Source organism: Strongylocentrotus purpuratus, unplaced genomic scaffold (assembly GCF_000002235.5).
Source record: "Strongylocentrotus purpuratus isolate Spur 01 unplaced genomic scaffold, Spur_5.0 spur5_scaffold_5, whole genome shotgun sequence".
NCBI classification, from domain to species: domain Eukaryota; kingdom Metazoa; phylum Echinodermata; class Echinoidea; order Camarodonta; family Strongylocentrotidae; genus Strongylocentrotus; species Strongylocentrotus purpuratus.
In genome coordinates this window covers 36,142,691-36,719,406 of record NW_022145611.1, presented here as the reverse complement: position 1 = coordinate 36,719,406, position 576,716 = coordinate 36,142,691, and the positions used below count along the sequence as shown (strand labels likewise).

Genomic DNA, 576,716 nt, shown 5'->3' with positions numbered 1-576,716 from the left:
ATTTTCTGTCGGTTGAAATGGATACCCTTCAATGAGCGTGTTAAATATTTTAGAAGCGTTTTTATTTATAAATGTACTCACAGCCTATCTGCTGGTTATTTTGACAATTTCTTCAAAGAACTCAGTGACGTCCACACAATGAATACGAGGCAATCTATTAGACGTGATCTCGCAATCCCTAAATGTATCGTAAACATTCGTTATGCTACGACGGCCCTTTCCTATGGAATAATGTGCCGATTGAAGTAAGAACAAAAGATACCCTTAATTCCTTTAAATTTCACTTAAAGAAGCACTGCTTTAATAATTCATAGCTCTTGCCAGTAATTTTTAAGATTATTCTAAATTCATTCCCGACGTTACATTGATCATTGTTCATGTGTCCATAATTTGTGTCTAATATTTTTCTTGCATCCGCCATACGGCCACATGCAATATTTCCCAATGTTTTCATATTAGTCTAATTTTTTACATGTTTGTTATTTCTGTTATTTTAGAGAATTTCCATCTGTTGTTCGTTTGTTTACTTGCAATTTTCTTTTCATTTATGATTCTATATTATGTTTATGTTGATCGTTCAATTATGCTTTGATTTGTATGTTATCACAGGGCTCCATGGGAGACCAACTTATTGTTGAATGGGCTACCCTGTTTTTTAAATAAATAAATAAAAATAAAAAAAATAAATAATAACTTTAGGGGGAAATTGTATGCACAAATACAGCATGTTCATTGCAAACGAAAGTAAAACATTCCCCACGAGAGTGTGTGTCTCTCTATCCTACTGCTGACATCACATACTACTCATGATGTATCGACTTCCGACGACCTTGCCAACAGTCATTGTGACGTAACAAATAGTAACTGATCCAATCCGCATGGATGTTCTTCATGTACCGATTATACATACCGTGATCACATACACAATGCACAGATTGTCTGATTCTTTAACGAGACAACCGGAAACAACATGAACAATGGTTTCTGTAATTACATTTTGCCTTGGTTCTGGAATACATTTCCGATCATTTTTTTTCTTCAAAATTAGTTGCGCAGCATGAGCGAACCGGTTCCGCTTTTTGTCCAAGTGCTCACTGTTTTTGACTATTTTTGCAATGCGAACCACATGAAATTTCTCAGTCAGAGAAAATGTGAATATAATAATTGCAATGACGAAAGGCAGACATTTCCCCCTCATAAATGGAGTTGTAGGGAAAGAATCTAAGAATGACAGACAAGATTTACAGCGTTGATGAACGTGTGAACGTCTTACCAATTCTTAGCATTTTAATTAACATTTGCACTGTCTTGTTACATTTTTGTTAACAACATTAACAAGACCAAAATGTCACTTTGCCTCTTTGTGAGCACTTAACGAGGTTTTTTGAGATTACTTTTCGCCGCGGTACAGAGATTGGTATACATGAATAAGATTAATGACGCGCGTCAAAATTAATGAAGAATCAGAAATGTACTAGCAAAAAGAATGCCTTCAAACAAAATATTTTTACGTTCACCTCATTTTCGACGAGCTAATGATGTGGTCCAGTAGAAACCGCTATGACTTTGCCTAATTTTCACTTTTTTTGGCTCAATTTGAGTAAAACCCGGGGAGTGCTCTTATCATCCATTTGAGCTGTAACAGTGGTTATACTCAAAACTATCTCACATTTGCTTAGGTTATTTAAACGTTTTCTCCTTTAGTCTTACGATTAAAAGCTTTTTTCTTTCTTCTTAACATACTACGAAGCATCCGCGCAATCGAAAACTTGTAGGCCTTTTAATCATGCGAACATGAAAAACTGAAAGTTGTGAACAAATATTATGGTACGACACAGAAAATGTGTGAGGTTTACTAGATCTTTGGTCATCAATTATTTTGAAGAGATATTTTATGGCATAACATTGATGTGACAGTGAAAGGTCTACGCCAATTACTCAGTCAGTGTGACTCAACCAGTTGAAATTCCTCCTTCAGCTAAAGAAGAAGAGAAAAAGCGTTCGTGAAAAAGTGGCAAAAGTTGCCCCGGGCGATTTAACACTAGCATTAGAATATATCGAGTTTATAGCAAGGGAGTACAAATATACACTATATTTTATTTGTTTAAGAGGGCAACAAAAGTCATGTGACATTTCTGCCGCTGCCAAGTGTGATTTTGGTGCCGGTTTTCTGTTGTAAGTGCCAACGATTGAAGTGTTTTCTTTAAAATATGGCATTTAATACTTATAAAATGTGTTTACAGAGGCGGATTATTTCTTAATGAATTCCAAACTCTAATGATTATGTAATAAACGTAGTGACGTAATCAGACTGTTTGTCTATAAGACAGTTGGTAAGATGGAGCTACAAATAGGCCTAATAATGCAAAGCCGCACCTCCCCCACCCCCTGTAAACTTCCAACATCTTTAGAGAAGGAGCCTGACGGGTAGTTTGTGTATACGTTTCTACCTTTAACTCATCCCATTTATAACTATATTATAATATCTGAATACGATAAAATCGAGTTATAATCGTATTCTTATCATATACGCCACGTGTTAATCGCATGTGACGTTTTTCAATGCAAGTGACCAATGCGATGGTGGGAGGCGCCACTCTGATAGGGTTTACGTCATTGACCGCCGCCATCACTGAAGATGATCCCAAATTCTTGTTTTAGGAAGTTTTTGGCAACGGACTTTTTTGCGAGACTTCTCGCATGAAGCTGCAAAACAGTATGAATTAACATGATGACAGGTTGGGGTAGTTCAGTCAAAGAAGGCGGGAACTTTATTTTTTGCAGTTAAGCAACTTAAAAGAATAGTTCAAGCGCATCGCGTCCATTGCTCGACCCATGGAGTGTGCAAGGGATCTTGAATCTTTGTTAATTAAGCTCCTTTAAATACTTTCTTACTCAGCTACCCATGAGTAACGCTTCTCTATAGCATCATCATGCTACATTGAAAAAGACAAAATGGTCTATTGAGGAAGGCGTTGGCTTCTGAGCCACGCAGCTTCGAAACCTCTTTGTTTGACCCACTTCAGGATTAAACGAGGTACAAGGAATTAATAAGCTCGTTGATCGAAAGTTATTGAATAAGTAATTAATTACACTGGGATCCGCTTTCTTGAAAATAACCCATCGCGTTTCCAATCTTGTCTTTAACTAACAAGACCAAAGGTATTGAAGTTTTCAATAGACCAGGTCAGTGAATAAACAAATGGGTAGGTGATAAGTGTTACCCGCCATCTTTTCATCTCTTTCGAGGAAATAGGGGGCGGGGGCGAATTAAAAATCTTATTACTAAATAACCCGTTTTTGACAATGAAAAATTCGTTCCGTGAACTTAATAAAGAGATACGAAAGACGAGTAAAAAATGTCCGAGACTTAGGAAATCCATAAACTGTGAATAAGTAGCTGAGAGAGAGAGAGAGAGAGAGAGGGGGGGGGGGGGGAGATGATGATGGAACAACCAGCGTGAGAGGGAGATGGAGAGTATACAAATACTAGCCCTTCATGTCAGGTCATTTTGTTTGAGGCCAAATTAATACAAAAACATGTTTAGCGTCCTGTTTTTTTCGAAAAATAGGAAGGAGGGCCCTTCTTTTTTTTTCTTTCAAAAATGACCGCTCAAAATGGCCGCTCGTTACATTTTCCCTGCTGACAGTCGGCTATTTTTCAAGATGGCCGCAGACATTTTCTTGTTTTTTTTTAAAATCAGAAATAGATCGATTTTTAGCAGTGTTTTTTATGTTTTTTTTCTTTAAAAAAAAATATTCAAAAAAAAAAAAAAACAAACAAACAAAAAAATCAATAAAAAGTAGGAGGCGACCCCCAAAAGGAAGCGGGCGGGGACGCTAAACATGTATATTTTTTACATGGCCTAAATAATCAAATTCTTCGTTACCTGATGATTTTGTTATTTTATCCCACACAAAAGGTTATTGCCAGTATACATAAGAAAGGAATAGAGAATATCGCTTGAATCGCATGGACAGATGATATAATTGCTAATAAGGTATTGGAAATGGAATAGTGACTTTGCCTCCGCACCAATATAGGAAAGTAAAAACCTGAACAAATATTGAGGTTCGACGAAAGAAGAAAAAGAAGTATGGAGGAGCTTATATTTAGAATATGAATTAATATATAATTGAAGTTCAATCGATGTAGGACAGAAAATGAATAAAATGGTAAGTTATAATGGTTAAGAATAAATCAAGCGTCGCGCACAGCTGTCAGCATAGTTAGCCTTGGCCTGATAGTAATTGGCGTGACATATGTCATTATATCAGGTCGTTAATCATTTCCCGACCTAACATATGGATGAAAAGAAATGCAAGAAGCAAAGTTCAAGACGCTAGCTACCCACCTGTGTTTGAAACACTCCTGATGATGTTACTACTGAGTTTGGTCTCTGAGCACGGTCTTCCATCCTCCTCCTCCTCTTTCCCAATTTCAGTCTCCCCTCCTCGGCTGGCTGCTGCTCCTTCAGTCGCTGCCATTTGTTGCCTGTAGAGGTCCCACATGTATTGGGGTGCCGTAGCGTTAGGCTTGGGTCGCGGCCGTTCGCTTAGACCCATAACCCGTAGAATCTTGCTCTCCATTTTTCTGGTCAGCGTCACATAATCCGGCGGAGCCGAGTCTGCTGTCAACAGCCATATCAAAGTCAAGATCAAGACTTTCGAGACATCCATTTTTAGCTGGAGTTTGTCGTTAACCGATCTACCGCAACTTACTTAACAGTTTATTAGCTATTCAATACAAATACACGCACACGGTAACTGGGGTCTACTGCATATTTTCGCACTTTTACCCTATAAGTCGTCGTGCACAAATTAATTAAGGTCGGATAAAATCCTCTACATGCTTCTCCTGTTGGAAGGTGGCAAACGAAAGCTATGTGATCGTACTTGAACCCTTCTGTCGTTCAAAGTAATATTTTGGAGTCTTTCTTGATTTCCCACGGTGTTGGTTGCGTTGGTAGCTTGTCCGAGGCGCTGGTAGACCTTCTTGTTGGCAGAGAGCTGGTGAGAATGGGAGTTTGGATGTAGCTCTCAGCAGTCTAGCCAGCCTAATTGGCCTGCAAGCATTGACGGGAGGTCCGCAAGCATGAGGGAACCACACTGCGCTCATTAATTACACAATTAGCATTATACAAAGCTCCGTATTATTCCGATAACCGGATTTACGTGGCCATAATGAAGCGGCTTTATCCAAACATTCTCCCTTTTCTTAAATGACACAATACATTAAGCTGGATACATTCCAAACAGCGACCATAAATATTAACGGAAGTGAAATACCCTTGAACAAACTCTGCTCCTCTCGAGAGATGCTGCTATATTCCATTTGGTGAGGATATTTTAACAAGAAGATAGTTGAATCAAAATGACGAATAAATATTTTCCGGCTACGATAGATCCTCACACCGTCTCATGCCAAAACGTTAAAATGCTTTCGAAAGAAGAAAGTGTGCTACGAAATACTTTTCTGGATCATAATATGGATAAGCCCACGGGCTTTTCCGTGTCATGAAAGGTTCTCCCTGAAAGGGGGAGAAGGGGAGAGAGGCTGGGTGACGAAGAAAGGAAGGAAAGGAGAAAGAGTGAGAGGAGTGGAACAGGAGTGAAGAGAATGGGTGAGTGTGTTTGAGAGAGGGAGAGAGAGAGAGAGAGAGAGAGAGAGAGAGAGAGGGGGAGGGGGAGGGGGAGGGGGAGGGGGAGGGGGTATGACTACTCTTTGAGTACTTTTGAGAACAAAAGAATAACATATTAACATTCAAGAAATAATAATCCCAATAATTGTATGAAACCGGTATCATTCAGACTCGAAGAATCGTGTAGACCCAATCTTGAATCATGATATTAATAGCAGCGCTGAAATTTAAAAAAGAATATGAGTACTTGTTTCCGTCATGATGTCACTGAATGTAGGAAGGATTTCCGACATAGCCTTTCATACTCTATTACATAAATAAACTGGACGCAAATCATGAGGTGCAGGGGGGGGGGGGGGTCGAGCTTGCGAAATCTTGAAAATATCCATAAGAAAAGCGGGTACGCGGGATTGAGAAAGAAGAGAGGAGAGAGCAACGAATGGATAGGTGGATAAAAGGATAAAGAAAGACAGAACGAGAGATTGGTGTTGGAGAGTGAAGAGGGTTCGTAGGATGGATGGAGAGAGAGAGAGAGAGAAGGTGAGAGAGGGAGAGGGGGGGGCACGTTATGGAGGAGAGAGTTGTTTTGCCAACCCGGCTACCTGTTGAAAGACGTTTCACATGTGCATTCGGGGATCAGAATAGGAATGTTGGCACGCAATTATGTGGTGATCAGAGAGAAAACCAGGGATTATGGCCGCAATGAAAGAGGAGATTCCCTTTCCGAAACATCTCCAGAAACCCTCATCGTCGATAATCAATAGATCGGGATTGATGAGAAGGGCATGTTTTCTGAAGCGCTTAACTACCCATTATCGACAATAGAGTTACTCAATTAGCTAAACGCTACTTGTTGATTTAGCCCTTCTTGAGCACTCCTGGCCCGATGCTTACCCCTTATTCCAACAAAAGAACCCTTGACAAAAGAGTCGAACTTTCAGTCGATACAGCTTTGCAACCTAATAGGCTTACCACTGTTGCTCTTTTTCAATTTAACCATCCCCCCTCTCTCTCCCTTACTAGCTCTCTCTCTCTCTCTCTCTCATTTTCTCTCTCTTTCTTTCTCTTTCTCCCGCCCCCTCTCTCTCTCTCTCTTTCTCTCTTCCTCTCTCTTTCTCTCTCTCTTTCACTCCCCCTTTCTCTCTCTTTTCTCTCTTTCTCCCTCCCCCTCTCTCTCTAATTTTCTATCTCTTTCTCTCGTGCTCCTTTTCTCTCTCTTACCTTTTCTCTCGCTTTCTCTTTCTCCCTCACCTTCGTCTCTTTCTGTCTCTGTCATGTATGTGGGTGTCTCTCCTCTGTTCCTCCATCACTCTCTCTCTCTCCTACCCTCTCCCGTACCTTTCCATTCTACATTAAATTTGCTATTGATCATATGCCATGTCATGGGATAACAAGAACAAGTTCAGTTTAATGATTTTTGTTATTATTGAAATGAATACATAGTGATCTATAGAAAAATGCTACTGTAAGAATAATTTTTTTAATTACATTTATCATCGACTACATACATTCGTAATATTGCAGTATAATAATAATAATAATAATAATAATAATAATAATAATAATAATAGGCATTTCTATAGCGCCATCTATCTAGACAATTCTATTCCGAGGCACATTTATTATTACCCTGGCTTTAGCCTAGCAGCCGTTTATACAGCGCTCCAGCATGTTCAAGGAATTAATTCCTGCCAGGTACCCATTTACATCACCTGGGGGTGTTTCATAAAGAGTTTGTAAAGTTACGCATGACTTTACGAACGACTTGTATATGAGTGCCAGATAGGATGCCAAAAGTTTTTTCTGATATTTCCAATAACTTCAATTAAATTATGGCAAAAAAATATACTTTGCATTAAAAATGTTTGTTATAATAAGAATGTTAATCTACATCTGCACAGTTCAACTTAATAAATAATAATCGATAATGATTGAGCATCCCATTTGGCTTTTCATATACAAGTCGTTCCTAAAGTCATGCGTAACTTTAGAACAGCTTTATGAAACACCCCCTGGGTTAAGTGTGGCAAATGTATCAATGTATTGCCGAAGGACATTAGTGCCGCGGCGGGACTCGAACCGCGGACTTGCGATCGACAGTCCGGCGACGTATCCACTCGACCACGACACCTCAACTGTATACTGTTTTTACCAGCCCTTTTAGATGATTGAAGAATAGTCATGAATGACCATTACCATGAAATCTATTGTTTGATTATTCTTTGTTGTTTCATTTTAGAAGATATTTATAATTTTGTGCAGTTGGGATATGTAATAACAGAATGACTTTTGAAAACTTGCTTTGGCGTTGCTCGGTAATTCTGTGGATGTCACTACCCAAAAAGGTAAACTTTTTTGAGACTAGTCTCACATTGAATATGAGTTTTATCACCAAAATGTCAAGTCTAAATTCTAATTGGGAATATCATGTACCCATTTCTGTGCATAAAATTGATCGCCCTTTTAACGCCATCTTGATTTTCTTGGCAGGCGACCATCTTCTTCGCAAAAAAGGCGGCCGTCTACGATTTACATACCTTATACACTTTTTCCGTATATAAATGAGATTTCATGCTCTTGAAATAAAACTAAACTGAAGTCTGCCGCTAGTTATATGCAACCTTCAGGCGCGGATCCAGGATTTTCCAATAGGGGGGGGGGGGGGGGGCCGGAAATTTGAAAATTGAGCAGACCGTTTTTTCAACCCAACATACCAATACTGACAAGGTCATATTAGAAGCACCATACCGGTACAATTTTTTACATTTTCATCGGGGGGGGGGGGGGGGGGGGGGGGGGGGGGGGGGGGAGGGGGCCTCTTGCCCGAAAAGTCATTTTCTGGTTTCACGGGCAGCTCGCTGTCCCCTGCCTCCCCCCCTATTACGCGCGAAGCGCGGAAGCTTTGACCTTTCTTTAATTGTTAGAGAAAGAAGACGATTTGTTGTACCATTCTCGACTCTTAATCCTTGTCTGAATTCAGTTTCCTCCAGCCCGCGCGAAGCGCGGAAGCTTTGGCCTTTCATTTATTATTAGAGAAAGAAGAAGATTTGTTGTACCATTTCTCGACTCTTATTACTTGACTGAATTCAGCCCCCCCCCCCCCTCCCGCGCGAAGCACGGAAATCTTTGGCCTTTCATAGTTTAATGAAATTATTAGAGAAAGATGATTCGCTGTTCCATTTTCGACTCTTAATCCTTCTCTGAATGAGTTCCCCCCCCCCCCCCCGCGAATCGCGGAAGCTTTGATGTTTCATTAAATTATTAGAGGAAGAAACGAATTGTTTGTACCATTCCTCGTCTCTTAATCCTTGTTTGAATTCAGTTTTCCCCCCTCTCCCGCGCGAAGCTCAAAGCTTTGACGTTTCATTAATTATTAAGAAAGAAGAAGACATGTTTTGTACCATTCTCGACTCTTATTACTTGTCTGAATTCAGCCCCCCTCCTCCCCCCCCCTCCGCGAATCGCGGAAGCTTTGACGTTTCATTAAATTTTACGGGAAAGGACGATTCTTTATACATTCTCGACTCTTAATCCTTCTCTGATTGAGTTCCCCCCCCCCCCCCCACACCTCTCCTGCGCGAAGCGCGCGGAAGCTTTGACGTTTCATTAATTATAAGGGAAAGGAGACGATTCTTGTACTATTCTCGACTCTTAATCCTTGTCTGATTCAGTTTTTCCCCCGCCAGCGCGTAGCGCGTAAACTTTGACGGTTCATTAATTTATTAGAGGAAGAAGACGATCGTTGTACCATTCTCGTCTCTAAACCCTTGTATTGAATGCAGTTTTTCCCCCTCCCGCGCGAAACGCGGGAAGCTTTGACGTTTCATTCAATTATTAGAGAAAGAAGATGATTCGTTTTATCCATTCTCGTCTCTAAATCCTTGGCTGAATCAGTTTTCCCCCCTCCCGCGCGTAGCGCGTAACACTTCTGACGTATTCATTAAATTATTAGACAAGAAAGACGATTCGTTTTACCATTCCTTGTCTGATTTCAGTTGCCCCCCCCCGATCGAAGCGCGGAAGCTTTGACGTTTCATTAGAAATTATTAGAGAAGAAAACGATTCGTTGTACCTTTTTCGACTTGTCCAGAATTTTCAATTTTTTTCTTCGTCTGCTCCTTTTTCGTCCTATGTCCTCTTACTACCCTACCGCCCCTGTTACGCGCCTGCTTTAAAGTGAAAATGAAACAATCAGATTGTGATAGCACACAATAGATTCAGGGGCGTACGCAGGGGGGTGTTTTGGGGTTCAAACCCCCCCTTTGGTATTTTTATGTATGTAAACCCCCCCCCTAAAAAAACCTAAAACCCCCCCCTTTGGTTTTTTTTTTTTTTTTTTATTAAAAAAAAAAAAAAAAAAATTACCCACGGCTAACCTAAATAAGGTGACCTTAACCCCCCCCTCCCAACGAAAAAATGTCAAATTTTGAAATTTCGAGACCCCCCCCCCCAAAAAAAAAGTGTCCGCTTACCCCCCCCCCCCCCCCCCCCCCCAAGCCAGGGGACTTTCGGCTGGCTGAGTCGTTGCGAATTTTTTGGACCTCCCCCAAAAAACAAAAAAAAGTGTCCGCTTACCCCCCCCCCCCCCCCCCCCCCCCCCCCCCACTGAGCGACTTTTCGGCCGGCGCGATTTTCAAATTTTCGGGAGCAAAATATTTTAAAACCCCCCCCCCCCCCCTTGAAAAAATCCTGCGTACGCCCCTGATTAGATTAGTAGAAATGAAAGGGAAAAAAGATCTATTACACCAACCATGGATAAATCACGGCCGGGAGCGTCATATCATAGTTTTGTGTTATCGGGCGAGTGCCGGGCGTAGCGACCAAGCGAGATTTTGCCATGTTGAAATAATGCATTCTAGAAAATTCCGCTATATTTCTTTCTACCTATATTTCTAAATTTCCTGGGGGACGTGTCTCCCTTATCGGACCCAGGATTGCCGCCCCTGTCCATGATTACTACTAACATGATTTCAAATACATGTACAAGCACAGTTGGTATGAGCTGAATCTAAATGAAGGGCAAAATAAGAGTTATGAAGCGGCCCTACCGTTAATTTAAAATTTGACTGTTGAGCATATAGCTTCTATTTAAAAGACATCCAAAATATTGTGCCCTTGTCAAATTTCTCACTAAAGAGTGATGACCTTTGCAGCGCAGGGGCTGTTTTTTAAGTTTAACTTTGAATCCGCGGCTCGAGATTTTATGCGGCCGGCCCGGCCCCCTCTTTTCAATATCGTTTAACAAGCCTTCTGGAATGACCCCAAATCTCCCGATTATAGTTTTTTCCTTGTTCGTCGTTACTGTCACTTAGCGCCATTTTCTTGTCTTTCCCCCTTTCTCACCGACTTTTCTCTCCCCCCCCCCCCCCACTCTAGGGCAGGCTGGTATAGGGTACGCACACGTAATATGTCCCCTCCCTTTGAAAGCACCCCTCTTTCTTCGGTGTAAGTCAGTACGGGCCGGATTTTTGTGTATTACGGGCCGACTTTGTTGCGTTGAAAAGTAACTCTTTATCGGAAATTTTGGGAACACAAATTCGGTCCCTCCGACCCCGGAATGGGAGAGAGAGAGAGAGAGAGGGGGGGGGGGTTGGGCTTTCTTCTTTATCTTTTCTTTTCTTTTTCTCTTTTCTCTTCTCTTCCCTTTTCTTTTTTTCCCTTCCCCTTTCTTTTCTCTTCTCCTTTTTTTCTTCTCCTCTTCTCCTTTCTTTTTTTCTCTTCTTTTCTTTTCCTCTTTTTTCTTCTTTTTTTTGCGCCGCCAATAGGGGGGGGGGGGGGGGGGCCGCGCCGTTTCGCCCCCCTGGATCCGCCACTGACCTTGTATTTGGGTTTTTTCTGCGTGTCATCAGATATTGTAACTGGTCTAAATGGATGTTAAATGCATTGCATAGATCCTTAGGATGAAATCTATGAAATCTATTGCTATTTTATGTATCGATGGTTAAAGGTACTATGTCCCATTTGCAGGCCAAAAAATGAAAAAGTTAAATTCCAACTGCATTTGAAAGATAATACTAATTTAGAACTTCCCTAAAAAGGTGGGACATGAAAATGTCTTCAAGTGGGAAAATAACGACTATTAGTTGTCAAATCCACTTTAGGGCTATAGAGCCCAAAAGTAAATCAGTCTTGATTTTCAGACAATTGTACCGAATGGTCATACGTTTTATGCTACGCAAAGATTCAATCAGTTTAATCTTGGCCATCACAAGAAATGGGTTTTGATGTAGACAAATGCTCATGTACCCTTTACAAAACTCCTTTCATGTATTTATTACCAAACAGAAAAAAAGCCAGTCAGTCACTCAGTAGTGTCTGACAGTGAAGTCTAGCAAGTAAACGGGTTTCCTTGGATAATTTGAATATGAGGACACTGCTAACGTTTTACATTTCACAGAAAGGACATACATGACATATTCATAATTCCTGCAAAGTTCTACAGCATTTGAGGTTGGCTGCAAAAGGGACATAGTACCTTTAAGCAAGACACAATTTTGAAAAATTAATAAGAACTTCCATATCAAAGTCGGATTCTCTTAGATAATTTCAAATACTTTCAAACCGTTCCCATCATGATCATGGAATAAAGCTTTAAAGGATGATTCAGACCACCAAACTATAATTAAGTGATAAACTATCCTTTGACGAGAAAAAAGAAACGTCCATCGTTGTTTTATTCATTCCCCTGTCGATCGGTTCATAAAGTTTAACAAAAGGGTAATATCGAAGTAACGTTTCTCCATGTTAATGTTTCATGTTATACGAATGATTCAAGATATCTAATTGTTTAACATAGCACAGGTACATCGAGTCGCTGGGGATTTAACACCTGTTTAAAGGAGGCTCAACCAACCCATATCATCCCCATCTGACATTATTCAATACTTCACTTTTTGTTTGCCAGAAACATTTTCTTTTAATCATCGTCCATTTTACCTAAACCTGGATGCATCGTTTTGACAAAATGACGGAAAGTTTAGCTCAGCATTTTGATATTACATAAATTGAGTACAGTATTTCGTAATATATACAACTGTTACAGTAAAACAAGTAAAGCGACCATGTGGACATAGTTTTAAATTCATAAGTAACATTGGAATTGCTAGATGCCAATTCAAAATAAATTTGAAAGCATCCGAATTTTTAACCAGTGACAGCATTTTGGTATGTGAGTTGTCGACCACACAATCTCGAAGCAGTTGAGTTCCTAGCGGTGCACCAGCTAATTCACTAGGGGGTCTGAAATATCACTTCCCATTTTCTGATATCTGTGGTTTTGGCAAAGCAAGGAGAAAGAGAAGAAGAAGAAGAAGAAAGAAGAAGAGAGAACTTGGTGGTATGATGGTTAATACAGCCTGGCTGATCCAGGCTATTCAATAAACATGTATATCCAGAAATTGCTAACACAGGAATATGTACTAATATAATTCTGTTTTGGACATTTAAACAGAGTGGAGGCGGGGGGGGGGGGGGGGTTAAACCGACGACATCACTCTCTGCTGGATAAATTAATTGAGAGCGACGTTTACGTCTAAGAATCTTAATTTCATGCTCACTTCAAATGAATCATATAGACTTCTGAGTTCTGACTGGTCTGTCTGTAGTTATCAAACTCAAAGGCCTATATACTTTTAGTCCGCACCAATTCCTGTCCGTCATTACAAGATATACATGGCAGAAGGGATTTCCCCCTTTCAAGTCACACTTTCTCGGATTCGAGGCATTTGGTTGTTTTTAATTTTAACAGTAGCGTAACCAGCTTGTCCAGTAATAGGACAGGGGGGGGGGGCGACCGACCCAAATTTACAGACAGAACTCTAACTCGTGTCGCACACAACGCTTCTGATTATACATCCACAATATAATGGTGGTGGCAGTGATAATATTGATGACATTGGGCACTTCGCCTTCTTTCCTATATTCGCTTGTATATGCACGAATATAGGGGGCAATATAAATGACGTACGTTTACTTTACTTCGATAAAGCGATCATCGTCACTTTGCCTCGCATTCCCGGCCCTGCCTTCCCGAGAGAGTATACCGGGATTTCACGGTGACGATAGAGAGGGCAACCAAGTGATGAAGTTCGATCCGGACCGAAGAAACTCAATTTAAATTTATTTTCAACTTCTACGAATAAATGACAAACGTTTCTGCCATTTACTTTTTGGTATGTGATTTGTTAACCTAAACGCGGTGTGTAAAACAGCTGCTCCTTATACTTAACCAGTGGTGGATCCGGGATTCTCTTCCGGGGAGCATGGGGGGGGGGGGGGGGGCAATTCAGAAAGCACATTTCTTATAACTACAAAAACATGGGAGGGTGCTCCCTCATGTTTGTCATGTTTTTGTGTATAGATTTGAGTTTCGCCATGCCCCGTCTCCTCTAGATCCGCCACTGATGAGTTTGTTTGACAACTTTTCTTTTCTCAGCGATAGATATTAAAGTTGGAACTTATTATAATGATTATAATCAGTGATTGGGATTTATTTACCTAAGGTATCCACATCAGTAATATTACTGCTCTTCCTTCGGGCCCTGCAATTATTATTGCTCTATCATTGGCAGGTAACCATTGACTTCTGGGTGGAGAGGGGCAAATGTAGATTAACGTCTTGCCAAAAGACGTTAGTTCCGGGCTATAGCTGCATGGGATTCGAACCGTCAACCTTTGGGTTTAGTGTCAGCCAATGAACCAATATACATTTACGACTTAGTGTCTCTAAAATCATTTTTATGTGGATCGTAAGTGTTCCATTTATAGTTCAACTACAACAAAAAATAAAGTCATATACAATATGGCATACTATCATATCAGTCTAATTTAAAAGTGAAAACATAATATTTTGTTGACAGATTCGTATAATTGTCGGCGAAGAATTTGGATTTTTATTTATATTTCATTTTTTTTAATACGAGTATCCGTTTTGTTGCTATTATTATAATTCTTCTTGCTTGGAAATATTTGCAGAAAATTGTCCCTTTTGTGGCAAAAATAAAATCTTATATCCTATCGTCTATTTCATTTGGGCGCGATAGCTCAGTCGGTAGAGCAGTGGTCTCGTAATCCGGTGACCCGGTTCGAAATCAAGGCGAAGCGCTAGTGCCCTTTGGTATATAATCCTTATTACCAGGTCCCTCGGAGAGGACCTAAAACCGCCTGGTTGCTTACTTACAAGCATTTATGCTTTCTTAGCAGTCAGGTAGTAAAATAACCACCACAATTTGTTTTTTGTTTAGTAAAAAAAAGTCTTTAATGGAGTAACTTTGCCTTTGATTAACATTTCGGGGAAAATTCATGTTCAAATTTGGTTCGACAACCCCTTCAGTGACGCGCCGAAACAGTGATGAAATAAGAGAAATGGCACAAAACATGAAATACCATCATTCATGTAACCTCTAATTTCTTTTCAGATCCAGGAATTCGTGGGCTAATCATTTATCTTTATAGAACCCCATGATTTTCAACGATAATGCCATTTATTTTCTTCACACATCTTGTCATTCAACTGGAGCGAAGATTCAGAGGACAAAGCGTTTATCACTCCAATAAACTGGGGTGCATGAAATTATGTCTTCATTCGCGTTTCTCGTTACATCAAAATGTGTTTCAAACGGTTATTATTATTAGAGCTATCATCGCATGTTCATGTGTGAAATTTTTCGCGTTTTGTTATGATTTGGAGGGGTCATGAAATAGCAGATTGATCAAAGTTGGTATGTAGGTGTGCTCTTTGAATTGCCGCCCCCATTAAGAACACGATGGAGATGTAAGTGGTTTGAAGGTAATGATAGGCCCCTTCCAGAGAGGTGGGGGGAGGGGGCAGGGAAAACATTGATCTTTGAGCCATCCATGTATTTATGCCGGGAAAACTTGACTGATACTGATGTATATTAGTTTGTTTGTTGTTTCTGGGGTGGGGATTTTCAAATTTTGTTTGTAACTTATTAATACTCAAAATTTAACATCATCACTTTCTTCTATTTTATTCGTTGAGAAAGATAGATAATGCGCCCCCAATATTCATCTTTCCTAATATCCTAGAAATAAAATTCTCTTCCAATATACAAAAAAGGCAGCCAGACTGAATTTCCTTTTAAGATCTTACCTTTCCTCATAAATCTTGAATCCTGAGATGGGGGAAAGTTATACACCTGTATGATATCAGTATGAGATGATGGATGAGAGCACTACGGGTCGAAATACACGATCAGACCGCGACCATACCGAGCATGCCAATCATTTCCAGACGGTTCCAATTTTCCCCCCATATTTCCATGAATGCTAGTGCAAACTTTATTTTGGATAATGAATTTTTGGGTTTTTTTCTTCACCGAGATTCCAAATACAAATATATTTTCAAGTCTGCGTCTAAAGACTGAAAAGACTACCTTGGTGTTGGGTTATGAAACTTATAGCGATAACACATTTTGGTATATTTTGGTATCCACACGGCATGAATTGGTGAAATTTCGGCAGGCGTTTTATAGAGATGCACACTTTATAGAGGGATTTTTTCGATTCTGTTTTTTCGTCGTATTTGTCGGTAGTTGCGAGAAACACCGGAATGTGAGAAAAATCGCAAATTTTTGGTTGCAGTGTAAATGAACCTTGTCACTTCATATATGAAGGGAATTCCGATTTAGTCTGGTAATACAGACATCATTCCACCTTGCAAGTATCCATTCTCACAGGGAAAGCCTTATGTTCGGGCTTTTGAAAATCTGATTGAGTTTTGGGCGTGGGCATGAAGGGGGATGAAAGCCTTGCTTAAAGGTAATACAAAGTTTTGGGAAATTTTGAAAATTTGGTGAATAGTGATTCTTTACAATTTTGATATATTTGGATGCCCCTGTGGATGTTTTATAAGCACTAGAAAATTTAGCCCCTAAAACACTTCTGGTTTGAGAAAAATTGAATATAAAAATTTACCGGTGCTCCCGGTAAATTTCAATAAATTTCACATAGCACCTACGGCCGTACAATGGTAGCTGCGACCATGGAAATCTCAGAATATGTAGTTGTGATATATAATTTCCAAATGGGAATAGCTAATCGGTCGATTTTAGTCAAGAAACACTGTTTGATAGCTTAACTAATATCATGACCTTGAGAGGGAGCTATACAACATAAAGAGTGTATTATTTACAATTTCACAACTTTAGACTCGATTTCAACCACGACAACGATCACTGAATAATGAATATTGTAGGATCGCATATGCTTCCAATATGTTCATTTGAACCAAATTCATGACCCTATACCAAAACTTTGTATTACCTTTAATAGTCAGTCCGTTGAGTTTAGATTGACGCAGTTGCACCCAATAAATCTCAAAGTCACTTGATTTATTAATTAATTATATACATTTAGGGATCCTATCGAGGCGGTCACTTTACATCAATTACAAATGATTGACCCACCGCGGCACTAATGTCCATTGGCAAGATATTGATCTACATTTGCCACTCTCCACCCAGGTGTTAAATGGGTACCCGGTAGGATGCGAAAGCTAATGTGCTTAGATTAGCAAGTGTGCGCTTGTAAAAATGACGCCTGGCTGGAATGCTCCCCAGGGAGTGGAGAATGTGCATACATTGTGTGCCGGTAAGCCTGAATCCGATGACCGGGGTATTGGAATTTATATCTGGGGCGCTTTGAGAGGGCCTTCGGTCCTGAAAAGCGCTATATAAGAACTAGTTATTATTATATATTATTATTATAATAATGGGGGTGCGAGGAAAGTTCGAAAAAAATATCCTAAACGAAGAGGACGTTTCATATATATATTAGGAAGAATAAAAACCATGACATAAACAATTTTGTTTGAAAATGAAGAGAAGTGGTATTCATCACAACTATTAGCACGTCCGTCGGGACGTCCGTGCTAATAGTTGATTTTGATTTAGGAGATAACAATTTTTTAATCACTTGCTAAAACATAAAACACGACATATTGACAAGATGAGACGTCTACCTACCTGTTTGAGTACATTATAACAGTAACAAAACTAGATCTAAACGCCATTGGGACTTGTCTACCTTGGACTATAATGCATCATCAAGGTTTAGTTTCGAAAATAAATCTCCACGGCGATTAGCATGGGAAGGCCAAGGGGTAGCCTGTCACGTTAAAAACAGTTTTATTAGTCCCGTCTATCGTCGCGTTACCTTATGTTTTAAGAGAATGCGAGAGAAAGAGAAAAAAGATAGGTCTATGACCTTTTCCTTGTCAATTATCATGATATCATCATTTCGCTCCCGTTCTCTGGAAACTGAGATGGCAAGAGGTGTCATTGTGGAAAAGGAATTGAGATCGGGTATCATGAGCGTGACTGTTGAAAGTCGTTAGACACTCTTGAAAAGCTAGTATAACAGTGACCAACAGAGGTAAATTATGTGTTCGACCAATTTAATGCAACTTTAGGTTCAACTTGGGTAACAGTTTGCCCAAATTGGTCAGACACAGAATTACCCCGAGAAGCGGAATTCTTATACCACACATTTTAAACATTAGGCCTATATGGAAAGTTTACTCGGACATCAATGTTAAATACACCCAATAATGAGGATAAAGAGAAGAAAAGAATTGAAAAGACATGGTTTGAACACTTTTATATCGTCGTCTCTCAGAGACGCATATTTTCCAAGCGCTTTCATATATTATGCGAGAGTTATTATTGCTCGAGTTTTTGAATGATATATTTTTTAGTAAGCTGACGAATGTGCCTGTAAAAACAGATCGAAGATGGCGCTTGTTCGAATTGAAGACACAGGGCAATAAAGTGTTCGACTTGCAAATTCACCAATGGCTGCAGAATTTTGATGGTGTCGAAAATGTAAAACAAAGCAAGAAATGACTTTATTATATATATTACATGAGAAAAAAGACGAAAAGGGGTGTGAAAGAGATTTACAAACAAAGGGAGGTGAAAAGGATTAAGAAAGAGGGACAAGAGGGAGAAATAAACAAAAGAAATGTGAGAAAAGAGAAAAGAGGGGATATATATATATATATATATATATATATATATATATATATATATATATATATATATGACAGAAAGAGACTAAAAGGGACTGAAGAAGCAAAGCGGCAGAAGAAAGGAAGTTTGAAGAAGAACATAAAAAAGCGTAATGTGTGTATGTCTAAGGAAGAGAGAGAGAGAGAGAAGAGAGAGAGAGAGAGAGAGAGAGAGAGAGGGGGAGGGGGGGGGGGGGGAGAGAGAGAGAGAGAGAGAGAGAGAGAGAGAGAGAGAGAGAGACAGAGAGGGAGTGGGGCAGGGGGAAGGGTTGTTTGGTGAGAAAATAAATGAATTGTCTTGTTTAAGCCATACTTTTGTACAAATACACCGAGTGTCAAGCCAAATTTTAAGTTTGTAAAATGTGCATTTATTGTGTGACCATGAGTAGAGAGAGAGAGAGAGAGAGAGAGAAAATATGCTGTTCCATAACACATCAGTAATAGGAATCTATCTTGAGTTTAAAAAGTACAATCACAGAGTTCAGTAAAATTGTGCATTTTACTGCGAAGAAAGGCTTTTTCTTCTGAAAATTACAGATTCATTACAATTTCATTGTCACGTTGATAAAATAGTGGTGTCTGGACCGTATTGTAAATGTGCAGTTTGGAAGAAATTTTACATTTATCCCATTATTGATAATATAACAACCATGAAAGTTAGTAGATTAAAACAAATTAGAGTGTCTCAATATTCATGTTTATACTCTTGTATTCTTTTCCTTGTACTTATAAATAAGATTGTAAAAAGACAGTTTCTTGCTTGCACAAATGCTGTGGTACTTTGATAATAGTATTGTTTGAATTAACAAAAGTATGTTACCTACAGAAATGCATAAAATGTTAAACAGTAGTGAAAGTTTAGTTTGCCTTGGCAACGAGAACTGCCCCATGTCTCTCTACACACAAACCCCACATCATGACGACAGAACATGTTGATTCACACAATATAAAAACATTTTCATATTTTAACAAACCAATTGTTTGAAATCTCCATTATTCATCAAATATTTACACATTTATCATATACTCAATCTGTTCCTTATACTCCACCATGGCTAAGGAAGGCAGATAAAAATCACTGTATGAATACTCAATTGCTGGCTTTTATAATATATCACACTTAAACAACAATTAAACATTCATGTAACTAGAAGAAATGTTTGACTGTTTCTTTGAAATCTACATAAAAGATTGCAAGAGTGTTCCTCTTTTAGAATATTACTACTCAGCGGTGTAGCTACAGGGATAGGGGAAAGGGGCTACATGCCCCATCAAATGTGAAAAAAGGGGAAAAGGAGAAAATGAACAGGAGAAGGAAGAGAACAAGAGAATGTTAGGACCCTTTCATAATAGGCCTTAAAGGTAAAGACCAGTATTGGAAACGCCCAATTTCAAAGAAATGAAATGGAAGCTCTCATTACCAATCATGTGAAAGAATATGTTTTGACTAATACATGATGATAAAAAATTTGCCGGGAAACCGCCCACTAATTCATATATTTGGTAATTTGTTTCTCTCATGGTCTGTGAGAGATATAGGGTAGTCCCATATACATCTTTTTGTGTATAGTGCTTGTAACTTTACGAAGAATGGGCCAAATTTCTTATCATTTTGATGATTCCAGAACCTTGCAAATGCTAGATGCTAGATGATCAACCTTTCTGATCGATTCCACAACGTTTCTTTCACAATGCAATCGCATGACCATAACTGGTCTTTACTTTAATACTAATAAATTAACATCAGTGCTCCCCCATATGGGTGTCACTTCATGGCTTCATCTAGTACATTAATATTTAAATCCACTTTAGTTTCCTAATTTTACTTCCAGGACACATATATGCTATTGTGCTCATACATATAATATTACTCATGTACTCATATGCAAAATCAGAAATTTTACTGAATGATGTAAACTGAGTGCTTTTAGGTTTAAGCTTGAATCAGGAAGTCCATTGCAATTATAAATATTTAGAATGTTGCACTAGTAAGCAAATATACAAAATACCAATCCAAATATGGAAATACATAAAAACCTATTCTATCACAACAACTGTTTATCATGGTATTAAAATCACAATTAAACAGAGAGGAATGAAAAATATTTACCTAAAACTATACATGGATGAAACATTTAGTCATATTGTATACATCAATTCACAAATCGTGGAAGAAATTAACAAGGATACTACATACATCAATAACTATAAAAACTTAAGATAAATACTACAAAAATAAACTCTAGTTTTCATTGCAAATCAATCTGGATATATACACACAAACTCTTTAGATCTTTTGTATCAGATGTACATTTTCTAATTAAAAACAACAACATAATATGCCTCTCTACAACTAAAAATTTGACTAATTTCAGATTATCTTCTTTTGAGCCTACTTCTGCTTTTAGCATTGAGAAAGTCTTTGTAAAAAAACGCATGTATAGAAAAGAAAAACAAATTTACTTCTTCCTTTTCACATTTGTTTGTAGCTCTGTATTTCCCCCTATTTACAAATCTTATTATTTTTTTACCCTTTCCTTTAATTATTGTTTGAAAGGAATCAAATATATATAATTCTCATTATATCTCCTCCAGATATATATTCTAGAAATATACAAAGAATATATACAATCAGCTTCTTTCTTCCATGAAATTATTTATACAACATAAATAGACATAATAATCAAATCACAAATGGCAAGAAAGTGAATATTGCACAAAAATGAATTTTGCAAATGGCATTTTTTACAGATGGAAATATAATTTGCACATTGTAACATATTGAGATAGTTTGATTAATATTGTACAAATATTTGGATTTTGTCAAAACTTGTCAATATTAAACCATTAAGGAATGTAATTTATGAGGTTGAAAAAACACTTGGAACTTGATTGGAAGATATAGTACTGCTTAAAATATGCAATGTTTTCAGCTAACACATTTAATATTCCTCTTTAATAAATATTTAAAAAAAATCATTTTGAATAATCGACAGCAAAGCTTACTCCGTGTTCCTTCAATAATACGACATTATGAATATCATAACAGAGTAGATGGGCAAATGATAACTGACATTATTTCCTGCTCAATTCCTTTAAAAACGATCTTCTTTAATATAGTGTCATATTTGATTGGTGTGGGCCGTCTTCTTTCCAAAACTATTCTGCTGACATTTGTAATGGCTAACTTTCTACCTTAATTATTTTTTAAATCAAACACATATTCCATGTCCACATCTAGTAGTATAAAATAATGTTATGAAATTTAAATTGTAACAAAAGAGATCACAAAGTATGATTACAATGGTCAGCAAAGAAATATATGGCCTTTATTAAAATCATAACCTAATACCGGTAACCGTTTTCCAATCATTAAAGAAGACGTATAATACAATATACAAATTTTTTACACCTACATGTATGTTTCTAAAATATGCTTTCCTTTTACATACTGATGAGGCAAAACTCACAATTATTTTGCTTTCTAACATGACAGTTTAAGCCTGTAATTTTGTACACTTCTAGAATACTAAGATGTTTGGAATAGCCAATGTATGAATAACATTAATAAAAAAAAACATTATTCATGGTGGAATACAAGCTCATATTGCACATTCCGGTGAAAAAATATATTTATATATAGTTTTCACTCCAACCATCAGCTGCCTTTTGAATAAATATTGTCTTCTTTCATCAAATATCAGATTACCCAAATATATGCTTCAATTTATCAATAAATACAGTCAGACTTACAAAATGTAAATTACAAGTGTATCATATGAAACATAAGTTGAGATATGTACCAGTGCAAGTCAGAATGAATTTCAGTACTACTTAAATGCTCTTGATAAAACTATTAATACAGCATAAACTATTATATGACTGCATTGATAGATACTGGTGAAAATACATTGTCTATGGCTGCCATGTTTATACTGATAAATCTTCATCTGAACACAGGTCCGTCTCTCTGCAACCTTCCAGTAGCAGTCGACCCGTCGTCATGTCACATGACACCCCAGAATCCAAACTAGTTGGGCTAATGAGCACCTTGCCTTCGGCAGTAAACCGTTTGAGAGCAATAAGAGATGGGTACTTGCCCGTATCGGGGGAAAGGTCTGACGTATCAAATGTGTCACTGCGGGTGAATTCTTTAATCATGTGATGGCGCTCTTCATCAGAGATATCCTCACACAGGCATGAATCGATACTGCTTTCCACGCTCTCGCTGCTCTTGTCTTTTTCCGATTCATTGTTGTATAGTCGCAAGCTATCAGGATGTGGGCATTCCAGATTAAGCTCTGCCAGTACGGGATTCTCTTGATTATTGTGCATGTTTTCTAATGACCCAGCGATACCTGAATAAAGATTCATGTCTTGTTGCGCTTCCTGTATTTGTAATGCACTGTGGGTAATACCATCATCAGCCCTAGGTTGTCCGGCATAATAAGCCCTATTGTCGAAGTTGCGTCCAAACGGGACCAAGTCCCTAGGGATCCAAGATGGTGGTATTTGTTTCTGGTGATTCAAACTGTTGAGACTCAAACTCACAGGCGTCATACGTTTGCATGGACTAACCGCACTCAGATTCTGGGTGCTCCGGCTCTGCAGGACCGCCCCAGTCGGGATCTTGAGCATGGGCGTGGCCAAGAGGCTGTTCTGTGCAGTATCCTGATTGGTTGGCTCCAACATTGGACTCTCTTCCACGTTAAGATCCTCGCTGTCGTCATCGGAGCTGGAGTCTTCATAGCAGTAGCACTGCTGTTTCTCTGCATCAAACTCCATATAACAGACATTTTCTTCCATCATTTCCTCGAGCTTGTTGCGTATCTCAGTGAAACCTGGCCTAAGCTCAGGATCATCACACCAAGTGGACTCCATTAGACTGAATCTAGTTTGGTATTGAATATGGAAAGAAAAAAATAAGCAATAAATTCATATAGAACACAGACAGGCATATCAGTGGCTATAGACATCCAAAGCACTAAACATCCAAAATCTGACAAGCATGATCTTGCTTCAACATTTTGCATGCAATTGCCAACTGGATATATGAACCAGGTATTAAGCTGGCAATTTGAGATGTCAAGTCCTGAAACATACTACAAATTCTATTTACAATGGAATAATTGTTCCACATGAAGAACTTCCTTCAACTCTCACACCTCCTCATTGGTACTGAGAAGGTTTGCAACATGTACAGGACTGAGTGGAGTTAAACGAATTAGGCTTGACTTGTAAATGAAAGAAGCCAATTATTTTTTGCTTAGGATCACAAATGTATATCTGCTGATTACTAGAACAATGGGATAATGTTCTGTAATATTCAAAAAAGGTATAATATCTTACATTTGAGGAGAGCAGTTGTCAGGTTTCTCCATGCGGTAGCCTCCTTTTAGAAGTTTGGGCATGTCTTTATTTGAGATGCCTGGGTATGGTGCTGCACCGAGAGTCACAATTTCAAATAGCACAACTCCGTATGACCATCTGGAATGGAAAAGGAACAAAAGAAGTATGACATTTATGTTTTATTTTCAAATATTACATCTATATAATCTTATGCTCACATATACTTTTGATTTGAAAACTTTATCTTGGAAATGTTTCGATATGGACAATATAAATTTCCAAAAGTGCATTTAATTTTAAATGGGATTGTGATGGAATAAGAGATGCATGGACTAAAAGTACAACTTAATTCATAAATATTTGCAAAATTTGTTGTATTTTGACACATGTATATTCCTGCAATCATCATAAACAATTAACGTAAAAAAATTAGCACTAATTCATCTCACTCTTTCTTTCTAAACTCTTCAAATTGCTTGTTTTGGATATAATCCAAAAGATGACTTACACATCGCCCTTGGTTGTGAAGATCTGATCATAGATAGCTTCAAGGGACATCCATTTCACTGGCAGCTTCCCTCCTCGTCGATTCACATAAACCTTGTCATCGTAGACGTACCGTGTAAGACCAAAATCACCAATCTTTACATTCTTATCGTCTGCTACCATCACATTCCTAGCAGCCAGGTCGCGATGAACAAAACCTTTCTGAGATATATATTCCTGGATGGGTTAAAATATATATTACATATAAATTCATTTATATGATGATAATGAAAGAAGATATGTATTAAAAACAGATTGAATAAGTAGCTTTTGTTTAGCACGAAGCTTCATCTTCCACAGGGTCCACAAAATGAGATCAGTAACCATGAAAATGAGGAAATAAATTAAAACTTGTCATTTCAGCTTTCTATTCACTCACTCACGAAGGAACCTTAAAAAAAATAGACCATATGTACTTATGCTTTCTAAAGTTCATATCGATAGAGTTATCATAACTTTGGGTAAGTGTAATATATTCAAAACTTTTTATATAAAGTTACAGATATCGAAAATTCATTAATATTGATCAAAGGTTAAATTTTATATATATATATATATATATATATTTTTATTAGAACAAAGGCAATAGTAATTTTTTTATTTGAAGAGCGAATGCATTCACAATGGCAAATGCTTGATCTAGGATCAGACTGAAATAAAAATTCAATCTTACCATTCCCATAGCAATCTGTCTGGCAAATGAAAGTAAGTCCAGAGGCCTGAGTGCATCCTTGCTTGGTGTACGTGGAGCTCTACCTGTCTTGAATTGGTCAAACATCTATAAAGATAAAGATCAAAGTAAAGGTATAATTACGATAAAATAACGTAGATAAACATACTTGAAAGTTTATGTCAAAGCAAATCCAATAATGTGGACTTATGTTTGTTAGACTGCAAGATCAAAATCATTCTTTTTCATGATACAGTGCCCAACTGCCCCAAATACATGAGTTTAGCTTGTTGCAGACTATGCATGAGATAACTCACATTGAAATCCATTAAAATTGAATTTCAAATATATATCACATTCTATTTAAAGAGGTTTATTAGACAAATTTTTTATTCTGAGACTATTGATGACAACTACTCTCTATAAAACAGAAGATATTAGAACAAGCTAAAATAAGAACAATATTTATTCTTATCTCTCCTCGCTACATTTTTTGCAAAGTACCTGTTGAATATTAATCTTGTGGTTGAGCTAGAGTCTTGGGAAATGCATGTTATACCAATATTGATCACATCTAACAGGTTCAAGGGTCAAAGGGTCAGAGGATGAGGAATGTCACAGTACTTGTTCTCATCTCACCTGTGGACGTCTATTCCTGAGGAAGTGGAGCAAGTCTCCATAATAGCAGTGCTCCACCAGGAGACATATAGGATCCTGGATGGTACAGCATCCAAGGAGACTCACTACGTTAGGATGGTAACCAAGCTCCTTCATCAGCTCAATCTCACGTAAGAACTCCTGCTTTTGGGTGTCCTCCGCAAACTCTGTGAATAAGACACCAAGAACGTAGATTCTTATAATTCTCACAGGAAGATCATTCTCAAACTCTTTAAACTATCATTTGAATCTGTTCAGCCTCCATATTATAGTTATTTACAGGCATTTTTCTCACCATCTTCGTGAGGGTAAATATAAAAGACTTATATTTTAAACGTTTACCTAATCTGGATGAAGCTCTTACTAAATGTGGAACCCCTTCCAGATATTTTTCGGACAGGTTCCAGTTTATTTGAATATCATTCATAAAATACCTGGGACAATTGTATCAACCTCACTACAGTATGCTTTCCAATTTATAATATAATTCTTGCAGTCATTAAAGCTTTTTCAAAGTAGCTTTAATAGTCAAGTGTTAAATCTGTGTTGTTGTGGTTTTCACAGACCCTCTGTTGTCTAAATGGTAAGGTGTCAGTTAAACCCTGTTCAGATGTGAACTCCCATATGTCTATCACTGTTTCTCATCTCATACTATCAGTGTCACCTTGGAGATGTAATTCTACTCACTATGCAACATCTTCACAGCTACCACAGTGTGTTCTCCATGCGTTGCCTCTCTGGGTACGATAGCAGACAGGAGGACTGGTGACTCCAGATACGCCCTACCACCAGCCCCTTCAGGACCTGACCAAAGGCCCCCTCCCCTAGGACATCTCCCACTTTGATGCGTGCCGGGCTGATCTCCCATCGGTCCATCACATCCGGTTTTACTTGACAGCTGTAAGATGGTGAACATTGGAAGGTGGTTTAATTTGTAAAAAATTGAGCATTCAAGAATCTTGTCTGCTGGGAGTCTCAGACAGGCATTATCTAATAGTATTGTACTTAGAGTTAAAGCTCTTCTCGCTCTCAGCAGCTCATATATTTGCGTAAAAAGTAATTAAATGGCTTCTGAATCTACCTTACAATACTTGTAAACAAAAATTATAACTACTCAGTGAATTGAATAGAAAAAACTTGTTCACATTTTTACCCGTTATCGATTCATACATTAATTGATGTTATATACCTCACTTAAGAAATCCAGCCATCTGATTGGTCGAATTGCATTCATAAACTTCAACTGTTCCTGTAAAATTCTCGGTAACCATGCTTAAAACATTTCAATATTTTTAATAACCATGGTTATTAAAAATAGTTGGTCAGCCTCCATGGTTACCCCATAGGTTTACATGTTAAAAAATGGTTTGAGCGATGGAGGATGCCGTATGTGTGCGAAGGATTGGTCGGTAATTTCAATACAATTGAATCTCGATCGATCTTACCGACAATTTTATCTTGCATTGTTGACATGAAGACGAAATAAACTTCCAAAAACAAAAAAACAACATCTGCCGATAGATCTTGATCTAAGTTCGTGCCAATATGCATTGCAAAAGTAAAAGAAGAGTCCGTATATGGAGCTTTTGCGAAGCATTCATCACACGCGAAGCCGGTTTCAATCCATTTTAATGTATATATTGGAGAAAACTGCCAAGCATGTTAACGGCGGGCCATAGCCGAGTGGTCTAAGCGTTGGTTTTCGGTACACCTCTTGTTGTACGCAAGAGTTCGAATCCCGTCTTCGACAAAATGATAAATATTTTTCATTTTTCATATTTTAGTCTATTTTTTTTCGGCATATAAAAGTATTAATGACTGCTTTAATATTCGAGAAATAGTTGTTTTCATACGCTCTCGGGAAGGTTACAATTGGGCTATTCCCCTCGGCAAGCCTCGGGGAATAGCACAATTCTAACCTTCCCTTGAGCGTAATAAAACAACTATTTCTCTCAAAGCAGTCATTAATACTATAATATTTCCTTGAAACCATTAATCATGATCACCTTAAGATAAGTAAAACATATTTGCTCATTTCTTGGTTTTTCGATATACTGCCAAGACTTTTTTCTTCAAAAGAGTCAACAGTTTGTTCTTCTCTTAAAAAAGGGTATATTTAATCTCTAGTCAGTTCATAACACCACAAAACTTTAAAAAGGGAAAATGCATCAATTAACAACCGATTTTCTACAAAAAACACCAATTCACCTCAGATATCTCTTAAAGGATTGACAGAAAGGGAGTAGGTACATTTCATCACTCTTGCGAGAGAGACATGCATCCTTATAATTCAGTTACTTACGTGCTGAGTAGAGCAGGGTACGAAGGCGAGGAGTAGATATTTGGTATGCTCTCTTCGTCATGTGATAGATTAGCCTTGGATATGGTCCTTTGCCGTCGGTAGATACAGGTCCCGCAGCAGGCTAGGAAGGCCAGGAACAGGGCAAGGGCTAGTGGTCCAACGATGTACAGACTCAGCTTGTGGAATGGAAGCCTGGTGGGAGGGTAGGGTATGGTCACCACGTAGGACTTGACCGTGGTATGCACTCTTGTAGTGGGCATGGTAGGGAAAACACCTGAATGAAATGAACACATAAAGTTTAATCAGTTATGAACTTTTCTAAGAAACTAGTTAGATTATTATTATATAATACTTGTCCAAACTAAATTACTGATTAACATTCAGAGGTGAGAGAAAGGAAGTATTTTCTCTTAAAGCCTTAGATTTTTTTTTCTTTCTACAGTCATTTCATAACAAAATCTGGGAAGGGAAACAAAAAAGATATGAAATTAATGAATTTAATTAATTGGAACAATGTTAGGAGAATAATAAACAGAGCAGGAAAAAGAAAATGAATGAAATTTCATTATCAAAACACTTGATTTTCAAAAGTTAGGGTAATGACACGATGGGAAAATTAGCAACAGCTTTTTACCTGTAGTGAATTGCTTATTGGGATGTCGACCAATAGAATAAGAATCATCTTCATCCTCATAGGTATAGTAATGACCAATTATCTGTAAGATCAAAACAGAAATGAGTGGTTTGAAAGTTATCAAATGAAGTATCACTGTGTAAACAGAAATAATATAATACTAATAATTAGATCAATATCATATACAGTTACTGTATAAACATGCTCTATTGCGCTGTGATGAAAACAACACTCCTAACAGGGCTACTTTATCAGACACAATATAAAAAAGCTGTTTAAAAGCTCCTGAAAACAAGTGCATCTTCAACAAAGAAAACTTTGAGGACAGCAACAGATGAGGCTTTTCTTATGTCAAGTTGTGGGTTATTCCAAAGATTTGGAGCGGCGCAACGGAAAGTGCAATCTCCAAGAGTTACTTTTGTTTTTGTGTGAGGTAGCTGTTTAGAGGCAGCTTGCTAATGTAAACACCAGATACTTGAAACATGAATATTAACTTATCTCTTAATTATCAAATAAGAGATCAAATTGATTAACTCTAAACTATATATAATCTCCATCATCCCTTCCACTATCTATTAAACAATAACAAATAAACATTTATATAATTGTACGACAATGGATTGTACTGCACAAGCGAGGTTGATAGGAAAAATGGGTATAAACTAACCTACTGAATGTATTTAGCTGTGTTTGGATAATTAGCATGAAACAAGAGTAGCGTTGACATGGACTTTCATAAAGAAGTTAAATAAAGGTGCTTTCAGTATGCAATATATATATATATAATGTTCCCATTTAATCCACATCTCACAAAACATAGTTTCTTACCTCAACTCCATAAACTGTTTCTGGTTTCAGATCTGTTATTCTAAACTCAGTTGCATTCTGTAAGTGACAAAGGTGAAATAGCTGTCAAATCAAAACTATTCTCCCAGAGCTACCACATCCTGCATATTATACTGTCAATTAAATTAAAGCAAAAATTATAACAAAGAGAAACTATTTGTTTTATTTTCCGGAAATTCTTAGCATTTATATTGTAATAATTTGAGAGCAAGACTTTAAGGTGTTGTAGAAATATTATCCCACAAGTTTGAAGTCACTGCGTTGCTGTATTTCAAGAATGAAGTACAACTCCAGCCCCTCCCCCCCCCCCCCACAAAAAAAAAAAAAAAAATGATCATGAGTTTGCGATGTGTTCAGCTTAATGACCTGATTGGTCTACTAACATTTTGAATATATGATTGAGTCTTTGTTTGGCAAACTTAGCATATGTGCCCAATTTGTTTCAGACCTGAATAAAAATATGAAAAAAGGGGAAAAAAGGAGAAAATATTAACTTACCGCTGGTATTTGTACAGTTTTCCTGGTACTCATATTAAGGTACTGGTAGGAGAAAAAGTGTTTCACAACTTCACCGTAGTAAAGATCATAGTATTTAAGACCTTGATGCAAGCCTGGAAGAGAGACCCAATTCACATCAGCATAGAAAGACCCAGGAGAAGACAGGTCAGCAGCTTCTGAAATGTTGACAGCTGACAATCGCTTCTTCACTATACCTGTTTCAGAAAGAACATCAAGATGATTTAGAGCAAATGACCAGAGTTCAATGTTTGGGGGGGCACATACATGTAATTGATCGAGGTCAAAAAAAGTTCAATCGATCTTGGAAATTTAAGGGGGGGGGGGCATGTGCCCCCTGTGCCCCCTCGTGGCTACGTGCCTGCAAATGACTGAAAGGCAGATATAACGATTTGGTGGTCAACTTATACTCACTATGCCTCCTACTCTATCTTCTTTTGAGATCTTTTAGTAAGACATATATATTTGCAAAACTAAACCTAGGTGAGGACCATGAGTAATGGCTAAAGGGAAGATATTCCTTAAAGTATATAGTGATAAAAATGTGGTGATAAATGTACAACTAAAATTTCTCCACTGCGCTAACATAATGTGAAGCTAAGAGGATTTAAGAAAGATGGATATGAACAGTAGGTTTACACAAAACAATTTCTATCAAGAAACGTGTGAGGAAAAGATTGAGATATAATCATTTCTAAATGTGTATCAAATACTGAACAAATATGTACATAAACCTTTAGACCTATACCGAAACCTATACCAATGCTGCTCTATGCATTACATGATTTGAACAGCTTTATAATAACAAATTTAACAAGTTTGTTGACTTACTGAGGACTGTTCTTCTGATGACATTTGTAAAAAACTTTCTCATCTTCACTGTTTTTCGACAGCCATCGGTGCCATAGAGCTGTGGAAAAAAGAAAAAAAATATTAAACCCTGGTAATAAAAGAGAGAGAGAGAGAGAGGGGAAAAAAAGAGAAAGAGAGAGAGAAAAACTCACTAGAGAGAGTCACAGACAAACTTGAATTTGAGAATACTTTAATAATAAGCATACCGGTAAAGGAAACATCTACACATTTTATTTCTCAGAAATTGCAAGATCAGCATTTAGTGAGAGAAAAAAACAGTGGCTTTTAAAACTTAATTCAATGAAAACTAATTGTCATTTGGACGTTACAAGAACTCATTTTGTGTGCTCAAGATGAGAAATGGTGTGTGTTTTATTTCTCCACAAATTCAATTCCTCTTCTCCTAATGGCTTAACCACTTACTCAGTACAGACATTAATAACACTATCAACAAACCAAAATGGGGCTTTCGACTTCTTGGCTAAAACACCCGGGGCTGTTAATGCCTCTTCAAATGTCATAAAAACAGCAATTTATATCTTTGATCCAGGGAAAATGGAGCAAAAGTGGTCAAGTAGCTGTTCTGTAAAAATAAAAAGATTCTTCAGAAAAGGCTAGAAAATAAGGACAAGCAGTAGAAGCGGAGGGGGTGGGGGGGGGGGGGGTGTCCTTTGTCATGTTTTTAAATCAATCACAAAATGAGAATAATACAAAAGGTATTTCAGATGAAGTCTTCCCTGGAAAGCAAACCCCTTTTCTCTTAAGATGGTGATGACACTTATAGACAATTCCTCCACTTTTTCAATGACATTTCTGCTGAAATGCATCTACCTTATTACATATTTATTTGTGAGTGAATTAAACCCCTCCCCAGATTATAGGATGTGTGGAAAAATGGCAACTAGCTGGAATGCTCCCCAGGGAGGTTGTTGAATCAAGTCACCAGGGTAATAAGAATCCTGTAAGCCGCTGTGGTCAGTTATTGATAAGGCGCTATATAAGAAACCAGTATTCTTCTTCTTCTTGACTACCTACCTGAAACGTAAGGTCTTTCTCTGTATCATTGATGGGTACTGTCAGGGTTACCGTGGTTACATTCACCTTCACGAAAGAAAAACAAGAGAAACAACATACTGTATTATTATAAAGTCTTAAAGCTAAAGACCAATTATGGTCATGCGATTGCATTGTGAAAGAAACGTTGTGAAATCGATCAGAAAATGTTAATCATCTAGCATAGATGTACTGCAAGGTTCTGGAATCATCAAAATGATAAGAAATTTGGCCAAGTCTTCATAAAGTTAGAAGCACTGTACACAGAAAGATGTATATGGGACTACACACACGTGCGCGACACGTGCATATCATATCTCTCAACAGGCAAGAGATACACTAATTTACCAAATATATCAATTAGTAGGCGGTTTCCGGTCAAATTTTTTTTCATCATGTAATATTCAAAACATATTCTTTCACATGATTGGTAATAAGAGCTTCCATTTCATTTTTTGAAATTGGGGCGTTTCCAATACTGGTCTTTACCTTTAAAAAGAACAAATTTGGGGAATTTTGAGAGATGATATACACATTCAACTTGGAAAAAGAAAAAAACACATGAAGTCTGGGTAATTGGAGAAATGAAATGATAATTTAGTACACCAAATATGGAATAAAATTAGCTTGGGACACCCAGGTAATACGAAATAAAACTTTTCACTGGGCTTTTATTCCCTAAGATTGGCGTACTCTGTTATAAGTCAAACCCACCTTTTTGAATTGGAATTTTTAATTTTTAATAAGCATTAAGAAATTATAATAAGAAATTTACCTCAAATTCATAATCATGGTGATGAAATGAGGAGCCAGACAAACCATCGTTGAAACTAAATGATGCAATATAGGATGTGATAGCATCTTCCCAACCTGAAAAGAAATAGTTAGAAATCATGATGAAAGAGGGACAGAAATATGAGGATCTTTTACAATTCAGCACCAAAAGTTTAGAAAGGACGAAAAGGGGTTTAGTCCACAGATATTTCATTTCATTCGAACAAGCCATTCACCTACGATAAACCAAAATTATCATAACTCATTAGATATGACAGCTACGAGGATATAATCCTTCATGGAAACTTGTTCAATACTGACTATTTGACCACAATCTTACTTTGTCAATTTATTAATCTTATACTTCTGGTAAATAAATTCAGATGTCTAGGAAGGCGGCACTTTCGTGCCATTCAGTTGCTGTGGAATTGCCATGTCGTTATGGTTTCACAATAACTGTTATATCAGATAACAACAGAGCTTTAGGGGAGACCATCAGAATTGGTGAAAATTTGCTACTCTGAATCAACATCATAAATGAATAAAAAGAAGTATACGTGAATAAAGGAACTGAATAATGTCACTGAGTATTCCCAGATGGTAAAAGAAACATGGTTTACCTAGTGGATGTTGCCATGATACTATGATAGTAACATTGTCATCATTCTGATCAACGGTGTGTGTCACAGTAGATTTATCCAAAGCTGGTATATCTGATTGGACAAAACAAAACAACATTAACTTTTAATTCCCTTTAAATGCATACAAAATGAGACTACTAATGGTCAATTTATTCCTTGATATACTATGCTCTGATTAAAGTTGCTAGAGTTAGAGCCATTGTGATGATTTCCAAGGTGATAACTACTAGTTGAAATATTAATATTATTATTACCTTTCTTTTTTCATACTAGACTCTAATTAATCTTTAGAAAATCTCTGTTTGTATATCAATTTGATCATATCTATGACATGATAAATAGCATAAATGGTTTTAAAACAGTATTTTTTTTATTGTGACATCAAACAAGCAGCTCGCAGGCTGAAAATGTTCAATTTACAAACAAATTAAAATAGAGAGAGAGATATCGACATATACAAAACCAAAATATATATTGTAAGTCAACTTTTGCAGCAATTATTTATCATTGGTAAGATGAAATCGAAATTGCAAAACAAAATTATAAGTTTAATACTTTTATGTTGAAAGAACAAGGTGGTGGAAAGAAGTGAAAGAAGAAGACAAGAATGGAAGTTGTTTGAGCGAAAGAGTTGAGAAGTATTTAACAATTGCTATACAAACATTTCTATTACAAAAATTGAAATTAAGCATAAAAATACGTATTGGAAGAGATGAAAATAAAACATTTGACACAGGAGTAGAAATTGTTTCTCTTCACTTACTAAGACCAATCCACCCATATCTGCTCACTCCATGAAGATTGACTGCAGCCACACTAAATGCAGCCCCACATCCATCATTCTCTGTCAGAGTGTAGGAAGTCTCCCTGGTCTGATAGAAAAGAAGGAGGAGGAGAAGAAGGATGAACAAGGAAAAGAAGAACAAAATAAGAAACAGAATCAGAAGAATAAGAAGAAGTAGAAGAAGAAGAAGAAGGAGAAGGAGAAGAAGGAGGAGGAGGAGTTGAAGAATAAGGAGAAGAAGAAGGAGGAGTAGAAGAAGAAGAAGGAGGAGAAGGAGGAGGAGGAGGAGGAGGAGTAGAAGAATAAGGAAAAGAAGAAGGAGGAGTAGAAGAAGAAGAAGAAGAATAAGGAGAAGAAGAAGGAGGAGTAGAAGAATAAGGAGAAGAAGAAGAAAAGTAGTAGAAGAAGAAGAAGGAGAAGAAGGAGGAGGAGTAGAAGAATAAGGAGAAGAAGAAGGAGGAGAAGAAGAAGGAGGAGTAGAAGAATGAAATAGAGAAGAAGAAGAAGAAGATTTTAGATATCTCATAAAGTAGTCAAGTGAAGTTGACTAATGGTTACAATCCAGATTGATCATGGAGCATTTCATAATAGATGAGATAGTGTCATATTATTATCACCACCATTTAGGGCATAAAACATAAATAAAGATAGTGCACATTGGATATCAGTTAATTTTTGGCCGTAACAAAAAGTGGGTTATTGATGTAGACAAATGCTCATGTACCCTTTACAGCTCATTTTATGTATGTTATTATCAAAGAAAAAAAAAAGGAAGTCAGTCACTCAATATTGTCTGACAGTGAAGTCTAGCAAGTAAACAGGTTTCCTTGCATAATTAAATATTCGGACACTGCTAACATTTAAATTTCACAGAAAGGACATACATGACATATTCATAATTCCTGCAAAGTTCTACAGAATTTGAGGTTGGCTGCAAAAGGGACATAGTACCTTTAAAGAATATTGAATAAAAAGATAATCAAATCAAGCTAAAATAATGCAAAACAAAAACCTGGCTTTATACTAAGTATGCCTGTCTTATATCAATGTAGATATGATTTAAATAAATCTAATACATTATTAGAAATGAAGACATGCATTAATACCATGTTAAGAAGATGCCAGCCTTGATCTGTCGACTCTTGTTCAAGAATGTATACTGTACTGATGTTTTCACTTCCGGCTGACCATTGCAGGGTCATGTGATCTGGATGGGTCAAGTTTGAGGTCATTGTTGGCGTGTAGTCTGTATATGTAATATAATAAATGGTTATTAAAAAAAAGTTGCATGGACATTACATGTAAAAAAAAACGGTTTACTCCTTTTACATTTTAAAGGGATCCGGTAACTGTGTCTCAGATTCTGAAACAAAGTCCTGGATTTAGCTCATGCTGCGATGAAATTATAAACCTTTAGGTCAGTCAGGAACCCCATGACTTTTACAAGCCAATCGCCTGTCTGATTACCAAGATATTTATGATTGGAAATCAAAACCAAATTTTGCGTTTGCCCAACGGTTTTCATTACACTACAGTCATTGGGAAAAACAAGTATTGTAAAACTGGTCACTCAAAGATTTTTAAGCCAGAAGGCGTTTAATACTGCTCTTTTGGTTTTAGAAATATTACCCTCCCCCCCCCCCCCCCCCTCTGGTAAATAGAATAACTACATAATGAAAATTTATACAGAAAAAAAGAAAAGTAAAATGGTTCGTTTACACCGGGAATGAGGGTATTATTTTTCGGACACAATAAAATTTACCCCCCACCAAAAAAAAAAAAGAGAGAAGAGAAGTTCAATGGCAGAGTGAGAATGATTTTGATACTGTTGATGTGATGGCATAACTTACCTGTAGAGTTTGCACATGGTGAGTCACAGTCCATCTGTAAAACAAACAAAAAACAATAATATAAGAAAACTTACTACATGGTTGGAAAGTGTGTGTCTGTGAGAGAGAGAAAAAGAAAGAGAGAGAGAAATAGAAAAAGAAAGAAAAGGAAAAAGATAGAAACAGAGAAAGAGAGAGAGAGAGAGAGAGAGAGAGAGAGAGAGAGGGGAGGGGGGAATGTATGGTATGTGAGATGAATATCAATATATGAATAGAGGATAGACAGAAAATAGGAAAGGGAAACTGGTCTAAGTAGAAAACCAAAATAGATGGAGATAAAGAAGCACTAGAGATGAGATATTGGAAGCAGATGTGATGATATAAGGTTAGGGTTGTTGAAATAACTTAAAAGGAAAGCCGTACAAATAAAAAAAAAGGGAGAGAGTGAGGAATACAATAATAATAATATAATCAAAGAGGGAGAGAGAGAGAGAGAGATAGATAGAGAGAGAGAGATAGAGAGAGAGAGAGATAGAGAGAGATAGAGAGAGATAGAGAGAGAGATATAGAGAAAGATAGAGAGATAGAGAGAGAGATAGAGAAAGATATAGAGAGAAGAAATAAAAAGTTCAGATTATGTCATATGATAATCATATCACTACACCTATCTAAATGAGATGTGAAGATATTGGTAATCGATGAGAAATCTGTCAATATAGCCCTCTGCAAGACAAATTACAATATTTTTCACCATTGAAACAATTCTAACTGTATTCGATATAATGGTGGATGCTATCCTTTTCTTTCCCCTAAGGCATTGCTATCACTATAATATAACGCAATCAATAATTGATCTAGTTTATATCGCTTTTCTCTCAGCATCAACAGTATGTAGATGACGGACCAACCACTCAAAAATATTCATGACAACAACAACAGATGCAATAGGGGAGGGAAAAAGAGAGAAATAGAATGAAAGAAAGCAATATAGAGAGAGAGAGACAGGGATGGAAGGACAGAGAGAGAGAGAGAGAGAGAGAGAATGACGGATAAAGAGAGGAACTTCAAGGGAGAGAAAGAGCAAGAGAGAGAAAGAGCAAGAGAGAGAGAGAGAGAGGAACAATTGTGTATGTTTCCTATGAATTTGATTTAGAATATCAGCATATCAAAGTAACCAACTTTTTTTTTCCTACTAGGAAATTTATTGTTTTCATAAAAAAACAAGACAAGACCTAACAGCATAACCTCTCACTGGTCATTCAATCTCTGATAATCGCTAGTTCTTGCACATTTAAAAAGGCAAGACAAATCATGTTTAAAAAAATTGTGACTTTTTTATACCAAGATCATTGAGAATTATGTGCTGTCTGATGTACAAGTAAAGCCTTATCAGGGCTAGAATCAACTTTCTAAATACAGAATGAGTTAATCCCAAGGGAACATACTATATTTCCCCTAATTTCCCTTCCAAAAAATCTTTTCTCTGAGCAAAATATCAAAAGAATATGACTCTATCCCAATATAGAAATCATTTTGAAGTCCACAAATATTTTTAATCCTCACATGACCATGAGTTTGAAATGATTTATTGCTCTATGCCTCTATATGAAACAACAGGAAACGGACAAACATATTAATAGACACAATACTCCTAAAGCCATTATCTTCAGAGGAGGCACGAAAGAGATCATTCTTTGATTTGAATGTAGCCTCATTTTTATACTTAAGAAAAAAGTATAAATCCCAAGTAACACAAAAATTGTTTCTTTCTTATTTGGGCACAAAACTAGCCTTAAATTCTATATGACGTTGGAAAATTATTGTTTCAATGCCAGTAGCCATTTGTGAAAGATGGGTAAAATGGTAAACAGAACACAGAACAAGAATACCCACATCTTTCCATGCCCTAGGCCCCATACACCTACACAAAAATCACTTTGTATAGCTATAAGTAAAAGTCACAGAAACAGTCACAGTCATGCAAGGATAAATGCAATACTCAATACTCAACGTTCTTTACTCAATACTCAACGTTTTTCCCCCTCTTCCTCCACAGGTGGAAAAGGATGAATGGGTATCAAGTGGGAAGATGATGACGTATCACTCCTACGCCAGGCTTGAGTGATTGCCACAGTTTAGAAACGCATGACTGGGATTACCATTAAAGGACAATCTAAAACACAATCTCAAGCCATGCCTTAAGTCTGTTATTTCAATCTAATACATCCACCGTATTACTGAATGAATAAAAGATCAACTGCAATTTGTATGATGATCTGCATGAGGTGTTATTCTGGATTAACTGATCAGTCACTTTGGATGATTAGGCAAGATTATAATCATTGTATTATCGAGCTTCCCACAGAAAGAACCACAAATGCAGCATCTGTTACAGAAACTGTCTTGCATTAATAACTTTATTTTATTATAATATCATAAATAAACAATATAAATGTGGTTAGTTTAATTCATAGAGCACATAATTGATTTGGCCTGATGGTTATGGATTTTGGTAAATGGAGCAAATAATTGCTTAATGGATGTAATGAAATAAAATTGATAACTTACACAACCAGAGAAATCGCTGCATTCCAAAAGGCACGAGTCCCAAGAGTCCTGCACACACACCAAAAGAAGAAAATAAATAATTGCTTTGATTAAAAAACACTCCAAGAAAGTAAGGATTTAAAAAGCTATGTGTAGCATAATTCAGATTGATTACCAGCATAGTGTTCATTCAAGCAAAATATCAGTAATATTATTAGAGGACTTTTCCCTTTGAATACTTGATCACAACTATTTTTGGAAAAAAATCAACTCAAGGGCAATTAAGATATCTTATTGTATGTTTCACAAAAATCAGGTTCAGATTACTTAATACATCATTGTTATGTTCACACATTTCAGTATGTGAAATTGCGTTAGGTTAATTTTTTGTAAGTAGTTGCTATCGTGTTTATAGATGATTGGAAGTTACTGGAAGGTATCAAGATTTTACACCAAATTTTGCTTGAAGAATCTCTTTAAAAAAGCAGTTTACTTCCACTGCAATTCGCCCCACAAATGCTCCTCACTGTTAAACCAATACATCATTCAATGAGCGCAGGATAATGGCAAGGAGGGGGCGTAGTAGGGGACACAAGACTGACATGAAAATTAGGTTGCTTAACCTAACGATCTCTGATATTTAAGATAGATAAAATTGTTTACCAACATATCCATTGACTTCTTCTTGAATCACTTTCTTGATCCTAATGCATTAACACTGTGTCTTGATTGTTTTGCTTTTTCTCTCAAGCTTGCTAACTTCAGAGGACTGATCAAGGCAGAGAGGGAACCCAAATGGTTAATTATTGATACCATGCAATGACGACTCTTGCATCTCATCAAGCCTGTTGGGACCTCAGTTTCCATGGAAACGAGTCCTGGTGTGTTTAACGTGTGGGATTGATAGTATCCATGTAAAAGCATCTTCAATGATAGCTACGGGAGATAGACAGCTGTGGGCAAGCAGACGAAAGGAGGGCAATGATGAAAGGAGAGATGCCAAATTAATAAGCTGTTGTTTAATTAGGATATACTTCATCCAAAGCTTTAATTTAAATATGTCATGCTTAATTCTCAAGAAAATAAGTGATTACAAGACGTTAAAGACTGAATATATATACTGTTATATATGAGTTAGACAATTTCTTTAAAAATGTGCTCACAAATTTTGCTGGCTATTTAGATTTAAAATGAAATGATGTGACTTTCAATCTTAACTTCATACCTTTGCACCAATATCTTACTGACTAACTACATTAAAACAAGCTTGCAATGTATTACCAAATCTTTTTTCTTTCTAGAATGAATCAGTGCCACTGCTTAAGGGCATTTCTATTACATGTATAACAATTATTGGATAGAAGTCTTTTCAACTTTGATGGACACTGTAAGGTAACAAGCAGAAAGTAGTTTATAAGGACGTGGTGCAACGACAAGCCAACTGAAACCCATCCAGGGATTTGATATATGATACCACCTAAAGCCTTGAAGTCCTTAAAAGATCTAATTTCTATCAAAAATACAAACGCTCTTCCTTGGAGGAACATAATTACCTTTTAAATTGATGTCTTTATTACATTGTTGTTTTCTAACATACTTTGGAGTATTAGGTAATTGGGATCATGTGATACAATGTGATTACCGGTACACAATTTAGAACACTGATATTTTGTTTATGCTGTTTGGAAAGAAGTGACGTCAGCATCACAGTTTTTGAGGCCCAATTTTTTCAAACTATTTTTAGGGATGCAATTTTCATATTTTGATGTTCACGTTCAACTAGTTTTCCAAATCTAATTTGGAAGAGCTTGGACGATAGCACTATAGACGGCAAGCCTTTAAGGAACAGTAAGACTCAAGTTTTCTAAATAAATAATACTTTTTAGTAACCATCCTGGCTGGCATTTTGTTCAAACCCAACATGCCATTTCTTATTTCTTCCATCGTAGAAGTTCAACGCACTTTTGAATCCTAGATATAAATGACTTTCACCTCGTCATACACCCCATTTGTCATCACAACACTTTCTAAAACATTACCACCAACTAATTTCCTATTAAACTCCTGTCTACTGCATTCATTCATATTTCAATGAATAATTTGATGTATCATCGCTGAATCAGGGAGCAACTCTAATTCTGCATATTTCACAGTTTTTAAGCCTTTATTTCTCCTGCGGTGAGACTGAAAGGATGCATGGCCCATAATCATTTAGAAAACAACTCTATCACCCCATCATCATGATACCATGCGCATGCACACAAGCATCTTTATCTCTGTCGGTATGTGTAAATCATGAAAGATCTGATCCTGTCAAGCTCAGTTGTGGCGTCCCGCAGGGGTCAGTCGGGGGGCCGTTGCTGTTTTCCTTGTACATCACTAGGCTCAAGCAAGTTTTACAGCAGCATGATGTCAAGTATCACTGCTATGCAGATGACATCCAGATCTACGCATCGTTCCTTCCCAATCAAAATGACGCAAGTCGGACTGTCAAACTACTCGATGCTTGCGTCAAAGATGTGCAAACTTGGATGAACTCGAACTCACTCAAACTGAATGATAGTAAAACTGAATTAATTTTATTGGGTTCCAAATCAAATCTTGCTAAGATACAGTCGTTCAATATATCCATATCAGATTCTGTAATTCATCCTTCCTCGCAATGTCGTAACCTTGGTGTCATGTTAAACTCGTCTATGTCATTGTCAACTCATGTTTCTAGTATTTGTAAGTCAGTCAGATATCAACTGAGAAATCTAGGTTTTATTAGGAAATACTTAAGTCGTTCAACCACAGAGAAACTTGTACATGCTCTTATTTCATCACGCTTAGATTTCTGTAATTCTATTCTCTATCTGCTCCCTAACACACAACTTTCTCGACTCCAGAAACTGCAAAATACTGCTGCACGTATTGTCACACTTTCTTCTCGTAGAACCCACATCACCCCCATTCTCAAAACTCTTCACTGGCTCCCGGTATGTGACCGAATTATTTTTAAGTTGTTGTTGCTAGTTTTCCATTCCTTGTATGACTCTGCTCCTTCCTACAATATCAAGTTGATTGTTAAGTATAAGCCTACAAGACATCTTCGTTCATCTCAATCCTCCTTATTAGTTGTCCCTAAGACGCGCAGTTCCTGGGGGGATAGAGCATTTTCTCATTCTGGTCCGTCCCTTTGGAATAAGCTGCCAGTTAGTATTCGTAATTTAACTACCCTTCATGCCTTCAAAGTTGCTCTAAAAACCCATCTCTTTCTAAACAGTGCTATCTAATCATGTCAATGTAGCGTTATAATTTGTGTTTTAGTTTACTTTATTTTAGTTAAGAAGTTATATTTTTGTGATAGTAATACATGTATGTACAGCGCCATGAGCGTCAGAGCCTGGCGGATACCGGCGCTATATAAATATCCATATTATTATTATTATTATAAATTAACCCCAGGAAGGTGAGACAATGAATGATGAATACCACCATGGGTATCAAATGCCTGCTGTTTCTCCCAAGAGATGCATGATTAAAAGAAAGTTAGAATTGATGCCAGCTTGCAGAAACAGGACCCCGTCATCATCCGGTATCCACATGATGGTTTGTACATTACACCCTATGCTGTTTAACTTGCAAATGATGATCGGTGTCAATGGAAACAGTTTGATGGGATATTATGTTTCATCTTTTATAACATCTGGCTATGATTCTGAACTTCGTCCTATTTCAGATTGGCTTGCATTTTCTAGGGCCCATGAACTTGAGCTGTGATAGAAAAATGGGGTATTACAATCTTTATACAAAAGCATTATTTACCCACCCATCATTGAAATATGATCAGTGTTTCTAATCTTTTGTTTTACTTTTATATACATTATATTTTATGTGCTAAGAATTACTGATTTCAGTTTTTTGTCTTTCTATTTTTTTTTATAGTTCACATGGAGTAATTTGTCATGTTTACCCAAGGCAAAATTGACAATTTTTTATCAGGACAGCAATTTATAATTCAAATATTTGATAGTAAACTGACAGTAATAGTACACCATTTGATCCCATTATTTTATCTATATCCACACATTTTATCCGATTATGTCCCATTAACACATTTCCACAGGCAAGATAGACAGTACGGGTTTTTCAGCTTTGAAAGAAAACCCTGCAAAATAAGCTCTTTTCACCTCGCGAAAAGCTGAAAATATTTGTTTTTGAGTGTAAGAGGAGTATAGTAAAGATATATTCTGTGCTAGAATGATACATCTAGAAGTATCATTATAATAGCTGTCATACAGCTTATAGAAGAGAAATAGAGATCCTGTACTCTATATAGACCATCAATAAATCTAATATGATCTTGTTTTCAAATCAGTCAAGCACCTCAATAGTATTCCTTTATACACCTTTCACACCGAATCTACAATAGACATTAATATACTTATTTTCAGTGAGCACATGTGAATTATTTAATATTCTCCCAAAATATGAGATAAAATGACATTAGGATATGAATTGTGATTACTTGCTCTTATCATATGTAGGATGTTATCTTATGCTTAAGTTTAAGAATTTTTCAGTGTATGGTTTCATAAGCCATCAGAAAACTGGTTTCGACGGATTATAAATATGTGCCGATATATGAAAATAGAGAGAGTGCAAAAAGATTCTTAAGCATATCAACAATTTAGCATGAGAATGTCTACTCCCTAACCAAAGTATCATTAACACATCAAATGGTCTGCAATCAAGTAACTATTATACAATGTTGTAGAAAGAGATTGAGATTAGGAACGCTATAAGATAATATGTGAACGGACCCTAAGTATCAGCAAAGAGAGAGCTCACAGAGCCTCCAGGTATTATCAATCGATACAAACAGGAAGGAGGATATTTCACACTTGATACTCTCTGATGAGGTACGAGATGTACGCAGCCGCGAACAGTGTCTCAAACAGGTGTCTAGTTTGACTGCTACAATATCACATCAGCCCTGCCCCCTCTGAGAGACTGTAGTAGGCTGGCTTTGATCAAAGACTTTGACAAAGACTTTGGTTAATGTTATAAAGAATGAATAAGGTACCTGTATAAGATAGGGATTCAAAAACAACTAGCTGTTCCTCCCCCTCCCCCTTCCCTCCTCTCCCCCTCCCCCTCTCCTCACCCCGGACAACTACCCTCTGATTTCATTTCTTCTAGGTAATTGTACTTAGGATAAATAAGGTAATATCAAAGGGGAAAGTTGTCATCAGCTCTTACGTTTGACAGTACAAGAAAGTTTTTCTTAAAGTTATCTAACTTGTTGAATTCTGAATTTTCTCATTACCTAAAAGATAAATAAAAGGAACCATTTGGCTCCCATGCATAGCCGATGGGTTAAGTATAATCATGTTCATGTACACACTTATAAAACCTTGCCTCTCAAAATACAGGTTCCAAAAAGAACTTTTCTTGAAACATGAATAGTATTGGCAGAATTTTTTTTCTTTTCATGAAAAACTAGATTCTCAAAGACTTTACTGTCAACAGCGATTAGAGCCTTGCTTTTACCCTCCCCTTGGTGGCTTGGACTCTCCTGTAAGTGGTGCTCAGTTCACATGACAATGAGGCTGTTTAACTGAGTGAGTGCTAACACTTGAGATACAATTACAGTCTCTGGATGAAAGTCAAGGGGGTATATAGGGGCTGTGAAAAGTGATAGCAACCGGAGAGGAGAATGGGGCATATAAGGTGATGGTTCAAAAATCTTTGAAGGGATTTTTTTTAGCAGCAGCCCCCTATTGGAACAAACAGTTTAGTATATACATGTAGTGGTTGTTGTTGGAGTTTAACCCCCCCCCCCACACACTTTCTGACATTCCTGGATCTGCTGCACTAGTTTAATAAGTCTTTGAGGGTGGCCTCAGACATGAAGGGGTGCATTTTTCATAGACCGTCTTGTCAAGTATTCCACTAGTTCAGCTTTTCCTTTTTAGTTGCTAGCCTGCTACCTATTATATGTACACATTTGTATCCATGGTTCTATTGTCATAACTATTTGTAATGTGATCTTTTTAATATTTTCTTTTCAAAATGAAATGAAGTTGAATTTGAATGGAATTGAATTAAGTTGAAATGTACCCTTTTGAAACAAAAGACAAAGTGAGATACAAATTTCATTGCTATTTTATCTAGATCTTTAAAATTCTCTATACCGGGTATGTTGAAATGGTAACAAACTATTTGCCAAACAAAGAATACTACTTGTTTAAAATAACTCTTTAAATGCAACACATACTTAATTTTAATACAATGTCAGTTAAACATATGAGAAACAAGGATAAATATTATCTAAGACATGTATACAAGTCCTATAATCTAAATGTTTTGTGTTCTAAGCATTTCATATCTACTTAAGATGATACTGATAAAGATAATAAAGATGAATAAAGATGATATCATCTGCCATTTTCAAAGAAAAGCCACAGAAACCTTATTCAAATCAAGGTGAAACTGTCAACTTGATGACCCCCCCCCCCCCCCCCCCCAAAAACTCTATGGTATTTTTTAAACATTTGAAGTATGGAAATATCACATAACTTTGCAAGTTAAATTACTTTGAGTTGAATTACCCCAAAGAATAATTCATCAAATAACTGAGACTCTCATCTGCCAAAAACGTTTACAATGGCTGCTTTGAAAATGTTGAACAATATCCCACTTTGCATCAGAGAATTAACTGGTCTTGCCACCTTCAAAAGACCCCTTAAAACAGACTTCTTCCCTCAGTGGTGTTAAATTTTATTAACTATTTAGGAGTCTATGTATTTTATGTTTTCCTTCATTGCAAGCCCATTAGTATTTGTTGAGTTTGGTGCTCCTAGATAATTCATATTATTGTTGTATTTATCAGTATTATCATTTTTGTTTAAATTATTATTTTTATTATCATCATTTTTTTATCATTATCATCATTATTGTCATCATTACAAGACACATGCTAATACAACTTGTTTTACAGGACCAACTGAGAGATGATTTTACCACACTTTTGATTATTAAGATCACTCACATAACAGAAAAGGTAGTGCTCGGCTACTTGAGTTTGGTAATGTTTTTGGTGGGAGAGTGGTAGGAAGAATTAAACTTTCCAGGCATGTGTAATTATGTTAAAAAGTGTAAATAATGCTGCTTAATTGTTCTCAAAAGAGATTTAAAAAGCCTCTGCTAGCATGATGTAAATCATATGGGCATGTGCTGAAAAAAGGATGGAAAAGGCCTTTGGAATGCACACAATTCTAGGATGAGCTTTCTCCAAGTCTCAAATCTTTGAAATCATACCCTTTGCAAACAGTATCAGATGATGTAGATGTTTGGAAGTAGAGGAGGGATAGGATACACCAAATGCTCCTGGCAATGATAAATGATACCAAGAAATGGCCAAGAAATGGTGTCTATGAGGCTGTTCACACCGACAGAGATAGCGCGCGCTAGACCGCGCTATCCCTGCGGTTTGGAAGGTACAACGTCGTTTCGGTCCGCCCAACAGCGAGCCACGGCGAGCCAAAACGGCGTGCCACTGGAGCACCTCTTGGGGGTGGTCCACGAGAGATAGCGCGGTCTTGCGCGCGCTAGAAAAAAGGGGGTGCTACGATAGACCGCGCTATCTCATTGCGGTGTGAACAGCCTCTACGATGACAGAGAGAGAGAGAGAGAAGAAAAAAAAGAAAGAAAAGACTGAATGAAAATTGAAACAATGATAACGCAGAAGAAAGAAACAAAGGTTCAATGGAAGGTAGAAAAGAGGGGCTCTAAATAAATATCAAGTAAATCTAAAGTATAAATGGACATGTTGCTTTATATTCTTAATTTGTATTTATCTCACCTATAAAACATTTAACCTTAGGGTTTACAGTTGGATGAAAGGTGAGAATGTTGGCGGAACGATACACAAAAAGATCTTCCGACACACAGAAGTCTTGGGTAATTTGTGTCTTTATCTTGAAGAAAGTTCATCCGGGATAGAGGATCCTAGTGCCAAAGGAAAGCGGAAAATAGGCAGTTAATCAATGGTATCTATGATCAAAATAAAGCAAGTGTAAGAGAGAGAGAGAGAGAGAGAGAGAGAGAGGGGTGGAGTGGGAAGTGTGTACAGAAGAGAATAGGACTAGTAGGACAGAGATATGGGGAACATGAAGAGAACAGCAAGACAAAAAGGAAGTCAAGTGTTTAAAAATGTCACGCTTTGAGATTAGTTGACCTCTCCCTACTGTCTCTTCTTGTTATTATCTGTTGTCATTCTTGCCTCTTGTTCCCTTCCTTCTACCTCATCTCTCTCTCTCTCTCTCTCGTCCTTTTCACTTCCACCCCCCCCCTCCGTCTCTCCTTCTCCCTCTCCTACTATCCCATCACCATCTCTCACTCTTTCACGCTCTTTGCAAACTTCACTTCTAGAGGTCAGACAAAACCAAAGACTACCAAGAAAAGGCTTGCATCAAGATGGAGACACGTCAAAACAGGCACTTGCTCCAAGTCCTAATTGTTGAAGAGCGTGCATGACCAGTGCCCTCTTGAATCAAGGATGTACCACAGCTAGGCACCTACCCCGATGACAATGACACAATCATTATGTGCTTACAGAATCAAGTATGCTATGGGCGCAGACGCAGCTCAAACAAGGCCGGCTGTGAGAATTTATGGGGCTCCGCTCAGGTTTGGTCACGCAGCAATGTTTGTCCATTGTCAGTGTCCCTAATATGTGGTTTAGTGCGATGGCAAGACTAGGCAAACATCAGTTCGGCGCTCTTTTGATCAGAGTATCTCATCAGATTCCCCGCCATCCTTTTCTTCTCCTATAACTCTCGCCATTGAAAATGTGCAAATAGATATGTTGATGCCTTATAATCTAAACCCCCACAAAAAGATCTTGATACATTAAAATATTTTGATCAGCTAGTACAATCAACCAGTGTTCCAAACCAAACCCGCTTGAATCCACCTGCACAACATATATAATGCAGTACAAAGTACACTGATCTTATCCTCTAGCATGCTTGTCTAAAGAAAAAAAAGCACAGTATGTCCCCATACATAATTAACATACATGTATTAAGCAATCCTGCATCATGGTAGATCATCAAATAGCTGGAGGTGATAACTGCTAGATGATCACTCCAGATCTCACATAAATACAATGGTTAGCGGAGGATACGGACGGTTGGTCGGTACCGAGACTCCAAGGTACCGAGAGGCGAATTCAACTCAAGAAGATTACACCCTTGCTACTCTAGGAAGCTCTTCACAGCCTGCTAGTCATATAGTATTACATGAAAACCCTTTGAGATCCCCTCACACTTTCTAGAAAGCACTCATGTGATAATGATACACCTTCAACCCTTGTGGCCATTCAGGTTTCAGGTACCCTAAACACGTTATACCTTTTGTTACTTATATACTTCACAAGCAGGCTTCCTTCTTACTTTCCCCTTAAAAACAACAGAACAAAGCACCGTCATAAGTGAAGGATCATCATCAAGACAAATTAATACTGGCCCGAGGATTTTTCTCCCTCTCTACAGTAGTGGGATCATGTTTAGTCTGGATCTGGAAATGTCAGTTGCTGCTAAAGGGAGAAAAATCCAAGAACTCTAGAGCTCAAACTAGTCTACAAATTAATATAATAGAAGATCAACAAATACAACCCTCAGATGCGACTAAAGGTTACAGTTTAAAGACCAAAAGGACTTTAAAGATGTTTTTTGTTAATGCTTACAATTACAAATATCGATGTTTCTTTAGAAGTAGTAGGCTTATATAGAGAGAGAGAGAGAAAAGAAACAGACAGGAATGGAGAGAAAGGGATTGATAGATTAAAAAAATTATTTAATCATAAAAATTTAGTTTTTTCTTTAAAATAGCTCAATCCGTTCTTTTACAAGGAAACTTCTTTCAACTTTTTTGTAGCAGGAAAAGAGAAAGAGATAAAATGAGAGAAATAGAGGAATAAGAGAGAAAGAAGAGGAGGGGAAAAGAGAGACAGAGAGAGAGAGAGAGAGAGAGAAAGAGAAGAAAAAAAGTAACAGATAGGGAGGGAGAGAAAGAGAATAAGAGATAAAGAAAGAAAGTAGGCAACAGGCAGATTGGATGACAGAGACATAGGGAGAAAAGAGAAGCAGAAAAAGAGAGGAAGAGAGAGAGAGAGAGAGAAAGAGAGGGAGAGAGAAAGACAGAAAGAAAGAAAGGAATTAGTTGTTCACAAAAGTCATAGGTAAGGACTCCTTGCAAGTAAGTTTAACCTAATACTTCCAAGCTTTGAAGAAAGCAATGATGACATGTAATCGGAAGAAGTAGATATCAACAAGCTCTTGATCTTCTTCTCACTTGGAAAAAAAGGTAGAATGAGAGAAACAATTTGAGACTGTCAACAATATGGTCAGATTTACGTAATTATTAGACCATGCTGCCGGGAGAAAGATAAACCTGTACACCAGGGCAAAAAGGAGAAAAAGGACACCAACTGCCCAAAGGCACAGATTTATTTGATTAAAGTAAGAAACAGATTCTATTGTTTACAAGATGGCAATTGTGTGAGTGCGAGTTACCTTGACTGCAGTCTACAATCTATTGAAAGAGATTTTTTTTACAGACAGAGAGAATATAGTAGGATGAGAAAAAAGGGAGATTGAAAATGAGAGAGATAATACCATAATGGCATAAAACTTGGCATCAGAAGTTTGTGAATACCTGATATGAGAAAATGACACTGAGAAAAAACAATGAATGTGAGCTAAAACAAATAATAATTATAATTATTTAGTATGTAGGCCGAACTCTCTTATTTCTGAGTTAATTGGTAAATACATTTTAATCAAAATGTCCTGATTACATAATTTCACTTACTTTTACTTTTTGTTCTTCAATTTATGTCTGAATTTTCACAATAGCCCCCTAAATGTAGATAAGAATTTACTAAACATTGACAAGCTAAACATTATCAGCTACAGGAATTTTTCAATGTTATTCCCTTTTATCATTACTGCATATTATTAAGATTTTATCACCTCATCGGGGGAAACCAATCATCTTTCTCCCCCTTCGTCTCATCGGGAGATCAAAATAGATGTCTCTAGTGAACATTCTATTGATCTTCCTAACTGTGAAGTGTAACATGTATTCTCATGACATTCATTGTAAATGACTGCATGACACATTGATTGATTATGACACACACTCAAGGACGAGTGACCATACAAGATCCCGCAGATTTCTCCTCTCACTGGAAATCAGTCCAAAAGAGAAGTTACTGAAATGATGGCCAAAAAAAAGCAGCACCTCATTCCCACTGCCATTGACTTTGTTCTCTTTTGCTCAACGGTGCTGACAACCATGAATAAACTGAGCAAGATGTGTTCACACTGACGCAATCTATTCTACCTCTGTGTGGAGTGTATCACTTGATGCCACTATAAACAATACAACGTGCCTCACGGTCTAAACTTCTGTAATAGTTACAGCACAATGATTCCAATGCCGATTTAGTCATAGTCACGATACCAACGCAACATTTCTGATTCGATGAACTTTGCGAAGGTGCCCTACAAAACATTTGTATCACTATATACCGCTCATCATCTGGGATTGGGGATGGGCTGCTGAACTGAGCTGGTGAAGATTGGTTACCTGATACAAGTAAGGTCAAGCTCTAGAACCAGATCATCAAATGATGACGGCCATCAACACCTACAGGAAATCTCATGATCCTTGATCTTCTTGTTGTCCGCGGATAAATTGCTCTAGGGCCGTAGCCATCCCCAGCAGGATCAAGTAAGAATGGAGAAGATCATGTCCTAAATCTTGAAACTCAAGACAATCTCATCTAAACACCTTGTCCAAAGCAATCAGTGATGTTTTTCAAACATTTTTGCCACAGCCATGACGACGTTGAAGGTTTTTGTATAAAGATTGGGATAGCAATGACTTTCAAGGCATCAACCTAGGGCAATTGCAATAATCTTGTGCAACAGCTTTTCAAACGAGCAAACATCATACCATGATATAGGAAACATGATTTCTACAAGGACAGGCATTACAAGGGGGAATTGAAATTGCCTGGAGTTATTTTTCTGAAACCTCTTTGATAATCTTTTGATTAGAGGCACAATGCAGATAGACTTTGGAAAGTTGATTTATTTGTCAGATCCATAATCAAAACATGATCTTTTTTACAAGGACAAGCATAACGATAAGAACTGAAATTGCCTGGAGTTATTTCTTCCGAAATCTCTTTGATAAACTTGTAATTGCATGTTTGATAGGCACATTGCAAACAGAATTTTGAAAGTCTGATTCATTTTCCTATCAAAAAATTAAATAGCATAATGTATGCAACCTTAACACCCATAAATAATGGATAGGACTATTGCATATCATTTTTGGTAGTGAAGCCACCATACAAATTTGTAGGAATTATTTCATTCATTTTTAATCATGAAAGTTATTGCAAAAAACTACAGAAACAACAATTTAATTGAATAACATAAAGCAAACCATTAACTTTGAAATATTTGTAGAAATATTATTTGCACAAACTATCATAAACATCCTGTTTTGATGGTGATTAGCCATATAATGGGAATATACAACGCTAATCATTGCTACAAAAATATGAGCATCATTAATTCATTCAATAGTGAAGAAAAGACCAAAGCAAGTTTTGTGACCACACAGTTAGAATTCAGTGTAGATCTATGCATCTCCGTCTCTTAGGAGATAGTGGTTATTGGTCAAAACGATGAGGGGACCAATTAGAAATCATGATGATCAATGAGTCTACTCTGATCTGATGACATGGCCATAGTCTGTGACGCTAGCAAGATATGATTCAAACACAAACACACTTCATGCCAAACAGGTGCAGAAGGGAGAGGGGTATGTGGGAAGGAGAGGGGGTGGGGGGGGGGGGGGGGGTGAGGGGGGAGGGGGACATGAGTATTGAAGATATATTTTGTACGTTCTTCCATCATGATTATCTACTACTATGAATAATGAACTCAAAATAAATGAAATAGATAAATATTGGTAGACTTTCTGTGTACTTTGTGAAAAAGCAAAATGTGTAAGGAACTCCAGATGTTTGAGTGTCCTACAATAAGGCAATGGTGTGGCCACATTTACAAACTAAAGTGTGGATGGTCATTACAAGGTAATGAATGAAGAGAAAGGTTAAATAATATGCTAAGAAATACAGATATGAAGCTAGGTTTCAAAGAAAAGGGATGAAAGAAAAATAAAGGTAAATATAGAAAGTGCACAATAGAGATCCATGCAGAGTTAGAACACAGGCGAGAGAGTTTGAAAGGACAAGATATAGATAATTAAAGATAAAAAATGGAGAGAGAGATGGAGAATATTAACTTGGAAGGGGAGTTAGAAAGGGCAAGGTATAGACAATAAGAGATAGAACATGAGAGAGAGAGATAAATAGAGAGAGAGAGAGAGAGAGAGAGAGAGAGAGAGAGAGAAAGAGGCAAACATAGACTGAGAAAACAGAGACAATTAGCTTTAGGAAACAAGTCTTAGCTAATTTCACGTTTTCACGCCACAAAAATATACTAATCTTTCCAACCTTCTCAACAAAAACCACATACAGCATGTGAGAGAGCTAATAAGCAGTACAGGCGGAAGAGACATTTCTGACGTCATCTCGCCCGATGGATCTCCATCAAGAAAATGACCATGTCTGTCGCTAAGCGATGCCTGTTATAATACCATGGGAACGTATAGCATCAGCACCATCAAGTCGTATTGCTCCCAACTGCAAATCATTTCTATGAAACAGGAGCCAGGATTCTACTCTGATATTATCAATGACGTCGCATCGGGTACTAGCAAGAATGAGTTTTATTAGTCAATCTGGCCTGATCAATATAACATTTGTTGAGACTGAAGCTCATCTGTGGTTGAGAACAAACAGAAATTTCTGAGAAATGTACAAAAAGTAATAAGGATAATTTGTATTATGTCATATCTGGTATTTACCTGGCTATCAATGGGGGATGTTTTATACATCTACAGGCCATTTCTATCTATATATTTTTTTCTTCGGCGGACCACAACTTTTGGGTTACCCCCTACTCTTTTTCAGGAATAGTGCAATGGTTGGTGACTCTTCTTAAAGGGCCTCCATTTATCATCCTATTTGAGGGACAGAGTGGTTAACACACAACGCAGGCTTGAAGCATCCGCCTGGGTTGGATTCCACAGGTAGACGCTTTACCGACAGAGCCGACTTGCCAATTTATTGATAAGCGTATCATTAGTTTAACCAGATCAACTAAGTTTGTACCTAACTGATACCATCTTTCCACATACTCGACTATCAAAACAATACAGATTGCTTGTAGGGATATACTGTACCCTAAAATAGTAAGACTACGCATCTTCCGATACCCATTATTGCATCATTCATGTTCATCTGCTAAGTGAATTGGAGTACGTCATGTCTTTACCAATCCCCTAATGTCATTGTCCTAATGCCTTTCAACCTATATAATGCTCTTTATTTGGAAAGGCCTGTAATAACCTTGAAGCATATTTCTGGAAATTTGGCTTGTTGTTGACTGACCTATTTTACAGAATTGTACTTATTTCAAAATAAAAATTGGCATAAAGCAGAATATCCTAATACATCATTTTCCTAGCATCCAAATTATATTCTACATCATCATCTATATATATATATATATATATATCTCTCTCTACGTGCCATGTCCTGAGACCATGGAATGCCACAACTTTCTGTCCCATATTCTATGAAGTAATTCATTCTCCTACCTACCAAAAACAAATAAATCTTAAACAAAAATTATGCATAAAGAATAAAGTGTTGAGATGTATACTTGCAAAATATTATGCAGATATACCTTGAATTAATTTAAATTACACAAAATTGATTGAAACTTTTTTAGGGGAATGAGGAAGAGAAGTGTGATGTGCTTTCCTAGAATTGTGCCTTACACCTCAAGACAAAATGGGCAAACAAAACGGGTTCATCTGATAAGTAAATTATCCAGTTATTTATCTCTGAAGCACATCTCCGTTTGTTCAATTTATCTCATTAGATCAACAGCCTGTGAAAAGTGACCTATTTCTTGTAGCATGTTAAGTCTAGTAGGTCACCTAAATAGCAAGTATTCAATTAAAGTTAGGTAATGAGAGCTGCAAGTGGGGTAAAAGGGATTAAACCTGAAGCAACACAAGTAAGAAGATAATATATACACAATCTAGAGGCTGTACTGAATACAATATTTATCTACTATACTTGTAGTCATGTAATTACAAATAGTGTTAAAACAATAGTTTACTACTCTAATACTGCTTTCAAACTGGCTTCTATCGGAGTCACACCGATTAAAATACCAATTGAATTTTCCTTATGAAAACAAAGGTGAAACCGCAGCTTTCCCCCTGTCACTTTCATACTGCCGGTGAAATTCACTTGCTGTGGCGGGCCCTTGCCAGAAGTGAAGAATTATTGCGTAATTATTAAGCCCGCGCTCCATCTAGCTAGCATGCAGCATGTTCAACCATAAGTCAACGAACACAGCTGGTTATGATAAAGCGCGCGTATACTGCGACCTTTGACCATTTTAATCGCTGTTTTAATCGCCTTTTTCTCCCGAACGCTTTCACAGTGGCTGTTTCATCGGTGTCACACCGATAGAATGGGAATTTCTCCTGCTCGTGAGCAGTAGAATTTAATCGCCTATTTCTCTTCTTTTCATCGGCTATTTAATTGCCTTTTTCTTCTCTGTTGCTTTCATACTGGCCATTTCATCGGATGCGTCCGGATGCATCCGATGAAAATCAGGCCAGTTAGAAAAGGGTATAATTTTCACACGATTTATTGTCTTTCAGTTTATGATAATATCTTAATATTGACATTAACCAATAATGAATATGTTTTCACATATAGTCTTACAGGAAATGCATGTATGTATTTCTCCCTTCAAAGTACAACAGAAAGGTAAATGTATACACATCGTAGGATTTTGGGTAATGGCTCATACCGCACACAAAACTGTGAAGTTTGTAAATAAACCCCTATACAAATTTAAGTTCGTCGCGAACTCGTATTATGCTCGTGGTAAGCTTAATAAGATCGTTTTTTAGGCTTTAAGCTCGTAACACGCTCCCAGGACGCTTGTAACGATCTTACAAAATCTTGGCGAGCTCGTGCACGAGTTCGCCACGAGCTCGTGGCGAACTCGCGGGTAAACTGGGGAGCTCGTGGCGAGCTCGTGGATAAAAGAGGGAGCTCGTGGCGAGCTCGTTGGTAAAAGGGGGAGCTCGTGGCGAGCTCGTGGGTAAAAGGGGGAGCTCGTGGCGAGCTCGGGCGTAAACTGGGGAGCTCGTGGGCGAGCTCGGGGGTAAACTGGGGAGCTCGTGGCGAGCTCGTGGGTAAAAGGGGGAGTTCGTGGCGAGCTCGGGGTTAAACTGGGGAGCTCGTGGCGAGCTAGGGGGTAAACTCGGGAGCTCGTGGGGAGCTCGTGGGTAAAAGGGGGAGCTCGTGGCGAGCTCGTGGGTAAAAGGGGGAGTTCGTGGCGAGCTCAGGGTTAAACTGGGGAGCTCGTGGCGAGCTCGGGGGTAAACTCGGGAGCTCGTAGGGAGCTCGTGGGTAAAAGGGGGAGCTCGTGGCGAGCTCGTGGGTAAAAGGGGGAGTTCGTGGCGAGCTCGGGGTTAAACTGAGGAGCTCGTGGCGAGCTCCCCAGAGCTCCCCAGAGCTCGCCACGATCTCGCTGGTAAACAGGTGATCCAGCTCCCAGGAAAACAGTTAGGTATACAGTGTGAGTCCCAAAAAAATTTACACCTAGAAAATTGCTAATTATTTTAAAAATTATCTGTGAACAGTAAATTATTATACATTCTATGAAAGAGTGTTTTATCTTGAATCATTTAGTATCATTTTTGTGTGGTATGTTTGGATGAACAGGAGGCATTGTATGCGAGAGTGCAAAAATCGACTTGCGCCAAAGTTGCTAATGTGATGTTTGAATAAAACAATTGCGATATGGGTATTATTTCAGTCATTACAGATCAACATAACATCCCAAACAAAATTAATCATGCCACACATATCAAAAATTGAATATAAAATATCAACGAACATTGTTAGTGTGTTTGCTTGTGACTTTGCTTCTGCAAAAAACATATGCAATGCATTTCATTTGATACATTCAATTCATTCTCTCACTCCGCTGATCCCATCATAATACATACTGTAGGCATCACTTTGGCGCAAGTCAATTTTTGCACTTTCACAAACAATGCCTCCTGTTCATCCAAGCGTGAACACATACCACACAAAAGTGATACCAAACGATTTGGAATAAAACACTCTTTCATAAGATGTATAATAATTTACTGTTCATAGATGATTTTTAGAATAATTAGCATTTTTCTAGTTGTAAACTTTTTTTTGACTCACACTGTATACATGTATATGTATTTTAAAGTTCCCTTCAGGATGCCAATTTCTTTTATTTATTCTATTAATATATGTACATGTATTTTTAAAATGTCTTGGGCCAAGGAAAATGAGTTCCTACTTCCTAGTTTCTTGTCTCCACCAGCATCCTTTGTATGTAATTTTTTTTAAAATAAAAAATATTGATCTGAAGATATCTCTCACCTGAAATAATTAAGGTAAACAAATGCATACTTTATTATTTTGATACATTTTTGAGCCTCTTTGTCAGAACATAAATTGTATATGCAATTACATTGAAAGTTCAGAAAATTTGTGTTGAAATTGAAACAATAGCTTTTTCATGCTGAAGTAACCTGTCAAATTACTTGTAAATTTAATTAAATTCTTTTGAAACTTTGAAACATTTATTTGCAGCATACCAGATTGGGAAGGGGGGGGGGGGGTTGCCATTTATTCTGACTGTATCATATATTTAACACCTTGAAATGTCACTATCAGGTATTACATAAGAGCACACACCCAGACCTTGATTCGAGGTCAACTCCCTGTTTCTAACTTGCTCTCTCCTTATGTACATAGGATTCCCCACTGCTAAGACACAAATCTCTATTCCTCTCTTTTCCCCACTCTCACTTTCTTCTTTACTCTCTCTTGTGGAATTACCACTGGTAGCATTCCTGATAAGAATGAATTGATGTGTTAGTTATAGGCCACTTTGGGCAAGTCTTTCTCCATCTTGCTTTTGTAGAGAGCAGACATGGGTTTTGAATGGTATTGCAGCTCCTTTGTTTTAGGTAAGAGAAAAACTAATTCCTCACACCTTATAACTAAATGTTCTACTTGTGTATTTATAGGCCAACATTTAGGCCTACCTCTCTTATACATTTATGAAAGAGAAGTGTAGAGTAATGATTAATGAGATAAAGTATTTATTCTCTTTCTAGTGAGATATCTTTTCATATATTGGGAAGTTTGTTTCTCTATCTATATAGCACATAGTATATTCACTTCCTTAAAGTAACATTAGATATAATCTATGTGATAAGGTTATATTCATGTAAATATTCCTGTATCTTGACTGACAAACCCTATCATTTAGGCAACATGAGAGCACATTAATGCATTTTGTCTGAATACTGAAAACTAGTTTGCTAGCGGATATAAAGAAGGGATTGTTCTAGAGATCCTATAGTATATGTACATGTATCATTACTTGGTACCCTGGGTTGGTGAATACACTGACAAGAAGGGGGATGCTATATAGTTATTGTATGAATACCGCTTTATTAGTTTGGATCTTTGTAATATTATGAGTGATTAGAATGATGGAATAATTACCAAAATGGATAATAATATTTCTTCAAAGGCAGAGTATTATACAGTGTAATTACTCACATATTTAATTTCATTATACAGTGTAATTATATAATTTGGAAATCATTTATTCATTCATATCGTTGTGTGAAGTTGTGAACCCTGCATACAGGTAACATGTATTTTACAGGGTTTGTATTGACTCTAATAAAAAGATACTTGTTTTAAGTTATATTTTATGTTATATCTTTTCTTTCTGTACTTTGATATATTAGTGTTTTCATTGATTGATATCCCAGAAGTAATGAGCTTTTAACTTTCCCTTATTCTAAAGAGGATCACTGTATTCTTCACCAGCTTGCCAACTGAATTGTCCCTGCACAGCCAGCCTGCAGATGTTAACAGGAAATTGGAAGGTTGATAAGTTAGATAAATATATATGCATGCCAATAGCTCAACAGGATCATCAAGTTCACCTCTATAATTATGTAGACACAAATTAGTTCTCAATAGGGACTTTTAGATTTGCACGAAGACAATGTGGATTGCTACGGTCGACGTCCTTTTTATGCACTGCCTTCAATGGACGTCACAGGTTTCAGTCCACGCAAATCTAAAAGTCCCTAATGCCAACATGCTGTTGAGCACGCCATTTAAGCTCGCAGCCATTTTTTTTCCACAAGATTGTCGACGAACTCGTTGACGAGCTTGTGGACGAACTCGTACGAACTCGTTGACGAACTCGTTGACGAACTCGTACGAACTCGTTGACGAGCTTGTCGACGAACTCGTACGAACTCGTACGAACTCGCCAACGAGCACGCCAACGAGCTCGCCAACGAGCTTATCGGCCAGTGACGAGCTGCATATTTGGAGCACGCCAACTAGCTCGCGTGCATGCTCGTAGCTAATTTGCATATTTGGAACGAAACGAGTTCGTCCGCGAGTTCGTCGACGAACTCGTGGGCGAGCACGCTGACGAGCTCGCGTGTTAGCGTACTGAAATTTGTATAGGGGAATGCTGTAGCAGATATATGTCACTGAGAAAAAGCAAGACATGGACATTTCTTCTTTCACATATATTCAATTTATATCATATTGTAGTCTGTAAGGACTAATGGCCTGAAATGACAGAATTTAAGTCTAGTATGGTCTATAGTATATAATATATGGGCTATATTTCATATCTTGCCTTGCATTTTTTCTATTAATCATAATTGCTTTTAATAACATTAAGTCTTCATTCTTCAAATGAGATAAATGAAAGATTTTCCAAGAAATCCTTTTCTCTTTATTAAAAATTCACTAGAGAACAATAATCCATAGCACAGTGTTTAAAGAGAAAACACAAGTCCATGAACTAATGAACAGCATCTCCCCAAGAATATTCTCAGAATTTCTACCACTCCCCCAGGGTGGTATGAGAATAAGATTAAAGTATTACCGGTCGATGGCCAGCTGTTATGTTGTATTTTAACGCATCAAATTGATTCCTCTAATATGTTTATGCAATCATGTGGTATGAAGAGAAAACACAGCCGCAGCTTCATAGAATTTCACAGAATTCTCAAAATTGCCATAAGCAGCTTCTCAGTTATATGCTTCAATAATCAGATCATTCTCATTAATGGTGCATGTTGCATTTGAAAGCTATCACACAAAGTAGAATCATTAGGTATAAGAAGCAAATGCTGAACAGAGTATGAAATGAAATAAAGATAGGTAAAATCTTTGTTTGAAATGCTCCAAAAAATTAAGCAGTTTAAAAGATACAAAAGTCAAGATGTTTCACTTTACACCAAACCTTTTTAAATCTATCATTCTAAATTGAAGTTCTCTCTCAAATGTGTAGCAGTCACATCTTCTTGTGTACATGTATAGATGTCTTTGTTTTGTAGGACAAGCAAAGTGGTTAACATTTTACTTTGAAGAAGCAGTTTTGGAATACTTTAATACTACAATATACCTAGAATGAGAAGACTGTGCTGTCTTTTTGTTTCATTAATTGTCTATTTTGTTGTTGACTGTATTCAAAGCAGACGTTGATTAACAAAAAGTTGATTATTAGCTGCGATTCTGTCTCTAACCTTTCAATTGGGTATTGAGGTGAAATACAGGTCTTGTTGAAATAGAACAAAACTAATTAGCTGCCCCTGATAGAAGAACTAGACTAGCTCTCTTACAAAGACAATCACGAAGGACATACCTAGCTTGAATGCAAACTATTTGTCAGGTACACGCAATTACAGAGCAAAGTCTTAATATTAGTATTCAGTCAAAGGATGAGAACATCTATATGTAATTGAGATGAAAGATAACAGCTCATTAAAAAAAATTGCATAAAAGGTAGTAAGTATATTTTCTATATTGCTTATATTCAACTATATGTAAAATCAACAACCTCCCCCTCACTATCGAACTACTAGAATCAAGGTGGTTAAAAAAAAGGTCTCTAAATGCGTCAACAAAATATATATGTAAAAAAACTTTCATGGAACATAAAGAAGTGTGTTTTCCTTCAATCAGACACCAAGGTAACTGGTTACTATGACAAAACAATTGTCAAATACATGCAACACCTTTAATTTTGTTACTTGGCTACAGAACATATACTTCACTCATGAATTTTCTTCTCCACTGTCCCTTAATTGCTTTTAGTATGGAATTGTCTTGAAATCAGATTTATGCTATGGTTAGAATATTTTAAATCAGGGGCTTTAAAAGTGGCTGAAATTGGCAAATAATTGAGATATCGATACCCGTGTTGGTAAACCGCAACCATAATCTCATTCAAGTGAATGATATTAGTCAATGTTTGCTGACAATGTTCATTCTGAAGATAAAAAAAGAGAGGATAGGGAGGGAGGAGAAGAGAGGGAGACAGAGATAAATAGATAGTTAGAGAAAAAGATGGGAGAGAAAGAGCAAGACTTAAAAAAATATTTAAAAAAGAAGAAGAAGAGGAATAGTATTCAGAGGATATAGAAATGTGATTGGTATGATATATGTTCCAAACTCATCTCAACAAAAAGACAAGTAGTCAGTTAACGATGTGTGTATGGCTATGAGAATTTTTTTTTAAATTAGCAATTAAAAACCAATTATCCTTATCATCTGCCCAGGAGAAACACATGCCTCTAAATTTCATTCTATGTACATTGTAGAGAAAAGAAAGTAAGTCAAAATAAATGAGAAATTTCCATCAGTTTTACAAAATAACCTCTTGAATATGATCTAATATCGGTATAATGCTGGGTCTCAGCAGACTGCAGTATTCAACAGGTTAACCTAGACATAACAAGATTGTTCAATAGTTCAGCATTTGAATCATTTAAACTATTTCTTCAAGATGATGAGGTTTAATGTTACATAAAATGTCACACGGCACACCTACCTTGGAGTCTGCGCTTCTGGTATACCCTGGTTATCAAACAAGTCTATAGTGAATACACAGTACTAGGGTTCCGCTCAGGCAGTATCAGACTCCCTGCAGTGATATAGAATGACAGCATTCACTCAACCTTAAGAGCTAGTTTGTCTTTCAAATTTGACACCTTCTCGGCCAGGTCCCTCCTTTCCACCCAATTCTCCTTTTAAATGGATTGTTCTCTAGAGAGAACGATACAGCAGCCATCTTAGTTTGCTCATTGCCTTTGTATTCCACCCTCACTTGTTGCATCTGAGAAAGCTAGCTATTTCATGGTGTTTAAATGTAATTTTATTTAATCTGTGAACCTTGTGATGGCTAATAATAAGTTTGAAATGGGATGCTTGAAATCCAGTTCTTAAACTAAATCATTTGGCAAACTCCATTGAAAATGGATTCCTTTGACCGTTTACGAGTACGCATCAGTCATTAAATTGAAAATTGAGCTAACGTTACACACTTTTATTTATATGAATGTCAATTCTAGACAACCTGAAGAAGGAGTGTTTATACTTCATGTCCCTGTAAGTGTTTTTTAGTTTACAGTTAAAAACAATAATCCCAAATTTATTATTCTATGTATGATAAACGGAAAGAGTGGTATTTCTTTATCCTCCAAACACCCCAAATGATTATTAGGCATCATGTTTGATGCTAAATAAACATGTTGTATAGGAAACATTGGTCTTTCTGGTTTGTATTCGAAGATCTGCCACAGAATGAAAAATAAAGAAAAAGAAGCAACATTGCTAAAAGCTTTTTGTGATTAAAACCCAATAAAGCGAATGCATCAGCATTCTCATGGCATTCAGTTACAGGATGTAATCTTGCATTGTCTGCAGGCTTTTCAACATTAATTTAAATCCTCAGAAATATAAAAACAATCCAAAAAACAAAAGGTTACGGATCCATTATGCAAAAACTTGTTTTCAGTGCAAATCTACATTCAAATTCTTTTCATAGCCTGAAGCTACCGTATAGCTGATTTCCACAATGTCAAGGAAATGTTCCCTCCGAATGAAATCCCTTATAGAGAAAGATGCATTCATACATTTAAAATGAATGATTAAACATCTATATTTATCATTATTATCATTATTGTTATTACAATGATTATGATTATTATTATCATTATCATCATTATTAGTTTCATTTCTATTATTATAATCATTATTATCACTATTATAATTATAATTATTACTATTTTCATTATTATATATTTATATGGTACTTTCAATACATGTCAACTAAAACATTCTAATGAGTAAACAAAATAAAGCAATAATATGGGACAAAATAGGTCAACTAAATAACCATGGCCCACAGGCCTTCCTTCCAACACCTGGTCAAGTGCACAGGTATCTAAACAAAAAATTTGATTTACAACATAAAATATGTTACATAACTTTTGGAGATGGAAGGTTCAAATATGCTTTATAATTATGTGAACAGTGCTAGAGTTTCAGGACATTGTAATCTATCCTTTGTGGTTTTGTGTTTGGCATTCATGTGATGCTAAAAAAAAGATGTTTATTCCACGAGGGATGGATGCGTTAGATTATTTGGCTCAAAGCTTTACCACATCTTTTTGTTGAGAACATATCTCACAGTTGATTTACAACATTGCAATGTATGGTTAACACCTAAAAGTGGAAGTGAAAAAATAGTTTGAGGTTTCCTTCCCAGAATTTCCCAAATTATACAACTTTGTCTTCGAGTCCAATTCACTTGGGTGCATCAGAAACTTGTTTTTTCCCCAAAAATCTATGCCAATACCGATTTCATGATATTTCAGTTTGGTAGGTCACATTAAACAAAAATTTCTTTCCTGTAACTGCAAGTTGATAGAAGGTTAGCAGAATGTAATAAGTAAGTTGATCATGTTTGTGGACAAATATATTTGATAAATTCTCAGTGTGTGAGACAAACATAATTATTTTGATGTAAAATTCTTGTATAAACTTTGTACTTACGAATTGAGATATTAGACCTACTCAAAAAATATCATTAAAATGATGCTTGGATGTAATATCTTGATTTCATTATCTTCTGCTACTTTGCAAACTCCATTGCAAGAAAATTGAGAAACTAAACATGTTTAAAGATTCGTTTCCACTTTTTCTCTTCTTCTTCATACTAGTAATCAATGATGAAACACCTGCAAATGGCAACAACAGGCAATCATAGTTCCCTTAACATCCTTTGACTACTATTGGTTTCTGGTTTGATGTTTGGCACACGGCATTTACGTCAATGCAAACTCCAAATTAACCTGTGTGTTTGCACAGAGCTGAATGTACAAGTCAAAACCCTCTTAAGATATGTCTAGGGAGTTAGAAATCCACTAACCTGAATTTTCTTCTTAAAGAGCTAATTCTCTTTTCCACCATCAGAGGCAATTTTTTTCAAAAAAAAAAAAATCAATTTCTATTAATAGTAAAGTGCAGAAAAGAGATCAAAAGAAATCAATTGGAAAAAAAAAGAATGATAGGATGAAATTCAAGGTAAACTTCATATTAAACAAAAATGAAACTCATTCAATTTAATAGGTTCATCATTCAATTAAGTATTAAGATGTATAGTTACTTTTTTAAACTTTAGATTACTGTTTTCATACAATATATATGCTGCAAGAAAAAACAATAACAGTAAATGTTCCCTTGGAAAATAATATTTATAACAACTAAATGAAATATTTGAAATAAAGATACTAGTGCACATCCAAGAAAAATATGGATAAGATATTAAAGAATCTAGGAGCAAGAAGAAAAGATGGTGAGTGGAAAAAAAGACAAAGAAAAAAAAACCAGATGAGGGTATTCAACTCCATGAAACCTTACCGATAACCTATGGAGATATGATTGGAAACTGACCATGCAGATTTAATTAGTTTGGACACCCTCTACTGCGTGTGCTATATCGTTGGGGATTTTTTTTTTATGTATAGAGGTAATTAGAGTCTTACGAAAAGTAAACAATGTGTCAGGTTTGCATCTCGCTGTGACTCCTTGGTTGGGCTTGGCTTAAGACAACAGGATGACGATTTGCCAATCATACGTCTCAATGGACACAAAGCTAATCGAGCAAGCAAAGTATAATTTTACAGTTTTATACTGGATGGCCGCCATAAAATGGAAAGTTTGGACACTTTTTTAAAACGAAAATCTCATATTTATGTATAGGTGGATTTCTCCACAGCCACATATAGGCGATAACTTTTTTTATACATCTTATGTCATATTTTCTCACAAGAGACTTTTTTTTCTTCTGTACAATAATGAAAATAATGTTTTTTATGATTATCCAACATGCCATTATCTTTAAGAAGTAAAAACTTATTTTGTTATTTTTCTATTTGAAATTCATGCAGAAAGTGTCTTACAAATTAGGATGGTGGAAGAAAAGATACACCAGTACTAATACTTATATTGAATATTCATGTAATATTCCTTACAATCAATATCATAATCATTACCACTGATATAAATTATTTTGAATAGGTAGTCCATGATGCAACCCCCAATAAATGACAGACGGGAAGAGCAAGGGCAAGGGCATACGATATTCCGAGATGACATTGAAGAAAGGTATTCCCCTGAAATCAGGTGATGTGACACTAGTCACATGAGGCATTGCACTTTTTTCTCCACACCGAATGTGAAGTCGGGATTAGATTATCTTGTATGTGGAAACAATTAATGGAAAGCTCAAGAGCACTCTCTCAAACTCAAACAAAGACTGATCTCTATCATGGGATTTTCCCTGAATTGTGTTTCACTCTTAAAGCACTCTGACCTTTATACTAAGGTTTAATGCCACTCCACATCATTTTAATTCATTAGAGCGGGTGCGTTTTTTCTCCAGATACGATGTAACTGAAATATGAAAAGTAAAACTTGCTTATTCTCATCAAAAATTCCTCTATGTATTATTATTACGGTAAATATACATTAATCTTTTTAATTTCTTGATGATTCTGTCTATACACAAATCTAAATTATGTATTTTGGTTGAAGATTTTTTTTTAGAATGTGTTGTAAGACTAAAGCCTAATTTACACATTCAATTAAAAAACTAGATGGAACTTCGACTGCGGGCAGTCGAAAATGATGCCTCCGTCATAGAGCAAGTTTACAAACAAAAAAGCAATTTCTCATATACATATATGACCCTTTGATCTTTGACCTCATGACCCTAAAATGTACTCAGTTCATTGGCTCTGCAAGATGTCCTGAGTTAAATAGTAATCCATCTGTCAGTTCTAATGAGAATGCGTTCACAAGCTATTTTTGCAAACATAATGAGCCCATGACATTTGACCTTTGACCTCATGACCCAAGAATCTACTCAGTTCATTGGCTCTGCAAGATACATCCCATGATCTAAGTTTGGCAGGAATCCATCAATCTGTTCTAATGATAATGCGATCACAAGCTATTTTTTGCATACATAATGAGCCGCATGACCTTTGACCTTGACCAAGACCCCAAAATCTAATCAGTTCATCGGCTCTGCAAGATACATACATGACCAAAGTTTGGCAGGAATCCATCAATCGGTTCTTGAGATAACGCGATCACGAGCTGTTTTTGCATACATAATGAACCCTATGACCTTTGACCTCGTGACCCCAAAATCTAATCAGTTCATCGGCTCTGCAAGATACATACATGACCAAAGTTTGGCAGGAATCCATCAATCGGTTCTTCAGATAACGCGATCACGAGAACGGGACGTACGGACGTACGGACGGACAACCCGAAAACATAATGCCTCCGGCTAATTCGTAACGGAGGCATAAAAAAAAGATGCTGCTGCAAATAAAACATCTTATAACACATACATAAATGAGTGAAGTTAGGGGCCTTTGTTTCCATGCAAATATATGCATAAATAGAACCAGGCATATGAAAGAACCTAGGTACAGATATAAAATCCCAAATACCAAGTAAAAAAAAAGGTGAAATTAAAGTCTTGGCACACACTAGAGAATCATCACATTCAGAAAGTGCTAGAGTAATTTGTCTCTTTTTTAGTCTCCTTTAAAACTCTCTAAACAATCAGCCCATGTATCACACTAATGAATTCACATCTAACAAAGATGAACTGATATAAAAGAAGAACAGACAAAAAAATTGAGAAAAGATAAATTCCATTACTACTGTTATTCTAGTATGCTGTTTAATTCACAGAAAAACCCATTAGCAACATGAAATCCATAAAGTGATATTCAAATTTCACACATAAGACCCAAGGCACTAAAAATGTATACAAATATTACATTAGGAGGGTCTTACTTCTAGCAAACAAAGAAACAGGTAGAGGGTTTGAAGAGCTGCTATAAGAATTTATTTACCCCCGCAAATCAATTGAACAAATTAATCCCCTCTCCCTTATTCCCTAAATCCTGGATGTAGAAGAAAAGACAGGTATCTCTAATTAATCACACTTTATATCCCAGGAATCTTAATGTAATCCAAGTGAGATTAACCCCAGCGTACCTTTGGGCCGATGAGTAACTGTAAATGAAACCTAGCCATGGAGCATAGGGACCGGCGGACGGATGAGGGTGTCGGCTGCAGGATAAGAATCTATTGACGTCATTGATTACGATGTTAAGAGAATTAACTAAACTCACAAGAAAGCACTCCAGGGTTTTCAGCTCGATCGTCAATGACCTTCTCTTATCACATTGTTCTCATCTATACCCCATGCTATTTGTTTACTAATTGGTCTATTTTATCCTTTGTCAATCAGCGAGGGGTAGTGAAGTTTCTTTGAATTAATTCTCTTTTCTTTTTGTACACCTTCTCTTTCGCTCCGTTTCATCTTCAGATCTTTGTCACTTTTCGTTTGCTGTTTCATTTTAACAATAAAGACAAACAGCACCCATTCTATGTCACCCCTCTATCTCTACTTTTGATCAATCCCACCATTCCAAAGTTATCAAACTAAATGCTTATCACAAATAACTTGAGATGTTTGAATGATGACTTTAATAATCAGGACTACTTTGATAGGCCTCGTAAAGCTAATGAATCCAAACAGCTTTTGTTAAGTCCCACCTGTGCCAGTGTAGTTTAGCTGATGGTTTGTACAACCTGTGTCTATACTGTCTTAAGGTGGGGCCCAGAATCTATTTATGAATGGTTTCTTCCATAAGATGTTATGATCATGAGAAAGAAATAAGAATAACTAAACAATATAGTAGACTTGGTCGACAATTATGGCCAAGGGAGATGAAAAAAAAACAGAAAATAAGTTGAAGGCTTGAGGCATTCCCAGACCTTTCCATGCCTAGGTTCAGCTCCCTAGCAAAATATATAAATAGTGTATGGCATTTCCAATTCTGACTTATGTCCTTCATTGCTTTATTCCATCTATTCTGAACACATTCACAAAGACTTCATGAAATAAACTCAAGGGTTGTTTCAATATAGCCTATACATATTGCCTAAACAGTGCTGTTTGGATAATGTTATAGGTCATTGTTATATTTATATATATTACGACACACAAGGCCATTGAAATTGGTTGATTAAAAAAAAGTCTTCAAGATCATATTAAGAGTTTTCAGATTTGCTTTGTCTGATTATTAATCAAAGTGCCATCATTGAAATGCAGTATTGAGAATGAACATGAATGCAAGAATGAATGGCAATTAAAAAAATTCTATTCTTTCAGGTAATCTATGCAGTATTACACATGCCTCGAGTAGAATCAAATCAGGATGAATTACTCACAGAATGTTCTTCTGATGGTGACGGGAGAACTCCCTCAAGCAGAAGTCATAAGTATTCATTCTATGCCTAGGTTCCGTCCCTCGAGTACAGAAGATAAGTACTTCAAACCCATTATATTTTTCAATTGCACATTCAAGCCCTCCGTCACTACACTCAGCATCTGAATACGCTATCCCCAACTAGACTCTCTCAAATTGATGATTATGTTCAGGTCTACTATTCCCATTGATTGAGATTAAGCTCATCTACACCCCGTCTCACCTACACCCCTTTCTTCACCTTCACAATATAATTAGAAGACTAGCTTAAACCCTATGGCCTTGTGGCAGACACCGTCACTTAGATTACCATCCGATGAGCGATGACATGTTATCTGGGTCAGATTTGAAGATGGAGGATTTGGCGGGAATTGCACGCTCCAGAAGAAAAACAGTCTCACTCTATTAATTAGCAAAGACTTTTTGACCCAGCTAGGTGCAATCATGAGATCTCTCCCAAAAGTACTTGATTAAAAGTACCATTTTAGAGTTAAATTCAGATAAGCATTCACCCTATTAAGTAAATATAGGCTTAATATGAAGTCTTCTTATGGAAAAACAACTACATCAGTCTTTGATTCATTAAAGAGGTGTAAATCTAAATCACGGTTAAAATATCTGCTTTACTGTGAATGGCCGAAGTGACTCCCAAAATAAAGGTGAAAAAAAAGACTTAAATCATAGTTTTTACTTTTAAAAGCACACCTTGCACTTCATTCTTAATTAATAGTTGATTTTCAACAAATCAAATAAACATATCAAAGTCTTTAAAAAACTTGCAATAAACAGCATTTGTCAAGTAATATAGATGTATCTTGTCATTCTTGCTCCATTGAATACAAAATTAATTTTGGTATGATAGATATTATTAATGCTTAAAATCAGAGCACACGCTCCCCTTGTGTTTATATTGAAACCCTTCATGCTTAGCAGAGTGTTTTCCTAGTCTAGCCAGCCATGTTTACCTACGGTTCTAAGACAATGATCAACAAGGAGAAACAGCTAGAAAAGAACCCTGGGGCCTACATCCTCCCTCCTCAAATCTCTTCCAAATCTGAAATGCAATAGTTTCTTGATTATTAATCCACCGAATAATGTCAACATCTGAATGTGATGTAATGTAATATAATGATGGTACAGTGGAGGCCTGAAACATTTTTCTGATTTTTGTTTGGGATTGGAAACCTCAACAGCAGAATTTTCATTAAACAAGCTGCTACAATGTCACTATGTCATTATTTTAAAGAAAGAAGGAAGATATACAATTTTTTGCACATCTCATCTTCTTCTTTAGTTGTTGTTATTCTATTTTTGATAGCGCTTGAAATGCAGCATTCATGCAATTAACAAATGAAGACAGATTACACAATCCAAGTAAAATTATAAAGTTATATAGTATTTTTGCTCTTGGAGGTCAAATGTTTGTTCATCAGTATACGATTTTCTACCTTGAAAAAAAATTATAGTTCAGGTAATATGGTCAAAAAGATATATTTACTTTGTTTCAAATAAGTACAAGATTATATAAATGTTTAGATTGTATCAACTGTTCATATATTTCATAAGGTGATGCATCAAACAGACAAATCTTTCTACAGCCATGTTTGTGTTGCTCATCAAGTTGGAAGAAAGTGCCAAAATAAGAATGATTCCAATTAACCTTATCCAAAGTTATGTAATATGATTTGCTTGTTGTGACAAACATATCCCCAGCTGACAACCAGAAGCAATTTCTGGCTCACAGCGGATCATTACAAGTGTCATATGCTTATTGAATTGGTGCCTCACATAAAGCACTCCACCTATATCGTGTGCAGTGCAGATTTATGAGGTGCATTTAGTCCGTGCACCTTTTGAGACGCAAATTTGGACAACAAAATGGGGTAATTTTTCTTAATGGTTCCCCATCAACAATTTAGGGTCTGTTCCTAATAGTGTGTCAATTGTTTGGAAAATAAGTGTATGAAGTGTCAAAATATTAACATCACATGTCCTTGTTTCATACTTAAGTATTCATGCGTTCAGCAGAAAATGGTGAAAATTAAAGATATGAAGGACAGAAATAAAGAACTAACACACAACTAAGTGCAAATTTAAGAACGAAAGAATTGAGGGCTGATGAATTTTGTGAGCATGAAAAATCAAGGAAACAATATATGGGATGAAAATGATGTAACAACTCTACCATGAAATGCATATTTTAATGTAAACGATTTTATCCTACAGTGGTATGATACCAGTGGGAAAGGGGCTTTATCATGTCTCTCTAGCAGGGAAAAGTTGGCAAAATGCCACGATCTATCCATTGCACAGTTATTGATCACACAAAAGCTGCGTTTACACTGCAACCAGAAATCATGGTGTATCACTGGTAGTTGCATAGTTGCTACCGTCAACTGAACGAGGAAAAGAAGAAGAAAAATACACCTCTGGAGTGTGGTTTTTCGAAGGGCCTACCAAAGTTCTTCGATTTTTATCGGGTAAAAGCAAATTTTGGTAAGATAATGATTTTTGCTCACATGACTTTCCTCGGTTACAATGAGTGGGGCTTGCACTACTCACCAAAAAAATGGTATGAGCAAATTTCAACGTTTTTTTGATGTTCTTTTTTTCCAGTAATGTAAATAGTAGTCCAAAAAATGGATGATTTTTCAAAAAGGGTGTTTGGGATGTGCAAATGGGCCTATTGACTGCAAAGGATCAGGTTATCCCACCTACTTAGAATCGTGTCATCCTAGCTTGAGTTGAGAGTCATGTCATAAGACTAGCCAAAGAGCATCTTGGTTTTCAAAATTGAATTAAAGGCATAGATTTCCATATATTTGCTTACTTGTTTGCTCTGTTGTTGACTTTGGTGCTCCTAAGATCAAAAACAATCCTATACCATTTCAATCAATTGCAAAATATATATTTCAGACGTATCCTTGTAGTAATACTGACCTATTTTTTCAATCGAAGGAAAGGGATATTCACACCTTCTTCTCCTCCTATCCTTCTTTTCCCAGATGGCCTATCTAAAGACATACACCCCAGTAACAATAAGAGTGGGCTTGGACAGAATGATGCATGAGCTCATGAAAGAAAATGGAAAGTTAGATGGAAAGTAATTGAAGAAGGAAAGTTAGAAAAAAAAAATTTTCAAACAAACAAATTCTTGGGCATTTGTGGTATTGTATTTTTTCCCAGTCTATTGTTGTTGTGGTTTTGGCCAGTCTTTTTGCTGTGATTGGGGTACAAATATAATATTGAAAGTGAGAAAGAGAAGGAGAAAAATAAAGAGGATGATAAAGAGAAGAAGACAGAAAATAAAAATAAAAATAAAAAGACAAAAGAAGATAATGAATACCAGAAAGACTAAAAAAGGAGAAACTAAAAAAGAAAGAGGAAGAAAGATAAAGAGAAAGAAAAAGATAAACATACTTGAAAAAAAGATGAAGGATAATTAAGTTGAAATAAAGACAACATAAGGACAAACGGGTAATAAGTGATGACAAATTTTGAAGTGATAAATGACTGAAGAAAAACAAGAATGGTTGTGAACTCCTAGTAGACACGCATAAAATCAACGCAGAACACTTTAAATGACCATTGAGAATTGCTCACAACCAAAGAGAGATGATACATGAGATAGCCGTGGAAACAGATGTCATTTCCGCATCAGCAGGTTCTGGGAATCACCGACTGGAGCTCAACTGAGTGAGGATCAAGTTTAATGTGGATGAGCACGCCTCATTGAAGGAAACATCCTACTCTTATCAGAGGACCATTCATGATCGCAAGACAGGGGAGGATAAGGTGCTACCTGAAGAGAGAGAGAGAGAGAGAGAGAGAGAGATGGACAGTCCAACTTGAATTTAGTCATCCGCTGCCAAAAAGGAGGCGGAAGAGAGAAAGAGAGGTCCTCGAGAGTCAACTTACAACAAATAGAATATCAATGAACTCCACTGATATCTTTCTCTTCAATTTGTCTCTAAATTTGAGAGAGTTTGACATGTGAGGTGCTTGCAAGAGCAATCGGAATAGAATGAAAAAATCAATGAAAGTCTAATAGCATTTCCATCAGTATGTTTAAGATTGAATAAATCATACACTTGACTTGGACTGACTATCTTTCAGTAATGTTTTAAAAAGTGTAAATCTAAATACAGGAAGGAACTATCAATGTAGATAGCAGGTCATGTGGACAACATCCATCAGCATGCCTCAGATAGACCTGTGATTTTTTCCTTCAAAACTTTTCATAAAGAAAGAAAGGGCTCTTAAAAATCATGACTGGATTAGGTACTTGTTAAAACAGGATGCTGTAACCAAGTTCAAGAACCTGGCCGGCTATAAAGCAAAATAAAACCATTTTAGATATAAATAAATTGCAAGGAGGGAGGTGACAACAACAAAAAGTTCTTTGCAAAGAAGTGTAATAGAGGGTGAGACTGTAATATGCACCTGCTTTGGAATTACTAGCTAGTTGTGGGAAACAGTTACTGGGAGGAATAAATGTCAATTCAGATTTAAATATGAATGAAATCTATGCATGGTTCTAAAGTTATTTATAATGGAGTAAATTAAAATACTTAAAATTCTGATTTTAATTTTTGTTTTGTTGTTGTTGTTGTTGTTACTATTCATCCATAATTTTTCTGTCAAGTTTTTATTTTCTTACGTTCAAAACAAAATTGATGCACATATCAACTACATGCAAAATTTATATGAGAAATAATACCATTGCAATTTGATTCTGGTTACATTTACAGAGATGTTTACTGGTCAATGATAATTTTCTGTATAGCATTACGCCACAAGGCTTCTCATGGTTTCTAAGCACTTTAAGGATTTGAGTAGATCAGGTTATGATAGCCAGACCCTGGGGTCCTGTAGCTGTAACTGAATGCTCTATGGGATGAATACAAGAAGGTGTATCGCCCAGCGGACATCGATGTCATAGTTTGAGCTTGAACTGAGGTGTAAATGGGAAAAAATCGCATTAGAAATAGGAAATCTATTCTACTTTCCTCTCACTTAAAATCTTTATAAAAAACATAAACAAATGTAAAACTCAGACTATGTCAAAAAGCTTGTGCAAAGCTGTGGGGATGCAAGATAATATTTAACTTAGCATACTGAAGAGCTAATGATGAAAAGAACTAGATGGAATTTTGACTGCGCGCAGTCGAAAATGATGCCTCCGCCATAGAGCAATTTAAACAAGTTTGGAGTTTAAATCTCCAGTGGTTCTTGAGATATCATGATAACAATCTCAATGTATGGAATTTCATAAGTTGACCTCTGTGACCCTTGACCTTTGACCTACGAGCTCCAAAATGTAATCAGATTGTCTTCCTATGGTGATACACACTATCATTAAGTTTGAAGTTTAAAACTCCAGTGGTTCTTGAGATATTATGATATGGTGATACATACTATCATTAAGTTTGAAGTGAAAATTCTCCAGTGGTTCTTGAGATATCGCGATAACGATCTCAATGTATGGAATTTCATAAGTTGACCTCTGTGACCCTTGACCTTTGACCTACATGCTCCAAAATCTAATCAGATTGTCTTCCTATGGTGATACACACTATCATTAAGTTTGAAGTTTAAATCTCCAGTGGTTCTTGAGATATTATGATAACAATCTCAATGTATGGAATTTCATAAGTTGACCTCTGTGACCCTTAACCTTTGACCTACGTGCTCCAAAATCTAATCAGATCGTCTTCCTATGGTGATACATACTATCCTTAAGTTTGAAGTTTTTACATCTCCAGTGGTTCTTGAGATATCATGATAACAATCTCAATGTATGGAATTTCATAAGTTGACCTCTATGACCCTTGACCTTTGACCTACGTGCTCCAAAATGTAATCAGATTGTTTTCCTATAGTGATACACACTATCACTAAGTTTGAAGTTTAAATCTCCAGTGGTTCTTGAGATATCATGATAACAATCTCAATGTATGGAATTTCATAAGTTGACCTCTGTGACCCTTGACCTTTGACATACGTGCTCCAAAATCTAATCAGATCGTCTTCCTATGGTGATACATACTATCCTTAAGTTTGAAGTTTAAATCTCAAATGGTTCTTGAGATATCGCGCTAACAAACTCAATACAAGGAATTTCATAAGTTGACCTCTGTGACCTGTGACCTTTGACCTACGTACTCCAAAATCTAATCAGATCGTCTTCCTATGGTGATAAATACTATTCCCGAGTCTTAAGTTTAAATCTTAAATGGTTCTTGAGATATTGTGATAACGGTCAAACGGGACGGACGTACGGACGGACGTGCGGACGTACGGACGTACGGACGGACAACCCGAAAACATGATGCCTCCGGCACCACCTTCAGTGGCGGAGGCATAAAAATGTCCACACTATTTTTGTGGGGGGGGGGGGGGGAGGGGGTGGTGGTGGCGGTGGTTGGAATACATATTATCAGATCCCATGCAAACCAAACTGAAATTGTTCATACAGTTGTCAAAAGACAATGACACTTTCACTTGGTATCTAAGATCATCATATTAACTTGAATCTAGAATCACACAATGGCAGTGTTGGAATTCCATTATTCTTTAGATTAGGTTTATCATATAATGTTACCAAAGTGCATCAATACACTTCGTCACACAAATGCACTTTGCCAAAGTTTTCATACAAATTGACGAAATGGTCAATATGCTTTAGGTACCAATTCCAAATTTAAAAAGATTGTTAGTCAATGTGACAACTTATGAGTATAAACCTGCAAAAAGTTATGCTGAGGAGAACAAACATTTTGACAATTTAGAGCTATATACTGTTCTTCTTCGAGAGTAAAACAAGGGGCTCAGTACCTTCAATATTGAGATTAATTTCAAACAATGAAAATAATGTAATAATACCCAAAACTGTTTAATCTAGGAAAGACAATTTCAAAACTTGACTTGTCATTCCATGAAAGCCTATGTACGCCATAATAAGCACTGGCCACACAGAAAGAAAAAATACAACAATAAAAATAAAACAAGTAGAGATGGAGAAAGGTGTAGAGAGATAAAAAGAGAGAGAGAGAGAGAGAGAGAGAGAGAGAGAGGAGAGAGAGAGAGAGAGAGGGGGAGGGAGGGAGGGAGGTAGGGAGAGAGAGAGATTTTTCCCCCAAGGTGTTTATTCAAATGAAACCATATCACCATATTATGTCGTTTGAGACTTACAAAGTATAACCAGATAATTTACACAAAACTTAGACATAAAATTATTAACCAACACAATCTCAGCTAAGAAAACTACCATTTTTAATTTCCACTATGCACACAAACATATAATCAGTGTAAATACCAAATATTTTAATCATCTGCATCTCAGAAGTTAGAATTTGTGTGTAATACAACACTGATTTCATCTGCCCTCGGGACATAAAAAGCAATTCATTTCATTTTCATAATTACTTTTTTTTCACTTTATGTTTCGCTTTGACTTTATAAAAATGGGTGAAGAATAATGCCTTAAGAGTGTGATAGACATATGTTTCCTCCAAAATTATAACAGAGTCATTTATTTTTCAGTTTCCTTAAGGCAAAATACCTAATCCACCCATATGGTGTATTAATATCATATTATTCTATCCCCTTTTAATTTTGGTGCTAGATTGCCATATAGGAGGAATATTCTGTTTTTTAAAATAAATTAACTGTTCTTTCAGTAAATTTTGTCACTTTGTATATGTGTAGGGGTAATTTGAGAATAAATTGATAAAAGCCACAAGATCTAAATGACATGATGTAGTGACTGTTTACATTTTGTTTTGCCACCAAAATAACTTCAAATGATCATTTTGGGGGTGGGCATAGTTAGATGTGATATAACAAGTAAATGTAAAGAAGAAGAAGGAGGGGGAAGAAGAAGAGGGGGAAGAAGAAGAAGGAGAAGATGAAGGAGAAGAAGAAGAAAAATAAGAAGAAGAAAAATAAGAAGAAGGGAAAGAAGGAGAATAGTAATAATAACAACAACAACAACAAAATCATTATTTTTCTATTCCCTTTGTACTATGCCTACACCATGGGGCAGTTCTGTTACATGTGATTCATCCAGGCTAAACCATAATGTCATGTTTCTCATGATCCACTGCCCTTTTGCCATTACCACATCTAAGCTTTACGGAGATTGTCACTCACAAAGCAAGAAGAGCTCATGATGAGAACAGGATGGCATCAAAATGCACATTTCTTCTGGCCGCCTTTCCCCCATCCTTTCCACCCCTTTCCTCAAGCTATGAAAAGTTAGACAGTGAAATTCAGTAGCACATATCAGCATGTATCTAGAACTGCACTTATTTTTGATAGGGGAAAAACATTGTTGTAATTTGAATACATGCATCTATAAAAAGTTGATAACACAATCTTTATAAGCGCGATAATTTCACATTAGACAGAAATAGAAATAGGAAGACATCCATGCATACAGGAAAAACTGACAAGCACAAGTTTGAAGACAGAGTAAGATAAGTTGATACCAACATGGCAGAGCAAAATAGCATAGCAGTGAGAAGAGACAGAATATCCAAAACAGCTATATGGATAGACATACAGACATACTGACATACAGACAGACAAAAGGAGAGAAATGTTGATAAGGGCAGACACACATATATAGAGACAATATTTTTTTTTTCTAACTTTGGTAGCAAACATAATAAAATCATTCCCAGTGAAATCCCTGTCTTTTTTAATGCTCCCTCAAACGTCACTGCCCACCAGACTATCTGCACAATAACAATTTCCAAGTGCTAATTTGCTTAATGGAACTGGATAGACCACAAAACTGCAAATAGATATTCTCAATACGCTTCCACTTGGCGAAAAAATTGTAATATATGGTAATATCATGCAGCTAAATTTGTGCAATGTTTGTTGGTTTTTCCCTTCAACAGAAAATGTGACTCACAAAGGAATTTCAAAGAAGAATAAAGAATCTATAGGGAGATAGAAACAAGAGTATTTATCAACAAAAGTTGCGACAAAGTCAGCATTGCACATTTTGTACAGTGTAAATCTGGAAAGAGCTGGTTCTTTATTTGTCAGTTGAGACTTGAGTAGTTCTGAAAAGGACATCTTAGTAATGCTTAATTAAATCCTTTTTTTATTTTAATGCTGGAGAACAAAATTGCTCAAACTTTATCACAATCGCCCCTAATGACGAATTTACGTAAATTCTCTTCAAGACTGCACACAGAAAACCTTCTGCGTATTGCTCACATTTGTCTTATATCATCACAAATTTAACCTTCCTCTACGGTAATTATTTTGTATAATTCATTTTTGTCAGGGTAGTGTAAGGGTAAACACATTTAACAAAACAAAATCAAGGGAAATTTTTTTTTTTCTTCAAATGTTTTGATGTTACTAAAAGTCTTGAGTTGTGATATTTTTTAGAAAAAAGATGTGATTAGCATATTTCAAAATCAACGACAAATCAATATTTATACCGAGTAGTTTTTAGAAATTCATACGGAAGTCAAATATGTATTAAAAGCGGTCATATAGGGTTAAAAACAAGAACTCTGTTTGTAAAGTGGAAAATCTGTAAACCCCATGTCTAACAACACCAACATCCAGACAAGTAAACGATGCAGAACATAGAAAAAAGACAGCAACTGAAGAGCTGGTAAGAAAAGGGTACGTACAGCAATATGACAATTCTAAAGCAATTTAACAATCCCAAAACAGTTTAAGTGTATCTTAACTGACAGCTTGAAGGAAAGTAACATGACTTTGGATGCTAGGGGCCATTGACAACACCATTAAGGAATGAAGTTCTTATTGAATTCCTGCTCTTATGTGAGTTTTACTCTTTCTATAATTGACTCCCAGCTGTGTTATGCTGCCATTTGTTTATTACATTAGCACGATGTGGGCTGAGGCATCGGAAGACAGGAGAGAAGAAGAAAACAGTGTATTGACACACCTGTGAGAACAAGTGACATTCTTACATCTCCCTGTGAATTCAAACGAAAGGTACGGCACTGAAAATATCCAATCACTTGATTCGATACGTGGATAGCTGTGACACTCTGGTTTTCTATTTACCCCCACCCCCTTTATCTCCCATGCTCATGTTCAGTCTGTCAAAGACGGTCTCGATCTGTCTCTCAATCTAAATCATTTTTATTTCTTCTTCCATTTTGTATGACTCTTTATCACTTTCCTCACTTTCTTTTGCACAAGCATTTATAATCACAATTTATAAAACAATGCTCCTCACAGTCCAGTCTCTCATGTCTGAAAAATCTCGGAAAAGCAAACCAAGCAACAACAAAACAAAAAAAGGGGGGGGGGAACCAAGTATCTAGGGTCTAGTTTAGTTTAAATAATTTTTGATACCCCCCCCCTTCAAGAAAACAAGAAAACAAACCCAAAACCCCAACCCCCCCCCCCCAAAAAAAAAAAAAAAAATAATAAAAAATAAGCAGAATCCTTTCTTTCTATATCACAGAATTCACATCCATTGCCGTGATGAAATAAGTTTGGTGATACCATTAAACCCTCCTCATCCTACTGACCGCTAAAACTTAAGTTTCCATTCCATCATCTCCCACTAAGTCCTGTTTCTCATCCCTCTCCTCCTATAAAATACAGACTCACATAAACAAGGTGGCGACAGGGGCAATTATATATGTCATAATAGGTACCTTAGTACCCCTCTGATAATAATAAGAATAATCATTACCACCACTCTCCTAATTATTCAAGCACATATTTTCCTGTTGGTATGCACATTCCATAATTGATTCTGCCAGATTCAAGTTTCACTTTTACCATTTGAAGTTGGATTGCAACAACGATATAACATCTTCATGTGGATGTTTATCATTACAACTTCAGATATTGTCTGCAGTTGTCTGAAGATGATGATACTTATTGTAGTAACCATGGCTACAATATCATGGTAACAGTATCAATTAACACAGAAGAGCGTTGTTCAAATGAGTTATGTAACTGAAATTGCATGGCTAGGGCATGGACTTAAAGAGATACCAGCATAACTCCTATATGGCTTCAGGAAGAAGGTAAGTATTTATATGAAAACTTACAACATATCCCTATCAGATTAAGAGGCATTTAAGATTTAATATTAAAAGTAGCAGGAAATGAAGCTGTACAAATGATTGTGACGCATTTTCTGGATTGTATCAAAGCTTATTTTGAGGTAGAAACAAAATCTCATTCTTTGGAAGTTTCTTCTAATTGTTCATAATTTTTAGTGCTTATACTGAGTCAAATGATTGATGTTGAATATTCTTTTCAGAGTCGGAAGGACATTAACTCTGTGTAAAAGTATATCAGTACCACAGATGACATGAAGTGGGATTTTCTCTACTTTGAATACATTCCTTTATTGATAATGTTGATGATTAGTGAAGTGATATTGAAACAATTCAACAATTAAGTAACAACGAACAATTTTTCATGGACAGCTTGTACTTAGGGTGAGGTAAACACAATGGTGAGGGTGGGGTGGTAAGACAGAGAAAATGCAAATAAACTGCCATAGATTTCTAGTGTTAAGATAAGAGCCAGCAAGATAAATATACCAACCAAAGCATTTGCTTAATAATTTAGATGGAGGTAACAGCAGTAGCACCTGCTACATTTCATCTACAGGCTCTTATTTGAAGGACAATGTCATCATTATTTTTTTTGTTCATGCAAGGTTCTTCTCAGTTTTCTACATTGAACAGGTATTTAAATAAGAAAGTTAAGATTATTCAAGATTCAAGATTATATAAATACCGAGGATGATTTCCAACGTCAATAAAAGCTCTCTAGGAAAAAGATGATTATCTGAAAGACTGCAGGTGCCCAGACAACAAAACAGGAGGACTTAATGAGATGCGTTTGTGATGCACTCCTGATCAGCAAAGTTTAGTGAATGACATACATTATCACAACAGCTACCTACAGTCCTCCCAACACTTCCCCCATTAATGAGTTACAGTGGAAGGAGAGACTTCCTCTATAAAGCTCATTAAATCAGTTGCATGCATGTTTACTGAAATTCATTGTAGTTCTTTAAAGGCAAGCATTTTGTTTCTCTTCCAGATGACCATTTTCTTCAATATTTCAAGACTGAATGGAACATTAAGAAATGGAAAAAGAAGAAAAGAGAGCAAGAAAGAAATTATTAAAAAACTAGATGGAATTTTGACTGCGTGCAGTCGAAAATGATGCCTCCGCCATAGAGCAATTTAAACAAGTTTGGAGTTTAAATCTCCAGTGGTTCTTGAGATATCATGATAACAATCTCAATGTATGGAATTTCATAAGTTGACCTCTGTGACACTTGACCTTTGACCTACGTGCTCCAAAATCTAATCAGATTGTCTTCCTATGGTGATACACACTATCATTAAGTTTGAAGTTTAAATCTCCAGTGGTTCTTGAGATATTATGATATGGTGATACATACTATCATTAAGTTTGAAGTGAAAATTCTCCAGTGGTTCTTGAGATATCGCGATAACGATCTCAATGTATGGAATTTCATAAGTTGACCTCTGTGACCCTTGACCTTTGACCTACATGCTCCAAAATCTAATCAGATTGTCTTCCTATGGTGATACACACTATCATTAAGTTTGAAGTTTAAATCTCCAGTGGTTCTTGAGATATTATGATAACAATCTCAATGTATGGAATTTCATAAGTTGACCTCTGTGACCCTTGACCTTTGACCTACGTGCTCCAAAATCTAATCAGATTGTCTTCCTATAGTGATACACACTATCACTAAGTTTGAAGTTTAAATCTCCAGTGGTTCTTGAGATATCATGATAACAATCTCAATGTATGGAATTTCATAAGTTGACCTCTGTGACCCTTGACCTTTGACATACGTGCTCCAAAATCTAATCAGATCGTCTTCCTATGGTGATACATACTATCCTTAAGTTTAAAGTTTAAATCTCAAATGGTTCTTGAGATATCTCGCTAACAAACTCAATACAAGGAATTTCATAAGTTGACCTCTGTGACCTGTGACCTTTGACCTACGTACTCCAAAATCTAATCAGATCGTCTTCCTATGGTGATAAATACTATTCCCGAGTCTTAAGTTTAAATCTTAAATGGTTCTTGAGATATTGTGATATTGTTATAACGGTCAAACGGGACGGACGTACGGACGGACAACCCGGACAACCCGAAAACATGATGCCTCCGGCACCACCTTCGGTGGCGGAGGCATAAAAAGGAGATAGAAAGGGAAGGAATACACCTACATGTATACTGGATTGAATGCTATCAGGTTTAGATATGAACTAATTCACATTTCATATCATCTATTAAACTCACTCTATCTTCCTCTTGTAAATATTTTTTCTAGACAAAATTAGACTTTAAAGATACAAAGATTGTGACTACATACAATATTTAAACTTGTCATGGATTTTAATATCAAGATTACAGTACTTACAGCATGATGTTTACAATCTTTCTTATATTCTCTTGCTGTATATAACAAAATTGCAACCTTCATGTGCAGCAGAATTTCTAATAAAAATACAAGATAACATCCAATATACAATTAAACCTGCTGTAATTACTACCTGTAAAGAAAGACCACTTTTCTTGTCTCCCTTGGATGGTCTTTATAGACAGGTTTTAGACAAGAATAAAAACAGATAGGCTTTCAATGAAAACACCACACTGCCTAATAACAGAATAGGCTACACGTCTTTTTCTAATGGCTGACATGGGGTTAACACCACTGGTAATCTCTAAGTGATTTACACTGATCACATGTCATCTACAGATATACAATGAATGAAACATGATAAACGGTCACTCTGAAACTCGGCCAGCGACAAGTCTTGCCTCATTTATCACGTAATTCCATCCAGGTAGTAATGGCCGACCTTGGAGCATCATCTTCATCGCAAAAGCTTTCACTTTACACTAGTTAAAAAGGCCGGAACTCAATTTCAACTTATGTCCTTCCACTTTGATTATCTGCTGTTTCCTATCTTGAGAATATCAGAGGCAACAAGAGAAATATGGCAAGCATTAAATACCTCACCACTGCTTAACTGTGAAGATATCAAGGACTTATCATCTGAATGTACAGATAAAATGTTTTTACATAAATTACATTCTAATCGTCAGCTCAGAATTTGAAATGTTACTTAAACATTTCTATTATTGAGAGTTGACTTCAAATTTCTTGTCTTATTTAATGTTACTTTCCCTCTTTATGTGATCCTTTCTTTCTTCTCTTCATCAGTTTTTCCTCCCTTTCTCTCTTTCTGTCTTACCACTCTTTTCTCAAAATATGTATATTCTAGGAAAAACATAGAACATGTTGAAAGTGCACTGTACATCCAAATTAAATTCAATATTTCAAACTATATTTCGTCCTTGTTTTCACGAAGTGACGGTAGTAAGGAAAATGTACACGCAAAGTGAATGCAATTTTTTTTCACTACCGTCACTTCGTGAAAACAGCGACGATTTTAGATATACGATTTTGGCATTATTCAAACTTTTTCAAAATACTGTGGATAAATTTGTTTCAGGTCTCATGATAACAATTTGAAATATATTACCTGATATTTCAAAATACTTTCTATAATGTACTCTAATTACCGGTATTAACCTGTTTGAGACAATTATGTAAAAGATTTGTGTTCAGGAATTACTTTTTACAGTCGACATGCAGGTGATATGGGAAACAAAATGCTGTTATCTTTAACCATGAATTTATTAATGTTTTCCTTTTTGGATTTTGAATTATTAACATTCTGTCTTATATTACATGGACAAATACTGAAAAACAAGGGCATATGATCAACAAATTAAGGGTACAGCTTGCTTATGTATCAATAGTCTCCTGTTTGTGCATTTTATTGCTCGCATCTTGTTGCATCCGAAGGGTACCACTGACACCTTGCAGAGGATGCTATCCGAGACCAATCACTGAATATATTCATTGACAAATGAAATGAATACTCAGAAAAAGTTACTCCTGTTCGCTGTTATCCTCACATTTACGTCATTGCCTCACATGGAGTAATCCAAGCAATGTAATAACCATAAAACATGAGTCTACAGCCTCGCCTTTTTACAATTACAGAGTTGAACTAAATAGAGCAGACTTAGTTTGAGAGTGATGAATGTGAGTTAAAGGACGACCACAAATCTTTAAAACCTAATTCACATATTAAACTCATTATGCTAGACATTAGCAGATTACAAGTACCATAGTTTGTTTAGCTGATATCAATATTATTGTTTTGTTATTGATGGCTACCCTTGTGTAAAATGCATAGCATAAAATGCCTTTTCATAAGAAATTTATTTTAATAAAGCTGATCAGATGGCAATGATCATCATCACTTCTTTTAAGATGGGTGTCACTTTCAAGACATCATCTTGGCTGAAACAAAAGCAATGTTCGTATATTCTAGCAACAATAATACTGCAGTTGTGACAAAGTATCCATTGATTCAACTTTAATCCAATTCCAGTGATGCCCCAAGAAACAAAGGTCTCTTCACCTACCTATCGCACGAAGGATGCTTGGCCTAAAAATGTGTCAGATAAGAGACAGGTCAGAGAGATTGAGGGCAACCCTAAAATAGTGTCTCCGTCCTTCTACAACAACATCAAACTAGAACAAGAGTGTCATGGTGCGTGTGAAAAATAATGATTTTCCTAAAAGCTCAATGAGCTGAAGATCACAAAATTTAAGAAAATGTAAGGGGTAGGCCTACTATTTTGAAATCTTGAAGGTCACTAAGAAGAAAAAATACTTGAGATAACATATGCCTCATCCAAAAATATACACATTGATTTTATGACAATCTACAGTTTCCTTCCTGCTTGCTCCGAGGTATAAACTGACCATAGCTTGTATGGATCACTCTACTTGCATGCCATTTTTTGACAAGCACAATATTCAACTTTTATCTCAAGGGTTTCCATTGAATCGAAATAGATATTTTTCTATACATTGAGTAATGTATACTTCAAAGTGATTTCTCCTCAAGCAAGTGTAAATCAATGAAGTATTTCACACAAACTTCTCCCTCCAGGTGCTGTTGTAGCTAGGCACTTTATTACCTGTTTGAGATATCTGATTACTTTATTGTGACATTCTCTTGAATATGAGGGGTGAGTAAACCTCTTTAGTGCAGCTACTTTTATCCATTTTTTTTCTTCAGATTCCAAAATGAATTGGACTTCTGATCGTTATCCCCCAAAAGATTCAAAACTATACAGGAAATATAAAAATTGAGGATATGAATTCTATTCAATCTTTTATATAGGGATAAAAGCAAATTGAGTTCCGTGACTTACCCCATGCGCTGTACAAGTGGTAATGCAGAAAGCTTGACATCTTACATCATACTCCTCCTCCTCAACAAACGTTCCCATAGGAACAGCATCATCTGCCCCACCCAATGGGAGGATTACATCCTCTGGTAGATTAGGGGTGGAGGATTGCACCCCTGGAGGGGCAGTCCAGTCTGTCATGGAAGTGATCATATCAACAGGTGCTTCAGTTGCTGCTGTAGAAGGCAACAAGTTCCTCACTTCTTGTGACACTGTTGGTAATGATGACGATGGAGACATTGATGAAAAGGATGATGATGACGATGGAGACGATGATGATAAGGATGATGATGTTGTATCCATGTTCATTGGTAACGATAAGTCTGTGGTTCCCCCTCCTGGTATGATTCATCTGGGGGTGATGTTGGTTTGCTAGTATTGCCTTTGTTGTTGTTGTTATTTTCATGAATAAAGGGAGTTGAGAAGGAGATGATGGTGGTAAGCTCTGGATTTGTCTGGCTATTCTCATTGTTAGAGGTATCCCCGTCCTGCGCTAATAGTACGAATGGTAGCTGGAAGAGGGTGAGGAGGAGGACGATGATCTGGATGATGACAATGGATGGGCTTGTCCTCATCCCCATCATGGCTTAGATGTAGTGTTAACGTCGTCCTAGGAATACAAACAAATAAACAAATATTGAATGTTTACTTAGATGCATTCACAACAGGTCCAATGAAGTACATGTTTATTCAATTATTCAAAAAGTCTTTTTAAGTGGAAAGTGTTTGTTAATAAGCTTCTTTCCATACTCATTCACAAAAAAGATAAACATAAACATATAAAAATGGATAATGGCACTATATAAATCTCATGTATTATTATTATTATTAAACATCTTAAGCCCTTTTAGCCACTAAAAATTAGAGTTAAATGTCATGGATCCAACTAATATAAAAATATGTTAGTCTGCTTCTGAAGTTAGAGATACAGAACTAGTATATGTGAGAGAAAGGGTGTTGGGAAGAGAGAGAGAGAAAGAGAAAGAGAGAGAGAGAGAGAGAGAGAGAGGGAGAAAGGGACAGATTAAAAAAAAAGATCAGGGAAGAGGTACTTGAAGAATATAAAGCTATGGTCACAAATCAGAGCAGCGACCGACCGATCAGTAGCCTGCTCGGTCGCTGCTGGAATTAGGCATCGCCCAGCGATTAGGTCGGTGCCCGGGCGGCGACCGCCCAGGCACCGAGCGTATTTTGAGCGGCGAGTGGAAAGTGAGCAGGCGCCGCCCAAATTTTAAATCCGCGCTAAAACTTCAGCGGCGACCGAGCGATGCCCTAAAAACGAGCGGTGCCTGGACGGCAGCCGCTCGGTAGCCGGGCAGCCGCCGGGCAGAATTGGTTAAAAACTCGCCGCTCGGCCGCCGAGCAGGCTACTTTTGGGTAATGTGACCATAGCATAAGTGTCGACATTTCCTGTTGCTTTCAGTCTTGATAATGGATTAAAGTTAATGCATTTTCAGGAGTGTTAAATTGCTCCACACTAAAAATAGTGTTTCAGTATATGTCCCCTTTCCAGGAATGTAGGGACATGAACACTTAACACACTCTGCTACACAAAACACCTAACATGGTTACAATTTCTTGTTTTAATCATATATCTACCGTACCATAATATGAAAAAACATGGGTATAATAAAATTGCTCAGTCCTCTGAGACAACGTCAAACTTCATTTTCAATCATTTTAATATTTTGCACTGTAATTTTCCTGTTGATTTGATAAATTAACACAATAAGTGTAAGATATCATCCCATAAACATGACAAATGTGTAAAAATAAGTAATCTTAAAAGAACTGAAGAAAATCAACCAAAATAAGAGTTAATAAGTGGAAATGATACTGTTGTTAAAGGGAGAAGCTGCCAAGATAAAATATAGACATAATTAAGAAACAATAATGGCAAAACCAAATATACTCAGATCAGCAACATCCATTTCAGAAATCCACTCATTTTTTTAACTGGATATAACTACAAAGTTGATTTTTCCATGTATGACTGAGATTAACTCAATGTTCAAAATAGATAGTTTATGAAGAAAATAATTACAATGAAAAAACAACTACTAAAAATTGAGAAAATAAAGCGTTAAATAATTTTGCATTATAGTCAATTTGCAAGTGAACAAACACTGAGTATAATACACATTGGTCTTAATACTAAAACAAATGTATATCATTTTTATTTTCAAACAAAGTTTTGATATGCTTTTGCATCATTTCAGTATGGATTTAGGGCTACTTCCAATTCAACCTCTGGAAATAAACTGTATTAAAGTGAAACAGAATATGTGATACAAATTGTTGACCCACTTGAAATCAAAACAATATCCTGATACCCATAAATCAGTCAAAAATGGCAAACCATGCAAACTGCTATTCTATACAAATCACATAGAACTTGTGACTAATGCTGCAAAACCACCTTATTCTGACAAAATAAACTACCAAAAATGCCTTCTTCAAATTATTGCTCAAAAGATATTCTTTTAACCAGAAATTATTTAATAAATTGAGATAAGGAAATAATGCATTAAACCTGTTTTTCTAGAAACGAAAACTCACCAAAAGTCAGTAAGTATATAGTAAGATCCTGAAAGGTTAAGTCTTGATGTGTCCTAATCCAACAAGCAAAGTGATCTGAAGCATGCGTTCATCGGACAACATCGATGGTCCACTCAACGAAGAAAGTGTGCTTGCACCAACGTAGGCATTGATAGAGACATACTGCACGTGACAAAATACTACTCCATCGGATCATCCGGACGGACAGCAGGCAGAGAGAGGAAGAGAGAGAATGGGAGAGACGTTCGTGTCCGCTTCTGTGCTTGTGCATGGAATCTAGTGAATGACTGATACAAGGTGGGGGCGGGAACTAATATCAATGCAAATGAGGCTGACGTAGAAAGGCTTTTGTGAGGGAAGATGCGCTGTGCATCAATACAAGACGGATATATAATGCATGAAATCTGATTGGTTGTAAGTTCTGAGTGGTGAAAGAGACGGCTGGGCATCAATGGATGAATATCCTGCCAATCTCTCTCGTTGATCAATATGATGATGATGTTCTATCATTACAGCCAGCGGATACCAGATTTTACAGAAAAGAATGCTCCATGCAAAATAATGACAAACTGAGGAAATGTTTAGGAGGCAAATTCTACAAAACATATTATTCATATTGAAAAACATTCAATCTGTAGACTGATAAATTCAACATTTCTTCTGTGGGAAAGTATTGATAGGTTTGTCTTCCAAACAGTACCAACATATGGAGAATGTTGTTTTACGTAAATGGCATTGTATATAATACCATTCAACAGCAGACAGGAATCAATACAAACACAGAAAGAGTAGGAGAGAGAGAGAGAGAGAGGGCCGGGAGGGGGATTTGTGTGATGGAAAATGTATCTTAAGTGTATAACAGGAAAAGATAAAGGGAGAGAGAACTGGCAAAAAGGAGAAGGCCTACAAAGTATGTGTGTGTGTGGGGGGGGGGGGGGGAGTGGGTTATAACAATACAAAAGAGAGATAAAGAGAGAGAGAGAGAGAGAGAGAGAGAGAGAAGTGAAAGAAGCTATAGAGAGGGGAGTATACTGCAAGATGACAAGAGTGTACGGAGAAAAGAGGAGTACATGATAGAAGGGAGAGGGAAAATTGTCACATGAGATGACAAGTGAGAAGGAAAAAGAAAGAAAAGACAGAACAGAGAATGAGAGAGAGATAGAATGTGATACAAAGAGTGATAGACAAGGGAGATGGATAAGGAAAATAAAAGAGAGAAAAAAAGAGAAAAACACAGGATAGTAATGAAGAAAGAAGGTATAAGCCCTAAGAGAGAGAGAGAGAGAGAGAGAGAGAGAGAGAGAGAGAAGATGGGGAGATAGCAACCGACCAGTGTGTGTGTGTCCCTTTCAAGACAAGCAAGCACACACTGCAGTGACTTCCGGAGCGGTTAGCCAGCGCTGCTGAATCAGACGCACAAAGGAACCACGTAGTGATTCATTCTTCAGAAAATAAGCATCTCATCAGGGTAACGAGGAAGACGGAGAAGCTCCACAGCACACTTCACCTCCCCCCCTCCCTACTCAGACTCAGCAGAAAACCACCAGGCAAACAAACCACTGTTCCGGTTGACAAGGAATTTATTCTACAAACGAGTGGCAAGGATAGAGCAAAATATAAAATGTGTTTAACAAACACATGCTGCGGGGAGATCGAGGGAGGGGGGAAGAGAGGTGGATGAAGATGGGAGGGGAAACTTTAAGGTTTTTTTTCTTCAATAATCTACTTATTTTCTTCATAATTCATGTTCATATGCAAATAAAAAATGAAATTAAAAAGAAAGAAAAATTCTTTGGAAAAGGGAGAAATCGTCATTTGCCACTTTTATAATTTTGTTTTGCCTCTTTTTATCTTATTTTATTCATATTTCTATTATTGCTTCAATATATAAAATATACATTGTTTTGTGGGTTTATTAATATAAATGTGTATAGAATAATATGTTAAACAGTAAGTGTGCCTTCTAGTTCTACATTAGTAGGTACTGAATCAGTTTAGGAAAGATAAATTATGAACGATACACACAAAATATGATCGCCCTTATTTCATGATGTGCAATTTAATTAATCGGAGACAAAGATCGTGATATATTTCACAATATGGCTTCAGATATATTCAAGGAAAAGTCCATGAGCATATACGTATGCAAACATTTATTAGGATTTTTGTATTCATATGTTTTCTGGATTAAAAAATGTATAAGATGTAACACAACAGATTAGTTTTTCTTCTTCATACGATCTTACATATATATAACGCAATCTTCAAGGGGTGAAAATCCCACCTGGAAACAATGGACATTGAACTTAAGAAATTCAATTCACATGGTGGTACTTTCCCAGCACAAAACTAATGTGATAACATAATCTAAAGACAAGTAAAGCTTCTCATTTATTCTGTTCAGATCTGAAGCTAAAAGTAACATTCACAAGAACTCTCTTGTCCTTTATTTGCCCTCTCATTCGTCCTATAGAATATCTCTTGTGTAATGTGAAACATATCCTTAATGGAGTCACCCAAAAATAAGAACCCAGTTACAGCCATCTTGCTTGCCTCCAGCTGCGTTTGGTTGCGACTAAGCACCGTACAAGTTGGACATCCGTCAGGACAATGGCAGGGCTTTTGGGATACTCATTGAGCCTTCAGGCTATAATAAAGGTTTCTGACCAAGATTGTAGTTGGTTATTGTTAGGTTGATTGATTGCAAGTGTGGGGAATTTGTTTAAATATCAGAAATGATACGTATATATATGGAGAGTGTTTTTTGAAGATATAGTCTTTATGTGAAAAATTCCCCAGTTTTTCATCAATGATAATACAATTTTTTAAAGACTGAATTGGGAAGCGTTAAATGTATTCTATTTATAGTGCCCTAAATACAACTTTTGTAGGATGTCCATCTCCCTTGACAATTTTTTCTCTAAAATGCGCATTTATTCCTCTGAATGCAGACAAAAATTACTTCCTGTTTCAAAAGATAGAATCTTTCCAGAGAAATATTCAGATGCTTGTACTCTTTCATGGTAAACATGATATTTGTGATTAACCACAAATTTCAGCCTTGTGATCGGGTTCCATGTACCAATAACAGTGATTTGAAAATTGAACCAAGCAGATACTAATAAGATCCGTGTCTGTTTGAAACTCTTTTCTAGTGATCCCTATCCACTTCTTTGAAAAAAAATGCTAGAAACTAATTTTCAGATCGGATGCAAATGAAGGGAAGGAAGACATCCTTGTATGATTAATTTGTCTATTTGTATTATGTGCAGAGAATGCAATGTTCATTGGTTGGATACTTGGAAACCAGGTTGTTGATGAACATAAAACATGTGCAATGCCTTCCACACACCTGAGACTATTGAACATTAGAACATAATGTACAGGTACTTGTTATATTTTCAGACTCTTCTTTCGATGGATCAAACAGAAAACATCTTATCTTTATTCACACTATAAAGAAAAGTGTTTCAACATGTTCAGGGGGAAAATTAGCATAGATACAAGGTGAAGCATATGTACTTCATATGAAGAGAGCAAGAGAGAGAGAGAGAGAGAGAGAAAGAAATAGAGGAAAGAGAGAAAGAGAGAGAGAGAAAGAGAGAGAGAGAACGATCATCAAAACATGCTTCTTTTGTGTATATAGTGTCGGGCATTCTACAAATATTCTACAAATATTCAACAATTAAAGAGAGAAGTGCAATTACCTCTGCTATTATCTCTTTTCCCCCATTGGACACTTCATCAACCTGATTTTGAGAGAGGAGCTTCCTTTCCAATCACTTAACCCTATCAATGCCAAGAGGATACCTGCATGGATTCATTCCTCCCTAGGAAGGTGACTGGAGTCTTCTTCCTTGCCCCTGGTCTCCAAGCTGAATACATGGGGCTCCATTTCCTGAGGATAACTTCATCAATCCACCTGCTTTTCTTCACCAAGGTCATCGCACCTTCCTCCAACCCTGGATGGGACCTGTTCACATATGAAATTTAATCCTTACCACAGACAGATCTTTTGCCACTATAAAGGTCAATGTATCTTCAATCCCTGCATGCTTGGGACCCATTCATTTGTAAGCATTAATATTGAGAATAAGGAAGGCCATGGTGATTTCCAAAGACAGACATAGATGAAGTTTGTTCACATTGCCATCTTAGTCAAGTTAAAGTTCAATTAAAAACTTTATTTAAGATATCTGGGAAGGTGAAATCAAGGTTTACTAATAGCAAAGATCATCTTCAGTGAAATAGATGATAATCAAAACATTTGCATTTTAAAGGCGCTATGTTCCATTTGCAGGCAAACAAAATGAAAAGCCTAAAATTCCAACAGCATTTGAAAGATAATACTAATTTAAAACTTCCCTCAAAACAAAAGGACTTGAAAATTTCTTTTTGTGGTAAAACAACGATCGATAGTAGTGGAATCAAATTTAAGGGATTGCAGTCGTTTAATTGAATAATCTGATTTTCAGACCCTTGTACTGGATGGTCATATGTTTTGTGCTGCGCAAAGTTTCAATCAGTTTGATTCTGGCCATTACAAGAAGTGGGTTGTTGATGTAGACAAATGCCCATGCATACATCTTTTACAGCTCATTTATGCATGTTATTACGAAAGAAAAAAGAAGTCCGTCAGTCACTCAATACTGTCTGACAGTGAAGTCTAAACAGTAAACAGGTTTCTTTACATAATTTGAATACCAGGACACTGCTAACGTTTAAATTGCACAGATAGGACAGATACGTGACATATTCATATATCGAGTCCCTTCTTGCATTCTGCTATTTGAAGTCTATGATGGTGATCAAGAGTGTGTATGCATAGTACAAAATTATAGCAATATAAATATAATAGGGTTTAAATGTAGATAGCAGGAAAAGAGGGTGACAGAGAAAAGGTAAGTGCATTCAAAGGGCAGAAACAGATATGAGATGAAAATTGTGTATGGAATTGTAGAGGCAGGCGAAGAAAAATAAAGAGACAGAGAGAGAGAGAGAGAGAGAAAGGAAAAAGAAAAAAAAGACATCTGATGAGAAAGAGACAGAGGTAGAGAGAAAACCTTTTACATAGTACCATTATTTGATTGTTTTAGAAAGTTGTTTTTCCTTCCTTTTTTATCAGACCTCAGCAGTTATCTCTAAAATGTCATTTAAAATGAAACATTTCCAGAGCTATTTCTGGAGAGAAAAAAATAGTTTAGCAAACGCTACAAGCAAAGTGAAGAAAAAAAACCACTACAAAATATGATCAATTTCTCTGTTACTTTTCAATTCATAAAAGATGGAAGGCGGTACTCTTCTTTCATGCCTAGCAGCCTTTCCAATCTTTTTTGATAAAAAAAAAGAAGAGAAAATTAACCACTAATCAAAAGGTAAACAAAAACTAGTACAAGTACTTCCCGAAGAAACATGTCACAATACACTTTTGCAACCCTCTTCTGGTCAGTTTCCTAGAAATTCAGAAGCCTTTTTGTTTTCCTTACATGCAGCCTTGTTACAACATAGCTGATCAGTGTCCGATTATAGCCTTGTCAACAAAAATGCTAGACATACACCGAAGAGGTTCATGTGATCTGGGACATTGGGACATTGATCTGGGACCTTGTAATATCAGGGACGATCAGTGAACGTGATTTGTTTTTAGTGTTGGCTTTTGATTGCTATACTTTTTACAAACTTCTTTAGACAATTCTAAAAAACATAAAAGAGACACAGCATGTAAAATCACTGAATAAGTACAAAGAACCTTTATGCAATACTAAGAGTGCTGCCACTGTTTTTTTTCTAAAGAGGTCTTAGTATGTTCACAAATATCTCAATGCTAGTCATTCTCTACATCTGTCACAATATACTTACCGTAACTGTAATAAAAAAATATAAAAAATACCTTAAAAAGAGTTTTTCCGGCCACCGAAAGAAAACCGAATAGAGATGATAGTAAACATAACATATTATAAAACTATAAAATACATGCAATGAAGATAATATATCCAAAGGTTTAAAGGCAAACATTTGCCTAAACATCTGTATTATTGATTTATCTAAATATCACATTTCCATTTTTTTGCCTTCAAAACGACTCCTTAAATTTTCTTTTTTCTTTTACCTCTATAACCCATGTTGTGAAACAGGCAGTGGTTTGAAAGTACATCATACATATACATACTTGAAGTTTAAAAGGGTTTCGTGGAATGCCAATACAGCTGAACAACTAGAAATAGGCTACATTTACATCTAAGGTCTGCAAAGGGGGCATTTACAGTGCCCTACAGTTCACTATACCTAGCTTTGACATAATGTATACTTAAAGGTATGACATATCAATGAATACTTTGTATTCTCTGCTAAATTCGGATTGTGAACAATTTCCACGAAGAAATTTAACAAAATGATAGATTTTAAGAGGGAAAATAATTGTACATTAGGAAAAAGGGGATAAGACATATAGTGTATTTATAATTCATCTCTTTAAAAGAAGAGTGAACAATACGTAGAGAGGCATGTTCTAATCTAGATAATGCTATCTCAACGATTCAATTTAGAAACCTTTAGTAGTGTCTTTACTCTCCTCCCACAACAACAAATTCTTATGGTATATTTTAACAGTGGCAAACATCAGACGCAAAGTTATCAGGAGTATGTGCGAGAGATGATTCCCCTTCCCCCTCCATATTATTTGCTAAATACAGTAGTCCCTTTGCCCAAACCCCAAAATATAAGAGCCTTTTTGTTTTTGCTTGTCAGAGCCTTTGAAGATATATAATGCGGAAACGTGATACCCCTTCATTTTTAGACCTGCAACCCTTCTGCAACATGATATTAAGCACTGATTTTCTGCCAGGAACTATGCAAATCTAAAATTTTACTTATATTTTAGTTGACTTCTTATTTCGAAGCTATTTAAGTAATGATGATATTTCTTGACAACCATTAACATTTTAGACACATTGATAGGATGAGGATTTCCCCAAAACCTATATCTTCCCAATCGTATAATGGCTGCCCGGCAGAAAACCACTCTATAATAATAACCTACAATTTAAAGCAATAAAGATTCCTGGAATACAAACATCCTATGAATCTTTACGCAGTGTTGCAAAATGAGCTAGCCCTGGGTGAAATATACATGACCCACTTCAATATTCAATTGAAATGTTGGGATAATCCATTTGACCCAATAAAAACCCTGTGTATGAGTGTTTATCTTGACTAAATAGGGAACTATTTGATATGATGGTGTTTTGACATCGATGGAAAGTTCCTAGGGTATGTGGAAGGTTATTGGTGCCATGCTAAATGAGACACGTAGGGGGAATCATCCATCTAAAAAGGAACTCTCCAGGGCACAGATAAATGTGGTGGAAATTTAGTGGATACTCTATAGAGCTACAGTGTGATTCAACCATCTAAAATAAGACTTATATCATGAAGGAACATACATCATTAAGGTATGAGAAAATCAATCTCAGTAAAAACAGTTGGTAACATCATGACATCAAAATATACAAAATAATTGATGACATCATGAACTCAAGACTTAGTACCTCACTTGTCAACATAAATATCATCACTAGAAATGCATTACTTCCTGAAAGTTGTCTGATTTTCATCAATTTTTCCCAATCTGTGTCTCACAATTTTCCCCTTTTAATCAAAAGCAAAGTAGGATTCTCCTTGTGCCTGCTTTGTGGTTGACAGATCAAACAAACACGGGTTTACCGCAGCTAACTTTTGTCACATGTACAGTGAACACGTAGGATATACCTCAAACAACATGACAGTCTTAGGTTTTGATCAATGGCAAATATAGAGTCAAGAGCTTTGTTTTGGAACGTAGAATACATATGATAAAACTGTTCTGCTAAGTATCATGTGGGGAAGATTTTTTTGTGGTTTAATATAACAAATTATTACGAAAAGTTTCCATACATGATTGAGAATATCTAGGGGCTTTTGACAGAGAGAAAGAGAGAGAGAGAGAGAGAGAGAGAGCAAGAGAGAGTAAGAGAGGGCAAAAAGAAGAGAGAGAGAGAGAGTAAGAGAGAGTAAGAGAGGGCAAAAAGAAGAGAGAGAGTAAGAGAGAGTAAGAGAGGGCAAAAAGAAGAGAGAGAGCAAGAGAGAGTAAGAGAGGGCAAAAGGAAGAGAGAGAGAGAGAGAGAGAGAGCAAGGGAGTAAGAGAGGGCAAAAGGGAGAAATGGAGAAAGAGAGAAAGAGAGAGCAAGAGAGAGTAAGAGAGAGTAAAAAAAGGAGAGAGAGAGAGAGAGAGAGAGAGTAAGAGAGAGTAAGAGAGGGCAAAAGAGAGAGAGAGAGAGAGAGAGAGAGAGAGAGAGAGTAAGAGAGAGTAAGAGAGGGCAAAAGGAAGAGAGAGAGAGAGAGAGAGAGCAAGAGAGAGTAAGAGAGAGTAAAAAAAGGAGAGAGAGAGAGAGAGAGTAAGAGAGAGTAAAAAATGAGAGAGAGAGAGAGAGAGAGAGTAAGAGAGAGTAAGAGAGGGCAAAAGGAAAAGAGAGAGAGAGAGAGAGAGAGAGAGAGAGAGCAAGAGAGAGAGATAAAGAGATAGAGGGGGGGGGGGGGTTGAAGTGATATTTGAAAGCAGATGATACTTTGCTTGTAGAAGCTTCTGGCAATCATTCCTCCAAAGGTCTGATCATATTTCACTCTCCCCCAAACAGGATATAACATCTCTATTTCCACTTCACTCCCCTCTCTGTACTCGATGCATCTATCTACTCAACATTCATGGGCTGGAATTCAGAAAAGTGGAACAACTTTAGTCTGGGTTTAGGAGGGCACGTTCAGTCCTTCACATCTTCATCCTGTTTATCATTATTAGCATAATTGTTCATTTTGGTTATGCATTCTGTATCAAATATAAAAGTAATTTGTAGAGACTAAAATTTCATCTTTGCAATCTATATATTAGCAGCCATTTCTAGTTCTGCTTTTGAAAACCATTTGAATGAAAAGTAACCTTCCAACATGTTTCAAATACTTTAATAAGACCAACAAAATTCTTAAGCTTGTAAAGCATTCTGCTTTTGAAAGAAGGTAATTTAAACTGTAGTAAAAAACTAAATAAGACGTTTGGTACATGCTGTTATCTTTTAAGGGTGGGATGTCAAAGAATTTTTAAAAAATCAACAAAAAAGTAAAAGTCATCAGTTATGCTAAAAATATTGAAAGTGAGATACAGTCCATTCAATACATCCTTGCTAATGATGCCACAGAAGTCTACATGCTTGAATAATTATGTATAGTTGAATAAAGTGATTGTGTACTTCTTGTCAATGTGATTGTACATGCTTCATAAATGTAGATTTTGAAAGAAACAAACGTCCTGAACTCTCGCTTAGCCATATACTGCAACATTGTGATATGAGATTTTGTAGAAGTCTTCTGGTGTGCAACTGAATGGTTTTATATATTCATTCTTCAATAGAGAGGTTTTGCTACATACAGCAAGGTTATCAAGATAACGAGACGAGAGAAAGACATGAATCTGCTTTCATCTTGACCCTGCAAAAGAAACCCTACAAACTGGAACTAGTTCCCAACTTAACATCATCATCTACACCTCTCATTATAATCACCCACACAAGAACAAAGGCATGGTAGATATCCTTCATTAATAGTCTGAAGAAAAAACCTGATAGGAATTTTAAATGGGATCTTTTGAATAATTACTTCACAAATTATAAAAATACATAATTTTTAAGATTGCATAAAATTGCAAACGAAAAAAGAAGAAGATAAACATGATAATCTAAAACTTATTGGTATATTGCAGCTGGAAAAATTCATTTTAATGATTAAAGCATATCAAAGCAATGAAAATCATATTGCTTGGCAAAGAAGTATGATGGGGAAAAGCTACTTATTTACACTTGCAATAAAAGTTAACAGTTTCAAGATGTGCTTTTCTATCACCAATCACCAGTTAAAAAAAACAGTATGAAGAATATCTACCTGTGATGGCTATCATAGGACATGATGAAACAACTACATAGGAAGTCATCATTTTCCATTGCAAGAGGAGGCCAATGTATTCAGATGAGAGAAATAAGAATATCAGATACATCTAAATTGGTTTGTAAAAGCTATCAAGTATGTCTCCCTTTCTTGCCTTTCATGTGGGAACAATTCAGCATGTCTCCAGACAAAACATAACCCCTTCTACTTTCAGTGAATGTATCCCTTGGACGTAAGGTAAGGTGAGCCTAGTGCACTTTTGGGATAATACTATTTGTAAAGTGAGCCCCCCTCCAGGCAGATGCTACCTCCGTTTCAGGTTTGAATGCATGCCCGGACTCTTGTTTCCTGGAAAACACTCGCTCTGCAACATGAAAACATGTCAGGTAGGGTAAGTACAATGGAATCGGTACAAGTATAAAAGATATGACTTTGGTTCAGCCCAATTGTGTTTTAACTTATGAGTGAAGAACAACTACACTTCTTAAAGAAAACAATTTTAAAGGCACATTTTCCTCTGGTAGCTACAAAAGGGGGTAGCAACCTAAAGACTGCTTGACATTCGAGTGTGGGTTTCTGAAGCCCTACTGGACATAGAAATCATTCCTCTCTTCCTTGTTTCATTTTTATCACAAAAAAACGCACTATTTACAAATCACTGACTTCTTAAACAAGTGATGTAGAAAGGAATAAGCAAACACATTTAGAGCTGATATGCATTCATTTGTAAGCTACATAGAAATAGAGCATATGATCATGGCTGGTTAATAAAGCCTCTGGAACAAATATGCTGTACCACTTATAGACCTCAAGCATTATTCCTACGTGTACAGATAAAAGATAAGAGGAAGGAATAAAAGAAAACAATCAAGAAGGGATGGCATTCATTATGAAAAGTACATGGATAGATCGCTAGTCTAAAAAATGCCTTAAACCACTAAGCTGATTTCTCTAATAAAGGACATCATTAGAATAATATTTTGACTTGTAATAACCCATCCTCAATCAAGCATCCCTCCAGGGCAGGCAAGAATATTAATATACAAGACGTCCCCAAGTCTGCCCGGGTCCCTAATTCCGCCCATCGAACAAACAAATGAATTGCGTTGTATACCCAGGCTTATCAAATTAGGCTCAATTTTGCCAGGTGAAGTGGCAGGGATAGAGGTTTCTAACTTGCTCATCTCTTTTCATCTTTCTTGGGTTAAGAGAGCGATGACGTTGATGATGACGGTGCTCCACGCTTGTTTTTTTTTCAGCGCCCTTTTCCCAGGTCTCAATCTTCATTCAGGGAAAAGATTAATATGATTATGCTTTGAGCACTACTTGATTGAAAGAAATGGAGAAAATCAAATGAAATGATTATGTATCATCTGACTTCTCATTACCCTTCCTCTGCATCCCCCTACTCTCTTCATTTGTATCCTCTTTCATCTGTTTGATGAAGGAAATGCTGATTAATTCCATAACAATATAAGAATCATACTTTGATTCTTAACCAGCCTTTGACATTGTAAGAAATTGAAAAGGACATGACGCTACTCCCCATACCAATCATAGAGCAGAGTAGCTTGATGTAAACAGCTTTTAGACATCATTAGGAGGCTTCCATTTGGAATGAGAGAATAGATGATAAAATCATTAAGAAATGTGAATGACTAAAAAGCTGTGATGACTCAGGACTTAAATTTTATCTGACTACTATGACATTGCACAAAAAGGATATTTTTCATTTAAATAAAAACAACTGATTAAACAATATGTTTTATGGCACTATAAAGTCAATCCTGAAAAATAGTATCAGAGATGAAAAAAATAATGCATTGTCAAACCATCAATAACAATAAATGGATACAATGAGATAAAATATCTCTACCTCATAAATGACATCAACAATATTTCTGTGAGGGCATCAGACAATATATCAAGGAAATGCCATGGCACTGTAAAGAATTCATTCACAAGAAACAATCTTCAATGGAGACTTTTTACCAATGAGAAGAATAAACAAGTTACTTTCAATGAAACACAGGTAGGAGTTTCTTTTTGATGTTGCAAGTAAGTAAGCACATGGGGAAAAGGTTTAAAGATAGATAAAGTGATGGAGAGAGGAGGTGAGAGTGTGAGAAAGAGAGAAAAGATAGAGACAAAGAGAAAGAAAGAGAGAAAGACAGACAGAAGAAAGAAAGAGAGAGAGAGAGAGAGAGAGAGAGAGAGCAAAAGAGGGAGAATGAGAGAAACAAATTGAGGTATAGAAAGGGAGATATGTAGAGAGAGAGAGAGAGAAAGGGGGGGGGGGGGGGGTAGATAGAACAGGTAAATATGAGTGAGAGAGAGAGAGAGGGGCAAATACTGTAAAATGCTATTGTTTAATTTAGTTGAGAGTCATCATTGTGCATAGTTTGTTATCACCTACTTTGTTAGTATGCATACAATTAAACATCTACTGTAGATGTGAAAACATAATTAATAAAGGAATTTAGATGTTTTTGGGGCGTTTAAAAATTGGAGAGGGAGGAGGTAACAATTACCTTATATTCCCTTGTAATGCCATTAGCTACCAACACACAGCATTAGAAATCAAGTCTGTGTTTATTAAAAATCTTTATTAGTTTCATATATGATGTTTTCCTTGTAAATGGATCACCCATTCAGCTTGTACCTCTGTCGTTATAGGTTGACTGAAAAGTTTACATGATATTTATGATCAGATAACACAAAAGAAACTAGTAATTTACAACTATCGTTTTAGTTGTTGAAATCATTAATGTAAATACAGTAAGTGAAGAACTTCAGATAAATGATCTTTACATTCACAAACGGCAGCTGAGGAATGAGCCATTTATGTGTCTATCACTTCCTATTTGCAGAGGGTAATGAAGTGATCGGAATAAGATCAAACTGAATTTATTACCGGTATGTGTTATCAATCAATGCAATGGAAAAAATTGAAAGGTATGTTTATACTAGCTTAACTAGCTTAACTATTGTAAATGTTATCATTCTTTCAAATGGCCAACATTCATGAAAGTAAACCATTAAAAACTGTAGCTGTATTGGTTTAATCCTATCTTCTTCTTTTTTTTAAAACCCCGGCATATCTATTGCTGATAAAGATACAAATCTTTGAAAATTTGTCTTCAAAGCACCAAAAAAATATCTTGTTGCTGGTATACCATAGGGAATTCATTCAGGCTATACAAAAGGAGGATTTCGAGAAATTGGATATGTAATCCGGCAGAAGCAAAAATGTCACTTTTAATTATAAAAAAACATGGAATTTTTTTTGTTGCTTTCATTTTATATCCATATGCACAAAACATTTGCAAGATATGAAATTAACAAAGATTCAAGTATCTTACTAAGATAAGCCATGTAGTGTACATTAAAACTGATATCTTCAGAGCTTTTTTCATCACATATCTGGGTCAATTAGCACTGGGTAAAGCAATTATTTTTGCATGAGTCTTGTACAATGATACAACCTTGAGCTATTATGAATGTCATTCATGAGTCTGACAGCCTCTTCCTCCCACTCGTTCTCTCATCCATCATCACCATGGTGATGGCTTAAACATCTGGCCATCACAAGAATCCTAAATACTTCAAATGAGAGGCTTTGATCTTCTCAACGATTTCATTTAATCTTTGTTTAACAGAAACTGTGTTTATACTAAAAAGGAATAACAAATTCTGGTGAAAACGGCTGATGAAGCAGGGGGCATGGGGAACAGGTATGGCCCCCTCCCCCTACGATGGCAAAACCCTAACGACATACCGTAAGTAAACATAAAATAACGTATACAATTTTGTACAAGTGCCCAGGGAGAAAGTTTTGGATAACATGGCACTTGGAAATGTGATCATCTGTTTCTTGCTTGTTAGAGATTTCTCTTCCCTTGTCCCCCCCCCCCCCCCCCATTAAAAAAAAACCCCAGACCCACTAATAGGGTAAGAGGTAACTGACACTCTCCCTTTCATCCATATTTAGAAGATTAAATCTGCTCATTTTTGTGTAGGTGACTGCGAAAGGAACTAATCAATATCATATCAACAATCATATCCATGTAGAAAGGTCCTTCTCTAAGCTTTGTCTTGGGGAGAATAAAAGCTCAATCATTCATGTGAAAGGTATATTCATATGAGATAGGATTCTATTCAAACTTAAAGGCATAACCATGAAATTCATTCAAGAGTCAAGACTCAGAGAACAATCTTTTCTAGGTAAGCTCTTTGATAGTCCATACAGAATGAATCTTTGAACATCCTAACATTTAATAATAAAATAAACAGTATCAATTTTAGTCAGCATTTATCAATGTTATTTTCTGAAATTTTATTTTTATTATTGAATTTTTCTTCTTATTAATATTTCATTAGCCTCGGATACAACGATGAACAAATACAAGTGAACAAACTCTACTGTGGCTTACAGCAATCATTAAATGTTTAGCTTGATTTCCTGTGAGGTTCAACATACACTGGTCAAGGATTTTCAACATGAAAAATGTAAATTCTCCTGGCTATATCAACAAGCTCACAAAGTCAACAATAGCTGTAATCAATCAAAAGCCCTACAACTGTGTCACTTCAAATTCCTTGATTTTTATGTTTACTAATTTCATGTTGAAGGTTTATAAATGGTTCATTTACATTTTCTTCAAGTGGTTTTAAACACAAGTAATTTCCTTATGAATATTCCCATGGCAATTCTTTGTGCTCTTGGCGACAAGGAGGCTGTTCACACCGCAATGAGATAGCGCGGTCTATCGTAGCACCCCCTTTTTTCTAGCGCGTTAGACCGCGCTATCTCTCGTGGACCACCCTCAAGAGGTGCTCCAGTGGCACACCGTTTTGGCTCGCCGTGGCTCGCTGTTGGGCGGACCGAAACGACGTTGTACCTTCCAAACCGCAGAGATAGCGCGGTCTAGCGCGCGCTATCTCTGCTGGTGTGAACAGCCTCAAGGATAAATCACCATCATGATGTTTCCCTGTGAAGTGGTGGTTGAATGTAAAGGAAATTGCCTTAGGACTTGTATCAATTTGAATAGAATGCAATGTGTTTTCATTGTTCAGCTGTAAGATACCTTTTGTATTCTCCCAAATCTCTTAAAATGTTGAGACTTCATTACTTTACATGTAATATAAACAGCTGCTAAATGTTTCAATGAGATGATAGATCAATGAAATTTAACCTTTTTTGTGTGGACATTCTGTAAATTAAAACATCCTGCAAATTTGATGGAAAAGAAAAATGAAACAGATGAAAGAATTAACATAGGAAAATTAGCCATACTAGAAACAAAAACTAAAAGTTTTCAAATGAAAAATATCATGTAATTATGCGTTGACAAAACTATAGCACATTGCAAACATGTCCCTTCATTTTCAAATACTTCAACATAATACAAGGCCAAGATGTGCATATGAGATGCCTTAAACCCTATAGCACTGGTAGACATGAGTCTAAATGATGAAGTATTTGTTTTGTTAATATTATCTCTAGGTCTGTGAGGTCCAAGGTTCTTGGATGATAACAGGACACATGCCATACACTTCCTCCTTCTCATTATGACGTTAAGATCCTCCACAGAGTGACCTTGCCTTAACAGTACTTTGACTTCTCCTGCTATCCTTAAGAAATTTTTTACTTATTCATTACTTTTAAGATAGAGGGGGACGGTTTAAAAACACTGTCAGAGTGAAGTTTTTACTAACACATGTAGTCACAGAATCACATGTCCAGAGTTTTATATTTGTAGCCATCCAGGGTGCAAGGGCAAAAAAAATGTACATCCCAGCAACTAGGATGAGTCATTAAGTATAATGTTTATAATTTTGGACATGACCACAAACAATTTACTACAAGGGGAGGTTGGGTGCCCTTTGGTAAAGCCTCAATCCTCATTATCAAGTCCCTTGGATAGGACTTGACAAAGCAGTATGTCTACCTTACATACAAGCATATTTGTGCTTTCTTAGAAGTCCGCTGGTATAAATCATCATCATTATCATGGAATTTTCTTTGTACATAAGCCAAGATAAAATATAATAACTACCATGTTAAGCACTTAGAAAGGTATACAAATGTGACTATTATTATTATTCCTGGTGCAGAAAAATACATCATATCAGACAAGAATATAAGAAACTATAGTGAGCGTTTTTATGTCATCCTCAGTTTGCAATTCCTCCAGATTCAATTGAACTCCTTACGTGTAAATTGGAGAGAAATTACTCGCTTGGGAATACCTGCAGAAATTAAAGATTTCCTCACCCGAGGCCAGTGCCTCTTCCTCAATAATTGTTCGCCGCATTGTCGCTGAAACCGGAAAACATACAAGCGTCGCTGCAAGGAAGCGTGCCAAGTAGGTACACTTTCTACTAACATCCGGCCGAATCTAATCACGATTCGCTATCAATATCACCTTTAACTTCTCAATGCCAAGAGCAGAAGGAGAAAGGGAAGTTCTTTTGTCAAAGATAGAAGGGGAAAAAAGTGTTTTATGATAGTCTCTCAGCTTTGATGAGAAAGATTATTTGAGGCGGTATGTTGATACAAAATTTTCTCCATAAAGATGTGAATTTTGTAGGATTATTTTTCAAAGAGGATGGAGGGTGTCACAAAAGAGGATAATAACCACGAAAGAAATATTGCAAATGTATACGGTAGAGTGTGTCTATTGTTTGACATAATAGTGCTAATGTTGATACTTCTAATTACGTTCCGAGTCTTTTTGTGCACTGCCTCCACACTTCAGGCTATACACAATAACAATGCTTACACTGGATTGAAGAAGGGTAAATATTCCCGAGAGGGTTGGTGGGGATAATTGTTCACCGATCGATATTACTTCCCTCTATCTTTTAAAAACTTCATACTTCTTGCTCATTCAAGGTATTCCAGTAGAGAATGATTCCCTCTGATTGCTTTTTGACTGAGATAAAGAGTATACCTTGCTTTCTCTAAATTTTCCCATCCAATATGCAAGATTTTAGCAGCAGGCTTTAATGTTTCAAGCAAAGATTGTGCTTTGAAACAAGATGAACATCATACATTTATTTGCAGGCGATGGTGGGAGTATGATTACTTTTAATTTTGAAATTTTATATCACATCTAGCCTATGTGCAGAATTAATAAACATGTCATAAGAAGAGAACAGCAACTTAAGGAGCTCTCTAGGATACTGTGGGGAATGGATTACACTCAAATTTAGAAATTAATATCTTTTTCATTTCCATATAGAATAATATGAGTAGAATTGTCTTATGAAGTGGATTACTTTTAAATATTCTAAAATCACATTCAATATGTAATCATGAATATTTACAAGTTCTTTTTTATGGGGAAGCGATTGGCCACGCATATAACTCGGGATTTATGAATGTAACATGAAGATGAAAACATTTAATGAAATGGAAATTCATTAAATTCATATAACATTATACATAAATGGTTTGTGGGGTTGAAGTTAGGAACTTTACAGAGCAACTGCCACTGGAGTATGTGTCGTCAAATCATATACCAGCTCTTCAAGGTACATTGATTTTCCTTATTCTGTTTTAAAAGAGAGATATGAAATAACATCAGACTGAAGCTCTAGAAGAACAGGAAATATACACGCAGAATGTGTCTAGCTAGTGGGCCTAAAAATAATAATGTATGACATTGGATAACCATGACATTTTACCAGACATCACATGATCATTAAAAAAAGAACAAAAGTAGAAACAAGGAATAAAAGAAAGAAATACTAATGCTTAAGAGTTATCAGATGGAATACTGAAGATTGACTTCTAGATATTCACCATGTAAATGTTTTGTGCTAGTGAGAATGGGGCAAGATGGATTGCTCTAACACTCCTTACATGATATTATTTATAGATCAGTTTAATTTTTATTGCATTCTAAGATACTGAAGTATCTGATATGATCAACAGCAAAATTCCAATAAATTGCATACATAAATGACACATTACTTGTTGAAGTATCACTTCTAGAATTACACATAGGAATAGAGCTAAAATCGAATGCTCTAGATACGAAAGATGATTTACATGGAGTTTCCTTTTTCATGAACTGCTACATTCAAATAACATGACAAGAAGCATTCAAGTAGAAGATATCGAAATACTGTTTCCCTGTGAATGAGCAGCGAGACAAAATGTGTGGAGACACAACAAAGATTAAAAAGAATATCAAGATTTATGGATCAACATGGAATATGAGTCCACTCAGAGCTAGAAGGATGTTAAGTCTTATCAATTATTAAACAGAGTTAACACCCTTCTGGCTCTCAACAGTTTTGTAATTGAGACACAAATATTTTCCTAAATGGAAGAGCTTAGTCATGTTTTTTTAATGCCAGATTAGATAATAAAATAAACAATCAAAAATCCATGGGTAGTTTCACTTGAAGAAAAAAAATTGCTCACAAAGCCTCTTCTAAAAAATTAATCTATTCATGGAGAAACCAACTACAAAGTTTTCACTTTGAGTAATCAACTTAGACTTCACAGAGGATAAGGGAAAATGAATAAAACTGAAAGAAAAAATTGAGAGGAAAATTTGTTTTTAACCTGTCATACTTGGGAAAGATATTTGGGTTAGTAAGGTCCATTATTCAATTTACCTATGATGATTTTGATCTATATTGGTCTCTCTTGATTATAACCATATATTATAACCCATATTCATGAAATGTAGTTTACTTGTCAGTATCAAACTGTTTATTGATAGTGTGGGAGTTCAAAGTGTTTAGAGGAAGACCATCTCTCGAGGAGGAGATCATCCTTTCCAGGCTAGCTAATAAAGTGGGGAGACCGTCGAGTTCGATGAAAAACGTTAGCCCAGTGTAAAATATAATCTGCTTTGGATTGCTTAGAAAGGCAGAGTGGCTTAGATAAATCATTTCTTGATGTCCCTGATGAGATATGAAAAAAATATCCTAAATTGGGCAAAGCAGGTTACTGAGAATTGCCCATTATGCATGAAGTCTAAGCAGTGTTTATTTAAACTAGAAGTCTTAGTAAAAGCAATCAGGTAGTGATTTGAAGCATGATAAAAGAGCAACAAGTCTCAGATTCACCTGACAAACATCCCAAACGGCCATCAGCAGCTTGTTTTGTCTGTAAATATATTATCCCAAGGCTTTTCAGGAGACAGCTTATCTAGTCTGTAAGCTCAAACCCTATACCAAGAAATAATTAGAGATATAACTGCCCATTATGATCTTGAATCTATGACAACATATAACCATCTGTGTGAAATTGCAGAAGTATTTTTCTGATGAACCAGCTCCTTGACTGAACGTCTGATAAAAAGACACCTACTAAAAAGGCTTAAATCTTAAACATTCATTTGGAGGGAAGGGGGTATGATATTACCAGATAGAGCTTATGATATTTGTTTTGGATTTTTGGGGGGTCATAAATTCAGTGTTTAATTTACCTGATTTTATTGGTGATTTAAGTGAATTGAACTGAATACAACTACCTATGTCAGAACGAGAAGCTTAGGTCCTGTTATTCAATACTGTAGTAAAGAAATGATTTAAAGAATGCCATGTGGCTGAAATTAAACATATTTTCCTCCAAAGAAATAGACAATGTATGTACATTAAATTGGAATATACAGTAACAATTGATACATTATCAATTATCTAATAAAAATGAACAAAGAACAATTACAAGTTTGGCAACATTTAACTGATACAATTGGGCAGCTATTCATTGAATCATTTGTAGTTTAATTGTGTTTATACCAGGTAATTAACATGACTTAGGGAAAAGTTGTGCAGTGACAAGAGGTGAAAATAAAAAGTGCAGGTGAATTAAGGTCATGGGGGCCACTAAATATGACTTAATTAAAAAATGAACAATAATCATGAAGCACATTTGATAAACGGTCAAGCATTTGGTACTTGAAGCTGAAAATGGGGTTGGGTGTACAGTGTCTGGGTGGATGTGAGGAGACGGAGATGATTGGCAATTTGATATGCTCTTGACATACTTCGGAAAGAAGTTTTCAAGAATGATTGGAAAAGAATATTGAACTCGCTGCACTACACCTGCACAGAAACCTAATTGATAGTGCACTAGCAATCTATATACAATGAGAACTCATATGATGATGGGTTGTATGAATTACAAAGAAAAGGAGGATGAGAAGGAGGACGAGGAAAAGAAGAAGATGAAGAAGAATATACTCTATCCTTCAGGCACATTTCACAAGGGATTTCTACTACAGGATCAATCTAACTAATCTTCCTACCTTTGCCTACATTCTGCTTTACCTAAAGTGGTTTGAATATATACTAAGTATTATTCATTGAACAGAAAAATTACTGAAGCATATTTTATCTACAAATTTGTACGCTTCTTGAATGTTTATGTAGAGTACAGCTGTATGAATGATCTTGATGTAATATTCTTAGATGGCATAATACATGTATATATGCCTACAAAGCAAGTAATCTTCAAGATTAAAAGAGTAAATTAATTTGGCCAGAAACATGGGCAAATTCTTAAGAGTCTCCCATGATTAAGTTTTTCATCTTTAAAGCCTCTAAATCTTTTTATTTCTCTTATTTCCATATAATGCACTGTTTGTGTGTAAGCAAAATTTTGTTTTTTAATTTTTTTTATTGCATGCTTGGTCATTTATATGAATGGTGACAGTTGTTCTACATGGTATACTATCAATTTTTCAAGGAATTATCTGTATCAATATTGAAGTAAAAAGAACTTGCCAATTCAAATCTCCAGCATTCTTTTGAGTTAACTCGGCTAGTCTTGTGTTTTATTAAATCTGGATAGGACATATCTATCCCAGGCCAACAAAGTCACGATACATTACTAAAAGTACATCGTCAAACATAACTGCTTCAGAGGATTCAATTATTCAATATAATCTATCAGATTCTCTTCCCTGTCTTTGTTTAAAAGGCATCTCGGTACATGGTAGAGATAGTAATTAGTGTACGAAGCCTTGGGCAAAAGTGAGATAGAAACCCACGTTTCGGCTTTTACGTTAAGTAATAACATCCAGCGCAAACTTCATTGAGAAAAAGTTGAGATGGAAGACATCCAGGGACTCCCAACGATACAGATTCCATCAACTGATTAATCAATCCTCCATCTTGCCAATGAAGTCACTGATTTCGTTTGACGTAGCGGCTTTAATCACATTACACGCTGTATGGTGTCTGTTAATTGGTCCATTCAGTATACCTCATGCCTGGCTCAGTTTCTACTAGATCAGGATGATTTAATTATGAAAAGATGATAAAACAATAATCTGTAAAGAACCCTTTAACAAGGAAAACTATGACTGCTCCCTTATCAAAGCTCTCAGAAACTATGAGAGAGAGAGAGAGAGAGGGGGGGGGAGGCGAAGATGAAGGAGGTAGACATTCGAAAAATCCTCATCACGTTCTTTAGCTGCAGTGAAACATAAAAGTACAACCAAATGATAGGTTATCATAACAAAAACAAGTTCTATTAGTATTCATTCATGCGGTTTTATTGAGCTCACAAAGAATTTCATCAACAGCAATTAAAGTGGAATCATTAATTTAGGATACATTCACCTTAAAGCAATAAAATTAATCTCCATTAGCAGAAAAGTACACTCACCAAGCATGTGTATGGTATGAGGAGGTGGGGGGGGGGGGAGTCAAAGTGCCATGCACCAATCCTTGTGGTAGTTGACGGCCTTAAAATATCATAACAGCCTAACAGTCAACTATATATTTGTTGTAAATCATGGCTTGAACAATCTTCTCATCCAAGCAGCTTTACAGCCCATGCCATTACATACTTGACATATTCTCCTGTTGTTTCTCCTATGTGACCCTTTGAATACCCTATACAATTGGTTTAATCAGTCCTACCATTAAAAGATAATCTAATTTAGACTAAAAAAGAGCTTATAATTCCTTTGATATTGCAAACAGATAATGAATTGTGGGCTTGATTCTATGGAACCGTGTTTGTATGAATATGAATAATAAAAAATTTACATCATTTACAAACATGCCTCATTAAGGGATATCTGTTGAAAATGGTTATAAGATTGGTGGCACAACACAGTATTCATATCAATAGTAGATGTAACATAGTTAACTTAAATAATAACAATGGGATGAAAATCAATATTTTAAAACTACAAGTTATAGGAGTTGGATTTTAATTAAATCCTATGCAGTAGAAAATGCAAACAATATTTCTCTTTATATTTTCCTTATCAAACGAAAGAAGGAATGCCTTAAATTGTACATACGGCTCTTCTTTTTTCTTTCGAGGCACAGCGTCATTGAAATTCACTTTACAAAGGCATGAATTCTACGAAACAGGCCTACAAAAACAGGATATTGAATGAAAAACAAGCAATCTCCACCTTTTACTTGTATCAAACAACCTTCAACCAGGGAAATGAACAGTCAGTAGGAGTGAATGGGCAGAGACAGGGCATCGGAATCTTCAACAAGAGCATAAAAGAATGGATATTAGAGATGCACTGGCAAAATAGTCCCAATATTAAATCACACCCTATATTGGTTTAAATTATTTGTTATCATTATTTATTATTAATATTTTTAGTGAGCAATGATAAGTTGATAAAAAGCATGTGTTGTCAAATGGCAGGTAGAGCCACTGAAGCTTGTCTAAATGGATTAACTGTTGCAAGACTTGTTTAAAAAATAAATTAAAAGATATATTGCTCTTCTTCTTTTGCATCCTTTTTCTCCTCCTCAATCTTCTTATCATCAGTCTCCTGCTTTACTTCTTCAAATTCAAGTTTATTTCTCTCATGAGAATTTTTACTGGAATAAATATAAATGCACAATTACACACTTTATACATACTGGTCCAAATAGTAAAAATGAGATATTTGTTTTAATGGAAGATTCAGCAAATACAGGCATGATAGATAATTGCCCTTAAATTGATTTAAAAGGGTTAAAGATCGATCAACAACAAAATCCTTGTCTTTTTTGTTCTTTGTTGCTTTTTTTTCCTTCATCTTTATCATTATCTTTTCTCTTCCCCAGGTTCCCCAAACTAGTTCTATACTATATACCCCAGCCCAGTATGAAATACCTGAGTAGTCGTGTCAAGGCTACATCCCACAAATATAACAGCCTTTTCACACACAGCTAAAATTCATCGTTTCCAGAGATGATTAGAATCACTCAACAGTTTTAAACATGTTTATAGAAAAATTTTCCCAGTGTGAACATCGTTTATACGATGTTGGGATAGATACAAAGTCGCGATGCATACGCCCCTTAAAGCAGGCTGCTGATACGAAGTTCGTATCTAAAGAGCTTGACATTTTGTGTGTGAAAGGTTTTTCGTGTTTAAATGTGTTTAAACTGGATGGAGCGACCGCTTTGTTTGATATGACCTGACCTTCAATGCGCAATGGCACTACTGCGCATTTTACGAGCAGTAGTTAATCACGAAACGATTAACGATCGCAACGAAATTTCTGTGTGTGAAAGGCTCGTGATTAGTTTAAACACGTTTCAAACACGTTTATACTAATCATGTTTATAGAATTTTAGCTGTGTGTGAAAAGGCTGTAAGACCCACAAGTCAGTCTAGTGGGCCTTCTGGGAAGTTATCTGTAGGTTGATGAGGCCAACAACAACAACACTCTTGTGGGCTTCAGCGTCGGTCTACTTGAATGTTTAGATTGCCGGTAACAGACCCTCCATGAAGGGTGCATGGGGACAATTTGAATTATTCAAATTTGACAAAACTCCCTCTTAAACAGCACATTTATATTAATGAGTGTTGAAATTATCGAAATTTAAATTTCAGTCTGATTGTTCTGCTTACATTCTCAAAAATGTGCTCCTTGATTTTTGATGGAAGCAGCAATTTAATACCTCAGTGACACTGCAAATCCAACTGCAGGGGGGCTTAAAATCGACAAAATCTTGGACATTGGGGGCAATGCAATATTCTGATAAGTCTATTGTTGGTCAGGTGCTGGTCTTGTCTGTACTACTGCGCTCTGAATGTATTTCTAGGAATGAGGAGGGAGGCATTGCTATAGCTTCCCTTTCCCTTCGATGTATGGATGATCTAATTGGGATGAGCCTAGGGGTATGCATTTCTAGCGGAATGGTCAATATCAATGTCAAGCACCACGATGGGTGAATCTGTGAGGGAAATCAGAAAGAATGAAGAGCTGTCTAAGAGGAAAGGGTACTCCGGCCACCCTACGGTTGATGCTCATCGTCGCCATGTAAACATGGTGACGGGGGCTGTGCATCACAAGAAGGGGTGAAAGAAGGGGCAAAAGAAGTTTTTCATAGTCAAGATTTGAATGATATCCTGATTTCTTTTAGAAGCCTGTATGATAATTTAAGCAATAAACAGAGAAAATTATATCTAGTCACTGTTTATAGTTCTTATTAAAATTAAATTAAAAATCTTGAAGACTAGACTATTTCAAGGAAGACATTCCTTGAGCCAGACAAATGCAGAAAAATTCTGTTCATATTAAAAAAGGCAAAACCCTGAGATTTCATGGAAATTGTCAGTATGACCTTTGACGTTTCACCTATTTACCATCAAAATCAGATCGTCTTCCAATGGTGATACATACTTGCACCAAGTTTGAAGTTCATACCTCAAGTGGTTCTTGAGATATCGTGTTAACGAGAAAGTGAAATGAACGTTCAGATGGACGGACAACCTGAAAACATGTGAACAGATGATTTGTTTGCACAAAAGTACACCAAGTCTCAATTTGTGGCCTTAGGTAAGAGCTCATTATTTACATGCATGATTCAATAATGGTACAGCGCAAAGACACAAGAAAAGGACAAACACCGTAAAGCGATGACATAAAACTGAATTATGTAATACAATCCCAAATACAATATGCCAAGAGAGGTAGAGCCTCTCAGTCTCCCCATGTCCCCTTCCTCTCGTCTCTCTTTTTCTCTGTCTATCTTCCTCTCTTTTTCTCATTCTCTCTCTTCCTCTGTCTCTCTCTCTCTCTTATAAATAAATCACCATCTTCAATGTTGTTTTGACAGGAAGCTTTCAACAAACAACTTCTTCAAGGATCCAATGATGAGAGTTTTCAAAACTTTGGACAAATAAGATTCTGAAGGATTCTACTGAGTGCCATTTAAAAGGTCTAATTACTCTCATTCTATTAATTACAACCTTTTAGATTATCCACCTTAATGATCCTTTGCAGCCTACTTGGTGAAGCCATTGGTACATCTTTCTTCTTAACAATGTTAAATCTGAGATGCACAACCCTACATGTTATCAGTGTCTGTGATATGGTGTAATATTGAAGCCCTAAAATATCGCGCTTCAAAATGATCAAGAAGTGCCTCAAAAAAGTAAAAATCTTTGAGTGACTGGTTTTACCATACTCGTTGAGGTCATGGGGTTCCTGATTGACCTACAGGTTTATAATTATAATTTCAGCATGAGCTAAATCCAGGATTTTGCTTCAGGATCTGAGACAAAGTTACCGGATCCCTTTAACCTTTGGATTTCACCCTTAAGCTTCCATTATACATCCAAATTTGTTGAGTTTCTTCTTATTTTACTTAAAGAAGAAAAACAGTGATCTATAGAGGACAAAATTGTTTTCTAAAAGGATATCATCAAAACATGTCACAATTGATTGAACAGAAACTGTAATAAAGAATCTCCTGAAAATAAACAGTGAGAGAAGAAAGTTAACTTCAATACAAATAATTTTTTATAAAGAACTCAAAGTTTTCATGTCTGAAATCACATTCTACATTCCAGTAAAGGGAACCTGAATTTTGTATTACCGGCACAACCCACATCAATTTTGCAGCTCATGAGTAAAAAGCTACAAAATTTTCAATCACAGACTCCTGACGGTTTCACCACTTGATTTGCGTTACATCACCAATTACTTTGATTACGAGACTAAACAAGCAGGAAAACATTCCCATTCAGAGAAAAACTACCCACGCTTTTTGCTTCTTTAACGATAGGTCATCTACCTCCAGACTCTTTCAATTACAATCCTATAGAGATCAAATGCATTTATATTCGCCGCCACCTCTGCACAGTATGGCACTATTTGCCTGATTGGAAACCCATAACCACAGGCTACGACCAACGAATGGCAGTCTCAACTGCAAAATAAAGCTTACAGAGCAGAAAACAAATAGAAATGGGTATTTTCCTTGGGTACATCTAGTACCACTCTCCCACTCTCTCTCCATCCCTTTCCGTGTAGATGTGGCAAACGTTGCGCAAACATCAGCATTTCCACGTCGATCTAGTTTACGCTCCCACGTGGTTTACGTGCAGCAACACGAAATGGAATATTGTCGCAGACGATCTGTTGCGCTCGTAAATTGCGTCATTAAGATGGAGAGTGTGAGACTGTAAGATGAGAGAAGCCATCTCTGTCCCCCTCTGACCATGTTTATCCCACTGGGGCAATCAAGTTACACCATCGCATGAAGTAGATACCCTATTATTTGGCTGGGTTTCTATCAAGTTGAACAAAATAAATAAAGTGTACCTAATCGATGATGAGAGTTCTCTATTACATACTTGTTTCTTCTGAATACATTAGGAGGCATGGTTCACTACCTTCACAGAGATACAGTCCAAGTGTCAAATACAGTAACAAGTATAAGAGATAAGAATGCAATCTACTGTTGACTAATTCTTCATAGAAGTTAAGATGCATTGAGTATCAGATTTTGTAATTGTACCTATGATGAAAGCCATTACCATCGGACCTTACAACATATGACAAAGCTTTAAAGGTAAACATGTGGATGAGGCAAACATGTTAAAACCATTATATAACAAAAGAATATAACTAGAGGTGGCTGGTTTTTTGTAATGTTTCAAGTAGAATTAGACAGCATGATCTATATTCTACTGTATCAATTAAACCTAACCTTTGGTTTAGAATCATGTTTAACAAGAGAGCTAGAAACCTAGAACCAAGAATAATTTGTTAAAAGCGAATTTTGAACAAATGCCTAAACCTAGCATTGGCTTCAGAAATTTAAAAGGATTAAGTGTTTAATGAGCGTACCTCATTATTTGAAGCATAATGGTCATTATGTCACAGACAAGCTATTATTACATTAATGTGCCCAGATTGTTTATCTAAGCAAGCTGAGTCTCTGTTAAAATGGCCAATATCTGCAAGATACTGTCTTAGATTGAAAAAGTTTGAGATTAATCGGAGTACCTTCACATCTACTGTGGATCTTGTACACTTAACTGATGAACGATCACTTTTTTTTTTCATTCCCTAAAAGCTAAAACATTTTCACAAATATGTTAGGCACCCACGATTCCTGTGTAGTAATCTTCTACTTTAATCATTAAGTACTTCTGTTTTTGTTTATTCAAAATATGGAATAAGCACCACATTATGAATTGGAGAGGAGAGATAAATAGAGAATAAAAGAGAGTTTGGGTGAAAGAAAACAAGACAAAGAGAGAAAGGGAGAGAAAAGGGTAAAGAGAGAGTGTGAGAAAGAGAAAAAGAAAGGGCAGGGGAGAGAGAGAGAGAGAGAGAAGGAGGAAGGTCCCATATGGGATCATCGTCAACTGGAATTGATTACACGGAAACATACATCACATTAATGAAGGATATTTTCAATTACGACACTCAAACATTGCCAGAGCTGAATTTCCTGAAGGGAATTGGAATGATTGCTCAACCTATACCACATTCCTCTCGGTAGTGGAAGGTATTACCGAGAAAAGTGGGCTTATTTGGAGGAATGTTTAATGTTCAATTTGTGCCCACACGAACGGATATCTCGTTCGGGTCAGAAGGGAAGGATTAGATTTATTTCTTGGGATTTGAGTGCTTTCATCAAATGATGATTACGATAGAATGGGTGAATCACATGATGGTAACAATGCTTGACACCTGAAGATGTAAGACTGTCAGCTACTCCATGCTTGAACATGGCATCTATCCTTAGATTGTGAGAGAAATCAACTGGTGTCTTTTAGAGCTGAAGTAAGAGTCTATTGGTTAAACAGAATTTCAATTTTAATATTCAAAGACTAGACTTGAATATATGGAAAAATTTTGAGGGAGGAAGAGCAAGAGAGAGAAAGAGAGAGAGAGAGAGAGAGAGAGAGAGAGAGAGAGAAAAGAAGAAATTCTCCACATTAATCACATATTTCTTAATTACAGTTCCTAATCATCCAGAGACTCATTAGAGATACACTTGATTTTTCAGAGAATCTGTCAGTAATCAGAGTCATCTGAGGTCAAGTAAAAATATCTTGGATTTTCTTTGCTTCTCTTTTCTGTGACTCAATGAATATCTCTGTGATTAGCCAACCTTGCGAGGAGGAAGCATCCCAAGATTTTAATTGGACGTCGGTGTGATGCTGATCCCATGCACCAGCTTTCACTGAAAGGTCATGGGCACATCCCTGTATACCTTATAAAGGTGAGTGACCATCCCCCCTTATATGTCAACATTGTAGAGTAACATCAATTGAATTACATTAACCATATAGGAAGCAAATACATAGTTATGTCAGATTTGTTGTTCCATATATAGATTTGGAACTTTCTCAGTTATCAAAATCATTCTTGACCACATAACATCATGCTGAAGCTTTATCTACAAATGTAGTACACGTACTGGGAAGAAAAAAAGAAGATGCAAACTTGAGACCATATTATCATGGGTGATGTCCTTAAATTGCCATGCAGGAGACTATTCCTTACATACGGTTTGTGACCCATCTTGATATTAATCTATTCCAGTGACCTAAATGATTTGAACCTGCCTCAGCTATTTGATAAAAACAGCTTGATTGAAATTTAGACATGATATTCCAGCTTTATCTACTTTGTCATCATTTATAGCAAACCTCTTCAAGATTTTCACCTTTTTTTCCACTTCCTCATAATGACAATAACCACATCGTCAATAGGCTGTGTCCTATTTTAAAAAAAATCACAGAGATCTCAGACTGTGACTTTAGTTCAAAAAACCTGTTCTTGGTTAATGCACTAAACAAAACATTCAGAGTTCTGTTCCCATCCAGTTATTCTCACAATTATGGAAACTTCAGTTCTAATTCAGAGTCATATTACCACAATGTTGAATTCCCCAAAGTCTTTTACAGATTTTCTGTCTTAATTACCAAAAAGTTAGAAACACTCAAGGTAATCCTAACAACGGCTTCAATTACAGATGTTATAATTTCCTTCCAGCTAGAGGAAAAACTGAAAAACAGGAACCTTTCTGAGAATGGAAAAAGCAATAATAGCTGCAACCTTTTTAGAAATCGAGAATACCGATTTGATTTACCATTAGGCAATTTCCTACACGGTAACCTGTCATGATATCTGCGTTTGTTTCAGAGCGCAGGTTAATTGATTGCAATGATAGTGACATTTTAATCTATCCAATATATCATTCTACATATTCAGGGCACACCTGTCAATCGGCTTCACTACATACATCATCAAGAGTCAAATCTGAATCGCAAACAATAAGTGGAAATAGAATGATGGGGGTCTAAATGTTGATAGCACAAAAGTATTGAATTCTAAAGGACAAGAATTACAAAGATTGGAATGGAAATACAGTATATAAGTAGAAAGATTGATAGTTATAATTTACTGATTTTTAGACTGATGGAAACAATTACAAAGAATAAATGGAAAGAGAATAAGATAATTAGAAAGGTGGACAGAACCACAAAGTATTAGTTTCTGAAAGACAAGCAATTCCTCAAGGTCAATGATGAATTAAAATAAAGAACAAGAGATACATACATCAGTTTCCATGCTGAAGATGTCAGAATATCATTACATAAAATATATGATGCAAACATGCTTTTCTCTGTAGAGGGCAGCATTACATTTCTCTAGGTTGGTGCATTCTATTCAACTTTTGGTTCCATGACATAATTTGGCTACATCGCAAGCCAATCTGTATCATGTGAATGAACGGTAAGAATGGAATAGGATAGGAGTGTGCAACAAAGACTCCTATCCCCCCCCCCCCCCCCCCCGCCTTACCTGCGAGTCAAATGATACAGAAATGTTAAGTGCCCTATACTTACATCGTATATTTTTTGACATGGTACATTTGAGGTTTCTCTGTGATTTACATGCGAGTATAAAGTATTACAAAAGGGGAAAAAAGGATCAAATATAATACCATGTGCTGTTAATGATCTTGCGCCTATATCTTAAAGCAGAGCTATTCATATCAAACTTTAAAAAAAAAATTATCACAAAGAGAGAGAGAGAGAGAGAGAGAGAGAGAGAGAGAGAGAGAAAGAGAGAGAAATGTTAATATACATCTGCCGACAGCTAAAAAGGCGTTAATTTTCATGTCTATAAATTTGCATTATACATCCTTCTTGCACTTAACAGGTAACATCTTCAATACCACTGGTCTTGAAGCTATGACGTAATTAAAAATAATGCTAATCTTGGACTTACCTCGGTTCCAGGTAATGCAAAGAGGATGCATCTTGTAAGGTTCCCATGCTTGTTGGAAGACGTAATCAGAGATCTTAACTAAGTCTTGACCAAGGATTGATGAGTGGGAGGTTTTCCTGAAGTAAACAAATTAAAACATATATAACATGGTTCAAAGTATGCACAAAAAACAACCGGAAGAAGACATGATATCCTTAAATCATTATCCTGAATGAGCTTTATACAGATTTGTTGCCCATAGATGAATGAGAAAATTGCTAAGTGTTAACTAAGTGCAAAGAGGGAATTGAGCAAGAAATAAAATCAGGAAGTGGAGATTGTGCACACAATGTGTGCGGGCAAGCACTGAATCCAATGACCGGGGTAATAGTATATTTGTAAAGGGCTTAGAGACATTGTATTAAGCGCTATATAAAAATTAAATATTATTATTATTATTATTATCTTCCTTTTGATAATATGAGAGTAATACTTAATTTTGTTATTGAAGGATGATTAGAAGAGAGGGAGACAAGGACAAGAGAGAGGGAGGGAGGGAGGGAAGGAGGGAAGGAGCAAGGGAGGGAGGGAGGGAGAGAGGGAGAAAGAGAGAGAGGGAGAGAGAGAGAGAAGGAGAGACATGATATGAACTAAACTATAAAGTAGGCCAGGGAATTACCATTTAGACCAGGACAGGGAGATCCACTTGCTTGAATACCTTTGATCTGTCATGCATGAAAATCTCCTTCAGCTCGACCCCTTCTGTATGATGACCATCCTGGTGACGTGCTACTATGGTAGATCTTTCGGGAGCTGATAAAGATGATTCAGTATTTGCTACAGTGACAGTTTCTGTCAAAGACATAGCATTAGGGCTAGAGTTGTGATTGAGTACAAGTTAGGTTTAGGTAAAGTATTGAAATCAGGACTTAAATTAGTTTTAGAAATTTAAAATCACAGAGCAACTGCCGTCACAATCCTTTGTGGATTGTTTCCTGTTTGTAAGAAAAGAGTAACATATGATTGTGTCATGATTTCAAAATAAGTATTTTGCAGAAAATACAGAGGTTTGTACAAAACACCTTTCATATCTATCATGAAAAATAATGGAACTGTGGATTATAAAGAATAACATCTGTTAGCATTTCAAGGAGATTCATTAAAGAGCACTTTTTAGTTACATACGACTACTCCTTTAAACTTTTTGAATGTTCTGGCGAAATACAAAGAATTCTCCTGTCACCATCATTCTATTCTGAGAGACAGCATCCCAAACATCTGTGAAGTGGGATGAATGCCTGTGATATAGGCTGACTGATGGTAGGGAGGGAGGGAGGATAGCTTGACTCATTGAATGATGGTAGGGAGGGAGGATAGCTCGACTCATGTCCTTTCCAATCGAGTCATGTTCTGACTTACATGATGAGCTAGCCAGACATCAGGAGAACATCAGTTAAAGGCAAAGGAGATGGTTTAGAAATTGACAGATATCAATGTCTAATTAAAAATCTGGTATAATGCATCTGAGCAATTGACTTTATGACTGGATGGAAAGTTTTTAATCAAATTCACAAACTTTATGATTGCCAAGAGTCATGAGGAACTATATTAAACAAATCAATAATATTTTTCAAACATTTTAACAAATTTTAATATTCTCTTTGATCACACTTTTACAATGAATATGAAATTAATATATATATCTTTGCATCATGTAAGGATAATCCAATAAAAAAAAAAAAATTATCACAGTACTTCCTTATTTTCTTTCTTCAAATCTCATCAATTTCAATGATTCTTATGAGTACCATACATTGTAGACAGTAAAAGACGTTACAAGTCAGTGTTAACCATTCTTTTCATATATATGTTCCTTTCAGCAGACTTTCCAGAGTCCAACTGTATCTGTATATAATAAGAGATCTCACTAAGATGTTAAAACACTGATTAGAGACAAGAGCATCGTGTAACATATCTACCACTTATTTAAAGTTCTACATGGGTGCAATTTAGTGACTGCAATTGAGTTTAACTGATATCTAAACTACATGTTGAATAATGTACCAGCAGTAGATAGCCATGCAGTTTAATTAGACACCAACAACCAATTACTAGTAACGAACGGCAGGCTACAGGTAACAAATCTGGTACACATGCCATTAAACTCTCCTATCAATCATCACATCTTCAGGCAAGTAGAATGTACCCCTCACAAGACATCAGCTCACTCAGCATATTAAAACATTTTTTCCCACTTCAATTAAACCCCCCCCCCAAAAAAAAAAAAAATTAAAAAAAATGCAACATTTTGTTTGTCTTTCCTCAATCTTTCTTAAACTAATGCCTTATCCCTCATGTAATCTCTGTCTATCTCTGTCTCTGTCACTCTCTGTCTCTCTGTTTCTCTCTGTCTCTGTCTCTCTCTCTCTCTCTGTCTCTCTTTTCTACCCTCTCTGTTAACAAATGAGTCTTTCTCAGGCCGAGTATTTTTAAGTTGACAGTGTTTTCTACTCCTGAAAAAAAAACTTGACCTAATGTCAATAGATAATCTAGATTTAAAAGTTATTATTGATCAAAATGAAAACAATATTTTTAATTTCCTTCGAGAATTGATCTTATAAGATTTGCTCCCTTGTACTGATTTTGGAATTCAAAGATTTGACTCATTTCACATCATTAACTTGTGAACTCATCAAATGAATTTAGAGTCAAATGTTTCCCCATGCTTGAATGCAGCGTTGGTGATCTGAAAGTAACAACCATGTGGTATCAATATTAGGAATTCCAGTTAGAAGCATAAATTGAAGCCAGGCCGTGGACAAATAAATATATCATCTCCAATGTCTAAAGACCAAGAGGAGGAAGGATTGGTCAGCTGTAAACAATAAAGCTCCTGAAAGAAACGGTAACATTAAATGGATATCATTTAACATGAAGAAGTCTTCACTGCTTGAAAGCATTAGGGATTGGCATTTAAGATTTGTATTGGCAGTCAAACCATGAGAAACAGAGATGGTATTTAGAGAGTATGGGTTACAGTGAACTCTTCAAGGTAATGGAAGATGCATGTGGATGCACAAGCAGGAAGACGAAGGGGGAAGAAGCAGTGCTGATGGGGAGGGGAGGGTTAGTGACAAAAACAGTTCTTGAAAATTAGGTCAGTATGGAGTCATAAAGCAGACTATTTTAATAAGTCAATTTTACTGAATTTCTGTTTCTGAAATACTGCACAAACATTGAGATACACTTTGTGCATTGCAGCATAAGTAGCTTGGGTTGTCACCTCTAACACCAACTTTGACTTTATTTATTGATTCATGCTTAACAACATAACAATAATCAGTAGTTCTTATAAGTTGCCTATATTTAAACAACTGGAATAGTATCGAAAATAATATCGCTAGTGATATTCGTTTGTCTCGCAATGTGGTCAATAAGGAATCTAAAAGATCACTACGTTTCGTGCGCTATCTGCAACATTGATTGGTTGAGCACCGTATGCATCGGCCAATAGGCCTGGTGCATTAGCCGAATCAGCGGCCGAACCAGCGGCCTGGTGATTGGTCGATCACCGTGTGCGTCGACCAATAGGCATTGTGCGTCGATGTTCCAATTATCGATCGAATTATAGACCGCTCCGCCGGTCCTCCTGTAACGTATAAAAGACCCTTGCTTACATTAGTTTTTATCACGTGATGAAGTGTTGCAGATAGCGCACGAAACGTCGTAATCTTTTAGATTCCTTATTGACCACATTGCGAGACAAACAAATATTACTAGCGATATTATTTTTGATACTACCTCCGCAATGAGCAATATATTTAGCATAACTGGAATAGTGTTAAGGAATGGCATTAACCGATTTTGCAAACAAAACTAATACGCAACAGATGTATTTCTAGTCGATGAAGTTTTATCTTTAATGATATTACAGCTGATTTTATGGTCTAATACTGTCAGGCACAATTCATCAGAAAGGAATCGGCATCAGAACTGCAGCCTTGCCCCAAGACATTTTGAAGCACCCGATAATTCAAGATAACTTATAAATATTTACTTCAACTCTTGAGGTGTAATGGATGAATGATGATATCTCTTCCTATGACATTACTTGGTTTTAAAAGAAACAGCATGACTAATTCTGTGGTAGAGGACCAGGGATCTGGGATCCGAGGTGGGGGGGGGGGGGGAACCTTGGGGAGTACATGAATCATCTGTAAAATCTAATCCGATATACCCTCAGTATACAAAAGAAAAAATCTTGCATGAAATTGTGTTCATGTCCCTCAATGTTACAACTTTTTTTTCTTACTGGATACTTCTGGACTAAAATAAGTGAATAGGCAGAAGTTGTGTGTCAGAATTTTTTTTTAGACAACTGAACAAAAAGATGACTTTTTTTGCTCATCACATATTTTCAAATGACAGAGATGCTTGAAAACATGTGAGAACAAAATTTTTGCTTTTTGAGATAAAAAATGAATTTCAAGGGAATCATGGCTCATCACTAGTTTGACCAAGTTATGCAGCCTTCATTTCGGATGACATTGTCTTTAAATTGTAGTAACATGGACTTGACTTAGCTAGGCTTACCATTGGTCTCGGCCTTCCATCGTTGCATAGCTCTCATACCTTACATTCCAGCGAGCCATGTCTCACCAAATCCAGACTTGGTTTGCTGTCACCTCCTCAGGACAACCAACCCAATTCTAGCATAGCTAGGTTAACCCCATCAATGCTGGAAGCAAGATGAAGTCATTCATGTCTTGAGCTTGTGATAAAGGGATGGTTAATGCTCTGAATGTCCTCCGAGATCCACAATTTGTTTTCCTATAGTACTGTCACTTCTGTCCACTCAGAAGTAAGATTTGCTTTGGTTTTTACCCTGGATACTTATGAACACCACTTTAGAAAATGGATTCTACCATTTCCTTTATAGAAAAAAGTTTTTATTATGATTTACCTTTTCATTACTTCATAAGGTAAAGATGGTATTTTTGATGTTGTAATTCTAGAATTTCAAAGTAAAGAAATCTTCTAATTTTGAAGCTATTTGGCAATACAAGGATAGAGGTAGGGTGTTACAGAATGTGGCAAACATTACTCTGTCATTAAAACACTCAAGTTGCCTGTATCAAATTGATTTCCCTTGATTTTAGAACTATTGTACAAAATCAAAGAAACTGTGAATTCATAATTGGAAAGTACAAGAAGTACAACATTTCAATTAACCATGTAGAATATACAGACATCTGCAGTAATAAACAATTTTTTAATAATATCGCATTCGTTTAAGGATAACTTTCCTCAAAATGTCTTTGCCTAGAAACCGAATCCCTTATCAGGATGGCCATTCCTTGTAAGATCCAAAGTCAAAAGTAAATGGGCTAACTCCTTCCATACTAGCACCAACATCCAACCCGTCCTCCCCACCCAAGACTATCGCTAGGCAACATTATCCCTCGGATTATACCCATGCTGGATGCTGCTACTACGACCGACCGACCGTGAGGAGGCAGTTCTTCTACCATCAACTCGGAAGCGAGGATTGTGTTTTGTTTGTGTACACATCACACAAACTGCAGGCAGCCAAAACAATTACTGTCTATCTCGATCAATGGACCAGCACCTATTAGACGGGACTTGATTAATTGACCCAGTCCTCTCACTACCATCTTGCTGTGAATCTACAGGGGAACTTAATTTGGATTTCTATTTCTTATGCCACCATACATTTTGTTTCCTGTGGGATTGAGATCTGCTCACAAATGAGATTTCTTTGTGGATGACATAATTTTGGGGATAAATCAAGCTAAATTGGCAGGTAAAAACTTTTTTTTCAAACTTTATTACTCTCTAGAAGTTAGAAAATATCTCAATCTTTAAACTTTGTCAATATCGTTGATTACTTTGAAGCATGAAAAATAACAATTATTTGTTATGTATCTTTTTTTATTAAAAAATGCATTGGTTCACTTGTTAAAGCCTTAGCAGCACTGTAACTTTTGAGAAGATTCTGTACGTTATTGCTTGGAAAAGCTTGCCGTAATACTTACTGAATATTAAGTTTTGTTAACCCTTTTTGTGCTACCCAGTTTTTGAGCAATAGCCATGAATAAACTTTCAATGGTAAAATGTTGACTAAATATATGGTCTACTTCATTGTTAACTTAGTTTTTTGAACTATTTATCATGTGAATCAATTTCACAAGAAAGTACCAGAGTCTGTTTAATTAAATGGATATATAAATGGACATTTTAAAGGTATCGTTTAACAATGAGGGGCACGGCCCTGCGTGTTGTTATCAGTGTCTGTGATATGGTGTAATATCGAAGCCCTAACAAAATTGCGCTTCAAAATGATCAAGAAGTGCCTCAAAAAAGTAAAAATCTTTGAGTGATCGGTTTTACCATACTTGTTTTCCCCAATAGACTGTAGTGTTATGAAAACCGTTTAGCAAACGGTTTTCAAAATTTGTAATTCCAACCATAAATATCTTGATAATCAGACAGGCAATCCGGCTTGTAAAAGTCATGGACTTCCTGACTGACCGGAAGGTTTATAATTATCATTGTAGCATGAGCTAAATCCAGGATTTTGTTTCAGAATCTGAGACAAATTTACCGGATCCCTTTAAGCTAAGAACACATCGGTGAACATTGAAACACACTCAATTTATTGGGTGAAATTTGACTCCTATGGCAGGAAAAGAGTGGAAGAAGTCTATTTGGTAAAAATATATTAAATTCGTGGATTAAAGGTATTACAAAGTTTTGGTATGGGGTCATGAATTTGGTTCAAATGAACATATTGGAAGCATATGCGATCCTACAATATTTAATGATCGTTGTCGCGGTTCAAATCGAGTCTAAAATGATGAAATTGTAAATAATCAACTTGTTATGTTGTATAGCTCCCTCTCAAGGTCAAAATATTAATTTAGCTATAAAACAATGTTTCTGGACTAAAATCGATCAATTGGGTATTTCCGATTGGAAATTATATATCACAACTACATATTCTGAGATTTTCATGGTTGCAGCTACCATTGTTTGGCCGTAGGCGCTATTTGAAACTTATCAAAATTTACAGGGAGCACCAGTAAATTTTTATATTCAATTTTTCTTGAACGCAAATGTGTTTTAGGAGCTAAATTTTCTAGTGCTTATATTAAATCCACAGGGGCATCCAAATATATCAAAATTGTAAAGAATCACTATCCAACCAATTTTCAAAATTTTCCAAAACTTTGTATTACCTTTAATTGTGCCGTCGACATATTCTTTGAACTGGAGGTATGCCACCATGTACGAACAATTACATTTCTTTTTCTGAAAGGAATCTATCATGGATCACTTTTTTCCACCCTTACTTTTGCCATATCCATGATGGCTAACTACTTATGGGTCTTTAATAGATGATATCAAGGATATAGATTTACAATTGAAATAGATAGTGTGTATAGAGAATGATAACATGTGACAGACAGCATGTAGATGTTATGTTAGCTGGATACTTCATTACATCATGACCTGTGAAGGGGGTCAGTGAAGGGGGTCATGTGATACCTATATATCCCCTTCACCTTGGCACCAGCATCATCTATGCTGGTATATAGCATTGGAGTAGTGTTGAAAGTTTTGCTCAACCTTTTGACACAGTAAAATAGTTCAATTGCTTATTAATCTTTTTTGTGGTATGTGATGAAATCATCTCTGAAAATTTCAAGAAAAGAATAACTGAAAAAAATATTGATTAAAGAAGGCAAAAGAAACATTTTGATTTTCTCTGAGATACCCAGTAATAAATCATTACTATCATAACTGCATGGATTAATTAAAAGATATTCCATCAGATTTTCAACAGCCTTTTAATCTTTCTTTCTAGAAAAAATGCTGTTAAGCCTTTTTGAAAATGTGCTGTTGCTTCTTGATTTGTTGAAAATATGTAAATTTAAAAAATTCATAAAAACGAAACTTACAACCACGCGCGACACATTTCCAATGTAGAAATGTTCATTCATCATGCTGTTTTTTTCCATACAAGCAGGTAATTTTTTTGTGGTTATTTTGGTATTATCGGCATTTCATATTTTTGCAGAATATTTTTCTCTTCAAGTATGTTTTAAAATTAGTTTTCTATTGAATTTGTGATCAAATCACCATTTTAGGGCAGTTGTTTGATGTGCGGTATGTAAAAAAAAAAAAAAAAAAAAAAAAAAAATTATTAAAAAAATTATTAAAAAACATATTTCATGAAGAAAAAACGTAATACCGTAATTTGGAGGAAAAAATGGAGTAATTCCGCCAAAAACGGAATGGTTGGCAGCTCTGCAATACTATTCCATGTATTTTATTTTATTTTGTTGGAAATGGAAGAAAAACAAAACAAAAGATTCTAGTGGACACAAATAAAGGGCATTAACACCAATAATACTGCAAGCATTTGCCAGTTTAAAACTCCCATCCCTGTGTTCATTTTAATGAGAAACACTGTTGTTTTCATTCCAGTTAACCATGTTTACTTCACACAACCACAGGACACTTCCTGATAGACAGGGATCACACCACATCCTTAATGAATCACAATCAAGTGTGTCCTCGTGTCACAAGTCTAACCAGTAAATATACACATGGGGATAGGGCAGATGATGAATAGCATTAAGTGTTAAGATAACCAAGAAAACAAGAATAACAATCAGAGTTAAATTCTTTTAAAGAAAAATAAACTGCAAAGGGAAAACTAAAGAAAGCAATATCATATAAAGAGTAAATCATGAATGGAATTAATTTAATTAAAAAAAGATGTTATCACCTTTTTTAAAAAGGTAAATGAACATAGAAAATGTAAACATGGGACTTCTAATGCAGATGTCATATTTCAAAAGAATTGACACTGACAATAATTAGCCACAAGTATTTGATAGATTCTCATCACACCTTACATTTATATATCTTGAAAGTTGTGAATTTGTATATCTGGAGGGGGGAGGGGAAGTAATGTTCAATATAATTCTGGCAAAATATGGACTATTGGTAAAAGGCTTAACTTTGAAATTAATCATGAAAAGAGTGTCTTGTCAATGGTAACTTAATTTGATTTCAGTGATAAATTTTTCAAGTTTGATCACACACAATAGATCAATTGAACTATAGACCTGCACACTATTTAATATATTAGTGGGACTGTCATGGCAAGCAATCAGTTAAGGTACCAATTGAGGTATTCCAATTTGTGCATCTAGAATAGAGCAACATGGAGTTCCAATTTCAAATGCTCTATTTATATACAGACACCCTACCTCTGGGTCACATGACTTCTCCTCCCCGTAGATCATGTTGCGTATCTCTCACTATCAGCGTGTCCACACACAAAACAATTTATCGCGAAACTCTATAACGATACGTCGTATAAAGAATCATCGTATAAATTCCAGGATGTCCACACACAAGAAACGTCGTCACTATAGAATCAGCGTATAAAATGCCCCCTGTCCACACACAACATTTTCCGTGATTCTTTATAGAGTTTCGCGATAGTGATAAGAGGTCTGGTCTCATTTCGCTCGAGGTCACGTTAAGCCCCGCCCAGTTAGTTACACTAGTTACACTCCCCCAGGGGGTCCCCCTGTCCACACACAACATTTCCGTGATTAGGCGTGATTCTTTATTGAGTTTCAGTTCGAAACGATGCCCAAACCTGCGTTTCGTTAGACTAGTTTCGTTATACGACGTATCGTTAGTGAGCGTCCACACCTACAATTTTGGTCGTAAAACTATCGCGAAACGGTATCACTATCGCGAAACGGTATAGCTAATCATGATTAGTCACGGAAAATGTTGTGTGTGGACAGGGGGTTAGTCTAGAAATGGACAGACCCTTTTGACCTTGCTATCAATATATGCATACATTTACCTTCTGATAGTACAACGTCCCTATCAAGTGTCATTGCTTGCAAAAAAAGAAAGGAAAAAAGTCATGTAAACAGAGATTTTAGTCTGTTATACCACATCTCCATTTTTCTTTCTTTAAAACTTTCACATTTCTTTTATTATGTATCATGATTTTAATTGTGACATAATGCCACTTTTTGATTTACTACATAATATTCCTTATTCTTTTTGTTTCTTAGATAACCTTCAAAAACATACTCTACCTTTATTCTATCTCTACTTAGACCTTCCTCCCCAACCCTCTCTCTTCCTCCCTCTTAATTTGCACAAAGTTCAAGTACAGAATTTATTCAGATAAAAATAGGTGATAAGAACATTTGACAATTCAGACTCATTTTCTGAAACCTTTGAATAAGATTAAAAATGATGGCTGGGTGTGGGCACTTCCTGTTTTGTTTTTCTTCTAGGAAGTGCACAGGAAGTGGTCAGAATATTAAGCCCAGCTTTAGAATTTGAATTAAATATTTCCCAATTGCTCTTAAATGTAAGTGGGAGCAACAAACCATTAAAAAAAAATGCCCTGAAACTATTCATAATAGTTTGGAATTCATTGACATTGATACTAGGGTTGAATGCATCTTCTTAAGATATGAACATGTTGAAATAATGATATAAGCTTTGAATTTTCTGTCTGAATTCCTTTCTCCTGTTATCACTCTTAAAATAAAGCCTTTAAAAGCGGGCATACATAAGGAACTTTGTATATTTAAAATAAAATAAAAAATATGAGATTAAACAATTCAAATATGAATGTTCAATTCACTCAGAAAAATTGTGCACATGATTTATCACCACTGGGTAATTAAGTGGGAATTTTTCATAAGTATTCCTCCTTGGTTATATCACGATCCTAAAGCAAAGTGTTATGAGGTATAATCTATCCTTTTTCTTTCATTCATTCATTCATCCATCATCTACCGAGAACTAGAAGAGCCATCATATTTCTTGTCGGCTCTCTCTCTCTTTCTCCATCTCTCTCCCTGTGCCTCTCCATCTTACAAGGCACAAGTAGAAATTCCTTCTCAATGGGGGTATAATTGACAGTCTGGAAATTGGTTATTACCTGCAGGCAAGACTCCAAATGAATCGGCTTCATGTTTAATGTCTCTCTCTCTGATCATACACATGTAGTATTCCCTGGTTCATCAATATGAGTTCTATACTGTCATAGTAATTTTCCCCAGTTTTCTTTGTTTACTTTCTTTGCTCCTATGCCATTCTTTAAGCAGGCAATTTCATTCATCTCTTCAATCAAGTAAACCTGTATGTTCTATACAGTGTGTGGCTTTAACAAAATTGGTAAAGTGCTGGATAAATTTGCCTTTATCAAATTTCATATCATATTACAGAAAAATTGTCTTTATATTCATGCTTTTTTAACATATTAAAGTTGATATAAAATGAATTCTTCTACCTCTTTTCTTACTTATCCAGGACATCTGAATTCCTGTATCGCAGGAATCTCATCTGACTGTGGGAGTATAATCTGACCGACTGCTTTATCAATAGCATCCACTGGACCTTGATTCTTATATCATTACTGACCAATCAACAAACAAGGATGTATATCAAAATAGCAGCCGTTGCCTGTATTGTAGTCTGCTCATTAATTGGTTTGGTGAGTATGTCAAGTGAAGCACAAATAAAAACAAATATAACAAAACAATCGTTTGCTCATAGTAATTAATTGTTAAGATTTTGGGAGAGGAAAATATAACACTATGAACCATGGGTACCCCCTTTAGCATTTACAGATTGGGATATGCAGATGTAATGTGAAACCAGTTTTCAGATCAGAAATATGAAAGCTGATAGGATATGGTTATGAAATATTTTGGAGGTTAATCTATGTTATGCAATTTCTGAAGCAATACAAGAGCTGAAGTCACACAAAAAGTGGTTAATATTCAATTTTTCTTTTCCTTTACAACATATTACTTGCTTTTTCTTTCATTTTACTCTACCCCTTCCACTTTATGACCTTGTCCGTTCTTGATATCACCATCACGACTGTATTTCTCTTGGTACATTTGCTTATTTTACAACTTCCTGCGACTCTCTGAGCCCACACAATTTCTCTCTATTCTAATTTTTAGAAATGTTTTTCTTTCTGGATTTAATTTTCTCCACCCCTCTCGTTCTCATCTCTTATACTCTCTCTCTCTTCTAAACTTCCTTTTTCCTTTATTATCTCTTTCTCTCGCTCTCTTGTTCTATCTCTCATTCTCTGTGTCATATTTTTTCTTACTCTTTCTCCTTTTCTCTCTTTTCCACACACGTGCTCTTGTACTCTCCCCCTCTCTCTCTCTCTTCAACTCTCTGATATTCTCTCTCTTTTATGCCTCCTGTTATCTCTTCAAAACTCTCTTATCATTCTCATTCTCTCTCTCCCTCTTTCTCTCTCTGCAGTATATGTCAGAAATTGGTTTCTTCACAATGTTCCTCATAGCATTCATCGTCTTCTCCGCCATGTTGGTTGCCATGGGTTTTGATCATGCTATGATCGCTTACAGCAAGACACATGTTTCACCAGACAGAAGAGCATCTAGACTTCCAGACCTTAACCTTAATAAGGACCAGTAACAACTCAGTGCTGCAAGTGCAGTTGTCCATGCTTTCTGCATATATATCTCGCATATCGCTAGAAAGAAGACTTTTCATGAAGAGACAATGTTTTTGAGATTTAATTCATGATAATGATCCTCCTCATCTCCATCGCGAACCAAATTTGGAATGAAAGTTTGATGCTTCCTCACTAGGGAAGCTAGATGAGACCGAGAAATCATTCACAGGGGCATATAAACGAAAAATAAAGAGATCAATATCACATGGGTATACAAATTTAAATACTGAGGAAGGTGGAAGAAAATAGCCTAATAGGCAATATCTTCTATGATTAAAGTGGACTACAACTTTAGTCGATGATTAAACATGTCTCAATAATTGAAAGTCTTCTTCCTAGCATTGTAATTCTAGTTGTAATCTTGTAATGGAAGATACATATTCTCAAAATTACAATGGCATTCGGCCTTTCCCAGAACTTGGCAATAGAGGTTACCCATATGGGACAACTAAAATAAAGTTTTTGGCAACAGAGATAAATTTAAATAAAACCAATTCATATCAGACAAGAAAAGTAGCAGAGGGGCTGGCTAGAAAGGTATCAATGAATTTATATGTCAGATAAAAAGAATCTTCTTCCCTTTCTCTAGCAATGAATCGTCTCTCTATTTTAGTCAATTGTCAAATACACATTTGCATAACATGGAGGTTATCACTTAAACATAATGAGGCTGACTAATTTTAAAGAGAAAACATACATGTATATATATATATATGCTCCAAGATGCCTTAAAATTATGTGAAAGAAATAGATTATAACTGTTGCTCACTAATCAAACAGTTTTATGAAGTTCTATAAAATTTGCCGATAGGGAACCAGACTTTTTTTTCCCTATTTTTTCCTAATTGTTGGTGATACCAGAATAATGTAGACAACTTAAAAGGGAAAAAGAAAGAGCATTCTTCATTAACAAAAGGGCATAAATTCTAATGACTTTGTTAGAGTTTAATAATTTTATTTAAGACTCATTATGCAAAAAGAAGGAGTACGGGAATTAAAGTATCTCCATTTTGCAATGTGCTGTAACAAAATAAAAGTGTATATACATGTAATGCTTCATGACTTAGGAATGTAAAATATATCAGTCAGTTGAAAAAAGAATGGTATCAATTATAAATCATATTACATTGTAAATGGTACACATTGTGTTTTGCAATCAACACAATAATGTGCATTCAAAGCATATTAATGGATGAAGGTTTCGTCATTACAAATAACTTCTTATTCTTCCAATACCTAGATGACTAGTGCCTTTCTAGTACTTCAATATCATGTAATCAACCAAATTATACCTGTTTTAATGTGATGTATTTGTTGTTCATATATTAACATCAGTTTATCAATTCAATGTTTACTAAATACTAATGACTATTCACTATCAAAACATGTACATCTTATGTTTGTTACCTTTTAAAACTTTACACTAAATCTTTACTTTGAATATATTCAAAAAGTCTGTTTAACAAAAGTATAGCTTTTGGTGTCCTGCATATTTTATAGTATATAGTGATGTAAGGAAATCTAGGTGCATGAGGTATGTAACATTTTCAAATCCTTATCCTATTCTTTCACCAACATATGGCATTTTGTAAACAGTTATCTCTTTGTATCTTGGTGAAGCTAATAGTGAGTCAGTGGAGTTATATATATATCTGTTTGTGTTATGCATAAATTGTTTACAAATATCATTAACATGCAGTCAGATACTGTTTAAACAAAACAAAAAAGAACAACATTATGTTTATCATGTTTCTTTTGAAATTTATAGTGTTGATTTTGCTTGTCATATTGTGAAAACATTGAACTGAGTACACAGACTAAAAGACTATTAAAGGGTCAAAGTAAATAATTTCATACTTGGAATGACACTTAATCATAATCAAGTGACTGTATTCTTATTGTTTATATATAAGAAATATGTACAGAAAGCATGCATTTACTAAACAAATTAAAGTTTATATAAGAAATCTAGATAAAAAGTACAATATCGACACAAAGTTTGAATCCCTACTAAACCCATCTGAAATGAACCAATTGCAAGATATTAATCTACATCTGCCACTCTCAACACAGGTAAGATGAATGGACACCTGGTGTGAATATTCTTTAAATGATTGAATAAAGAATTAAAAAGAAAGACTCCTATTGTCATTTCCCAGTGCCTGATGATTTATCTTATTCTAATTTATTTCCTAAAATATTTTGTGCTTCCTTCTAAGCCAACCCTTTCATTTGTCTGTTAAGAGCCAGAAGGGCACTAAGTCATATTCATGTACATAGAGTTAAAGCCCTTCTGGCTTTCAACAGGCAAACTCCTTTTTTTTCTATTGTAGCACAAATATTTTTAAAGCTTCAAGTATTGTACATTGATTTCAATAATAGCATGATTTAGAAAAGGAAATGAGCAACTGAAATGTAAGATGTTCATGTCATGTTAAATTATTACAATGTGTGTTACATGGAGTTTGAGGCTATATATTTCAATTAAGCTGCTAAGATGTAGAAACATAAGAAAATAATGCAACTTTTGTACTGTGTATGGATTTTTTTCCACGGCATCTGGTTCAGCTTGTGTTACACTTTTCAAATACTGGAAAATTATTATAATAAAAAAGATTTGTAATAATATATGAAAATGTTTACAGTGAGTGTGTGTTTGAAAGCAGAACATTTTGGGTTAAATTCACATAGCTTTGAGAGATTCTGTGTCTTTACTTTCCAGCTAATCTCATTACAAGTTCCTGAAAATTATATGCTGAGTTCTGGTAGTGAGGAAATATTTGGTTATCTTGTAATCCAACAAGGTCTTAAAGGAAACTTCACCCCAAAGAATAAGTGTAGGTAGGCCGAAAGATACAATGTATTCTTGCCCTTTGATGTATGATATTCCTTACAAAAGTGTTTAATAGATATATATAAAAGAAGATATTCTTGGCATGATGATTTGCCTTTTAGCAAGACATGGGCCTAGCCATTTTCTTGATAATGTGGTGTACCAGGCAAACTCGTTGGTGTATCACGGACTAAGCTTTAGTTGGAAATACTTTTCAATTCAACAACAAAACCTTTACTTTTCAAGGAGGGAAAATCAAAGCTGAGAAGGTAAAAATTATATTTGGTGAAAAATATATAACAGGGGAACTATTGAAACTCATTTAATTAAAAAACATACTAAAATATAGCAGTTGACAAATCTATTTCATTTATGCAAAACCTGCACCCCATAGGAGCACCATCTTATTTATGCAATTTTTGTTCTGACAATTGTAGTACAAAGGATACGAGCAGGTGAATGAAGTACTTCGCCACCTTACACATGTGGGAAGGAAGCAAATACATTTACATGATAATTGACTTTGCATTGTACGTCACGTTATCAAGAAAATGGCGATGCCTATGTCGTGCTGAGAAACTGTACATTATTCTTGCTTTATACCTCTCTCAAACACTTGGGGGGGGGGGAATCTCATAGATTAAATGGCAAGTATACAATAAAATGAATAAATCCCTCAGAAATATTTAAGTTATTTCTTGGGGTGAGGTTTCCTTTAAGTGTTTTTAACAAATACTACCAATAAATGATACCAAACAATGGATTAAATTAACAATATTTATTGGCCAAAAAAGAAGCTTAAAAATTAAACACCTGAACAGTTACAAAGTTTTTTGTAATCCTCTTAAGGGCATAAAACATTGTAGCTAGTGCTACTTATGATTTTGTTTTTAACATGATAAATGATTCAAGGTGTTTAAATGACAAGGTCTTTCAATTGCTGTTTCACTACTTCAAATAAGGAAGGAATATCAAATATAATTTACAACTCTTTTTGTTTCTTATATAAGTTACACAGACATTTACATTACATTTACATTTACAATTACATTACACAAAATAATGAAAAAGTAGACAAATGCAATGGAATATAATATAATAAACTCACATTCAAAACAATCATTATCAAAGACAAATCGATTGACTGTCTCGAGGGTGGTATGGGACTACATTGCCTGAGTTGAAGGCTAGGGCAATATGGTTATCCAAAGACTCAAGGGCAGTATAAATCTCATATGACCAAAAAAATTGTCTACAGGCAATCTTACATTTACAATTTGTTCCTATTGATTTGTTTAACCACCAACCATACGACGTCAACCTTGTTCAAAACATTTCTTATAAGCATGATGAAGAACAATGATTCCTATAACACATGCATGTCATATGGCCAGTTCCTGACAAATTATTTCATTAGGATCTATTACCGATATCTTGTGATGCACTTTGTAAACATATCCTACACACTGTGACGTCATCTTAGGGCTCTAGTATAGAATATCTGTGTCCATTACAAGCCCCTGCCCCCAAACATGAGGATTGCATCCTGCTGCCTAATAATGAAATGGGAACAGACAACAGACAGACGCAGAGTGGAAACAATTATTGGTATGCAATGGGCATTATGCCAACGTCCTGATATATTGAAGATGTCATTGTGAACCAGTTGGAATGATTCACTTCATGAATGTGGAGGTTGAAAGAAAGGGGAGGGGGGAATTTAGTACTTATATTTAAAAAAAAATCAAATGCTCAAGAACAGGGTGACCTAGTGAGATTGAAGGGTGGTTCTTTTTCTTTTGTCTTTTCTCTTCCCTCTTTTTGTTTCTGTCATTCAAGTAAGACATGGTGTATGTTCTCTTGCCTCTCTCCTGTATTCCTCCGTATATGTGTTGTGTTGTGTTGTGTTTGTATGTTTGTATGTTTGTTGTGTTGTGTTTGTATGTTTGTTGTGTTGAGTTTGTATGTTTGTTGTGTTGTGTTTGTATGTTTGTTTGTTGTGTTGTGTTGTGTTTGTATGTTTGTTGTGCTGTGTTATGTCTGTATGTTTGTTGTGTTGTGTTTGTATGTTTGCTGTGTTGTGTTGTGTTTGTATGTTTGTTGTGTTGTGTTTGTATGTTTGTTTGTTGTGTTGTGTTTGTATGTTTGTTGTGCTGTGTTGTGTCTGTATGTTTGTTTGTTGTGTTGTGTTTGTATGTTTGCTGTGTTGTGTTTTGTATGTTAGTTTGTTGTGTTGTGTCCTGTAGAGTCACCTTGTTACCACCTGTTTTGTCTTGACTGTATATTGTCTCTCTTTGTGAATGTGTATGTTAGCTGTCCTCTTTGTAATGTTCAGTTTCATTATTCTCAAACACACACACACCAGCCGCATACATCATCACATTACTACAAAATCTTCATGTTCAGTGTTCACATTGTAAAACACCAATACACTACACCAAAACATAGGACCATTAGTGTCAAACACAAAACTGTGACCACACGTATGCCAAATCTAACTTTGTGGACCTCAACACACAACAACGCCGGCAGATAGCCCCTTTCAGATGGCTACCGTAAGTCCCATGATGGTTTGTCAGCCAGCATAGGATTAGCAGGTCGTGGAAAGGTAAATGCAAAAGTCTTATTTCCTAGCTAGTCACCAACGTAAAAGATCATCAATAATTCACAATGTCAGACAAGAGGTATCAGGAGGGAAAGAGGCAGCTGATGCTCAACAACAACATGAAATGGCAGGGAATAATATCTTGGGCCCACAACCCCTAAATATACCGTCGAGGACATCATGGAGCTGAAAAGCTTCTTCAACTTGAGTTGGCGAAAGCTCAGGCGTTTGAAGAGGCGAGTTGAACAAAGTCCACTTTAAACAGCCACTTTAATGTAGGAGAGACTTGACATACATTGATTTTCATGTCACATAATTTGCACGCTGATACACTTCTATCTGATTTAACAATGATTTTTAAAAAAAAATGTATTCTATCGCAGGAGAAGGCCCATGTAATGTTAATCCAATCTACGAGAAGGTGATCTCCATCCTCGCCAAAGAGGTCGTCGGCGGGATTTTACCTCAATCAAGTGAGGCAGGGGCAGAAGCCCCATCGTCACAATCGTCACAAAGTACCGGTAGTGATGAAATCCATATTAGAGGAGGTGACCACCGTCCTCGCCAAGGAGGTCATCAGGGGGATCTTACCTCAATCAAGTGAGGCAGGGGGAGAAGCCCCATCATCACAATCGAGCTGTGATGAAATCAAGGTAATTTTTTCTAATAATTTTTGGACCTCTTATTTAATTATTTTGATTACAGAACACTATCTAATATCCAAGAGATAAGGCATTCAAATTTGTATAATGTAGAATCAAAATCAGTCATAGAGGAAATATGAAACCAATTACGAAATAGGACAGTCATGGATCCCTCCTGAACTCAAAATAATAATACTTCTTCTAAAAGAAGTTCCGAGAAAGTGGTGAAACTAGTGATAGATTAAAAAAAGATTTGTTTTGATACTTCACAAGCAAAAGCGACCATCAAAGACGAAAAGCAGAAAAGGGCAAGGCCATGTCTCCAAAAAGAAGGCTTTATAAAGCCTACGAGGCCCTACAGGCATCATGAACCTCCCTCGAATCTTCCTCCTAATCGATACATTTAAGACATCCTGCAAGCATTTTTCATCCCTTATGTAGCAGTGAAAACACTTCTATTAGAGAATGTCATCATTATTGACAATCTTCCAGTGCCCACATCACCATATGTGGCACGAAAAAAAAAAGGAAAGAGGAAGAAGAGGAAAAGGCAGAGAGCTCGTCATAGACGGAGTAGAAAGAAATGCTTAAGTTTTTTATGTTTAGATATTACCGGTATACAGTTTTGCACAACTAATATACATGAGTATAGTATTGGAAAATTAAAAATTGAACAGGCCTACACATATCCAAATGATGATTTTTTTATAATTGTGGGCAAGTCCAGACCTGTAAACTGCCATGAACATCGACTTTCATTTACCCGATTTTAAAATTCAATAACTATGTTATCTACATGCACATGCAATATTTCAAATATTAAACAAACGATAAAGCATATATATGTTTACTTATAATACATATGCAAGTCTTGACTTCAGTTGATTTAAAAGGAACTATTAGGCATGTTGCCTGGCACGGGTAGAACATCTTGTTTTTTTTATTAGGTGGAAGCTCGAAAAATGAAGAATTGAAAGAGGGCCACTGAAGCACTGAGAGCTGCAAGTGGCCCCAAAAGAGAGTGGTCAGATCTGAAAAAAAAGTGGGCCCGTCTGAAGCATCAGACCCAGACATACTTGCGGATGAGAGGAGGTACTGGTAAGCATTGGTTAACCCATAAGGTCTAAGTGGCAAAACACATTCAATGATGATAATACACTGTTTTAGTGTGGCACATAATGTCATTTTAATGTCATATAATCACTAACTAGAATAATATGAATCTTATCACATTTGCAATACAACAGAAGATGCCCTGACGTAGAGAAGTAACAAGGTCATCGTAAACAAATCTTTATGGTCATTTACAATCTCTACTCTGAAACTCAATAAACCATAGATGCTTACAAAAATGAAGCAGTCAAACATCTTCCTCTGATGCAATGCAAATGAAATTTTAAAAGATCCTAGGAAGTGGATGGACCAAACATTTTGTGAACCATGATTCAGCATACTCCAGGTAAACTACAAACCTGGATAGTTTGATGGCACTATATTACATATGGACAAATAGGTGACTTGGCGATCAAATATGAGGACAGCTTGTCCCTGGAAACCAATCACTATGTGTGCCCGGTTGTTGAAGAGAAAATCCTTTCAGCCACAAAGAAAAGATTAAAATGCAAAGAGGTGGTTTATGTGGTAAGTAATGTTTGTCTTTGATTTGTCAATCTAACTTGCAGAAAAATATCTGCCATAGAAACAAACAAAATTTGTTCATTATTGTCATGTCCAAGCAGAGAAACTCATACTTCTTCCTCACACGTATGATTTTGAATTCCATTGTTTCTTTTTATTCTGTTATGCTTATTCTTCTATTTTCCAACTCCACTTGAAACAGGAGATGCAAGGAACGATTCCCCTGGATTCTGCGCCCAATACTGCACTTACACACTCATGGAACATGAGAGCAAGGATATTGTAGATGTGCAATTCCTGGACAAGAGGGAGACTTCAGAAAATAGTGGGGCTATGAAGCCGCTGGGCATGATGCGGGCTCTTGATGGTCTCTCTTGCGCCAGAGGGACTTAGGCGAATAACTGGTTCTCCAGTCACTCTCCGAAAAACCTGAGAAATGTACCTCTTGGGTAGGTAAGATGGCGCCGTTGCCTGGGAGGACAAGCGGATGGCTCACGGCTATGGGAGCGTGGATAGTTTTGGGTAGGGAATCTCCCCTGGCAATTCTAGTTTTTAGCATTAAACATGTTGGTTTAAAAAAAAATAATACATGCCTTTGGGTTACGATTTTGTGAGGCCACAAGGGAGGGATACATATTCTTTTGGTTTTGGCTTGTTTTAGTTGGGCCAAGGTTTTTCAAAACAGGGGGGAATGTAGTAAAAATTACCCCCACCTCAAGAGGGCGTTACTCCACTCGCTGAACCGTAAGGGCTGTAGAAGACTGCTGGACCGTGCTGAGAAATGAAGTATTGGAGGCTCATTCTCGGTTTGTTTTTGGTAAGTGCAGTTTTTCACCCTTTCGTGGATTTTTGTGTTCATGTTAATGTGGATTGTCCATGGACCAAATCTACATAACATGAGTAATCTTACTTTCACGTTTTGCCAAATGAATGCTATGTTTGTGCTTTATACTCTTCATGTAATAGAAAGGAAATTGCACAAGGCACTTGAGATCGAAGTCTACACTGTAAAAATTTGCTGTAACTCATGCAGTAAAATACTGTGATTTACAACAGTAATATGTTGTAATAACGATTTTACGATAATTAACTGTATAAGTACGTTGCTGTACAGTATATTGCTGTAAACATCAGTGTCGTAGAGCATGGGAACAAATATCTACAGTAAGCTAGTGTAAAGGAGCGTGCAAAAAGCATTGTGGGATACAGCGCACATGCGCATTAGGCGGATCGGCTGCATATGCGCGTATGCGTTGCACGTGATTGGCTCCCGCGCTAGCCCGCCACGCCGCGCCGCCATTTTTAATTTTCTGCAAAGATTTGAGCTGAGATATATAGCTGAGCTGGCCGGCCTGATCCTGAGCAACGAATCTGAATCTGTTCTGTTCCTGGTCCTGATCCTCGAGCTGGGATATTGATGACCAATAAGTCAATTCCAAGGGGATCCGAGGTAAGTTACAGATTGCCAATTATCAGAGTCATGATTTGATTTGTATCCCGCTGAAGTGAAGAATTGTCAGACTGTGGAAAGTATAGGGATTGTGTTTGTAATTGTTCCGTCTACGGTATATGTGTACTGTACGTGCTGTGCTGTGGTGTGTGGGACAGAGTCGGTAGTGTTAGTGCAGCACATGACACTGTACTGCAGTACCAGCGTACAGTGTCACTGTCAATGCGATGCCATTGCACATGGATATGCATGCTCACGTTAAATTGGAAATGTCTAACGTCAAGACCATCAAGACTTATAACTTATAGGACACCGCACACACTACGATCGACTACAGCATCAGTCCATCATGAGCACACTGCGTGATCAGTTGAATACGCACAAGTCTAAGCTCATGTAGTGTAGTCTACAGCACGTTACTGAAGAAATTACAGCAAAGTACTGGCAATCCTGCTGCATAGTGTAATTTTACTTAAAAGTTAAAATATGAAATAAAATTACAGTAAGTTACTGTAAAATTACTTAGTATTTTACTGTTACTTAGTAATTTACAGTAAGTTACTTTAAAATTACTGTAATTTACTGTAAAATTACTGTAATTTACTTTTTTGAAGGTCGCAGCGTTGTCATAGCAACCAAATAGGCCATTCCGTAACTGGCAGTAAGTTACTGTAAAATTACTGTAATTTACAGTAACTTACTGCTAGTTTACAGTAAATTACAGTAATTTTATTTCATATTAATTTTGAGTACTTGTCTACTGTAATTCACTGTAATTTTAATTTACAGTAACTGTAGGTTATATCTACAGTAAGTTACCATCAATTTTTACTCAAAGTATCTGCCTGTAAACTTTCCTACAGTAAATCACTGCATTTCTTAGAGTAAATTGCTGTTACCGTAGGTTCTTCAAATACTAACAGTAAATTACAGTAATTTTTGTCTTTAAGGATTGTAAATTTGTTTTACAGAAATCTATTGTAGTTTCATTTACCGCAAATGAATGTTAATTTCACTTATGTAGTAACATTCATAGCCGTGAAATCAAATGTTTTTTTGCTGAAGGTTTCGCATACAGTCATCATCAGGAGGCTCGTGACAACTGGTTATATTTGATGAATTTATGTTTTTCTTTCGATTTTCTTTTGTATTTTTTGTCCTTTATCTTTTTTTTTATTATTCATTTATCATTTAAATAACTTTTAATCTGTCAATGCTGTACATAAAAAGTTATGTGTACGTATGCATATTAAAGGTATTGTTTTCCGCTCTTCTTTCTTGCAGTATGCCATGGATTACTGCTGAAGTCACACAGTGTGCATGCTGAAACACTAATCAGACGGATGCTCTACATGGACATCATATACCCACGTACGTTTGTAAGCTATGTAATCATTCTTCTGGATCATTGAAGCGGTTTTCTGAACACTTTTCAGTCCATAGAAATGTGGTGAATTTCGATTTCCCGTGTGGTGTTCCTGGCTGCAATCGAACATTCAGAAATTATTCATCCTTCAAAACCCATGTGCATAGGGATCATCAACCATTTTCAAGAAAAAAAGATGCCCAGTTTTTCTGCGTTTCTACCTGGAATTGTCCACTCTGTGCTGTAAAATGTGAGGAAATCCATGACATACTTTCTCATCTTAGAGTTCATATCAAACACGGAGTTGAAATACGCTGTCCTTTTGCCAATTGCAAAAAACGTTTTTCAGTGAGGTCGTCTTTTGCGTCACATATATCAAGAGTTCACAATAAGTTAGACCAGATTCAGTTAGACTCAACTTCAAGTGAAACTGGTACTGTGTTAACTGAATCCGCCCAAGAAAATAATCAGGAGTTTCCTGGAAGACTGCACTCAAGTGACGAGGAAAGTGTGACAGATGATGAAGTAGATGTATCCGCTGACTAATTCAAACACAGCTTATCCTTGTTTTATCTGAAGTTGGAGGCAAAATTACTACTGCCCAACTCTACAATTCAGGAAATAATTGACACAGTTCAGGATATTCATGCATTAAGCCAACAAAATTTGATACCAAAATTAAAAAAGAAACTTGAAGGAATAGGAATTACCGATGATGAGGTTACCAACGTTTTAACTTTATTTAAATCTGAGGATTTGTTCAGTGCTTCAAATTGTAAAGAATTTCGATCAGAGTCTACAAGAAAATCACATTTTAAAGCAGTTTTTGATTATGTTTCCCCAACTGAGATATATTTAGGAGAAGATCAGTTTGGCAAACAGCGATTTTGCCAATACATTAAAATTCAAGACACACTAAGAGCATTATTCAAGCAGAACTCATTTATCAAAGATTACAAAGAGACTCATAAAGCTCAACCTGCTTTACAAAGGACCATTCTACGTGATGTTTATGATGGCAGAGCATTCCCAAAAGATAAGCCTTTGCATAAAAACTCAGCAGTAACACTCATATTGTACCAAGATTCTTTCGAAGTAGTAAATCCACTAGGCAGTGGGAAAAAAAAACATAAAATTCTAGCTGTGTATGCTACCCTCGCTGATATACAGCCCTACAATAGATCAAACATTGATCATATGCAATTGGTGTTGCTCTGCAACGAACAGGATTATAAGGAATTTGGAGCCAGCGCTGTTTTTAGTCGTCTCATCAGTGACCTTCAGTCATTAGAAGATAGTGGTATTATTCTGGATGACGAAACATGTGTTAAAGGTACACTACTCGCAATCGCAGGAGACAATTTGGGGTCTCATAACATTGGAGATTTTACCGAGAACTTTAGCACAAGCCATTTTTTTTGTCGCTATTGCATTATTCGGAGGGACTCTTTTCGAGAGAACCCACTTGCAACAGGTAGTATCAGAACAGAGGAGAACTATAAACAAGCACTACATCCTACCAATACTGACGAAAATGTGATTGACGGTGTCAAGTTTGATTCCATTTTCAATAAAGTGACAAACTTTCATGTCTGCAAGCCAGGTTTACCACCTTGCCTGGGTCACGATCTTTTCGAAGGAATTGTTTCTGTAGACTTGTCATTGTTCATCTGTAACCTTGTCAAGGTGAAGAAATACTTCACCTATGAACAACTGAACAGGTCAATAACTCAGTTCACTTATCTTGGAAGTGATGTCAACAACAAACCTTGCACAGTAAATGTGAATGGAAAAAAGTTAGGAGGTCATGCAGTCCAGAACTGGTGCCTGTTGAGATTACTTCCTGTGATAGTTGGCAACAGAATAAAGAATCCTGTAGAAGACAACGTATGGCAGCTTTGTTTGAAACTTCGAGAAATTGTTGAGCTGATATGTGCATCAGTAATATCTACTAACCAAATAGCTTATCTCCAGGTTCTTATTGAAGAATACATCAGCGATGTGTGTGATATATTTCCAGAATACTCGCTGAAACCAAAGCACCACTTCGTTTTGCATTACCCATGGCTCATATCTCAGTTTGGACCGTTGATTCGTCTTTGGACGCTACGGTTTGAAAGCAAGCACACTTTCTTTAAACAATGTTGCAGGAAACTTCAGAATTTCAAGAATGTGTGCAAGACACTTGCTCACAAGCATCAGCTATTACAGGCTTACCTTGGTGCAGGTTTCTTGTTCCCTCCCACTTTGATAGTAGAGAAGAGTTTGCCATTTGCAGCAAATGCATGTCATGAGAAGATAAAGACTTGTATCTCAAATTGTAGTTTCTACAGCAAAGAGATGGATGTACATGTAGCACACAGGGTAACATATAAAGGCACAACCTACAAAAAGGGCATGTTTGTTGTTCTTGGTCGATCTGAAGATGAACTTGTTGTTGGTCAAATTGAACTTGCTTTAATTCATATGGATTCCCTGTACTTTGTTACACAGGTGCATAATGCAGTGCGCCTAATAGACTTGGGCGTTTATGATCTTGTTGACAATCCTGGTAGCGACAGTGACCGAGAATTCAGATGTGTGGCTGTAGAGAAATTATTAGACTTCTACCCATTGCCAATGTATAGTGCTTTTGGATGTTGCTTAATACCATTACACCATGCTGTTGTAGATGAATAACATTTTACAAGCAACTCTACCAGCTAGTATGCAGCTCACTCGTCAAATATGTGTATTTGAGAAGATATTCTGAATATTTACATAGAGCCTACTTCTACATGTCATCAAAACATGTTCATGTACATATACCTTTAATAAATGTTTGATTGTTGGATGATTGCAGACACTTTTGCACATCTTCGAAAGGGATCATGGAAAACATAAGGAAGGAAGTCAAGTCTGTGCTACCAATGTTATCAGAGCCACTGCTGGATGCTATCCAGTTTGTACAGGAAGATGATATTGTAGATCTGATAAAGCCGATCCATTGCCGTAGGCTCCTTTGTACCTGGAAAGAGACCGGTATGTCGTTTACATGTAAATTAAAAAGTGTATACAAAAAAGAACATTTCCATCGAATATGTTTTTTCCCCCCTCTCTTCCATTTGGTACATGTATGACATAAAAAAAAGAGAACATTTCTGCTCTGTATATCACTAAAATTAGATGTATGTGTCAGTTTTTACTTCAAGCAGCTTCATATGGTTCTTCTTTCAGCCTACATGTATAATTTAGACCTTAAAAGCTTATTTCTTTCATAATGATAATGATGATAAATCATTTCACTGGCACACAGAACTTTATCCATGGCAATCTTCAAAATTATCTTAGGGGTATAAAAGTGATAAAGTATATGGTGTAAAAATTATACAATTTTGCTTTGTTACCAACTATTATGCTAACTTTAGAGCCTTGCCACGGCACAATGACACAGACACAACAAATTCTCGCCTGGTGTTTCATAAATTTCAGTATTCTAGTAATTTTAAGCGCGGGCTGGGGCAGAAACATTTCTCTGTTGTTCCATATTTATAAACGAGTTTTGATGCATTCTAATATTCTTCTGTACAAAATATTTACTTTATTTTCTAGAAATCAATCCAGATACAGTTACTACGCAATCTCGCAGCATTGGAGATGCATCGCCATCAGGTAGCAAAAGGCATGGTACAACCACAAGTAACTGGCCAGAAACAATTGATATCAGCGGAATAGACATGCCGGATCATATTGCAGTTAAACTCGAGGCTGGAGAGCGTCTTTCGCCTACTGAAAGGAGCAATGCAATTCGAGGTTTTGTAAGTTTGATGATGAAACATGACCATAATCCGATAAGATCCAAATGTGATATTGTTGCCAGGAGAATTGTAAGCGAATGGCCACAGAGCTTTTGTGACATGAATGAAGACAGAAGCAAGCTTGGTTCCGGTCATTATTCCCTTCTTGCCCAAATGAAAATGCGTGTAGAGCATGTAAATAGGAACAACACACTGACTCGGCATAGGACCAGTAGAAAGCCAAAAGAAGGAAGCAACAAAGTCACTAAACCTACGGACGTATACGGATGCATCAAATGGCAACCCTCTCTTCCAAAGGGAGAAACGTTGGAGTCTCTCGGTGAAAAAAAAGAGTCGCTGAAAGACATTTACACGCAAAGAGGCCCAGAAGAATCGTCTACAGGTGAAATTGACATTTTGATGGATCACACTTATTACCTGCAGAGAAAAATGATAAATGGAGCTCCACTTCCAGTTAGTGAGCTAAAAGAGCAGTGGCCTTATTTATTTGTTCCAGAGTTCTTCCAGAAGCACTTCAAAACTCTAACAGGTATCGATATCGCCACATCACTGCTAAAGTCACTTCAAGAGAAGGGGCTAACTATTCTCCGCTTTCTTGCAAAGGAGAAGTGGGAAGATCACAACAAAGTTCGGCCACTTATTCATCAGGTCGTGGCTGAAAAGGACGCTGTCGATATGCACACTGTTGCTGGTGCAGTTATTAAGGGGATGATGAGCTACTTCAAAGAAAAAGAAGACTCGCTTATCCTGAATGGAGATGTAAGATTTCAAATGTTGCATTTCAGTATTATTTTGTAACTTACTGTACTTTATAAATCTTAAAGGGAAAATTTACTTACAAAGTTGTGAGAGCTCAGCACATGCAGAATAATGAAACAAACAAAATGACATGAGTGTGAGCACAATCGCACCATCCTGTGGAGAGTTACTGTGACACCATTAATTCTAACGGGCCATTAACTAGGCAACTCTGTTTCTAAATGTGTATAATTAATATAAACCCAGAACAACTCTCAATATGGGTAGAGTACATAAATTTCACTAATTTCCTTACCCTGAGAGATCAGTTATTTGTGTGACCTTGACCTTTCATGAAAGCATGCAGAATAAATAACGTCCTAATATTAACTTAGTAACAAACACGTACATGTATACTTATGTTTTTGGTATGTAGTGTACAGGGCCTACATGTATGTGGAGATGCTCTATTGTGACATCACAGATTCTGGTAGAGTTGTTAATTTGAGAAAAACCTGGGTCCATTCATGCCATAGGATTTTAATGGTTACGAACTTAAACTTTGGAAAATCATAGCTCTACACTGGATAATCGGAATTTGCACAAATGTTTTGTCTTTTGTTGAATTTTTTTCTGCATTCAATAAACTTCCCAAAATTTGTAAAGAAACCTCGACCCCCTTTAATGAACTGAATGGAGAAGTCGCTGAATTTAAATGTTACTAAAATTACTTTAATTTCTCACACCATTTATTATGAAACCATTAATGTTTGTGCTTAACACCTGATGCTTTTAATATCAAATCTGAGAGGACATTGCATAATCATTTTGAAACCTGAAGATAGACAGGGATATATATGTCAAAATTAAATAATTTGAGGTGAAACGCCTATGTGATGATTATCATCGCTTGATATAAATGTTCTTACTTTTTTGTCTATATTTTTAGGTGACTGCTACTCCTGAGGAGATTGAGGAGGAGACTCGTGACCACTCTGAATCGCCATATCTCGTCATCCAAGGTGCAGTTTGATTTCCAAACACACATCTTTAATAAATTGCTCACATGTATAAGTTTCCTGCGTTGAAGGTCATGCATTGTAATCGCCATGCAAAGGTCTTGAAATTTATATCAAGCTTGGTCTACAAAGTATGGTGATCAAGCTTGTCTCTTTTCTCATAATTTGCCCTTGCTCGTGCTCAGATAGGACTTTATCATTATTGATGTATATGGTCACCACCCTTCAAGGATTTAGAGGGAGAAATTCCACTGCCTTTTTTCATCAAAGTCAGAAAATTACCACAAAGATACACAAACATTCACATGCACACATACACATTCAAAAAGCGACTTGTAAATTTCCTCTCTTTTTGTGTGTGTAGGGGATGACACTACAGCAAAGTGGATGGTGGTCGTCGAAAAGAAAGTCATCGGGAAGTCAACACAAGCAGATGGTGTGATATGTGGAGTAGCCTATTTGCTGTGCACGTACTACAATCTCAATCTGCAATATCAGTCAAATGCATCGACGACATTGGAGTTCATTCAGCGGTAATTGCATGGTGAACTAACTGGTTAACTAATGTAGTCAAATTTATATATGCTTCTTCCACTTGCATTGGTCAGGTACAGATTATTCAGTAAATCTGTATCTGAAAATTAGGTAAATCTTGGGCAAGCTTTCTGGTTGTCATGAACAACCTTTGTGATAGAAGTAAGCAGTAAAGCATAAAATTTGAATATGTTAGTAAACCTGTCTATTATAAGCAAGAATATGCAGAAGTACCTTCATGAATTTGTGATACAGTCGCATTCATCCATTACATATATCCTTACAATAATTTGGCTAATCTTATGTGTATGTTCGCCTGAACATTTTCAGAAAAGACATGCATGATCTTGTTGCAAAATTTCAGCTTAATGTTCTCTAGATGGTCCTTTTGAAGGGGTTAAGAATTGTTGTAGTTGCTGTTCAGAATCGATACCATAATATGGGATGAATAGGGACTTGGGGGAGGGGGGGGGGGGTTGAATAGGGACAGATTCTGGAAAAACACTTTTTTGTGTTATATTTCAAAAAGTAATATTTAATGCTGGATTGTTACATTCCTTGGCTTGTTATAAAAGGTCGGATAAGTGGCGAGTAAGTTTCTGGTAAATTCCGCGTGCATGACTGAAACTACAGTAGCTTGCGAATTTTTCCTTTGGTGTCTTTCAAAAACATAATGTAACTTGTGCCACGAAGGGCGGCTCGGCACACTTACTGGCAGGCACTGCATGCATGCACTGTGCTGTCCAGATCAGAGCGCTGCCATGGCCCGGGGGCCAGAGAGTTGAGTGGAGACAGATACAGATCTCGGCTGAGTTGAGCTGAGCTACGCACTAGACAACACTACAGAGAAGTACACTACAGAATGCATCTGGGTGAAAAATAAATATAAGAATGCGCAATATTCTTTGGAGTCCGGTTCCAATTACATGGCCAGTACTGATGGTGGACAGCAGATGATGTATGCATGTCCAAAATATGCACGCGTGCACATAAAGCTTGTCATGGCCCTGGCCCGCTGTGTACACATTAGTGTATAAATGTGGGTTTTATTATCATTATTTGTTGAAAGACACCATAGGAAGAATTGGCTTGCTAACATCAGACATGCATGCGCACTGAATTTACCCTCAACTCACCCTCAACTTACCCGGCCTTTTATAACAAGTCCATTTTTTTTGGGTATAGACATCTACATCAAACATGATAAAATAGAACAATTGATTTAACTGCTCTTGTGTAACATTAGAAGAAAACACACTGTCACAAAAGTAAAGAAAAGGCGTGAAATCAATTATTTTCATACGTTTTTCTTTCCAACAGTTGCTTGATTGGCATCAATCCAGACGCGGGATCAAAGTCTCATGGACAACAATGTAGCCAGAAGGTGATATCATTTATTCGCAAATTAGCGGATTTCCAGTGGTTTCATTAATAAGGGGGCAACTTTATGCCATCCGTGGATGACCCTCGTGCAGTCGTTCGGAAAAGTAGTCCATCCTAGTGAGATTTGTCATGGGCCATGGAATCCACTCATATAGGGGTACTTTTTATATCGCAACATGTCTGTTGTTCTGGAAAAAAAGGGGTTTTCCCCTCTAGGTACTTTACTGATGGGGATAGATCAGGGTAAATTTCCCGATCACAGAATACCTGGTATTCTCGAACTTCCAGTCAGTCTGAATACGCCTTAAGATATATATACTGGAAATGTCATTTCTTGCAAAATTTATAACATGTTCTGTATAATTATAAGAAGTGTATCTTAGTACAGACTAACATTCAGAACAAATTACAGGGGCGCCTACATACTACATCAATTTCAAAATTATCAATAAAAAAAAATCCCACTTACATTGAGTATCTGAACCCTTTACTTTCACACACTTTCTTAAAATTTTATTTGTGTCTTTTTGCCCTTTTTAGACATTTGCAAATGTTATGCTTGCAAAAGGGATCATGTACCTTTAATATGCATTTCAATTGAACTTAATATGAAACATCACAAGTGAAAATTGAAATTTGAAATCAAATATTTTGTTAGTGAGGGAGGTTAAAAAAGTGACGTGACTTCGTGGTATTAAGGAAGCCGTGTGTTTAGCCTTGATGCAAAGAGACCAACTACAGGGAGCCCAAACTTTTTTAATAAATTGTGTCTAGCGGTCATTGAACTTCCTAGACAAAGCATTAGCACATGTATTCTGTGAGCCTGGCATGTGTGCAGCCTTGTCATCATAAGCATTGCTTGATTGTTTACTTACTGTTTTCCAAAATATGTTTTACATTACTTGCAATTTAGCATTATTTTACCTTAGTGAATTTTCATATATTTTAGTCTGTACATGCAATACACCTTTATTTTAATAAATTTAATAAGTCATGAAATAAATGAATTTGCCAAATATTAGGCCTATATTTAAGTAACCTATATTTTATTTCGACATATTTCAAGTTATATAATAATATATTTTTTTTAAGTAACTTATATTTTATTACGATATATGTTACGTTATATGGTAATATGTTTTTTTATCATATTTAATACGTAGCAATATTGTAGCTAAACGAATTTCATAATTTTATGTTTTCATTTTACATGTACACAAATTGATCATATTTTCTATTTTCTTTGTTCATTGTGCACATTGGTAATTCTATTTCATTAATTTCTGTATATCATGTATATTTTCTTATTGTCAAGTATGTTTTACGGTTTTTGTTATTTTGCACAGCCCCTTTGTAAACCAGCCGAGTAGCTGAATAGGGCTTTTACCGTCAATAAATCAATCAATCAATTGAATGACAGCTCATGAAGTTGAAACAAGTTTCTGTGCAGAATTGGCATGTAAATGAGACAAAAATACAGAAGAATATGAAACACGTATTAAAGATTACAAGTTTAATATAACAGAGCAACTCAAATTAAATGGGGTATTAGTTCAAAAGATAAATTAAACAAAAATAAAGTGAGTAATGTCTTTTGGAGAGATTCTACCAGGTATAGAGAGTTTTCCTTGATTCTGCCAGGTATATGGAGACTTTTCATTGATTGTATTCTGATAGTAGTTGTCGTTTAATAGTGGCTTTAAAGGAAGATAAAAGTGTATAAAATATGTCTTGTTTACAATTGAAGATAATTCTTTACAATAGTTTTTTACAATTCAGAATTTTAAAGTGAACATATTGTTGTCTGTTCGACAAATAATTTTTGACCCAAGAAAGTGCAGTGCCCCTAAGCCATACGTTGTGATTTAGCATATCAATGCCTTAAAGCCGCTATGTCTGCACAATTGCATGTGTTATTCTGTCGTATAATTAAATTAATGCTAGGTCGGGTGAATGATTTTTTTTAAAGCCATATTGGTTGGGATTAAGCAAGTTATGTGTATTTCAGAATTGGTATAATCTAAACAATTTTTTCAAGAATTTTTGAGATACTGGAAGGATGACTATGGGTCTGTAGATTCTTGAGTACTTGAACTTTTGCAGTTTTTAGTGGTTTTACTTGTTTTAATGTTTTACTTGATAGTTTCTTTGCAAGCATTTTCATAATGTTACACTATTTGAGAAACTTGTTTTATGGAGCGTTGATTACCCAATAAAGACTTTAATAATGATTTTTGTGTTCAGAAAGCTTGTTTTTTCCTCAAATTAACAGGATGATGCTGCTAATGTCAAGTTAGAATACTGTACTTATTACATTAACTTAATGTAAATGAGAGAAATAGATTAAAAAAAATAACAGGATGATACTGCTAATGTCACAGTAGAATACTGTACTTAATACATTAACTTAATGTAAATGAGAGAAATAGATAACAAAATAACAGGATGATACTGCTAATGTCACAGTAGAATACTGTACTTATTACATTAACTTAATGTAAATGAGAGAAATAGATACAAAATTAACAGGATGATACTGCTAAAGTCACAGTAGAAAAGCTGTACTTATAACATTAACTTAATGTAAATGAGAGAAATAGATACAAAATTAACAGGATGATACTGCTAAAGTCACAGTAGAAAAGCTGTACTTATTACATTAACTTAATGTAAATGAGAGAAATAACATTAATTTACTGTAGAGAAAAACTTACAGTACATAACTGTAAATACATTTAAATTACTGTGAATAAAATTACATGAATTAACTGTAAGAAGAACTTACAATAAATACTGTAACCTTATACATGAAAATTTCTTTACAGTAAGCTTACAGTATTTTAATGTCTTACAGCAAGTTACTGTTGAAAAACTTACAGGAAGTTACTGTAATGTCAAAGTTACAGTAATTTACTGTGCAACAAAGTTGCCAGTAATTTACTGTAATTTCTACAGTGAAATTTTTAACAGTGTAGTCAGAGGAAATTCCACTCAACATCCCCAAATCCTAGCCAACATGATAAACTTGACAAGTCTTTGGAAGAGTATCGCATGAATTTACTGGAGCAACCTCACTACAACTACTGTGGTCTGGACCTAGCTTGTGGATTATTAATTATCAAAATTAAGTAGATTGATCCTGAGAGCAATGTCGATTTAAGCTTTGAAAGCTTCACATCCTAGTATGCTTTCCAGAGTCAAGAGATGGCTTCATTACTGTGTAATAAAAATGTGTAAAAATCGAACCAAACAGGTTGGCAGAGTGACGTCTCCAGAAGAGGAAACTATCTCAGAATCTCAGGTTAGATTTGCGTGGAGGGAGAGTAAAAAGACCAACCCGGGATGCTGCTTTACTGAAGGTCAAAGAAGTCTATGAAAAACTAAAGTGTCTTCATGGAAAAGTTTCATTTGACCAGTTTCAGGATCGTTGCCGACACCAAGGCTACGATAAGTCAATGAAGAAAAAGGGAAATTAAAACTTCGGGTTGGATTGAAGACAGCTTCACTATAATCTTGCCATTTGTTATCACTTTTCCGCCTATTTACACATGATTATGAGTTGTAAAGTAAAGGGCTTTATATGGACCTGCAGACTGACTGTAATTACATCAATTATTCTCTTTCTATCACGTTTGAGAATGCCCTTGCACTCAGTAAGGTCATTGACTGTGGACAAATAGGTGAATTGGCTACCAATTTGAGGAATGAATGAATTGGTGATGATGACAAAGCCACCACACAACAAGACGACAGTGTGTGATATGGCCAGCTGTCTGGATCGAACCAGAGAGAATGTAAGATGGCTGTCCTGTGATGTCTCTAGAAAATGGATCCACTTTACTGGTGTGGACCGTTACATTTTTTTATCTTGCCCTAGGCTAGGTATAGACACGAAGCTGGGTGGCCCTTATCACTTCAGTATCCAGACATCGACCTAGGCCTCTTCTGTGCTCAGACGTCTGATTAAGATTGATCCAACAAATCACCATGTTGCTATCGTCATTTACCCTCTCATTGCTCTCATCAAGGATCAGCTGGAAGAATGGAGGAAGTTTGATTTGAACCTATTCACTTTACCACTCACATGAATGAAAAGGAACAGCGGAACAGGTCAGTGGAAACAATGGGGTGAGAAGAAAGCCACAGTGGATGTTTGGTTGAAATACATGATTTGATTGGTCCATCTGGTCTGATGGTTCTTAAGTAAAAAGGAATTTTCATCTTTCCAACGTTTTGTTTAGGATTGTGCGGTCTATATTTGAATTTTTGCTTACGTTTTACTTTGTTATGTTGATTTTGTTATTGTTTATTTATATATCATTTTATACAATTCTTTTACTAATTTTCCTGTTTATCGTGGCTGTCCAGACAAACCCACTAGGGTTTTTATACAACAACCGAATTCCTTTTTTTTTTTACTATCAATATTGTACTATTATAATAACTCCAACCAAAATATAATAATTATGTATAAGTAGTATTTCTTCTATATTTACTTTATGTTGATGTTACTCTTTTCTATGAATAAATGCTCAATTGAACGTAGGAGGCAATATTGCCAGCAATCTAATAGACATTCTCTGACTTTGAAGATGGAAATTTTACTCTCCTATTCGTGACTCCCGAGTCAGTAGCGACCAATGCGACCCTCCAGAACAGGATCAAAAGCTTGGTGGAACACAAGCAGCTCAGCCTCGTTTACATAGACGAAGTACATTGTTTGTCAACATGGTAAGATATTAAAAAAAATATTAATTGATGCATTAATGGCACTTCCATTTGCAGACTTTGAAGCTGGACATTTTAGTCTGCTGTACGTGACTCCTGAGGCAGAAGCAACCAATGCGACTCTCCAAAACAGGATCAAAAGGTTTATGGACCACAAGCAGCCCGGAGTATGATTCCAGCAGACGTGCGGTGGCTCTTATTGTCGGCGACTATAACACCAAAGATTTGAGTATGTCAGACCTACCCAGTCTCACGCATCAGGCCTGAGAGTCGCGCCTCAGGGGTCTGTCTCACGCCTTTGGGCCAGACTAGGGAAAAAAACGGCCGTGCGTTCTTAATCTATATAAGAAGACATCAATAAGTGCATTACAATGAAACAGGAATAGAAAGAACCCTTTGCTGCTGTTTCCTAATCCAGATTCCCTTGCTGCGGTTCCAGGTGAGCCTACTCCAACCTGGCCTGCTTCGGCTCCACGATAAGAAAGTGAGATAGTCCCACTTGTGAAAAAAGTGAATGATCGAATGTAATAAATGAGATTTATGTTGGTTTTAGAGTAAGGAAACCAAAGATAAATCATGTTTGCTTGTTTTTGTAACTTTAGTCTTGATCACATTTTTTATTCTTATGCAGAAACAAAACAGAAGTAGGACCAACTACTCCGATGCCCAAATTGAACACCTGTGCCAGTTTGTTCAGGGGAAAAGTGCCGTTCTCTTCAGCAAGGCAGGACACTCCAGCGACCGACTAAGACTTCTCTTGAAATTCATTTAACATTTACATGCTTAATGGCACTTACATTCCATCTTAAATTATTTCAACCCACTTGATATTATAGGAGAAGATTGATCTTTAGGGATATCAGATCCATGAAAAGAACACTAATTAGAAATACTTGGATGACGTATAATAAACCATTTGCAGCCCTTGGTTTGTGATGTTATAGAACGTGCCATAATATAGGATAGAGTCATATTACGCAATCCAATATACAATCACATTCAAACCATTCACAGCAAGGGATAGAAATGGCTCAATATCATTACATAAACATTATTTGCTAGATTCTCAGAATGTTAACAATCACATAAAAAAAAGGAGCTTGGTACTAAAGAGGCAGAGTTCAACCAGGTATCCAATCTTAAGCTCTTCATTTTATGTGAGAAGAATAAAAAATAGCCCATATGAAATAAAAGGTATTTGGGGGTTTACGGCTGATAAATTGATACATTTTCAAAATAATATTTGTGGTGTTAAAACAAAAAGTGCATGGGAAGATGAAGTGAATTCATTGTATTCCCCGTCAATTTTAAATTCCAGAGATCAAGTGAACCACCAAATGAAAGAGGCACTTGAGGACATTAAAAAAAATGCGCCACAAAAAGTGGAATGGCAGATGGCAGTTCTAAGGGAGAAAAACACAGAGCTAGCAAAGCAGAACTATGAACTAAACAAGCCCAACTGAGAGCTGAAAGGAACATGGATCTTACACTCCCAAAATTCATGACAAGCTCATTGTGTATTACTGGTCAGTGTTACAGGATCATGTTTGGTGAAACATCAACGAAAGCATCACTTGAGGACATCTAAAAACGCCTCGAGAATCGGAAGGGCGGCAGAAAAAGTGGAATGGCAGACGGCAGTCCTATATTTATTATGTGTGAGGGAACTAGCCGTGTGAGGGAACTAGCCATGTACACGCAATAAAACTATGATTGGGAAGGTGATAGCGGGTTACTCTCAATGTGTTGAGTGACGAGACAATGTTGGGGCTACTAGAATCAAATTACCCGTTTCATTTTGTTAACATACATTATTAATCGTATCATACATCTGAGCAGGGCAATTTTTAAATGTTATTGCCCTCAAGGTTTGATGGATAAGCCAACAAAATTACAATAAGTTAGTCCGCTCAGAAAAGTCAATGGGATTTGTGTGTAATTTGCCGGGCAATATAGGTTATACAGTAAACCAACGAGCAAATAGTTTAGCCAGCTCAGAAAAGTCAATGGGATTTGTGTGTAATTTGCCGGGCAATATAGGTTATACAGTAAACCAATGAACAAATATTTTAGCCCGCTCTGAAAAGTCAATGGCAAAATGCGTGTTAAACTAGTGAGCAATAATGTAGATCCAACATCAGGGTATTTAGTAACTTTCATCAAAATTTTTGACACACCAAATTCCCGCTGAGCTAGCTAGCCGCGCTCGCAATCAGCGGTACAACATAGGTTTTGTACGTAGACTAGCAAACGATCGCGGGCTAGCTGCCGCAGACTACAGGCGCAGCATTTTGTCAACAAGTATTTCGCAATCCCAAACATGGCTGCCTCCAGCTCATCGACGAAACCAAAGCGTTTCGCTAGTTTTGACGAAGAAGAATTCTCTAAAATTCTTGGGAATAAAGACAACACTAAAAGGTCCACGAAGCAAGGGATCAACATTTTGAATGAGTATTTATTTGAAAAAAAAACATTGATATTGATCTCGAGACGGTGGACACAACTACACTCGCTGCCATCCTAAGTAAATTTTACGTCGAATTGAGAAAATTGGACAGATCGCATTACAAAACATCATCGATGAATGCCCTGAAAGCTGGCATAAACAGGCATCTTAAATCTGTGCGTTCAGATAATCGACATAGCAAGCGATCGTGAATTCACCAAAGCTAACATCGCATTCAAAGCAGCATTGGTGGAGTTAAAAAAGCTTGGGAAAGGTGACATTGTACATCATGACGAAATAGAGAATGAAGATATTAGAAAGCTGTACAGCTATTTCAACCAGCAAACACGTACACCTGCAGGACTTTGTGAAAAAGTGTGGTTTGAGTTAAGTCTATATTTCTGTCGTAGGGGAGAGAGAACCTACGAAACATGACAAAGGATCATTTCCAAGCAAAAGTAGATGCCAGTCAACGTGAGTATGTTACTCAAAATATTGATGAGCTAACTAAAAAAACAAGAGAGGATAATCAAAGTTCTAGAGTGGATGGTGCGCGCATGTATGCTACTCCTGGTGATCCAAATTGTCCAGTTGCTTCGTTTAAGACATATTTGTCTAAATTAAATGATGAGTGTGATTGTCTGTTTCAAATGCCCAAGCAAACCCGTCCCACGGGGCCAGGCCCATGGTACACCAAAACACCGATGGGGAAGAACACACTCGGTAATATGATGAAAAACCTATCTCACAGAGCAAAACTGTCAAAGAATTATACCAATCATTGTATAAGAACAACGAGCATCAGGATCCTCGACAAGGAAGGCTTCAATGATAGAGAAATTTGTCAAGTGAGTGGCCACAATAACCAGTCGAGTCTCGCTAGCTACACTGGCCGTCTGCAAATCAGGAGATGAGCATGTCCAATGCATTTTCTCACGCCATTGGAGTACATGTAGCTCACCCTGTAGTACCGTCTCTGAATAGGCCTACAGCATCACACACACTTCCAGGTGACAACCCTGTTATTCAGGATGCAGGTCAGCCAAGCATGATCCAGCACACAGTGAGTGATATTGAGGACAATAGTGCAGATGTAAACTTTGATTTAGACTTTAACTTTGATGACATGGTACATGATGTACCAATTGCAAGCTCGCAGCTATCAGTACTTTCTGTTCACTCAGAAGAAGTCACCCAAGAAGTAATTGTAGTGAATGAAGAAACAGAAGTCACCGGAGAAGTAAACGCAGTGAATGATATTCTGCTACCATTGGCTACAAACAGAGCTCCAAATACCTCTGCCGCTGAGACCATCACGAACAGGAGAAGCACTACAAACAGGAGCAGCACTACAAATACAAGTCACAGAATGCAAGTTCAGCAGAGTCCTTTTATGATGAAAAGTTGTAATGTGACCATCAATTACTATAACTAGACCCAACAAAATTGGTAAGTTTTACTCTCAGTTTTCCTTTTTATCTAATGATTTTCTGAATTTCTTCCTCTGTAGGCCCTAGCTTTAGTCAAACTGGATTCACAGTGCTGGTTTGACGACGTTTTTGTAACTTCCGAGTGAGGTATCTACACACACAAAAAAAAAAAAATTATTAGGGTCTAGACTAGGCCTATTAAAAAAAAAAAAAAAAATAAATAAATAAATCAAAAGTTGCTTATTTGCTCTAGATATCTGATTTGGTTAATAATAGTAATGTTGAATGCCTAATTCAGGGCAATACGACTTGTCATATATCGCCCAAACCGAAGGTGAGGGCGATATATGTCGTATTGCCCTGAAGGCAGTCAATATTACTTAATTATATTTTGTACCCTGCAAGTGTGACAGCTAGATATTTAAAAAACAAAAACATTAACAAACATTTTCCCAAATGAAATTAAAACAATAAGTCAATTAGATAGGCAAGTTAACATTTCTACTGTTCTACATCATTGTGTTTGGTTTACCAATTTGCTCATTTCACAGAGGGCAAAGTAGGCCTTGCCCCAGCCACGGGGTACACCAATATCATTAATTCAACAAAACAATATTTCTTGTAAAATTGCAGCAGTAAAGTTTTGCACACCAAATCTCAGCTTCTGGCTTGTTTCATTTTGACCACAGTATTATTTGGTGTATGAGAGAGAGGTCACATGGTTGTGCGTAGTCCTGATACATGTTTATCAAGGTAAGCATCTTAATTGCATACTTGTGAATCAATTTCACTGTGTGTCATCCTCGGCTCCATCAGAGAAGTACACTGTATACCTTCACACACATCACAGCATCTCATTCTAGACTAAACTGAAACAGACTTTCGACAGTTTTTAAAACACACATTCTGTAGACTTCCGGCAGGTTTGGGCACACATTCTCGAGTCAAACAAAAGCCTAATGAATGAGGCCATTCGTAAGATGCCACTGAGCATGATCCAATCATCAGTATACACCAACACGGTCAGGCCATCCTCACAGATACATTCAGCCTACCAAAGCAGATGAGCTTTCGTTCTGTTTGATACCATCATGAAGGTCGGCGCAGCTGGAGGCCTGTAGTACAGGAGGTCCACTCTCTGATGCATTCAGGGCTTTCCAGGCGGCCAATGCTCACATCAACATCATCATACTCTTGTGCAGGTCACAGAATGACTGAGAGAGAGAGAGAAAGAAAGAAATAACTAGATGGAACTTCGACTGCGTGCAGTCGAAAATGATGCCTCCATCATAGAGCAAGTTTACAAACCAAAAAGCAATTTCTCATATACATATATGACCCTTTGATCTTTGACCTCATGACCCTAAAATGTACTCAGTTCATTGGCTCTGCAAGATGTCCTGAGTTAAATAGTAATCCATCTGTCAGTTCTAATGAGAATGCATTCACAAGCTATTTTTGCATACATAATGAGCCCATGACATTTGACCTTTGACCTCATGACCCAAGAATCTACTCAGTTCATTGGCTCCGCAAGATACATACATGATCTAAGTTTGGCAGGAATCCATCAATCTGTTCTAATAATAATGCAATCACAAGCTATTTTTTGCATACATAATGAGCCGCATGACCTTTGACCTTGACCAAGACCCCAAAATCTAATCACTTCATCGGCTCTGCAAGATACATACATGACCAAAGTTTGGCAGGAATCCATCAATCGGTTCTTGAGATAACGCGATCACGAGCTGTTTTTGCATACATAATGAGCCCTGTGACCTTTGACCTTTGACCTCGTGACCCCAAAATCTAATCAGTTCATCGGCTCTGCAAGATACATACATGACCAATGTTTGGCAGGAATCCATCAATCGGTTCTTGAGATAACGCGATCACGAGCCTCCGGCTACTTCGTAACGGAGGCATAAAAATGGGAAGTTAGGCATTCCACTTATCATGATATATACCGTAGGAAGTCTTTCATCTACACATTGTATATTTATGAACATTCACATGAGAGTTACATCTAACTGATATATGTCAATCAAAAAGACAACAAAAGAACAAATCAACTTGAAATTTCATCTTCGATTTACAATAAGTAGATTAAAATACCAATTAAAGAAATTGTATAAGTATTACAAACCTTTTAAGAATCAAATACTAAGATCAGATCATATCAATTTGGTGATGAAACAACCAATATCAATTTTAAATCTCTATTCTGGCCCCATGGAAGACCAGCAGCAACAATTATCGTTGCAGCTGAATATGGGCAACCAGCCGTATATTTGTATTTGTATCTGATTATTTTTTATACGGAAATAAAAACGACAACATTCTAAGTTATGGTAAAGATTCTCCTCACCCAAAAGATGGAAATTATACTTGACTTACAGCATAGACAATGTTCTTTCATAAGCCATCAGCTAGACTGTACTTCATCATGAACTCAAAATCTCTGTAGCTTACACGACCATCACCATCTCCATCTAGTTCACTAACAAAATAATGACAACAAAAATATTTGAATATGATTTCACTATCAATCATTGCTTGAACAACAGCATTTTCATATTTAGGAAATGAGTATTAGAACCTTGATGAACAAGAGTTTCCAACTAAAGAACTGTATCACTCCCATAAGATACTTTTGAATGTCTCTAGTATATAAGCCAGAATTGGACAACTCAATCAGTTATCAATTTAATTTTCAACAGTGTCTGGTGTAGCCACCAAAATATATTTCTTTACCAAGATGCTCCTATGTGTGTTCTCAGTCAAGTTAAGTCTATTATCACTGGCAGCTTTCATCAATACACACATGAATTTTGGTTCCTCTTCTGTATACTTTTGAAATGTTTTGCTTTAAAAAATAGTCTTCAGAGGTCAATGAAATCTTACCTGAAAGCTTTCTGGACTCGATGAGGCTGAATCTTTGGAGCTACCAACTTGCATGCCTTCTCTACATCCTCCATAGTCAGGAATCCTCTACCTATGTATGAGTATACGAGAGAGAAATTCAGTTTGAAGTGTTGTAAAGATTCAAATACTTAATGAAAATTTGAATGAAGTGTCTGATGAGGATTTTGTATAAGATATTTATATCATGCATTATTCAATATGTCAATAGTAACCACTTTTATATTACTGCAAGAACATTAACTCTCTTGACAAAGAAAATCAAAACAATGATGAATTAGTGCATAAAAATATGGTTCTTTGTGATGTTTCATAAATATTAATTAAACATTAGCAACTGGTGAAAGGGTATAAAAATCCTGAAGACGATAAGTACCATCTATCCAAACTAATCTTGTCAAAAGAATATGTGGCGCAAACCTCGCTCAAACTATCCTCACCATGGAAGCCTTCAAAGATTACAGAATCAAAATCATTTCCCCATACTTACATTTGCTGTCAAATGCAACAAATATTTGTCTGATGTGTTCATCTGGGTCCAGTGCTGCCAATTTGGGCTTCATCGCAGATATGAATTCATTCGACGTCATACCTTTGTGAGAGAAAGAATGTCATACTACTGTTAGTGCCACGATAGAATGTGGGGAAAAAACAACGGGCATTAAAGAATATGTACACAAACTTGGTCTTGCCACCTAGAAAATTGCAAATTATTTAAAAATCATTAATGAACAGTAGATTATTATATGTTATGAAAGAGTGTTTTATCCCAAATCGACTTGCGCCAAAGTGATGCCTACAGCATGTTTTAAGTTGGGATTAGCGGAGTGAGAGAATGAATTAAATGTATCAAATGAAATGCATTGCACATGCTTTTTGCAGAAGCAAAGTCACACACACACAAACGCACACGCACAAATTTTCGTTGATATTTGATATGTGTGGCATAATTAATTTTTTTAGGGATGCTATTTGGATCTGCAAAGACCGAATTAATACCCAAATCCCAATTGTTTTATTCAAACATCACATAAGCAATTTTGGCGCAAGTCGATTTTGCACTCTCGCAAGCAATGCCACCTGTTCATCCAAAAAGTGAATACATACCACACAAAAATGATACCAAATGATTTGGGATAAAACACTCTGTCATAAGGTGTATAATAATTTACTGTTCATAGATTAATTTTTTATTAATTAGGAATTTTCTAGGTGTAAACTTTTTTTTTACTCACACTGTATTTAGTTGAAGGGGCTTACCGGGTATGTTCTTTATATAATGTGCTTTATCAGGCATGGTTTTATAGTAGGGCAGGGCACTTTTTAATTTTTCTTTTATATACTGTTTATGGGGTGCTTTTCTAAGATTTGTTTAAGGCATGTTCACACCCCCCCCTTATTACCCCAATATTTTGTGAATTTTGTTGTCTTATACTCACCAGGCCCATCTATGTTTTTCATCAGCTCATCCACCTCAAACTGTAGAAAGAAAATCATCATTTCAATAGTAAATTATTTGTCAAACAATGAGGCCCGAATTCACAAAGCAAGGTTTGAGCTCAAACCTCCTTTTGTTTCGCCAAACCTCCTTTTGTTCTTTACAAACCAGGTTTGTAAAAAACGCGTCATATGACGTACGAAAACCAAGGTTTGTCGACAAACCTGCTTTGTGAATTCGGGCCAGTATGTCCTGTTTTATCTTGAAGAAAAAAATTGGAAGAGATTGTTACCATTTTCTCCCTGTAGAAAAGGCTGTCTCATTTTTAAGGGCAACTTCTTGTCAGTTTAATCTTATTTCAAATTTGGCATGCACTGGACTATGGGTACTGGGTACATTCACTGGCTTGGGGCTGTTGTGCCCCCAAATAAAATAAAAACATGGTTTATTTCTAATTCGATATCAGTGATTTATAAATGTTACTGAAATGACTTTTTTTTTTTCTCTCACTGTTTTTGTAAATTATACTTTTCTATGCTTTCGTTGGAAAATGACAAATTCCCAAATTTATAGTCAGGCAAGAAGAAAGTCACGTTCACTACCATGCTCACACACTCAATCTCGCTCTGCATCTTGATTTCATCATTTATAGTAGGCCTGAGTCATCACGGGTTTTGCCGAACCCGGGTTTGACTTGAAAATTTCGGGCGGGGACCGGGTACCCGAAATTTTCACCACTGCACTGACACTAAAAATCGTGTGCATGCAGCGGCGGGAGTTAGACTAAGTTGCTGTTCTAATAATGCGACGGAAAAGACAGTTACTGCTTTCAAAACAATAAAATAATCAATGGAATTAAATTAAGATGCTTTAAAAGATAAATGGATATCGTTTCAGTTGACGGTAGGTGTTTTTATCGCTCTAAAATTGAGGCTGCAAGAAAGGAATCACGCTTCGTGGTACCGATCGGGTGCGTTCAGAAACGGAAGTGGAAATAGATCTATGACCCACTGAAGACAGAGCAAGAAAATGCCACACACAAGAAACAATAATTTATTCCAATCTGGACAAAAAAAGCATATTATGGACTGCCAATTTCACATATTTTCTTTATTTTTCCAATATAATTGATGCCTTATGTTTATCAAAAAGCTAAAGATAACTTGCAAAAAATGTGTAATTGTTAATATCAGGTGGAAAGAAAGGTTTACAAAAATAATGAATCAAGCTTCTTTTCATTAACACATGTCAACACTCTCTGCAAACTCTAACTTAGTCACTGTTTTCAGAGCATTAAATTGAACTGCATTACACAACTGATTCCAATTAAATAAAACCAATGAATATTCATTGGTATCCTTTATTTGTCCATCAATATATGTTGCATGTACATGTATACTGTATCAAAATTCAAATACATATATATTGATTAATTCAATGAATTAATGTAAGTTTATACATGACACTTGTTATCTGAATCGTATAAGTTTATACATGACACTTGTTCTCTAAAGCGTATAAGTTTATACATGACACTTGTTCTCTGAATCGTATAAATTTATACATGACACTTGTTCTCTAAAGCGTATAAGTTTATACATGACACTTGTTCTCTAAAGCGTATAAATTTATACATGACACTTGTTCTCTAAAGCGTATAAATTTATACATGACACTTGTTCTCTGAATCGTATAAATTTATACATGACACTTGTTCTCTAAAGCGTATAAATTTATTCATGACACTTGTTCTCTGAATCGTATAAATTTATACTTGACACTTGTTCTCTAAAGCGTATAAGTTTATACATGGCACTTCTTCTCGAAAGTGTATAAGTTTATACCAGACACTTGTTCTCTGAATCGTATAAGTTTATACATGACACTTGTTCTCTGAATCGTATAAATTTATACATGACACTTGTTCTCTAAAGCGTATAAATTTATACATGACACTTGTTCTCTGAATCGTATAAATTTATACATGACACTTGTTCTCTAAAGCGTATAAGTTTATACATAACACTTGTTCTCTGAATCGTATAAATTTATACATGACACTTGTTCTCTGAATCGTATAAATTTATACATGACACTTGTTCTCTAAAGCGTATAAGTTTATACATAACACTTGTTCTCTGAATCGTATAAATTTATACATGTCACTTGTTCTCTAAAGCGTATAAATTTATACATGACACTTGTTCTCTGAATCGTATAGATTTATACGAGACACTTGTTCTCTAAAGCGTATAAGTTTATTCATGACACTTATTCTCTGAATCGTATAAATTTATACATGACACTTGTTATCTGAATCGTATAAGTTTATACATGACACTTGTTCTCTAAAGCGTATAGATTTATACGAGACACTTGTTCTCTAAAGCGTATAAGTTTATACATGACACTTGTTCTCTAAAGCGTATAAGTTTATACATGGCACTTCTTCTCTAAATTGTATAAGTTTATACATGACACTTGTTCTCTGAATCGTATAAGTTTTTACCAGACAGGAGATGTACCACTGGTATGAATTTGGCGATCCTACTTCAAAGCTGTGGAAAGTTATTGTGTGTATACAGCTTTGTATGTTAAGTTCAATGACCTTTTAACCTTTGAACTTTGTTGAACACGAGTGACCCATATTCGAACTTGACCCGAGTCTACAAGAGATGTACCACTGGTGTGAATTTGGCAATCCTTGATCAAAACTATGGAAAGTTATTGTGTGTACTATGCTTTTAATAAAAAGTTCATAGACTTTTTGACAGTGCCGTAAAAACTGGAAAACAACAACAACAACTTTTGACCTTTCACCTTTGTCGGATATCGCCCATATTCAAACTTGATCTGAGTCTTCAAGAGATGTACCACTGGTATGAATTTCACGATTCTACTTCAAAGCTGTGGAGAGTTATTGTGTGTACAGCATAAGTACAGCTTTGTATATTAAGTTCATTGACCTTTTGACCTTTGAACTTTGTCGACCATGACCCATATTCGAACTTGACCTGAGTCTTCAAGAAATGTACCACTGGTAAGAATTTGGTGATCCTAGCTCGAAGATATAGAAAGTTATTGGGTGTACAACATAATTGTTGACGCCGACACCGCCGGTGTAAAAAGTGACGCCTATGCCTGGCTCCTGCTACGCAGGCGAGACAAAAAGGACATGAAACCATTTTAACGGATATCAACCGATGCCAAAAAACGACATCCGTTCCTCAAGTGTGACAGCCGCATGACGGATTAAACAAAAGTACCATCCGTTACTTGTACATTTTCTGATCCGGCCATGTCTGGCAGCGGAATAAGCTTGTAAGTTTTCAATTCAAAATATTACAGTAATATTAAAAAAGATTAGACTAAAATGTTGATCAGACTATTGCAATTAAATCGTAATACTAAAGGCATTAATTTAATTGTCAAAATATATCCACAACATAATGGTTTACCCTTGATAGTTTGATGAAGGAAAATAAATTAAAGCTCTTGAAATAACATCGAAGTGCCTTTCGTTCGTTCTAAAAATGCGTGTATAACGGCAAGCAGAAGTTACGAGTCAAGCTTGATATGCACGTTTACATCCCTATACCGTCATCCGACCTGATCGGAACAATAAGCATTAAACCAATTAAAAAACATCACGGAAGACTTTAAGGGACTCCAATTCAACAAAATTACCGTAAAATAATTATTTGCTTTGACAAATAATACTATAGATATTCATAATATCTTACAGAAATAATGATATTTCATGAGCTACGTACTCGATATCGAGTTCAGCTAGCCATCATTTTGAAATGAGACGTAGTTGTCATGCAGCAGACTGTAGAGGGCAGTATGCAGAAGAGAGAGGAAAAAGCGCGGGCCTGAGATCACGTGATATTCACGTGACTATTACGTGATTTTTTTTCCCTCTCTAGCTGCGAGCTGCCGCATTCTGCGCTGCATGCATGACAACTACGTCTCATTTCAAAATGATGGCTAGTTGAACTCGATATCGAGTACGTAGCTCATGAAATATCATTATTTCTGTAAGATATTATGAATATCTATAGTATTATTTGTCAAAGCAAATAATTATTTTACGGTAATTTTGTTGAATTGGAGTCCCTTAAAGTCTTCCGTGATGTTTTTTAATTGGTTTAATGCTTATTGTTCCGATCAGGTCGGATGACGGTGTAGGGATTTAAACGTGCATATCAAGCTTGACTCGTAACTTCTGCTTGCCGTTATACACGCATTTTTAGAACGAACGAAAGGCACTTCGATGTTATTTCAAGAGCTCTAATTTATTTTCCTTCATCAAACTATCAAGGATAAACCATTATGTTGTGGATATATTTTGACAATTAAATTAATGCCTTTAGTATTACGATTTAATTGCAATAGTCTGATCAATATTTTAGTCTTGTGTGTGGCATTTTCTTGCTCTGTCTTCAGTGGGTCATAGATCTATTTCCACTTCCGTTTCTGAACGCACTCGATCGGTACCACGAAGCGTGATTCCTTTCTTGCAGCCTCAATTTTAGAGCGATAAAAACACCTACCGTCAACTGAAACAATATCCATTTATTTCTAAAGCATAATTATTTGATTATATTGAAATATAAGTTTGTGAATTCCATATTTTTAGTTCTATATTTCAAAATATCAGTGTGAAATTTAATTTTGAAAAACCCGAAACCCGAAAACCAAAAACCGGGTTTCAGCTTGACGGTCGGGGCCCGGGCGGGGACCCGTTTCGACTCAGGCCTAATTTATAGAGATGCTGAAAGTGGAAGCTATTGCAAGAAGTACCTTGTCTAACTGATTTCATAGACAATGATATCGAATATTATCATTAAGACATTGTAAGCATTTCCTAAAGCATCTCTTTTAAACATTGCACAGAACACATTTTGTGATGGATATCTGTCGGCTCTTTAGGGTTATTCGGGAGACTTTGGGCTGACCGAAATATGTCGAGATCAGATGGAATTGTTGTCTGTTTTCAATTGTGTTTTTTTATGTTTTTTACACTTTGATCAATGAGATAATGAAGAACATTAATGTAAGAGATAAAGTAATTTGTTATGGTGTGTAGATGCAAAGTACTCTAGCCTCATGAATAATCAACATAACATAAAACAGTACGCCATAGCTAAAACATAGTTTGTAGGCCCATATCTTGACCGTTATCGTCAATATCCGTACCCCCCCCCCCCATTAAAAAACAATTGCCCATTATGCCACTTGATGGTGATGCAGATTTTTTCTGCCCCCAAAAAGTATTACATTAGTTATTCACCTGAACTACATGTACATATTATTTCATTTAAAAAAAGTCAGAATGCAGATTGTTTAAATTGGGATTTGTAAATTAGCAATGTTTCTCTGATATAACTACTACTAATTAATTTGATAGACGACGTAACAGGTAAATGTTATGTCAAAGAACACTTGAAAAGTGAATAAATACAGAAAATCATAAATTTCCTTTTATTTCCTTAAATGAGAAATACAAAAATAATTTACCTTAGATGGTTTGTATCCAATGAGTCTGACCACAGCCACTTTGAGATCTTCTCGTGATAGGAAACCCTTCTCGTCTTCATCACACTCATTAAAAGTCTGCAAAATATAACAATGTTTCAATTTCAATAATGAATCATGGTAATTATGCATATGCACAAATGCAAAGGAGTACACACAGAAAGCTATAAGAGCAGAAGAATGAAACACAGAAGAATAGAACACAACACATGTTTTTACACTAGGTCATTCTTCTTCAACAAATAGGAATCATGAGAGGCTCTTCAGAATTAAAAAAAAGAAGTTTTTAAAGAAGAACGCTGTACCAAAAGCTATAAATCCTCTAACATCCTAGAGGCTGTTATCTTTCTTTGAAGAAAGTACCCCAACTTTCAAACACATGTCTTGAATGACATTTCATCCAGAAGTGTAGACCGCCCCCTCTCCTTCTCTCTTTCTCTGTACCACCTATTAAATCCTGGCTCAATATTTTGCTATAACAAACAGAAATGCCTTAGCCTAGTCTATTTATATTATAGATTTTGGTGATGGTATTAATTGGCCTCCCTAATTGTAGACTGACAATTTCTGACTCTTTCGTTCATTTATTTGGGTAGGGCGGGCTCCTCAAAGAAAAGGCGCGACCCCGGCCCCCCCCCCCCACTCCGGGGTCAGAATGACCGCATGCGTCTTACCAAAATGTCCGGTAAAGGGGTACTTTTCGTGCGACAAAGTCCGGCCCGAGAATTGTAAGAAAAGGGGGTGTATTTGACTTTCACCCGGAGATTCTTTAAAAAGGGGGTGTTTTTTTCTTTTTTCTCTCATCTCTTTGGACTCCTGAGAAATTATTCCGAATTTAGGGGGGTAAATTGAGCATTTTTCTGAATTTAGGGGAGTACATTGAGCATTTTTCTGAATTTAGGGGGTTCTCCAAGGCAGAAAAAGCCCGCTAAAAGCCAGCGAAAAGGGTGTTCGGAAATGTTGGCAGTCCTCAGATAGGGGGTGCTTTCAAAAAGAGGGAACGAGCATATGCGTACCCTAAATAACACTGAGTGGGGGGGGGGGGGCCGGGGGCGCGACCCTACCCAAATAAGACTAAAACCCCGTCTTAACCGGAAAATATAGTCGCGGTGTCATCCGGACAACGTCTGGATGACATATTCTACTCCATTCCAGTTAAGACGCGTCAATCGAGGTAACGTCCGTACAATATCGAGATGACATCGAGGCGAGTTTCACCCTAGTCAGGCCAGGGTGAGATCGCGGTAACGTCTGGACATCCTGATAAACGGCCAATTAAGACGCGCGTGGAACTCTACCCGTGTAGAATTATGTCAGGGCTGTGAAAAAAATGTATACATGTACACAGCGCGCGCCAGCTGATCGCGATGAGGGAGGTGCGGTTGTTATGGTAACCTACCTGAGTGAGGTTTTTGCGGATTGCTGGTTAAGACGGGTGTCCATGAACCTGGCAAAAGCTCACCCAGCATTTTACGATCAGACCCCCAACTGTTTCCACATATCGCTCGGGTGAGAACGAGAAGTTCTAGACTGAAAGAGACAGAAATATTCTGTCTAGAAAGACTAGAATCTAGGCCTAGACTAGATCTAGGCCTAGATTCTAGCCTGCTAATGCTATAGATAGACTACATGTCTGTCAAAAATCAGGATTTAGATCTACACACACACTTACTTCTTTTACCATCCATAATTCCATATTTTTCCATGAGACCTTCAGTCTTCTTCTTTCCCTCTAGACTCTAGTCTTAGTCTTAAATGCCATCCACTTCCCATGGCCATGCGGTCATGCTCATTTCCTATCTACACATCACATGACCCATCCAATCCACTTCATTTCAAAACTCAACCTTCCCCATCACACCAGCACCACATACTACATAGATCTAGATCTAGGCCTAGATCTTCATAGTCAGGATAGTGGTCAATGATTAAATTTATAACTGTCAGTTAAATTATTAAGACAATTAACTTACACTTTCCAACATCGCTAAGTTAAACCAAGCCTAATTAATCTGCTTTTCTGCCTTACGAGAATCTGAGCTGTGCAACTTCTTCTCCGAGCTCATCCGCACTGCATATGCATAATTGCACAGTACAGTGCAAGTTGTTGTTGTTTACATAATTTGGGTTTGCCGCCTTTGATATCGCACGTGCCCTGTTTTTAGCTACGGTACAACTTACAAGCTAGCTAGCGCAGCTGAGCTAGCTGCGCTCGAGCTGAGCTGTGAGGACGGAAGTCCGACGCCGACGTTTACAGCTCGCGCCCCGCGCGCTAGCTCTGGTTTGGCGACAAGAAGGGACCTTTAGTACTTTTACTAGAATCTACTGGCGGAAAGCACGAGCAGGCAGCTTCTATCTAAATAATCCGTCTTTGATTGTATTGTATGATGGCAGATTCGGAGACAAAAGGAGGGAATCGAGACGGAAAGCAAGACAGAGGTCAGTAGGGGCACGAGTGGAAAAAATTTGAGTCAAAAGTCTCAAGACAAGATAAATCTTTGTTTTTGAAGTTTGATGTTTGTGCTTGTTGCAGACCCACACATACATAGTCATAGCTGCATTACTATCCTGGCTGTGTATTAAATGCTGTGCTATTGTCATTGATTCTCAACATTTCAAACACCACTATACAAAACTCAACTGATTTCACTCAAAATCGGTACTTTGGTGACGATTGATGACACCTAAATAGCAGTAAAATACAATTTGTTCAACTTTCTGATATTCGAAAGGATAATTTAAAAATTCAAATTAAGAGTCTACTGTCAAACTTGCCGATCAGCCGCATCGGCTTGATTGTGTACATTTGCGTCTTATGAGTGTATCGACTATTCATGTATTCAAATGCTGCCTATTAACACGTAGTGCAGTGCTAGAGGTCAATACGCATCAGCATTGACTCTCTATGCTTTGCTGGAGTGCATAGATCTAGACCTAGATTCCAGCAGAAAAATGAAAGGGAATTTCTAGAATCTACCAATTATAAATGCATGATCAAAGTTCAAACAACAGAATGACCAGGGTCATAGTATATTTGTAAAGCACTTAGGTCTTAGACTAGACCCTTTATGAAAATTAAATATTAGTCTAGATCTAGACCTATTATAAAAATATTAATATTATTATTATTATTTACGGAAGTGTTACTAGAATCTAGTCTGTACATACACTATTTAAATTAATTCAAATTTGCCTTTACTTTCCAAGTTAGAGAAACGTAAATAAAGTTCAATATTAAACCTTTTGACCTTTATTATGGATAATGCAGGTGTCATTTGTAAGACGCACCTTTTGACCCCCGGGGATGGTGCGTCATGGTTGCGTCATGTTCCCCAAAATCGCGACGCACAGTACCGTCATGGCCGCAAAATGTCCGTCACAATACTGACCCATATGTGCGTCATAGTAAGTCACTTTACCACGTTGCGTCATTTGGTGTGTCAATGAATGGGACCGTCACTTTCTCCAAGCAGAAGTGTTTCTCAAATGTGCGTCATTGGCTAGTCATTTTCATGAAATGGTGTGTCATATGTTTGACTCAAATGTGCGTCGATGGAATGTAATGGTGTGTCACTTTCTGTGACGGAAGGTGCGTCATGGTATCAAAATGTACGACTCACATCGGTACAATGACGCACCATTCCCGGGGGTCAAGAGGTGCGTCTTACAAATGACAAGTGCATAATGGCATCATGAGATGAAATTTGATGAATGTATACCCCAACAAATACATTTTAAGTATATAAGAAACTCTCACGTTAGGTAACCCAATTCACAAGGTCACTTACTTTTAGCATAATTATATGATTATAGATACTTCACTAATCTTATATTTTAAGTTTCATTCTTCTATTGAATTCTTACCAAGGTCCATATAAGCGCAACAGAAGAGGCGACCGCTCACATCATCCAAAACCGAAGGCAGAAGAGGAGGATAGTTCCGAGAATGTGGAGCTTACACCTACCCTCTTAGCCTTCAAGTGAGTTTCTTCATTTTATTGAGAGGGGTTGGGGGGGGGGGGTGTATTATCATCTCAACTGCAATTGGAGTAGATTGCAATACTATAGTTTTTGTGCCATTTTTTATGAAGGAGGGACCACAGCAACTCCTGTCTTTTACTGAGCACAATTTAAGGTAACAGTGTTGTCAGAGGAAAATGTTATTACAAAGTGCAAATGTTTAAGTGCTAGGGCAGAATTGAATCGTGAATGGTTCATGGTTTTATTACAGAGTGGGCCAGAGAATCCAAAAAAATGTAAATAAATTTGGTGTAAAGATTAGATTGGCCAGAAATGGATTTTCTTATATCTTACATTACAGTTTGTGAACTTTGTTCCGGAAATATTATATTCACGAATTCACATATTTAGTTCATGCTTCACTTCTGTGACCTAGCATAAACCATCTTAGCCTTTTTTTTTACATATATATTGAGTGAACCAATTGTGTAGAGCATTCTGCTTTCCTGTTGTGTCCACTCTAGATATCAGGGATAAAATGTCTCAAAATTTGACAACTCATTTCATTGTTGTTTTCTCAAGGGAATACCAGTCTGAGCTGGATCTCAAACATGACAAGCATGAAAGACTTGTGAAGGTCAGCAGAGATATCACAATCGAGAGCAAGAGGATCATATTCCTGCTACACCGCATAGATGGGTAAGGCTAGCTACATGTATGTAGGGGTATTTAATACAGGTTGGGGTGGGGATAATTTGACAGTTGGTTCTAAAGGAGAGGGATTCAGGATGTTTCAAAAGGTTGGATAAATGAAGAGAGGTGTTCTTGTGTCAAAGGGTTAAATATAGGATAGCAAGTATATATTCCACTGGATAATTAATTATGAGTGAATAAGAGTTGTGCATATATGGATTGTATAGAGTAGAGGTGAGGGGGTAGACCCTGGGTGTAAGTTAGAAGAGAGTTTCCATTCAAGGAAACCATATCACAGAAGGAAGGGCTGGAGAGTGTGTGAGAGAGAACAAAATTATACCTTCCCATAAAAAGTGTCCATCATTATTTGTAGGACTGTTAGTCATGTAGTAATTATTACTAAGCTACTCTTGTGTAAGATGTTTGGAAGTTAAAATGTTATGGTTTGAGAATATTGGTACCTAGCATTGTAAACCTCATGATCCTCAAAGTTAGATAATCACCTTAACATGTTATTTTCATGCCATTGCTGGTAACTGATTGAATACATTTTGACACTTCTTCTGTATATTAGAGACAGTGACAAGGTTCTTATTGAAGCAGAGACGAGACTGAAATCATTGGAGGATACCCTTATCTCTAAGATTGCTTCTGAACTAAAAGTAAGTTTTTCGAAATTTGTCATTAATTGAAAGGTTCTTAAACTTAGTGTTACAGGGGCAAATAAGAGGTGAATTGGTAAAAAGATTCCTTTGTAATATATGAAAAATATTAGGCTTTGCATTGCTCACTTTCTGTTACCCCTTTGGCTTATAAATTGAAATTGGAAAAGAGAGGACGTTTGGACCAATACAGGGAATAGAAATAGTATGAAGTATAATGGTAAAGGAGTAAGATATTTAATAGTACACTATACATGTATGTGAATGAAAGAAGAAAACATGGAAATTATCTTATTTTTTGTATGTTATATTTTTCTCCATTAGGGTGAGGATTTGCATCAGTTTATCAGGGCTTTCTCACCAGGTGTTCAGGAGTATATTGAAGCTGTTTCATTCTACCTCTTCATCAAAGAAGAAAGACTTGTAACTCTTGATGAAATTATCTCAAGACTCACATTCTCTCTGAAAGAAGACATCAAGAAGGTGGTAAATGAAGTAAGTTGAAACCTAAAAGTACTTTTGAAATACACAATAGTCACAATTAGAATCAGAACTCAAATATGTAATGTGTTGCTCTGAAGGAACTCTTGTGCAGGTGGTGTTATTCAACTTTTTACATACCGTAACATTATTTTTAAATGGTCTGATAATTGTTCATTCTTTTAAGATTTTGTAATGTTAATTGTTAAAAAAAGAAAAAAGTATTTGATGCGCAACTGATATGAAGAGTAGGCTTATATTATGATACAGTTACTCAATGACATAGCAAAGACCAAATTATTTATACGTGTAGTTGAAATTTCCCTAGTGTAACCAAATTCATTCCAACTATAGACATTCCGTCAACCTATGTGTATTAAAAACATGAATCAAGACAAAATGTCATTGCACAGTCTTATGACATCTCCTGTAGTTTGCATTTAATGTTCATATTATATCTGTTAATTGTGCAGGAAGCAGAGGAAGCTGGCAGAGTAAAGAGTCGATCAGAAGCCAGTGATTCCACAGAGAAACAAGATCAGCTAGATCCATTGAACTTGAAAGAATCAAAAAGTGGTAGTGACCATGGAACATTAGCACTGAAGCTCCCACCTCTGGAGTACATGCTCGGACTGGCAGACTTCACGGGTGAACTCATGCGCATGTGCATCAATATCATCGGCAGTGGAGACCTTGAGAGACCCTTCCAGCTTGTGAATTTCATGAGGAATATCAACCGAGGTTTCCAGCAGCTTGGTAACATAGCTGGACGGGAGATGGTGCGCAAGTCAACGGTGATGAGGCAGAGCTTGAAGAAGATGGAGGATGCTTGCTATGTGATCAAGGTCAGGGGGTCAGAGATTCCCAAGCACATGCTCAAGGATATGGCTTTCAGCTCAGACTTCTCTGCCAGGGATGATGACTATGGTCGGGATATGATGGATTGATATACTTTCACTTTGTGTGTCCTGTTATGAAATCCAGCTATAGAAACTCAGTGTTGAAAGATAACTGAACTTATTAAACCTTTTTTGTTAAATTCAAAAGTGACTGAATTTTTTTTAAAACAGATAATATTATGTACCGGTATGTTGAAGTTTTTCCTTCTGGTTTTGTTATGCAACATAATATTATTGCATTAAAGCCTAACATGAAGGATGTTTGCATAACATAAGATGAAAAGTTCTTATTTTATAAAAGAAAAGCTAGTAGGAAAATATGCAGATCATGTAAAATGTATGAATGATTTTCTACCTGAATTGAATCTTTGAAATAAAAATAAAAGAGGGACAAGGCTTCTGGGTATTAAAGATAAAGATTTGTTCAGTGTTGTTAATAGCCATCGAGGAAAAAACTGAATCAGAAAAACAGTTTGTCCCTTAAATGATCTGAAGAATTTACTCACAAAGTGTTTACCCCTTTCTACTTATAGGGGGTGAATAATTGTTGTAGGGGATTAAAACTAATAGTTTACCCCACAATACAAAACTATTTCCCTTGCCTGGCGAAGGAAATATTTTGCCGGTTCAGAAGAAGTGCTTCATCAGAAAAAAAAGCATCATAGATTGATCATTTACCTGTCACATTTGTTCCATGAGTTATCGGAGAAGACATAAAAAATGATTGACAGAAGACCAGTAGATATGCCATTGAGGTTCTCGTCTAATGATAAAAAAATTTATGGATCAGTGCTCTATCTCATGGTTGTTAGAAAAAATTGTTATTTATCATTTCTACAAAAATTCAAGCAAAATAATCTTTTGTGAAAAGTGTACATCAGGAGTCTTCTCTTTTGTTAATTATTTGCTGATGTTTTGAAAATAGATACATTCACACTGACAAGAATGGTCATCATTTTTTTCAAGTTGTTTTTTATTGATAAATATTTCACTCCGGTTTCTTTATTTTGGTTAATATATTACTGTCCGTAATACTTTCCATTTTTATTTGATTTTATGTCAAATCCTCCCCCCTCCCAATATTTCCCAAAATGAATAAATAAAAAGTCAAATATATATATATATATATATATATATATATATATATATATATATATATATATATATATATATACCCTTTCACTTGATGTACCATTGTCTGATATATATTTGGTATGTGGATGCTGGAAGTAGAATTGACATAAAAAACAGAATTATGACTCAGTGCATATTTTGTTTTACCTTTTAAAACACTTAGCGTCCAAGATGACGTTACATTAACAGGGTCAAGTGGTTATTCATTGAATATTACTGATGTATTTTGTTAACCTATTTGCAGAGGCGTTCTTATTTCTGTAGCCATATTTGTACTGTATCCTGTTGACAGTATCTGTAATCAACTTCTTAATTGGCTCCATTGTTTTTTATGATGAAGAAAAAAATTATCAAACCTCCACAATTAAGTGGAATCATCTTTTCATACAAGTTTAATTCTGTGTAATTCAAGGATGATTTCATCTAAGATTAAGAAATGTTATTGACTCACTGCATGTTTGCATTATTGGGCAACTTACTGTTCAACGTACATTCTCTGATCGCCATGAATAAACTCATATTTATGCAAGCGCGTTCTAACATGAATTTATTTCTTAGTCCATTGTCACTTTAAGATGTCAATAGGTTGAAATAGTAGGACTGTTATTCTATCAATGTAAAATAAACAAAGACCTAGTCAATGAAATTGTCCCTCCTTTTCCAGTCTCATGTAAATTATTCCAGTGTTTAATTGTGTGTGGCAATGCCGACCTGTATTTTTCAGGAAATCATGTATTTTCTTTTGGCACATCACCTATACTGTATTTTCCTTGATCTCCTTGATCCCTTTTTTGTTTTGTTTTCAAAATAAAATATATAATATCCCAAAAAATTATGCTCTCTCTCTAGATTTTGTGCAAATCTTAATTTCCACTACATACATGGTTCTACATTTCTTGATTTTTTTAATGATGGCTAGTCGCTAGCAGTAAACTGATTTATCAGAATTTGTCTTTTGGCATAGTGCTCTCTTGGCTTCTTGTTATTTATAAAAAAGAATGCATTGCTGCTTTTTCTCAATTCATTTTCGAAGTGTTTTACAATGAGTAGATAATCTGTCTGAATCAAACCCTAAACTAAAATCTCAATTTATTCCTTCAACTTGCCCCTGAAAACATAGGTTATTGCTTTTGCAGTGAAAACAAAAACATTGTTTTGTGAGGGACTTTTGTTTGGTGAGGGTACTTTATAAGAAAAATGTGTAGTGTATGGCCTACCAGCATCAGCCAATGTGACATAAATATTTTGTAACAACAACATAGATTATTGCTATAAAAAGAATTAAGGGCATCGGCTTATGCGTGCCCTTACTAGAAAATAAGAAAAAGTTTAAATCCAAGAAAATTATAAGGGCTTCTTCCTTGGTGTTTAATCCCCTTTCTTTTGCGCGTGTGTGTGAGAGAGAGAGAGAGAGAAAGTAGATAAATGACACCTAGTTTCGCAAACAAGAGTATAAGTGCAGACTTAGTGAGTGTTTAAATAGTTTATGATCTAAAGAGTGGTGTAAGACTAGAATCGGGTGTAAGACTAGAATCGGCCGTAAGTCAATTATAGTACCTAGTATTAATAGTCATGTGCACCGTATATAGGCCTATGTACAAAGCTGTTGAGAAGTCAAAATATTTTTTCTTTTTTGATTTGTCGTGCTGTTTTTACCTTATTCTGGCCGCAGAATGCAGATTCAAACAAGAATTTTTTTTGACTTCACGCTTGGGAACGTGACGCCGTTTGCAATTTCCCTTGGTTGACGTACAATTTCGAGCAAATTACGATCCTGAAGCAATCTTGTCACGTCAGTCATTCATCATGGACAAACCACAAATCATAATTCATGCTACAAAATCCTTGAACATTACGCTGTACGACGTGAAATGGATCCCCAGAAGTGCCCGGTTCGTTGTGATCGGTTGCCACCCGAGACAGACGGGGGCTTTGCAGGTCTTCGAGATGGATCAAGGAGAACCTAAATTAATACACGAGGTAGGTCGTAGATCTAGATCTATGTGAATGTACATGTATCTACGGAGCCCCGGAAGTGACATGGAGAATTTTTTTTTTTCTTGTTTTCCTGATAATTTTTCGTTTTCCTGAGATAAATTCTCGTTTTCCTGAGATAATTTTTCGTTTTCCTGAGATAATTCCCGTTTTCCTGAGATAAATTCTCGTTTTCCTGAGATAAATTCTCGTTTTCCTGAGATAATTTTTCGTTTTCCTGAGATAAATTCTCGTTTTCCTGAGATAATTTTTTGTTTTCCTGAGATAATTCCCGTTTTCCTGAGATAAATTCTCGTTTTCCTGAGATAATTTTTCGTTTTCCTGAGATAATTTTTCGTTTTCCTGAGATAAATTCTCGTTTTCCTGAGATAATTTTTCGTTTTCCTGAGATAAATTCTCGTTTTCCTGAGATAATTTTTCGTTTTCCTGAGATAATTCCCGTTTTCTTGAGATAAATTCTCGTTTTCCTGAGATAATTTCCGTTGTAAAATGAACAGTTAAAATGAATTGAAAAAATACAATTTTCTTCTAATTTTATAACGTTTTGGCATCTGAATGCCCCCCCCCCCCCCTGAGTACGATGTCATATATATTTACTGTAAATTGCGAGCGAGCGAAGAGCGCAATTAACAAATAAAAGACACTAGTCTTACTCGTACAAATTTAGGTACAATACCAATTTGGATGATAAATCTATCTTGATTCAAGAACACTTTATTAACAGACTGCCCGATTACAATAGGGGACAGCCCACGAGGCCGACGGCCGTCAGCCTAGGGCCTAAATCCAGTTTTAGGGGGGTATTCAGTTATTCACATCACCTTGTAGGTCTCAACATTCAATTGTCGAAATTCGATATATTTATGAAGATAATTATCAATTCCAAAAGGGCCTTAAAGGGGAAGGCCACCCTAAGAATATCTATATTTTAATAAAAGGAGACAAATAAGACAAAGTGATTAATAAAAGTTTGAGGAAAATCGGATATGAAATAAGAAAGCTATGAAATGTTCAAGTTTTAAACAAATTAAAATCGATCAAGAAAATCGGGAAATCTGTGACGTCACATGCGCCACTTATACAATAGAATGCAAAATAAAATATGAAAAATATGACATTTAAACTAAACAGAATATTTTATTTTGATGCACTCTTGATCATAATAATTGCAAATAATCTCTGTGTTTGACAGCTCGATTCCTTCATCAAAACTCCGCGAAAATTGAAATTCCTATATTCTTTTGTATTCTATTGTATAGGTGGTCGCATATAACCTCATAGATTTCCCGATTTTCTTGATCTTTTATAATTTGTTTAGAACTTGACCAACATAGCAACAACTAATGTATGCAATTTACATTCTCACTATTGAAATGCAGTTATTTGAACAATTATTGATTGAATAGTTTGTCACTACGCACTTAAAAAGATGTGTGCACTAAATTTGACTTCATTATGAAACTGGTCGATTGGGCAATGAGATGTCGATATATTCTCAGGTTAAAATAGATTTGTAAATTCCAATATACATGTAGCCTTCTTTATACATTTGTCTACGTTTTCACTAAGAAGCGTTGTCTTTTCCTCGCTCGTTTTGCGTACTTAATTTTTATATTGGCTTACATTTGCTCTTTCCTCTCATTTCTTTTTTTATGTTATTGTTTATCCTTGATTTGTTACTCTCTTTATTGTCCGTATGCTGTGTTTTTTAACAGTCTTCTGCACTCTGTTGGACCTCAATTTCCAATTCAATAATCTCAATTTCAATTTCATTTATATAATATGTGATCAACCAGATATGTGTCATAAGTCCGGATAATAGTTTCATTTTATTTTAAAGTTATTTAATATACATGTAATACTTTGATAGCATTTAATCAGGTAAAGAAAACCCCAGTATAAATACTGAACATGCTAGTTACATTATATTTCTATGGAGAGTCAATGCTATTATGTTATTGAAATTGTACATTTGTAATATGTTATTGAAATTGCAAATTTGTAATATGTTATCTATAATTTCTAGGTTGGCGTTACATATGCTCGTGCCTCGCCTTTCTTTATATTTTGATTGTTTATCCTTGATTTGTTACTGTCTTATTTGTCCTTATGCTATATTTTTACCAGTCTTCTGAGTGCATCAGTTGGTTGGGCGGAGGGACCTTCACGGTTACAGTAATTAAGTTTGCTCTCTTCTTCCCTGGCCGCCATCTTTTGCACTCAGAATATTGCTACAAAAATTTGTATTTGCACATTTTTTGTCATTCCAATTTTGTATTTACCATGTTTATATTGTTAAATTGTTATATTTCTTGAAAGTGCCGAATAAATAATACAATACAATACAATATATAACCACCACATTTTAATAAGATTTGCTATCCAAATAATAGGTATTTTCCCCATACTTTCACTAAAAAAGTTCCAACTTTTCTCACTCACTTGCACTATATACAACTGAAACCTAATTATGGGCAGCGAGATGTTGAATTGACAGCAAAAAAAATCAATCTAACTTCAAGTCAGAATTCAAGGCACATGTACCTCCCACTGTCCCCAACTCCATGCTTCTCATTCTAATTTGTTTTCATTTTATTAGATGAGCGTGATACCAGAATAACTGGCATCTTCCCCCTCTTCTTTCTTTCTTTTCGATTTTCGTTTTATCGGTATCTTTTCTCTTGTCCTTTGTGTACTTCTTTGCGTAAGTACCTCTGTTATACACTCTCCCTCGTATGTCTTCCTATCTATATAAAATTCTTTCTATTCTCCCGAATTATCAACTTTTTTCATTCACCATCACTTCCTTTTTTGTCTCTGTTCTTTAATTCTTCTCCTCTCCTTTTAATTTTCTCTCTCTCTCCAATTTCTTTGCTCTCACTTTCCATCAATCTTCTTATTTCCACTGGCCCTAATAACACTTTTCTTGTGAAAAAATGGAAGTCAATAAATACATGTAAACAATCCAAGAGAGTGGGTTTATTATTACATACAGTGGTAATGTGGCATAATCTCTGAACAAAGAAATGTTAGGTATCTCGATCCCTTTTGCACTTTAATCGGTAATTGTCAGTATACATTTAAAAACCATAAAGTTGAGTCAGCTGATATTGATGTTGTCTTCTAAAATGGAATTCATGCAAGTGTAAACTTTGGTATAGAAAAATACTGATCCGGAGGTAAAAAAAATAATAAGTGGTATACAGTGACTTTTTGCAAATATTTAAAGAATTGTCATTAAAAGTACTCGAGTGGTGATCACATCATAGAATATAATATGCAGTAAATGTATAGCTTTCTGCTCACTAATGAAATATCGTCAAGAAGAACATAAGTATGCAGAAGCTTTTGAAAAGCAAAGAAAATGAATTTTGGTGTTAAAGATGGACATAAGTAGGATCTAGGAAGCTAGCTTTCTGTTAACAAATAAAAACGAAGTATAGCCAAGAAAACATAAGTACACGGTGGTTTTCCGCTAATAGATGAAATTAAGTTTGGTAAAGAAAAATATTAGTATGCCTATGCAGTCACTTTCTGCTAACAAATAAAATGAATAGCGATCAAGAAAAACATAAGTACGCGGTGGCTTTCCGCTAACAAAAATGAATTTTGTTAAAGATGCACATAAGTAGGACCTAGTAAGTTAGCTTTCTGCTAACAAATAAAAACAAAGTATAGCCAAGACGAAAATGAAATTTGGTCAAGAAAAACATAAGTATGCCTATGCAGTCACTTTCTGCTAACAAAAAAAAGAGGTTTGGTCAAGAAAAGCCTAAGTACGCAATGGCTTTCTGCTAACAAATAAAATGAATTTTGTTCAAGAAAAACATAAATACGAGGTGGCTTTCCGCTAACAAAAATGAAGTTTGGCCGAGAGAAACATAAGTACGCAGTCACTTCCTGCTAACAAAAAAAAAGGAGGTTTGGTCTAGAAAGTACGCAGTGCCTTTCTGCTCACATATAAAATGAAGTATAGTTAAGAAAAGCATCAGTACCGCGGTGGCTTCCCGCTAACAAAAATGAATTTTGTTAAAGATGAACATATTAAAGTAGGACCTAGTAAGTTAGCTTTCTGCTAACAAATAAAAATGAAGTATAGCCCAGAAAAACATAAGTACACGGTGGTTTTCCGCCAATAAATGAAGTTTGGTCAAGAAAAACATAAATACGCAATGACTTTCTGCTAACCAATAAAATGAATAGCGATCAAGAAAAACATAAGTACGCAATGGATTTCTGCTAACAAATAAAATGAATAGCGGTCAAGAAAAACATAAGTACGCGGTGGCTTTCCACTAACAAAAATGAATGTTGTTAAAGATGAACATAAGTAGGACCTAGTAAGTTAGCTTTCTGCTAACAAACAAAAACGAAGTATAGCCAAGAAAAACATAAGTACACGGTGGCTTTCCGCTAACAAAAATGAAATTTGGTCAAGAAAAAAAAAAAATACGCGGTGGCTTTCCGCTCAAACAAAAAAGGAGGTTTGGTCATAGGAGATATTACAGTGACCTTGGTTTGGTCAAGAAAGTACGCAGTGGCGTTCTGCTCAAATATAAAATGAAGTATAGTTACGAAAAACATTAGAACCGCGGTGGCTTTCCGCTAAAAAAAAAAAAAAATGAAGTTAGGTCAAAAAGAACATAATCATTTGACACAGTGTATCAATGAACTTTGTTAAATAAGGAATAATTATTTTACAAAAACCATTCTGGACATTTCATCACCAAATGACAAACATTTTCTATGAATATATAGCTTCATAGCTTCAAATGTCTGACTGCATACGGTTTGCTATTATACTAACATTTGCACAGATTTAAAGGAAACCAATACCCAAGGAGAGAGTCAATCTTATAGGAAAGAGTAAAATGAGAGGAGCATTTAAAAAAAGTTTCATCAAAATCGGTTATAAAATAAGAGAGTTATGGAAGTTTGAAAAGTCTTGTTGTACTTTCTATGGGGATCCTCAAATTGACAACGCTGCTTCAAAATGGCTGATTTTGTGGACAACTCTCCATTCGTTTTCTACACAAATTTTCAGATTTCTTCCATTATCTTTCAAAGTGCATCTTACCAAGGAGATATTATAGTGACCAAATATCTCCTTGATCTTACCTCCTTCTGAGCTCAACATATGGGGAAATATATTTCACACCACATTTATGTCAAAGCAAGGAGATATCTCCTTGGTCAAAGTCAGAAGGAGACAATAAAAAATATGAGAAGTAATGGTGAAAATCGGAAAATTTATGTACAAAGTGAATGGAGAGTTGTCCACAAAATCAGCCATTTTGAAGCAGCGTTGCCAATTTGAGGATCCACATAGAAAGTACAACGAGACTTTCCAAACTTCCATAACTCTCTTATTTTATAACCGATTTTGATGAAACTTTTTTTAAATTGCTCCTCTGATATTACTCTTTGCTATGAGATTGATTTTCTCCTTGGGTTTTGGTTTCCTTTAAGACCACCTGGCGGTGAATATACATGTCATCAATTAGGAATAATATAGTATTAATGACTGCTTTGAGAGAAATAGTTGTTTTTATACGCTCAAGGGAAGGTTACAATTGTGCTATTGCCCGAGGCGTGCCGAGGGCAATAGCACAATTGTAACCTTCCCGAGAGCGTATAAAAACAACTATTTCTCGAATATCAAAGCAGTCATTAATACTTTTATATACTGAAGAGTCAACTTACCAATCAACTGGTAGAACAGGTACTCAGAACAGGAACTCAGAACTCCGTAGAAAATAACTCAACTGTAGAACCGTAGAAAATAACTCAACCGTAGAACCGTAGAAAATAAACCGTAGAACCGTAGAAAATAACTCAACCGTAGAACCGTAGAAAATAACTCAACCGTAGAACCGTAGAAAATAACTCAACCGTAGAAAATAACTCTATTTGTTCAAAATGTTTACCGTACAATTGTGAAAATTATACGTGGGGGCTTGCACCTGCTGACTAGTGGCTACATGGCTACTTGTGGTGATGTTGCATGTGCGTGGGAAGTTCTCTGGGTTATTTGTGATCTCATTGAAAATGTCATTTAGTTCCCGCAGTTCCTGGCTTTCACTACGCTGACCACCAGTAGATGTTGATGACGATGGTACTGATTTCGGATCAACAGCTGCCGCGATACCATGACCTATGTTTGATGAGGATGGTACTGATTTCGGATCAACGGCTGCCGCGATAGCATGACTCATGTTTTCTTTGGCTGTACTGCTGGTCATAGCATAGTGTTTCAGACTGGTCTCCGCCTTGTGTCCAGAGACACTCATTATTTCTCTGTCTCTGAACCCAGCATTTTGTAGGGTACTGATGCTGGTTGCCCTTAGGCAATGGTTGGTGTAAGCCTTGGTACCTGCACGAGATGAAATTGTTTTCATCTTGTCTCCGATGCTGTTTTTCCCTAGGGGTGCATTACAGTACCATTGATCAAAAGAAGATGGATTGGATTTGAACTCACGCTTGGCCTGTGCACATGCATTTGCCGGTCTCTGCCAAAAACTCTTACATTGTGGATTCAATTTATCTTTGTAGCGTAAGAAGGAGGCAACAGGACATCGTGGACCATTAGTTGGAATCATGACACCACCTTGGCTTTTCTCTAGTTTATCTGCCCTGTTGTTTTTTGTGAGTGTATCTTTCAGAGTTATGGAGCATTTTCCCCCTTCATCACAAATGTCAAAGCTGTCAAGTGTCATTTCACGCAAATTCTCTCTACCCCGATTGCAAAAGTACAACATTACATCCATAAATACCTTGTCCTGAAGACCCACAGGATCATCCAAATCAAGCGAACCTTGGATTTTGTCCATGTCTTCTGCTGAGATAGCTGGTTTGTGAGTTACAACTCCCTTTCCTTCCTGTTTAAGCATTGCTGAAAAACACTTAAAAACTCTCGTCGAGTTGGAAAAATCTTCATGCTTGATGATATCTATCTTATTACAGTTGAGGAAATGACGCTGAAGTCCGAATCTAATAGCTAACATTGACTTCTTCATGTAATAACTTCCGTTCTTCCGTCTGGCACCAGCGTAAAACTTTTGCAGTACATTGTCCAGCTCCGAATTTGAAAGCTTGTTTACGCTATCGAGGTCTGTCTTGATAACTTGCAGGAAGTCTTCGAATATTTTCATGGAGCATTTAACGGAATTTTTCGTGTTCTTGCTGTCAGCAGAATCAATCAAGTCTCTCATTTGATCATCATCAAGAAGCTGAAATCTTGGGAGCGTTTCTATTAATTCCGCCATTTTGGCCTAGTAGTACAGTCGGTCGTCTGCGCTGCACTCGATCACTGGCACAACAATGCTACAAATTCACAAGGGAGTCGGGCTAACTCGCCCCACGTGACATCTCGCCCCAGCGAGATATCCCGACATGATTTATCGATCGAGAGATACCAGTAGTCTGCTAATTAACGGCCAGGACGAAAGAATGTGAACAAATATCAGCCATATCGTCTAAAATGTACAATGAGCACAAACATATACACATTGGTATCTCTCGATCGATGAATCGTGTCGGAACATTTCGACCCAGTCTTTGATGCTGGGGCGAGATGTCCCGTGGGGCGAGTTAGCTGCTAGTTGTATTACAAAATTGGTAAAATGTAGCGACCATTTCTTCGCACACATATGGTATCCTCCATCACTCAAACCATTTTTTAACATGTAAACCTATGGGGTAACCATGGAGACTGACCTATTTTTTTAATAACCATGGTTATTAAAAATATTGAAATGTTTTATGCATGGTTACCGAGAATTTTACAGGAACAGTTGAAGTTTATGAATGCAATTTCGACCAATCAGATGGCTGGATTACTTAAGTGAGGTATATAATAAATAATAATGTGGGCGATTAAATGAAATAGTACGTCGGGAAAACCAATTCAAGATGTTGACAATGGGCAATTTTTACCCATTAGTTGCAACTTGTATCGAATTGAAATTTGAAAGATGTTCACTTCTTTGGATTAATTTTTCATTAAATTCCTTTCAGTAATTTCATAGAATATGCTTTGAATATTTAATTAGGTTTCCAAAAAATATATAGTCGAACCAAACCTATTCCTATTACGGCACCTTCTTTCACCTAATTGAATGATTCATATCCTCTTTACAGTGGTCTCAGACGATGGACCACCTCTTGCAGTGCGGCGGAACGGGTTGCACAGATGAAGACCTGTCCCTTGTTAATGAAACGGCCATTGCAGCAATCGAGCGATGGAAGAACTTAATTTAATTTAATTTACTTCTAAGTTAAGGAACTTTACATTACTATCTTGATCTAAGGAGACACGAACGAACGAGTGGTCATTAGTCCAAGAGTATCAATGCTTTGAAAATGAATTTATACCTGAAAAGTAAATATATTTAAAACTTAGGTACTCTATATGTTTGTGTATCTTGGATGGGTGGTCTTATAAACATTTGTAAATAATGGTATAATCCTGATTCTTTGTACATTTTTCTTACCGGATAACTATTTTGTGTCTATAAACAGACTTCGAAATGGAGGCCCTGGGCTGTGAGCCATGGGTCCTAACATAACCGTTTAATAGTAATAGCGGATATAAACACATGTATTTTCTAAGCGGCATTTTCTGATATTGATTGGACTGTAAACATATTCAATAAACTGAAAACAGATCCTGCTTTGTGGAAAAAAAAACATGTATATTAATTTTTGTTCAACTATTAACATTAGTTTTAATGAAAATTACAGTCGTTTATTAGTGTAGCGTTTTACCTGGCAATGAGTATTAAATGAAAAACGGAATGTCCGTAAAGGTTTTCTTTGAAATGGCACTTCAGGTTACTATGGTCATTATAGAAAGTCAAAAGGGGTATTTATTAATCATAATCATTTCAGTTCGTAAAGGTTTTCTTTGAAATGGCACTTCAGGTTACTATGGTCATTATAGAAAGTCAAAAGGGGTATTTATTAATCATAATCATTTCAGTTCGTAAAGGTTTTCTTTGAAATGGCACTTCAGGTTACTATGGTCATTATAGAAAGTCAAAAGGGGTATTTATTAATCATAATCATTTCAGTTACCTCTGTAGATTCTAATTTAATGGAAAAGTCAACAAACTTGATAAATAATATACATTGTAAAAAATTGACTTGTCAACTGAGGAAAGAACAAGGTCTTATTTGACAAATCTTGTTTTAGTCTTGTTCCGTAAATAATGTATGATGATTTGTTTAAATTCGGTCACATGATTTGTAGGTCAGAACAAGACCAACAAATTTTGTCAAAACTTTTGTAAAATATCACGTGACCAATATTAACCCAATCGCTATCCTGTATTCATGGTACATGACTAAAACAAAATTCGTCAAATAAGACCATGTTATATTCTTCAGGGCCCTCTTGCATAAAGAGTTGCGATTAAACGCAAGTCAGAAAATCAAACGCAACTCCATTTTCAACCAATCAGGAACGCGTATTTAGGACTTGCGTTTGATTTTCTGAGTTGCGTTTGATCGCAACTCTTTATGCAAGAGGGCCCAGTAGTCAATTTAAGTGTAACTAGGTACGTGTATAAGAGTACAGACATCATTATTCAGATTGAACATGATACTTTAAACTCATGCAAAGTCCATTGAAAGATACCCCGAAGAGAGTACAGACTGCCACTCGCTACGGAACTCTCTATAGGATGCATATGTGGAGGGCAACTCGAGCACCGGTCCACACGTATGTGCGATCGGTCTGCGGGCAATCCCGCTCATGTCTCTAAATTCAATTGTTATAGACTTCACTGACATAATACAAGAGGAAGTCATGTAACAAAGCAATTTTCCAAGACCCTCGTCGTCTTGGGCACGTACAAATTGCATCAAATACCTTAGTGACTGACTCTGTTCTTTGGTCATGGGGTTTGCAACGAAGAGATCGCAAACCTTCTTTGGCTTAGGTTTGCACCTATCGTACAAGTTCTTGATTGACTGGACACTAGGGAACGAGTTGGCAAGAGCATCCCGAACTATTCCTCCCATTGCTTGCAGTGCGTAGCTGCTGTTTTGAACCATACACTTGTGCGCTAGTTGCCGTATGACTGGTAGAACTTGGTCATCCTCTGGAATCGTATGGCTTCCCTCTCTATCAAGGAGGTCCTCAAATATCTCCTTTTCATAATCTGAAAGGTGACCTGCCATAGCAGCTCTGAGGGCTGCACTGTCTACATCACTTAAGAACCTCAAAAACGAATCAGTGAGGTCTTCGGGGGAAATTGATTCCTCTCCAAATACGAGGACCTGAAAAAAAGCAGGTGCCATTTGGAGAGGAAACACATCGTGGTCACGAAGACCCTTGGCTAGAATGCGACCAATCGCCTGCCATTCCTCCAGTCCGTAATGTGGATTGAGACTCGGGATCCTGTAATATTCCCCATCTGCTGATGTTTCAAAGAACGACTGCCAAAACGCTGTGTAGGCTTCTCTCGAGACACCCTGGGCATCAACCCCAGCCTCATCAACAAATGTGACTTTTAAGGGCTGGCTGATAATTTCTGGGGTTTTGAAAATGGCAATCATTTCCGCTTGAACGTTGCAACGGTGCAGCCTTATGTTACAGTGTGAATCTTTCGGCCACGTGTGAGCTGTATCTATCTGATTGTTATTTGGAGGCGAGTTAGACGATGAAGGTTGGATTTCCTGTTGCGTCAATGAAATCTGTGGAAGCTCATCAGACAAATTTCCAGGATCGTTAATCTCAACAACAGTCTCTGGAAGAATTTCTGTGTCCGACGGCCGGGAAGGTTGAATCTCAACAGAAATCTCAGAAAGAATTTCTGTATATGATGAGGACGAATCAACCACGATGACGTCCTCTTTTGTTGCTTCTGCACCATAAGGAATAGTGCTGTCCAAAGAAGATGAACTGGTAGGCCTACTATTTCTCTCTTCCTCAACCAGTTTGACTTCATCTTGGTTGTCTGGTTCCGGCTGGTCTCTTTTCTTTGAACATAGGTACAATCTTAACATCTTTACGCTAGTGGTTTCATAGAGTTCTCCAACGGTAGCTTCTCCCAACTCACAGCCCCTAAAATCTTGCATTGATAAGTCGAATTCTTCCTGACGGCCCCTTTTGGAGGTACCACCTGGGAAGAATAATGCTGTTGACAATTCTAAGAGTTTATTCACACCGTATTCTTTCTTCACTTTCAGCTGGGTCCCGCCTCCAGAATTACTCCGTACTTGACGGAATTCTTTGGTGGAATGATCAAAGTCCATCCAACCTAGTTCGATTCGTCTATTTTGCTTCAGAGCGTTTACATTCCCTGTGGGGTATGTTGAGGGGCCAGAATTGTTACATTTTCTCTTTCTTCCTATCTTTCTTCGGAGTCTTTCCAGCAAACTTGATGTCGAATGCTCTGCAGTTTCCTTTTTCTTGCGCCTAGCAAAATCAACTGCCGCTAGTCGATCCCCATAGCATGGGATGAACTTTCTCATTTTCACATCATCCATCTGGACGAGGGAACTGCAGTCAATCTAAAGAAATAATATAGAATAATTAATGATACAATAGATCGATTTTTCACATTAATTTGAACATTTATAACTACACATTTTGAAAGGATCCCCAGAATTACTTAAGATTTAAAAGTTTGCAACTCTTAAAGGGGGTACTCTGGTCCAAAAATATCATACTTTCATTAGAAGCAGAAAAATCAGAGACAAACCGGATAAAAAATAAAGAAATGAATAAATAACAGAGTTATGAATATTTGAATGTCATTAAATAGGACTATTTTTTATGCAAATTAACAATTCTGTCACATGTTTGACGTATGATAGTCACTTCTCACCAATAGTCTTATTACATGTATATCGATTGTTTTTAAAATCTCACTTTTTGATGATTCAACGCAAATTTGTTTCTCTATGTTGGTGGATGCATGCATTTAGATGTTACTCTCAACATAATTACGGTATTCATGTGATTGAATGAGATTTTATGGGGGATATATGATAAAATACGGACAAACAAAAATCATAATGAGATAATTCAGATGTACATTTTTTGTTGATAATTCAATAAAGAATGCAGATCTAGAACAAATATTGGTGACAAATGTTTTTGTTTTACCGTATGATCAATTATATTATTCGAAAGTAAAATACTGAAATTCCATTTCTATTCTCATGTATTTCATTGCTTTGACAATTTCTAATGTATTTGATTGTTTTTCAATCTTGTTTATTTCTTTGTTACATAAATTCTACGACATTGGTCATCCATCCGGATCTGTATTCAGATAAAACGAATGATAATTAACTATGAATTTGGAAAAAAAAAAAAAATTGTTTTATTATATAACAAGACAAATGCGACTGCGTCTCCTATATATGCCTCCGCCTTTATAAAACCAGTAATTTCAGAAATTGACCTCTGTGACCTATGACTTTTGACCTCATTACACCAAAAATCTAGTCAGCTCAAGTTTGAAGTTCATATCTCAAGGGGTTCTTGAGATATCGCGTTAACGAGGTCAATACCTGGAATTTCATGAGTTGACCTCTGTGACCCTTGACCTTTGACCTACATACTTGAAAATCTAATCAGATCGTCTTCCTATGGTCTTACATATTATCCCCAAGTTTGAAGTTCATATCTCAAACGGTTCTTGAGATATCGCGATAACGAGCAAACGGGATGGACGGACGGACGTACAACCCGAAAACATGATGCCTTCCGTGGCGGAGGCATACAAAATACATTGCGCTTTTGAAATCGATGGGGTCGATCCTCCTGGAAAAATCGGGGGAACAAGCTTGCCCCCATCCTCCCGGGTTTACCGCCCATGACCCTGTATATATTGACAAAAACTGTTCTCACTGTTTCTGACGAAATAAACAAAACTAAATTATATGTTTCACGAGACCTAACAATATAAATAGGTTAATGTTTCACTGTAACTAAATACTGCCAAAAATGAAAACGGTGATAGTACTACTAGTACCTGAAACAAGTTAGATAAGTTCAGAATGAGTTGAACAACAGCCTATTTTTGTCCTTCATAATAACATTCCTATCTCTCTTCGAAGGTGGAGATACACATCGACAGCCTGGTGGGCATCCGTTGCTATAGGTAAATGGTCTCTATTGACAATGGTCATGCACATGTCATAAACATCTTTATCACATGGTCTGGTGGAACGAAATGCAGCTTCACCTCGGCATACGCTAGCATAAGCATCATCAACACCGCAAATTTTGTCCTCTGTACCCCAAAGCTCTGGTGTGTAGTACATCATCATCGGCCGTCCGCTGGGTACCCGGTGGTTATTGGAGGGCCTGATGATATGCGAGTTCCACATTTCAACTGTTGTGTCAAGTTCTGACTGTGAAAATAATGAAGATTTAAATTAACAGTGAATAACCAGAATGCAATAATGGATGAATGAACGATAGGGTAAAGGGGAGTGAATTCCTCGCTTAAACATTTATTCGCAATTTATTAAAAGATCCTATGCTTAAATTAGTTTTTAATCATCTCAATGGGGTGGATGAATCTGTGGGGAAGGCGCCATCTAGTGGGTAGGAGCGAACAGGGGGGTTATTGAAAAAAAAACTCTAATAAGGTCCAGAACTAGACTATAGTGCCGAGCGAGGGATCAGGACTGAGTTGGTCGAGCGGTAAAGCTCATTGTCAGCTCTCTGCATCAGCCTACAAACTGACTCTGTTCGGACCCAGGTTCGAATTCCAGTCACGTCTTTTGGATGGTGACGTTAAAGGTCGGTCCCAGACGTAAATAATCATATCTGATTGATACACGTCTGTCAAAACCCAATCCCCCACCCCCCCCCCCAACCCTGGTATTATGTAACACGTTCGAGGCTAGATTTACTCTAGGTCGAAAATATCTTGACGCGCTGGCAAGACCGAAAACAGAGTCGTATAGCCCTCAAGGTGAGCCAAGGACTAGATTCTCACAAGATCAACAGACGGAAACTTTGTACTACTAAAGACAAACTATAAGAACAAACAAGGAATACATCTATTGTGCGAAATGACTAAAATTAATGATATCTAAAATCGTTACAATATAGTTCACTACATCATATAGAATACACAAACGAGGAGCACAATTTTAACTTCACAAGCGCTTTCGATTTAATCTCCTCAGGTGACGTGATATCATGATATTCTCTCTTTAAATCTTTAAACATAATGTAAAATTATATAAAAAAAATTGATATATTTGAGTTATATAATGCAGGAAACGATACTCCATACATATCTCTCTCCCCTCGTTACCCGTAGTCCTCCACACCAATTTTCCTCCTAACTTAAAACAGCACAATTTTGGCCTATGATAATTTTGTGGGTACTGGTCAAGTTCTTCTTGACGTAGTTAGAATCAAAGTTGTAGTCCTATATATGCTAGTTGCATGGTCTTAAGTAATCAAATTTAAAAGCCAAGCCAGATGCACTTTTCTCGTGCTTTCATGCATATTAGATGGATTGCAAATTATTTTTCCATTACATATTATTTGTTGGCTCTTAAAAACACGTTGAGAAATAATTATCAATTTACTGCATCTTTGTTGTCAATTTTTTTTTATAGCTTATTTTATTTGTACCTGAATTAGACCCATGAAGCAGAACTGACTTATGTTCTTATCCAGGAAGCTTCCAGTGTAGTTTCCTCTGTCTAGTAGATCTCTGAACAGTTCGATCCAAAAATGGGTGCATTCTTTGCGCAAAAAGCTCCACCAACTTTCAATTCTCTGATTCGAGGTACTTGCTCCTTCTATGTACACATGTTCTCCCCTGACGTCACTCCTTAGAAATTCTTGAAAAGCGCGAATATGTCCATTCTCTGTACCACGGTCACAACGCACGACGCAGGGACATCCACCAAACTCCTTCACGGCATCTAGAAAGTAGCCTCCAATTAGCTTTGGGTCGTTATTTGTACTGTACACATTTAACCAAATCATTTCCCTTGAAAATCCGTCAATACATCCGCTTATACACAGGCCATATGGCTTTAATTTGCCAAATGTAATTTGGTCCTTTTGCGAAGTAGGCCCGTCTGACAAGTCGTCTAGCTTTCCTTAGCTGAACACCTTCTGGATCCAGTACTGTTAGTAAAAGTCGTACATCCTCTTTTCTAACACGAAGACCACTCTGTTGACATTTGGCATGCATCATCCTATATCCATGCAACTGTCCCGAACCCTGTAACTGATCCCGGATGTATTGTACTACATCATCCAAACGGCTGTATCTTCTACGATGGAGATTATTGGCTTTTAATATACGCTTAAGATGCCTTTCACTTAGGAGTATGTCGTGATGATGAAGAAGCATGAACAGAATATCTTTATGTGTCATTCCAAGATCAAAATACATTTTAATGAAGAAATTACGATCATGAACAGTAGCCATCTTTGGATTGAGTTGACGTGCGCTGATCATATAACAAACGATGTCTGGGGTTTCGAAAGTTATGCAACATGTATTGGTCGGGAATTATCTCAGGAAAACGAAAAATTATCTCAGGAAAACGAGAATTTATCTCAGGAAAACGAGAATTTATCTCAGGAAAACGGGAATTATCTCAGGAAAACGGGAATTATCTCAGGAAAACGAAATATTATCTCAGGAAAACGAGAATTTATCTCAGGAAAACGAAAATTTATCTCATGAAAACGAAAAATTATCTCAGGAAAACGAGAATTTATCTCAGGAAAACGGGAATTATCTCAGGAAAACGAAAAATTATCTCAGGAAAACAAGAATTTATCTCAGGAAAACGAAAAATTATCTCAGGAAAACGAAAAATTATCTCAGGAAAACGAGAATTTATCTCAGGAAAACGGGAATTATCTCAGGAAAACGAAATATTATCTCAGGAAAACGAGAATTTATCTCAGGAAAACGGGAATTATCTCAGGAAAACGAAATATTATCTCAGGAAAACGAGAATTTATCTCAGGAAAACGGGAATTATCTCAGGAAAACGAAAAATTATCTCAGGAAAACGAGAATTTATCTCAGGAAAACGAAAAATTATCTCAGGAAAACGAGAATTTATCTCAGGAAAACGAGAAAATTTTTTTTTCTCCATGTCACTTCCGGGGCTCCGTATGTATCTACATTAAAAAAACATCAATTTAATTTGAAAGTAATTTGAATGTGATTTAGTCTGGCTATATATTTAATTTATGGGCAGATGTCATTGTGTAAAAGTGTAGATCTAGGCCTAACTTAGTTACGAATATCGTGGCACCAGGCCTGAGTCAGACGTGTACTTTTGTATCCATTTTTGACCCGTAAGTAACTCTGGCATGGAAAAACATGGTAAAAACATACCAAAAATCAACTAAATCTTCATCAATTGTTCAAATATTGGTCACGATTTTAAATTTGTTATGTTTCTTACCTGTTTCGTGTCAATTTCCTTATCTCTTTTGGAGTATTTTTTCTACAAACCAAGCCATAATAGATCTATAGACTACACTTTCTCACAGGTTTTACGGCAAGCCACTGCACAATTGCATACCATATACCAACGAAGGGGTGCGGGCGGGCCCGCACCCCTTCGTTGTAACAATTCGTCCGTAACAATGGTCATCATTGTCATAATGTGGACTACTTACATGAATTTCATGAGGATCTGAGATCAGATCTGAAAAAGCCTTTTTTAGTACCTTGTTTTTATATTTTTTTAGAAAAAACAAATCCACTCATATCTACTTTTATTTTCTCAAATACAGTTATCTTCTTTCCAAACTCTCTACTTCTTAGACTTTAAATTCAATACAGATTAATTTAAATTACAATTCATCACTGATGTAAATCACAAATACTTTTATTTTTTGCAGGACTCAATACTTTAAAAAATATCTGTTTCATTGATTAACCATTGATCAATCATCCTTTTCATATATATGCCTCAGTCTATTATTAATTAGATTCTGTTTCTTTCTTTTTTAAATTGAAATCAGCGCATTTAGTTGAATTTAATGGATCTTCTATAAGAGAATTTCTAATTGGTATTCCAAAGTATCTAAAAATGTAATGTTTTACTAATTATACAAAATTATTTTGTTTTTGTCTGTATGATCAGGTGGAAAAGAAAGAAGCATTGAAATGTGGGACATTTGGAGCTTCTAGTTTGAAGCAGAGGGATTTAGCCACAGGAGACTTTAATGGCAATATGAGAATTTGGTAAGATATAGATGTACAGCTGGAGAATCTTTAAATGAGAGTACTTATTGAAAATAAATTACATTGCAGATGTTTGTATTCCTCTCTCTCTAAATATGAAAATGACAGAATCTGTGATTTGCCGGATTAAGGTAATATATAACGTGATTATAGCACACAACATGGCAATGATAGTATGTCTTGTCTTGGCTGCTGTTCATTTCTCAATGATGATTTCAATCATAAAACTTAATTCGCGATTAACTAAATTCCGTATTCTTGCCTACATCAAAATAATCTAATAGTAGTTGTTAAGGACTTTTCAAGCCACCCACATCTCAAGGGGGTCAATGTACTGTACTTGATGATTCTTCAATAAATACAGGAACCTGGAAAAGATGGAGACACCTGTGTATTCTGTATCAGCACACAAGGAGATCATCAACTGTATTGATGGAGTCGGAGGTGCTGGTGTTGGTGAAGGTGCACCAGAGTTGGCAACTGGGAGCCGAGATGGTAAGATAGGCCTATTAATCCTAGTGCTATTTTGGGTTGTTAATCATTTAGAGAAGATAGGCCTATATGTCTTTTGATGAAATTTATTGTATTAAACAAGTTGTGTCACCAGTTTAAGCCAAAGCATTAATCAGCAAGTAGTAGAAGTAGAAATTTCAATCACAGACCTTTTTAAAAAAAGTAGTAGAAATCAGTTGCTTGTGATACTCTAATCACGTTTAAAAAATCTTTCATTTGTTTTCTTAAAAAGTAGGTGTCATCACATATCTGGTTTAGAAACTAGAATTGAAGGAGTAGAAGCGGTTAACTGATTTTCTGACACATTATTTTGTCTACCTTTAGGAGCTGTAAAAATTTGGGATCCAAGACAGAAGGACAAACCAGTAGCTTGCATGGAACCTGCAGATGGTGAAAGCAAGAGAGATTGCTGGACTGTGGCATTTGGTAAGTTATCACTCACCCAAGTAAGATCTTCATATTCAGTGTCATCATTTGCATTTATGTCTTCAAAAGAATGGAAAGTCCATATAAACCATATAACCTAACTTTTCCAGCAACAGAAACTAATTTCAGTTTCCAATTCTGATTTTTTTTTTTTAAACTTAAAATACTGATACTGTGCTTATTTGATTATTTAAAGATGTTTAATCCTCAAAATAATTCTATGTTAAGTTTTATTCTGAACATATAATTACTATTTTCTTATTTAATTAAACAAATTCTAGTTTTTAGAAATTTAGTATTTAATATACATGTGTCTTTCTTTTTCATATAGGTCATGCACATAATAATGAAGATCGCTGTGTGGCAGCTGGATATGACAATGGAGATATCAAACTGTTTGATCTCAGGAATATGTCATTACGATGGGAAACAAACATAAAAAATGGGGTATGTAAATGATATAACTACCATAATAAAAGAGTCTTAGCTACAATTCTCTGCTTTCTCCCATGTTTTTTAATGTTATTCTTATAGAAATTTTATATTGATGTAATAGGTTATAAATATGTGAGTGCTGGTATATGGACATTGCAGTGTATTGTATTTCAAGAGAAAATGCACAATGATGTTACAGTTGAATTATGTAGTAGAAATCAAAGTTAAAAAATACCATTTTGATTGGCCCTTGATACACTTGTATAAGAAAATATTTAAAACAATTTTTAACTGCAAATAAGTGTAATTTTCAAGAACTTACAGTTTTGTTGCAGCATGGTTATTCAATGTCACTACAGCAACTGTTTATCACGTTGTTCAATGTGAGTAAAAAACAACACAAAGGGACCATTACATACATGAAATACGGTAGATGTGCACTAGATTCTCAAAATTGTTTATCTTATAATGCTAAGTCTATCATGATATTTGAAATGATGGTGTACACACTGCTTGTCTTGATCTTCTGTTTGACATGCTATCATATCTTTATCTAACTATAATGCAGGTGTGTGGTCTGGAGTTTGATCGTAAGGACATCAACATGAATAAACTAGTTGCTAGCACCCTTGAGGCTAAATACCATCTCTTTGATATGAGGACACAACATCCAAAGTCCGGCTACGAGTCTCTCAGTGAGAAGGCAAGTACTATTTATTTTGAAAAGTAGTAAAGAAGTTTGCACATTAGGCATATTCTGCATATTTGCAGCCCTAACAGGGTTCTTGTGGAACACAGAATAAAGCAATTGGTTAAAAGCTTCATGATTTTTGAAACTTATTTGACAACAAAAAAAAAGAATTTAAAACCAGCCCTTTAGCAACATATACTAATATATATTAGCACATTATGATCTCTACAAGATTGGGATAAACTAGAAAATTCAATTGACATGTGTGATCATCAATATCAATGATATTCATACCATATGAAAAAGAAAGAAAAAATTGAAAACCAAATAAATGAATAAGAATTGCAACTTTTTTTTTACATTATGTTAAATAAGTAACATATACCATTTGTAAGAGAGATGATTGCATTAAAACCAACATTGTTAACTCTCTGTTGATTGTTTTTTTTTTCTTACTCTACAGGCACATAAATCAACGGTATGGTGTGCAAGACATTTGCCTCAAAACAGAGATGTTTTTATGACTTGTGGAGGCTCTGGGACTCTCAACTTGTGGAAATAGTAAGTCCTTAGTTTTCATTAATATCCTACAAAGAATTGTTTGGAATCAAATCAGCATACTATAGGTGTATCTTGAAATAGTGTAACTGTGTTTCATCTGAAGTAAAGGTATCCTATATTCTTGGAGAATGATACTGGCAGGTCGGCCATTTAAGTGAAGTCATTTTTGCACACCATATGGATTATACAGTAATTTGGTAAAAGGTATGGACATGATATTTATTGATATTTTGTGAAGCGAAACACCACATGAACACTCCATACTGTAGTCTTGAAAAGAAACAGTGGAATGATGCCATCATCATTAGTCCAATAACCTCATTGTTTGGGCACCACTTATGTTATTCTTGGCATCTTTCTTTCATCTATGATGTATCTTTTTTTTTCTTCTCAGAACTCAAATGGCTATCTTGTCAATTCTAATATTGTGAAGTTCAATACAAATAACATTTTTTTCTTATTTCCGCCTTTTCTTTTTTCTCCAGTGAGTACCCTACATCGAGAGTAGAAGAAGACTCTAATGGTGTACAGAAAGGTGTGATGGGTTCAGTGTCTATGCTCCAGAGTGTAGGGATATCCACACAGCCTATAGCAGGCTTTGACTGGAGTCCAGACAAGGCTGGTCTCTGTGTATGCTCATCATTTGATCAATGTATCAGGGTACTTATCGTCACCAAGCTCGGGACATTATGATAAACATGACGCCACACGGAATACTACTATCGGGACATTTTGCGCTGGAAAAACTCACAGGTTGTAAAGTCTTTGGTGAACTGACATTCATTACCTGACCCTGAAAAACAGCGCATTTCTTTCATGGCGTAGATGAAGACCAGGGACCCGTTTCACAAAGCCTTTTTTCAATGACAAATTACAAAAATCAGTGACATATCTACTGAAAACCAATCAGAAGCAAGGATCATGGTAGCTTTTAACAAAAACTATCATTCATCACTGATGACAAGTTTTGTGAAATGGGGCCCAGATATGGCACAAGGCAGTGCACCACTGATCTTATCCTCAAAACTAAATAAAAATATGCTGTGAGGAAGAATTATTAAAAAATTAAAAAATGAGAAGTGATATTTGGTAGAATATAATCTAAAAATATTTTTTTGTTGTGGTTCTTTATAAAAATAATTGACTGTAAAGTTAATTCATTTAGGAAAACAATGCTTATTGGTTACTGACTGGCTCTTTAGGGGGAAATGAGTCTACATTGCCCTTGTATGATTAATTATGTTGTAAATGAGAGCAATAGTCTTAATGTCTATAACATAGCCTGAAAGAAAGGACCAATCAATATCAGTATCATGTGAACGGTACATATGGAAGGGGCGGGGGGGATTATTTTACCCATTTATGTTTGAATTTACCTATTATGAGTTTATTACAGACTCATATAAAGTATAAACATAATGAATGATAATAAATAAGACTTATGTCCCCTTCTTCCTCATAATTTCTGCTTTCACACCAAGTATATAAAGAATATATCAATGTAAGAAGTATACTATACATGTATTAATTTACAGACAAATATTTATTGACATGTTTATCAGTGTTAAAAAATGATTTAACAATCATATAGACTTGCATGTGTTATGGTAGTACGAGTATGATGTATTGATTTGAGACATGTCAGCAGTCAATACATTTTGTTTTCTGGAGTGTAAATTAAAGAATACCAAAGTTCATCACCAACCCTATTCGCACCAGATATTCTTTCCATTACATTCATCATATTTGAAATTTAAATTCTATATGTTATTCAATTCACATAATCCATCTGATGTTACCCTAATCCAGTAGGGTTAGAGTGCATCACCCACATCCAACGTAAGTGGTGTTTTTACGATAATTTATTAATGTAGTCTTCATCGTGTCACATTGACCATTCAATCTGAATCATTTGGTACTTTTCTTGCTCCATATTGATTCTTATCGATGATACTGTAGGCAGCCAGTACAGTGTGTGGTCATTTATTATACTGGCAAATACATGTAGTAACAACTAAGGTATCCTGTGGACATGTGTTATGACAGGTTATACTTTTTTTTTTTTTTATTAATCAGGAGTGTTTCTCTTGTTCATCTTCCACTTTAGGATTATATTTGTGTGTGCATAATGACAAATGTCTGAGATTTCTAAACTATTGTTTAAATGTACATAGAGCATGTAAATAAAAATCAGTTTACCTTCTTCTGATATTGGTGCAGCAGTTATTATGCCTGTTGGTTAAACCGTTTGTCTTGTTTTGTCACTGTGCATTAAGATTGTCTCATTCTTTTGAAAGTTAGCTATGGTCCATACAGTCAAAGGCTGTTTAATACTTTTTAACCCTTCAAATGACCCGACTCAAAATGAGTAAAAGCAGCAATAAGCACTTAATGCGCATGAAAGCCATGAAGTTATCTTTATGCTGTATATGTATATGTTTCAGCTAAATGAAAGAGAAAGCACATCCTCTTCATCCTCTTCAGGTACTGAGGTCCAAGTTGCCCCTTTGTTGATATCTGTTTAATATAAGTCTAGACCAAGTTTAGACCCAACGATGGATTTCAGGGTTATAGGCTTTATTCTTGTTTCCAAGAATAAGGATAAGAATAAACAAGCAATGGAAAGAAGTAGAAGACAAAAAAAAAAAGTTGTTTTCAATCACACATGTTATACATGTGACCGTGTATTTATTCAGCCCTTGATAGCGCAGCACATCCATGATTAAAAACTAAGCAAATAAACCTCTGAAATTTAATCACATATCAAAAAAGTATTTTAAATACCTATTTGTGACATGTCAAATATTAAAGGTTTCAAGTGATTGTGAATATGTCATTTTAACCTAGTCACTAACACTAATACAACCCTGTAGGTACACCCAAGCTAGCCCTCGCCCAAAACCTAACATAAACCCAATGACAACTCTAGACATACACCTTTGACAAAAAGAATGCCAGAGCAAAAGTCGGATCAGTGGAACTGAACCACATTTTCTCATTGTTATCACAATGTAAAATTTGTGTACACCTTGTATAATGCAACAAACTAACCCTTGCCCCTATATGGGCCAACCACGATTGTTAGACAAGCTGATAATTTCAGTTTGTACAAATCAGTTTCCAAATAGCTATAACTAATGTTCAAAATTTGAAATACATTTTTAAACTTTGATTTTTTTTTCTTCACAAATGGTATCTAGGAGATCATGATTTTCATGCTGGTCAATTGATGACACTTTTACAATGATCTATTTCAGTACAATACTACAAACCTCTACCAACTTATTAATAGTTCAAAAATATATAGGTCAAAGTTCAAAGTTCAAATATAATGTTCATGCTCATAGCTGTTTGACCGATCAAAGAAAGGAGACCTATCTACATTCTACAATACTGAATTTCATTCAGGAGGAACAAACAAATATTTTTCATACAAGAGCATGTTAGCAAGTAATTTTTAAATGTCAAGAAAAGTAAAAAATATACATCAAGACTCGGTACTCATTAAAGAGAATTTTGCTTCAGATGGTCTTATTGCACCAAAGAATGAAACCCATATTTCACAAGGTTTTGCTTAGAATGACCCCAAAACATGTGAATATTTACATAATACTTTCAAATACGGTAACTGAAGATTAAATCACGCTTTTTACTGTATTTAATGACAATTTGGTAAATTTCTTCTTTGATAAGTGGTCAATAGTGTTGGTAGCACACGTCGAAAATCAAATTTTCAAAAATATATTTGTGAAAATGTTGCATATTCATGTAATAAAGTGCCATCGCAGCATGGCTGTATAAAGTGTAAATGAATTTTGCTCATGATTCTGTAATGGATTTATCAAATTATTATTTTCTTTTTATAGATCTTGCACATAAAGCCTTCAACACAAAGTAAATATTAAGAAGCAATTTACAAATAATATGTTGTATTCCCTGATAAAAAATACATATTCACCCTTTTGCCTTACATTGTAAAGAGACAAGAATTTTTCATTTAAGGTAAGTTTGTCTTGTTGTCTTCATTTGGGACCTAGCATGAGTTCTGGGCGTACTATCTCATCAAACTTCTCCTCTGTAAGGTGACCCAATGAAACGGCTGCTTTCTTCAGCGTGATTCCTTCTCGATGAGCATACTTGGCAATCTGGGCAGCCTTGTCATACCCAATGTGCTGGTTTAGGGCAGTCACTAACATCAGTGATTCGTGAAGGTATCTACACATCAGCAAGAATAAATGGAGTAAGGTTTTATAAGCACAATTTGATAAATGTAGATGCTCCTTTTGAAAAATAACAAAATGTCAATCCATATAGTCTATACAAAATTTCAAATATGGTGATAAGTTTATGATGACTTCTAAAAAAATATAATCTATAATCTGCATAGGGGTCTTTATAAAATATCAAGAATGGTGTTCAGTTTGAAGAAGATTTGTGGTGTTTAAATAATTTTGACATTTGAACATTTCAAGAACATAATGGAATACCCGACTTCACAATATATTTCATCAGTTATCCACATCTCTGTTAAGAACAGCTGGAATGAGTTTTACGTTTAAAGACGAAGTAAGGATCCATCAATAGATATTTGCTAAAAATTAATTTCATTTTAAATGGAACATATCTTTTAAATGTTTTGTATAGTTGTGTCAAAGACAACAAACTAAACTCACTGTATAACCTCTTGACCTGAAGGATTACTTGAAATCAATACAAGTTGAAAATTACCTGTCAATAGTCTCTCTATTAGCTTGAATACCATTCACACAGTTCTTGGTGAAGGATGTACAGGAATCTCCCAGCAGCCTTACAGATTGCAGGACATTAGCCACCATCATGGGTTTGAATACGTTGAGTTCAAAATGGCCGTTGCTTCCTCCGATAGTCACTGCTGTCTGGTTGCCCATGACCTGAGCGGCTACCATGGTGATAGCTTCACACTGGGTGGGGTTTATTTTCCCTGAAATAACAAGTCAGAATACTCTATCATCGCCATAATACACAGTCAAACTGCTTTACAATAACCTTTATAGAAAGATCACCTCTATTTGTTTCACTTTAGAAGTTTTTATCATTGAATGTGTACTACATTAACCTGTATTTACAGGCCATCTGCTTAAGCATATCACTTTTCTTGTCTCCCTTGAGTGGTCTTTATTATACATGTACACAGGCTTCACTGGAATATGTGTCCATAGCAGTTAGGAAATTTCTCTTGCAATATTCATCTGACTTATTTAAAAAATAAAGGTTGTCCATTACCAAAGTCTCCTCTTCAAATTTTCTAATGGGATATCATTTTGATGACTGGTTTACTATTTACTTTGGTAGTCTAATCAGCATCACGGTTTTTGCCCTATTCAAAAGTCAAGTTTGTCTAAGCAATTGAAAATAAATGCCTTATAAAATAGCACTATAATAATACTGAACTAGTCCCATACCCCTTCCCTTCATGATGGGGTTATTGTATCAATAGTGGAGTATCACATGTTAAAGTTCAATATTTTGAAACTTAAATCACATCTAAACAGCATCACAAGTATGTGACCACTAATCTCTTTGAAGTGTTGTATCAATGAATCAAAATCATCTCCTGCGACAGTTCTACCAACCTGGCATAATGCTGCTTCCAGGTTCATTCTCTGGCAAGGTCAGCTCACCAAGACCGCATCTTGGCCCTGAACCCAAGAATCGGATGTCATTGGCTATCTTCATGATGCTACAGGCAACAACGTTGAGGGCGCCGTGCACTTCTATCAAGGCATCATGAGCAGCTAATGCCTCAAACTTATTAGGAGCAGTTGTGAAGGGGAGCCCTGGTAAAAAAATAAGTTCCAGTAACGAATTAAGTTGGACTGTTTACCTACATCTACAGGTTATACACCAACATCCTGAATAACATGCATATTTGATACATGTGTATTGTTACAGGTATGACATATTGTTTATAATATTACTTTGATACAACAGGATAAATCTGAGTCCAGATTGAATTTTTACTTTATATTCCACTATAAGCATTATCGCCAACACAGCCTACATAAATGTGCACACCTTGTTGTGGTTTTGTAGCTGTTGAATTACATTTACAATATTTTACTTCTTTCACATACAAAATTGACACATATTTCATCACACATAGACGGATATTGCTGGACAAAAACATGTCATTACTTACCAGTATAATCAGCTACTTTAGCTGCCACCTTTTCAGCAAATCCTATCCTAGTATTCAAACCGGTGCCCACCGCTGTTCCTCCTATTCAATAAAGAATAGAGGAGTTTATTATCATCTTTCAAAACTTTTTAATTATTATTGCTTAATTTGACGCTATTCAAGTTACTTCTGACAAACGACTTGATTGTTTTATTACTCAGGATATATCCCATAAAACCCCTGAAAATTCATGCTCCAATAATAACCAACTCTGCTCTCGTACATCTGTAAAACTTGCAGAGTGCAAAGAACTCAATCAATGAAATAGTAAAATATGAAGGAAATGTGAATTACATCAAACTTTGAAATTATGTGTTCAGTTACAATAAACAAAGTAGAAATGGGAGATATACTAACCAGCTGCTAATTCATAGAGTCTTGGTAGGGTTGAGTTAACTCTTTGGATACCATTCTCAATCTGTGTTCTGTAACCACTGAATTCTTGACCCAACGTCATTGGTGTTGCATCCTGGCAGTAAAATAAATTATATTGAATGACTGATCAAAATACATTCACATTAGTTCAGTGACACTACATGTAAATAAGCAAGATAGGAAATGTTCAATACAAAAAGATAAAAACTATGAACCGAATTCATTGTTACTAAGAGTTTAAAAAAATGTTAGTCATATATCCTGTTCTCTTTCTCTTCCTCTAGGTGCCAAAGGCTTCGGTAGTCAAGCTGTTTTCACAATTCTCTGTTACTAGCCTTCTTCAGCAGCTCTACCCCCTGTCAATACACTACTCTTACCTCAAGACACTTTTTTCATGCAATCCATCCAATAATATAACCTTCTCCTTCCTCTACCCATCTTCCCCTCAATCTTTCCTGTCAGTGCTGTCTACGCCTCCTTTACACTACACTTCCCAAATATCAATCAAATTACCCATGCATGGCTTTAAAAAAAAACAGCCTCAATACATCAGCTGGATATCAAATTCCATTGAGAAGAAAGCTTGTCTTCATAACCAACCTGTGTATGTGTCCTGCCAATCTTGATCACATCCTTGAATTCCTCTTCTTTGCTCCTCAATGCTTCTTTGAAGAGGCTGAGACCAGGCATCAGTCTCTGCTGTATCTCCAAGGCAACTGCTATGTGCATGGCAGTTGGGAATGTATCATTGGAGCTCTGTAGACATATGAGAATTGAATAGTCATAACAATATGGAGAATATATGTAATATAAGATTAGAGAGAGCATTAGTGAGGTATGAAGTTAATGTTTACTAACAAATTGAGATGACAGTTTTTTTTCTTTCAGAGTATTTGCCATCTGGTCATCTGAAAAAAATATGTGAAGTAAAGACTGGAAATCAGGGAATCAAATCTATCAGGTTTTGGTAGTACAAAAATATTTTGTTTACTATTTTCTGTATAATTAATCTACATAAACAAGCTATAATAATAATAATAATAATAATAGCCTAATAGTCCACTCCAAATTTTATTAAACCGAAACGGAAATTCTTTTTGCCCAATTGATCGTGAGCCCGGCAGCCACTGAGCAGCGCCAGATGGACATTGCTCTATCCCTTATTGTTGAACGCCAAACAAGGTAGCAACAACAAGGTAGCATAATAAATGTTTATAATTGTAATTTTGTAAATAGTGCATGTACAGTTACAACTTATCAAAGCACTCCCTAGAGTACTGGCTCGATTACATTTATCGGAGATAACTGCCATCCTGCACTAACAGTGCACATTCTCTACTACATTAGGAAGTACAAACACTTGTACAACAAACATATATGTAGTGGAATTTAGACCTGCTAAACAAAGCTGAAATTTTCTTGTATGAAATAGTGATAATAATTTTTAACTTGCACAGTGTATATAAATCATACTTGTCTAAATTACCTGGCTCTTATTGACATCATCATTAGGATGTATAGGGGTTTTACTTCCTAGTTCTCCTCCCATCATCATGATAGCTCTGTTACTGATGACTTCATTCACATTCATATTAGTCTGAGTACCAGACCCTGTTTGCCAAATCACCAAGGGGAAGTGATCATTCAGTTTGCCGTCAATCACCTGAAAATATGAAACAAAGCACAAGTATAATTGTCTTGGATTGTCTTGGAAATGTAATCTTTGGGCAGACTATTTCTTGCTTTTGCTTCTCCAAGCTTTTCCATTCCCTTTCGTCCACATTTAACATTAAATAACTAATTCATATAAGACTGGCCAAATCCTCTTATAGAGTGAATTCCGGGCTGTTGCTCAGCTATTTTTCACCAGCTGACATTACAACAAAAATGAAAACACTTCAATCCAATTGTCTCACTGTTCTCTTTCCCCATCCAATCCATGTTTTTCTTCCTTTTCCTTTCATTCTATTTTAAAATTGAAAGTATGCAATATACCGGTACATGCAGTGTTTGTTTAATGGTATTTGTTGACTTGTTTGTACAGTTGCCTACATGTACATTATTTTGCAAACCTGGTAAAATTTGATCTTTGGGTTTCTATAAGAATATGAGAATCAAAATATCAATGTGAACAATAATCACCTCATCTGCAGCTTTGGAAATATAGTTAGCCTTGTCCACATCCAAACCAAACTCAGTATTGACTTCAGCCGCACAACGTTTCAAGATCGCAAATGATCTTATAATAGGTATCTGAATGGAGAATATAGAATACAGTTACAGATATTGATTTTGGTAAATATGTAACACAAAAAGCACGTTTCCCTAGTATTTCTTCATGACATATAACTTTGAAAGTAATATTCCATTTAAATGTATTATTATTTACATCTTTGAAAATCAAATAAAGAAGCATTACATTACCTACACATAGTGTGCAAATGACTACCGGTACAACAAATATTATATTCTCTTTCTCTTACAAGGAGTTTGAAGAAAGAAAAAAGGTTTTTCCTTTAGAAAGCAACGATTCAGTCTGGAGTTCTGATTGTTTACAATAATCTTGTCCTGTTGAAATGAATTTCTGACACAGTCATTGTTTTGGAAGCAAATTGCATCATTATAACTATGGAAACCAAAATCAAAATCAAGTATAAGTAATAAACTGATATATCAAGTACACAAGAATATGATTGAGAGGAACAAATAATCCTGATTTGGGTGCGTAAAATTTAAAGAGATATTTACAGGCATCCTTTCTGTCTCACCACCGATGTCAAAATTGGCAAGTGAGCGTGCCGTCATCGCTCCATAGTACTTGTCTGCAGGCACCGATATGTCCCCAAAGGTATCCCTTTCCACTCTGTATTGGGCCTGTTTGAGAAAGAAACAAGATCATTGAGAAATTGATATCATCACCTAAACCATCGTCAGTTTTATTTTTCATATCCGGTAAACTCCTCAGTTGAATTGAAAAGAGTTCTTTTGGGGGCTTCTGATTGTGAATAGTCTTGCCTTTTACTTAAACCTAACTTAAGTTTGTTTTACCCGACTGCTAAGAAAGCATGTGTATGCTTACAATAAGCAATCAACCAGGGGACCAACAGCAAGACTTTGCAGACGCTTCGAACTACAGCCTGCCCCAGCGGCAAGCGGCGGCCCGCACCGGTCGGAGCGGCCTAGCCTCCCGCTGCTTGCTCCTACTCTACACACGAACGACGCGATGTCAATCAATGTTCACGTCCGTCGCGATTTCTTTTCTTTGTTCACGTTTCGCAAAGACGAGACTGGAACATTTCATAAAGATGAAAAATTAGTAAACTTACCATATTTCTGCACAGTATACCGGTACAATTAAGCAAATCTGATGAACGATAAATAATAAGGCTCTGAAGTAGCGTTCTACTCTTTCCCAGTCCTCTAACAAACTGCATGCTTCATGTAGCTAGCTATCGTGCGCGCTATAACCAGTACCAGGCCAGGCTGGGCTAGCTGGAGCTAAAATATAGCTGCGGCGCGCTGTGCTGGATGGGCGGGTTCCCGACCGTCCCGATCCCAGGAGCGTGGGGAGCATCGGATTCGAACTTGAACCCCAATAGTCCTGAAATATGCCTGCATGAACACACGGCCTAATCTAATCTGAAACCCAGACCAAGAAGTTATTAAAAAGTCACCTCCTTGCCCAGTCATAACATTTTTTTAAATTAATGAATAGAACGATAAGTAGATAGATGGATAGATAGATAGGTCTAGGGTGACCCATATATAGGCGCCGGAAGTTGGGGGAGGGGGCACTTGTGGGGGGGGGGGGGGGTGGTGGGGCAAAACGCATTTATGCCCCCCCCCCCAAAAAAAAAAAAAAACACAACAACAAACAAACAAACAAACAAACAAACAAACAAACAAACAAACGCCCCCTCAAAAAAAAGCAGTAAAGGAGTATAGATGGTTTGTATTTTCAACCCAAATGAACATAACAATAATAAAAACCTGAATTAAATCACATATAAAGTCCATTCAAAGAAAAGGAAAGTTAACAGGAATTAAATTTCCTAAACAGCCTGCATGCCACCTATATTAACAATGGAGGTTTTTAAAATAGCGATACGCGCATATCGTGGGAATATTGTGAGAGGATGGTAAAGCGTGTGTGTTTTTGTTATAGGGATGAGAAGACATGAGCCCCTGAAACGCTGGCTTATATACTGATGGGGGGGGGGGGTGGTGGTATTTCTCATTTGATACCAGTTATTTAGTTGCTGAAATGACATGATTTTCCGGTATTTTTTCTCATTTTTTTTGTATATAAGTCATACCTTTTCATGCGTTTGTTGGAAAATTATAAATTCCCAAATTTACAGTCGGGCGAAAAATATGCTTATTTAGAACCCTTCATGTCAGGGCCTGCAGAAACGGCTGGGGCTCTTGCCCCCTTCACTTTTTGAAAAACAGAGAAAAAGAAAGAAAGAGAGAGAGAGAGAAAAAAAATAAGTGACCTGCCAATGTCACAAAATGAGGTATCAAAATAATCTGGCGTAATTAAATACCTAAAACAACCGTGCTGCCGGGGGCTCTGCCCCCTGGACCCCACCAAGGACTCTAATGTGGGCCGCTGGATCGCTCATCTGACCGTCACATTGAAATACCTAAAACCCCTGAGCTTCCAGGGGCTCTGACCCTTGGACCCCACCAAGGGCCCTAAGGCGGGCCCTGGATGCTCATCTGACCGTAATCAAATACCTAAAACTAACCCCTGAGCTTCCGGGGCCTCTGCTCCCTGGACCACCGTTAGGCCTTAAAGAGGGCCCCTGGATGCTCATCTATCCATAATTAAATACCTAAAACCCCTGACCACCGGGGGCCCTTAGGCGGGCACCTGGATACTTATCTGACCGTAATAAAATACCTAAAACCCCTGAGCTTTCGGGGGCTCTCCTCCCTGGACCACATCAATGCCTAAAGAGGGTCCCTGGATGCTCATATAACCGTAAATACCTAAAACCCCTGAGCTTCCGGGGGCTCTGCCCCCTGGACTCTTTACCAATTAGTGACCTAACAGTGTCACAAATAAGGTATCTAAATATGCTTATCTGACCGTAATTGCCAATGCCTAAAAACCCTGAGTTTCCAGGGGCTCAGCCCCTTGCCCCCTCCCCCCTGCCGGGGCTTCCATATATCTCTCTTTCGTATACGTTTTTGCTCATTACGCCACTGCGAAGGTGAGCCTCCTGGAACGTTTGCCCCCCAACTGCTTCCGGCGCAATAAATGAGATAGATTGATAGATGATTTTTTTTTTTTTTTTTTAATCAGGTAAATAAAACATGAAAGAAATAAAGAAATTGACTTTTTGTTTAAAGCAAGAAAGATAAGATAAGATCAGACATTTTTTCTCCATCTTTCAACAACAAAAAGAAAAAAAAACAAAAAAACAAAGAAACTAAATCGGATACGCGGCGGATCCTGAACTGATCCACCACTCAACTAATAATAATAACCAACTATATTCTGTACAAATTTTTTATAATAAAATATGATGTATTCACCTAAAACGCATTTACTCAGCAGTCAGCATAATTACTGATCATCATAACATAATTGGCAGATAAAGTTTTGAAATTAGAGGAAATGGCCAGATAAACCTTCAAGGAGTGGCTTATATTTATTTATATGGTAATTTTGAATTACATATCTATGGCTGTTTTAAAAAAAAAATTAAAATCAGATATGTTTGTAACACCATCCCCAATATCCGTACACAAACCGCATCCCATGCATCGCATCCAAGGACGCATATTTATGCACACACCCCTTTCTTTTCCACCTACAAAATAACTCAGACCACTGAATTTTACACTCCCATCGGTATCATGAGATGGAGGCATTGCCAATTTAAAAGTAAAGTAATTCATTTTTATTTTTAAATATTATATATATAAATAATATCAAAAAGTAATTTTTAAATCAAATTAAAGATTTATTTTTTAATATACAGTTATTAAATAAATATTTTAAAACGTTTTAAGTATATTTAATTAGAAAATTAGCCACAATTTGATCAGTTCACCTAAAATAAACTACGTGGTATCAACCCGTCGTGCGGTCGAAGATAGTAGATAACTTTAGCATATTTCAGGTAGGCGTGATCACATGACTGGGCCATCGAAATCCTTGGTTTGAGTTCGTTGGATCTGGACTGGGCCGGGGAAATTGCAGTACATGTACACTGTGCAGCTACAGTACAGGCACAGTACAGGTGTACGTATGTGACCTAGCTACGCTGACGATTGACGTGCCATATATCAAACCACTGTAAACATTAATCAGATGATTAGTGTTAAAAGTGCTGTTGAGCTGACGTTTGGGCTGGACGTTAAGTAATATATATCAGAGGTAAATTGATTGTTGCATTATGTTATGATTATTCTAGACTGTATGATAATGATTACATGCATGCCTTGACATGTCAATTTTTTGTGAAATGTGAATCAACAAAATAGTCTCAAAACAAACTCGCGTCTCAGACTTTTCCTACTTGAGACTTGAAACAGAAATACTTTGCATGCATTGTGTAAACGGTTACAAACTTACAATGTCAATAATCAAATTAAGAATTACAGCCAAAAGTTTTACTATTTAAATGTTCTGTGTAACAGTTGATGGTAAAAGCTATGGAAGAGAAGAGGTCAAGTGAATTTGATGCCAGCCAGATAAGTCAATAGATCTAGTACTCCTCCCCTTAAAAATTAGATTTCTTAAAAAAAAATTAAAAAATGAAATGATTCTCTTCTCTTTGCTTGATTCCCTAGGACTTTTCTGAGGAGCCTCCTCTCTTCAGCCTGCAGGAGACAGGAGTCGTTTGTTGCTATTGAAAAACTCAATTGCTGACCGACCATGGGCCTTGGTAATATCCTCCTCCTCTCCCAGATCATTGGTTACATCTTCGGTGCCATCTTCTCTCTCTTCACTTTTCCACCCATCGCAGTCAGCCAGCAGCACTTTGATGATCACTGTATCCTATTCTCGACTGGCTACCTGAATAAAACCATTGGAGGTCGATATGTGGTGAATCAGTGGTCTCTAGGAAGCCAGTGTGGGTTCGCTATCTTTGTTGGAATTCAGCTGATGGGGATCTCTCTCTGGCAGAGTATTCGTCTTTCAATACACGCAATCAATGGCACTGACAGGTAAAACCTGTTGATAAGAATGTCCTCTCTTGGGGTCTTGGGTCCGGCTACCCAAGATTCAAATTAGTGCATAACACTCTCTAGGTCCTCATTCCAAGCACAGGGAACTTCAGAACAATGATACCATGGTACATTCCCCTAACAAGGCTCTTGCCAATGCCGTGGATAATGAAAATGTCTAGATGCACACATACTTGAAAATTTGCTTTTGTTCACCTTACTCTATTCCCCATGGAACACTGCAAGACCAGTTCATTCAGTTTGTACCAAGGGTAAATGAATTCATTCTAAATAATAATAATAATGGAATAATGGATGAAAAAATGGTCTTACTAGTTTGTGTATGATCAATGAACATGTCCACAAATTTGTTTCTTCAGTATGGAAATACTTTTAAAGACAGAGTAGTGGGCACGATCTATTTCATATTTGTTATTATTTATATATATTATTATTCATATTTATATTTATTATTCTATTTGCCAATCAAAATGCAAATCAGAAAAATACATTTGAACTTTTGAAGACATATCTATCATAAAGGACAGAAAAGGTTGACCAAATAACTCTGGCATAAATCATAATGGAAAGTGACACCTTGTCAAAAAAAATTCTCTCTAATTTCTTATCAGCTCTTTCCTGATGACCTGTATTACTTTATTGGTGAACCTTCTGATGAACATCATGCTGCTGGCTTCTGCCATCACTGTCACAGACGGATACAAAGTGTGGTGTGCAGCTATTCAGAAAGCTGGTGAAAGGTGAGTAGTTGAAGATTTTTTTTTTTTGACGACTCAATCTTTTTATCTTTTTTTAGGATGATGGAAAAAAAAGAAGAAAAAAAAGAATTTTCAGCTTTGTTGTTTTCATATTGCATTGGGATCCACTTGCAATGATAAAGATAAACCCATCAGATCCTATTTGATTTTGATATACCTCAGGGCTCAGGCTCATATTTTGCATAGACTCCAGGATGTGTTATCTTAGGCTGCCTATAAAGACCACATGTGTTTCTCCCTGAAGCCTACATTCAGCCCGACATTAAAATCTTTTAGCTCCATACCTAAGATTTTTTAATTTCCCCCTTTCCCATAACATGGATACCAGAGTGCTGCATGTGTGGCATCCATGAGTCTTCCATGTGGAACAGTTCTAGTTATCAGGTTATTTAATGTTAAATTCAGTCATAAGAGAATTTGCCTTTTCCTTTTCTTACAGCTGTGAATTTGCAGGATATGCCAATGAGTTCTTCGCTGATGGAAATATAAGCCCAGAAGGATTCAACATTGACTGGGGTATAGCGCAGGTAAGCTTTCAAAAAAGAAAAAACAAATCATTTATATTATCCATTGTTATTTGAATTTTATTTCATATTTCTATTAGTGATTTTATAGCATCTTGCACTTGCTGTGACAGTTTTCTTAAGATGCTTTTTTAAACAACAGTCATGCCAGGGAATTCTAACAGATACCAGGGATCCTCTGTATAAAAATCATAATAACCTGTCAGGCAAGTCAAATGAATTAATTCCTCTCAAGAATATTAAAGTGTACCAGAAAAAACACAATAAAAAACGATGTTTAGTTAGAATGTATAGAATCATCCCAAAAAAAAATGGGGAAAAAAAGAGACATTCTCAGAAATAAAAGAGTATGAAAAAATTAAGGATAATATAGAAAGATGCATACTGAGCTCAAGTCTGACTTGGGTTCCTAGTCTACTCAACAAGTCATTTTTCTGTTGACTGAGAGTATATTAAAACTGCGATATCTCTTTGTAATTTTATATATGAAACCCATATTTTGAATATAGTATAGTAACATGGTACCTCTTCCATCAAGAGCAAAACATATTTCGGTGATAGGTACACTTCAATTACCATTCTGATTTTTTTGACCGGTAATTTTAATATTTTGTAACAAAAGTCCTCATCACAGAGAATAGAGCACAATCCACGCACAATTTAGTTCTGTTTAAAGGTAAAGACCAGTTATAGTCATGCGATTGCATTGTGAAAGAAACGTTGTGGAATCGATCAGAAAAGGTTGATCATCTAGCATCTAGCATCTGCAAGGTTCTGGAATCATCAAAATGATAAGAAATTTGGCCCAATTTTCGTAAAGTTACAAGCACTATACACAGAAAGATGTATATGGGACTACCCTATATCTCTCACAGACCATGAGAGAAACAAATTTACCAAATATATGAATTAGTAGGCGGTTTCCCGGCAAATTTGTTATCATCATCTATTAGTCAAAACATATTCTTTCACATGATTGGTAATGAGAGCTTCCATTTCATTTTTTTAAATTGGGGCATTTCCAATACTGGTCTTTACCTTTAAATGTTTTATATTCAGACTGTTTTTTTTTTTTTCTAAAAGTTGAACATGCATTACATGGCAAACTTTGAGTAGAACTATTCCAACTTTCCATTCAGCCTTCTATAAAAAATAAATAAAAAAAATAAATAAATAATAGTATAGCAGATTTGTACCCAAACCCTACTGATTATGTTACATGGTAAGAACAGTGCACTAATCTGCCTACATGCATACTGTGCCAAAATATAAGGGAAAACTGTAATTCTGTGACATTGCACTGTGCACCATACAAAAGTCTAGGGAAAACAACAACATGTCGTTAGTAAGTCTGTTTAGAGCCAGAAAGGTATTAACTTGTCATTTTACAAACAGTTATTAGAGTTAATGCCCTTATGGCTCCAATCAGAAGTTGTATGTAATTCTGTGACTTCACATAAAGAATATACCGGTAGGTGTTATATTTGTCTTGTATTGATATGCCACTAACTAGAGGGCTTGATTTTCATTTCTATTCCTCAGTTTGGTTTGTGGACATCATGGATACTGTACACCATCCTCCTCATCTTCTCGCTCATCAAAATCTGCAAGCTTCACAAGCAAGAGAACATCCTACACAGTCTTACAAGAGAAAGACAAAGGCTATTGGGTCACTATGAACAACCAGATGTGTAATGCCTTTCAGCTCAACTCCCTCCCACAGAGGTTTGTTTTCTGTAACCATTGAAGTGCTTTGAATTTTTAAGAGAGGCTTTAAGAATACTCAGTTTCCATCACCTTTTGAATCACATTAAACTTCAGGTAATATAGGGTGTATCCAGTTTTCTTAAATCTGACTTGTTTTTGTAAGGTTGAACTCAATTTTGTAAAACGTTTTAGTACTAAAATATATATTGCATTTTTGTTGCATTTCAAAATATCAAACTATGAAGTAGATTCTAAACATGTTAACATGCCAGTTACGCATTATAAAAAATCAAACACAAAACAGATATTGCAGGTGTGTATCTGGTAAATATCTTTTAATTTTGTGCTTGTGTATTTTCAACTTTTATTAGAAAATGTTATGCACAATACAGGAACAAGGAAATCAGTGACTGTAAAAACCTCTAGATATCTGTTGCACTCATTTGATCTATGGAAGTTTATACTCTACCAGAATAGATGACATTACTGTTGTGATATCATAAATAACCTCTAGATATCTGTTGCACTCATTTGATCTTTAAAGGTTTATACTCCACCAGAATAGATGACATTACTGTTGTGATATCATAGTGGTACTATCAGGGATTTTATAATGGTGCAAAATCTGACTGTAGCTATATGTACCTTTTTGGTAATAGATCATTGTTGTGTTAAAACTCGCTATGCTCAAGCCTTGTTCACACTTGATTATTAAACTGCTTAATAAGAAAAAATAGCTCTGAAAAGACTGCCTAAAGAAAAATAAACGAAATAAAATTACTTTTAATATTTAAAGCATAGTGCATTTCATACTATCTGTATCTTGTTAGGCACAAATAGACAAGTATGCTGTTGCTCGCAGCTGTTTTTTAATTTTTTTTTAAAAACCACCATTTTCCATTCTTTTTCTATTTAAAATGGTTTACATTTTGCCATGGGATGGGAGCCTTTTTTGTTTATTGAGGAATTCCCACATGTATGAACAAAGTTTTAGCAAGTCTGAAATATTGAAGAAGGCATGATATGCACTTGATATGCTTTTTTTTCTTTTATACTGTTTTGCAAAATTTGTATTTTTTTTGTAGTCATAATTTTGTAATTTTTCTACTCAAAAGGTGTTCTATTTTTTTATGCTGTATTGTCATTAAATTTTTGGAAAATGTTGTTGTCAGTTGAAAACAATTTCAACCACTGATTTGTATTACAAGAGAAGTCTTAAAGTAATTCTTTGAGATCTAAGAAACCTATGAAAGTATAATGAAATACATGTCTTAATTTCTGCAAATTCTTTTGTGCACATTTGTTACATCAAAATATGAAAAAAAGGTGAGCGATATTTAAAGTATTAGACAGAAAATAGGACTGAAAGGCAGGCTTCATTCATAGTTAGAAATGTGTGTACCTTCATATTTCAAAACTTTTCAGGCTGAATATGTAGATAAGTCCAATTTAGTGGTATCTCTATTACCGGTACCTTGGAAATAATATATCATGTACACATAGGAAGAATATATATATTATTTAGTCTTGCCCTGTTTATGGACTTTGAATGTTCCTTTTGTAATTTGTTTGCAATTTTTTGTTGTTGTTTTGTTTGTTTGTTATTTAGGGATGAATGCATGTTATTACATATTACCTAAAGTCCTACTTTTTACCCAGTTAGATTCAAACAGTAACACTTATTGCATTATGTGATATATATATGTACATGAAAGACTATAATTGTATGGCAGAGTACTTTAGATTATTTAACATGTGTTCACACCCGCCAGTACTTAAGACATGGCTGATGATACTTGAAGGCAAGTTTAACAATTTAAACTTTTAATTTTAGTTGTAGATCTAAACACACTTTGATACATGTATATAATATTATTCATACTTGGTGTGCATGATTGATAGTTATCCTAGGTATTTACTAACTCATAATAAATGTACTACTTTGGGCCACTGAAGTTAATAAATTGATGCACGGTTGCCATTGTGGCTGAATTTTATGACAATAGTAAAGAATTATGCAAATTTCAATTCATGTTGAAACATTGATATTATCCTAGATATTTACTAACTCATAATAAATGTACTACTTTGGGCCACTGAAGTTAATAAACTGATACACGGTTGCCATTGTGGCTGAATTTTATGACATTAGTAAGGAATTATGCAAATTGCAATTCATGTAGAAACATTGATATTATCTACAGTAGGTCTTTAAACAAAATGGCTACTCCAAAACCAACCTGTTCATATCATCAATATTTTCTTCTATTTCAAGTGAGTAATATTCCCATATTCGAAGAGCAAAGATCATGGAAAAAATATTTTGTATTTTGTATTGAAAGATGCCTTTCTGCTTCATGTCATTATAACTTTACCCAGTACATGCCAATTATACATGAATATTGAATAACTTGTAAGTAAAGATTTAGAGGGTTAAGAGTATATAATTTCGATGTGTGTGCAATTTTAACAGCTTGAAAATCTCATGTTCCTTTTTCTGGCGGGAATTATCTATGGACAGATTAATATTTTCTAATAAAACTATCTAATTTCTTAGGTGAATATGGCCTGTATCCAGCCCTTAAATTGTAAAAAATCTATTGTATACCTATACAACTGTGCATGCACATAAAGCATTGTACTTTGTATTAGATTACTACAAATTTTAAGACTTTAAAGCAATGAAGAATTCAAGAGATACATCCCCCCACAACTTTGCTGATTTGAAAAATACATTAATATTAATGTAAAAGAGATAGGTATTTAAAGTGACTCTTGCCTTCAAACAATTCAAACTTATTACAAAGATAAAAAGGATTGATCAAGTATAATTTTTTTTTTGCTGTGAAGTGAAAATAAAAGTGATATTTTTTTCTACTAAAATCTCAAGATGTTCTTTAAAGAGAATGTTTTGTGATATATGTATGAGAAGAATAGCAAAATTACTATTATTCATCAGATAATTACAAGTGGTATCCCCATATACGAATACAAATTCTTATTTGTTTTAAAAGCTTGGAAAAAGGTTTACATAGGTGTGGTTTTGAAAGGTTTATCTAATAACATAAGGTTTTGTTTACATTCATTTTTTGTACTTATTGTTGTTTTCTTGTAGTACATGTGCTTAAAGAAAATCACTTTGTGGAAGCTTACCATAATTATCTACACATATTGCAACTTTACTGTTCAGCTATGAGTCCCTTTGTATTGAGATCTTGGTTTTATTTCAAAAGGTACCCGGAGATGAAGATACCACACAATGATGTACATTGGCTGTAGAACTTGATTTTTATTGTTTTATGCTTGAGAGGAAAGGTGTGTTCCTTCATCAAATACGCTATCAATTGTACTTATTGAGAACTGCTTAATAATGGTACTTATGCTTGTTTATAATCATGACCTTGCTGAAAGCACAATTACATGTAAAGTGGATGTGTCCACTGTAACTAGTTAAATTACAGGTTACTATTTGCTACTTCTATTGAAATATGTTTTATTACTGTATCATATATTTCTAATAAATTTTCTATTAACTAAATGCAAATTGTTTCTGTTCAATGATGTTGTTGACTGATGTGTTATACGCTTCTCTTTTAATTGTCATATTAAAGTATTAACATTCAATACTTCAAATAAACAGTACTTATATATTCTTGTATGACACAAAAACAAAGCCATACAATTCTATTATTATCTATTTTAGGCTGACTAGCGAAATAACAAATATGACATACCTCTGTAAATGTGTTTTGCACATTGGGTACAGTGACCGGTTGTATCAGCAGTTGAAGTTCCTGGATGACAGAGCAGTACGAAAACGTTATTGATCTGTCATCCGGGTACTGCGCTATTTTATTTATTGTACCACTTGGAAGCCTTATATAGATAATATTATATCCTGCATCAAAAATTTGTTGGCTTTTGATTGGTTGAGAGCTCGTCACATGACCAGAAATATTTGACCTATTTTTAGAAAATACTATATGAGAGTACTATTTTGGTTTACTATTTGGGAGTTGAAAATTATACTTATGCTTGTTTATAATCATGACCTTGCTGCACCCCTCAGCAAATAGTACTATTGGAGTCACCTCTTGCCCATAGTTTTAACCAGAACCTCTCAAGGCAATGTATATTTGTATAATATTTGATATTGAAAGCTATGATGAAATTTCATACAGACTGGATGTTGAAAATATTTAATAAAAGAAAAAAAAATCATTATTTCTCCACAAAATATAATGTTTGTTGGAAAATTCATTTTCATTTTTAAGTTATGCAGTTTTTAAAAACACACTCCGAAAAACACAGAAATACAAATTTATTTTTTTTCTTCTCATTTTTACATACTGACCTCATCTGTTTTGCCCCAAAGCATTCAATTAAATTAAATTCAATTCAAATACCTTCAATTTTTTACTCAATTAATAAGATATTTCTTTGATATTGGACCAATAGCTTCAGTCTCTTGTATTGTTGTTTCACTGAAACCATAGGCGTACTTGGCTCACCTGACAGCCTCTACATGGGAAGGTTAAAAATAAAAGTTTCAGGAAAGAATTCCTCATACCAGACGGGAAGTTCTGTCTACTTCGATATCAATTTTATCCATTTTGAAAATGGAATTATTCATTGCAAGGATGGCAAATAGTAGTGATGCTGACAAACAGGGACAATCTAGTAGGGACAAATCATGCACTGCATGATTTCGATGATGGAAACATAATTGGTAGATGTTCATAGTTTGAACACTACTTGTAGCTACTTGCGCCCTCTATTTAGCAAACAATGCCTAAGCGGTACCTGTTGGTCCCCCATGATCCCCTTTTTCATATGTTAATTGAGAGCTAATTTGATGAGATAACCACCTGTTAGTGACCACGAAGGGAGGGCTAATCCCTCCTGATGGCCAAACTAGTGCAGATACGCTTTTAAACTAAGGTCTACAAATTAGTCATAATCTATAAGTTTTATATTTATAATCTTTATGGTGGGGTATTTTAAAGTTGCTTCTTCTTTTCTTCTTCAAAAACAGGTGTAAAATAATCTCAAGTCATAATATGTACTGCACCTAGAAACAAAGTATTAGGCGCATTATAAATGTGAGCTTTTATTATTATTATTAAAAAAAGTTGTGATTTTTTTATTTTTGTTAGTAGGTCTATAAAGTTTTTAATCTCTAAATTTTCCCAGCCACGAAAAGCTCTACATAGAGAAGAAACAGAAGAAAAACACAGCGCCATCTCTTGGTAAGAGTATTATAATATTGAGTCACGTGATTAACCACTATTCATCGCCATTTTTCGATTGCCATGTAAATTTCCGAATGTTTACGGTCTGCAAGACGCCGCCACTACCCAAGTTTTCGTTCCAGCCAAGGCTCAGCAGGTCTCAAAGCACTATGTAGTGGAATCGAAAGTATTTATCGATCGTTTGATATATATGTTATCATGAGTATTACATGAGAAAACGAAAATTAATGCAATTTGTCTACTGCTTCGATGGCCGGAACGGTTGCCAAGTTGCCTGTATACAACTTCGGGCAAGGTGAGCACCGCACGGTAATGAATGGGAGCGATGCGGACGAGTCCGGTGAGCGTGATGAGCGAGAAATGGATGATGATGATGACCTTTTCAGACAGTTGCAAGACAGCAGTTATGTCCAGCATAGGGAATATATTCTTGATGAACTTGTTTCTAAAGTCAGGAGGAATGGAGGTAAAGCTCCATTTAAAAATCCTCGTACACTTTTCAAGGGTCTTGCACTTGTTATGCGAGACCAGGAAAAGAATGTGCGACTCAAGTGCATTCAATTTATCATGGACTTGGTTCCAATTCTCAAGCAGGAGCTTGATGCCTGCATGATGCTCATCATGCTTGATCTGATATCAAGCTTTAGTGATGCAAAGGTATCAATACGGAAGGCTGCTGTTCAGACGCTGCATATGTACATGAAGCATACAACTAACATTGAGCAAATCTTCAACTCAATTGTGAAGTATGGGTTAGAAAATGAAGACCCCAAAATCAGAGCCGAAACAGCAGTTTCAATTCCTGTTCTTCTGACAGGGGAATTTGCAAACACTGACTTGTCAATTGTTACTCGTGCATTGGCTAGAAAGTTCACCGATGATACTGATTTGATGGTAACTGCAGGCGTATCTTTGGACAGAATCTGTTCTTTGGTTGGGGAAGCATCATTTAACTCGTACATAGACAGCTTGCCAGCAAGAATCAAAAGTGGTTATTGCAAAAGAACAGGGAGACCTGATCCTAGCCCAAGAATCCCCTCAGAAGGATATTCAACCTCAGGATCTCTAGATTGGAATTCCAACCGAACAACGGAACCTAAAACTGTCCCAGGTGACGAGCGTAGATCGAGGCCTAAGCCAAATGTTGAAAAACAGTTTGGAATTGTACCACAAGATGTGCTTGATCAATTGTCAGACCAAGAACACTGGACTGAGAGAGCATCTGGGGTACAGGAGCTCAAAGAAATAGTTGTGGAACTCAAGGACATATCACAGCTTACACCTCACATGATCAATTTCATCAGTTTCCTGTGCAACTTACTTGATGACTCCAATTTCAAAGTTAGCTTGCACACCTTGGAAATATTTCAAGAACTGGTTCTCAAGTTCAACCAAAACATTAAACCATTCGTTCGACACATAGTAAATGCTCTTTCAAAGCGCTTAGGAGACAACAAGACAGTTATTAGACAAGCAAACATGAAGGTGATGATGCAGCTTATGCAAAGTGTAGGACCCAAACCTGTAGTTCATGTAGTATCAGAGTTGAAGAACCAGCGGAAATCTGGAGTACGAGAGGAAGCTTTGAACATTGTGATTGCAGCTCTTCTGACATTTCCTAGTTATGACTTTGACCTGCCAGTCATTTGCCGAACACTGTCACAATGTCTAAATGATCAGAAGAGAAGGGTAAGGCAAGCAACGCTAGAACTGTTTGCTGCCCTGGCTCAAGCAATGGGACCAACTAGAATAGGTCCTCTCATTGATGCTGTAGATCAGATTGAAATGAAAACAGAAGAAGAAGGAGTCATGAAGGCAGTTCAAGCAAGACTGGCAAGGAGACAGCTACCCAGATTAAATGAGAATGGTTTAGTGGAGTATGCATCTCAGACACCATCGTCAGCAGCAGCTGCAGGCAGAACAGCATCATCAGCTGGTTATGATACTGAATGGATTTTGAAAGCTACAAGAAACTCAAGTGCAAAAGAAAGAGCCTTCACTGATCCTGGGATAGAGCTTTCCCAACCATCACCTACAAGAGCTAAACCACCCATGAGTAATGCTGCCAACCCTGATTCACAACCTCCTAAAAGGTTTCTGAGTGCAGGGAGAGGTCGCTCCAAACTACCATGGGAAGAAGTGAGAGATGCAAGGGCTGGAGAGGATAAGGAAGATGGAGCTGGACAGAAGACCACAGGCAAAGGCAGAGTGCAAATAAACAGTGCTCCAACTCAGGTAAAGAATCTATTAAATTCTTCCTATTATTGTCATGATTCTTAAAGGTGTTTGGAGATGAACGTTTTAAGATTCTTTACCGGTAAAAACAATCTGAAGAGTTTTCTTTAATGTAAGTGATTATCATTTTATGTTTGGCAAACTTGTGCAAAACAAGTTTTTGATGACCACCCATTATGAAAGTATATTTTGTGGAGAAATATTTTACCTGATCCTTTTTTGTGTTCTTGTCACTTTCACATTTTGAAATGATTTTGTGACATATCTTCAAAGACTACAAATAATTCCAGTAAACCAGGACTCCATAAAATCCTAATTCCAAAATCTGTGTCAAGTTCTCTGTTTGAATTTTTTTCCTCCATTTTAGGGATCCTTCTTAGTGTCAAGCCGTGTGTATGTTTTGTGATGGTCCTGAGATCTATGTTGGCGACATTTTTCAACTTTCAATATATCTTTTGTGCAATTTTACTTTTTAAAACATTCATTGGTTAAGGGAAACTGGTACAGACTACAGAGTGCCAAAGACACAGTTAAAAAAATTGTATTCTTTTTCATGTACTTGGAAAACCATTTGCTTTGATTATATTTTTTAATAATGTACATGTACAAATGTACATGTAAATGTGCAGAATTTTTGTGTACATTTGTACCTTTATTTTGGTCTCTTCATCTTAATGGATGTTTCTTATATCAAGGGTAAGAACATCCAAGATTTTACCCTGAAATTTCATCTTAAAATTTACAGTATGTAAAATACCAAATGGATGACGCCTACAGTTTGCAATGTACAACATGTTTGGATTATACGTTTAAAGGTACTACTGTATGTCCCATTTGCAGGCCCAAAAAAAAGAAAAGGTTAAATTCCAATGGCATTTGAAATAAGGCTGTGCACAACAGTGTAATGAGGTACCCGAGTACACTCCCAGGGTCACAAGCCAATACTTGAATATTCGGACGCCATGTTTTTAAATAATTTTTTTTATTTTGTTTATTTTTTTATTAATTTTTTTTGCCACCACCATACCACTAGCAGTACTATCCCATGTCCGTCTCCGAAAACGCATGCAATTTTACCTCGAGTTGCAGTTGAAGGCGCTGATTATTTAATAACATTAAACAATGCTGTTTTAAAAACCAAAGATGGCAGAATAATCCATTTTCCTCAGAGTACAAACAGAAATCCGGACATTTGGTCCCAGTTTCTGAGTGGTGAGTTTGACAGTGCTTGAGTTGGGAAACATTTTTACCGACAGTACTATGCCAGCGGCCGCCGCTCTCCCAAATTCATCAATATTCTTATAATTTACCGGAAGTTTAGCTCAAAAAGTGATCGCGGGCAGATTTGGTGTTCGATATATACCCTTACCACAATGTACAGTGTAATGCGAAACTGCATGAAATGGAAAACAAAATGGCGGCTTCGGATGGATGTTCACGTCAGCTCCGTTAAACGGTCCCTTCCTTTACTTTTGCAATGCATTGGCACGAACTTACATGTAGATCAAGATCTATCGGCAAATGTTGTGTTAGGACGTTTTTTTTTGTCTTCATGTCAACAATGCAAGATAAAATTGTCGGTAAGAAATGTCCTGTACCATAGTGATATAGTTATTTTACCGTTCCCAGTCCCATATGTGCAAATTCGTGCTGGTTTTGACTTTTTAAAAAATTTTTTTTTTTACTCTTTCGCCGTGAAGGCCGCACCCGACTTTTTGATATTTTCTTTTCCAAAAATACTGCGGCCTTTACGCCGGCAAATACCGTACATCACTGGACCTCTTGGAAGAACAAAACCATTACATTTGGCAACATTGTTCAGATAAGAGATAGTGGTGCTAAGGTAGTGACTTCAATGCTAGATGTACAATTAAAGATAATCTGAAAAATTGAGTGAAAACAGACCATTATTATTAAAGGTATTAATACAAAGATTTGGTAAGGGGTCATGAATTTGGTTCAAAGGAACATATTGGAAGCATATGCGATCCTACAATATTCAGTGATCGTTGTCCCAGTTGAAATCGAGTCTAGAGTTATGAAATTGTAAATAATAATCTCTTTATGTTGTATATCTCCCTCTCAAGGTCAATATATTAACTATAATACATTGTTTCTTGACTAAAATCGACCTATTGGCTATTCCCATTTAGAAATGATATATCACAACTGCATATTCTGAGATTTGCATGGTCGCAACTACCATAGTATGGCCGTAGGCGCTATTTGAAATTCATCAAAATTTACCGGGAGCACCAGTAAATTTTTATATTCAATTTTTCTCGAAAGCAGAAGTGTTTTACGGGCTATTTTTTTTAGTGATTATAATACATGTACATCCACAGGGGCATCCAAATATATCAAAATTGTAAAGAATTACTATCCACCCAATTTTCAAAATTTCCCAAAACTTTGTATTACCTTTAAAGGTACTATGTCCCATTTGCAGGCAAAAAAAAATGAAAAAGTTAAATTCCGACTGCATTTGAAGGATCATAATATATATAGAACTTCCCTAAAAAAAGGTGGGGCTTGAAAATGTCTTCAAGTGGGAAAATAATGACTATTAGTTGTCAAATCGACTTTAGGGCTATAGAGCCCAAAAGTAATAGTCTTGATTTTCAGACAATTGTACCCAATGGTCATACGTTTTATGCTGCGCAAAGATTCAATCAGTTTAATCTTGGCCATCACAAGAAGTGGGTTATTGATGTAAACAAATGCTCATGTACCCTTTACAACTCTTTTCATGTATGTTATTACCAAAGAAGGAAAAAATCCAGTCAGTCACTCAATAGTGTCTGACAGTGAAGTCTAGCAAGTAAACGGATTTCCTTGCATAATTTGAATATGAGGACACTGCTAACGTTTAAATTTCACAGATAGGACACACATGACATATTCATAATTCCTGCAAAGTTCTACAGAATTTGAGGTTGGCTGCAAAAGGGACATAGTACCTTTAATGATACAAATTGGGAAAAATTGATCTGATTGATTCCTTAATTCTCCCAACTATATTATTACAATTTAATTACATTTTAGGTGAATGTAAATCGTCACAAAGCAATAAATTGGCTCTACATACCATTCCAGACATTTAAGTGTTGACAGATTTTTTAATAGCCCATTTATGTCTTTTTTTTCATGGAAAAACGGTTGGGAAAATTCAAAAATGGTTGGGGGAATTTACTGTTAATCACTGTTAGAGGGTGTTGCACAGTGACACCTTCAAAGAAAACCATAGATATCTTTGTGGTTTGAGAATTTTTCCAGGATTTTTTGCATGTCTGAGGGTTAGTACAGTAGAAGGAATATAATAAGTAACATTTTATACAAAAATTTAGCAATTTTTTCATAAACCTTCTACAATGTTACCGAGACACTTTAATCATGGCTCTGAAGTCTGAATAGAGCTATCCATTCATATTGTTTATGTTCATAAAAGTTATGTCTGTACATGTACGTTACATGTAAATGTTTTTTATACAGAAAATAAAACCAAACCAAACCAAACCAAACATGTTTATATAATACTTAGAAACATCAATACAAATCTGAAGAAAAGATAATATTTAATACTGAAAAATATTTTTGATGAGATCATTAGAAAATAAGAAGAAATTTCCAGAAAGTTTTTTGGTGAAGGTCAACATTAAGTAGTAGTGCGAGAATGATGATATATTCTGCAATGCAATTAATTACAATTCTACATTCCACATTTACAGTAAATTCAAGTTTCTGTGAAAAAAAGAAAAGAAACGAATGATGTGAAAATATTTGTACATACCAGTATATTGGTCATGCTGTTGCAATGAGTCTTTCACATGTACAAGATGTCATGTGGGAATAAAGCTTTCCGTGCTACTTTGAATGCATTTAATTAATGACATGATCCACTAATTCAGTGAATCAATTTTACACTCATGCTACCAGTATACATGTGTATACAAAATCATCATTTCAAGTTTCTCTAAAGTTTGAGAGCCCCTATTTCGCCAAAAATTTTATGGCAAAATTTCACTTAAATCGTATCATATACATGTAATGTGAAAGAGGACACACTTCTTCCCCAAAAATGAGTTTGGAGACAAATATTGATGAAAAAATACATAATTTAGGTTTTGTGTTGTAGGCAGAAAACCTATATTTTGTATTCTTTCATCAATATTTGACTTCACACACATTTGTTTTTGAAAATCCTTGCAGAAATATGTCTTAAATCAAAATGACATCCTCTTTCACATCATGATACAATTTAAGTGAAATTTTGCCATCAAATTTGTGGGACTTCCAAGTTCCAACACTTTGGAGGGGCTTTAAAGCATCAAACATCACCTAGGGTTTCTCAAGTTTTAGTTTTAAAAAGGTTACAGCCTTAAATTGATACAGGGATTTTTAAAAATATCTAGTGCAAAGTTTACATCTATAAAGGTAAAGATCATTTTATTTAATCAAATCCATGATCACTCATTGCCCATCACTATTTTGACCACCTGGTTTCCATGTACATGTACCTTTATCAGAAAGTCTTACATTTGTGAGAAGTCAACTCTTTAATAAAATTTGAACATCTTGAAAATGTTTTGTTTAGTATGAATTTGGGAAAGATAAATACTTACTAAAAATATGGGGAAAACTCTTGTTTCATACCTGCCATCCAAAATGAGATGTTAAATTGAACCTGTAATTCTTCTTAAACCATATTTGCAGGCGTAAAGGCCGCAGTATTTTTGGAAGAGAAAATATAAAAAAGTCGGGGTGCGGCCTTTGCGGCGAAACCATGAAAGACAGCAGGAATTTGTACATATACAGTAGGACAACAATGAAAGGTGATGGACATTTCTAGAATAACTGTCTAGAATAACACATGTCAATCTCGTAAATAAAATTCATAACTTACCAACCAAACTCTACTGGTAGAGCTAGATTTAAGTTTTTGCCATAGCTAAAGCAATCTCAATTTTCTCAGCTCGCGCAAGCAAAGCTATGGCGCAATCTCAATCTTCTCAGCTAACGCGAGCAAAGATATGGCGCAATACACAAGAGAAGCAATACATAAGAGAAAGCTGCAGAAGAAAACATCAGAGTCTGGATAGCCGAGCGGTCTAAGGCAGTGGTTTCGGGTCCCAAACTACATTTGTACACAAGAGTTCGAATCCCGGAAATCGACTAAATGTTGTTGTTGTTTTTTTTTTTAATGTCAAAATCGGGGGTGCGGCCTTATCACCGGCAAATACGGTAGTACAATTTAGGCAAATATATTGTTTTTGGGGTATATGTGAAATAAGTAATGAGAGCCAAGTTGCTGTCTTTACTTCTTGTTTTTTTACACACTTCATATGATTTTATAGTCAATTGCATTTGAAAATAATTCACCATGGTAACTCTTGCTAAAAGTCTCTTTGGGAGTCTATTAACAATGATCAAGAATTGCTTTCCATCACAGAAAGAGCAGCGGAGGTTGAGATTTATCGTCTTGGCCTTTGTGTTTGACTGCTCAAATCGACTTCCCATTTAGATAGTCATGTCGAACTTGCGGGCATTCCGGCTTTAGGTCTTCATCGTTTTAATTAAAGCCGTGGAGTCTGGCCAAATGTAACCAGAGTAGTCCAGTATTTCATGCACCCTTCACAGTTCGTTTAATTTCTCGGCTGCTTGTTGACTGGTAATTCTCTGACAGTGCTCTAAATCTTGCCGAAAGCTGGAAAGCCTTTTTGCTGTTTGCAGGATTTATTTACATCTTCATATGTAATAGATAGTTCATGGCTGCAGTATAGTGAGATGAACATGTATCAACCTTCCTTGCAAATGTCGGTTCTCTTGTCGTGATTTGACGTGTTTCCGCATGCACGAGTTTTGACAGAAAGCACTCGGCCTGAAGGGTTGTATTTCTCAAGCTTGATTCTCAAAAGTTGTTACTGGCCTGCATGTTGTAAACAAAGAACCCAGTGTAAATCATTATTTGAAATTAAAGTTTAATTATGGAAAACGAAATATTATAAGATAGCAATAATCTGAATGCAACATATTTATTTGGGAAGTGGCTGTACAGTATATGTGCACATAATTATTTATAACATACAGTATGTTAAGAATAATTGTGGCACTTTATTGATTGAATTAAGGCAGTTATTATAATGAAGCTCATATTCATTTATTTAAAAAAAGTGATACCCCCAAAATACTGTATTTGCTATTTGCAAAGGGATAAATATTTACATATTTAGCTGTGCCCTCCACTACAGGCTTTGTACTCTATATCTACTGGTATTCAAAATCAATGATCAATACAATGACTGTAATCTATTAAAGATGCATGTACACGTAGACAGACATGCATTTTTCAAGAAGAAATGGTAAAAGAAAGAAGAATCATCACTCAGAGGTAATTACGCATACATGTAATATAATTTTGTAGCTCAATGCACACATTATAATCATATTTCACAACTGTTCAATAACTGCTTCTTTCTTTTACACAAATTTCCAAGAACTCACTTGTTGCAAGTGTACCTGCGTAGGCGTAAATGACGTTAACACTTTTATATTCCAAACCTTTGTCTTTTCATTAGCTCATTATTAATTTTGATCGCGAATAGAAGAAAAATAGCCAGTGCTAATGGGTGTTTATTCTCTCACTTTCCCTGAGCTGCCTGCATACATGCCCTATTCTACCACCATTCTATCAAGGACATCTTCACAGCCTGCGAGAAACGTCTGCACAGAGATAATATAGAAGGTGCAGAAAACTGGCGATACGAGAGACAGTCAGCACATTATGAATATTTAATGAGAATTGATTACTCTCTGCTCTCCCTCTCTCTCTCTATTTTCCTCTTTTCTTTGTGCTTCATTGGTTCCTTGGTGAATGAAGGAGTGGCTACTTGTATACCAGCCTCAATGCCCTTGTTTGGGTCGATGGAAGCCACAAGAGGTTAATACCACAGGTTAATACCTGTAGAATGTAAAGCCAAATTGAAACAAGGCAATGTTTCATGAAGCAATCAGAAATTGTTGCTTTTACAAAGGTTTATTCTTTTAATCTAAAAAGAAAGAATACATTGGATGTCTTCAATATATTGTTAGTCAACAATTGAACATCTTTTTCATCTTTAATGTATCCCTGTGATTCCTGGATTTTAAAGTTCATAACATTTTGCAGGCTTGCTCAATTTACAGTTTGTCCTGTACTTCTAAAAAACACACAACAAAAAACAAAAGGAATGCCACTGAATAATGAAATACATGTAAATAGCTCTCAGAAATGCTTCATACAGTGTACACAATATTCTAAAAGAAGCATAGATTATTGTACTTCACCTTGATATTTCTCTAGAACTTCTCTAGAACTGAGCATAAATAATGTGCAGCTCCATCTGTTGAACTAGTATGTTAATATTTGAACATTCATTTGTGACAGCGTAACTATGGTTCCCTATTGGCCTCATGTTCGCTCCTTCCACAGGCGTCAAGTCAATAATCAGTATCAACAAATGGAAACATATCCAGCAGACATTTTCTGGACTAGGCTTTTTATTTGTACACCTGTCTTTCAGGTTTGAGGATTACCCAATTACCCCATAGTAGGTCCATCGCACACACCGGCTAAGAATAGGTACCTGGACAACAGTAAACAAAGCGCGACCTTTGCTACTACATTCTCATGAGCTTGTACAAATGAATCATTTCATTGTATTCTATGTACCCTTTTTCTTCTATAAGATCTAGAAGTTTGCCAACTGTGAAGTGGTCTTCCCTGCTCCCGAACACCAAGTAAATATGTGTGAAGATGCTCTAAAAGAAACTAAATACACTGTAAATGTCACCTACATAGAATCTCTACAAGGAGATTTTGTTTAATGTTACAAGGCAAATACTGTTCCTGTTGTCAGATACATTGTTGTACGCAAGTGCGTGCTGCTTCTCAAATACGTGTTCATTGGAAATTTTCACAAATTCGCTCTTATTAAAGATTCAAAGGAATCTCTTGGCCTATTTGGAAGACATGATATTCTTGGCATTTTCATATTTAAAAAAAAAAAAGTAGACTAACAGACTAGAAAAAAATAACGGAGCTTGAAATAGTTATAACTGTAACAGGAGTCTGAGGAGATAAAACAGGCAAGTTCAAGGAGATGAAAATGAGATAATATTAAATACAAGAGAGTACACTTTAATTATCAGTATCACAAAGAAATTTACAATGTATCTGTCCATCATATAACAGGCTGTAAAGAAAAGTTACATGTAGACCATATTTACTATCACTAGCTCCAGCTTAGTACTAGAAGACCTGTAGTATATGCTTGCAGTATTTCCAATAGACCTGTATTGTAGTCTAAAAACGATTTTAACAAACAAATCAATGTTATTTATTAATTTATTTGTGGAAGCTCCTTTGATATTGTAAAATATGTTTTAATAACATCTTCTTAGTTTTTTTTTCTTCAGCAAAGTTCTTTTAGAGCTTCCTAGAGTTGAATTGCTTTTCATACCAGTGTATTTGTTTTACTATCATATTGAGCATCTAAGGCATTCAAGGAATTTCCATATGCCAGCAAGACATTTACCACACACCTGGGTCTAGAGAGATAACTGGAGATAAAATACTTCAATACTTCATTTCAGGCTATGAGGGATGGTGTTCAAAGACAGGACTACACCAGTACAAAACCAATTAACTACATTTTATAGAACTTTGAATACAATACCATTCCTTCAAAAACCACTTCAGATTCAAAAGGCAAACTTACCGTACAATAAGGCCTGTCCTCATCAGCTCGAGTTTGCCAAATAACCCGCTATTTTCAGACTCGGGATATTATCCCGAAGCTCGAAATTGCGTCTTCACCAGACGATACACTCATCACAAACAAGCTAGGACTGGCGCAAATTAGCCCGCTATTTCCCAAATATTTTGGAAACAGGACCAACATTTCTAGGGAAATTTTCTCAACCAAATATCCAGCTAATTACAACTGTGCGCTGATGAAGACGCAAATTAACTGATTAATTTGCGATCGCGATAGTTAAAATAGCAGGTTATTTGGCAAACTCAAGCTAATGATGACAGGCCTTATATGTACAGTACAAGCCCTAAGTTTTTACAACAAATTTTCAACAACTGTTGGGTAACCAGATCTGGTGCTGAAGCACGACCAGACTTTTCTCTGAATATGAGACTTTCCCTTTGGTCATTTTATGTGTGCACTTAATTGGCCTACATCTTCAGGCAGATCTGCACCTAATTGAACTCTATATACATTTAAATTGAAGTCTTGCTGAGGGTGCTTTGATGTCGTGTGGAGATAACATCTCGTCCCCTACCTCAACATGTACACGTAGTAATAAAGTTTGACTCTTGGTCTTGCGCAATGAATGGAGAAACAAAAGACAAAATGGGAAATAGAGGTTAGATACGGAGAAAAGGTTTATTGGTGTGGAAAAGGGAGAATAAGAGATTTGGGTAGAGCTATGGACTGCATGGAGGAAAGGAAACGACCTGACAAAGATATTGATTTTGAAGCTAATCAAGTTATGAAACTAGCCATTCGGTTATTATGAATCTGATGGCATTGCTAATGTGAGTCAATATGAACACCTCCAGAGATAAAGCAATTATGAGCCTGACTTTAATTATGCTTATTCATCCAGTCGTAGACGTAAAGAATTCATGCTATTACCTTTCCTACGTCAATCTTTCCCGGCAAGGTTATCTGCCGAGCTGCTCTCTGGCTCTTCGCCCGACCATCTCTCATTTTAAATTGGGATGTTGAAGTGGAAGGTCGGTGATATTGATCATAATCGAACATGATATATGGGTCAGGTTGTTACTTGTATAGAATGAGAGTTCTCTCCTTGAATCAAGCTTCAAGAACACTGGCGGCAATTACTCACTGCTCCAGCCTCATAGAATGCATGTATGTGCGCTGAGTGGCATGCACGTTCCAATAAATGTTCAGGATGAAAATGTGCAATTTTTTATGCAAAAGCTGTCATTGAATACACGTACAATGTATGTCTATCCTACCTGACTTAGACAGTTCGAAATCAATAACATGTCTGTAATGTTTTTAGTCTCTGAGTACTTGCATAACCTAGGGTGCATTCTAACTTTGTAATTTCTAAAAAAATTGTATAAACTTTGGAACCACAAATTTAGACAAGTAGAAATATTTCACAACATATGGATAGGAAAATTATAATGGCAGACACTCTCACAATATCAAACTTTCACAGAGTGCAAATTTCGGAGTTGTGATTCAATAATTTCAACCTATAGCAGTCTGTGCAGTTTCATACATGGAAAAATATCTTGTTTTACAGGAGACAGTGAAAGGGATTCAAATTTGGCTCATGAGGATCCCACAATACACCCCAGCAAGAGACATTGAAATTTCTCCCCCAGATGTTTATTTTTTTCATCAGATCTCAACATTTTGCAATGGTGTTAAAATAATAATAATAATAATAATAATCTGAATTAATATAGCATTCAATACGAAATACCATCTTTAACGGTTTACAGATATTATTAACCCGGTCAATGTATTAATTCACGTCCAATGTGCACCATCTCCACTCCCTGGGGAGTATTCCTACTATATGGTAAATGTGAGGTCATATGCTAATTACTAACACAAGGGCTTTCACCGTCCTACCATGTCCCCATTTCTCTTCTACATGTACTGTATGCATGGAGTGACAAATATAGATTAATGCCTTGCCAAAGGACATAAGTGTCATGTCGGGATCGAACCTTCCATCTTTGAATTTCAATTCAAGTGCTTTAACCACTCAACTCCGACACCTTCTAAACCATCTTTGAGTTTGATTCAAATGTGTTATGAAGTATGTAAGTATGTATGCAAGTCATGATAAGCTTAGTAAATAATGAGTACCATAAATTGAACTTTGAGCCTCTGAACATTCATGTTCCATTGGATTTCACCCTTTATCCAAGATGATTTTTACCAAAGTTGCAGAAAATATATACATGTATATGTAGCAATGTGTTCTGAAATAATGATTTGAATGATTTTTATCTTCTCTGCTTCTCAGAAACGTGAGGAGCCTGGGATAAGACGACCGCCTATCAAAGCTCGAAATACATGGAACGGAGGGGAAGATGTGTGGGACAATGCTAGACGTAGTCACAACAACCTTACTGATATGGGATCTGACCAAGGTTCAGGTAAACACCTTTTATTCACATCAGTATAAAATGATTTTATAACTAGAGATATGTAACACTCAAATATAAAGATTTTTTGTCCTGCAGCATGAATATTCTTTAAATAAATTCAATGATGCCCTACTCAATTCGAACCATAGAAAATCTGTCAGTGTTCCTCTATATACATGTATGTCCCTCAAAAAGAAAACCTGATTCATAAAAAAGTGATATTTAGAATTTTTTTTGTGCAAAACAAATTTAACATTTCAATATGTTGACAGAAAGAACTCAAGTTTATCTTAAATCATAGTTTTCATAAGTAATAAATTGTCCATTAATTTATAGAGATTCCCTTATTTGATTTTGATTTTGATAATTTTTCACAAATTTCATTATTCTGTCTTTTCTCAAAATAGGTATACACATTTTATAAGTTTTTACCCCAATTCCATGGAGACAGTTTACTGTCAATATTTGGTTTGCCTTTAAAAAAAAGTGAAATGAGTGATCAATTATTTTGTCTCCTCTCTTTGGATAAAAGAAATATAGGAGCTAATGGGCTTACATGAAACTTCCCACTTAGAAGGAGTTTGCACACTGCAAATCCATTTTTTATGATACACTTACCATAATTGGTGTATTCGAAACATGGAGCAAACAATTTGCACATCGTTGACAGGCCACTTCACACACTCAAGAGACTATAATCTGTTTTCATTTTGAGCTCCAGAGGATTGTAACATCAGCAATAATGAGTTTTTACAAAGATGTAGCTCCCTAATTAGCTCCAACTTAAAGCAAGGACTACACAAACAGTGTATGTCATTGTCATACTCTACATGTGTAGACCTTTTGTCTCCTGCCATCTAAAGGGCAATATAACCCTCGTAATAAGTTCATTTATATGAAGCAGAAAAATAAGATAAACAGAATGGCCAAAGTTTGACATAAATCAGACCAATAATAAGAAAGTTATGAATGTTTGAAATATGAGATCACTAAGTCAGTCAGTGGATTGTATCACAATATGTTACAGTCTAGAGTAACATTATAATGCTGTCTGATGTCAAAAAAGAACAGCTAGGTTTGTTTGTGTGTGTCTTCTTAGATCAAGATTGATTTAAAGCTTGCATGATCTTGATCTTCGGAGTGGTTGCTACAATGACCGTGTCAGACACATTGCCCAGGGGTGCGAGATAAGACTCTTGTAGCGTGTCCCCACTTTATACAATTATATAATAACAATTAACATTGATTAAAAGAATGAGCTTGGTTTTGTTGCTCTGTTCGGCAGCAGTTTGATGATATGGAATCCTGTGGCACATTACTCACAAGAGCTCTAACAAGCCAAGCTTATACATAGCCTATGATAAGTAATTTTGAGCAGCTAGGTAGGTGATATGAATTATCAATTTATCAATATCTGACAAGTCAAATTACAGAGGGTTCATATCTGCTGACACAATGACATACAATGTACAGACATGCTCCAGTTGAAGATATTGATGCAATATACATAAACAATATTTCTTTTCAAGCCTGACATTCTTGTCATTTCCATTTAACCACCCCTTTCTATTTAACCACCCCTTTCTAACTATTATGACATGGACATGACTTTTTATACCACAACAATATATATGCAAGATACTCTTAGATGTTGAATGCAGAGTTAATTTATATAGGAGATGAATTGGAAGGCTTCATTTTCATTTTTCCATCTGCATGCAATCTCTTCCCATTTTTATTGATCTCATTTTTTTGTTCATAGCGAGTGTCATGTTTTTCTCTGTTTCTCGTGTTTATGCATGCAAATATTCAATTTGAAGGGTGCATTGGAATATTTTTTTTTTGGCATTTCCTCTATTCTAGCATCTCCTTTTTTGGGGTTTTGAGTGAATTTCTTGTTTTCTGCAAAATCATGGCTTTCCACTCAGCATCTCCATCTCTCTATCTCATGTTAATGTCCGCTCTTAGGTTCAGCTTCTAGTGGATCGTACCGTCAGATCCATCTTGACAAACTCAAGAGAGCATCTCTAAATACCTACCCTGGGAGGGGGCGAGGTAGCTGGGAGGATGAGCCTCACGCATCAGGAAGCCACAGTGCACCAGTCACAGAGAGAGGTATGTGGATCTTACATTTTGTGGCAACCTCCTTCTGTTGTGAATTAAAGTAAACAGTTTTATAACTAAATTCATCATAATTTTAATTTCAGTACACTCATTTTGTTGAATATTTGTACTATGGACCTTTCTTGTGTATGGTGTGTGTATGTGTTGTGTATGCTTGTGCCATATGTTATGAGATTAATAACGTTGAGTTTTTGGTTTTATTTTTGTAGTTGCTAAATAGGCCTGTCCTCATCAGATGAAGATTGCCAAATATCCCGCTATTTCAATTATCCTGATCGCGAATTATCCAGTTAATTTGCATCTTCATCAGCCCGAAGTTGCAATTAGCGGGATATTTGGTCAAGATAATCATCCCAAGATATCTTGGGCTAGTTGGCAAAATCTCCCGCTATTTGTTCGGTGCGTCTTCACCAGCCTGAAGATTCGCACTATGAGCAAAATATCTCGAGCTAATTTCCCGCTCGAGTTTCAAGTTTGGATGTAGAGTCTCAAGCTGATGAAGACGTGATTTGTAACTTCAGGATTATTTCCCAAATCAGAAATAGCGGGCTATTTGGCAATCTCAAGCTGATGAAAACATATCTAATGAGGTTAGAAGATTATTTCAATTTCTATTGCAATGTCAATTAGAGTAAGCTGGCAATTGACCCTTCAAACAAGCTTTTATTCTCCTCCTTTCAAAACATGTAATACAATATTAATTCAATTTGAAAAGTGATACTGATATTCTAATATCGCTCTATGTGATTGTGACTTCCGTACATGTATTCTGGTAAACATGTTGTTCAAAAATAAGAAAAGGCAAAAAGTTCCAATAAGCCCCTCTTTTATATCTTTGATATCTTTAAAAAAGATTAATAAACTCTTTGTTGGAAAGGTTCTTCTGGCAGGCACCAATGCCCTGTAATCAATGCAAATCAATTCAAGAGCAGGCAGATTCAATAGGCCATTTTTGCGCCCAGAGGCTTAGACTGATTTATAAACATAGGTTTAGAATGCAAGCCTATGGCTATGGTGTTGGGTGGCTGGAAAAATGAATTTCATAATTGTGTTAGAGACCCAGCGATAAAAAAAAGTGGCTTTTACCAAGTAACGTGATGACGGACAGTTGAAGAGAATTTCTTGAAAGCCAAGGCGAGAAAACAAGATTATTTCTTTGAGAATATGGTAAAGGGTTTATACACATGTAGCTCACACAATCGTTTCTCAGTTATAGAAGGCTACAGTTGTAGTTGCTGACTTTTGAATACATGTATATTGCAATGAATTCTATATACAAAAGGTACATGTACATGTGGTAAATTTTTAGTTCTTGTTGTACAAGGTACTGTAGTTGGATTTGCTTTTTTTAGTGTGTTCGTACATACATGTAGCAGTATTTATTGCCGTAAAATATAGATGATGGAAATATAAAAGATTATGAAATATCCATCAGACATTGTTGCTATTCAAAATAAGTGGATACATTTACCGGTATTTTGTTCTCAAAACTCATGTATATTAAAAAAAAAATATATAAACTAAAATTTGAGTTGCCTATTATAAGAAATATAAAGATATATTAGATATCTATCCTATCCCAAAGAGATGTACATGTACATAATTACGAATATGGATGGAAATAAATTGGAAAGCATTTCTTAAGGGGAAAACAAAAATCTGATCCAAATTCTCAACAAGAGCATGATTTCACGCAAGTCTTGACTACAGGCTACACGTACATGTATTATATTCTGAAAAGATGGCAGCTGGAAATGACAGAGGATCATGTTATGTGCCTGGAATTTTTTTAGGGAAAATTTGTCAATATTGTGCAGTGTGCAAGCAATTTTATAATAATATAGTTTTTGTTGTTATTTTTTTGTTCAGAAATACTTGAAAAATATTCAAGCAAAAATTGAATTTGAAGAAAAAAAAGGAACACAGCAAACATAATCAAGAAATATTGTGATCCCTTTTCAGAAATAAATTATAGTGATAAAGTTCAAGCCTATGTACGCTTTTGGCCAGTCCCTCAAAGTCATTAATTTAGTTCTATCCTAAAGTGGGACACAGATAATAAGCGCTTGCACACTAGGTGATGTGGTATAGAAAGAATTCCTGCTCATGCTCTTACCTGTTTTGTTTTGTTCAGTTTTTCTTTTTGTTATGTATGTCAAATTTTTATGTGGTAGATTTCAAGGAAAACATACAATCTCGAATCATTATGGAGTACTGTATTTTTCTATTATTTGCAACTCACTGCAGCCATATGCATACTGCACTCTGCCTCTAAGGAGCAATATATTTAAAATCAATTGGTTTTGGATTGAGAGGGGTCCCTGGCTTCAGATGGTTGGGTTGTTTTTCACTTGAACCAACCTTCTGTGCTGTCAGGAATCGACCGGGATCGAATTGAGCAAATTTATTGAATGAATTCAGTTCCGATGGTTGTGGATGTGGCTTGTTTGTTGGGCTATTGCTTTGTATTGGATAATGATGAATGTGGTAATATTCAGAGCAACAGTATGATTTAAGAGTGGCGAAGTGCAGCGATTGTTTTATGATGTACTGTGTTGTGCTGCTGCCTAAAAATAAAAATGCATACTGTGCACTAGACAAGCTTAATAAATTTACCATCATCGTTAACTGTAAAAAAGTTTGTTGCTTTACTGACATGATTAAAATGTATATTTGCATAAAACTTGCTTTTCAAACAGAGTGATGTTTATTATTTTTTATTCATTCATAAACTAGCAATTTAACTCATTGGATGTCAAATGTTTTTACTTATATAAAATTAAAGTTAACAACATGTGCAGTTGTGAGTTTATCATGCTATTTTTTGTTCAGCTTCAATAATATTTAATGTGCAGATAATGTGTTTTTCCTAATTCAGTCAATGTTAACAAAAGTCAAAATATAAAATTGGACGTGTTCAGTTTCAGAGATAACATTGATCAACCAAATTTAACATGGCATTTTTTATTGACACTTTTTTGTTCCCAGCAGACCTGAATCTTTGGAAAACTTTTTCTTTTGATGGAGATAATATATTTGGTAAATTGAGTGTTTTCTTTATAATCTGAACTCACTCTCTATTATCTGAACTATACTGTAGCTATCCCTAAATATGACTGTACCACTGGTCTATTTAATCTAACAGATTATATTACTTTCTCTTGTGTCTTATGAAAGATTTTTCTATCACTGAAATTCCTGCATATCATATGCCATGACAAAGCATTGCATACATGTATTCTTCTATTGGGCTTTGAGGGTATACTAATAATTGTTTTCATTCTACCATTTTGCACATTTCATATCTAATTTATGTATTCATCCTTAAAGATTTCTACATTTTTTCATAACATACTAACACTGGACTTGCTTTGAAATTATTACAGGCCGTTTCATGCTGTGGGTACATGTACATGTACATGTAATCGCACGTTTACTGATCAATAATAATACATTTACTTATCCATAAATGACCTTGTGAATAGAGAATTCATGAGATTCATCAAGACCCTGTTTACTATTTTGCATCCCTAACAAATATTTACCAATTATCAACAAATGCTAAATAGAATGTACATAACAGGACAATTTCCATCCTATAGTTTATCTCATTAAGCCATAGAAAGATTGATCAAGTTCAGTGCATGTATTTTTAGATGGAAAAACACCTGCCATTTTGAACTTTGTTTTAATAGGTTCCTCGAGGAAGGTTTAGACAATTTCCTGTGCTTTCATGATGCGTTTGTCGCTTTGTGTCGATGAAGTTCATATGTAACTGTGAAGTATTTTGGAGATGGTTGCCCTTTTCATTTGGGTTAAAGTGGTGGGCTACTCCTGTGTACATTTATATTTACTGTTTTGCGCTAAGATTAAAAGCAAAATCAAAGCGATCCCTAGTATTATTGTGGGTGGGCAGAAGAGGAAGGGTAGAGGATGGGAAGGATATTAACAATAGAAAAGTGAAGGATACCAAGTTCAAATTACGTTTTGTCATGTAGATCATAGAGTTTTGAAAAGTGGAGATGTTTAGAAATAACCCTGCCAAAACAATAACTTTTCCAAAGCGGGGACAATTCCATATAAAAACCCATGCAGGAGAAAGAAGATCTTCTCTTGATGTTGATGCAGTCATGACAGTGACTCCATGTCATGTGAAAGCCTGCAGGAGAGTGGTAGGAATACTGCCAAAATAGCCATAATCATTATTAGCTTCAACATTCATCATGTCCACAATTATTTTGCTCTAGTCTAGAGGTTATTAATGAAATTAGACCCATCAAAGGGAAGGGGAATATATCGCCCTTGATGAACTTACTGTCCAGAATGAAATGCTGAACATAACAGTGAATATGTGGCATGTCATTTTAAAGGTTTGTCTTTGATAGTTGAAAAACTAGGTTTTGTATTTTTAAGGCTTAATTAGGTCAGCATTAATAAGCAATGGGTTGAAAACAGTGCTAACCTTTTAAAATACATGTATGACCTCATAATCTTTCTGTACCTATATATTATTTACATATATCTCTTGCTATATTGTTAATCTTACAATGGCATTTACAGCACCAATTACACTTCATTTTACAACATATGTATAGGCAGTATAAATGAGATATGAGAAGAATAAAGCTACATTGCAACCCTTATCAGTGACAGCTTTCAATGACGAGCTGAACTATTTGCAAATGCATCAAGTGAGGCAGGTAATTGTCGATATATATTTAATCATGATTTAGAAGTATACCTATGAGCCACTGAAGCTTTTGTTGACGTCAGAGGAGAGAGAGAGAGAGAGAGAGAGATTTGCAAGATGTGCAGAGATAGAAAGAGAAGGGCAGGGATAAAGAAGGAGGGAGGGAAAAATAAAAGGGGGGGGTGTAATAGAGAGAGGGAGATAGTAATGGAGAGAATGTACACATTAAAAGACACACAGACACAATAAAGTTGACAGGGAAAAGAAAGAAGGAATTGTAGATTTGGAGTCTGGACTAATAAAATACTTTAAGGATACACAAAAGGAAACAAAAAAATTATTTTCTTTCAGAAATCTCAACCCAAAAAATTATTTTAGTTATTCTGAGAGATTTAATGTATTCTTGTCTGTTAATCTACAAGATTCCCCACCAAAGTGCATGAGAGAGAGGTATTAAGCAAAATATTCTCAGTAGTCAGTACGACATGGGCATCGTCATTTTCTTGATAATGTGACGTACTACATTTATGTGAAGTCATTTATCAAGTAAATATATTTAAATTTATGGATGCTTCCTCCCCAATATGTGTAATGATGAAGTATTTCATTCATCTGCTATTATCTGTTTGATAACAATTGTCAGAAGACAAATTGCCTAAATATGTTGTTACAGTTGTTGCCCTTTTGGATTGAAGGTTTTGCATAAATGAAATGTAGGTTTGTCAGCTGCTATATACTTCAGTATATTTAAATAAATGAGTTACATGTACAACTGTTTCCCTGTTATATTTTTTGCTGATTATAATTTTCAGATATATTATCTATGATTTTTCCTCATTTAAAAGTAAAGGTTTTGTTATTAAATTAAATAGTCTTTCCAACTAGAGTTAAGTGCATGACACATGTAGAAGTTCACCTGGTACGTCACATTGTCAAGGAAATGGCTGTGTCCATGTCATGCTAAAAGTCATTACATCATGCCAAAAACATTTTAATCTATACATGTCTTGTACACTTTTGTAAGGAATACTGTTCACCAATATGCAGGAACAAACCTTACCATTCAGCATACCTACTCTTTAATCTTTGCAGTGAGGTTCCCTTTAAGAATCCATCGTCATGGTTACAAGCAAGGATGTTTGAGATCAGTGCTGCCTATTATATTATCTGAAATACATTTAACAAAGAATTCATTCAGATGGAAAGCCTTATAGCAAACAAAAATATAGTGAGGTTAAATTTCAATATCAGAAAAGGGAATTCATTTATCTTAAGTTTAGTATCTAGACCCTGGACTGCATTTTCCAGTTATAACAATTTTATCAGGATATTCACATAGTTAAAAAGATGCATTTTATCATAAGGATTTATTCCTACAAATGTTATTTCACAGAATAACAATGATTTTACTCTGGCCATATTTGATGCAATTAGTGTTGTAATGATGTCGAAATTACACATTTATACAATTGAAGAGGAATTGTGTTTGCAATATTATTGTGTGGAGTGATAGTTCTTATTCTAGGTGAATTTACTCAGGACTGTTGTGCAGTGATATGGTATCAACATCAATCTAGACACAGTGGACATTAATGTTGAGTTGCAAATTGTTCAAAAGAATTACTTGAGGTAACAATGTTATGCTACATGTAAATATCACATTTTAGCAATTTAAAATTCACTGCATCCTTTTTTGTTATTATAAACAATTTGATTGTAAAGGTTTGTGTGCAATTTCTATCACTGCCTGGTATAGGCAAGTAGAAAGTTAGGAACCATACTTTTTTTATTGGTTGTTTGATGGTGCTGTGATCAATATTTCGAATTCTGATTGAGTCTTTTTGATGCACAGTGTGAGATCTTTATAAGGTCCATTATCATTGCACTCTATAAGTGGACTAATCATATTTAAAGTTGACTGATTTGATATACCACTAAGTTTTCATTCATTTGTCAAATGGGAATGATTTGCTGCTATGGTAACCGAATGAATTGGCGAAGTAATGAAATTTCAATGAAGGTCGCAGATAATTACATTTCTCCTCAATTTCAGATAGCGGCTTTTTGATTTATTCAGTTTTTGAAATCACTACATTACATTGTACATGCAATGCTCCCTTGCAGATAAAGCATTCATGAATCTGTATTCAAACCTCTCTCTTCTCTCCGGAGCATATGCAAAAAACTTGAAATTTGATTACGTGTACATATCTGCCAAGGAGGAAAAACACAAAGAAAAAGATAGAAAAGAAAGATAGAAAAAGAAAGAAAGAAATCTGTTTTATTTTATAATCAAATTTGCCAGAACTCTTAACCATAAACATGACCAGTTTTAAAGGGTCCATTTAAAAAAAAACTCAGCAATGTATCTAATTTGGTCACCTACAGGATAACTGGGTAAGTGAATGGTAATGGTTATGATGATGATGAGACCTGCTTATTGATATTTGTTGTTGTTGTTGTTGTTTATGAAGACAACATTTTGTTCACGGATACTGGAACGGTAGAAGAAACTGAAGTTTACTGTATTACTAGAGAATATAAAGCTAAAGATTTCTTGTCTTTATAATAACAGGTGGACCAGATCCATTCATTGGCAACACAGCAGTCATCCCCAAGAAGCGTGGCTCCCCCAAACAGCACCCCTCCCAGCAGCATCACCATCATCAGGAGGACTCTGAGCACCTCGCCCACCCCGCCCTCAGGCAACAGCTATCCTACAGTGAGAAGTACATGCCGTCTGTGGGAGCATCCCGCTCCAGGAATGAGGAGGAAAGGGAGCAGCGAATGAATCGGAAGAGCCTGTCAAACTCCTGGCCTGATCAGGGTATCGGCATGGATGATGGTCCATCCTCGTCCTCCAATGCTGGGCGTAAGAAGATGGACCTTATGTTGGGTGAGTTGCCTGGATCAAAGAGTTATTTAAGGTGTGGAGTAAGCAATCTTGTATGCTGTCATTTTTGTCTTAGAGAAAGAAGAATATGTGAAGGAGAAATATTATATATAATGAGTCTCCTCGTGCTGTAATAAAAAAACATCCTTAATTTTATTTTTTCTTCTTTTGCAGATTCTCTCCATGACTTCCATGCAATTTCTCAATATGACGTCCCTTCACCCAACAAATCCAATTTCCCTGCCGGTACCTCCCCCATCTCACCCATCCCCCTGAAGGCTACACTGGCCCGATCAGCAGGGAGGAGGGGGCAAGGTAGAGCACCGTTGGTACCCCTAGAGAAGACTACTAGTCCTCGGGATGATTATGATGACTGGGATTCTTATCAGGATACCCACCGATCGGATTGGACAGACACTGACGTTGTTCCTAATGTAAGTTATTCCAGAAAGTAATATCTAACAAGTCATTTAAATGTATGTGAATGAGCAGTGAGAGATTTAGCTTTGGAATGCTTTAAAAGAGCATTTGAAAATGAGAAAAATAGCTCTGGTACAAACATCACTCCCATGAAAATGTCACTGTAACCATATTAAAACAAATAAAACGCAAAAGAGTTCTCAGTTTTGTACACTGGTTCAAATGCATGTTAATCATGAGATCTACACATTTTTTCAAAGCCATTCCATTATGTACAGTTCTCCATTATGTTATTAGCAAACTGTAGTTATTTATTATGCACAATCTTTCAGACTTGTGTTATAATCAAGTTGATGTATTTTCCACAAAAGACATTTTAGAATAAAACATCAATAGAAGTAGTTAGGTACATGAAGTTACAATATACTGAGGGAAATAGTCTCAGTTTTGGGCACCTTCAGTATTAAATTCAAATTCATGATGGATTCATCTCATGTTACCATTCATTCAGAGATCCTCACTGGATAACATAAGAGGCAGCGCAGCCAAGAAGCGAGCAGAGAAAATGGCACGGGGGCAGGATAAATCCTCCGGTGGGAGCAACAGGGACTTAGACGATAGTGGGTTATTCAGTCTACAGTCTACGGGGCGCTTGGATTTCGATGATGGGACGCATAATGGAGCTCAAACTACATACGTCAAGAAGAAAAAGTAGGTTTTTTTACCATTATAATGCCGCACTCATTGTTAGCAGATAATACATCTTATTCCCCATTCAGCATTATGCTCCCTTAATGTAAAGTTCAGAAATAATCTTTCTTGGAAAGAAAACGATTGCTCATAGATATCTGGTAAAGTTGTTACATGTATGTTGAAATAGATAAGTCATGTTTATCTTTAACAAGTTCTAAGATAGACAAATACTTATGGATTCCAGGAGTGATTGGTGTATTTAGTTTTATCGTTCATAAGAGATATAAAAACAGCAAAATACATGTAGAAGTTATGGCTCATACCAAATATGTATGAATTTTTTTTTTTTTTAAATATTCCTGGTCCTTAAATGATAACTGCAGATTTATTTTCACAAGTTTCATTTCCACTTTGAGTTTACCTTTAAAACTATACATTTCCTTTTTAAATATTTTTTTCTTTCCAGTCAATCATCTCTTTTTTGCAACATGCCATCTATTAATTTCTTATCTTGTGGTTTTCCTCATTCTCTATCTTGTGGTAGAAATGCTGGAATGAATCATGTAACTTGCAACACATATGCACGTGTTGCGTCATCTAAAAAAAAAAAAAAATATGACAAGTATTACGCCACTTTCACACCATAGCTTTTCATATTTGCTCACTATTTTTCTCAGAGCTTTTCTTCAAGTCTTTATGATATCCATCATGACGGCATTATATTGCTTCCTTTATATTAGAAAGAATTTTTTTTAATTCATTATTTTTCCTTGTAAGAATGATGTTGGTGTCATATGGTTGGAGTTGTTCTATGGAAGGGCTGCTGTGGTACAGCACCATACTTGATATGTTGCACAAATACTCATCAAGGTTTCTCTTGAGCAGTTAGGCAAAGATCTTGACAATGATAAGAGAGAAAAAGGTCTAGTAAAGTAGATTTAATTTCTTTAAATTGAGAGCAGATGAAAAGGGATTTCATTGTTTTCTAAATTCAGAGTACATTTAGAAAATTTTAATTACCAAAAGCTAATGAATGAATTGGATAAATTAAATGAATGAGAAACTCAGACATAAATTTGAATGAGTTATGTTAAGATGTACATTTGAAATATATTGTAAGAAGACAATTTCCAGTCATCTGTGTGAAAGGAAGCAAATAACAGTATTGATTGGTATTGCTGAGAGAGGCAAGTAGATTTAAGTATCAGAAACATATTCATCGCCCGTCAGTATTTGCATTTCTCTGATAAGTGATATATGCGACTTGACAGGTAATTTTATGCATGAGCAGCGGTCAGCCATTTGCAGCAACCACAAATCTGTTTCTGTAATAATTCCTGGAGGGGTTCTGTTAGTATACATTGCATGAAGGCACAGTTCAAAGACCAACCATGCAGGAAAAATTAAGTAAACATCAAACAGAATAGATTAGATCAGGCTAGATATATTCTGTTGTTCAAACAAAACCTTCAATTTATTATGTTTTCCCTATACTTGGCAATATTGACAATATTCTCCTGGTAATGCATTTGACATTTACTCTGTTAACCTTTTTATCTTAATATATTGCATCAATTTTCCTTTTCCATGAAAGACAATCAGAGCTTCAATACTGCAGCAATAAACACATTTATTTTGTGTTGGAAAAAAATACAAAAAACAGCCAAGAATCTCAAATTCTATTGCATTATTATTGATCACTTGCCTGTGAAGTAGTGTCACTGTAAACAGTTTGAGAGGAATATTTTGTAGAATAGGAATAAGAGGCCATCTCGTCATAAGAATCGTCTTTGTATGAAGCTGTTACCATAGTGATATAGCAACAGTCTTTCCAAGCCATGTACAAGGAGACATGACATGGCCAATGTATTTATAGCGCTGTGTACGTGTATATATTTTCTTGTGAAGGGCAGTATAGTAATAAGCTCTCGGAAGAGTAAAGATCTACATAAGATGATATTTTCTTACAGACATCCAACAATATATATTATGAAATATATTTGAAGGTAGATGAATGAGAATGAAGAAAAAAGGATGAAAAGATAGCAAAACAGATTATAAGAGGGGAAGTAATAGAAGAAGAATAAAAAATCCAGATGCTAAGATGGATATTTTATAATTACTTTTATCGAATTAAAGGCTTTCAATATATACGTCAGTCATTTTGCTATCTCTTCATCTGTGAATAGATAGCGTCTCAATTATTATTTTCATCTAGGGGTGAAGATGCTTGTGCTACTTACCCAAATATTATTATCCCATGACTCCTTTTTCATTGATCATTTTAATTTGTTGTGTTTTAAAGAAGTCACATTCATAGTTGATTATGTTGATCTATGGACCAATATTATGGAAAGATAGTTCAAAGATATGTATGATTGTATCTCATTTTTAACATCTTTCATAAGGCCAAAGTATGGCAAATAAAGTGTAATGAGTGTATGTACATGTATGTACATTCACGTCTCAAACTTAGGCAATTACAAAAGAATATGTACACTTGTATGTGTATGTAAAATCATGTTAATACTGTAAAAAAATCGTATGAATTAGTTTTTTTAAGAAAAAGATAATCAAATATTTTTATGTGCCCATATTTCATTGGTGCACATCACATATTGATGATTATAAGGTCTCATATATTCGTTTCTTTTTATTTCTTTTACTTCTAGTCAAACTGGAAAGAAAGGATCTGACTCTCCATTCAGTTCTAAGCCACGTATAGCACGGTCAAACTCTGGGAAAGGTTCAAGACGAACTGCTGCCGGGGAGCAACGCCAAGATGGCGGTAGCTCTTCAGCAAACCTGGAGTTTAATCCCTCGGGAGGAGTGACGTTCAGAGACAATGCGACGTCTGACGTGAGCATCATCGGTCATGGCTTCGGGAATGGACGGGGCATCGGTCATAAGGACATTGATCTCTCAGATAATCATGTGCCTGCAGGCAAAGGACAGAATTCTCGGGATAGGAAGAGAACAAAGGGTGAGTTTCTACTTTTTTCGTTCATCTATTTTTCTCATTTTTTTTCTTCTAATTTACTACCAATACAAAGCCACATATCTGTCTCAAACAATATGAGGTTAGGTAGTTTTATCTTATAAATATATAGATATAAAAAAGAGTCTTTTGAAAATAATGGAATTTCACCATTCATTTTCTTTTTGTGGTCTATTTCATTTTGTAAGTTTGATTAAATTTCAAGTTATTGTCTTAAGATACTATGCTTTAATTGACTTTCTGTTCACATTGATGTATATTTCATATGTATTGTAATTTGTAGGTTTATTGTCATTTTCGTTGTTGTTTTGTTTAATATGTAATTATGTATCATTGTATTTTGTTTGTTGTAGCGTTTAGAGACTTTGGTGGTAAGCGCTTTATAAGCACCGTTTTTATTATTGTTATTTTTATTATACATATTATACCCCAAAATAGAAGAAAACAGCCTAGATCAAATTGGATTGGATAGGACTTTTTTTTAATCCCATGTTATAGCGTTTAAAGACTTTGGTGGTAAGCGCTTTATAAGCACAGTTTTTATAATTGTTATTTTTATTATACATATACTCCAAAAATAGAAGCAAACAGCTTAGAGCAAATTGGATTGGATTGGACTTTTAAAAATTCCATGTACTGTATTTGCCAGCGATAAGGCCGCAGCACCGTATAGGACGCACCCCCGATTTTGACATTAAAAAAAAAAATTGTCGAAGTCGAGATGTTGTATTTGGAAGTTTATTTTCGTCTTCATGTCAACAATGCAAGATAAAATTGTCGGTAAGATGTGTGGAAATGTCCTGTACCATATGTGCAAATTCGTGCTGGTTTTGACTTGCTTTTTTTTTTTTTAAACTCATTCGCCGCATAGGCCGCACCCCGACTTTTTGATATTTTCTCTTCCGAAAATACTGCGGCCTTTACACCGACAAATACGGTATCTATTTCCTTAAGGATTTCATTTCTTTACCACTAATTCATAATTAGCGTTAAGGCTCATTCAGATATATACTGCAGTAGACCGCAAGATGTTTTTCATTTCTTTCATTAAATTTCAATGGCAAGTGAAATGGAAAAGGGAAGATGTAAAAGCATGCTGCAAAAGCATGCTGCAAAGGTCCTCCTCATGCTTACTTAGAAATTACGGAAATGTAAAGGGCAGTACAGTGAGAAATTCCCCCGTGGTAAACGGCATTAGTTTCCATGGGCATATGTGAACCAGCCTCTGGTGTTTTGCTTGTTTTCTCTTCTTGTGGAGCATGAATCCCAGCAAGGTCAACTATATGATATCCAATGCATAAAGTAGGAGGAGGGATAACAAACAGCAATCAGTAGATTGATTTTAAATATTATACCGGTAGGTTTAATGAGTCGAGAGATAAAGTGGATGACAGCAATGTTAGTTTAAACAGTGTTTGCACATCATTATGATTTTAGAATGATTAATGCATCACTTCCCCACCAATTTTTTCTTCTTCATTTCTCTCTATCTACCAGTTTAATGTACTGTGTATAAGTGTCTTTATCATTAATTATATTCACTTTGCATTGTTCTCCCACTTTTCACTGTTATTTTTCATTCCACTTTTGTTCATGATTGTTCTTATCTCTATGGCAACGCAAAGAGGATTACATCAAATTTTAAGCATTGAACATTTCTATCAGTAGTTTGCTGCAGTCAGATTGAATTTTTGTAGATGAAAAATTTACTTGTTCAACACGGATGTGAAATTATCCGTAAGAGTTTCACGAGGCATGATGGATGGATTATTTTTCTTTGTCATCTTCAAGTTAAATGCATTATTTTATTTTGAAGGATTTTTTTTCTTCAATGCAATAATAAACAATTATTTCTGAAAATGTCAAGATAGAGCAATTTTTCTTATATGAAAGAAATAGATACAACCATGAATCAGTGATACCTGGAGAGAGAAAATGTGGCATTTATGCCAAGAATTTCTTTCAAATTTGATAAGATTCAGAGTGAAAGGATTAATAACAACAAAACAGATTTTTCTTAAATGCCTTTTGGTAGAGTGACTAGGGTCATTTCCATTTTTCCTATGGGCATGACCACAGTGACAACTTCTTTTAGCAGGTAGACATTGGTAAAGTTATAGAGCTTCTAGTCTTTTTTTAAAAGAAACTACTCTTGTGTACTTTTCCTGTTGTTTCTGCCACATTACTTCCTGACAAAATGTGAAAGCTTTAAACACTTCACTTGTATTTGATAGCTGAACCTAGTCTAGCAGAAATCATTGCATTTATTTTGCACCAAACTCTTTGTACATGCGAATAGATTGATGGTTTTGAGAATCGTGTAAGCTACATATACAGTGTATAGACTGCAAGACTTAATGTGTGTTACTCTTGTTTCCTACTAACCATTTGTATTTTGTATACAATGGAGAGAGGAGAGGAGACAGGTATGGGCAAAAGTATGAAAATAGTCTGACAACCCCCCCCCCCCCTCCCCCCACCTGATAAAATTAAATTCATGTGCAAAGTTTATTTGAGAATGCATGCCAGATTGAGTTTTGTCAGCAGATCCGTGACTGATGAAATGTTATTTGTTTTAAAAGTACATCTTTGACAAGGATAGTTGCTTTAAAAAGAAAAAGGGGTTAGTGGAAAGATTGACATTTCCCTCAAGAACCGCTTTAATCATGCGTACTCGGGTAAATCGTGAAATCTATTTGACAACCAGTTTCAGGCTTTTCCATCTTAGAAATTTTGTTTCCCCGTTTAAATCATGTTCACGCGTTAGTACGTCTCTCAAGACTTCTCAATGATGAGCATACAAACTTGGTATTATTTATTTATTAATTTATTATTATTTAATTTCTCTGAATTGCCCATTGCTGTAAAAGAAATTGATGCCTACATGTATTGATGACTTTGAAACATTATAAATAAGATCTAGCTATGGTAAAGATTGTACATCCTACTTGTACTGTGCATGCATACAGACTAATCATTTCAAAGCATATACGACACATTTGGTGTGATTAATTGAGGTATTTGCTCCATTTTATAACGGCTCTTTCAAAATGTAATATATACATATGGACAAAATTAATAAGAAGCACAGTACAAGAATCTACATGTTGGATTTTTACAGATGTAAGTGTAACATGTGTAACTAAGTGATCAAAATTGGTTTTATATTGGTCTTTTCATGGCAGACATATGACAAATACACATCTATTCCTCAATCAAACAATCAATGGATATTCACAGTGTTGATTAGTTTGGCCATGAGCCGAGATTCCATGGAAACAGTAACTTTGAATTATATTTGCATTTGACATATACTTGCAACCTTTCATTATTACATTAATTCAAACTGCAGTTGCATGAAATCTTTTTCAGTGTAGGTTTTTTCAATGTAATCATAATAATATGATATAGTAATAATAAATTTCAATAGCGCAGCTTTATACAAAATATATTCAGCTGTGCTGAATGAATGATTTGAGTTTCCCCTCCCCATTCTTTAGTTTTCTGGAAACAAGACTACATATTTCTGGGTGACTTTGTCGATAACAAGTGAATGCAGTGATGAAACGATTTTTAAAGAGAGAGAGAGAGAGAGAGAGAGAGAGAAAATTGTATTATATGTAGATAAATTGTGCATAAACCTGCAAGATAAAAAGATTACAGTTATTGAATCAAAGGGATGGGAGATGATCAGTTGACTGTATTTCTGTTCTCCCGATATTCACAAACACACGTACTCACATCCTCACAAGAGCAATGCATTATTTCTTGAACACTTCTGATTCTTTCACTTCAATTCACAGCTACTGGTACATCAATAGCTTTCTGAATTGCATCTCATGAATATAAAGACACACGTCTTACCATCTATTGCTACATGTATAATGTATAGATACAAAATGCACTAACTTTGAATGGTAACTGTTTCCCAACGCAGTAATACTGCACATCATAACTTCACTTCTTTATATTACTTGAGAAGTAATGTACAAATTCCACTTGAAAATACTTATATGTACATGCTTCAGAATGGGAACCAGTGGAACCAGTGGGAGTAAACATTTCTGTATTTACAGACAGATGGATCCTTGATTAGACCACAATTACTGAATTATTATTAAAAAAACATCAATAGCTGCTTTAATCATTTGATGTCATTCTTTATTTCCTTTTCATTGTTTCTCAGGGTCTATCCTGTCTCCTCTATCGATGGCGTCTTTACAGCATCCTGGAGGAGTTGATCTGGATGACAACGGGGCTTTGGTTGGGGAGGACTTTGCCATGGTTATTGGAAAAGGTAAGAATCTCACAATTTTGTTCATTTTCTTTTGATGAGGAGTATGAAATGACAGTATCCAGGACAAAATATTGTGTATTCAGGGCCAGAAAAGTGTTAACTCTGTGTAGAGTGAAATGAGTGTAGATAAATTAGAGTATGATTCTCTTAGGCTAAGTGCTGTACAGGTAGGTTTGGTAGAGAATTTCAATTTGAAAAATTCATTATAGATGTATGTCTTGTTCTCCATACATTGATTGTTACCCAATCCCATGTGTATAGGCTTTGATTAGTAGGCTATGGGGTTGTTATTACCATCCAGTACCATAGGTTACCCTTTTCCCTGATTACATGTAGGTCAGGGTGAGTAAGGGCAGGATTTTCAACAGTATGTTTTGTGGTCTATCCCATTAATTGACCAATATGTTTTTCTTTTTACTCATTTTTCATTCATTGTTAATAAGTATTTTTTTGTAACCCCTAATAGTAAAACAATAGTGAAATGGTATTTTAAGAGAAATTATCTGAAATAAATTTAATCTGTTAATCATGTTGTAATGGGAAATTTGAATTGAATTTCATACTTTTGACTCGACCTATAAGATCTTTTGATTCCATCACCCTTTAGATTTATTTTTCAACACTTGTTTCAAGTGTAGTGGAGGGGAAAATCGAATAAGTAATAATGTAATTTTATCCATCTAAGTTTCTTTAACTAATCTCATTATTGCAGAGCGTATAAGTAAATAAGTCACTTATTTTACTGCCTTCTCTAACAATAATAATAAAAGGTTGCTTTGCCAAGCATGTACCACATTATTATTTAACATCTCTGTGCACTTTCAAGGTGCTTTGAAAAGTATTACTCTTGCTTGAGCTCCGGCAGCTTACATCATGAAGTACTTTTTAGCTCTTGAGTGATTCAATGGTATCATGACAACTGAAACGCGTAATCTCTATTTTATCGGTACTTTCTAACCAGATTGTTTTTGCGTTGGTGCTTGCAAATGTCCTCACTTACCATTATTTGCAATTTTAAGTGTCAGCATTCACAGACATAGACCTTAAATGTTCTTAGTGACAATTAGAATGAACCGAACATAATGTCTTTGTGGCATAGGATAGGGAAGAGACTGGGGCAGGGTCTCACAACTCGTCATAAGTACATGTTTACCGATGGCCCATGTACTTAACACACGTATCACACGTATCAATCGGATGTCAGTAAACTCGCACTTATGATATTTTCGTTTAAACGATGCTCAGGATTCTAAATGAATGTGACCTTATCAAATTATAACTATGATGAAGGTCATGGTGCCATTATCAGTGCTCTTTGTTTCAGTGCTATGCTTGATTGCTAATTAGGTTATAACGAGATTAGCTTTTAAATGATATGCCATTAAATAATTACATGTACTTGCATGCAATTAGCTACCAGTAATCCATGTGGTTTTAGGTCTGGTGTATTACATTATTTTCTCATGGTAACAAATAAATGAGTTCTTAATTTCAGCTTGAGAGTGATAATGTAAAAAGAGCAGCGGTTTTGCAATTTTGATTAATGTGCTTATGTTTAATTTTTTAATTGAATGAGGTATTATTAATGTGATTGTACTTGAAATGGCATGTTGTCTGTACTCTGTGCAGTGTAAGCGCAATAATTCTACATGTATTTCATGTATTTTGTAGAAACAATGGCTATTAACCCTACATGTATCTCTCTCTCTCTCTCTCTCTCTCCCTACCCCTCCCTCCCTCTTTTTCTCTGTCTCTCTCACTCTCTGTTTTTTTTTTGGGGGGGCACCCATCTACATGTATCTCTTTCTCACTTTCTCTGCTGTCTCTTTGTCAATGTTTTTCTCCAACTCTGTTTATCATCTCTTTAGTGCAAAAATCTTGTGTAAAACAATAAGTGTACATGAATATTTCTTTGATTTTCTTTCTGTCTATAGATTTGAAAAGTTCTATCAATATTTTTGGGGGATATTAACCTAAATAACAGACAGAATAGCAGACAAAGATGACTAAAATGGCTATTTGTCACACTCCCTTTATCTCTTCAGACAAGCCTCTATGTCATGTATCCTCTATGTTCCTTCTCTGATGTCAATTTGGACTCTAATTGGAACAAGTGGCTGTTAATATGTATTCAAGCAATCTAGCACATCAGTTTAATGGACTATGTAAGGTGTCCTTATCCCCTTAGCATGTGATAGATGAGAGCGTTCAGTGCAGTCAATTTCAATTCATTAGCATTGATTTTGTGCACACATCTCCTCGGGAGACGTAATGCACTTTCAAGGAATGCAGAGTGCATATTTTATCATTCTTATTACATCACATGCAAGACGCCCACTGCTATTTTGTTTTAGTGTAGACAATTTTGAAGACTTGGCAATTTGAATAAGTATGGGTCGTTAATTTATTTTACTTCCTCCAAAAAAGCTTCAAATACACGTACTCATCATTCTTTGCATTATCTTAATGCTTGTAGTACTCTGATACTTAATGCAAATACTTTAAATGGTTAAGTGAGTGAGAAGTGTATTTGAAGCTTTTACTTCTCAGAAACTAATTGCAAGTCTAGATACAGCAGCTCTGTCAAAATTCCAAATTGACCTCTAATATTACAGCAAATGAGATTCTCTGTAATTATTGTGTATGAGTGATTAGCTCTGATGAGATTATTCTGTGACCGATTCAATGGCTCTCTACTCAAGATGGACAATAGGAGCCTACAGTATCAGTAGTCCTGAGAGTTAAAGTTGATACTCTAAGACAATCCCAAATACTGAGATAATTACATAAATAGAAAGCTTTTAACCCCCATCATAACACCAAATGGTGTCCACCCGACAAAACAAGTTTAGAATAATGAATTTATTCGAGTAAACTCTACCAAAATATCTAAGTCTGAAACCCGGAAGTGCACGTAGAGTCGGGCCTCTATCCGTGACGTCACGAACGGGAGTCATGGGCTCAGTGAGAGTGAATGGCAGTGATATCCCTACGTTAAAGCTATCCTGTCAGAGCTTAGATTTGTTGTTGTTAAGGAGTATATTTGATGGATTTTCTGTTTTCATTTGAATGAAGAATAACGAAGCAACATTTTCCAGTCGCTGATTTCTTTTTATATCCTCATATTCACCTATTTGGTAGAGATTTAAGACGAGTTTACTGCTTAGGAATTAAAGTTAAATCGTGCACGTATGAATAGGCGGATGCATTATATTGTCATCAGATAAGGTACAGGAGCAGTTTTGTAAAACGAATAGGTCTAGAACTATGATAGTAATTATCATAGATGTGTGTGACTGCCTCAAAAAAGGATACAGTACCAGTTAAACATTTTATGTGGCAAAATATCAAACTTGAACGAGATCATGCAAGCGCGCTTCTTCTATAATATTTTGGCGAGTGATGCGGCTCTTGCATGAACATTCGTGAAGCGAGCAGAATCGGGAGGAATACCAAGCCGCTGCTCTAGGCGCTGCTTGCTTGTGATGGAACGTACGTGCGCTAGTTATATGTTTATCGGCAATTGCAAGAGAATGAAAGCGACGTTTCCAGCTAAGAAAAACAACTAACAAAGACTTGCTCCTGGCTACCGGTGTCAGAATTGGTAGATGAAGGATCTTCAGGGTCAAGGAAGGCGAAAGACATGGAAAAAAGGAAGAAGAATTATCGGGAGATCGCTGTAGTGTATGGTAATGAACTGTGCATGGGTAGACAGCTACTGTTCACTCCGTGCCTGCATGGGCCGATTTCAACACCAAAACAAAAATTACATGGTGAAAATATCGACTAATAGCACATCGTTGGCATGTATATGTCATAATTTTTAAAAGGGGAATTGATATTAATACTATGAAGTACTAGGGTAAGGTAAAGAATTGTACATAGAATTATGATTTATTAGACTTTTCAGCCTTTGAAACAAAAATATGCAAAAAATCGTATCACTCTGCACATGTTTGCTATGGAACATCCGGGTACGTGAATATACTCTCTCCCGGACGTGAGGTCATAAATAGTAGACCAGCGCCGTGACTGATTTTCTATGCAAAGAGAGGCGGATATTTTCAACATTTCAATTGAGGATTTCGAGTAGACAGAATTTTTTTGTGATTTACTAAGTAATTGAAAAACTTAAAAATAACATATACTTGCCGTAGGTAACAAATTAAGGGACATTTATTTGCTTAGAGTATCAACTTTAAGCTAATTATAAATTCTCATTTCAACACGTATTCCCATGTCTGATAAGAGTTGAATCAATTACACAAGCTTTGACTTCCCATTATAAAACAATCAATACTGTTATTATATCTTTGCTAGGAGACAAGATAGACTACCTTGACCGATTCCCCCTGTTTCAGTTTTTACATTTACATTTTTTTATTTTTTATGCCTCCGCCACCGAAGGTGGTGCCGGAGGCATCATGTTTTCGGGTTGTCCGTCCGTACGTCCGTACGTCCGTCCCGTTTGACCGTTATCACAATATCTCAAGAACCATTTAAGATTTAAACTTAAGACTCGGGAATAGTATTTATCACCATAGGAAGACGATCTGATTAGATTTTGGAGTACGTAGGTCAAAGGTCACAGGTCACAGAGGTCAACTTATGAAATTCCTTGTATTGAGTTTGTTAGCGCGATATCTCAAGAACCATTTGAGATTTAAACTTAAGACTCGGGAATAGTATGTATCACCATAGGAAAACAATCTGATTACATTTTGGAGCACGTAGGTCAAAGGTCAAGGGTCATAGAGGTCAACTTATGAAATTCCATACATTGAGATTGTTATCATATCTCAAGAACCACTGGAGATGTAAAAACTTCAAACTTAAGGATAGTATGTATCACCATAGGAAGACGATCTGATTAGATTTTGGAGCACGTAGGTCAAAGGTCAAGGGTCACAGAGGTCAACTTATGAAATTCCATACATTGAGATTGTTATCATAATATCTCAAGAACCACTGGAGATTTAAACTTCAAACTTAATGATAGTGTGTATCACCATAGGAAGACAATCTGATTAGATTTTGGAGCACGTAGGTCAAAGGTCAAGGGTCACAGAGGTCAACTTATGAAATTCCATACATTGAGATCGTTATCGCGATATCTCAAGAACCACTGGAGAATTTTCACTTCAAACTTAATGATAGTATGTATCACCATATCATAATATCTCAAGAACCACTGGAGATTTAAACTTCAAACTTAATGATAGTGTGTATCACCATAGGAAGACAATCTGATTAGATTTTGGAGCACGTAGGTCAAAGGTCAAGGGTCACAGAGGTCAACTTATGAAATTCCATACATTGAGATTGTTATCATGATATCTCAAGAACCACTGGAGATTTAAACTCCAAACTTGTTTAAATTGCTCTATGGCGGAGGCATCATTTTCGACTGCGCGTAGTCAAAATTCCATCTAGTTTTTATTTATTGTAATGGTAATCCCTTACATTCAAAGTAAAGTTTACAAATCTCAAAATTTACATAATGTACCTTTCTTTTTGTTACAGGTGTGTTTGGTAATGATGCTAATATAGTAGAGTACCCACGATCAAATGGTGGAGAGAAGACAATGAGGAGGAAAGAAAGCCATGAAGACGGTGCCTTACCTGAGGTTATTGGTCTTCAGGTTCGGCATGATGAGGACAGTCCGGAAGAAAATGTGAGTTTTCTCATAATTCCTTAGTTTTTCCTTTTATAAAATCTTGGAATGGATAACTTATTGTGGCACTGTTTGAGGAGACGCCTAAATGTCAACATCAACAACTTAATAGAAATATTCTCCCCCACCATAAAAAACAATAGCAAATTAGCAAATGAACAATAACCAAGAAAGAAAATAGGAATGTACCATATATTTTTGTTATTGTTGATTTATTCTTAAAAGTGTGTTTTTAAAACAATGCACTGCCGTATAGGCAGAAATTCATAATGTGAAGAAAAAAAATAATCAGTGTATTCTTTTTGATAGGACTAAAAATAAATATATTTCCATACTGGTGATTAGCTGACGTATCTTGTTAGTTGTTCTTGGTAATGAAGCAAACAGGTAGACTGATTATTCAACTTGAAATACCCTTGAATCGTAATCAAGTGCTAATATGGAATTTATCAGCCACCCTCAATGATTGATTTGGTGAGGAGAGACTGTAAACCTTGGGTCGTGCAATTCGTTCTCATATTCTGATGTGTGACGTGCATTTCCTACTTAGTACTAGGATATGCTTCAGAACTCCTGAGCATCATGCCTACAAGGCATGTAGATATTGCTGTTATTGTAAAGTGATATAATATTATATGATATATTGTCTTGTCTGGCAGGACTTGTCTATGTCCCTCTCTAAAGCAACAATGGACAGGATGGCAAGGAAACAGATAGAGAAGAAGGAGGAGTTGGAGCAGCGCAAGGCGGATCGTAAGGCCGAGAAGGAGCGTGCTGATGCAGAGAGACGCACTCAGGAGAAGGAGCGCGAGGTACAGAGAAGAGTTCTGGAGAAGGAAATAGATGCCCAGAGAAAAGTGATGCAGGAACGTGAAAGGGAGCAGCAGCGGCTTGATTTCGAGAAGCAACAGAGGGAGAAGGAAAAGTTCAAGGTATTTTGATAGTTTTTATCGTTTGATTAGGTTGAATGAATTACTGATGTAGCAGAAATGGAAGCAGTTAGTGTATAAAATGTTCACATAGATGTTCAATTGGTTGTATAAAAATGTTGAATAGACATGAACATACTCTCTATCTATAGATTGAAAAATGAAGAACAAATTAAAGGATGAAAGACTGATTATTCAGTAATTATGAAAAATAGGACGGGCATTCATGTTTACAAATTCTTTTAAACATATCTTTTGCATTGTGAACAGACCACTTCTCAATAAAATCCGAAGCACAGAGAATATTTCTGTTGATGTTGAAGGAGTGCACTATTATGACATCAATTCAGATATTAACAGTCCTCACACAGCATATATATTGATGACAACATGCTTTCAAAGTTGTTTTGAGAATCTGATAACATTACAATGTGCAATATCATCTTTTTCTAGGAGGAGAGAGAGCGCCAGAGGGAGGAGAGGATGAGAGAGAGGGAGGAACAGAAGAGAGAGCGAGAAGAAAGACTGCGGGAGGACAGAGAGCGTCAGAGAGCAGAGCGGGAAGAGAGGGAGCATCAGAAGGTAGAGAGAGAGAGGATAAGGGAGGAGCAACAAGGCAAGGCTAGGGAGAGACAGAGGGAGAAACTCAAGCAGCTTGAGTTAGAGGGTGCCATGGATCATGATGATGGGGGTGGTAAGTTCATATCATCAGCTGATAGCGCGAATCATGATAATCACCCATTGTTTTGTCGTTTGACTCAATACATGAGCGTAAAGAGCAAGAATTTCTACCCATACTGTACACATGTTCAAAACCAGGCTCTTTATTTAATAGTGGCATTAAAATCTTGAAATTGGCAAAGTATTTAGAATTTCTGAATCCCTATTTTTCTATATGAATCAACAATTTTCAAAATTTTCATCATGTTTAGTTATTTTCATGTATTCTTTTCAGATAGCAACTTTAATGCCATAATTTTAATGTACCAGTGAAAGTGATGTACCAGTTTTGAAGAAGAGAATTTGATCAATCACGTTGTTAATTATTCATGTCCTTAATGAGATTGGTCCATGCTTCATCAAATCCATGCATTTATCTTTTTCAACTGTCAAGAAGTTTTATTCATCAGAATAGAAAATATTTTATTAATATGAGTTGTTATGCTTTCTTGAGATGATTTTAATTTTTTTTAAACAAATATTACTAAACAAAATTGAATATTTATGCAATTTTTCTCCCTTCATTATTACTATCCTCATGTTTATGTTTTAAGCCATGCAGTGTGAATTAGAAGGAATATTTTGTCACTGAGATATCGTAGGCTAACTTTAGTTAGATTTCCCAATAATGTCTGAGCGCATTGATTAATGTTGAAATAAGATTCTTATTTGGCCTTCTTTGTAATAGATCTTGCTATCAATGGAGCTATGCTAGATAGCAGTAGACCTAATCCTCCAGCCAGAGTAACGGCCAAGCCTCCTGCAGCTGCTACACCACCTAAGAAGAAAAACAGTGGGTAAGTAAACAGGGAATAAGGAAGGTTAATATTTAGTTATAAATTAACATACAGGTCAAAATGTCATTTGGAAATATATTTAAAGGTTAAAACCAGTTTGGGAAATGCCCCTCTCTCAAAAACTGAAATGAAATGGAAGCTGTTATTACCAATCATGTGAAAGAGTATGTTTTGACTAATACGTGATGATACAAATTTTGCCGAGAAGCCACCTACTTATTGATATATTTGGTAAAGTAGTATATCTATTTGGACCTGATAGATATAATGCACGTGTCGCGCACGTGTGCGTAGTCCCATATACATCTTTCTGTGTACAGTACTTGTAACTTTACCAAGACTGGGCCAAATTTCTTATCATTTTGATGATTCCAGAACCTTGCAGTACACACTAATACTTATATGCTAGATGATCAACCTTTTCTGATCGATTCCACAACGTTTCTTTCACAAAGCAATCGCATGGCCAGAACTCTACTTTATCTTTAAGAATGGTATATATATTATTTACTATCATATTTAGCCTGCAAGATGTCTTAATTGAAAGATGGGTATAGTGTGGAGTTAAATTGTCATACAAGTTTATTCACTTAAGGTGTATGAAATGTGATTTTGATAATTAAACATTCAAAACTGTTGCAGGCTCTACAAGGGAATTGCATATAATGCATGTCTTGACTGCATTTGTATATGAAAGTGATATTAGTCATTCATGGCTCACAAATTTGCTTCGTTATAGTAGTCATATGTCTTATTGTTTTTCAAAACATGAAAAGAAACCCAAAATGTTCCAGAAGAAGAACAAATTCAATCATTTATAAACCTATACATCTTGTTATATATATTTATGATATATGATTTTTTTTTCTTTCTTTCAATAGGATTTCTGTGACAAAGAATTCTAGTGGTCCTCCTGCTGTAACATCACCACCAGGGAACGACGTCCAGAGCAGAGAGATGAAACCAGTTAATAATGTAGATGTAGCTGTCAAAGATTGTTTTAGATTGATCGGACATGAAGACTGGTAAATATATTCTTTCTTCACAATTATTGTATCATGTAATACCTTCTGAAAATACACCTTTGTGGTCATTAAAAAAGAAAATACAATTATTTCACTTTTTCTTTCCTCTGTTAAAGAAAAACATTGTGTATTTACTTTTCTTGTAATTATCTTTTGCTGTTGTTTACATTTGTGTATGTAGGGTGTGCTTTTTTATTTTTGTTATTATGTTGTATGTGTTTTTCAACAAGGATGATGATGGAATTCGTTAAATGATATTGTTCTTTTATTACAATGATTGATGTATATGTGATATCAAATAAATTATGAGTGGTTCATATTGTATTCCTAACCTCAATATTTTCCTCCTCTTCCTTTATTATACCAGTACTTAATTGCCTCGCAATATCCATTGAAGGCATATCAATTATTGTTATCAAATTGCTTGTAAAGGTTAATTTGTTCATTGTATTTTTGCAAAGGATCACTATTTAATGGCTTCATCAGTTTTCTATTCACTTTTGTTTTCTGTCTCATCAGGGAAATCAAGTTGGATGGCTTGTTCATTATTCAAAGGCTAGCCATTTTCCATAGCAATGACTTAGGAGGTCAGCTGCATGCAATGGTCGTGGCTGTTCTTAATGAGGTCAAGAATCTGAGGTCAACGGTTGCTAGGGCTGCGTTATCTACACTAGGAGATATGTTCACGTCATTTAAAACCAGTATGGACAAGGTATGTAAGCTAGAACATTAAATGCTTGTTCCATATGTATAGCGGTTTGCTGCAGGTTTTTTTTTTTAAAGTTTACTTAAGTGAACTGCATTTCACATATTTGTATCTATATAAGTGAGAACGCGTAAGACCTTTGCTGCGTGCAACTGTTTTCATCGCTTCTTGCCATTCATTAATACACACCAAAATGATCACTGTGGTAAACCACTGCAGTTTAGCACAGCATACATGAACGACAGGATTGAGTTCTTATAACCATTTTTGTATGGATCAAAGCCACCTTTTCCGCCAGACAGATAATTGATGATTTCAGTTCTAAACTGCATTATTGATTTCTCTATTGATCCAATTAGTAATATGATACATCTGAATGTTCCAATCGCTTTCAGTTCTGTATGGTATAACATACTGGCAAAGCAGGTAATTTGTTTCAGCAATCCAAATGTGAAAGCAAATGTCTTTTATTTGACAAAGCAATGAAAGATTAATCTTGTTGGATAGGATGTTTTCTAACATCTATCCAAGAAAACAGATATCCGATTAAAACATATATAAACATTATCTTCAAGTTTCATCTTTTTATAGAAAAACCGAATGTTTCCTTTCTAGTTACCTTGCTATACATTACACTTTGGATATAATTATGCAACAGGTCAATCATTTTCAGTATTAAAAAGGATCTTTAGGAGCTGTTATCACAACAATATGCTATATGGAGATTTACAGAAATATGTCATTGCTCTTTTGTCAAATAAATACATTCTTTTGATAGATGAAGTAGATTCATGTCTTTCTGTGATGTATTTTCTTGACAGGACTTGGATCCGATCTGTCGTATCTTGTTACCCAAGGCTGGTGAGAGCAATGCTTTCATTCGAGAGGATGTTGACAAGGCCTTAGATGCCATGGTCAAGAACGCAAACCCACAAAGAGTATTAGGAGCATTGATCACTGCTGGAGCAAGGTACACACAAACATCACATCCTCATTTTCACTTCATCTAATATTTGTCCATATAATGTTTATGCTCTAATTAAATCATATATTTTTGTGGTAATAATCTTTCTGTTTTGATGATGGAGACAAATTGATGTTTATTCTTGTTGCACCAGAATTAATGTTTCAACATTTGATTTTTCATAATCTGATTAGATCTTGATTAGATCAGAATATTTGAGTAATATTGTTACTCTCATATCTCATTAAATAGGAGTATATTCATAAAGTGAGACAAACAGCATACATTTTCAATTACATATTAGATGGTTAAGATGTTGGTTCATTTAAAAATTTTGTAATAAAAAAAACAAACAACATTTTGTTCAATACCTGTTTACTAGTGTGAAAAACTACATTGTTGTATAACATAATGAAAGGAACTCTTCCTGAAGATGAAGAAAAAGAAGGTAACATAGGAAATCAAAATGAACCATGTATCAATACTAATATTACCCCCTACAGTCATAAGAGTGCTATGGTACGCAAGACGACCAGTGTGTTTCTGGATGCAGTGGTAGAGCGTATGGGACCAGGAAGGATACTGAGTGGAGTGAAGGATGTCACTGATAAGATCTTACCTGTTACAGCTCAGCTAGCGCTCGACAATGGACAAGAAACAAGGTCAGCTATAAATATGAAATACTGTTTTTTTATGTGAAAATTTAGCTCCAGATGATGAAATACTGTAATGATACCTCTTTTCAAACTTTTCCCTTGTAACTATTTTTGTTTCTTCATTCATGAAGATAGTAGAGTCAACAACTGAAAGAAATGATTTGAATAGACCAGTTCACGGTTAGCACATGTCCCAAATGACCCAGAATATCCACAGATCTTCAAAACATGAAGAGGTCCCACTTTGTACATTTTGAAATAATCACTCCTACAGCGTTGGAGGTGCTACATAACTAGCCTTTGTTTCCCCTTTTCAAAGAATACTTCCACATGTGCATCACGGAGTGCACTGCTTGTGCATAAATGAATAATGATTAAAAAACTTTCGTGAGCACGTATCCAGTATTTTGTCTCTGTGTATTTCACAAATCGGTCTGCAATGACCTTTATCTGCTCATGCTCAGCCTGCAACTATGAACTAGCTTATTGACTGACTATTGATGTGACGATTGTTATATCTCGTTGGTTTTACATTTTCATGTGAAGTCAAAATTTTCAGTGCTCTTTCTCCTACTCATGATTGGCTCTGGCAGTCGTAAATTTCCATTGCTCATAAATCAAAATACAATGTCAAAGATTTTTTATCCTTTGTTGTATGATGATGATTCTGATTTACTAAACCCACCATGTTTGTTCAATTAGAATCATGCTTCTAACTCTGATTTTGTTTATTGCCTGGAAATCTAGACGCTGTCCCATATATAATTTCTTTAGTTCGTTGTATAATAAGTTTTTTTTGCACTCATTAAATCCATGTTTCTTGTTCAGTTGAATCAATCTTTCAAATCTTACCTTTTCATTGATGCTAAATCCAGGTATTATGCCAGAAAAATCCTATCAATTCGTTGCTTTGTGAAGATTCCAATCATGCAATTAACTCATGATTCTTTGATTACCTTTAAATCCAGTGAGTATGCCCAAAATAGCTCCTTTACCTTTTAGTATGATGAGGATTTTCACTTATTCAATCCATAGATTGCCTGTTCATTTCAATCTTGCAATTAACTCCTAATTCTTTCCATTACCTTTAAATGCAGGTACTATGCGAGGAAGATGTTCTTTAATCTGATGCACCATGAGGACTTTGATCGGTTGATTGAGAAACATGTCCCAGCTAAGAATCTCAAGAGGATCAGAGACATCCTGGAAAACCTCAAGAATAAGGTCAGTCAGTCTGAGAGACAAACACATAGACATAGACCAGCAATTAGACTTATTTGACAGTTGTATCTATTAAAACCCATCTGTACTAGCTAACAGGAGGGATTAGACCACCCTGCAAGGTCACTGACAGGTGGTTATCTCATCAAATTAGCTCTCAATTAACATAAGAAAAAGAGGATCATGGGGGACCAATGGTCACCGATTAGGCATTGTTTGCTATATAGAGGGCGCAAGTAGCTATAAGTAGATATAAGTAGTGCAGTGGGGCTTTAAGATTCTATCATTGAGTCAAGAGTAAAAAAGAGAAAGTGATTAATTTGAGTGTTGCAGCACGAGATACCTGATAAAAGACATGTCTATATTATAGAAATTTCAGTAATTTGATGAAATTTTCAAAATTTATACCTAAGTGATATCATTTCATTTTATTTTCAATTCAATGAATCTCTGATATTCAATAATTTATTTAGCTAAAATTCAGATTCAGAAATACTTAGTGATCATGTAAATAAATGATGATTTAAGTTCTACTTATTAAACATTGCATGGCATATTTTGAAAGCCTAATGATGGTGTGTAGGAAATTGAAAGTTAGTCAATATGTTTATCAAAATCTCCATAGTCAAGAGGTGATTTTTATGCCTCCGCCACCAAAGGTGGTGCCGGAGGCATCATGTTTTCGGGTTGTCCGTCCGTACGTCCGTCCGTACGTCCGTCCCGTTTGACCGTTATCACAATATCTCAAGAACCATTTAAGACTCGGGAATAGTATTTATCACCATAGGAAGACGATCTGATTAGATTTTGGAGTACGTAGGTCAAAGGTCACAGGTCACAGAGGTCAACTTATGAAATTCCTTGTATTGAGTTTGTTAGCGCGATATCTCAAGAACCATTTGAGATTTAAACTTCAAACTTAAGGATAGTATGTATCACCATAGGAAGACGATCTGAATAGATTTTGGAGCACGTATGTCAAAGGTCAAGGGTCACAGAGGTCAACTTATGAAATTCCATACATTGAGATTGTTATCATGATATCTCAAGAACCACTGGAGATTTAAACTTCAAACTAAGTGATAGTGTGTATCACTATAGGAAAACAATCTGATTACATTTTGGAGCACGTAGGTCAAAGGTCAAGGGTCATAGAGGTCAACTTATGAAATTCCATACATTGAGATTGTTATCATGATATCTCAAGAACCACTGGAGATGTAAAAACTTCAAACTTAAGGATAGTATGTATCACCATAGGAAGACGATCTGATTAGATTTTGGAGCACGTAGGTCAAAGGTCAAGGGTCACAGAGGTCAACTTATGAAATTCCATACATTGAGATTGTTATCATAATATCTCAAGAACCACTGGAGATTTAAACTTCAAACTTAATGATAGTGTGTATCACCATAGGAAGACAATCTGATTATATTTTGGAGCACGTAGGTCAAAGGTCAAGGGTCACAGAGGTCAACTTATGAAATTCCATACATTGAGATCGTTATCGCGATATCTCAAGAACCACTGGATAATTTTCACTTCAAACTTAATGATAGTATGTATCACCATATCATGATATCTCAAGAACCACTGGAGATTTAAACTTCACACTTAATGATAGTGTGTATCACCATAGGAAGACGATCTGATTAGATTTTGGAGCACGTAGGTCAAAGGTCAAGGGTCACAGAGGTCAACTTATGAAATTCCATACATTGAGATTGTTATCATGATATCTCAAGAACCACTGGAGATGTAAAAACTTCAAACTTAATGATAGTATGTATCACCATAGGAAGACGATCTGATTAGATTTTGGAGCACAAAGGTCAAGGGTCACAGAGGTCAACTTATGAAATTCCATACATTGAGATTGTTATCATAATATCTCAAGAACCACTGGAGATTTAAACTTCAAACTTAATGATAGTGTGTATCACCATAGGAAGACAATCTGATTAGTTTTTGGAGCACGTAGGTCAAAGGTCAAGGGTCACAGAGGTCAACTTATGAAATTCCATACATTGAGATCGTTATCACGATATCTCAAGAACCACTGGAGAATTTTCACTTCAAACTTAATGATAGTATGTATCACCATATCATAATATATCAAGAACCCCTGGAGATTTAAACTTCAAACTTAATGATAGTGTGTATCACCATAGGAAGACAATCTGATTAGATTTTGGAGCACGTAGGTCAAAGGTCAAGGGTCACAGAGGTCAACTTATGAAATTCCATACATTGAGATTGTTATCATGATATCTCAAGAACCACTGGAGATTTAAACTCCAAACTTGTTTAAATTGCTCTATGGCGGAGGCATCATTTTCGACTGCGCGCAGTCAAAATTCCATCTAGTTTCATATGAAATAGGAGATGGTTTTCAATAGGAAACTAATATGACCTTGTTATATAATGTACTCGTAGTCCAGATTCTGTTTGACACTTAATTGCTGCACGAAGCATGAATGCATGTGATTTGTGAAATTAAAGATATATGGTCTCATTCTTAATTTATGTCTCTTTTGTTGAATTCCTTAGGGTCTTGGTGATGTCCCATCAGATACTTCATCTGCCAAAGCTCGTCGTAGCAATCCTGGTAGTCGAGCCAACTCTGGATCTCAATCATATTCTAGGGATAGAAATGAATACAGGTGTGTATGTAACTGTGTATGCAGTCACTTGATGGCAACTCACTCAGGGTGCAGACCCAGTGCAGAAAATTCCTAGAAAATTAGATTTCTGAAGTTACGCCACCATGACCACACATATCATGAAAACCTACCAGTGAAACTTCTCACAAATATTCCAATAGACTGTGAGCACTATGAGTTGTGGAAATTTGATTCCTGTGACTGAACATTATGTCATCGGACCACTCCTAAATCTAAGTGCAGAGCTAATTAGTATGTGTCGTTTGTGTAATGATTTAGCTTGTGCAGTAGTGATGAGAAAAGTTAACATGACAGCATAGTAAAACTGCAATGAAAACACACACAAGAAACTTATGGGAACTTTCCAGAAATCTCTGGATATCAAAAATATGCACATTTTCCTGTCTGACTGTACTTCCTGTGACGTCTAGATGTGACATTGATTGGTGAAATATCAGTTGTCCATAGTTTGCAGCCGATGTCAGTTGTTTGCAAAGACTGCATATAAATAATGCACAACTTAAACCTGTGCACTATAATCAAAATTTATTTCAGTTACGTCATAAGATGAAGAAGGCAGAATGGCACTGTTTTTGTCTCGCCTGCGTAGCAAAAAGCGAGACATAAGCGCCGCTTTTCCGGTGACGGCGACGGCGGCGGCGGCGTCAACATCAAAAACTTAACCTAAGTTTAAGTTTTTGAATTTTTGATATAATTTTGAAAGTATAAGTTCTTAGTCAATGAAACTTGGACTATAGGGTTCTCAAGTCTCCCAAATCATGTGAGGAGAATTTCAGGTCACTAAGTTAAGGTCAAAGGTCATTTAAGGTCAACAAACTTAGACTTTGTTGTAGCATCAACATCAAGATTTTCAAAATGCTTCTTCTTCGTTATTTTTCAACCGATTTTGATTCTGATTGTTTCATATGATAGGGCTAGGAGGGGGATTTAAAATTTCTACACAGAATCGTGAAATTCATTATCTATGCTAATTTATGCAAATTTATTCGAAATCTCAAAAAAGGCTTCTTCTTCTCCTTCATTTCTCGACCGATTTTGATTTGGTTTGCTTTATATAGTAGAGCTAACTTTGGTTCACTAAACATCTACACAGAATTTTGAAATTGTTCCCCAGTAATTAATTATGGTAATTTATGCAAATTTAATCCAAAAATAACAAAAATTGCTTCTTTTCCCTCATTTCTTGACCGATTTTGATTTGGTTTGCCTTATCTGGTAGAGCTAAATTTGGAACACTAAACTTCTACACAGAATTGTGAGATTTTGCTCCATTGATTATTTATGGTACTGCAAATGAAATGAAATTACCGGTATGTCCCTTCCAGGGCATCAAATTTTAATTTTCTGACCAGTTCAAAAGTGTACCACATAAAATTTACGATATTTGCGAGATGCGGATGAGCGCTACGTCATTGACGTTCTGGTTTATCATATTGAATTGCGTTATGCAGGCGAGACCGCCAAGAGCGTTTCCCTTGTTATGAGTAGCGATTGTTAGCGATTCTTCATGGCATAAAAAAGGATGCATATTTGTATGATAAGTTCGGTCACAGAGAATTTAAGCATCAATTTCCTCCATAAATTACCTTATGATATTAGATATCAGTTATCATTTATGTAGTTCTAAGAAATGACAAAATTTCTACTTAAGAGTTTATTTGAAGTATAATAATTTGTATTATTTGTGTTATGTTATAACCATTCCACCCCGCTATCAATTATCTGACCATTGTTCCATTTTTATTTGTAGTGAGGTGGACGGCACCCCACCAAGCTCAGTCAAGAAAGGAAAGCGGTCTGGCGGAGGAGCCCGTGGAGAAGAGAACGAGACTATCAAGAGTCTTTGTGAAGGTCTAGGAGCATCGGATTGGATGTCTAGGTTACAAGCCATTGAGAGACTACAATCCATGTGTGAAACAAATCAAGACTTGGTTGATGGGAGCTTAGTCAAGGTAGGTTCAGTTACAGAAAGCACACACAAACACACACACAAAACGGCTTAAGGCCATTTGCTCATAGATCCTTCAAAAGGCCCCCATAAATGTTGAGAACCACTGACAAACAAAATTTCATGAATCATTTCCCTACCTATCATTTCTTATACAGTTAAACCTGCTTTTGTGCTTACCTGTCTACAAAGACCACTTGTCTACAATGACCACATTTTTTGTTTCCCTTGAAAATGGTTTCTCATTGAAACATGTACTAAAGGAACCTGTCTTCAAAAACCACTTTTGGTGTTTCCCTTCGCTATAGACAGGTTTGATTGTATTCTATTTCAGTAGGACCGTGTTAAATGGCAGAAATAAAAAATAATTGGGAAGGAATGGTACTTGTTACTGATATTTCTATTTCTGTTTCCCTCTCTTCAGATCTTTGATAAATTCATCTCGAGGTTATCAGACTCGAACAGTAAAGTGAACATAGCTGCTCTGACAACCATGAAAGACATCGTACCTCGGCTTGGTGAATCCTTACCGGCTGTCGTCAATAACCTCGTCCCAATCCTAGTCCAGAACCTTGCAGCAAAGAACCCTAGCATCAGTCAGACCAGTAATGACATCCTAGATCTCATTCTGGAACATGTTGGTAAGTGTCTCTTGATTGATAGATAATCCATTTTCAATTTGGCTTATGGGTGTTGTTAACACCTCTCTTTTGTTGACCCCTTATAATGCACGTTTTGAATAATTGGCTCCAAATAATGAACATGTTCACGATTTCAAAAGTATTTAGTCCGATACAATAACCTTCCTGTACAAGAACCCATCTAGGATGATAACCACCAAGAATATCGACCCCCTTCCATCCACCCCCCCCCCCTACTTTCCCCTGCTCCCCCTTGATGGTTACCCACCCAAGACTACCCATGTAAGATAATTACTACCGGTACCTGATAATTCGATCCTCAGGCAGTTCTTTGCACTGCGTTATTACCCCCTCCCCCCCCCCCCTACTTCCCCCTGCTCCCCCTTGATGGTTACCCACCCAAGACGACCCATGTAAGATAATTACTACCAGTACCTGTTAATTCTATCCTCAGGCAGTTCTTTGCACTGCGTTATTACCCCCTCCCCCCCCCCCCTACTTCCCCCTGCTCCCCCTTGATGGTTACCCACCCAAGACGACCCATGTAAGATAATTACTACCAGTACCTGTTAATTCTATCCTCAGGCAGTTCTTTGCACTGCGTTATTACCCCCTCCCCCCCTACTTCCCCCTGCTCCCCTTGATGGTTACCCTCCCAAGACGGCCCATGTAAGATAATTACTACCGGTACCTGATAATTCTATCCTCAGGCAGTTCTTTGCACTGCGTTATTACCCCCTCCCCCCCCCCTACTTCCCCCGGCTCCCCCTTGATGGTTACCCTCCCAAGACAACCCATGTAAGATAATTACTACCGGTACCTGATAATTCTATCCTCAGGCAGTTCTTTGCACTGTGTTATTACCACCTTAATGAATAATTTAGCTGTTACCAGAAATGTCCCAAATCAGATGGCCAAGTGGAGTGGATATTATAATCATCTTAAAATGGAAATATCCTGATATCATTAGATGACAGACTTTTTGATGGAAAGGGAAAAGGGGCATATTTTTTAAATTTCACCCGGTAAGCATTATAAAGTTATTGAATTTAGATTATGGTTCATATTGGAAATCAAGAGTTGTAAAGAAAAGTTGAGAAACTATGCAAGATGTTAATTGTTGTCTGCAAGATGTGACGCCATATTGTACTTTTCTACTGGTACACTTGAACTGCAAATTAATGCAATACGATACTCACCACTGTCTGTAACGATAATGTAAATTGCTAATGTCATTGTATTGGTTATATTGTTACAGATATGCTGGTATTAGTTCAGCCTTACTCCAATGCTACTCAGTATGGCAACGTGAGAGCCAGGCCAGCAATGGTAGAAAAGTTGTCCTGTAAGTACTTAAATTATATCATCAGCCTTGTCGTCTCAATTACCCATTGTCTCAAGAGTTCCTTGGGGCATGTGACTTGCAATGAATATGCCCCTTCCTACATCTTATATTTAGGGGGGGGGCACTTTTTTGTTTATCTTGAATAACATTTATAAAAATGTTGTGGCGTATCGCCTGCAAAGAGTCAGGATCTGTACTCGCTGAACTGACTGTTGAAGGAAGTATGAGTTAAAGCAATCTGGCTGTCAGCTAAACAATCTAAAATGTTAATTATCAATGTACATGTGCTGTCATTTCACAGATACCGTAATACAGATCGTTAAAGAAACATGATAGGGGGGAGGGGCTGGGGTAGGGATAGAAGTAAGAAACCTAAACGAGATACATCCCAACCAGTATATTTTTTTAGTGCTATTGGGAAACAATGTCATATGATAATTAGCCTGGAACAGTATCATGTTTGCATGATGCAGGGATTTAAGCAATCTTCATATTGTTCACAAAGCCAGTATTCTGAACAGAAAAAAAAATTATATATACATTTAATGTAAAGAGTGACTAAATTATTGTTCCCACTACAGCTATTAGAGTGTTTTAGACTTTTTTTAATCATTTCTTTATTGGATTTGTATGTGTAGGAGAGTCACCACCTTTTGAACTCTTTATAATAAAGCAGGGGGAGACCCTGTTGTAATGGTAGACCTTCACCATCCCAACCAGTTATATTGGAAGGAGATACCCAAGAGTTATAATCATAAAGTTTCTTTTTCCAAAGAAACCTGATCATTTCCTGAGCAAATTTTTATTTTTATAGAAAATATGATGATGATGATGATGATAATAATAATATGTTTTTTGTATAGCGCAATTCAACTCAGAGTTGATATATTTTAATAATTTTGAACCTTATTGAACATGCAGTATAATATAAATTAATGAGCACTAGAGTGTTCTGTGCGGTGTAAAATAAACAGTATCTACAATGTCATTATTCAACTTCTTTCAGACCTTGTGACCAAGGTGTACCCACGGAAGCAACAGACGGTCGTCAGGAACGTTCTACCTGTTCTATGGTACCTCCTGGGCAACATGACAGGTAGCGGGGCGGTACCGGGGGGTTCAGGCAACCTACGTAGTGCCACAGCCGTCCTTGCTAGTAGCCTTCATGATCAGATGGGTGAAGGCTTACTCCAACATGCTCAGAACCTACCCCCTAGGAGTGTCAAGACACTCAAAGAACTCATCGATGAAGAGACTACATGACATAGGTAGTGCGCTGTAGCTGCAATGGGGATAATAAGTCAATGGTGATATTGGTTTTTATTGCCTCTGTCTCACTTTTTTACATTTCAAGATCTCATGAGAGGTAAGGAACAAATGGTCATAAACGGAGATTCCCGCTGAAAATTCTATAAAAACAATTTTATACCTGTACCGTGTAGGAAAGAAAAGAAGAGTTCATTTATATTGCAGATGTTGCGTCAGTGATAGAGGTATTCAAAAATACAGGCTTAAAGCTCTGGTAGTTAGCAAATTTATCAAACTTTTTACAAAGTTTGATATGTTTCTAATGACTTGTATGTATTCATTTTACTTAAATTTATTCATTTTACTTAAGTAAAGCTTATTTTTATTTGTAGGACACATAGATCACAGTGTGGATATAGTCTAGTACAGACATGCCCATGCTGTTTGTAACATCATTTCTATGTTAATTGAACCATCCAGGTTGTCAAGGAAATGTGCAAGATTTAAGTAAAGGAACTATTTTGCTGTAGATGCCAAATCTCCCCCTCCCCCCCCCCCCCCCCCTCTTTAAAAAAAAAGGAAAATCTTTTCTAGCAGATTATGTCGACCATTTTTGTTATAAAACGTGGAGAGAAATTCAAGATTCTTTTCTTCTCGAAAGTATTTCAATATAATGCTTTAGCTTAAATGTCTTTATCTAGTAGTGTTCAATCATTTCAAGTTAGATTAATGTTCAATCACTTGAAATATCTTAGATAGTAATTATAATGTCTTTTTTTGAGGAAAAAAATTGCTCAGCCAAAGTTGGAAAAAAATTGTGACCAAAAAGTCTAACAAACTCTGTCAATGTAGAAAAACCCCTTCATATCATGCAAAGCTAAGATAGAGAGCTAAGTTCCTTTTACCCCTGTGATGTGTGCTATATAGAATGATAGAGTTCAGAAGCGTTTCTAAGATAATGAATATTTGTTTTGAAAAGTGCAAGATTTTATGAAAGTATTGATTGCCCATGTCCGTCCATGATATGAATTAGATAGTTAATGTTCACTAAAGAACCTCTTTTCACACAGGCCAGTAAATCTCAAGTCAAGAGGAAAAATCGTATTGTAAAAACCTTTGAAAAATTCTATGACGTATATAGATATATATATATATATATATATTTGCATCATACCTTTAACTTTGCTACATATTTACGTTTGAAATTGTTAATCAAGTGATTGTTGCCAAATGTCATTGACAAACTTAGACTTATCTTATAGTTATTCCTTTTCAATTTATTGTAGACATTAAGGTCATTTGGTGTAATTGTTACATATTTATCTTTCATGTCAGTATTGTAATAGCTATTGGCTAATGCTTAAAAGAAGCTGTTACATGCATGTTATCTGGATTGATGACGTCAACAAATTTGGAGGGATATGTCAGGTACACAGAAACAGAGACAGAATTGTTGAATGGCATGAGCAAAACTTACCTTTTATTCATGTGAAACCATAGTTTGGACTCAATTCAGGGACATCTGTCATTTATTTATACGCATGTACTGTTGTTGAGGGTACTAAGAACTGTATTAGCAGTTCCTAGAGATCATTGATGTAAGAACATAGGAAACTACTGGTTGGACGACAGCCCTGTTCAACCTTTGTAATGCCTGGCCAAATTATATCTTTTTTTATAATTACTATATAAATACTTAATTATAATTAGTATAAAATTACACAATTGGAGGTGTTGTGGTCTAGTGGATATGTCACTAACTATGGATCACATGGTTTGTGGTTCAAGTCCTGTCGCAGCACTAGTGTCCTTTGGCAAGACATTAATCTACATATGCCACTAACCTACTGTTATGATTTTTATTATTTGAAGCCTCCATTGCAAAGATTTGGTAGGCTTCTGTTTGTTTTGTTTTTTCTAAATAATATCTGAATGTTCTTGTGTATGTTTTGCTGGAGTTGGAGATTCCAGTGCAGTTATTTTAGTATAATTTTGGATAAAATAGTAGGATTTTGCTTTGTTGGTACTAATAGTGTGCAACAGAAGACAGTATTAATGAGACATATTTTTATTTATATTAATTGCCTGCCTTTAGCTATTAGCACCTTGAGGGATCATTGTAAGGATAATCAAAGAAGAAAGCAATTTTTCTTTTAGTCAATAACCTTTGGACTTATACTTATGTGTTTTGCTGTGGTATTTTAACTGAAATTAATTACTTGTAAATAAAAACTGTATTCTTGAATGTAAATAAGAGGTTATATCTCAATTTGAAGAAATGTATTTTGACTGTGTTCTATATTTGTGTACCGTCCATGTACAGTTGTGATTGCTATATGTGTTTGACAGTTTACTTGTAACGTACTATAGCTGCAAAATCTAACATGTATTGTGATATTGTGTAACTATGAAATAGTGGGTACAAGATATATTAATCTGGCACTGTGGAAAAAACAATGTCAAATGGCTAGGGTAATTCTTAAGTTGGGATGATGTATGTTTATGTTGAAGTGGCAATCAAGAAATAGAAAGAAGTTCATTCTTCATGGAATCAGTAATTGACAGAAAAATAGATGTAGTTAACACACTAGCTCTAAAATATATGTGAAGAGTTAACGATTTTTTCCTTTTCCAGATGCTATGTACATGTATAATGGTTGGCCAAAGCGTAAGTCAAAGGGTAACCACATGTATGTCAGATTTACTTAATTGCTGCACTCCATATTGCAATATGATATGAGGAACAAACGCCATGTCAGATTATGCTATCTGTCAAAGATGATTGTGTAGCTTATGACTGCCTCTCAAATCTGCTTGAGTAAACCTAAAATTCATTTTTGTCTAAGATTAACTAAGATGATTTAGCGTTGACAATGATCCTTTTCTACATGAAGCTTACCAGAAGTATGCATTTCATTAGTAGTATTATACATTTTCTATATTGGGCATTTTGATGGTCAAATACCAATTAATTTTTCTTGGTTTATTAACATTGAAGCAGGCCATATCACATCATACACCATTTTGTGTGGATGTTATTTTTGTCTTCTACTACCGGTATACAGAATTACTGATTGATGATATTTCATCTCGCCCTTGACCCTGTCCAGTAGTAGACTTAGACAATTGTATAAACATTAACAATATACAGCTATAAATTCAAGGCTCAAAGTTCCCAATATTTTTAGTATGCATGATTTAATGGATTCTTAGGTACCTACCAATGTTATAGAAGTAAACCGAGTCTCATTAATGTGAATTAGTCATAATCTGAATTGTACTTTTCCTAATGAATGCTCACACTAACTCCAAAATTGATGAAATTGATTTTGAGAACCCATGAGAACATGCATACATGTGTCGTCTTGTACCATCTTTCAGTGTTCCAGCATACTAAGAGATTAAGTAATCCCCAGATTGGTTATCATAAACCTTTCAAATAAAGATGCAACCAGCAAAGATTTAATTCTATTCAACTGCCAAAGGGAATGCACGTTGCTGTTCATATCATGAGTTTGAAATACCAAGCACTATAGATAGTTTGCAAATTTGGGGGTTAATATACAAATAATACACAGCAGTGAGGGCATTAGGAAGAATTACCCACACAAGGCGTTTGGACTGTTTTTAAGGTACCATGTGTGGGTAATTTTACTAATGCCCAAACAAAATGATGTGTATTATTTGCTTTATAAGATTATGTTTTATTTGTTTCATAAAATGATGTTTTATAGCATGATTTTGATAATGAACGGTCATTATCAATATTACGTGTTGGGCAAAATAAATGCCTGGTCACGTGTACGCTTTCAACCACTCATTTGATTAGGATCCACGTCATCATCTTATAAATTATAAAGTAATATGCACATTTTGAACTACAAGTTGATTGATTCGATTTGCACAAATGATACCAAAGTTGCAATTTTATAGGTGGCATTTCATTTAGGTTTGGTAATGTTTTTATTGCCATTGAATTAGTTTGAAAAGTCCACACAATGTACTTCAGAGATCAGATCTAGCTATGTATTGAAACATATATATTCAAAATATATGTGTTTTTTTTCTTTAGAGAGGTACATTTGAAATAAGACATTATATACTGTATATTGTAAATAATTCAATTGCCAGTCTGTAAAGTTAAACATAAACACCATTTCACCTTGTACATTTGATGGTATTTTTGTGAAGGGAATGTTTTGAGATCGATATTTGTGTGAGAAAGAATAACAAAAGAGTGTGTGTATAAGAATAAATTTCAAATGAGATAAAATAGAAACAGCTGTCATGCATTGTTTTGCTTGAGTTTTGTCTATAAGCAGTGGTATACCAAGATGGAATGGTAAATAAAGCTTGGGATTGGCAGAGCTTAGATTCATACCTCCTCCCCCATGATTTGTGTTCCAGAGATCCATGGATGTATATAAAAAAAAAAAACTTTTTCAAAAATGGAAACAATTTCGTCCTGTAATTTGCATTCAAACAAATCTAAGTACACTGTATAATCAGAATGTCACTCTCTCCAGCTTTATCATATCAAATCATATATCTTGCAAAGACTTCAACACAGGCAGTCAAATAATTAGCCTACTTTCATCATATTATGGAGGTATAAGCTTTTGAAATAGTTTTAGGGTGACAATTTTCACAGTGTACAATTTCTTTTCCTATTTTGTTTATTTATTTGAACATCTTTATTCAGGACAAAAATGATCATCAAGGCTGTTCTCATCATGGTCCTGATTGGAATACAACAAAAATACGCCACAATGAGTGTATGTAAACATTTTAAAGGTTTAAAGAAAAAGTTCATGATACACAATATGTATATAAATATTTACACACAGTACTTAAAATACAAGGTAATTGGATAATACAATTACAAAGATACTTCTTTAAATTGTAAATATATCAACAAGATAAAACAATTTAGCTGAGGATCGAGAAAAGTAAATCAGTGCCATATCAAGAGAAAAAAAGAGAGAAGTAGACAAGAGAGATAAAGGCAAAGAGATGTATGGACGGCGAACAAAATAAGAGGTAGGAGAGTACTAAAAGTATGAACGGACACCCATGCAATATATTTGACAATTCATTTTGTTTTCTTTGTGTGTGTGTATGAGTGTGCAGTGCTGGTGGGTGGGTAAGTGTGTATGCGCGTGTGCGTTCGTGCGTGTGTATTTGTGTGGTTAAAATGACACTGTAACATTTATGATCATCCTTGATCGACAGTGCACTGACCAAATGATGTGAGGGTACATAGTGAGGGTACATTGAAATTCGGCTCATATGATGTAATAAAATATATTTTGAGAATTATGATCTTGTCGTCCGTTCGAATAGAAGTAATTCTCAAGATAGGATTATGTTCAAATTGCTTGTAAATGAATTGTTGAATTTAAACTTGATATTATACGCAATAATAAATGAGACCCGTCACAGGGCAATCCAACCCTTTTAAACAAGTACTCAGACAATATGATATCAAAAACATTAGATTGGTGAAAGAGAGCAATGCTCTCTGAATGTTCTGTGGTTTCATAATTCTTTTTTTGACATCGTGTACTACCAGCATATTTCGCTTTCACTGCGTTGTACTAAACAGACGGTTAAAGAGTTCATATACAATAATGGCAGCGTAAAGATCGACAGATAATCATAGCCCTTTGCATTAATTTACCACATAACTTTACTTCAAGGGAAATAAATATCGTTCAGGCAACGTCAGTCGGGACGGATAGTTGGGGTATTTTCATGTCATTCTCAAATCCGTTACTTTAGGAATTAATAAGAGGACTAAATAAAGCTGTGAAAATGAAGGAAAAGAAATCGACAAGAGCTGGCATTCGGAAACCTGTCATTAGGTTCATCATCTTGATCATCTCAATGTTCCTTTATTTAGGCCTTGGCGCTGTTATCTTCAATCGTTTAGAGACTGATAACAACATTGCTTCTCAGAGACAACTATATAATTCCCTGATCGAATTCATGGATGATCATCGATGTGTTTCAAACGAATCGCTTAATGACTTCTTTGTCCACGTCGACCAAGCGATTCAAACTAGCGTTGTGAGTATAACGAGGCAATCAAGGATCAGGGATCCAAGTGCGTTATGGGATATACCGACATCGTTCTTCTTCACTTCTACCATCGTAACCACCGTAGGTAAATAGCTGTGACACACATTATTACATATTTTTTAAAATAATGATACATTATTAAGGGCTTTTAGATAATTTATCCCCGGCCCCCCTACTCCGGGGTCGGAATGACCGCATGCGTGTTACCAAAATGTCCGGTAAAGGGGTACTTTTCGTGCGACAAAGTCCGGCCCGAGAATTGTAAAAAAAAAAAGGGGGTGTATTTGACTTTTCACCCGGAGATTTCTTTAAAAAGGGGGTGTTTTTCTTTTTTTCTCTCAATTCTTTGGACTCCTGATAAATTGTTCCGAATTTAGGGGGGTATATTGAGCATTTTTCCAATGCCTAGGGGGTCTCCAAGGCAGGAAAAGCCCGCAAAAAGCCCGCGAAAGGGGGGTTCGGAAATGTTGGCAGTCCTCAGATAAGGGGTGCTTTCAAAAAGAGGGAACGAGCATACGCGTACCCTAAATAACACTGAGTGGGGGAGGGGGGAGGGGGGCCGGGAATGTATCATGCTCTTCGAATCATGCCCATTGCACACGAGGTCTCATGTGTATTGCGCGAATGAGGCTCAAGAATGCTATTAATACATACGACAGTAATTCAGTGTAATGTTTGCACTATCCAAATAGTCATATGATTAAGCAAATCGTAAGTTCAAAGGATTTCATGCTTACTTGGTAAAGGGAAAGTAAAATTAGCTAAGACTCGTAGTGACGTCAGACCAGTATGCGATTGTCTATATACGATTTGAAGCGGACCCGCTTTCATTCTTACTAGAAGAGTACAATGCACTAATTTAGAAGCTAAATGAAGAAGATGATGTTTGTTTGGATTTTTTTTCTGTTAAATACAAGAGACATTTCTCCGAAAATCACATCGCACGACGATCGTGTAATTTGCGGTAGCCGGTGTTTATAGGATCAAGGTGCCTATATTGTAGAGACCGTCTTGGCGTTTAACTTATTTTAACACTTAGAATGTTCCCTGTAATAAGATTAAACAGATTTAGTTATAATAAAACAAAACCCATAATAAACAAAACAAAAAATAACATATCATTTGAACTTATATAGATTTTTTTTAAAAGACACAAGCATTAAGATAAAAAGATCAGCGAACTATGATAATACAAAACTATTATTAATATCATAGTACAATCGCTGAGTAAAATGCAATAACAAAAAAAAAAACAGGCACTTTTTTCGGGTTTTAGATTAGGTTTAGAGTAAGGGTTGAGGTTACAGTTGGGTTTTAGATTAGTTATAGGATAAGGGTCGGTGTTGCAATTGGGTTTTGGGTTAGGTTTAGGGGTAAGGTTAGGTTTAGTGTCGAGTCCGGAGTTGAAGTTCGGAATTTGCTTAGTGTAGGAAATTAACAAGCAAAATTGTTGAAGGAGCATGTTTAGCATTACATTTACGACCCCACCCTTTTTGTTTTAAAGTAAAATTATCATCTACCGTAGATGGATATATTTTACAAGATAACAGTGATATTGATCTTATTGCTCACAGGAATCTCGACAAAACTATTCTCCTTTGATACATCATCTTTTCTGTTAAACGGATTATTTTGCCAGAATAGTGATAATATGAATATTCACGCGATCATTTCATTTTTGTTAAAGAGTCACCTTATATTCTGTTAGGAAGGTAGTCTATATGTATTTTCAAATCTTTTTCATCGTATTTTTAAATGAAAGAATAAATAATCTTTTCACTTTAAAATCTGTCTAACTTCTGCTCTCGATCGCTTTGCTCTCCCGCAAAATTAAAAAGCAATTTGATAAATGAGCAAGAGTTAATAGCCCCTCCCCCATCGCCTTATCAGCTCAATGAGGCCGTATACGCCTATAGTAATAGATGAAACAAATATTTTAATTGATTATAATTGATTAAACTGTCCGTCCTCTTCCTCCTATAGGTTACGGCAACTTCGCTCCTGTGACCGATGGAGGGCGCATCTTCTGTTCATTCTATGCTTTTATTGGGATACCCCTTACTGGATGGTTTCTTCTAACAGTCGGAGATGCACTCCAGGTATACTGGTCTAAGATACGACAGTACACACATCGCCTCACTGTCAAAATACCGTACGAGTTTGCCCGCCGATGCGGTCACTTTATCATCTATACCATTCTGATCCTCACTATCCTCCTCCTTATTCCCGGCGCCATCTTGATGTTCACTGAAGGCTGGGATTTCCACGTCGCCGTCTATTACTGCTTCATTACGTTTAGCACAATTGGATTTGGCGACCTAGTGGCGGGGGATGTACACCAACACAGTGTAGTCATATGGATTATGAGTATTGCCCATGTGATATTTCTATTGATGGGACTAAGTATCATGTCTATGGCATTGAAAGGGATAGGCAAATCTCAGAAGACGAGTTTCAAACGAGCAAAGATGGTGGTTCGAGTCCTCGTTCTGAAAGCGAGTAGAAATAAAACAAAAGATCACACACCAACTACCCTACCTGTTGACATGAATACATTAAATAAATCCCAAGTTTAAAATCATCACTTCGTCCAATACTTTAAAACTTTTTGATGCAGTATACTGGAGACCTTTCTCCGGATTAGATTTGATCAATATTTTGTGGATTGAGACGGCATCATGGGTCAGCAGATGTTCACTCAGTTGAGTTTTAATCTTTAAAAAGAGAAAAATGTGGAGGTTCGAATCCTGAACAATGCGTTCTGTCCTAGATAAGATATTTTATATGTAGACATCGCTTGCTACCCATGATTGCGAACGAGATGCAGAAAGGGATGCATCAAATGATTTATATACTGACGGTTGCTAAAACAAAGATCATTTGTGTATATATGTGTGTATCATGAGACATGAGGCATTGTCATTAAATGGGTTAAATTTCATCATAGTTCAGCTGAAAGCTATGTAATAGTGGAGGTGTCGTGGTACAGTGGTTCATGCTCTTGACTTCCAGTCCAAGGGCTCATGGTTCGAATCTCAGCCCTGCAATAATAATTGCAGGGCCCTCAGGAAGAACAGAATTATTATTAGCATCATTGTTATTATTATTGTTACTATCATTATTGTTATCATTATCATTATTAGTATCATTATCATTGTTATTTTTATTATAATTATTATTCTCATTGTTATTTTTATTATAATTATTATTCTCATTGTTATTTTTATTATAATTATTATATCATAATGGTGAAGAGTCTGGAACGCCAAACTATGACAATTTTTACCCCAGAAAAGTTGACAAAGAGAACTCTCATGGTCGAAGGCAAATCCTTTTACTGACACTGCCTACGAAGTTATGTGATGTCATGCTTTTTTAAATATCATAGACAATCATGAATAACTTTCCTGTGCGGTATTTGACTCTTTCAAACCTACCTCAATCACACGAGTAATAAAACCAACTGCCGACTTTCGACTACCAACATCAAAGAAGCTGAGGCCAATGGTTACTACTGCCCCCCCCCCCCCCCCCCAGACCCCAAGAATTTGCAAGATTTTCTACCAGACGATTGATTTTGTAACAGGTTGTTGCCGAGTGTTTTTGGACCTTCCGTAGACCTGAACTCTTGTTACCTAATCATACTTAATCAGTGTTTGGGATATGAGGTCAATTAAAATAAACTTGGTAAAAAACAAGCATAGCAACAAACTTATACCCCATGGTGCCGTTTTCACATTCGTTACATCACAAAAATTAAAGTTCATCGTTTAACAGATGCGGCGGCAACAATACCATTTTTTTCTTACTTGAACTTGTTCACACTTAGTAATAATGTTATTTTAACGATAAATCTCGGGTGTTATTACGCCACCCCATTTTTGCACCAAGGTATTTGGTTTTCCATAGGCCTATATACGAAATGACATAACGACACTTTCGCTTTCTTTATATTTCATCTGATTCAGTCTTTTTAAGGGCTATTAAATACAACCATCAACTGTCTGTAGCGTACGGAAGAAAATATGGTTGACCTGCCCTCCTATCATCTCTATATGTTTAACCAAACCAACACCTGGGAATGTATGTATTGCTATTGATGGTCTTAAGTTTATACAATATGCTATAATCATGTAATATGTACATCATTATTATGTAAATATCGAATGTATTTTGTAGTGTATGTTCGCTTCATACATATCTATTTTGTTGTTGTTGTAAATATGACATTGTAAAGTCTTCGGACCATATTTGTTAATTGTGAATAAAAGCAAAATGAAATTGAACTTATGGAATTGATTGATTTTATGAAGTTGATTGATAAGAGACCCAGCAACAAACTAAAGTCCAATATGAAATCACTTCTTTAAAAAAATTCTTTAAAAAAAGGTAAAACAAAAATTGCGAATCGCAAAAAGTATTCTCCGGATAATTATTTTGACCAAGGATATTGAGTATAATTTTGGGGTATTGCGTTTATACGTAGTCACCCGGATAGGAAAATATTAATTATATAATTTGCTGCTCGGTGAAAGTGAAGAGAGAGAGAGAGAGAGAGAGGGGGGATAGAGGTTGATGAAGAGTGAGAGAAAGAGAGAGAGAGAGAGAGAGAAGAAAAAAGGGGAGGGGGTAATGTAAATTCCTTGGGATAGGGTGGGGCGATAATTATTCAATATATTATAAAAGGCAATTAATTCCATACAGATTTAAGGATTGCCAAAAATATGCTGCTTCTTTTAGTTTCTCAAACTAACTTTATACCGCAATATTCCGTTGTAGATGTAAATGATGCTATTAATCTACACTGCTCCAAAGCATTATGGTGAAAAGCAACAAACAACAAACAAACTATCCCACCTTATATTTCCCCTGTTTGTTTGTGCTTTTGTTACTGTCAACATTTCTATTCAGTTACTTTCTTTGAAATAGAATATTCACTGCCAAAGTGATGGAGATGCACTTTGTTGCCCTCTTAAAAAGAGTGTGTTTGAATAAAGATTACATAACTTTCATGAACACGGATCCTATCAGGGTTTGATGGGCTTTACAGTTTTGTACCAAATATCAATGAGGCTTTATCTGCACATAGTTTACGCAGATTGTATATTCGAAGTGGCTTATTGAACCAATGAGGATATTAGCTATAGTATCTCTTTGATTAAACCGTGTTTGTTTTCTCCATCTTTCTCCTTACCCCCGTCTTTCTCTCTCTCTCTCTCTCTCTCTCTCTCTCTCTCTCTCTCTCTCTCTCTCTCTCTCTCTCTCTCTCACACACACACTCTCTTTCTCTCCCTCCCCTCCATCCCGTCTTTTTTCACTCCTTCTCTCTCTCTCTCTCTCTCTCTCCCCTTTTTTTCTTTCTTTCTCCCCTTTCGATCTCTCTCCCCCTCTCTCTCATTTTACATGTATGCATTATACTATTTTCAACACTACATTTCTTTCAAAGAAAAGGTGTGGAATGGATCAGAACAAGTTGATCATGTAGCATGTAAGTATTGGTGTGTACTGCAAGGTTCTGGAGTCATCAACATCATACTAAATTTGGCCCAGTCTTGGTAAAGTAACACGCACTGTGCACAGAAAGATGTATATGGGACTACACAAAATGGTGTCGGGGCTACCTTGATTTCCTTATCTTTGTATGCTCATTACTCAGCCGGTTAAAATTCTTCCAAAATTGTTTAACACATGACATTTATTTGTAATCTTGAACATTCAGTGTAAGTTTTGTTTGATTCTGTGAGAATTCATTTTCTTTTTTTAACCAGAACTAAAGTTTATCTTTAATCTTTTCTTGTTATGTTCATTTTTTTTTTTCATCTTTAAATTTCAGTGAAAAAAATTAAGATGTTTACGATTAGATTGCTGACGTTGAAGGGTGGCATGCAATCGCATGACCAGAACTCACCTTTATCTAGGGTGATTTGATCACTTGAATGACTGTGGGTGGGAAAGCCGTGGGTTCGATCATCGACATGGCACGTATGTCCTTTGGCAAGATATTATTAATCTACCTTATGTCACTCCACGTATCAGGACAATTACCCCCTGGGCAATCACCCCCCGGAAAATTACCCCCCGGAAAACTACCCCCCAAGGACAATTACCCCCTGGAAATTTACCCCCCGGAGAATTACCCCCCGAGGACAATTACCCCCCAAGGACAATTACCCCCGGAAAATTACCCCCCGGAGAATTACCCCCCGAGGACAATTACCCCCCAAGGACAATTACCCCCCGGAAAATTACCCCCCGGAGAATTACCCCCCGAGGACAACTACCCCCGAGGACAATTACCCCCCGAGGACAATTACCCCCGAGGACAACTACCCCGAGGACAATTACCACCCGAGGACAACTACCCCCCGAGGACAATTACCCCCCCCCCCTCGAAACACCATTACCGCGGCCCGAGGACCATCACACCCAGGGAATTTGTAACACTGTGACGTATAATGCGAGCTCCTCTTCAAATTGCTATTTAGAGAAAATGTCATGAACTTTCATTTTCTTAGTTATTTATGACGGAATAGATTTGTTTCGTACAGGGGTTGTGTATAAATTATATTTATATTCGTAGCTCACATTCAAAGCCCTCGTACCCATCTGCCAAATCTTTTTGCTTGACGTACATGTATCCTCCTAGGAGGAGATTTCACCCACCCCTCTCGATCTGTATCCACTATCCATTCCACCTTTGTGAAGTTTGACTTAATATGCCACGTGTATTGAATCAAATTCAATTGCCAGAAGACGCATGTATAAAATCGAATTCAATTGCCAGAAGACGCATGTATCAAATCAAAGTACGGAATTTACATTTCTTAGAAATTTAACAATACATTGCGCGCAGATGAGTACGCGTTAATACAGCTAGTCTCCCCAAAAATGGCCCAACAAAGAAATTAGGATGTAAGATATCATTATTTATGCATCCTCTGTAACTTTTCTAATCAGCTGATCGTATATTTGTCTTTGTATGTATAATGGGCCCTCATCCATGATCTATTCCAAAATTAAGGTTCTCTTCATGTTTATAAATGTAATGTAATATATATATATATATATATATATATATTTCTGTTGTCATGATGAACTAAAATATGTTTTCTTGTACTGTAATTTATTTTGAAATAAAAATTGCCTTCAAGTTAAATATATGGTATGTACGGTGCCATATTAAAAGAAAATAAGTATCCGCACTTGGGTACATTCATCTCAATGATTTTGTAATTCCAGAGCAGCGTTTTTTCAACTGGGGTGCCGCAAGAGAATGTTAGTTACATGAATTTTTTTTGGCAAACGTTGATTTTGTGAAAAACAAATATCAGAAACGGGTAGAGTATTTATTTTCATGAGAAAATAAAATGTAAACAAATAATAAAATGTCTTTCTTCCTTGCTCACTGACAATATTTTGCGAATATATATCTTTTATTTCGACATTACATTGTTACCACACTCATCACAATTATAAACATGATGAATCAAGGCAACGAGAGGCCCGAATATCCTCATATTCGTGTATCAAGGTCATGACCGAATATTTCACTTTATATTCGTGTACATTCGGCGGTGAGGCGCCCGCATACCTTAAATATGTGCTAGTGTGTTGATTACAACATTATCTTTTACCATTTTGAAAATGTCTTGTCCTTGTTTTTCTTGCTCGTTCACTAAATCAAGAAACAAATGTGCCCATACGTGCAGAGGCGGTTCTCTCGGGGGGGGGCAGGGGGGCACAGTGCCCTCCCCCCACTTTTTCAGATACCCCAAAAGTGCCCCTTTTTACATAGGAAAAGTGCCCCTTTTATTTTGTAAGAAGTGCCCCTTTTACATAGGAAAAGTGCCCCTTTTACTTTGACAAGTGCCCCTATTACTAAATAAAAGTGCCCCTTCCCCCTTTTCACCTCTGACGAGTGCCCTTTTTATTTTTGACACGTGCCCCTTTTCCTTCGACATGTTCCCATTTTCCTTTGCAATACGTGTCCATTTTCCATTCTCATTAATCTTGAAATTATCTTTAATAAGTGCCCTTTTTAATCTCTAGTAAGTGCCTCTTTTCAGGTACGAGAAGTGCCCCTTTTCACTTTTGATAAGTGCCCCCTTCACCTCTGATAATTGCCCTATTCAAAACTGAGAGGTGCTCCTTTTACTTTGACAACTGCTCCTTTTTTCCTTTGTAAGAAGTGCCCCTTCTCCTTTTAATAACTACCCCTTTTTTAAACTCGGATGAGCACACCTTTAATTTTAACATGTGCCCCTTTTTTTCTTCTAATAAGTGCCCCTTTTCCTTATGATAAGTGCCCCCATTAAAAAGAGAGAGCTCCTTCCCCTTCTCATAACTACCGCTTTCCCTTTCTAATAAGTGCCCCTTTTCCTTATGATAAGTGCCCCCATTAAAAAGAAAAAGCTCCCTCCCCTTCTCATAACGGCCCTTTTTTAAAATTTGAACGGTGCCCCCTTTTCATTCAACAAATGCACATTTTCCTTTATTATAAGTGCCCCTTTTACATTTTCATAAGTGCCCCTTTTCATATCTGGTCAGTGCCTCTTTTCACCTCTGATAATTCCCTTTTTAATAATGATACGTGCCCATTTTCCTTTCTAATAAGGGACCTGTCCCCTTTTCACCTCTTATAAATGCCCCTATCAAAATCTGATGGGTGCCCTTTTTCCGTCAACAAATGCCTATTTCCCATTTTCGTAAACGCCTCTTTTTCATCAGGTGAGTGCCTCTTTTCAGGTGAAAAAAATGCCTCATGTTCACCTCTTATAATTATCCTTTGTACTTTGACACGTGCTCCTTTTCTTTTCTAATAAGTGTCTTATCCCTTTCGATAATTGTCCCCTTTTCATGAAATCATTAAACATGCCCCTTATTTAAAGCGACTAAGAGCAATTTCCCCCAAAGTTCGCTCGCTGCGCTCGCTCGCATTTAAAGATGATATAATTATGTTAGTTATCAAAGGTCTTTTCAGTCTTCCGTTAAGAGAATGTGCTTATAACCCCATCACGATTGGCTTTTTTCCTCTTTATAAGATGTAATTTTTCGCACTGCGACCTCGCAGATCTTTAAAATTTTTCTCGCTCGCTTCGCTCGCTCGTAAATGCATATTCAGACATCCCACCCAACTGTAAAGTATGATGCTTAAGCGATATCTTGTATGATGTATGAAGAGAAACAAATATTGAAATCATCCCTGATAATGTAATCACAATGCAGGGGTATGTACCAATGTCTAAAAAATTGTATATTTTCGCTTTGAGATTTCCCACTGTAGGTGCCCTTTTTTCTTCAGAAAGTGCCCTTTTTTGTTGGTGCCCCCCCACTTTGGAAGTCGCTCGACCGCCCCTGCATACGTGTGTACATAGCACTTGACGAGTGCCAGAGTGATGCAAAATAAATAGTTTGTGAAGAATTTAAGATTGGGCGAAACTTTTCATTTCTTAAGAGGGCATCGTGTCGAACAAAATGTTGAAATAACGCTGCACAAGAGAAATCCTTCGTAGAAAACAGCAACCACAGTGTTGTTGCATAGATTATAGTTAAAGAAAAATGTGTAGTAATGAGGAAGATCACGCGCAAGTATTTGAACGAATGTGGGTTCATGCACGGGATTTTATGGGCTCGTAGCCTTCACAGCATCTCTCAACGTGACAGATCGTCTTTTGCTATTGAATCCTGATTGTCCCCGGGGGGGGGGGGGGGGGGTAATTGTCCTCGGGGGTAGTTGTCCTCGGGGGGTAATTTCCCGGGGGGTAGTTTTCCGGGGGGTAATTATCCTTTGGGGGGGGGGTAATTGTCCTCGGGGGGTAATTCTCCGGGGGTAATTTTCCGGGGGTAATTGTCCTTTGGGGGGGGGTAATTGTCCTCGGGGGGTAATTCTCCGGGGGTAATTTTCCGGGGGGTAATTGTCCTTAGGGGGTTATTGTCCTCGGGGGGTAATTCTCCGGGGGTAATTCTCCGGGGGTAATTGTCCTTGGGGGGTAGTTTTCCGGGGGGTAACTTTCCGGGGGTGATTGCCCAGGGGGTAATTGTCCTAGAACCGTCACTCCATACTCAGAAGAGGAATGAGTCTTAAAGGTAATACAAAGTTTTGGTATGGGGTCATGAATTTGGTTCAAATGAACATATTGGAAGCATATGCGATCCTACAATATTCACTGATCGTTGTCGCGGTCGAAATCGACTCTAAAGTTATGGAATTGTTAATATAAACACTTTATGTTGTATAGCTCCCTCTCAAGGTCAAGATATTAATTAAGCTATAAAACAATGTTTCTTGACTAAAATCGGCCGATTTGCTATTCCCGTTCGGTAATTATATACCACAACTATATATTCTGAGATTTCCATGGTTGCAGATGCCATTGTACGGCCGTAAGAGCTATTTGAAATTTAATAACATTTACCGAGATGCACCGGTAAATCTTTATATTCAATTTTTCTCGAAAGCAGAAGTGTTTTAGGGGCTAAAATTTCTAGTGCTTTCAATACATCCACTGCAGGGGCATCGAAATATATCAACATTGTAAAGATTCACTATCCACCCATTTTTCAAAATTTCCCAAAACTTTGTAATTCCTTTAATTGGCAGGACCACGAAAGCTATTAAGATTTAATTTACCACTCGTTTGCTGAGAAACAGAAGGGAGAAACCTGTGTGGCAAACTGTATTAATATGTCAAATGATCATTAAGGAGGGCCGAGGAATGACCACTTTTTTTAAATGTCAACATGACAGATTCAACCCCTGACATTTTAGAGTTGGTTCCACCATGTTCAAAGGGTTAATCTATCTTTTTTAAGGAAAAAAGATGGCCCTTTTATTTTTTAGAGTAACCAGATGCCCTTCTAGCGCTCAAAAATGTAGGCATAGTTATATGCAATGACGGTAACTTATATGACATTAGTGGAGATATTATGAATGGTTTAATAGACTCTTGTACTAATATCTGTCACGAGGTAACTATCCCCCTTTTTTTTTTCTTCTTCTTCTTCTATATTATAATCGTCATCGTCATCAACATTACCACCGATGTCGTCATCGTTGTCATCATCATTATCATCACCTTCTTCTTCTTTATTCCTTTACAACTGTCTTCTTATTACTATCAGAATCAACCTAAACATTTCCTCCGCGAATTACGACATTCTTGTAAGCCTGAAGTAATACAAGTAATACATGTATATTGTGTAAAACGTTTATCAGCCCCCCCCCCCCCCCAAAAAAAAAAAATAAATAAATAAATAAATAAAGTTTTTGTGCGATTGGCGATTGTTTCCATCCTTATAAGCCGCATCATCATTAATCGTTGGGGGCCGCTGAGCGAACCTTTATTCGGGGAAGGAGTTGAAAATTCAATTCCTTTAAATTTAGCCTCTTTTGAGATTAAATAATCTCTGTTGGCTCCTTTCCCATCTTTAACATATATTTTTACTTCCAATGAAATAACGTATAGGTGATAAATAATCGTACGAATATTGAATGTCCAAGTATACATTTAATAAAGTTTTCCATGACAACCAAAGTAATGACATTTATGTTAGCTATTAATTGTTTAGCTCCCCATGAATCGATGTCTAGATGCGAATGACATATTCTCTTAGAGGGGTACCAAACTTCGTGTCTGAAATATCTCAAACAAGCCAAAAACTCTTTTTCCCGATTTTGTTACGGGACCACATGAACACAATTTATTTGGGTTTGTGATAGGGGTACGTGCCACCGGGCCCCTTCCCCTGGATCCGTCACGGAATCCCACATACACGATAATGCTTTCATTCGCTCACAGACATTTATGGAATTGTTTTATTGTCTTTATTCTCTTCTCTGTCCGGTTGCATCCTGCCTCCTTCAAACCGCCTGCTTATTCGACGTAGTGCTTCACTAGTGTCTTCATTATAATCTACACTCCGTCTGATCCTCGACCACAGATCCGACACTGACCTGCGCCCCATCGATCCACTGTGTTCATTGATCTCTTCACCACTGTGTTCATTGATCTCCTCGCCACCGTGTTCATTGATCTCCTCGCCACCATGTTCATCGATCTCGTCATTTCTTTGGAACTGATGTTGTAGGCGCATCCAAAAGGTTGAGTGCTCTACTGTACTTGAGATGTTAGAGGCGACGCTAGCCTGCTTTCTTATTAGAGTGTTTAATACCATTGAGATCATACCGAGACAGATGATGACATACATATACAACAGGCACTGCAGATTCAAGACAAAGAAAAAGATAAATACCGTTATAATCAATTTAACTCATAATCAGCCCCCCCCCCCCAGCCCCGCGCATGAAAAATCAACAACACAACATTTACAACGACAAGACGTTATTTAAGGAAGACAAATATTTCTTATTGACGATATTTTGGTAAATTTGAAAAGCATTTCTTTGCCATCCAAACACAATCGTTTAAAAGGCGACTGAGATGAGAGGTGGTCTGGAGGTCAGCTTTTTACCGTCAACCATAACCAAACTCAGTTCAAAACCGGAAAGCGGATCTCGTCTATAAGGATGATGATGCACTATAGACTTTTAGATTGAGTGGACGAGAACACGACGAATGCCGACTGATCATGCGTGTTAACGTACTCAATTGCCCATGTTGACTACAATTAGAAATCTTTTAGATTGCACTCGACGATATTCATGCATGCAGGAAGTAACACTATGAACATGACGGACAAAGAAAGAGGACAAAATATACAATTCCTCATTCTACCCTCAACAATTGCTGTGGTAGACAAAAGAACATCCCTTCACTGCTATTATGTAAAAATGTGTAGAACAGGTGAATATGCATGTGACACCTGTTCTACACATTAATAGCAGGGAAGGGATGTTCCTTTGTCTACCTGAGGAACTGTATATTTTATGCGCACGCGGCATACTAGTACCGTACTAGATTTAGGAAAATCAAGATTGACGTATTCTCGATCGCCGACTGAGACGACGTGACGCATGCGCAGTGCCTTAAAATGACGTCACACGTTGCAGTCAAAGCTGTCGACGTGCAAATCTAAAAGTCCCTATACTAAGTCCAACCCTGCTTCGCACGCGTCTGAAAAAACACCTATATAACTAACAAACTAAAAAATAAAAAAAACTTAACTAAACTAAACTAAACTAAACTAATAAACACATATTATCTTACCCCGATAAACATTTTTAATGGAGCATGCATCCCTCTATCCTCCTCTGGAACTAGATCACCAAGACCAATAGTTGACAATGAGATAACGGAGAAATAATGGCCGGCGATAAACGACAATCCCTGTGAGTACATTATGGCACTCGGAAGCGAGCCTATCATGACGTAGGCGACAACGAGGCTCTTGACGATCAGGAAAAGTTTCTGGACTCGCGGGTTGGATGGGATGAGACAACTAAAGAATTTCTTGATGACTTGAAAAAGGCGGGAAGAAAGAAATTGGAGGATTTCGCCTACTGTAAAGAGAAGGGCAGCCATCACTGGTATCCCGAAGACGGCATAAAGGACGCAGAAGATCTCACCAAGCATGGTCCGAGGTGCAAGGTTCCCATAACCTGTGCATGGATCGCAGGATTGAGAGAAGAATTATTTAAAGGAAAGAATTAGATGTGAAGAACAAATGTGACACAAGATAGAGAATGCCAAACGAAATTGCCAGCGATCTATTAAAAGGGAAATTATGTATATAAGCACAATTATGTATTTGGCAATATTTAAAAGGAAAGGGACAATGATAACTATATCCATTAAAAAAAAGATTTCTTATTGTCTTGTATTTTATTGGTTTATTGTTTACTATAAAGAAAACATTCAGAGAAAAATAAAAATTATTAAATTTTACAAAGCACAATAGGAAGCATAATTGTATGAAGAATATGTAAGGGTACATTTACGGCCAATACTTTATAGATTAACATTGGAAACCCATCAAAAATGTATCATTGATAATTTTGTCAAAAAATGTTCTTAATTGGTTTGCCGTGCGATCATGCATAATGTGCTGATGAAATAAGTATAGTAAATAGGAGTAATGGGGCACAACATTCTTTTACCAAATGAAATCACACATTCTCATCAATAGTTTTCTTCTGCAGATCGAACTTGAGTAGTAAATGGTCAATTCCGGCGTAATGGACATGCTTTTCTGACCAATTTTTGGTCATTCAAAATTGTTTAAAATGAAATCAAGAGTCTAACAACGAATTTTACTACATGGATCAGACTCATCAGACTATCTGGACATACCCAGCAAATTTTGTGTCGATGTCAACTGTATACAGACCTATAGACGTCAAATTGAGAAAGCAAAACCCATTTTATCTTACCTATTGTGGTCACAACTGTGAACGAAAAAGTAAAACTGTTGTAAAGTGACCATTGATCCTCTAAATACGAATCGTTTTTCAGATCCAATGTTGCTGCATACGGATGACTCTTATCATATGAACCTTCTGAGATGGATCGAGTCACTATGTCCATTAAGTCATTGACAGTGTCATCGTCGACGCAGTCGTTCTCATTTGCTAATTTGAGAAGGAAGTTTTCAAATCGCTTTGCGGCTCGGCGAGATGATGGTTTCTCCAGGGCGTTGAAGACTGCAGCCCCTGCAAAGAGATACCCGATGAGTATTATCAAGATGATCAAAGATTTGAACCAGTATATTGTGGAGGGTGACGCAGATAAGTCACTCTCCTCTTCCATGGCATTGCCATTGTTATGAGGTCGTTCTCTAGTCATGGTTCTCTTGTTCCATTTCCATATTTCAGTAAATGAAAAATGTTGTGGTGCATTCCAAAACACTTCTCACAGGCGTCCGTGCTTTTCCATGCAGACAGAGGCGTCAATGTTAACCCATTTACATGATAACTTAGAGCACCAGGCCTGCTTTTGTCGCAAATTTCCGTATAAATCAAGTTTGAAGAAAAAAAAACTGACACCATAGGTCACTAAACAAAATGGAGATGACTTGACCATGAAACATATAAAATATGTGCCGGCCACATAATCATTACCAGAGGAGTCTTTCTTCATATACAAGGCCAGTATCGATTATCATCAGACTTAGAACGGCTTATCGTCTTATACACCACCGTTTTGCAAAGAAAAATTGTTGGAAACGTGACCGGATACCTTCTGGCGTATTTTTGCGGGTATATTAATGGATGACAAATATTATTACCATAGACAACGAAATTATTCATATCCATTGTAAATTAAAGGGTTTTTCTTTCTTCGTAACTCATGAATGTAAGGTGGACTGGTTGATTTAGGGCCGTGGTTAAATTCTTTCAGCAGTAAGCTTTATATATGAATCAAACACATTTGACTCTCGGGGATATACCCAGTAAATTTCGTCTGTATTCTGTATTTTGTATTCTTTCTTCCTATCCATGAAACAGAAGTAATTGATATTGTGTCGAATATGGATCCCAAAAAAGAGCGCAGGATATGACGACATTTCAAATTTTATTCTTAAAAAAAGTCATTCATGAAATATTTTCCCCTTTAACTCATATTTTTAAGATATCTTTGCTGAATGGTATTGTCCCTTGTAAAAAGAAAGTTGTGAAGGTTATCCCAAATTTTCAAAAAAGGCAATAAAGAGGAGAAAGGAAATTATCGACCGATTTCTTTGTTTTAAAATTACCTGAACAAATTGTATATTATACTCGCACCATTAAATTCTTTATTGATTGCAATATTTTGCAAATTACCAGTGCGGTTTCCGACAAAAACATTCAAAACACGCTATTTTTTATTATTGATTGATAAAGTAGCCAAGGCAATTGATAATAAGTCACACACGGTTGGTATTTTTCTTGACTTCTCGAAGGCCTTTGACACTATTAATCACGACACTTTATTATATAAACTTGCCTATTATGGCATTCGAGGAAGGGCCTTAATAAGAGTTGTTCAGAAATTGCCTTACCAACAGAATCCAATTTGTTTCTATTAACGATTGGAACTCAAGTATTGAATCAATAACTTGCGGGGTACGACAAGGCTCTCTTTTGGGCCCGCTTCGTTTAGTATCTATATAAATGAAAACTCATCTATGTGGTTCTTTCGTTTCTACACTTTTCAGATGACTCTACCATTTTCTGCTCTAATCCCAACCCTAGAATCATTCTTGATTTCCTGAATTTTTAATTGCAATTTGTAGTTGAATGGATACATGGAAACAAATTTGTCCCTGAATTTGAATAAGACTAATTTTATGATTTTCAGCAATACACTGTCTGAGCTACCAGGACAAGTTATGGTTAATGGCTTACCCTTAACCAGTATACATTCCACCCAATATCCTAGTCTTTTTATTGACTGTAACATTTACCCTTTTTGTTTTCTCCAAGTAATCGTATACAGCTGACCTTTCGTGTAATTATATCCTTGAATTAATTACTCTTAATGTTTCGTTCAACGGTGCTTTGGAAACTAATTTGCTCGGGTGACTACGCATTTTGAACAGGTGACTCTGGGTATAGGTGCTTATGCATAATTATCTTGGATAATTATGTAAACAATTTTCCTTATTCCATTGTGTTTTAAATTCCCCCTCTAAATTACGTCTTTCTCTACTGCTATACAGTTTTTCATGTACAATGTCTATTTTATCAGGAGCCGATAAAATACAAGCACTGCTTTTCAATAGGTTCCTCACATTCTACTTAATCTTTCATATGAATGGAGTATCATTGAGACGTACTCATTTATATAATGTATATCGTTCGTATTTTATATATTTTTCTATATCTTTTGTAAAATGTGGACTAAATAAACTTGAAACTTGAAAATAAAGTGTTAGATTCTCGACAAACATAAATTGGATCAAATTAATTTTAAACTGAAAAGATTACAAACTTGGTATGGGTATGAACAGGCGCGTACGCAGGGGGGTGTTTGGGGGGGTTAAACCCCCCCCCCCCCCCTTTGGTATTTTTATGTATGTAAACCCCCCTAAAAAATCCCTAAAATCCCCCCCCCTTTTTTTTTTTTTTTTTTTTTTTTTTTAATTATTAAAAAAAAAAAAATTACCCCCATGGCCGACCTAAAATCGTTGCGATTTTTTTGGGGCTCCAAAAAAAAAAAAAGTGACCGCTTACCCCCCCCCCCCCCCCCCACTGAGCGACTTTTTGGCCGGCGCGATTTTCAAATTTTCCTGAGTCGTTGCGAAATTTTGGACCCGATTTTAAACCCCCCCCCCCCCCTTGAAAAAATCCTGCGTACGCCACTGGGTATGAATAATTTAGTCGTTAAATGTATGTCTGTGGAGCCATTGTGAAATCAATATGGGCTCCAGCATGTGTGTTTTAAGGCATCCCACTACGCAGCTTATGACCTGACTATACCAGTAGATTATAAATTTGGGGTTCTATATATATTGTCATGAATGTAAGGACTATTAAAAAAAGGAGTATTTCAAGCATTTTGATATAACATGAGGAAAGGCCAGATCGGCTCCGGTCCTAGCGCATGCTGTCTCCCAAAAGCCTGGGTTGATACGTACAAACCAGGGCCGTATAAATGCCGCCGAGCAGATAATACCAAACTTGGAAAATGCTGGGTTATATTTAAAAAACAATTATTATAACCAAAATATAGATACTATTGAGTAAACAAATGATGATCCACCTAGAGGAATAGAAGGGGACCATTTGAGTGATTGAAGTGGTTTATAGTTAGAGTGGCGTATAGTTATTGGTTGCCCCCTAATTATCAGCGAAAAAAAAAGAGAACAAGAATAGAAAAAAGGAAGGAGGGGAAAGGGAACGTGAAAAGAAGATGATATGACCTCCTCCCTTAGTCCTCCAAAAAGGCCTTAGTTATTAGTTTGTAGTTCATCTACGAATCAGGCGCGGATCCAGGGGGGGGCCGAGCGGGCCTTGGCCCCCCCCCCCCCCCGGCAAAAAAAAAAAAAAAAAAAAAGAGAGAAGAAAGGAAAAGAAGGGAAAGGGAAAGAGGAGAGAAAGGGAAAGAAAGAAGAGGAAGAAGAAAAGAAAAGGGAGAAGAAGGAGATCGGGGGGGGGGGCGAAAGGGCCTTGCCTCCCAGGCTGTTGCCCCCCCCCCCCCAATCAACAAAATAATAGAGAAGGAAGGAAAGGGAAAGAAAAAAGGAAAATAGGAGATACTGGCGTACTGATAGAGAGAGGGGGGGGGGGGGGCTTGGGGGAAATCAAATTCAAACGTGTTTTATTTCTAATTCCATAATTGTGGATTACAAATAATGCTGAAATGACATAATTTCCGAGATTTTTCCTCACTTTTTAGTAAATTATACTTTTTTATGCGTTTGTTGGAAAATGACAAAATGACAAATGATAAATTTACAGCCAGGCAAGAAATATGATTCTTGAGATTCCTACATGTCAGGGCCCAAGGAACGGCGGGAATCGGGAGCCTCGAGCCCCCCCCCCCCCCACACTTTAACAAAAAAAAAGTATATTAAAGAGAAATAAAAAAAAAGAAAGAAAGAGAGCAACAAAGAAAGAATAGTTAACTGCCAGTGTTAACAAATAAAGAGGCATCAAAATATGATCATCTGACCGTGATTAAATGCCTAAAACCCCTAAGCTTCCGGGGGATCTACCCCCTGGATTCCACCTAGGGCCCTAAGGTGGGCCCTTCGATGCTCATCTGACGGTTATTTAATGCCTAAAACCCCTGATTGTGGGGGGCTCCGCCCCCTGGATCCCACGCCAAATAGTGTCCTGCCAGTGACACAAAATAATAAGGATTATAACAAAATGCTCATCTGACCGTAAATAAACGCCTAAAACCCCTGAGCTTCCGGGGCTCTGCCCCCAGGATTCCACCTTGGGCCCTAAGACGGGCCCTTCGATGCTCAGTTGACGGTAATTTAATGCCTAAAACCCCTGATTTTGGGGGCTTTGTCCCCTTGACCCCACGCCTAAGTGTCCTGCCAGTGTGACTAAATAATAAGGATTATAAAAAATGCTCATCTGACCGTAATTAAACGCCTAAAAACCCCGAGCTTCCGGGGGCTCCACCGCCTCGACCCCACCAGGGGCCCTAAGGCGGGCCCCTGAATGCTTGTCTGACCGTAATTTATTGCCTTAAACGTCTGAGCTTCCAGGGTCGGACAAGGTATCAAAATGTGTTAATCTGACCGCAGGCGCGTAGCCAGGGGGGCGGTGGGTGCGGTGGGGGCGGTGGGGGCGGTACCCAAACAATAACCGCCCCCCCCCCCTAAAAAAGAAGAGGAGAGAAAAGAAAGAGGACGTAGAAAGGAGCAGACAAAGAACATCTTTAAAATTCAGACAAAGATTAGTGTAGAGAACGGTACAACGCATCGTCTTCTTTCTCTAATAATTTAATGAAACGTAAAAGCCCCCGCGCTTCGCGCGGGAGGGGGGAAACTGAACTCGGACGAGGATTAAGCATCGAGAACGGTACAACGAATCGTCTTGTTTCTCTAAAGATTTTAAGAAATGTAAAAGCTTCCGCGCTTCGCGCAGGAGGGGGGGGGGTGGGACTGAATTTAGACAAGAATTAAGAGTCGAGAACGGTACAACGAATTGTCTTCTTTCTCTAATGATTTAATGAATCGTAAAAGCTTCCGCGCTACGCGCAGGAGGGGGGGGTAACTGAATTCAGACGAGGATTATTTTCGAGAACGGTACAACGAATCGTCTTCTTTCTCTAATAATTTAATGAAACGTCAAAGCTTCCGCGCTTCGCGCAGGAGGGGTTGGGGGTTGGGACTACATTTAGACAAGAATTAAGAGTCGAGAACGGTACAACGAATCGTCTTCTTTCACTAATGATTTAATGAATCGTAAAAGATTTCGCGCTTCGCGCGGGAGGGGGAAAACTGAATTCAGACGAGGATTAAGAGTCGAGAAATGTACAACGAATCGTCTTGTTTCTCTAATGATTTAATGAAACGTAAAAGCTTCCGCGCTTCGCGCGGGAGGGGGTAACCTGTATTCAGACGAGGATTAAGAGTCGAGAACTGTACCACGAATCGTCTTCTTTCTCTAATGATTTAATGAATCGTAAAAGCTTCCGCGCTTCGCGCAGGAGGGGCCGGGGGGGGGGCGGTGAAGAAGAGGAGAGAAAAGAAAGAGGACGTAGAAAGGAGCAGACAAAGAACATCTTTAAAATTCAGACAAAGATTAGTGTAGAGAACGGTACAACGCATCGTCTTCTTTCTCTAATAATTTAATGAAACGTAAAAGCCCCCGCGCTTCGCGCGGGAGGGGGGAAACTGAACTCGGACGAGGATTAAGCATCGAGAACGGTACAACGAATCGTCTTGTTTCTCTAAAGATTTTAAGAAATGTAAAAGCTTCCGCGCTTCGCGCAGGAGGGGGGGGGGTGGGACTGAATTTAGACAAGAATTAAGAGTCGAGAACGGTACAACGAATTGTCTTCTTTCTCTAATGATTTAATGAATCGTAAAAGCTTCCGCGCTACGCGCAGGAGGGGGGGTAACTGAATTCAGACGAGGATTATTTTCGAGAACGGTACAACGAATCGTCTTCTTTCTCTAATAATTTAATGAAACGTCAAAGCTTCCGCGCTTCGCGCAGGAGGGGTTGGGGGTTGTGACTACATTTAGACAAGAATTAAGAGTCGAGAACGGTACAACGAATCGTCTTCTTTCACTAATGATTTAATGAATCGTAAAAGATTTCGCGCTTCGCGCGGGAGGGGGAAAACTGAATTCAGACGAGGATTAAGAGTCGAGAAATGTACAACGAATCGTCTTGTTTCTCTAATGATTTAATGAAACGTAAAAGCTTCCGCGCTTCGCGCGGGAGGGGGTAACCTGTATTCAGACGAGGATTAAGAGTCGAGAACTGTACCACGAATCGTCTTCTTTCTCTAATGATTTAATGAATCGTAAAAGCTTCCGCGCTTCGCGCAGGAGGGGGGGGGGTGGGACTGAATTTAGACAAGAATTAAGAGTCGAGAACGGTACAACGAATTGTCTTCTTTCTCTAATGATTTAATGAATCGTAAAAGCTTCCGCGCTACGCGCAGGAGGGGGGGTAACTGAATTCAGACGAGGATTATTTTCGAGAACGGTACAACGAATCGTCTTCTTTCTCTAATAATTTAATGAAACGTCAAAGCTTCCGCGCTTCGCGCAGGAGGGGTTGGGGGTTGTGACTACATTTAGACAAGAATTAAGAGTCGAGAACGGTACAACGAATCGTCTTCTTTCACTAATGATTTAATGAATCGTAAAAGATTTCGCGCTTCGCGCGGGAGGGGGAAAACTGAATTCAGACGAGGATTAAGAGTCGAGAAATGTACAACGAATCGTCTTGTTTCTCTAATGATTTAATGAAACGTAAAAGCTTCCGCGCTTCGCGCGGGAGGGGGTAACCTGTATTCAGACGAGGATTAAGAGTCGAGAACTGTACCACGAATCGTCTTCTTTCTCTAATGATTTAATGAATCGTAAAAGCTTCCGCGCTTCGCGCAGGAGGGGCCGGGGGGGGGGGGGGCGGTGAAAATGAATTCAGATGAGGATTATTTTCGAGAACGGTACAACGAATAGTCTTCTTTCTCTAATGATTTAATGAATCGTAAAAGCTTCCGCGCTTCGCGCGGGAGGGGGACAACTGAATTCAGACGAGGATTAAGAGTCGAGAAATGTACAACGAATCGTCTTGTTTCTCTAATGATTTAATGAATCGTAAAACCTTCCGCGCTTCGCGCGGGAGGCGGAAAACTGAATTCAGACGAGGATTAAGAGTCGAGAAATGTACAACGAATCGTCTTGTTTCTCTAATTATTTAATGAAACGTAAAAGTTTCCGCGCTTCGCGCGGGAGGGGTGAACCTGAATTCAGAAGAGGATTATTTACGAGAACGGTACTATGAATCGTCTTCTTTCTCTAATAATTTAATGAAACGTCAAAGCTATCGCGTTTCGAGGAGGAGGGAGGGGGAAACTCGCCCCTCCCTGCACACCCCCCCCCCGCATTACGTCACTGCTGGTCACCATTACGTTCCAATTTTTGGCTCGCATAATTTCAAATTTAGGCCCCCCCCCCCTAAGAAATCCTGGATCCGCGCCTGCTACGAAGTAAGACTGCCGCCGATGATGTCAGACGCGTCCTTTCAATGGCTGGATCAAAGGTCTGGATCCACTTTACGCCGCTGATTTTAAAGCATAAAGATCTGGAAAGTACTCAAAACACGATCGCGACTGATTTTGAAAAAATCAACCTAAGGCATTTTAAATAGGGTATTGAAATGTCCCTTGAGTCGATTTTCCGAAAATTGTTGTGATCGTGTTTTAAATACTAATTACATTACACAAAAATGTGAATCGTCAATTTAATTGTTATTATTATTTTTTATTTATGAAGCTCATGATGATGTCTGATGAGGTTTACTGTGATTTCATTATTTTAATTATCATAAATATCATAATTTGTATCATTATTAATATTATTATTAGTATTATTATTTATCCAAATTTTTATTTATGATGATGATAATATTTATTTTGATTTCATTATTATCATCATCATTATTATTTTTATTATTACTATTAATTATTACTAAATAAACATCTGTTGTGTCACTTGGTATATATTATATACGTTCTAAAATTACGGTAAAATACAAATAATTGTAGAAAGTGGAGGTAACGAGTAGGGAAATGGAGGGAAATTGAGTGAAGGGGGCAGAAGGATCGAGTAAGAGCTGGAAGGAGGTAGTGAGAGAGATATATAAAAAGAGAGAGAGAGAGAGAGAGAGAGAGAGAGAGAGAGAGAGAGAGAAAGAGAAGGGGGAGGAAGAAAGAGGAGAGAAGTAAAAACAAAATACATGATAATAAGATACATAAGTACATTGTGATATTATATAGTGAGAGCAAATAGTATGGGGAATTTAGTTTGTGGTAAAATTGTAAATTTTGAGTATAGATAAAAACGCTCTCGATCGGGTAATATGTAACGTTAAAATTAAACCATTTGAAATATTATTAGATAATTTAAGAAAGGTGTAACATTTATGACAATTAGCAAAATGTGAAAAGCAGCATCAGCAACAAAAATATATATACATGTACGTACATACAAAAGTCAAGTATTTTATTATGTAAGCCTAATCGACACTAACATACAATCCGTGTTAGTGCATGTTATTATGGGGTTAACGATACATGTAATTATTAAATTCTTCGAAATACACTTCAGAAAGCAAGAATCTTATTACGTTAGCCTAATTGACGCTTTCATTCAATCATTGCGAGTCCATGTTATTATGTGGTCAATACTACATTAGATTATTCAATTATTCCCAATACACTTCTGAAATTCTGCTTGTACATAATTATGTTTATATAATTCTGCTTATTATAGGACAAATTACAGTTTACTTCCAAGCCTAAATGCCTCATTTCCGTATATAGCGTGTCGCACTTTCTGGGGTTCTCAAACTGTTTACCTAGACGATCCCAGATGTGATTTTTATTAAAGCTAAAGGTCCGAAACAATGGGAAGAATTTTATTCACTTTAAAAAGTTTATATTATACATACATGTTTTACACGTACCTTAATTTTGACGTATCTAGGCATTTTGGCGCCCGTGGCAAGCATTGAAATTACGCCCCCTCCCCCGCCCAATATACATGACTTATTATCATACTAAATTATTTTAATTATCATTAATATCATAATTTGTATCATTATTAGTATTATTATTAGTATTATTAATTTTGACGTATCTAGGTATTTTGGCGCCCGTGGCAAGCGTTGCAATTACGCCCCCTCCCCCGCCCAATATACATGACTTATTATCATTATACTAAATTATTTTAATTATCATTAATATCATAATTTGTATCATTATTATTATTATTAGTAGTATTATCAATTTTGACGTATCTAGGTATTTTGGCGCCCGTGGCAAGCATTGAAATTACGCCCCCTCCCCCGCCCAATATACGTGACTTATACAAGCATGACAAGCGGGCAAAGTGATCCCGAAAAAAAGGAGAATCTTTCATTTTTAAAATATTACTTCGTTATATACGCAGCCTGAATATAAAGATTTTCGGGCATCTCGTTGCCAAGAATCCTACTGGTTTAAATTTTAAATTTCATCATAAAAAAATGACTTGCTTAAGATTTAAAAAATATTAATTTAAGAGTTATTCCGCGCCTTGGTGCCTGAATATTAGACAGTGGAGGTGCAACTTGTTGATGTAAGAAAGAGAGATGTGAGAGGGGAGAAAGAGAGAGAGGTATATCATCTGGTTGTTCAAAATAAACGATTGCAGCTACTTTCTAGTGTTTATGTCCCTTTCACTTCTCTTCCATTTCACCACTCCTTCATGTGCAACCAATCCTACTCCTGCTTTTACATACCCTTCTCTCCTAGTTTTCCAACCCCCTCTCTCTACATATATCTCTCAAACCACCTCTCTTGCTTACTACCCCCCCCCCATCCCTTTCTACCTCCATTTTCCTAACCTTTCCTGCTCTTTCTCTTTCCTCTTCTCTATTAACCACCTACCTTCTCTACCTCACCCCTACCTCTCACCGTCCCTGTCACACACTCTCTCTGTCCTCCTTCCTTTCCCTTCCTCCCCTTCATCTATTCCACTATACTATTTTGAATTGTTTATACAATTTTTGTTCATTATCAATTTATACCATGGTTACATGTCATCATATCACCACCAAGTCTTTTTGTAAAAGAAAAAATAGCAATGAAAGACAATTTTCTGTTTGTAAACAGGTGAATCAACTAATTAAATTAAATTTAGGTAGTACTTTGGCCTATATCAGTCAATCCATTTGTTCAATCTTATCTCATTCAGGCAAAGCTTTGATAGGTTAAGCAAAATTGCTATTGATTCATGTTAAAATAAAGTGCTCATTGTCAGATATACATCTCACAGTGTATCGAACGATAAGTTAAACAAATAATCTAGATACAAAATTATCAAAACCAAGTTTAATATGTCTCAACATTTGACTGGATACAAAAAGATGACAATCATCTTCATGCTTGTAATATCAATGAAGTAGATCAAACACTCATAATTCTCAAGGAACATATTTAGAAACTGGAATATTTCATTATGGATAGATACCATGATCCAGATTCCAATCTGAGTATGGTCCAAACATCTTCAACTTAAAAATACTATGCGAGAAAAAGAAATTATTCATTTATTTATTTATTTTTTGTCAATTCAAAATTCCCCTTTGTACAGTGTAAAAACCAATAGTATCAACGAATATATACTACTGATAACATACAGAGTTGCACAAAAGTTTGAGGTTGTGTCATTTCCTACATTCAAAATATTGTCTGGGACCAAAAAACATAAATACCTCCAAAAGGTCTAGAAAGCGATTATTTGTATCATAGATGCCCGACTTAAGGATAATCAATTCTTAAATTTGAACTTCCTTCGCTAAAGCTCCATAAACACATCAATAATGTTGATGTCTGCCGATTTCAGTCCTATTACACCTGGTGAACAAACTGCAAGCTAGCAAAAAAGCTAAGTTATCAATAAATAATCTTGAAGTAATTGAAGGCATCTCCACAGAGAAGGGCTGTAAAATTATACATTTGTACTGGCTTTTATAGTCACTGTCCGATTCGTTCTTTAGAAACTAATACCAGCCTCAGCCTACCTGCTAGAGTATGAAGGACAAGACATATGAGACTGCATCTTGAACCTACCTCTGCCTATATACAGTGCGACCCAGAAAAAACGAAACCGAGAATTATCGATGTTTTATCATAACTTAATCACAATTATAATGAATAAATGAGACATATTTGTAAAGCTTAGATCCTCCTCTTTCATTTGATGCAACTCATATGATGCATATTTCATGCATGAGTGATTAAAAGCAATTTGAAGGAAGGAAACCAAAAAGTCATTTAGAAGAAAAATTCACATTTCTAGAAAGTTCAGTTTCTGCCCTTTCATATGACACCTCAATCAGGAAAAATGAGCAAGGAATAATTAAGTTCTTTTTGTTTAAAGTGATGCTTGCATTTCCATAATTTGATTTAAAAGTTCGTTTTCACTGGCTGCCCTGCCGTAGCAACAAGCAGAATTGACAAAAGACTTAACTCTGTTTCATTGACATTGAGGTGTAACTAGCTGTCAACAAGGATAACAAGGATAACAAGGAAGTGGGAAGAACAGATGGACAAACATATAAGGTAGGATATCCCCGATCCAAAATGTGGTAGAGACAAATTAAACATTTATCATAAGTATTGGATGTACCCAACTAAAAGGCTGAAATAATACATTTATGCTGTTTGTATACCCTACCATCAACATTCTCACATAGTAATGTCAAGGCCTAGAAGTGGTTTACCTATATAATTTATATAAATATATATACATTATCTGATATATTAAAGGCATCTCACTCACAGGCTGAAACAATAGTTACATTTATGCTACCTATTAAATCCCAAGGCCAATAACCTTACTTGGTGAAGACAAGAACAAGAACCAGCATAAAAGTTATGATGCCACAATAATTAATGAGCTATGTGAAACGATACAGCATCACGTAGTCCTTATAGATGAACAAGGGAACCGCTCTCGGCGGTCTCGCCTGCATTACGCAATTCAATATGATGAAAAATTGTGGTTGGGACATTATTCATAGGCAGGGTGACCACCCCCCCCCCCCCCAATGAAGTACCCTGAATATAATCAGCATTTTGAAGTGAATATTGGCCAAGAGTCATCGGAAGAATTATGTATTATAATTTGTGACGTGGTATTTGTGTCATAAGATTTGTGATACTTGATAACCCTTGTGTACAAGTTTCATGGAATTTGAACAAACACTTTTGAAATTATGCTAAAAATTCAAAATCTTTATGTTGATACCATAGTCTAAGTCTGTTGACCTGAAATGACCTTTGACCTTAACTAAGTGACCTGAAATTCTACTCACATGATTGGGGATACTTGATAACCCTTTAGTGTAAGTTTCATTGAATAAGAACTTATACTTTTAAAATTATATTAAAAATTCAAAAACTTAACATGATGATGCCACAACATAGTCTAAGTCTGTTGACCTGAAATGACCTTTGACCTTAATTTTGTGACCTGAAATTCTACTCACATGATTGGGAATACTTGATAACCCTTTAGTCCAAGTTTCATTGAATGAGAACTTATACTTTCAAAATTATACTAAAACACCCTATGTCTCGCTTTTTGCTACGCAGGCGGGACAAAAATCACAGGTTTTGACCCCACTCAGCTGCTTTGTTTCAAAAGTCAAACATTAAAGTACAAGGTAATACAAATACAACAACACAAGGAAGAGATTCCTGAGGCATCAGTTTGGCAATTCAGTGAGATTTGCTTTAGAAATATCATTCATGTCATATTTGAGATAGTACTGCCATATTAAAATGTTCTTCTTTTCTTGATATGTAGAACATCTCTGTCTCCTCACCTCTACTCCTGCTCATTTTGACCAGGTAAAAGGTCAATCGAGTTGAGGGCAAGAGGTCGATCAAACCATATTTGATCATGTCATATGTTCCCATCTTAGGATCTTTCTTTTTCCTTCTCTTAATTCCTCTTCTTTGGCCTTTCCTTTCTCTTGATACAGTAGTTCTATCTTTCTCTTGCTGGCTATCCTGTGGTTTGTTTGAAATTGCACCAGAGCATTCCTCCTCCTCACTGTTCATCATCTCTTCCCCCGTCTCACTTACTTCATCACCACTTATTAGGGGTTGTTCATACTGGTCCAAAGACTCATCTAGGGTACCTCCCTCCTCTGTCCACCCATCGTTACAGGAGAATCTTGAGCAACATGTATCTTTTGTTCTATCAGCCAGCCTGTCGTTAACAATCTGGTTGTAAGGACTGCATAAAGGACTAGGTATACAGCTATTATCCAGAATGCCGATAGTGATTGAGTGTAGGTGCTCTAAGCCACGGAAGATGGACATAAAGCAGTCAACAACCTGTTGAGAATGGAATCAAGGATAAGGAAACATCACCAATTATGATAAAGATTGTGAAAGACAATTATCCATACTGGCCAAATCTGTTTCTAGATTTTCAGTAAAAGTAGTTTTTGAAAGGAATGTATTATTTTTAAGGATGCCAAAATGACGGAGTAGATTACAACGGTTTTGCTGTACAATGTTGTAATTACAATCAGTGTAAAAATAATGTTATATTTTGGTGGGGGCCTTATAAAAAATTCCATATTCAGGTTTGTTAGCAACAAAGAACTATATCCATCTGAGGAGATGTATCATTGTTCGTCTGTTCATAGCCAGAAGGTTGTTAACTCTGACTTGAAGTATATGAATTAGCGACCTTCTGCTCCAAGAATCATGCACAGATTACGAAAGGCTAAAGAAAGATTCTTACTTGCTCCTGAGAGGTGAGGAACTTGTCTAAACAAGGCCAAACCTCCAAGCTCTTCAGCTCTGGTAATTCTTGAATCGACTCAGCCAAATCGTCTGGTATGCGACACATTATCAGGGACAGCTTTCTCAACCTAATCAAGATCAGAAATATTAGAGTAATAATAATGATTAAATGTTTTTGTATAGCAAATAACACATAGGCTTAATTGCATGTCTCTATGCGCGTTATAGAACAGGATACAGGAGTGGAAATGGTGCACTGGGTTCATTAATGTGAGATCTTACAAAGCGCCAAATAGATATCATTTAATAGCATATAGAAAGATTTAATAATTAGAAGGCCTTGGTGAATGTCCTATATAATTCTCTTAATTCACACTTAATCATAACACATAAGAATGTTCAACAGCACAATCATCAAAATACTTTTGATCCTCGTATGTTTGGAATTCATTTATACCGTTGTCATACAGTATATTTCAAAATATAAGCTTTAAGTATATCTTCTACAAGTTTGAATACACTCTAAATACATGTGAAAATGATGTGTGAGTACACTAATTGATGCATGCAAACATGCACACAAGAAAGTGAACTGGGAGTTTTGATATGAAAAAACTTTTCCCCATAAACATGTTGACTATTTGAATATTCATACATTTTTTAAATTTTTTTTATTTCGGGGGGGGGGGGGGGGGGGGTCTTGTAATTATATACAACATACTAGCAGGACCCGCGGAAATCCGCGGGATTCTAGAGGGGGCGGGGGATGTAAATAGATATATAGAGACTGCCTAAATTAAAACCACCAAGAACTTTATTTGCCATTCAGGCCATTAAAAAAATATACATGTTTAGCGTCCCCGCCCGTTTCCTTTTTGCCCGGCCCCCCCCCACTCAGTGTTATTTAGGGTACGCATATGCTCGTACCCTCTTTTTGAAAGCACCCCCTATCTGAGGACTGCCAACATTTCCGAACCCCCCTTTCGCGGGCTTTTCGCGGGCTTTTCCTGCCTTGGAGACCCCCCTAAATCAGGAAAAATGCTCAATGTACCCCCCTAAATTTGGAATAATTTCTCAGGAGTCCAAAGAGATGAAAGAAAAAAAGAAAAACACCCCCTTTTAAAGAAATCTCCGGGTGAAAAGTCAAATACACCCCTTTTTTTACAATTCTCGGGCCGGACTTGGTCGCATGAAAAGTACCCCTTTACCGGACATTTTGGCAACACGCATGCGGTCATTCCGACCTCTGAGTGGGGGGGCCGGGCCTTTTTGGGGGCCGCCTCCTATTTATTTTTTTTTTGAAATTTTTTTGAATTTTTTTTTTTCTGAAAGAAAAAAAAACAGCGTCCCCGCCTGCTTCCTTTTAGGGGGCCGCCTCCTATTTTTTTTTTTTTTTTTTAAATTTAAAAAAAAAAATTTGTAATTGTTTATTTTTTTTAATTTTTTTAAAATTTTTTTTTGAAAGAAAAAACAGCGTCCCCGCCTGCTTCCTTTTTGGGGGCCGCCTCCTATTTTTTATTTTTTATTTTTATTTTTTTTTAATTTTAATTTTTTAATTTTTTGAAAGAAAAAAAACATGAAAAGCACTGCTAAAATGTATTTCTGATTTTAAAAAGAAAAAAAAAAATTGTCGGCCGCCATCTTGAAAAAAAGCCAGAATGTCAGGGAAAATGTACGGAGCAACCTTTTTGAAAGAAGGAAAGAAAAAAAAAGGGCCTCCTCCTTCCCATTTTTCGAAAAAACAGGACACTAAACATGTTTTTTTTTAAATTTGGCCTTATATAAAAATATAAAAATAAAAAAACGATCCAACTGTACCTGTAGTTATTCTTTAAGCCACTGGAACTGCGTAGAGTTCCGTAGTGTGGCGTACCGACTACGCAGAAATTAGGCTGCGTATTAATGGGAAAATAGTCCCTGCGTAGGTTATGCGTAGGCTGGAGTACAGGTTTGCTTATGGTTGCTTACTGTGTAGAAAGCTTTTACTGCTTTGACGATCTGGCGTAGGGTAGCGTACTGTTGCGTAGTCATGTAGCATAGTGTTGCGTAAAAAGGCGTACTTTCTGCGTCAAGTTTCTACGCCGAAACTACGCGAAAAAAATTAAACATGTTGAATTGTTTTTGTTCATCTTGCGTACCTCTTTCCGTCCCTCAGCATATAGTAACGTAGGCCAGCGTAGTTGGTACGCAACACTACGCAACTCTACGTATTGACCCCACGCCAATTAGTGACCCGCAAGTGTCACAAATAAAGTATTAAAAATATGCTCATCTGACCCTAATTAAACGCCTAAACCCCCCGAGCTTTCGGGGGTTTATGGTCCCTTGAAACCCGTGGATCCCACGCCTATATTGTATATACACTCAACTCGCCGCGATCTGATCTCTCCCCCCCCCCCCAACTTTGAAGAACGTAACCCCCCGAGCTTTTGGAGGTTTATGGCCCCTTGAAACCCGTGGACCCCACGCCTATATTATATATACGCTCAACTCAGGACCCGCGGAAATCCGCGGGATTCTAGAGGGGGGGGGGGGAGGGGCGCAGGCAAAAAATTAAGTTTTTTCATTTCGGGGGCTCGATCATTTCCAATTTTTGGGAAATTTTCGGGGGCTACTTTTTCAACTTTCGGAGGCTCTTTTTTCTGGGGCTACTTTTTCATTAATTCATAAAAGGATAGGCCTACACTTTATTGAGATTTGTTTAGTAGGCTAAGGTTTCAGGCTTAATACTTCATAATTGCCTATTTAAAAAAAAAAAACATTTTTCTAGTTCAATAACTAAGTTTTCATGCATTGATTTGATGCAAGAACTGTAACGTAATTAATAGCCTAGAATTAGTAATACTTTTACTAATTCTAGGCTCAGGTTTTGTAAATCTATTCACGAAACTATATTGAAATCGCGGCAATAAGGATGCAAACCAACAGATAACAATTTCAAAGTGTCAAATCTCTTCGACTCGAGCTCAGCTCAGCTTAACTCACACACACTCCAGCGTAACAAAAAGCTCGAACACCGACGCCGCAGGCTTCGGACGCCTGCAGTGCGCGGTGCCGGTGTTACACTGCACTGTGAGTACTGTATGTGTGAGGAACTGCCTGTATGTGTAAGCTTGCGACATGAACTGTCAGTCCAATGGTTTTCTTGTGAAAACTTTCCTTTAGAAAATGATAATCAAAAATGTAGTATACATTAACCGTCATAATCACAAAATAAGCTTTGATTTCATACCTCCATTCACGAAAACTATATCAAAATCGCGGCAATCATGATGGAAATAGGTCTCTAAGTTTGGACGTCGACGGGAAGCCCCGTGTATAATTGTGCAGCTACTACATGCAAAGCACATCCTCGCTACTACAAAGCACATCCTATAGCAAGACGCTCTACTCTCGGTAATCCCGCCCTTTGCATAGAGCATTTAATACGCAACGTAATGTGAGTGGATGGTCATCGGTCGTGTGTCTACGGATGTTATGTTGAATATCCATGAGGTATCTCTGTCGTCACGCATATCCTGCATTATGCATGTCGCGTCTGTTTTCGCCCTGGACGTCGACACGGAGGAGGACCTCGGGCGGAGTATAGCCAATTCGCTAGAGTAGACTCTCCCGCGGACGACGGCACCGGTCACCGGTACCCCGAGGGGAGGGTTCAGGAGGAGATAGCTGCACCAACTTGGGTCGGCGATCTCATTAAAAAACAATAGAATACAAAGGCTGGCGGAGACGTCGCGCCCCCCGCGGAGCCTTAGCGTATTACTATTATAGATATTTTTATGATTGGTCTATTTTAAGTGAGAATTCAACTTGAGATTTATATAAAAGTAATAGTAATAGCTACATTTATATTGCACACATAAGTTAGGAATTTCCAAAGATAAAATCAGAGATTTAGCTGGCTGTTATGTATCTGGGCTGAATTGTTCAAAGATTGACCTATGAGGGAGCCATTAAACAAACATGTACTTACCTTTTTAACCCTCTCAGATATGTCCCTATGCATGTACACGGAACCCCAGGACACATGCAATGAGCCTTCGTGAGACTCAGAGACTTGAGGTTTTCAACCTTTCTTAAAGAGGCAAGTTCCTGGAAAGATAATCAGAGGGAAAAGAGAAGTTAAGATTCATGGACGATGAATTTCAAAACTAAGAGTCAGAAGTAATACAGTCAAACCTGTCTATAGCGACCACCCAAGGGAAACACAAAAAGTGGTCTTTGTGGACAGGTGGTCTTTGTAGACCGGTTCCTTTGGTACATGATACAATGATACAAACCATTTTCAAGGGAAACAACAAATGTGGCCTTTGTAGACAGGTGGTCTTTGTAGACAGGTGGTCACTAAAGCAGGTTTGACTGTACTAATTATAGTGTGCCTTGAAGAAGTACAATGACACACGGTTTGGTTGAGTTTGTCATTTTTCATATACAGTCAAACCTGCTTTAGTGACCACCTGTCTACAAAGGCCACATGTGTTGTTTCCCTTGAAAATGGTTTCTCATTGAATCATTTACTAAAGGAACCTGTCTACAAAGACCACTTGTCTACAAAGGCCACTTTTTGTGTTTCCCTTGGGCGGTCGCTATAGACAGGTTTGACTGTACTACAGAGAAGATGTAAATAATTAAGATCATGTGCAGACTGAATTGTGCTGCGTATGTGTACCGGTATTCCCTTTAGGAACAACCAAAAACCCTGAAGGCTGTTTCATCTGTAGGCCAGTTCAAGAATATTTTGAAGGCCAACTTTGTTTTGTTAGAAAGCATGAATTGCAATATGTTTACATTCGCTTAACAGGTGTTTTTGAAGTGTTATTTTCATCTTTTAAGCAGTCATCATATATATGTACAATGTTGTGGAGCAAATTGTGAAGCGCATTATGAGTGAAAGGAAAAGGCGCTATATACTCTGTGGATTAGATTAGAATACTTACATGCAATTCGAAGTCTGAACAATTACCCAGCTCCAAATGTTGTAGGTATGGTAGGTCCTTTAAAAAACACATATAAGCACTACTTAGCCCATCAAAGTTGGTTAGTATCTGTAAAGATTAAACATAAGAAAAAATCCTTAAGCTATATTTCACTAATGGAATATGCCTTATTTCGTTTTGGTAATGGGATTATAGGCCTATATCAACATTCAGGTTGAATAGATAATAGAATCAGGATTGAGATAGTTCAAGCAAAGTACATACTGGTACATATTCACCAATTCCTGGCTTAAAAACTGAAAAATATGGGCGCTTTAGCCAAGACATTTGACTTACAAATTTTGTAAGGCTCTGAATGATGAAAGCTCCATTTAAACTATCTAAGATTCAATATGGAAAAAAGAAGAAAATCATGAAAACTAAGAAATATAATAGAAAATGAGAATTGAACCAAGTATTCAAAACTTTATTTCAGAGAATTATAGTAAAGGAAATGTTGTTTAAGACTTAACTTTACATTAGATTTATGATGCTGACTAAACCTTCCAATAATTTCTAGTAAAATGTCATTACTGTATTTTTCTAATATTAGTTGCTCCCCAAATTATTTTTTGGAAATATCAAATCAACAAATTTTAAATTTCCATTCCAGTAATTTCATAAGTAACTCAGTCTCATTGATGCATAAGAACAACGTAATACTAAATGTCATGATTGAACTGACTTAACAAACTCTTTTTGATGAACTATTAAAGAACTGTTGTCAACTTCAATGAATTATAAAGAATCAAACAAAGCTACACCACAACAAAACAACTTAGATGATAATCACAATTCAAGATACAAGAATAAATAATTAACAAGCCTGAAAAAGACTCAACAAATCAGTGTGAATGCTGCAAATTTGTGAACAAAAATTTGGGGAAAATTGGTAATGAGTACAAATCATAACTAAAAGTAAAGCTAATGAAGGAACCATAGCTGATGAATACAGAAGGAGAGACAGTGATCTGAAAGGAATAATGGTTTACACAATTACCAGCTTCTTAAGTTTCTTGAGGTCTCCTAAGGCCTGTGTTCCTCCGTAGAATGCTATAGAAGGCACACACACACCGTAGATAGAACTCAGCTTCAACTCCTCTAGATCCTTCAGAATCCTTATCCTACCAATGTCATACAGTATAGCTCCATCCTCTCTCAACAAGATCCTGTTAGAGTTTCTGTAACAGGAGATGATGTGAATGAATTTGGGAACTTCTTTAGCAATCTCAGTTTTATAACTATTTTCATCCTCTTACAGGGTACATAAAGGTACAAGCTGACATAAAATATGTTACAGAAACACAGAATGTATAGCAGTACTTGTATGGTAGATGAGATCACATCTTAATTTGATGAATCTAGGACTCATTACAAGCTCGTAGAACAAAATTGTGAAAGTGAAAAAGCTTAAAGGGTACAAACCGCACATTGCATCGTACATTTAATAAAGATAAGATGTATTCACATCTACTATCAAAATAAAATTCTTTAAGGGTAGTTTGTTACTTCTAAGTAGTCCACGCACAGAAAAAAATGATAAAGCATCATCCAAAGACCAAAATACAACTAACAGAAGAAAGCATCTCATCTTTGATTTGATTTTTCCTAGTTTAACATTTTTTTACCCCCACAATCCTGTCTGTGTGGTTTCCAAGATGGACTTATTAAATCACAATTAAATTGTGGTTTGATAATCTTTCAATCAACTTTTACAACATTAATCTTGTTAAAATGATCTGCAATAGACAAAGTGTATATCAAAACTAATTGAAATGAATATCTTCAACCTACAAACATCAATTTAACAACAAACAAACAAAAAATTCCATTTTCTTGTACCTTGACAGTGGCGGTAGGAGGCATGCCACATGAAGAATCTTGAGTTGAGGCATCTTTACAACTATAGTTGTGAGGTCTCCTTTCTCGATGACCCCGAAGTAGAGTGCCTTGACATTGGTCAGCTGGATGATGTAGTTTATTGCCTTCCTATTAGATGTCTCCGGGTTGACACAGTCATGAAGATCCTGAGATAACAAAATGGGATTGAGGTAACCAGGACAGATCACTGTATTGAGTATCTATCTTTAGAGAAAAATGACACCACCTGCCAATTCCCAAAGTGGCAAAATTCATTATTCCTTTAGTTTGACTTTGATTTAACAACTGATTGGTCTTAAATCATATATCAGTACGTAACTAGCCACAGAAGTTTTTAAATTCACCCTGAGAGGGAAAATCCTGAAAGAAATTATTCCCCTGAACTTAACTTGACAAATAAACTCCAAATAAGACGATGTTCAGGAGTTATTTATTTCATTATTTTATTTTGTTAATGTTTTTGCCTTGTGTAAGATGTGAATATACATTAACTAAGAATTCTACCATGTCCTGTGTGTGAGTGAAATGTGATGGATTGCGAAGGGGGACTTTAGAAGTTTATCCTTTGAAGTGGGACTGCACTACTTGTAGCTACTTGCACCAGCGTCTATACAGCCAATAAAGCCTAAGCGGTACGCATTGATCCCCCAACGTCCCCTGTTTCTTATGTTAAGTGAGAGCTGATTTGATTAGATAACTACATGTACCTGCCAGTGACCATGCAGGGAAACTAGTGCAGATAGGCTTTAAGATCCTTGGTAGAACAGGCTCACTAGCCTTGCGTGAACATCCTGTGATGTCATAAACAGTTACTTTGTGACCGGGTCAATGTTTCTGAGTCCTATAGGTGAACCTACTTCACAAGCAGACCAGGGAAAAAATTATTAAACAAATTTCGGGGGCTACTCTTCAAGCTTGCTTGCATGAAAATAGTACTCTTTAATTTGTTTTGCAATCTGTTTTGCATTGAACTCTATGCAAATTTTTGTTGGCTCTTTTATGACTTTCGGGGGCTCTTTTTGGCATTTCGGGGGCTAATTCGCCCCGAGCCCCCATGTTTTTTTCCCCCTGAAGCAGACATTAATAACTTTACACACAAACATTTATATTGTGATGTCAGGAGAGAGGTGAGGAGAGGTGGGGGATATTCAGGGTGACAGGGTCTAAATGGCCTCACTTGATGGAGAAGATTGCTAAATTAGGTCATATACCTTTGCTCATCAAAATAGCAGGGCATGCATCTACAAGGTGGTTTCAATGGTTACTTAGAAGTTGTTACTCACCAAGCAAGTTGTACCAAGTTTTCCAAGTCTCTTCCAGAAATGTGGTCGTAGTCTATCAACTTCACTTCCTTCAAATGACACACATTTCCACTGTAATCAATAATAAAAAGATACAATGGTGACCGAATAAAGAATGTTTATATTTGTAACATTTAAAAAAGTCAGCTTGCTTTAATTGGGCTCCTATTCAGATGAATAAATCTACGGTATACCATTTTAATTAGGCTTTTTATAAAATTCCAGATTGTTGTGTTTGACTACTGCTCAAATAAAAACTCAAAGAAATGTATTTGATTTTAACAAAATATTAATTCAAAATTTTTACCAGTGATGCCCCCTTGCAGAGTTTCCTCCATTTCTTGCACACACCACTAGCTGCAACAAGGCCCTTGATGGGTAAATACTTCAGGACTTGAAGAATCATTTCAGCTGAAAGCTCATGGAATCCTCTCCCTTCTTCTTGAGTGTGAGAAGTTGGACTGTTCATAGCACCTTCATTTATCACAAGTTTACTTTTCTTTGTTGGAGCCATCGGTGATTGCTATTTGAAAATACAACAAATACGAGTAATTTGAATGCATTTTAAAGGTTGAGTATCTCTGAGAAACTTGTTTTGTGATTAATTTTAAAAACTTTGCAATCTGTTCATTACCTCTGGGACCTCTTCCAGACTGTTTTGATTAATAACCTTGTAAAACACAAAATTTAGTTTCATGTCATCGGAAATGATGTTATTTTTCATTAGCGGTATAAAGTTGACAACACAGAGAAGATATATGGCTTGTTCGTGAATGCTAGTGGGTTCTGAATTTTAGCTACATTTACATCTCAGAATTTAGATATCCACACCAGCTAGTGTATCAAACAGTCTGAATGGCCTGCAAATTAACGAAGCAGAGTGTATGATACTTGATAACTCTATAAGATGAATATTAAGTTGTTTTTGCCTAATCTAATAGTACAATGAAATAACTAGCATATTCATACAAGGATGCAAGAGATCTACAAATGTATGGATCTATACTAAAAAATAATATAGTGGCACACACAATTCCAAAGAAAAGAGAAGAGAAAAGAGAGAGCAGGAAACATATGCCTTACCTAAGAGGAGACAAGCAAAATAGATTAAACCCAATTTTGACATTTCATATTCCTATTAAAGTTTCATAGGCATTTACTTTAGTATTTTATTCAAATAGGGTCTATATATTTGTGTAATGAAACTGTGAAACCAGTGATAAATTCATCAAAACCATTCTCGGTAGTACTCCAAATCTATCTAGTAAATGGGCAAGTTACACAGATCTATATTTTTGTCATCAAAGGTAGTATTTCAAGAAGTTGCTTACATAGACAAAGTCTGGCGACAGCTTGGGACGCCTCACTCTCTTACTTCTCAGGAGCACATCAGCCATCACGACATCAAGTGAATTTCTCTGGGAAGAAACAATGTTTTTTTCTGATGTTTGAGAATTCAATGCCAATTCAATTTCATATCTGTAGAGCTACGCAGTGAGAAAAGTCAAAGGAAAATGAAGATTTAATCTTGTGGTCAGTTTCATTGACATTAGAAAAATAGTATTAGTAAATCAAATGCTATTAAAAATTCATCCACATTTGCATCACTGACATTGTCAGATCGTAGTTTATCTAGAGTCTATGGTGCTGTGGACTGACTCGCGCTCGCTGTGCATGTATATGTTCATCATACCTTTTTGTTTGAAATCGACACCTCAACAAGGTGATGTCCCATGACAGTTGCTGAAACTAGAATCAGCTGTAACTAGTATAAACAAATGTACTCTGTATCTAATAATAGACCTATTATTACAAGTTAGATCTACAACCAATAAACCATGAAGGCATGAATGATCCTGGCCTAGTCTATATTCATTGTTCAGCAATTATTGGCCCAATTATTGCCTTTTTTATGGTAGGGATGATATGTTACACTTTAATTCCACTTGCATGAATCTGACGACGTGGACCAAGTGAGATAAATGTGTTTTCAATTTTAGTGTCAGTTGTGGTTGATTGTTAATGGTTATGGAGAGGATGACCGACGCGATGGGCGAGTGGCGTGGGCGTGGTCATCATGGAACCACTGGCACTGCACTGCACTCTCTCTGTCTCTGATGCATGATGTCGGATCTGATCGGGGTCAGGTCTGATTGAAGCACGAAGAACCGAGTCCGAGGAGTATAATAGGGTATGAACTGAATGAGTTCGATCTGCCGAGCTGCTAACACAAGATCATGTGATTAGTGATTATCATTATCATTTCAATATCAATGACTCACCTCCAAAGACACTGAAACTGAAAGAATCCTTGACTCGAGTTTCGCGCGCTCGAGCGATGCACGTCCTAGCTGAGCTGAGATCGAGATGAATCAAAACACACGTATGCTATCTTCTAAGAGACAAACGAAAATTAAAAAAATGATGTGGTGCCAGCATAGAGATATATACTACTAACTTTTAAGTATAATCTCTATGGGTGCCAGTTTCTCGAAACTAATGTTAACAAGTTCGCGGAAATCTCTTTGAAACGCATGTTAATTCTTTATTAGATATTAATATGGGATTTCTGAATTAAAAATCCAATTTGTTTTTTGAAGTGGAATCCACAATCCAATATTCTTATAGTACACAAGTAGGTAGGCTACATACAAGAACAAATATAAATGCATTAACTATATATGATTAGGCCTATATACTTATTATAAAAGCCTAAAGTTTTTAAATGAAAAGCAAATACAAATTATTTATGAAAATTCAGCAAATTATTAATGAAAATTACTCAAATTAATAATCAAACTACACTGGCAAGTGCTGATCAAATACGTATTTCGAAGTCAAACTTCAGGAGGATAAAGAAGATTATATCAAATTACTACTACTAGTCAGGTCAGTCGAAATATTAGAGGTCCGATGAGTACAGTGGCCTATAGAGTGAGTCCTATTGATGGGAGGGGGCACTGGAGCAATGGGAGGAGGAGGGGGGGGGGTATTTACTCTGAAAATAAAATGCGCATTTACAGTCATACATGCATGGCGTCTTCTTTTCTTGTCCTTGTTCGATTCCCACTTTCTCTTCTTCTCTTCAATTCTCTCTTTCTGAATCATCAAAATCTAGGTACAAACTGATATAATCCCTCACCAATAACATAGTTTTTCCCTTTAAAAAATTATGTAATGGACTCATGGACTGTCAGTGAATTGAATTATTTTACAACTTTATCTAAAGTCAGAATGCGAACTGCATTGTTGCCAGGTACGACGTCCTATACGGCTATATAAGCAGGGCTTTAACTTTTATATGTTATAAATAAGTTATCCACACCTTATATTTTAAAAAGAAAGAAAAATGAGAAAGAAGGAAATTATTATTAAAAAGAAAGGCGTTGGTGATATAGTAAGTTATTGACTGATTGCCATTACAAACAAAAGAAAATAACTTTGGGGGACTGCTTCGAGGGAGATCGTATGCAAACATTTTTTTTTGCTCAACGGGGCGGCGGGGGGGGGGGGGTGTTGAGTTAAATTATTATTTTTTCAAGTTAGTGATGATCATGCACTACCAACCCCCCCCCCCCCCCCTTAGCACAACAAAGGAGTAAAATTGTGGTTACCACGTTTGGCGGGAGTTTTTTTTTCATAAACCGGGAGATTCTACATCGAAGTGGGAGCGGGATCCGAGGAAGGGCGTGCTGGTGGGAGTCTGGTGGGAGGGCAGGAGAATGACCGGGAGAATGATCGAGCGACGTGGTGGCGTGAGACCGTCCCTCCAATTGCGGGAGGGTTGAACAGTTTTCATTCTGAATTCGGCAATTGAAGAGTGAAATACAATCTATTCATTAGAGGTGGATGAAATATATTTGTATTGAGGCACTTCACAAAGACGCGAAAACGGGCTGTTAATTAATTAGGCATATAGGCCTTGGGCACCCCCCCCCCCCCAGCTTCACCCTCCCCACATTTTGTTCACAGCAGCCAGGGTCAATTCTCTATACCGATCGATCACGATCGTTCAGTTTTTAAAAAATCCTTTCCACGGTGGAATTAAACATGCTGAATAAACCATGAATATATAGCGAATACATATAGGCCTTTATAGAACTTAGACTGACGAGATCGATCAACTTGATAAACTTGAAACGAGAAAATTCAAGAATCGCGCGCAACGCGACAATGACCTCACGGTAGCATTACGTCATCAAACCCATCGCCATCTTGCCCATTCATTGCTCTCTGCCGATGTCTGCACCAGTGCCGTCGAACCCGAAGAGTTGAATGTTGCACGCGAATTAGGCAGTTTTGTGAATTATTTAACGGTAATTAAAATATTAGTAGAGTCGATATTAATTACAATGGCGAACTTTGACCAGTTTCAGCCTGATTCCACTCAGGGATTTGAAGGAGATTACGACAACGATAATGATTTCGAGAGGGTAGATGCAGACAGACCCCTCGCAATGAGCGACAACCCGGAGGAGGATCGCTATGCATCCGAGCAACCGGAGGCGCAGGTTCCCACGGCAGATTTGTTGGGTTCTTTCGGCTTCGGGGATGGTCCAGCGGCCGCGCCCGCAGCACCGGACTATTCCAGCCCAGGAGCTGACGACTTTGGCGGTTTTGTTGAAGATCCTAGTGTTCCTGATACGACCGGCTCAGGATCTCTGGGAGATTTTGATCATCTTCAAGAAATCAAACCCAAAGAGAAGGTGGAAGAGCCAAAGCCAGTTTCACAACCACCAAAACCAGCTCCTGCAGCTACACCAACTGCAACATCAATTGCAGAGAAGCCAACACCAAGCCCAAGATCACAGGCATCGCCGTCAGTAGGTGAGAATATAGCTAGGTCCTGACTGTTTCAATGTAGATCTAATCGCCTCTATGTCAAGATTAGAAGTTGATATTTTACTTTTAAGGCCAAAATATTGAATTAAAACTGGAGTCATGGACATGATGGAGGGTTTAGTTAGATCTAGTCTTCTAGATTCAAATTCCTCTTAGTCTTAAAACATTGTGCACTGGTGATGAGATAAACTGCCTCATCATGACAAGAATTAAACTTTAAGAAAGAAACAAACAAAATAAGTGCCGCAATATTACAAGCGTAGTGCACCTCACATTTCTGTATTGTACAATGGACAGCTGACAGATACAAGTTGTAAGTGAGTAAGTCTAAGGACTTTGTGAGCAGGTAATTGTTTTCCTTAGATCTACCCCATTTGCCATTGATTCATTGATACGTTACACATTGAATGTTTCCATTCTGCCTCGAACCATATTGGTCGTTTACCCCCATATTGTGTGAATGAGGCTCAAGCATAGATTGTGAAGATCAGGACATTGCATCAACATGAAGTAAAGATTAAAATAACATTGAAAAATTGGGAAGATGCATCATGAAAACAAAAGGAAGTAGAAATCTACCTTTAAACAAAAATATATCTTATAATATTTGCAGATAACCTGTACAAAAATTGTGGATTCATATCAGTTGGCTTTATCTGTCAGTCTAGGGTACATTTATCCCTTGATCTGGACTGGTTTGGGGAAGGATGTAGAAATTGTCCAGCCTCAAAACCATGTTGTATATAATTATGGTATATCCAAATTTGGAGAAAAGTTAATCTAGTTACGTATATTCATAACATTTGACTGTTGTAGACTCTATTTTTATGCTTCTACATGTACAGGGCCAGAGATTTGAAATAGAAACTTTTGGTTTTCATTTCAAGATTGTTGTTTTGTGTATGACATTTTTTCTTTTTATTCAATTCTTATTCACTTTGTTACATAATTTTTTTTTTTTTTTTTATTTGCAAGTTATAATTTGGTAACAATAACATGTTCAGTTAATAAGTCAATTTGGCAAATGGAGATATTGCTTTTGGCAGGTCATGTAAATGATATTGTTGTATTATGATTTGATGCAATTTCTTCAAAGGGCCCCCACTTATAATTGAGTACAGTGTACTTTTTGCAGGAATTCCAGGAATTTCATTTTCTTTTGAAAAAGAAGCACATGATTAGCTCCAAAACTTGATTTGAAAACTCAGTTTTATGTTGTATTTCATTCTGTTTTTGTATTTTTGTGTTGTACTCAATGTGAACAATTAGAATAAATAATCCTAACTCTAAACCATTTGCACGCTTTTCCTCCTTCATTCACTTTTGTATATTTGTTTGCTTCCATCTAATCTGAAATGCTCAACTCCGAATTGTAAATTTTTGTTTATTATTATCCTTATGATCAATTGCCTTTTATCTTTTTTGTTTTTACTTGTCATGGTACAAATACCACTAATTATTACAAAATAATTGACAAGTTTTGTCATGTAGATGTAGAGCTTAAATTTTGATTATTAGGAAATAGATATACTATGACATGCAAATGAAGCTCATACAGGACAAGAGACTTCAAGTTCGTTTGCTGATGTTATTTTTTGTATTTTAATGATTCTTGTGTATATTTCATCATTTGTACATTTTGCCATTGGGCTTTAAATTTCCCCTTGGCAAATAAGAAAGTGTGAACTTATATTGGGTGAGATAAAAAATTTAGAAATTGTATATTATTCCAATTCTTTGTGCATGAAACGCAATATCATTTCCCTTTCGCCTGCATGTTTCTCATTTTATCAACAGGTTCCTTGATTGATCTCTCCAAGCTCGACCCAAGAGGTAGATTTATATTCTCTCTCTGAATCTCTCCTATGTGATTCAGTTCTTCTTGTTTGCTGGTGTATTGGAATCATTTATTTCTTGTTATTTCATCTGTTTCTCTGCATGCTTGATAACTTGTTTCAATGTTCATGTTTTCTTGTCTCATTCTTTGTTGATCAAAAGTACGTTTGAATTTTTAATTGGTAGCCAAAAATAATACAGTCATAGACTATTGGTAGCCAAAAATAATACAGTCATAGACTCTTGACTCATACTTACATGAATCTATATTTATATTGTTGTGGAACGTCCTTTTTCATATAATTTACATATATTAAACCTAAACTAATAAATTCACAATTTTCAACAAAGTAAAAATAATAAACTTTTAATTGTCAGGGTATACAGATCAGCATATGGGGATTTAAAAAAAAAAATTTTGGTGTTGGTCTTACTCTATTGCCCATATTATGCAAAGATATACTAAGATAAATATATGTTTTATTAAATATTAATGGCGCTTACAAAGACTATGGTTTTTCTTTTTGAAGTGAATAATCTGATAAACAAAGTTTCACAATGTGTCTGTCATTTATTCAGGTTATTCATTGACATGTCTGTCCTATTGATCTAGAGCCTATGGTGGTTTTGTTCTTCTTGTCTTGTGTGTCATTGTTAAACATTTGTGTTGTCTGTTATTCTATTCCATTTTGTAACACTTATACAGTATGTATATTGATTGAACAGTAATACAACAAATTATGTATCATTGTGTGTCCCTACCTCTCAAGATTCAAAACATATTCCTACAATGCTACATACATGTACAGGTGTAGTTAATCAAAAACCATGTTTTAATATAATAACTCACAGGGAATATACTTGTACAGGTGTACATCGTCCATTTAGTTTTAGTCATTTAAATACCCTCTGTAGTATACTGATAGTTGTTTCAAATCTGACAACTTTTACAGTTTTTGCACTCACTTCAATGAGCTCACAAGGCATATCTCTAGTGTGCAGCTACCACTGACATTGTGTCATCGTGTTTTCATTATACTTTCATTTGAATTGATCTCCTTCACTACTTCATGCCCCATTTCATATCTTGGTAATTTAAAATTTCATCCATAAATGCCATCTATATGCAGGGCCCTACACTAAATTGTTTGGAGGGGGGTCAGGATAATGTGTCATAAGCCAGTGAAGCTCTATAAAAGACATTTTGGGGTCCGACTTCGGCGACTTGGATTTTGAGCACCCATTGGCCCACGCGCCTGTTAGTGTCGAGCTCTGATATACCTGTAAATGTACAAGAGAGAAAGAGAGGGAGAGAAAGAGACGGGGGGGGGTGGGAGGGTGGAAGAGGGGATGTACAGAGATAGAGAGGGGCAGGATAATATAAGGAAACTCTTTTGTTTATATTTCATCAATGAATTTGTGTTAAATTGTAATTCTTGTTTACTTCATGCACCTCAAAGTCACATTTTGACTAGCATTCAGCATCATGTTGCAGATTAGTTTGTTGTTATAACATTATTCAAAATACATAGCCTGAGCTATGAGCATGACATAAACCAAACTGACATTCTACATGCAGTGAAGGTCATGGTGCAAATGGCAAATGGGTCACACATACATAGTGTACTTGTATGCTACTAAGCTTTACACATGTACCACATACAGATATACTGTACGTACAGTCTGTTTGTTCTGTTTAGAGGATTTGAAATAAAGTACTGTATGCTCTTTGCAGGATTCCACATTTATACTTTTTCTTGGGGTCTTTGATGATATTTGGAGAAGGGGGGGGGGGGGGTGGGGGTCGATGTACTTCATGCTTCTAATCATGAGCACCCTACCTCTCTCATTAGCTTCCTTTTGTGGAATGGCATCAATGACAATTTTGCTCAAGTCTGATGAATGAAACATTGGCATATTCATTAATTGATAGTTATACTAGAGCACAGTCGATACAGAACAAATAAGTCTTGATGAGGGATATACAGTGTAGGTACAAAATGTACATGTACACACACGTTGGTCCAAATTATGAGTAAACTGTGTCACTTGTTTGCTTTTGGAATAGCATTTCATATTGAAATTACAAATCACTTATACTGTCACACACCATACAATGCATACAGTGTACATGTGCTTGCTTCGTCATACAACCTTTTTTTGTCATCAAATATAGCATTATAACTTCTAAAACTTTCAATAATATTTTTAACTATCCATAATATTTCATACTTTCCATAATATTTAATTCTCAACTGCAGCTTACATGTTTCTTCATATTTTCTGTTTCAAAATAACAAAATGCTAATAATTTTAGATTTAAATATTCCTTCATATGTCTATACTTTGATATGTAATTTTATTTAATTGTGAAGATGATGGCTTTCTAATTCCCTCTGAATATAATGGTACTGATACGGTACTACAGACAGAGTTCTTCAAGGGTATGATGGAAGACATGTAAATCCAGGTATTTCTGGGCTTTCCTGAACATCTGGAACAGTTTTCTTTATTCTTCAAAAGCAATTTAAAAGTCATATCATGGGGGGGGGGGGGTGGGGGAAATAAAGGTACAATATCACAATTTAGATGACTCAGATAATTTGTTGATTAGGCCAGATGGAAGAGGTACAGTAATACAGAAATATAAAGTTAATTATAACTAAATGGAATGTGCTGTAGAAGATAACTATATGCATTAAAACTATATCTCTTGCTTTGAATTATTCACATTCTTGAAGAGACTGACATAATATGAATGATAATCATACATTTAGATTTAACCCTCTGCAATAATTTTTGCTCAGGAGTTTATCCAGTAATATTGATAATGGAATAGAAACTACTTCTGTCAATGAGTCTTTACGGACATCATTGTGGCCTGCCGATGATGGACATATCATGTGTTCGGAACCAGAAGGGTGTTAATAATGTGTAAAATGATTTGAATTATAACCTTTAGGGTTTCAAAGTGATTGGCAGCAAAATGAATGTAGCTGAAAGGAATCTATATAAGGGATAAAGCTGCAAAAATAAAAGGGCTTGTGAGGAAATCTCATCTTTTCTACATTTATATCCAAGAAGGGCCACCCCATTCTTGGTTATGAATTGAATGTCATCTAAAGTACATGTACATGATGCATTGATGTTTGCACATGCTATTGATCACAGTAAAAGGAACATACAGACATAAATGTATAAATACAATATAAATACTACTTGTAAAATCCAGCATGCAGATCTGCTAAACAGCTCTGTTGACATATTTTGGCACAGTTACTTTCAGATTGATGAAAATTATTTGCATTTCCATCTGTCTTGCACAGCTGTATCAGGACAAGATTCAATCAATTTTTGGACAGCAGCCTATGAATACCAGTACTCATATCTTGGCATATACTGTACTAACGGTACATGTACATTAGATGTCAAATTTTGAAAGTCTTCCGATTATTGACTTGCAAAACGAATTGTAATGAAACTTGAATTTCTTTCAGGTGTTGTTCCTCTGGTATTGAAAATTCATGTACCAGATAATATGAGGGTCTTTCATATATTGCAGCTTCTGACAAGTTCAGTATAAGTATCTAAAAGGAACTTGTTGATAGAGGCTGTAATAGTCCACCTCTGTCTGATTAGCACTGCATTGTGGAATCTCACTGAGGTTCTTGCAGATCCACACACATGCAGCCATCCGTTAGTTAAACTCATACTGGATTGCTATTCTGGATTCAGTGGATTGCTGGTCGTATACTTCTACTTCCATTTGGTAAACACCCTTTTGAAATAATATGATTCAGACACTTAAATTTTGTTCAAACTGAATTTAATTTCCTTTTTTTAAGGAAAGACTATTCTCTTGATTTTTGTATTTTCTTGCTTATTGCATATTTATATCTCTGATAAATTAGACAAAATTATTTATGTCATGTCATTTTCTGTAGGTTAAATATGTTAAAAAAGGCAAAGTTTTATTTGAATAAGTTTCAAGTCCATGTCATTTACTGAAAGCCTGCCTTGGTTCTGTTGTGAAGTCATGCAGTCTCTTCACAGGTGCAACTGATTCAGTGCTCCTTTGAATTTTGAAAAGCATGAGTATAATAGGAACATTCTCAGATTATATGCATCGATCTAATTTAACTTTAAAAAAATATGGATTTAAACTTCATTACAGACATTGCAGTTAAACCCTTGCAATTATCCTAATATTTAATTGTATATTTTATCTATTTTATATTCATTTGTTATAGATGTTGATTTGTAACTTTTGATTTAGTCTAAGTGGCAACCTGTATTAAGAAAGATATAAATATCATTTGTTCTTTCTTAAAGCTTTGTAATCTACTCTAATGAGGTGTAATTGAAACATGGTGTTTGTACAATACAAAGAACTCAATATTCATCTGTCTGGACTATGATGTGAGATCCTGCTGGTAAAATGAGATGTATTGATCTCGATGACCTCATCTTACAGCCCAGGTTATAATAGTCTAGTTAGTACAGACCTTGCTCTAATAATCAACTTACTTACAATCTGACTGCACCTTAGGAATGTTTCCTGCCATTTATTTCTTTTACTTGTCATGTAAAATGACTGGTGACATTTCAGCAATACCGACAAGGAGAAATCGCAGTCTAGGTTGAAAAGGTATGGATCAGAGAAAGTTGGTCCTGAAGGCTCATTAGCATACCATTTCTTTTTCTACATGTACATAGACCATTTGTGATACATGTATGTCACCAGCCTCTGTGTAGAATATAATAGTATAGAATTTTGGAGTTTAAAGGTATAGACCAGTTCTGGTCATGCGATTGCGTTGTGAAAGAAACGTTGTGGAATCGATCAGAAAAGGTTGACCATCTAGCATATAAGTATTGTTGGGTACTGCAAGGTTCTGGAATCATCAAAATGATCAGAAATTTGGCACAGTCTTGTTAAAGTTACAAGCACTGTACACAGAAAGATGCACATGTTTATGGGACTACGTGATATCTATCAAATCCGGATAGATATAATATTTTACCAAATATATCAATTAGTAGGCGGTTTTCCCTGCAAATTTGTATCATCACGTATTAGTCAAAACATATTCTTTCACATGATTGGTAATAAGAGCTTCCATTTCATTTTTTGAGGGGGGGGGGGGCGTTTCCAAAACTGGTCTTTACCTTTAAGTTGATAGTTTGGCCCATGTTGTATCACAGTGTTCTATAATATAAGATTTGGTTTGGCACAGCAGTCCGTCTGTCTGAAGCATGCAGACAGACATGGTCATAGGTTGTGAAGGTCACTGCAAAGATACTTTGAGGAAGTTCAATTTATGTCTATTCCATATGCCAGACATAGTTCATGGTGCACCTCAACAAAGAAAGGACAGGCATTGATTTTAAAAGGTGACAGAAAACTGGAGCACATCATCCAGACTCTATTTTTAGATACATGTACAACTATGTATGTATGCAGGTTACTTTCCCTGTAATGGCTGCAAGTCCAAATTGAGAAAAAAAAGTATTATCATGTGCTGTTTTCAATATAGATAAGAAATAAAAAAATCTCTATACATGTCTACCTACATGTGGGATGGTCATCTGTAGTGCCCCTTCAGTATGAATTTTAGTTAAAGATACTATGTCCCTTTTGCAGCCAACCTTCAACAACTAATGGTCATTTTTCGCACAAAAATCCATTTTCAAACACTTTCGTTTTGTGGGAAGTTAGTTCTAAATAAATAATCTTTTAAATGCCTTTGGAATTTAACCTTTTCATTTCTTTACCAGCACATGGGACATACTGTAGTACCTTTAATGTAAATATAATAAACACCAAGCAGAAAAAAATGGTTAGGTTTTTACGTTTCCCACTTCCACATGCACATATTTCTCCTGAAGGGAATGGAATTATCTCACTAAATAATAATCATATACCAGTAGTTATAAAAGAGATCATGTAAAAGGTTGAATATTATTCTGCATTTATATTTTTGCCTAACATTCCTGTCCATATCTTCCTTGTTTTAGGTTGAACCGTTTAAGAAATATACGTGGCTGCAGTTACCCTAAAGCATTCATTAGCATGATTTTCAATCAAGCAAGGGGGTGCAGCATGTCTCCAGTGTATTGGAATTGCTACTGTAGTGTTGTTCACATAACTCAAAGTATCCCTGTCTGTCACTGTGCATCGATAGTGAAGTATGGCTGATGGTTCTTGCTTGTGGATTTCCAAATAGAATGCATTTGGTTTTTCATGTAGTGATGGCAATGGGAACACGACTGAGAACTTGGATGCCTGAAGCTAGTCTGCTTCCTCATAGCTTGTCGTTGTGTGCTTGCAATGGGAATGATACCCGACTCGATGCCTCAAGTGCATGCAGACTGCAGTGAGATGTCCCAGAGCATTTCATGTATGCTGTAGTTATGGCAGTGTTAAAGATAAAGATCAGTTCTGGTCATGCGATTGCAATGTAAAAGAAACGTTGTGGAATCGATCAGAAAAGGTTGATCATCTAGCAATAAGCATATAAGTATTGGTGTGTACTGCAAGGTTCTGGAATCATCAAAATGATCAGAAATTTGGCCCAGTCTTGGTAAAGTTACAAGCAGTGTACACAGAAAGATGTATATGGGACTACACACACGTGCGTAATATCTATCACGTCCAAATAGATTAACTAATTTACCAAATATATCAATACGTAGGCGGCTTCTCTGCAAAATTTGTATCACGTATCAGTCAAAACATATTCTTTCACATGATTGGTAATAAGAGCTACCATTTCATTGTTGTGAGAGGGGGGCGTTTCCAAAACTGGTCTTTACCTTTGAAAAATGCCTATATGGTTTTATGAAAGTCAGTGCACTGGTTTTCCACTGGCAATGAGAATGCTACTCTAGGCCTACTGGGTGCCTGAAGTCATGAGTCATAAGGCTCTTTGTGGCACTGACCCAGAAAATGAATTGCACTTGTTTATTACCCCTCAAGTGCTGGCTAATATGATACTGGTGACATAAATAGGATATTTACCTCGCATCCAGGAGCACCTGTTCAAATGTGAGTTAATGGGAGTCCCGGAATATTACATTTGTCTATTTGTTCCCATTCTCCACTGTAAAAGACAATTCATATTTGCTAATACCATATATGGATTATGATTTGGAGAATATTCCCTTAAATAGCTGCATTTCTTTGGTTCCAATGTGAAACAAGCGGAACGTACACATCAAATGATATTCTCTGTACCGGTATGTGCTTGTTTCCATCTAGTTAATTGGTGTTGCAGGGGAAAGGGTTGAACAATAGGGGATCACCCAGGCAACACCTTGCCTTTATGCATAAAGCATGACTCATTTCATTAAAAAAAACATAATACCGGTAAGCAGATTTCTAAAAGAAGTGTTGTATTGAAAATAATCAAATATATTTACACATACACTGTACATGTAGATGCTTCACTGACAGTGATGCAATATTGGCATAACTGTCCTAAGCATTGCACACCAGCACCCATTCATTTGCATAAGGTGCATGCATGATAGCTGTTAGTTATAACGGGATGAGGGATGGGTTTAGAAATGGTTGGTTTTTTTGCGGGTAGACCACACGCTCATAGCAGATCAATACCCTAGAAGTAGACATGGTCATCAATAATGAATGCAGCTCACCCATAGTTAGCTCCCTAGCTGGTATAGTCCATATGGTCACTTATGATGGTAGGCTGAAGTAGGCCTAAGACAAACATGTTTGCTTTAATGATGGCTTCCATTACAGTAGGTTGCTGAATCATTATTGATGAATACATAATTATACATGTTTTGAAAAAATTCTTTCCAAGGAGAATCCAAACTGCACATTTTCATGGTTTACTATGGAATAATAATACCAGTCATCTACACGTATGTCATATTAGATTCATACATGTAGCAGTGACACTTGTGATGCAGAAAGCTAGACAAAATTGAATGTCCTGCCAACTTATAAGTGCATGCCCTCAAGCATGTATTTATATAATCAGTGATTTATTTTTGCCTAAATTCATGACATGCCCACATACCATGTCAACATCTAATGTAGATGAGTCAGATGCAAGTATCATTACCATTACCACTCGTCTGCCTCTGTAGGAAACGTCAGATAAAAATAACACCATACAGGACATATCATACTAAGCTGGAATTGAATTTGTCCCTTTTAATCCCTTGTAATAAATTATACATACCACTATTTGGATTACGTTTAGCATTAGTCCGCCCTTTATAATGTAAGTTCTTTTGACTGTGTACATAATTATTTTCTGCAGCTAAATAAGTTAGTAATAATGATTTATTTTTAATGATTTGCCACCTGCCACTTATGCATAATATTCCTAAAGTCATAAAAGTCCCATGCAAGGATCATTCTTTGTCCTCATTTTATTCATTTTTTTTTTCATTCTTAGAGCTATGGCCTATTCACAAAGGAATTAGTTTAACAGTGATTTGCCATTAAAAAATATTTACTAAAATAGTGTATTATTTCTAAAGGCCGTGTTCATATTTTGTTTATTTGCTATTCAATACATATGCTATTTCAGATTTAGCCTCTATTTTTTTTGGCAGTACAAATAGCTGAATTGTATGTTCTGATTATTCTCAAGTCAAATTGAAAATATATGAATTCATAGGCAAAAAAGAAATGTGGAATATTGGAAGAGGGGAGGGGTTGCGTGTATTACATTTATGCTTCGGAAAGAAAAATGCAAAAAGAGACAGTATGATTGGAAGGATGGATAATATAAATGTACAGTAAGTAAAATGAGCCTCCTGTTGACATGCTCCATGGACGATGCATACCTACCATGCACATCCATACTGCTAGTCTCATGTACCGTACGTGAATGTAGCAGGAAGAAAAGGATTTGTGACTGGATTGATGAGAACTCAATGATTCAGGAATATGTGTGCATATTATTAGCCCAAGCTTAGTCGATTAAATTGCACCTTATTGGGCTACATTATGAACTTTCTATGCACTATGCACTTTAATGTATTTTCTGTTTTTATCACTGACGCAAATAGTATGGAGCTGCATTATGCAGCTCAATGCTTTCCTTTAAATAGTTACGTGCCACTTTAGAAATGTTATGTATCGCATCCAGAACTAGTCTCCATTTTCCCTTGTGCATGGTAGAATTATGAATTTATTAATCTATCAGAAGATGAATATCATATGGTAGAGATATTATCTTAAAAGAGGATTGTGTATGTCTGGTTGCGAGTCTAGCTGTGTGAATAAGCAGTAAGCTTTCCAGGGGTAGTGCCTCTCAGTATTTCTCATACCGGTACATGTAGCATTTCGTTGGCTCGAGAGAGAGAGAGAGAGAGAGGAGCAAGCGGGAAATCCGCATAATGGAGTGTGGCTAATGAGTTCTACTATGAGCTGTGAGCCTGGTCACCCACTATAATGTACTTAATGGATGCCAAGGCGTGCAGAAGAGTTCATGAAAAGCCGATATAACCCATAAAACCGTCTTCCAGTTTGATTCTTACAATGGTGGTCATGAACATGTTGTTTGGATGATAGATTTGTTAGTTAAATAATATCATCTTTAGTAAAGAAAGACAAATGTAATGTTAAGAATTAATACTTTTTTTCAATTAATCAGAGTCTTTTTCAATTAATAATTTCTTTTTAAATATGAATTTGTAGGAAAACTAGATTGCTTTAAATCAATGTAATTGTGAGCAAAAGGATACTAAAGGAAAAAACTAAATGTTCTACAAAATGTTTATGCTCAGCAAATGGATTGGCCAGGAGCATGCCTATAAAATGAATCCATGAGTTCGACTAATGGCTGCCTTGAAGGTATTTAGATTGCTAATTTAACCTGTAGCCCGAGTGTCAATTTGTAGCAGCTAGCCTAATTACCTATTGATCGAATGCAGGCATTTATGGCGGGAGATACCGACAGAAATAATACGGATGTTTTATCTCACACTCACAGAGCTTTCTTGTGATGGGGGACCAAGCTGTTTCTGCGGCAAGCAAAGTGATTCATCTTACAGTTTTCATATGCCTTCACAATTATAGTACAATAGTGTTATATTATATTGGAGCTTACAAGTAGGACTATAATGTATCTTCTATCCAGTACCCGAGTCAGAGTTTGACCGCCCATTTTGTTCAATATTCCTTAAATTATTAAATATATCATTTTCAGGTATTTGAAGTTTGAACAAAGTCTTTTGCTATGAATATGGATGAAGGTCTGCTCTTCTTCTGAATTCTTAAAAGTTTTTATGTAATCCTTATTTTGGGTTATCTGAGAAAATGGTATTTGAACATTTTGAAGGACAGTACTTCTGTTTAATATTCTCACAATGGCAGCGTAATTCAGTACGTTTAAGGTACAAATGTCTATCTGAGAATTTACATGTAATTTTTTTTTTGAAGGACAGAGCTTCCTGAACTGCAAGGACGTCCATGAGCAATTACTCATTAGATTTCTTGATCTCCTGTACCGCTTTCCTTCCGTTGTGTAATGTTCCATTGAGACGATGGCTTACTAGGCCTCTTCCTTATCGCATCCTTTCTCATATCCATAGAAACAGCGGCCATACATGTACACTAGTAGTGACTTTGAAATGACTTGGAGTGGGGGGGGGGGGGGGGGGTCGATGGATGTCTTCTGGTAAATTTGTTATTGTGATTTGATTGAAGCCATCACTATTGATTTATTTCTGCATTCATGAACAAATAGACTTAACAGAATGTTCTTTATGTATAACCATTAATCCATTAAGAAAGAGAGTCTGGAAAGGGTTTAGAGTATGGACATGCTGAAGGTGAAGGTTGACTTTATCCTAACAGCATCCAATACTATTCACATAGTTTGCTATTCTGTTGTTCCGTTGATTTATTCAGATCCAATAACTCATTCAGCTGTGTACAGTATGTATGATTTTGATGTTCGCTCAAAAAGACACTTCACAGAAAATTGAATTCGCAAAAAGTATTTTGGTTAAAAACAACCAAACCTGTGTTGTGTGTTCATAACTACCCCCATCATTGAATAAAGCAACACAATTTTGGCTATTTTACATTTAGGTGTAGTTGGCTAGTATAGTGAGAACAAGAGGCTGCGTTCATTAGGCAATCGGTGCTATGATTCTTAGGTTGGTCCTTGAATTGCGTGATGTTGCATACTACTCTGGTGGTGTGAATGGGGTCTCTATTGTGTATAGAGCCCAGTTGAGCCTCATGACATTTCATCAAAGTAAACCTGGATGACACTCATCAAGCTAGATGCTGTGTTTCTATGTTCCCTTTTAGAATGCGTACCTGATATCATGTAGGTGAATGACTCATTCATCTTTAAAGGTGAAGGGGAGTTCTAGCCATGACAAATATATTGAATTCAAAGCTGGTGAATGCATTCTTAAAATGTTCTTTATTATTTATTCGCATGAATCAAGTGGGCAATGCGCAAAATTTCTTGAGACCCTTTTCATGTTTTCTTTAGATTTTTAGTCACTGATTTCTCTTAACAGTTTAATTCTTGAAGTGGTCAAAGACTCTCTTTCAGTTTCCATGTTTCCATACAAATCTTCTTTTAATCTTTTCCTGAATAACAGGCCAGACCATAATGCTGCTTCTGCCTCTATCTTAAAAGCTGAGGGTACAAAATGTAGAGCACTGAAAGCAATTCTTTTAGGAAAGGAAATATTACAAATAGGCAAAATTTTAGGTGTATTCAATGTAGGAAACCAATACCAAATTATCTTTTGTGAGAAGTACATGCATGTAATTATATGGCTTGTGTCAATACAGAAAACAGTACAACTTCATTGGATATCCCTGACTGTTTTGAATATTACCCTTGTCATACTAGTGTAGTAACAATTGAAATGGAAACTCCTGGGATAAATAAGCTTTGCTTATTAAGGGTGATCATGGAGGATTGCAGTGAGTAGGAAATAGATTCAATCACATTTATCATTTGGTCATGTATACATTTCATGGAGACAGCTAGCTGGAAAGGTCACCCATCAATCGAAGCTACCTGAAAAGAGCATTGGTCTATGATCCCAAGAATGCCTCATGATGTCTTTCTCGCATGAAGGCAGGTATGTGGTGGGTAACATACAGCAGCTGTAGTTTGTTTATGTCTCTCTTTCAGACATTATGTGGATGGATCCTTCTTCAAGAGATCAAGAGACAGTGATAGTCTGTAAGGAACATCTGCCTTTACAGCTTGCAGGGGCTGCTGTAGAGGACAGAGGCTTCTTGGAAAAGAAGAGCCATTAGGTGAAAAATGAAACCAGGCAGCCATTTTGATAGAGTATTACAAAGAACTTTTGTTTCACAACGCGTCATCTCCATAATCTGCATCTGAATACTAGAGTTTTTTTAGCAAAACAAAAATTTCTTAATTACAGATTTGATAGACACCAAGCAGCTACGTGTAGATACGCAATCCCAGAAATGCCCTTCCACTTCAAAAGCTTTTCTTCATTTAATTTCGTTTTTGCATATTCTGCCAAGTGCCAATAGATATTTTTTTAATGTTGAAAGTATTAAATTCTAGAAAATGAAAGAGCCACCATTCATTGAACATTGTAGTACTTCAGATGGTCGCATATTTTTCAGTTTTATCAGAAAGGGATAAAAAGTTGGAAAAGAAGTGTATTTTTCATTTAAAATATATCAAGTTTTTACAGTATGTACATGTACATGTATATGTACTGTTTGATTATTTCAACATTTTGTACATGAAATGAAATACAACATGATGAAAGATTTGATATATTATACTACCTACTGTATTCTTATCCTAGACCCTTTTAATACATAGTCCACATTGAAATGAATCCATTAATAATTCACTGCTTTGCTTGCATCAAACAGATGTACCAGTTTCAAGCTTGAAATGGATACGGCTGTAATGGTGTTGCACCGTGGGCATAGATTAATAACCTGATAGCAATTGAGCTTTTCATTTTATGGCATACCCATTGGAAATAATTGGATGGACTCATACATGATCAAAGAACATCGCATTGATGAAATAGCTCCCTCTGGAAACTATCAAATTAAAATTGAGTTCTTAAATAAAAGATGTTTTTGATGGTCAATGCTGTTGGTCATTAAAGTATTGTTTTTTATGTTGGTCATGTCTCAATATCCATATGTTGAGACCAAACCAATATACAAACTATGTAGATGATGGTGGTTGAAAATAGTGTGATCTTCGATACAAATTGTTTTGAATATTTTATATGAAATATTACAATAAAATAAATTGTTTTGGACAGCTTTCATAATTTAGGCATTTGCAGAAGATTAACAAATCTTGATCAATGCAAAGTTCCCCCAAACAGATAGACTTATCTCCCAAAATAGTCTTGAAGTTTATCATTCTATGATGATTTAGTTTAATTCATTAATAAGACAAAGAGGAAAATATAAGTTGATACCATGTATCCTCCTTGTAATCGCTTACAATACTTAAAATGTGCTATTTCCCAGCTATTATTCGAATATATCTTGTAAACATTGAGTCATACATACTCATCTGCCAGTACTCCTCGCTTGCCTTGAACGTGTATATTCAGCATATGCATAGCAATAATGTTTGGTATGCATCACGTTCGCTCCCGCAGAATTTACAACGTACCCAGCGGTGCATTTTTTTATTGAATTCTGGAGGAGGACAAGATTAACCCCATCAACAAGACGCAGACTCGAGTGCATGGGAGGAAGAGAAATATCAATGCACTAGGATAGAAGGGACTTAATTTTCAAAACAAACTGTGTTATTAGTTTTTTTATTTTGGATAAGGCAGGACCTTCAGGCAGGAGCGGGAAGAAGAAAGAGTGTGATGAAAAGAAGCGTACACTTGGCCCGACGATGAGGATCTATTTAAAATTCTCATAACATCCATTTTGTTTTATTAATTAGATGTAGATAGGTACTAGGTAGGTAGGAATACCATATTGAGGGAGGGAGGGAAATGTAGAAAATACTAGGAGTACAAGTTGAGAAACTATTTGTACATCAATCTATAAGCTAAACTTTCTTTATTTCCCTGATATTTAGTACCCTGTTATTTAGTTTATTTTTTATATTAAAACAAGGATTCTTCAGTGTATGTGAGAGGTATAGAAATTGATTTCCGGTTTCTTGTCTCATTGTGCTACCTTTTTGTTATAAGCCCTGTTTAAATTAATTAAAATAAACAGTAGTAGATGTATATTGAATGATGTATGACCAGTGTTTGATTTATTCCATAAATATCTTCACTGCTTTATTCAATGACAACCTTTTTTTTTATAGTTTAGAGAACAATTTTTTACCCTTCAACATATTGATTTTTGAGCATATGCTGTTTGTACCCTTTAAGTGTGCATTAATATGAACATACATTTATGTACAATGCAGGCAATACACTTCCAAAAGATTTAAGTGGTGATTCAATTTGGTTTTGTAGATATACGTACAAAATAGATTATAGAGAGTAACATACCAAATATTTGTTCAGCTGTTCTTTTTTTCTTTTGTAGTAAAAGGTTCACATCTACTCCTGATAAAACACTTCATTTACTTTATGAAGTATAAGGAAATTTAACCACCAAATTTGTTATAGATTTGAACTTTTCATTTGTTTTATGCTGGTCAAAAATTTGTTCTAATTTGACAGAGGTTTAGCAACAAATAAGATGACCAGTAACTATAGAAAATAATTTTTGGGTCAAAACTGGTTAATGCTGTAGAATGCAAATTTTAACCGTCCGAGAAGCATCCATTCTTTTGAAAGTCTTATGTTTTTGCTTTTTCTTAAAAGCGTTTATAGGGACAGTGGGAAAGTTCGTTGATAGATGGTAAAAATAACAGCAGCCTTTTCGTTGATGTAGTCTTTGATTGAACGACCTGGAAAATGGGCCATTTTTAATGATACCAGATAATGCCTCAACATTTTAAGAACTAATTTATGACATATTATTATACATGTATATTTTATATTGCTCGATACTAATCTTGTAGTGGAGTTGCTATTGTAAACAGTCCTCTTCAAAATTCCCAATCAAAATTGATTCTCCCTTCTCAGTGACATCCCAATTTACTCCTAAGTTGAGGTGGTTGGTGTAGCAGAGCAGTAATTATATTCACCAGTAGTAATATTAATTAATGGATAGAGAAGCCATGATACTTGTTACTGATTACTTGCCTGTAGTTAATGATTCACCACCCATTATCCCATATGAATACTAGTCTCAAAGCTCTATTCTCTAGTGTATTCCGTAAGCTAATCATCAACCCACTCAGATGTGCCGAGGTGTAATGTTACCTGCTGCAATCGCTCACAAAACTCAGACTCCATGAATTTTATATCAACTTTATTTGCTGCCTCATGCTTTTATGCTGCTTTTTAAAAAAGTGATCAGAAAGCATTGTCACCTGTTGTGGATTGAAAGGACCAATTTGAGTCGCTTGTTGTGTAGAGTTAGAGTGGAGAGTACATGTACTAGCATGTTTGCATGAGAGGTGATACGATGAGATGGGCGACATATTTTCTTCATCACTCATCCCATGAATGCAATACGTAGTGCTCAGTGGTAGCTTGTGTACTGCATCCATCTATCCAGCCTGACGTTTCTGTCTAGGGTCGTGCATCTAAATGGATTTGTCAGTTGGAGGGGGCACAGGCCAGTAGACATTATAGGTGTGTGTGGATCGCTGTGTAAGAGGGAACCTGCCTTAGTTATACATGGCACTGCATAGAATGCTTGTTAATGGAGAGATCTCACATAAATGCAGAGTGACAAACATTGGTTGTAAATTGTGATTGGAAATAGAGGCTCATGTTGTCTCCCACAAAGACATCTTCTTTCCATGTTTTGCCTTGGTTGAATATACTGACCTCATCGTGGAATTCATCTAAGGATTCTACCCTTGCCCGCCTGAAGGGCATTGCTTCTGAATCGCATCATCTAGGAGGAGATGCATTGTATGTTGTTTATGTGACCAAAAACCCATCGCAAGGAACCTGTTATTAGATCACAATGTTCAAATGTAAGCCTCACTTACCGTGAATAATTGATGTAATTTATGCATTGGTTGAGAGTGCTAGCATGAGTGGCGGATACAAATGTCGGTTGAATTGCACCTTAATGCATATTATATTGACTGCAACTGGTGTGCATGCATCAGGTCTGTAACATGTATCATTGAGGGGGTCAGACATGTTTGCCCATGTACAGTGAACATGCCTTTGTATCCCGTCTTTCCTTATTCTTTATTCTTTTATTCATTTAAAATGTTTTGAACATTTTTATTTTCGATCACATAGTGGCATATGGCAGGTTCGCTTTAGATTTTAACTTGTTTTAGTTGTAGATGGGTAGAATGTAGATTCAGCAAATTGGTCATTGCAGGTATAAACTTTGGAAATGATTAGATATGGAAATATGTTTGATTGATACTGCAGGCAGTGAAGATACTGATATGTGTACAGGTACATGAATGCTTTGCTCCTTAGCAGTTTGTGCAACAACCTTGAACTTGCCCCCTTGGTCATTTAAACTCCCCCTCCCCCTCCCCCTCCCCCAATTAAAAATTAACGTCAAGATTAAAGATTCTTCATAAAAATCACTTGCTCTCTTTTAAAATACGTAGAATTTCACCATAGATAATTAGACATAAATTAAAGTCTTTGGTTCAAAATTTATGATCAATTTTAAAGCAAAAACCAGAAAGTACTTTAGATTTTCATCATGCTCATGTATGTGCATAATTAAACTAGATTGTCTTGCACTTTTTTGACACAAATATATTTATTTTACATTACGTAAAATAAATTTCTTGTACTCTGAAAATTTCTGATACTAAATTAATTTATGACTGTACCATATTAAATCATATTTGTTTACAATGAACTTAAATATGAGAAATTAAAAATGATTGTAATATTTTTAAATTCTGAATTCTAGAATAGTGTTTATTGTGCATTAATTGGTGTTTGTACCACAAATATCAATTCATATCTGTTTTTAAAGATTATTTCTAGGAATGAAATATTTGTAGGTAATTGGAAATGTAAGGTATTGATGAAACACCCAGAATACAACAAAACTGGCAGAGAGAGAGAGAGCTCTAGACCAATTTAATAGGATCATGAATAATTGGCCCTTTGTCCATTATACTCCGGTTTAATTAGTCAGAGGAGTGAGAAAGATGATATATGACTCATCCTGTAGAGACTGTATGATATACTGTATGTTTATCTGTTCTTCTCCACCCCCGATACATCATCAGCAGAGATGCCAACCCTCCCGATTTTATCGGGAGGCTCCCGATAATTCACCCCAACTCCCGACCTTACGATCACCATCCTTATCCTCCCGATTTATTAAAAAAAAAAAAAAAAAAAAATGATTTTTTTTTTTTTTTTTTTTTTTTTTTTTTTTATTATGATTTTTTTGGAGGGCGCTTATCAGTATATATATCTGTGAATTGAAAGAGAAATATCATCTGCTAACTTAAGCATGTAATAATTCCACTATGTTAAAAGACAAATTAAGAGTAGCGAAAGATTGTTTCAGCATATGGATCGCCGTAACCAATGCGTGGATATTGCCACAGAATCCAAATGGCGGAAAATCAGCAAAATAAGACCAGGAAATGGTCTCGGAAGTATAAGACCGAATACAGTATCAAGTACCTGTGTAATCGGAAGTCTGAAAGTAATTCATCATGCATTTTGTACAATTTTTATGTTATTTAAAAAAAAAGGGGAATTATTTAACTAAATACACATGTAAAATGCTCCAAAATAAGGCTCAGATTGCACCAGAGAGCATCTAGAACCCCAGAGCTTCCAGGGCCCTAAGGCGGGCCCTGGACCCCGGCCGCATGTGTCGGGCGCTACGCGCTCGAGATGTGCGCTACGCGCACATTAATTGGTGTCGATTACAAATCCTCCCTATTTCTGATTTCCAAAAGTTGGCATCTCTGCATCAGATGTGTGATGCAAGGCCATCAAACTATGTTAAGCTTGCAAACATAGAATATGTATGTGCAGATAAGAAACAGTGAACATCTTTGCAAAATATACATATATTTTCTTCCTGTGCTTGTTTTCTTCTTTTTCTCAATGCTTTTCTCACCAATTAATTAATTTCTCTGTAATGTATTTGACTGTCATTAAAAGTTCCATCATAGTAGTACTCAAACACTAAAGCAACTTCTGCTTCATACTTCATAGCCTCATTCTTGAATACACGTACATAGCCATTTTATAAAGATATTCCTCAGCGAGATTTGCTTTTCATTGGCGTTTTAAAAGGTTTGACATAAATCACACCATAGCACATGTACTGCATTTTTCATCATACACCTGTACATGCCAGTATTTAATGAATGTACTTTTTAAGAATAATTAATAACTTGTACTAGTATTCAAATTGGATTACCAAAAAAAGAATTGAGAATCTGCAGAATGCGGTGACTAAATTATCAGTTGATATATATATAGGAAACAAAATAAACAATTGCAGATGTACATGTCTGTAATTGGTCAAACAGTTTCTATGACAGTATTAAAAATTGACATGGAGGATGATAGCTATCATGTTTTATATTGGAACTGGAGAAATTTATGAGTAGTCTGATATGTAAACAATCTCATCCTAATCTGACTCTCCCCCCCCCCCTCTCTCTCTCTCTCTCTGTATGTGTGTCTCTCTTTTTGTCTTTCTTTCTCTCTCTCTCTATATAATCTTTTTCTCTCTCATTCTCTCTGTCTGTCTCTCTATTTGGCTGTCTCTCTCTCTCTCTCAGTTCATTGATCTATGCACCAATTTTACTTCTTCAATCAATACCTAAATGACATGGAGTTGGAAATCTCTGCCCTCCTCTCCCCCTCGTCCTCCATCCATGGCATGAATCATCCTTCTCACTAGGGGCAGTTACACTGTCATCCAAACACGCCAAAAAATGCCAAACCGGAGCCTGGCCGCGATGTTACCAAGGGCAACTACGCTTTACCGGCAGACATGCCAAGCCCCAAACATTCCAAAACGAAGTGTGATCTTTTGGCGTGTTTTGGCGTGTTTTGGCGTGTTTGGCAAGTATAACCGCTCGCAGTTGTAACATCGCGATGTTAGGCACGTGACTTCTGGCACTTCCGGATTGTTACCCGCGCTCTTTTAAACCACGTTCTTCCCGTGTGATATTTATAGCATTTCCATCGTCGCGCGTGTTATCCGTTCATTCAGCTCCGTTTGTTCCAATTCCGTTAACTCATCCTTTATTCAATCTTCGTTATTCCCGTCTGGCCATATCTGTCTAGTAGTAGTATTTGAGTGTTTTGTTAGATTAATTAATATGGAAGTGAACAATTCCCATTGGACTGATGATGAGATGAAGTTCTTGATTTCGATGTGGAGGCAGGGAGAGCTCCTCCACCAGACTTCCAAGCGTCCCTGCAAACGTGGGGAAAAGGGCTTCAGAGAAATGAGTGAAAGCATGAAATTAACAATTAACAACGATGATTTTCTTAACCTTCCCATATCGTTTTTACTACTAGATTTCGATTGAATTTGGGAAAACTGAATCAGCAGCCGTAGTCCGTACTTCGTAACTTATCCACTCTTGCCTCAAATACTACACGCGAGATAAACAAAACATATCGCATGCATGCGCATGGGATGTATCGCTATTTAGCTAGCTATAGCGCTAGCTGGAAATTGCGCGCGCTAAAAATCTTATAGCAGGCCGGGGTCAAAGGTCGGGAAGACTGCACATGCGCATTACCAACCGAAACACGCCAAAACATCGCTGAACAGCTCCGTCGGTGATGTTTCAGCACAAGTGTAACCGGGTGCACGAAACATCGCGACTTTTCAAAATGAGGTATTTGACAGTATAAATGCGCCTACTGTGTAATCAACTGATGAAGAACATATGTGCTCTCAAGCCAACTAAATCCATGGATCTTCACCCTTCTCTGTGTCATAATGGGAAGATATCAGATGTTAAGATTTGTTATTGTACAGGAGTGTGTTATATTCCTGATTAGGTGGACATATTACTGGAAAACCAAATCTGATTCATAATGAGCTGGACCTGAGTCATCAAGCGGCCATTTATTTTCATAACCTTAATAGACCAATTCTGAAATATATAATCATTCATATGAGCTATCTACTGTAGAACCTAGCTCTTAATGATGTTGACATCTATGATTTCATACAATGATAACAATGTAAGAACCAAAAAGAAAAAAATCAATGAAATGAAAGAAATGCAGGAATATTGTTTTTAAAAAGGCAAGATAAAAAAACTATTTCCAATTTTCCAATGACTTAAATTAAAACCTGAAATGTCCACCAACATGTGGAGAATTTCACTTGATACAGTATATGACTGATAATTCATGATCAATTGCTTGAAGTATGCAGTGGATTAGCAGTCAAACAGTAGGTATTTCCTCTCTGCATAGCTTTCATTCAGTTGGTGTCATGACATGCTGAAGGCAAGGATTCCTCTACCGGAGTCACATCTCACTCCAGGAGCAAACGGCTTGCTTGTCTTTTTCTGCTACACTTCTCTCTGTACACACAGTCCCATGAAGTTTGAACTCTAAGGAAGACATGTAATAACAGGGATCTGACAATTCCTCTGGGTTTATCTTGGCAAACCTATAGAGTTAGGGTTGTGATTGAGCTTTAGGTGTAATCTTCTGGATATGGTTAGGGTTAGTTCCGATGTTGGGCCCAGGGTTGAAGTCAGGAATTGAGTAGTGTAAAGGATATTACCGCAAAGCAATCATCACACAAGGATATTGTAAATTTCTTGGTCTTCAGTGATATAATTACATTAATATCTACAAATGTGTACACATGTTATCATTATTGGTTACCAAAATACTTCATGTTTGTTGACAACATGTTGTAGATGTAAATTTCAGTTTATTTCGTTGAGGTATTAGTACATGTACTCTGGACATCAAAAGCATGAAGGTGTTGCAGACTCTGTTTATTAAAGTATGTATCAATAGTTGAATATTGTTATATATCTGTTTGCATGCCTTTGGCAGCGAATTTAATTTGATTTATTTTAACAGTATTAGTGATTAGTAGAGGTTTTTCAAAAATAATTTTTATTAGTTTTTTATATTAATTTTCTTCTGTTGAAGTGAATTTATTGACTTACTGTAGATGAAGTCAGAAGAGTTTGATTATGTGTCAGTTTAATATTTTATATGGTCAAGTTTATTTTTCATGTAAGTGGTTCATTTATTTTAGGTGTTTATGTAGCATAAAGTTAGATGTGTTTTATTTATGAGTTGAATGTGAAAAGGTTGAATGTGTGACAAATAGTAATAGTTTGCAGACTTTGCCTTTCAATTTTAATTTAATTTGATTAATAGATTAAATAGGTTAGAATGAGAAGAAAAAGTGTGAACCTTCTATATCATAGAGACAAGGTGCCATTAACTTCATTAAGGATAACGGAAGACGATGTAAGTGTTTGTGTATGTATGTAGTGAACAAAGGAAATCCTATTTTAAACAGTATAAACCTGAGTGTAATCCTCATGGCAAATCTTAATTTTGAATTTTGTCGATAATCATAACAGATTAGGAATTAGTGATTCTCTGTAGTTATACTTTTAATCACTAAAATATCTAATTAAGAACAAAAAAATAGAAACAGATTATTTTTTGTTGGTGTTTTACCATGCAGTATGGAATGATTTCTTTCAATCCTAATGCTATCTTTTTTTAGGTAGTTCAATATCTCATCTGTCCACTCTACAAAAACTGCCTTCAACTGCTTTTACATGAGTTCACATCTGACAAAAAATCATGCATTTCTGAAAGGAGAAATTACTAAATTCATATTTCATTTACAGCAAGCTTGAGTGGATTTATTACAGCATCACTCTACAGCTGCATTCTTCTGTACCCATTGCTTTACATATATATATGTAAATGAATTTTAAACTGTGAAGCTTATTATCTAACATGATGTTTATTCCCTATCTTGAAATGCTTAGTTGTGGACCTGGTTTACTGGAGGGATCTCAAGAAGTCCGGAGTGGTCTTTGGCAGTATGCTCTTCGTGTTGATCGCCCTGAGTCTCTTCTCCTTCATCAGTGTGCTGGCCTACCTACTCCTAGCTGCACTCACTGTCACCATCAGCTTCAGAGTCTACAAGACTGTTCTGGCCGCCGTGCAGAAGAGCGATGAAGGAAGCCCGTTTAAGTAAGGAAATCTTCCCTTTCCTTTTATTGTCTATAACTCTATATCAACTCTCCAATAATACCGGGTAAATAAAATGTTAATGACAAGCAATGTGATAGTGAAATGATGGTACAAACTCTTCATGACTAAGACGGGGTAATGATATATCTGTAAAGCGCTTTGAGAGGGCCTTCACTCCTGAAAAGCGCTATATAAGAACTAGCTATTATTACCTGGGGGGTGTTTCACAAAGATCCTAAGTAGAACTTAACTCTAAGTTGGACTTAAAAATTATGGAAAGCCATTAGCATCTTTGAAAATATTTGGTAAAAATATTTTTGAAAGGCATAAAATGTTTATTCAAATCATTCATATTTTCTATCATTAAGGAGATTTCATATTCTTGTTGTGGAATTTATAAAATGTCTAAAATACTTGAATTTCTGCTTTTGAGTATATTTCATTTTAAGGCTCCAATGGCTGTCCATAATTTTTAAGTCAAACTTAGTGTTAAGTTCTACTTAGGATCTTTGTGAAACACCCCCTGGTATTGCAAAGTTTTTAAAGAAATCATAAACTCTGGGAATTTCATAACTCTACTATATTGCATGTACATGTAGAGACTGTGTTTAGCTTTGTCATTGTTACGTCCACACATTTCAAGAAGTGATGCACTAGGCTATGGACATTTGCATTTGGTTGATGTTTTTAAAAGTCTTTATGGTCATGGTACCTCTGTTTATCTATTTATCATGGTATGAAAAAAGCATTAGGTAGCTTTGCTTTGATGGAATGCATTCACAATATATTAACAGTTGTATCAGCATTTATCTGATACAGTAACTTAGAGGTATACCGGTAATTGAATCTCAAATACATTTTACATTTAGGTGCCCTGTAGTACTTAAATATATGTCTTTGAAAATGTGAACATTTACACAAAAGCCCCATTCACAAATGAAGGAATATATTACCTTGTATTAAAAAGGACAGTAAAAGAACTGCAGAAGCAAAATAGAAAACCACTTCACATGTCAATGAATGTTGTTAGGAGTGTTGAAAAAAAAACAATGGTAGACCACCATTCCCTTTTCAAAATGTTCTGCAATTGTGATAAAAATAGCCCATGGTGTGTGGTTGTGTTCTTGTTTGTGTTGGTGGTCGACCATCAGCATTAGAGAAACTTGGAAATTGTCCAGCTCTGCTGAAGACTGGTGTAATGTATACTACCTTTGGGAGGTAACTGAATAATGTGGATTTTCCTCTGTCATAACATGTTGATTTAATATTCTGCAGACTTTGAGTTGTTTTTCCTTTAAAGATGGAAATTATTCTGGTTCAATTTTACGGAATAATGCCAATTGCTGCAACACTAAAACTTTTTGATTTAATGGGCCTTTTAAGAAAATTTACCCCTATGACCTGTCCCACTCGAAAAATGATTATATTAAGAGTGTATGGCCATTTCAGGGTTGCCATCACCATCGCTATCATCAGTGCATTATCATCATATTGTTCTTCTTCTCCTATTGTCTTTCTTTATCTTCTTTCTATCACCCCTCCTTCTTTTCCTTCCTTTTCCCCACTTCCTTTATATCCTCCACCTCCTGTTTATCCTCCTTCTTCTTCTTCTCATTCTTCTTCTTATTTTTGTCTCTTTATCGCGGGGAAGTCATAGTAATTCTTCATCTTTGTGATTCTTTGGTACTTATCAATTCTATATGTATTGATTGTTTTCTACCAGGCCCTACCTAGAGATTGATGTAACTCTGTCAGAGGACCAGATTGAGTCGTACAGCAAGAAAGCTGTGCAGAAGATCAATGTGTGCATCACATCACTCCGACACCTGCTCCTGGTGGAGGATCTGGTTGACTCCATTAAGGTAAGACACTCAAAAGCCATCTGACAGTGTCAGAGAGGCTTTCAGATTCAGATTCAGATTTTATTGTCCATGTTAAAAAACACAGAAATTTGGCCTCCACTGGCAGGAGATAACAGTGAATACCATACAAATACATAAATGTGCACAAGACAAATACATCAATTAGATTAACAAACAGTTGAATACATTCTGACAAAGGTAAGAGGAGATAGCAGAGTAAGATGAGAAAAGGAATGAAGAAAGCTGAGCAAGAAAAGACAAGAATGTAGGTACGGGAAAGAGAGAATAAAATCCGCTTGCATAACACGTTATTATGACTCCAAACATCTGCTTTACTTAAGGTAAAAGGTAAAAAGGCAGGTAAAAAGGCAGGCAAGAGTTTTATGTAATTATGTCAATCATTAATTTGCAGGGAACCCTTGTCATTCCTCACATGTAGCTTAGGGTCTGAACTATCTACTGCGAAGACTATATTTACAGAGGATTTGTTTTAGATTATGCATGAAGACACCATTGGAGTCCTTGTAAGTGTATAGATTGAGTTAATATATGCAGATATGGGGTTTTGGCATCAAACACAGTTTGACTAATTGTCACAGGAGTGAGAAGGTAAATTAATTGTGAAATGCAGCTCTGCAAATATATTGCATCTCATGAAACATGACAATTACTTCTATTAAACTAACTCAGAAATTCGTTTTTTTCCTTGTCTAGTTTGCTGTTGGTTTGTGGCTTCTCACCTATGTTGGTGCTTGGTTCAATGGACTCACTCTCATCATCCTTGGTAGGTCACTATGTTGTACTGGGTAAACCAAATAAGATCTGATAATCAAACCAGACATGGAATTCGTACTTATTACATACAAGTTAGTGCGGTAGATTTCATAGATTCCTCATATTGTTGGAACTAGAAAATAAATAGATTTTTAGAACTTAGTACAGTCACATTCATTTATCTTTTAATTCCAGTCTAATAATGATAAATGCATTGTTGTTTATCAAATCACTCTACAGGGGTGAAGAGGGGAGTGTCAAAGCTTCTGGATTAAAAATAAATTAATTAAACACTTGTTTTAAAGTGAGGGACTGGATTCCTGCACATTTCGTTTAACAGGCCGGGTCAGAATAGCAGCAAGATGAAATGTGCTCTCATAGTAACCAGCCTCTTTAACCATGTGTTAACTGAAGACATAACTATGAACTCTGTATGAACTGTCTACAAATGACATGTCATTATCAATCCCAGAAGAGAAGTGACTCTTCACCCCTGCTGAATTATGAGAAATAATGACATGTGATTGTTTTCATACGTTTGGGGGAATAATGGTCTGATCATAACATTTACAACAAAAAACAAAAACATAAAGATGTTTGTAACATGATACATTAGACAGATAACTCATATAAATAAAGTATTTTATTGAAAAACATTCTTATTTCTTGCTTCATATGGAGGATGGATAGGCCAATATGGTTTAGGGTAGGGGAGAAGAAAAAAAATCTAGTTGCCATTTATTCTTAGGTCCACAACTAAACTTAAACTGGAAAATGGACATTTTATCAGTTATCTGAAAATTTGATCACTGTTCTCAGCATTGAATTAGTTATTTTATAATCTCTAATAATATCATTTGATCTAGTTGAGACATGGAACTAAATTTGATTATCCGAAATCAATTATACTATTATTTTCTGAATATCTCATTCGATGAATCCATGACAATTTCATCGAAAGAGTTCTAATTTGCAGAAGATATTAACTGCAGTCCCTGTTTTCCATACAATGTTAACGAGAGCTTGGAACACACATCTATCATATTACTAGTTCTAGGGTTACACGGATGTAATTCAATTCTTTCTCACCCACACTGTGCCTGATAACCCTGATTCCAGATAGTTCATTGATATTGAATGTGTCCGGTAAATATTTAATCACAAAATCCATCTCTTATTTCAAATCTAGCTATGATGTTCAAAATTGTTTTTCCATTGATACTGCATGTATCTTAATTCAATTGAATTTTTAAAAAATGTCTAGTTCTAAGGAGCGAAACTGAAGACACAGATATATTACAATTATATAATTGGAAATCATTTTGAATATGTGTAAAAGAAACAGATTTCATTTAACAGAATTTTACAGAACAGGGTTGACGTTCATAAGGCTAATTGCCCTTTTTGTTAACCCCACATTCACATAGAATTTTGTTTGCTCCTTCCCTTTGCATTTTTCTTGTAATCAATCTTTTATCTGTTTATCATGTTTGTATGTTTTTATGGAGAATGAAATGAAATGTAATTTTGACCATGTACTGTCAGTTTGATACTTCTCCTGTCCCATGAATGATAAATTATGTAACTAAACATTACATGACACTTTGTTCTTTTTGTACACTTCAAACTATGCATATTATTTGGATAGACATTTTTGAAGTTGGTACAGTATAAATGCTTTGACTTTGGCTTAATTCTTCAGTATTACTTGCTACAACTAGCAGATCAATGTACGTGAAGCTACTGAATGCTGTTGCCAGGTAGATCCAGGCTAGATTATTAATCCAATTACTGATTGAACACATGGACATGGAGATAGGATGTGGGCATTACATAGCTAGTTATACATGTAAGATAGATTTCTCTCATATGACGGTTATGGAGCCGTGGCTGAAAGAGCATTAGATTGATAAATATTGGTCTGAACACTATTATTATGCTTTTCAACTCACATTGGAAACTTATAATGTAGAACATTCTGTCCATTAAAAATACTTTGTTTTATAATGTTTATCTTGTGTTATTTACTTTGTTCAACATATATCATGTCCTGTCTCTTTCTATATACAGCCTACATTGGACTCTTTTCTATGCCTGTCGTCTATGAGAAGTACCAGGTAAGTACACGTATAATTACTGTCAATAGTTATTCAGTTTTATCATGTATTTGTTTCCAAATATGATAAAATATTCTGTTACGGCTATAAAACTAAGGCTTGTTAGTAGTCATAATGTTAAGAGATAATATAATGTTCTTAGAAGGAAAATGAAGGTTTTGATTAATGTAAGGAATTATTCAGAATAATGGCATTGTTTAATTCGAACATAAGTATTGTTGTAGCTTCTAATTGTTTTGGGATTCTATACAGTCAATGTGTCAGATTTCTATGGATCTTCTTTGTGATACAGCCATGGTCCTCTCCTCACGACATGGATGGATGAACAGTGTTCTCATTAACTGATTAGAACCATGTGTGGGATGGACCAGTTCTTTTCTCTTTATTTTGTTTGTTTGTTTGTTTGTGGGGTTGATTGTCCTTTATTTCTGCTCTCCCTCAAATTGATTTCTTCTGTTTCATCTCCTTGTTGACATCTGTGATTGATGTTTCTTCCTTCTCCATCCATCATTCAGGCTCAGATTGATGATGCTGTAGGAAAGGCACAAGAGCAGATCAACACGGCTCTTACCAAGTAAGTTATTGTTCCTAGCTTTAAGTGAATTAACAAATATGTTGTAATAACTTGTACTTATATTTCTTTTTTTAATTTAATAATAGAACTTTTAAAAGGTGATCCAGTGAAACAATTGAAAACATTACAAGTTATGTGCATTACCATGCTATTATATATTCATAAGTAATTGTTATGAATAAAACACTTATCATCTTATCTTATGCATTTGTTCTTTGTATGGAAGAGGATCACATAGTATGAATCTCATTTTATTTTAAATTTGTTGTCACCATTCTTTTGATTATATTTTTGAAATTGATTTTTTGCAGCATCAAGACCAAGATTCCATGGCTCAAGAAGAAAGAGGACTAAAAAGCTCAAGTTTGTTGAATAGAAGAAGAAATCTAGACCTGTGTGGCAGAAGAGAGCTATCCTAGCACACCATATAACAAGAAGTCATTATATCACAACATGCCGTTAGTCCCATGTTCATGAAACTCCCAACCAACCAATGAATCACAAAGATCTCTTGCCTATTATCCACATTATATCACAACATGCCGTTAATCTTATGTACATGAAATTCCCAACCAATGGATCACAAAGATCTCTTGCCAGTTATACACGTTGAATGGAATGCTGTGCCATAGTATTAAAGACAATTATAACTTATCTAAAGCTAACCCTAACCCACTTCTGAAACACACAGTATAAAAATTGTGTCAAATTATATATGAGCTACAAGTACAGTGCAAAACAGATTGAAAGTAACAGTTTTATGTCGATGTCAACTTTCATTCTGAGATGTAATTTGGGACATGAGTAAAGAGCAATGGATTATGCAGAGATTTCTTTGATAAAGTATAGAAGTTACATGTTTGTTCATACTGAATATGGCAAGCAGGTAATATGAGATCAATGATAAGAATCTTGTTTTATCAGCCTAATCTTGTTATTTAACATGCTTTTACTGCTCCTAACACATACAAACTAACATCCTCCTCCCGGCATGACTGCTGTTATAGCGCAAAGTTGGTAATAGTTTTCGGGACCGGAAAGTGAATACTTGCATCGGAGCAGCCCATGTGTATAAATGGTATTCGCCAAACCAAACAGCAAAGATTCTTTCGGAATGCATAACTCTGTTTGTGTTTGCACCTCTGCCGTTGGTTTGCATAAGGCTAAATTTCATCACCAGAACAAGTTTATATCTCAGTTCAATAATTTGATTATTGTGGCTCCTTGTCAGTTGATGTTGCTATTTTGATAGCGAGAGTAGCTTCATCAGATGATTTGCTTTGAGAGGAGGGATTTGAATTGTTACTTGTGTGGACTGACAGGTTTTGTTTGATAATGTATACGCACATGTACATCATTTTGTATTGATTTTTCATAAGGGGTTTCTTGACACTTATTTGGAATTTGATTCAAGTTTTGTCCGATTCATCAGCTTTTTTATATAATTTTAAGACAATTCATGAATTTAAATTGCTTAAAGCAAATCAAACATTATGTAGTTTTTGATGATTTAAAAAAAGTTAGATAAACATGTTTATTTAATTAACCTCTTTCAACATTGAAATAAAACAGGAATTATAGTGATGTTTCAGTTGAAATAACTTTTCAGCAACAATTGATTTATACTAATGAGTCATGATGGAATGATTTAGTCTTTATAATAGTTTACAAAGAGAGTCTGATGAAGTTATCTGTCTGGTTTCTTGATTGATGACTGATATTACAAAAACAATAGGTGGTATGATGTAAATAAACTTCATGTTTCCTTTAAAAGTGATTTAATCCCTTAAAATGTAGCATTGATTAATTTCTTCATGGAGCTTTTGCTAATGGCTAACAGAGGTCAATCATTATCAGTATGAAGAAAAGGGTAGGAGAATATTGAGTTCCCTTTTCGGATGGTTTCCATGATCTACGTTTTGAGGAAGGTTGTACTTAATCTACTTAAACTTTTCTTCTTAAAGGTAATCTGGGGTACTTGCAGTAAAACTGCATTTCATGAGTAAACATGAAAGGTTATTCTCAGTGTGCATTGATCATGTATTAAAGGGATCCAGATGTATTGTTGGGTCATTTAGATCAGCAAAATATAAATGAATATAAATAAAAAGATTGAAAACATGCATACACCAAAACAAAATTGCATTGTATATATGCTCATATGGGACAGTATATAGTACTTATTGGTCATGATCTGTCATGAGCCTTACAGACTCACACTATTCCAGATTTATTTGGTTTATGAATTCGGAATCACAACTTTTTGTTGAATTCATTTGGCGGATATTGTATATGTAGTACAATTTGGTGGAAAATTTTGTTGGAATATGTTGAAATGATTTCTCCATACCTACTTATTTCTTGAACTCTTTGATTACCTTTAGGCTTAGGAACTAGTTGATTCACAGTATCGTTTATTATGGTGTACAGTGCAATGCAAGACCTTTAGTCAACATGTAAATTAGTTTTCAATGTAAATTGAGATACCTAGCTTTTCACTTTGATTCAATTAGATATGTATGCATAGAATGAAATTCAATTCATGTAGTTCAGTTGACGAGTAGTGTATAGTGTATGATATGCTTTTAGCTCGAGTGATCTGTAGCGGAACTCATTAAGCAACTTCACAGATATATTGTATAATTGATAATTGTACATTGTATCATAAGTGAATTGATGAAATAATATAACTCTCTGCTGTCAAGTGTATTCCCTTGTGTTGAAAATGTTTGGTTACAAAGTGTTTGTGTAATTCCAGTCAAACTGTACAATGCTCATCAAAGTTATGTGTAATTAATGAATCAACATTTGCGGTCTTATTATCGTTACATGAAAATCACTTCTCTGGCACTAGAACAGATTGTATTGATGGAAGGGGGTGGGGTACCTCACATTTCAAATTTGTATGTGTGCTTTAGACAGTAAATACTAAATTCTTTTGATAAATTGAATGTATATGTCATTCACTGCTTTGTCAACTTCCATTTGCTTGTTAAAATTAATCTTTCATTTTTAAGAAAAGTGTCATTATTTGCGTGTGGAGTGTATGTTTTAGTGATTTGTTCAGAATATGAGAAGATTCTAATATAGCCCAGTATGTATTGAAGAGCTTTTTCGTACCATGTTTACAACTAATTGACTTTTGGAAGTGCCATTTATTGGACAATCTTAAGATGCTTAGATATGGTTTAAATACATGCAGTATTTCTCATTGTATAATTAAGTATAGGGCTTTTATTTCTCGCTGATAATGCCAGTAGGAGTGGTATAATCACATCAGTAATGTGATGTGGCAGTGTACATTTCTTTACTATTGTAATTTTTGTTTCTATCTTTGCTGAAATGATACTTTTGTTTTTAATTTTGCTGTAAAAACTGAGGTATTTCTCTTGCCCCTGAACTTAATTTTTTTCTTCTTCTGGAACCCGACAATCTTTGAAAGAAACTTTTGGAAAAAAATTGGCTTTATTTGCAATGTGCTTAATGTGTATTAAAGCATTGCAAAATGAAATCAATCAATAAAAAAATGCATTGTTCGTTCAATGTGCCCTCAACTCTTTGATTCCTGCCTGTCTTCTTTGTGTACATTGTATATGTTGGTCAGTCAGTTGCAACCAAACCACAAAGGCTATACCCACAGCATATGGACTAGGCCTTAAGGTGCTGTATTCTCTATAAGGGCATGGACACTGGGCCACACTTAAACTGTGCACATGCAATCCTTCGTTCCTGAAAGAAAGGAGCAAGCAGGGGAATTCTTTAAAAAGGAATATTATCTTGGTTTTGATAAAATCAGAAAAAGGAGTGAAAGATTCAGCAAAAATCTGATTAAGAATAGGAAAGCTATGAATTTTTGAAGTTGTCATCAATGAAACACAAATTGGCAAATCACCCGTGCTCCTCTCCAATTTTCCCTACAGAAATTTAATTAATTCTTATTTTCTTGGTTATTGATTACAGAATAGATTTTTTGCATACAGGGGTGGAATAAAAACATTTGCAACGGAATGTATGATTGAAAATATTCTGAAGCGAAAATACGTGTTTTTGAAGTTTTTAAGCTTAATTGGTATGATCTGATTTAATCTAAATTTCACACATTTTTGGGTCTAAAATTACCTTCATAGCAATTTTAGGTCCTAACATGGAACTAAAATTGTCATAAATAAGAATAAGAGCAATAACCATGCACTTTGGTGGCATTTGCAGTCTTAAACAAGAACTCAACTGTACTTTTAAGGTTGGCTTTTCCTTTAATAAGGAATTTCCTTGCTAATTATGCTCCTCTACCAGGTATTTAACACTCACTTTCATGTGCATCTCTCTGAATGGAAAAATATTGCTTGTAAAAATTACAACACATACAATAACATAATTTCATGTGTATTTATTATATGAAAATCAAGCATTTTTGTTAGTTTACATCTTTGGTGAAAATTTAGCCTTCATAGAAAGATAAATTTAATTATAATATATATATATATATATATATATTCATTCAAGTACATAAAATGTCCAATGCACACTAAAGATGACATTTAACTTACATGCAAATCTAATGTCTTGATTTTGTTTACATTTTATTTCATTTGATGACCCCTGCTCCCTAGCCTGCAAAAGGCAATACATAAAACACAGCCAGACACTTTTGGCATGTATTCAAAGCAAGAAATTTCATTTCATTCAAGTACATAAAATGTCCAATGCACACTAAAGATGACATTTAACTTACATGAAAATCTAATGTCTTGATTTTGTTTACACTTTATATCATTTGATTGACCCCTGCTCCATAGCCTGCAAAAGGCAATACATAAAACACAGCCAGAGGCTTTCAGCATGTATTCTCAGTGTGAAATTTTGCTCACTTGCTCAGTACATGTAAAACAAGTCATCATATGATCCAAAGGGAACCTTATAAATATGTAATGCATTAATCCAGTTTTGAGGGGGTATCACCATGTCCCCTTCCACTATTTCATCTAACTTTTCAATCCACATTTGATATGGTTCCCCCCCCCCAAGTTTCGGTAATGCCATCCTACTTTTATGAAGTGCATCCCCAGCATACTGTTGAATGCTAAAATGCCCAGGTAATGATACAAGAAAGAAGACAATTTAATATATATAGTACTTGGTATCAAGTTGTTAATCTTAATTTGATTTGTGACTTCAATATCGTTGACAGGAACACCACATTTAAAGGCACACTGTCCTACTTGTTACTACTTGCTCCCTCTATATAGAAAACTTCCCCAATCGGTGCCTGTTGGTCCCCCATAATCCTCTTTTTCTTATGTTGAATGAGAGCTGACTTAATGAGATGGCCACCTGTCACAGTGACCTCGCTGGCTCGCTGTGTGGTCTAATCCCTTCTGGCTGAAGTAGTAAAGTCTACCTTTAATAACCAAAAAGATTAGTCAATATAGTGATTTACCAATGATAGAATGCACAAGCTTTTAGAAGTTAGACTGTCATATGGAATTTTCAAATACATCTGTATGTGAGGATTATAGCTTCAAGGTATCGGAATTACTTCTAAAAATCAATGCTACTTTAACGCGCAGTGCTAAAACCTAAAATAAATGCAATGAAATTGTGAAAATAATCTACTACACATACACGAAAAGCCGACAAGGATATAAAGGCAGTAAGTCCCTTTTGTAGATATGTACAAACCCTGTGAAACTTGGCAAGTGTTATAAATTTATCATTCAGATCTTGTGTGTGAAATGTTACAGTAATAGGTTCCGAAGCTTCTTTGTAAGAAATGAAATCTGATATCAGAAGAACTCCCCTGTAGATTAATTGATAAAATACCTATTGAGAACATATTACTTTAATTACATAAGGCCATTATGTATTTGACCTCAATATCTACTTGGCATATACAGCATATGATGATCAATATGGCTACAATAAGCACAAAAAATAGAAGCAGAAACAAATATACCACACATGGTTCATTCATATACCGGTATATGTAGCTAATTTAATAATGGATGACGCTTAAAATCACTAAGATTTCATTATGAAATTTCTGAGTTTCACTACCATACAAAAGTTACATAATAAAAAATAATGACAAAATAGGAATAATCAAATACATGTATAGTTATTTGTATCACATTTATCAAATGTAGCTTTCATTCATCAGAAAGATTTTGATGTAAAAACACAAATACCCTGCCTGGAAACTGAATAGGTTCATGGACCTGTTATGATTATTATATTTGTACATGTGCACATTTCTGTATTGCTATACTTTTCTTTGAAATAAGTTTCGATTACAATAAAATATTTTTCTTTTCATGTTGATGAAACAGTACAAGAAGATGTGCTGCCAATTTAAAGAATCAAAGCTAATTCATTTATCCTATAACCATATCCTGTCCTTAATGGTATGATCAATACCATTCCGAGAGTATTGTGACTCTTGTACCTACATTCTTGTTCCTTTGGTCTAGCTTCTCTCCACAACACGAAGATACAAATCATCGTCGGGTTTGAGGCTCATTTTGGCAAATTTCGGGGGGATCTGTGAGCAATGGAGGAGGGAGATATTAGGAGGAGGAATACAAAATAAAACTCAAGAATATGACTACAAACTACTGGTAACTATAAATAAACTCTGGTAATCCATATCAGTTTCAGTTTCAGTTCAGTTTCTTTTATTTTATATGAAAAAACAACAACAATACATTAACTAAAAAAACATAGCATATTTACAAAATTGATATTCGTGAACAATAAAGACATCTACACAGCATATTAAAGTTTGTATGACATTTACACTAAATAAAAAAGGAACTTAATCTGCATACAAATTAATTGCAACCTTCAAGGCAGTATTAACTGCCTCAATAAATTGCTGTGGTATATTAACAAGAAATAATTATTGTGCACTTCACATTTGTGTACCTGATAACACAGAGCTAATGAAGTACACTAGGAATCTCATTTACCCTCCCCTTTGCCACTTATACACTTTACTTGTAAAAAAATTGATTTTGTTGAGGTGGTTTACGGTACTATGTCTGAATGAGGCATGAAAGTGAAGTTATATCCTACCTGAGTCTCTGGGCAGGTCTCAAATCGGTACTTCTGGAGAAGACGAACGGTGGCCATCTTGATCTCCATCAGAGCAAACCTCATCCCGATGCAGTTCCTAGGACCAGCACCGAATGGCATCCAGGCCAAGGGGTGGCGCCCCTCCCGATTCTCTTTAGTGAACCTACATAATGGAGATGAATACATAGAGATTGTTCTTAACACCCAATGATAGTTGTGCTCATAACTAGAATAAGGAGATAGTTGTGACACACACACACACATAGGTTTGCTCGTAGGTCAGTTCACGGAGCTCCAAATAGCTCCCTCCCACACATACAATCTTTACTGGAGAGAATTATTTTCGGGGCTCCATGAACATAATCTATGTACGAGCATGGCTTATGGCGAGATAACTATCTCTTCTTTACTGGTGATGGCTTTGCTACTTTTTTACAACCATTTAATGCAATTAGTAAATAGGTTAAATTCAGATTATCTCAGACTCACAGATACATTAGCCCCCTAAAATAACCCCCATTAACCTCTACACCCGAACCATATGTCACCTCAAGTGTAAAAAGTGATTCAGGATCATTTTTGCAGTAAGTATAAAATATGAGCAAAATGTCACGAAGTACTTACAAAATCTATTCACATTCTTTAAATTCAATCATCTTGATTAAAACAAAACCTTGATCTTCAACCAGAGTTAACTTGCATCTACAGAGATCAGTGCATATGGAAAGTCAAGAAACTTCCCAACTGAATGACAGAATCTCTCTCTCTAACTTTCCCCCTATAGTTACCTCCTCTCAACCCAAGTCTAGTAGCCTCCTCTACATGCACATCTATAGTTAAAAACTTACCTTTCCGGGTCAAACTTCTCTGGATCGGGCCAGATTGCAGGGTCACGATGGATGGCAAAGACAGGGAACATGACTTGACTATCTTTAGGGATGGTGAGGCCATTGCAGACATGGGTTTCATTACACTGTCGTTCAACTCTGAAATATGAATAGAGGTAATGCAGTAAAGAGGATACATCAATAAACTAGAGATCACAAGGTGCAGGGTTCAATTCTCTGCAATAGCGCTAATGTCCTGTGCTGGTAAGACAATAATCTAATGTACATTTACCACACTCCGTCCATCCAGGTGTAATGGGTACCTTGCCTTGTCTATTTTGCCGACTATACAGTACTACTGTTGTTATCTTGACTTTGTAGATTTAATCATAGTTTCTCAAGACAGTTTATATTCTTCTTTATATACCTCACTAAAGAAATCCAGCCATCTGATTGGTCAAAATTGGGGTCGTGTTTTTAGCCATTCCCGTAAAGAAACAAAAAATGCCAAAGCCGGTTAATAGTCCAATAATGAGATCCCTCAAAATTCCAGTTACCATGCATGCAAATAGTTAAATTTTGCTGCTATACCCATTGGTTTACGTGTTAAAATGTTCTTTGAGCGAGCTACGTGGACACCATACAGTGCTTTTTGTCTGCGATTCCCAACTGATTTCAGTCATTATTTCCCGGCAAAAATAAACGGACAGTTTCTCAGATTTTCCGTGATTTTTTAACCAATCTTTACTCAATAAAAGGCTAAGGTAAGAATTCTTGGTAGATTTTTGTTTGAATTTGGCATATAAAAGACGTATCGACTGCTTTAATATTTGAGGTCTGGCTGATTTATAGGCTCTCGAGAACTTGCACATCTTTTCATGGCCTCTGGGTCATGGCAAGATGTGCGGGCGTTCTCGTTAGCATATAAAACAGCCAGGCCTCTCGAAGCCGTCGATATCTCTATACTACTGATGTTACCTTGACTTTGTAGATTTAATCATAGTTTGATTCTCCAGGCAGTTTATATTTTTCTATAATACTCACATAACGCCTGCAGGATAGAGCCGAAGAATCTCACAAACAACGTTGTCCAGATAGGACATCTTTGCAATGGAGTTATAGCCAACGTCCTCTCTAGTTGGGGTTTCGTTATCAATTTCTTCAATGAGTTTGTCTTGAACCTCAGGATTAGTAGCCAGGGAATAGGTCAGGAAACCGAGCGTTGTGTTGATGGTTTCATACCCAGCCAGAAAGAAGATTATAGCCTAGTAAATGCAAAGGAGAGAGCTGCTAACATACATTATATACCTCACTTAAGAAATCCAGCCATCTGATTGGTCGAATTGCATTCATAAACTTCAACTGTTCCTGTAAAATTCCCGGTAACCATGCATAAAACATTTCAATATTTTTAATAACCATGGTTATTAAAAAAATAGGTCAGTCTCCATGGTTACCCCATAGGTTTACATGTTAAAAAATGGTTTGAGCGATGGAGGATACCATACGTGTGCGAAAAATTGGTCGGCAATTTCAATACAATTGAATCTCGATCGATCTTACCGACAATTTTATCTTGCATTGTTGACATGAAGACGAAAATTAACTCTCAAAAACAAAAAAACAACATCTGCCGATAGATCTTGATCTAAGTTCGTGCCAATATGCATTGCAAAAGTAAAAGAAGGGTCCGTTTCATGGAGCTTTTGCGAAGCATCCCTCACGCGGAGCCGTTTTCAATCCATTTTAATGTATATATTGGAGAAAACTGCCAAGCATGTTAACGACGCGCGATAGCCGAGTGGTCTAAGCGTTGGTTTCCGATACACCTCTTGTTGTACGCAAGAGTTCGAATCCCGTCTTCGACAAAAATGTAAATTATTTTTTAATTTTTATTTTTTAGTCTATTTTTTTTCAGCATATAAAAGTATTAATGACTGCTTTAATATTCGAGAAATAGTTGTTTTATTACGCTCTCGGGAAGGTTACAATTGGGCTATTCCCCTCGGCAAGCCTCGGGAATAGCACAATTCTAACCTTCCCTTGAGCGTAATAAAACAACTATTTCTCTCAAAGCAGTCATTAATACTATACTATTTTGCAATTAAGTGCCAACTTTAGGAGTTTCTATGTGTCGTAGTTCACTCACAGCAGACTAGGTAGAATTCCAAATTACTGTATATAAAGTAAAATCTCACAAAGCAAAAAGTCCTTAGAACAACTGAGTGCATGGCCAAATATATTTATATAGAGAGCATTTAATTTGGTTGGGAGATCGATTTATTTAAAAAAACGTTCCTCCCAGGATGGAATCTTCCAAGTACATTACGTAAGACCGGTCACTTATGAGTCATAAAACCAAACAGAAGGAGTTATCATTTTGCCATCTGGGAGAACTGGACTGGCAGATATGGTGTAATCCCCCCCCCCCCCCCCCCCCCCTAGAAACTCACTATGATCTGACTGTAAAAGACAATTGGAAAAACAGTCAGAAAATATCTTTGGTATGTCAAAAGTAGAAAAATATATTGAAACATGACTGACTTGATGAATATAAATATGCTAAAAATGGGACAAGGATTTTTCTAAAAGAATTTGAATGGACTACCGGTCTAGTATATTGATGGAGAATAGCACGATACAATCATACCTGTCCGTATATCTCATCCTTTGTCAGAGTTGTCTTCTTACTCTTCTTCAAATCAAAGTAGCTTTTGTTGTCCTGGTCTTCAATCAAAGCATGGAGATCACCTTCTACTTTCTCATCCTGCGGTTTCTCTTCTATCATCTCCTTCTCTGATTTGTTCTCCTGCGCTGCATTCAACATGAGCTGAAGGAAGTCTTTCATCTATTAAAAGGACACAGCATAATTCAAGGAATATAATGGTGAGAATATAATAAGTTTGTATCATATTATTGTTGATATGAGGAAAGCACTGGAAGTACCTGGGCTATATTCAATATGTGGATGAAGCCAGTATTTGCTTAGCATTGGTACGGCTAAGTAAAATGACTTATTTCATATAAAAACCACATAGAAGCATTTTTACTTTAGCAAGCTGACTTTAAGGCAAACTACTTATTGATTAGCATTGTGATGTCACACGGTCGATCCAATAATTCACAATTAATGCATCATAAATGAATGCTATAATTGTGCACAGCTTTTGATGAATGCGTATGAAAACCATATCCCTGCTAATCAAGGCCTCCATAATACTAGGCTTAAGTCTGCTTGGGAGCTGTCTTCAACTTTGAAAAGAGTATGTAAGCTTAGCCAAAAGAGTCAACTGAATAACAAATTGTGGCTAAGTATTTTGTCTATTCCCCAAACTGAGTAAAACACTTTTATTTCTGAAATAAGTATTGAATTGAGAAGAGAGGGACAAATGAGGGCAGAACAATTGCCCAAGGAATTTGTGTAAGCACCAAGCAAGGAGTGAACCCAGTATATCTAGTATGAGAGTTAGAGGCTTTATTGATACATCACCACAGAGGAAGCACAGTGGTGTTTACTGATTAACTAAGAATACATTCCACTGGCACTTCCTTATGGTCTTATGAATGCCCTAATAATCTGAACCTCATACAGAAATTGTATTAGCTAATCAGATCTAAAACACAACTATAACTGTAAAGACCCATTTTTGCAAATTCTTTATCAATTTAACAAATTTAAAAAAATGCTGTTTCAAGATTAAGTACACAACCATTAAAACATTATTTACAGAACAAAACCCATTTTATCATGGACATGTAAATCTATCAAGATACATTTAGTCCTTTCCAAGCTATAATGAAAATAATAATATTCAGCTTTTTTATAGCGCTTAATACATCAACGATGTGTCTAAGTGCTTTACAGATATATCATACAGATAGATACCTTTGAGCCTCCACTCTCCTTGCGAGCAGCAATAGCTTGATCAACCACAGATATGAAAAAGCTCGAAATTTTAGGTGACATTGTGCTGACTCCATAGTAATCCATTATTTTGCCAATTCTAGGGAATGTTACTGACAAAAAGAAACAAACACCAAGGGATCACTATCACGATTAAAACTGAAGCAATATCTACAGCATTCAATTTTGAATGATAACACTCAATTCAACTGTTGGTAATTTCAAATATTTCTATGTGCTCCAAAAAGAAAATGTTTGGAATATGAAAAATGCACCCCATGGCAATATCTTGTCATTATAAAGGAACTTTAAATATGATGGCACATCTACCGCGGATGATCAGTGATTGATTCAAAGTAAAATATTCACCCATCCCTTTTTTTTACAATACAGAGTATACTCTGTAATCATTAAAGATATACCCTTAATTTAGCATAAAATATACTAAATAAAAGTCATTTAGGCAATGTTACTTGAAATAATAAAAAAGAATCTAATGATAAAGAAAATGTATCATAAGCTTAACAAATGTGGGGTACTAAATCATATTTGATTGCACTAGGATGCATGATGAATATACATGAAAATCAGGTGCCCTGTTTCAGAGGAAGGGTGTCCACATTGACTACACAAGGTCTTTTGTGTATTGTACCATGTGTTCTGGGCCCAAAACAATGATGATCCCATCATAGTGATCATCTAACATTTTCTTTTAATTTCAATAATTCATTACATTAAAGAATGAGCTATTAATAGTCAATATACTTTTCATCCTAGCTGAAGTTGGTTTAATTAGGATGCTATTTCAACTCACCAGCAATCATAGTACTCAAAGAGAACCTATTCTTCATCAAGTCCTTAGCATTGGTGACAAACGGATCACTGGGGTCGTTCTGTGAATCTACTTGTATTCCAAATGCACACTTGGCAATTCCATCCATTGTGAAGGCTTCAAATAAACTAAAGAACAAAAATGGGAAAGTGAGAAACCATACTTAATTTCATAGGGACTACAACTTGGTTATGACAAGTTGCAATTGGACTTAAATAACTTCAAAATCAAGTAAGCATTCACTGGCTTATGATTTGTCATGACCTGTCATTATCTGATACTTGTTCTACATGTATGTCTGGCTAGTGGATGACAGGTGTGTTGAATTGTGTCAAGCCCTCCAAATGTATCACCAATTTCTCAAACTGGCCAGTTGAGCTAGTTCTGAGTCAAGCCACACACCCATAGAGCTAAACAGAGTATCAAAATCATCAAAGTTTGTTTAGACTTGAACATTAAAGAATCACAAACTCTTCAATTCACCTAATAGGCTTAATAAAGACAGAGAAAAAAAAACTACTCGTTAAGGATTTGGTGCTGTTTGGAAGCATATATGCAACGAAAGAGTTCATTAAAAAAAAGATGGACTATTCAAGGTTTCACATTGCAATGATTTATCATGAGCTTACCCAAATACTTTCACCTTGCCATCCTTCTCCTGAATCGCTCCAAAGTTTTTTACCAAAGTGTCACTGGATTCATTGAGTAATACCGACAGCTGCATGATGGGATTCACAAAGATAAAAGGTACGCAATATAAAGGTTGTTTTACAGATCTATATGCCACGATCATATAATAAAATTACTTCAACTTCCAATAGAGAAACGAAGTATCATGCCTTCCATTTCCTAATACATGATATAAACATTTTCCACAAAATTCAGATGAATAATGCACTGCACAAACTGACCTTGTGTTAATTTCCTTTTTCAAAATCAGGAGTTGGGTCTGAAAAAAACCTATAATTTGCCTTTTCCCATTTGTTTCATTAATAAAAGTATTAGAAATAAAATATCATGTGATATGACAATTGACCAATGTTTCTTTATTTTATTCCAAATTGATGACCACAAAACACTTTCGAAACAATTTCTGTACAGACAGACGTAGGCTAGAAATAATTCTGTATCAGATACCCTTTACATCAGATTTTTGTTGCACCATATATGTTATTCCATCAAAAGATACCTGTTTCATCTTGACTGCGCTAAAGGTTGGTGTAATGACATTTCTCACATCCTTCCAGTGCTGATCTTTTAAGCCTGTTAATGCCTTGTCAAATGGCCGAGACTTCAACACAAATGTCTGAAAGAAGAAACATGAATCATTTTAAGATAGAATTATCCAAATATTAAATCAATGACATCATCAAGCTAATTTATTAGTTTTGTAATCCGAGCAATATATTACCAAACAATGATTTCCAAGCAGGCTGAATAATCCTATACCAAAAATAATCCATTCTAGTTGTTTTAAAAGAAATAAAAGGACAGGTGATAGAAAATTAAAAACTAAAAGAAGGAGAAGAAAGAAATTGGTATAGATTGAGCAAAACTCATAAAAGTTCCATAGCATCAATTTCTAACCACAAAAAATCCAAGTTCTACTATATGGAGGCAGTTTTGAAAATAAATTCATCCACCTTGCATCCTTATGGTAAAAGTGAGATAATTGTCTCACAGAATTTCAGACCACGTAACTTGACTATGACCATTAGTCTTCCAAGCTGTGGGCCTACATGTATGTAGAGGTTCCATTCTAGAAAGTTACCTTGTGGTTCATGAATTTGCTGAAACTCTTGACTGTGATATCCTTCACCATTTCAAGGTCACTTATGAAGAACACAGGCGATGAAAACATGAACATGCTGGAAATGTGAAATGTTCAGAACATTATAACATTCAATGGACTTTAGATAACAGACACTAGACATGTTGGTGAGAAGGGTTGTTAGAAAAAATTAACATTTTGACAAATAATTTTTTTTTCTAACTTATGCAATTTTTAAAACAAAATGCATTATAATTTTACAAATTTAAATCACTTTGAAGAAGAAAGAACCATTGTTACATTTGAAAAGATGACTGTAAGAACTGTTTTATCTAGAAAAAAATGATGATAAAAAATATATTTTCACATATATTCCAAAAGTAGGCTTGTATTTCATGTTGATCCTTTTCTTATAAGGAAGGAGAAGCTCCCGGCTCTAGATTCACCTTTAGCAATGTTTGTAAAAGAAAACAAAATACTTACCCAAAGACATTTCCATACTTTTTGACATAGTCTTGAGTCGTCCAATGAATTCCCTGTGAAATAAAACACAGTAGATTTAAATGAATGGGAATTGTAACTCTCACTTATTCCTATATGTCAGACTTGTCAGATTTCTCATAACACTATTACCTCCTACATGTTATCAATTAATATGAACCTGCTTCAGCTGTCATCAGAACTGATCTCTTCCAACAAAGTTCAAGCTCAGTAATTAATTTACTCATTTAAAAGAAAGACCATTTCAGCTCTCTTGTCACTTGTTTTGCACAGAATGCCTACGACATAACAAGGGTTTAAACATTGTGGGGAAAATTAAACATTATTATTATTATTTTTATTATTATGCCTGTACCTTCAGAGTCAGCCAGAGCTGAAAATTGTTATTGTAACAAATTATTGTATTCAAGACTACAGAAACCACTGTTTCTCTATATACTTACTTGAAACATATCAAGCGAGTTGCCCACAACAGGATAAGGAGTTGGCCCCTTGATTCCTTTCCGTTTGAAATATGTCATATGCCAAATTTCATACCTAATTGGATTAAAAGATTAAAAAGGAGCTTAAAACCTGCTACATGTACATGACAACACAAAATCGTTTGTTGTTATACATCTAGGATCTTACTACATGAAAGAATCAATACTTATCAGGAGCACTGGGTTAATTTTTACCTGAATGCAATTGCTAAGCAAGCAAGTAAATATGTGTAGATGTTATGTAATCAGTGGAGTTGGCAGGAGGTTTCAAGAGGTGCAAACCTTTGACAGTATGATTACGAGACCACTGCTATAAGAGTACCGGTATGTGACCTGTCAGCCATGCTTAGAATACTGTATGAAAACCTAAAAAATAAATTGAAGAAACTGATGAAAAGGATTAAAATATATAGGTTGGACCAAATTCTTTCATTTCATATTGATCTCATAATTTTCCTCATACATTTTTTTCCTCTCCATTGAAATTCCTGTTTGTTTTCAGTGACATGCAATAGTGTACCAGCACTATAAAAAGTAGTTTGATTGATATCATTGTAGACTTTATATCTCATTTATTCTATAAATGATCACATTATTAATAAATATTGGGTCAAATTGTTCAGTCTGTGATTGCTAGTCACACATGTATTATCATTTATCATTTATCATCATTTAAAAAATCAAAAAAATCAATGTTCTCTCAGCAAATTCTCCCAGAATCTCTCTTTATTGAGAAATATCTCCCCCATAATATGCTTTAAGATTATTCTTGGTTACCACACCAGTCAATGAAATTGATAGTGGCATGACATTCCAGGCCTAATATTTGTTATTCATCATCATTATTGTTATAATAATTGTCATCAATACCATTAATTATCATCACCTACATCATTTATCAATCACCATATCATTATTGGTATTATTATTATTATCATTATTAATTTTAGAATTATTATTAATTGTATTCTTCTTCTTATTATTATTATAATTGTTATTGTTAATATAATCATTGTTATTATCATTATCATTGTCACTCTCATCATCATTATTAAGTCATGATCATCAATATCATTAATTACCATGATTTATAGTAGTGTCTTTCATTTGAAATTCATAAAATGCTTTGTCATGTAATTTTCTTAATTAACTTTTATCATGTTTATGTAGGATCTAAGCCTCTCTTTAACATAACATCTTTCATTATATATCCTTCATATCGCACATCATATTCTCAGACATACATGTGTCAAAAGACGTTTTTTGTAAAAAAATTCAGAGATAAAAATGTAAAAGGGACATCATTGAGATTACCGAACGAGATCATTATTTTTTTTCATTAAAAAATATGAAAAGATAAGGAGGGCAAAATGAACCAATATAGTCTCTGATACTGCATCAATATTCAATTCCAATAAATTCCTTAGGTACGGTACTACATTAATAAAAAAAGGCCGGCCTACTAGAAGTTCAACTCCTGAGTGCAAATTTTTAACTGCTGAAGTTTTAACCTCTGACATATTTATGTATCTCATCAAATTTATACCTCCGACATATTTACCTCTTATATTTTTACCTCCTAGTCTGACATTTATAAAATATATACTTTATGAGAATGAAAAATCAGGAGAAAAGGATTTCTTTTACCTCTGGCATTTTTACAGGCCTGCAACTAGAATTTTACTGGGGAGCTAGGAGGGGGGACATGACATAAGGTGTAGGGAAATTGTTCACATTTTACTGTCTCACAATTAATCACGTTTTAAAGTGTTTTTTTTTTGGGGGGGCCTAGCCTGGGGGTGTTATGGACCTGCTGTCTTACCTCTGACATTTTAACCTGGCACCTTAAACTTTAGCGAACTAACCACAAAGCTATACTGTCTACATGAAATTACCAGTTAACTATGAAGTATGATTGGTATAGCAGCACGCAATTCGCAAGAAGGTTTGTCTCACCTCCCTGATCGTAGACTTAGTACGTATTCGTACTACAGGGTACCGCGTAGAGAGCGCGTACTATACTTACTTCATGATGATAACAAATGGACTCTCCAGCTCCGGAACCAGTAAAATACATGGCACCAATAATCATTATGCAGAACAATAGGCAACTTACCCAACAATGATGGCTACTAATGTACCAACCAAAGGCCATGAAACGGTAAACCCCAGAATAGTGAACGCCATGATGAAGGCGGTCGGATTCGTATTCAAGTTCGATCGACAACCACTGATAGCTCTCCCTGGGTGTAGATGAAATATATACACAATTACACTGCGCAAGATTACGTCATGACTGTAAATAATTGTACTCCCAGGGTCTACGTTAGAAACTGGCGAACTGATGGGGTGGGGGGGGGGGGGGGGGGGGGGGGGGGGGGGGGGGGGGGGGGGGGGGGGGGGGGGGGGGGGGGGGGGGGGGGTGGGGGGGGGGGGGGGGGGGGGGGGGGGGGGGGGGGGGTGGGAGGGGGGGGGGGGGGGGGGGGGGGGGGGGGGGGGGGGGGGGGGGGGGGAGAGGGGGGGAGGGGGGAGTTTGACCCCAAATAATATTCAAACGTGGCTTATGTCTAATTCGATAATAGTGATTTACAAATGTTGCTGAAATGACATGATTTTCCGGATTTTTTTTCTCTCACTGTTGCCCATCGTGCATATAAGCGGCACTCCCGCGGTGGAGGGGGGGGGGGGGGGGCACTATGCCCCACTTTTTAGTTACCGCCCAATTAATGCCCCTTTTTACATAGGAAATTGCTCCTTTTCTTTTCTAATAACTGTCCTTTTCCTCTCTTTTCATCTCTGGTGAGTAGGCCTACGTCTGTTCACGTGCGAGACAATTCCCCTTAGTTTTACACCTCTGATATTTTTGCCCTTTTTTTAAAACTTTGACCCGCGTGCCCATTTTCCCTTTTAATACGTGTACTTTTTCCTTATCAAAATTAACCCCCTTCACTTTCTCTTAAATGCCACTTTTCATCTCCGATAAATTAGTGCCCCTTCTATTTTGACACGTGCCCCTTTTCCTTTCTAATAAGTACCATATTTCCTTCAGATAAGTGCCCCTTTTCCTTTGTAATATGAACCCTCCTCCTTTTCAAAATGCCCCTTTCAACATCTGATAAATGCCCCTATTAAAATCTGATAGGTGCCCTTCTTCTTCAACAGATTTCCCATTCTCACAATGCCTTTTTTCATTTCTGTTGAGTGTCCCTTTCAGAGTGCAAGAAGTGCCATTTTAACCTCTGAAGGCTCTGATAATTGCCCTTTTTACTTTGACACGAGCACCTTTTCTTTTCTAATATTAATAACTGTCCTTTTCCCTTTTGATAAGTGCCTACTTTTCCTTTCTCCATACCATGCACCCCTAATTCAAGGCGACTTAGAGCCCCCTTTCTATAATTTTCCCTAGATGTGTTCCAGATGTTATAACTATGTTATACAAGAACTTTTAAGTCTCTCTTCATTAGGTTGTCTTCTCTATAAGATGTAATTTTTTGCACAGGGACCTCTCAAATCTTAATTTTTTTTTGCTCGCTCGAAAATTAATATTCAGACCATTACACCCAACTGCAAAGTATGTTTCTTAATAAGCAGTACCACGTAAAGAAAGAAACAAATATATTGATATCATCTCCGGTAGTGTAATCGCAATCATAAAGATGTAGGGGTATATACCATTAATGTCTAAAAATGGTGTAGGTTTTGTTGATGTTCCCTTTGTAGGTGCCCCTTTTTTTTTCCAGAAAGTGCCCTTTTGTGTTGGTGCCCCCTCCCTACTTTGGAAGACGCTCCGCCGCCCCTGCATTATGTTTCTAGGTGGTGATACGGATTTTATTCTGACCCCAAAAGTTTTTTACTCATTACGCCACTGGCTATATAGCCTATATACTGTACTAATAGAGTCCTTATCTCTATGACTAATACGGACTCCGTGCTAATACCAAATGTACACAACACCACGTACACCAGACCACGTCATGACTTACGACTAACAGTAGATATAGTCGGAATTTGACTGTTTTCAGGACAATGATGCAATACAAAATTATCCAGAACATTATGACAAATTTAGAGTATACCCAGGGATAACTCACATATCCCTGGTATACCCATACAACATCACTATATAATCAGTGGCGGATCCAGGGGGGGGGGGCCCGGGGGGCCCGGGCCCCCCCCCCCCCCTTGAGAAAAAATCATGTAAAATCACGTGATTTTTACCTTTTTGGGGGGTTGGGCCCCCCCTTGGCGCTCAAGGGGGGGGGGGGGGGTGCAAATTGAAATTTTTTTGAGGATCAAAAAAAAAAATGTGCTCACTACACCCCCCCCCCCCCCTCCCCCCCCCCTCCCCCCCCCCCCCCCCCCCCCCCCACTGAGCGAATTTTTGGCTGGCGCGTTTTTCAAATTTTCGGGAGCAAAAAAAAAAAAAAAAAAATTGCTCTGTCCCCCCCCCCCCCCCCCCCCCCCCCCCCCCCCCACTGAGCGACTTATCGGCCGGCGCGATTTTCAAATTTTCGGGAGGAAAAAAAGAAAGAAAAGTTGAGCCCCCTCCCCTAAGAAATCCTGGATCCGCGCCTGCTATATAACATTTGTCATAAAGGCCAGGCTTGATCCCTGGTGGGTGAAAATTTAAAGAATAACGGGAAAATGAAAGAAGAAGAAGGAGAAAGCGGGGAGAAAGAGAATAAAAAAGGAGAATTTAGAAACAGTATGATTTCAGGTAGTGACATTCGAAGTGCCTGAAAACCCACATAATTAGTCAACGAGATTTCTGAATTCTGTATTGACGGGGACAGCGAGGTATACCCGAATATTTTCATATTTTGGTAGCATTAAAGTGTCCGAATATATATCTCTTAAAAAAATATATAAATCGAAATTACATTTTTACCATATCGCATATCGGGGGTAAGCGGACACTTTTTTTTTTTTTTTGGTATCGAAATTTGACATTTTGCTCCGTTGGGGGGGGGGTAAGGTCATCTTTTTGAGGTCGGCCATGGGAATTTTTTTTTTTTTTTTTTTTTTTTTTTTTAATTAAAAAAAAAAAAAAAAAAATCCAAAAGGGGGGGGGGGGAGGGGTTTTTAGGGAATTTTAGGGGGGGTTTACACACAAAAATTTACCAAAGGGGGGGGGGTTAACCCCCCAAACCCCCCCCCCCCCTGTGTACGCGCCTGCATCTATAAGTATTACACAATATAGCCTGTATCATCAAAAATAATGATGAAAATTACTTTAATTACTTTATATTTAGGGGAGCACATGTTAGCGCCAGAGGGAGGTTATGAGAAATTAGGCTGTTTCAGGATGATGAGGGATGATACCAAAATAATCTTATCTTAGCACGTATACGGTTACATGCAGCATGTCTCTCTTTAAAGCCCTACTGTACTATATAGCAAACAATAAATCGGTGCCTGTTGGTTTATCCATGCAGTGGCGGATCCAGGGAGGGAGCCCCCTCCCCTGGGCCTCAAGCCGGGGGTGCAAATTTCAAATTTTCGAGGGCAAAAAGAAAGAAAGAGTGCTCTTTAACCCCCCCCCCCCCCCGCCCCTGCCCCCCGCTTATTCACCGGCTGGCTGTTTCGCCGCTAAATATTTTCTCACGAATTTGGCCCTCTCTTTGGCCCCTCCCCTGTCGCCGGCTGGATCCGCCCCTGCCCCAATGATCCCCCTTTTCTTATGTTAATTGAGAGCTGATTTGATGCCGGATAACCTTGCAGGGATGTCTAATTCCCCCCCCCCCCACTCCGTAAACGGAGGGATACCATGCGTGTTACCAAAATGTCAGGTAAAGGGGTACTTTTCAGGCACCACAGGCCGGCTCGTAGTATGGTGGTGTGACCAAAGTTCGCGCGTGACCTAAGTTCGCTATCTCAAAAAATCAGTAAGATTACGAAAATCTGATATCACCAATGGAAAGAGGAACATAAAATTACCCAGAAGTGAAATTTTCTTTGGAATTGGGTACGAAATTGTGAAAATATTGACAAAAGATCGGCAAATTTTGCAATATTTTGCGTCCGTTCCGAAAAATGATCAACTTACCGATAAGGGTCTGAAAATCTTCAATTTGAGAGCAGATTTCCTCAAAATTGTAAGTAAAGAGTGGTACTAACTGATTGTATGATATCTTGCCTTGCAAATTATGATATTACCTTATTTTTGATGGATCACACTTTTTGATAAATCAACTGTAAACCCCCGTGCGTGAAGTTAGGTCTCGTTGTTTTTATGACTTTTTTAGATGCAGCGCGCACGAACGATCGGACATCGAATTTTTAGATCGCGATATCTCCGAAATCCTTCGACGATAAAATTTTCTAGTTGAACAATCTGTAGTTAAAAACTTCGCCGTCCCTTTGGTTATAATTGAAATCAATAAATTTGTGTAGAATATGAGAAATCGTAGTTCGAATATCACATTTTGTAATATGTTCTAAAATGTCCGCGAACTTTGGTCACCCCTTCATACACGAAAATCCGGCTCGTGTTGACTTTACATACCGGACTTAGGGGGGGGGGGGGGGGGGGGGGGGGGGGGGGGGGGGGTTCAAAAGTGGGGAACGTGCATATGCGTACCCTGAGTGGGGGGGGGTGTCTAGTCCCCCTGGCCAAACTAGTACAGACGGGCTTTAACATGAATGACATTTGGTATTGTAAATGTTGTTGCCATTATTTTGAAAACACAATTCATTGTCTAAACCTGTATTCTTTGACAAAGGGCAGTCGATTACTTTGTCAATCTGTGAAATTCAGATGGTCATGGCCTTATGGATTATAGGTTCAATTGGAAGATGCGTCTTCTATCAGTGATTAGAGCAGGCACGTAGCCAGTTTGATGTTGTTGTTGTTGTTGTTTTTTTTTTTTTTGGGGGGGGGGGCACATACATGTAATCGATCGAGGTAAAAAAAAGTTCAACCGATCTTGGAAAATTTGGGGGCACGTGCCCCCCCCCCCCCCCCCCCCCGTGGCTACGTGCCTGGAGTAGAGAAGTCTATGATACTGAGTTTGGTGTAAAAGGGCACACCCCGTTATATAAAAATGACTTATCGAGAGAAGGGTCTTTTAATAGAGTTGAAAACGAGAAAAATTATATCTCTAATAGGGGCATATAGTTCGTTCCTATTTAATGTGGAGGCATTGCATGTACGCGCCCCGCCTCTCCCCGCCCCCTTCCACTTCCATTTAGATAGGTGCATCATTTGGGTTTACGCATCGTGGGACTATGTGAACAAAACGATTATTGAATATATATATATATATATATATATATATATAATATATATATGTATCGATTATTTAATATTTATTTATTTAATAATCTATTCATTCATTCATTCGTTCATTCGTTTTTTCACTTGGATAAATCTCGGAACACTAGTCTAATGTTCATTTCTCATAATTGCAAACGGGCACATCCGACTAGTACCTGAATTTATGATATTGTTTATTTTCACTATAATGACCCCGATTTTTTATGCTCACTAACAAATAATCATATTTGTGTAGAGATTAATTTTCTATTCATAAAATCTAATTGTTTTCTCTTTCTACCATCTTCACGAAATTAAATACGATTTAATCGAGGTTTATAATATTCCCATTCTCATTTAGCATTCCATACTACTCACGCGGACGTCGCTTCGCAGGTGCAATCTTCTTGTTCTTGCATTATTAGCACAACAACTAGCGAGAAGACACAATTTTTAAAGTTTTTTGCTCGTTTATTAATCATCATGAGTTTCCTAGGATATGAGGAGAAAGTTCGCCCCATGACAAAGTGATAATATTCCTTGGACACGATTCAATGATGCCGCTGAAGATGGTTATGGGAAGCACGAGTCAAACCAAGTACGGGGCCCTGCGTCACTCTGAAATCATCGGGAAACGTTACGGGTCGAAACTGTCGACGGTCGGTGGGAAAGGATGGGTGTACGTGCTTCATCCTACTCCAGAGTTGTGGACCGTCAATCTTCCTCATAGGACTCAAGTGTTGTATTTCCCAGACATCAGTTTATTGACAATTGAATTAGAATTGAAACCAGGCAGTATTGTGGTCGAAGCAGGTAATTTTTTTTCTTTAATATTAATATTAAATGACTAGAAATTAGGCCGGCCGACGCGACGGGCAATGCAATGACAAAATCTAAAATCCTAATTCGGCATTTCTGAATGTAAAAAGTAGGTTTAATACTGTAGCATAATTGGTCCAGTATTCAGTAAGACGTGGAGGGCGTTATAATTGTAGTTAATTGTGACACAAATATAGATCTATATACATTTAGTGGTTGCGGGAGTGAATGAAATGAGAGTCCACGTTTTACTTACACAATATATTTTTGTGAGAGCCTACTGAGAGTTTGTTGATGAATTATTATCAAGAGCGTGGACCGGGGTCTGAGAAAGACTGCAAGGTAGAACGCTACCCCCGCAGAGCCCGGTTACACTACAATACTAAGCAATGATCTATACAAGCCAACTCACCCAAAAATGAGGCCTTGCATCTTCATATATCACGCAGTAAGTAATACGCTAAGGCTCCGCGGGGGGCATGACGTCTCCGCCGGCCTTTGTATTCTATTGTTTTTTAATGAGATCGCCGACCCAAGTTGGTGCAGCTATCTCCTCCTGAACCCTCCCCTCGGGTACCGTGACCGGTGCCGTCGTCCGCGGGAGATTCTACTCTGTCGAATTGGCTATACTCCGCCCGAGCTCCTCCTCCGTGTCAACGTCCAGGGCGAAAACAGACGCGACATGCATAATGCAGGATATGCGTGACGACAGAGATACCTCATGGATATTCAACATAACATCCGTGGACACACGACCGATGACCATCCACTCACATTAAGTTGCGTATTAAATGCACGATGCATAGGGTCGGGCTTACCCGAGTAAAGCATCTTTCTATGACAGTTCAGTCGCAAGCTGCCTTCAGTCATCACACAGTGCAGCGTAACTCCGGGATGCTCCAACACCGGCACCGGGCACCGCAGGCGTCCGACGCCTGCGGCGCCGGTGTTCGAGCATCCTGGAGTTCGCTGTGCTGTGTGTGTGTGAGTTCAGCTCAGCTGAGCTCGAGTCGAAGAGATTTGACACTTTGAAATTGTTATCTGTTGGTTTGCATCATTATTGCCGCGATTTCAATATAGTTTCGTGAATAGATTTACGAAACCTGAGCTTAGAATTAGTAAAAGTATTACTAATGTCTACGTTTTTAAACGACTGTCTGATTTTCTTGTGAAAATTTTACTTTGAAAAATGATTATCGAAATTCATGGTCAGAAATAATCACAATCTAGGGTCTATTATGTTACAGTTCTTGCATCAAATCAATGCATGAAAACTTAGTTATTGAACTAGATTTTTTTTTTTTTTTTTTAAATAGGCAATTATGAAGTAGGAAGCCTGAAACCTTAGCCTACTAAACAAATCTCAACAAAGTGTAGGCCTATCCTTTAAAAGAGCCCCCGAAAGTTGAAAAAGTAGCCCCCGAAAAATTTCCCAAAAACTTGAAATGGAGCCTTCGAAATGAAAAACTTAATTTTTTGCCTGCAACCCCTCTAGAATCCCGTGGATTTCCGCGGGTCCTGAGTTGAGTGTATATATATATATAGGCGTGGGGTACACGGGTTATAAGGGGCCATAAACCCCCAAAAGCTCGGGGGTTACGTTCTTCAAAGTTGGGGGGGGGGGAGAGATCAGATCGCAGCGAGTTGAGCGTATATATAATATAGGCGTGGGGTCCACAGGTTTCAAGGGGCCATAAACCCCCGAAAGCTCGGGGGTTTTAGGCGTTTAATTAGGGTCAGATGAGCATATTTTTTAATACTTTATTTGTGACACTTGCGGGTCACTAATTGGCGTGGGGGTCAATATGTAGAGTTGCTTAGTGTTGCGTACCAATTACGCTGGCCTACGTTACTATATGCTGAGGGACGGAAAGGGGTACGCAAGATGAACGAAAACAATTCAACATGTTTTATTTTTTTCGCGTACTTTCGGCGTAGAAACTTGACGCAGAAAGTACGTCTTTTTACGCAACACTACGCTACATGACTACGCAACAGTACGCTACCCTACGCGCCAGATCGACAAAGCAGTAAAAGCTTTCCACACAGTAAGCAACCATAAGCAAACCTGTACACCAGCCTTCGCATAACCTACGCAGGGACTATTTTCCCATTAATACGCAGCCTAATTTCTGCGTATCGGTACGCCACACTACGGAACTCTACGCAGTTCCAGTGGCTCAAAGAATAACTACCGTTACAGTTGGATCTTTTTTAATTTTTTTTATATAAGGCCAAATTTAAAAAAAAACATGTTTAGCGTCCTGTTTTTTCGTAAAATGGGAAGGAGGAGGCCCTGTTTGTTTTTTTTTCTTTCAAAATGGCCGCTCCGTACATTTTCCCTGACATTCGGGGTATTTTTCAAGATGGCGGCCGACAATTTTTTTTTTTCTTTTTTTAAATCAGAAATACATTTTAGCAGTGCTTTTCATTGTTTTTTTCTTTCAAAAAAAAAAAAAAATTCAAAAAAAAAAAATTCAAAAAAAATAAAAATAATAAATGAAGCGGACGGGACGCTGTTTTTTTTCTTTCAAAAAAAAAACAAAAAAAAAATAGGAGGGGGGCGGGGACGCTAAACATGTTTTTTTTAATGGCCTGAATGGCAAATAAAGTTCTTAGTGGTTTTAATTTAGACAGTCTCTATTTATCTATGTACACCCCCGCCCCCGTCTACAATCCCGCGGATTTCCGCGGGTCCTGCTAGTCTATATAAGTAATACGCTAAGGCTCCGCGGGGGGCGCGACGTCTCGGCGAGCCTTTGTATTCTTTGTTTTTTAATGAGATCACCGACCGAAGTTGGTGCGGCTATCTCCTCCTGAACCCTCCCCTCGGGTACCCGTGCCCGGTGCCATCGTCCGCGGGAGAGTCTACTCTGTGGAATTGGCTATACTCCGCCCGAGTTCCTCCTCCGTGTCGACGTCCAGGGCGAAAACAGACGCGATATGCATAATGCAGGATATGCGTGACGACAGAGATACCTCATGGATATTCAACATTACATCCGTAGACACACGACCGATGACCATCCACTCACATTAAGTTGCGTATTAAATGCACGACGCACAGGGTCGGGCTTACCCGAGTAAAGCATCTTTCTATAGGATATCCTTTGTATAGTAGCTGCACAAGCCACAGAGATACACACGAAGCTTCCCGTCCACGTCCAAACTTAGGGACCTATTTCCATCATTATTGCCGCGATTTTTATATAGTTTTCATGAATGGAGGTATGAAATCAAAGCTTATTTTGTGATTATTACGGCCATGCTACTAAATTTTGATTATCATTTTATAAAGGAAAGTTTTCACAAGAAAACCATTGGACTGACAATTCAGTCGCAAGCTGCCTTCAGTCAACACACAGTGCAGTGCTGCTGTGCAGTGTGTGTGAGCTGCAGTTAACTCCAGGAAGCTCCAACACCGGCTCTGCGCACCGCAGGCGTCCGAGGCCTGCGGCGCCGGTGTTCGAGCTTCCTGGAGTTACGCTGTGTGTGTATGTGTGAGTTCGGCTGAGCTGAGCTCGAGTCGAAGAGATTTGACACTTTAAAATTGTTATCTGTTGGTTTGCATCATTATTGCCGCGATTTCAATACAGTTTCGTGAATAGATTTACGAAACCTGATCTTAGAATTAGTAAAGTATTACTAATGTCTACGTTTTTAAACGACTGTCTGATTTTCTTGTGAAAATTTTACTTTGAAAAATGATTATCGAAATTCATGGTCAGAAATAATCACAATCTAGGGTCTATTATGTTACAGTTCTTGTATCAAATCAATGCATGAAAACTTAGTTATTGAACCAGAAAAATGTTTTTTTTTTAAATAGGCAATTATGAAGTATATAGGAAGCCTGAACCTGTCCTTAGCCTACTAAACAAATCTCAACAAAGTGTAGGCCTATCCTTTTATGAATTAATGAAAAAGTAGCCCCAGAAAAAAGAGCCCCCGAAAGTTGAAAAAGTAGTCCCGAAAATTTCCCAAAAATTTGAAATGGAGCCCCCGAAATGAAAAACTTAATTTTTTGCCTGCGCCCCCCTCTAGAATCCCTCGGATTTCCGCGGGTCCTGAGTTGAGTGTATATATAATATAGGCGTGGGGTCCACGGGTTTCAAGGGTCCATAAACCCCCGAAAGCTCGGGGGTTTTAGGTGTTTAATTAGGGTCAGATGAGCATATTTTTAATACTTTATTTGTGACACTTGCGGGTCACTAATTGGCGTGGGTCAATACGTAGAGTTGCGTAGTGTTGCGTACAAACTACGCTGGCCTACGTTACTATATGCTGAGGAACGAAAAGGGGTACGCAAGATGAAAGAAAACAATTCAACATGTTTAATTTTTTTTGGTACTTTCGGCGTAGAAACTTGACGCAGAAAGCAGCCTTTTTACGCAACACTACGCTACATGCCTACGCAACAGTACGCTACCCTACGCCAGATCGACAAAGCAGTAAAAGCTTTCCACACAGTAAGCAACCATTAAGCAACCTGTACGCCAGCCTACGCATAACCTACGCAGGGACTATTTTCCCATTAATACGCAGCCTAATTTCTGCGTAGTCGGTACGCCACACTATGGAACTCTACGCAGTTCCAGTGGCTTAAAGAATAATTACCGGTACAGTTGGATCGTTTATTTAATTTTTATATAAGGCCAAATTAAAAAAAAAACATTTTTAGCGTCCTGTTTTTTCGAAAAATGGAAGGAGGAGGCCCTTTTTTTTTTTTCTTTCAAAATGGCCGCTCCGTACATTTTCCCTGACATTCGGGTTTTTTTTCAAGATGGCGGCCGACAATTTTTTTTTTTTTTCTTTTTAAAAATCAGAAATACATTTTAGCAGTGCTTTTCATGTTTTTTTTCTTTCAAAAAAAAATTAATAAATAAAAAAAAAAAAAAAAAAAAAAAAAAAAAAAAAAAAAAAATAGAAGGCGGCCCCCCAAAAGGAAGCACGCTGTTTTTTTTTTCTTTCAAAAAAAAAAAAAAAAAATAGGAGGCGGCCCCAAAAAGGAAGCGGGCGGGGACGCTAAACATGTATATTTTTTTAATGGCCTGAATGGCAAATAAAGTTCTTGGTGGTTTTAATTTAGACAGTCTCTATATATCTATTTACACCCCCCCCCCCCCACCCACCTCTAGAATCCTGCGGATTTCCGCGGGTCCTGCTAGTATATATATATATTAACACTACAGTAATCGTACTAATATGTAATAGATTAATGTTCCTAACATTTCTCTTTTAATCTTGTTCTGTATCAATATAGGAACTGGCAGTGGATCTGTCTCTCATGCACTGACCAGAACTATAGCTCCTGATGGTCATCTATACACCTTTGAGTTTCATGAGAAGAGGGCACAGTTAGCTGCAGATGAGTTTAAAGAGCATGGACTGTCTCACATTGTCACTGCAACACACAGGGATGTTAGTCAGGTAATCAACTATCAAAACTGGAAAACTACCCTGATTGTTAAAAGTCAATGAAACCCATTAAATTTCATTTAAAAATGCCAACACAATTTTTGTTTAAAGCCCCACTGTACTACTTGTAGCTACTTGCTTCCTCTATATAGAAAATAATGCCTAATCAGTGACTATTGGTCCCCCATGATCATCTTTTTCTTTTGTTAACTGAGAGCTGAGTTGATGAGCCACCTGTCAATGATCACCCTGGGTGGTCTAATCCTCCTAGCCAAACTAGTACAGATGGCCTTTAAAATAATTATGTATACCCTTTGCAGGATGGATTCCAGTTGGAGAATGATTATGTGGCTGATGCTGTATTCCTTGATCTTCCATCCCCGTGGAATGTCGTTCCTCATGCCAAGAAGGTCCTGAAATCATCAGGTATGGACAAAATAAAACATTGCAACTCGTCTTGTGTTCTGATAATGTTATTGAAGTAGCTGTTTTGATGAGATTTCCAATGTTATACACATTTATGTGAATAATTACCTCGCAGGCATGTGCTTTCTCCCTCCCAAATACTTCAAAAGTTCAAAGAGCCAATAAATAGTTATGATGGAAAGTTTGAAGAAGCATAATAAAAGACAATAATTGTTTGAACAAAAATATGATCTTAGTCTATTTGTTATAGGTATTTTCCAGCAATCCCCCAACATGGAAAATTCATTATCTTGCATTTCCCTCACCCATAGGAGGTATTTCTTGATGAGACCACAGATTTGCTATGTGCAAGACTTGTACACCTATTAATGGTATTTCCACCGAGACTGGTGTCAGCAAATTATGATCTGCTGCACCTGGAAACTAACTACCATCTCCCTTTAAAGTTTAAGTGTAATATTTTGTGTCTTATGTCTCTCCATTCTTCATTAAAATCCATACACTTGTCTTTCTCTTTGTCTCTCTTTATCTCTATGTGTGTGTCTCTCTCCCCTCTCTCTCTTTCTCCCTCTCTCTCTCTCTCTCTCTCTCTCTCTCTCTCTCTCTTACCCTCTATTCCCTCAGGTGGTAGGCTATGTTCCTTTTCACCGTGCATTGAGCAAGTGCAACGAGTGTGCCTTGAACTAGACCAACTTGGGTTCTCTGATATCAAGACTGTCGAGTGTCTAATGCGCACGCATGAAGTGAGGACAGTCAACCTTACCCTTCCTAACTTAGGACAGCCTTGTCTTACACCAAACATCACAGACCACAAAGCGGATGAGGACACTTTTGAAATGACAGATGGTGGAGCACGTCTAGTTGACCTCGGAGCGAATTATTCATTTGAAGAGCCAGGATCACAGAGCTCCACAGGAGATTGTTCATATCCAAAGAAATGTGCATTAGCTCCAAGAGAGACACCAGGACATACTGGCTATCTTACATTTGCATCACTCTACTCCTACCATGAATGAGAGAGCAGGAATCTTGAAGATGATATGATTCATGTTATTTTTTTTCTCTTACCGGTACTTGTTATGAAGAGGACATTGGCTTGGTCTTTGAAAAAATGATGGTCAGGGCTTGACACTTACAATCGCCTGGAAGACAGGTTCTTAAATTCAGACTCTGAACCTCCAAAAATTGCAGAAGTTTACTGTGGAGTCAGTATGGGCTCATTCATTACAGACCCCCTACATGAAGAGTAGTGTTGAGCCTTGCTAAGCATATTTGCTAAGCCACACTTCCTCAACTGTAAAACTCAAAGAAATATGACAACTGATTGAGGTTACTAATACCAACATCAAGGAATCGCAACTATTTGAAAAAGAATTGGCTCAAGAGTATTTCAATACCTTATTGTATGTCCTATAGAATCATGTTTGGAAAAAATAATAAATAAGTCATTGTCATGTTCGCAACTTTCGATAGGTGATGTACTAGGCTATTGAATTTTGTTATGTTGAGTTTTCAAAAGAAGTTGCTATCGTGTTAAGGCCATATGTAACTAGACTAGAGACATTCTCAGGCCATGAATACATGAATACTTGAATTCTACATTTTTTTTTTAATTCATTGATTTATCTGTCATTGTAACAGAGATACTTCTTCCATTGGTTTATGAATGACAAAGGACATTTCACAGCTTGAACTAAATTATAAATAATAATGAGGTGTACCAGTATACATTACAATCATAAAATGTGAAGTTATATCAGAACAAATGCAAATGATAATTGAAAAATGATAAGAAAAGGAAATTCCAAATTATCCTGATGCTCTTCAATGATATGGGAATTTAAAAAAAGTATATTTTTTATTCATTTTTTAAATCTATTTTCATTACTATGTTTAATTCATATCAGATACCACCCCTCCCCCCCCCCCCCCCCTCTCCTGCACTCTTATCACCCTAGCACAGAACTGTTATATTCGTTGTCAGTTTCAGGGGCAAGCCACTTTGGAAAGGCAGGGGGAAGCAAGTGTCTTGTGGTCTGGGAGTAATTGCAAGCTGCTTTTTCACCTCAAGTGCAAAACTTTACCCAAGTTATAGCAGAAATACCAGAAAATATAAATTAAAAGGGTTCCAACAAAATCATGCATAGTGATCAAATATTTAGAGAGAGGTCAATTTTTTTGAAGGTATCTAAACAAAGTGATATACCACTGTCACACAAAAGCATTGGAGAGAAGCATATATGTTTTTTCTGATGGAATGTGAAGTGACTAGATCATCTAGATGAGATATTTTCTTTAAAGTTGCACATATTCATTATAAGTTTTACCTCTTCTTTAATCTGTATTTGACATTTGGTGGGCAAATTAGAACAATTTAAATTGTAATATAAAGTACACTTAATTAATAGACAAGAGTGCATCAAATACTTGTATTCCCAAGAGTTCCCCTTTTTTTACCTGTTGATGTATCTATGTGTGTTTTAACATGCTTATCATTAAGTTTGTCAATAATAAATACGATAGAGATTAACAGAATACCAATTATCAAAACTTCCTGTTTTGTTCCATATCAGTTGGGCAGTACAAATGACAAGCAACATGAAGATCGAGAATGGCAAATATAGTCTGATGAAGAGATTGGCAGTAGGGGGTGCAGTAATCTGAGAGAGAGAGAGAGAGAGAGGAGAGGAGAGGGGGAGGAGAAAGAAAGAGAAGACAGTAACATACACACGAGAACAGCAAATGGAGGTGCTGATTAAAAGATTAAATTATAGAAACCACATTTACTATTAACAATGCCCCCAAAGATATGAATTATCTTATAGAGTGATATCTATGTACATTAACATTGATTCTTTCTTAACTCAGAATTATGATTCTTGGAGAAAAAAAACCCTGATTTTGTCCCTTTTTCAATACTTGTTTTTTGGGGATCAACTTTATTACCTGTTATCATGACAATGTGAAGATGTTAAATGAAACCTTATAATAGCAAAGAGATCCAGATGGTCGAGTACTATTGTTAAAGGTCAGTTGGTCGTTGGTTATATATAATTTAAATGGTTTTGTTTTGTCTGGCATCAAAATCCTTTTTTTTCTTCAAACTGGCTTATTCTCACTAAACTGCATCTAATGAAAGTCTCATCTTGGGCCATTGATATGCATTAGTTTTTGTTTTGAAAATTAAATATGTCAAATAGTGCAAGTACGGGTAAATAGATATCGAGTGAATATGTAGGGAGGTGGAGAGAGGGGAGAAGAGAGGGGAAGAGAGGGAGGGAGAGAGAGAATGGGAGTGGAGGCGGGGGCAGTCACCATGGATCGGATACAAATCTATTTTTAACTGGCGGGGAGGGAAACGGATTACATCGGATTCCGTAAATGGTAATGTTTTCTTTGCTATATTCTTTTTTTTTTCTTCATTTACCAACGGAAAATCCCCCAATAAATAGCTTTTAGTAATGAATAATTTATTCGTGACTATATTAGAAACATCCTCAACCAGAATAAATTGCATCATAAATAAGTGTGCTACTAGGTTATCATTATTTTCTTGAGCTTGATAAATTAGCTACGTTGTTAACAAAATTACGGAATTACATTCAGGCGCGGATCCAGGATTTCTTAGGGGGGGGGGGGGGCCCCAATTTGAAATTATGCGAGCCAAATATTGGTACGTTATGGTGACCAACAGTGGCGTAATGCGGGGGGGGGGGCGAGTTTCCCCCTCCCAGGCTTTTACGATTTATTAAATTATTAGAGAAAGAAGACGATTCGTTGTACAGTTCTCGACTCTTAATCCTTGTCTAAATTCAGCCCCCCTCCCCCTCCTGCGCGAAGCGCGGAAGCTTTGACGTTTTATTAAATTATTAAAGAAAGAAGACGATTCGTTGTACCGTTCTCGAAAATAATTCTCATTTGAATTTAGTTTTTCCCTCCCGCGCGAAGCGCGGAAAATTTTACGATTTATTAAATTATTAGAGAAAGAAGACGATTCGTTGTACAGTTCTCGACTCTTAATCCTTGTCTAAATTCAGTCCCCCCCCTCCCACTCCTGCGCGAAGCGCGGAAGCTTTGACGTTTTATTAAACTATTAAAGAAAGAAGACGATTCGTTGTACCGTTCTCGACCCTTTATCCTCGTCTGATTTCAGTTCCCCCCCCCTCCCGCGCGAAGCGCGGAAGCTTTTAATCTTCATTTAATCATTAGAGAAGAAGACGAGTCGTTGTACTGTTCTCGACTCTTAATCCTTGTCTAAATTCAGTTCCTCCCCCTCCCCCTCCTGCGCGAAGCGCGGAAGCTTCTACGTTTCATTAAATCATTAGAGAAAGAAGACGATTCGTTGTACCGTTCTCGACCCTTTATCCTCGTCTGATTTCAGTTCCCCCCCCTCCCGCCCGAAGCGCGGAAGCTTTTAATCTTCATTTAATCATTAGAGAAGAAGACGATTCGTTGTACAGTTCTCGACTCTTAATCCTTGTCTAAATTCAGTTCCTCCCCCTCCCCCTCTTGCGCGAAGCGCGGAAGCTTCTACGTTTCATTAAATCATTAGAGAAAGAAGACGATTTGTTGTACAGTTCTCGACTCTAAATCCTCGTCTGAATTCATTCCCCCCCCCCCTCCCGTGCGAAGCGCGGAAGCTTTTACGTTTCATTTAATCATTAGAGAAGAAGACGATTCATTGTACAGTTCTCGACTATTAATCCTTGTCTAAATTCAGTTCCTCCCCCTCCCCCCTCCTGCGCGAAGCGCGGAAGCTTTGACGTTTTATTAAACTATTAAAGAAAGAAGACGATTCGTTGTACCGTTCTCGACTCTTAATCCTTGTCTAAATTCAGTTCCTCCCCCTCCCCCTCCTGCGCGAAGCGCGGAAGCTTCTACGTTTCATTAAATCATTAGAGAAAGAAGACGATTTGTTGTACAGTTCTTGACTCTTAATCCTCGTCTGAATTCAGTTCCCCCCCCCTCCCGTGCGAAGCGCGGAAGCTTTTACGTTTCATTTAATCATTAGAGAAGAAGACGATTCATTGTACCGTTCTCGAAAATAATCCTCATCGGAATTTAGTTCCCCCTCAATCCCGCGCAAAGCGCATAAGCTTTTACGTTTCATCAAATAATTAACGATTCGTATTACCGTTCTCGCCTCTGAATCCTCGTCTCAATTCAGTCCCCCCCCCCCCCCCTCCTCCCCTCCTGCGCGAGGCTTTGACGTTTTATTATTAGAGAAAGAAAACGATGCGTTGTACCGTTCTCTATACTCTTTAATCCTTGTCTGAATTTCAAAGAGGTGGGGTCGAGGCGGCGGAGCCGGCCCCGGAAGCTCAGGGGTTTTAGGCGTTTAATTAAGGTCAGATGAGCATATTTTTGTGTATACCTTATTATTTTGTGACACTGGCAAGTCACTATTTGGCGTGGGGTTCAGGGGGCGGAGCCCCAAAAAATCAGGGGTTTTAGGCATTAAATTACCGTCAGATGATCATCTAAGGGCCCGCCGTAGGGCCCTAGATGGAATCCAGGGGGCAAAGCCCCCGGAAGCTTAGGGGTTTTAGGCATTTAATCACGGTCAGATGAGCATATTTTGATGCCTCGAGGCTCTCGATCCCCGCCGTACCTCGGGCCCTGACATGTAGGAATCTCAAGAATCATATTTTTTGCCTGGTTGTAAATTTAGGAATTTTTTTATTTTCCAACAAACACATACAAACGTATAATTTACTAAAAAGTGAGGAAAAATTTCGGAAATTATGTCATTTCAGCATTATTTGTAATACACCGTTGTGGAATCAGAAATAAACCACGTTTGAATTTGATTTCCCCCAAGCCCCCCCCCCCTCTATCAGTACGCCAGTATCTCCTCTTTTCCTTTTTTTTCTTTCCCTTTCCTTCCTTCTCTCTTATTTTTTTTGGGGGGGGGGGGGGGGTTAACAGCCTGGGAGGCAAGGCCCTTTCGCCCCCCCCCCGATCTCCTTCTTCCCCCTTTACTTTTCTTCTTCCTCTTCTTTCTTTCCCTTTTTCTCCTTTTTCCCTTTCTCCCTTCTTTTCCTTCTTCTCTCTTTTTTTTTTTTGCGGGGGGGGGGGGGGGGGGGGGCCAAGGCCCGCTCGGCCCCCCCCCTGGATCTGCGCCTGATTACATTATAAATTTTTCTGCTAGCCCCGGGACTATTCTCCCCTGATACGCCACAGATAGGAAAGGAGAGATATCCTTATGAGATGGTATACCAATACTTTCAACGGGTTTTATAGGTTGACCCTTTTCATAAATAATGTCTCATGAAAGCTCATGATCAGGAACGTTCCAGGGAAAGAAAATCATAGTTAAAGAAAGAAATTGGAAGGGGGGGGGGGGGTACTCCTACCAGGCGCGGATCCAGGATTTCTTAGAGGTGGGGGTCCAAATTAGAAATTTAGTGTGCCGGCCAATATTTCGTTCAGTGGGAGGGGGGGGGGGGTATATCTCCCAAAAAGGTAAAATTAACGTATTTTTACATGTTTTTTTTCCCAGGGCGGAGCCCTCAGAAGCTCAGGGGTTCTATACATCAAATTATCGTCGGATGAGCATAATTTTATACCTTATTTGTGACACTGGCAGATCACGAATTGGCGTGGGGTTCAGCTCAGGGGTTTTGGGCAATAAATAACGGTCAGATGAGCATATTTTTATACCTTATTTTTGACACTTGCAGGACACAAATTCATGTTGGGTCCAGGGGGCGGAGCCCCCAGAAGCTCAGGGGTTGTATACATTAAATTATCGTCAGATGTGCATATTTTATACCTTATTTGTGACCCTGGCAGGTCACGAATTGGTTTAGGGTCCAGGGGACTGAGCCCCCGGAAGCTCAGGGGCTTGGGGCAATAAATAACGGTCAGATGAGTGTATTTTTATATCTATTTGTGACACTGGCAGGACAAAAATTGGTGTTTGGTCTAGGGGGCGGAGCCCCCAGAAGCTCAGGGGTTTTGGGAATTGTATAACGGTCAGACAAGCATGCAGGGGCCGCCTTAGGGCCACTGGTGGGGTCGAGGGGGTGGAGCCCCGGAAACTTAGGGGTTTTAGACATTTAATTAAGGTCAGATGAACATATTTTGATACCTTATTTGTGACACTGGCAGGACTAATAGGCGTGTCGAGGTCCAGGGGGCCGAGACCCCAGAAGCTCAGTGGTTTTAAGCATTAAATTACCGTCAGATTAGCATCCAGCCGTCCGCCTTAAGTCCCTACGTGGGGTCCAGGGGGCAGAGCCACCGGAAGTCAAGGAGTTTTAGGCATTTAATTACGGTTAGATAAGCATATTTTGATACCTTTTATATCTTTACCCTTTTATTTCCTTTTTTTTCCTTCTTTTTTTTCCCACCCTTTTTTCCTCCCCCCTTTCCCCCTCCCCCCTCCCCTTTTTTCCTTCTTTTTTTTTGCCAGGGGGGGGGGGGGGGGGGTCGGCGGGCACCCCGCCTCCCTGGATCCGCCACTGTCTCCTACTGGTGTCACCACCGGTACTGAAATTTGTCTACGTGGTGAAGACGCGAATGGGAAATGTTTTATTCTATATCATTTAACATCACAGATGTTGTCATTGAATTCCTACGTCATTTCAGTGCATATTTCAAAATGCAAGAAAATTATGCTTCCGTGTTTACGCGTTCAATGTTATTGTGTTCTTTCTCTGGAGTAGAGGGAAGGACTGTTTTTCAACTCATTGTTTTAAATTCATTATTTTATAGTTTTGTTTTGCTGTATGCATGTTTTTGTAAAGAATTTATGAATTCCAACGTACACATATTGGGCTTCAATGACGTTATTTACTATCATTCATTCGACGTCACACTTGAAACACGCAGTTGAACTCACAAGTATAAGGCTTCAATTTTTCAAAGTAATATTTCTCTGACTGCACGCTTTAGTACCATATTACTGTCTGCTGCGATTTGTGCATCCTCATTCTTTTAACCTTCGAACCTCTGAGAAATGATGGATGGTAATGACGCTGACTATGACAATAATGATGATAATGATAATAATAATTTTGATATGTAATACTTATATTTTTACTTATAGTATAGTAATAATAGTTATGATATTATGATAACAATAATAAAGATAATAATTATGATAATACTAAAAATAATGATAATCGTCATCATGGTTTTCATCATTATCATAAACATAATCATAATAACAATCATATTAATAATCATCATTGTGGATCATAATTGCTCCTTGTGGCTACGGTTTCATCGGCAATCAAGGAAAATTTAGAAAAGATCAGAAGACTTTTCTTTCATAGACAAATAAGGAAGATTGTGTAGCTTGGTGCATCAAACAATAAAGCATGTGATAGATTTGAATGACAATAACAAAACTCTGCAAAACAGATTCATAACACTATGAAAATGAATCGCACATACAATCAATTTAATGAATGATTCGAGTTCGAGTGATGCTAAAGATTGTATTTTGCAGCATTCATCAAGGAAGAGAGCGAGAGAGTGAGAGGGACAGAGAGAGAGACATACATACATACAGACAGACAGACAGACAGAGGGAGGAGGAAAGATAAAGAGAGAGCAAGAGAGAAACAGAGAGAGAGAGAGAGAGAGAGGGGGGGGGGGGGGAAGGGGGAGACGGAGTAATTCAATTCAATTCATTTTATGTTCACATTATTATGAATGAAAAGAACAATCACAATGACAATAACATATACAATGAAAACGAAAATAACAAGTATAAAGCACAAACAAACTCAAATATGGTAAGATTTGCAAAGATAACAAGCCTATCAATGACAGACCCCATTACAAAATATATGATTTGTGTATATGTGTATATGAATTATGAAACAAAAGAGAAAAAACATTAAACAAAAACGGCAATACAAATATTATTTAAAAGGCACAAGAACTAATTATCAAATGAAATTCAAATCGTAAATGGCATTTTAAATCAGTTTAAAAATAGGAAAAAAATTAAATTTCTTTTAAAAGTGGCAAGAGAGGGGAAAGATTTTATTTTATTCTTTAGGAAATTCCATAGAATGGGTCCAGCACATTGAATTGTAGATCTTGAGAATTCATAATTAAATTTAGCAAATAAAAATCTTCTAATTGTCTAGTGGTGTAATTAATAACAAATAGTTTTTAATGAAGAAATCATTACAAAATAAGGGTAATAAATTATGAACAAATGAAAACATAAAAATATCAACTCGATATTTGTTAATAATTATTTACAGATTGAATTTTATAAACACAGGATTGGTACTAGACTGTAGATCAGAATTGGTTATAGTCCTTATTGCACTTGATTGCACTTTTTATTGCACGCGCTGATTTTGGTATACATGCACTTTTTATAGACCCCAGTCCGTGTATCAAACGAAAGATTTTACTCGCTCGATTCACCTGCTCGCAAATACTTAAAATAATTTATAAACAGCTGTCAGTCTGCAAGAAATTAATGAATGATTTATTCAGGACTATATTTAACGCATACTCCGTTCCTCACCCAGAATAAATTGCATCATAAATAGGTATTATCATGTCATCATTTTATGTAGCTTGAGATTGGCTACAAGTAAACAAAATAATGAAATCACCTTATAAATTCCACCGAATGCCCCTGGGCTATTCTCCCCCGATACGCCACTGATCATCCAAAAGGATAGGAGAGGTGTACAATATCATTATGTGCTGGTATACCAAGGAGTTGCTAGTAAATCCTTAGGTATACCCATATTTTTTACCCATATCTTTTTGTATTAAACAAAAGGTATAGGTTGTCGTTTTTCATGAAAAAATGTCCTTATACAAAATAGGAAAACGCTCCACCAATTCATAGAAAGCGATCAAAAGCAAAAGCTCATGATCAGGAACGTTCCAAGGAAAGAAACACACGAAAGACATAGTTCATAAAGAAACAAAATAAATTGTCAACCTTACCTATCTAAGAAGAGTGGCTGACTTGGAGAACGGTGTATATAGAGGAGGGTAATCCTAGCACCTCCCTGGTGTCGCCACCGCCATTGCAATTATTCTACGTGGTGGAGACATGAACAGCAAATATTCCACTCTATATCACTACAAATCACAGATTCTGTCATTAAAATTCTACGTCCTTTTGGTTCATAACGTAAAAAAGAGAACCTTTTGCTTCCGTATTTACGTGTTCAATGGTATCATGTTCTTATTTTATAGTTTATTTTTCTGTATGCATGTTTTGTAATTATATGAATTCCAACGTACACATATTGGGCTTCAATGACGTTATCTACTATCATTCATTCGACGTCACACTTGAAACACGCAGTTTAACTCACAAGTATAAGGCTTCAAGTTTTCAAGGTAATATTTCTCTGACTGCACTCTCTATTGCCATATTACTGTCTGCTCTTTGTTTTCGTAAAGCAGGGATTCGGTTCAAAAACATCTTTGCACAATAATCTCATAATACATTACAATCATTGATATTAAGAAGATCACAGTTTGATAGAATTATTTTCTTTGACCTGTTAATTGCACGAATAGATTTATTTATTTTACATGATATATTATTATTATGCTCTTTCCGAGTGAATTATCATCAATGATAATTCCTTGTTAAATGAACGATTGTAATTTTGAATTTTTTATTATGTATATCAATATCATGTGGACAAATATGATAATTTTTTGGTTTGAAAATCATACGACAAGTCTTATCAATATTAAACTTCAATCTATTGGCAAGACACCGTTTTTATTTTGTTTTATTTGTAATTCAAAATTTAATTTGAAGCTAAATAGTTTAAATTATTTCCGGATATAAAAAGATTTGCATCATCTGAACAAGTATTGTATGTAATGTATTACTAACATGCTGTAGATCGATCGTTAACATAGATTAAGATGATGCCTCGTGTTTACCGGGATAAAGCTTGTTTGACCAAGCGACGACTATCATTTGTGTTGTGTTCATGCAAAGTCATGTAACAAGTAAATTCAATAATATGTCCTTTGCACAGTTCTCACGTATTTTTTTTCTCGATATGTCATTCAATTAGAGTCACAAAAATCCGTTTTCTATAAGTAGGTAAATATGAAGAAAAGAAATTATCATTATATATATATTGCATTTAATGCGACACATTTTTCTTCGTCTTTAATTGGTTCTTTATCATAGTTATGACATGAACAAGAAACTAAAATATATGACCATATTAAACGCAATACCAATGCATCTCTATGGGGATTTAGATGTTACTAATCTGTATCAAATTTTATGCAGCACTTGTTTTAGTATTCTATTATCTGAGAATAAAAATCCTGAGAGTAATATCAAATTAGATTTGAATAGCATTTACATTATTTTCCGGACTTTATTTGCGACTTTTCAAATTATAAGCACCATAAACATTTTCGCTGTACTCAAGATGCTGAAAATGCACAATATAAATTCCATGTGGCCGATAATGCTGAACAGTACCTTTGACTTGTTTTTGTTATCAAGATGTGGACGTGATGTTGTCCTATATTGGTTGAATGCAAATAAATATATTTAATTAGAGAATTTCCGATTTTTGATGAATTTATGAGATAAAAAGATTGAAGAGCTTCATTAGATGTTTACATCCCATTGCGACTTCCGAGGTGAAGTTTGGTTTACGTCATCTGAAAAGAAAACAATCCTTCGTCACTTTTCGTGTATGACGAAAGAGCGCATGCGTATACAATATCGTCTGCTGAGGCGCCAAAAAGAATATTTAGCATCTTTCTCTCTCGGCCCGTAATAGATTGGAGTAGAACAGCATCTCGTTCAAAAGGACTTTCCTGGTTGTCAAACTTTCATCTCTCTCCTCTTCGCTCAATTGTGTTTGATGCTTAAAGTTGGAATTTGATTTATGCTTGATTTACGGTAAGTTTGAATGATTTCTCTTAAATCGTATGCTCTCGACTTAACCGTCTCAGTGCAGTTATGTATAAATTATCATGCTATTGTACAATAATGGCAATCTAACTGCCTCGGCTAGTTTGCTAACTACGTTAAAAAAATACAATGTGATGTGTATTATCACCTGCCTTTGATTTGGTTTAATTGAAGAAAAAGTAATAAGCAGATAAAAACTGACCTAGGCAAGCGATCACATCTTTTTCGTTTCATTTATTTATGATTGAATAAATAAAAATAGAAACTTAACCGTCTCAGTGCAGTTATGTATAAATTATCATGCTATTGTACAATAATGGCAATCTAACTGCCTCGGCTAGTTTGCTAACTACGTTAAAAAAATACAATGTGATGTGTATTATCACCTGCCTTTGATTTGGTTTAATTGAAGAAAAAGTAATAAGCAGATAAAAACTGACCTAGGCAAGCGATCACATCTTTTTCGTTTCATTTATTTATGATTGAATAAATAAAAATCAATGAGCCGATCATTTGAAGTAGGGAGTGTTTGGGTATTATATAGTTCTCACCGTCCCGGAAAATCGTAAAACGGGTTGTGGTCGGAGTAGAATTTGTAAATAATGTCTATAATACGGCCCTAGTTCGTCTATAAACAGTCCCGAATACGTCCATGTCGTTTGTACCCCATCCACAGTCAGTTCATATCAAGTTCTGATCGGGTAAATTTGCCATTTCCAGGCAGTTCAAGTCAGTCCGTAGTCAGTTTATACCCGTTAATAACTAGTTCTACCTCGTCTCCAATACCTCCAAACCATTTTAACTAGTTCGTAGTTCGTAACTAGTTTGGTGTGATGGGGCTTAGCTGCTGCTAATAATAAATTGATGCTCGACCACAGCACATTGTAACACTTTCCTAGTACGATCGAAGTACGGTAATTCCGTTCATAGTACGGCAATCAGTCCGTTTGTAGTACGTCCTCCTCGTTTTAAGTACGTTGTCACTCCGTCTAATTGCAGGACGGGGGAAATTTTGAACAGGCTCAAAGTTCTAGAGACTCTCCCGCACTAGCCAGTCCGAGTCCGTCCATAAAGTTCTTTAACAGGTCGTAAGAAGTTGCTTCTACGTTCACTCCGTTCGCACACAGTGTGAGCACGTTTGGCAACATTTTACAGAACGTAGTGACAACTAGTTTGGTGTGATGGGGGCTTAAATAATGTGTTTGTTACAATAATTAATGAAACGAAAGAAAGGTGTTTTGTTTATCTTCTGAAGTTGAACCTGAAAACATTAATGTATTTATTACTTGGAAGTTCTTAACAGATTAAACACAGTAATAAAACTCGAGACATAAATTCGTCGCTGTTTTCACGAAGTGACGGTAGTGAACAAAAATTGCATTCACTTTGCGTTACGATTTTCCTCACTACCGTCACTTCGTGAAAACAAGGACGAATTGTTCCTAATTTCAGCAATGCAGCGGTCGACAGGGAAAGCATCTAAGTTGCGCCGCGATCAGATCAACTCGGAGATTGAAACATTACGGCACCTACTACCACTGCCGTCCGCCGTCAAGGCGAGGCTGAGTTATCTTCAAGTCATGTCGCTTGCCTGTGTCTACATACGTACGGGAAACTTCTTTTCTTCTTATACAAAAGGTATGGATCAGGAGCATCATTACACCTCTTTGAACGGGGGAGGGGTTTTAGTTGATGGTTGAAGTTCGTTTGATCGATTAAATCACTAAAATTAAAAAAGCAATAATTTTAAGTATCCGCAAATCAATCTAGATACAAATTATCTACTAAAAGTTAAAAACATGAATTATACGTGTAAGATTATTGGCAGGAGAAGAAAAGTAGCAGCTTTCAAATTATAATTTTTTTTTCGCCTTTAAAAAAAAAAATCATGTACATGATTAAAGGAGAAAGGAAAGAATATGTATAAGAACAATTAGCCATACAAAATGATTTCATAATAGCAGGGCCAAACATAAGATATAACTAAGTCCGGCCTCTGCGATTGGCATATTTTCCCTCTATTTCTCTTCCTTTTAGCATGGATGGTTGGAAATGAATCCAACGGCGAGATGACAAGGTCATCAAGTCAGACATCCTCACTTGCTACAGTCGAGATAACCCAGGTATAGTCACTTAGAAATTAGATTTCAATGAATAGTAGGAGACCAGCCTGTAGGTCCCGTGACCAATCTCTGGGAACAAAGGTTTGAAAGTGTTTTTGTGTTCCCTGATGAATACCGAACAATTTTGACTTGGGCTGCCCCCTTGAAAATCCCGGGCATTTTCGTGAGGGGTCAACAAAGGTCACACAGGGATAAAAATTCAAATAGTTCCAATCGTGTTATTATGCATATCAAATTACTCGTCTGGTCATGAGGATTCCAAAAATGTATAGTTTGCTATACCTCCGACCTTAAATGAGGGCGCTATGGTAAAAAATGTTGAAAGGTCAACACACTTTTGGCTGGTGATCAAATTCACCAACACAGTTAATCTTATCAAATTGCATATCAAATTACTCGTCTGGTCATAAGGATTCCAAAAATGTATAGTTTGATATACCCCCGACCTTAAATGAGGGCGCTATGGTCAAAAAGGGTCAATGCACTTTAGAAATTCACCAACACAGTTAACATTGTCCGATTCTAATGATTTTAGGGTCTAATAATATGTTTTCTGACATGGCAAATTCAACTATACAACTTTCAAAAGTAAAAGTGCTTACCTTGACCATGTACATTCAAAATGGCTGCCGTTTCGGTGACAAACATCTAACAACTTCTTATCCATGGGTTTGGGGGAAATTTCAAGGTTATGGCAACCACTTTTGATTTTAAAAGTTGCTTAGTTAAATTTGTTATGTCAGAAAACATATTATTAGACACTAAAATCATTAGAATCAATGATTGGTCACGGGACCTACAGGCTGGTCTCCGACTAGAATGTGGATATGACGGATTATCGCGAACCTCTGATTATATTAGTGTGATATACGATTATTTTTTTTTGTTACAGAATTTTAGTACAGTCAAACCTGCTTTAGTGACCACCTGTATATTTATAGGAAGACTACCTGTCTATAAAGACCACAATTTTTGTCTCCCTTGTATTGTGTTTCTCATTGAAACATGTATCATAGGAATCCTGCTCATGAAGACCACCTGCTCATGAAGCCCACTTTTGTTGTCTCCCTTGTGTGGTCTATATACGCAGGTTTCACTGTATAGTTAGCGTATAGGCGTATACTGGAATATTTTCGCGAGAGATTTGGAAGTGGCGCCTCGGCTTCCCCGAATATCAACATCCTAGTTTCTGAAAAAGATGATACTGTCTTTATCACGGTCAAATATCATTTTCTTAAAGGTAAAGACCAGTATTGGAAACGCCCCAATTTCAAAAATGAAATGGAAGCTCTCATTACCAATCATGTGAAAGAATATGTTTTGACTAATACATGATGATAAAAAATTTGCCGGGAAACCGCCTACTAATTCATATATTTGGTAAATTTGTTTCTCTCATGGTCTGTGAGAGATATAGGGTAGTCCCATATACATCTTTCTGTGTATAGTTCTTGTAACTTTACGAAGAATGGGCCAAATTTCTTATCATTTTGATGATTCCAGAACCTTGCAGATGCTAGATGCTAGATGATCAACCTTTTCTGATCGATTCCACAACGTTTCTTTCACAATGCAATCGCATGACCATAACTGGTCTTTACCTTTAACAAAACAAACTGGATTTTATGAAAATCATGTAAAGGCATGTTGTCGCCCGAATATGAGTTAACTTTTGCCTGAAAATTTGTATTTTCACAATTATCTGCATCTAACATTTTAGGTGCCCTTTTTATGTTGGTGCCTCCGTTTCAAAGACGTTCTACCATCTTATCTTATTCGTTTATTGTTAAAGTTATAAAATAAAAGGGATTGAAAGAACTTTATTGTAATGAATACTGCACTTTAACAATATGACAGGTGAAACTGACTATCTGCTTATTTTCATTAGCGGCCCAATCGATCTATCAAAATTATAGATAGATCAACAAATTATCTATTTCATCAGGATATATTAGACTTCTATTTTTAAAAAGATTGTTCAAAAGTTAAAGGGATTGGGTATTTTTGCCTCAGAGTCTAAACAAAATCCTGGATTTTAGCTCATGCTGCAATCATAATTATAAACCTTTAGGTCAGTCAGGAATCCCATGACTTTTACAAGCCTATCGTTTGTCTGAATATCAAGATATTTATGATTGGAATTAGAAACGTCAAAACCGTCATTTTCCAAACAATTTTGAACACTACAGTATATTTGGGAAAATGTGTATGGTAAAACCGGTCACTCAAAGATTTTTACTTTTTTGAAGCACTTCATGATCATTATGAAGCGTATTTTTTAGGGCTTAAATATTACACCATATCACGTCAGACGTACACTGATAACACGTAGGGCCACGCATTTCAGATTTGTAAAACTGGAAACATTGTTAAATAATGCCTTTAAGCAAGCATTGAACGTTTAAGGGGAAAAAAACGGTTAAGAATTTCGAAATTACTGGAATCAATACAAGTTCTTCAATTCTTCTTAATGTTATATTCGACGAACTACGCCTCTTTTATTGATCGTCCAATACTCGCGGTTATGGCGTTTGTTCAAACTGATGACATACATGGATTTTGACCCCCCCCCCCCCCAAAAAAAAAAAAAAAAAAAAAAAAAATTAAAAAAATGGATGCACTGTAGTTTCACTCAATTAAACTTTGCCGTACAAAATAAATTGAGAAAAAAAAATCAGACAAAACTTGAATTTCCTTTTTTTTTCTTTCGATGGGATAAAATTGAATTTAACATAAAAAATGAGTTTCTAATATACATCTAAAATAGAAATAGGTATATCGTTTGTTTACCTACATCTTGCCTGTTTTCATGACAAGGATGTCAAGGATCATGCTCTATATTTGGATACCATACCGAATAAGCCAGAAAAATGCATTTCATAATTACAAAAAATTGCTCTACCCATATCAACAAGATTGCAGCTCGCGCGTAAAATGACTTCTCAAATCCGCGTTCGATAGCAAAGCACTCTTAATCCGCTCCGATGGGATTAGATCGTCCCGTCGTGAGATTATTCTAATCCTCATGCCTCAAGAGTATGTAGTGGCTATCTATTGTAATAGAAGGAGTTCTATTTGTGTTAAATTTGCAGAGGTGATCCATCTCTTGTTTATCATTTTCTCATTTTTGCTATGGTATGAGGTCATTAAATTCTCTTAACCGGGTCGTGCGGGCCCAAGGATTGAGAAGTAATGAAAAGTAAACTCCTGTGGATATTCAAAAACCAACATTCTCTTCTCAAAGAATATGTCAGTGAGGTTTCAGAATATGTACGTCCGAAACAACAATGACGAATAAATTGTTAATGATCACATGGTGAAGGAAACAATTTTATTGTTATGCGTGTCAAAAATATATTTCACGTGACCTAGTTACCGTGCTGTCATGCATGTGTTGCTGTTGTCGTTGATGTCGATGACCTCATCATGGTAGCTCGGTAAAGCGGGGCCCTCAGGGACAAAAGTATTAAAACTGATGAGGCTACCCTGGGTAAACAAGACATAATATTATCATTATTATAATTATTATCATTATTATCATTTTCATTGTCATTGTTATTATTATTATTATTATTATTATTATTATTATTATCATTATTAGTATCATTATCATTATTATTATTATCATTATGTTGCAATTTACAATTTGCAATTTGCAATTGCAAATATTGTTGGTGTGAAGGGGTGGGATGATTTTTCGTCCCATCTCCGTGTTAACCAATTTTGATTTTTGAAATGAAAAATCAAAATGGATTCAAAAAGCAATGAAGTACGCGCAATCATACTTGTTATGTTTGTGTTTGTTTACTATATGAATGGGCGTCTCATCAGTAACCTTTTTGTTTCATTTAATTTCACCCTTATTAATTTTGTGTGAAAACAGGCTTTATCGGGATTTCTGCTTTTAGTACGACCATCAGGAAAGATTCTTCATGTATCAGAAAACGTCATCGATCATCTAGGGCATTCCATGGTAAGACGAATATTTCTCTTGAATCTAGACATCTTGAGATGCAGTAGGGAGACCCCCCTTACTCTTCCAAAATCAAACAAAATTGGAGGGCCTGGACATCCACACACGCACAAAAAAGCAGAAATTATAAATAATAACAATGACCCTTGAAAGGATTTTTCAAGGGATTTTTTAAAGGGATTTTTCTGTGTGACACCGCCTAATATGATTTTTTTAACTAATACTTATGTCAATTTTTTTTTCTTTAACTTGAGACTACATAAATGTGAAAATGATAATGTGTATGTTTGAAAGTTAGACTCTTGACCTCAATATTCAGCTTATCATCTACAGCACGCTGTAATAGATGTATATCAAAAATATCTCAAATCGTTGCTCAGCCAATGTTGTTATGCTCCCAAATTCAAATTCTTTATTCTATCCGATTTCAGTTGAAAAACAACTACAGAAATGTGAATTTACTCACAACGCTGAATATTTTTTTTTTCTTCCTTCTAATTAGCACTTCTGAAACAAACTAACAAACAAAAAAGGGTTCGAATTATTACATAACTGGCAATTATGTAGATTAATTATAATCCCCTTATTATTGTTCTACGTCAATGCCTATCTTTTAATTGTTTAATTTATGCAAAGTTATGTTGTCGGCAGGGGCGTCGCCAAAAGGGGGGGGGTGTGGGGGTGCGACACCCCCCCCCCCCCACCTGTCAGGATATTGTCGGTAAAATTGCGCTGCCGTCGGGAAAAAGAGAAAAGGGGGAGGGAAAAAAGAGAGGGAAAAAAAGAGGGGGAAAAAAAGGAGGGAAAAAAGAGAGGGAAAGGGAAAGAAAAGAGAAAAAGAAAAGGAAAAGAAAAGAAAGAAAGGAAAAGAAAGGAAAGAAAGAAAAAGAAAGGAAAGAAAGAAAAAGAAAGGAAAGAAAAGAGAAGAAAGAAACAGAAAAAAGAAAAAGAGGGAGCAGAGGAATGAAAGGAAAAGAAAAAAAAAAAAAAAAAAGTGAAAGTGAAACAAAAGAAACGGGGGTGAAATAGAGGAGAGAGAGAGGGGAGGTAAGAGTCTGAGAGAGGAGGAGTGGGAGTAAAAGAGAGAAGGGGGTTGTTGGCTGGAGTCGTCTCGTCGAGGGAGCAAGAAAGACACGGGTAAATATGTTGCTGTGTCGGGTCAGCTGTGTCGGTATTCTTGCTCGATCCTCGTGTGCTATATCAATGCAGAAGTTTGAAGTCGGTGAGATGTATATTGTCGGTCGGCCGACAAGTTTTTTCTCTACAAACTGTGACTTCTTATCCGCTGTAACGACTTCGAGAGTGACTACAACTACAATACTTGTATTTTCTCGAAGTTTCACTTTCCTATGATATCAGCTAAAGAAATCAGAGGTTTAAAATTTTCGGGAAAACTAAATTCAAACAAGGTTTAAGAGTCAACAACGTTACGACGAATCGTCTTCCTTTCTTTATATTGTGATGAAACGCCAAAAACTCCGCGCTTTGCGCGGAAGGGGAAAACTTCATTTAGACGAGTCGAGAACGGTACAACGAATCGTCTTCTTTCTCTAATAATTTAAGGAAACGTCAAAGCTTCTACGCTTCGCGCGAGAAGGGGAAACTGAATTCAGACAAAATTAATAGGGCTTATTTAGAGGCGAAAACGGTACAGCGAATCGTGTTCTTTCTCTAATAATTTAAGGAAACGTCAAAGCTTCCGCGCTTCGCGCGAGAGGTGGTAACTAAATTCAGACAAAATTAATAGGGCTTATTTAAAGTCGAAAACGGTACAACGAATCGTGTTCTTTCTCTAATAATTTGAGGAAACGTCAAAGCTTTCGCGCTTCGCGCGAGATGGGGAAACTGAATTCAGATTAATAGGGCTTAATAAGATTCGAAAACGGTACGAGGAATCGTCTTCCTTTCTCGTTATGGTGATGAAACGCCAAAAAATCCACGCTTCGCGCGGAAGGGGAAAACTTTATTTAGACGAGTCGAGAACGGTACAAGGAGCGTCTTCTTTCTCTAATAATTTAAGGAAACGTCAAATCTTCCGCGCTTCGCGCGACAGTTGGAAACTGAATTCAGACAAAATTAATAGGGCTTATTTAGAGTCGCAAACGTTACAACGAATCGTGTTCTTTTTCTAATAATTTAAGGAAACGTCAAAGCTTCCGCGCTTGGCGCGAGAGGTGGTAACTAAATTCAGACAAAATTAATAGGGCTTATTTAGAGTCGCAAACGTTACAACGAATCGTGTTCTTTCTCTAATAATTTAAGGAAACGTCAAAGCTTCCGCGCTTGGCGCGAGAGGTGGTAACTAAATTCAGACAAAATTAATAGGGCTTATTTAGAGTCAAAAACGGTACAACGAATCGTGTTCTTTCTCGAATAATTTGAGGAAACGTCAAAGCTTTCGCGCTTCGCGCGAGATATGGAAACTGAATTCAGATGAATAGGGCTTAATAAGATTCGAAAACGGTACGAGGAATCGTCTTCCTTTCTCTATATGGTGATGAAACGCCAAAAAATCCACGCTTCGCGCGGAAGGGGAAAACTTTATTTAGACGAGTCGAGAACGGTACAAGGAGCGTCTTCTTTCTCTAATAATTTAAGGAAACGTCAAATCTTCCGCGCGACAGTTGGAAACTGAATTCAGACAAAATTAATAGGGCTTATTTAGAGTCACAAACGTTACAACGAATCGTGTTCTTTCTCTAATAATTTAAGGAAACGTCAAAGATTCCGCGCTTCGCACGAGAGGGGGAGAATGAATTCAGACAAAATTAATAGGGCTTATTTAGAGTCGAAAAACGGTACAACGAATCGTATTCTTTCTCTAATAATTTAAGGAAACGTCAAAGCTTCCGCGCTTCGCGCGAGAGTTGGAAACTGAATTCAGACAAAATTAATAGGGCTTATTTAGAGTCGAAAACGGTACAACGAATCGTGTTCTTTCTCTAATAATTTAATGAAACGTCAAAGCTTTTGCGCTTTGCGCGAGAGGGGGAAACTGAATTCAGATGAATAGGGCTTATTAAGAGTCGAGAACAGTACACCGAATCGTCTGCTTTTTCTCATAATTTAATGAAACGTTAAAGCTTCCGCGCTTTGCGCGGGAGGGGAGGGGGGGGAACTGAATTCAGAAAAGGATAAACAGTCGAGAACGGTACAGCAAATCGTCTTCTTTTTATAATAATTTAATGAAACGTCAAAGCTCCGCGCCTGCATTAAAATATATAGCTATGATGTTGACTAAATTGAAGAAATAATCCGTATATTTATGTCGTCGAGGAAAATGACCATTTTGCGCAGATGCAAGTACTATAGATAGTCCATAGGAAAAACAATTTAGCCTTCTGCCCCAGGTTTATAGGGTTGAATTTGTAGATATTGGACGTTTAGTTTTGTCGGTAATTGGTGGCTAGTTTTGTCGGTAATTGTTGGCCTCTACACCCCCCCCCCCCACTGAAAAAGGTCTAGCGACGCCCCTGGTTGTCGGTGGATTCAGGATTATCGATCTATATGCAGGATATTATACGCCTATATACGCAGTATACGCCTACATCCTCTATATTTCATTATTTTTGTCTGTGGACCACGCGCCGACTCTTGACCTTTACTAGCTGTTCTTGTATGGTTCCTACTTCCATGCATTTTTACGTCAGTCGATACAATAACGCCCGCTGGGAAAATGTTGTTGTTGTTTTTTGTTGTAATGGCAATCAGTCAAGACCTGACTATTATCACCAACGCCTTTCTTTTTAATATTAATTTCTTTCTTTCTCTTTTTTTTAAATAGAGTATCAAAAATAAAAATTAAATATAGGCTTCTCTCTTTTTTTCTTTTTCTTCATTTCCCCCTTAAAATGAAATGAAAGAGAAAATAGATGAAGAAAAAAAATTAAAAATACGACAAAATGTAGATTTTTGTATCCTGTAGGTTACCGCGTAGTCCTGTCCGTTCTAAGACACCGTCCAGACACCGTCCTGTCTCTCGGGTGTAGACAGGGGGCTCCCTTTGGGAAAACATTAATAATCTGGAAACTCGAAAGAAGAAAGAATTGATCAACAATTTTAAAATCAAGAGGGTACTTTTCCGGGGAAATTGGCTTTGAGCGACTTTGCAGACTTTAATAAACCTTCGATTAAAAGAAAAACAATGTTGTGATAGAGTGGTGTTTATAATACATGTTGCATTGGATAATTAAAATGTTTAGGGGAAACAAACAAAATGTGGGCTTTTGTGAGTGGTGGTGCAAAAAAAAAAAAAAAAAAAAAAAATGTTCGAATATTTTGGGTTAATTGAAACGTTTCGTTCTTACAACGAAACGGTATAAAGCGTTTTGAATGTTAGCTTCTGATGAATTTAAGAGCCTTAAAATATCGTCGGGATTTATACAATCTGTTTCAGCGAGTAGCATGGATCTTTCAATTAAATATTTCGGGCACTTTGCTATAAAGTGTTCAGTGGTTTTTACTTCTCGACACGAGTTACAGTGTCAAGTTGGATGTATTCCCATTCGGCCTAGATCCGCGTTAAGACCGATGTGTCCAAGTCGTAAACGACGTATTATCTTTTCTTTTGCTCGCTCTAGTTTGCAATTGAAGGTTTGTGAAACCGATTTTTGGATTGTTTTGTAGTGTGTATTTGGAGAAACCTGCCATCTTAATTACCACAGCTCGGTAAAATGCTTTTTTAAATTGCTGTTCACTTCTGAGATATTAAGGCTGTTTGTTATTTCAACGTGTTTGCTGAGGGCTGCCTTGGCATGAAAATCCGCACATTCATTTCCTGTTATTCCACAGTGGGAGGGAATCCATTCAAAGCTAACATTTATATTTTTTAATTTAAGGTGGGATAAGCTTACAAGTATTTCTGAAATAAAATTCTCTTCTTTTTTGTTCTTTATTGCTACTAAGGCACTTAGTGAGTCGCTGAATATAACTGATCCTACATAATGTATCTAACTGGTGTAACCAATTGAGGGCCAGCATTATCCCCGCCAGCTCAGCTCTATATGAGGATGTTCCGTCAGACAATCTCTTTGATTGTTTACACGCGAAGTAAGGAACATAGAAAGCTGCAGAACAACGTCCTTCTTTAGGGAGTTTGGACCCATCTGTGAATATGTGAAGTTGGCTAAACCATTTTGTGTTTATTATCTCTAAACTTCTCTGTTGCAAAAGCAGTGGATTATCAGATTTGTTTATCTGACTAGCCAATTCAATTGATATAACAGGCTCCGTTAGTAACCATGGGGGGAAGTTTAGGGGTTTTAATTTTTCTACAGAAAGGTGTTTGTTAGAGTTTTCTGTTCGATAACCAAACGGTTTGTTGCACTGTTTTCCTTTCATGTACTAATACTGCCAACAAGGTTGTAAACTTGGAAAAACTGGATGCTTAGGTTGTTGTTCTATGCTGTGCTTATATTTTAGGGCTAGTTGTTGTCTCCTAAGATCTAATGGGGCTTCTCCCATTTCTACTTGGAGAGACGCTAGTGAAGTTAACGGTAGGGCACCTGCACATATCCTTAAGGATTGGTATTGAATCGGATCTAACACCTTCTTTATGTTTTCCGATGCACTGTCGTAGGCTTCACACCCGAAGTCCAAAAGGGGGCGAATATAAGCTCTATAAACCATTATTAAGGCTTAGATGAACTGCCCCATGACGTACCATGCAGTTAAACATCTTAAAATATTTATTTTTCTCTTGCATCTGGTGAATATAATACTCTATATGTTGGGTCCAGTTAAGTTTTTTGTCAAATAACATACCTAGGAATCGGTGTGTATTTTCACATTTTAGTGGTATTTTGTTTAAAGTGAGGTTTATCTCATGGTTTTTGGTACTTTTGGTGAAAGTAGGGGGGCAGTCTTCTTTAACGACAGTTGGAGACCCCAGGACGTGAACCAGCTATGTATAGGTCATCAATATAATTTTGTATTTTTTTGGTAATGAAAGGAATATTGCTGCGTGAGATCCATATCGCGCAATCATCGGCATACAAGGATATTTTTATCGAAGGGTCTGTTCATAGACGTAATACGTCTATGGTCTGTTGGGATATCGTTGAGCATTGTGTTAAAGAGTGTGGGACTCAATATGCTACCTTGCGGGAGACCTCTATCCATCTTGAACTCGTGCGATAGTTGTTTACCAACGCGTACCTGATAAGTGCGGTCTTTTAAAAAGTTGTGAAGAAATCTAAGCATGTTTCCTTGAATACCTATACTTCCTAGTTTGTGAATTAGGCCTTCTATCCATACTGTATCATATGCCTTATTTATGTCTAAGAAAACGGCTAAAGTATGCTCTTTATTATTTATACTCTTCTGGACATCGTTTTCAAGATTTACTATATTGTCTGTTATACTACGGCCTCTTCTGAACCCACTCATAAAAGTAGGTAATATCCCATGTTTCTCTAGAAACCAATCAAGTCTTGTTTTAATCATCGTTTCCATGATTTTTATGAGACATGACGATAACGCTATGGGTCGATACGATGATGCCTCACTTGCATTTCCGTTCTGTTTTAGGACTGGGACCATTATCGCGTGTTTAAGTTGGGGAGGGATTTGGTTGGATTCCTAGATTAAATTAATGAAATGTAGTACGTACTCTCTCGCCACAAGGGGCAAGTTTTGGTAAACTGAATACGGTATTCTGTCTTTTCCAGGAGCAGAATTTCTTTTCTTTTCGATGGCTCTATTGAATTCTGCTAGTCCGAAAGCCCCATTCAGAGTATGTACTTTACTTTCCTTTAATGTATTATCCTTAATTTCCTGATTCGGCTGCCAACTTCGGGTTTTTTCTGTTGATTTTGGCGCTTCTGTAGTAAAAATTGTATGAAAGAAACCTCCAAGTAACTCCGCCTTGTCTTGGTCCGACTGCATAATCCTTTCTTTGTCTTTCAGTACTGGAATTCTTTTTGTTTTGGTTTGTATGCCATTCAATCTTTTAATGCATTTCCAGATGTTAGATTCCGGGACAAATCGATTAAGTTTCTGGCAGAAGTTGTTCCAGTATAGTTGTTTACATTGACGAAGGAATTTCTGCGTCTCTGCCTTCTTCTTCAAAAAGTCGTTTAAATTCTCAATCGATATTGTTCTATTTAGTTTCTTTTTAGCTCTATTTCTCTCCTTTATTTTATCTGAGCACTCCTTATTCCACCAAGGGATGGGTTTTCGTTGTCGTTTACCTTTTTTTGGATAGGTTTTCTGAATAACCTCGGTGATCGTACTGATAAAGTGTAGATATAACTCTGTTGGGTCTTCATTTACATTTTTTTCGTTTTCTCGATGAAACATTTTTTCACACTCTCCCGAGAAAATTGTCCAGTTCATGTTCCGAAAGGACCATCTGATATCTTCCATTTCGTCTTGTCTATTATCGTTGTGCTTTTTATCTAGTATGATATGAATAGAGATTGGGTAATGATCGCTTCCAAATTTGTTTTGTAAAGCGCGCCACTCGCATCTGCCAGATAAGAGGGGGGACGTAATTGATAGATCTAAAACTGATACTTTTGCGTTCTTCGGATCCATTCTTGTTCCGGACCCATCATTTAATAAAACCATATTTTTTTCGTTTATGAAGTTTTCAATGATCTTGCCATTGGGGTCCGTTTTTTCACTCCCCCATAAAGTATTGTGTGAGTTAAAGTCTCCTACGATGATATATTTATCGTATTCTTGGATGCTTTTTTGAAGTTCTTGCATGATAATTTGGTTTAGTTGTTTGCATGGGTTATAAAAATTCACAACTCGATAATTAGAATCAGCTACGTATAATTCTATGGATTGTAATTCTAAATCTGTCTCATCTCTAGAGGAGTGATTGTATTGGATAGAGTCATGAACATAAAAAGCACATCCACCTCGATATTGGGATTTTCTGTTTTGGGGGATACAAGTATAGCCTGGAAGGGTTAAGTTCCTGGTGTCATTGAACCAAGTCTCTTGGATACAAATTAAATGAATTATTTTATTTGTTCTATTATTACAGTCTACAAATTTCAAGAGCTCATGTCCATGTGCGGACATGCCTTGTGCGTTCCATTGGAGAATGGAAAGCACAGCTATTGTTGTTAAATAACTAACTGCACCCATCATACTGCTCGTGATTCAATCTTTTGTAAAGTAGTCTTTCCGCTGCTACTTTAACCAGCTCAATAATATCAACTTCTCTTTTATCTTTTTCAAAAATCATTATCAATTGTACAATAGAGAGCAATATTTGTTCATTTCGTTCTGTTGTTGAGGAGATTCCATTTCTGACATAAGTATTTGTTAAATTTGCGTTCCCCGCGAGTTTTGTATTTCTGTTTGATTGATTTTGATCTTGGGAGTATAAGGAAGAGGGGACTTTGGATGGTTGTTCATAATGAGGAGCACTTGAAACTTTGGTAGGGGGTTCGTAATTGGGGGGAGACTCTTTGTTTGTTTGGGGTTGATATGCACCCTGTTGTTGAGCGCTCTTTTGAATGGGTTCTGGGATAGGGTTGGAAATTTGATCATGACGTTGTTTTTCGTTCCATGCCTTCGAGGCTTGTGCGTAAGTTAGTTTGTTTTCGCATTTGAATTGCTGGACCTGTTTTGCCTTTTTAGCTTCTTTGCAGCCATTATAGGCAACGGAGTGGGCTTCTCCACAATTTACACATTTTGGATCTTCTTTCTTTGGCATTGTTCGAAAGTGTGGGGATCTCCACAGCGAACGCATCTCAACTTCGATCTACAATGAGCAATGCCATGACCAAACATTTGGCATCTGTAACACCTGGGAACGAGTGGGATATATTATAACGAGACTCTGAATGTCTGAAAAAACATAGAAACCTTTTCTGGAAGTTCTGAGTTAAAAGTCAAGATGACACTTCTAGTCGGAAAGTACTCTGGCTGATTTGTTTCGTTTTCATTTCCTTTGTTTTCTTTTCTTTTCTTCATGATTCTTTTAACTGCTATAACTTTTTGGCATTTCAGCTCTTGTTCTATCTCTTTCTCTGTCATGTCTACCGGGATCCCTGAAATGACACCTTCTACACCCACGATCTTCTCTTGTACTTTAACTGGAATGTTAACGATTGATTGGATTTGGTTAAGGTTTCGATGTTGTTTTGGGGTCTTGCACTGAACAAGAATTCCGGAGTACGTGTGTTTGATAAACTCAATCATGGGTGTTTGTCCCACACATTCTTTGATCGATGTAGCTATTGCTTTAGGGGTTACGTTCTTTAAGGATTTGGTCTTATCTATTGGGACTATCAGGGTTTTCAAAAGTTGGGTGCTATGGATGGAAGTGGTGCGGTTAGAGGAGGGAGTTTTGTAGTCAGTATTTCGTGAGGTGTCTGAATCTGAACTGGTCGAGGAGTCCGTTCTGAGGGAGATAGATTCTACAGTCAGACTTCCTTCACGTTTTCGTTTATTTTGGCGTTTCTTGCCATACGTGACTGTCCGAAACTCCTCGTCCAGGTTGAAACTGTCGACCTCCGGAGCGGAAGTCGTCATGATTGGGTGTTAGGGGGAGGCGGGAAAATCAAATCCCGCCGTGCGTGTGTGTTAGAGGGTGAGTATAGAAAGCCCAGATTTTGTTTGCTTACCCTATACTGTATAACCCAATTCACCACGCTTATGGATCCAATATCCTGAACATATATGCAATGAAACCAACTTCCAGAAGAAAAGTATAATTTTCCAGTGAAGATATGCAATTTTTCCCGAAAAGTTGACCGGATTGAGAGAGCCTGTGAAAAACACGTCCACGCAGCGCGAGGGCGCTATCTATCTCCTCGTGTTGTGCTTTAAATTGTAGGACTTCATCATTGTAACTGTAAATCTAAGCATATCAGGAGCTCTTATACTTAATGTTGGATAGTTTCTGCGCTCTATAAATGTATCATTATTATTATTATTATTTTCTGATGAAGAGGAACATGGAAGGGGCCGCTGCCTCCCCAGTTTGAGACAGTATGAACCCTAACAAAACACGATAGGTAACTCGTTCTTCAAAATTATTAAATTTTCTAGGTAGAGATCTTATCTGGTGGAGGAGATGTATATGATCTGGTAGATGTAGCTGATCATGTGACCCTCCAGACTCATCTCAACGCCGCCAGTGACAAGAATGCCTGTTTAGCACGTGAGTCAAGAAGCTGCTGTTTCCACTTCAGGATATTTACCTTGATCACTTGTGATTTTGAGTTTTACGGCTTATGGCGTATAACAGATTTCAGACAATAATATTCAGAGGGTTTCTCGTTTCTGATTTGTCATTTAATGGTTAGATGAACAATACCAAAGTGCCTAGATCATATTATGAAAAAACAAAGACATTTGTTTAAAGACTTGTTTTTGTATTGTCAGTTAAAAAGATGTTTAGGGTGCTTAGAGTACGATGACCAATAATTCTTCTCAAGCTGATTCTGATTCATCTATATTCGTGAAATGTAAAAAAGACATTTTCGTTAAAATTGTATTCATTCTACGGGTTCTTTCTATTTTTAATTTTTTTTTTTTTGCCTTTCACTAAGCGTATTTAGAGCATCTTCAAAGAAAATATTGGAATATTGGTCTACAAGGTTACTAAAATGTAAATATTCTTTAGGATCATGAGAAGAAAAAAAATCATCATTAGAATACCTCAAATATCAATCATGTCAATTCCAGCTCCTTCATCATCTTTCTCAGGCTTTACATGATTGGAATGTTGTCGTTGGCCTTTGAAATAATATAATTAAGAGTAGTGGCGTAAGGTTTTGTCTCTAAGTGAATGACAAATTAATGAGTAGTTTTCTTGCATTTTTACAGGTTCATCAAGATATTCGTTTGTATGTCAAATGATCATGTCCCGGTCTCTACGCAGAAGAATGCCATTTCAAGGAACAGAATGCAAGGTAAGAAAAGTGAAAGTGGTATTTTTTTATAAATTTGCGGTTGATGTATTGATATTCATATCATTATAGGGCAATTTCAAACATTCATTAATTTTTCTTGTTTCATTGATTTCATTCAAATCTATTTCTTTTACTTTCGTCCTGAATCGGTAAAACTTCTTTTCGAAGTGTGATTGCATTATCAGCAAAACATCTACACGAATTTTTCATTAAATATGGAGTCTATTACGACTCATGAAAATATTTTAAATGAATTACGGATTTTACCATATTGGGTAGACTAGATTATTACATTTTAAACAAAAAACATTTCCATGTAATTTTGCTGAACTTCTTTTCAGCCTTTTCATATAGACGGTCGATTCCTTCATCCCGAGGGAGATGTAAAATCTGGAGATGAGGGTGTGTTCCTGGCCCTATGTACCCCTATAGACACCAGTATAGACACCTCCATGTATCATGCCCCGATCGCCGAGTTTACCACCAAACATACCTTAGATATGCGGATTATTGACTCATGTAAAAGGCAAGTCTTGACTATTCTATTTCTTTGACATTACAAACTAACACTTTAAAGGGAAAAATCTAACCTCAATAACAAATTGCTCTCACAAAAAGCAGAATGGCAAAATAAAACGAAATAGGACAAACCATAAGAAAGCTATATTGAAGAATTGCAAATTGGCCGGATCGGTAATGCCATTGTGGTGTAATGGCGGACAACGCTCCCATTTTTTCAAAGACACAAAATTACCAGAATGTCACATTTTCAAAATTTATGACTCAGAAGGGTCTTTTCTCTTTAGAGGAGCTTTGACAACTATCCATAATACATTTTTAGTAGTACCCCGAGGGAGAAAGCGCTTAGGAGAAAACAGAAATTATTGATATTATTTTTAGCACGCGAAATTTGGGAAAGTTGTACGTGACTACGTCAAAATCCACTGACCTTATTTCCGATTTAAGGTTGGAATAGATGTAGTGATTTCATCTTTCAATTCAGTTATAACTCTCTTTTTATTTGTGCTATTTATTCAAACTTTCGTCATTCTGTTTTCTGCTTTCATACGAAAGAACTTATTACAAAGGTTGGATTGTCTTTAACTTAATCGCGACGTTAATAACGATAGTAATAATAATAATAGTAATAATGATAATGATAATAATAATAACAATAATAATAATAGTTTATAATAGTACAAATGATATCAATATTAAAAAACATTGATGATAACAATAATAACATTAATGATAATAGTAAATAATAGTAAAAATAATAATAATAATAATTGTAATAATAATGATAATTATTATAATACAAGTTTTATCAAAAATAATAACAGTGATGATAATAATAAGAATAGTAGGAATTATTGTAATAATAATAATACTAGTATAATAGTATAACAATCGTATTAATGATAACGTTAATGAATGGTCTAGGGTTTAATGGACTAGCGAAAATACACTATATCCCTTATGCTAACCCAAGTAAAATATCTTTAAAAAAAAAGAAAAACAAATAGACAAAATAAAACAAAACTAAGCTAAACAATAAACACAATCACCACTCAGTGAAGACTTATATGACAACTGTGACATAGAGATGTTATGAATATATCCCAATTTAAAGAGTTTTTGAGAAAAAAAATTATGTAAAAGCGGGACTGCACTACTTGTATCTACTTGCGCCCTCTATATAGCCAATAATGCTTAAGCGGTACCCGTTGGTCCCCCATTATCCTCCTTTTCTTAAGTTAATTGAGAACTGATTTAATGAGATAACCACCTGCCAGTGACCACGCAAGGAGGTCTAATCCCTCCTGAATAAACTAGTGCAGATGGGGCTTTAAAGGTACTATGTCCCATTTGCAGGCCAAAAAGAGTTAAATTCCAACTGTATTTGAAAGATAATACTAATTTAGAACTTCCCTAAAAAAGGTGGGGCTTGAAAATGTCTTCAAGTGGGAAAATAACGACTATTAGTTGTCAAATCGACTTTAGGGCTATAGAGCCCAAAAGTAATAGTCTTGATTTTCAGACAATTGTACCGAATGGTCATACGTTTTATGCTATGCAAAGATTCAATCAGTTAAAGCTTGGTCATCACAAGAAGTGGGTTATTGATGTAGACAAATGCTCATGTACCCTTTACAACTCTTTTCATGTATGTTATTACCAAAGAAGAAAAGAAGCCAGTCAGTCTCCCAATAGTGTCTGACAGTGAAGTCTAGCAAGTAAACGGGTTTCCTTGCATAATTTGAATATGAGGACACTGCTAACGTTTAAATTTCACAGATAGGACATACATGACATATTCATAATTCCTGCAAAGTTCTACAGAATTTGAGGTTGGCTGCAAAAGGGACATAGTATCTTTAACAAAACATTACTTCTCTGATTTGTTTAAATATAGGGCTTCTCTGTTTCTTGGTTACTCTGGCGAAGAGTTGTACGGGCATCGATGGTATCGTCTTGTTCATCCGGAATATGTATTGGTTGCCAAACATTTTCATCAAGAAAGTAAGCAGACTCTTTTAAAATGTCATACATAGACCTTAGCGAAATAATGTAGTTTCGCATCGTCGTAAATGAGGTAATTAGTAATTAGACACATATTAAAACTTCATTCACAAATATTCTTTAAGTTACATTATGTACTTCAGTCGGAAGCACGATTCACCACTACTGCATCCTCATGATCCTTAAGATTGTTGTCAAATCAATGATACACATAACACGTGCATTATAAATTGAGGGTAGTGTATTGTTTACTTTCGATCGCCTTTGCTCCTCTGTCTCCCCTCTCCTTTTCTGTCTCTTTCTCTTCTTGTTGTATCCTTTCTTATGTCCATCATGATGGCAGGTACAATATATTATTTTTGTTGCATCTTTATGTTTTTTTTATTCAATCCACCAGTTTTAGTAATGACAGCATCCAATGAAACCCAATGTTTTTCGACACTCCAACTCGTTACCAAGGACAAACAGACGATAACCACTCACATCACAGCTCATCTTATCCGGGAAAGTTCAGGTCAAATGTCGTACACCATAATCTGCAAGTATCGCATCGTCCGGTTCGTCCTTTAATTTTCTTTCATGCCTTGGTTTTTTCTGTTTACACAAAATGTTGACCGCTATAAAATATCTCAACTTATAAATCTTTTGTGGAGTGTGTTTTTTATCAATTGAAACATGTCGGTAGGTGTACACTATTCCTCCGTAAAGTTAATATCCCTAGTAAAGTGACCTTTCATTTCTCAGGGATTTTTCCCAAGGAAAATGTATAAATCATCGATTAATTTCCTCTCTACGACTTATTGACGATTTAATTTCAAACCTAACTGGAAAAACACACGCATGATAAAATCGACTATCTTTTGATGTACGTAAAGCTATACGACGATAATAAAGACAATACTTATTTCTGACAACTTCGGGTTTTTCTTTCAATTTTACAGAGGCGATATTGAATCTGGCAATCTCCATCAGAATACGTCATCAGCTGATCAGCACGTGGTAGGCCCAAGGAACTACCATAATGGCTCCAGTCCATGGCATCATTACAGAGAGGAAAACAAGAGTAAAGAGGATGTCGAGGTGGACAGCCATTACACCTTAAGAGCTAGCCAGGGTAACAATCACTACAACAACGAAAAGCTTACGTGTTCATTGGCAACCGGATTGTTGGGCGGATTACCCCAGCCTTGGTACGTGAGCTCTAACTTGGTGTCAGGACGCCATAATGAACGAAGGCCGCATGGAAAACCTTCAGCACTCATCCAGCACATCAAATCCACGATGCATGGTGACTTTTCCTCAATAGAACCGTATCAGCAGAACCCTGATGGATCTCCTGGAAGCCCTTGCAGCCCATCGTCACCACGTGCCGAAGGAAAGCTAAGGATAAAGAACAACAGAACTGCACGAGAACGGCCTTACCCAAGTGTGGTATCGGGTCACCCCATGAACAATGGTAATCAGTATGGCGGCTATCTTGAGCGTCTACAAGGAACTCTTGACTTGACATGTCTGTTTGGTCGAAAGGACACCTACAAGGCACATGGAACCATATGCCTTTTGTCGTCACGATGTTCGTTAGCAGAACTACGACAAAGGTCTGACGGAGATAATGGAGGACGAAGTGAAAAGAAATACCAGTCTCGACCTAATTCTTTTGGTATGCTATCAGTGGAAGAGAGTGTGACAGCAGCTCTAAAGTGCCTGTCCAATGATCAGATTAAGCTACTCGACCAGGCAACATGGGAATTATCTGAAACGGTGCCATAATTATATTTATATTTATATAAGCTTGAGAGGAAAACAATGGGGTAACGAGATCTTTTAGCGTTAAAATCAAGTTCATAATATTGCATACTCCATTCGACCTTGTGTTTGATAAATGGTTGCAAATTATGTCAAATTTTGACGCTAACTTTTCAACATTTTGTATCTTTTGCTGAATGAATGAATAGTTACAACGGAAAAGGTACATTGTCATCATGTAAATATTAACCCTTTTCAAGAGAAATGAATACTTTTGGTGCAATTTCAATGGATATTGATGGAATTATGTGGAGTATTGTAATGTCTAAATTATGCAAGAGAATAGTGACGTTATATCATAATGTAATATGCACTATACAATAATTTTTTTTCGTTTTGCATCATTATTTACCTTCTTTAGTATTCTCACAATCTAAGTTTTTATTTTAAATTTCAAGATTCACCCAAATAACAAACCGTTAATTGCATGTTTTGTATGGTTTGTTTGATTTTTTTATATAACAGGCCCTACTCACCAACGAGTATTATGGTGAACTTCGTTCCGGCCATTTTTGTTCCTTTGTGTTATCCTTTTTCTTTCCTTCTTCTTTCTTTTGCGATATAGATGGATAATTTTTGTGGCTTTGAACTTTTAATTTGACATTCCAGAAGCTTTACTGATGCAACTTTATACTAAAGAACCAACAAACTATCGTTATAATACAGTCAGAACTAAATTTGTTACATTTCTGAATTTTAGAATAATGACAGACTGGTGATTATCATTTTTTACATTAATAAACAAAACAAATGTGTATATCAAAATGTAGAAAGGATATATAAAACACATTCCTGTTTTCTGGATCGTGGCATGAATCAAGTGTTATTACAGTTCTGATACAATCTATTTGAAAGTTTGAATAGGATCAGATTTAAAGTTCTGCTAGAAAATTAACTGCATCAGTTTTTAACATAACGCTAAAAAGTATTTATCTTTTACGGAATTTGATAAATGGGTATTACTGACAATATTTATAACATGCTTGGAACTCTATTTCTTGAATTAATTATAAAATTGGTTTATTCCGAACATTTACAAATGAAGTTGATTTTGTAATTTTGATTTCATCATGCTCCTAATTTCCTTACCGTGATGCATGTTTTTCTCACCGTCGATTTTATGCAAATATGTAGATACATGTACATGAATGTTGTAGAAGGACAAAATCGAAGACTTTTTTATGCAAAGAGGAAATTCACTATCAGGAATAATAATCGGAATTAATTTATTGATACATATCAGAGTGGTGCATGGGCATGTGCCCCTGGCAAAACCCATTCTGGCATGCTTTTAGGACACATTAAATGCAATGAGGAAATGAGTTTACTGAATGTGTCCCCAAATATTATTTCCCGTCTTGTTCAGAATCAGAAGGCGTTAAATATGTATTGCTATGTATTACTATGTATCAAAGTAGATGTTCTTAATTCGCAAATTAGGAGTATTGATGATCCAACGTAAATTTCGTGACAGTTTTAAGCATGAAGGTGATTGAACACTTAATATCATTGCATCCACTCGTGACCAAATCATTTACACGTTGAGTTGATGTGTTTAAATAATTCTTTATCTTATTCAAGCATTACGCAAATACAAACACTCTTAAACATACTGGGTAGAAAATGAACCATGAGGGTAAAAATGTTTCCGCTTAGCTTTAATAGAGATATGTGGTTGCATGATCACTGTTTGTTTAATGGAGATGGGGGGGGGGTTCTATTTGATCGAATCTCTACGCTTTTGGGGGTATGATTATCTAAGACGAATGGATTCAAATGTCAAATCACCACATCATGCAAATAAATTTCAAGTTCAAAATTAGAGTGTGTTCGTTTTCTGTATGTTGCATTTTGTTTTCTCTTTACAAAGAGGGTAAATATAAAAACAGTGTACGAATGAATTGTATATTCATATCTGCACATTATTCTTTTTATCTAAAAAATAATAATTTAGACATAAAAGTTAAAAAACAACATAATGTATTTTCCTTGCAATGTTATTACAATAGAATATCAAAGTATTAGGTATAACATTATGATTTCGCATCGAGAGAACGAAACATAATTGGAATAAAAAAAACAATTTAAAAAAAGAATCCCCACCCCTTCTGACATTAACTACATTAAAATGAACACACTATATGGGAACTTTAATATCACAGTGGTATCTTAGAATTGGCCTTCTTTGATTTACTAATTTGACACGATAATTTGTATGTAACCCAACCTAGTAACGGCTGCGTGGACGATTTAGAAGTAGAATTTAAAAAAAAAAAAAATTGAGGGAAATTTCATCGAGTTTTTATTTTCTTTCTTTTTTGTTGTTGCTATGATCTTCTCTTGGGATTATGATGTGCTCTTATAAAATAGATGTTAAAGTGCTGAAAAATACTATAATATTTTAAAACAATTACCCTGCACTTATAAAATATAACTTATAACAGACACAGAAAGAGGTGCAGTTGTTAACAATGCAGTCATTGCAGTCTAGAAGTGTACAAGTGTAGTAAGTTTATCATGCAAAGAATTACTAGAGTGACAGGGAAAGAGCCGTGTTGCAAACTGAATGTTGTGTCAATATTTAAAAATGTGCTCGTCAGAAAGAAAAGAGTCACTGCATTGGGGTTGGCATTCGACGCTGTATGAAAACGTCATTGCTCGAATTATGAATTTAAATCCACTTCTGAAAACCAGACTTTGGGCGTAGTCTGATCAAAGTTCATTTCTGCATAGAGCATTGTAATTAATCACCGATACGAACATTAATATCCTGTCCCCATTCGCTCTCCCGTTGGCTGGCTCCTCCCTGGTGTAATATAGAGCTCGAGTGCTGCCGTACTCCATGATTGCGCGGTATACAGATCAATTTCGGTTATAATACATTCAGACAACGTCGGGTTGTAACTCTCAACGATAACGATGTCGAACTCGGAAGAAGCACTGAAATACTTTGCCACCTCTGCAGGGCTGGTTACCGTCAAGATGATGATGTTTGGACCAATGACCGCATTCTATCGGTTAAAAGACTCGGTAATATCACTTTTTCAAAGTCAGATAAGCAATGCCATGGCGCCCATGCATAGTTCTCATTTCTTTTCTTTTTATAATCATTGTACTAATGCTACTGTGAATCTCCGTAACATTTTCTTGTTTTACTGGTGTTAAATCAATGCCGTTGATAGATATAAAATGTATGCTCTCTTGATTGGTAGAATCGTAATATATACTGTTCGTTTGTTTGTTTTTGTATTTCTGCGTTTTCAAAATAATACATAATCATATACATACATTAACAATCATTTCTTAATTATACATAATATTATAAAATGTTCAGTACATTAAATAAGATGCATACAAACACAAATATTTTTCAATGAAATGGATAAAGTACAAAAAAAACGCAGGAGACCGCCGTCATGAGCGGTAAGCTTGAAATCTATGGCGGCTTCGTGAAAATTAGCGACTTAATAAGTAAGTAACATAATTTTACGCGCGAAATATTATTGTTCAAGTGTTTGCAGTGTGTTTGCAGTGCAAGTGTGGGTGGGGTTCTGATTGATTTGTGTGTAATCATTATTTTGGGTTAGTTAAATGAAAATTCTCAAAAAACGAGTTGGATAAGAATGAAGTTATTGTATTATTATGAACAACAAAATTATCGAATGAAGGTGGCAGTTGCTTATTCATATATTTGAACATAACAATTTCAACTTGGAGAGTATGTAAGTCAATGATTTTAATGTTTTTAACTTTAAAAATAATGGGTCTGTACGGGCTGAAAGGAGATCCAGTACAAATACGAAGGGCCCTTTTTGTAATGGAAGAACCGAACTAAGTTTGGTTACACCATTTTGCCCAACCAATATTACAATTCGTTAAATACGGAAGTACTAATGTGTTATACATAACGTAGTAAAAATAACGTAGTATAGGGCAAAAGAAATTGTAACTTATTTATGATTCCAACACTTTTGGATATACACATACTAGATACATAATGTAAGTGATCATTCCATGTTAAATTTTCATCAATAAATACTCCCAAAAACTTTGATGTCTTCTTTTGTTCGATTGGCATAATCAATTTCAATATTAATACGGAAATTATATAAAGGAGAAACATAGTATTAAAGTGCATAATATGTTTTTTTCTTCTTATTTTTAACGGCAGCTTGTTACACTTAAACCAGTTTGAAACTTTGCGTAATTCACAATTTAAAACATTCCCTAATGATTCTAATTTCTTATGAGAGCGAACAATATTTGTGTCATCTGCAAAAAGAATAAATGACAATAAAGAAGATGTGTCATACAAATCATTACTGTATACAATGAATAAAAGTAGACCTAAATGGAGCCTTGGGGAACACCACGATCAACGGAAAGTAAACAGAATTAAAACCGTTAACATAGACATATTGTTTTTAGAATATGAGAGGACTTGGGCCCGAATACTATAAAAACAAAAGTTTGTAGAGTAAATATAATGATAGAGCGTATCAAAAACTTTACTAAGATCTATACAAAAATACCAATCTCGTGTTCTTTATTTGCTATGGCATTAGTCATTTTATCATAAATTTGTACTAAGGCCAAGTCAGTAGAGTGATTTTTTGTAAAACCATATTGATTTAGATTTGATATTTTGTGAGTATTTAAAAAATCGAGTTACCTGTTAATTCTCTTCTTTTTTTTTTATAGATATAGTACTAGAAAGTAAAGAAATTGGGCGGTAATTACTAATTTCGTGCGAATTGTCTTTTTTAAAGATTCACCTTCGCTATCTTAAGTAAATCTGGAAAAACATCTTGCAATAAAGACTGATTAATAATATGGGTTAGCGGATTAGCAATAACATGTATTATTTGTTTTTAAAGTGATGTACTAATTCTATCACAACCTTGAGCTTTGGACATGCTTAATGCTTTAGTAACGTGAATAATTTTATTAGGGTTTGTGCATGGGACTTGTTAATTTCACTTGCAAATTGGGGGCAAATATTAATGAATAAAATGATTAGCATAATTACTAGAGTCTTCAATTATTCAGTTCAGTTCAGTTCAGTATTTATTTAATTCCATAGTAAAAAAACAAAAACGGTGACATCAAAATATTACTTTTACATAAATATGATTAACATAGTACAATATTGACAGTAAAAACAAACAAATAGGAATTAGGTTGCTGTATAAAAACCCTAGAGGGTTTGTCTGGACAGCCACCTGAAAAAAAAAACAGAAAAAAACAAAAAAACATTTTTTATGTTTAAGGAAAGCTCAACTTTTGGTAAAGGGTAAATTTCTTCCCCATAACTTCTATAATAACTTAGGATAAATGTTACAACTCGCCCTCTAATTTCGTTAATTTTACGGTATTTTTTATAAGTTGTTAAATTTGGTTCATTGGAGTTACGTAAATATATATTTTATACATGCGATTTCTAGTTTGTATTGATTTAAGTATACCTTTCGTTATCCAAGGTTTATTTGGTTTATTACTTTTACGTTTAACCTTTGCTAAAGGAATGTTTTTATCATAATAATTTTCATTAGCAGTATTTAAATCACTTAAATTCCTCCACAGCTAAATTCTGCTTTAATTCAATACTATGAGGGGTTTCTCTACGATACATAATATTATTAAGTGGTTTCAATTGGGACATTTCATGTTCATATTACAAAATTAGGCAAAGTTCTTGGCATAATTTTCCTCCAGTTACTTTTTTAGTAAATGCATTAGAAAAAATATTATCAATAAGCGTTGAGGAGTGTACATTAATTCTATTGGGCTTACTAATGTATGAACAAAATCCATACATGCATCAAATAAGTAAACCTGTCAGAATTACTACAATTATGGGGGTAAAAGAAAGACAATTGTTGCTATTTTATGAAGACATGATTCAAAATTGTTATAAAATAAATCTGAATTACTGTCAGGGGGTCAACAATACAATTTTTTCAATATATAATTATCAATTTCAATAAATAATACTTCTGTCTGTTCAAATTTGATATAGTAACGGACTCTAAATTTCAAATGATCAGCAATCATATATATATATATATATATGAATAAATAGATGTCCTATAGGGTGTTATATTGCTCTGGCTCGTAATATTATGAACCAGAGCAATATAACACTGAGTTCCTATAGGAAATCTATTTATTCAGATGATCATATCTCAGCCAATACTTAACATATTCAATTGGTTTTCGACATTCGGACATTATTTTTTATGATCTTTCGGAAAATTACGAAAAAAAATTGAAAAATTCCCAAAATAGATTTTTAATGACGTCACACTTCACCACTCTATTACCTTTTTTCGAGGGGCGTAGCCCAGCAAGCGTGAGATCTGTGAAAAATGGATATTTATTGTAATTTTTTAATCAATTAAGAGATTTTCTGAAAAATCAGAGGCTGTAATATTAATAAGTAGAGGTGTATTCATGTTTTGACAGGCTATGTTAGTTGGGTTAGAGTGGCCCTTTAAATGGCATAATGGAAAGAATAGTTCAACGGCATTTTGCTAGAGTGTTTTATCGTTTAGTGTCTCTTAAACAGTTATGTCATCCTTTAGACATGCTATTTCCTAAATTGCTAATTTCTTTATTGATTATTCGTAGCTTTCATAGCTTTACATAATGCATGATTTACCCCTCTCTAAGTCATATTTATGTTCTTCGCACTCACACTTTAGGCATTTGCGAACGAGGAGGATTTGGCTCTCTCTAATAAGAAAGATCGACGAACAGTCTTCAATCACCCCCAGATAGAGCGTATGCGAAGGTAAATAAAGGTTTGTAAAGTCACCGACTTTGTCTCAGGAGACATAAATGACATGCGTATTGTGTTTTTATAGACTTGTATTGGTCAGATCCGATTCGAATATGTATAGGTCCTTGGATATATCTTTACCATCCAAAGGACGCGACTTCTTTCGAACTGGTGTCCGTGAGAGTGAGTTTGTATAAGCGAAGACTGAGGGATCATCACCAAACCATCTCCCCTACAACCAAGGTGTTTTTTCCTCTCTTACCATAACTTTACTTCGTTCATGTATTATAGTCTCCTGGCAAATGTTAAAATAGAGTAGTGTCATAATATAAGGCTTTTGAGTTGTCTCTAAAAATAAAAAGAATCACACTTTTCTCTCTACGTGCATGAGGATCTTTCCATTGTATTTCATCAGTAGTTTTATAAAATCAATTCTCCCTACTATATTTGTTTATTATACTCTTTCCTCTCTTTGTTTTCCTTCGGTATATCTTCTCTCACTTCTACAGCTATCTGATTATTTGGTTCAATATTAATGTTCACTATATCATTTGCTTTATCCTAAAGTTAGTGACGACATCTCTTTCTAACCTCTTTCCTCTATCTTCCATCCTTTAGATGCAGCATGAATGACCTTGAGAATATCGTACCCTTCGTCATCATCGGGGGACTCTTCGCCGTCTTCTCTGGCTCTTCTCTCACCACCATCCTTTGGCATTATCGTATCTTTGTTGCTTCAAGGTTCTTACACTCCATAGCATACCTGTTACCCCTGCCCCAGCCGTCCAGGGTTCTTTGTTATGGGGTTGGATTTGGCACCAACCTGTCCATGGCCATCCGACTTCTGATGAACACCTGGCTTCTTTAAGATGGAAGAGAATACACTAATCTAATCCAATCCAGGAATGTATAAAGCGCCAATATCTAGTTGCCTAATCAAAGGCACTGATGAGACTTGAAAAGCTACCAGAAATATCAGTTCATGATTCTAATTGGGAAAGACAAAAAAGCAATGACTATTATTGTAAGCAATCTGAAATACTTTTTCTGTTCTGAAAGTGGATAACTGGTGACAAAAATGAAGGGCATATCCAAGTATTGCCTTCCATGTTAATAAAATAATTTTGTATTCAATTCTCTGCTTTACAGAAAGCCAGTGTTGTGCAATAAGTGTAGGGGTATGAGCAAACTTTCTACCCGTCTTGAAAGAATACGTGCAGAAGAATTGTAATTTCCTTAAATACTGTTTGAGTTATACCAAAAGCAAAGAATTTCCACAATCTAATCATGATATTATTGATGCGTCAACAATATCAGCTGCCTTATCTCATTGAAAGAACCTTCCTGATACTCCAGACATTTCTTATCTGGGAAAACACACTTTGAAAAATTCTTTTCACTTGAATATCCATTGTCATCATGCTATCTAAGATGAAACCCAAATTTTGCAAAGATAAAGAAGAGGAAATATTTGAATAAGCGAATTGTTGATCAAATACAAATTGTATTTGATCAACATGAACTTTAGATTGATCACTTTTAGACGGTTAGGTCTTTGCATCATTCAGCTTTAAATTATTAATGTTTAACCACAATTTTAGTTCAGAAATACATGTTTCAAAAAACGAAATCCCAGAAAAAATATGCTCCGGGGAAAAGTTTTTTTTTTTTCCTCGAGTACTACAAAACTCATATAGAAACTAAGTTCGATTGACGCACATTCGTGTTTTGAGTTTTTTGCATTGGAAAGGAGATGCGTGCTGTTGGTGGAAGAACGTCATTTGAGGCTGATCATCAATGTACGTTAGGGCTCCAACGTATAGCTGATTCATAGTTGTATTGCTCAATAATGGTTTTGCACGTAATTTTTAGTGACATGGAATCGCATTCACTTTTTTTTTCATAAGATGAGATTAACATTCAGCCTGAATGACTATTTTTCATAAAGGCCATGTGAGTAATCATTTTTTTAGATCTAATTTGATAGAGAACAATGTACTCATTTTAGATTAAATTGAGCAAGTACTAAAATGAGCAAGTATTTCAAAAGTTAGTGTCATTCTATCAATGTAATGGATTGGTAAATACGGAGTGAGATGATAACAAATTGACAGGGGAGAGAGAGAGACAGAGAGAGAGATGGAGAGAGAGAGAGAGAGGAGAATAGAGAGAATGAAGGAGAGATAGGAGAGGAGAAGAGAGGAGGGACAATACTAGAGAGAGAGAGAGAGAGAGAGAGAGAGAGAGAGAGAAAGAGAGAGAGAAGATGAGAGAGAAAGACAAAGAAAAGAGGAGAAAGAAAGAGAGAGGGAGGGAGGGAGGGAGAGGGAACTTGGGTCGAAAGAAGAAAGAGTTAAGGGAGAGCCGGAGAGAGACAAGCAAAGAGAATACTAGCTATTCACCCCATACTCAAATAAAGTCGGATATAAAAATGATGCGAAACTCGATAAATGTTTTGGAGGGAAAACCCGATAAAAAAAAAGGCAATATTTTTTTCTTCCAGTTCGGCCAGTTATACTATTTTATTATTGTTGACTTTAATTCATATAAAATATGTTCTTCAAGTGAAAGTGAAGCGAATATAAAAAAGATATATTCTCAAGACTATTTATCAATATGTAAGTTAGGGCTTTCAATTCAATTCAATTCAATTCAAAATGGTTTATTTAAAATAAAACTTTCATCGCGGCGTTTAGCCGAATTACAAAAGTTTACAAACAAAATTAATAATACACAGTGGCGTAATGAGCAAAAACGTTGGGGGGGGGGGGGGCTGACAAAAAAATCCAAATCACCCCCACTCTAACATGCAGTCCCTGCTGAACGTTTCTCGAAATTGGGTCTAGTGGCAAAGCCCGGCGGGGGTCAAGGGGCGGAGCCCCTAAGCTCAAGGGGTATGGGCATCAGTGGCGGATCCAGGAATTTCTTACGGGGGGGGGGGGCACAAAATGGCAAGGGTTGAAATGTAAAACGATGAAGCGACAGAACGAGGCTTTAACGGCGAGGGAGTGGAGTGACCAAGCAGGGGGTGGGTCTGGGAGGGGGTTCTGGCCCCCTCCCAGAGTAAGAAGCGTTTGCAATTTTAAAACCAAATTAGACGTATTTTCAGGCACTTCCTGGCAGAGGCGTCGCTAGACCTTTTTTAGTGGGGGGGGGGGGGGGGGTGTAGAGGCCACCGATTACCGACAAAACTAGCAACCAATTACCGACAAAATTAAATGTTCAATGTCTACAAATAACCCTATAAACCCGGGGCCGAAGCTAAAAAAAAAATTCATATGGACTATCTATAGTACTTGCATATGCGCGAAATGGTCATTTTCCTCGAAGACATAAATATACGTATTATTTAGTCAGCATCATAGCTATATATTTTAATGCAGGCGCGGAGCTAGGATCTTATTTTAGGGAGGGGCGGTAGTGAGCAAGAGAATCACTTAAAAGCGCGCTCATTAGGGGGTGTGGGTGATGGGCCTCCTGCGCGAATCGCGGAAGCTTAGACGTTTCCTTTAATTATAAGGAAAAGAAGACGATTAATTGTACCGTTTTCGACTAGTAATCCTTGGCTGAATGAAGTTTCCCCACCCCCTCCCATCCCCCACCCCCCTCTTTCACGTTTCATTAAATTATGAGAAAAAGCAGACGATTCGGTGTACTGTTCTCGACTCTTAATCCTTATCTAAATGAAGCTTTCCCCTCCCGCGCGAAGCGCGGAAGTTTTGACGTTTCATTAAAATTATTAGAGAAAGAAGACGATTCGTCGTACCGTTTTCGACTCTTAATAAGCCCTATTCTTCTATATTCAGTTTCCCCCCTCTCGCGCAAAGTGCGAAAGCTTTGACGTTTCCTCATATCATTAGAGAAAGAACACGATTCGTTGTACCGTTTTCGACTCTAAATAAGCCCTATTAATTTTGTCTGAACTCAGTTTTCCCTCTCGCGCGAAGCGCGGAAGCTTTGACGTTTCCTTAAATTATTAGAGAAAGAAGACGATTCGTTGTACCGTTCTCGACTCGACTAAATGAAGTTTCCCTTCCGCGCGAAGCACGGAATTTTTGGCGTTTCATCACAATATATAGAAAGGAAGACGGTTCGTCGTACCGTTGTTGACTCTTAAACCTTGTTTGAAATTAGTTTTCCCGAAAATTTTAAACGTCTGATTTCTTTAGCTGATATTATAGAAAAGTGAAACTTCGAGAAAAAACAAGTATTGTAGTTGTAGTCACTCTCGAAGTCGTCACAGCGGATAAGAAGACACAGTTCGTAGGGAAAAAAACTTGTCGGCCGACCGACAATATACATCTCACCGACTTCAAACTTCTGCATTGATATAGTACACGAGGATCGATCAAGAATACCGACACAGCTGACCCAACACAGCAACATATTTACCCGTTTCTTTCTTGCTCCCTCGACGAGACGACTCCACCCAACAACTCCCTTCTCTCTTTTACTCCCACTCCTCCTCTCTCAGACTCTTACCTCCCTTCTCTCTCCTCTCTTTCATCTCCCGTTTCGTTTGTTTCCCTTTCACTCTTTTTTCTTCTTTTTTCTTTCTTTTCCTTTCTTTCCTCTCCTCCCTCTTTTTCTTTTTTCTCTTTCTTTCTTCTCTTTTCTTTCCTTTCTTTTCCTTTCTTTCTTTTCTTTTCCTTTTTTTTCTTCTTTTCTTTCCCCTTTCCCTCTCTTTTTTCCCTCTCTTTTTTTTTCCCTCTCTTTTTTTCCCTCCCCCTTTTCTCTTTTTTCCGACGGCAGCGCAATTTTACCGACAATATCCTGACAGGTGGGGGGGGGGGGGGTGTCGCACCCCTCACCCCCCCCCCCCTTGGCGACGCCCCTGCTTCCTGGAGTAATATAATATGACGTAAAATTGCTTTCTCCTACCCCTTCCAAGAGTAGGGATCTTTTGCAATTTGAGAACCACATTTGGCGCATTAATGTCCACCGGCACTTCCTGGAAAAAAAGAGGCCTTCTTGAATTCAGACAAGATTAAGAGTAGAGACCGGTACAACGAATCGTCTTCTTTCTTTAATAATTTAATGAAACGGCAAAGCTTCCGCGCTTTGCGCGGGAGGGGAGTCGTTAGAAGTTAGAGAAAAGTGATCTGACACGTCGTGAGACGTTGTATAGATTATGCTTTGATGCCGGTACTTGACTGTAGTACTTGCAAAAATTATCTCGAGTGTATAAACTGTGTCGTTATCGGGGGCGCGGCTAGATCTTTTTCAGTGGGGGAGGGGGGAAGGGTGTAGAGGCCACCGATTACCGACAAAACGAGCCACCAATTACCAACAAATATAAAAATGCCAATGTCCAAATGCCTACAATTTTAACCCCATAAACCCGGGGCCAGGAACTAATTAATTTTTTCAGTTCCCCCCCCCCCTCCCGCGCGAAGCGCGGAAGCTTTGACACTTCATTATATTATTAGAGATAGAAGACGATCCGTTGTACCGTTCTTGACTCTTAATTCTTGGTTCGCCCCTCCTGTGCAAAGCGTGGAAGCTATGACGTTTCATTTAATAATTAGAGAAAGACGATTCATGGTTCCAACCCCGACTCTTAATCCTTGTCTGAATTCAGTTCCCCCCCCCCTCCCGCGCGAAGCGCATAAGCCTTGACGTTTCAATAAATTATTACTCTTAATCCTTGTCTGAATTCATTTTCGTCCATCCCGCGCGAAGCGCTGAAGCTTTCACGTTTCATTTAATTATTAGAGCAAGAAGACGATCCGTTGTACCGGTCTCGACTCTTAATCCTTGTCTGAAATCAGTCCCCCTCCCGCGCGAAATGCGGAAACTTTGTCTTTCAATAAATTATTACTCTTAACCCTTGTCTGAATTCATTTTTGCCCATCCTGCGCGAAGCGCGGAAGCTATCACGTTTCATTAAATTTATAGAGAAAGAAGACGATTCATTTTATCGTGTATTTGTCTGAATTCAGTTTTCCCCCTCCCACGCGAAGCGCGGAAGCTTTGTCGTTTTATTTAATTATTACTCTTAATCCTTGTCTGAAATCATTTTCGCGTTTCATCAAAACCGTTCTCGACTCTTAATCCTAGTCTGAATTCAATTCCCCCCCCCCCCCTCCCGTGCAAAACGCGGAAGACGATTCGTTGTACCGTTAGTACTCTTAATCTTGTCTGAATTCAATTTCCCCCACATTATGTGCAGTGTTACATGATGTAAGTATGGAACGCTCGTTCGCAAATCTGTGCACGCTCAGCCCGAGTGGTAGGTAGCATGTTATCTCCCGGCAGTGCTTTGCACAAAGCTTCTGGAAAGGATTTTTTTACCAGTGTTACTGTTGGTGGCCACTATAAGGCCCTTAGTGACAATAAAAACATAAGCTCTTCCTGGCTTTTTTGGGGAATGGGTCAGTGTGCAAGAATTAATGGAAAAACTAGCATTTTGTTGAAAATCATGTGATATCACGAACATATACATCACTTGTGAAAAAAAGTCGTGGTTCAATTTTATTTGGGGGGGCTGCCCCCCCCCCCCCCCAAGCACCCCCACCAGTACGCCAGTGATAATACATAATGTAATATATAACATAGCGTAACATGATATTTTGAATTTGTAAAATAAATCAGTATAAATACGAGAAATATAGCTTATTGCAACAAATGAAAACATACATTAGAAAGAAATCTGAATAAAATAGCATAAAGTAACATAGTTTTACTGAAATCATGTGAAAGAAGAAGGACTGAAGTAAGCAAAAAGCGGACAACGGAGCAAGTGTATGTGGTGGAAAAAAATCGAGAGTAAAACTGAAAGGTGGGAGTATAACATTTGCAAATACACTGTAACTTACTGAAATTAAGAGTGGGAGAGATTTACAAGGGAAGAGTTTTAAAAGGCTGAGAGGGGAAAAGGTATAGGAAGTAGTAGTAGAAAGCGACAATGGAAAATTCCTATAGGAGAATACGGAAATGAAGGGAAAAGAAGAAGAAGACGATGATGATGAAGAAGAAAAAGAAAAAGAAGAAGAAGAAATGGAAGGAGGAAAAGAAAGGAGGAAAAAGAAGTAGAAGAAAGAGAAGATAAAGATAAAAGAGTTAAAAGAGGAAAAGAACAAAACAAAGTGGAAATATACAACCATGTCTAAAGTAGACAAGAGATGGTGGTGAAGAGGGATGATAAACTATTGTCACATGACAGATTCAGTTAAATTCAATTAAGTTCAATCCAATATAGTAAAACTAGGGTAAAAATGGAGTAAAAAATACTTTAAAAATCATGAAACAAATATAATACAAAATTGGTATGAGTGTATACACAGGCAAAGGCAAGGCAATCAAATCAAAGAATGAAGGAAGAAGAAGAGGGAGAAGGGAAAGAAGAAAGAAAAAAAGGAGAAGAAGAAAATAAGTCTAGAAATAAGGAAAAGAAGAAATAAAAGAAGAAAAAAAGGAAGGAAAAGAAAAAGAAGTATAGAAGTGGAACGAAAAGAAGAAAAATAGGGGTGTCGAAGAACAAAAAGCAAAACAAAACAAAAAGGTGATGAAATTGCCGAGGCTGAAGGGTACAAGAAAAGGAGGATCATTCATCGTTTACTTTGGTTAAGTGCACGGATGAGGTAATACGGAATTGGACTATATTTTGCAGTCGTTTAGTTTTACATCTAATTTCAGGGATTTGGGATTTATGTCTTAGTGTTCTTCAATTATTTTCTGGAGGGAAATACTGTTTAAATTGATCAGTGAAGAGTAGGGTCTCTTGGAAGAACGACAAGCACAAACTCTTTCTTCTATCAGAGAGAGATTCGATTTTCAATTCATCTAGGACAGTGTCATAAGTTGAGTAACGTGCACCGATAAACACTCTCAAAACTCTCTTTTGGACTATTTCTAACCTGATGATTTTGTTTTTGGTGAGGCCTCCATTCCTACAGGGGCTGCATATTCAATGATAGGCCTTAAGTAGCACATGTATATGGTCAACAAGTCATCATATTTAGGGTAGACCATGACGTTTCAATAGTCTAAGCATATGAATTTTACTGCTTGCTCTCTTTATGATATTATTTATGTTTTTATCCCATTTTAAGTCATTCTGAATTATGACTCCTAATATTTTGGTGGCTTTAACAGTAGCCAGTTCATGATTTCCGGTATTTTTTATTTATTTATTTATTTTATTTATTTATTTATTTATTTATTTTTTTATTTATTTATTTATTTTATTTTTTTTTTTGGGGGGGGGGGTCATCTTCATATGATTATGATCACACAAGGTTAGAAAATAGTCCATAGACTTTTGTAATTCAGATGGTTGGTTACAGTTCCTACATTCAACAATTGACAAGTCATCCACATATTTAAAGGTATAGTTGAGTTCTGGAAAGATGGATTAACATCATCACCCATTGCTAGAAATATTATTGGACCTAATTTCGTTCCCTGCGGAACACCTGCATGTTATGACACCCAATCAGAACACGTTGAATGGTATCGTACACACTGCTGACGGGAACATAATTCAGCAATCCATGGAATAATGGCAGACCTGGTTCAAAGGTCGATAAGCTTTCTAATGGCTATCGTGTGGTCAACCCTATCAAAGGCTTTGGTAAAAATCAGTAACAATTACCAAAGATGTAGCTTTGAGTTTATCCGCATTTTGGAATAAGAGATGTAGCATGTTTATCAAGTAATGGTTTGTTGAGAGGAACTTTATATTACCAAATTGATTAGGGTCTATTTTGGGTCTTATATCTTGTAGAATCCACTTTGCCATGAAACCTTCAGCAATTTTGGCGAGATGGCTAGTAAGAGAAATCGGGCGAAGTTTGTCAATCGTAGGGAGGGGGGTAGTCTTCGGGATTGGAATAACGATGGCTCGTTTCCAGTCCTTTGGAACCTTGCTTTGGCTGAAAGAGGCATTAATGTCTGCAAGTGGGGTCGCAAGTTCTACACAACATTCCCTGATGATCCTAGCTGATATATTATCTGGACCGCCAGCCGATGCCCGTTGCACTCTTGACAGTTCTTTGTAAACCTCCCAAGATGAAACAGTCGGACATGGACTCCTAGAAGGTAAGTATGATGGAAGATCAGTTGGGCTTAATTGGTGGGTATCAGATGCAACGGAAGCAAAAAAAAATTGTTGATGGCAGAAGCTATTGCAAATTCATCGTTTGATGGTATGCCAGGAACGTAGATGGGGCTCGTGTCCTTTGCGTTACCAGTGATCACTCGGATTTGTCGAAACCAAGCTGAAGGGTTGCTTTTCTTTAAGCTTTGGACACGGATGCATAATATTCCTTTTTGCGTTTTCTATGCTTACTTCTGATATGTTGTAGAGTGTCGGATCCATATTAATTTGATTCACATCACGCCTCAAGTTTTACATGTTAATAAGTTCAGGGATCTGTGGAATCAGTTGTTCACCCCGGGTCTCTAGATCTCTCTTCGTTGCCGGCTAGATTTCAAAAGAAATGTGCCAGTCAAGAAGAAAAGAGTCACTGAGGGTTGGCATTTCAATCTACTTTTGATAAAACGAGACAATTACATGTTAGGGAGTAATGATCAAAGTTCATTTCTGCAGGGAGCATTGTAATAATATACAGGCATTAGTATTCTGACACGGATCCGGGCACGGCTCCTGACCCCATTGACTCTCCCGTTGGTTGTCTCCTTCCTAATGAGCTCCAGTGCTGTATACGTCGTACTACATGATAGCTATTGCGCGGTATATAGTTCAATTTCAGACAGGGTCGGGTTGTAACTCTCAACGATAACGATGTCGAACTCCGAAGAAGCACTCAAATACTTTGCCACCTACGCAGGGATGGTCTCCGTCAAGATGGTGATGCTTGGACCACTGACTGCATTTTATCGGATGAGAGACTCGGTAATATCAATTTTTCAAAGTCAGATAAGCAATGCAACGGCGTACATTTTTTTGTAAGATTATATCTATCGACCCCCTCTTGACGCGTAATATAGTACAAGAATATTTACATAATATCAATATTACAATAGTATAACAATGATAAACACCATGTGATAATATCAACAATGATAAACATATGATAATAATTTATGAACGAAGATAAACATGTGATAATATGATCAATGATAAACATGTGATAATACACTCTAAAAACTGAAATGTTGTTAAATCACCATTTAAAAGGGCCCGAGGAGTGACCATTTTTTCAAAATGGTAGATTAACACTTTGAATATGATGGATCCAACACTATAAATGTTGAATCTAGCAGGTTAAAAGAAACAATCTGACATTTTGAAAGAGTGGTCACTCCTCGGCCCTTTGAAATTGACATTTAACATTTCAGTTTTTAGAGTGTATGAACAAATAATTATTTACAAATCAAGGCGAACTGGGCAATTCACCCTCCTACCGCTACGAGTGTGCCTAACAACATTGCTTACTCTGTGAGATATCATTTACAGTATTACCATCTACCCTCGGTTTTTTAGAAAAATGTAAAATAATTATTCTAACAAATTTGGCTAATTTCTTCACTCAGCTGGCAAGCATGAGCTGTATTAAAAACCTTATCCATGTGAAACGCATTTGGTCTTAGGCTAGTTACTACCACACAAGTAGTTTTTCTCATTTTGAAAGAATGGACATACACAAATATAATGAAATTCATCACCAATATATATTGATGGACAAAGTGGGCACTGCAAATCTTGTACTACATTTGCATCGAATCTGCCTTTATTAACTGGTAATCTATGTGATCATTCGTATAATCATTGTACTCATGCAATTAGGAATCTCTGTAACATATCTTCTGGTTCTGCCGGTGGTGAATAAATGTTTTTTCCAGATAACAAATATGCCCTCTCGATCGGTAGAATTGTAATATGGTATATTTAGCAACCTTGCTCATAGAATTGAGTCGACTAGACTCCATTTTGTTAAAATCTATAAGGTTTATTACAGAACCCACTGAGTTCCCATGTTGGTGTCAAGAAATGCCACTTGGTAAAACTGGTTATTTTTGTATTAAGCAAATTGAATCGAAATTAATTTGACTTTTAATAAGCAGTCACATGATCCGAGTTATAATTTGAGACTGAGGTTGATTTTGTATTTCCTTGAGTTCTTAGGCTAGCTAAATACAAAAAAATTGAAACTTTTACCGATAATAATGGTATATTATGTTTTCTCTCATTATTCCATTTGCAAACAACGTTCTATAAAGCGTAATGAGAAAAAAATCTTTAACAGCATTTTGCAAGATTGACTAATCGTAAAATGCCTCTTAAACAGTACTGTTGTTATCATCCTTTAAACATGCCATTTCCTCAATTGTCAATTTCTGAATAGATCTTTCACATTTCTTAGCTTTACATAATGCATATTTTAGTCTTGTTTTTTGCACTCACCTTTTAGGCTTTTGCGAACGAGGAGGATTTCGTTCTCACCGGTTTGAAAGGTCGACGTCCAGTTTTCGATCACCCCATGATAGAGCGTATACGAAGGTAAAGAAAGATTTGTGAAGTCACTGACTCCTTTTGAGGAGATTATTACATAATCACAATTATTTGTGTTTTTATATAGACGTGTATATTGATCAGATAAGATTTGAATATGCACGTCTTGGAACTTATCTCAGGCCTGACAATTACCTAAGGCCGATACAGCTATCTTATAACAGGTTCATTATTGATGCTCATTTTGTCATTGACTTTATCCTTTAAGTTAATGACGACATTTCTTTCTAACCTCTTTCCTCCATCTTCAATTCTTCAGATGCAGTCTGAATGACCTTGAGAATATCGTACCCTTCGTCATCATCGGGGGACTCTTCGCCGTCTACTCTGGCTCTTCTCTCAGCACGATCCTCTGGCATTACCGTATCTTTGTCGCTTCCAGGTTCTTACACAGCATATCATATCTGATACCCCTGCCCCAGCCGTCCAGGGCTCTGTGTTACTTTGTTGGAATTGGCACCAACCTGTCCATGGCCATCCGACTTCTGATGAACGCCTGGCTTCTTTAAGATGGAACAGTATACAAATAATACACAACAGTGAGGGCATTTGTAAGAATTACCCACACGAGGTGCCTTTTAAAAAGTCTAACACGCCCAAGGCGATAGCCGAGGGCGTTTGGATTGTTTTCATGGTACCAAGTGTGGGTAATTTTCCTAATGCCCAAACAAAAATGATGTGTATTGCTTATAAGATTATGATTTATTTGTTTTATAAAATTAAGTTTTATAACATGATTTTGATAATGACCGGTCATCCGGTCATTATCCAAATTACGCAAAATGAGGCAAAATAAATGTCACGTGTACGCTTTCAACCAATCATTTGATTACGTCCACGTCATCATCTTATAAAACGTAATACTACCTTTATTTTATAAAGCATCTTTTAAGATATAAAAAAAACGCATTAAGGAAACGCAGTATGGCATGAATAATATAACTAGGCGTTGTGGCGTGTGCCTGTAATCCAGCTAACAATGGAAGTTACAAACTGATTCAGCCGAGGACGCAGGTTCGAAACTGAGTCACGTCTTTCGGATGCCGGATGGTGACGTTAAAAGTCGGTCCCCAGACGTAAATAATCATGTCGGATTGATACACGTCTGTAAAAACCCAATTACACACACGGCATGAATAATATTGAGTACAACGAAAAACAATGCGAAGACAAATAGAAAATTATTATTCAGAACTTATTAAAATAATCTTATAAATGTTTGGCAGTTCTTAAGTTCAAGGGGTAAAGAAGTTTCAGTTATTAGGAATGGTGACTGAAAAAGCCATACGATAATAATCATGGCAGGAAAAGAAAATCACCCTTTGTAATCAATTTTGTTTGAGAAAGGTTTGATTTTTGCTCTGTCAAGATTCGAGGGAAAAAATAAAAACAAACAGCCACGGCCTTCAGCCCTGAACGCATTGGATTCCTTTCCCTTTTGAATTGTCTACCTGAATGGTTTCATCCAAGTGAGATTATGATTGATCAAATTAAAGACACATTGCAGCTCCTAGTTCGTTCAGCAGTGTTTCTTACTAACGGGAAGGCAAGTTAGTTAGATCCATTCACATCGATGTGTCACATGATAAAGATGGTAAAGATTCAGGATATTTTCAGATGGGTTCCAATGATGCATTGTGGTCGTAATATTTAGATACGCTTCACGCATTAAAGTTGATTTTACTTGTAAGGCCTACATTGACCGGTCGGGAAAGAGGGGGGGGGGTGCGAATGGACAACAATCTGAATTAAAAATGTGAAAGAAAGAAAAAGGAATACCTAGAAATTATGTTCCGGGGGGTCGGGAACCACCCCCTCCACTTTGCTAAGAAATGTTATTCTAACATGAATGAAGAGCCGAATGTTATTGGTACAGTTGGAATAAAATTCCAATTAAACCAAGGATTTTTTTTTTAATAATTAGGATACTATTAAACCTGTATTGTTTGTAAATTGTTTTCTTTCCTCGAGTCCTACAAAACTCATAGAATTCTATGTAACTATAGAAACTAAGTTCAATAATAATTGATGCACATTCGTATTTTGAACAATGTACTCGTTCTAGATTAAATTGAGAAAGTACTAAAATGAGCAAGTATTTTAAAAGTTATTGTAATAGAGTGGTAAATACGGAGTAAGAGGATAAAACGTGGCAGGAGGGAGAGAGAGGGAGAGAGAGAGGGAGAGAGAGAGAGAGAGAGAGGAGAGAATAGAGAGAATGAAGGAGAGAGAGAGGAGAGGAGAAGAGAGGAGGGATAATGACAGCGAGAGAGAAAGAGAAAGAGAGAGAGAAGATGAGAGAGAAAAACAGAGAAAAGAGGAGAGAGAAAGAGAGAGAGAGAGAGAGAGAGAGAGCGAGACGGAGGGACGGAGAGGAAAGGGGTCAAAAGGAGAAAGAGTTAGGGGAGAGCCAGAGAGAGACAAGCAAATAGAATAGGCCTACTATATTCACTGACCCCATAAATCAAATAAAGTCGGATATGATGAGAAACTCTATCAACATAGTTTTACAGCAATTGATTTAAATGTTTTGGAGGGAAAGCCCGATACAAAAAGAAAGCAATATTTTTTGTCCAGTTCGGCCAGTTTAAAACCATGATTATTGTTGTTGGCTTTGATGCACATAAAATGTGTTCTTTAAGTGAAAGTGAAGCGAATATAAAAAAGATTTGTTCTTAGGGCTATTTATCAATATGTAAGTTAGGGCTTATAAGCTGTAGAGTGGCGGATCCATATTAATTCACATCACGCCGTGTTTCGATGTCGCCATTCCGGAGCATGCAGGGTTTGACTTCAAGTTTACATTTTACTTCAGGGATCCAGGGTTTATAGTCTCACCTCCCTGAGGGATCTGTGGATTCAGTTGTTCACCCCGGGTCTCTAGGGGTGCGTTTAATCGACACTTTTTCACCCTAGAATCACGGTTTCTAAAGACGTTTAGTTTAAAACGCAATGCGTTCAAGCGATTTTTTCGTCGGTCGTAAAAATAAACGTGTTTGAAAACACAAACATGAAACGCTGAAAAAGATGCGTTTTGTATCATGATTCTGCAGAATCACGGTCGCTAAAATTCGATTGAACGGACGGAGTTTTCAATCATGATTGTATGACGGAGCCTGTTCCGGTTTGGACAAAAACCGCGCGCCTGCTTTTCATGCAATTTGCGTTTACTATACCATGCTCTTTATCGTGGCCTGTTCCGTTATGTTATACCCTGTTTTCCTCTTTTTCTCTTTCTGTCTTTCCTTATGCTATTCTTTGTTTCTTCCTTCTATTCTTATGTTATTCTTTGTTTTTTTCCTTCTATCACCTTCCCTTATGTTATTCTTTATTTTTATAATTCTATCACTTTCTCTTCTGTTATTCTCTGTTTCTTCTTTCTATTCTTATGTTAATCTTTGTTTTTTTCCCTCTATCACCTTCCCTTATGTTATTCTTTATTTTTATAATTCTATCACTTTCTCTTCTGTTATTCTCTGTTTCTTCTTTCTATTCTTATGTTAATCTTTGTTCTTTTCCTTCTATCAGCTTTTCTTATGTTCTTCTTTGTTTTAATCATTCTATCACTTTCTCTTTCTGTCTTTCCTTATGTCATTCTTTGTTTCTTCCTTTTATTCTTATGTTATTCTTTGTTTTTATAATTCTATCACTTTCTCTTTTGTTATTCTTTGTTTCTTCCTTCTATTCTTATGTTAATCTTTGTTTTTTCCCTTCACTCACATTCTCTTATGTTCTTCTTTGTTTTAATCATTCTATCACTTTCTCTTTCTGTCTTTCCTTATGTTATTCTTTGTTTCTTCCTTTTATTCTGATGTTATTCTTTGTTTTTCATTCTATCACTTTCTCTTTCTGTCTTTCCTTATGTCATTCTTTGTTTCTTCCTTTTATTCTTATGTTAATCTTTGTTTTTTCCCTTCACTCACATTCTCGTATGTTCTTCTTTGTTTTAATCATTCTATCACTTTCTCTTTCTGTCTTTCCTTATGTTATCCTTCTATCACCTTGTCTTATGTTATTCTTTGTTTTTATAATTCTATCACTTTCTCTTTTGTTATTCTTTGTTTCTTCCTTCGATTCTTACGTTAATCTTTGTTTTTTCCCTTCACTCACATTCTCGTATGTTCTTCTTTGTTTTAATCATTCTATCACTTTCTCTTTCTGTCTTTCCTTATGTTATTCTTTGTTTCTTCCTTTTATTCTTATGTTATTCTTTGTTTTTCCTTCTATCACCTTCTCTTATGTTATTCTTTGTTTTTATCATTCTATCCCTTTCTCTTATGTTATTCTTTGTTTTAATCATTCTATCACTTTCTCTTTCTGTCTTTCCTTATGTTATTCTTTGTTTCTTCCTTGCATTACATTCTCTTTTTGTCTTTCATCATGTTATTCTTTGTTTTTATAATTATTCTATCACTTTCTCTTTTGTTATTCTTTGTTTCTTCCTTCTATTCTTATGTTATTCTTTGTTATTTACTTCTATTACCTTTTCTTATGTAATTCCTTGTTTTAAGCATTCTATCACTTTCTCTTTCTGCCTTTTCTTATGTCATTCTTTGTTTCTTCCTTATATCACCTTCTCTTACGTTATTCTTTGTTTTAATAACTCTATCACTTTCTCTTTTTGTCTTTCCTTATATTATTTTTTGTTTCTTCCTTCCATCACCTTCTCATTCTTTGTTTTATTATTGCGATCTATGCTCAAAACAGCAGTCGACAGTCGGCCGTAAACAATTCCAAAAAGCGCGCGCCGAAGTTGACCTATACTTCCTGGGTCAAACTGCGAGGGTGATGCGCAGTGGCTGGGCTCGAAATGAGCTAGAATCAGTGTTGATGAAAAATCGCTTGAACGCTAACCGCAATGACCTTGTTTTTTGTAACGGCGTTTTGATTTGTGATTCATGTTTGTGATTCTAGCTTCGAAAATTCGATTGAACGCACCCTAGATCTCCTCTTCGTCGCCAGCCCGGGCTAGACTCATCTCAGCCGCTGATTGGCGTGGAAATTAGCCCGAGTCACGAGGCCTTGTCAAAAGGCTGTAGTGCGAACTGAGCTTTGTGTCATTAATTTCAAAAGAAATGTGCTAGTCAAATAGAAAAGAGTCACTGAGGGTTAGCATTCAAATCCACTTTTGAAAACGAGACAATAGGGACTTTTAGATTTGCACGTCGACAGCTTTGACTGCAACGTTTGACGTCATTTTAAGGCACTGCGCATGCGTCACGTCGTCTCAGTCGGCGATCGAGAATGCGTCAACCTTGATTTTCCTAAATCTAGTACGGTACTAGTATATGCCGCGTGCGCATAAAATATACAGTTCCTCAGGTAGACAAAGGAACATCCCTTCCCTGCTATTATGTAAACATGTGTAGAACAGGTGTCACATGCCTATTCACCTGATCTACACATTTTTACATAATAGCAGTGAAGGGATGTTCTTTTGTCTACCACAGCAATTGTTGAGGGTAGAATGAGGAACTGTATATTTTGTCCTCTGTCTTTGTCCATCATATTCATAGTGTTACTTCCTGCATGCATGTATATCATCGAGTGCAATCTAAAAGATTTCTAATTGTAGTCAACATGGGCAGCTGAGTACGTTGACACGCATGATCAGTCGGCGTTCGTCGTGTTCTCGTCCACTCAACCTAAAAATCCCGACTAACAGGATTTAGGGCGTACTGATCAAAGTTCATTTCTGCAGAGAGTATTGTGTTGATCACCGTTACAAGCAATAGTATAGTATCCTGACCCGTATACTGACCCCGTTCACGTTCCCGTTGGCTAGTCTCATTTCTGGTATTGAGCTCCAGTGCTCTCGTACTATCCTATACAAGTCATACATTCACATCCTATACAAGTCATATATTCACACAGGGTCGGTGGTTGTAACTCTCAACGATAAACGATGTCGAACTCCGAAGAAGCACTGAAATACTTTGCCACCTATGCAGGGCTGGTTACCGTCAAGATGATGATGCTTGGACCACTGACTGGATTCTATCGGACAAGAGACTCGGTAATGTCAATTTTTCAAAGTCAGAGCGTGCATTTTTGTAAGATTGTATTGACTCTCTATCGACCCCCTCTTGGCGCATAATCAGTTATGAGAGTACAAAAATATACATAGTATCAATATAACAGGGATAGTATAACAATGATAAACATATGATAATATGAACAAAAATAAACATGCGATAATAATTATGAACAATAATAAACATGTGGTATTATGAACAATGATAAACATGTAATAATATGAACAAATAAACTTATTTACAAATCAATTAAGGCGAACTTGGCAATTCACCCTCCTGCACGGATGAGTCCTATACTGCTACGAGTATTCATAATAACATTGCTTACTTGTGAACTATATCATTTACAGTATTACCATTCATCCTTAAACCCGATCTTTAGAAAATGTGAAATGATTATTCTAACAAATTTGGCTAATTTCTTTAGCTGTATTAAAAACCTTAACCTTAACGCACTTGATGTTAGGCTACTACCACACAAGTATAGTTTCTCTCATTTTGAAAGAATGTACATACAAAAAGAAATTCATCACCAATATCTATTAATGGACAAAGTGGGCACTGCAAATCTTGTACTACATTGGCATAAAATCTGCCTTTATTAACTGGTAATCTATGTGATCATTTGTATAATCATTGTACTCATGCTGCTGGGAATCTCTGTAACACATGGCCCTGGGAAGCGGGGGTGTTGGGGGTGCTGCAGCACCCCCTGCAAATTTTTTCGGTATGATATATTAACTGTATATATACGAAATTATAACGTTTCTTTCCCAAAATCATATACAATTACCCCTCGAAGCTTTTTTTTTAATTTTTTTTATTTAAAAATAAAGAAATTGTGGTAATTGGTGACCAAAAATGACAGACCTTACCCCACCCCGATCGACCAAATTTTCAAATTATGGAGATATTTTGCGAGAAAAAAAAATGACCTCCTACCCCCCCCCCCCCCCCCCCCCCCCCCCCCGCTTATTCAACGGCTGGCTGAGTCGTTGCGAAAATTTCGCAATATATATATCTCAGCGGCTTCGGTGAAAAAATTGTTCCCAGGACCCTGAGCACCCCCGGTGAAAAAATCGTTCCCAGGGGCCTGCTGTAACATTTCCTTGTTCTGCCGGTGGTGAATCAATGTTCCGTCCAGATAATAAATGTATGCCCTCTCGATCGGTAGAATTGTAATATGGTATATTCAGCAACCTTGCTCATATTATTGAGTTGACTAGACTCTATTTTGTTAAAATCTATAGGCTTGTTACCGAAGCCATTGAGTTCCCATTTTGATGACAAGAAATGCAACTTGCAGTAAAACTAGTTATTTTTTAATCAAGGAAATAGAATCGAAATTAGTTTAAATTTTTAATAAGCAGTCACATTCTGAGTCATAATTTGAGACTGAGGTTGATTTCATATTTCCTCGAGTTCTTAGGCTAGCTAAATACAAATATTGAAGCTTTTACTGATGTATTAGTGTGATATATTATGTTTTCTCTCATTATTCCATTTGCAAACAACGTGATTATGAAGTGTAATGAGAACGGCATTTTGCAAGATTGATTATTCGTAAAGTGTCTCTTAAAGGTATTACAAAGTTTTGGTATGGGGTCATGAATTTGGTTCAAATTAACATATTGGAAGCATATGCGTTCCTACAATATACATTAATCGTTGTCGCGGTTAAAATCGAGTCTAAAGTTATGAAATTATAAATAATAAACTCTTTATGTTGTATAGCTCCCTCTCAGGGTCAAGATATTAATTTAGCTATGAAACAATGTTTCTTGATTAAAATCGACCGATTAGCTATTTCCGTTTGGAAATTGTATATCCCAACTACATATTCTGAGATTTTCATGGTTGCAGCTACCATTGTACGGCCATAGGCGCCATTTGAAATTTATCAAAATTTACCGGGAGCACCGGTAAATTTGTATATTCAATTTTTCTCGAAAACAGAAGTGTTTTAGGGGCTAATTTTTTTAGTGCTTATAATACATCCACAGGGGCATCCAAATATATCAAACTTGTAAAGATTCACTATCCACCCAATTTTCAAAATTTCCCAAAACTTTGTATTACCTTTAAACAGTTGTTATCATCCTAAAACATGCCATTTCCTCAATTCTCAATTTCTGAATCGATTTTTCATCGATTTTTTCAGATTTCTTAGCTTTATATAATGCATGATTTACCCATAATTTATAGTCATAATATTTATGTTCTTTGCATTCACATTTTAGGCATATGCGAACGAGGAGGATTTCGTTCTCACTGGTTTGAAAGATCGACGACCAGTTTTCAATCACCCCATGATAGAGCGTATACGAAGGTAAAGAAAGATTTGTGAAGCCATTGACTCCTTATGAGGAGACATATTACACAAGTATTTGTGTTTTTATATAGACGTGTATATTGATCAAAGAAGATTTGAATATGTACGTCTTAAATTGGGACTTATCTCAGGCCTGATAATTACCCGATACAGGTATCTGAAAACAGGTTCATTATTGATGTTCATTTGGTCATTGACTTTATCCTATAAGTTAATGACGACATTTCTTTCTAACCTCTTTTCTCCATCTTCAATTCTTCAGATGCAGCCTGAATGACCTTGAGAATATCGTACCCTTCTTCATCATCGGGGGACTCTTCGCCGTCTTCTCTGGCTCTCCTCTCAGCACGATCCTCTGGCATTATCGTATCTTTGTCGCTTCCAGATTCTTACACAGCATAGCATACCTGATACCCCTGCCCCAACCGTCCAGGGCTCTTTGTTACTTTGTTGGAATTGGCACCAACCTGTCCATGGCCATCCGACTTCTGATGAACACCTGGTTTCTTTAAGATGGAACAGAATGAACTTATACCTTTCTTTTATAAAGCGCCTTTTTAAGATATTAAAGAAAAAGGAAACTCAGTATGACACGAATAAAATTGAGTACAAACAAAGAAAATGCAAAGAAAATTAGAAAATAATGGCTTCAGAACTTATCAATAATTGTTATTACAGTCTAGCAGTTCTTTTGTTAAAGTGGTGAAAAAGGTTCAGATCTTAGGAATGGTGACTGAAAGCAAGAAAAGAAAACCACCCTTTGTAATTTGTTTGAGAACGTTAGATTTTTCCCATGTCAAGATTTGACGGAAAGTAAAAAATAAAAAACGAACAGCCATGGCCTGAACACACTAGATTCCTTTCGCCTTTTAATTGTCTACCTGAATGGCTTCATCCAAGCGAGATTATATTCCACCCTATTAGGGTGGAATATAATTAAAACTAACCCGCTTTTCCTTTATCAATTTATCAAGAAACACTGCTGAACGATGCACACTTAGGCTAAGTGTGCATCGTTCAGCAGTGTTTCTTGATAAATTGATAAAGGAAAAGCGGGTTAGTTTTGGGTGGGTCCTTATGGTCGTAATATTTAGGCATGCTTCACGCATTTAAGTTGAATTTACTTGAAATTTGTGGGCCTACATTGACCGATCGGGAAAGAGGGAGGGGCGGGGGCGAATGGACAACGACCTGAATTACAAATGTGAAGAAAAAAAAAACGAAATCCAAGAAATTAAGTTTCGGGGGGGGGGGGCTTTGCTAAGAAATGTTATTCCATCATTCATGAAGGGCCGAATTTTATTGGTTCAATTGGAATAAAATTCCAATTAAACCAAGGAATTAAAAAAAAAAAAATTGATTATATTATCAAACCTGTATTGTTTGTAAAATGTTTTCTTTCCTCGAGTCCTACAAAACTCATAGACTTCTATGTAACTATAGAAACTAAGTTCGATAATAATTGACGCACATGCGTATTTTGGGTTTTGCATTCAACAGGTCTTGCGTGCTGTTGATGGAAGAACGTCATCATAATGCTGATCTTCAATGTCTTGCTGAATCATGATTGTATTGCTCAATAATTATTTGTTTTGTACGTGATTTTCAAGGAGATGGAATCACATTCATTTATTGTATACGATGAGATTAACATTCAGCCTGAACGACTGTTTTTCAAAAGGACCGTGTGAGTAATTTAGATCTAATATGTAGAATAATAATAAAATTGATATAGAACAATGTCCTCATTATTAGATTAAATTGAGCAAGTACTAAAATTAGGAAATATTTAAAAGTTAGTGTCATTCTATAATTTATGTAATAAAGTGGTAAATGGGAAAGGATAAAAGTGGCAGGGAAAAGAGAGAGAGAGAGAGAGAGAGAGAGAGAGATGAGAGTAGAGAGAATGAAGGAGAGAGAGAAGAGAGAAGGATAGAAAGAAAGAAAAAAGATAAATAAAACTTGAAACTTAAAACTTGAAACTTGGATAGAGAAGAGAGAGAGAGAGAGAGAGAGAGAGAGAGAGAAGAAGAAAAAAAAGAGAGAGAAATATTCTCATTATGAGTTGTACCGATTATTCCACAATTGGACTAAAATGCATTTCGAAACACCATCAATAATACAGGAATGAAATGATAACAATAATGAAAATAGTGATGTTAATGATAATGATTTTCAACAAAAAGGAAAAAAAACCAAAAAAAAACCCAATAGGCCTAATAATAATAATAATGATGATGGTGATAATGCCCTTTGGTAAGCCATTGATGTACACATTTACCACTCTCCATCCAGGTGTATAGTAAATGGATAACTGGAATAGGAATTCCTTGAATGCTTTGATCAGGGCTAAAGCTGGGGGGGGGGGGGGTAAGGTCACCTTTTTTTTAGGTCAGTCATGGGGGTTTACACACATAAAAATATCAAGGGGGGTTCAACCCCTAACTCCCCCCCCCCCCCCCCCCCGTGTACGCCCCTGGGTTTGCACATCTTCAAGGCCACCGACCCTGAGTTTTGTTTATTGGTCGTCTGTTTAGTTTGTTTTGTATTGTATTCTATGACGTCATTAAAATGTATCGGGCTTCATGCATGCATTAGTAGATTACGTTGCTGATCAAACTAATCCATTTTCGTCAAAGAACATATTTCTGTTATTCTGTCAATATTGAAACCATGCATATCAGGGGATCGAGAATGAGGGGAGGGGGTATAGGTAGCGCAGTAGGCGATGTAAATTTGAATAAACTATAGACCTACAAATGTAGGCCTATAGCTTGAGGCACAACAGATGAAACATACCACAATCCTTATAATACATATCAAGACAAGAGTATCTTTCTTGCACGCTTTATTTTCTAGAATATTAATTGCTTTAGCATTCTAGTCGGGCTTCGTTCAAGCAAAGTTTACCCGGTTACGTCGATTGATTATTGCGTAAGAGGAATCGCGATGTGCGACGTACGTGACGAATAACGGAAAACCGACGTCAACGAATATCACCAAAGCGCCCAGGGAAATACAGCTGTTTGTGGTATTTGTAAGTTTAATTTTGTCATTCTTTGTCAAATTAAGAAATAATCTATTTCACTGCTAACTTTCACCTCATTTTTGGTCAGTGGAAAGGGCTATTTTGAATAGAAACTCGAAATTCATTCACGACTACATTGATATCGCCTGTCAATACGTGTCCCATACATTGACTATTGTGTACCTGTACAAGCATACAAAACTGAACAGTGCAGAGTAATAAAGACAAGTCTCTGTCGTCTGGGAATCGCATAGACCGAATTTTCCGTCTCTTTCGTTCGTTAGCCTCTTATTGGGGTAGGGTCGGCTCTCTCTTTAGAGACGGAAGCCGTTTATACACATGTCCTTGCTAACGCCACGGCCAGTCCTGGTCGTAGCGTTTTGCCCCCAAAATCCCCCAAAATGTCATTTTACCTCGAGCATGTTATATTGTAAATTAGGCCTAGGCTATAATAAATCAGTTCCACTTACCAACTTGACTGAAATAATCAGTTTAATAGTCCCTTTTTAGGAAATTATGGGTCAAAATCGGAATCCATGTTGAAAAAGATTTTCAAAATGGATTTCGATTTTGACCCATAATTTCCTAAAAAGGGACTATTAAACTGATTATGTCAGTCAAGTTGGTAAGTGGAACTGATTTATTATAGCCTAGGCCTAATTTACAATATAACATGCTCGAGGTAAAATGACATTTTCGGGGATTTTTGGGGCAAAACGCTACGACCAGGACTGGCCGTGGCGTTAGCAAGGACATGTGTATAAACGGCTTCCGTCTCTAAAGAGAGAGCCGGCCGACCCTACCCCAATAAGAGGCTAACGAACGAAAGAGACGGAAAATTCGGTCTAGGAATCGCACTGCATCTAGCGCTAGCTGTGTGTGGGATTTTATGATGATGGGCGAGCGGGGGGGGGGGGGGGGGGGGGGGGCTGGTAAGCTAAGAAGTTACACAAAAGTCATCTTATCAGTTTTTATATTAAATCAACTGAGCTGATCAAGAAGAAGAAGTGTATTTTACCTGATGATGATGGAAGTTCAAGTTGAGGCATGAAACTGAAACAAGGATATCATTGACTACAAAATTGGTTCTGATTAATCATTAACTGTAAGAAGGAACACCCTCCCATAGTCCCATTCAAATATTCAATGTTGTGTCGGCCTCTTCTGTTGAAGCCTTTCGCCTCCAACTGATGAAGTCACGATAGGGTACAACAGCTAGAATATATCAAAGGCGGTTGTCATGTCACTTGTACATTTTGAATTATTGGCATATAATATCACATGCACCCTACCCTTAAGACACAAACTATCTAGGTTGGAGGAGGAAAGCTACATCTACGAAAGGAGAAGAAAAAGAAGAAGAAGAATAGATGAAATAGATTTTGATTTAAACAAAGCTATAAAATATAATTGACAGTCACCATTGTGAGAGTAATTGTATTTGGTAATGGAGAGTTGTTTTGTTCCTTTAATTTCATAAAAATAGGTACAAGTTTTGAAGGAGTAAATTCCTAATTTGTTACTGGCACGTTCAGTATTTCCCCCTAATTTTGCTGATTATTCTTGCGTCATTACCTCTTTAACCTAGAGGTCAACTACTTCCACTATCGTCACATTCCCACTCTGACTGTTTTGTTTATGGTCTTGATCTTCATGTATTTTCATACACTTGTGTAGCTTGTGATAATTACCCTCACCTCTCCTGGCAAATAAAATGATGTTTTCAGATACCTCAGTCCCACCAATAAGACAGACATGGACTGACTACAGACCTAACATAATGATACATTACAGTGAAATGACAAAGATTTAGTCAGTTTGGCAGTGTGACTGAGGTTTAAAGGGAAGTGTGTGTTCACATTTCTGTATCTAGTACATACATTGTATATGTTTTGTTGCACAGCTTCCTTTCTTGTTGGTTTAATTAATCCCACTTGCTATTTATTGCAATGCATGTAAACTGGTTTTTATCTTGTCATGGCGGCATACCACATTGTGTGAACTGTGAATAAGGAATTATGAAAGTGATTTGAAATCATTTGATTATAGTATACACCAATTTTAGGTAGAATGGAAGAATAAAGTCCAAGAAAGTTTTCAAAACATGATCAGGACAAAATAAGTGTTGAGTTTTGGTGATCAAATTTGTTGGGGGAGAGTATTGAACTAAATTGAAGCAGTTCTGCAATATTAATAATTAAATCATCAAATGTTGCCTAACTAACAAAATTATTGCTGGAAAGCACATACTCTGAAATTCATAACTTATAGGAGACCAAGCCTTTTTATATGCACATGGTTAGGATGAATACATGTTGCTCAATTTCCCCATCATCCTTTTCCTGTACTTTTTCTACTGAAGTCATTGATATGCTTGGAGTCTCAAATACTCAGTTTAATATTATTGTGTGAGAACATATTTTTATGTCATTACCAGAATATGAGCCATTTTGTGGTATGAATAACCTTACAATAATAAGACATCACAATACTGTAGTGGAATTCCATGCCATTGTTGCAATCTTTATAATTTTTCTCTCCATCAAGTTGTACTAATCCTTTGACATGTATTTTCAAAAGATAATTTTAATTTTGTACATGTATAGGATAATGTGGGCTGTTTATTGCTGTTTTGTCTACAACCAGTTCATTTACTTTCCAATAGTTTCATTTCCATATGGTCTATACCCATCCCGTCTACTATCCGTAAGGTCTAATAATCATGTGTACATGATTATTAATATTTATGATTAAATGATTATTATTATATGGACAGTAGACCAACTGCAAATTAGACTAATTCATTCACCAAATGAACAATAGACCGAATAGGTAATAGACTAATTAGATATCAGGCCAAATGGCTTATTAGCCTAAATATATAGATGTGAACTTGTGAAGATATACATTCAACATATACTTCCTATACCGTAGTCTAATAATCATGTAATGATTGTTAATTTTTATGATTTAATGGTTTGGTAGTAGACAAAATGGGCATTTATAAGACAAAATGCAAATTATACTATTTCATTATTAGACCATATGAACAATAGACCAAATGGGAAGTACATGTAGACTGATTGGATCAGGCCCAATGGAAATATGGCCAAATGGCTAGTAGCCTAACATTACACTGTATATTGATAGATATGAAGACATAAATTCAACATAGTTCCCACTATGAATTTTACCATCAACTTCCTATTATACTGGGAGTCAACATATTTGCAGCAGTAAACATCCTAATGAGATAACAATTGTCGGCCATTAGGCATAAACGATCAAGGATAGTCCGTGTCAATTTGTATTAAATATGAAACCTGCATGAACATGTACATGTACCTGTTAATCTGTTTTCTCTGTATATAGTGACAAAGGGTAATAATATGTTAAGTAGGGCAAGTCATAAGATGTGAATGCCAATATGTCAAGGATACCACATCAGTATGCTAGCCTTGTGTAGTAGCCTTGTAAATGTACAGGGTTATCTTTGCAAAATGTAATTTGATCATGTACAATGTAGGCCAATGTATATTCAGATTTAATTGAAGCATTTTTGTGCGTATGAGGACAATTACCCCCTGGACAAGCACCCCCGTGGACCATAGAATTTGTACTGAGTGACAATCCTTTTTTGTTTTTTTGACCTATTGACTTTTTGACCTTCCATTAATTGTGTTTATCTTCCTGAAAGAAACTGACTCTATTCAGCATTGAAAATGTGTGTACAGTGACTGTCAGTATGAATGTGTAGTTTGCCTTGGCCTGGAAGTACACAATGTTTACTTTTAGAATACAATGAATGTAGACTTCTAGTACATTGTACACTGTACCTCTAGATCATTAACACAACTTGTTTCAATTCCTCTCTGTCTCTGTGGCAGATATGTTTTATGCAGATTATTTAGGTACAAAGTAATTCGGCTATGAAACAGCTAATAGGAATATTACTGTACAAACCAACGTAGGGACTATTCATTCTGCCAACATATAATTTATGTGATGCATCGTTTCATTGTCTTTTTTTACTGTAGAATCCTTCAGCAACAAGCAGTTGAAGACAGGTGATCCTTTCTCATGTGATGGCACAGTGGATTGTGCATACAGATGGTGGACCAAGAAGGGTCAACCATGCTGCAGTCAATGTAGGTGATCTGATCTATTCTTTTGGAGGTTATTGTACAGGAGGAGACTATGAGCGCAAGAACCCAATTGATTCATTTGTATTCAGTATTGGTAAGTTTTTAAAAAAGTTTCTTACCGGTACTGGGACTTAACTTTCCCTTAGTATTTCTCTAAAGTATATTATACATACATGTACACTGTGTCTGTTTTTCTTGAGCACTCTTGCATGTTTTGGTGATATATCTAATTCATTTGTCATCTACAGTAAATTTCTTTCATGATTTATTCATTCATTCTTTCTTTCTTTCTCTCTTTATCTCTAATTGAATTCTCTCTGTGTTTCTTAGTTTCTTTTATTATACAATAAAGTAAAGTACATGCTATAATATTGCACATGTTATATGGCAAAGAGAATATGCATTTTGTGCTGCATCAATAATTGTGAAAACATGAATTTGGATTTACACATGATTCTCTCTTTTGTTTCGTAGAATGTGACCATGTATATGGAAACCAAATGAACATCAATCAATCAATTGAACAAACACATGTACTTTAAGTTCACTAACTTTTTGAATATTTTGGTATTTAACCCCTCTTTTTTTTCTACTACAGGAAGATTAAAATGGTCTAAACTGTCCCACTCCAATGGTCCCAATGAATGCCCAAGACACATCCCTTTCCAGAGGTATGGTCACTCTGTAGTGGTTTACAACGATAAGATCTACCTCTGGGGTGGCAGAAATGATACATCCGGTGCAGACAATAAACTCTACAGCTTTGATACCAGTAAGTTATCACTATCTACCTTCAACTTTGGTGCAGTATATTATATGGCAGCATTAAAAAAAATACTTAGTTGGTCGGCAAGAGCTCTTTTAGAATTTGTTATTTGAAAATTGAGATTTTTTATGTGCCCTTTAAAAAAATAATCTGTTCTCTACTTAATACCGGGTTACTTCTAGTGCTATCCAGAGCTAGAAATTGACTGTTGAATGTACGGTACATGAATTCTTATAATTTGTTATGATCATATGATATGAATTTATTATTATTATTTTTATTGTTATTATTATCATTTTGTTATTATTATTATTAGTAGTATTAGTGTTATTATTATCGTTATTATTGTTATTATTATTATCATTATATGTCATTGTTTGGTGATGGTCACACTGCAGAATCTATGTACCTTATTTGACCTTCCAGAAACTAATCGCTGGACCCTTGAGACACCTACAGGTCAGCTACCTGATGCTACAGATGGACATTCAGCATGTGTTATTGGACACAGGATGTATGTCTTTGGTGGATTCATAGACTTGGTATGTAATACATGTGCTGCTATCTATGTCAATGCTATTTAGATAAATTAAATCTATTTCTCATTCTTGATAAAATATGTTAATCTAGACATATACATAAGACTGCAGGTTAACAGAATGAACAATTATGCAGTTATTATTATTTTGTTTCAACATTGTTCATTTATTTAATTTTGTACGTTTTGAGCTATATATATTCTTAAATCCATACTATTACAGCGTTACAGGTTAAATGTAAATTATTAGTTATTGTTTTGGCACAATTTGGATATGCTGGTAGTGCTTTAATGTCAGAAAAAATAACTGCTTGTGAAACAATGATATGGAAAATAGTTTTGCGGTATACATGTATGATGTGAACCTTTAAATGCCAGATGTTTTCTGAATTTCGAATATTGTAACCTTGTGCACTCCTTTTAACAATTATTTACTGGTAGCCATACTTTCTATACTACATTTTGTATACCATTGCATGTTGCTAATATTAAACTATTTTGGTTGTATCTTTGTCTTGATTGGTTTCTCCAGCTTCAGAGTTACTCCAACCTCACATTTGCTCTGGATTTTAGGGACATGAAATGGACATTATTAGATCCAAGAGTAAGTCAGTCTACATTTTACTTTACTTTCTAATAATAACAATAATAATAATAATAATAACAGGTTCTTGTATAGCACTCATGTCAGTCAAATTTGACCCTCCTGGGGCTCCTGATGATTTTGTACTTCTTTTTAGTGTTGTCCCTTTAGAGCTTGGTTCAATTGATTTCAATCCCAACAATTGATTTTACTCTGTGAAATGAGGCAGTAAGGAAGTCTAATTTTTTTTAAAGGAATAAGGTTCAGAACAGAATATGGTCTGTCTTTAATAGATAGTGATTACAACCATGCTCAGTTTTAGTCAAGGTTTTCTCACCCTGCAAAGGGTTTGTGAAACAATTTTTGTTTCTGTGACATAAACAAAACCTCATCAAGTAACTTGCATATTTACTTCTTTCTCTGTATTCATCAGACATCTTTCTTAATGTTAACCCTAATAAGGCCGGGGGGGGGGGGGGGCATTATGGCCCCCCTCCACAATTTTTCTGATTGTTCGGGAACGCATACGGATGGCGCCCCCCTGCTCGCTGACTTTTTTCTTTTGAGTCTTGCGCATCTTCAAAAAAAAAAAAATAATTGAAAATCGGACGTACAGTTACAAGGTCACGTGGCCTTTTGTCTTTGTCACAAATCACAAAAATCGCTCATTTTTGTGATTTGTGTACAAAACATACAGAAATGTCATTTTTCTTAAAAAAAGATCAAACAATGATTATTGGGTCTTGTTTAAAAATTAGGTGGTTGTTTTAGGAGTCCTAATAGTTGAATTGTAGTAAGGAATGAAATAAAACAACAAAAACAATAAAATACATAAGTTAAAAAACAATGAAATACATAAGAAATTTTCAAAACAAGAGATAACATAAGGAATAAGCTGGCTCTTCCAATTTTTTTTGTCATATTATTATTCCAAATGGTCTAATGAATATATGTAGTGAAAAAGAATGCTTAAATATGAATAATATATATGATTTATGGGTAAAAATGTGATTTTATGACCTTATTTGCATAAATTACCATAAATATGCAAATAAGTGTATTTTTCAAAAAATTGAAATTGCCATATTATTCTATACACTTCACTTGACATGCATGCAAATTTTCACAGAGATCGACCGTTTGACGGCCGAGATCTTTAGGGGGGGCCATAATGGCCCCCCCCCCCCCCCGGCCGTACTAAGACCTCAAATAGCCTGGCCTTTTTAGGGTTAAAGGTAACTTTCAATGTCTGATATGTACATGGTGATGGTTTACTGCATGATTTGAAACGACTAAATATCAAAATTAGTTCAAGGGGAAGTGACAAAAGGACTTTTCAAGCATCCTCTCATTCGTTACATCCTCCCTTGTAGAAGCAGATACCTCACTGGAGGGACTTTCATACTGCCACACCGGTAGGGGATCAGATCTTTGTGTTTGGGGGTCGTTCAGACAGATCAGGTCCATGGTACACCGGGCAAGAATTCTACTGCAATGAGCTGAAAATGTTTGACATCAGGAACTCTGATTGGACATCACCCAAAGCAACAGGTACCCCACCTATTGGTAGGAGAAGTCATTCAACCGGTGAGTAAATGTGGAGGAGTTATGGGTTTGGATCCTGGCAAAATTCATTTATAAAATATATTGCATCATCAATTTGTTTTTGTGCTTCAAGTGAAGAAAACGGATACCTTAAAGCGAAAAGAAAACAAATCTGGAATATTCAAGCTCTGTTACCCTGTATTACCCTGTGCATATGTGAATTCCAGGGAAATCCAGTGTAATGCTGTTCAAAAGGCTCTTTCACATTGAATGATGAACTTGCAAAAGTGGCCTGTTTTTGTTTAATAAGGACAATATTGTTTAGATGTAGATGGTAAGCTTCAAATTTATTCTGAAGCCTACATCCTAAATATTTAACACTGCAGCTAATCTGTCTCTTATGTAGTGGTATCATGATAGGGATGAATATGACCTGTTGCCTACAGTATCCGGCTGGTTCATGTATTTAGTATTCAGGAATAGGAGTATTGAGCAGCAAATGTGTTTGAGTGATCCTGATTTATAAGATGTGTATGAAATTCCTTCTTGTACTTATATAGTAGGTGAGAGCATTGTCAGTTTTTCATATTGCTTAGAGGACTTCTGTATTAAACCTGGAGCAATTCTCATTGTTTTCTCTTTTTTTTCTATATAGTATTATATGACAACCATTTAAGCGTGTTTGCTGGCTTCAACCACACCATTGACACACACTTCAACGATGTACACCAGCTAGACTTGTCAACGTTTGAATGGAAGAAGCTCCATTGTAAAGGAAAGGTTCCCTGTAAGAGAAGGCGTCAATGCTGTGTCATGCATGGAGATAGGATGTTCATGTTTGGGGGAACCAGGTAATTCCTTCCTTGCCTTGTTGTCCATGGTAGCTACAGTACATAGCATATATGTTGACACATTTTTTGTCCTGTTTGTAAATGTTGAATCAGTCCCTTTTCTTTGATAGATTTCTGAATTTGATCACGGCAGAAATAGTTTTCTTAGGGTGAAATGGCATTGCTCTTACCAGGTAACATATACCACAAGTTGATGAAAAAATATTGTGGAAAATATATTATCAATCAGTTATCACAGGATTGTCTATATTTTTTTTAATTATTCGGACAGACTGTTTGATTCCATTTAGTGGAGAAATTAAATTAAATTCTGAGTGTAATAACTAATAACTTATATGTTTTATTTGTTGTTGTTGACAGTCCAAGAGAGAAACAAAATCCTGGTGGGAGTATAGGAGAGAACCTGATTGATCTAGCTGACCTTCATATTCTTGATTTTGGTAAGTTAATCTCAATCAAATCAATGCTGGCTTGTTATAGATGCAAGGCCAAATTTTACAATCTTTGACCGATGATGCACGAATGAATATTGATTCTTTTCTATTATTAAAAGTATCTCTATGTAATTGCATAGTGTGGAGACCAGCAATCGCTGTCAATTGGTTTAATCACTCAACTATAGACACAAAGATTGTTGGTTTGTTCCTAATTGGCACAGCTTTTATGTCCTGAGCAAGAAACTTTATATATATATTGCTTCTCTCCAACCAGTTGTTTAATGGGTACCTGGTAGGATGTAAAAGTTTGTGCAGTTTGATGAACTTCTCTAAAAAGGTTCCTGGCTAGAATGCGCCCTAGGGAGTGGAGAAGGTGCATAGGCAAGCCTGAATCCAATGACCTTGATAATAATGGTTCTTTAAAGCGCCTCCAGACAATTAAGACTTATCAAGTACTATCTAAATCCAGAACAATTATTGCTGTTATTAGTATTATTTTTATTTATGCATTTTTTTAATGAATTTTTGTAACTCTCTCTCTCTCTCTCGTAGATCCCTCATTGAAAACAATGTGTCAGATGTCCATCATTAATGAGAGGATTGATACCACATGTCTTCCTAAGACTCTAAGGTAATCATTTACAGTAATCCATACTTTGTTCCCCACAAGATAAGCCTCCCTCATGAATCTGCCTGAACCCACTTCTGACTTTGGTTCCATGTGCAGATTTATGTTAATTCTGTATCACATACATACTCCTTTATATGTGTTAGGCCAGAGAAAACGATGGGTAAATTTTTTTGGGGTTGATTTTATACATTCTTGCTGTATACTAATTATTTTTTATAGGTGCGTGGTACACTTAAGTACATTGTGTTACTTATAAAGTCAAGGCAACAATCATGACCTTGACATTTAATCAGCAAATCTGATGATACTATTCATAAATAAATATCCATAAATTTCAATTTGAAAAATTGTTCATATGAAACAGCAGTATGTACCCCAAAAAAGGAAGTCATAATTTGATTTTGTAATTTTCATAACTTGTATTTGTCTATTTTGTTGAAATAGATGGGAAATCAATGCCATGATCTCCAACAGTGATATAACACCCCTGCCATATGAAGCAACACAGCAGGGCTGAACAAAACAATCCTCTGAACTGAGCTGTAACCATCCTATCGCTGCTTACACTCTATGTACTCCGCTGTAACTGCAATTGGATATTATAGGGCTTTTGTCATCTGCATGTAACTGAAGTCATTTTTGTTCTGGCAGTCCTTCAGAGAGATAGAGAGAGAGCTATAAACCAAAATGGAACGAAGCGGTTATACAATGCAATTATGGAATTCACATATTTGTAGTTCAGAAGGTAAAAGCTGAAGGTAGTAGTTATAACCTTGTGTAAATGACTTGAATGTGTGCTGAGTACACCATGTCTTTATACATTAGATGAGCTTGTGTACACCCACCCATAGGCTTTGAGGTTGGGTCAATCTCATCTAGTCTCATGGGGAGTATGTAGCTGTTTATATGAAACTACTGCAGTTTACCCACTTGTTGCATTGTAGTCTGGAAGAACATTGACACCAACAGCAAAGAATGACAAAATTAGGCTGTAAACAAGTGATGTATCCCAACACTGAAATTGAACTTTCAAAAGTTGTATGAATTAGGAGCATCTGTTTCGAAAGGAAAATACAACTGGTCTTTTTTGTTTGCCCAAATGAAAAGCATGTGTACTTCTTTTGCAGCATTTGTAGTTTTAGAGTATGTTCACTCTTATAGGCTGTTTTAAGAGCTCTCGCTGAGTAGGTACATGATAAAGAAGATATTAAGGTATGGTAAATTGGGGACACCTAATATTAATTGGTGTGCAATTTTCTAAAAAGAGAGGGAAGGGCAGAAACAGATTTCTCAATAGTATGTGCATTGCTTTTTATTGTATTTGCAGAAGCATATTTTCTGTATTATCAATTCTTGCTGTGAATTTCGGGTTGAAGCCAGTGTGAGTTTGAAATCTTATACACCTGATTTGACTGGATAGTTTTCAGGGATTGTTATTTGGGGGAACTGTGTGCCAAACCAAACGGACAGATGTACCTTCATTTCTGCTGATCATCGTTGTATGAGCATGAAAAAATAGAAAGATCAAATATATACAGTTGCATCTTACTACTGTTTTTACTCTCCTTTTTCATCTCCTTTTTTGTAATACTTTAAAAAAAAATCCAAGTCTCATTCTCCTTGTGTAGGGTATTTTTTTAGTGGATATATTTTTGACAGACAATTGTTAGATTGCAGTGAGCCATTTGGTGACTGTGCTGGGGAAAAGAAAAGTTAAAAATAGAATCGACATCATGGATGCAATACTAGTACATAATGTTAGATATCTCTGTCATATTAGCTGTTTAATCTAGTCAAGGAATCGACTTGGTAGTATATGTTTTACAAGCATGCCAGAAAACAAGTTGAGTTGATGTAAAAATGAGAATAGAAATATATACCATCAGAATATATAAAATACAATATATTTGCAACCTTAATCCTAAATTACCTAAGCCTAATGTCTGATGTGTTGTGTCGGCATTAATTGTTCCTAGAACCATTTCTATTTTAGATAACATAATTCTGTAAAAGGTCAGTAAAATTGATTCACATACACTGTGCATTTATTTGTTTTGTTATGCTGTAAAATCAAAGCTTTTATATCTGTATATCCAGACATATTAGAAAGATTTATATTTTAGTCTGTAAAGCTTTTTTGAAAAGCTCATGTCATTCTGTGTTCAGGACATCTTGTGTATTTGATTTGTTCTGTTAAATATACTATGTTGTATGAAATAATGGTTAAAAGAGTGTGCTATAAGTACATTGCATGATGTAAAGTATTACAAGGTTGTGTTATTTCCTTGACCTAGCTCTTAGCTGCAGTATGGTACATGAATCCTTGCCCCAATTGCCGATGTCATTGAATATTGCTCTACTGAATGTCAAATCAGAACATCACCCAAATCCTATTGGTTCATTGAACTGACCCTGTGAAAGGTCATAAGTTCAGGTCAAATCAATCAGTTTATCTAGGTTAGAGTTCATGCATGGCTAAATTTAGACTGGAATTATTGACCAAGCATCTGGAAAGAGAAGCTAAAGCTTGGGATAATTAATCTACATTGAACCGTTATAATGATAGTAGAGAAGTAGAATCTTTAGCATTTACTACGCAAGGAAAAATATAAACACATCTAATTGCATTATATCAAGAATTTGTGTTTGTTAAAACAAAGTGTGATTACTGCCAAAGAGGGGTAAAGGGGTCGAATAGTCCATGATAATATATCAGGGAGAGATTTTGGTAAGCAAAGAAAATTCACCTTCTTAAAATTGAAATCGTATCTACTGAAGTTAAATACTGGTAGTCACTTCAGGTGTTCAATTAAAGGGCCCATGACATCGAAATACAAGTGTATTCCTGTTGGTGTGCAGTCCTGCATACATCTTATATTTTGATATGTAAACTTCTGAATTTGTTTCATAGATTTTTAAATATTTTTTTAAATATTTGTTTTTCAAACTTGTTAAGCTCCACCCCAAAAACCTCCAGATCTCATTCCCCTTGTGACATCATCTGTCAGTTATCAATGAGCTAACTTGAGAAAGTGGTTTGTATCTTTGTCGAAGTCGATCACCTGTTACAACACGTAATACAATAACAACATACAAGTTGCTATGTCAGACATGCTGTAGCATCACCAGGAAGACAAAGGCAATGATGATGTATTGTACATAATGGAATCATGCATTTCTATTATGAACGCATGCTAAGCTGGGGGAAATTACATACCATTGTCTATTCTAGAATATTAGTTTAGTCTGACATGTCTGACATAGCAACTTATATGTTGCTATTGTTTGTGGTATTGTAACAGGTGGTTACATGCCACTTTCTCAAGTTAGCTCATTGATAACTGACAGATGATGTCACAAGGGGAATGAGATCTGGAGGTTTTTGGGGTGGAGCTTAGCAAGTTTGAAAAACAAATATTTAAAAAAATATTTAAAAATCTATGAAACAAATTCAGAAGTTTACATATCAAAATATAAGATGTATGCAGGACTGCACACCAACAGGAATACACTTGTATTTCGATGTCATGGGCCCTTTAACTGCGGTTCTAAATCAATATACAAACCATATGAAGGAAGTGGGTTTTTTTGTTGTAGTTTGTTAGTTAGCAATTTCCGTATTCACATTGTCATGAGCCCAAAATGTGATTGATCACATGTAATTGAGTTTCTATCAATGGTAATTAAAGTGACAGGGTAAAATTGTCATAATTACAATTTAAATACCAACAAAATCATAATTAGGAGGAACTTGTTTGCATCTTTTACTTCTCTTCCCTCTCTTGACAATTTCTCCAAGAAACTTTTTGATTTAATGTTTTTATTGGAAATATAGATTTTACTGATATAATCATTAGTAAGCTAGTTCTGTTGAAACTTCTGGTCGTTGCATAATTGCAATATTAATGTTTTGTGTATCGTGTAGTCTAGTTGGCCATCTTGCCTCGGATAGTTGAAACTTGCATGCAGAATATTCTCAGGAAGCATTTGAGGAGAGTTAGGATTACTCAACCAACTTGTAAACATTAGCATGAGTAGAGGTGACGTGACCTTGTGGATATGTCAGTGTACTGCGGATTAAAAACTGGTTTGCTGTGCATACATGCTCATCATTAATAAGACATTAAAGTGCACTTGTCACTCTCGACCCAGATGTAGTAAATAGGTATGTGGTAGGAAGTACTGTACTTTCTGGACTACTTTTAAAGCCTTGTGACAGCTTGACTATAGCCAGGGTAGTAGAATTCAGTTGCTTGTGTAGGTGCCTCAAAATACAAATGCAAAGGTGCAGAATATAGGTAAAGCTATCATCATTATTTATGGGAAATTGAACCAACTGAAATAGAAACAAAGGGTTTGTTTCACATTTAAGTTCATATGTCCTTTGGATTAAAAAAAACATAAGTTTCAACTTTGTACAGAAAAAGGGTTAAAATCTAGTTTACAAGACCAAAAGCTTGGATTACTCAGACTTCTAGTATGATATGTTCACTGATAAATAGTGGTATAATGTCATGTGATTCTGGATCACATTATCAAGGGGTTCAATGTATGCCACTCGATGTTCGTTGTTTGGCAAGACATTTATTTGAATCTTAATGCTCTGAAGTACAAGATGAAAATGTTGTCATTTTTGAGATGTCCGAACCTGTTATGCTGCTTATACAATATGGTCTCACTAATCATATGGTTAAATAACTCTCGAAATAACATTCGAGAAATGTTAATGTGGTACATTGTATATGATATAATTTGTCGTCCTTTTTTTAATTTAAGGGGAAGGTGATAGAAAGGGTACCTAAAGGGAGTTTGGCTGAAATTGGACACTTCCTGTAAATTTACGAGATATATCAATGCAAAAGAAAAATGTGTTGGTGGTTTATTCTTATATGGGCAAAGGGTGGAATATGTGCAGTTCATAATGTATTTCATAAACAGGCAGGGTTTTGTCATGGTCTGATGTAAATCGTATCAGTTTCTTGTGCATATTGGATGACCTTTGTCATGATGGGTTCGCAAAGAGAACAATCGAGAAGAATGATTTATATTTCTAATTGATACACTGCATTTTGCCAGGATCAGTGAAAATGTGTATTTCTTTAAGTGCACCTAGATGGTCCAAGACCAAATAAAGAATCTTGATTTCTTCTTTCAACAACTTGTTGGGAGTATCTGTCTAGCTAAATCGTTTCCCTGTATATATATGTAATTTTCGTTTTGTAATTGTTTTTCATTATTTTGTTATTGTGAGTCATATCGACCTGAATAGTACCATTACATGAGATATCTATTAGTGGAGGAAATCAGTTGAAACACACATTATTGACTGATATATCCTTAAAAGTCAAACACTAAACATTGGATTCAGGAATACACTATTGTGACTCCTCCAACCTTTGATACCAAAGTGCACTACTGTTAAAACATTCACCTTCTATTACGCTCCTGCTGTGTATTACCAGAAATTTTAAAAGAGTGAGAAACGTGTACATTGGTTTGTATTTAAGTACATGAAATGTAAAAGACTGCAACAAAAAAGATGAACACTCTACCCCCTTTACTATTCTTATTTGACAATCTGCCACCACCTGTACTTTTGTTTTATCCAATGTCAATTCATTCCTTGTTTGTGCTTGTTTATGGTCTATACATTATTATAACATCTTGCCAGTTTTTCTTCTTTTGTGTCATTCTTCTGTTCTCCTTACCTTATTATTTCGATTTAGACAGAGAAAGGGATAGAAATGGAATGTCTCATGGTATGTAAGGCCAAATTGGACACAAGTTCACATTTCTTAACTCATCAAATGATTGATGAGCTGTGTAATAGCATCACCATATATATCTTACCATTATTTTTATTGATCACATTTATGTGTAGTTATTGTGCACATTATTTCCTCAATCCCTCCCTCTCTCTGTCACATATATTATGTAATGTCACATGTGAGCATGAAATATTCATACATAAAGGTTTACGGTCAGAATTATCTGTATGCTTTGTATTTGCCAAATGTTTCCAGAGTGTTACTGATAATATATTTGCTTTTTTGCTTTGAAAGGAAAAATAAAGTTGTCATGCCATTTATTCATGCAAATGCAGTATCATGTATATGATGAGAATATGCTATTTCTGGTAATAAGCATTCCTGCTACCATCTCTCTTTTCTTGTGTTCTCTGTCTCTGTCTGCCTCCCTCTCCCTCTCTCTCTCTCTCTCTCTCTCTCTCTCTCACACACATACACACTTTCTCTCCCTCTCTCTCTTACACACACACACTTTTTCTCCCTCTCCCCTATCTATCTCAATTTGTCCGTTTCATATTTGCCCCCCCCCCCCTTTTAAAATTACACTTCCAATAAACATATTATTGCTGTTACTGTGATAATAATACAGCACACACACTAATATACTAAATGAGGAAAAGAACACAAATTTTGACCTTTCTACTTTTATGTCTTGCATATATTTTAGGGATCTGAATCAATAGTTATTGAGCCAAACTACATGGAATGGTTGTCGCAAAAGCCATAGAGCTGCTCCTACCATTCACTTTGACCTTGTGGGGTAAGTTGAACATAGAGCAATGTATTCAATTGTGTTGTAATAGCAATGTCACATGAGTCAAGATATGGTTTGAAATAAAGGTATTGTTACAAAGAAACCAAGTAACCACCTTCAAAATACATTGATTTTCAAAGGTAAGGGAAATTATACAAATGATAAATTATGTATTTACTTGATGACTTGTCTAAATAACCTTATCAGGATGAAAGATATAACAAAAAACACTTGTATTCAATGAAAATTGGCTGGAGCGTCAGTTATAAAATACAGTAGTTATCAGACGTGAATGTAATTTAGGACAAAGTATGGAACTCCAAATGCCTCTAAACAACAATAAAAGTCTTGACTTATCATCACAATATCACAAGTTCCTAGATGTGAGATGTGGACGAAAATCAGACAATATTGCCTGCTTTAACAGTATTTGCCATGTGGACAATATACTATAATTAGGATACCACATACATTTTGATAATGGATACCTGCATTATTATGAAATGCAGGGGAAAAAACATTTTTACAGCTCAAAAGGCCTGATACATCTTCCACTAATAATAAAGATGTCTTTTTGAAGTCAAAATTATTTAAAAACAAGTTTGATGGTTACCTGACGAGATGTCTTGGTAACACCATATGATAGTGTCCAATTACACACATATGGCTCAGCACAACGACATAACCATCACCTACTGTTAAAGGGATTGTTTAACAATATTATATATGAGATGCATGGCCTTACGTGTTATCAGTGTCTGTGATATGGTGTTATATATTGAAGCCCTAAAAAAATTGCGCTTCAAAATGTTCAAGAAGTGCCTCAAAAAAAGTAAAAACCTTTGAGTGACTAGTCTTACCATACTCGTTTTCCCTAATAGACAGTATTGTTATGAAAATCGTTTGGTAAACATAAAATTTGATTTCGATTTCAATCATAAATAGGTTTATAATTATCATTGCAGCATGAGCTAAATCAAGGAATTTTTTTAAAGGATTTAAGATAAAGTTACTGGATCCCTTTAAAGACTGGAAACAAAAAAGGTTTTCAGATATCTGTTCTCATAATTGGAGTATCATATCATATGAATAGAAAATATATATCAGTTATTTGGAAGCAGACATGTAGAAAGACTTATTTTCAAAACAAAAGGAATTCAAGGTACTGCACTTGAAGAACATGTTTAGGACTGTTCTCATTACGTTACAGAAGGCACTCCGTCAAGATCAGTATTGGTAACGGTGACTGTTACACCTTGGTGTGTGGAATCAATGATGAAATTTCCCGGGTCGACCTGATCAACTGTCTGAATAATAATACCCTCAGTGGACAAGACCTCCTGATGTCCTAGAACTGGATCTTCTGTCACAAAAGTGATGTTGCTCTGAAGGCCGTGGCGTTCCGCGACTGTTCCTTGGGATCCTTGAGCAAAATTGTGTTCCACGTTCAAGGGTAAGTAGTTACTTGTGTATGGATTCTGCTGGAGGACAATAGCTTCAATCATGTCACTCCTGATCTCACAAGTTCCTTGAGTGTTGTCAGATGTGCTATTCTGGACATGTTGATTTACATTAACAAGGGACATTGTAGCATGACTCACATTTTCCTGGCTACTTCCAGACGCTTTTTGACCACCTTCAGCAATTACTTGGTGAGTGTTGCTGTTTACACCAGTTAAGGTATCTTGGGAGAACTGTGTAGCTGCATTATTTCCAGTTATATGATCAACTTCCACAGCCAATGAGGGAATGTCTTGTGAAAGTTCAGAACCAGCTAGAGTGTCCTGCTCTTTCTCAGTTGTACCGTCCAGGTCACCTTGATATTTCCTCTTGCTCTTAATTCTTGATGAAGTTCTGTGAGTTGCCCCAGCATTTTTGCTCCCCTGAGTCCTGATACTTTGTACTCTATGCACTAACCTTTGCAAGGTTTTTAACATGTCCTCAAGGAAACACTCATCCTTCAAATGAGGAACCTGAGACTCCAACTTATCCAGTAGGTCCATGTTATTTCTTACAAGACGTTTGCATGTGACTGCAGCTCGCTGTGGCCTCTTGGACCCTGATGCTTCTTCAGTTAGAGCCCTTCTTGATTCCCCATCAGTATCCACTGGCACTGTATTTCCTAGCTCCTCGGCAGTATTCTGTTGAACCTTTTGAGAATGCTGCTCAGGATCACTAGCCAGTAGGACGTCCCCATCTAAGAGAAACAGAGGGTTGTCTCGATACGCAGCTCCAAGCTGGTCCCAAGACCAACCAGGCACGTGCTGGAAGATGGCACAGAAGTGTTTGCAAGGCAGATACAGTTTGGTCCAGTATGAACAAGTACAGGAGGGATACCTCTCCTCATCGCCAAAGAACACTTGATGTGTTTGAGATCTATCTCCCTTGACAACAAAGTGTCCATTCTGCCCAGCGTGGATGTTCTCTGGAATGATGGTTGTTGTCATGCACTTTTCCACATGCTCTACAATGAAACGAGGTTTACTGTGCAGGAAAGCAGGGACATCGGAGCTGTACTTGAGGTAACTGCTGGAATAGCGTGCATTGAACTCCACATACCTGTGAATCAACCGCAAGAAAAACAGAAAACACTTATTTCATCTCTACAATTTAGTGATGATTTACAAAGCAATAATTTGGAGGAAAACTGAATTTATAACTAGGAGGTTTGTAATTTTGACAGGTATCGTTATCATATGAAATTAAAACAAAATAAAAAGACCTTGAGTTTAAGTAATGAAAGGGCAATTTATTAAAAAAACAGAATTCAACAAATATTGCGCTCATTATTCAAGGTTACTATCAAATGATATCTTCTGACAGACTTTAGTTGACAAGAAAGTAGTTACTTACTTTCTATATTCTCCTGGGAAGCATTTAGTGTAGAGGATAGTAATGATCTCACTCAGGCTGCAGTCTTTATTGTCGCTCACATATCCCTGGTTGAACATGTCACTCTGCTGCTTGCATCCATTGACAGCATACATTGCAACTCTAACCCTCTCATTCTGGAAGAGGGTTGTCCATCTCTGAGGTTAGAGAAGTGGGAGGAAAAAAGGAGTCAGTTTGGTGATCATTCATAATAGCAAGGAGGGTTAGTCTTTGAGTTCTTTACAACAAGAAACATTCACAGGCATTAAGCGTTTGCCCATTACTTAGTGGTTTATAATCTTGAAATTTCATGCGACAAAATAATGAAACACAATTAACAAGTACAGCTCAATTTTGGGGGGAATTCGCAAAAATTTATTGCCAAGAAAATAGCTGTTCTCAACAATCCATGAAAGTTTTGTCGCAAAAGATTTTGGTTTTTAAGTAGAAGATATTCTGAGAAGATACCAGTGACTGTAAGATGGTTTGGGCCAATGGAGCAGATAGGTTCTGCAAACCCAAAACAAAGTGTGGAGATAGGGGAGAATAGAAACAACCTAGAGACATGACTGACAAGAAATACTACAGCAGTGAAAAGACCAAGGACTATATAGGAGTTGGGAAATTTGTTGTATTTAAAGCACCTGTCAGGCATTGCATTAATCTACAGTTTTGGCAACAATCATAATGAGTATTGAATCATCTGCCATGTGCTCATTATACTGGCAACTTAAATTAGCAAATCAAATCAAATGAAGTGTTTGCAGTAAATCATACAAATATTTTGGAACACAATAATAATAATAATAATGTAGCTTGAAGAAGTTCATTTTGGATACAATACATCTATTTTTACATGTATCACCACCATCTTGAATTTCATGATGCAAAACAATTTATAAATTATGTCTTCTAGACAAAGGATGTGACTAAGATGACTTGCCTTCATGCACGATAACCAGAACATGTTGAACCAGCTAGACACACCTTCCATCTCCTTCCATACTGACATCGTCTTCAGTCCTTTCAAACCAGAATCCTGCTCTCTCACTGTGGTTGCCATGGCAATCCTCCGCAGTGTCTTGATGATGCGAGCTCTCACTAACCCATCAGATATTCCAGACGAGTCCCTCAGCCATTCCTGCCATAACGTCTCACAGCGGTGGTAGCAGAACAATGCAGTGCATCCTGTTAAACAGCAAATTATTTCCTTATTACTAACTCCCTATTACTAGTCATAAAAACAAAGTTTATCTTGAAAAGCAGTCTATATATATTCATATTGATATCAATATATGTGATTTGAAATTTGGTATCAAATTACATTCAATATCAGTCATGCTCCCAAGGGCCTTTAAGTTGATCTAGTTCTTTGATAGGTTTCTTTTTTAACCATGGTAGCTATATCAGTTAAAGATGAAGTTGAGTTCTGGTCATGCGATTGCATTGTGAAAGAAACGGTGTGAAATCGACCAGAAAAGATCATTTAGCATATAAGAATTTGTGTGTATTGCAAGGTTCTGGAATCATCAAAATGATAAGAAATTTGGCCAAGTCTTGGTAAAGTTACAAACACTGTACACAGAAAGATGTATATGGGACTACACAAACACGTGGCATAAAAAACCTACCCCCCCCCCCCCCCCGAGTTTTACGAGTTACATGACATGTTTTTGAATATAAAGGCATTTGAAGAGCCATGCTTTTCAGGGAACATGTCTTATCTGATGTTCTTCCACACTTGCATAATAAGAATGATAACGCTCACAAATTACTTTTCACCTCTTCCCAGAACTTGACCTTCTCTTTAAACAAGCACAATCTTCCCCCTTCTGTACATGATTTGAATGACACAAATAAAACTGTACTATTATGTGAATCAGATTAATAACCTTCAAATTTAATATTGATATGTCATGGCTAGTTTTCATGTTGTAGGTTGACATATATATATATATAATTCTTATATTCTCAACAGCCTTCTATTAAATATATAACATGTTGTCATGACATTTTTCAGGAAAATGTTTTGTTTTTCATATCCTAATTGTTAGTACTTTTATCCCATAGATTTGTCCAATATTAATCATAACAACAGATATCATAAATCATCATCTCAGAATAAATAATGATAGTTCTAAACCAAACAATTAGCCCTAGTTTTGGACTGTATTTTGTATGCAGGATGAGATAAAAGAAACAAACCTTGAAAAACCATCTCTGTAGCTTCAATCTCAGGGTCAAAATAATCCACCACGAACCCCTCTGGTTTCCAGTCAGGATTCCATCTTCTAAACACACCCAGAGCCTCTGAGATGTCCTCCGTAGTGTCGCTATGTGAGACAAACATCCCAACCACTGTATATCCCATGTTGGTCCTAACGGAGAGGAGGAAGAGGGGGAGGGAGTAGCCAGCACTCCGGTAGACAGCATCCAAGACTGTGAATGAGTTGCCATACTTGTTGAGAAGTCGGCTTTGCCAGCGTGTTTGGCAACAGAAGAGAAATTTGTCTGATTCCGAACCTGCAGGGAATGATTTCATATAATATTTGATTTAAGTCTCATCTGCCAGACAGTATAAAAAATTCATTGCCTAGTTGTTTCCACTGTTAAAGAGGAATCTTAAATAAACAACTTAACAAATTTGAGAATGGTATGTCATATACGAAGAAAGGACAGCCCATTCCTGATGTAGTTACTAGTCCTTCAGTCTAATGTCATTTGGGAGATGAACTTTAAGTCTTTTTTTTTTCATTAAAAGTACTAACAGAATAACTCAGAACTCACTCAAGAAAGAATTTGTGTATCCTTTGGATGATTTTGCACCTCTTTCAATTGTTCCTACTTCTATCCATCCATTTCTTTGATAATGAATTCCAATTCTCTAACTAGATTTTTACAATGAGATAATAACCCAACAATACTGGAAGGAAAGTTTCTTCATTCTCTGGAAGACGATAAATTTCTATTCTATACTTTCAAGGATCTGATGTTTTTATGAAAAACATATATAAAATGTAATTACGTGTTTTATGCCAACTAAAAGATTCACCATACCTGGTTGTAGTGGTCTGTATTCAAAGAAATCCTTATTTCCTTGTTTCCACAATGAAATCAACAGAGAGGCATTATTTTGGTCCACCTTCGTATGGACCTCCTTCTTAGCTTTCTGTACTGTATTGCGGATATCGATATCTGTCGGGTAGTAGCGTCTTCTCGTCCTTTCTGGCTGTTCAGTTGAATGGAAGAGGGCGCTCTGTACATACTCGTCAAGATGCTTCCTTATTTCTGGAACCTTGGAGATGCCCTTGGCTGTCAGCTCAGCTATCTTGTGGATGATACGGGGATCTAATGCTTCCCGTAGACCTGCAGCCTGAGGCAAACATATCACCAGCAATTTCTGTTACACAGTACATGTATTTAGTCCATGATATCATAAAGTTATAAATACTTTCTCATACATCATTAATTCTCCTTATGAGCAAGACAAAACAAAAGACAACAACCACAACAACAAAACAAGGCAATTTAGTTGCTTCACGTTTTGTTTACATGATGTCTACATGTATCTCAGGCTAATTCTTGAACAGGTAACCCACTGGAGAAAAATATTATCACACGCGATTGTTCAATAATTAAACTAATCCCTCAAAATGCATGAAAAACTGCTTCTGCTAGTTTGTCAAATGTATCTCAATTAACTAATTAAATAATCAAAAGAACTCAAAGTTGTTCCAAGACATTTGCCTTACAATGTTGTTGACTGGATGTCCTCTATGTGATGAGAGTGATGGTAGACTGACATAGAAGAGTGTCTCTGTATGGATACAGCTGGCATCAGTCTGGTATTCTTCTCTCAGCTGTCTTTTCACAAGGACCTTGGAGTGACCTGTTGGTTCTAATCCTTGAAACTGAGATAAAAATAATTCAGAGTTGCCTACTAGAATCATACAAGCAACCCTTAAAGCCCCACTGTACTACTTGTAGCTACTTGCTTCCTCTATATAGAAAACAATGCCTAATCGGTGATCATTGGTCCCCCATGATCCTCTTTTTCTTATGTTAATTGAGAGCTGAGTTAATGAGATAGTCTCTGATGAGATTGTATCTTAGTTGTCAAGGTTAAAAAGAAGATAAATTTTCAATCATGAATACATGATGATGAATTTGTTTAATGTTTGATGATGATTATATTGCCAGATTGCTAAGAGAGCATGTATATACTTGTGAGTAAACAATCAGGGGACCTACGGCTTTAAGTCCTCTCTGAGGGACTTACCAAAAAGCAGGAGCCCACTGACTTGATTTCAAACCAGGGACCTCCCGGTTACGAGACCAATGCTCTTTCACTGAGCCATTGGTAAGTTTCAACACAGGAATATTTATAATCTAATTCAGGGATATATATTGATTTCCCAGATGATGAAGTCAATAAACTTTTACTGTTAAACTTAAACAAAAATCAAATACTATTTGTATTTGTAGAAAATTTAAATCAAAATGAATGATATTGACTACCTCATGAATGCCTATCAAACATAACTGTCAAGTGATAAACCATAAAAATGCTCAGCTACATTACATCAGTAGAATATAGGATAATTTCCCCAATAATTCTGAAGATTTCTGCCAGCATTACCTGTACTTTGTGGTCTGTGAACCTTAGAATTTGTACAACATACACGCTGGCAGGACAATCAACTTTCTTGGTATCCTGAACTAGCTTCCTCTTCTTCCTCCCAGTGCTTTCTTGATTTGTTGCATTGCTGAACTGTACCAGAGCCTGCAAGTATAAGCCAGACATAGCTTTAGTGGTATGATTAATTGCATCACTAATGGTATCATTGATTTGACAAGGGACCGTAGAACTTTCCTTTCATTAAATTTTACTCTGGTCGTTAATATTTTCAAAGTGGTCTTCAAATATACATATAAAGTAGAAGAAAAATACTTACCCTGGAAACCTTTACTTTTCTATCATAGGCAAACTCTTAGTCTGTATTGCCACATGGTTATCTTTACATAAACAGGGCAAATTAAGAAAAATCCCAAGATCTTCTTCTTACTAGTTTTATCAAGAACCATACCTGTACATAGCAAGACTATCCCCCCTTTTCCCCTTTAAAATTGACCTCCTGACATTAAAGTTGGTATGAAGCTCCGCATTGAGAATAAAGTAAATAACAGTACAACAATGATACTTGTTTTTGATTTTTGATTCGATTTAAATTTATTTCTATATTTCACAAAATAAATTTAAACAAGTAATAAAACAATACATTCACAAACGAAATACAATTAAATGAATACATTGAAGACTAAAGTACAATAAAATATTACATAATCAACAATTTGTTAGTAATCAACATAACCTGCCTCTTAAAATCCTGAGCAAATAATCATCGACTTAAAAGCCATTCCAATTACCTTTCTCTTGGCTTTGGTTTTTTCATTCCTGTCCTTTCCTTGATGACATATCAGGACATGACGATGCATGTAAAAGAATGGCATTCCATCACATTCTATCTTAGGAGACTGGCCACCGTAGTCTAGTCGAAACCTTAGAAAGGACTTGCCAGGATCAGGAATACATTCTACAAGTACAAGTACAAACAAAATTATTGATAAATTCTGTATTTGCCATGATGATAACAAGATAGAATAGAACTGCAGTGACTGCAATCTGCACACAACTAGCCTGGAAGACACCCTAAAAAGAAGAGAAAATGATGTTTCTGCTCTAGTCTACAGAAGAGATCGTTCAGCATTTTCTCTTCTAAAATATTATGTCGTCTTCTAGGCTAGACACAACACTCATTCAATTCAGATCTACTAGATCAATGTACACATTGCAAAGATTTCTTTCTGCGACAGCCACCTATTCACTATGTCATCTAACCCTAACCCTATTTTATTATGTTTTATATATCATATTATTATTATTAGATGTATCATTCTAAGCTGTAGCTACCCATATTTTTTTCTTCAAGTGGAGTGGCTGCATGTAGCAAAAGGAAGTCTTCCCTACACATTTGTACAGACAACACTCAGTAAACAACACAATTTCAGCAAAAGGCGTTGTATGGAGTAGCATTTACCGAGGAAAAAGAAGAAGAAAAGAGACACAATACTATACAATAAGGTCTTGTGACTCTCTTTTTGTGTTTTTTCAGATGCCTATTTGTTTATGTCGATGACTGTTGTTTACATAGAACTAGATCTAGTTCTTGTTGATGTTGTTTTTGTTTACCACCAAAGACTGAAAGAGGGGATGTTATACCAAATAGATTGTATCATACGCAAATATCAATCTTTATCAATATTTTAGACACTGAGCATTTCTGTCCGACCAGTCTTTCATGACCGGTCGACATTCTCGACACTCGACATTCTCGAGTTGAGCTGAGCTGAGAGAATTGATTGTTCCAACCTAAATTTAAACGGGTGGGACTACAGTTAACCAAGTATTACATTATTTTTTTTATTATACCCGAGGAGAAAGAGGGTCAGACTCACCGTGAATTTTACCAAAGTCTCTGTCTTTATGTGCGGTAATGAATTTCACCCTGTATCGTTCTTCATGATCAGCTATACACCTGTAAACAGCCTCCACATCTTGACATTTTATACAGTTATCGGCAGCAGCAGCCATCGCGCTCATTAACGTTGCATCTGCTAAAGATGTTGTGTTGCCCCCCCCCCCCCCCCCCTTTTTTTTTAGGGTCGCAAATCGGTAGCATATATTGGCACGAGCTTTAGTGGAGTCATGAATATTCATTAGTCCCTACGTCACATACGTGCGGCGTGCGTAGTGTGTCATATACACATGTACTAGTACACGAGTACGTTTGTAAGTATTAGTACATGTACGTTGCTCCGGAATGAAGAGAATCGCTATAAAGGACGAATTACTCCGTGAAGCCAAGTACGAACAGAGAATTGAAAGCAACTACACTCCCTAATCTAGCTAGTTTTGTAATAACAAATAGGTATTTTTTTCATAATATTTTACTCTTTCGTGGCTTCATACTAAGGAACTTTCAAAAAGATGATTTGTAGAAAAAAGAAAACTGAAGAAAAGAAAACATGTGCACCCAGCAGTTCAATGCAGTTCCTACCTACCTAGGCCTACCTAAACCCACCTACAAAATATTACTTGCATGTTGCTTAAATAGTTGACAGCCACAATATTTAGTAAAATAATAGGCGTTTCATGTATTTTAATACTGGTAAGTTGCTCGATATGATTTGATTCGATATATATATCTCATTAATAAAACCATCTAAAGGCTATAAGTCTCAAACATATCTTAAACCGAGTGCCAACAGCATTAAACCATGCCCCCAAATTTAGTGATCTTTTTTTTTATATCGAAATACCGAGGTTTCACTGGTTTATTTAGCAACATGAAGATTGTAATACTATAATGTTCGAGTACATCACTTTGTATATGATTTGATCCGAGATATATGTCATTAATGAAACCACGCAAAGGCATTCTAGTCTCAAACAAACCATCACCATTAAACCGAGTGCGAACACCATTAAACCATGCGCCAAATTTAGTAATCTTCTTTTGTGTATCAAAAGACCGAGGTTTCACGGGTTTATTTAGGAAAATGCAAATTTGATACTATAATGTTCGATAAAATCGGTCAGTATATGATTTGATTCGATATATATCTTATTAATGAAACCATCTAAAGGCTTTATAGTCTCAAACAAACCTGCACCATTTAACCGAGTGCGAACACCATTAAACCATGCGCCAAATTTAGTAAACTTCTTTTGTGTATCGAAAGACGGAGGTTTCACAGGTTTATTTAGGGAATTGGAAATTTGATACTGGTAAGATGCTCGATAACATCACTAAGTCTGATTTGATTAGATATATATCTCATTAATGAATCAATCTAAAGGCTATATTAGTCTCAAACCAACCAACACCATTAAACCGAGTGCCAACACCATTAAACCATGCGCCAAATTTAGTAATCTTCTTTTGTGTATCGAAAGACCGAGGTTTCCCGGGTTTATTTAGGAAAATGGAAATTTAATACTGGTAAGATGCTCAATTACATCACAAGGTATATAATTTGATCCGAGATAATCTAATTAATAAAACCATGCAAAGGGATTCCAGTCTCAAACAAACCTTCACCATTAAACCGAGTGCCAACACCATTAAACCATGTGCCAAATTTAGTAAACTTCTTTTGTGTATCGAAAGACCGAGGTCCCCGGGTTTATTTAGGAAAATGGAAATTTGATACTATTAATGTTCGATAAAATCGGTCAGCATATGATTTGATTCGATATATTATATCTCATTAATAAAACCATCTAAAGGCTTTATAGTCTCAAACAAACCTCCACCATTTAACCGAGTGCGAACACCATTAAACCATGCGCCAAATTTAGTACAGGCGCGGATCCAGGTGGGGGCCGAGCGTGCCTTGCCCCCCCCCCCCCCCCGCAAAAAAAAAAAAAAAAAAAAAAAGAGAGAGAGAAGGAAAAGAAGGGAAAGAGGAGAGAAAGGGAAAAAAGAAGAGGAAGAAGAAAAGAAAAGAGGGAAGAAGGAGATCGGGGGGGGGGAGGACTTGCCTCCCCCCAATAAAAAAATAAAAGAGAAGGAAGGAAAGGGAAAGAAAAAAGATAAAGAGGAGATAAAGGGAAGGACAAAATAGGAAGAAGAAAAGAAAAGAAGGGGATATCAGTTGCAATTTTCCCGCCAACAAGTTGTGGATCGAGGGGGGGGGGAAGACCCTAGCCTCCCCTCTCCCCCCCCCCCCGTCCCCGCTAAAAAAAAGAGAAAAGGAAGGAAAAGGAAAAGAGGAGAGCTAAAAGGGAACAAAAAGAGGAAGAAAAGAAGCGGAGATCAGTAATGTTGCGGTTAATCCCGCCAACAATGTGTGGAGCGGGTTGGGGACCAAAATGACCGTGCCCCTCCCCTCCCCCCCCCCCCCAGCAAACCTAAAAGAGAGATAAGGAAGGGAAGGGAAAGTGAAAAAGAAGAGAAAGGGAAAGGGAAAAAAGGAGAATGAAGAAAGGTAAGGGATATCAGTTGCAATTTTCCCGCCAACAAGGTGTAGATCGGAGGGGGGGGGGGGGCACTGGCATACTGATAGGGGAGGGGGGGGGGTTGGAGAAATAGAATTCAAACGTGGTTTATTTATAATTCCATAACGGTGGTTAACAAATAATGCTGAAATGAGATAATTTTCCTCACTTCATGCGTTTGTTGGAAAATGACAAATTCCTAAATTTACAGCCAGGCAAGAAAATGCTTCTTGAGATGCCTACATATCAGGGCCCGCGGAACGGCGGGGATCGGGATCCTCGAGCCCCTCTCCCCAAACTTTCTTTGAAAAAGTATATTAAAGAGAAATAGAAATAAAGAGAGCGAGAAAGAAAAAATAGTTAACTGCCAGTGTCACATTATAATGGGGTATCAAAATATGCTCATCTGACCATGATTAAAATTAATGCCTAAAATCCTAAGGGCTCTGCCCCCTGGATTCCACCTAGGGCCCTAAGGAGGGCCCTTAGATGCTCATATGACGGTCATTTAATGCCTAAAACCCCTGATTTCTGGGGCTCTGCCCCCTGGACCCCACGCCAAATAGTGTCCTGCTAGTGTCACAAATAATAAGGTATCAAAAATGCTCATCTGACCGTAATTAAACGCCTAAAACCCCTGAGCTTCTGGGGGCTCTGCCCCCTGGACCCAACCAAGAGCCCTTAGGCGGGCCCCTCGATACTCATATGACCGTAATTGAGTGCCTAAAACCCTTGAGATTCCGGGGCTCCGCCCCCTGAACCCCAAGCCAATTAGTGACCTGCCATTGTAACAATTAGGTATCAAAATAATGCTCATCTGACCGAAATTAAATGCCTAAACTCCTGAACTTCCGGGGCTCTGCCCCCTGGACCCCGTCTAGGGCGCTAAGGCGGACACCTGAATGCTAATCTGACCGTAAATTAAAACCTTAAACCCCTGAGCTTCCGGGGCGGACAAGGTATCAACATTATCTGACAGCAGGCGCGTAGCCAGGGGGTGGCGGGGTGGTCCCCCAATAAACGCCGGCCAAAAAAGAGAGGAGTGTAAAGGAAGAGGACGTAGGAAGAAAAGGGAATAGACAAAGAACATATTTGAAATTCAGACAAGGATTAAGAGTCGAGAACGGTACAACGAATCGTCTTCTTTCTCTAATGAATTAATGAAACGTCAAAGCTTCCGCGCTACGCGCGGGGGAGGGCAGGGGAACTTAATTCAGACGAGGATAATTTTCGGGAACGGTACAACGAATCGTGTTCTTTCTATAATAATTTAATGAAACGTCGAGGGGGGAATTGATTTAGACAAGGATTAAGAGTCGAGAACGGTACGACGAATCTTCCTCTTTCTCTAATGATTTAATTAAAAGTAAAAGCTTCCGCGCTTCGCGCGGGTGGGGGAAACTAAATTATTTTCGAGAGCGGAACAACGAATCGTCTTCATTCTCTAAAAATTTAATAAAACGTCGAAGCGGGGGGGGAAACTGAATTTAGACAAGGATTAAGAGTCGAGAACAGTACAACGAAATCGTCTTCTTTCTTTAATGATTAAATGAAACGTAAAAGCTACCGCGCTTCGCGTGGGAGGGGGGAAACTGAATTTAGACAAGGATTAAAAGTCATAACGGTACAACGAATCGTCTTATTTCGCTAATGATTTAATGAAACGTAAAAGCTGTATTCAGACGAGGATTATTTTCGAGAACGGTACAACGAAATCGTCTTCTTTCTCTAATGATTAAATGAAACGTACAAGCTTCCGCGCTTCGCGCGGGAGGGAGGAGGGGAAACTGAATTCAGATGAGGATTAAGAGTCGAGAACGGTACAACGAATCGTCTTCTTTCTCTAATGATTTAATGAAACGTAAAAGCTTCCGAGCTTTGCGCGGGAGAGGGGGATGAATTAAGACGAGGATTAAGAGTAAAAAACTGTACAACGAATCGTCTTCTTTTCTAATGATTTAATGAAACGTAAAAGCTTCCGCGCTTCGCGCGGGAGGGGAAAAACTATTTTCAGACGAGTAGGCACGTACAGAAGGGGTGGGAGGGGGTTAGGGGGTTGACCCTCCCCCGTTCGGTTTTTTATGTGTGTATTTTGGAGCAACCCCCCCCCCTTTTTTTTCTGTGATTTATTGATTGATTTTTTTTTTTTTTATTTAATTTTTATTTTTTTTAAATATGCCAATGGCTGACCTAAAAAAGGTGACCCCCCCCCCCCCACGGAACAAAATGTCAAATTTTCAAATTTCGAGACAAAAAAAAAGTGTCCTCTTCCCCCCCCCCCCCCCCCCCGCTTAATTAGCGACTGACTGAGTCGTTACGATTTTTTCGGACCAAAAAAAAAGTGGGCCCCCCCCCCCTAAGAAATCCTGGATCCGCGCCTGATTTAGTAATCTTCTTTTGTGTATCAAAAGACCGAGGTTTCATGGGTTTATTTAGGAAAATGCAAATTTGATACTATAATATTCGATAAAATCGGTCAGTATATGATTTGATTCGATATATATCTCATTAATGAAACCATCTAAAGGCTTTATAGTCTCAAACAAACCTGCACCATTTAACCGAGTGCCAACACCATTAAACCATGCGCCAAATTTAGTAATCTTCTTTTGTGTATCAAAAGACCGAGGTTTCACGGGTTTATTTAGGAAAATGCAAATTTGATACTATAATGTTCGATAAAATCGGTCAGTATATGATTTGATTTGAAATATATCTCATTAATGAAACCATCTAAAGGCTTTATAGTCTCAAACAAACCTGCACCATTTAACCGAGTGCGAACACCATTAAACCATGCGCCAAATTTAGTAAACTTCTTTTGTGTATCGAAAGACGGAGGTTTCACAGGTTAAATCGTCGCTGTTTTCACGAAGTGACGGTATATAGTAAAAAAAAATTGCATTCACTTTGCGTTACGATTTTCCTCACTACCGTCACTTCGTGAAAATAGGGACGGTTTATTTAGGGAATTGGAAATTTAATACTGGTAAGATGCTCGATAACATCACTAAGTCTGATTTGAATCAATATATATCTCATTAATGAAACTATCTAAAGGCTATTAAATCTCAAACAAACCAACACCAGCCCCATTAAACCGACGACTCGGACATTCAGATGTCGGACAAATATATTTATTTTCGGGGGGGGGGGCTGAAGTGGTTTTCTTGTAAAATATATCGTCTTGTCACCAAATCAAATTTTCACAAGTTTGACTCTCAGTCGAAGGAGGGGGGGGGGGGCAAGATTTTCATCACTGGAGCGGGGGAAATATTAGCTAGATCATTAAGATGTCTCCATATAATATTATAAGCTAAATAGAAAAATATATTTTTGAAAAGACATAATAGTACAGGGAACGCCACCGTTCGCATAATGCTTTACGGTAACAAATTCCACTCTCTGTCGCTTCCTTCCTTGCTGAGGATTAGGGACATGATAGATCAGCCCAGGCGCGAATCCAGGATTTCTTAGAAGGGGGGCCAAAATTTGGAACGTAATGGTGACCAGCAGTGGTGTAATGAGCAAAAACGTTTGGAGGGCAGGCAAAAATCCGGGCTCATACATGCGGCCCCGCTAAACGTTTTTCAAAGTGGTCGGGGGTCTTTTTACGATCAGTATTTACGATCAGGTAGAACGTAGCGTAAATTGGTGATGGGTCTAGGGGCAAAGCCCCGGCGGGGGTGAAGGGGCGGAGCCCCCGGAAGCTCAGGGGGTATGGGCATGTAATGACGGTCAGATGAGCATCTAGGGGCCCGGCTTAGTGGCCAAGGTGGGGTCCAGGGGCAGAGCCCCCGGAAGCTCAGGGGTTTTAGGCATTTAAATACGGTCAGATATAAGCATTCAGGGGCCCGCCTTAGGGCCATTCGTTATAGGGGCAGAGTCCCCGGAAGCTCAGGGGTTTTAGGCGTTTAATTACTGTCAGATGAGCATATTTTGATACCTTTTTTGTGAGACTGGCATGACCCTAATTAGCGTGGGATCGAGGGGGCGGAGCTCCCAGAAGCTCAGGAGTTTAAGACATTTTATACCGGTCAGATAAGCATTAAGGAGCCTGGTGAGGTCGAGGGGGCGGAGCCCCAGAAACTCAGCGATTTTAGGCATTTAATTACGGCCAGATGAACATATTTTGATACCTTATTTGTGACACTGGCAGGTTACTTATTGGCGTGGGGTCCAGGGGGCGAAGCCCCCAGAAGCTCAGAGGTTTTAGGCATTAAATTACCGAAAGATGAGCATCCAAGGGCCCGCCTTAGGGCCCTAGGTGGAATTCAGGGGGCAGAGCCTTCGAAGGCTCAGGGGTTTTAGGCATTTAATCACGGTCAGATGAGCATATTTTGATACCTTATTATTTTGTGAATCTCGCAGGACACTATTATTTCTTTCTTTCTATATTCTCTTTAATATACTTTTTCAAAAAAAGTGTGGGGGTAGCTCGAGGCCTCCGAGCCCCGCCATTTCGCGGGCTCTGACCTGAAGGTGGTAAGCGCTTTATAAGTAACGTTTTTATTATTATTATTATTATTATTAAGGCCTCTAAATAATCATATTTCTTGCCTGACTTTAAGTTTAGGAATTTGTCATTTTCCAACAAACGGATGCCTTAAAAAGTATAATTTACTAAAAAGTGAGGAAAATTCTCGGAAAAGTATGTCATTTATACACATTTGTAAATCACCGGTATCGAATTAGAAAAAACACCATGTTTTATTTATAGTGCCCCTCCCCCCCCCCCCCCCCCCCCCGCCCGATCTACACCTTGTTGGCGGGACAAAATCGCAACTGATCTCCCCTACCTTTCTTCTTTCTCTCTTTTTTTTCTTTCCCTTTCTCTCCTCTTTTCCTTCCCCTTACATTCCTTCTCTCTCGTTTGGGTTTGCTTGGGGGGGGGGGGCAAGGGCCTTTTGCCCCCCCCCCCGCCGATCCACACGTTGTTGGCTTAATCGCAACTGATCTCCCCTTCTTTTCACCCTTTTCTTTTCTTCTTCCTTATTTTTGTGCCCTTTCAGCTCTCCTCTTTACCTGTACCTCACTTCTCTTTTTTTGGCAGGGGCGGGGGGGGGGAGAGGAAACAGCCTTGTGGTCCCTCCCCCGATCCACAACTTGTTGGCTGGAAAATTGCAACTGATATCCCCCTTCTTCCTTTTTTTATCCTTCCCTTTTTCTCTTCTTTCATTTGTTCTTTCCATTTCCTTCCTTTTTTCTAATTTTTTTAATGGGGGAGGGGGGAGGTAACACTCTTTCGCCCCCCTATCTCCTTCTTCTCCCTCCTTTACTTTTATTTTGCCTCTTCTTTCTTAAACTTTCTCTCCTCTTTCCCTTTCCCTTATTTTCCTTCTCTCTCTCTCTCTCTCTCTCTCTCTTTTTTTTTTGGGGGGGGGGGGGGCAAGGCCCGCTCGGCTCCCCTGGATCCGCGCCTGGATCAGCCCCTTGATGGCAACGCTGCCACATCCCCACTGTCCCTCCCTCCTTGAAACATAGACAGGCTACACCATCTATGAACTAATTAGACGAGAATTGTCGGTAATACATACTTGTACCAAGGGTGGAGGGTGGGCCGAATGGCGCAGCGTGGTCGGACTGATTAAGGGGCGGGGGGCTGGGGACTGGGATGATGGCTCACGTACACATTTGGGGACGCCTTTTTTTCTTTTTCTTTTTTGGTTCAGAAATGTACGTTTTCAATGTTTTCAATAAATGTTTTCTACAAATATTCGGGGTCACGTGGCGTCCCCCCCCCCCCCCCCCCCGCATCAGCGCCACAGCCGTGGGATGTTTTTAGAAAAAAATGTTTAGTGAATACAAAATAAAAATAATTACAAAACTGAGAAATATCAGCCCAAAGAGGGAGGGGAAAAAAACCCGACCGACCCAATTTTTTGGCTAAAGGGCAATACAACATCTTTATGAAAGATAATGACCATTATAAATAGAGACTCTCATTCCGCATTATGAATAGCGACCCTCACGTCCATTTTCCTAAATAAACCCGGGAAACCTCGGTCTTTCGATACACAAAAGAAGATTACTAAATTTGGCGCATGGTTTAATGGTGTTGGCACTCGGTTTAATGGTGTTGGTTTGTTTGAGACTAATATAGCCTCTAGATGGATTCATTAATGAGATATATATCTAATCAAATCAGACTTAGTGATGTTATCGAGCATCTTACCAGTATCAAATTTCCATTTTCCTAAATAAACCCGGGAAACCTCGGTCTTTCGATACACAAAAGAAGATTACTAAATTTGGCGCATGGTTTAATGGTGTTGGCACTCGGTTTAATGGTGTTGGTTTGTTTGAGACTAATATAGCCTCTAGATGGATTCATTAATGAGATATATATCTAATCAAATCAGACTTAGTGATGTTATCGAGCATCTTACCAGTATCAAATTTCCAATCCCCTAAATAAACCCGGGAAACCTCGGTCTTTCGATACACAATTTTTTAAAGAAGATTACTAAATTTGGCGCATGGTTTAATGGTGTTGGCACTCGGTTTAATGGTGATGGTTTGTTTGGGACTATATAGCCTTTAGATGGTTTCATTTATGAGACATTATCTCGGATCAAATCATAGACTGACCGATCTTTAATATCAAGCATTTTACTAGTATTAAATATTCCATTTTCCTAAATAAACCCGTGAAACCTCGGTTTGTCGATACACAAAAGAAGATTACTAAATTCGGCACATGGTTTAATGATGTTGGTACTCGTTAAATGGTGCAGGTTTGTTTGAGACTATATAGCCTTTAGATGGTTTCATTAATGAGATATATCTCGGATCAAATCATATACAGAGTGATGTAATCGAACATTATAGTATCATATTTCCAATTCCCTAGATAAACCCGGAAAACCTCGGTCTTTCGATACGCAAAAGATTACTAAATTTGGCGCATGGTTTAATGGTTTTGGCACTCGGTTTAACGGTGTTGGTTTGTTTGAGACTATAGCCTTTAGATGGTTTCATTTATGAGATATATATCTAATCAAATCAGACTTAGTGATGTTATCGAGCATCTTACCATTATCAAATTTCCAATTCCCTAAATAAACCCGGGAAACCTCGGTCTTTCGATAAACAAAAGAAGATTACTAAATTTGGCACATGGTTTAATGGTGTTGGCACTCGGTTTAATGGTGTTGGTTTGTATGAGACTATATAGCCTTTAGATGGTTTCATTAATGAGATATATCTCGGATCAAATCATATACAGAGTGATGTAATCAAACATTATAGTATCATATTTCCAATTCCCCAAATAAACCCGGAAAACCTCGGTCTTTCGATACACAAAAGAAGATTACAACATTTGGCGCATGGTTTAATGATGTTGGCTTTCGGCTTAATGGTCATGGTTTGTTTTAGACTATATAGCCTTTAGATGGTTTCATTTATGAGACATATCTCGGATTAAATCATATACTGACCGATGTTTAATATCAAGCATTTTACTAGTATTAAATTTCCATTTTCCTAAATAAACCCGTGAAACCTCGGTCCGTCGACACACAAAAGAAGATTACTAAATTTGGCACATGGTTTAATGGTGTTGGCACTCGGTTTAATGGTGTTGGTTTGTTTGAGACCAGAATGCCTTTGCATGGTTTCATTGATGAGATATATATTTAATCAAATCAGACTTAGTGATGTTATCGAGCATCTTACCAGTATCAAATTTCCAATTCCCTAAATAAACCCGGGAAACCTCGGTCTTTCGATACACAAAAGAAGATTACTAAATTTGGCACATGGTTTAATGATGTTGGCACTCGGTTAAATGGTGCAGGTTTGTTTGAGACTATATAGCCTTTAGATGGTTTCATTAATGAGATATATCTCGGATCAAATCATATACAGAGTGATGTAATCGAACATTATAGTATCATATTTCCAATTCCCTAGATAAACCCGGAAAACCTCGGTCTTTCGATACGCAAAAGATTACTAAATTTGGCGCATGGTTTAATGGTTTTGGCACTCGGTTTAACGGTGTTGGTTTGTTTGAGACTATAGCCTTTAGATGGTTTCATTTATGAGATATATATCTAATCAAATCAGACTTAGTGATGTTATCGAGCATCTTACCAGTATCAAATTTCCAATTCCCTAAATAAACCCGGGAAACCTCGGTCTTTCGATACACAAAAGAAGATTACTAAATTTGGCACATGGTTTAATGGTGTTGGCACTCGGTTTAATGGTGTTGGTTTGTATGAGACTATATAGCCTTTAGATGGTTTCATTAATGAGATATATCTCGGATCAAATCATATACAGAGTGATGTAATCAAACATTATAGTATCATATTTCCAATTCCCCAAATAAACCCGGAAAACCTCGGTCTTTCGATACACAAAAGAAGATTACAACATTTGGCGCATGGTTTAATGATGTTGGCACTCGGCTTAATGGTCATGGTTTGTTTTAGACTATATAGCCTTTAGATGGTTTCATTTATGAGACATATCTCGGATTAAATCATATACTGACCGATGTTTAATATCAAGCATTTTACTAGTATTAAATTTCCATTTTCCTAAATAAACCCGTGAAACCTCGGTCCGTCGACACACAAAAGAAGATTACTAAATTTGGCACATGGTTTAATGGTGTTGGCACTCGGTTTAATGGTGTTGGTTTGTTTGAGACCAGAATGCCTTTGCATGGTTTCATTGATGAGATATATATTTAATCAAATCAGACTTAGTGATGTTATCGAGCATCTTACCAGTATCAAATTTCCAATTCCCTAAATAAACCCGGGAAACCTCGGTCTTTCGATACACAAAAGAAGATTACTAAATTTGGCACATGGTTTAATGATGTTGGCACTCGGTTAAATGGTGCAGGTTTGTTTGAGACTATATAGCCTTTAGATGGTTTCATTAATGAGATATATCTCGGATCAAATCATATACAGAGTGATGTAATCGAACATTATAGTATCATATTTCCAATTCCCTAAATAAACCCGGAAAACCTCGTTCTTTCGATACGCAAAAGAAGATTACTAAATTTGGCGCATGGTTTAATGTTGTTGGCACTCGGTTTAATGGTGTTGGTTTGTTCGAGACTATAGCCTTTAGATGGTTTCATTTATGAGATATATCTCGGATCAAATCATATACTGATCGATGTTATCAAGCATTTTACTAGTATTAAATTTCCATTTTCCTAAATAAACCCGTGAAACCTCGGTCTGTCGACACACAAAAGAAGATTACTAAATTTGGCACATGGTTTAATGGTGTTGGCACTCGGTTTAATGGTGTTGGTTTGTTTGAGACTATATAGCCTTTAGATGGTTTCATTAATGAGATATATCTCGGATCAAATCATATACAGAGTGATGTAATCGAACATTATAGTATCATATTTCCAATTCCCTAAATAAACCCGGGAAACCTCGGTCTTTCGATACACAAAAGAAGATTACTAAATTTGGCACATGGTTTAATGATGTTGGCACTCGGTTAAATGGTGCAGGTTTGTTTGAGACTATATAGCCTTTAGATGGTTTCATTAATGAGATATATCTCGGATCAAATCATATACAGAGTGATGTAATCGAACATTATAGTATCATATTTCCAATTCCCTAAATAAACCTGGAAAACCTCGGTCTTTCGATACGCAAAAGAAGATTACTAAATTTGGCGCATGGTTTAATGTTGTTGGCACTCGGTTTAATGGTGTTGGTTTGTTTGAGACTATAGCCTTTAGATGGTTTCATTTATGAGATATATCTCGGATCAAATCATATACTGATCGATGTTATCAAGCATTTTACTAGTATTAAATTTCCATTTTCCTAAATAAACCCGGGAAATCTCGGTCTTTCGATACACAAAAGAAGATTACTAAATTTGGCACATGGTTTAATGGTGTTGGCACTCGGTTTAATGGTGTTGGTTTGTATGAGACTATATAGCCTTTAGATGGTTTCATTAATGAGATATATCTCGGATCAAATCATATACAGAGTGATGTAATCGAACATTATAGTATCATATTTCCAATTCCCCAAATAAACCCGGAAAACCTCGGTTTTTCGATACACAAAAGAAGATTACAACATTTGGCGCATGGTTTAATGATGTTGGCACTCGGTTTAATGGTGATGAATTGTTTGAGACTATATAGCCTTTAGATGGTTTCATTTATGAGACATATCTCGGATCAAATCATATACTGACCGATGTTTAATATCAAGCATTTTACTAGTATTAAATTTCCATTTTCCTAAATAAACCCGTGAAACCTCGGTCTGTCGACACACAAAAGAACATTACTAAATTTGGCACATGGTTTAATGGTGTTGGCACTCGGTTTAATGGTGTTGGTTTGTTTGAGACCAGAATGCCTTTGCATGGTTTCATTAATGAGATATATATCTAATCAAATCAGACTTAGTGATGTTATCGAGCATCTTACCAGTATCAAATTTCCAATTCCCTAAATAAACCCGGGAAACCTCGGTCTTTCGATACACAAAAGAAGATTACTAAATTTGGCACATGGTTTAATGATGTTGGCACTCGGTTAAATGGTGCAGGTTTGTTTGAGACTATATAGCCTTCAGATGGTTTCATTAATGAGATATATCTCGGATCAAATCATATACAGAGTGATGTAATCGAACATTATAATACCATATTTCCAATTCCCTAAATAAACCCGGAAAGCCTCGGTCTTTCGATACGCAAAAGAAGATTACTAAATTTGGCGCATGGTTTAATGTTGTTGGCACTCGGTTTGATGGTGTTGGTTTGTTTGAGACTATAGCCTTAAGATGGTTTCATTTATGAGATATATCTCTGATCAAATCATATACTGACCGATGTTATCAAGCATTTTACTAGTATTAAATTTCCATTTTCCTAAATAAACCCGTGAAACCTCGGTCTTTCGATACACAAAAGAAGATTACTAAATTTGGCGCATGGTTTAATGGTGTTGGCCCTCGGTTTAATGGTGATGGTCTGTTTGAGACTAGAATGCCTTTGCGTGGTTTCATTAATGACATATATCTTGGATCAAATCATATACAAAGTGATGTACTCGAACATTATAGTATTACAATTTTCATGTTGCTAAATAAACCAGTGAAACCTCGGTATTTCGATATAAAAAATAATCACTAAATTTGGGGGCATGGTTTAATGCTGTTGGCACTCGGTTTAAGATATATTTGAGACTTATAGCCTTTAGATGGTTTTATTAATGAGATATATCGAATCAAATCATATCGAGCAACTTACCAGTATTAAAATACATGAAACGCCTATTATTTTACTAAATATTGTGGCTGTCAACTATTTAAGCAACATGCAAGTAACATTTTGTAAGTGGGTTTAGGTAGGCCTAGGTAGGTAGGAACTGCATTGAACTGCTGGGTGCACATGTTTTCTTTTCTTCAGTTTTCTTTTTTCTACAAATCATCTTTTTGAAAGTTCCTTAGTATGAAGCCACGAAAGAGTAAAATATTATGAAAAAAATACCTATTTGTTATTACAAAACTAGCTAGATTAGGGAGTGTAGTTGCTTTCAATTCTCTGTTCGTACTTGGCTTCACGGAGTAATTCGTCCTCTATGGCGATTCTCTTCATTCCGGAGCAACGTACATGTACTAATACTTACAAACGTACTCGTGTACTAGTACATGTGTATATGACACACTACGCACGCCGCACGTCTGTGACGTAGGGACTAATGAATATTCATGACTCCACTAAAGCTCGTGCCAATATATGCTACCTCGGAAATCTTTTTTTCATTTTTTTACCTTTTTTGTATTTCAAACTCCCTCTTTGGGTTGATATTTCTCAGTTTTTAATGCTTAAATACACTTTTTATTAAATAAAAACGGTTAAAAAAATAAAATAAATAAAAAGCCGACCGTAGATTTCAAGTTCTCAGCACCGAGCGCTTGCTATGAATTCAATGTAGGCCTACGGTACCTCCGTTTCTCTCCCCCCCCCCCCCCATAAGCAGTATTATGTCCCATACTGAGTGAATTTAAATTAAACAATTAATTATATCCTTCAAGCAGGGGCTGTCCGATGCTTCGAGTTAACCTACATACTTCTGGTTAGAGAGAGAGAGAGAGAGAGAGAGAGAGAGAGAGAGAGAGACATGGAGAGGGAGGGAGAGACCGAGTGTTGCATGTGTCCATTAGTCGATGGCATGTCTGGAAACAGCTTTCTAATGATGAGAAATAGAATTTATTGACGTTTAACGATACAGGTGGTTTAATCATATTACCAGTAATGGTATGAATAAGTTCGCACTTATGGAAATAATATTTCATATTCTAACTAATTTTATAAGCATGTGGCTCGGAAATCATACTCAAATCATTGTATTTAAATCTAGTTATATATTTGTTCAATATTATTACTGGAGGAGGGGCGGTAATAGAGTTGCATGAAGAAAAAAAAAAGTTGATCAAAAAAAGATCCTATCAAAACAAATCAAATTATATCCATACGCCCTCTTCATGTATTGTGTTTACATTGAAATTCATCTTCATACATTAGGCGTTGACAAAAAAAGATGTTGTATTGCCCATGCGACCGACCCTAAAATCTCTTTTTAACCATTTTTTAGAGAAAAAAATGTTTAATGAATAAAAATAAAAAATGCATTTAAGCATTCATAACTGAGAAATATCCATCCAAAGAGAGAGGAAAAAAATATTCACAAATAAATGCAGTCAAAACTGAAATATATCAGCCCAAAAAGGGAGAAGAAAAAAGAAGAAAAAAAGATTTCCGACCGACCGACTCATGTTTAGGCACCTGAAGTGCAATACAACATCTTTTTTTGTTAGCGGCCCAGGCACGGATCCAGGATTTATTAGGGGGGAGGCCCAAATTTGAAATCAAATTGAAATTTAGTGTGCTGAAATTTTAAAATCGTGCCGGCCGATATTTCGCTCAGTGGGTGAGGGGTGGGAGGGGGGGGGGGTAGGGAGCACTATTTTTCTTTTTCTATTTTGACATCGAAAATTTGAAAAATCGACCACCCCCCCCCCCCCCCCCTCTTGAGCAAAAAACAAGGGTAAATTTCTGGTCACAATTTTTTTTTTGCGCCAGGGGGGGGGGGGCAAGGCCCGCTCGGCCCCCCCCCCTCTGGATCCACGCCTGGTTAGGCCTTATGGGAGTTATTGGCTTACTACAGGATGCCAACCAGTCACTGTTCATTATCAATCAAAATTCTTGGTGGTATAGAGAAAAGTCGTTTACTTTGTATGGACCTACCGGGTCTACTTTCGCGTAATTCAACATGTAATTCTACACAAGGCGTATTACAGGGGGGGGGGGGGTGATTTCTTTAATGACCGGGGAGGGGGGGGGGGGAAACGCGAGGGACGAGGGAGCAGTGGCGTAATGAGCAAAACAACATTTTTTTTTTTTTGGGGGGGGCAGAAAAAAATCCGCAACACCACCACTCTTACATGTAACGCAGGCCCTGGGAACGTTTTTCAAAGTGTGGGGGGGGGGGCTAAAGTATTTACGATCAGGTAGAGCAAAGCAAAGCAAAGTGGAGCGTAAATTGGCGTGGGGTCCAGGGGCAAAGCCCCGGCGCGGTGTCAAGGGGCGGAGCCTCATAAAGCTCAGAGGTTTTAGGCATTTAATTACGGTCAGATGAGCATAAAATATTTGATACCTTAATTGTGACACTGGCATGCAGGTCACTTATTGGAGTGGGGTTTAGCGGGCGATCCCCCAGAAGCTCAGGGGTTTTAGGCATTAAATTACGATCAGGTGAGCATCCAGGGGCCGCCTTAGGAAACTTGGTGGGGTCCAGGAGGCAGAGCCCCCGAAAACTCAGGGAAAAATCATGCCATTTCAACAACATATGTAAATCACTGGTATCGAATTAGAAATAAACCACGAGTGAAGTTCATTTGGGAGAACTGTCCCCAAACCCCCTCCCCCCATCAGTACGCAAGTGCGATGGAGCATAGTGAACGAGAGGGGTGAAGGTGACAGAATTAACTACCCTCCCACAGGTTTTTGAAGTTTTGTTGTATCAAAAAATTACATTCCTTAGCAAAACTATAGTTTAAAAACAAGCAATATACTTTTTCACACTTCAATTTTCTCGGTATTTACTTGTACATTTTTAAGGATATTATGCGAGGGAGCGTAGCTACCGAGTGAAAAGATTTTTGCATTTTTATTTGTCTAAATGCTGTAATCTTGGGCCCTCTAGAGCCTAAAAGTGTGTTGCAGTGTTAGTCAGTATTTCCTATACATTTTTTTTTTGCACTTTTTCCCTCACGGGATCGCCACCCCTGGCGTATTATATATCTTTCGATTTCGTGAGAAAATTCATTTTACTGGCTTGACGTGTCATTCTATAATTATAATTACCTTGAACTGATTTCAAGTCATTCATCAATGTATACGATTTGGGACAATTACGGGTAATAACTCCCTAAAACGTTCCACAAATGACAATAAGACCTGAAAATATGAGCCATTGCACAATATTATTTTCCATGAACTATTGCGCAAGACATCAGACCCCTGGAAAATTCCACAAAATGATTAAAATAAAAACTTTTATGAGTGAATGCACACACGAAATGTGTTTACGGAATTTGCAGTCAAGATTAAAAATACGCTTCCTAGGACAGCAAAATGAATAGCGTATCACAGTTTATAATTGAGAACAGACTCATGCATTCAATTTAGCTTTAAGTGAATTGGGATTATTGTTGTTGTATTGTAACACCAGGCACGCAGCCACGGGGCGGGGCGGGGGGGGGGGGGGGGGGGGCACGTGCCTCCCCCCCCCCCCCCAAAAAAAAATCCAAGATCGGTTGAACTTTTTTAGACCCCTCCCCAGAACGTCGAACAATTACATTTATGTGCCCCCCCCCCCAAAAAAAAAAATCAACAACAACAACAACAACATCAAACTCTGGCTACGGGCCTGTGTAACACAACAATATGCTGCAGCATCTGCAACAACAACGTGCGCTACTTTTAGTAGTAGAAGTAGTAACAAAAGTAGTAAAAAAAAATGGTAGTCCGAAAGCTAAATTACATTGCAAGTTTTACAAGCTCAGTTTTAAAGATAAACTTGAGTTCTGGTAAAAAAAAAAAAAAATGAATTCTCACAGAATTAAACGAAACTTACACTGAATGTTCAAGATTTCAAATAAATGTCATGTGCCAAACAATTTTAGAAGAAAATGTATACTGGCTGAGTAATGAGCATAGAAAGATAAGGAAATCAAGGTATAGTAGTCCCGACACCATTTGTGTAGGCCCATCAAAGAGATACTAGGTATCTCTTTGGTCCCATATACATCTTTATGTATACAGTGCTTGTTACTTTACCAAGATTGGGCCAAATTTATTATGATTTTGACCCACCCCCCCCCCCACTCAGTGTTATTTAGGGTACGCATATACGTGTTCCCAGCGACCCCCCCCCCCCTTTCAGCTAAAGTCCGGTGTGTAAAGTCAATACGGGTCGACCTTTTTCTTTTGTTATACGAGCCTTTTCAGCACCCCCGCCCTTTTCAGCAAAAGTCCGGTGTGCAAAGTCAATACGGCAGGCGCGGATCCAGGATTTCTCTTCTTTTTCTTTTTTTTTGTTGCTCCCAAACATTTGAAAATCGCGCCAGCCGAAAAGTCACTTAGTGGGGGGGGGGGGGGGGGGGGGGGGGGGGGGGGGGGGGGGGGGGGGGGGGGGTAGTAGTGAGCACAATTTTTTTTTTTTGCTCCAGAAAATTTGAAAATCGCGCCGGTCGAAAAAGTCGCTCAGTGGGGGAGGGGGGGGGGGGGGGGGGACGTGAGCACATTTTTTTTTTTTGGGGGGGGGCCTCGGAAATTTGAAAATTTGCACCCCCCTTGAGCGCCATCCCCAAAAAAAGCTAAAAATCACGTGTTTTTTTTTCCTAGGGGTGGGGCCCAGGTCCCCCCTGGATCCGCCACGGCAATACGAGTAGACCTTTTTCTTTTGTTACGAGCTGGAGAGTTTGGGAACACGCATGGTATCCCTCCCTTCACAGATGGAGTGGGGGGGGGGGATTTGATGAGATTTGCTTTGAGCCTATTACCCTAAAAACACTTTAAAACAGTCCTGTAAACTGTTTATAGAGTTTCTGGTTCTGACCCACAGGGCCCCTTAGGAGAAACTTCAAGACCCTGTGGGTCTTAACATATGCCACACTTTACTTTCATTGTGTTTATATTGGGTTTTCTACAACAAACGAACATTTTCAGCCAAATTATATGTCTTGAAATGCCTAAAACAGTGCATGGTACGTAGGCCCCTATAATATGGGCACTTTGAGCACTTTGGTCAATAATATATCATCTTTAGCATTAAATTTTACTTAAGAAACCGCATTCAAATAAAGGTGAACACCGTTCCCTTTTGGTGCCGTCTGTATACCTAACTAATTAAAGCTATATACAGTATATAACAAAATGAATATTGGCGATTGCCTTCATCTTTAATATTATCTGATCATTATAGGTCATTCATTTGTCTGTATGAAATCATTGCAGGTGCTTTGGTAATACTACTACGACCATTGCACCTGCTTTTCCCTGTCCCTAATCAATCAATGGGTGTATTTGAAAAATGTTTTGGCAGGTATAAGCTCGCATGGTTGACCAGTATATTAAGTCAATGTTTAGACCTACACTCAATCATGTGAACGAAAATTGATACCATGAATGGAAGTTTGAAAGATGCACTTCTTATCCATTGACATTGATCGGGGGCATATACAGGGGAACCTACCCCAAGCGGCAAAAAAAAAACAAGAAAGAAAGACAAAAGTAGGAAAGAGAGATAATTATGGAGAAATAAAAGGAAAGAGGGGGAATGGCAACGTGAAAGGAAGACGATATGAATTACATTCCACACCCTCCAAGCGCGTAGCCAGGATTTTATTTTAGGGGGGGGGGTAGTGAGCACGCGAAGCGTGCGAATCACTTAAAGAGCGCGCACAGCGCGCTCCCTAGGGGGTGGGTGCAGGGAAGGGGGGAGTTTTCCCCAAAGACGTTTAAATATTTTTTTTGGGGGGCCGGCGTTTTTTTTGGGGGGCGACCGCCCCCACCGCCTCCCTGGCTACGCGCCTGACACCCTCCTCTTTGTCTATTTCTGTTTCCCCCCCCCCCCTGAAATCGGTCCCTTAGTACCTGGACCTACTACTACGCTACGCTACAGTGATTGGCAGTACTCTCTGGCATCATCATTGCATTTATGTTTCAGTAAAAGTTCAGCACTACAATGTTTATTATCTCAGGCCATCGTCTGCATACAGCTAAGATTGCGAAGCGGGTGAACGACTGCGAATCATAATTTCTATATCCACAGAAAACAAATGCAGAGATTGGCTCTTGAAATATCTATCCGTAGTCTTATCATCATTGGTAAGACTTTGGTTCGTAATTCCTGATTAACCTTGAAGGCGCTTGGTCATAAAACAAAAGATTATTGAATAAATTCAGCAAGGATGCTATAAAAAGGTATCACTTGATTACTTCTTTGGCTTCTGGTATCCTTAGATTTATCACGCGAAGAGACCAAGAGACAATCTGGAGCTGAGACACGCCTTAATGATGACGTTCCCCCATCATATCCTCCTCTCCTCGAGATGATTGTCAGCCTGGTCCAACCTCTTTGCATTCTTGACATTCACTACCCAGCTGGGAGGGTAATAGGCTATGCCCAAACAAGGACCGAGGTCAATTAAACGAGGAAGCGGACCCGAGAGCTCCGCGGCGAGAGGAATGAGATAAGTGATTGTAGAGAGCTGCATGTAGAGCAGTTATCTACGCTTGATGTAAACTCCTTCTCCTATAGAGAGAAATGGGTCATTGCAATTACCATTGGCAGTGGTTGGAAAAGCACTTCCGACATCAGAGATGTATAGTAACTAAAATAGAATCTTAAAGTAGATAGGTGAAGGGTCAGTTTCTATTTTTACTCGAAATTGGAACTAGAAATACATGTATACCCCATAATGATGGGAGAATCGTTACCATTAAGCATGTCTCGTAGATGAATCATTCATTACCAGAGAAAAGTCAGTAGCAAAATCAGTGAAAATTACTTTTATATAGGCCTATTTAAAAATTCATGGAACTAAATATTAGGGAAATGTGCTTTTGATAATATTCTACCTTCTAAGTGATGTGATATGTTTGAGATCTCTCTCTTTTTTTTTAATAGTATTGATACGAATTTCCCATGATAAAATCAACATGGGAAAATGATTTTTTTTTAAAAGGGGCATCTACAAAGGGAAAAATTTACAAAACCTACACCATGTTTAGACATTGGTATATATACCCCTTCATCGTCATGATTGTGATTACACTATACCAGGGATGATATCAATATTTGTTTCTTTCTTCACGTGGTACAAGATACTGCTTAATTAAGCAACATACTTCACAGTTGGGTATGATGGTCTGAATATTGATTTTCGAGCGAGCGAAGCAAACGAGCAAATATTATAAAATTTGCGAGGTCCCAGTGCGAAAAATTACATCTTAAAAAGAAGACAAAATAAAACCCTGATGAGTAATAATCACAATTTAATTTTAAAAATTTGAACATTTCTTTTATAAGTAATATAATTATAACATCTATAAATGCGAACGAGCGTAGCGAGCGAGCCCTAGGGAAAATTAAAGAAAAAGGGGCTCTAAGTCGCCTTGAATTAGGGGTGCATGTTTGATATGGAGAAAGGAAAAGTATAGGCACTTATCAAAAAGAAAAGCACAGTTATTAGAAAAGAAAAAGGGCACGTGTCAAAATAAAAGAGGCACTTTTCAGAGGTGAAAAGTGGCATTTAAGAGAAAGTGAAGGGAGTTCGTACTAAGAAGGAAAAAGTACACTTATTAAAAAGGAAGAGGGGCATGAGTCAGAGGAAAAAGGCAAAAATATCAGATGGGGAAAGAGCCTATGTAAAAAGGGGCTTTTGGGGGTACCTGAAAGAATGGGGGCACAGTACCCCCCCCCCCCCCTTCCCACCGGGAGTGCCGCCTCTGACATGAAGGGCAACAATGAGAGAAACAACCCGGAAAATCATGTCATTTCAGCAACATTTTGTAAATCACTGCATGGTATCGAATTAAAAATAAACCACGTTTGAATTTTATGTGGGGGTCAACGACTTTATAGTCTGATAATTATCCTTATATTGTTCATTTTAATTACACGGCTATTTTTTATAATTTTACAAAAATCGCACAGTTAGCACATAAATTATCAATAATGTTTAGTCTTCAGCATTTATTATAAGTTTTTGTTGGATTCCATAAAATTGTACTTTCCGTCAATGTAGAGGTGTCGTGGTCGAGTGGATACGTCAGCGGAATGTCGGTCACAAGGTCCGCGGTTCGAGTCCCGCCGCGGCATTGATGTCCTTTTGGTAAGACATTGACCTACATTTGCCACACTCAACCCAGGTGATGTAAATGGGTACCTGACAGGAATTAATTCCTTGAAAAGCTATAGCGCTGTTATAAAGCAAGGGTAATAATCGGGAGCGCCCAGGAGCCTGTCAAGTTTGACAGATATGAGAGCTATACAACGGAACCCAATATTATTATTAATACCAGACCGCATGGTTACCTTTAAACCAGTCAATACACAAGGTGCAGCTAAACCCTCAATGTACTACTCCACAAGCACACAACCCCATTCAGAACGTGAGAATCGACCGGACGGACGCCACAAGCATTATTATAATCGCGTACGAATAATACTACAACGTGCATCGTACAAACTCGTATGCATTCGTGGTGAACGTTTTGACATGTGTCGTAGAACACTTACATAATTACCATGTCCATTTCATGCATTAATATACACATCTGTTTTTCTCCTTTGGTATTGATGTAAAGGAATGCGATGTGATGTATAAACCTACATCCCATCTCTTTATCAAGCTGTCATGTTTCATTGAGATGAACACACTTTCTATTCGAAGCGATTAGCCAGGATGATGATGATGATAATGATGAGTGTGGCTTTATGGTTTATGCAGATGATAATGCAATGAAATAATAATCTATATTGAAAAAGATAAAGTGCGTATTAAAGAAATAAGAATCATGTAAAATGGGATTATCGCCTACAACTCACCAAGTCAATATGAGGCTAAATTTAATTCAATTGAAAACACAACACTATTCAGCATTTATTTAGACGAGTGAACATAAACGTATTTCAACCCATATTTATGTCGGAAATTTTTTCTCAGTAAGCTTTTGTGTTTCTCTCACCCTCTGCATATTTCTGTCTCTAAAGCTCTGTGTCTCTCTTGCGAATGCATGTAACCATGTATGTCTTGTTTCCTCCAGTGATATGAATGTTTGTCTACCACTCTTTACCCTTAATTATTTTAGTTTTTTCTGTCTGTATGTCTCTTTCTCTCTCTCCCATCTCTCCTACCACCCCTCTCTTTCTCTCTCTCCTCCTCTCTCTCCTACCACCCCTCTCTTTCTCTCTCTCCCATCTCTCCTACCACCCCTCTCTTTCCTCTCTCTCCCATCTCTCCTACCACCCCTCTCTTTCTCTCTCTCTCCCCCTTTCTCTGTTTCACCCCTTTCTCCTAGCTGTCCCTCCTCTTTTTTCACACTCTTTTCTCTTTTTGGTTTGTCTGCCTCGATCCTCCCCTCTCTTATATATCTATCTGTCTCTCTATCTATTCCTCCCTCCCTCCCCTCTCCCTCATCCCCTCTCCTCCCCATCCTCCTCTTCCTCCTCCTTCTCCTCCTCGCCCTCCTCCTACCCTCTCTCTCTCTCTCTCTCCTCTCTCTCTCTCTCTCTCTCTCTCTCTCTGTGTTAGTGTCTGGTGGCCATACACCTTGCATTATAATTATGCTTTGTATTGTCGCCCGTGTAGTGCGTGCTGTTGCTAGCTTCCCAAAGATGCGTTCCCTCGGCTCCTCGAATGTTCCACCGGCCTCGCATTATTACACAACACACACGAGACATAGAGAAATATAAGAAAACACATAGTCCATTCATACTAACACACAAACCTTAATGATATGTATTGGATCAAGGCAGTATTGAATCCCTAGTATAGTGTATAGCAACACATAGAGCTGAAATATGAAAAACATGCTTTTAGGCCATAGCGATGAGAAAGGTATTACACTATTTTATCCTGTAAGACGAATAGTACATTGAATGCGGACTAATAAAAACCAAGTAATACAGATGCTAAGAATTAAATGAACGTATATATGATTGAATTAATTGTATGGTAGTTCCTAAAATGATTGCTGACAATTCTATCGTGAATTATATTTTACAATGCAATTTAGATTTGTCCAATATCATCTCATAATCAATCTCATTTATCAAGCCTTATGAGGCTAAGACTGCAGAAACCAGAAATATTCCATTTTGAGACATCATCCATCATCACCCTAAAGGAAACAAGGTCTAATATTAACCCCTCTTCGATTAAATCGTCTTTGACCTGTAACCAGAGTAGTAATAATACATACATAACGATGCATCTAACAGACTTCTCACACATACAGCTGAGATCATCTTTCATAATGAGCTGTGATTGATTCTAGAATTCTGAGGTCATCTTGTGGATCACCGGGGAAGACTATAGAGTTAATTAATATGAACAATGGGGAATGACTACTGTACGAGAAATGAGGTGGTAGTGGTGGTAATGGTTATGGTGATGTTGTTTATGATGATGATGATGATGATGGTGATGATGATGAAGATGATGAAAGTAATGATGATGAGGATGAAAATGATAATGATGATGATGATGGTGAGGAGGAGGAGGAGGAAGAAGACGAGGAGGATATTGACGACTAAACGACAATGATGATGCTTATCATGATGATGAGGATGATATGCGGCTCGGTCAGACCATGGACCCTTCTTCTAGTAGGGTCCATGGTCAAACACACACAGGATTGTATGGCTTTCATCGAAAGGGTGCGGTGCGGGGCGGTGTGGTGTGCTCAACGCACCCATTCGATAAAAGAGGGGGGGGGGGGCCTTTTCTCGAAAGGGTGCGTTGAGAGCGGAGTACCGTTTTAACACACCCTTTCGATGAAAGCGGGGGGGCTTTTCTCGAAAGGGTGCGTCGACTAGTCTTTCGCATCAGTCGTTTAAAATGAGGATCTCGGACAGAAGGTAATAGTTGCCAATTTAAGTATATCGAAAATGTATTAAATAAAATGGAATGGTCTTGATTACAGAGTGGTCTTTTCGTTATTACTATGTTGATGGGGGAGACACAGAGAAGGAAAAAAGGGAAAGGGAAGATAAAAGGAAAGAAAGAAGAATAAGAAGAGAAGAGGGAAAGGTGGGGGGGCGAAGGACTCTTGCCCCCCCCCCCCGCCAAAAAATAAATCAGAGAGAGAGAGAAGGGAAAGGGAAAGAGAAGATAAAAGGAAAGAAAGAAGAGGAAGAAGAAGAAAAGAGGTAAACGGGGGCAAAGGGCTTTTGCCTCTCCCCCCCCCCCCCCGCTAACAAATAAATAGGAGAGAGAGAGAAGGGAAAGGGAAAGGGAAAGAGAAGGGAAAGGGAAAGGAAAGAGAAGATAAAAGGAAAGAAAGAAGAGGAAGAAGAAGAAGAGGGAAACGTGGGCAAAGGGCTTTTGCCTCCTCCCCCCCCCCCCCCGCCAACAAAAAAATAGGAGAGAGAGAGAGAGAGAGAGAGAGAAGGGAAAGGGAAAGGAAAGAAAATATAAAAGGAAAGAAAGGAGAACAAGAAGGAAAGAGGGAAATGGGGGAAGGGCAAAAGGCTCTTGCCTCCTCCCTCCCCCCCCCCCTTCCCGCCAAAAAATTAATAAGAGAGAGAGAGAGAAGGGAGAGGGAAAGAAAATCTAAAAGGAAAGAAAGAAGAGGAAAAAGAATAAGAAAAGAGGGAAAGGGGGCGAAGGGCTCTTGCCAACAAAATAAATAAGAGAGAGAGAGAGAAGGGAAAGGGAATGAGAAGATAAAAGGAAAGAAAGAAGAGGAAAAAGAATAAGAAAAGAGGGAAAGGGGGCGAAGGGCTCTTGCCCTCCCCCCCCCCCCCCCGCCAAAAATAAATAAGAGAGAGAGAAGGGAGAGGGAAAGAAAATATAAGAGGAAAGAAAGAAGAGGAATAAGAAGGAAAGAGGGAAACGGGGGAAGGGCGAAGAGCTGTTGCCCCCCCCCCCCCCCGCCAACAAAATAAATAAGAGAGAGAGAGAGTGAAGGGAAAGGGAAAGAAAATATAAAGGAAAGAAAGAAGAGGAAAAAGAATAAGAAAAGAGGAAAACAGGGGCGAAGGGCTCTTGCCTCCTCCCTCCCCCCCCCCCCCGCCAAAAAATAAATAAGAGAGAGAGAGAGAATCTGTTCTGATCCTGGTCCTGATCCTCAAGAGGGATATAAAGATGACCAATAAGAACGTTATCGTTCGAGAGAGAGTGTTTGTTGCTTCTAGAACACATTTTAGAATTAAGTCCCATCACATTGCAGTTGTGGGGAGGGACTATGATTATATTACCCCCTTGGATGGCTTCCCAGAGTCTGGCTTTGAAGGTTTCGACTGCGTCGCAGGCAAAGATGCTGGGGGGGGGGGGGAAAGTAAATTCCAGGCCCGTATGGTTCTTGGAAGAAGGTGAGTCGATATATATCCGTCTTGCATCTTATGTTGGAGAAGGAGAGGGAAAGAGAAGATAAAAGGAAAGAAAGAAGAGGAAGAGGAAGACGAATTTGTGTTCTGCCAGTGTCACAAATAGATATATAAATATGCTCATCTGACGATAATTTGATGTATAAAACCCCTCACCTTCTTGGGGCTCCGCCCCTTGGATCCAACACCAATTTGTGTCCTTCCAGTGTCACAAATAGATATAAAAATATGCTCATCTGACCGTTATTTATTGCCCAAAACCCCTGAGCTTCCGGGTGCTCCACCCCCTGGACCCCACGCCAATTCGTGACCCCTGTGTCACAAATAAGGTATAAAATAATAATTATTTAATGGACAAAACTCCTGAGCTTCTGGGGCTCCGCCCCCTGGACCCAACCCAAATTGTGTCCTGCCACTGTCACAAATAAGGTATAAAATTATGCTCATCCGACGTTAATTTTGATGTTTAATACCCCTGAGCTTCTGAGGGCTCCGCCCTGTGAAAAAAAAACGTGTAAAAAAAAAAACACGTTAATTTTTACCGTTTTTGGGAGATACCCCCCCCCCTGGCGTTCAAGGGGGGGGGGGTACGATTTTTCAAATTTTTGAGGGCCCCAAAAAAGATTAGTGCTCTCTAGTAATTTCGCGACTACTCCGGAACCGCGGCAGATATAAAGTTTTTCTTTCATGACTTTTTTCTTTCGAGTCTTACGCATCTTTTGAAATATTTTTTTGTTGAAAATCGGACGTATAATTGCGGAGTCACGTGACCTTTTGTTTTTGCATGTCAGCCCTAAAATCGCTCATTTTTGTGATTTAAGTACCAAACATATGGAAATACCATTTATTCTTTTAAAAAAAGAGAAAACATTGGTTATTTGGTCTTGTTTCAAGTAAATGTGTTTGATTTTGGGTAAAAATAGTTGAATTGTGGTTAGAAATGAAATGAAATAACAAAATAATATAGTACATAAATACAAATTATCAAAACAAGAGATAGCATAGGGATAAACTGGCTCTTCCAACTTTGTTGTCGTATTATCATTCTAACGAATATATGAAGTGAAAAAGAACGCTCGAATATGAATTATATATGATTTATGGGTAAAAATGTGAATTCTCTGACCTTGTTTGCATAAATTACCATAAATATGCATTTTCGCGGCGATCGGCTGTGAAACGGCCGAGATCTTAGGGGACCCCCCCCCCCCACCCTCAAGTCCACTCCAATCACATTGAAAAAAAGTATGACTTAAATCATCTCTCTCATCATTATACCGCTATAGTATTCATGTTTTTAATATTATTTATTGTCCATTAAACAAGTTCATAGAGAAAATACTTATCTCTCTGCAACATTAAATAAGTATCTTCATTAATATGTCTTAATTTGTATTGATAGCCTTGTGGTCGCCAACAGTGGCGAAGGCAGGGGCGTCTCCAAAGGGGGTGTGGGGTGCGACACCCCCCCCCCCCCCACCTGTCAGGATATTGTCGGTAAAATTGCGCTGCCGTCGGGAAAAAAGAGAAAAGGGGGAGGAAAAAAGAGAGTAAAAGGGAAAGAAAAGAAAAAAAGAAAAAGAAAAGAAAAAGAAAAGAAAGGAAAGAAAAGAGAGAAAGAAAAGAAAGAAAGAGAAAAACGAAAAAGAGGGAGAATAGGAAAGAAAGGAGGCAAGAGCCCTTTGCCCCCGTTACCCTCTTCTCTTCTTCTTCCTCTTCTTTCTTTCCTTTTATCATCTCTTTCCCTTTTCCTCTCTCTCTCTCTTATTTATTTTTTGCGGGGGGGGGAGGAGGCAACAGCCCTTCACCCCCGTTTCCCTCTTTTCTTCTTATTCTTTCTTTCTTTCCTTTTATCTTCTCTTTCCCTTTCCCTTCTCTCTCTCTCTTATTTATTTTTTTGGCGGGGGGGGGAGGGGAAGGAGGGCTAGGAGGCAAGAGCCCTTCGCCCCGTTGCCTTCTTTTTCCTCTTGTTTCTTTCCTTTTATCTTCTCTTTCCCTTTCCCTTTCCTTCTCTCTCTTACTTATCTTTTGGCGGGGGGGGGGGGAGGAGGAGGCAAGAGCCCCTCTTTTCTTCTTCTTATTCTTCTTCCTTTCCTTTTTTATTCTCTTTCCCTTTCCCTTTCCCTTCTCTCTTTCTCTCTTATTTATTTTTTGGCGGGGGGGGGGGAGGCAAGAGCCTTTCGCCCCCGTTTCCCTCTTTTCTTCTTCTTCTTCCTCTTCTTTCTTTCCTTTTATATTTTCTTTCCCTTTCCCTTCTCTCTCTCTCTCTTATTTATTTGTTGGCAGGGGGGAGGCAAGAGCCCTTCGCCCCCTTTCCCTCTTTTCTTATTCTTTTTCATCTTCTTTCTTTCCTTTTAGATTTCTTTCCCTCTCCCTTCTCTCTCTCTCTCTCTGTTATTTATTTTTTTGGCGGGAGGTGGTGGGGGGGAGGTAAGAACCTTTCGCCCTTCCTCCGTATCTATCTTTCCTTCTTCTTCTTCTTTCTTTCCTTTTATATTTTCTTTCCCTTTCTCTTCTCTCTCTCTCTCTCTCTCTCTCTCTCTCTCTCTCCTATTTATTTGTTGGCGGGGGGGGGGAGGAGGCAAGAGCCCTTCGCCCCCGTTTCCCTCTTTTCTTTTTATTCTTCTTCCTCGATCTTCTTTCTTTCCTTTTATATTCTCTTTCCATTTCCCTTTCCCTTCTCTCTCTCTCTTTCTCTCTCTCTCTCTCCCTTTCGCCCTTCCCCCGTTTCCCTCTTTCCTTCTTCTTCTTTTTCTTTCTTTCCTTTTATATTTCTTTCCCTTCCCTTTCCCTTCTCTCTATCTCTCTCTCTCTCTCTACTATTTATTTGTTGGTGGGGGGGGGGGGGGGGAGAGGCAAAAGCCCTTTGCCCCCGTTTCCCTCTTTTCTTCTTTCTTTCCTTTTATCTTCTCTTTCCCTTTCCCTTTCCCTTCTCTCTCTCTCTGATTTATTTTTTGGCGGGGGGGGGGGGGGGGGCAAGAGTCCTTCGCCCCCCCCCGTTTCCCTCTTCTCTTCTTATTCTTCTTTCTTTCCTTTTATCTTCCCTTTCCCTTTCTTTTTTCCTTCTCTCTGTCTCCCCATCAAAGAGACCACTCTGTAATCAAGGCCATTCCATTTTATTTAATACATTTTCGATATACTTAAATTGGCAACTATTACCTTCTGTCCGAGATCCTCATTTTAAACGACTGATGCGAAAGACTAGTCGACGCACCTTTTCGAGAAAAGCCCCCCCCCCCCCCCCCCCCCCCCCCCCCCCCCCCCCCCCCCCCCCCCCCCCCCCCCCCCCCCCCCGCTTTCATCGAAAGGGTGTGTTAAAACGGTACTCCGCTCTCAACGCACCCTTTCGAGAAAAGGCCCCCCTCTTTTATCGAATGGGTGCGTTGAGCACACCACACCGCGCCGCACCGCACCGCACCCTTTCGATGAAAGCCGGATTGTATGCACCAGCTTACACTACTTACACTACGACTGAGCTGCCCTCTCCCCATGAAAACCATGCCAATGCTATACGAATCTACGCGAATGACGTCATGAAGCATGATTGAGACCTGTCAGTCTAGAAAAAATAAACCTGATTTCTAGTCCACTACAAAGTACAATCCGTAACTCGACCCACTTCATGTTGACACACATTGGCAGCTGTGTATGTACATGTACATTGCAGTAAAAAATAACTCGAGGTGAAATATAAGATCCGCAAGGGCAAAAAAAGAGGTTCGCTTGTGTAAAGCATTAATAACATTTCATTCCTAACTCATGTGCCAAATATAATGTAACTATAGCTCAATATAACAACAAAGTTGGATAAGGAACCATAATTTATGTATATTTAGTTTGGTCGCATCAAGCTTCGCATTATCTACATGTATGTATATTGCATAAAAATAACTCGTGAAGACAGAAATTGTGATCATTTTTATAGTGTACTGGGGATGCGCATTATGGTTGTGTTCAATATAATTGACCATGTTGAGGCACTTATTGTTATTAATATGATTCTCAGTATCGTTCATTTAATACATTATCCATATAGCATTGGCAATTATCACTTAATAAATTATTATTGCTGGACACAAAGTCCTGGAGCTGAATAATTACTCAGCGATCGTGTGTCATAAATTATGTTGTACAAATTATAATGTGTTGAAATTTGCCATGTCAGTACTACAGAGCTGTAGCTTATGCTGGATTTCAACACAACATAAATAAATTGGTTATCATATTCACCAAGTCAAGGAAATCGATGTCAAAGTAATTTATTTTACTTTATTGTTTTCCGTTGGACTTACATAATTCTGACAGCCATAATTTAGGTAGGAGTTAAAGAAAGAAATGTTCAAGTTAGGAAGCCCATGCAAGCTTCTGTCCTCGTATTGGATGGATGTCTTCTCTTTTGAAAGGATATTATGCAGTCAAGAGAATCCCCATAGGCCTAATTATATTTTTGCTTTGGTTTATGTAACCATAGGTTTTGATTTTAGTTTTATTATCGTAATAGCCTAAATGGCTGTACATTTATTCGAGATACTGTTAACTACCATGAACATTATTACACCCCAGTATAAAACATACAATGGATAAAATATAGACAGTTTTATTTGAGTACACTACTCTACGAGTCCTACACATAAAAAAATCCTCTATGTGGGCATGCCTTGAACAATAATGCATGGCCCTACAAAGGAATTTTTCCTGTTGGGGACCGGGGGAAATGCAATGAACTCATTGATAATTGATTGCATTTTCGTTTTTTTTTGTATTTGTGGGGGCGGCGACGTACCCTAGCCCCCGCTGCGTAGAGTCATGATTCAGTGGCTAAGCAATGGCCTCATTACTGTGAGGCCCCAGAATAAAAACCGTGTCGATCAGCTATATTAGTGCCCTTTTGTGAGGCATAAATCCTCATTACTGTCAGTTATGACTGAAGGACGTAGGTCCCTAGTTGATTAGCATAGTAGCACACACCCGCTTTAGCAGTCACGCAAAACAAACACTCGCAAATATATATATTCAATCAAATAGAATGTATACTATTTTTTAGATCTATTAGGAATAAATCATTGTCCAAATCATTCCATAACTTGGGGTAAAAGTAATTATTCCACCATTATGACCAACAGTGTATTTCAATTGAGGGGTTGAAAGTTTTTTTCTTTTGTTGAGGCATTTTATTGAAAATTTAAATCAATAATATATTTATAAACAGGAGCTCTAATATAAATATCGATATTGGTGACAGAAATAGAAGGAAGAAAATCAAACCAAATAAACAATTGACTTATAGTATAGCATTTAATTGGTTATTTAAGTCATATTAATAATTTAAAAAAAACTATGAAAAGAACAGTTCACGTATAGTTTGATGGGTTTTACATATCCATAGCCATAATTATTGATACAATTAACGCTTCAATATCTGGACCATTCTGTAAGAAGAAGAAGCAGAAAAAGAAGAAGAAGAAGAAGAAAAAGAAAGGTAAAAGAAGGAGAAGAAGAAGAAGAAGACAGTAAGAAAGAAAGAAAGACATGTTTTATGTGGCAGAGTTTAAATGCATGGCTTTCAAGTGAGATTGCAAGAAGTTTTATGTGTGGAGTGCAGCCATGATTTTTGCAAATGTCAAAAAGAGGCTGTATGAGCGTGTTGGATCTTGAATTATTGTGCTGGTAAAGGTCATACAGATAAAACCATGTATTTACACGAATGGATCTGGAGGGCCGAAAGACACCCCCCCCCCCCCTCTCTCTCTCTCTCCCAACCTCCCAGCTAAATTAAAGGCCTATGAACAATAATGTCCCATCGGTATTATTCTTTGATCTGCCACCATACAATGTCTATATTTCGCATTTGCTGCCCATGGTATATGGTACTTTGTTTGAGAAAAACTATGACTTGCTTAACACGGCCTGAGTGAGATTTGCACATGTATGGACAGCCGGTTCAAGTATATATCGTGCTAATTAGAATCAGAATGATATGCCTGAATGACTGGATTTTTTCAGTTGTAGAAACTACCTCGAAATAAATTTTGTTCATGTTTTGCTAGTATATAAAATAAAAAATATATGCCATGTTTTATATGATGAAAAAGCAAGAATAAGATTTCATAAAAATAAACTGATTTTTCATTTTATTCTTACTTCTTGAACCAGATTGAATTGAATTGAATTAAACCCTCTTTTGACATGATGCCGCTAAAGCTTGCTCAAATGAACTTGCCCGACCTTACATCAGTTAATTAATTATGTAGGCCTACCGTGGATTCCATGCAACCACAATCATGTATGCTATCATACAGGTGTTATGCCGGGTATTCGTTCAGGAGTAATGTTGATAATGGAAATGCCCAAAAGCTGGTACTATTCAAACTTGGAAGTGCATTGTGGGCATACTATTCAACCAGAAGTGAACACACCTCAGCAGTTTTGTAATCAATATTAACGCCACGCGATGACGTCACGTTATCTTGGATCACGTGACTATACCCTGGTTGCGAGTAATTCTAATTTTCATCCGTGTGTGGGGTAGCAGTGTTCCGTGCATCTTCACTCTTCGTCTCTGCCTGCCAGGATCTAAGACGTATCGTCTCATCCGTGTCTTAATTTTCGCTCGTTCTTGGTGAGTAATTTACCTGTATTAAAGGGAAAAATCACGAAATATGCTCATTTCACCTCTTCAATGTCTGTCTGATGTATGGTGGTATTTTATACGGAGTTAATTTAGGTTACAAAGCAATGAAGAGTTTCGAACTTTGAAACGAATTTGTCGAGGTGTGAACTGCGCAATGTATCGATTTTCAAAGGGCTCCTCGGAATTTGTCGGAACAAATTTCATTTCAGAATAACTAGTCTGAGTAGGGATTTATTCGTTTACGACTTGTACAAAATGAAACATTACGATCGAGCTTAATTATCAATCCTAACTATACGCATTTTATTTCATGATTTAATGTATCATGTCATTTTGAGGGATAAAAACATTATCCAAAGCGCTCCAATGATGCATGTTTTTGGGACAATTGTTTCTAAACCATCTCAAGATGATCAATTTACATTTTACCAAGTGCTCGAAAGGAGCTGTAATTCAAGACTCCTCAAGATGTGAGTGTGTGTATGCAGACATGTTTAAATGCTACAGGCTAGGAATGCCGGACTAATTAACATATTCTGTCTCTGCGAAGGGTTGGGTATCTCTCTTCTCTACCATTGGCTGACTCGATAACATAAATTTTCTCTCTCGCCGACGACGTTCACCATCCAAATACGTATTGACTTTCAACAACAAGATTTCCTTTCAGCCAGCTTCCTTTCTAAAAATTCCTGCCCTTTCTGACATCATCACGCTTTATTTACGCCGAACATTTTTCTTGCCCTCACCCCCCCCCCCCCCCGATTAATAAAGAAGGTCATAATCTTTTTTTAAGTAGGTAAAATTATCATTTTTGTGCGACGAGGTGTCGCCTTCTATCTATTTAAAAAAAAAAATTACATCCATAAAAAAATAAAAAAAATCATTCTTCATCTTGTCTCTCTACATCTATAAAGATTTTACCCATTTGATGATCCCTTTATCTTCAAAAGTTAACATGGTACTGTTTTATTCATTATATATTTTTGTCTTTTAACTACGTTAAAACACTCAATTATAACTAATGAAACCGGATGAAAAACAGATACTTCAATTGCAGCCCGTATTGACACCGCTTGTCCATTCCAAACGAGATCATGATTATTTGCTTGCGCATCTTGTAGAAAAGCGGACACAAGTACTGTGCAAATGCAGAGAGTTTTTACGACTGCACAAATATCATTTTCAGTCGGGGTTTTCTTTTTCTCTTCTTTTTAAATCGACTTCGCATCTATTGATTGCTACTCCCCGTTTCCAGGTGACCGCGGGTCCTGTTCAATGGAAGGGGTTCGGGTGCATTGTTCAGTTCGTTGTAGCAACGCAGCCGCAGACCCCTCTGAGTGCTATAGAATGGGACACCACACCAAGATATATGAACCAATCAGTGCTTGGAAGTGGTGTTGATGCTAGTCTATAGCATCAAATAGAAATTCAAAAAAATGTGTCATTTTCTTATATAATGAGCTACACTCGTCGTGAACCGTAAACACGGTCTAGCATTTTTAACGCGGAAAAGGGCAAAAGCTTTTCTTACAAGGTTGATATCGGGGTTGATATATAGCATATATCAAGTCAGGCGGGTGTGGAGAGGTTATTGTAGAGAGTTATCTAAGTTCAGCTCCAAATAAGTTAACCCATTATTGTCTGAATTATTTGGAATGACATTCATTTCAACCCGAATAGCCACCAACCCTTAGTATTCTATTTTTAGATCCAACTCAGCCAGTTGGTATTATTAGATTTTCGGTTACAGGCTTGTTATATGACAGTTAATACTTTGTCTATGGACTAGTTTATATACATCAAAGATAATATACAGACTGGTGATATCGATTTGATATTTATGTGACCACGACCTCTTTTCTCTCTCTCTCTCTCTCTCTCTCTCTCTCTCCCTCCGTTCCCTAAATACCTCTATCTCCCTCTCTCTCTCCCCATTTTTTCCATTTTCTGCTTGTTTAACTATGTTCCTCCTCCGCCCTCTTTCCAACAGATTAGTAAGCACGTTAATTTTGAAGTCCTAAGATTAATTTTTCACAACTTCCAGACAGAAACACCCAGCCATAGCTACAACATCTGTGTTATATTGATAGACATTGAAGCAGGGGGGGGGGGGGGGGGCTCAATTGAAGTACGAACTGACGTGTGAAATTCCGATAGTCATGCATTCATTGAAACTATATATTTCAATATGTGTTTTCCTATGTAGTAGCAACAGTGTTACCGCTGTACTGAGTGCCATGGTAGTATAAAATGTTTACTTTTAACACTAATTACTAGACTCCCGTCAGTGTCACAGTCTTCTGAAGTTCAGGGAGGCATAACAAATCGGCAAGTGCTCTGAGCTCTGCATACACTCGCGTTGCCTGGAGATGGGAACATTGTTTGTATACGTTACCATAGTAACTGGCCACCGCTGCGGTGTAAACCAAAAGAGGTCACCCAGGTTCAGGTCAAATGTGAATGGAGCCTAAGGAGGTGTAACTCTCTCGACAATAGATTACTTCGGTATAAATGTACGAACCTCTTATGATTAAAGACATAATAAGAGGTGTAAAAACCAAGGGGCACATTCCCCTATCGGTAAAACATAGACAAAAGTATACAAAAAATAGAACGGAAAAGAAAGGTTAGAAGAAGACCGACCATAAACGCCTTCCTTGATGGGTTCTAACTTTGTTCTCGACTCACTTGCGCATGTCGAAGTTCATCGATCTAGGAAGATCTGTGGGCCCTGAAGTACTGGTGTTTGCTGCCCCATTGAAAGAGATGATGAATAGCGTCAGACAACAACAACATTAAAGATGTAAAATGTATCCACCAAAGAGCCCCATGCAATTTGGACTTTGAATATCTGATTGTCTCATTAAACATGAAATCAAATGATCTGATTTATTTCACTTTGGGACGACATACTTATCTTACTGAAGATAGCATAATGTTAATAACGTTCAAAGGGGTCACAAATGTATTTCTCTCGTCACCCATTCTTGATCCAATCTGTACCAAGTCTGCTCGTAAAAAGCCTGCATATAGTTTTGTAATGATGCATCCGCCATTGATAAGAATAAACTATCCTGTGCTGAAGCAGAACGTCGCTCGGAGGAGAGCGATGTTGATAGATTTCAGAGTAAAGAATTACGAGAACAGCATAATATATTGCAAAAGAAAACGATTTCACCGATGGAACGTATTATATCTCAAGCTATCTTGACCTCTTAATCAGATATTTAAAAGCTATAGAAAGATTTGAATGAATGACTGACTAACTGATTGATTGGTTGACCTATAGATCAATTACATTCATCAAGAAAACTAATACTCTAAAATCTATTAACCCGACAAACATAGGCCTATTACCTCTCGTGTGAGCAATCTTATAGAAGATGAATTAATACAAGACTTGCAGCTACGTACATGCCTCGTATCAAGTAATATCTTACATCATACATGTACATGGAGTTAGGGTGAACAATGTCTATACATGAGTGTTTAATTATTATAATTTTTATAGATAACATGGTAAATCAATAGAAGGGTTCACTAACAGTTTATGCATATTTTTTAAGCAAAGGTGACAACCTGGAAGCTTGCCAGAGGCTTGCCCGACAAAGCAACAAGTAATGTATGTAGATTGTATTCCAAATATTGCAGTTCATTCATTAATTAAAGTTTAATGGATAACTCGTCACTAGATCCTTAAAGGTACTATTTCTTTTGCAGCCAACCTCAAATTCTGTAGAACTTTGCAGGAATTATGAATATGTCATGTATGTCCTATCTGTGAAATTTAAACGTTAGCAGTGTCCTCATATTCAAATTATGCAAGGAAACCCGTTTACTTGCTAGACTTCACTGTCAGACACTATTGAATGACTGACTGGCTTTTTTTCTTCTTTGGTAATAACATACCTGAAAAGAGTTGTGAAGACTAAAGGGTACATGAGCATTTGTCTACATCAATACCCACTTCTTGTGATGGCCAAGATTAAACTGATTGAATCTTTGCGCAGCATAAAACGTATGACCATTCGGTACAATTGTCTGAAAATCAAGACTATTAATTTTGGGCTCTATAGCCCTAAAGTCGATTTGAAAACTAATAGTCATTATTTTCCCACTTAAGACATTTTCAAGCCCCACCTTTTTTAGGGAAGTTCTAAATAAGTATTATCTTTCAAATGCAGTTGGAATTTAACTTTTTCATTTTTTTGGCCTGCAAATGGGACATAGTACCTTTAAGAAGCACCCATAAATTGTAATATGTTAGTAAAACCGATGTTATTGGAATGAAATCAATAGACCGTTTTCGTAATGTAATCAAATTTAATGCTTGAATCTTTGTTAAATTTGATAACATTACGAAAATGGCCAAAACGATGGCGGGGAGTCCAACCAACCGTAGGGAAGAAAGGACACAAAGGCCCGAATTCACAAAGCAAGGTTTGAGCTCAAACCTCCTTTTGTTATTTACAAACCTGTTTGTAAATAACGAATAAATTCGACATTTTCTATTCATTGAAAATCAACCATACATGCAAATTGACCTTGCCTTGACATGACTATATAAGCTCTTTTCCATTCAAATTTTACTATGCCTTCCTAGTAAGCTACCACGCAATAATTCCTACCATGGGTTCACTAAACGTGCTTTTATAAATCCAATGGTCATTATACTATATCCTTATTCTTCTAAGGGCCAGCTCTTTCTTTTTATCTTTCTCCATACAATTTCCCCGATTTATACCTCTCTACACTTATTTACACCCAACTCCAATTTTCAAAATGTTCATTTATTTATTTTTATATAAATATGCAGGCAAGTATAGGATAAAGTGGCATGTATTTGACATCCTGAAAAAGCCTGACATCCTTGGAAAATCGTGAATGTAGTTAGTTGATATCAAGATTTAAATAACAGTCATGATCATATCACTTTTTAACCATTGAACATAATAGTTAATCAGGGTAAAACAAGATTTCTATTCAGTCAACTCTATTCAAGACTTGCTTTTTATGAGATAAAGTCTGTTTCTATACATTTGCCGCCATGCTCTCCGTGTAATGTTTTCTCGAAAAGAAACAGTCTGTTGCATAATTATGAGCTATGACATTTTTGCAATCTTTGGGCAAAATATTATGTCTGTTTTTCATTTTAAGATAGCTAGCGATCTGAGTCAGAACATTTGTCTATCACCACACATGGTAGTTCTAGAAACGTTGATACTCGATAGTACCTGGCATATTTCATTAGCTTTAAGACCACATAAATCCACAAATGAACTTTAAAGGTAAAGACCAGTATTGGCAACGCCCAATTTCAAAAAATGAAATGGAAGCTCTCATTACCAATCATGTGAAGATGTTTTGACTATACATGATGATAAAAAATTTGCCGGAACCGTCTACTAATTCATATATTTGGTAAATTTATTTCTCTCATGGTCTGGTGAGAGAGATAGGGTAGTCCCATAACATCTTCTGTGTATAGTGCTTGTAACTTACGAAGAATGAGCCAAATTTCTTATCATTTTGATGATTCCAGAACCTTGCAGATGCTAGATGCTAGATGATCAACCTTTTCTGATCGATTCCACAACGTTTCTTTCACAATGCAATCGCATGACCATTACTGGTCTTTACCTTTAAGTACCCAGCAACTATTTTTTTTTGTATGTACATGGCCATATGTCCTGGCCTATATTTTCCCGCAAAATCTCTCAGGAACCACGTCACTTGTATGTTGTGAATGATAATACATTCTTATTTTTAGAGTGATCTAATGTCAAGAGCGCATAGTCAAACAAGGAAGACAATACCAGAAAAATGAATCATGATATCATATCAAAACTAGGATGTGAGAGCCAGCCTGGACTATACCACGAGCACTCTGTCACGTAGACCTGATGACGGTCGAACAAAGTCTGGTTGAGGGGCGTGGCCTATATAACCGAGCTACCACAAAATATATAACCGCTTTAATAGTGTAATTTATTAGTTATTTATGAAATTAATATTGGTCTGGTGATGAATTGCACCGTCAATAATGAAGTGAAATGCAGTGGATCTAAATTACTGTACGTAAACATGCAATAAGCTCACAAATCACAGAGTAGAGGATAAATGGCTGAAGTAATGATTCGGTAATAAAAGTTAATTGGAGTATCACAGAAATGGCAACCTATAAACCTAACTCAAACCCTCGAGAAAATTATAAAAACGCCTCAAACGCGGCAGGTTAGGACTTAATTTTTGAGTTTCAATTTGATTTGTTACTGCAAGTTTTGTGGATGAACTGAAACCACAAAAAGCTATAGTGGTGTTTACTGATATCTGTTAAGGGCCCAATTTTATTCATTATAACCCCTTGACAATGTTACACCTACCATAAATGTTTTATTGCAAACATTAATGGCAAACTTAAATTAACCTCACTATCATACCACCTCTCAACATTACTATTCCCATGATTTATATTAACCTCTTCATCTGTTATATAGGTTCATTGTGTGATAAGTCCTCACAATTATTATTCTTTTAATTCATTGCATACCGAGACCGGATTAATCCTGTTTGAAACATCATGTGAAGGAGAATATTCTGAAGTCTAGGATGGATGAAAGTTCAATGAGTGGTACGTGCTTTGCGAGTATGATGCGATTGTAGGTCAACCTTTGCCGGGTTAACAAAGGACAGACGTATAATAAACCGATATATTAACTATTCACACCTACACCCCCCCCCCCCCCCCCTAAAATGGCAAGAGGAATTACCTTATAACCCTTCACGGTATTATCGTAAGAGGTAAGTAGGTTATTGAGAAGGGATGATCAACTATGAGGGGGCACCTGCATGCATGAGCGCGCTACTCTTCTCATAAGCCAAAATATCATACAATATTACAATAGTCTGATTTCAAACTGAATCCACTCTGAGTTTTTTTTATAGACACAATCGTGAGGATACTAGGTGACATAATCCACTTACGATTTTTTTTTTAACGGATAAGCCATTATCTCGATTTTAGATTGAATATGATTATGGGGATAGGCGACACGACAGACCGAAATTGCAGGAATCTTCGTTCTGCATTGAAAGATACAATAATGTGCTGATGGAGAACGAAGGAAGAACACACTGTTTTGTCTAAAATGCTTAATTTTAGCACACGAACTAGTCTGCAAATGGTGGAGAACGTATCGTCAGACCAAGGTGGGAATAATTATTGTACAGCTCCACGTTCGACAAAGTGAATGATATTACATGTATTTAGAACGTAAAATGGATTATCTTTTTACGTCGCCCCCCCCCCCTCCCCACCCCTCTCTCTCTTCTTCTCTCTCCCCTCTCTCTCTCTCTCTCTCTCCCCCTCTCTCCCCCCTCTCTCCCTCTCTCTCCCTCTCTCTTCTTCTTCTTCCTCTCTGTCGTGCACTCTCTTTGACCATTCGATGGGAGGGGGATGTGTGCCCTGTGCCCCTTATAGCTAGGCCACTGTTCATGGTTGTATGTTAATATATACACAGTATTCGTTTCACACCGGAAGAAGGAAGCCATGTAATGTATTTCAGATCAGATGTGCCTATTTGTTCACGTATAACCAATGCATCTAATATATCAACCTCTTCTTGGCAAACTCTGATTGGCTGCTGTTATCACGTGATCAGAATATACTAGACTTCCAATTAAATAGCAATCATACTTCAGGGCATCTCTCTGATATCAGTGCAAGGTGTCTGTGTCAGTTTCGACAACATATACCTAACATTATGAGGTTAAAAAGAAAAAGCATGCGAAATTCAGAAACGACTGGGGAAAAGGCGATTTTACTCGAGATTCAAATCCTCAGCTTTTTCTTTAGCTGCATGTGTCTACGGGAACAGTAATTGAAATAAGGGACCGTCTTCTATCCAAATAAATTATCAACCTTCTAGCCGGTTAAAGAAATTATTTGAGTCTCTTTTTGTTCTGCTGAAAAACCACGTGACCGTGCATAATGCATCCATGCTACAGCTTTTTAATATTTGTATCATATAAAGATCTTTCTATATCATTTTTCACACAATTAACCTCCTTTTTCATCGACGAATATAACTATTTGAAAAGTTATATAGAAATAATCAAGCTATATGCTCCGTGTGATCTTTTTTGTATACAATACCTGTGTATACAAGAGCTTTTCAGTTTTTTAAATGACAAACCATTTTCTTTAAATATGTCAAAGACAGGAACAAAAAACAAACAAAATAGTCGGAATCTTGACAGATTAATTAATACATCAAGCTACGCGGAAATTGGTAACCGAGACAAATTGAAGACTTTTATTTTTGTTTTAAACCTTCATAATTATCTCCTGTCGATAAATTTGTTCCCACCCCTCCTCTGTCATACTAAACATTCATGTTACGCTCCTATAGACTCATTTTAATACGGGCAAAGCTCGACAAAGGCAATTTCGTGAAATGTTAATTAAACTTGAATTATCATTGTCATGAATGCATAGACAAGGTAAAACATAACTGCATGAAGAAACGTTGTTTGAACAATCGTCATGTTGGAGACTTTGACAACGTGTCAAGAGTTATCGTTCAACATTTATTCTCTGAGTCATCAAGCAAATAGTAAAAGCTGTACTTTTTCTCTCACAGAAAATAATTAGCAAAAGTTGACTATAGTTTTCCACGTTGCAGTTATGACCTACAGTCAGGAAAGTTAGTATATTTTTAAAAATCATATAATATAGATAACAGTTTTTCAAAATGTATTTTTATTCAATATTCGGATTTCCTTTCAAGAATGTTATGACCGAAGATAAAAAAAATGTCTCTTTTGCAGGCAAAATAATGTGCTCAAGTGAAATACAACAGATGGCGTCACAGATGCTCATTATTTTTAGTCCGATCCTAATCAATATTACTACTATTGTCAAATTGTACTGTTATAGTACCGGGGATACATGTTTTCGTTTAACAACACATATTAATATACTTATAACGTAACACTGTACGCTTTAAACTATGAGGATTATTCACCACAGAGCAAAATATATTCGCACGCACAGAACAACCTAATACCACTGTCTTCTTTCTAGACGTGAGATCTTTATGAACGTGGATGATTTAAAAAAAAAGATTATTGCGAGATGTTGCCGTGGTTTCAAGAGCGATGTCATGACAACAGCGAGCTCCTTGGCATTACTCTCTTGTATTCAAATATTTGCATTGGAATCGTTGATGTTGAAACCTGTTCCTTGCATGTTAAACTTGAAGTCTTTCAAGCACAATAACTTTGAAAACGCTTATTTTGTTCCTTTAAGACATTGAATTCGCACATTACTTGCGCCTATCAGATCACTCAAGTGAATTCATTTTAAAATCCTTAGCTGGAAACTCAAATAGTACTACATAACTTAATGAATATTTCATTCAGAAGAGAATGACATACTATAATACTAATGCTTCTCAGAGTAGATGTGTATAATACCATTGGTATATATTTATTGACCGGTAGAGCAAGGGAGCTTTAATTGCATACATCATTCATTGTCACTCACGAGCCATGCCTTACCATTACATAACGAGAAACCACTTTAGTATAGTTTGATTCATGAAACACAGGCTGCAAATCTAGAAACTAGCAGAACATATCAAGCCCTAGCTGTGTAGTTTACTACATGTATTTGACTTGTTTATCTTATGTCGTTTTGACCCTTGTCTAGTAATGATAATAATAATTCTATCCGTATGGAATTTTGTCGGGAGTGGAGGGCGGGGGCAATCCGGGCAAAAACATGAAGATATTCACTACCCAAGCCCAATATTGCATACATTATTGAAATTAGTAGACTTATGGAATGAATATGAGAGGCGCGAGGATTGAGAGGTATAGCGAGGGGCGGGTTGTTGTGTCTACACAAAGCATGGGGTGCAGCCATATATATACTTTATAAGTGTTAGTAGTATATATCTCTATGGGTGCAGCTTATAGATGGTATCCATTATTGTGAAATTCATTGAATGTATATATAGGCAAAACAAATTAGGTGACTTGTTGGCGCCGGTTTTCCTGCTCTAATGATTCGTTATGGTCGATCCTCGGTGGCGTGTTAATGATTGAGGCGTTCTCACATTCCTCCTATCAATTCATTCCATCAACAGATCTGCCATGATTTATATTCTTTACACCGGATTCTGATTGTATCACGATGCATGCAGTGCATCAGAGCAGGACCTATTAATAATAATAATAATAATAATAATAATATAATAATATAATAATAATAATAATAATAATAATAATAATAATAATAATGTTTTATTTGCCCAGGTTAGCCACTTCAGTTATGAACATTCATCGTTTTCATTGTGATTGTCCCCGTCAATGTTTTCTCAATAACATTCCGTACATGTTTCTTCACTTTGATCTCATGATGGTCACCGCCAAAATGCCGGGACAGAATCATAATAGTGATTTTACACAATGTTAATCTACATGCGCAGAAGATAATAAACCGATGTGCAGTTCTGGTTTATAATCGGAAATTGTTGTTCCGTGTACTGTATTTTATTTTGAAAAAAATGTTGATACTACCAGATAGAGGTTATATTTGGATTAGTTGTAATTTAAAATCACGTTTCCCCCAATTTCCACATAATATTCCAGATTTACAACGCACAGGGCTTATAAAGATCATGGCCCTCTAATTGTTATAAGTTCATGGGTGTGTGCGAAAGTGTGCAATCAGTAATAATACATTTCATATCACCAAAATCTTCTGCTTTCAACTCTGCTGCTCCCCATTGGGGATGTTTTTTAATTTAAGACACTCTTACAGAGCACACCGACCTAACAAAACCCAAGAGAGGGAAACTGCTCCTTTGTCAATGACTGAAAATGCTTATGCAGTCGTTATTGTTAAAACAGCTGAATGTTCTCATTAAGATGCACATAATCAGAAGGCGGAGACTACCATTGAATCAAAGAAAAAATCACGTTGAATGTCCATCCGTAATAGATCCATGATCAGAGCCATCTATACAAGTTGGCCAACTCTGTGTATAGATGGCTCTGCATGCATCACCCTCTATCGGTCACGTCCAACTCTGCTCAAAGTTGTATGATTCACTTTGCTTGTCTTTTGATCGATTCCTTCAATTTGGGTTTCGAACCTGGAATTTTCCCGTTCCCTTGCCATAGACCAATGCAACACGTAATGGCCAAAAAGTGGATATTTCTTGTTTTTGTTATTTTTTTTTTTAGTTCCAAGTCCCAATTCCTGACCACATCCTAATAGAGCCCCCTATATATTTCCATGTCTGTGGAGCACCAGGAGTGTCATGGCGGACAGAAATTAGCTCTATATAAAAATGAAAAAACTATAATTATTGCTGTAACCCCAAAAGAAAATTTAGCTAAAACTTGGCAGAACATAATTGAGTAACCCTGAGTTGACCTCACAGTTAATCTGTCAATTTTATGTTATATTAGCAATAAATTACTTAAGTAGACATCCTCTTTTGGTAGCTCTTTCGTCGAATGCATTGATCCTTGCTTTTGATCTTTATCAGTGATTTGGTATAATCTTTAGGAGAGGATGTGGGAATGATTCGGTGATGGTGTGTTGAGTAGTGACACAACATCCGTGGGATAAAACGTGTCGAGTGATGTGACTTTATTGTTTTACCTGTGACATTCAAAGTTCAGTCAGTATTTTTTCCCTATTTTTCTGCCATAAAGGAGTTGCAGTGACTATTACCTCATCACTGATGATATAGAGGGTTTAATCACTCAGTCAGTCATTTTCTTCAAGAGCATCTAGTAGGATTATCGGCTTTCAACGAGTTATTTTTCAGCAACACTTGAATTTCGATAAAAGTCTTGAATTTTGACTGAAATTCTATTGGTGGCTAATGATTGGGAAGTAATTGTATTTAAGGTGCTTTCTGAAGCATGTGACGTTTGGTATAGATGAAAAAAAATTAGAAATTGGCCATAATTTTAATTTTAAATTCAATAAAGGTTATTTTTGCTATTTAATATTTTTTATTTGTCCCTTGGCAAGTGCCCCACCCCTCTTTCCGTCTGTTTGTCTGTGTATATATCTATCTCTCTTCCCTCTCTCTTTTTCTCTCTTTCATAAACATTCGCCTTATTCTCCCCTCCTCCTTTCCGTTCTCCTCGAACTTAATTCGTCCTCCTCTGCCTCTCCGTTTTGCCACTCTCCCCTCTCGCTCCACCCCTCTCTTCTCTCCACCCCTTTCTTCTCTCTTCTTAATTGATGACAGATAAACCATCACATTTGCAATGATCCTTTCAGGGTTTAGTTATTTAGACTCTAGATTTCCTTAAAGGAAGAAGGAAGCTCGGATGTTTTGAGAAAACACAATTAGAAAAAAAAAAAAAAAACCTTCGGGATAATACGTTTAGCGTTTCGTTTACCAAGTCTTGTCTTCAAACAGAAAGAAATTATAATCTTCCAAAGTGGGGGGGGCACCAACAAAAAAGGGCACTTTCTGGAAAAAAAGGGCACCTACAGTGGGAAATCTCAAAGCGAAAATATACAATTTTTTAGACATTGGTATATACCCCTACATTGTGATTACATTATAAGGGATGATTTCAATATTTGTTTCTCTTCATACATCATACAAGATATCGCTTAAGCATCATACTTTACAGTTGGGTGTGATGTCTGAATATGCATTTACGAGCGAGCGAAGCGAGCGAGAAATTTTTAAAGATCTGTGAGGTCGCAGTGTGAAAAATTACATCTTATAGAGAGGAAAAAGCCATCGTGATGGGGTTATAAGCACATTCTCATAACGGAAGACTGAAAAGACCTTTGATAAGTAACATAATTATATCATCTTTAAATGCGAGCGAGCGCAGCGAGCGAACTTTGGGGGAAATTGCTCTTAGTCGCTTTAAATAAGGGCACGTTTAATGATTACATGAAAAGGGGACAATTATCGAAAGGGATAAGACACTTATTAGAAAAGAAAAGGAACACGTGTCAAAGTACAAAGGATAATTATAAGGTGAAATGAGGCATTTTTTTTCACCTGAAAAGAGGCACTCACCAGTGATGAAAAAGAGGTGTTTACGAAAATGGGAAATAGGCATTTGTTGACGGAAAAGGGACCCATCAGATTTTGATAGGGGCATTATAAGAGGTGAAAAGGGAATAGGTCCCTTATTAGAAAGGAAAAGGGCACGTATCATTATTAAAGGGGAATTATCAGAGTTGAAAGGGGCACTGACCTGATATGAAAGGGGCACTTATGAAAATGTAAAAGGGGCACTTATGATAAAGGAAAATGTGCATTTGGTGAATGAAAAGGGGGCACTGTTCAGATTTTTAAAAGGGCAGTTATGAGAAGGGGAAGGAGCACTTCTTTTTAATGGGGGCACTTATCATAAGGAAAAGGGACACTTATTAGAAAGGGAAAGGGTAGTTGTGGGAAGGGGAAGGAGCACTCTTTTTTAATGGAGGCACTTATCATAAGGAAAAGGGGCACTTATTCGAAATAAGAGGGGCACATGTTAAAATGAAAGGTGTGCTCATCCGAGTTTAAAAAGGGGTAGTTATTAAAAGGAGAAGGGCACTTTTTACAAAGGAAAAAGGGGAAGTTGTCAAATTAAAAGGAGCCTCACCTCTCAGTTTTGAATAAGGCAATAATCAGAGGTGAAGGGGGCACTTCTCGTACCTGAAAAGAGTCACTTACTAGAGATTAAAAAGGGCACTTATTCAAGATAATTTCAAGATTGATGAGAATGGAAAATGGACACTTATTGCAAGGAAAATGGAACATGTCGAAGGAAAAGGGCACGTGTAAAAAAATAAAAAGGGCACTCGTCAGAGGTGAAAATGGGGAAAGGGGCACTTTTACTAAGTAATAGGGGCACTTGTCAAAGTAAAAGGGGCACCTTTCCTATGTAAAAGGGGCACTTCTTACAAAATAAAAGGGCACTTTTCCTATCTAAAGGGGCACTTTTGGGGTATCTGAAAAAGTGGGGCACTGTGCCCCCCCCCCCTGCCCCCCGGGAGGCCGCCTCTGTATTCATACGTAGTCGTACGGTTTGTGGGCCCAATAGTGGTTATAACCAATGCAGGTAGCTGGATTATGTAAGCATCGTATATAGATAAATCAATACTATATTATACTCAGAGGGATGTGGGTTTTAGTTGTAGGTACCAATCTAGTACCGGGCTCACCAAGGGAGAAGGCAACCACCATGTGCCCCTGTTGAAACCATTATCCTAGGTATTACAAGAAAAACATGAACCCCCTATCAATTCCCAACAAAAGGCACCTCATTACCAGTCACATGTTTTCGTCTTCTTTTTCTTTTTTTTTATCAGAAATTTGTCTGAATTAAACACCCCTTTTATCAAAACATTAATCCGCCCTCCCTGGAATCACCCCAACTTTAATTCAAAATAGTCTAACAATCCCGCTGAGTCGCTGACTATACGCTTTATGTCCGATATCATTTAAACTTTCACAAGTCTGCTTTCCTGATTTATCTTTCTAATGAGTAATCTGCTATTAAGGTTGGAAATTTCCTTTACAAATAAAACTGAGGATGTGATGCATTGTCGATATAAAAACGATCGAAATCATTTTGCTATAGATTTAGTAGATTATTTTCTAATTTTTATTTTGCTTATAATACAATATAAGACTAATAAGGAAAGCAATGCACACTTTCTTTTAAATAGTTGTACAGTAGATATTTAAAATCGTGTAATAGGTCTACTAGTGTTCTCAGAAGATTGATTACTGGACGAAATGAAGTTAGATGGAAGTGAATATGGAAGTAAATAGGAGGTGAATAACATGCCATTTCAAAATGAGCACGAAACTGAAAGACAAATTAAGCAGCTATCCATGGTAGAAATACACGTACGCCATGATGACACTTCAGTCCGTATAGGTTGACTCTAATCAAGTTTGAAGATAGGTTAAATTACAATGAGGTTTTTCACGTTTCTCCAAATTAATCAGACATAAACAAAAATTTAATGTCGGATATGGTTTTGGTGTAATACCAGTAATAGCATTTTGTAAAGTTAGATGTAGAAATTCCTGAGAATTCATGGAATAATTAGGCCATGTTATGTACGTAAGGCGTGCATGTGTTTGTAAACAACTGCGGTGAATTAATGTCAGGATGTGCCTTTTATGTGGAATGAGAGACACAGAAATTGACCGAAAGTTTCATCGATTACAGACTTGAGAAGTATAAATTGCGATATCCAACGATGACTTGATTAATTCAACAAAGATCTGCGTTACGATCATACCAGAGTAGAATAATTCATATCACTGATCCGTCGACAAGGTGACAAAATCTCTCGGTTGATTATCTACTTTTCTTTCTTCATTTTGAATGGGAAGGCACCCATGTTACCCTTGTCGCAGTACGGTCCATCTCGATTTCAAAGAAAACCCTAAAATAAAAAAGAAATATCTTATTTATTTAAGCTTATGTAGTAGGCCTATACTTGCTTAATATATGCTTAAACATGTCTTTTATCCATTTCATTCATTCACAAAAAAGAAAGAAAAACTCATGACAACTGAAAGATGATAGTAATACCAAAAGAAGCAAGAGCTTTTTCAATTCTAGAAGACGATATATAGAAGCATTATGTCATTCGGCACACATTGTATGTAATCGCTTTTTTCTGTGTTTTTTTTTCCTTCTCATGCAGGACTTCAAGAAAAACATCCCGTGTCACCATGGCTAACCTGAATAAGCAGAAATATGATACCGATGAGGATTTTCCCATCGCGGAAGGTAACCAAACCTTCATGGCTAAGAACCTCACCAAGGAGATGTACAGAAAGTTGAGGGATGTTCACACCCCCAGTGGATTCACAATCGACCTCTGCATCCAGAATGGCGTTGATAACCCAGGTAAATTAAGAGTAATGTAAAAGATCTCTAACTTAGTTAATGCTGATTTGTATAAATATAATCAGGATAACACTGATCACTTAGAAAGTAAGTTTTCACATCAAAGTCTTGATTTCGATCCATATTGCTATTGGATATTTCACTTTACTTCATTGTCATTGGTAATCGTTATTTGTCCACTTCTTTTAGATTTCACTCTGGGAATCCTGGCCGGAGACGAAGAGACCTACACGACTTTTTCTGATCTCCTGGATCCTTGCATTTCCGACTACCACAATGGATTCTCCAAGGATCGTAAGTTATATTAAACTAGTCTTAACTTCATTGCACAGGTATCATATTCATAATTGTAAACTTGTCCTTTATTTTTACAGTCGAAACCCTTTGGTAACGTACATGCCTTTAACGATGCAGACTTTGTTTAAAAAAGTATGAATGATATACTTTTTATCATTTTGTTATTGATTTCTCAAAATTCTAAAATATCACAGAAATCTCCACTTACATCATCATTATCATCATTACCATCATCAACATCACCATTACCATTATCAACATCACGTTCACCATCATCATCATCACCACCACCATCACCATCATCACCATGACCATGACCATCACCGTCATCACCACCATCACTATCATCATCACCACCACCACCACCACCACCTACCTAATTATTTTATCATCTTCTTTAGGGATCCATAACTATGATTATATATTTCTTCTCTCTCAGAGGACCACGTGACTGACATGGACGTGAGCAAGATCAAAGATGACATCTTGGACGAGAATACGTCGTCAGTTCCAGGATCCGTACTGGTCGCAATCTCAAGGGGTTCTGTCTCAGCCCTTTCATCTGCCGTGCTGAGAGGAGAAAGGTGGAGTCCCTTGTATCTTCTGGTAAGTCTACCAGCTTCATTTCAACGAACTCACCTTTTCAGATGATTACATAATACATTAATTGTTTAAACGATTTTGTGGTTTTTACCATTATGTGCTTGCTTGAGTGAAATTATGCTTCTTCCCCCCCCCCCCCCTGTTCAATCAGACTAGTCACAGTAAAGTTGATCTACATTAAGTGTCGAGGTTGGGCAGACATGGGACTCCACTCAATTCAAAAGTCGTTGTTTTAAAGACGCACATGTAGCCATGTTACCCAGTAAAAATCCGGATATATAGGAAATTAATTGATGATTCATTATAATTTCTTTCAGTTTTTCCTTTTAGGTTGGAATATCAAACAATGAAATCAAATCTATTTATTAACTACACTGGAGACATTTATCATCATTTTTTTTTAAATTCACTTATTAATGTTTGCAGCCTTGGCCTCACTTGACGGAGAGCTGAAGGGCACCTACTACAAACTACCTACTATGTCTGAAGCCGACAAGAAACAGCTCATTGATGACCATTTCCTCTTTGAGAAACCAATTTCCCGCCATTTCACATCAGGTGGTATGGCACGTGACTTCCCCGACGGTCGTGGAATATGGTTAGTAAAGCGACGGGGTGGGGGGGGGGGGGGGTGCAACCAGCATCTTTCTGTTTGTCAGATATTTTTTGTTAGAATTGTGCCCCCTTTTTTTACAGGCAGTGCAGAGATAGTGAAAGAAGATTAAAGGAAAATAACAGTAAGGATAGTAGAATCAAACAGAAGTAGGCCATATTCTGTAGCAGAAAAGCATATTAATTGCTCTTATTCTTATTTATGACATTTCTAGAGGCCTTTCAGGACCAAAAATTGCTAGGAAGGTAATTTTAGACCCAAAATGTGTGAACTTAGATCAAATCCGATCATACCAATTCAGCTCCAGTTTAACAAAACTAAGGTGACCGTTAATTCAATAATTTAATAATAACAAAACACGGGCCGGCTGGTTGTACGTATTATAACTAACACGAAAATCCAACATTGGCATTGGCTATAGTAAAACGTATAAGGCGCTTCTCTTTTTTTCAAGGGCTGGTTCAAAATTATCGTATATTTTGGGGTCCCCACAAATATTAGAAATGGTTAATATCTTTATGGCTATTTCAGCCGTCTCTGAACCGATTTTGAACAAAAGAGATGATTTTGTCATCTAAATTGTATGCTCTTTCAAATTTGGCATTCAGTTTTTCATTTTCTCACAACAGCATTATTTTGTGTAGTGCCCTCTTTACCAAAATGTAACTGTCCCTTTAAATTCCAAAATTGTAATCTCACATCATATAGATGTGTGGGCCGTGGGGCAATAAGTGAAAAAACTTTTCTCAATCATTATCAACTACATTTGAAGTTTGTACAATGACATAATGTGTAACGCCCATGACATATACATGATAGATACATTGATATAATAATTGTAGGCAAGCAATGTGATTATATAAATTCAAAATTCAAATTTTTTTTAAAATCTATTAATTTAGCTTCTTATGTTTTATATATGTAAAAAATAAAATGTCATTTAAAAACATATTCCGCGACATTTATTTAAAGGAATATTATGTAGGGCAAATGTTGAATAGTATCACCTCTGGAAAAAAATGTTGATTATTATTTTTTTTTTTTTTTTAAGTATAATTAATTTTGTGATATAAGTATAATTCATGTGTTTTTCTTTGTAATCAATATAATTTTGTGTTTCTTATGTACGTATTATTCAATCAATAAATGATGGGGGAAAAAAGAAAAATATGATAGATAAATGCAGGCCATCAGAATGGAGCAATATATTGGCTGTACCTAAACTATAATGAGCTTCAAGCTCGGGATACGGTTGCAGAGGGGTAGATATTTTTTTTGCACCCTTAATTTTATTGAGATATCTGTGTTTTTTTAATCCAGGCACAACGAGAAGAAGAACTTCCTTGTGTGGGTTGGTGAAGAAGATCATACCCGTATCATCTCAATGGAGATGGGAGGTAACATGAAGAGAGTCTTCACACGATGGGCCAACGGTCTCGATCAGGTCAGTCAGCTAACAAGTGATACTGGTTTACTATTATGATTACTAATACTACTACTTCTACTGATACTACTTCTACTAATAATACTACTACTACTACTACTACTACTACTACTTCTACTACTATGAATACTATACTGATACTACTGATAATGATAATTCTAATATTATCAACGATAATATGATATTGAAAATAATATTATTAATGATTATAATAACTATAAAATAATAATAATAATAATGATAATAATGATGAAAAAATTACATTTTCAAGCCATAATGGCATACAAAATAATGATTAATACAGAATCTCTTTCGAGAATTACTATATCAGATTTTTTAGGGCAATATTTGTCAAATCATGGGAGATATATCTCTTCCCACCCCCCCCCCCCCTCTTCTCCCCGAACGGGCAAATTTAAAAAAAGAAATATATCTTGATGCGCCAACAGGGACGGATCCAGGGGAGGGGGCACAGGGGGCAGGTGCCCCCCCCCCCACCAGCCCCCCCAAAAAATAAATATATATATATTAGTGCGCACTACCCCCCCCCCCCCCCCCCCTCCCCCCCCCCCCCCCCCCCCCCCGCTTATTCAGCGGCTGGCTGAGTCGTTGCGATGTCCTCTTATCCCCCCCCCCCCCCCGGGAAGAAATTCCTGGATCCGCCCCTGGCCTATCATGGTCCACATCAGATCAAGGCATTGTCCTAAGTGATTCTTCAGGTTTATTCAGGTTTATGTGATTACCTTATGGCATGCCAGGTACACTTAAAACAAATTGCATCGTGGATGACGAAGTCTTTTTCTTCTTCATATCAACAGGTGGAGAAACACATAAAGAAAAATGGTTCTGAGTTCATGGCGAGCAAGCATCTTGGCTTCATCCTGACCTGTCCTAGCAACCTGGGTACCGGTGTCCGCTGCAGTGTGCACGTCAAGATTCCCAAGCTAGCTGCCATTGATAAAGAAGCCAAGCTCAAGGAGATCTGCAAGAAACTCAGGCTCCAGGAGCGTGGAACATGTAAGTCAAAAGAGAGGGTGGACAGATGGTTGCCAGCGGCGGATCCAGGATTATTTGGCTGGGGGGAGGAGGGGGAGCAGCTGGGGTTATAGTTCTAGGATTGTGTGACACTCAATCAAAAATAGGAAGGTCACTTTTTCTGTTTTGGTTACAATATTCTCTGCCATCGGTACCCCCTGGATTCATCACTGGTTTCTTAAGAAGTATAACCCTCATTACCAGGTCCCTTGGAAAGGACCTAAAGCCGTCGGTCCTCTGGTTGTTTACTAACACGCATTTATGCTTTCTCAGCAGTCATGTAAAATAATCACCACTACTACGATGACTAAGATAACACATCTTTCATTTTCTCTTTCATTTTTTCACACTGTAGCCTCTTATCAATTATTATGCTAGAATCCGAAAAATCTTCGTCATGGCATTGACGATTTCGCATCTTAGGCCTATGCAATGTGACTTAAAGAACAGAATTAGCACTTTGGGGGCCATCTGTGTCCCCAATCATCCATACGCATGCAAGACCCAGGATTGTTAGAAAGTATAAACTTTCTAACAATCCTTGGTGCCCTCTGTAGGAGGAGGCCCATCAACTTGATGAAAATCAATACATCGATTATCATAGTTAATGATTAAAGCCTTTTCATATGCAACAAGACACCAATACTCAACTTACCTTTCCTACTTTTGTTTTCAATCTCAGCTGGAGAGTTGACCGATGCTGTTGGAGGCGTGTACGATGTCTCTAACCTTGATCGTCTCGGATCATCCGAAGTCGAACAAGTCAACCGCGTCATCGACGGTGTCAACCTCATCATCCAGATGGAGAAGCGACTTGAGAAGGGCGAATCCATCGACGATCTCATTCCAGCATAGATTCTTAACCGACTAACATCCCCAAGCTATTCAGCCAAACTTGCAAACACCTTTGCATTAGATTTGAATAGCCTAACGATATAGATAGGATATCAATTTGATTCAGTCATTGAAAACATAGGAGTATATTTCTATATACTATATAGCAAAATGATTTCAGCTTTGTCAATTTCAAAGCAATTGCATAAATATTTATTCCAGAACTTTGTTATTTCTCACTCTGTTGTGAAGTAGCTTACCAATACCACGAAAACCAGTAAGGCAATGAGATCATGATGCGTGTTTTGTTTCATTTTGGTAATGGGTCAAACTTTAGCACATTAATGTATAGCACGTAAATAAAATCAATCAAGACTAGGACATCCTGCGCAGGGAAGACGAACATGCCAGGCAGGCAGGCTACTGTAAAATGTTCTAATAAAAGTCTTAAAGGTTTCAAGAGAATTAAGAACCAGCCTTTCAATCAAGGAATGTATCTGATTGGAAACATGGGATTCGACGCTTGATGTCGGTGTTTATCTTAATTCACTTTCAACTCGGTTTCACATTTCTTCGTCATTAATTTCATAACATCAAATGAACCTTGTAGATAGTGGGGTTCCTCCCATTGAAGCCTCTTTGGAAACAGGGTTCTTTGCTAGTATATTAATTGTTGGAACTGTGGAGCAAGTGTGTTTGCTGTTTTGTTTTGGTAGATTGTAGATCACTCCTTTGTTTCTTTTGATTTAATATTGCATATAAGTTTAAAGGTGAACACAAAATATTTCATTTCGGTTTAATGAAGAGAAATAGATTTTCCGAAAAAACTTGATAACTCCTCAAATGTCGCTATAGCTTGAAAAGTTAACGTAGATAACGAAGTTATTGATATGATTATTTTGCACAAAGTGCAAAGTAAAGATATTTATATTACACCAAATCTTATATACATCTTTCACCAAATCTTAAACTAATAGTGACTTATATTCCAGTCTCATTATAGTTTTCCTTGTGGATATTGTGAAATAAAAAATATATTAATAGTTACTGTGAAACAAATTCATACTACATTTGTCTTGTATTTCGAGATTTATTGGGATATAGTGAAAGAGGTGAGAGAAAGATGGGCAGATAAATGATGAAATGGAGGGGGAGAAAGAACAATCTAAAAGGGGGCAAAGAAGATAAGAAAGAACGGTGGAAATTTAGAAGAAAAAACAGAGAGAGGAGGAAGAGAGGGTGAGAGATTGAGGGAGAGACTGAGAAGATACACCGTGGTCCAATTTTTGGAAGCATGACAAGAGATTCTCAATACTGGTTCCCTATACTGTAAAAATAACTCTATGGACTATTTAAAAAAAAAAAAAAAATCGTCATTTTTAATTCTTGTCTCCTTCAACAAGATACCATACAGAATTGGTAAAAATGCCCCTCTTCCGACGACTAGATTTCCATTCATAATTATATCATTTCATGTCATCACAGTCATATACACGCAAATATCCATTTCATTTCGAAATGATAGGGAGAGTAGTTTAAATTTTGTGACAATATCTTTCGTAAAGACTCGGTATTCTATACCCCCAAACGGTGCAGAGAGTGGCTCTGGGCAAATTTGTATCCATGAAGAAGTGATACATTTCTCATGCGTTACCTGTAAAGAAGATTGATGAAGATCCATAGACATAAGATGAAGAATAGGTCTGAGACCTCAGTCACACCAACAAGACCGACCAGTGGCGGATCCAGGGTGGCCCGGCCCGCCTCCCCCCCCCCTTGGAAAAAAAAAGGAAAAAAAAAGGAAAAAAAAGAAGGAATAAAAAGAAGGAAAAAAGAAAGGAAATAAAAAGGAGAGAGAGAGACAGAAGGAAAAAAGGGAAAGAGGAGAGAAAGGGAAAGAAAGAAGAGGAAGAAGAAAAGAAAAGGGAGAAGAAGGAGATCGGGGGGCCTCGCCTCCTAGGCTGTTGCCTCCCCCCCCCCCCCCCATCAAAAAAATAAAAGAGAAGGAAGGAATGGAAAGAAAAAAGGAAAAGAGGAGATAAAGGAAAGGAAATTGGGGAAGAAGAAAAGAAAAGAAGGGGTATTAGTTGCAGTTTTCCCGCCAACTAGTTGTGGATCGAGGTGGGGGTGGGGCAAAAGGCCCTTACCTCCCCCCGCCCCCGCTAAAAAAAAGAGAGAAGGAAGGAAAAGGAAAAAACTAGAGCTAAAAGGGACCGAAAAAGAGGAAGAGAAAAAAAAGGTGAAAAGAAGGGGAAATAGATCATTTGCTGTTAATCCGCCAACAACGTGTATAAAAGGGTGGAGGCCGAAAAGACCTTGCCTCCCTCCCCCCCCCCCCCCCCCCCAGCAAACCTGAAAGAGAGAGAAAGAAGGGAAGGGAAGGGAAAGAGAAAGAGGAGAGAAAGGGAAAGAAAAAAAGAGAAAGAAGAAAGGTAGAGGAGATCAGTTGCAATTTTTCCGCCAACAAAGTGTAGATCTGGGGAGGAGGGGGGGGGGGGGGAGGCTCGGGGGAAATGAAATTTAATGAGATTTTTTCTCATTTTTTGGTAAATTATACTTCTTTATGCGTTTGTTGTAAAATGACAAATTCCTAAATTTACAGCCAGGCAAAAAATATGCCTCTTAAGATGCCTACATGTCAGGGCCCGCGGAACGGCAGGGATCGGGAGCTTCCAGCTCCCCCCCCCCGGAATTTTTGGAAAAAGAATATAAATGAGAAATAAATAGAAAGAGAGCAAAAAAGAAAGAATAGTGAACTGCCAGTGTCACAACAAAATATGGTATCAAAAATGCTCATCTGAACGTAAATAATAGCCTAAAACCCCTGAGCTTACGGGAACTCTGCCCAACTCTATCCAACTAAGGGCCCTATGGCGGACCCCTGGATACTCATCTGACCGTAATTTAGTGCCTAAAACCCTTGAGCTTCTGGGGGCTCCGCCCGCTGGACTCCACCAGGGGCCCTAGGCGGGACCCTGAATGCTTATCTGACCGTAATTTATTGCCTTAAACCCCTGAGTTTCCGGGGGCGGACAAGGTATCAAAATATATTCATCTGACCGCAGGCGCGTAGCCAGGGGGCGGTGGGGGCGCCCCCCAAAAAAAAGCCGGCCAAAAAAGAGAGGATAGAAAAGGAAGAGGACGTAGGAAGAAAAAGTAGCAAACAAAAAAACATTTTGGAAATTCAGACAAGGATTAAAAGTCGAAAACGGTACAACGAATCGTCATCTTTCTCTAATGATTTAATGAAACGTAAAAGCTTCCGTGCTTCGCGCAGCAGGGGAAAACTGAATTCAGACGAGGATTCAGAGTCGAACACGGTTCAACGAATCGTCTTCTTTCTCTAATGATTTAATGAAACGTAAAAGGTTCCGCGCTACGCGCGGGAGGGGGGGGGGGAGTAAAACTGAATTCAGACGAGGATTAAGAGTCGAGAACGGTACAACGAATCGTCTTCTTTCTCCTATGATTTTAATGAAACGTAAAAGCTTTCGCGCTTCGCGCGGGAGGGGAAAACTAAATTCATACGAGGATTAAGAGTCAAACACGGTACAATCAATCGTCTTCTTTCTCTGGTGATTTAATGAAACGTAAAAGTTTCCGCGGGAGGGGGGAGGGGTGGGGTAAACTGTATTCAGACGAGGATTATTTTCGAGAACGGTACAACAAATCGTCTTCTTTCTGCAATAATTTAATGAAACGTCAAAGCTTCGGCGCTCTGCGGAGGAGGGAGGGGGAACATTGCCCCTCCCAGCACCCCCCCCCCATTACGTCAATGCTGGTCACCATTACGTACCAATATTTGGCTCGCACAGACGCGTACGCAGGGGAGGGGGGGTTTGGGTTAAACCCCCCTCCCTTGAGTTTTTTTATTTGTATGTTTTGTGTATGTTTTTGGGGAAAACCCCTTCCTTTTGATTTTGTTTTTGTTTGTTTGTTTGTTTTGTTTTTTTAATTCCTTATAGATGACCTAAAAAAGATGACCTTACCCCCCCCCCCCCCAACAGAACGGAATGTCGATGGGTCAAAATTTCAAATTTCGGGACCCCCCCCCCCTCCCCCCCCCCCCCAAAAAAAAAAAAAAAATGTCCTCTTTACCCCCATAATAAACATAATAGTCTATCTTATTTTGTAAAAGAGGGATCTGATTTATGACTTGAAGCTGCATGTTTACAAAAAGGCGGTGAGAGTGTATTATATAACGAAACTGCATAGGCCTACCTTTTTGCATGTTTTATATGAGAACCGTGCTATATATTTAAACAAGGATAGTTTTATTTTTTAAAACGCACGTTGCCTTAGATGTGTGCTTAATGTAAGCACCATAGACAAAGGAAGGTGGTGCCACATAATTGCCCTCCAGTTTGCTTTTCGGAAATTCTTGGTTGTTTTTTCTACTGAACTATTAAAAAAAATACGTTGAAATCCTGACAAAATGTTATCGACAACGATAGTAAGAAAAAACCGCTCAGATGTAAAAGATTTTTTAAAACCCGTTCGCTTCATCCAATGGTAATGTTTTGATTATTACTATCTTTATATTGCTTTCACTCTTATGAATGGGTATGATGGTGTATTATTCAAAAACATCTATGACCGTGGAGAAAAAAAACCGAAGGGGGAAGTATGTGAAAGAATATAATATTTCCAGGTGCCAAGTTAACTTGACCGTGTTCAATTTAAAAATTCAAAAAAGGGTACAAAAACACAGTTTTAGGAGCAATTTTATAGAATATGTCTTAATGTGTGTCAGTCTAGAAGATAGAAGGGAAATGGGCAGTTCACATCCCCCCATGTTTGTGTGAAAAGTTTAGAAACTCGCGTCGCTTATGACGCTCCCATAAATTAACAAGTCAATTAAAGTGTCATATGCTTTTGATGTATGTGAATGTTATTATTTGCATAATATATTTGATATAATTCAAAGTAGTGACAGAATTGTTGAAAATGTCACGACCACCTTTCGATGTACCGACATTAATAATGGAAAAGTAACTTTTTGCACGTGTTTGGCATAAATTTATGCAGCGGATTGACCTTCTCACACGGAAGCCCAATTGTGCAACCAGGGGCGGCCAAGCGACTTCCAAAGTGGGGCACCAAGAAAAAAGGGCACCTTCAAAGGGAAAACTCAAAGCGAAAATATGCGATTTTTTAGACATTGGTATATGCAGGCGCGTACGAAAGGGGGGGGGGGTTGGGGGTCGAACCCCCCTATTTTTTTGTTGGAACCCCCCCCCCTCCATTGTTTTTTAATAATTAAAACAAAAATTGTGCTAATGGGTGACCAAAAAAAGGTGACCTTACCCCCCCCCCCCGCCCCCCAACGGAACGAAATATCGATCGGTCAAATTCTCAAATTTTCGGGACAATTTGTTTTTTTAATGTGCTCTTACCCCCCCCCCCCCCCCCCGCTTATGCAGCGGCTGGCTGAGTCGTTTTCAGCGCGATTTTCAAATTACCCCCCCCCCCCGAAAAACCTGCGTATGCGCCTGGGTATATGCCCCTACATTACGTTATTAGGGATGATTTCAATATTTGTTTCTCATATACAACATACAGGATATTTCTTGAGTATCATACTTTGCATTTGGATGTGATGGTCTGAAGAGAGCGAATCGAGTGAGGAAATTTGTTTAAGGTTTGTGAGATCGCAGTGCGAAAAATAACATTTTATAAAGAGGAAAAAACCCAATCCTGATGGGGTTATAAGCCCATCTCATAACGGGAAACTGAAAAGACCTTTGATCAGTATAGCTTTGGGGGAAATGGCTCTTAGTCGCTTGAAATTAGGGGCGCGTTTGATGATGAGAGGAAAAGGGGACCCTTATCAGAAATAATAAGAATAATGATAAAAAGAAATTAACAAAGTGAAAAGGGGCACTTATGAGAATGAAAAAGGGGCACTTGAGCAGGAAAATGTGCATTAGTTGAAAGAAAAGGGGCACCGATCAGATTTTAATAGGGGCTATTTATCGGAGGTGAAGGGAGCACTTATATGAAGTGAAAATGAGTTACTTCTCGTACTTGAAAAGGGGCATTTATGAGAAGGGGAAGGGGATCTTTTTTAATTCAAGATTCAAGATTCAAATAAGGTTTTATTCATGACTTGTCAAAAAGTCCACAGACTAAAAATGCAAGTTTACATCAATCATATAAAAAGCATTCAAAAACATATGTACATAATATATAAAGATAACATAGCAAAAGAGAACAAATTTATAACAATGAATAAATGTTTAAATCAAAACATTAAAATAGTGACAATAACAACAGCAACAACAACAAAACAAAAAAAGGGGGACACTTATCATTAGGAAAAGGGGCACATGTGAAAATATGACGGGCACTTAACCGAATTTAAAAGGGGGAGTTATTAAAAGGAGACGTGGAAAGGGGCACTTCTCGTACCTGAAATGGGGCACTTACTAGAGATTAAAAAGGGCACTTATGATAATTGAAAGTGGACCCTTATTGTAAAGGAAAAGGGGCACTTTTCCTACATAAAATGGGGCACTTTGGGTACTTGAAATAGTGGAGGCACTGTGACCTCTGCCCCCAAGATGGCCGCCTCTGAGTGCCACCATGTAAATTAACCTATTAGAGGAATTAAGTGGCGTTAAATTAATAAAGTAGAGGAGCGGTAATTCCAACACAAATGTAATTTTTTTTGCAAAAAAATTATTCTGGTACCGTAAAAAAATAATGGTGTAATGAAAAGATCATTAAACCTTTTAAATTCTGGTCTTTGGAATACATTCTCCCCCCCCCCCGCCCCCAACCAATAAAAGTGCAAAAAAAAGTATTACAAATTATGAGGCTGATATATTGAAGCTTTGCAGTGTATTAATTAAGGCTTCCGTAAAGAAGTGTCTTCCCAAGACTTTCCAATTTGAATCGGGGTCAAATTGTGTCACAGTGTGTTTTCAGATTTTTTCGATGTGAATGCACTGTACTATAGGTGGGTGAGGGGGAGGGGGAGGCACTACTCCCACACCATTTCCAAAGACCATAATAAAAAGGGCTTAATGATGTTTTCATTATTCAAAAGGGGGGAAATGTATTTTGATATTTTTAAGGGTGGGTTTTGTGACTTTTTTTAAAATTATGGGTGCCCAACCAATAAAAATAAGTCTCGTTTACCCAGGCCCAGGGTAGCCTTATCAGTTATTTTTTACCGTAACCCCAATCACTATATCATTAATTATCTGGCGCCACTTAATTTCTCTCAAATTTTAATTCACATGAACTAATATTAATAATGGGCTTTCAGTGTACACTTAGTATTCTGTTTAGAAAATGGGGTTCTTCATGTTTTGATTTGCGAATTGGCGACACCATAGAAGGTATTGATTCTTTATCGAAAAGCCGAACGACACCGTCGTTATACTTTAACTCAAAATTGACAATAACAGCAAGAAATCATGGAACTGAGTCAGCCAGAGCAACCACCCAAGCGAGGACCTGGATTTGTAGGCATTAGATTTTGCCAAGAGTGGTAATTATAATTTCTAAGTGATTTATTTTGCGAAAGAGAATGTGTTGAATGCATAAAGTGTGGACGCTCTGCATCTGGCGGCTGAGCCGCGATGCCCGAGGCCGAGGACGCGGCGCCGCCTGCGAAACTGGCCTGGCACTCATCAACTCAGTCGCTATGCCATGCCATGGCTAAGTATGATTAGTATGGGCAATTGTTTTGTTACTTAGAATAGATGTTACAGTCTAGATTGGAATATTTTTTTGTGAGCATTTTTGTAGACCTGTCCATGTCCAGATTTCTTTCTTTAAAAAGAATAAAGAAGAGAGTGTAAGTACACTGTAAGTCAACATTTGGAAGAAGAAGAATAGTCTAGAATTAGATTCTACTAGAAAGAACCTAGAGGGTCTACAATACAAAGTACAATACAAATCAAATCTTTATTACAGTTTACTCAAATTTGAACTGGATGCAGGTGGGTAGAAATTTTCATTGTGAAGTATCGTAGATATAGATGGTCATTGGTCATACACATTCATAAAACATGATGTTGTCCCTTCTCATCATCATCATGTTACAACATATTCCAAGCAAACTGTTATTGGAAAAAATTTAAATGAGCATACCATTTTAAAAACAATGTGTCTGCTGTATGAAAACTTTCCTGTTTCCATTCCTCATCAACACTGTGTCATAACCTACAACCAACAAACTTAATTTTTCTTATATTTTCAGCAACAACATGTTGTACCCAAAGAAGACAAGGAAAACAGGATATTACTTTATGCTGTAAGTATAGTCTATAGATATTGATTGATTTATTTTGTCAATTAACATTTGATCATTTTGGTGGAGCAGTTATAGAAACTTGAAGTAAGCCAACTTGTTGTTCAAGGGAGCATACAGTACAATTGTGTATCAACTTCAAGAATTGAAGATATCATCATTACAAGTAGTTCAAATGAAAATCTTAACACGTTATACAGTAACTTAAAATCAACAACGTTGTATGTGCAGAAAAGAAGAATATCACTGTGTGAATATCATTTGAAGTGGTTGATAATTAATTGTCATTGTTATTACATAACAATATACTATATTAAGTAGATTTGATAGCTGTACATATGAGAAAGAATTATAGTTTGTTTTCTGTCCTAATGTCATTTCCAAAAGACATGCAACCTTCTTGTAGTTTGAAAATAGAGCCAGCATTGACTCGGGATGGAGGGGGGGGGGGGGGTGCTTCCATGTAGCTATATACAGTACACGCCGAAAATCTCCGCAACACGATTACACGATTTATTTTTAGGATTACACGGTTTACACGATTCACCTGAATCGTGTAACTGTGTAATCGTGTAAATTTACACGATTGAAGAATGTCGCTCTGAATCGTGTAATCGTGTAAATAGTTAAGTGCATTGGTCGGATGATTCGACCAGATGTAACAATCGTGTAACTGTGTAATCGTGTAAATTTACACGATTGAAGAATGTCGCTCTGAATCGTGTAATCGTGTAAATAGTTATTAGGGTTATAAGGGCATTGGTAGAACGATGCGACAAGCTGCAACAATCGTTAAATCTTATCCTGCTTACACCAATTGCTTTATACACAACCTTCAGTGTACATCAGTTAATTACTGTACTTAATATTCGTGTATAAACCTCAGCACTTTCCACTAACATGTATCGTATACTAATCCGTTAGACAAGGTAGGAAAACGTCAGAAACAGGAAGACATGATAGATGAAATAGTAAAGGAAAAAAGATAGCTACGAGAAGAAGGGAACATATAAAAGGAAAATGAGGGTTGAAAGGCACCGTGACGATAAAGATAAACAGAAAAAAGAGAGAAAAAAGGGAAAACTAAAAAGTTGACCGGAAGAAAAGAAAGAGTGAAATAGAGTGATAAAAAAAAGAAGGGCGAAACCGAGTAAAATTAACAGAAATGAGAAGGCTATGAAACGGAGAGGAAAAGAGACAAATTAATAAGGTAAGAGGGGAACATAATGAGGGAAAGAGAGGCGAGAAAGATATGGGGGAATGGAAAGATATTGAAAGAAAGAGAGAGAGAGTGAGAGAGAGAGAGAGATAAAAAAAAGCTTTAGTTGAAAGAAAAGGGGCACCGATCAGAATGTAATAGGGGCATTTATCGGAGTTGATGGGGGCATTTATCAAAAGTGAAGAGGGGCACTTCTCGTACTTAAAGAGGGATACTTACTAGAGATTAAAAGGACACTAATGAGAATGGAAAATGGACACTTATTGTAAAGGAAAATAGGAACTCGTCGAAGGAAAAGGGGTGTGTGTCAAAAGAAAAGGAGCACTTATCAGAGTTGAAAAGGGGAAGGGGCACTTTTACAAATTAATAGGGACACTTGTCAAAGTAAAATAGGTACTTTTCCTACATACAAAGGGGCACTTTGGGGGAACTTGAAAAAGTGGGGGGACACTGTGCCGCTAGCTAAACGTAACTCAAAGACAGTTGGCCATTCACTTATTCTATTCATTCTCGGCTTGCAACTGTTCCCTACACTCTGTAGCCAGTGGCTTACATACTTACGTACATGTAATACCTATTGTTCAGGGGGATCCTATGTTCAAGGGGAACCCCCTGAACAATAGGTATTATGTAAGGATCTCTGCCTGTAGCTAGGGCAACGGCCTTTGTCCCCGGCGAGGGTCAATGGCAGGCCACATTCAGAGTAAGCTTCTTTTGTATGTGACAGGAAGTGTGCCCTTAAGCCTTGACCGTAGCTATACATATAGCTGAATAATGCAATGTTGTAAAAGGTAATTTACGAAAATGAGAAACGCTAAAAAAGCAATAAGTGATCAAAGTCTAAGGCCCGAATTCACAAAGGAGGTTTGTCGACAAATCTTGGTTTTCGTGCGTCATGTGACGCGTTTTTACAAACCAGGTTTGTAAAATGGATAATGATTGAATAAAAAAAGTATAACGATATTCATAGTAACGAATGAGCTGGTGAACCCTAATTCTAATTGGTACAGCCTTGTAATGTAAGAGTATCACAACATACTTAATTATGTTAGCCCTCCTTTACATTTTGTAATCATTTTTACTTATTTACAACTTAGGAATAACAAAATTCCCCCCTTCCTTCGTCGTTCATCACTTTTTTCTTTTTTCTCACCGAGGATTAAATCCGAGAGTGCTTTTCGGGAAGTGGACTAATTTTTTTAACTTTCAAACATTCTATAATAAAACTAGAGACAAGACACTGCAATTAAAAATATATACAAGAGAAAGAAAGCGTAATCTCCGCTATCCCCTCGTATCGTCCACGTTGTCCTCGTTCAACCAAGAAGTAACTTCTTGCTTTTACTGAACTAGACGTCCTTAACCTGCTCACCATCACCACTGAAAATAAATTGTAACACAATTCCAGCGAGCAATCGAATCGTGTAAATTTTGAATCGTGTAATCGTGTTGCGGAGATTTTCGGCGGGCAGATTACACGATTACACAATTCGACCTGAATTGAGGAATCGTGTAATTTTACACGATTACACGTTTACACGATTCAAATTTCGCTTCATTGGCAAAAAACGAATCGTGTAAAAATAAATGGTTACACGATTCCCGCGAGCAGTCGAATCGTGTAAATTTTGAATTGTGTAAATCGTGTTGCGGAGATTTTCGGTGTGTACTGTAAGACAGGGCACTTAACTACCGGTATCATAATACATGTACATTTAAGCATATACTGAAGCCTTTGTAATTCGATTTTTTATTTGTACAAACAGTGCAGAAATTGTGACTATCAACAAGAAGCTGATAATGCCTGTGTCTACGTCAATAAAATCACCCATGAAGTAGAGTGAGTATATTTCATGTACATGTATTCCCTTGGCTACCTCAACCATGTATCTGTTTATTAATTTGGTACATTTAACCTTTAGCTGTTAATTTTAATGGAAAGATGCACACTTAATTTCTACAAGATGTAGTGTATGTGAGCATTACCAAAGAAAAATACCACAGCAAAATGTGTTTGTCTCATTTTCTTTCAGAAGAAAAGTTATGATTCATCATATAGTTGTAGTCAAAATCATTTCACTAAAAATAATGATTATTAAATTCAAATCAATCTGAAATTATATAATGTTTGTATTTTGATCATTAACACCTTATTGTGAAGTTTAACAATTTATCCATGTATAACTTGTTAGAAACATTTTTTTTTTTTAATTCTCAACTACATGAAACACCTTACAATGTACCAAGCAAACATCTTGTCAAGACCTAGATGTATTGCAGTAAACAGCTTTAGATTTAAAATCAGGGAGTGAGCATAAGGGACCACTGTTGTACATGTGTCTTTTTAATGTTTTTACACCCCCCCCCCCACCCCCTCAATCATTAGATTACAAATCAGGGAGTGAGCATAAGGGACCACTGTTGTACATATGTCTTTTAAATGTTTTTACACCCCCCCCCCTCCCACCCCCTTAATCATTACCTCTTGAGAATCTTTTAGATGTTATTGTTGCCACCAGTAACAATGGATTTTTTAAATGGTTTATTGTGCCATGTCTGTATGGGACTTTACCGGTTATAGCCTATCCATTCACCAATATTATCAAAATCAAACAGTCATTTTACCCTTTTTATTTTCCCAGTGAGCTGACACAGATTGTAGCAGAAGTGGTTGCTGATCCTACCCTACCGAGAACAGAAGATCATCCATGTGAGATGTGTGGTCATAGAGAATCTGTCTTCTTTCAGTCACAAGCAAACAGATTAGAGGTAAGAAACCATTCTAATACATGTACAGTATATTGTATTTAAGCTTGTGCCATTTAATGGTTGTATGGCTCATACTCTAGCATTTCTATCCTCATGTCTTGACAATGAAGCCTAGGGCAGATGTTGCATCACCCAGTTAGTCCCATTTGGTTTCCATTTTCCTTTAAAGGCTAGTTCAATTCTGCATGACCTAGAGCAAATGATAATAGTTTTTTTCTGTAATGAAGTTCTTCCTTTACCAGTATTTGCTATGCCATCTAAAATAAAATTGTGACAACATTTGAAATGGTATTTCGTGAATGAAATACTACCAGGTCAAATAAATCCAGATTTTAATCTATTAAAAATTTGTATTCAGAAAATTAAAAATATATCTAGTTTCAGTGATGTTTTTTAAATTTTTGAAAACTTCACGTTTAAGGTCTTCATATCATTAGATTTGTCAAGTACCTCTCTTAATTCATGGCGTATATATTGTGATGAAGATTTCTAAATACATCTTTTGCTTTCTCATTTTCCATTTGCAGGAGGGAATGCGATTGTATTACGTGTGTACAGCTCCAAACTGTGGTCATCGATGGACAGAATGATGGCATTGATTGCACTCATTTTTTTTTAATATACATTTTTACTATGCCATTTTTGTAAATATAATGTACATACGCATATGTGTTGGATGTATTTTGGATCATTGAAAACTGTGAGAGGGGATAACGAACCGAGACCCAAGGGGCGAGGGATATGGGAAGCAAGAATTAGGTAAAACCTTATCGTAAATAGAATATTCTCACGAAAAGATTGATTTTGGAGAGAAATATAATTTTTTGTTGCTCTACTGATGATGTTTAACGAACAATTTGAATGTCACAATGCTATTTGGTGGAGTTCTGGTGGCTGTCATGCTTAAAAGCCTTTGATTTGAATATTTCACATACCCTAGGTATTACTTTCCTCAGGTTGTGTGTATGAGTGAAATGTCCGGGTGATGGGATTCAAATGACTGTCTTTAAGTCTACAATATCTGTATAAATATTCAAGGTGGTTTCAGATACATCTGTAAACATTTTTCTGTGTCGTTGGTAGAATAAACTGTAGGTCTACAAACCATTTTATCATGTTTCAATAATAAATCAAGATTACTATCTGAGCAGTAAAGTGAAAGTAATTTATGAACATCAGAACCTTCAAATATCTGGTCTAACAAAGTATACATTTAACAACTAAATTATTCATACCCTTACTCTTTATTTCAATTTTAACTGAAAAAAGTGAATTTTCCAGATGTATGTTTCTTGAAAATGTGACTTATTAAAGTTTACATCTAAGAGTATTCAACAAAAACCCTAATTTAACCAGTCCACTTTTCATTCTTGACTTACATTAATCACAAAAACATCAAATTTACAAGGGGTATGAATAATTTAGTTGCTAACTGTAGATCTATACAATATACAGTTGTTACCAACTTTGGCATGCACTTAGTTCTTGATGTAACGTAGAAGAATGTAATTTTTTTTTTTATTTTAAAATACATTTTTTAATTGAAATTAATGCTAATTAATTGTGAAAATATAAGTTTCATGTACTAAAAAAAATAATGTGTTGATCTCCCATTTGTGAAATACATGTATGTGAAAGGAAATGTGTAGCATCACATTGGATTCCCTCAAACCTCATGCAATTTTACACATGAACAAATACTAATATGCCATTTTTTATGGACATGTGACCTTTAAGTGTTAATGTGCATAACACCATAGCCGCCAAACATATTTTCTTTTTAGGGTCCAGGTTCAGACCTCTACCTCAAGAATACTAGCCATCAGTGTTCTCAATTGAAGCATTTGTGACAATCAAAATGAAGGTAGTGAAATTCCAAAATATACTGTTATAAAACTTGGGTGATTTTATTTCAATTCAAGCATGGAGCATCAAGGATACATTTAGTACATCTGACATGTCAATAAAATGTGAAAGAAGCAGCATTACTTGGCTACAATAGTTTACCTGGTTGTGTACAGCTAGTAACTCTATGTTTACTCTTACATGTATTTCAAACATGCAAACATAAAATTGCTTATAACAGACCAGTTTAGTAATATACTCAATGTTCAGATATTTTCTCCAATGACTTCTTATCACCTTTAATTAGTTGTTGCTATGTGAATGAACCTCTTACAATCATTGTCAAGAGGACACTTTGTTAAGTATACCTGCAGTGTAAATAGTAAACTGGTCTATTTATGGGAAATGGAAGCTAAAAAAATAAAAACATCCATTTAAGAATTCATGATATGGACCCGTATGTACAGTGTCAAAACTTGTAAAATACATGTATCTTTATTGTCAGTGAATTACAATGCTTTTTTTATGTAATACAATAAAAAATGTAATAATACATACAAAACTTTTGATTTCAATTTTATTTCTTCTGTTAGGGGTTGGAATTAAATCGCGCCATCAATACATCACTATTATATAGTGTTGAGAAAGTGAAAACTAACCATACAACTTCATTTTACAAGTGCAACTCACTGAATAAACGTATCAATTTTTACTGACACAAACAAAGTTTTTCATTTATTTTCTGACAAAGTTTATCATGTGGTTGGCAATTCATCCAGCGCATTTTGCAAATGAAATTATGTGAATCAAAATGGGTCACGTTCATTTTAGATTGGGCCTAATTTGTCTTATCCGTGTAACTGCTTGGGGTCCTAATACACTCGGCAAAAAAAAAAGAAGGTGGACGCACTTTATTAAACTATATAATAAAATGAGATTAAGAAAATTACAAAAACAGAGCAAGTGACCATTCAAGTGTTAAAAGTGCATCTGTACAATATTCTTGCAAAATCAATTAATGAGAAAAAAGTCTCGGAACAGCAAACTTTTGAGATACATTGTTTTAAGTTGACTCTATAAGATGGAAATGCTTAACATTTTAATGGCCAGATGCCCCATTTTTCAATTTTCTTTTAGAGACTCATTTATTGTTACATGGCTAAGCTCTCTCATGTATGAATGGTACGATTCCAATTGCATATCGTCTTAAAAAGGAATGATTTATGTTCATTTAATTATATGAAAGATAAGTTTACATTAAACATTTATTTAAATATCTTAATTATATATAGTGTCCAATGTTACTTTTTTTTGCTGAGTGTATGTAGAACAATTCTTGTAATTGCCACAAGAAAAATTAAGATAATATATCTGTAATCCAGTGAACACTGTTAACATACTAACTGCACTAGTGCCCGTGATAAAAAACACAAGTTTCATATGACATGAATTCAACATTTAAAGTGATAAATGTGCATCATTACCTCAGAAATCAATAGATGTAGTTTATCCTGACACGTTTGAGAAGACATAAAATAAATTTGGGAAGAAAGGTTCGTTACGAATAAAGAAGATAGGCATGCCATTTGCAAAGTATCCAAGCAATTACTATGCTCATAGCCATATTTCAGACATTTCACAACGATCAGAGGTACCAGTATCTGGCACAGAACTAAACCTTTGTACATTATACAAAAGACAGATAAATCACTTATCAGATTAATCGCCTCATTCCTTACACAAATCGAAATTTCAATAGCTGGTGCATAATTACAATAGAGTATAAAAAAATAACATCCGAAATACATGTGTTCTTAACCTAATACAGTATACAACATTCATCATGATCCACAATATGACATACCTACATACCAAAAACACATTAACACAAGCACAGAATAAACATTTACTGACGGAAAAACTTAATCGGTATGTCAGCAAAATGTCAAATTCAATGTGCCATAGTTTCCTCTTGTAGAATATCTTATTAAAATATGAGAACTGAATCGCCCATAAGGGCAATCTATAATTCTATTTCTTTTCGATTAAAATTCAATTTAAATATATTATCAAGGCTTATTCTTAGACTGGCATTGGTTATTTCTTTTTTTGTTAATAAAAGGAATTTGAACCAGAGATAAGATTAACATATATGTGTTATGAGGAAGGGCCATCATTTGTAGATTATTTTTTCATACAATACCATACATTACATTACATTAATAATTCATTTGCTTTACCTTTATGCATCTACTATATTTACATTTTACAATTATGAGATTCAATGTTTCTTGCTGGCATTATTGCACTTCACTCAAAAGTGACAGTCATTGTTTCAAAATTTTAAAAGGTTAAGAGGATAAAGGTTCTAATTATTGAACAAGAGCAAAGGAAACTCAATAATTACAGAATTCTCAGGATTTGGCAAGTTACAAAAACTTAATACTTAATAAATCAATCTAAGAAAGATAATACTCATTTCACATCAATCATTACTCATACAGGAATAGACAAGGGAAAGATCTAAAGGTAATCCAGATGTCACTCAAGAATTATGATCTAAAAATGTACAGACTATCATGCAGAAATCATCATTCACCTACATTTACAACAAGAAATTGAACACTATCTCACTACATTAGCTTAACAAACCTCACAACTAGGATCTCATTGTGTTCATGAGTAATAATTAAAAAAATACTCATAAGATGTTAAATGTTGCACCCACTCCATTTTGACTTACCAGTTATACTAAAATATGCAGAAGTTAAGAATATTGTAGTATAGTCTTCAAACAATCTACATGCATGCCAACATCTGCAAGATTCAAGAAAATATATTTGTTTTAAAAAGAAAATACAGCACATTGTTAATTTACAGTAACTATTGTTGTTACATGATTTCAACTGTCCTTTGCATTTCCATTGCTCAGATAAATGTACAGACAATTCAAAGGTATTGGATCATACAGTTTGCTTCATAGTTTTCTCAAGTCACTCAAAAACAGAAGTAAACATCCCGAATACATCAAAATCTGATCATGGGTGACTCAGATGTTCAAGAAAGGAATGAATACAATTGATGCAAAATTATCAACGATTTAATAATTAATCATAAATCACTCACCAATGTAATTTTTTTTTTTCCTCAAAATTTAGACAAGCTGGTATGTACCAGTCATACTAGTAATCTTGAGGTGACTATCCCAATATCCAAATTTGCTTCCCCTCTAAATGAATTTGGAATGTGAACACAACATAAGCATACATGTACCAGTTTGAATAAATCCAGGTCAAAAATCAAATCATCACGTGTCACGTTTTAATTTTCAAAACAGATATATAGGATTCGGTGCGAACCATTTACCATTATATCTAGAACAATTACTCTTTATTGATTGTCAATGCAATTCAATTAGAGAAAATATCATTTTAAATTAAGATTAGAACTGCATTTGATTTGTATGTCTCAGGCGGGTGTAGTCATTGAAGAAGTCTATGTCTTCTGCATCTTCTTGTTGCCCATAAACTCCTTGGCATCTTTCTGAAGGTCTCTCAAATCTTGACTACCCTCTGTTGGATCCCAGTCTGAATCATCAGACTGCTTTGCAGGCACAGAGGCTGAGTCCGAGACATCATCGTTCAAGAAACTATCAGTGCGGTCGTACGTGTTGGGTTCATCATCATCCTCTTCATCGTCGCTGAATCCTGCCGTCTTCAAGACTGAGATTGGTAGTAAAAAAAATGAAGAAAGAATGCTAATCCTGATATATTTATTTCAAATATACTCTGATATACTTGAATTCAAAATATTCCTACACTGAATGTTAAATTTGCAGTGCCATGGATAACTTTAACCACCCTGTTTCCAATATATATTATCTATCACTTATGGACTTCGGAAAAGTTAATTTTCTTCTTGAAATTAAAACATTGTTAAGATTGGTATCGTAAAGCATTATTCTTATAGAAAAGGCAAAACAAACACAAGATTTCTAATTTGTCAAATGAAATCTTCATCATGATACATGTTTGAAAACTTGGTGGCTCCAAAAAAGTTGATATAGGGAAGGTATTCCCTTTTATCCTATTACTGATACTTTGCATTTCTCTCTGTATTTGTACACTACTTTCATTATTTAAACAATGTAGGAAGATATCACACACATGTACTTGCTGCAGTCTCCATTTCTCTATTAATATCTCAAAGTATTTAGAAAACTGCTTTGATCAAAAGAGTTTACCTTTTTGGGCTGCCTCTCTCTTGGGTCTGGGTGGTGGCTTAGTGTGCTTATAAAATGTCTTGTGTTCATCACTTTTCCTACAAAGGAAATAAATGAAAATGATGTAAATTATGATGGTCACTCCAGAGGTATATCACATATTATTATAAATGAAGAACAAAAGTAACCGGCTGAGGTATCACCAACATAATGTATAATGAATTGGTCGATAATAGAAGGAACCATATACGATCATCCTACATATTGTAGAATATTATTGAGGTTAGTCTGATACCAGCATGTATTATTCAGGGAAATAAATTTGACTGCTCACCCCAGCACTTACAGATATACCCTGGCTACCTGAATACAAAAGTTTTTACTACAAAATAACAATAATGGAAGACAATGAGCCAGTCATGTGGTCATGTATCTCTAACATGCAGACTTCTTAAGCAATTCTGGAATTAGAAGGCTAATCTTAACTCTGTTTCAGGAATACATGGCTACAACCGATGGTTTAGTGAATCATAGATTGTATGCCATATTCAGTTTCTTACGACCTCTCTAAAGAGCCAATGTTATGTAAGTGCTTTGGGTTGGATTGGTATTGGATTTATAGTTAAACAGTCACACATAATGAATGTCTTGATATTCTGCTTGGCCTATATGGTCGACTACAGAGATAATTTTAATTTGATTGAGTTACCTATAGCAAGATGTTCCATATTCACACTCAGGCCTGTCATAATCATCTTCTTCATCTCCTTCATCTCCATCTGATCGGTAGTCCGGATCTCCTGGATGGCAATACTCTGCAATGTGAGCGGCACTTTTTCTGGAGAAAAAAAAAAATCAAAATTATCATATTACCTTCCATTAAATTGGAAAAAAAACATTGTTATATCAATTATTATGTGCAAATTGTAAAAATAGAGTACTTGTAGTCATTTGCTGCTGACTGATGAATCAAGTGTATAAATGTCTGAGCAGAGCTTATAGCTCTCTATTGTAATCATTCTAAGAATTTTCTAATTTATATAGAAATAATAGAAAATTTAATTGCATACATGTCTGAAGTAAAAAGAAATGATAGATAAAATGAAAACATAGGATATATACATGTACTTGCAATTATTGAAAATCACTTAGACATACCTGTAACAGCGTTTTCCAAACTGGCAAGATTTGGGCTTCTTTGTTTTCTCTGGTTTCTTCTTCGGTGCTTCATCATCATCATCATCTTCATCGCTACTCACATCATGTTTTTTATTCCCACCAGAATCCTTTTTCGCTTTTGCAGGAGCTTTTGCAGGAGCTTTTGCAGGAGCTTTTGCAGGAGTCCTTTTGGTTTGTTTTGGTACATACTCCTCCTCATCCTCACTAGAATCACTGTCTTGTCGGGCCTTTCTTCCTCTCTTCGCTTGTCCTGTAGGTTGTGAGTTGGAGGTTGAGGATGCTCGACGTTTGGAAGGGCGGGGCACGTAGGCTTCTTCCTCGCTCCATTCCTCTTCTTCACTAGATTGTGCATACTTCTTGCGTCTCCCCCGCTTTCTGGGACTCACAAATTTACCTTTTGGAGATTTTCCCTTGCCCTACAAATTTGATAAATAAAGTATGATTTGATATGTCATCGAGAATATACATATATATATATATATATCATCTACATAGAATATCACATAGACAAGTCTTGACTTTATGGATAGTCCTTAATGAAACAGTTATGATGCCCCTTATACAGCTTACAATCAGGATAAATGAATAATTTTTTTTTTTTAAAGCACTTCTATGATTTTTCTATGGCTCTCTGGCTACCCCCCCCCCCCCCCCCTTTCCCATACATAGAAGCTGTTTATCTTGTTGATTCAACTTGTATGTCACTTGATAATATTCTTGAAACAAAACAGCAGGTCTGGGGGGTGTTTCACAAAGATCCTAAGGTGAACTTATCTCTAAGTTGGACTTAAAAATTATGGAGAGCCACTTGTAGCCTTAAAATAAAATATCTTCAATAGTGAAAATTCAAATATTGTTTACTTTTTATAAATTCCATATCAAGACCATGAAATCTCCTTGATAATAGAAATCATGAATTAACATTTTAAGCCTTTTAAAATAACTTTTACAAAACATTTGTATAGATGCTAACAGCTTTCCATAATTGATAAGTCAAACTTAGAGATAAGTTCAACTTAAGATCTTTGTGAAACACCCCCCTGGTAAGTTAAAATATAGGACACAATATTTATCTATATAATATTCATTTTCATTTTGGAAATGTTTACATCTTAATTGGGGGGGGGGGGGAGTGGGGACGTGTGTCATGCAAATATAAGTTTCATGATTTTTGCATCCCAATAGGTAATCTACACTGTAGGCTATAACCATAAAAAGTAGAAATATGGTAAGGAATATCAAACTCAATTTACAATACATCTTGAACCATTATCGAGCTTGCAGCACACCCTCAATTCTATATGCAGATCAATATGTATAGACTAAACTTCATTTTCCAAGCATACATTTACAACTCTGCACAACTAAATCAGCACAATCTCTCAACGTTGAATCCTGACCTTGCCCTTTTTATGTGATTGTGACTGTGATTCCATCTCCCAATCGCTGCCATCATCGTCCACATCAGATGCGATCCACTCTTCATCCAAGGCATCATATTCATCCTCAGCGTACGACGCTACCTTAGCAGACCCCCTCTGAGATCTCGAGGTTTTGGCTTTCTTGGGGGCAGGCTTATCGTCTTCAGACAGGTAGTCTTCATCGTCATCATCCACATATTTTCTTGCCCGTGCTTTAGCCTGGGTAGGTGTCTTCTTGGCTTGAGGTGTAGCTTTTGTACCACCAGCAGGCCTTCCTCGTCCTCTTTTCTGTGGTGTGGCAGTGTCTTCATTATGGGATGCTTTATCAGAGATAATGGACACAGAACCCAGATTGCAATTCAGTATAGGTGCATTTCAATATATCTTCTTTCAGAAATATAAATCTTGATGCATAATATCTTAATTCAAACAGATACAAAAAACTGTATCAAATATACATCAAGCCACATAATGTACTCATCATAGAAATCAACATTACAATAGTAAATACAACTAAAGAACGGAAAGTACGTAGCATTATTACTAAATTATTACAGTAATCAAGGAGTTGAAAAAATCCTGCATCTTTTGTCATTGTTGGCATATTGCTTCACACAAAAACTGTAGCTTTCAAATGGCTATATCCCTCAATTTCTGATTTTATCACTTTACTGACATAATTTCTAAATTACTTCCGCTATTATCACAACTTGATGAATATAGAGCCTCATATATACAGTTCGTATGCGTATGGCAATTAAATAGATTTAATGCACTATATTAAATACTAAAGTGAAAATAGTGCTGTAAGTCAGACGCTATGTTCGTGTTCGGTTCGGTTCGGCAGGGTTCGGCAGGGTTCGGCAATTTTTCACCCGAACTTGGTTCGGTTCGGGATTCGGTAATATAATAGCAAGCAGCGTTATAGCCACGGCAGTCGGCACTGGGCGGGCCGGCCGGCCTGCCGGGCCCGACCAGCACGGAGGACTTCTGCACACTGCTTCCGACCAGCACGAATTTCACATTAAAAAACTGCTCTAAAAGTAATTATTTGTGAAGAAAAATAAATATCTTGAATCGTGTTTTATTTTCAATTTTAAAAGATTCATGTTTTCAATTTGTCAATAAATGATACTTTTTAAAGATTTTCCGAGACGGTTGTTGTCTAATGTTAGAGTCATGGGGTGGTATTCCGGTAGTGCGTACTAAGTTAGCGCATACTTAGTTAGTTCATATTTTTATGGAGTGCCTGTTGCAAACTAATTTACCCTGTACAGATTATTTTAATCCTTCAATGAAAAGTGTCCAAAAAATTAATTTTGCAATGAAATGGGATGAAAAAGATATTATGAGTATGAAGTGAATTTCAACAAAGTCTTTGGTAGATTATCTTTATCATGAAAATTGAAGGAGGAAGGTGAAACCTAGCATTCCATAGAAGTGTAAACTAAAATTCTTGTTTAGTCTGGACTTAGTCCCGGCTTAACTTATGAGAATACCACCCGTGAAATCTGCCATCTTGAATAAAGACTCAGGCTCGTCAATAACTGTTTTTTATAAGTTTTTATTTTTAATAAGAAAAATATAAAATCCCTATTTTTCCTGAATAAATAAATACCATACTATAATATATATTTATTTCATTATTTATATTGTAAAATTTGTCCGATATTGTTAAAATTAAAACATTAATTTTTTGTTGAATGGGTTTGAGCTGAACTTGTGCTTTGATCACGCACATGTATTCTTGTTTATGGCTTCCGATCGCGACGTAGCGTAGTCAAGATTTGAGATTTAAATGGCGCCAGTGAAGTCGCGCCCACCACTGGATAGGCATAAATCACAAAGGCGGAAAATGGAAAAAAAGTAAATATAAAATGAGCAATCATGACATGAAAATTAGGTACAAAACGACAAGTTTATTAGCTTGCAAAAACGTTTACATTTTTCTGCCGAACATCCGAACCAGGCCTTTGCGTTCGGTTCGGTTTGGAAGTGCCATGTTCGCCGAACTTCCATTCGGTTTGGCGGTTCGGCTACAGCACTAAGTGAAAAGCACATCATACAGCACTGATTGATTGATGCCCTCACCTTTCTTGGCTGGGGTCCCTGTGGTGGTTGCACGTTTTGCTTCTGCTTTGGGAGGAGCGGCCATCCAGGCTGGGAGTGTCCTCTCTTTCTGCACTGGAAGTGCTATCTCAGTATCGCCAAGCACCACCGTGCCAGGTCCCTAAGGACACATAGAGACGAGTGTTAGCATGGCAAGTTTAATACAATGGGAGGAAGACAAAACAAGTATTTCTGCAGCTTGGGTTATAACAAGATAACCATCCACACATGCTTTGCATCTTCAAGAAAAGAATATAGAGGTGATCTCTATTTGGGCCAGTATTTCATCTATCACAATGATCTACATAAAGGTTAGCCATCAAAATCACTTCACAAAAACACTTCCTTCCCAAAAGAACATTACAAAACTTGTCCCTACAAAAATAATGAATGAAAAAAAAACTAGATGGAATTTTGACTGCGCGCAGTCGAAAATGATGCCTCCGCCATAGAGCAATTTAAACAAGTTTGGAGTTTAAATCTCCAGTGGTTCTTGAGATATCATGATGACAATCTCAATGTATGGAATTTCATAAGTTGACCTCTGTGACCCTTGACCTTTGACCTACGTGCTCCAAAATCTAATCAGATTGTCTTCCTATGGTGATACACACTATCATTAAGTTTGAAGTTTAAATCTCCAGTGGTTCTTGAGATATTATGATATGGTGATACATACTATCATTAAGTTTGAAGTGAAAATTCTCCAGTGGTTCTTGAGATATCGCGATAACGATCTCAATGTATGGAATTTCATAAGTTGACCTCTGTGACCCTTGACCTTTGACCTACGTGCTCCAAAATGTAATCAGATTGTCTTCCTATGGTGATACACACTATCATTAAGTTTGAAGTTTAAATCTCCAGTGGTTCTTGAGATATTATGATAACAATCTCAATGTATGGAATTTCATAAGTTGACCTCTGTGACCCTTGACCTTTGACCTACGTGCTCCAAAATCTAATCAGATCGTCTTCCTATGGTGATACATACTATCCTTAAGTTTGAAGTTTTTACATCTCCAGTGGTTCTTGAGATATCATGATAACAATCTCAATGTATGGAATTTCATAAGTTGACCTCTATGACCCTTGACCTTTGACCTACGTGCTCCAAAATGTAATCAGATTGTTTTCCTATAGTGATACACACTATCACTAAGTTTGAAGTTTAAATCTCCAGTGGTTCTTGAGATATCATGATAACAATCTCAATATATGGAATTTCATAAGTTGACCTCTGTGACCCTTGACCTTTGACATACGTGCTCCAAAATCTAATCAGATCGTCTTCCTATGGTGATACATACTATCCTTAAGTTTGAAGTTTAAATCTCAAATGGTTCTTGAGATATCGCGCTAACAAACTCAATACAAGGAATTTCATAAGTTGACCTCTGTGACCTGTGACCTTTGACATACGTGCTCCAAAATCTAATCAGATCGTCTTCCTATGGTGATACATACTATCCTTAAGTTTGAAGTTTTAATCTCAAATGGTTCTGGAGATATCGCGCTAACAAACTCAATACAAGGAATTTCATAAGTTGACCTCTATGACCCTTGACCTTTGACCTACGTGCTCCAAAATGTAATCAGATTGTTTTCCTATAGTGATACACACTATCACTAAGTTTGAAGTTTAAATCTCCAGTGGTTCTTGAGATATCATGATAACAATCTCAATGTATGGAATTTCATAAGTTGACCTCTGTGACCCTTGACCTTTGACATACGTGCTCCAAAATCTAATCAGATCGTCTTCCTATGGTGATACATACTATCCTTAAGTTTGAAGTTTAAATCTCAAATGGTTCTTGAGATATCGCGCTAACAAACTCAATACAAGGAATTTCATAAGTTGACCTCTGTGACCTGTGACCTTTGACCTACGTACTCCAAAATCTAATCAGATCGTTTTCCTATGGTGATAAATACTATTCCCGAGTCTTAAGTTTAAATCTTAAATGGTTCTTGAGATATTGTGATAACGGTCAAACGGGACGGACGTACGGACGGACAACCCGAAAACAAGATGCCTCCGGCACCACCTTCGGTGGCGGAGGCATAACAAAAAAAAAAGTCAAAACAATCAAACAAACAAGAAAACACTTTACAGGTAATTAAAACAAATATTGAAAATACACTATTTCTTTGATTATCAGTGGACTTATTTCAGAGCATGTGCATGAAAATAAAAAGAAGGAATGCAATACAATGCTATGAAAGTGTGAAAGTAAGCAGACATAATCACCTTGTTTGATTTATCATCATGTTTAGATTCCCCTTCCTCTTGTTTATCTGGTTCCTCTGTTTCCTCCACCTTTGAGCTGGATTTATCTTTTTCTACAGTAGTATTTTTACCATCTGTGGTAGAATCTCTGGTATCATCGCCTTCAATTGATGTAGCAGGTGAACTTTCTCCTTCTTTTTCGGTTGATTTCTCTTTGACACCACCATTATCCTCTTCTAACGCAATAAAGGAAGACAAAAATTATACAACACCATTTTACATGACAAAAATTATACAACACCATTTTACATGACCTCAGCATACTAACAGAATGTGTAATCACTTCTTACAAGGAACTGCACATCTTAATAATCCTTTATGATAAGTGGGAAGGTAAGATTCATCATCATGTTTGTCTCTTAATGGTGACACAACACTTGCCCAAGGGACATTTTTTCTGGATTTTGCCTACCGGTACACTTGCTCTAAGGTTTGAATACATTTGCTCTGGGTTTTGCTTATATTTGCAATGGGTTTTATTTCTTCAAAGATAAAAGGGTTACTGTTATGGTCATGGTTGCATTTGCATATCTCTTGCGCATAGAATATTTTAATGTGATGAAGTGCACATGGTTCCAAATGGCAAGGACGTTGATACACACACTGAGATTCACATAGTAATGTTTGGCTGTGCTTATGATGTCACTCAATAAAAGCAGTTTCCATGAATGTATGACTCTTGGCATTTTGTTGCGGATATCTTGACGTTATATTCAAATTGTAGACCCATTTTATTGAAAAAATGATTCATGTTTTGAAGCTTGTGCAATAGTGATATACACTACATTCGGTTAAGTCACAGCGAGCCTAATTATGCCCTTAACAAGTCTTGTACAGTATTCGATTGTGACTTAACCTATGTGCAATGCATATTCACTAATGCATTTTAATACAAATGTGTAAATTATATATTTAGGATTTATCAACTAGTGAACATTATTTCAAGACCTCTTGCTTATTTTACACTGACTGTGGATTGTGTGATCAAGGCACATCAGGTAATAACACAAAGTTTATGCATTAAGCTCACAAGAAAATAGATTAAGCCTGAACGAACCTTTAGACTGGCCATTTTCCACTCCATTGTTGCGATGCGATGAGGGTGATGTAGTCTGCTTGAATGGTGAAGTTTGCTTCATGGGGGAGACTCCTTCAGCAGAAAGTCTGAAAAAAAAGAAAGCATCAACTGATAACGATTTTGGAATTTGGATCAAAGTAAAACCAATTAATAATTTCCAAAGAATCTAAGATAAGAAGAATATCTATCCAAGGCATTAAGAAATGTCCCATTCATTTTTAAGTCTATTTACAGTTTTGTAAGCCACCCCTTCCCCCTCCCCCCCTCCCCCCAACAACAACCAAATAGAGGGGTAAAAATTGGAATATATACACTGTTTCTTTCCAGGTTGTAAATTGGCACATGTGACCAATACGTGTAAAACCTAAAGAGCCTTGATGATGGTTTGTATAACTCCTGTTAGTATCCAGAAAAGACCGGCTCTTCGGTGATCCGTTAAATGACATTTGGAAAGTTTGGATACTAACATGAAGCAAATGCTTATTTATAAACTTGTATATTCAATACATTCCAAATTTCCAATAACATTTCTTAATGTGTGTTGACAACTTCATGTGAATTTTAATCATCAAATGCAGTATAATATAATCTCTGACAGAAATGCCATGCTATTCTCACCTAGGATTTTGGGTCTCTTGTACTATAGGTCTGTCATCAATAACCACTTCAAAGATGTGTTCATCAGGCGTGAGAGCAATGCGATCTCCAATCTTGAGGTCTTGCCATACATCCTTGGTTAAGGGTGCCAACTTGGTGCCTCCTGCACCGTGGAAGAATGTGGGGTTGGTATGAATCTGCAGGTACAAAGTTTCATTCACAATTTTACATGGCATCATTTATGTTTGAAAAAAATTACACATACATGAGTAATCTGACATTTCATCCTCTGAAACTGTCAATCTTTTCCCCAATCTATCATGCTTGTTCACTTATAAACTCAACCCCTTCCCCATCCCCAAAAGAAAAAGAAGAAGAAAAATCTCAAACAGTTTTATTTTGTTTTTCTATTTAACTTTCTCGTTAACTTCATGTACACATTTCTTAATAATTAATATAACATTTAAGCACAGAACTGTGGTATTATTTGTGCAAGCAAATAGTTATATACATGTAGTCCAACTTACAGGCATGACTCTGATTTTCCCATCTTCCACTTCAAGAACGGCATGATTTCTGGAAACACGTTTATCTGCAATCTGTCAATGTAAAACATAAATCATACGCTACATGAAGAATCATACGTAAAGTAATACTTATTTATTATTATCCTTACAAATATGAACAGTCAATGCCATATTAAAGTGTATACCGGATGTTAGGATTCAACCTTTCCCATCAATGCTACCCGCTTATTTGTTATGTAGATTAAAGAATTGGGGTGAATGCATTGGGTAGTTAGGCTTCATTGCACTCTACACAGCTCCAACAGGTAATCATAGTGGGTGGGTTGCCTTACCTAGCAGTGTAGTGTCACTATCTGCACATAAGTCATACAGGCAGGACCTATGGGTTGGAGGTGAATGAAAGTTGTTTCATAGCTCTAAAACATGGCATTTTGCGCTGCAAGTCTAAGTTCCATGGAGTGTCAAGATCACCAGAACCGACATTGAGGCCTGCTGCGATTCCCTACATTTAGTCAACCAAGTCAAACTGTAAGTTGAATCCATATTTGTATTCCTTATCCTAATAATAAATTAGGCGTGTTCATTTGTCATTTAGAAAGTCAAGGTCACAGGTGAACCTTTGAATTAGAGATAAAGAATGAAGACTGTGAATCATATCTTTATAGTAATTAATGTCACTCGTTATGCACTATTTTTTTCATTTATGAATGATGTACATGTTCATAGGATATTAACTCATTAATTCAGACTCTTTCGAAGTTTGGAAGGATATTTGAATGCAATGTAATTCTTACATGTATGATAGAAGCCATCTTTTCTGTTATGTATTTTATTGCATTGACCGATGATAATTATAGTTCTCGTCAAAAGATTAATAATTTGGTGTTATTCCATAGACTATTTATAGCTTGGGTTAATGTTTAATGTTAGATGGTGTTCCGGCTAGGACCTACATAACAAGTCCTCTGGCAAAGTATCAAGCTACAATGGGTGGATCCCTACCAGAAACCACTAAGGAGAGTTGAAGGTGCTACCAGATGCAGTATGTGAGCAACAACACCTTCGTCATGGTGGACAACTAAAGTTTCAGCAACAGTAACAACTTTCTTCATTCCCATGAACAATATTTTAATATCACATCTTGAGAGTGATTGCATCACTAAAGTGGGTCATTTTGTTTATATCTCCAGACTTTAAAATGATAAACCTACAAACATTTTAGTGTCAATACTCTGTACAAATGTGTTACTCTGTGACAGCTAAGAATACAACCTCAGAGTTGGGATCAATATATTCTTTATATCTTTATATGCATTTCCATTGTGATAAGAAGTAAAGTAATAAAGATAAGAAGATGATATTCTTTGATACACTTAACAGAATTTGAATTATTTGTTTATTGTGTAGATCTTCCTGTGAGATGATTAGAGAGTTTTAACTAGATCACAAATTTACCCAGTTGTGACGCCGTACCAGTAAATATAAATCTTTTTGTAATTGCTATGATCAGATGAGAATACAACAAAATAAGGATTAGGTCTGAGTCGTAAAATTTAACATTAGATTTCAGGTTCATTAAATTTTAAGTTAACTTACACATGTAGACTACCGGTATTAAAGTCAAACATTCAAACTGATTTTGTTTTACCCTCATCACAGAATCTTTGATGGCATCTACCTTTTTCTTCAAAGTATGAACTACATTACAAGATTAACATTTTAACTATCAATTATATATATGGGAGTAAGTGAGGTCATTACGGCCAAAGTCTGGAAGATAAATGAACTAAAGACTATACATGTAACCTGTGGTGGCAAATCCTCATTGAAGAATAGAAGTACTGTTGTTTGTGCCATTGCGTTGACTGTCATGATTTCATAACAATATTAACCCTTCGTTTGTAGTACCTACTGTACATGTACTTGTAGCACATCAATCTTTGTTCCATAGAATAGTTATGAATGCAACTGGGGGTCATACAGTGTAGGTAAAGAAATGCCAATATGTCTGTGATATCATCTTAGACAAAGAGGGATTAGCTTCTTTTTGCAAGATGCTTAAAGACCATTAGCTTCATTGGATAGAGCATTACATGCTGTAGAAATGGATATGGTTGTTTTACTCTCAGATTTCATCTTCAGGTTGGAAATTGCTTCATAAGTCAGCATTGCAATCATTCGACATAGCAATCAGTCGGCATAGCAATTAGTGATATCACAGACATGTACTAGTATGGTATACCAGTAGTAGTACATTGTATTTAGCTAGCTCATGACTGGTAGTGAACAGAACATTTTGTGTGTGAGGTATTTTTGGAAAGCAGAAGAGCTATTAAAGATTATAAACCAATTTTTGAGAGAATCAAATGAAAACTAGTCATAATTGGAACAATAATATTAGAGTAGCTAGTGTCGGATGTTATGTCATTCTACATGTTTGATTTAGTGCCAAGAATAAATGCATTTGTTTTCATGATCAGAATCTAGAAATGCAAATAGTTAAGCTTCCTTTGTCCAATTAAGGGGGAAAACACTGTGCTGAGGCAAATTTCGACTTGTACTTTTTAATTCTATAATTTGACTAATGACCCAATAGTCTAAATGAAAAGAAACTGTTACATTTCTTGTAGCACAAAATCTTAGCTATATAAAAGATACATTTTTGGAAGAAAATCAACTGGAAGAAAATTAACTGAAACAGGCGAGACACTGTCACAAGAACATTGAGAATATGACATCCTTAATTAAAAATATAAAATCTTCATATCATCATATAAAGGTCTGTTACCGGTAAGCAAAAAATGATGCATGATTGAAATCACCTCAAGTTCTCTCAGAATATGCAATAAAGAAATTCTAAGGAGCTGCATGTATAGCGGATTCAAATTTGGTAATTTTTTATTGTTTTCCACCATTTTTAACAAAATTTGAGCTTGCATACATTCTGAGGTTTTACGTGTGCGTATTTATTGTTTATAGGCCGACGCAAGGAAAAACGTAAACATTTGCACAAATAACAATTAGTTGAAGTGTCATGATATGAATATGAAATTGTTATGGCTTATGATATTCCAAAATTCACAAAATGTTGCCTAGATGCTGTCTCATAATACAAGCAAGTGACCTTGAAAAGTTTTGTGCGTCCAGTCCTCAATTGGGTCTACCCTTGACATTGTGCCAACTTTGATTCAATGCCTAGTTTGAACTTGAACTTTGAAGGAAAATGCAATTGCCATTTTAATTTTTGAGGTGTCTTGTATCTGTTTAAAAAAAATAATAATAGGGAAATTCCGTTGAATATTAAAGACATAGGTGATCTTATGTACAAAAGTGCAGAGTAACATACCCCCTACATAAAAACTATCTAAAAGAAGGACTTTAAAAAAAAGAGAATGTTCCCACACCGGGAATCGAACCCGGGCCGCGGCGGTGAGAGCGCCGAATCCTAACCACTAGACCATATGGGATACACAGTTTCGCAGGTACCGCACACTGAAAATATTTGTCAATGAGCCAAAAATGAGAAATTGATGCTCACCTCAAAGAAAGAGCCCCTTCCTAAGTTCGTTTTTCCCAACGGAAGAAGAATGTTTGATCCACCTGCATCGTTGATAGGCTTCAGCTCAACGCCTGACATTTTCAAATCAGACGAAATCTTAATTTATAGCAAAAATGGCCCCCGATAATTGCTCGAACGTCTTTGTCGCTCTCGTGCACACACACAAGCCGGTGCAGATGCACAGCTGTATATGAAGTCAAATCAGCCGGCTACACACGGCGTCGCGTCCCTGAGCTGTGCGCTGGTTGTTTATCAACACCGAGAACCAGAGTCAAGCCGTCACTGAGGGGAAAGGGGGATAAAGATATGTATCATAAAGGGTCTTAGGACACATTTTACGTTTCCTCATCAAGGAAATCCGTAGAAAAAGCGTTAATAGTGATTTAGGAATTCTACTACTAAATACACACAATTTCTCGAATTACTTGATACTTACGGAAGTTTCAGTTACAGAGCCATTGTTTATAGAAGATTATTCTGGGGTCTTTCAACCTACGCTAGCTCCGCACGCTGAGATCATGATTAAATTCATGTGCGTATAAAGCAACAGACGCCCATACAAAAAGGATGTTATTGGGTAGCAGCGAAAATTAAAAGGGCAATTTGTGTAATATATGGTGTAGGCGGTGGGCATGTACCCACTTCAGCTTTGGACATTTTTCGCAAAGTGCTTACTTCCCGGTAATAACATTTAACAAACATAAAATATAATAAAAAATAAAAACAAACTAACTAGAATCTGTATCGACAATTCGACATTCTAGATATGTTTGAGCGTTTATTTTATGTTTTCTCAATAGACTTGTGCAAAACTTCAATGAAACTTCTCACTGAGCATCTCTCATCATTTTGTCTTTGATATATATCCCAGGGGCCTATAGACAAATCTATCTCTTCCTAGGCTTTTGTTTGTAATCTCTTTCCTGAGAAATTAAGGTGGGACAACTGAGCCCCCCCCCCCCCCCCAGACGCTATAGCTATAATACCACCCTGTGAAGAAGACGTACAAAAGAAAAAGAAGCATATCATTTTACTGCTAAGTTTTGCGCCCTCTTGAAGACAATAAAAAGTGCAAGGTTCAACATTCGAAATATATAAATATATATATATATATATAAAAGGCCTATATATGGCTCATGCAGCTGCAGTCAACTCCAACAAATATAAGTCGTTGAATTTACGCCTTGGATGTTGGATTAATTAAGCCAAATAAGGTTTTTCTATGTTGAAAATTTGAACGATTCGTAATTGTTCAGGATTGCTATTTTCATTGAAGGAAAAATGTATGTAAAAATACCTACGAAATTTCTTAGGGGTCCCTGTGCTCCCGTGCCATACTTTGTATACCTATGTAGCTCTGGTCAATTACATTAAATATTACTTCCATGAAGTAAAAACGGAGGAAATATGAATTTTAAATCTGAGAAATTTAGGCATGGGCGCAATGTTGCTGTTTGCAATGGGCGCGATATAATCCCTCGATAAGTCTAGGATTTCTTTCATTCGGACTACCATCATCATCATCTGGGAAAAGAGTTCGTTGATATTTGTGTACCTTGACTATGAATACTTCTACTTCTACTTCTATGGTGATACTCATCAACGCCTGTTCAGCATCTAGATGAGGATAAAGCATAGAGTTGTATAATTATACAGCTCTATGCGGTACAGTTCCTGAAAAAGGAACTAAATTGTTTCAAGAGCCACCTTGAACTGCTCCAAAGAGGGCAGTTCAACGATGATTTGAGGTAGCTCGTCCCAGTCCTTAAGTGTCCTGGGGAAATAACTAAATTTGTAAGAGTCCATTGAAGAGCCTAGTCTCATATATCGTTGTTGTTGACTCCTCCTTGTAGTGCGCTGCCTCGGTTTGATGTACTCCGGTATTGGTATCGCAATTTTGTTATTTGCTATCTTGTAGAACATTGACAAACGTGCCCGTTTTCTTCTTTCTTCAAGTGTTGGGAGATTAAGTTGTTCTCGCATGGATGTTACACTGGCATCACGCTGGTAGTTTCCACAAATGAAACGAAGTGCACGTCTTTGGACCTTCTCGAGTTGGTCTATTTGATTCCGCTTATTGGGGTCCCATACTACCGAAGCATACTCTAGCTGGGATCGTACGAGAGAGATGTATGCCAGTTTTTTCACTTCTGTTGGACATTGTCTTCCGAGATTCCTCCGAATGAATCCAAGGGTCCTCGAGGCCTTGTTTGTGACCGCATCTACATGCGATTTCCAACTTAGACGCTCATGTAGCTCGATTCCAAGATATGCTTTGCTGGCCACACCTAGAAGATCATCTCCCCTCATAGTATAAGTGTGCATTATGGGATGCCTCTTTCTGTGAATTCGCATTGAGTAGCATTTTTTGGCGTTGAATTGCATTTGCCAACGATTAGCCCACTCCAAGAGTCTCCAATAGGCCTACAACTTAATTCCTTTCATAATATAGATCGTTTTAGATCTATACACCCAACCCCCCTCTCCCTTCCTCCTTTTCAGAAACAAATACACCCTTGCAAAATATATTCACCCATATGATCCCTATTTTTTTTTAATGAATTCATTAATTTTGGTTCGGTTTGGCAAACCAAAGTGGGTTCACAAATTTGGGTGTCAACTGGATGAATCACATCATGATTTTTTTTTTCATAATGGGAGAGAAACTAATATGTAATAGTCAGTTTCAGAAAGAAAGAAGACTAGCTTTAAATTCCTTTAAAAATTCATTCGTGAATTATTCGAATCTTCCGTATCGTTAAAACAGGAACAGAAAAAAAACTTTGGCAAGGGAGAAAATGATTCTTGAATGAAGAACTCTAAAAACTTTAGCTTAACAGCCCATCTGCACTAGTTGGGCCAGGAGGGATTAGACCTCCCTGCGTTGTCGCTGGCAGGTGGTTATCTCATCAAATCAGCTCTCAATTGACATAAGAAAAACCTAGGGACCATTGGGGATCAACGGGTGGCTGAGGCTGCACTCCCGCACCCGAAAAGTGCCCCTTTCTCTTTTTAACTCTGAAAAGTGCCCCTTTTATTTGGACACATGCCCCTTTTCCTTCTACAAGTTCCCATTTTCCTTTGCAATAAGTGCCCTTTTAAATCTCTAGTAAGTGCCCCTAGTTAGGTACGAGAAGTACCTCTCTTCACTTTTGATAAGTGCCCCCTTCACCTCTGAAAATTGTCCTATTTAAATCTGAGAGGTACGTGCCTCTTTTACTTTGACAAGTGCCCCTTTTTCTTTGTAAGAAGTGCCCCCCCCCATTTTAACTCGGATAAGCTCACCATATATTTTTACATGTGCCCTTTTTCATTCCTATTAAGTGCCCCTTTTCCTAATGATAGGTACCCCATTAAAAAAGAGCCCCTTTCCCTTCTCATAAGTGCCCCTTCTCTGGTAAATGACCCTTTTCAGGTACGAGAAGTTACTCCTTGTCACTTCAGATAAGTGCCCCCTTCACCTCCGATAAATGCCCCTTTAAAAGCTGATCGGTGCCCATTTTCTTGTAACTAATGCACATTTTTCTTTATTACAAGTGCCCCTTTTTCAATTACAAAAGTGCCCCTTTTCATATCTGGTCATTGCCCCTTTTCAGGTGCGATAAATGCCTCTTTTCACCTCTTTTCACCTCTTTTAACAATAAATGATAATATCTTATAAATGCTTAAATATAAAATCAAAATATGATGGGTGCCCCTTTTCCGTCGACAAATGCTCATTTCCTATTCTTATGACTGACTTTTTTCATCCCTGGTGAGTGCCTCTTTTTAAGGGTGTAAGAAGTACCCCATTTTCACCTCTAATAATTACTCTTTGTACTTTGGCACATGCTCCTTTTCTTTTATGATAAGTGTCTCCTTTTCCTCTCATCATTAAGCGCGCCCTAGCTAATTTCAAGCGACTTCCCCCAAAGCTCGTTCGCTACGCTCGCACGCATCTATCTATGGATGATATACTTTTGTTACTTATCTATAGATGATATACTTCAGGGGCGGATCTAGCTTTTTGCTAAAGGGGGGGGGGTTGACCAAAATAATGACGATGCGGAGCATCGTCCACGAGCCGCGAAGCGGCGAGCCGATTTTTTTGGGGGGGTGTTTATTTGAACCCCGTAAGTGATGTTTTCCTGGCATCTATTAACACAATGGAGACCATAAAAAGCTGTAAAAAAAGATGCGAGACTGGATTGCCGCAACTTCTTTGCCCTGTTTGCTTCCATATTGCTTGTCACTACACTCAGACCAGACTGATAAAAAAGTGAGCAACTTGAACAAGTAATCCAGGAAATGAGCAGCCCAGCTCAGCGTGCGTTGCCAGGTTAAATCTTCACAAAATCCCCACCCAAACGACACTTAAAATATCCCCAAAGTTGCCAAATTTTGACAGAAAATCCCCAAATTCGTTTTTCATAAAACTCAATATTATTTTCATTCCCAAATATTTATTTTTCATCCCCAAAGACTTCAACAATCCCCCAATTTTTTTTTTTTTTTTAATGTGGGGATTTTGGGGATGAGAATCGGCAACGCTGGCCTAGCTTGTCACTTCGGCGGTGGCCCGTGTCCTCAAAAAAGCTGATGGGGGGGGGGGGGGGGGGGGGGGGCAAGGGACTCTGTGACATTTGTTCGCCCAACCCCCCCCCCCCTCCCCCAAAAAGAAATAATAATAATAATAATAATAATAATAATAATAATAATAATAATAATAATAATAATAATAATAATAATAATAATAATAATAATAATAAATGAAATAAATACATAGAAATAGAATAAAATAAAATTACAAGTTTAAAAAAAAAGATAAGATTTAAAAAAATGGTCCCCAGATTTTTTTTTTGGGGGGGTTGCAACCCCCCCAACCCCCCCTCTAGATCCGCTTCTGTACTTATGTAATGTTACTTATCAAAGGTCTTTTCAGTCTTCCGTTATGACAATGTGCTTATAACCCCATTAGGATTGGATTTTCCCCTCTTTATAAGATGTATTTTTCGCACTGCGAGCTCACACATCTGAGAATTTTTCCTCGCTCGCTTCACTTGCTCGCAAACAATTATTTAGACAATCAAACCCAACTGCAAAGCATGATGCTTAGCCTATAATATAATAAGTGTATAAAGTGGAAAAAATATTGAAACCATCCCTATAATTGTAATTACAATGTAGGGGTATATACCAATTATTAAAAAATTGTATATTTTCGCTTTGAGATTTCCCTTAGAAGATGCCCTTTTTTTCCAGAAAGTGCCCCTTTTTCTTGGTTCCCCCCCCCCCCCCCCACACTTTGGAAGTCGCTCGACGGGCCCTGCGCTTAGGAATTATTGGCTAGAGGGCGCAAGTAGTTACAAGTAGTGCATTAAGCATGCTTTAAAACTGTAAGATGAACAGATGGGGCATCAACGTATGGTATTGGAGTCTGCCATATAACCCTTTACAAGACATTGCAAAAATTGTTTTGGCCCCAATGCTTCTCCTTTGCTCACGTAAAAACCTTTTCAACACAGTCATGGCCTAGCTCATCCTTTCCGGCTATGTACCCAGTGTCAATAACGCAAATTATTTATTTATTTAATTTAACAATATAAACGATGATGCTCGGCGTACTGGCAAATTTTATTTAGAGCCCGGAACAGACTGGCCCGGATGAAATAATTCCAGTTTCTAAATTTTGCGAGCGGAAGAAGTGAGAAAGCAAATGTGATTTTCTCACTAAAATGAATGATAAACCAACTCGCTGCCGGATACGGTGGTGGTTGCCAGGAACGCGGTTGGGGGAGCTAGTAGGCAAGGTCCGTTTGCACTATATATATGTACCGGTATATAATATAATATTTCTAGGGCTAAAAGTTAAAAGTAGACATACATATATTAGCTGCGATCTCCATGCCCCATCCCCCCCCCCCTCTCTCTCTCTCTCTCTCTCTCTCTCTTTTACTCTGTCTCTATTTTCAGACTACCCCTTTCTGGCATTCTCTCTCATGCATCATACAAATTAGTCACTTTTAACCTCATCATCCATTTGCCTTGCAAGTCTGATCATTGTTCCCCCTCCCGTTCTCATGATCATTAATTGTCCGTTGAATTTAGGCCTACAAATAATTATTGTTCACAAGCATTTTGTTTTTAAATTTGTCTAATTTGATTTGATTTGATTTTATTTATTCATCATCAATAACATCAGTGATTAAACATTTGAATACATCGTGAATGGTACATGTTCATAAATGAATATTATAGATCATATTAAAGAAAAACCTAACAAAGTATTGATATGCTAGACATATGTCTTTTCTCATAGAATATAGAAGGTGATGAAAAGGAGCCAAATAATAGCACATGTGCTAGTCGAGTCTGGCCCCTGTTCTTAGCACACACTTGGCAAAAATAAATATATCATTATCAAAAAATAAAACTTGACAGTAGAAGTATACATGTTGAGTAATACCGTAGCACAATTTCTACACTCCAAATATAATTATGAAGAGGATATACCAGGTTAAAAAGTCATAGATACATGTATCTACAGATTATTTATACAAAAAATTGCATTTTTTTGACAAAAAAAAAACAACAAAAATGTAATATGGAGATTATTTACAATATATACATGTGTACTTGCATAATTCAATCACTTATTCATCAAGTAATCGTTGAGATGTTTACGAAAAGTGTTTCTAGACCCTTTGTTTTTGATTTCATCGGGAAGTTCATTCCATAATCGGGTTCCTACACAAGTTACTGAAAATTTGCCTTGTGTTGTTTTATACAGTGGTATACGTAGATGGCCCTTTTCTCTTTTTCTTGTATTGTATCTATGCTCAATTTTATCACAATAATCCGTCAAACAGTGAGGTAAATTATTATGTACTAGGTCATACATAAATGTACATAGAGACAACTCATAGAACTTGTTAATATCTAAGATTTTCAATTCGTAAAACAATGGTGCTGAACGACTCATAAAATGGCTAAATGTGATTGTCCGTATGGCCATCTTCTGTGTATACAGTATGCAATTTAAGTGAGACTTGTAAGTGCTCCCCCACACTTCAATTCCGTATGATATATGAGGTTGAATAAAGGTTTTATACAACAACACTAGGATATTTCTAGGCACAAAATGCCGTAAGCGGAAGAGGATTCCTACTTTTTGTCTGATGCATTTATTAACCATTTGTATGTGGGGTTTCCAAGTCAAGTGTTTATCAATCTTTATCCCAACAAAGAGCGAAGAATCAACTTCTATTATTTCAGCTTCTGATATAGCCAGTTTCCCTTGAACATTAATCTGCCGTCTCTGGTTTCTTATTAGCATATAACTCGTCTTTTGTAAATTAATTGTCAGTTTATTAGCATTACACCAGTCTGAAACAATTTGAAGATTTGTGTTCACTTCAGTCATATCAATTTCTTTTTGCCCTTCAGGAAATGTATGGAATAAGTTTGAGTCATCCGCAAAGAGTCGACATATCAAAAAATCTTCCTGATATTTCAGTCACACCAAATAGACACCAGGGCCCCGTTTCTTAAAACTTTTCTATCAATAACAAATGCTTAATTTCTATGCAAATTTTGCTCTCAGCCAACCAATGACATGGTTTCAGTAGCATATCACAGTTATTGTAACTTTTTGTTGATAACAAGTTTCATGAAACGGGGGTCAGACCTGCTACAGACTGAACAAGACATGACATTACCTCCAATGGCAAAGAATCCGTCAGTTTTAATAGAGTCGGCTTCTCATGACCATTTTGCAGTGTGACTGAGGAAAGAGAATATATCACACAAATTGAGCTCATATTAATTTAATATTTTATTTTTACATCATCATGATTACTTTTGTACATGAAAGTCAGGAAGACCCACATTACATTCATACAGGGAGAATCTGTAGCAGATTATAAAATAAACTAAAGGATATCAACATACTTCAGTCAATAGAAAACGTATCTTTATAACACTTTTTCAATGAGTGGTAACACACTGAAAATTATAAAAATACAAAAACAAAAGTATGTGGATCATGTTAGAGGAACGTCGGCACATAAGTACTGTGAAGGGACACAATAATATGGTATAGTGAAAATGTTTGTAAAATATGTAGATATGTCTAAATTTCAGAGAACCATATGCCTCTAAACACCAGTTAGTTTAGAATCTAGAACCACATTGTTCAGAATGTGAGGGCTACAACAAAGACCTCCTCTATTCAACAAAAAATCTAAAACTCTGCCGTCTCAGCCATTGCATTAGTCAACTCAACCCAATAGATTCACATAGTCTCTCAAGCCCGTGCATATTTGAATATTCTTCATTTATATAAAATATATACATGTATACTTAAACCTGCACAGATCTGAACACATGTTTTGAATGACATAAGATTGTACATGTATTTGAATTCCTGAATTTAACATTTTTCTGAAATAATCATGAAAATGTAGCAACAGACTTCCCACAAGCTTTCTTACCACTGAAGTAATTTAATGCAGCAATACGCCGGATTCACAATCCACAAGGCCATCTGGCAACACCAGTGTTTAGTCGATTTCATGTGATGCATGATCGGAAAAATATCAACTTTGGCTTTGTTTTATACCCTAGGAAATAAGAGGATTTAATCAAAAAATTTGATGGGGAATTCTTGAATAGCTTATCCGGGGTAAATATTTGAGCCGTTTCCAAAAATTGACCCTACTCACGTATGGTCATTTTTGGCCAAACCTGACATTATGGTCACTTTGGGTCAGGGGTAATTTTTCCAATCCTTATTATCAGCAAAGTAGATTTGGTGGGCCTATTCTATGTAAAAATGTGCCCTGATGCTAGAAAAAGTGGTCAAACTGAGTGACCCCTCTCAACAACAATTGTCATTTCGGTTACTTTTGGGGATTACAAAATAACCATTTACAATGATTAATGGGGGGGGGGGGGTTTCGACATCAAAATTCAATATAAAAATGTGCACAGATATCAGAACAATCAATCTCATTGCATGAAATTACATAGTTCGGACCATTTTGAAATAATCTGCACCTAATTCAGGTGCAATAACACACCGTTGCATACTTACATGCATGACTCCATTTTCAATTGCAAGTCATAGAATAGGCACTGGAATATAGCTCCATTTGACTTATTGCTTTGATTCTTGCCACAACCAATAGAAATGAATTCACTATAAGTCACATCATAGAGTAATTTATATAATTTCCATATAGCCAACTTTACTGCATTCACAAATAAGAGTCCTCTGTATTTAGAAGTACAGATTCATAAAAATAGTGTTCTTTTCACAATCCAGACTGAAAGGTTTTTATCTGAACTACTAAGAGTCTTCATTTTCAGTTGGAATAAATCCTCCTGTTGTTAATTCATCTTTGTACTTCAGAAAGTGCCTCCTCCTCACAAAATATTTAGCCTGCAGTTATAGAAGAAAGCATGAGGAAGAAAGGACGGGAGACAGACATAGAGATTGAGAGAGAGATAGAGAAAGAGAAAGAGATGCAAGTTATTGTAGTACATGAAAACTAGACATACAATAACATATAAACTACAAACCGGTACAAATATTAGTGGAAATAAAAGCCTATGTTAGGTATACATGTATATTATCTGCTATTCTGCTTTTGTTTTGGAGGGGGTGTATTTGTTCTTTAGATTGGAGAATTGCAAAGGTTAAAAGGGTAATTCATAATTCATTTTCTGTCCATACTTTTGGTTTTCAACCAGGGCTTGAGACTTAGCTTGAGAATCACACATAAATACACATTGATATATTATTCAGAGGAATTCCGACATTAGGTATTGTGTAATAAGCATACATATTAACAACTTATGTTTTCATACAATTTATGCTTCAAATAATATTCACATTTTTCATAATGAAAGTAGGAAATATAGTTACACTATCCATCAAAATTTACAGGTCTGTAAATACTTTGCCTTATGTATTATTTGTGTTGGAACATCAGTGCATTTTCAGAGCATTATTTATTTGTTTGGTTTTGTTGAAAAAATCTAAATCACCAATTTAATATGACATCTAGATTTCTTTTCTCAAAATATTAAAAGAGCTATCTATTCCATTAAAATCCACACTTAACATCAGATTGTTAAAAATAGAGACTTACCCAGGCTTTGGAGCAGTTTGCTTCAAACGCTTGTTTCAACTCTTTGCACTTGGATTCTTCATCATTGTTTGCTGTCAGGCAATCAAAATATGCATCTCTTGCTCCCCAGCAAACTTTTCTGGCATTAGCATCGGGAAAGGAGGGCTTAGACATATTGTTGATGTATCTACAGCTAGAAGAGAGACTGTGGAGAGGTAGAAAGGAAGAAAGCAAGTCTGGCTAGAGTTGTAAGGAATGTTGATTGAATTCTAATAATAATATATGGCTCACTCAAATTAGTAAAAATGAACAACATGACCACTCATACTGTTGTGTATAGTTATCTAGGAAGAATACCAAACTTGACAGAGTATTTTATCTAAGCCAAAAACTTTGTATAATACTCAGATTTCTAATAAAAGTATTGAATTGAATTAGTGCTGTAGTCAAACGTTTAACCGTCCGGTATCCGACCGCCCATGGCGGATTCCGTTTTCAATTGGACGGTTTCGTTTTCCCGATTTTTTTTTTTTTTTTTTTTTTTTTTTTTAAAGTTTCGATTTATGCCCCTCCACCTGGCACTATGCCTGGCAATGTCTCCCAGCTCAGTAATCTGTGTGTTTACTCACCACTCCAAAACTAGAACGACACTCCAATTTGTCTGTCATCTTGGTTTGAAAGTAATCTTTGTAATAGATCTCATCATCTCAATATGTAGTTTATAATAATAATTCATCCAACTTTTACACAAGGTTCTGTCCTAAGTCCTCTACTGTTTTTAATTTACATTAATGATCTTACACATTCTTCTAAAAACAACATTGTTACTATTATTTGTGACAAGTTCACAAGCACAAATCGGCCCCTTTAAATGCACCTCGCAGTTAAATGAAAGTTGCCGACAGAGTCGGTAAAAAAAAATATTATAAAAAACCGTCCGGTTTTGACTGGCGGTTAAACGGAATTGGAGATATCCGTGATGTTACAGCACTAAATTGAATACTAGCCTAGAGTCTAGACCGAAAGCTTCAATCTTAATATTGACAGTTGTTCCGCTGAGACTACGTCTAGCTCCATTGATTGCCTCTATACTATACAGAGACTTGAGTACATCACACAGGTTTAGTGAGGAGAGGTTACGCAATACAGTTTGTGTGATTGTAGATCTCATCTCGTGCAGTTTTCTCGAGAAAATTGACATTTTAGCTGAAAGTAAATCCCTATATTTGGTTGTTTTATAATCATTTCTATGTGATTTTGATAGTATACGGAAATTAGATCTATAGTCTTTCCAATCATATATTTATCAAATGAAACTGTTGAATTCAAACTAAGAAGAAACTGGGGGCAATTTTTTTTTTTGCCGGATTCCGCCGAAAATCAGCTAGTTAGTCCCCCCCCCCCCCAGTTTTATTATACCAGACGATGTTGTTCTTGTTGTTTAAGTTGTATTGGCGTGTATCATTTAATTAAGAATATTTATGCTGAATTTCAAATCGCATTAAACAAAAATAAAAAGGAAGCAGAACTCCAGAAGAAGAAAAAAATCTACGTTGCTCAATTTTCCGCAAAAAAGAGATTCTAGATCTAGACAGACTTGCCACATAAAATTGTTGACCGTTTTGTGTGTATTTTCTGGATTATTTGTTGTTGTTTTATTGGCGTGTATCATTCAATGGATACTGTCTGCCTAGTGACTAGTCTAGATCTAGACTATTCAATTTGTTCTGTTTAAAATTAAATCAAGCAAAAGATTACGACTCACAGTCACACTGTCTTGTTAATTGTTAGTGTAATAATACCTTGCCCCTCAGAGTATATTCCACCATATCCCTAACAATTATTTCCAAAAATAATATCAATAAACTAGTCTCATGGTCATATAAATTATCACATCACATGGGCCATGGCAATTGAATTATTAAATTCACAAGAACATGAAAGTCATTATCCAACGTAGTTTTCTGCATGTGGGACTGTGATAAGTTTAAACACAATTTTCTTTCCGGCTTTTACTTTGATTGAAATACATATGATAATCAAAATTAATACTTTTCATCCATAAGCATCCCATCTTTATACCAGATTATCCTTACCCTAAAAAATGAAGGCTAAGAAGAGCAAAATTGGATGTCTTGTTCAGTTATGTAACCAACAACAGGATAAAAGCAGACGGATTGCAAAGTGCATGCTGGGAATGATTTGTCCGGAAATTAGGCGGGGGGCCGGGGGGGGGGGGGGGGGAGGATTTCGTTGGAGGATGTGGGGGAAGTAGATGATGATGATTATGATGATGATGATGATGATGATGATGATGATGACGATGATGATACTAATATTATTAATAATAATAATGATAATAATGATAATACTATAGCAATGATAATAACAATAATGATAATTATGATAATAATTATCATTATTATCAAAGTTATTACAATTATAACAATGATTATCCTCATTATCAGAATCCTGGGAGCATTTTTGTTTGTGTGTGTGTGTTTAACTGTGAACCTACCGTATGCCAGATTTTGTTTTGCTGGCCGGGAGTGAGCCACTTTAACCATTATTTTTGTAATATTAATATACCATATTGGTTATACGAGTATTTGTTCTCAAAATAAACAACAATAACATTTTGATCATGTACAGTGATGACGATGCTAGGAGACAAGGGGCCAAATCCGCCTCATTTTTTTTTGTTTCCCCGAGAATTCTGCAAAATTGCAAAAGAAAAGAACTGAGTATCAATTATTGCACTGAATTTGAAGAACCATGAAAATGATAGAATGTAAATTTCCCTATACAAAAAATGAATTGCCTGGTCGCTATGCTCTCGTGTAATATATATATATATATAGGCCTATATGCAAATTATATACCTACATATTGATTAAGCCCCTTCCTGAACTATGTGAAAAGGGTTGTTCCCGCCGCACCCTCTATCTCTATGTTAGAAAATCTGCCCAAATTTGCCCTATAACAGTAATATCAAGTTTTTTTTATTTGTGTGATATAGCCTAGTGCAATGAAATAAAAACTTCTCTTTTTACCTCTATCTACACAACTTCTCAAAATGATTTTTTTTTTTTAAATAAAGGTGTAAATGGAATCCTTAATTTCAGGGAGCTCAAAGATCCCATCGCCCATACACTTCCTCAAATCTCGATTCCCCACCCGGTCATGCTAAACAGGAGCTTGCCCCGTTCGATAATGCTTGTTAGGCCTAAACAAAGATGTTGTATTGCCCTTTAGGTGCCAAAACATGGGCCGGTCGGTCGGATATCTTTTTCGTTTTATAAAACTTGTTTGCTTTTTTAAATTCCCTCTTTGGGCTGATATTTTTCAGTTTTGAATGCTTTAATACATTTTTTTCCTCAGAAAACAACAACGAACAAAAAAAAAAAAAAAAAAATACACCATCTTTTTCGTTAGGCCTTATCGTCACATACACATATTTGTCCACATTTGGGGACACAACCCGTGGTTAAAGCTCTCGACTCATAACTTAGGGGATATCTCCCTATAGATACAAGGCCTACTATTCAACTGAAAAGTTTATATCACGGCCTCAGACATCTGCTCACTTGAAGAATTGTGCCCGTACTATAATGGACCCCCCCCCCCCACCCGTGCACCCCTCTTGATATATTAGGCCAATACATTGCATGTCCATTGACGTAGGTGGCGAAATAAAGAAGACGAACAGGCATCAGGGTGAGTTGTCGAGGGAGTATCTTTCTTTTTTTATCTTTACAAGAGAGCTTTTACTTATCAAAGATACTTTAATGCAGCGTACTTATGTAGTACGCTCTACACGGGCGCGTCATTGATGGACGCGAAAATGATCTTATTCCATTAAAATCAAGCCTGATTTTTTTCTTTTTTTCTTCATGATAGTTCCAAAAGCATTTTTTTTAAACCTTGATTTTAAAGAAATGCCACTTTGAATTCGCAGGACCCTGCTTTTTAGTTCATGCTGCATAAGTGCATAGCCGCTCTGAAGATAACCAGAACCATAACCAGAACCAGAACCAGAACAGAATTATTTTCATGTCACATACAACTAGTCCACAAACGTTCATGTATATAATAATCATTATAGTTGAAATAAAAATCATTCGAGAGTTCAATTCATTATAACCTGTTTCAATTTATTTCTAAGATAGTGAATTAAACATTACAAACTACAAACAAGTGCAACAAACCACAATACCAACATAGGTATATATAACATTGCTGCTTTGCCAGGGAGCTTATGTTGCTTGTCCTGATTTTGGCAATTGAGAACGAAGTGACATAGTAAGAGTGAAAACATTATTTTGTTCTGAAAACGAGATGATATAATTACATTAGATCACCTGGAGGCAGTGGCGGATCCAGGGGGGCCAGGGGCCCGGCCCCCTCCCCCCTTGAGAAAAAAAATCATGTAAAAACACATGATTTTTACCTGGGGGGGGGGGGGGGTTGGGCCCCCCTCTGACGCTCAAGGGGGGGGGGGTGCAAATTTTTTAATTTTTGAGGACCAAAAAAATGTGCTCACTACCCCCCCCCCCCCCCCCCCTCCTTCCCCACTGAGCGACTTTTCGGCTGGCGCGATTTTCAAATTTTCGGGAGCAAAAAAAAAAAGAAGAAAAGTTGGGCCCCCTACCCTGAGAAATCCTGGATCCGCGCCTGCCTGGAGGTGACAAATATGATGTAGACAAAAAATCTGCTTCAACACCAGGTGGCATAATTATTGTTTCTAGGGATATAGACGATGGTGGTCAAGATCATGAAACTACAAAGTAGTTTTAGTGAGAAAAAGAAACAACCCTGAAAATCATGTTATTTCACCAACATTTGTAAATCGAATTAGAAACAAACCACGTTTGAATGTTATTGGTAGGGGCCGGGGGCAACTGCCCCTCCCCCTCATGCATATATAGGCCTACTGTGTTGGAGGTGGTGGTTGCCCTACCAGCTATCCATTTAACACCATTTTCAGAATTCTCAGATCCCTCCCCCCCCCCCCCCCCCCCTCATGGAAACAGGTATTTGAAGGAAAAAATATATACATAAATTCCCTCCGTAGCATTCGTGCGAAAACTCAAAGCAAAGTCGAACAGCGAAGGTTCATGAATCCACTGAACGAACTCAGCTACCAAGATTAGACCCAATGCATGTTTACTACTACCCGTTGTGTGCTCAGTGGAGCTGACTCAACCGTCTCTGCAAATTAGGGTCTTGCAGTATATTTGAGTCGAGTTACCGTGCCTGCCGTATCATCGTAGATAGTTCATGGGACCGGTCCTCAGAATCCTGAAACATTTTTAAAAAGAAAGTTTTTCATGGTAAGTGTAACAAGAATTATTTTTCACAATTAAAATACCTAACAAAAGTCCTTAGTAGCCGCCATTCATTCAGAATGTGACTGCAAGTGCAAGAACATGAACTCACTTGAGCTGCGCCTGCCGTCAACCAGTCAAGTGAACGGAGACGGTCGACGGAGCTCAGCTCCGCGCTCCGCTACGAAGTTTCGCTGTGCATTGCAATTGCCCTCGCAGATCTAGCTTTACAATGGCGGTGTGATTAGAAGTTGTGGGCTTTACTTCACATGGTCTAGGGTCAATGATCATTAGAAAATGACTAAAAAAAGTGATCAATGCTTGAATTAATCAATAATCAGTGACAGTCAGTAGGGGCGCTGGTCCGAGAATAAAATTATAAGGATCGTCCGCATAAACAAGGAAATCCTCGGTGCTCTGCGGGTTTCGGGTTCCCAATCCGTGCACTGGTGATGCGAAAATACAGAGTCTGTGTAGATACCCCCAGGCCCCAGCTCACCGTCTACTTTTGGGTTGTCGGTCTTTTCAAGGATTTATTGCTCATAACGTGAAAGTCTCTGTACAACTACAAAGACAAAGTCAATGTAAAATGCATCAAGAAAATCATTGCGGAACCTGTTTTTTTCGCATCGACAACGTGCAGATTAAAAATGCGGACGATCCTTATTTTTGCGGACGCATCTGTCCACATTTACGAAGAGGATCCCTGTTTGTCCTTATTCTCGTTTGTGCGGAAGATCCTTCTCAGACCAGCGCCCCTACTGTTAATTGCCTTAGTAATCATGTTAAATACTTGGTACTTAGTTGGGTAACCCCTTTGGTAGCTCACTCAGGAAGCTAAATGGTATGGCTGTGTGACCAAAGTTCGCGCGTGACCAAAGTTCGCTTTCTCAAAAAATCGGTAAGATTTCGAAAATCTGATATCACCAATGGAAAGAGGATCATAAAATTACCCAGAAACGAAATTTTCTTTGGAATTGGGTGCGAAATTGTGAAAATATTGACAAAAGATCGGCACATTTTGCAGTTATTTGCGTCCGTTCCGAAAAATTACCAACTTACCGATAAGGGTCTGGAAATCTTCATTTTGAGAGCAGATATCCTCAAAATTGTAAGTAATAAGTGGTACCGTCTGGTTGTATGATATTTTGCCTTGCAAATTATGAAATTACCTTATTTTTGATGGATCGTATTTTTGTATAAATCAGCTGTAAACCCCCGTGCGTGAACTTAGGTCTCGTTGTTTTTATGACTTTTTTAGATGCAGCGCGCATGCACGATCGGACATCGAATTTTTAGATCGCGATATCTCCGAAATCCTTCGACGATAAATGTTGTAGTTGAACCAATTGGTAGTAAAATACTTTGCCGTCCATTTGGTAGTAATTAAAATAAATAAATTTGTGTAGAATATGAGAAAACATGGATCGAATATCACATTTTCTAATTTGTTCTAAAATCTGCGCGAACTTTGGTCACCCCTTCATACATGTATACTGGGATGGTAGGTGAGGCCACACATAGGACCATCACTATCCTGGCTGTGTAGTAAAAGTTGTGCTTTTGATTCTCAACATTTCAAACACCACTGTACAAAACTCAACTGATTTCACTCAAAATAGGTACTTTAGTGACAATTGATGATGACACCTAAATAGCAGTAAAATACATATTTTTTAACTTACTGATGTTAAAAAGAATAGTTTAAAAATTCAAATTGTAAGTCCAGTGTCAAACTTTGCTTACAGCTGCATCGACATGATTGTGTACAGTCTATGCAATATTGTGTTGTGTGTGTATTTGTGTATAGGTCTAAACTTGTCATCCCAGTTGATGTCGGGATGATTGAAGTCACCGGCTATCAAGATGTTAGGGTGGCTGCATCGGTGCCTTGTCATAATCTTGGACAAAGACTGATGCAAGCCTTCAAGACCTTGTTGTCTGTTGTTGGGGGGGGGGGTAGTAGTAGCTACCAATATACGATGGCTTGGCATTGGCAAGTTGTACATTGCACCACTGTATCTCACAGTCTGAGTCAAACTCTGGACATTCAGTGACAATTAGCGTGTCGATGATTGCTATGAAAACACCACCTCCATGGATGTTTCTGTCCTTACGGTAGATGGAGTAATTGCTTGGGAAAATTGAGTATGAAGATAAGCTATCATCCAGTGTTGATTCACAACCAAAAACAAAATCAGGGGAGTGTGGTGAGCAATAGCTGCATGGAAGCTTGATTTCTTAGCATTCCCCTTCAGACCATTGCAGTTTACAACCATCACTTTAAATGCCTTTTTGCGATTTCTTGATGGAGGGTGAAATCTTGGTTGACGACATCCCCCAGGGCTCGATGTAGGCGTAGAGGTTAGAGGGTTGATGTAGGGAAGGATTTCTTCATCACTGGAGTTGTTGTGAAGGGGTGAGAAACGATTGGACTGTGAGAGGTTAAGTCCTTGCAGCGAGCTGCTTGACCTTATGTTGGTAGAGGAACACTGGCAGCACACCCAAGCGAAGCTCCTGGACTTCTTCGTCAAGATATAATAGGAGTCTGGGGAGATACTGACACATGAAATGTGGCACCAGCAGTCGCAGTGATCGCATAAGAGAGCAGAGTCGTTGTCTCTCACTTCATTCTAGTGCTGTAAGTCAGACGCTATGTTCGTGTTCGGTTCGGTTCGGCAGAGTTCGGCAATTTTTCACCCGAACTTGGTTCGGTTCGGGGTTGGTAGAATAATAGCAAGCAGCGTTATAGCCACGGCGGTCGGCACTGGGCGGGCTGGCCGCCCTGCCGGGGCCGACCAGCACGGAGGACTTCTGCACACTGCTTCCGACTAGCACGAATTTCACATTAAAAAACTGCTCTAAACGTAATTATTTGTGAAGAAAAATACTACTGACATTCGTATTTCCGTCTTGAATCATGTTTTATTTTCAGTTTTAAAAGAATCATGTTTTCAATTTGTCAATAAATGATATTTTTTAAAGATTTTCCGAGACGGTTCTTGTCTAATGTTAGAGTCATGAAAGCTGCCATCTTGAATAATAGAGACTCAGGCTCGTCAATAACTGTTTTTTTTATAAGTTTTTATTTTCAATAGGAAAAATATAAAAGCCCTATTTTCCCTAAATAAATAAATACCATACTATAACATATATTTATTTCATTATTTATATTGTAAAATTTGTCCGATATGGTTACAATTATTTATTTTTTTGAATGGGTTTGAGCTGAACTTGTTTTGATCACGCACATGTATTCTTGTATATGGCTTGCGATCGCGACGTAGCGTGATTAGGATTTGGGATTTAAATGGCGCCAGTGAAGTTGCGCCCACCACTGGATAGGCATAAATCACAAAGGTGGAAAATGGGAAAAAAAGTAAATATAAAATGAGCAATCATGACATGAAAATTAGGTACAAAATGACAAGTTTATTAGCTTGCAAAATGGTTTACATTTTTCTGCAGAACATCCGAACCCGGCCTTTTGCGTTCGGTTCGGTTCGGTTCGGTTCGGAAGTGCCATGTTCGGCGAACTTCCGTTCGGTTCGGCGGTTCGGCTACAGCACTACTTCATTCCCACAGATGGCACATTGAAATGTCTCAGGAGCACTAGTCGATGGACCAGGGTTGGTTTCAACTTGTCCGCTGAGGAGAAGTAGGATGGTTAGGTGGCTCAAAGATGTCGACCTGAAGTCAAGTGGACAAAGCTTTGTATTTTGATTCCACTTATTACAGGATGATATAAAAAGTAACAGTTTGCAGTTATCAATATCGGCAGTGTAAGTACGCCTTCTAGTAGGCTGGTGTAGTGATCTTGGTTCACAAAGCGTTGCGTGTAGATCGAAGAATGTGGACTTATAGTGGAAAGATCAATCTATGTTTCGCTGAGCTGAGACCGCACCTTCTTCTTCTGTTGAAGTACAGGCCACCATTTGTCGGTGTATCTTCATACTTTTGAAGTTTTGCAGATATATGTACAGTGCTGTGGAAGATCTAATCTCTGTGTTGTTAAAAAGAACAGGCGCAATCCTAGCGCAACTTTGTTTTCTGCACCTCAGTCTTAAAGCTGGCTACTGAGGTACAGGCGATTGCACTTGCAGGAAGCACCTTCCAAAGTCTGATGGTGTCAGGAACGAAGGTTATCTGATAAGTGCAAGTCATGCATATATGGGACATGCATCTTCATTTGATAGCCACGAAGGGAAGTTGAGTACTGATTGAAGTATTGCGCAGCTGGTACAATCAACCAAGGAGATGAGTATACGGTACAAGTTGAGCCTTGTATCACATTGAAGTGAGCTCACCTTTCTTCAAGGGTGGGCCACTGCAGACGAAGGAGTATGTTGGTGACACTACTTGTGCGACGGTGGTCTCCTATGGTGAACCTGCTGTACCGCCGTTGCGCCATCTCCAGCTTCCGAATATTATACTTGGTGAAGCGGTCCCACACTTCGTATCTGTATTCCAGGACAGGTCTGAGGAGAGCCTTGTAGGCTTGTAGCATAGCACCTTGATGTTTCTTGGACAGGAGTTCATGTTGCATTGCCAAGAAGTTTGCCTTCTTGGCAACCAGGCTAATATGGTGATTCCAGCTCATGTTTTGCTCATTTGCTGTATGTGTATATCAAGATACTTGGCAGAGCTGACATTTTCCAGTGATTGACCATGGCTTGAGTATGTCTTGTTGATTGGGGTCCTCTTTTTAGCGACTTAGATGGTCTGACATTTCTGAGGATTTAATGTCAACAGCCAGTCTGGTTCCCACTGCTGCAGGGAATTGGGATCCTCTTGCAGTTTTTTTTGCATCATCTTGAGAGCAAATCATGCAGTAGAGGAGACAGTCATCTGCAAACAATGTGGTTGTTGATTGGGAAGAGACACTATCAGATAGGTCATTGTTGTAAAACAGGAAGAGGAGCAGGCTGAGGACACTTCCTTGCGGTACCCCTGATGAGACTGAGACAGTGTCTCAAGACAAGGGCACCATTTCACAAGAGTACAGACTGTCATACATGTAAGTAAAAGTTAATGTCATCCCACTTGAACATAATTAACTCACATTTCAATGGGATGTCAGCAAATGTTTACTTTGGATGGTTTGTAAAGCAATACCCCATCCTTATGATAATTAAATTATTAAAGTGTTGTTGCATAGATGAATAATTCTTAGATCTGTCACTCTTTTCTCATTTTATCATGAATAGGTACTAGACTACATGTAGACAATGGCAGCTGCAGCAGAACCCCCCATGGTGTGCTTAGAAAGTAGTAAAGGTGGTCCTCCAGAGGTCAGAAGAAATGGACAAGACGGAGTACATGGGGCAGAGAACTTTGGTAACAACCATTTAAAAAACAGTGAAGACACCATCAATCATCAAACCTCGTCAAAGAAAAGTAAAGGAAAGAAGCGACAAGGACGACGGAAAGACAAAGCAAGTAGTAATGGGATCCATGAACTAGGTGAAGATGGGCTTAAGATTGATGATAAGGTTGATGATAAGTTGGTTGAAAGTAAAGCAACTACCAAAGAATCAAAGAGGACAGGAGGGGTGACTTGTCAATCAGACAACCATCTCCATCTTAACCATCAAAGTCACAACCATGTGATCAGTGAACCTTTAAATGCTCTAACGCGAATGGTTGAGAAATTAGGGGTGCAGGATGGCGTAGCACCCCAGAGGGAACATTCCCACATGGATGTTGATGTGCCTTCAGAAGCAGCGTGTCAGGATGGTGATATAGACGAGTCGCTTACGGATGCAAAGTGTAACTCGGACGATGAGGATGATGCAGACTTGGAACTCCCTTCCTCACTCTCAGACTTTGTTCTTGGTTATCATGAAGACTACCACTATGCCCTTACAAAGCTTCCTCCCAACGATGAAGACATTGATACAATACCACTGGATGATTCAGATAGCTGTGTAAGATTAGTACCCTATGAATCAGAACTACAAATGCCTGATATCATAAGACTAATTACAAAGGACTTATCAGAGCCTTACTCCATATACACCTACAGATATTTCATCCACAATTGGCCAAATTTATGCTTTTTGGTAAGTATTAAATCCACATTTCATCTTTTAGCAATATGGCATATGTTTAGGCTGTGCTATACATGTAATTCCTGTTTAATACCTTGATTTCATCAAAATATTCTATTCATACTTCATAGATCATACCTGTAAGTAATTGAAGTTTTAAGGTAAAATTTAATTTTAGTGGTATTGAACATTGAAAGTGCATGATACAAAATAATTATTTTATTATAAGGCTTTATAAGCACTAAGATTGAACAGAATACAAAAATCAAATCAAAATTACAATTGTGTCTGCTATAGAAAACAGCGGACATTAAAACAGCAAGCAATAAAAACCATTTGGCAAGTACTGAAAGTACATGTTCTTCAGTTGACCAATTCAGAAACAGAAATTATGGATGACATACTATTATTTATGCAACCACACATCTACAGTATGACTTATTTTGCACAATATAGCAGTACTTGAAATAATCAAGTAGATTTTTAATGAAAATCATAAGAATATGAAGTCAATCTTTGAAAAAATATGATAGATCTGTAATGGCGATGTAGGTAGTGGATACTGTATTTGTAAATTTGGACAAGGTCAACTATTACACTGAACTAACATTTGGTTGGTTTTAATGCTTTTAGGGTTGAAAACTTGTACACATATGGTACATATTCTATTGTACTATTTCCTCCAGTTCTTGTTTAATCTATAATCTACCTACAGTACATTGTGTACATGTAATTAATTTAAGGCTTTAACAAATGGGTTTGAATTGCGTGTAGGACATGTACATGTACGTACATGTATAATGTGTATTTTTATACAGTTTGTAGGAGAGTACTGTACATTTCATTGTCATGACTGCCTGCAAAAAGACTGTAACAACTGTGTATTATCAATGGCAGTAGCAGCCTTCTTGCGGGCACTCAAAGATGTATTTGTTATCCAGTTTGTAAGTTATTTTCATGTTTTTTGTGATGATATAAACAAAGGCAGTGTTTTTTATTAGAAGAAAAATACTAAGTCTTACAATTGACATATATGATGTAATGTATATACCAGTATTATATTGTCCAAAAACTTGAAGCAAAACTACTGACTAACAGTTGAGAAATGTAGTATTCTGCAATTTCTGTGCATAGTACTATACCTGTATACATTATGTACATGTACACACAGCATTGTTTACATGGCAGTGCTTATAAAAAGCCTCTAAAAATTTGATATAAAATTCATTTCAATTCAAATATTTTATGACATATCAATGTTGGATGATAATATTTAGTACATGTACATGTTTATTGTGTAGCTTTGATTTTCATGAATTGAGTTTGATTATTTTGATAAACAACATCAATCAGATGGTCATACTTCATATCAATCACATTATTTATGTCTGGGGACCTTCCTTTAAGGTCAACCTAAATATAAGAAACTTCTGCATTTTTTTACCCCTCCCCCTTATTACATTAGTTATCTACATGATGTTCCTGCTGTAAAGTTTATTAGATTTCCATTTTAAGTAATTGTTGATGAAGGAAGAGATTGGTTCAAAGTGGATATGTCTAAAAACATGTGTCCAATAATGTATCTGGGGTAGGAGTACAATGAAATGATTCTTCAGAGGAATGTATAAAATATACAGTATGTAATTTATGAACATTTCAGTTCACAAAAATCACAACAAAAGAGATGCTAATTTGTGTACAATTGATCTAAATTTCAAACATTTTAACTTGATATTTTTCTACTTTCTTTTCCTTTATTAGATTTAAAAAAGACTCCATTCCCTTGCTTCTGTTTATTTTTGTACTTTTCTGATCAATTTCTCTCGTTTTCATACCCAAGTTGATCTAAGCCAATTTTGATGCCTAAGTGCATTGAAATGTATTTGCCGGTAACTTTTAAAATGCCAAAAGCGCTTTTAAATGTATTATGTAATGCACTTTATTATAAATGTAACATATCAAAGTGGATTTATCATTTTTGAATAGTTGAATATATATAAAGGAAGATTTAATCACATACTGTGTAAATAAACTTGTAGAGTCTAGAGGCTGTACGTGCAGACTATTCTTGCTCTGACATTCATGTAATATGGTCAAAGAAAGAAATGATACCTGGAAACTCGTCGCATCATGCAATCTATCCTCGTCATTCGTGTGCATACATTTGCATAAAATGTGTGCTTCATTGTTCCCATGCCGAAGTGATGTGTCTCACTCTTCTCATTTGTGTGATCTGCTTTCAGATGTCTATCAAGCACTCATATTTGATAAATTACATTTTTGAAAGTATTGTATTTGGCAAGAGAATACAGTCATTTAATGATGAAGACTAGAGATCAGTGAAAGATGTACATGCACAGTGTATGTATTAAACTTTGGTGCAAAATGAAGTGTAGATCAACTTGCCAAGTCTTTCCATGCATATAGTGTTACAGTTACATGCAAAACAAATCTATATATAAATCTACTTAAATAGATATTTGATTTACACCCCAAATAAGTAGTGACATTTGGAAATGTACTATTTTAGTACAAGAAGCAGGCCTGATAAAAACCCGATTTAAATCGGTTTCCCGATTTTTTTTTTTATTTTCCCGATTTTTTTCCTGATTTTTTTTTTCTTCCCGATTAAAAAAAAAAAAAAAAAAAAAAAAAAAAAAAAAAATCATTTTTTTTCCTTCCCTTTTTGATTTCCCTTTTATTATCTCTATACTTCTCTATTTTTTCCCAATTTTGTCTCAATTTTCTTACTCGAAAGGGGGGAATGTCGTTATATTCCATTTTCCCCCGCGAATCGTATTATTTTTTTTTACTCAAGGGGGGCATGGTTGAGGGGAAAACAAAAAACCTATTTTTTTTTAGTGCTCACTATCACCCCTGAAGAAGGGAATAACAGGGATAACAGACAGTTCTCATATCATCTTGTCTGAAGTTACTACAATATAAGGAGGAAGGAAATCATATTCATTTTCCTTTCCGATTTATTATTGTTGCTATTTATACACCTTTCAAGTACATTCTTTAATCAAATAAACAAATGCCATGACAAATTAAGCAAGTCTGTGGTATCTCTCTGATTTAACATGGCTAATGAAATAGTGGCTGAACTTACACAGTGTATACTCTGTGCTTTTCATGTGCTTTTAATCTACAATCTACATAGTGTATGACCTGTATGATTCAGCAATGACATACAATGATTTCCTTCCTATTACCAATGCTCAATGTCATCAAGAATGGGCCTACTATGGAACTTACATGCACATGTGTAGTGGTTTGAGAGATTTGTTACTTTTGTTTCAGACATAATTGTTTTGTTTGATTTTGATATATTTTTGATATGATTTCTTCTTATCTTCTATTATCTTTTCTTCAACTTCATATTTCAAAAGACAGTGCTTGACCTCGTAAAAGCTCCATCATTATCTGGAAAACTGAAAAGAAGTCTCCCAACTCTCCCTATGGAAAAAGGAAACATTACATTTTAAGAACATTGCTTCAGGGATCTCATTTGTAACATAGCAAATCTATACTTTCTCTTCTAAACAAAAATAATTTAATAAATGAAGAAAAATGAATGAATAAATGAATAAATGAAATAAAAAGGTTTTCTACATCATTATGAAATAGTACATTTTGCAATCTAAATAATTTACAACCTCTCCATAGATTTAAAAAATTCAAAACCTTAGAAATGTTATACCACAAATGATAGATATATTGTTGTTTATTTTGTTCCAGGCTATGCGTGATTCGACTTGTGTTGGAGCTATCGTGTGTAAGCTGGATGTACATAAGAAGATGGTCAGAAGAGGTTACATTGCTATGTTAGCAGTGGATGAAGATTATAGGAAAAAGAAGTTAGGTATGTTAGAAGATTGTTCAACTGTGACAATTGCTCCATGTTCAATTTGTTGCATTATTCCTAACTTCAAATCTTGGGGCAATACTTTGCGTAACCTTATTCATATACCTTAACCTAGCCCTAAACCGAACCCTAAACCTTAAACCTAAACCAAACCCTAACCCTAACCCTCAATTGTAAACCTAAAGTCTAAACCCAATCCAAAACACATTTGCAACTCAATTCCAAAAGCTATACATTTATCTTTGATACAATAAAGCTCAGACCAAATGTTGCTTGAATAATGGTGGATCAAAATGAAAGAAATGTGCTGAGAGATTTGGAATTAGCTTTTCCTTTATTGTTATGTCTCTATACTCACATGCAACAATGGTGATGCATTGCTGTGATGAGTTTTATTATTCATAAAACCAATTGAAATCATATTGATAGTTTTTATATCTCCACTACCAAACATGCTGAATTTGTTTTGGTTGTTTATCCCCAATCTTCCTAGCAGTGTCTTAAGAATCATTCAGGTAATTTATTCTTCTCCATTCAATAAATTTACATAAAAATCTTAGACATGAAACACATTGCTATATCAGAAGCACCATGTAAGGCATGACTTTTGAAAATTGTACTACTTGTACATTAATCTATTGTTGGCTTAATTTATTTGGTTATTGGCACTGTTCATTCTGTATGTTATGATCATGTTAGACTATCTTATATATTTCTTTCAAAATATGTATCTTATTTTACAGGATCAAGTCTTGTCAAGAAAGCAATTCGTGCAATGGTGAGAGGAGAGTGTGATGAGGTTAGTGATTCATGTAGGTGTTTCTTGGCATTTGAATTTGGATATGGGGTTTGGGGGGGAAATCAAGAGAATCAGTTACTATTTCCCCCGTGTTCTCTTCCTGATCAGACACTAATCCTCTGTAACGTTTTAAAAGTTAACTCTATTTCATTTCATATTTGATTCATAGCCTTCATCACCTTGTATGAACATTAATATGCAGTTTCGTTTCATGCCCATACACATGGTAATGTTTTTTTTTCAACAGAAGAAAAACAGTATTAAACCCTTTGAATTCAACCGCCTAGATCACCCAGGCAGGGGTCTATGGAAAGTAATATCACATTCCAATCATGCCCAATGTTTTTGAAATTTAATAAACATGTTCATTAATACACATGTATTTCAGAGCATTTATCCAACTTTAGTACCGGTAGGTAAATGTGATCAAATCAGTCATTTCAGCTTTTCAACTGCCCCCATGAATTCTATATCCTCTCACAATTCCACTTCTATGATCGCATAAAAAATTTTATATATCAAGATCAAATAAATGGTATTGGAATAAAAAACTACCGGTACCTGTGAGTTGATGTACCCGGTAGGCTTACAGGAAATGTGTCTGCAAATAAGTTGAAGAAGATGCATGCTAAACAATGAAGTCAGTATCAAGTCGGAAACTGCGTTGTATAATGGTATTTCTCCTTATTCCATTATTTTTTTTTCTTCTCTTTTTTTGCAGGTGGTTCTAGAGACGGAGATCACCAACAAGCCTGCCTTGCGTCTGTATCAGAACCTAGGCTTTGTGAGAGATAAGAGACTCTTTCGCTACTATCTCAATGGTGTGGATGCATTGAGACTAAAACTCTGGCTACAATGAGAACAACACTACAGCTGCAACATTAGCAACTAGTTGTAGCTACACAACAACATTAACAACACACCTAGCTTTCGGTACCTCATAAGCACTTAGTTGGCTTCCAGACACTTTGTCATTGCATAAGGTACTTTGCAACCACTGCATGAATAGGGTATTGCTAATGCAGTTTGTTTTGTTGCAAAACTATGTGGTTAAGGCACAACATTTGACATAGGACGATACACCGGGATATCCATACAAGGCCTAAGTTTTTTCCATATCAAAAAATAAAAAACTTTCCACTTTATTGGGTTTGAAAGGTTGGATTGGAATGATTATTATGAGCATCAAGCTATTTGTAATTTAAAAGATTGAACTAAATGTATGTGTTTAAATTACACATTCTGACCAGCTTTTTTACTTCAAAAAAATTGAAATGCCCCCTGACTACTTCTAAGCCCTCTAATAGAAATTATCTGTTATTCCAATGAATTTCCCATTTCTTTTTTCTCCAATCCCCACCATTCAGAACAAGTTGTTATGATTGTATCGTCAATACCAATAATTTACAAGTGAGTGGTGAGCACAATTTTTTTTCTTCGTTTTTGCCCTCGGAAATTTATGTGATCACTTACCCAAAAAATTGTTTAAAAACATTTTTTTGTTTTTTTGTTAAAGACCAGGGGGGAGGGGGCCCGG

At 36.7% G+C, this 576,716-nt stretch overlaps 26 protein-coding genes, 5 long non-coding RNA genes and 1 other non-coding gene across 38 annotated transcripts in view; 20 read left to right on the top strand and 12 right to left on the bottom strand.

The window, feature by feature from the left end:
- The window catches only part of LOC373488 (univin), an 11,458-nt gene extending 6,117 nt beyond the window's left edge, over nt 1-5,341 (bottom strand). Inside the window, exon 1 of one of the 2 annotated variants that reach the window (XM_030998289.1) lies at nt 4,356-5,341. In XM_030998289.1, coding sequence (XP_030854149.1) covers nt 4,356-4,680 — 325 coding nt within the window. In that variant the 5' untranslated portion in view covers nt 4,681-5,341. 2 annotated transcript variants of the gene reach the window in all.
- A 15,012-nt stretch (nt 5,342-20,353) lies between these two features.
- On the bottom strand, nt 20,354-28,276 carry LOC582279 (proto-oncogene tyrosine-protein kinase receptor Ret-like). Its single transcript, XM_030999361.1, has 7 exons — nt 28,194-28,276; nt 26,579-26,789; nt 25,874-26,058; nt 25,238-25,342; nt 24,527-24,741; nt 24,019-24,156; nt 20,354-23,560 (listed from the first exon to the last, which is right to left on the bottom strand). The coding sequence occupies exons 2-7, from the start codon at nt 26,757-26,759 to the stop codon at nt 22,600-22,602; spliced, it is 1,785 nt and encodes a 594-aa protein (XP_030855221.1). The 5' UTR covers nt 26,760-26,789; nt 28,194-28,276; the 3' UTR covers nt 20,354-22,599.
- A 7,020-nt stretch (nt 28,277-35,296) lies between these two features.
- LOC115929655 lies at nt 35,297-38,812 on the bottom strand. Its single transcript, XR_004066640.1, has 3 exons — nt 38,691-38,812; nt 36,144-36,177; nt 35,297-35,539 (listed from the first exon to the last, which is right to left on the bottom strand). It is a non-coding gene; the product is annotated as an uncharacterized LOC115929655 (long non-coding RNA).
- An 83,855-nt stretch (nt 38,813-122,667) lies between these two features.
- LOC105443570 lies at nt 122,668-129,743 on the top strand. Its single transcript, XR_972796.2, has 3 exons — nt 122,668-122,825; nt 128,390-128,573; nt 129,365-129,743. It is a non-coding gene; the product is annotated as an uncharacterized LOC105443570 (long non-coding RNA).
- An 8,563-nt stretch (nt 129,744-138,306) lies between these two features.
- Nucleotides 138,307-140,792, top strand: LOC115929434. The gene is made up of 2 exons (XR_004066490.1): nt 138,307-138,748; nt 140,033-140,792. It is a non-coding gene; the product is annotated as an uncharacterized LOC115929434 (long non-coding RNA).
- A 3,281-nt stretch (nt 140,793-144,073) lies between these two features.
- LOC115929432 lies at nt 144,074-149,816 on the top strand. 2 transcript variants are annotated; one of them, XM_030998307.1, is made up of 4 exons: nt 144,074-144,670; nt 145,599-145,671; nt 146,033-146,201; nt 147,523-149,816. In XM_030998307.1, exons 1-4 carry the CDS (start codon nt 144,311-144,313, stop codon nt 147,632-147,634), a joined length of 714 nt encoding a protein of 237 aa, XP_030854167.1. In that variant the 5' UTR covers nt 144,074-144,310; the 3' UTR covers nt 147,635-149,816. The 2 variants fall into 2 exon arrangements, with proteins under 2 accessions (XP_030854167.1, XP_030854168.1); XM_030998308.1 differs by having other exon boundaries at nt 146,033-146,212.
- Nucleotides 149,817-156,592: 6,776 nt separating this feature from the next.
- On the bottom strand, nt 156,593-168,162 carry LOC580395 (EF-hand calcium-binding domain-containing protein 11-like). Its single transcript, XM_011676895.2, has 7 exons — nt 168,067-168,162; nt 166,076-166,171; nt 160,554-160,593; nt 159,605-159,706; nt 159,097-159,187; nt 158,590-158,692; nt 156,593-157,403 (listed from the first exon to the last, which is right to left on the bottom strand). The coding sequence occupies exons 1-6, from the start codon at nt 168,076-168,078 to the stop codon at nt 158,608-158,610; spliced, it is 426 nt and encodes a 141-aa protein (XP_011675197.2). The 5' UTR covers nt 168,079-168,162; the 3' UTR covers nt 156,593-157,403; nt 158,590-158,607.
- A 247-nt stretch (nt 168,163-168,409) lies between these two features.
- LOC580335 (translin-associated protein X) lies at nt 168,410-173,632 on the top strand. The gene is made up of 6 exons (XM_011676894.2): nt 168,410-168,532; nt 169,962-170,073; nt 170,636-170,752; nt 171,321-171,408; nt 171,733-171,903; nt 172,362-173,632. Exons 1-6 carry the CDS (start codon nt 168,478-168,480, stop codon nt 172,833-172,835), a joined length of 1,017 nt encoding a protein of 338 aa, XP_011675196.2. The 5' UTR covers nt 168,410-168,477; the 3' UTR covers nt 172,836-173,632.
- Nucleotides 173,633-175,575: 1,943 nt separating this feature from the next.
- Nucleotides 175,576-197,978, top strand: LOC580928 (WD repeat-containing protein 92). Its single transcript, XM_780956.5, has 8 exons — nt 175,576-175,901; nt 193,026-193,126; nt 193,491-193,621; nt 193,964-194,065; nt 194,397-194,512; nt 195,069-195,203; nt 195,655-195,752; nt 196,238-197,978. Exons 1-8 carry the CDS (start codon nt 175,728-175,730, stop codon nt 196,443-196,445), a joined length of 1,065 nt encoding a protein of 354 aa, XP_786049.2. The 5' UTR covers nt 175,576-175,727; the 3' UTR covers nt 196,446-197,978.
- A 423-nt stretch (nt 197,979-198,401) lies between these two features.
- On the bottom strand, nt 198,402-206,027 carry LOC580992 (fumarate hydratase, mitochondrial). Its single transcript, XM_030999768.1, has 10 exons — nt 205,671-206,027; nt 205,093-205,218; nt 204,487-204,597; nt 203,831-204,007; nt 202,945-203,100; nt 202,327-202,438; nt 201,931-202,011; nt 201,365-201,568; nt 200,481-200,712; nt 198,402-199,967 (listed from the first exon to the last, which is right to left on the bottom strand). The coding sequence occupies exons 1-10, from the start codon at nt 205,776-205,778 to the stop codon at nt 199,775-199,777; spliced, it is 1,500 nt and encodes a 499-aa protein (XP_030855628.1). The 5' UTR covers nt 205,779-206,027; the 3' UTR covers nt 198,402-199,774.
- Nucleotides 206,028-208,486: 2,459 nt separating this feature from the next.
- Nucleotides 208,487-216,077, top strand: LOC105443575 (transmembrane protein 179). The gene is made up of 5 exons (XM_030999237.1): nt 208,487-208,735; nt 209,152-209,529; nt 210,162-210,290; nt 210,748-210,835; nt 212,375-216,077. Exons 2-5 carry the CDS (start codon nt 209,237-209,239, stop codon nt 212,525-212,527), a joined length of 663 nt encoding a protein of 220 aa, XP_030855097.1. The 5' UTR covers nt 208,487-208,735; nt 209,152-209,236; the 3' UTR covers nt 212,528-216,077.
- A 1,738-nt stretch (nt 216,078-217,815) lies between these two features.
- Nucleotides 217,816-273,123, top strand: LOC580217 (TOG array regulator of axonemal microtubules protein 1). 2 transcript variants are annotated; one of them, XM_030999675.1, is made up of 23 exons: nt 217,816-220,026; nt 231,091-231,223; nt 233,183-233,329; nt 236,330-236,377; nt 240,604-240,924; nt 241,096-241,355; nt 241,853-242,052; nt 244,707-245,017; nt 249,219-249,329; nt 254,853-255,004; nt 255,664-255,936; nt 256,387-256,627; nt 257,342-257,450; nt 258,332-258,475; nt 258,995-259,187; nt 260,003-260,151; nt 260,649-260,807; nt 261,899-262,025; nt 264,574-264,686; nt 266,458-266,659; nt 267,080-267,296; nt 268,555-268,641; nt 269,648-273,123. In XM_030999675.1, exons 1-23 carry the CDS (start codon nt 218,041-218,043, stop codon nt 269,902-269,904), a joined length of 5,940 nt encoding a protein of 1,979 aa, XP_030855535.1. In that variant the 5' UTR covers nt 217,816-218,040; the 3' UTR covers nt 269,905-273,123. The 2 variants fall into 2 exon arrangements, with proteins under 2 accessions (XP_030855535.1, XP_030855536.1); XM_030999676.1 differs by lacking the exon at nt 236,330-236,377 and having other exon boundaries at nt 217,817-220,026.
- A 2,383-nt stretch (nt 273,124-275,506) lies between these two features.
- LOC580156 (potassium channel subfamily K member 16) lies at nt 275,507-278,840 on the top strand. Of its 2 annotated transcripts, none has more exons than XM_780228.5 (2): nt 275,507-276,055; nt 277,954-278,840. In XM_780228.5, exons 1-2 carry the CDS (start codon nt 275,704-275,706, stop codon nt 278,544-278,546), a joined length of 945 nt encoding a protein of 314 aa, XP_785321.3. In that variant the 5' UTR covers nt 275,507-275,703; the 3' UTR covers nt 278,547-278,840. The 2 variants fall into 2 exon arrangements, with proteins under 2 accessions (XP_785321.3, XP_011678547.2); XM_011680245.2 differs by having other exon boundaries at nt 275,888-276,051.
- An 8,617-nt stretch (nt 278,841-287,457) lies between these two features.
- On the bottom strand, nt 287,458-291,681 carry LOC100891584 (potassium channel subfamily K member 4). The gene is made up of 3 exons (XM_003726281.3): nt 290,300-291,681; nt 289,137-289,528; nt 287,458-288,189 (listed from the first exon to the last, which is right to left on the bottom strand). Exons 1-3 carry the CDS (start codon nt 290,709-290,711, stop codon nt 287,773-287,775), a joined length of 1,221 nt encoding a protein of 406 aa, XP_003726329.1. The 5' UTR covers nt 290,712-291,681; the 3' UTR covers nt 287,458-287,772.
- An 11,427-nt stretch (nt 291,682-303,108) lies between these two features.
- On the bottom strand, nt 303,109-314,887 carry LOC100892037. Its single transcript, XM_011680244.2, has 10 exons — nt 314,799-314,887; nt 313,848-313,934; nt 312,824-313,039; nt 312,499-312,588; nt 311,177-311,361; nt 310,335-310,515; nt 309,296-309,403; nt 308,332-308,450; nt 304,357-304,486; nt 303,109-303,941 (listed from the first exon to the last, which is right to left on the bottom strand). The coding sequence occupies exons 2-10, from the start codon at nt 313,911-313,913 to the stop codon at nt 303,351-303,353; spliced, it is 1,686 nt and encodes a 561-aa protein (XP_011678546.2). The 5' UTR covers nt 313,914-313,934; nt 314,799-314,887; the 3' UTR covers nt 303,109-303,350.
- Nucleotides 314,888-316,707: 1,820 nt separating this feature from the next.
- LOC581060 (reticulon-1-A) lies at nt 316,708-350,317 on the top strand. Of its 2 annotated transcripts, XM_030999543.1 has the most exons (8): nt 316,709-317,343; nt 319,156-319,191; nt 341,229-341,436; nt 343,160-343,298; nt 344,013-344,082; nt 346,143-346,189; nt 346,705-346,763; nt 347,075-350,317. In XM_030999543.1, exons 1-8 carry the CDS (start codon nt 316,869-316,871, stop codon nt 347,115-347,117), a joined length of 1,077 nt encoding a protein of 358 aa, XP_030855403.1. In that variant the 5' UTR covers nt 316,709-316,868; the 3' UTR covers nt 347,118-350,317. The 2 variants fall into 2 exon arrangements, with proteins under 2 accessions (XP_030855404.1, XP_030855403.1); XM_030999544.1 differs by lacking the exon at nt 319,156-319,191 and having other exon boundaries at nt 316,708-317,343.
- An 818-nt stretch (nt 350,318-351,135) lies between these two features.
- LOC581116 (cytochrome P450 3A56) lies at nt 351,136-364,412 on the bottom strand. The gene is made up of 13 exons (XM_781133.4): nt 364,268-364,412; nt 362,113-362,206; nt 361,652-361,704; nt 361,169-361,265; nt 360,587-360,703; nt 360,027-360,115; nt 359,380-359,525; nt 358,548-358,678; nt 357,312-357,509; nt 355,706-355,926; nt 354,683-354,820; nt 353,835-353,997; nt 351,136-353,301 (listed from the first exon to the last, which is right to left on the bottom strand). The coding sequence occupies exons 1-13, from the start codon at nt 364,336-364,338 to the stop codon at nt 353,227-353,229; spliced, it is 1,593 nt and encodes a 530-aa protein (XP_786226.3). The 5' UTR covers nt 364,339-364,412; the 3' UTR covers nt 351,136-353,226.
- A 5,353-nt stretch (nt 364,413-369,765) lies between these two features.
- LOC578920 (tRNA (adenine(58)-N(1))-methyltransferase catalytic subunit TRMT61A) lies at nt 369,766-378,604 on the top strand. The gene is given in 5 exon segments (XM_003725395.3): nt 369,766-369,923; nt 369,926-370,219; nt 375,489-375,655; nt 375,964-376,069; nt 376,694-378,604. Coding segments are annotated over 5 exon segments (993 nt in total). The 5' UTR covers nt 369,766-369,889; the 3' UTR covers nt 377,086-378,604.
- A 10,815-nt stretch (nt 378,605-389,419) lies between these two features.
- LOC105443897 (neuronal PAS domain-containing protein 4B-like) lies at nt 389,420-402,143 on the top strand. The gene is made up of 4 exons (XM_030999190.1): nt 389,420-389,660; nt 390,003-390,088; nt 393,972-394,104; nt 402,058-402,143. Exons 1-4 carry the CDS (start codon nt 389,420-389,422, stop codon nt 402,141-402,143), a joined length of 546 nt encoding a protein of 181 aa, XP_030855050.1.
- Nucleotides 402,144-402,729: 586 nt separating this feature from the next.
- Nucleotides 402,730-405,462, top strand: LOC100891305. Its single transcript, XR_004066630.1, has 4 exons — nt 402,730-403,614; nt 404,076-404,187; nt 404,856-404,941; nt 405,283-405,462. It is a non-coding gene; the product is annotated as an uncharacterized LOC100891305 (long non-coding RNA).
- Nucleotides 405,463-407,323: 1,861 nt separating this feature from the next.
- LOC115918142 lies at nt 407,324-411,089 on the top strand. Its single transcript, XM_030999326.1, has 3 exons — nt 407,324-407,464; nt 407,862-408,021; nt 408,406-411,089. The coding sequence occupies exons 2-3, from the start codon at nt 407,870-407,872 to the stop codon at nt 409,232-409,234; spliced, it is 981 nt and encodes a 326-aa protein (XP_030855186.1). The 5' UTR covers nt 407,324-407,464; nt 407,862-407,869; the 3' UTR covers nt 409,235-411,089.
- Nucleotides 411,090-412,030: 941 nt separating this feature from the next.
- On the top strand, nt 412,031-417,095 carry LOC579110 (microsomal glutathione S-transferase 1). Its single transcript, XM_779244.4, has 3 exons — nt 412,031-412,300; nt 415,975-416,063; nt 416,670-417,095. The coding sequence occupies exons 1-3, from the start codon at nt 412,190-412,192 to the stop codon at nt 416,917-416,919; spliced, it is 450 nt and encodes a 149-aa protein (XP_784337.2). The 5' UTR covers nt 412,031-412,189; the 3' UTR covers nt 416,920-417,095.
- LOC115929648 lies at nt 416,785-436,479 on the bottom strand. The gene is made up of 2 exons (XR_004066629.1): nt 436,397-436,479; nt 416,785-416,906 (listed from the first exon to the last, which is right to left on the bottom strand). It is a non-coding gene; the product is annotated as an uncharacterized LOC115929648 (long non-coding RNA).
- LOC589095 (microsomal glutathione S-transferase 1) lies at nt 425,532-428,222 on the top strand. The gene is made up of 3 exons (XM_788749.4): nt 425,532-425,910; nt 427,430-427,518; nt 427,790-428,222. The coding sequence occupies exons 1-3, from the start codon at nt 425,800-425,802 to the stop codon at nt 428,037-428,039; spliced, it is 450 nt and encodes a 149-aa protein (XP_793842.2). The 5' UTR covers nt 425,532-425,799; the 3' UTR covers nt 428,040-428,222.
- Nucleotides 433,165-436,744, top strand: LOC754063 (microsomal glutathione S-transferase 1). Its single transcript, XM_001178007.4, has 3 exons — nt 433,165-433,546; nt 435,806-435,894; nt 436,160-436,744. The coding sequence occupies exons 1-3, from the start codon at nt 433,436-433,438 to the stop codon at nt 436,407-436,409; spliced, it is 450 nt and encodes a 149-aa protein (XP_001178007.1). The 5' UTR covers nt 433,165-433,435; the 3' UTR covers nt 436,410-436,744.
- Nucleotides 436,745-438,825: 2,081 nt separating this feature from the next.
- Nucleotides 438,826-451,057, top strand: LOC756807 (kelch domain-containing protein 3). Its single transcript, XM_030999399.1, has 10 exons — nt 438,826-438,934; nt 442,963-443,164; nt 443,669-443,842; nt 444,263-444,378; nt 444,907-444,978; nt 446,331-446,544; nt 447,158-447,353; nt 447,714-447,793; nt 448,343-448,421; nt 448,866-451,057. The coding sequence occupies exons 2-10, from the start codon at nt 443,011-443,013 to the stop codon at nt 448,936-448,938; spliced, it is 1,158 nt and encodes a 385-aa protein (XP_030855259.1). The 5' UTR covers nt 438,826-438,934; nt 442,963-443,010; the 3' UTR covers nt 448,939-451,057.
- A 3,799-nt stretch (nt 451,058-454,856) lies between these two features.
- Nucleotides 454,857-464,540, bottom strand: LOC100888931. Its single transcript, XM_003728580.3, has 9 exons — nt 464,370-464,540; nt 463,281-463,447; nt 462,493-462,636; nt 461,606-461,764; nt 460,911-461,226; nt 460,059-460,376; nt 458,797-459,041; nt 457,836-458,011; nt 454,857-457,541 (listed from the first exon to the last, which is right to left on the bottom strand). Exons 1-9 carry the CDS (start codon nt 464,512-464,514, stop codon nt 456,182-456,184), a joined length of 3,030 nt encoding a protein of 1,009 aa, XP_003728628.2. The 5' UTR covers nt 464,515-464,540; the 3' UTR covers nt 454,857-456,181.
- A 32,522-nt stretch (nt 464,541-497,062) lies between these two features.
- Nucleotides 497,063-519,001, top strand: LOC762696 (arginine kinase). The gene is given in 9 exon segments (XM_001198416.4): nt 497,063-497,186; nt 512,911-513,116; nt 513,306-513,410; nt 513,853-513,906; nt 513,909-514,019; nt 514,443-514,614; nt 515,950-516,073; nt 516,892-517,090; nt 517,791-519,001. Coding segments are annotated over 8 exon segments (1,116 nt in total). The 5' UTR covers nt 497,063-497,186; nt 512,911-512,938; the 3' UTR covers nt 517,964-519,001.
- Nucleotides 519,002-525,280: 6,279 nt separating this feature from the next.
- Nucleotides 525,281-532,600, top strand: LOC583058 (DNA-directed RNA polymerase II subunit RPB9). Its single transcript, XM_011676889.2, is given in 6 exon segments — nt 525,281-525,440; nt 526,155-526,171; nt 526,174-526,208; nt 529,191-529,264; nt 530,067-530,193; nt 530,721-532,600. Coding segments are annotated over 6 exon segments (390 nt in total). The 5' UTR covers nt 525,281-525,366; the 3' UTR covers nt 530,784-532,600.
- Nucleotides 532,077-549,573, bottom strand: LOC583036 (aprataxin and PNK-like factor). 2 transcript variants are annotated; one of them, XM_030998350.1, is made up of 12 exons: nt 549,460-549,573; nt 549,003-549,305; nt 545,465-545,536; nt 544,959-545,134; nt 544,320-544,426; nt 543,224-543,438; nt 540,952-541,090; nt 538,840-539,180; nt 537,419-537,855; nt 536,970-537,098; nt 536,282-536,358; nt 532,077-535,760 (listed from the first exon to the last, which is right to left on the bottom strand). In XM_030998350.1, exons 2-12 carry the CDS (start codon nt 549,099-549,101, stop codon nt 535,534-535,536), a joined length of 2,019 nt encoding a protein of 672 aa, XP_030854210.1. In that variant the 5' UTR covers nt 549,102-549,305; nt 549,460-549,573; the 3' UTR covers nt 532,077-535,533. The 2 variants fall into 2 exon arrangements, with proteins under 2 accessions (XP_030854210.1, XP_030854211.1); XM_030998351.1 differs by having other exon boundaries at nt 543,224-543,435.
- On the bottom strand, nt 548,860-548,931 carry TRNAE-CUC. The gene has a single exon. It is a non-coding gene; the product is annotated as a tRNA-Glu (tRNA).
- Nucleotides 549,574-564,310: 14,737 nt separating the features above from the next.
- On the top strand, nt 564,311-576,093 carry LOC582991. The gene is made up of 5 exons (XM_782919.5): nt 564,311-564,468; nt 569,670-570,524; nt 574,254-574,377; nt 575,124-575,179; nt 575,901-576,093. Exons 2-5 carry the CDS (start codon nt 569,691-569,693, stop codon nt 576,036-576,038), a joined length of 1,152 nt encoding a protein of 383 aa, XP_788012.1. The 5' UTR covers nt 564,311-564,468; nt 569,670-569,690; the 3' UTR covers nt 576,039-576,093.
- Nucleotides 576,094-576,716: the final 623 nt, after the last annotated feature.

What these genes read in the sequence shown, in the direction of transcription:
- LOC582279 (XM_030999361.1), bottom strand. Translation starts at nt 26,759, where the DNA reads ATGGGAGATCAGCCCGGCACGCATCAAAGTGGGAGATGTCCTAGGGGA. An exon ending in AGCTGTGAAGATGTTGCATA is followed by an intron (nt 26,059 to 26,578) that starts GTGAGTAGAATT and finishes TCTTATTCACAG; the next exon opens with AGTTTGCGGAGGACACCCAA. An exon ending in GACAGATTGCTATGGGAATG is followed by an intron (nt 24,742 to 25,237) that starts GTAAGATTGAAT and finishes TAACCCATCCAG; the next exon opens with GAATATATATCTCAGAAAGG.
- LOC115929432 (XM_030998307.1), top strand. Translation starts at nt 144,311, where the DNA reads ATGGATCACACTTATTACCTGCAGAGAAAAATGATAAATGGAGCTCCA. An exon ending in CGCTTATCCTGAATGGAGAT is followed by an intron (nt 144,671 to 145,598) that starts GTAAGATTTCAA and finishes CTATATTTTTAG; the next exon opens with GTGACTGCTACTCCTGAGGA. An exon ending in ACATTGGAGTTCATTCAGCG is followed by an intron (nt 146,202 to 147,522) that starts GTAATTGCATGG and finishes TCTTTCCAACAG; the next exon opens with TTGCTTGATTGGCATCAATC.
- LOC580395 (XM_011676895.2), bottom strand. An exon ending in TTGGATACAAACCATCTAAG is followed by an intron (nt 160,594 to 166,075) that starts GTAAATTATTTT and finishes TTCTTTCTACAG; the next exon opens with TTTGAGGTGGATGAGCTGAT. An exon ending in GAAAAACATAGATGGGCCTG is followed by an intron (nt 159,707 to 160,553) that starts GTGAGTATAAGA and finishes TCTCTCACAAAG; the next exon opens with GTATGACGTCGAATGAATTC.
- LOC580335 (XM_011676894.2), top strand. Translation starts at nt 168,478, where the DNA reads ATGATGGCAGATTCGGAGACAAAAGGAGGGAATCGAGACGGAAAGCAA. An exon ending in CTGCTACACCGCATAGATGG is followed by an intron (nt 170,753 to 171,320) that starts GTAAGGCTAGCT and finishes TCTGTATATTAG; the next exon opens with AGACAGTGACAAGGTTCTTA. An exon ending in TCAAGAAGGTGGTAAATGAA is followed by an intron (nt 171,904 to 172,361) that starts GTAAGTTGAAAC and finishes TTAATTGTGCAG; the next exon opens with GAAGCAGAGGAAGCTGGCAG.
- LOC580928 (XM_780956.5), top strand. Translation starts at nt 175,728, where the DNA reads ATGGACAAACCACAAATCATAATTCATGCTACAAAATCCTTGAACATT. An exon ending in AATGGCAATATGAGAATTTG is followed by an intron (nt 193,127 to 193,490) that starts GTAAGATATAGA and finishes CAATAAATACAG; the next exon opens with GAACCTGGAAAAGATGGAGA. An exon ending in GGCAACTGGGAGCCGAGATG is followed by an intron (nt 193,622 to 193,963) that starts GTAAGATAGGCC and finishes GTCTACCTTTAG; the next exon opens with GAGCTGTAAAAATTTGGGAT.
- LOC580992 (XM_030999768.1), bottom strand. Translation starts at nt 205,778, where the DNA reads ATGCAGTTTGTTAGAGGACTGGGAAAGAGTAGAACGCTACTTCAGAGC. An exon ending in TTTCCAAAGCTGCAGATGAG is followed by an intron (nt 204,008 to 204,486) that starts GTGATTATTGTT and finishes TCATATTTTCAG; the next exon opens with GTGATTGACGGCAAACTGAA. An exon ending in TAAAGTAGCTGATTATACTG is followed by an intron (nt 201,569 to 201,930) that starts GTAAGTAATGAC and finishes TTTTTTTACCAG; the next exon opens with GGCTCCCCTTCACAACTGCT.
- LOC105443575 (XM_030999237.1), top strand. Translation starts at nt 209,237, where the DNA reads ATGGGCCTTGGTAATATCCTCCTCCTCTCCCAGATCATTGGTTACATC. An exon ending in ATTCAGAAAGCTGGTGAAAG is followed by an intron (nt 210,291 to 210,747) that starts GTGAGTAGTTGA and finishes CTTTTCTTACAG; the next exon opens with CTGTGAATTTGCAGGATATG. An exon ending in TTGACTGGGGTATAGCGCAG is followed by an intron (nt 210,836 to 212,374) that starts GTAAGCTTTCAA and finishes TCTATTCCTCAG; the next exon opens with TTTGGTTTGTGGACATCATG.
- LOC580217 (XM_030999675.1), top strand. Translation starts at nt 218,041, where the DNA reads ATGGCCGGAACGGTTGCCAAGTTGCCTGTATACAACTTCGGGCAAGGT. An exon ending in TAAACAGTGCTCCAACTCAG is followed by an intron (nt 220,027 to 231,090) that starts GTAAAGAATCTA and finishes TCTGCTTCTCAG; the next exon opens with AAACGTGAGGAGCCTGGGAT. An exon ending in GAAGATGGACCTTATGTTGG is followed by an intron (nt 240,925 to 241,095) that starts GTGAGTTGCCTG and finishes CTTCTTTTGCAG; the next exon opens with ATTCTCTCCATGACTTCCAT.
- LOC580156 (XM_780228.5), top strand. Translation starts at nt 275,704, where the DNA reads ATGAAGGAAAAGAAATCGACAAGAGCTGGCATTCGGAAACCTGTCATT. An exon ending in TACCATCGTAACCACCGTAG is followed by an intron (nt 276,056 to 277,953) that starts GTAAATAGCTGT and finishes TTCCTCCTATAG; the next exon opens with GTTACGGCAACTTCGCTCCT.
- LOC100891584 (XM_003726281.3), bottom strand. Translation starts at nt 290,711, where the DNA reads ATGACTAGAGAACGACCTCATAACAATGGCAATGCCATGGAAGAGGAG. An exon ending in CACAGTTGTGACCACAATAG is followed by an intron (nt 289,529 to 290,299) that starts GTAAGATAAAAT and finishes ATCCATGCACAG; the next exon opens with GTTATGGGAACCTTGCACCT. An exon ending in CATTAAAAATGTTTATCGGG is followed by an intron (nt 288,190 to 289,136) that starts GTAAGATAATAT and finishes TTGAATCTGCAG; the next exon opens with TGCCTGTTGTATATGTATGT.
- LOC100892037 (XM_011680244.2), bottom strand. Translation starts at nt 313,913, where the DNA reads ATGGCTGATGTGCTCCTGAGAAGTAAGAGAGTGAGGCGTCCCAAGCTG. An exon ending in CTCCTACCGCCACTGTCAAG is followed by an intron (nt 310,516 to 311,176) that starts GTACAAGAAAAT and finishes CTCCTGTTACAG; the next exon opens with AAACTCTAACAGGATCTTGT. An exon ending in TATCTGAGAGGGTTAAAAAG is followed by an intron (nt 304,487 to 308,331) that starts GTAAGTACATGT and finishes GATCTTGATTAG; the next exon opens with GTTGAGAAAGCTGTCCCTGA.
- LOC581060 (XM_030999543.1), top strand. Translation starts at nt 316,869, where the DNA reads ATGGCGAACTTTGACCAGTTTCAGCCTGATTCCACTCAGGGATTTGAA. An exon ending in ACAGGCATCGCCGTCAGTAG is followed by an intron (nt 317,344 to 319,155) that starts GTGAGAATATAG and finishes TTTTATCAACAG; the next exon opens with GTTCCTTGATTGATCTCTCC. An exon ending in TCGTCTATGAGAAGTACCAG is followed by an intron (nt 346,190 to 346,704) that starts GTAAGTACACGT and finishes TCCATCATTCAG; the next exon opens with GCTCAGATTGATGATGCTGT.
- LOC581116 (XM_781133.4), bottom strand. Translation starts at nt 364,338, where the DNA reads ATGGCGTTCACTATTCTGGGGTTTACCGTTTCATGGCCTTTGGTTGGT. An exon ending in TTTGAGTACTATGATTGCTG is followed by an intron (nt 358,679 to 359,379) that starts GTGAGTTGAAAT and finishes TCTTTTTGTCAG; the next exon opens with TAACATTCCCTAGAATTGGC. An exon ending in AGGAGAGTGGAGGCTCAAAG is followed by an intron (nt 357,510 to 358,547) that starts GTATCTATCTGT and finishes TCCTTTTAATAG; the next exon opens with ATGAAAGACTTCCTTCAGCT.
- LOC105443897 (XM_030999190.1), top strand. Translation starts at nt 389,420, where the DNA reads ATGCAGCGGTCGACAGGGAAAGCATCTAAGTTGCGCCGCGATCAGATC. An exon ending in GGGAGGGGTTTTAGTTGATG is followed by an intron (nt 389,661 to 390,002) that starts GTTGAAGTTCGT and finishes TCTTCCTTTTAG; the next exon opens with CATGGATGGTTGGAAATGAA. An exon ending in CTACAGTCGAGATAACCCAG is followed by an intron (nt 390,089 to 393,971) that starts GTATAGTCACTT and finishes GTGTGAAAACAG; the next exon opens with GCTTTATCGGGATTTCTGCT.
- LOC115918142 (XM_030999326.1), top strand. Translation starts at nt 407,870, where the DNA reads ATGACAGCATCCAATGAAACCCAATGTTTTTCGACACTCCAACTCGTT. An exon ending in TGCAAGTATCGCATCGTCCG is followed by an intron (nt 408,022 to 408,405) that starts GTTCGTCCTTTA and finishes TCAATTTTACAG; the next exon opens with AGGCGATATTGAATCTGGCA.
- LOC579110 (XM_779244.4), top strand. Translation starts at nt 412,190, where the DNA reads ATGTCGAACTCGGAAGAAGCACTGAAATACTTTGCCACCTCTGCAGGG. An exon ending in TCTATCGGTTAAAAGACTCG is followed by an intron (nt 412,301 to 415,974) that starts GTAATATCACTT and finishes CTCACACTTTAG; the next exon opens with GCATTTGCGAACGAGGAGGA. An exon ending in CAGATAGAGCGTATGCGAAG is followed by an intron (nt 416,064 to 416,669) that starts GTAAATAAAGGT and finishes TCCATCCTTTAG; the next exon opens with ATGCAGCATGAATGACCTTG.
- LOC589095 (XM_788749.4), top strand. Translation starts at nt 425,800, where the DNA reads ATGTCGAACTCCGAAGAAGCACTCAAATACTTTGCCACCTACGCAGGG. An exon ending in TTTATCGGATGAGAGACTCG is followed by an intron (nt 425,911 to 427,429) that starts GTAATATCAATT and finishes CTCACCTTTTAG; the next exon opens with GCTTTTGCGAACGAGGAGGA. An exon ending in ATGATAGAGCGTATACGAAG is followed by an intron (nt 427,519 to 427,789) that starts GTAAAGAAAGAT and finishes TCAATTCTTCAG; the next exon opens with ATGCAGTCTGAATGACCTTG.
- LOC754063 (XM_001178007.4), top strand. Translation starts at nt 433,436, where the DNA reads ATGTCGAACTCCGAAGAAGCACTGAAATACTTTGCCACCTATGCAGGG. An exon ending in TCTATCGGACAAGAGACTCG is followed by an intron (nt 433,547 to 435,805) that starts GTAATGTCAATT and finishes TTCACATTTTAG; the next exon opens with GCATATGCGAACGAGGAGGA. An exon ending in ATGATAGAGCGTATACGAAG is followed by an intron (nt 435,895 to 436,159) that starts GTAAAGAAAGAT and finishes TCAATTCTTCAG; the next exon opens with ATGCAGCCTGAATGACCTTG.
- LOC756807 (XM_030999399.1), top strand. Translation starts at nt 443,011, where the DNA reads ATGGCACAGTGGATTGTGCATACAGATGGTGGACCAAGAAGGGTCAAC. An exon ending in ACTCTACAGCTTTGATACCA is followed by an intron (nt 443,843 to 444,262) that starts GTAAGTTATCAC and finishes TTGACCTTCCAG; the next exon opens with AAACTAATCGCTGGACCCTT. An exon ending in CCTTCATATTCTTGATTTTG is followed by an intron (nt 447,794 to 448,342) that starts GTAAGTTAATCT and finishes TCTCTCTCGTAG; the next exon opens with ATCCCTCATTGAAAACAATG.
- LOC100888931 (XM_003728580.3), bottom strand. Translation starts at nt 464,514, where the DNA reads ATGAGCGCGATGGCTGCTGCTGCCGATAACTGTATAAAATGTCAAGAT. An exon ending in AGACTTTGGTAAAATTCACG is followed by an intron (nt 463,448 to 464,369) that starts GTGAGTCTGACC and finishes TTGTACTTGTAG; the next exon opens with AATGTATTCCTGATCCTGGC. An exon ending in AAACCAAAGCCAAGAGAAAG is followed by an intron (nt 462,637 to 463,280) that starts GTAATTGGAATG and finishes TTATACTTGCAG; the next exon opens with GCTCTGGTACAGTTCAGCAA.
- LOC583036 (XM_030998350.1), bottom strand. Translation starts at nt 549,101, where the DNA reads ATGTCAGGCGTTGAGCTGAAGCCTATCAACGATGCAGGTGGATCAAAC. An exon ending in CAAGAGACCCAAAATCCTAG is followed by an intron (nt 544,427 to 544,958) that starts GTGAGAATAGCA and finishes CTTTTTTTTCAG; the next exon opens with ACTTTCTGCTGAAGGAGTCT. An exon ending in AATCACATAAAAAGGGCAAG is followed by an intron (nt 537,856 to 538,839) that starts GTCAGGATTCAA and finishes TCAAATTTGTAG; the next exon opens with GGCAAGGGAAAATCTCCAAA.
- LOC582991 (XM_782919.5), top strand. Translation starts at nt 569,691, where the DNA reads ATGGCAGCTGCAGCAGAACCCCCCATGGTGTGCTTAGAAAGTAGTAAA. An exon ending in TTATAGGAAAAAGAAGTTAG is followed by an intron (nt 574,378 to 575,123) that starts GTATGTTAGAAG and finishes CTTATTTTACAG; the next exon opens with GATCAAGTCTTGTCAAGAAA. An exon ending in TGAGAGGAGAGTGTGATGAG is followed by an intron (nt 575,180 to 575,900) that starts GTTAGTGATTCA and finishes CTTTTTTTGCAG; the next exon opens with GTGGTTCTAGAGACGGAGAT.